Source organism: Alligator mississippiensis, chromosome 10 (assembly GCF_030867095.1).
Source record: "Alligator mississippiensis isolate rAllMis1 chromosome 10, rAllMis1, whole genome shotgun sequence".
In the NCBI taxonomy this organism is placed as follows: Eukaryota; Metazoa; Chordata; order Crocodylia; family Alligatoridae; genus Alligator; species Alligator mississippiensis.
In genome coordinates this window covers 20,507,675-21,060,852 of record NC_081833.1, presented here as the reverse complement: position 1 = coordinate 21,060,852, position 553,178 = coordinate 20,507,675, and the positions used below count along the sequence as shown (strand labels likewise).

Below are 553,178 nucleotides of genomic sequence, written 5' to 3'. Positions count from 1 at the left end.
GGGAACAGACTAGTAGAAAACTGGCACGTCCTCTATGATGGCCACCCTACCTGGAGCCCTGTTTACACAATTGTGATCACAGCCTATCTCCCAATGTGTTTTCACATGCCTGTAGTTAACTGCTTCTGCACTAGGTCACAGGACTGGGAGCCTCTTGCCATCACACCCATTTGTTCTGTGTGTGTCAAGGCACTCTAAGCCAGCTGTTTGCACCCTCTACCTTATGCCCAACCCATTTCAACAAAGAGATAATGGCAAAAGTCTAGGGGGTAACTGATGCCACGCACATCCGGAGTCAACCATTTTCAGTTCTTTCAACTACTAAGAGGCACAGGCCTCTTGGCATTGGAACATCTACCCCCCTAGGATGTCAGAGTACAGCAGGGACAGGGTGTGCACCTGCTCTGTCATGCACTACCAAAATGCTAAATATCCCTGTGTGCATCTCTGTCCTTGGTCCTTCCAACACAGGCTTCCCCTGTGACTTTTTCATTCTGCATCATGCTAAGCTCCCTGTATGGGAACAGCAGAGAGAGACATCAAGATACTGCCATCTACCTTTTGACCTCTGTGCCATCTCACTTTTCTCTCCCCCAGTCCCTCAGTAAACACAGTGCTGGACTCTGCTCTGTTCATGCATGGACTTTCATGCACTGTCCCACACAAATGCCCAAGCAGCTACTAGATGGTGAATGGAAGTGTAGAAAGAGGAAGCATGGTTGCCCAGGAAAGCACTTCAAGGACACCTTAAAAGTATACTTGAGTTCCTGCAACCTCTCAGCTAACTTTTTCAAATTTTCAGCCATAAATAGGCAGCAATAAAACACCAAGGTGCAGGAGGCTATAAGTCTTTTAGAACAGCAGCAGCATGTCTGTGAGCAGGAAAAGTATCTATGTGGAAGGATGTATCAGCAACAGCAGAGTAGCAACAGCCCAATTCACAAGCTAAGCTGTATGGTGAATTATGACACAAAAAGTGCTTATCATGCCAGCCAGGAGAATGAACTAACACTTCTTCCTTTATGCTTTTAGATCACTAGAGCAGGGAGTTTTTTATGTGTTTGCAGATCATCTAGCACTGCATGTTTTGGATCTTGACTGGGACTTGTGGGAGCAACCACAAAACAAATATAAGAATGTATTTAGTAAGTTTGTTATTTGGGCTGCTACAGAGTGACTGGATCTATCTGTTATCACCAGTATTTTTCAATGCTCGTCTTCCTAAATGTAGTGCAGAATCTTCAGCAGTGGGGCACAGATCTCAGAAGAACCTGCCGGCAGTTTCTTTGTCTTTATAATAGCCCTACAATTACATATAGCAACATATGAAAAAGTAAAAACTTTGTAACCAATTCATAGGAAATTGGTTACATAATATTTAGCCTTGGCTATTGAGCATCTCAAGTTCCCACTGGATTCAATGGACATCAAGAATGTTCAGATATTTCCATAAAACAACACAATATTACCAAAGAGCTGAAATCACCAGATTGGGTGATAGTATCATCTGAGTGAACCGGACAAATGCAGAATACAGAATCAGAAATATAGGGCTGGACGGCCCCCCAGGAGGTTACCTAATCCAATTCCCTGCTACAGGCAGGATCATCCCTATCTAAGCCATCCCAGACAAGTGCTTGATCAACCTGCACTTAAAAAATTCCAGTGATGGAGCTTCCCCATCCTCTCTGTTGGGAATCTGTCCCACTGCTTAGCCACACTCTTAGTTAGGAAGCTCATCATTATATCCAGCCTCAATTTCCCCATAAGAAATAACAGTATAGAGGTAGCATTACAGTGGAGGTAGCACTTTGGCTGGAGGCTGAGGTGTGGAAGAAGCACTGCTACTGAAAGCAACACCAGGGAGGCAGTATTGTGATTACCCTTACTAAAACTCCTTTTTGCCACATTGTCTAAAAAACATGACGTACAGCTAGGTTGCTGATGTACTCACTGCCAATCATGATGGCCAATACCAACTCTGTTTCCTTGTGGTCCCCCATCTTATTGATCTGTGGTCTCATGTTTTGCACTTGGATGGTAAGCTCCTTGGAGAAGAGGTTGTCTTTTTGTCCTATTTTTAAAAGCACCTAGCACACTATGGTTCTGGTCCATGATTAGCTCTCTTGGTACTACAGTACTATGCAATAGATAGATGATGATCTTTACAAAAATTTGTGTTCAAATAGACAATAAAATCTTGTAGTTTGTCATCAATGCATTTTTGTAGTTTTCTACTCTATTCATTGTATCATGTAAGATGAGATGTTATATATGAACAGACTACAGGAGAGAGAAAGTTAAGTAAGAGAAATAGTCCTGGAAGATGCAGAGAGTATTAAATATTATACCATCTTCTTTTTGTGTTACTTTAGACATTTTATTCTCTCCTCCCACCAAAATAATATTGGACAAAGAAGGATATTTGATCCATATGGGTTATAACTTGACTTTAGCAAGGCTTTTGATGCAGTATTCCACAGCATTCCTGCAAGCAAGCTGAGGAAGTATGGGCTGGATGAATGGACTGTAAGGTGGATAGAAAGCTGGCTGGAGCATCAGGCTCAGTGGGTAGCAATCACTGGCTTGGGGTCTAGTTGGCAGCCAGTATCAAGTGGACTGCCACAGGGGTTGGTCCAGGGGCCAGTTTTATTCAATATCTTCATTAATGATCTGGAAGATGAGATGGATTTCACCGTAAGCAAGTTCATGGATGACAACTTCGTGGAAGGTGTAGTAGATATGCTGAAGGGTAGGGCTAGGATTCAGTGGCCTAGACAAATTGGAGGATTGGGCCAAAGGGAATCCCAAGAGGTTTAACAAAGTCTGGCACTTAGAGGACAGAACAGTCCCATGCACCAGTACAGGCTGGGGGGTGATTGGCTAGGCAGCAGCTCTGCAGAAAAGGACCTGGGGGTTCCAGTGGACAATAAGCTGGATGTGAGTCAACAGTGTGCCCTTGTTGCCATGAAGGCTAATAACATACTGGACTGTGTTAACAGAAGCATCACCAGCAGATCAAGGGAAGTATTTATTCCCCTCTATTCTATATGAGTGAGGCCACATCTGGAGTACTGTGTTCAGTTTTGGGTCCCCCACTATAGAAAGGATGTGGACAAGTTGGAGAGAGTCCAGTAGACACCAAAGAAAATGGTTAGGAGACTAAGGCACATGATCTGTGAGGAGAGGCTGCAGGAACTGGGCTTATTCTTCTGCAGAAGAAATAACTGAGGGGGCATTTGACAGCAGCTTTTAACTACCTGACAGGTGGTCCCAAAGAGGATGGAGCTAGACTGTTCTCAGTGATGGCAGATGACAGAACAAGGAACAATGGTCTTAAGCTGCAGCAGGGGAAGTTTAGGTTGGATTTTAGGAAAAATTTCTCAATAGGAGGGTGGTGAATGTTCTCACTAGGAGGGTGGAATGGATTACCTAGAGAGGTGGTGGAATCTCCATCCTTGGAGGTTTTTAAGGCCTGGCTCAACAAAGCCCTGGCTGGAATCATCCAGTTGGGGACGGTCCTGCTTTGAACACGGGGTTCAACTAGATGACTTCCTGAGGTCCCTTCCAACCCTAAATTTCTATGAGTCTATGAGCATTTAGGAGTTTCAGAGAGGAAGTGAATGTTAAGGTGAGATTTGAATGAGGAAAGTGTTGGGCCTGGAGCATGGGGAAAGAAGTTATGATGCATAATTTATACCAATGCACCTTAACAATGTGCATAGAATAGCTTGCATTTCAATAATACCCTCACCTTAGGATCACAAAGGGCATTACAAATACTACCAGATTAATCTTTACAACAGCCATGTTAGCAGGACTGTTTGACTGGCAATGAGTAAGAAGCTGGTACTAATGAGTCCAGAAGCCAAGATCAACATTTTTTGCAACATTAGTACGTAAAAATATATATAAAACAAATGTTTCTAGACATTATGGTTGGAAAGACAATACTGTAGTATGAATTAAATGATGTAGTGTCATCTTCCTGGGTCTTCAAAGTGTTTTAGTGCCTATTCTGCTGCTGCTGAAAGCAGTGGTCCTCAACTTTTTTACTCAAGGCACCCCTGAATAGATTCAAGACACCCCTTAGAAAATGCCAGCTCTTAATTTTCACTCCTTATTTTGACCACAGAAAAACAATTGAGCAGTTCTTCTGTTGCAAATAACTCAGAAAGACCACAACTATTAATTTCTATTTGAAATATCTGGGTTTATCTTGTGAATCATGTTTGTATACCTAACAGTCCTAACACTGTATAGCACCCTGTGGTACCCTTGAAAAGATCTCAAGGCACCCTGGTTGAGAATCATTAGCTTAGAGATTGTCAAGAAGCCTATGGAGGAATTGTCAAGACTGGTTCTTTGCAGGTAGTTAAAGTTCTGTGTACAGCAGTGATACCTCACAAACCATGTCAATGTCATGTGGACCATGATGAATGGAAAAGCTCTGTCTGGTAGCAGAGGCAGGCACTGGAACTATATATATATATATATATATATATATATAATTATTTATTTATTTTAAGGGCCAAATCAGTTCAAATTCAACTGGGCAAAGCCTACTTTTGACTAAGCAGAGCTCAATCATTCAAGTCTGTTTGACTTTACTATTGGGCAAGTTTCTTCCCTCCCAGACCCCTAGTCTGAGGCTTCAGACACTCCCCAAAGCCATGGCAGGCATCCTACATGCAAGCCCCAGGCCCAGAGGCCTTGGAGTTCAGATGCCCCCAGTCTCACTTGATCTTAGCTAAAAGGCCGAGGAGAAAGCCACAGGGAAAGGGAGAAGGCAGTCCCCCATTACCACAAAACTGTACAGTTGAGTTACCCACATTTGGGGAATCTCACAGGGGTCAGCCTACCCAGAGTACAGGGGCAGGCCTCACCCTATAACTCCACTCAATCAGCTGAGAGGATCATGGGATCTCCCCTATCAGGTAAGGCAGACATTGGAACTATTTAAGAAGAGAAATAGGACCTAAAAATGAAAGCTTGGAGAAAGGCAGTGTAGCAGAGACCTCTTTTCTCCTTCATTGTACAGACAGTTTAGAGAGAGACTGAGTTTTGGAGACCCGCCCCCTCACAGGAGCAAAGAGACTCTGGCAGAAGGATATTGTGAAAAGCCTCACTTTTCATTTAGTTTGGCTAGTTTATACACAAGCTTGAACTGGAATCCAAGTAATTTTTGTAATATTTGTTTTAGGATCCTGAACATGCAAACCTGGAAGATATTAACTGCTGCTCCTTAGGCAGCCTGGGGCCCATGCCAGTCTGTTGGCAGTGGCTTCCAGTTATGCTCATGCATGCCTTGGAAATGATGCTTGCCCTCTGGGGAGAATGATGGTAAACACTCCCTGCTGGCCAGTATGTGAGGCAGCACTGGTGTCTGCCTCCTAGGAAACTGCTTAGCCATCCTCCTTCACGGCAGAAATTAACTCAAGGCAAATAGTTTAGAAATATGAAGGACAGAAAAACTAACCAGAATGAAGAGCTGCAACAAATCCTCATGCTCTCAAATGCTATAGCTAGGGAAGCCATGTAAGCTCCTAGATAAGAACAAATATTTAGATCTGATTCAGGTTTGTGGGTCAGAAGCGCCAAAACATTATTTTGTTAATGTAACAAACACATTAACAGGCTTAGGTTATTACATATTGGGTTAAATGATGCAGAGCATTGGTTTGGATGGAAGGCAGGCAGTTGGAGAGGAATGTGTTACAAAGCAATGAGTGGGAGAAGAGACTGTGAAAGTCTAAAGAACCTGAGTAACAGGAAGAGGGAAGCAAGGGGGTCAAATAGAGGGGAAAGTATACACAAAATGGTGCAAGAGTGGGAGCCAATAAGACTGGTGCTTTGGAGGCACAAATGAAGAGAGCTGTCAGTGCAGCAAGGGAAGCAAAATGGGGTAATTAGAGTAATCACAACAGGAAAAAAAATACAGCAAGAAGAGATAGAGAACAGGGCTTCAGGATAAGAGAACAAGGAGGGGAGTTTTGCGTGAGTGCATTGCAGGGCCCTGCCTGCTGTCCTGGAGATGAGTGGAAGAATGATAAGGAATAGCTCAAAAAGTCTTTTCTCTTCCTTAAACACTTTATAGGCTCCAGTAATTCCCTGGTTCCCAGTCTACAATAACAGAACTATTCAAGAGTAATTTAGACCAATATAGGCACGTCTACACATACCTATTAATGTACAGCAATAAGCTCTGGAGCATCTGCACATGTGTCGGGGATCACAGCACATTGAGTCAGGGCAGAACAGCTCCAGCTGGCAGGGGTCACTCTGTCAGCCTGGGGCTGCTACCCCCAGCTCAAAGTGTTGTCAAAGGGCTGGCTGGGGCATGATGGTGCTTCAGCATTGGGCTAGCTGGCAGGCAGCTCCTGCTCTGAAGTACTCTTGTGCCCTGGCTAGCCCGTCTAGCATCTACATGTGCACTGCTGTGGAGTTTTTTACTCTGTAGCGGGATAGTATTTGTATTTAAAAGTACTATCCTGCTGCAGAGTAAATTAGTTTAATCCAGCCTAATAAAGGCACGCATGTAGACATCAAGACATTTACTATGCAGCTAATTAGCCTTCTGCACAGTAAACATCCCATGTAGATGCGCCCTATATTACCTAAAGGGAGAAAACAAATGTGAAGTCTGGAATTAACATCTGATTTGTTTCATACACCTGAGTATTTACAGCTCAGGGGACACCATCTTCCTGACATTCAGATCTTGAGTCTTTAACATCTATTATTGATCCACACTATTCAATTAATAAATACCAACTTTGCTCTTCCCCCTTTCTCAAATGCAGTGTACAAAGGAATTTCTATTTCATAGATAAAGCTAGAAGGAACTTATCTCAGGAAAACTGTATTCCTCTGCGTGGAACTAAGAATACCTTTCTGAGCTGTCTTCATATTCTGTATTCTCCATTATCCTTGATTCTTAATAGAGCAAACAAAGCTCTCAAGGTTTTTATAGCAAACAAGAGAACATTAAACAAAATTGAGAAATGAGGTTATTTTACTCTCTTCAAGAGAGAAACAAATTCAATCTCCATCACTTCCCTTATGCTAAAGTTACTCTAAAGCCTGATTGGCTCAATTTTGCAGTTGATAGAAAGTTGCAGGTAATAATCAATCCCTATTCCAGGATCACCTTCAGCTTTCTAACCTAGGGCAAGCTGCAATTTTACTTGTCAAATCAGAGGCTGGCTGACAGTTTCACTGTCCAATCCCTGTGATGGAAGGTTGTTTTTTTCACAGCTCCTACTGCCTGCAGTATAGGATTTTACTATGGCTTGAGTGGCTTCAAAAACTGATATGACAATATTTCTATACTACTATTATACCAAGTGTATCTTGCCTCAACTCCACATTATGGCATGGACAGCATGGGTGCAACCATAGAGGTGGGATGAAAGCAATATGTCCCCTGCTGATGTCTTCACCATCACTGCTCAAAGCAGCTGCAGAACTCCTACCTTCACTCTTGTCATCCACCCTTTTATGTAGCTTTATAGGAGAACACTCAGAAGTTTAATTATCATTAGATATTTAACAAAATAAATACTAACAAGCAGGTAGGTACATGAGCCAAACTAGGAAAAGCAGAGGTTAAAAATGTTTAGATAAATTAGATGCATTCCAGTTGGTACAGCTTGATGAAGTTCACTCCAGGATGCTTAATAAACTAGTGGGAATAATCTCTGAACCATTAACAATCACTAATTCATGGAGTATGGGAGAGGTCCCGGAAGACTGGAGATGGACAAATATGGTACATAGCTTTAGAAGGGACAGAAAGTAGGTCCCGGAAAACTATAAATCGATCAGCAGCCTAACTTTGATACTTGGAAAAATATTAAGCAAATGATTAAATAATTAATTTATAAGTTCCTAGAGGATAATATGGTATTAAGAAACAGACAAAGTGGATATGATAAGAATAAATCATGTCAAACTGATCTGTCTAGTTTCCTTCTTGGACAAAGAAGCTAGCTAGCTTAGTGGATAAGGATAAAGCAATAGTTGTGATATAGCTTGAGTTTAGTATGGCTCTTGACACTGTCCTACATGACATTCTCATAAACAAACTAGGGAAATACAGTCTAGATTAAAAGCAGAAGAGTGGATGCACAACTAGTTGAAGTAATACTCAAAACTTATTTATCAATGGTTTGCTGTCAAATTGTGAAGACATGTCAAGTGGGGTCTGGTAGGAGTTTGTCCTGGGCCAGTTCTGATCAACATTTTCACTGAAGTCCCGGATAACTGAATGAAAAGAGTACATTTATAAAATTAGTGAATGGCACCAAACGGAGAGCAGTTGCAAACATTTTGGAAGGCAGGATCAGAATACAAAAAGATCTTGATAAACTAGAGAAATGGTAATAAAAACAAACTGCAAAACACTACATTGGGAAACAGAAATAACATATACAAATACAAAATGAAGAATAACTGGTTAAACAGCACTATTGCAGAAAAGGATCTGGGGGTTATAATGGACCAAAACTGAATGCAAGTCAACAATGTGATGCTGCTGCATAACAGGTAAATCTAATTCTGGAATGTATAAATGACAGTGTCATACGTAAGACACCAAAGGTAATTATTATGCTCTACTCACCACTGATGGGAGTACCCTATCAAGTTTTGAATACTTTAAAAATGATGCAGACAAACTGGAAAGAGATGAGAGAAGAGCAACAAGAATGGTAAAAGTTTTTTAAAATGTGTCCCATGAAGAAAGAATTAAATTGTTTTTCTACAAAAGTGAAGACTAGGGACAAACTCAATAAGTGTCTTCCAATATGCAAAGGGTTGTTATAAAGAGGAGAGCGATCAATTGTTCCCTGCATCCACTGGGGCAGGACAAGAAGTAATCAGCTTAATGTGCAGCAAAGAAGATTTAGATTAGATATTAGGGAAAACCATTGGTGATGTATAGGGGGTGCACACAGGTGCACGTACACCCCCTGAGCTTGGTGGTGCACATAAAGCACCACCGACACTGTTGGTGGTGCCTGTGGGCGGTTGCTGCTCGCTGACACCACCAGCAGCGCCTGTGGGCAGTCTGTGGGTGGTCGCCGACCACCAGTCAGAGCTCAGCACCCCACCCCACCGGTTGCTGTGCCTTGCCCCACCTGGCCTCAGGGGGCATGTGGCATTCATTGGTAAAACTTTCTACTATAAGGCTAGCTAAGTACCGGAACTAGCTACCTAGAGGATATATTTATATATCAGGGGTGGGCAAAATATGGCCCGCAGGCCAGATCCAGCCCACAAGGCCATTCTATCCAGCCTGTGGGGCCCCTAAAAAATTTAGAAAATTAATATTTATCTGCCCTTGGTTCCTGTCAGAAATGAGGAGAACCAATGGCAGTAGGTACCAGAGGAAGCCTGGCAGGCTCCCACAACAGCAGGGCCTGCCCAGCCCTGCATCCACAGCTGGAAGCCCCAGCAGGGGCTTCTGGCCTGGGAGCACGTGGCTGCCCTGTGTGGGAAGCTCAGTTAAGGGGGACGGGGGTGGGGAAGGGCAGGGAAAGAGCCCAGGGAAAAGTGTCCCAGAGAAAAGCTGAGCGCAGGGGTGGGGGGGAAGTGGCCCCTCGCCCACCCTGTGCCCAGCACCCCGCGCTGCAATCACTCACAGCCTGTATGGGGCTGCCTGTGCCTGCTCCGGACAGCCCCACAGGCTGCGAGCGGCTGCAGCACAGGGCACCGGTCACAGGGCAGGGGAGGGGCCATTCCCCCACACTCACGCTCAGCTCTTCCCCAGGCTCCTTCCCAGTGCAGAGGAAAGTGGCCCCTGGCCTGCCCTGTAGCCAGTGCCCCACACTGCAGCTACTTGCAGCCCATGCAGGGCTGTCCAGAGCAGGCAGAGGCAGGCCCAGGCGGGCTGCGAGCAGCTGCAGCATAGGGCACCAGGCACAGGGCAGGCGAGAGGCTGCTTCCCCCCACCACGCTCAAGACCACTTTGTAACCCGGCCCCACTGCCAGCCTGGGCCCCATGCCATCTCCGGCCTTGCCCATTGGGGCTGCACGTAGCAACAGCAGCTGTGGGCCCCCCACTTGCCATGCCAGGCAATGTTTGCCACTGTCACCTCTGTGCTGCCCAGCGTGTGAACTCCAGGTGGGCAGCAGCAGGCAACACTGCCTGGCATGGCAAGCAGGGGGGCGGCAGCTGCTGCCACCGACATGCGAGCCTGGAGCCAGCTTGGAGCCCAGGCTGGCAGTGGGGCTGAGTTACAAGCTGGTGCTGAGCGCGGGGAAAAGTGGCCCCTCGCTTGCCCCATGGCCAGCGCCCCGCGCTGTAGCCACTTGCAGCCTGAATGGGACTGCCTGTGCCTGCTCCAGTCAGTCCCATGTGGGCTACGAGCGCCTGCAGCAAGGAGTACCAGCCATGGGGCGGGCGAGGGGCCGCTTTTCCCCATGCTCAGCACCACCTTCTTCCCTGCCGGCGAGCAGGGGGTTGGGGCTGTGCACTGCCCCCTGCCTGTACCACAGGGCTGGGGGGCACTGGGTGTGAGTGGGTGCAGAAGTCAGTGGCAATACGGGGCTCACACTGGTGTCCCGGGGCCAGTGCTGGCGGGCCCCAGAACAGGGTGGCAGGAGCGCAGGGTCCCAGCTGCCAGGGGCTCTATGGAGCCGGACCTGCTCCCCCCTCTCCCTGTTAGTGCAGCCCAGCCCAGCTCCACAGACCCCTGCCAAACTGTGCCCTGCTTTGGGCCCCACCGGTGCTGGCCCTGGGACATTGGTCCCACGATGGTGACCAGGGGCGGGGCACCTGTCAAGGGACAGGGCACCTGTCAAAAGGTGGGGCTACCCACACGGCCCTCGACAGTCTGCCAAAACTGGGCAAGCGGCCCTCTGCCCAAAACAATTGCCTGCCCCTGCTACATATGCATTTACGCCGGGTTAAATTTACTGTGCAATAAAGTGGGAATAGACCGGGGTCTACATGTGTAGGCGTTACAGCGCATTAACACTGTGTGGACTGATTTGGGATTAAAGTCAGTCCCAAGTCAGGCCATACACATGGTGTTAATGCACAATAAGGCATCTACCCATGTGTTACTGTGCAGTAACTAATCAGTTGTATATTTGATACCTGCATGAAGCTCAAGTCAATGTAAGACGCCATATTTACTGTGCAGTACGGGCATGCACATGTAGATACATGTTGTACTATGCAGTAATTTTGGTTACTGCTAAGTAAATGAGCACATGTAGATGTGCCCAGAGAGACTGTGGAATTCTTTTAACTGGAGGTTTATAAGAGCAGGTTAAACAAATGTCTGTCAGAGATGACCTAGTAAAATTTAGTCCTGTCTTACTACAGGAGGATGGACCAGGTCAGGGTGGTCAACCTGTGGCATGGACAGCCTCACACTGGGGAGGGGACAGATAGCATAGTGGCAGATAGGGCAGGGGAGCAGAAAGCTTAGCAACAGATTGGATAAGAGAAAGGTATCGGAGTGGCACTCAGGGAGAGTTTAGGGCTAATTTGTGGCACACTTGCCAAAAAGGTTGGCTTGCACTGGACTAGATGACCTCTTGAGGTTTCTTTCAGCTCTATGCTTTCTATGTCCAAACTGAGCACCAAGGGAAGGATTTACAGTCAGTGTTAGAGATTCAGGAGTAAAGGAGCCAAGTGAGGGGTTGGATGAGAATAAAATTAAGTTCAGGGGTGTGAAACAAAGTGGGAGAAAGGCCTCAGAGGGGGACAGAAAGAAAATGCAGATTTTAAAAGATTGTGGAACACAGACCAATATAGAGGCAAGGGATAGTGAAAGGCTGAAGTCTGAGTCTTCGTTATAAGTACAGGTAAATTAAAGATGAGAATCAGAGAAGGGGTGTGGTGGGTCACACTACACAGAGCAAGCCTGTGGTGGTATAGGGGAACAAAGAGAAAACTAGAGGCAGAGAGGGGGTATTTGTAATACAAAATCAGACAGGTTGTAATTTACAGCTGGAACATAGCCTCTTATTCATATTTGTTTGCCTATACTAAATGGCCACTTTCTTTATTGTACTTTGTCACCAAATCAGAGTGGAAGCACTTTACAGGCTTTTTACACCGGTATAAAAGGCTACACAAACTGCAGGGGAATGAAGAACTGGGACCAGTTTGCCTGAAGAACAGATATGAAGCCCTAGCAACAGAAGAGGAGGAGCATGTTTCATTGCTAGAAGAGGCCAGGCCAGGCCTCCCCAAGGTTGGGAGGATCGAGACCACTGCCACCAATAGGAAGTGATGGGTGGTGGTGGTTGGAGACTCCCTTCTATTAGGAATGGATGTATCCATATGCCGGCCTGACCTGTTGTCTCAGGAGGACTGTTGCTTGCCTGAAGCCCAGATGTGAGATAGCACAGAATGATTACTGAGATTCATCTGGCCCTCTGACTACTACCCCATGCTGCTCATGCATGTGGGCACCAGTGATACTGCCAGGGTGACTCTAAGCAGATCAAGAGTGACTACAAGGCTCTGGGTGCAAAGTTCACATGGTGCTCTCCTCAATCCTTCCAGTCAAGGGGAAAAGCCTGGGCAGGAGTGGACACATCCTGCAGAACAATGCATGGTTGTGCAGATAGTGTTGCCAGTAGGCCTTTGGCTTCTTTGACCATGGGATGTTGTTCCAAGAAGAAGGATTTCTAGGAAGAGATGGGATCCACCTGATGAAGAGAGGAAAGAGCATCTTCACAAGCAGGCTCGCTAACCTAGTCAGTCAGTCACTATGTGCATAATTGCCAAGCCATGTGATAGCATCTTCAGTGGCCATGTGCTGTTCCTGTATTCTGCCACTGAACTTAGTCAGTGGGCAGTCATCAATAATGTGACACAGTGTGTGTTTTGCCACAGCTACAGGCTGGGTTGTTGTGAAGATCCCAATACTGGAGGTTGCCTGCACACAGACCTTGCCCTGTCTGGAACCTATTTAGTGAGGCCTATTGATAGTGTGGTAAGTTGAAGCCAGGTGGGCAGACTGTAGGATCTGTGATAAGGAACTTGTTTAGTAGTAATGTTGACCTCAATTCCTCACACCAGAAGGTCTCCACTGTGCAGTCCTGGTGTAGCAGTTTTGACCACAGTGGGTGTTATGATGGTAGACGTGCAGCAGGTGGATTTAAGAGATTGTTGTATAGTGGCAGACTTCGATTGGCATAGAACTTCTCCAGTAGCTTGCTAGTTTCAATCTCCTGTCAGATATGAGGGAAAACAATGTTGCTCAGGACTGGGAGCCATGGGTAGAGGGGTTGGTCGAAGAGTTCCCAAAATGATGCACATCGTCAAATGTAGCTGCCCATCAACAAGTTTGGTGAGTAATGACCACTTCCAGACTGGTGTGCAGTACTCTGCCACAGAGTATGAGATGCCAAATGCTGACATCCTTAGGATGCTTTTGTGCCTCATGATGACCCAGCTAGCTTGTTAAGGAGGTTGTTGCGTGTCTTAACTTTCATTTCTGTCTTCTTCAAGCGTTCATGGTAACTCAATGTCTCATCTAGTATCATGCCCTAGTAGACGGCTTTGTGCCTCAGCATCTGATCATACAGGTTCAATTCCCAGGCAACACTGGCATTGCACAGGTGGAAAAATCCTGGAAACTGTCCTACTGATACTTGGCTGGAGGTGCCAGGTGATGAGGTGGTAACCTAGGGAGGAGGGCTCTAAACTAGGCTTGTGAGGGGATGGAGACTAAAGCCCCAAGGTAAGTGGGGAAGTGGGTGACCTGGAGAAAGCACAAGCAGGAGGGGGCAACAGGGGAGGTCTTCCCATTCCCCCAGAGAAAGTAGGGCAATAGGTTAGTTACTTCAGGTGTCTGTACATAAATGCACAGAACCTGGGAAACAAGCAGAAAAAAATTAAAGTCCTTGCACAGTCATGGAACTAGGATGTGATTGGAATAATAGAGACTTGGTGGGATAGGTGACATGACTGGAGCACTGTCATGGATGAGAATACACTGTTCAGGAAAGACAGGAAGGGGAGAAAAGGAGGAGGAGTTGCTCTTTATGTGAAAGAACTATATGATTGCTCACCTGTTGAAAGTCTCTGGGTTAGGGTCAGAGGAGAGAGCACAAAGGGTGATGCTGTGGTGGGTGTGTGCTACAGTACACCACCAGATGAGGAGGATGAGGTGAATGAGGCTTTATCCCAACTGCTAGCAGAAGTTTCCTGATCACAGACCCTGGTTCTCATGGGGGACTTCAATCACCCTGATATCTGTTACAATACAGCAGTACACAGGCAATCCAGGAAGTTTTTGGAGAGTGTTGGGGACAACTTCCTTGTTCAAGTGTTGGAGAGGCCAACTAGGGGAGGCCAACTCTTCTTGACCTGCTGCTCACAAACAGTGAAGAATTGGTGGGGAATGTAGTAGTGGATGGCGAATTTGACAGCAGCAACCACAACATGATTGAGTTCATGATCCTGAGGAAAGGAAGGATGGAGAACAGCAGAGTAAGGACCCTGGACTTCAGAAAAGCAGACTTCAACTCTGTTGAGTTCCCCAGCACACCTACAGGCTGGGGAACTCCCTTCTCACCAGTGTCGAGACAGAAAAGGATCTTGGGGTCATCACTGATGCCACAATGAACATGGGCCGACAAAGTGGGGACGCAGTCAGGAAGGCCAACCATACCTTGTTGTGCATCCACAGATGCATCTCAAGCAGGTCCAAGGAGGTGATCCTCCCCCTCTATGTGACACTGGTCAGGCCGCAGCTGGAGTATTGTGTCCAGTTCTGGGCACTGCACTTCAGGAGGGATGTGGCCAATATGGAGAGGGTCCAAAGGAGGACCACCAGCATGATCAGGGGTCAGCAGGGCAGGCCCTACGAGGAGAGGCTAAGGGACCTGAACCTGTTCAGCTGGGAGTTACAAGAAACAATGGCCACAAGCTAGCGGAGGGTAGTTTCAGGCTAGACATTAGAAGGCGCTATTTCACTGTTAGGGCGGCTAGGACCTGAAACCAACTTCCAAAAGAAGTGGTGCTGGCTCCTACCCTGGGGGTCTTTAAAAAAAGGTTGGATGAACATCTGGCTGGGGTTGTTTGACCCCAATACTCTTTCCTGCCACGGCAGGGGGTCGGACTTAATGATCTCCTCAGGTCCCTTCTGACCCTACCAACTATGAAACTATGCAACTCACTCAGGGAACTCATGGGCGCAGGGGCAACGCATAGGGCGTGCACATGCACCCCCTAAGCATGCCAGTGCACCCCCTACAGAAAGGCCACTGCTTGCCACCCTGCCGCCAACGGTGTCTGCGGGTGGTCTGCAATCCCCACTGGCTGCTGCCACCACTGCTGGTAGCGCCTGTGGGTGGTCATTGACCCCTAGTCAGCACTCACAACCCTCCCTCCCACCGCCACTGACAGTGCTGGCAGTGTCTGCGGGAGTTCCGCACTTGCTCCTGCCGCCACACTCCCACCACTGCCAGTGCTGCCATAAGCCCCTCAGCTGCCAGGGGCACACATTGTTCATGCATGGGCAGGATCACCTGGGAAGCCACTCTGAGGAGGAAAGGAGTCTGGGAGAGCTGGCTGTATTTTAAAGAAACCTTACTGAGGGCACAGGAACAAGCCATTCCACTGCACAGGAAGACTATCAAGTATGACAGAGGACCAGGTTGGCTTAGCAGGGAACTCTTCAGTGAGCTAAAATACAAAAAGAAAGCTTATAAGAAGTGGGAACTTGGATAAACAACTAGGGAGGAGTATAGGAGTATTGCTTGGGCATGCAGGGATGAAATCAAGGGCATGTCCATACGAGCACACACATGTGCTTTGCAGTGCCTCAAAGGCTTTTGAGATGCGGCAAAATGCACCCTGTGACCATGATGTGGTTCTCCATTCTGCATATTTGCAGTGTGGAGCAGAATTTAGATGCCGGGAAATTCCAGCATTAAAAAAAAGTGTGCAGTTCAGGGCACGTGGCAGCAGTGTGCACCACCTGAAATCAGAGCCTGGCCAGCCAGAGCCACGCTCCTGCTGCCAGCCAGGTGCTGCCTGCCTTGATCACTGCTGCTGCAGTCCCAGGAGGCCCCCAGGATCCCAGGTAAGATTGCTGGGGCCAGCCCAGGTGCTGAGGAGAGTAGTAGATACACTGAAGGGTAGGGCTAGGATTCAGAGAGACCTCAATGAATTGGAGGATTGAACCAAAACAAATCTCATGAGATTCAATAAGAACAAGTGAAAAGCCCTGCACTTAGGACAGAACAATCCCATGCACTGGTACAGGCAGGGGACTGACAGGTTAAGCAGCAGCTCTGCAGAGGAGAGTCTGCTCCTAACCAGGAGAGACCATTCTAACTATACCAAAGTGAGAATCTGTGGTCATAGAATCATAGAAAATTAGGTTTGGAAGGGACCTCAGGAGGTCATCTAGCCCAACCTCCTGCTCAAAGCAGGACCATCCCCAGCTATATCATCCCAGCTAAGGCCTTGTCTAGCTGGGTCTTAACAACCTCCAAGGATGGTCTTCTGCTCAGGAGAGGAGAGTCTGCAAAAAAGGACCTGAGAGTTACAGTGTACAATAAGCTGAATATGAGCCAACAATATGCCCTTGTTACAAAAAAAGGCTAATGGCATACTGGGCTGCATTAGTAGGAGAATTGCCAGGAGATCAAAGAACGTGACTCTTCCCCTCTTTTTGGCACTGGTGAGGCTACATCTGGAGTCCTGTGTCCAGTTTTGGGCTCCATACTACAGAAAGGATGTGCACAAATTGGAGAGAGTCCAACAGAAGGCAACGAAAATGGTTAGGGGCCTGGGGCACATGACTTCTGAGGAGAGGCTGAGGGAACTGGGCTTATTTAGTCTGAAGAAGAGAAGACTGAGGGGGAGATTTAATAGCAGCCTTCAACTACCTGAAGGGTGGTTCCAAAGAGGATGGAGCTAGACTGTTCTCAGTGATGACGGATAACAAAACAAGGAGCAATGGTTTCAAGTCTTAGCAAGGGACATTTAATTTAGATATTAGGGGAAAAAATCTCACTAAGAGAGCAGTAAAGCACTGGAACAGGTTACCCAGAAAGGTTGTGGAATATCTATACTTGGACCCAGCTAGACCAAGCCTTGGCTGGGATGATATAATTGGGGTGGTCCTGGTTTGAGCAGGGCATTGGACTAGATTACCTTCTGAGGTCCCTTCCAACCCAAGCTCACCATAACCATGTCTAGGTACATGTGCCTCAGGACCATGAATGTATCTGCAGCTGGACCATGCAGATGAGGCAGACTATCAAAGAAGCTGGTTCCACACACTGTGGTGCTCAGAAGAAGTAGCCATTTACAAGAACAGAGTACTTCTGGCCCAAGGCTGAAAAAGAGTTGAGTACAGAAGCTGTTTCCCCATCCCTCTTTGAAACACCTATTCTGGACATATATTCTGCACCCCAGGTCTGATACAATTATGATTGAATGCTCTCACTCCCTCAGCATTCCTTCTCTAACCTAAGATGACAGAATCTTTGCTCCACAGACCTCATCATAACCATTCTTCTCAAAAGACTCCTTTACAGCATTTCTATACTGTGAAGAGAGTTAAAAGTAATGGAGGCTGTATTGGTATTTTATGTAATAAGGCTTTGGAATGTCTCTTGGTCATTTGGAAAATGGGTTGAACAGAAGAGAGTATTTTCTAGACCAAGTATGCATGCTGAAACTCATTAAAGAGGGCAGGTTAAGACCAAAGCCAGTGCACAGGACAAAAATACATGTTGCAAATCTTCTTAAGCAGCTCAGACTGTCCTGGTTCCCCAAGACTTTGCCAAGGTACTCTGTTTGCACTTATCACATGACTTACATCAAGTATGATATCCTAATCAAGACAGACAACAGTGTCTTCCCAAGCAAAGCCCCATCGTCAGATTGTAGAAACAGCTTAGCAGTCTTTGCAAGTCATTCCCTCTCTGAGCCTCCTTCTTTTAGTAGGGGGAAGGGACAGAAAAGCATCAGGAGAAAGATACATTATTGTGCAAATACTTAAATGATTTTTGCATTCAAATTTAAATTTCTTGAGCTGCAAGACTGAAAGTAGTGTGGGGTAGGCATAAAGCAGCCATCCTGCCATTTTGTACTCCCCATTTTGCCTGAGGCAGCAGTGAGATGTTCCTCAACACCAGGTCTGGCAGGGCCTTTTCAGTAGCAGCCACCTAGTGTAGCTCTTCTAGAGGGTAACGGTGAAGAATATTTTTCCAGATCGTTTTATCAAGTCGGTTGCAAAGACTAAGTTAATCTATTGAACATTGTACTAGACAACGAACAACTCCCATCCTTCTCTAGCTGTACAAGTGAGCCAGATTCCCCCGAGCAGAACTGCCACTTTTTTGAGAAGGACCTTTTTCCAAAGTGCCTAGTACACTATTCACATCATCATCATCTGCTCACTTTTTAAGATCCTCAAACTTTCAGTCTAGGGAATGTGTAAAAGGAGGTTTGCTGCTAAAGGCTCCAACCAGTTTGGGACAAAGTAGGTAAGCTTTTAAGCAATCTGAATTTAGAATTAACACAGACTCCAGAAATCTTCTTTGTCCCATGAGTCATGGTGACTCACTGGTGATGAGCACAGGCTAAATTAAATGACCTCTAATTAGGGAAGGGGTCTTGCTCTGCACTGTTCATAATCCAGTTTTTAATATTTTGTTCCTAATGCAACTTGTCCATTCCTGCCCTTGTATTTCCAATTCACTCTTCACAATCCTTAGACATTTTTCTCTGCTCTCTTGCTTGCTATGGATTTTCCTCCAAGATGATTTTTCTACATTTGGATCCTTATTCCCTTTTGTTCCTGGATAGACCCTTCCATCCTCCTACAACATGCTCAGGCAATCCAGCAATTGAAGTGAACTCAATGGTTTACTGCTGCTTTTCCCATCAGGCACAAGAAAAGATTCACTCAAGGTGGAATGTATTCCTCAAAGCTACTAGTTAGCTAGATAGCTCCTCCCCCTCCCCCTCCACCCCCTCTCTACCTCCACCCCTACAAAGCTCGCCCTCTGCACTCTTCAAACCATCAGTCCAAGCCCAGGAAGTGACAAGCACATAATCAGCAGGTCAGGAAACACAAGGGGACTTATTCTGATCCCAGCCCAAGGACAGGACTCTTCCAAGTGCAGAAAGAAGCCTAGGGCTTCCAATGGCACGCACAGCTTCCTGTATACAAATGCCAGGAGCATGGGGAACAAACAGGAGGCACTACCCTTCTGCTAAGCAATAACAAATACAATCTCACAGGGATAACGGAGACCCTGTGGGACTCCACCTATGACTGGACTACAGGTATAGATGGCTATACCTTGTACCGTGTCAGGAGGAAGAGCTGGGGCATAGGTCTCTATGTCAAAGAGCAGTACACTTCCCTACAAGTAGACATTGGCACCCAAGGAGTGTGACTCAAAACCCTCTGGGTTAGAATTTGGGGAGAACATGGTGAAGGGGATATAACTGTAGGAGTCTATTACAGACCTCCTAACCAGGAGGAAGAGCCTGACCACAAATTCTTCAGAGAACTAGCAGAGACTGCTTGCTCTCAGTGCATGGTAACCACGGGTGACTTCAACCACACTGACATCTCATGGAAAGAGTATTCTGCCAAATATGGTTGGTCGCAAAGCTTCCTCACTTGCACTGATGAGCTCTATCTGACTCAAGAAGTCTACGGGCTGACAAGGGGTAAGACACTGCTGGATCTGGTTCTGGCCAAAGGGGATGATCTAGTGAGTGACCTGAGGACTAAAGGGAAGCTTGGTGACAGTGATCATGAGTAGATCACTTTCCCTATCCATTGCAAAGCTGGCAAATTAGTAAGCAATAAAGAAATCCTTGACTTTTGGAAAACTGACTTTCACAAGCTCAGGAAGTTGGTTGTTGAGGCCCTGAGAGATCATGATCTGACAGGGAGAGGAGTCCATGACGAGTGGTTGCTCCTTAAGGACACAATCCTAAAAGCACAAGGGAAGTCCATTCCAGCCCATAAGAAAGGTAGTAGAAGGTCTGGGAGACCCCCTTTGGTTCAATAGAGAACTCCTGGACCTCCTTAATCTTAAAAGAGAAGCTTATAAGGGTTGGAAAATGGGAAATGCCTCTAAGGAGGATTATGTATTGCTGGCCTGCATCTGTAGAGAGCGAACCAGAAAAGCTAAGGCTGAAACTGAGCTCAAATTCGCCACAGGAATCAAGGACAATAAAAAATCCTTCTTCAGATATGTAGGAAGTTAAATCAAAATAAGGGCAACTGTAGCAGAGTATCTTTGGTGATTGCCACTTTAAGATTTGAGAGCAGGCAGCAGGGCAGCCTGCAGGTGTGAGCTAGCCTTAATCAGGGTCACATGATCCCGGGAGGGCCCTGGGATTGGAGGACGGAGTGGTGCAGCCTCCATTTTAACCCAGGCCCTCAGAGCTGGGGCAGCAGTTTGCTGCTAGAAGCTGAGGAGGCAATATCTGACTGAACTGCTGTTCAGAACATCTTGGCGGTAAGGACATGAGCTATGGGAATGGCTGGAGGCTCCTGGTCCTGGGTATGACTGAAAACTGCACCCTGCCAGGGAAGGGTGGCCTAGTGGGGCTGTTCATGACAGAACAATCCCCCCAAAATGCTAGGCCAGTTACCTCTCCAGTGAAAGGTGGATAGGGGTGCCTTAAAACCCCAGCCCCCATACCCTACTGGGTTACCCCCAGGTAGGGACAGGCATGGGGCCAGGCACAAACTGGAGAGAGGCACCTGAGCCCATAGGGTCAAAAACCCCAATGGCATGGGGCTAGGCACACCCAGTGAGAAGCACCTGAGCACATAGGGTGAAAGATCCCAGTGGCATGAGGCCAGGCACACCCCAGGAAGAGACACCTGAGCCCACAGGGTGAAAGACTCCAGTGTTAGGGGGGACCAGGCATGCTTAGGAGAAGCACCTTGGGAGAAGACCCCAGTGGCCCCAGAGAGGGGGCAGAGAGAGAGTGGCTCCAGTGAGGGGGTACAAGTATGCAAAGGCCCGCATAGAGTAAGGGCACGACAGCGGCCCAAAGTGCTGTGCATGAGAGGGGCCAGCAGCTGAGTTCAGCCTGGAGTATGGCGTAAGGCCATGGGTCATGTACAGTAAGGTCTGTGAGAGAACAGCCTGAAGTGCTGCATACACCCTGGCTGAAAAGTGAGTAGTGAAGCTGAAAGTGCTGTGTAGAGTAGGGCTTGAGGGGGACCCGAAGTGCTGCGTGGAGTAAGGCAGGTTGAAAGTAGTCTGGGAAGTGGACAGTATGTGAGAGGCCCAGTGAGAGTGGGCAGAGTACAAGAAGTCCTGTGAGAGAGGGTGGTGTGAAAGAGGCCCAGTGGAGGCCAGAGTGCATGCATTGAATGTTAGAGGCCCTACAAGGGGCAGAATTTGGCCCGGCCTTAGGCCAGAGCTATTCATCAACTTAGGTTGTCATCCGTGAGGCATGGGACACAATAAGGAAAGGTCAGAGTCATGTGTAACGCCCTTGTCACCTGGGCAAGCAATGGGCAGCCTCCTGCCTTAGTGACATCTCTCATAATGATTACCATCAAAACGTGGCAGGTGAGGAAAGCAGATGGTTAACCCAAAGACAGGCAGGTGGGCCAACATTGTGATTTGGCTTTGAGATGGCTCCCTGTCACAGCAACATTGGACCCCTAATTAATCAAATGGGGCAGCTGACAACTGACACCCAGGAAAAAGCTAATCTCCTCAATGATTACTTTGCATCAGTTTTCCACCAGCCCAAGGGGATCACCTTGCCTGACAGGACACAGAATTATCAGGGTAAGGGCGACTATATGCCTGCAATTGACCTGAGAGGCTGAACACTCACAAGTCAGCAGGCCTTGATGAAATGCACCCAAGAGTGCTAAAAGAGTTGGCTGACATCATAGCATGGGCAATGGCAAGGATATCTGAGAACCTGTGATGCTTGGGAGAGGTTCCTGAAGACTGGAAGAGGGCCAGCATGGTGCCTATCTTCCAGAAGGGAAGGAAGGAAGACCCAGGGAACTTCAGGCCAATCAGTCTGACCTCAATCCCTGGAAAGATCTTGGAAAAAATTATTAAAGAATCCATCAACAACAGGCTAACAGACGGCATCACTCTGAGAGAGCGTCAATGCGGCTTTGTTATGGGTAGGTCATGCCTGACCAGTTTCATTTCCTTCTATAACCAGGTGATTCGTCACCTGGACAGTGGAGGAGAGGCAGATGTCATTTACCTGGATTTCAAAAAAGCCTTTGACCTGGTCTTCCATGATGTTGTCATGGCAAAATTGGGGAGCTGCAGCCTCTACAACCTTAGGTCCAATGTCTGGGGAACTGGCTCCATGGTCAGACCTAGAGTGACTGTCGATGGAACCGAGTCAACATGGCACATAGTGACCAGTGGCATCCCCCAGGGTTCAGTTCTCAGACCAGTACTCTTTAATATATTCATAAACAATCTGGATTCAGGTGTCAGAAGAGGGCTGGCTAAGGTCGCAGATGACACCAAATTATGGGGAAATGCAGTCACTCTAGAGGATAGGCTGGGAATTCAGGCTGACCTGGACAGACTTGCAAGGTGGGTGGATCAAAACCTGATGACATTCAAGATAGAGAAATGCAAGGTGCTGCACCTCGGAAAAGATCATACCTATAAGCTGGGCAGTGCTACACTCACTAGCAACACAACCAAAAGAGACTTGGGGGTCATGATTGACCACAAGATGAATATGAGCCACCAAGGTGATGCCGCAGCCAGCAAAGCAAATAAAACCCTGAGAGGCGTGGGATTCTTCACCCTGGAGAAGCATAGGCTCAGGGGGGACTTGGTGGCAGCCTATAAGTACATCAGGATCTGGGAGAATGTCTGTTCATGAGGGCATCCCAAGGGAAGACAAGGTCAAACGGTCACAAACTGCTGAAGGACCATTTTACACTGGACATGAGAGAACTTCTTTACCATCCAAGTTTCCACAGTCTGGAATAAACTCCCCCCAGAAGTAGTGCAAGCACCTACTCAAACACATTCAAGAAGCATTTAGATTATTATCTTGCTGGGGTCATCTGACCCCAGCTGACTTCCTGCCCTTTGGGCAGGGGGCTAGACCCGATGATCTCGTGAGGTCCCTTCCAGCCCTAATGTCTACGAAATCTATTAAACTAGTTGTCCAGGACCAGTCTTCAGTATGGAAAGCTGGCATGAAAACAAAGGGGAATAAGGCAAATGCTCCACCAAAAATAAATGAATGCAAGGGAGCATGGAGAGATATCCTTTAGAATGAGAGGACCACAGTGGAATAGCAGAATCATCCACTTATTATAACAGAAATGAAGAATTAGGAAAATTTAAATCAATATAACACACAGTTAAAAGTGCTTTTTAGACATAAGCAACTAAACATAAAGCATCCATGTGGGAAATCCTTTAAACCCCTTGGAAAATCTAAGTCCCCAAAATGTCATATCCAACTCTCACAGAGTACATTTACGGAAATAACAAAGAAAGATTTGATTCTGATCTCCTACTAGTTATATGCTGATGAAACAGCTACTGGTTTCAGTTAAATATTTCCTGACTCATACTACTAGTGTTAGTGGGGGTCAAACTCATGTTTGAGGTATCTTGATTTGTAATCTGATTACATACATGTTTTTGCAGGTGTTAACTGATGTTGTAAGCAGTTCTCTAGGATATCCATCTGAGAATTATAAAGGGCTTTCCAAATACGAAATAAGCCTCATGAATAACCCCTGAGCTTGCTAAGTATCACTGCCCCATTTTAATGGAGGGGGAACCCAACACAATGAAGGCTAAACTTTTCAAAAGCTCCTACTGATTCTGGGAATCCAGCTTGAGAAGTCTTGGTCTTAGTTTCCATATGTCCCACATCTACAAATGAAGTCAATAAGGTGTTTCAAAGGGATACCCAAAGTCAGTGGTTACTTTTGAAAGTGTTAGCCTAAGTGTCTTGTCCTGACCACAAAGTTAGTTGGTCAGTGGTAAAGCCAGAAAGAGAGCTCAGACACTCAGTCTCTCACCTTGTACTTCCACTTTCTTCTCGTATCTGTCACTCTGCTAAAACCTCCCACAAAGTCAATACAAATATTTTCATAAACAGAAGTCTATCATAATTGTTATTTTGTTTATAGTTCTTGAAAGAAAATTCATTTAGGATAAGTCCAAGGAAATTCTTCTTGTCTTTGAAGAAAGTTATGAGTGGGAACATTTGTTGGGAAAAGAGTTTTTAAGTCCGGAAAATTATTGAAATGGGAGATCTCCCCGTACACACTCCAGCTATTTAGACAAAATGTGTTCAGGATGGTTGGTCATTATGGAGTCTTAGCTGTGCAGTCTGTTTGGCAAAGCAGTTCCTGGATGCTAGGAGTAGTGAGGGGCTGTGGCAATCAATTTAAGAGTGGAGTTTACTGCAGAACAGAAGAAAAGGGGAAATCAAATTCTTTGTGGAGGGGGTTGGTGGGGGGGGACAGTTTCAATTTTATTTTTGTGCTTGTGCCACTTTAAGCACAGGAATGCTGGAAACAGAGGTATCTGATATCTTTGCTGGCTAATTACAGTGCAAGCTCCCGTGTCCTGACAATGCCCTTGTCCCTGACCTGGAGGGGCCTCCCTGTCTCAGGGTCAGCTGTAATTTAGTTTTAGGTCAGACTTGGGATTCTCCTTCCTGACTAACTGCACTTTGTTTTCAAGAGGAAACCATTTTCCAGTAAGGAAGGGGCTGAGGCCATCAAGCTCATTTCACTGATGAGAAACAGGGCGCACACAGCCCCAGAGGTAAAGGTCAATGTGTTCATCAATATGAAGAAGGTTCAGCTGCATCTCAGAGGGGGCATCTGTTCTGCTCTCCAAGTTGCATGAGTTCAGAGTTAGGATTTTTTCCTTCCATCAGTTAAGCATGTTTGTTACAGACATGTCTACGGAAGCCCCATTGTGCTTCTTTTTCTCATGCCTCTAAACCACATTTGACCATTTCTGTCGTGCTAGTCACTGTACAGACAGAGTGCAGAGGTCAGTCTCCTGCCTGGAAGAGTTTTCAGTCTAGCAAATACAGGTACATGGATATTAGAAAGGGAGGGATGACCTAATGTAAAGCAAAAGTCTGAGATCTACGTGATATTCCTAACTCTGCCATTGATTCGTTGAGTGACTTTGAGCAAGTATATCACCTTTCTGTGCATCACTTACTCCATCTATAAAATGGCATAATAGTTCTTTCCCACCTTGCAGGAGTTTGCACATGCTCAAAGATTCATTCCTACGAAATTTTCTAAAAGAGTAGGATGTAATTATTGAAGAAAACTGCATTTTGCTCCAGATACAAAAGGAATAGCTGGTCAGAAATGTGACTTCCTATGAGCAACCTGCATTCACTCATAGGAAATGAAGGACTTCTTCAAATATAATCACCTTAATTGCCACCCTCCTCCATTTTTTTTGTCCATGTCAACTGGCAGTGCATGGCTACAGGTAAGCTCACCTTGTCTCATCCTACCAGGAGTCTGGGGGCTTAGGTACCTCAAAACTCTACCGAATGATTGCTGCTTGCATTCTTGGGATTTTAGAGAGAGATTATATTGTGACAATAATGTCATCATCAGTGTCACATAACATTACCTGAAATTAGGCTGCCACTTAAAGACTTGTCCTGTATATTCAGTTGTAGGCCCTGAAAATCTTGTTTTTCTCATGTCTAGAATTCCTACTTTTCAAATGCATGCAGATATATGATTGAAGTTGCCTTTCTTAAGCGTAAATGTTTTTGTATATCATATGAGACAGCAAGCTAAATTGTGCTCATTCAAATAGAGACCAGCTTGAAAGTATGGATTAAGTGCTGGAAGTATTCTGGCAGTGAGGGAGCGATCAGTATCCACTTTCCCTTTTCCCTTTTCAAATGAATAAAACAGATGGGAACAGAACCAAATATTCTACTCGGTAACATCTCTACCAAGGAGAACAGCTTGAGCTGTATGTGGGTAACAGCTGGCCTTAGCAATGCCACGTGGGAGACCACAGTTACCCATATGAATAAAGGAGTCCTCCCTCCTAATGCACACTCAAATAATGATGTTTGCTAAAACACCCTTCGCTACAAGAGGCTGGCTAGAAAACTGCACCCTATCGTGTCAGTCTCAGATTAGCCCTCATTTGCCTCTGTGATAACTTAAATACATTATATCTAGGAATGAGAACACCAAGTCTGAAGAATTTCCACTTAGTTCAGGATATAGAAGCCAATTTACTATTCAGCACAGGTCCCTGACAGCTCATCACCCCAATTTTGAGTTGCCAACATTGACTCCCCAGTGACTAACAAGATATTTTCAAAGATTTGGTGCCAAACTTTAAACCTCTTCATAAGACTGGCCCAAGTTATCAGAGACTGCTCTTTTTAAACCCTGTCCCCCCACCCCCAAAAGCTACCTTTCTTCAGGAACTGTGGAAGCATTGAGTGAGCATAAGATGAGATTCAGGAACATGGGAGATGGAGCTTCCTTGGCAGCTAGCCCATAGTATGGAATTCACTCCCATATGAAAAAGGGGTGAGCATGAACATTTCTGCCTTCTCAATTGAAGATGTAACTTTTACATTTCATTCAGATTTCCCATAAGGCAAAAACTAAAATAGCCTTACTAACTGGAGGTGGAGGCAGAGAAAGGAAGATTTTTATTAGCTTGTAGAATGTTGTAAAGTGCTCAGATAGCATTAGCAAAGGACAAACAGAGAGAGGTTTGAAGATGGTAATGTTTCATCTGGATGGAGGAACGCTTGATTAAAGACTGATGAGGACACTGACTTTCTACATATAAAAGAGTTGTGGTTGCAAAATTTTGCAAAGAGGTTTTAAAATCTGTGACTTAAGATAAATTAATCTTATAACATTAACATATTATTTCTTAGAGCCCCTGTTTTCTTTCTACAAGGGTGGTATAAGGGAAGTTTTCCTTCCATTTTCTGGTAGTGTCATTTACATGTGGAGGAGACTAAAGTGACAGCAGTTTAAATTCCATTAAGCTTTATCAACACTGGGACATCTTCCTTGCTTTGACTGTAGCTGTAATAATGGAGTTACTCATGTTGACAATTTTCCTTGCCTTTTTCATCAGTGCAGTTTACCCAGGTTTCAAGCAGGGCCAAACTTCACCAGGGCAAAGCATGGGTTTCCCTGTCAACAGTTACTCAGATGGGTTAAATGAGAGCTAATTCCCAAAGACTGCAAATAGACATCACCTTTGTGAAACCATAAACATTCTTATGGTGGCACAAAATCTGAGTGAACAACACCTTAGTGCTTTGTCATGCCACAAATGTCCAAATTTGTGAGTGTGATGATTCCTAGTTATAGTTTATGCTGCCTTTTTGTGGCTACCATCTGTTTGCTTATGGCAGGACAGTGTGGGCAGGATTGCCCACACTCTCCAGCCACCCTAGGCAGGTGTTCCTGAGGTTTCAGGGGCCTGTTACACTTATGCACTTGCAGAAGTGTGCCCTGGAAATCCCCGTTCAGGGCATTCCCACAATGTGTTTATCATGCTACTGCATCTGGCTTGGGGTGCAACACCCATGGCCACTATCCCACAGAACTGGGGCCCCTGAAGCCTTGGGAATGCCAGGGGCCTGGCCCTGTGGGACATAGGCCCAAGCTATGTCTGTAGACATCAATGAAGCAGATCAGCTGTGCCAGGACATATTCCAGCACAAGTAGTTCCTCTCCAAACTTGATTCTGTTTATACCCTAAGACAGACAAGTCCTTTCTGTCCTTCTGAATGCAGGAGCTGAGATTGGGTCTGCTGCATGGTAACTCATAGCACTACGTCTCCACCCCAGCTCAACAAAACTCTTTTTGCAGGTAGGTACTGCACTTAACATAGTCCCAAGGATTATGCACATGAGGGTGTTCTTATGTCCTCTGTTCCTCAAATCCTTGCCACAAGATCAAGTCTACAGACTGAAAGGTGGAATGTGAAGCTCCTGGCTGGGCTACATTTGGGCAGGCAGGCTGTCTGGGAACTCAGTGAGGAATAAGGAAGGAGGGGATGCTGGAGTGGAAGTGATTTGAATTAGAACAAACTGGCTGCTGAATAGAAGCTTTTATTCCAGCATGGAGAAGGCTTTGTTAGTCAAGCACATGTGATGCACAAAAGCCTCCACTTGAATTCATTGAGTTTTAATTGGTTCTCAGGTGGGGGAGGAGAAGGGTGTTAGGAATTAGAGATTCCTTAAAGAGACAATATCATTAAAACTTTCCCCTCACTACCACCACTTGGGAGTCTAGCTTCATTCAATTGTCTTATGTTAGGGGATCAGAAAAATTGAGAGAGAGGAGGGGGAATCGGTAATAGAGAAAGAAGGCAGATCAGAGAGTTAGGAGGGTGAGGGGCAGGAAAGGGATTGAATAAAAGAGAGAAGGGAGGTCACACACAGAAAGGGAGCCAGGGGAATGTGAAAGGGGTTGGGGAAAGAGAATGATGCTATTTGGGGCAGGGCTTCCTTTCCTTGCCCTGTGACTTAAAAGGATACCATCAGTTACATTCCTTCTTTAACTGAAGACCTTTAACACTTCCTTTACTTCGGGACCCTCTTCCTAGTCTCTTCAATGAACCTGTGCTACAAGGAGAATTAAGGAATACCACAGCAGGTGAGAAAGAAACTGCTGGGACAAGAGTGGAAAGGTGGAAATGCCAGAAAAGAAGACTGGAAATGAAGAAGAGAACATGGCCCAGAATTCCTGTTTGGAGCAGCCTAGTAAGAGCCAGTATTTGTCAGGCATTGTGTGAAGTGTGACATGGGGTTTCAGGCAGATTTCAGAATTTGCAAAGTACACTGTAGATAAAAAGTTTCTGTCAACTGGGAAGGGAACTGGGAATCTGTCAGTGGAAGAAGAAAAGTTAGATCAAGTACTGTATGGAGAGAGAAGGTGGGCAGGGACTAGCTGAGCTCCAAGTATAACTTTCCATGTGGAGGAACAGAATGTGGACTTGCCAGTAAAGGAGATTATTGGTGGATGTTGAATAGGCTTTTGACTGTGAATACCCATGGGGCCCTGGCTGGCCACACACCTAACAAGTGCACAAGGACAGCTTTGATCCTAACATGACCATCATTTTGGAGAAAGGAATGAGGGTTATTTAAAATACTAAATCTGGAATTTAGGGATATATGTAAATGAAAGATATTCCTATTGTAGTTCAGCAACAAACTTACTCTTGTGTTTCTTCTACAGAGCAACTGTCAGATAATGGCTGCTGAGCTCATGTTTTAAGGTCAATTACTTATTCTTTGTAAAGCCAGGCAAGACACATACACAATATATTCTCCAAAATAAGCATACTTAATATGACTTGGTAATAACATGAGAGAAAACTATCTCAAAGTTTAGATTTATCCAAATGATTAATCTGACCAAAACATGGGCACTACACTTAATAACTACACAGAAACAAACGGAAAGTCTCTTGACTTTTGTCAAATGACATCTGGGCTGTGGGATGCTAGAAATGAAATTTTCATTGCAGCTCACTGATTGAAAGAGAATGTCACAGCTGACTCAGTTACTGTAGTGCAAACAACTTAACACAAGATCATCTAGTGATATGTCTGAGGAATGGGAAAATTCTTACATACAGGTGCACTACTCACATATTCCAGGCCAGAAATTCTTGAATTTTCATCTAATTCAGGGGTGCTCAACCTCCAGCCCACAGGCCAAATGCAACCCATGGAGCCATGGAATCCAGTCCATGGGGCTTCCCATAGGTCAGGAAATTTGGTGAGAGGGGAGCAGTGGCAAATAATACTGCCACCCTTCCCCACTGCCAAATTCCCAAGCCCCCTGTGGCTAGACCATAGCTGAGCCATGCCCCCTTCTCCTATGCAGCTGGATTGGGACCAAGCCACTCCTTGACCCTCCCCCTCCCATTCCCCCTGGTCAAATCAGGCCAAGCATAGCCACCCTAAGATGGGATCAGGCTCTCTGGCCAGATCCAGTTTATGACTAGAGACTGAGTGCTGTCCATCTCACCCAAGTAGAAAGAAGGCTGGGCACCACTGATCTAATTCATCCACTGAAAAAGTGATAGGTTTAAAAAAAAAGTTTACCCTATGTGATACTTAAATCCCATTATAAAAAGCTACTTAACTACCTAACAGTATGTCTACACCGCATACTGAAGCAAAGTATAGAGTTACCAGAAGTGAACTGGTTTGAATACTAAAAGCAGTCCAGCTGAAGTCTCATGGAGCTGTGCTCAGAGTCATTTTTCCTGCAGTGTGCAATGTAGATATATCTTAAGTCTCACTGCCTTTTAATCTGATGCTTTGGTCCTTCTAAAAGATGAACCTGTCTCTGCTAAGTGAGACCATGTGTTTGCCATTGTGTACAATAGTGTCTTGTCAGTGATTACAGAAATAAACATTTAGCCCCTGTACCATAGTTATAACCTAGTATCATTCTAGGCTTGACCCTGGCCCTCTACCAGCTGCTCTTTACTTCTGCTCAGATACTGCATAACAGCCAGAAATCTGCCCTAACAGAGTGGCAGGGGATTCCTCTGACATGAGGGAAATCTCAGAAGTGTACAGCTGGACTAGCAAAAGTTGGATTTCTAACAGTGATGTCTTGCATGTTATTCAGTTGTTTTGTAACATTCTAGAATGGTTTATTTAATGTTTTGCCATGTGACTCTCTGGTGGCTCATTTCAAACCGTAACTGGCTTGATAGACATGGACCTTCATCAGGAACACAGCTACCTAGAAGTTTATCCAAGAAGTTCAGCCTGTCATCCACAGTTCTAATCATGGTAACTGGTTCCCCTGTGAATATCCACATTCACTTGGCAGAGAAATCAGACTGCGTTTGCTATGATACATTGCATCCAAGACTAGAAATATTGCAGCTCCTCCATCCTTAGTGATCATCTTTCCAATTATTAATAAAGAGGTTGTAACAGGCTGTAAATAACAATTATTTCTTCTTCCTGGTTATTCTTTATATTCTACCTAGTCCTACTGCAGAACACATTTGCTGTCTCAGACCACCTCCTCCATTTGCTAGTACTAGTCTACTGTGTAGTCATTCCCTCATCTATCAAACATGTTCAGAGTATATTTTCTTTTTACAGTACTGCCATATCAATCTTTATACCAACATGCTGTCTGTGAATGATGCTCCATGCTACATTTGTTAACATTCCATGGGAGGTGGACCCTGGCTGCCACTTATGCCTTGGAAAACCTTCCCCATTTTACTTGAAACTCTTCCTGTTGTCTCACAACCTTCAGTGTTGGGGGATCGTCTTACAATTGTTCCCATAGTAAGTGCCATTTCCATAGCCTTTTGGTATGTGGGATTAGGCTCTGACAGCAGGCACTTCTGATATGCTTTGCTATATAAGACCACAGACCTGCCTGTCATCAAGATTGTCATTGATCACAGCATCAGTCAATGTTCAGCAGGCCTTTTCAAGACTGTCAGAAGTAGAGAAACTGTTGCCTCCATCTTCTTGGTGTTTTACAAAGCAGGAACCTTTCAGCCATCATTAGTGGCTTTGGGGCAAATTTGGAACATATCTGTGCATTTAGTTTTCTTAGTTGCAACAGAGTGCATAATAGGGTAAAAGTTGCAGTTTCTATCACATTACAGAGCTAATATAAACCCAGTACTCACATATGACATTTGTGGCTCCAAAACGTCAGGATCATAGCATCTGATGAAGTGAGCTCAGATTCACAAAAGCTTATTCTATATATCTCTGATAGCCCATAAGGTGCAAATCTACCCTACCTTCTCCAAAATATATAGCATATTCTGGAGCCCCACAGTTTGATCAAAATGTCTCAGACATCATACTGTAGCTCCTATTCTAGTAATTAAAATGTGTAAATGAGCCAGTACCATCAGTGTTACTCCAGCATCACTTACCCACATTCAGCAATTCCTGTTATCTCTGCATCTGTTCATTTGCACCCAGTAAGGGTTTAACTTTTCCCTCCAGAGAACTATTCTCTTGATCCATAATACAGGAGATTTTGGGGAACACACAGTCCAACAAGTCAAACTGGTTTCATGTACCAGATCCTCCTGTTGTTCAAAGATCACCTTCTCCTTGGCATTGCTAACAAACAGATGTTCACGTAAGTCACCACAGACAAAATTTAGCCCTAATAATATAACACTGCTGAAGTCCGTGAATTACACCAGAAGTGACCTTGGCCAAACTACTGGTCAGCAACAAACTCTTACTTTATATTGTCTTCTATGCCAAGACAGAGTTATGGCTGTTACCACAGTTTTGAAGTTATAAGACACAAAGCCAACTATTACACAATATTTCTGCAGAGCCACTCAGACACCAACATAAAGTAGGCTTCGACCAACCTTTCTGGAAATAATTTTACTTCTGCTACAGTGAACAAGTCCCTGCAAGGTATTTTGGAGTGCACATTCATTGCTCATTTGATGGCTACAACAGCAACTTGCCAGCAGCCAAAGGGCTTTATGTAATTTGCAGAAAATTAGACAGTTTACAGCTTCCTGTGCCTTTTAATATAGAGTTGCAGCCCACGGAAACTACAGGTTCTGGCAATGATCATGCTGTCATAATCCACATGGATGCTGGGGCATTAGTCTCTGCATGATGTGATACCTGGGAACTCTGAGTTGCACTTGGCCCACAGGCCATGCTTGAGCCAATGATGAGCTACATAGTCCTGCCTAGATGAGGACAGACTTAGCAGTACTAGAATAAGACCTTGCATCCTAAGCAGACAGAATGAGGCTAGGATGACTAATGATAGAAACCAGTGCTGCAGAGGCTTTCCAGCCCAATGCCCTCATTTATGGGTTTCTATGTGAGACAGTGATACTCTCATCTACACATCTTTTGGTATATTTCTTCCCTAAACTTGCTCTGGTTCAGGACCTAAGGGCTTGTCACTAGACTTTGCCTTGAAAGATCTATACAGATACATTTCAGTGTTGACAAACAATATCCAAGTTACTACTGAACTTCAGAGAAATGCTCTGCCATTGTACCTAGGTACACATTATTTGTTTGAATGATGTCACTGTTCATAGTTTACCCTTTATTCTCATGTGTTTTGACAGGTAAGAAGGAAACGTGCAATGTCTCTTTAAGAAGGTCACTTCCACTGTCCTATTGGTGTAATTAGCCTGCTAAAGAAAGAGCAGAGGCTGGAAATTGGATTGAATGAGCCAGGCTTTAGCCCCTGGATGAAGCCAGAGCTGCAAGGATTGTTATGCTAATCACCTGAGATCAGCAGTTCCAATGCCCTTCAAACTCCTAGGCAGTTACAGGCTGAGGATACAACAATAAAGCAAAACAAAATAAAACTTTCCTACATATGTCTAGGCCCTTCCCACTTGAAGATTTCAAACTACCTAAGAAGCATTTAGCTGTAAAACATCCCTAATGTCAGGTGAGCTCTTAGCCCCATTCCACAGATAGAGAAGTAGGAGCAGTAAGAAGTTACCCAAGGTCACACAGGAACAGGAAAGCTCATTCCCAGCCTCCGGCTCTAAACCCCTAGACCGCGCATTTATATAGCTCCTTTAATCCAAAGTAGCAGGCAACAGTTAACAAAAGGGAAAAGAATAGCAGGAGGTTATCTAGAGCTAATGGACCCAGGATGATTTACATCAGTGGGGATCTGGCCCCATTAGATATTACATGGTGAATAAGAAAGTATTTCTGAAAGAACTGTTTGTTAGCTGTGATCTTGTTTATGACAAAGAGTGTTAAATGCAATAGGTCAGATTTTTCTCTGAGCAGCATGAGTTGGCACAGACCTAGCTAACTTTCATCTACCCAGCACAGGTAACACCAGCAGTGAACAAGTAGGAGTATAGGTTTCAGTACAGGCTGTACACATCTGCAGGGGACCCTGGCTGTGTACCTGGGTAGCTAGCTTGTAATAAAGTCCAAGCCATCATGTCTTCACTGCTACTGTTCCCTAAGCTGTTATCTTAAACCTAGTGGGGGATATGCTTACATGTGCTGCAATCAGCCCACCAATGGCCATAAAGGCATACCTTAAAATGTGCAGCATGTCTGTGATCTCTTACCTGTTGTGGTTAGTTATCCTGCTCCTGTCACCATTTTCAGAGGCAGCCTGAGACACTCAGGGCCAAAATCATCAGTAGCACAAGTGAATGCAGTAATAGCAGCTGACACCCATGATGGATTTGGCTTGGGGCATACTGTTTTGCTGAACTGGTACATTTATAGCACTAGTGAGAAAGGGTGGGCTCTAAAATCCTCCCACTTACAACCTGACTTTCTGCTTTCTCCCTTACTTTGTTCACATTGATTCCTCATTCTGGGAAAAACAAAGCTGGAATTTACCCCACTATTCTTTTCTTCTGTCCCCACAAGCATGGCAGTCTGGAAGTGTGCTCCTTCCTTTCCTGTAATCTCGGAAAACTGGGCTGAGAGTTCACCCCTCCATCCTTTACCATGCCACCCTTTTAACCCAGAGAGCCAGGCCAGAAATTGTTATCTTCTATACTATCCTTCTCTTCTAAGGGAGAAATTGCTCTCTTTCACCCTGATTCTCCAGCTGGATCTCTGCATTAACTCTCTTGTTCTTTCACACATTTTTTCAGTGTCCCTCCACTGCCTGAAAAAGAGGGGGGTATGGGTGGGAGGGCACAGTCTGGCCCTGTATCCAGAGCACCGGATGGCATGGTTTTGGAGAGGCCTGGCTTAGTGAAGTTATTCAAGCCAACCGCAGCCTGGCAACCAGGCAGTGACAATGGGAGTACAGGAGGCGGAATGTTTCCACATGCCTGATCAATGGGAGCGAGTGAGACAGCAAAGCAAACAGAAGCTGGGAAAGAGACACAAAGAGAAAGCAGCCTTTTCTCTGCTCAGTTCCTTTCATTTATCACAGCTCTTTGTGAAGCTGATGACAACGGAGGCCCTCAGGAGGCTAGTTTTAGGGAGTTTGATTTTTCTAATTAAATAAAATGCTGTGTCTTTTTTCTTCATTTGTCACCTTCCAACTCACCAAAAATGTAAAAGCAGCTCCATCTGTGCTCAGGCCCGGGCTCTAGGCACTGCCTCTGAGCCCCAAATTGTTCTCCCTTCCTGGAAGACAGAAAGAAGCAGCTTTTCCCTGAGGGCAAGCAACTCCCTCCACAAACACAGCAAAGACACTCAACTTCCAAACTAAACATGGCAACCAAGCTCAAGAGCAGCTCCCTGCCACAACAGAGCCACAATCCAGGGGTAGCTGAACAGGAATATACACTGGGCTCCAGCCCAGTTTCTTACAAGAATACAAAACCCACAGTAAAGAGCAACTGCTTATAAAGTAGCAACAGGGGCAACTGGGAACACACAATATGGGTAACTGGGAACACACTTAAACTGGAACTGGACATCCTGGAGCAGGTTACGGAACAATTTGTTATCTTGGAGAACTGGATGGCTTTTACTCAGGAGCATAAAGTTCCATTACTGGATCCAGACAGGGTTTCCCTGGGACCAGGCTGCTGTTCATGAACAGAGACTCCTGTGTACTCCTCCTGCAGTCTGTGTAAGCTGCTCCCATAGAGGCATGGGGAGGGGCGACCAGGGCCAGTGTGGTGGCGGGAGTAGTGACACAGGTTCTTTCTGCAAGGCTACAGCTACTGGTTTGGACTACAAAATCATAAAGAGCAGGTTCCAGCAGTGCTGTGTAACCAGTGACAGGATTATTACTATGCAAGGGCTGACAGCAACAGGTTATGTGTGCAGAAGAGTTTACAAAAATATCCATCTGCACCCCCCTCCTTCCCCCCAAAGGCAGCTGAAGGAGTAGAGGATTTTTGGTTTGGGGTTTTTTTGTGGAGAGGGAGGGAATAGAGGGGAAAATTTTCTTAGTGTAGATATGACCATAGAAAAGGGACCAGAAAAGGTCTATTTTCAAGTAAGTCATCTCAAAAAAAGGAAGAGCAGGCTGATTTATGCAGCACTGAACAATATGAAAACAAGTTATGGCTGCTTGAGATCAGGAGGAGGGACCCCTCGCTCTTTCCAGTTTTTGACAACATGCAGGCATCCGCCTTAGCAGCAGCTTCAACTCCAGATGGCTACTGTTGCAAAGACCCAGACTCCAGCCATCTTGACATCATGTGTCCAGGAAGAGGATTAGTAACCTCACCTGCACCCTGAATAACAGGGAATATTTAATTATAAACAGGGCAAGGTTTGGAGACTCAGTAGTCTTTAAGTTACAATTACACTCAAGACTTTGTGACCTAAATACTGAGAAAGGAAAGATCTGGTAACAATGTGTGGTAGTATAAAAGCCCAGTGAAAGAGACTGAAACTTGATTTTAATCACTGATCTAACAATGAGGAAGAATATTTCTGGGCATGATTTTTAAAAACTGTGTTCTTAAATTAGCCTCTAAAACTTAATTTCCACACCTAGGAAGTGACTGGACTTTCAGAAGTGAAGATTTACTTACTGTCATAAGCAAAAACCAGTTAACTGGGAAGGTCTATGGTTTAGATCACAGAATCTAAACTCTACTCCCAGCTCTGCCAGTGAATCACTGTGGTTGTGTCTACACAAGACACTGACTGGCCAGTAGTTTGATACTACCACACAGTAGCATTGTGTGACAAATCCATGCCAAGACACTACTGTGCAGAAATATTAGGCTACCGTGCAGTAGCATCACTTAAAAGGCATTAACTGGTACTACTGCATAGTAACTCCAGTTACTGCACATTTATTTAGTATTTGCTTATACAAGTACTAAATAAATGCATAGTAACCACTGTGCAGTAGCCTCTTGTGTAGATGCACCCTGTGTGACTTGAGACAAGTCTCTTAACTCCTGAGTACTTGTATTTCCCAGTGTGTACAATGGGGATACACTGAACCACTTTGTAAATCACTTCAAGATCTTTGGATGGTTCTAATTGTTAAATTAATTGCTACATTTGGTACTTACTTGGTATTCCCAAACCTGGTACTCCAAAGACCTCCAAGTGCTTCATCACATTAAGTGATTAAACCTCATCCCTATGTGACAGGTAGATATTATTGATAACTTTTACTGGACCAATTGTATAGTTAGGAGGGATACAGTCAAACTTTTGGGCATGAAGTACCTTTCCTCAGGTCTCATAGGTATTGTCATCATTTTACAAAGTGAAAAATGGAAACATTCAGCAGCTCAGTGACTGGGAAATTTAAATCAATGTGAGGCAGGGGGAGGGGGAAGAAGAAACCTAACTAGAAGGAGGAATGTTTTTTTCTTGTAGGCAGCTGGAAGCTGGTGTTTGAACAATGATGATCTAAAAGGCTTGCAGAGATTTAAAAAAAAAAAAGATTCAGGGACTATCCCAGAGCCTACTTGGAAGTTTAATTCTTAAGATAAAGTGAAGTCTGGTTTTGAGAGATATTCAGTACCAAGATCATTGTGAGAGTCTGAGAGGCACGGTCCAAACCCAGAGTAATCACCAACCGTTTGTCCTGCAGCACAGAGTGAAGTCTAGGAGGCACCCCCATTCACAAGTCTCATTCCTTCTTTAAGATTCTGACTGGTAGGGAATCTGGTAGGGACCTGGCATCCTCAAGCATCTTCACAGGGTTCTTTAGATCTGACAGCACCTTTTGTTTCAACACTTTTATTGACCCCAAGCCAGGCCAAGTTTCCCTCTAAACTGTGAGCATGCACAGCCACACACAGCAAAAAAATCATGCCGCACAGTAACTTTTTAATGCTGTGCACCCACCCCAACCTGGCCACAGGCTGCTGAGCCAGGTCGTGGGGCAATCGGAGCCCAGCGGCCCCTCCAGACGCATAGCGCAGGCAGCTAAGTGAGAGCATGTGGCCTGACCCCCAATCTTTGCGTGGGGCAAGGGTGGGCGGGATCTGCGCTCTGCCTGCTCCCTGCCTCTGTGCCTCACTGCAGCCTTTGAAAGCAATGCCATGTGCCTCGCTGTCTGGTTCACCCAGTGGCAGGATGGACATGGCGCCGTGCCCCTTTCAAAGGCTGCAGCGAGGCATGGAGGCAGGGAGCAGGCAAAGCACACAGACTGAAGCAGCACACTCACAGACCAAAGTGGGATGCTCACGGATCACTACTTTAGAGGGAACATTGGGCCAGGTTCCATAAATTAAAGAACTACACCAGCATTTCCACCACGTTTTCAGACATTTGCAGGCTCAGCAGAAGCTTATTGCCATCTGCTCTCCCATCCGAGGCACAGCAGAAAATTTCTTTGGGTACCAGAATCCAGACCCAAGGCCCATGAAGTTACCCTCTGGTACATGGGTAATAGCTGAGTTCTCTGAACCCAGAGTTCCACATATTGTAAACTTTATTTTTTCTGACCTGACCTATACACCAAACAGCTGAGCCCAGTCCTTTCCTTTGAGATTTCAGGTATTTCCCTCTTGGCCTGCTTCATATCCAAGAGAATCCTGTGTTGCATCTTATATGGAATTTGATTTCCACCTGCCAGCCTGCCTTCTTGGATAGGGCAACCCTGGGGTCAAAAGTCAGAAAAACAGATGATGACTCACTATCTCACCTTCATTTATAAAAGTAAAATAATGCTTCCCTACTTAGCAGGGTGCTGGGAAGTTGTCTACATTCAAACTTGTGAGATGCACAGCTACTATGGCAATGAGTGCCACAGACAAGCCTCCTCCTCCTCCTAAAACCCCCTAGGTGGTCTTTCCTCCTCACAGCTCTCAACTACTAAATATTCATTAAACAACCTCAGGAAAACATCTTGATTTCTGCATTACAGGTGATCGTTGCTAGCTCAAAACATTTTTTTTCTACTGTCCTTAGTGTATTCATCAGACATTGACCCTATTGTGGCACCCTAATGAGGACCAGAAATTTTACCATTTGTTTTCATAGTTGGTAGGGTTGGAAGGGACCTGAGCAGATCATCAAGTCTGACCCCCTGCCATGGCAGGAAAGAGTACTGGGGTCAAATGACCCCAGCAAGGTGTTCATCCAGCCTCCTCTTAAAGACCCCCAGGGTAGGAGCCAGCACCACTTCGCTTGGAAGTTGGTTCCAGGTTCTAGCCGCCCTGACTGTGAAGTAGCGCCTCCTGATGTCTAATTTGAATCTACCCTCTGCCAGCTTGTGACCGTTATTTCTAGTCACTCCTGGTAGTGCTCGAGGGAACAGGGACTCCCCCAATGCCTGCTGGTCCCTTCTGACTAGTTTGTAACAGGCCACTAGATCCCCCCCTCAGCCTTCTCTTGTGGAGGCTGAACAGGTTCAGGTCCCTCAGTCTTTCCTTGTAGGACCTGTCCTGCTGCCCCCTGATCATGTGGGTGGCCCTCCTCTGAACCCTCTCAATGCTGTCCACATCCCTCCTGAAGTGCAGCGCCCAGAACTGGACACAGTACTCCAACTGCGGCCTGACCAGAGCCACATAGAGGGGGAGGATCACCTCCTTGGACCTGCTCGAGATGCATCTGTAGATGCACAACAAGGTGTGGTTGGCCTTACTGACTGTGTCCCCACACTGTTGTTCCATGTTCGTTTTGGCATCAATAATGACTCCAAGATCCTTTTCTGCCCCTGCACTGACGAGAAGGGAGTTCCCCAGCCTGTAGGTATGCTGCTGGTTCTTCCTCCCCAGGTGCAGCACCTTGCACTTGTCAGTGTTGAAACCCATCCTGTTCTCATCTGCCCACCCCTGTAACCTGTCTAGGTCCAATTGCAGCCTATTCCTCCCTTCTAGCGTGCCCACATCCCTCCACATCTTAGTGTCGCCAGCAAATTTGAACAGGGTGTTTACCCCCTCGTCCAAGTCACTGATGCAGATGTTGAAAAGCGTGGGTCCCAGGACCAAGCCCTGGGGGACCCCACTGCCCACATCCCTCCAGGTCGAAAATGACCCATCCACCACCACTCTCTGGGTGCGGCCCTCCAGCCAGTTAGCGACCCATTTGACTGTGTAGGTGTCAATGCCACAGTCCCGTAGTTTTTTAATGAGAATGGGGTGAGAGACAGTGTCGAAGGCCTTCCTGAAGTCCAGAAAGGCTACGTCCACTGCTACCCCTGCGTCTAAGGTTTTTGTGACCTGGTCATAGAAGGCCACCAGGTTGGTCTGACAGGACCTGCCTCTAATGAACCCGTGCTGGTTGCCCCTAAGCATAACCTCCCCTGCTGGCCTCTCGTGGACATGCTCCAGGATAATTCTCTCAAAAAGCTTACCCAGGATCGAGGTCAGACTAACTGGCCTATGGTTTCCTGGGTCCTCCTTCCTCCCTTTTTTGAAAATGGGAACCACACTGGCCCTTTTCCAATCCTCTGGCACCACACCAGAGCACCACGAGTGCTTGTAAAGCCGTGCCAGGGGTCCCGCAATGACCTCTGCTAATTCCCTCAGCACTCTGGGGTGGAGATCATCAGGACCAGCTGATTTAAATACGTCCAGTCCCTCCAGAAGTTCCCTGACTAGATCCTCACTGACCCTAGGCCTGGGTGCGCCTCCCCCAGGGCCTGAGGGGGTCCCGGCAGACGGACTGATCTGGTCCCTGCTCAGGAAAATGGAGGCAAAGAAATCATTAAATAGGTTAGCCTTGTCATCTGGTGCAACAACCAGATTTCCTAGTATGTCTTGCAGAGGCCCCACGTTACCCGGTACCTTCTTTTTGCCCCCTGTGTATTTAAAAAAGGACTTCTTGTTGTCCTTAATCCAGGTAGCTAGTCCCAGTTCCATCTCTGCCTTGGCCTTCCTGACTGCCCCCCCTGCAGCCCCGAGCAACCGAGGTGTAGTCCTCTCTGGTGATGCCCCTCCCTTCCATTGGGTGTACGCCTCCCTTTTAGCTAGGAGATGTTCCTGTATGCTTTTGGTGAGCCATGGGGGCTTTTGCGCCCTCTTGCCCCTTTGATCCTTGTTGGGATTACCTCCCTTTAGGCTTGGAGGATCATCTCCTTAAGGAACGACCACCCTTCTTGGACACCCGACTCCCCACCCCTCCGGGACCTCAGTACTTCCCCAACTATTCTTCTTACCTCATTGAAATCCGCCCTCCTGAAGTCCAGGGCTGAAACCAACATCTAGTGATAGTGATGACACCACAAGCAGTGTTTTCTGCTCCTCAAAAATATTGCTCCTCTTACCCTGTGGGCTTGCTAATAACATAGGAAAAATTTACTTTCAGTCCTAGACAAAGGGCTGCTTTTATTGGCACAAATGTAGATTCACTGATGGCAAGTATTTAACCTGCATGAAGAAAGGTTTTAGTGATTCTCATGTTTATTCAGTGGAATGTAGGAACACAGGACTACAAGGGGCTTCCTGGGCCATCAAGTCCAGTCCCCTGTGTTCATAGACAACCATTTACCCAAAGATTTCTAAAAAATCATCTACTTTAAACCCGCCCACAAAAAACACGGGGCACAAAATCAGAAACAAGGAGAACACCCTATGGCATGCCATAATGGATACATCCTCAAACAAAAACTACTTATGTTTTTTTGATGTATGCTGCTGAAAATAAGACTTCTTCAGCCTTGTTTGAGGAAAGTATATTTGCCTCATAGGAACAATCTGGAAGTGATGGTGGCTACTTCTCAAAATATCAGATGAAGCTTTATGCGACTAACTAATCCTCACAACGTTTGTAAAAAAATGTTATATCCATACCCAGCTGAGGCCTTAGTGATGGATGTTTCTAGGGTAGGTGGGGAGCATATCTGGACAAGATGACACCCCTCAACAACAGACACCTTCAAGAGATAAGGCTACATAGAACAGCAGTCAGTCTGTGAGGTGTGCCACGTCTTGCTCCTGCCCATTCAAGGGAGACTGTTCTATATGCGAAAAGACAGCACCAAGGCAGAAACCACCAAAAGAGACTGTGGTTTAGCTTCCCTTTGCCAAGAGGTGCAGCTTCCTGAGGAACATTACATTTACAATCTCCTCACACCTGTAGCGGCACATCTTTCAAACAAAGACAAGGATGTGCTGAAAACCTGAGAAAGGAAAACAGCACTCACTCAACGCAAATGTTAGAAAAGTGTCTCCAAATAAATTCCTCACAGATGGGGAGCTCTGCAAATACACACTAAGGACCTGATCCGGCAGGCCTCTTATGAGCAGTCTCACTAATTTCCATGGAGTTACTGTGAATTTACATGTGTAAGGGGAGATGGTGCTCTCACAGCTGGGACAGTTTGTTTTGTGCCAGTGAAGGGTAAATTTCCAGTTTTCTGACTATATTTACCCACAAAGTATGACAGAGGACACAGAAGCACCCTAAAAACATTCCAAGCTCCCCCGAATCCCCATATCCCATGATGACTTACCAGCCAGAGATTTATGAAAGTAACAAAGACCAGGCATAAATTCAGCCATACCTAAACTACTGGGGGGGGGGGGGGGGGGGATTACCAGTAATGCTACATACATAAAAGGATTTAAATGACTTTTTCCAGGTATACACTGTCTGTTTCCACCTGGGGTAAAGCTAAGAACCTCCTTCTGCTTGCCTGGCATTTAACCCTCTCCCTCTACCAGTTAAAATAGTATCTGCCCAGGAACCTTGATGTTTCAGTTCCTGCAGTAGCATACCTCACTGTCAGGCAACAGTTGCTACTTCTAAGCACCCCTCTTTGAGCTGCTTCCTATTCACTCTCCCTGTCTCCCCTAAATCCTACTGTTTAAGATGTCAGAACCACAGGGGTTAAAATGCATTGAGTACCAAGCATTTTTGCTGCAGGAGCAGATACAGAACAAGAAAAAGCAACAAAAAAAGGTGTATTGTTCCAGTTTCATTATTGTATTCTGCTTTTAATAAAGTAGAAATTTAATTTGATAAATGACCAAGTCGGCCTACATAGATATTTCAAATGGAGAGATCTGACTTTAGAACAATTACTGTGGAGTTCTCTTCAGTTTGCAGTGTATTTAATACTGATCTGCAGGTTTTCCTCAAAGAGAACTTGAAGCAAAGCGTGTCCTACTTCAGCATGATTTTGATTACAGCAAGACAAAGCAACTCTTTTGGAATTAGCCATGCACCTAGTGTTTTCCTTCTGCCCTTGCACCAGCAGAGGATTACTATCCTCAGAAGTAGCAGAACTGTGTATCTTCCTAGGTTCCCAATGCTAGTTGAGGAAGACCCTTCAATGTCTCCTAGAACCTACCTCATCATATAATTTTCACAAGGACAGCAGAGTGTATATTCAATTACTAATCTGACTGCTACCCTCAGCTTCACCCACCCCAGAACCCTCTCACCCACTTGAAACCAGCAGTCACCCTAACACATAGCCTTTGTTACAGCAGTCTACATTAGGGGAAAATAATGCTTTAAAAAAGGTCTTAACCTCAGAGTCAGAAGATGGGAATGACATTCCAAAACTGTGGAGAAAAAAAACATGTTATAATTGTTGGCATAGCAACTAGGATTGGGACAATAAGTACTTGTGTTTTTATGATTTACTACCAGTAATGCCACAGCCCATATGAAAAGGGATGTTATCACCTGCAGAGTGGCTGACAAGTCTTAAATGAAATAAAAACCAAGAGAGAATCCATTCCAGGAGCTTCTAAATTAACTCCAACAGGGGGCCATGTAGGTGGAAGGAAAAGGAGATCCCCTTTAGGCACATGACCTACAAGATTTTGTGAGCACACCTGAGTTTGGCCAGGCCTCAGTTGCACTTGTTATAAAATATGCATCATGTTCTTGGTTAACTGTTTCTTGAGTACAAAAGTAGTATGTGCATTTTGTCAGGCTCAATAAATAAACTGCGCTACAGTTTGGCTGTAAAATTTCCTTGAGGTACATAACATCCCACCATAGCATCAATTCCCAATAAAACTGTGCAAATAGATGCACATTTCCTTGGTTACAGTGCCTTCATTATCCAGAACTAATCTGTGGTCTCGAAGAAAAGAGTACAGCATAGTCATGACCCTGTGTCCTTGATCACTTGGAGCACTTTCCAGAGACTGTCCATCATATTCAGAAAATCTCTGTATCTCCTGCTCCCAATCTTGTTCTACATACACAAAGACCATCAATGTAAAGTTGTCAGTAACCTCCTGTGCACTGCCAAGCTTTATGACCAGGCTCAGCAATCCTTTATAACAACAACAACTATGAAGCTGAGCCACCACCAAAATGGTTAGGTATTGAAGGTGGCAGGTTTTTAGATGGTGAATGTAACATGCTTCTCCAAGTTGCACTGAGTTCATATTGGTGTTCTCCTGCTACAGCTCTGGGAAAGCTTTGTAAAGATCTCTTTGAAAGCAGCCTTTATCTTCTTTAAATCTGCTGCCACTCCTGGTCTTCCCAGTTCTCCATTACGGCCTTGTCCCACCATAGCCCTTTGCCTAAGTCCAGCAGCAGCACTCTACTAAACAAAACTGCCCAAGACAAATGCTTGGCAGAAGAAATTTCTTCTCAGTTTCATCCACCTGTTTCTCCTCCACTAGCTGTATGTACAGCACCAACAGTTTTATGAAAACACAAAGCCCAAATATCTATCTGCATGACTCCAAATGTATGGGGATCAATCTGTTCACATTGCTGACTGTCACAGTCATGCTGCTCAGTAGTGTCTTTAGGGGTTCCCCTGACAGCAGTTTGAAAAAGACATTAGCAAAATTAATTCATGTCAAGGGAGGAGCCATGGGAGTTTCAGTCTGACCCCACCTCCTTTTCCTGTACAGAATTCCTCTAGTTTCCAACAGGCATCCCACAGTGCACCATCAAGAAAACGAGTGCAGAACTGAATGACAGAACACTCTACCATGGAATATCTGCCCACAATTTGAAGTGGGTAATCTGAACAAGTGCAGAGCTGTACAGACAAAATGATTTATAGGAAAACTACCTTAAAACAGCATAGCACAGCAGTAACAATGCACTTCAACTCAAGGCAGTTAAATCACTGTACTTAGAGCAAACTACCTGATGTAAAATCTCCATGTAGACCTTTGTTATTTCCTTAACAGGACAAGTCAGATGACTACTTGTGGCTTCCAGTGGTAAGGTCACAGAAAAGGCTGTTTCCTCTTGTAACAGGGGCCCTTCTCTGGGGCCAATTTACCTTTGGCCCGCCCACCTCTTCTGGGCCAACCGCCCACCTTCTAACCCGCCACGCCTTGATGTTAATTAATTAATGATCTTAATAAGTAGGAGGCTGCCCATTTCTTGTCCCTATGCCAGGGGGCGCTATCTGCGGCTCCATAACTCCCCTACACTGCAGTCCATGCCTCGCAGATGGCATCCTCTGTTGTCAACATGACCGGCCCCACTCTGGGCCCCAGAATCCTACTATTTGAACCCCACCTGGATCCCTCCACTCAGGCAGCCTACTCCACCTGTGCATAGGCTACGCTAGGCTGCATAGCTCCCTAAGCTGCTCCCCCTTATGGGTGTAATCCCCCTGGACCTTTGGCTACACTGGCTCTGGCCTCACCTCCAGGCCAGTCAGAACCCCAGGCCTTCAGCTCTGGGCATCCCTTGCGGTGGGCCCCTGGCCCTTCAACCCTTCCGGTCCTGGCCCCAGCATTAACCAGTCAGGGGATTTCAAGACAGGTTTCTGAGTCTATGGCCCTACTCTCTCGCTGGGGTCCACTTTCCGGACCCTACAAGGGGGTAACCCACCCAGTCGTGGAAGCTGGGGTTAAGGTGCCCCGACCCGCCTTTCACCGGGGTGGTAACTGGCCTGGCATTTCCTGGGGGCTCCCACACCACTGAGAGCCCCACCAGGCCACCCACTCCTGGCAGGGTGCAGTTTTAGGTCATGCCCAGGACCAGGAGCCTCCTGACCATCCCCTACAGCTCCTCCCTTACCTCCAGACTGTTCCATGAAGCCTTGCAGCCAGGTGATGTTGCTGTGCCTCCAGCCAGCAGCAAAATTTCCTGTTTATTGGGCGGCCAGAGCTCTAAAATGACTGCTGCAATTAAGCACCTGCTGGCTGCTTGGCCCCAGGTCTTAAAGTGGCAGACACAAACAGTGCCCTGCCACACCCCTCAACAATTGTCAAAATAGATTAAAGCCTTCATGTAGGCTTGTGGGAACTAGGAGGAACTTCAGTCTCTGATGATACCAGAATCTACTCAACTAGGTCTTGGGCAGCCTCTAGGGCAGGTCTCCATAGAGCTCCTATTGTGGAAATATGTAGGCTACTTCCTGTGGCTCAGTCCATCTCTACTAAGCATTGCTCCCTTGATTTAGTCTTATGTTTAATGCCCAGTTCAAAAAGGTGATTGGCCTGGAGGAGGTTGGTGAAGCACCTTTGTTTTTCCAATGTTAAGGGGCAGTCCCAGGCACTGGTATGTTTGAGAGAAGCAGCTAAGGGTCGTTTATAGGGCCTCAACCATATATGCAATGACAGCATAATCACTGGCATACTGAAGTTGCACAATCAAGGCCAAAGTAACTTTGGTTTTGGCATGGAGGAGGGAGAGATTAAAAAGGTTTCTGCCCATCCTGTACCCAATGCCGATTCCATGTGGCAGACAGTCATGGATGAGCATCTTGATGACAGCAAGAAAGATGGAAAACAAAATTGGCATGATCACATAGCTCTGCTTGATGCCAGTTCAAATGGCAAAGGGCTCTGTAGCAGAGCCACTGCATAGGATGGAGGCAGTCATCTGATCATGAAGGAGTCTTAGGATGGTGATAAATTTCCCTAGGCAGCTAAACTTCAATAAGATCTTCCATACAGCCTCATGGTTAACAGAGCTGAAGGCTTTGGTCAAATTGATAAAGGCCATATATAGTTCCCAGTGTTGTTCTCAGCATTTTTTCTGGATCTGCTGGGCTGTAAAAATCACATCCATGGTGCCGCCTGATGGTCTGAAGCTGCACTGAGACTCAAGAAGGATTTCCTCAACAAAAGGGAGCGGTCAGGTTTTTGTTTTGTTTTGTTTTTGTAGTAGGACACTAAGGTGCCAGCTACTTTCAGAGCACAGGTAGGAACCCAGGTGCTGGTTGCCAGGATAACCAGTTAAGGAGGGAATTGGCTGCACCTGCGCCTGGTCAGCTGACTGGAAGGGGCAGGGCCTGGCTCACATTTAAACCCCAGGGCTGAGGCCAGGCTGGGAGTTCCCTGCTGGCAGCCAAGGGGGAAGGAGCTCTGCTGGGGTGAGCAAAGAGGAGAGGCCTGACTGCGTGAGCAGTTTCTGATATGGGTGAGGGATGGAGCAACCCTGGGGTGGCTTGAATGATATTTTAGCTGGGTGGCTTGAATTTATGTTATAGCCCAGGGGCTTGTGTTTTGTTTGCTGTTTTTACCGGTGGCTTGGGTGAGGCTATAAGGGTGTCCCAGGAGAGAACGGGAGGAAAGACCCCAAATGAGAAAAGAAAGATATGGGGAACAGAATAAATGAAGGGGAGGGGACAAATGAAGGAATTAAAATAAGAAAAAATCACCTACCTGCAGCAGAAGCTGCAGCGCACTGGGAGCGAGAGGAGAAACCTGCGCGGCTCGTTAGCTGCGTCTTTATTCAGCTGCGGCCAGCCAGTGACATCACTAGTGATCACCAGCTAGCGAAAATAAAAATGGCGGACGGCAAAAGGAGAGAGGAGGGGAGAATGGACCGGAGGAGCGTCTGGCCACAGGACACACTCCGGGGACCCTTCAGGAGAGGAGGAGCGTTGGGCAAGGAGTCAGAAGAGGCTCCTGATCCCAAGCTAAGCAGCAGTGACAGGGAACAAGTCGGCAGTGCTGGAAGCAGAACAGAAGGAGCCCCTGCAACCTGCAACAGTAGCAGCCACAAGGGAAGCAGAAGGGAGCAGGCAGAGACCCACAGCCTAACAGGTGGGAGTATTGGGGATGGTGGGGAGGAGAAGGAGGTGACGCCGAAGGAGAAGCCCCAGCAAGAGCAATGGGGAGGGCCACGGAAAAGCAGGGCACCTATCCCGAGCCCAAAGAGTAACCAGCTACACATACAGGAGCTGCAAAACACTCGGACGGGGACACCCCAGGAGGGAGAAGAGTGGGGTGGCCCAGGGCTCAGGAAAGGAGCGGAAGAAGGAAGGAAGGACGACCCAAGCAGGAGGCTATGAGTATACGGTCCAAGCAAGGAGGTATTCCTTAGCTAGCCCATAAGGGAACTTGGACCTGTTGTAAGAAACCAGGGAGGGGGACCATCCAAGTTCTCAGTGAAGAGACTGACAAGTTGTCTTGTGGTTTTTCTTTGGTGTTTTTTTTTTGTGTTTCCCTGGGCGAAGGGGTTGTGAGGCATAACAGACTCAGGCAGACAGAGTAAGTGGAGTAGAGCCCATAGGGCTCCCCACGGGGAGCTGACCCGGAGGGTAGGGGTTTGCTTGGAACGAGGGTAGATCCCATGATCAGGCCCTCCGCACATAAGGAACCCATGAAGGGATCAACAAACAGTCTTCAGGATTAGGACGCTGGACAGGAAGAACCCTGAGAGGCACCATTAGTGACAGCAAGAAGAGAACAGAGCCCAGAAGACGGAAGGGGGCCAACAAGGTGTTGTTAGGTCAGGGTGTAGGGGTGGCGGAGCCCCGCGAGTGACCACCGGGCAGACTGTGTGCCGCTGAGGGACCCCAGATAGTCAACCCCCTCACTGAGAACATTCAAAGTCGTAGCAGGTGAGATAGGGGAAGGCCATTCTGGGAGTGAACAGCTACTCAGCCATTTACGGGAGCCTGTAAGGCACCCGTCACCCATTGCGCGGACCAAGGCTGCATGTGACTGGGTGTTGGAGAGCCAGCAGTCACAAAGGGGATGGAGGAGGCTTCATAGGGGACTCACAGTAGCGTGGGGACCCCAGCCCCAGGGAGGAGGCAGCGATTGAGAAGCCCCAGGGAGGAGGCAGCGATTGAGAAACTCCAGAGAGAGGGGATGGCGAGAAGCCCCAGAGAGAGGGGGCGGCGAGCGCTAGTGAAGGCACAGAGCGAGACAGAATGAGATAGGGCTGTGGAAAGCCCAGGGAGGACAAGGGGAGGGCCAAATTACAACAAGGCCCAGATCAAACCACGTCAGTATCATCTGTGAGGCTTGGGCTGCAGTGTAGGGGAGGAAAAAAAAAAGGAGCCGCAGATAGTGCCCCCTGGCATCGGGGCAATAAATGGGCAGCTTCCCGCTAATTACCATCTACAAAATAATTTAAGAACAAGGCGTGGCAGGAAAGAAGGCAGGCAGTTGGCCCATAACAAGAGGGCGGGGTCACCGATAGACCCCAGAAGAGGCACTCCTGTCACAGTTTTGTTTTTGTAAAAATATATGTGTGTGTGTGTGTGTGTGTGTGTGTGTGTGTGTGTGTACACACACACACACACTCCTAGTATCATCACACTCCTAGTATCATCACACTACAAAAGAAAAGAAACTTTCACCAGTTACAAAACTGCACCCGCACACCTGTACAAAGACCCACTGGCCATCCGAACCTGTTACAGTATCTGCATTGCGCGCAACACACACAAAACAAACAAGCAAATCCTGGTCCCTCAGACCAGGCAACACTTCCCTTCCATCCTGGTCCTGCTTGTGGGGTCACATGCTCAGTTCAAGTGTTCTCTCTGTCATTGTTGCTCCAGCTCCCGCTGGAGGACTCGCTGCTGTTGTCGTTGTCACTATCTTCGGTTCTGTTTGTCCCTTCCTCTTCTTCCCTGGCACCACCCTACTCTCTGCTCCGGGAACGTTGGATGATCCTCTGCCACATGTCTCTGTGTCAGGTGGCTTTGGCTGCATCCTCTCCATCCTCCACTACCAATTTCTGGTAGTAGGTACAGAGTTTGCTCAGAGCCATTTTCACGCAGCCTACTACCTCTATGTCCGTTTGCCTGAACAACAGGAGGTTCCTGGCCTTCCACAGGGCACTCCTGATGCAGGACACAAACTGATCAAAATAGGGCAATGGGGTTCCCCTGATGTCAGTTCAGCAGAATTTGAACAAGGATCTTTCCAACAATGGAGAGGAGGGCAATACCTTGATAGTTTCCACAGTCAGACTTATGTCTCTTTTTAAAAATGGTGACAATATTGGCATTCCTTAAGTGAGCAGGAATTTCCTCAGTGTTCCAGATTTTGAAAAGCTGTGTGTGGAGTTTTTTGGTCATAGTTTCCCCACCAACTTTGAAGACCTTAGCTGGTATGCCATCAGAATCAGATGCTTTGTTGGTGTTCATCTGTCTTATCGCCTGGTGGACTTCATCAGAGGTTGAAAGACTGGCAAGTGTGTCCCTTACTGGATGCTGCAGAATGGGTTCAATAATTTCATTGGTCACTGTTGATTCTCGGTTCAGGAGGTTTAGGTAATGCTCCTTCCAGTGATTTTGATGGACTCGTTGTCTTTGAAGAGTGTACTGCCATCTTCAGATCTAAGCAGGGTGAGTCTGCAAATGCTTGGTCCATATACAGCCTTGATCGCACTGAGGAAACTCTGCATGTCAGAGACAGTGATCACCTTATGATAGAATTCAACATAAGACGGCGAGTGGGTAAGGTAACTAGTAGGGTGAAAGTGCTAGACTTTAGGAAAGCTGATCTCATTGCACTCAGGCGATTAGTCAAGGAAGCACTGCAGAGTAGGAGTTTTCATGGGATGGGTGCCCAAGAAGGGTGGCTGTGCCTAAAGGAAACGATCCTTTGGGCACAAAGCAAGACGATCCCCGAGCGAGGCAAAAGAGGGAAAGGGGCCAGGAGGCTTCCATGGCTGACCAGAGAAATCCAGGGCAGCCTAAGGGCCAAAAGGGGAGCACATAAAAAGTGGAAACAGGGTGAGATCACTAAAGATGAATATACCTCCTCTGCTCGTGCTTGTAGGGAGGCAGTTAGGCGGGCCAAAGCTACCATGGAGCTGAGGATGGCAACCCAAGTAAAGGACAACAAGAAATTGTTTTTTAGATACATAGGGAGTAAAAGGAAGGCCCAGGGAGGAATAGGACCCCTGCTAAATGGGCAGAAGCAATTGGTGACAGATACAGGGGACAAGGCTGAACTCCTCAACGAGTTCTTTGCCTCAGTGTTCCTAAGCGAGGGGCACGACAAGTCTCTCACTGGGGTTGTAGAGAGGCAGCAGCAAGGCGCCAGACTTCCATGCGTAGATCCTGAGGTGGTGCAGAGTCACTTGGAAGAACTGGATGCCTTTAAGTCGGCAGGCCCGGATGGGCTCCATCCCAGGGTGCTGAAGGCACTGGCCGACGTCATTGCAGAGCCACTGGCGGGAATATTCGAATGCTCGTGGCGCACAGGCCAAGTCCCGGAGGACTGGAAAAGGGCTAACGTGGTCCCCATTTTCAAAAAGGGGAGGAAGGAGGACCCGGGCAACTATAGGCCGGTCAGTCTCACCTCCATCCTTGGTAAAGTATTTGAAAAAATTATCAAGGCTCACATTTGTGAGAGCCCGGCAGGACAAATTATGCTGAGGGGAAACCAGCATGGGTTTGTGGCGGGCAGATCGTGCCTGACCAACCTAGTCTCTTTCTATGACCAGGTTACGAAACGCCTGGACACAGGAGGAGGGGTGGATGTCGTATACCTGGACTTCAGGAAGGCCTTCGATACGGTATCCCACCCCATACTGGTGAACAAATTAAGAGGCTGTGATGTGGATGACTGCACAGTCCGGTGGGTGGCGAATTGGCTAGAGGGTCACACCCAAAGAGTCGTGGTAGATGGGTCGGTCTCGACCTGGAAGGGTGTGGGCAGTGGGGTCCCGCAGGGTTCGGTCCTTGGACCGATACTCTTTAATGTCTTCATCAGCGACTTGGACGTGGGAGTGAAATGTACTCTGTCCAAGTTTGCAGATGACACAAAGCTATGGGGAGAAGTGGACACGCCGGAGGGCAGGGAACAGCTGCAGGCAGACCTGGATAGGCTGGACAAGTGGGCAGAAAACAACAGGATGCAGTTCAACAAGGAGAAATGCAAAGTGCTGCACCTAGGGAGGAAAAATGTCCAGCACACCTACAGCCTAGGGAATGACCTGCTGGGTGGCACGGAGGTGGAAAGGGATCTTGGAGTCCTAGTGGACTCCAAGTTGAACATGAGCCGGCAGTGTGACGAAGCCATCAGAAAAGCCAATGGCACTTTATCGTGCATCAGCAGATGCAAGACAAATAGGTCCAGGGAGGTGATACTTCCCCTCTATAGGGCGTTGGTCAGACCGCAGTTGGAGTACTGCGTGCAATTCTGGGCGCCACACTTCAAGAAGGATGCGGATAACCTGGAGAGGGTACAGCGAAGGGCAACTCGTATGGTCAAGGGCCTGCAGACCAAGCCCTACGAGGAGAGACTAGAGAAACTGGACCTTTTCAGCCTCCGCAAGAGAAGGTTGAGAGGCGACCTTGTGGCTGCCTATAAGTTCATCACGGGGGCACAGAAGGGAATTGGTGAGGATTTATTCACCAAGGCGCCCCTGGGGGTTACAAGAAACAATGGCCACAAGCTAGCAGAGAGCAGATTTAGACTGGACATTAGGAAGAACTTCACAGTTCGAGTGGCCAAGGTCTGGAACGGGCTCCCAAGGGAGGTGGTGCTCTCCCCTACCCTGGGGGTCTTCAAGAGGAGGTTAGACGAGTACCTAGCTGGGGTCATTTAGACCCAGCACTCTTTCCTGCTTATGCAGGGGGTCGGACTTGATGATCTATTGAGGTCCCTTCTGACCCTAACATCTATGAATCTATGACTCTCAACAAATTGTTGGATTTCTTTCACCTTCTCTTCCCACCATTTTTTTTATTTCTCTTATCTCCCTCTGGACTTCAGCATTAAACCATCAAAAAGTTCCCTGCTTCTGACTGGACATAGGATGGTTTTGCCAGTCACAGAAAGCTTTTCTCTTCTAATCGAGAAGGGCTTTGACCTCGCCGTTGTTTTCCGCAAACCAGTCCTGATGGCATCAGGTGATAAAGTCAACTGATTCCATGTGTGCCTCATGGATGGCCTTTTTAGAGCTTTCCAATCTTCCTTAACACAGGTATTATCATTTTCAATCCTAAAATTGGCGAGTTTCTTGCTGAGATATGTTTGGAGGGCTTTGTGGTGTTTAGGGGTCTGAAGGCATTTGATATTATACTGTCTGCGGACTGATTTGGGTTGCTTTTGATGTTTCAACACAACCCGAATGGACATGATTGATCTCACTAAGCAATGATCAGTCCAGCAGCCATTGGCTTCTCTCATAACATGCATGCTATAAATGTCTTTTAGATCATGCTTTCTTACTATGACATAGTTGAGGTGCCATTGTTTTGAGCAGGGGTATTGCCATGTTGTTTTGTACCTGTCATGTTGTCTGAAGAGAGTGTTAGTAATGACAAGGTCATGCTCTGTGCATGTACTGAGTAAGAGGATACCACTGGACTTGGCCTTACCCAGTCCTTCCTTCTCAGTGGTGCCCCTCCACATGTTAAAGGCCCAACTCTTGCATTAAAATTTCCAAGGCAGATGATCTTATCCTCTTTTGGAATTGATAGTCAGGATTTCATCAAGGTCAGCATAAAATTGTCCCTTCTGTTCTTCCTCGGCATTGAGTGTTGGGGCATATATACTGACAAACTGTTGGTCAGCTGGAGGCAGAGAGTCATGAGGCATTTGTTAATGCTAACAGGGAATTCAATCATTCAGCCCACAGTCTGATTTTTAATGGTGAAACCAATGCCATGTATTCACTTGTCGTCTGCAGGTTTCCCTTTCCGGAAAAACATATAGAAACCCCTCTCCTCCCTCAGATGGCCTTCATCTGCACATTTGGTCTTGCTGAAAGCAGCAATATTGATGTTGTATCATGAGATTACTCAGGTGACAATAGCTGTTCTACGTTCAGGCTACCTGGTACAGTTTGCACATTCCAGGATGTAAAGGACATTTTTGTTTTGACCACAATTTGAGTGATCCCCCTGGAAGAGGTTATCCAGTCAGGTAAAATAAGGTGGGACATGCTATGTTTGGGGCACCTTTTCTAGCCCCCTCCCTCTGCAGGGTGAACAGATGAGATCCTCAAAAGGACTGCTCAGTCATGGTTGCAGCTACTGAATCACTCTCCTGCCCATTCCAACGGTGAAGCAACCAACATGCAAATGCTGCCTGTGTGTGGATCTATGACTAGGGACTCCTGGCAATCACTTTGTCTGTCCCTATCACCACTTGTCCATCACTGCAGGACTTCGTAGAGGTTATGGGTATTGGTGGTTGGATCCAGTGGGAGAAGGCTGGATATGACTTGTTTTAGCAGATAGATGAAGAAGGCATACTTGTCAACAACTGTGAAGGCAAATAAAGACTGCAGTGGAAGAGTAACCCCAATCATCTTGGATCTCCTTGTCACTGGACACAGGTTTCTCCTCCACCAAGATCCATGTGATTGCCAGTATGCAATGGCATATGGAAGCTATGGAATCATTCACAAGTTAAGACAAAATCTGCCAAGAATGGGGGTTTTTTTTGTTTGTTTTGGAGTGGGAGAAGTGGCATTGAATTATATATTTTGGATAAAAAAGGAAGCATATTCTACACAGCAATTTCAGTTATAGGCTTTTAGTTAAGGCACTCTGTACCACAGGCCTAGACAAATGACATGTTAACACCAGTATAATTTGTACTAGCTTTGTACAGGGGTGCTCAACCCCCAGCCCACAGGCCAAATTCAGACCCTAGTTCTGCATCATCCCCATAAGTATGTGGAAGGCCCTGCAAGCTAGATCAGGCATGCAGGGCAGTGTGGTGTCTAATCCCCACATGCAGGGCTAAACAAAGGTGGTGCTGTGTCCTGGTCTAAACATGTGGAGTCAGATGGAGGTGGCATGGGACCTTGAGGCCCCAATCCTGGTGTGTGGGGCTGGATGGAGGCAGAACAGGGCCCTGAGACTGCAATCCTGGAGTGCGGGGCCAGGCAGAAGGATCACTGGGCCCCAATCCCAGTGCATGGGGCCAGCCATGGGCAGTATGGGGGCCAGATGCAAGGAGACAGTGCAGGGCCTGATCCCAGTGTGTAGGGTCCAACTTGGGCCACAGACTGGCCCTATGCTATTTATCTGACCTGTGGGGCCAAAATGTTGAGTGCCACTGGTTTTGTACGTTCAGGTAAGTTATAACACATTCCAGTACAGAGATGACCAGGATGGCTGCCACAGTAGGGTTTAATATAGTTTTACCACTAGGTCAGGGGTTTTCAACCTTTTTTTGGTTGGTGTACCCCCAGCGACTGGTCCAGAAGCAGGGAGTCCCTCAGCACGTCCACAAGCGGCGGGGTGAGGGAGGTACCCCTGGTTGACAACCCCTTCACTAGGTGATGGAGAGCATGTAAAAGCCTGTTTACATTGAGGTACCAGCTAATTCTGGGATAACTATGAACATACACCACTTATATCAGTTAACTTACACTAGATTCTAGTAAACTGACCGTACCTGTTCCATTTGGGAACTTGGTTAAGGCCAGACAGACCAAGTGAAATGTTTGTACACTGGTGTAAGGAGTCTGGGCAATAAAACAGAAGAACCAGAATTCTTGATTTGCACCATAAAGCCAGACATTAGGGGATAAAAGAAACATGGGGGAACGATAATCATGACTGGAACACAAGTACTGAAGTGTATAAACTGTTTAGAAAAGACAGAAATATAGGTAAAAGTGGTAGGGTAGCACTGTGTATCAATGGTGTGGTAGAATGTTAATAAAATAATAATATGATATCTGATGGCATAATCAAATAAAATCTGATGGCACAAACAAAATAGCATCTGAAGAGATAATCTCACTATGAAGAGACAAGTAAAAGTGTTGCATAAAGGCTGCATTGGAGGTTTGTTACAGAACCGCAAACTCATTCTTGGACTAGACAGAGACCTCTATGAGATCATGGGGGAATTTAGTAACAGTGGAAACAGTGTAACTAAGGGAAACTTTAACTTTCCTGAGAGGGCTGGGCAACAAATGCTGCCAGAAACTGTAGGGCATGGATACTCTCAGACATGATAGACAATAGATTTCTCTATTGAATGGATACTGAACCAACAAGAGGCAGTGCTCTTAATAGATCTGGTTGTAGTAAGCAGTGAGGATCTTACAGAGACACTGATTGTGGAAAATCATCTGGGATAAAGTGACCATGAGCTGAATTATTTCAGTCTAAATCACAGGCTACAAAAAATAGGTTTACAGGTAGGGCTTTAGACTTAGGAAGAGTGAAGTGTGAGAAACTAAGGAAATAAGTCAGGGAGGATAACTGGATTCAGGAGCTCAAAAATTCAAAAGCATAATGTCATAGAATTAAGCACAAATAGTGTCTGGTGCTTGCATCAGAAACAAAAGGAAACAGAGATAAGGAAGGACTACAGAACCAGGTGGATGAACAAGAACCTTATGCAGGATATTAAAAGTTATTAGAGAATCTACAAAGAATGGGAAAAAAGGGATTGATCCATAAGGAAAGGTGTTTTTCAGTGGTCAGAAAGCAAAGAATTTCAATGACTGTGCCCAAAGGCTTAGCTGAGATAGATCTTTCCAGGAAAATTAAAACAAAGAGCAAAAAAGTTCATCCATCATGCAAACAAAGAGAAATAGGAGGTGAAATTTAGAGCCACTACATACTGCAGTACAGATTAAGGGCAATCTAGGTACGATCCAAGCACTGAATGAATACTTTGTCTCTATCTTCAATAAAGATGAAGAATTAAATTATCACAATGGTATAGTACCACGTGGGAATAAGTAGCATGGATTGTCAATGAATCTGCAAATTTGGAGATACTGTACTACCCAAGAGTGGAGAATAGCAAATGTTGTGCTCATATTAGAAGAGGCCAGTAGGTGCTGAAGGGAGAGGGACCCCTCACCTTTCATCCTTATAGCTTAGTGGTTATGGACTTACCCAGGAAGCTGAAGACACAGGTTCTAAGCAACCCCCTCAACCCAGAGGGGTTTGAAACTGCATCTCCTGCTTCCCAGTAGCTTTCTAGCCACCAGACCATGAAACAGTCTTTGCCCTAGCTGCTCTCCTATAAACCTCTCAAGTACCTGGCTGGCAGGTCTTGTCCATGTTCAGGATCTAACCAATTATTAGAGAAACTGGTGTCTCAGGAATCTACTGGCCTGGCTCAAATTCTACCCTCCAGAAGATGTGTGAGTAGCTGAAGTCACATTTGCTCTCCCCTCTACTGCATGTCCTGAGAAGTAAAGCATAGAAACTAGTCCATAGTCATTCTCTCTCAAATTCTGACCTGATTCCCCTCTGAAGCAATACATTTATTCTGTTTGATCTCCTTTTAAGCTAGGTTTTCCAATGGAGCACCAAAATGTATGAAAAATACATTTTAAAACCACAACTGAGAAAAGAATGCAAAAGAGAATTGTATATGAAAGTTGTAAAACACCTCTTTGATTATCTTGTCCATGCCCTAACCCAGGAAAACAAAAACTAACATTCAATGCTATCACAGCACTCACAGCCTTGTATAAGTGATATTCATAAGAAAAGAACAGATGTGACAAAGACTGTTCCAGGTCTTTCAGCAAACTGTAGCCAAAGCAGAATAGTATAAACGGGTTGGGCTAGGATGGCAAGGGAAGTCATTACCAGGATCCATCTATTAGAGAATTATTCTTACCATCAATTCAGCAATTTATGGGTGAGCTAGTCCATAGGTGACACTGCCTTGATTACAATGAGCTATAATGAGACTGAATGGAGGGATGCATCCAGCCAAGTATGCAAACTAGCCTTCTCGGCCTAGAATAAAAGCTTCCTAACCAATAATTTCATGCTTTTATCTATCAGATCATTAATACAGATACCAAACAATGCCAGCTCAATGTGGTGTCAAAGGCTCTGACAACCTCTAATTGATAATAAATAATTCAAATTCTACCCCAATCCAAAACTGCTGGATCTTGGGACAAGATCCAAATAAATGATTAAAAAGAACTTTGTATGTAATTATATCTAACACAATTGGGGATATTGCACAGATGAAATTTACAGCAACTGAGCAGCACTACAAAATTTCAATGTAACAATGACACTGGCAAATCTTTATGCTTACTAGAAAAAGAAATGTTCTTTACTGAAGCGATGGCATAGACTCATTTTTTATCTGACAGTTATATTCCAGCATCTCACCCAAGCCAATCTTGCTTCCCACAGAGGTGCATTCTTCCTGTGAAGCACCCTAGAGAATTTGGGCACACATTTAATGAATATAGCACCACTATTAACAGAGATTTTTAGCATACTGTACAGACATAACTTGATCTTTCTTCCTGTATGGCTGATCCCCCACATAACAAATAACACAAGTTTCTTCTTAAGAAATTAATATCCACAGTTCCAGGAGTCACACTAAGACAACACATTTCCTGCAAGGAAAATTACTATTAGCACAACCCCAAATCAAGCATACAGCATCCCAGAGACACGCTGTGGATTCCTAATAAGCAAAATCACATCCTACAGACAGAAGGAAATCGACAACCACATTAGCTATGGCACACAGCAAGGATGGAAAATAGCTGGGTTCTATTCCCTGGTCTAGTCACTCTGCTCTGACCTTGGATAAATCGTTTATCTGTACCTTGATTTTTCCCATCTGTAAAATGGAGATGATGATACTTTGAGATCTAGGGGTAAAAACTGCTATATATATAAAAAAATGTTGTGCTAACAGTCTAAGTAAATTTAATGAAAAGGCGGCAAGGCTTTAGATCTCTAAATTATCTTAGCCAAGTTTACTTCAAAACAGTGAAGAGACATGTGGTACAACTGCCCTCAAAGATTTCCACTCGGACTTTCTGCTCTCCTGACCAGTTCAGTTCCCATTCCTGATTCCTTCTGGCAAAATTACTGATGACATGACTGGAAGCTACAGATTCATGTGGAGAGCAGAATATTGAACTCAATATACATTGACTATTTGCAAATAGAATTGCACTCTGCACCTGGGTTTAACTGTCAGCTGGGTCGTCTAAGATCAGATCTTAAACTTTTGCAAGTCAGTTGACTAGTAACATATTTGCAGACAAAAAGAAACAGCTTCCCATCACTATCCGCTGCCCAACACAAATAGCATGCACATTAGGAACCTTGATCCGTAACTGTGTAACTTTAGAACTGTTCAAGACAGCTGTTGTAGTAAAGCAAAGAGATCACCGGTAATATACACAGGATCTTGGGAACTACTGAAATTCTAACCAGAGACATTTGCCTCCAAACGAAAAAAAGAAAACCTCTTCACAAATTCTTTAATTTGGTAGCTATCCTGATCAGAAGAGCTGAATATGTTTCTGCAAGGCAAGGTTTTAAAAAAAACCCTAACAGGGAGGTGGACTGATTATTCTAGACTTTACTTCACCTTTTCACTGTGATCTAATTACCACCATGCAACCAGTACAGCACTTATCCTAAATGCAGGGCTCTAGCCAGCTTCCTTTTTGACCAGAGCTAAAGCCATTGCCATATTCCAAATAATGGGCATATTATGCGTCTCCATGTTAGTATTCAGGATGCAAAGAGAGGCATTTAGATAAATACCATATTTTATCATATACAACACCCCTCAGAATATAATATGCACTTTGTTTTTGAAAGGCAGAAATAATTTTTAAAAAGATCTTTCCTTGTAGAAAATAACTGAATGGCAGCAGCTAGGGAGCAGAGCCTGCTCATTGCTATACGCCCTGTGAATCTTGTGCAGATTTTACTGTGAAGTTACACGTTACTCTCAGACCATACTAACACTGAAAACATGAGCATCTGTATATTAAAGCTCATTAACTCATGCTAAGTGCTCTCTGAGCATTTCAGAGTTAAGCCACTTCAGGAGGGTTAACTTGGGCCATATTATCTAGCTCATGTTTGGACAACTTCAGTCAGCTTCACAAAAATTAAAACAAGCAATTTGCAGTCCTCCAGCATCCCTGGATGCACCACTCTCAGCCCCACCCTCACATAGAGACAGATCCTAGGCATCCCAGCTCCTAGCTACACTCCTGCTTGCTAGCCCCCTAGTGGCAAGTTAAAGCTGTGCAGGCAAGAAATGGTATTAGCCCTTAACACGTGACTGTTCACAGCATGTTCTAACTTTAACACTGCTTAACATTCCACAGATTTAGTATGATCTAAGTATAATATCTAACTTCACCCATAGTACTTTCACTTTTGCCTGTAACCAACAGAAAGAAACTGTTCTTACCATACTTCTAACATTTAACACACATTGAAGTTTCTGGCACCTGGGTTTGGAGAAAAAGTGTGTGGGGTAATTAGAACATTCAGTTACCTTAAAAGGATCTAGGGCATGTGTTCAGCAGAGCATTTAAGCACATGAATAACTTCAAGTACATGAACTAGTCCTGTTGAAGTTAATGGTTCCAAAAGGCTCACTGGGACCAACATGTGTTTAATCCCCTTGATCAGATGAACCCTACATTTGTAAGGTATATTTAACCTGCCTGGTCTTAAGAAGAAACTTCCTGTCAGGAAAGGCTACCCAAAGAACCGTCCAATAAATGATTTCTTACACTCCTCTCTAAGCATCTAGTATTATCAGAATCAAAACGTTCTACTACATAAAACAATGTTTTGATTTAGTATGACCACTCGTGAACTATCATTGTAATTTATCTGTTGCTATGAATGAGCAAAGTTTGCCAGCTAAGATGAAGAAAGATGCGTGGCATCTGGTTTCAATTACACAATAAATCTTATAAAAATAATATTAAAATATAACATTTAAAACTACTGGGACTTCTCTTCTAAGGCACAAGAATATACATTGTAAATAAATTACATTTTAGAGATCAATGAAAGCAGCTAATTACATTTACTCTGACAGAAGCATCAAACATTTAGCAAATATGAGGGTACTTTGCACATCTACTGGACTATCTATCAAAGATCTCAACACCCTTGAAAGTATTAGGTAAACTTCATGACTTTCTTGAAAGATAAGTACTACCACCTCCCTTTCCATATCTGGAAATCAAAATATGAAGAGATTAAGTCACATTAGAAGTGGAAGGGCTGGATTAACAGCCAGTCTAGTGTTTCAGCCACGATTCAACTTTCCTACCACAAGCTCAGAATCATATTTGTTCACAAAATAACTTTACAGGGACCTTTAATACCTTGTGACAGTCAGGCTATAAGTCAAACCTGAGTTATCATAAATCTATAGGAAATGACCTTTCCAATGACTTTGGACACAAACTTCAGCTGCTAAGAGTCCAGGGGGATTTTGTATCAGATCATTCAGAATCTCCAGGCGATCTGATTCTGCTTTAACCAGCAAAAGTTGCTGGCTGTATTATCAGGACAGATATTGTAACTCACAGCACGCTGATCTAATAAACCAGAGCTAAGGAGCCAGGCTGCTGGAAGTACAATGGAGTATCATATGGGAAACCAAATTCACACCCTGAGCAGAGTTTCCACGGCCCTAGGATGGCAGAGGCTCAAAGTGCTGTAAAGCTGCATGCTCAGCTTCCAGGGGGAAACTCTACCACACATCATTCCTTAGTAACAGTTTCCAGTGGGCATCGGAAGTTGCACTTGAAGGCCTAAATCAAGCCTCTGTATTGGAGAGATGTTCACCACTGTATAGGGAGAAAGTGGAAAGGGGTGAAAAAGAAAAGTAAGAAAGGCTACCTCATGGCTCTGAAAAAGACTGGAAGTGACTCTGCATGGAAAAAAAATATCAAGAAATACAGAAAAATTGATTAGAAAATACAACGGCACTACCTAGAATGGTATATCATGGGCTTTCCTTTGTTTCTAGAAACAGCACTACTTGTGTATAGGTGGGTCAGTTCCCTAACAATAGTTATTCTGGTTTGTAGAAGGTGAGAAATAGAATGTCTGTAGTCCACTCATACTCAAGAATAACGGTAGATTATTCTGGTCTTGCTGAATAGAGACAGGGTGAGTTCTAATGAGGTGAACTCAACTTAATACAGGCTTAAACTGATTTGCAGGCTTTTGCCTAGAAATATGACCATCCCACCTCATCTTCAGTAATTTTTTCTCTAATAAGTCTCCTCCCCTCTATGAAATCCTTCCACTTTGACAGGATCCTCTTTGGGCAGAAAATCGCTCACTCACTGAACAGCAACAATTTCCCCTAAATTGCTCTACTTTGCTATTTACATCAATAATGTGCAATGTGGTTATCTACTATACAACACGTTAATCAACTCTCAGACAACAACAACACTATAAAAAATTCTTGGCAACTTTGCTGCTGTTACTTTTCTACAGACTCCAAGTCCCTTGGATGGTCACAGTAACATCAATCAGGAACAGAACTTCTTATCTAAAGATCCTTCTTATCTAAAGAAAAAGGAAAACCTCTGTTAGCAATATAAGGCCTACAATGCTTAACTAAGATGTTCTGATTGCCCCTGATAGAAGGAAGTGACACATATACAACAGCCAGGTAATTATAATGCTTTGCACTTGCATGAGGTTATTTGCTACCAGTACTGCTCCAACTTTGTGACAGGCACTTTACAGACACTTATTAAAACAAGGTTCCTAGCCTGCACAATCTATCTATAGATAGATACATAATCTATCTATCTAGATATATTCTATGATATATATAGAGAGATATGTGTATATAGATAGATAGATAGATAGATCTATTCTATGATATATATATCAAAGAAATCGCAGAAGTGGGTCAGCCTTATTTTTAATAACATGTACCACAGACTGCAGTACACTTGCCAGTCCTTTTGCTTCCATTAGATCCAGTAGAAAGAGCAACTGACAAATACATTGCTTGCAGCAGGTCTCAGCTTCCAGGATCTCACTCAAGGCCCTGGATTTCATAGCTCGGTCAGTCAGTCATGTGGGTCTGAAACACAAATTTCTTGTCCAAAGAAGATCCAGGAGGCTCCTTGAAAGTTTTTGAAAATGTCATTCCTTCTCTCCCAAACATCAAAAGATAAAGCTACTCTTACGCCAGTTGCACCAATTAGAACAGGAAATTTGGACAAAGAAATCTGCAAGGTCCGATAGGAGTATCCAAAAGAACTGAGAACAGGAATCTCTCTGTTGGTGGAAATGAACAGCCCTGGAGCTCAGGACACTTCAGGAAAGCTCCTGTCCAGAAGTCACTAGCTATTGCCAGTGCTGCAGACCCAACACCCCCTGCAAGGATAGACATAACTCTAGTGCTGATGGATTTCACTCACTGCAGTATGGAGGACCACAGGACTCTTCAGATGCTGTAGCCTCAGATTATACCTCTGGCTGTCATATTCTTAGCCTTAAAAAAATTCTTATGGATAAACCAAGTTATTGCAGACTGTGTACTGTGGACCTGTGACTCTCTCCTACCACACTCTACTGTAGCAAGCAGCATATTTATCTGTCAACAGCCTTATTTTTCCAATGGCTGTTTCTGTCTTTTCCTGAAGCATTCTGCTTCTCTTGTCCACCTTCTTTTGTTATGCCTACCTTTCTGAGCCCCCTGTTCCTCTAGCTCCTGCTCTTTTCATTCAGTCCCAGTATTGCAGTTGCTTGTTTAGTTACTCAAAATTCTCAGTAATTTAGGTCAAAAGCCTGGTGAATCTAATGTGGTTTGTTTCACATGGAAAAAGAGTGAAACTGAAAACCATCTTATTCTTCTCAACTGAAATGCTGCATCCTATTAATTCAGGTGTATAAATAACACTCTCTACTGCAGCATCAAGGGCTCTGGTGTGTGATTAAACCTGCCTCCCTGACCTGTAATTAGAAACTTTACCCCGAAAGGCGGTTTGCACAGAGAAAAGGAGAAAGAGAGAGAGGGAATCGGCTCTCAGACCCAACAATTTTGTTCTTAATAAATTATTCAGAGTTTTTGAAAGTTGAGCTGGATTTCCATCTGCTAGCATTAAACGCCAAAAGGGAAGATGAATTCAAATGTCCCACTGCAGAGCACAACTGAACACAACCCAGGGCTTGGGACTTGGAAGGCAATTCAGAGTTTCACTCTGTCCTCTACCTGTCCCTATAGAGTTGCCACATCTGCACACATACATGTCTGAGAGGTCCTGAAGTGATGCAGAGTTCTGAATCAGTTCTGCAGTTCTGAATCAGCCTGCACCAGTTTCCATAAGCTGAGATGACACATATTTGGGCTGTAACATCAGAAGAAAAACTCAAGGCTTCGCATTTGATGTTCAATTAACAGAGGCAGACTTTGGATCCTTAGAATAATCATGAACATCACAGTCTAAAGTAATGCTATAAAGTCCAGGTTGAATCAAGCCATGTAAGTAATAACAATAACCTTTCTAGAGATGCAGTATTTCAAGAAGAATTAATTTTTAGGATATTGTGACCCAGCTGGAGATTAGGCTATACAGAATATAAAAGATGAATGACTATTTACAGTTCACGTAATCCTAACTGTTCTGGTTATGGTGAATCTATCATTAAGGGCAGTAGTTTTCAACCTTGTTAAACTCAAGGCACCCCTCAGAAAATGCCAGCTCTGACTTTTCACTCTTTTTTTTACTATGGAAAATAACATGGCAATTCTGCTGAAAAAAACTCAGAAAGACCAAAACAGGGCAGAATGTATTTAACACTATGAATTCCTATTTGAAATCTCTGGGTGCTTCCCGATGACTGCACATGTGCAGGGGTGTGCATTTTCCATGGGACAAAGAGCAGCGGCACATTTGTGCCACTGCTATTTGCCCCGGGGCATGCCCCTGCATGCACACTCTGGCACATCACAAATTGACTGGGATGGGATATGGGAGGCTGGCCCCACCAACCTTATCTGGGACCCTGGGGGCCTCCTGGAGCAGCAGCAGTGCCAAGCCAGCTGCTCAGAGCCTGCCCAGGAGCCAGGGTGTGGCTCTGGCCAGCCAGGCTCTGTTTCTGGCAGTGCATTCTGCTGCCATGTGTGGCATGCCATTTTTTTAAGCAGCAATTTATTAGCTTTTTTTGAGTGGTGTTTTTTTTGACACCAGGATTTTTCAGTGTCAAAAAACCACGCCACACTCAAAATTAGCAGCAAGGTGAATGGGTGCACATGCATTGTGTGCAGTTTGCAGCTGTTCAAACAGCTTTGAGGCACCACAAACCGCACAAGCACACTCGTCTAGATGTGCCCTCTGGGTTTATTTGTGAATCTTGTTTGTGCACCTAACAGTTCTCACATTGTGTAGCATCCTTGTAGTGGGATCTGAGCTGAAGAGCCACACAGGGGTGGGACCTGGATGCCACACTCTTAACAGGTGTTTTGCCCCTTTATCTCTATATCTGGCCTGCCACAACTTTCTGTTATTGAAAAGGATATCATGAGGTTATACCTCACTGTAGTGGGGTACATTGAGATGGGCACAGGTCTCAGCATCTCAGAGTCTGTGGGGCTCTGCCTTCCCTACACCCCACCCCTACTCAGGTGTTCCTGTAATGGTATTGGGATAGGCACCTGGTCCTTCATGTGATGGGAGAAAAGTCCAACATGAGAAGGAAAACAAACTGGTCTGGGACCAATGTGAGATGGCTGAGCCCTGTGACTCTGGCAAGGGTCTACCATCAATTATGTCTGTACCACACAGAAATTAATAAAGCAATATAACATAAATAGTTGTGTCCATCATTTATTCATGGGCCTAGCTTCAGCCTTGTAGTGTGCATCTGCCTTCTCCTCATGTGCCTGTGGCCCTTCAGGGTTCATCCCTAGTCAGAAGCCTGATTTACAGGGTGGGCCTGTATTGATAGTTTGGGGCCTCAGGTACTATGAACCCCCATGAGGCCCTTGCAGGTACCTAGCATCCAGTGTCTGCAGGGTGGTCAGAATCCTGCTGTGGGAGCCAGGGCTGAGCTGGTCCCTGATGAGACATCCTGAGCTCTGGTGGATGGAAGCAGCATGGACCTGTGCCTATACCAGTGCCTTTCCTTCCCTAGGGCCAGCACTGCCCTATAAGGGAAGTTCCAGGTTGACCTGAGCCAACTCGGACCCCTTCAGGCCCCCATGTACCCTGTGACTGCCGCCAGGTGCTGAGAGCCCCTATGGGGCTCATCATCGCCTGGAGCTGCACACTCCGGGCTCTAGGCAGTGCTGGACATGCTGGCCCTTGCTTTTGTCCCTGACCAGGCTCCGGGCCCAGGTGGAGCCCTGCTTCCAGCTCTCAGCCTTGCCCAGAGGGTGGGCCTGTGGGGAGTGCATCACCCACCACTTGCCTGCCCTGCCCAGGGGGTAAGCATGTAGGGGGGAGTGCTGTTTGCCCACAGGCCCTCCACCCAACGTTGAAATAGCTCCCAATCCAGCAGACTGCGGGCCACCCCAGCGGTCATGGCCTTGGTAAGTGTGGGGCTGTTCTGGATCCCTGTTACATTCCTGTGGCACCCTTGAAAGGCTCTCAAGGGTCACAGACTGCTACAGCACCCTGGCTGAGAATCACTGACTTAGGATATACTAAATAAAGTTCTAAGAAGAGCTACAATTGTAAGCCAAAACTTAACATTAAGCAAGGTGTTAACCAAAATGATATAAGGCAGTGGTTCTCAATCTTTTTTTGTACCAGGACCCTTTGTAAACACTGATGGCCAGCCTCAACCCAGTGCCCCTCACTCCTGACCCGCTTCTCCTCACTCCCAGGCCCCAGCCCCACAGTGTGTGGGGGGTGGGGTATGGGGAGCCCCAAACAGCCCCTTGCAGGCTGGCACTCTGACAGCCTGCAAGGGAAAAGCCACAGTTTCTCACATTTTTGTCTTTTAAAGGACAATCCATTTTTAAATTTTCTTGATCCATTTTTAAAGTTTGTTCCTGACCCATTCATATATTCTAGTGACCCACTTTTGGGTCGCAACCCATAGGTTGAGAACTGCTGGTATAAAGGATATCATCCATGCAAATTAAGTGTCTTCACTCCCTGTCTTCCTCCTGTTCACTGATACATGGTGGCACAGGTACTTCCTTTAAGAACTTCTGAAGTTAGGACTACCTTAGAAACGAACAGCATAACTAACAACCTCAAAGCAGGTGGTCCCTGTCTTGGTTTTAGTGCCCTTAGTTCTTGGGGACTGGGGATCTGATTTTGAGATGTGTTCCTTCTTTAGTTACACCTATACAAAATCATTGACTTCAGCAGGAATGAGAGAGGGCATTATATTGACTCCCAATATCTTCCAAGCTCAGGTTTATGGGCCTTCTTCACATCTCATGGTGACTTAGGGTCTGCTTGATCTTATGTATGATGATCTAATTTCTAGGATCTTCAAAACAGGTGGCACTATGGTTTCTGAAGTTACTCCTTTCACATTGAAGCTTTATGAATTTAAGCCTATGCAGCCTATAGCAGAGGGTCTCTAAGGCTAAGTACAGACATTCAAGGGTGTTAGGGGGAAATTAAATAGGTTCAAAGTGGCTGCTCAATATTAGGTAAGTCAGGATGGGGTGGGGCTAGCAGGGAGTTGGGAGTCCACTAGACTGGAGGGGCTCAGGGGTCTGCCAGGGAATGGGAGGGCAGGCGTGATCTCCAAGTGTGGGCGGGGGGGAGCAAGCATGACCCGTGGGTAGGGTAGGGGGGACAGGCATAACCCATGAAGAGTATGGGGGACAAGTGTGACCCATGGGTGGAGTGTGGAGGCTGGCATGACCCACAAGGGGTTGGTGGGGCAGGCACAACCCACAGGTTTTGCTGGAATCTGGGAGTGTCTGGCAGGGTCCACAAGGAAGATTGGGAGCAGGGAACTACTTTTAGCCCCTGACACAAGCGCCCCCCCCACACTGGGAATTACTTGTGTGGCTCCGGCAGTGGCGAATGCTGATAAAAGCAGCTGCACCCAGAGTGGCTTGTGGGATGGGCATTGAGAAAACTAGCTGGGCTGGAGGGATAAAAAATAGTGCAGTGCCAGGGAGGAGGTGGGGAGGTGAAAAGAGCAGCCCCAGAGCTGGGGCCATTGGATGGGTTTTCCATCCACTGGTTCCATGCACTGGTTTGACCTAAATCATATTAGTCTGATACTACATAGATCCAGATTTATCTTAAACCAGGTTCTGCAATTTTTAGACCGGTTTGTATGCAGTGGCAATATGTAAGGGGTGCACGGGGGTGCATGTGCACCCCCTGAGAGCACTGGTGCACCTCCTGACCAGCCGTGCTCCCTGCTTAGGCAATGGGGAGGAGGCAGGCAGAAGCACCAGTGGCCCCCCCCCCAAGTGCTGGCTGGGGAGTGAGAGTGCCAGATGTAGCACCATGGCCACTTCCAGGAGCAGTGTGGCTGCTTCCTGGTCAGTGATTTTTGCCGAGAGGGATTTCCGCCCCGCCCTTCCCGGTCAGTGACTGATCACTGGGGAGTCATGTGCCCCCCCAACTAAGGTCGCACCAGTCTCCCATGTTTGTGTGTATGGAACTTCTGTGCAGTTACAGGTTTAAACTGACTGCTGGTCACAGAGACCGGGTCTGTAAGTGTAAGGTCGGCACCAGGACAAGCTAAATTTAAATTGGGCGGCCATTTTGAACCTGATTTAACCTCTCAAATGTCTGTGCTTAGCCCAGGGGAGTAACCCAATAGTTAAGGCTCCTCATTTCTGTGGCTTGTATCTTGCCAGCCCTTTATACCCACAGATATGTAGTGCAAAGTAGGTGTGAAACTACCAAAACAGAACTCTTCCCTCATTCTTGTGGAAGGGTTTGACCCCAATTCACATTAGGTGAATAAGTGCACAAGTCATGAAGTAGCTAAGAACAATGTCCTCAGTTCCAAGAACTTATGAAAGATTTCAGAGCAAAAAAGTGTCCCTAAACTCTTTTTTAACAAGCCAGCTTTTCGTGAAACAATCTTTTGTATTTGTATGTGGTAAAGTCCAAGTTTTTCAGACAGCTGCCAGAACATAAATCTGAGCTAAACTACCCTGGATTAGATAGTGCTGCAGAAAGAGTTTATCACAACGCTGTAAAAACGTTTTATAAACTTCTTAAAGAAACAATATCTGAATTTTTTTTAAGTCAGGGGTAATATGCTACTGCAGGGGTAGGCAATGTTTTTGGTCGAAGTGCCGAAAAAGCACAATGTTTACTTTGTACGGTGCAGGAGTGCCAGCATGCCAGAAAAACAAAACCGGAGCAGGAGGTACATGGTAGGATGCACTGCATATTAATACAGTTAATAATCATAAATGTTGCTTTTTGTACAGTAAATACCAGGTTTTCTAAAATTCTAAACCTGGTGACAATAAAACTTCATATACTACATTTGTTCTTGTGTATTCTTTTTTGTTAAGCATGTTGTGATGAGAGAGAGAAAAAAGAGAAAAAGGAGAAAAAAAGAAAGAGAGATAAAAGAGAGAGGGAAAGAGAAAGAAAAAAGAGAGAGAAAAGAAAGGAAAAAGAAAAAAGAGAAAAACAAGAAACAAAAAAGAGGGGAGAGAGAAAAAAGAAGAGAGAAAAAGAGAGAGAAAGAGAAGAGAAAAAAGAGGAGAAAAGAGAAAAAGATAAATGGAGAGCAAAAAAAAAGAGAAAAGAGAAGAAAAAGAAAAGAAAAAAGAAAAAGAGAGAAAAAGAGGAGAGAGACAAAGAAAGAGAAAAAACAGAAAAGAGAAAAAAAGGAAAAAAAGAGAAAGAGAAAAAGAAAAAGAAAGAGGATGTGTCCCTCGCCACCAGTATCTCCCACCACCACTGGCTGCGGCTCGGGCCCACTGGTCCAGGGCAGCGTATGGCAGAGGGAGGCAGCAATACCCCAGCAGGAGCCACCAGGGCTGGGGTGCTCAAGCCTCCCCAACGGTCCCAGAGTGAGAGAAGCCCGAGCCCAGGGCTGGAAGTAGGGTGCTAACCCTCCCAGGTTGGCCTGGAGTCTAGTGGAACCAGCATCGATTTCCCATTGACTATTGAAAGCAATCCGGGAGACTGATAGTGTGAATGGGCTGAACAGTACAAATAGTGACTAGAGGTACACTGATACATCAGTCCAGTCCTATATTGGCTCCACACCAACATAAGGAAAATTAACAGTATTGGCAACTGGCTTTTTTTTTGGCTGATGTGGCCAATAATGTTGCTGATAAATGACCCGTACATGTGTACAGCTGCAGCACAGCAAGCAGGTGTACAGGAGTGCAGTTTGGCAGCGTGGAGATTAGCTAGGCCCAGCCGGTAAGTCTGTTATAAGGGAAGGGGCGTGGGAGGGTGCAGATTGAGGCCCCAGTGGTGAGGGACAGAGTGGGGATGGGGCTGGGGCAGTGGCAGGCACTGCACACCTGGGGCAGGGCACGGGATGGAGCTGTGGGAAGGGGGTGGTGACTCCCACTGCTGCATGCACTTTGGGAGGGCATGGGGGGTGGGTGCCCCCAGGTCTGTGCACAGGGCGAGGGTGGGCTGCTGCTGCAGGCTGGGGTCGGAGGCAGCACTGGGCTCTTCCTGGCTGGGGGGGATGAGCCAGGGCTGCACTCAGGGCAGGCAGTGGAGGCACTGGGAGAGGAGCTATGGCAAATTTTGGGGTGGATGCAGCCCCGCCTCATAGCCCAGCTCCCAGTGCTGCCACTGCCTGCCCTGAGCACAACCTGGCCCAGTCCCACACTGGGAAGAGCTTGGCACAGCACCGGCCCCAGCCTGCAGCAGCAGCTTACCCTTGCTCCACATGCAGATCCGGGGCATGTGTGCCCCATGCCCCCCGGGGTATGCATAGAGGCAGTAGCTACCCCCCCCACGCCTCCCAGATGAGCCACTTATGGCTGCATCCTGTACCCCACCCCACCCCAGCTGGGCAGCACCTGCCCCTGCTCCTGGCCCAGCCCCAGTCCCTCCCTCACCGTGGAGGCCTCGATCTGCCCCCCCTCCACATCCCTTCCCTCCCCCCTCACCCCTTCCTTCCCAAAAGACTTACCAGCCAGACATTGCTCTCCAAGCTGCCTGGCTGCATATCGGCAATTGGATCGGTACTGGCCGATACAGCTCATTAAAAATTGGCCATCGGTATCAGCACAAAAAAATCTCTACTGGTGCGCCCCTATTAAAGACATTACGTCATGTTGGGAAAAAAATCTCCTGGAATAGCTGTGGTCAGAGTTGGCAACCCTAGCTGGGAGTGAAGGCCTGACTCTGGCTCTGGCAGATGGCCACCCTGTCCCACCTGAGCAGGGGCAGAACCTGGGCATCCAGTGCTGGGGCCGGGTGCTCAGGGCAGAGTTCGAGCAGTGCAGGGAGAAGAAGGTGTGGGAGGAGGTGCCACAGGCAGGCCCATGCAGATCCACAGGGATGGGATGCAGCTGCCCTGCCCGCGAGGGGACACTGCCTGACTGGAGCAAGATGCCACGTCAGGGGACTCCCAGATCTTGGCTCAGCCTCCCTGCATGCTGGGCACAGAGCTAGTGTGGCAGGGCCGCCCCCAGTGCAAGGGCTGGGTTGCAGAAGCCTCCTGGGCCCTAGGAACAGCTGCTGCCTGTGGTGCTCGGGACAAAGCCAGCTGGGACCCTGCAGTGCATCAGCCCTGCATGGCACCTGCTCCAGCCTGGGCCCTGTCCCCGAGCCCTGTGTCCTGCCCTGGTCAGCCAGTGTCTCTTTACAGACAGGATGGCTGCACCCCATCCCTGCAGAGCTACTCATGCTAGGCCAGGCCCCACCCCACCTCAGGTGCTGCTGGGTGCCTCTGCCTGCCTACCCACCACAGCCTGAGTCCATGGAGCCCCAGGGCAGCCCTGGTTCCTATCTGGCCCCCACCTTCCCAAGGGGTTAGCGAGTCTGGCCTGCCCACAGCACCTGTCCCCATGCCTGCTTCTCTCTATGCTAAACAGACCATGCCCCAAGCACCCAGCCCCAGCACTCATCACCCCAGTTCTGCCCATTCCCAGGTGGGACAGGGCATCCATCTCCCCAAGCCCTGGGCTTACTCACCCACTGGAAGCCTCCAGCACAGTGGCCCTGTGCAGTACCTGCCTGGAACCTAGCCCAGCCCACCCACACCTCCCCTCCAGGGGCTGGGCCAGACTGAAGGGTGCAGCCCGGGGACAGGGGGTAGCGTCAGCAGAATGCAGACAGTGTCCCTGCCTGTGTTCTCCTGACTGCCCCTGGTACCTGCCGTGGCACTGGGACTTGTGGCTACTCTGGAGAGCCCAGAACAGCCACTTAAATTTTTTTTTTAAATGCCAGGGAAAATGTCTCCGCATACTAATAATTGGCATGCATGCCAGGGGTTGCCTATCCCTGTGCTATTGCTTTGTGGGCCAGGACAACCTGACAACCACAGAAACAGAAGACAGGGGAGGAGGGACATCTGCCATCACCATGAACAACACGTGCCCCCAGCAGCTGTGGGGGCATGGCTGCACTGGCGGCGGCGGGAGCACAGTGGTGGTAAGCGTGGAGCACCAACCATGGGGCGGTGACCACCCACAGGCACTGCCCCTGGCCATCACCTAACCAGCACCGTCACCCAATCCCAGATCCCCTGCCTCTGCCTATGGACCCTTACTACCACCATTACACCCACCATGGCCCCACAGATCCAGCCTGGAAGGAAACCCATGGTTTAGAACTGGTCCAGCATCTGAGGTGAGTTTGACACCCCTGTCTTACATGTTCTTTGTTTCTTAGAGGCAATTAAAATAGTTTCCCCTTTCAGGAACCAAAGTTGAAGTCTTTAACAGAATGAAGGCCCCTGCCTGTGCTTAAACCAGTGACTCTCAATCAAGGTACTGTGGGATCCTTTTAAGTGTGCCATGCAGTATCAGTACTGTTAGTATGCAAACCTGAGTTCTTTGCAACAGAAGACTTGCTCTATTATTTTTCTGTAGTCAAATCAGCACTGACATTTTCCAAGGATGCCCCAAGTCTGAATGGGTTGAGAAGTACTGGGCCAAACTCTTCCTGCTTCAGTATTTATTTTTCTCAGGACATGTCACTTTCTACGACAGACAGTTCCACCCTACTCCTGGGCTCTGCTCTAGCCTGTCTGAGTGGCTTCTCAGTCTCTATGCTTTCAACTTCTATCACTCTGCCCTTCAAAAGCCAACAGCATACACTTTCTAGAAATTACTGTTTCCTTCTCATCCTGGTGTGGGGTGGGCCTAATTTATATAACACCTCCCCCCCCCCCCCCCAGCAGCTTTTCCAGGATGAACGGTTAATTGGAGTTAACTAACATAGCCCCTAGAGTTCCCATTTACTAGGACAGCCCACTACCCACTACAGGTCATTGATTTCTGTCACAAGCAAGTCGCACAGAGTGTCTATACACGAACAGCGAGGCTGCTCTGAGGTGCTGTGATTACAGTGTGTTGGAGCAGACTTGATTAAAGTCTGCTGGAGCATGGCAATTACCGTTCTTCAGCAGCTTCCAGTGTCTTGTGTATCAGCATCCCCATGCTTAAAAATGGCTGCAAGGGGCACTTTATCTAAAGCTTGCTTGATGAGCTTTAGTTAAAGCACCCCTGCCACCATCTTTAAGCATAGGGATGCTGACACATGAGATGCTTCAAGCACTTAATTACAGCAGCTCTCGAAGCTGCTCCAATTAAAGCCGCCCCCCCCGGAGAATGTGTATAAACTCCCATACTTCGCAGTTTCCATAGGCCAAGCTCACTTCATGAACTAGGGGCTCCTGTCTCTGCACACTTCCCTTACCAGGTCAATCTTCCTATTGGGAGCTCTGTGTGTCATGCCTTGCCCTTCCCCCTATACCTTGGTCCTACCATGCTAGAGGCTGCATGCCACTCTTCATTTTTCTCCATTATTATTTGTCTTAGAGATAAGTAATGAAGGGAGTCCACACACTTATCAGGAGAAAAGACTGAGATGAGACAGGGATCAGCAGTGGCAGCAGTGGCCCCTCACGATCACGGCAGCAGCATTGATCCCTCATGGTCAAGGATGATCACTCCTACAGGTCAGGTAAACTGCTGTAAATGAGTCTGCTGATAGCTAAGAAAGCCAATCCTAGAGCCACAGACTCTCTGGCAAAACATTTCAGGTGGTGGCTAAAGGGAGGGTCAGACCACAGATTTCTCAGTCATGTTTCCTTTCCTTACATTTCTGTTGTTTTCTTGCCTCCAGGGTGAGACAGTTTTCCTCAAAGTTAGATGTACCTTCCCTCACAACTTGTCACCATGTAGCCCTGTCCCAGGCTAGTTTTTCCCAATTTCTGGTGTCAGTGCAACACTTCTTAAAGTTCACCTTGAGGGTGTCCTTGAAGCATTTCCTCTGGCCCCTGCGTGTCCTTTGTCTTTGGCTGAGTTGGAAGTTGTTCTGGAGACTACATCAGGCATTCACACAGTGCCCTGTCCACAGCAGCTGATGTTGAATAATCAGTGTTTCCATATTGGTGGTGTATTGTTATGTGGGAAGGTGTTAATGGGTGCCATCAACAAGCTGTTTGATCTACAGACAACTGCAGAGGTGCCTGAATTTGCAGCTGTGCTAAAGAGATGGCAAATGCTCCATGTGTTCTGTGTTTTCTTTCCCCTTTTCAGTTTTCTGATCCTGCATATCTGATTTGGTGACCCCTTCCCAAATCAAGAGGGTTCTGGTCACTGGTGTCTGAAACATTTTCTTCATTTTAAAGTTGATCTCATATAGCATTCAGAAGCCATCCTGTTACAGACAGATAGACATCAAGTTGAATGCATGCCCTCACATCAGCCAGACACATTGGAAAAATTACAGTTTAGCTTTGTAACATTAAGCCTGAACTGGAAGAATGAGAACATGCTCAAGTAGTGTGAAATTATTCATTCAAATGCCAGGTGAACACCAGAACCTACTCATGATGAAATCCCATGAGACCTACAAACTTTGCTGCTCAAAGGGAACGTTTTTATGCTGGGGGATGTGATTTTTTTAGCTCCTCCTTCAGTTGAAAACTTGTAGGACTTCTCTGAAAAGGGAGACTTAAAAATGGCATGGCTTGGTTTTGTGTTTATTGCCCCTCAGTGACTCTAGATTTTTTAGGTAAAACTGTTTTTTTCTAATCTGCAGCCTATAAACTCCCCCTGGGATCTGATAAACAAATTGGGTGGGGCTTGTGCATTACCTGAAGTAAGATTGTTTCTGCAAGCCACCTGCACAGCTGTAACTGAACAGAATCTGGTTCTGCACTAGAAGCCAGAACCTAGCTTGCTCAGTCATAGCTATGCTGTGTTAACAGGAATAATACATAGCAAAACACTTATTTTGTTCCTAAGGTCAGCAGATTTGACTCAGAATTCACATATAGAATTGCTCTATTACAGTGGTGCTCAACCTCTGGCCCACAGGCTAAATCTGGCCCATGGAGCCATGTCATCTGGCCTGAAGGCTTCCACACAGGTCTGCAAGTTTGGTGGTGGGGGAGTGGTGGCAATTAACACTACCACTACTCCCCTGCCACTAAATTTCCAAAGCTGACAGACAGATAACATGGCCTCACGTGCCAGAACAGCACGCTCAAGGTTGGGCCAGTGGGGCCAACTTGTTGTGCCTGATCCAGGGCTGGGGCCTGAATTCAGCACATGCAGGGCCGGGGCCAAGTATGGATTCTAGTGCACATAGGGCCGAGGCCCAATTTCAGTACATGCAGGGCCAGGGCCCGATCTGGCCCACGAGGCTGGGGCTATGTGCTGGATTGCACATGCACACTGAGACTGTGTTAGAACAGGATCATGGCCCAATTCAGTGCACTGGATCTAGCTCATGGGCTCGCCCTGCAGTACCCATCCAGACTACAGCCCAGAAAGGCTGGGTGCTATAGGGGATGGCACAATTAAAAAAATCTCTTAATTTGTGCCAGTTTTCTCTTCATTTTCTCTGTAACATTTCAACAGTGAGGTGCAATGGCCAAGCTACAGTGCAATGCAAAGGGTTGATAACATACACACTGACATACTCTTACCTATCTGGGCACATCCATTATCATGCAACTCTGGCTTCATCCTACCTCTTTTGCTTTGAGACATGCAGGGTAGTCCAAGCCACTATTTCCTACACAAGAGAGAAAATATCCTTGGGTTACAAAACCCAGGTAGTAGGTCAGAACCAACCAAGAAAAAAGGAACTTGTACAGTCAACAGGGGTAAAAGCAACCCTTTGGGAATGGGCAAGTGAAGGTGAATATTTTAGTGAGTTACAACCGGAAAAATCAGAGAGAGACAGAAAAGAAAGGAAATGGCCTGGGGCAAGTAATCCAAGAGATGCTCACAGTTGGATTGACACAGATACACCTCTTAGGACTTGTCTACACTACAAAGTCTACACTACCAAACTGCCAGTAAGCTTATCCCAAACAGAGACTGAGGAGAACAAGGAAACTGCTCTGGTTTTACATTTGATTTTCTTAGTTTTTCATGTTTGAAATATAAACATGATGGAAGCACATGCAGTAACAGTACATTGTGTCTTTCACTCTAAGGTCCCAATACACTTCACTAATAAGCAACCTAAGGAAAAGAGAATTTCAGAGAGGCTAATTTTAAAAAGTGACCAAGAATGGGCTTGGGGGCACAAATTTAATTGATATCCCATACCATTCTAGGAACTTTAGAGATTTTCAGAGGAATGAGAGACAGGTAGATGCACTGAAAAATAAAAGCTTAGACTTGGAAGTCAATAGGAGCTAGGGGCCTAACTACCTTTTCTCTCTTCCACAATCTTCCCTAAAGTAACTTTGGGTCTGAACTTATGAACAATTTTCTCTGGGTTAAAAGGGATCGGCACATTATCACACATCAGGAACCCTGGTCACTACTCTTACCTCACGTAAGTGCAAGCTGAACTGTTTTAGCTTAGTCCTCAGTTAAAGGGAGAAACTTACTGCAGTTTATCTTCCACTTATCACAGAGTTAAGAGCATTTCCGGGACAGTGACTGCAGAGCTACTGATGTGCAGTGAAGCCCCATCTGTTTTTATCCCATGGTAAACTGTTCATATATCCATACTAAGAACAAAGCCATCATACTACAGTTTAAATACTGTGGAAAGCAACACAAAAAACCAAGAAAATTACCAAGTCTCTGAGCTGCAAAACAAGGGATGAAGGAAACAGAAACACTTCCAGTCCTAAGGTTGCAGCTACCTCAGGAAGGAAAATGCAGAAGTACATGTGGTTGTTGAAGATGTGGAGACTTCTGGTGAAGAAGAGGATATCAGCAGTGTGACTTGGCAAAGCCAAGGACCCTCAATGCACATTCACTGTAGAATGTGGCTGCCAGGCATCTAGCAGTAGTATCTGTAACTGTGATGTTGCAAATTGGTGACACTTAAACGATCCGAAGCAAAGTTTTTCAGATCATCATACATGCACAAATACACACGCTGGTTCACAATAACAGTGCTTTCCCTAGTAAGACCTCCTTTTAACCAAAGACTGCGTGTAACACAATGCTTTGCAGAAAATTTTAACCTGTTCCCTGCCTGAAATCCATACACCACATTCCATATTTCCATGTAATAACTAATTATATACTAGAGATCAGCAGCTAATTCTTTACAATAAAAAGCTATTACAAACTCCAAAGTACTTTTAGCCCATTGACCCCCATGCACTGGTGGTTTGCCAGCTTAATTTATGTCTCAGTTAAATCTTAATGCCAGGCAGGCAGGCAAACTTGCATGCACAAGAGATAGGCTTGCTCCTCAAACTCAGCAAAATTCTACAATTCCCAGAGACTGCACTCCTGTCAAATTACTGCCTGGATTCATGCCCTCACTGCTAACCCCATCCTTAACTTAACAGGGCACTGCCCCAGGTCTTCAGAAAGAACCAACCACCAGGTTTCTTCTGTTGAGCTCCTGTTACATAAAGTGAGAAAAATAAGGCTGGTGTTTCTAGGAAACAAAGAACAGACTCAAGCTCCTGAAGAAGTCCTGTGATTATATGTCTTCTTTCTGCAATGTAATGATAGTGGCTCTGCTCTGTGTCATGCAGTTAAAATATCTTGTAACAGATTCAGAAGGATGGACAGCCCTCTTGAGGTATTTCAAAGAAAATGGAGACATAAGCCATTAAAAACAAGGTGTCACCCTTGGCAAGACTAAAAAATGAAACCTAAAATTTATCCCAATTTCTTTTAAACTTATTTTCTAATTTCCTTCCTTAAATTGCCATGGGGTTACTCTGTGTGTGTGTCTTTTCCTCTTTCTCTCTCTCATAGTCAGATGCAGAGTTGCAAAGTGAATGTAAAATACTTCCATTATGATTGTATGCCCCTTTGCCCAAATATAAATGATGTACAGTGTGGTGTTGCAGAGCTCTGTGTCATTTTCTTGCTCCAAATGTGAGCTGAGCTCACCAAAGCTCAGGATGGGATGGTTAAAATGACTTTATGCCACCCTTTCACATGCTGGATTATGGAGTTAGCCAGAGACTTTTCAAGTTGTATAACTTAGAATAATTTTGGGACTACTCCATCTTTTGGCTTCCTGACATGCCTATAGTACAGTTCACTCTCATGTTGGCCCTTCCTCCTTTCTCCACGCTTTGATATGTCTCTATGCTAGAGGCTATGAGCAGCAAGTAGCAGTGCAGAGTTGTCTCCACAGCCTTACACCACAAAGAGAAATGTTGTTATACCAAGGGTTTCCTTGGGAGCTGTTTCTACCCTTCCCTCCCCTTTTCAGTGCCTGCAGGTAAATGGTAAATCATACAAAACTGGGTCCTGGGTCTCTTTTAACTCGTTTTTCTTAGTGTTTGAAACCCCTGTTGATTCCCTCAAGTTTTTTTGTGATATCCCAACCTTCCTCAGGGATATCACAAACCAAAACCAGTTCCATTACGATTGCTAAAGAAGCAGAAGGAGCATATGATAGTGAAGGTGCTCATACAGGATAAAATTGTTTCGAGCCAGGAACTCCTGGAGGAATCTAGGAAAAAAAAACACTTGGACACAAACAGACTGCCTTAAATATCTGTCTAATAGTCATACTCTGCACAGGAAGTGTCACCTAACATTCTCAAAATGCTTTAGAAAAGAGAATGGAGTACTATTATTCCCATTGTATTTATAGGGATACTAGGACAAAGTGCTTATATGACTTGCGCAAGGTCACATGCAATTTATCAACAGAGTCAAGAATAGAATCAAGCCTGTTGATCCTTATTCCCCTTATTATGTATGTTATTTTCACTTAAGTCCTACACTTTATACACCCTTGAATGCAGGGTAGGTGAAAGGTAATCTAAAACAGTGTCAGAAATAAGTTAATTCTACAACATAATGACAAGATACTCCATGTAGAACTGCAATGAAGGACACCACAAAGCCAGATGTTTTCTGTGTAGTTTTAAACCCTTCTTTCCCTTGACTGTGCTTGGCTAGCCAGCCAGGAGAACTCCCATTCCATATTACATCCTCAATGACAGCTGTGGCTGGTAGGATAACAAAGGCAGTGACATAACTCCATGAGGAAAGTCCTTTCAGCTCTCATTTCCATCAGCTCATAAAAGGAACTTCCAGTGCCCACATGCTGGGCTCTGCTAAGGCTGCTCCAGCCTGCAGCTCTTCATTTGCAAGAGAAATGACCCATTCATTTCTCTCTGACCTCTTCAGACACTTCAGATTGTTGACCTCATCTGCTGATGGCTCCCATCACTACTGCTGGCTATGACTGCTTCCTCAAACAGGTGCTCTGAGGCAAAACAACAGCCCAGCTCTTCCAGTCAGCCTTTGCTAATGCAATTTCATCTCTACTCTACAAGGGCTTTGCTGGGGCTGCTACATGAATATTCTGGGAGGGGTTAATTTTCAGCCCTCAAAATGTTAATTTTTCATTCAGAAAGGCAGAGGAAAAAGTGGCTATACTGAGAAATAACCATCAGATGGCAGAAGTCAAAATATGTTTGGGATTTTTTGAGCTGCACAACAGTGTGAATGTCTCTCTTGCAACTGCTGAAAACTCTGTTCTGCAGCTGCACCCCAAATCAATAAGCAGCTGAGAAAGTGTGCCATGTGGTTGAGGCATAGGACTAGGGGGCAGGAGAGCTATTCTATTCCAAGGCTCTATTTCTGGCTCCACATGGGTTTTCTGCCTTGGTCCCTTGCCTGTGAAATGAAGATGAGCATGATACGTGGAGGGGAGTGATGAGACTTACTTCATTAATGCTTCTAACAAACTTTAAGACTCTCCAAGGAAAAGTGATGCAGAAAGGTAATATTTTACTACTGACTGGCTTCATTTTTAGAGATACCAGCAAAGGGATTTACAAGGTGCAAGGAGAGCCTACTGACTTTATAGGGAATTGTGCAAGTACAACTGCTGAGATGATCTAGCCTCTGGATTTTCTTACAAGAAAGCTGACCTCCAGGATTCATTACAGTTACTGACCCAGTGGTGACATAATAAATCTGTTTTCTGGGGAAAATAGCTGATTTTAACAACTTTTCAAAGTGAAGGGCACCTCTGTCCTACTCTTACAAACAGACCTTTTTAATTCAATAGGATAATCATATAAAAAAAGTTTAAGGACCAAACCCCCAAAATCCGGTAAAACCTTTTATCATTTGTTCCAATAATGTGAACTTTGTGGTCCAATAAAAGTTTTTGCTTTAATACATATTACTTCTTTCATATCCCTGAACTATCACAAGTAAAACGGTGACACTCTGCCAACATGGAAGACATCAAAATTCACTGTTTTAAAAGGAAAATTCAAACCAAGAAAACAGAAAACCAAACTAATTATGACATCTACTTCCTAATCTTATGCAGGAAACAGAACATCATCGTAAGAAGGCTTTCCATCTTCAACCCTCTAACCGCACGGGCAACTCAAAACCCCCTATACAACTCGGAGGGGATACTTCGGAATCCAACTATGTAAGCTGGTCCAATAAGAGATAGTATTTCACCTCACTAACGTTGCTTCTCTCAGTAATGGTAAAGTCAGTTCTTTCTAGTGAGCGGGGTGAGGGACTAGATAGTGGAACTAAGGTTCCATTCTGTGGTCTGACTTGTTCTGTTACTTTGAAATTGTTATGTAGCCCCTCTGTGCCCTCATTCTCCTTCTGCAAAATAGACAGGATAAATTGAGCACATCCAAAGCATTCTGATAATTACACTTTAACATTTGCAAAGTGCTTTGAATCTTCTGGTGAAAGGACACAGATATGTACAGTCAATCCAGCAAGTGTATGGGACCCAAGTTCACCTGACTTTTAAACCAAAGCCAGTATAAAAATCAGTAAATCAGACTATCTCAGCTGACCTATCCTGTGGTCCCCAAAAGAGCACATGCTCTTCTTGGGAGAATGAGTGTGACCTGGGAGGAACCCAGTCCAGCAGCTTATTGCTTGTTCAACTCTAGTTGGTTTGCCATACATGCAACACCTTTCCAGGAGGAGGAAGAGGTAGCCTCCGCAGAAACAGCCTGCAGAGGTTCTGATACAAGACAGACTTGGGTGTCTCAAGCTGCTTTTCCTCGCAGAGAACAACCCTATTAGTTTGAGAAAGCCTCCTGCCTGCTTTCTCTCAGAGTAATTAAGAGTGAAATCCTCCTCTCAGTGACCCCAGTGCTCCCAGCCCAAGCTGATTTACACATGAAAGGAACCCTATGAGGGGCTTTCTCCCTTTCACATTCACAAGAGGCAGAACCTATAAATAAAACCTTTCTGAAAACAAGAGCTTTTAAAAAAGTCTGTGTATGTGTGTAAATGCCTATGTGTGAGAAAGGGGGTGACTGCATGTATGCATGAGAATGTGTGTGTTTGTGTATGTAAAGAGCCAGTGCCCATGCAGGCAAAGCATGTATTCATGTGTTGGTGTCTGGCTAGTGTGTGTGGAAAACAGAGGACATGGATATGAGTGTGAACATATGAAAGAGTTTGGGATTGGGAGCATAAGTGAGAGAGCACAAATAGGTTACATTCTGGTCCTTGCATACATCCGTAGAAGTGCAGAAAAAATTATCTAAACTCAATGGAGTTTATACTGATATAAACCTAAACCAGAATCTAGGCCCAAATATATATGCATGGGAGAAAATATATGGGCAACATACTCACTTATACCTATGCAGAGTAGTGGTAAACATCAGCATAACAAAACGGTAAAGTTTTGCAGTGGAAGTGGAGAATGAGGCTTGATGATGCATCCACCTATGAGAGTGAGTAAACCTATGTGCCTAAATCATTTCTAAGAAGTAAAGGCTCCTCCCGAGGTCCTGGAGAGAGAATAGGGCTGATTTTTACAGATCTAGCCTTGCTTGAAAGCAATGTTTGCAGTTTGTTGATTTAAAAAAGTGCAGAAAATAAATGATAAGGCAGTTGCCAATTTAGGAAGGGAAAAGGAGGGCCAGAAAAACAGACAGAAAAGAGTGTCTGTGGCTGCCTGCATTGAATCTTGTTTGTGAAAATGCCTAGATTTGAACTGGCTTGTTTACTTTTCATTCCATCCAGGAAGAGCACACACCAACTGCTGAAACTTCCTTAGCCTGACGAAGGGTTTTTGAACCTGAAAGCTTGCTTAATAACTATTCTCCAACCATTTGGGTTGGTCTAATAAAAGATATCAAATTTACCCAAGGAACCTTGTCTGCCTAGATTTGAACTGGCACGCTCCATCCCCCAACCCCCTCTCTGTCTGTGCAATGAGGATATTTCCCTTTTTGTGAGGCCTAAGAAGGACCCAACAGTTTCCAGGAAACTGGCAACTAGTGTGACCTGGTCTTAATACAAAACAGGTGACACAGACTCTGAGCCAAGGCAGGGCAGACTGTAGGGTTTCATAAAGCAGGTACTGGGTTGTACCTCTTCACCCCTGATAAGAGGGCTTTTTAACAGTTGGTTACAATGTGATAATTTGAGAACTAGGGAATTGTTTTCCTTCATTACCCCCGAACAGATGAATCATTAGCTCATTGAGGCTATGTCTACAAAGTAGCGTATGAATGCTGGCAAGCAGTGTATGCCAGCACTTCCACTATTACTAGCACCAGTTGAATTGCACCAGTGCATGGTAGGAAATTTTCAAGTGCAGCCCAGTCTATACAAGGTGCAAGAGGACTGGAGAGTGGGCAGGGGCAGTGAGGAGTGCTGATTTAATAACCTGATATATCACTTGGATGCTCTAACCCTGCAGATTCTCATGTAAGAATTTACAAAAACACAGGCTGATTACATGTGGGGATGAGTACAAACCCGTCCATCTGTGCAGAAAGCACAAAATGTTTCTTCTGCCAGTTCAAAAATCCCCTCCTAGCTACTTGCACTGGACAGGAGTGTGTGACCAGGGACACAGAGTTCCCCTCCTCCTGAGTTTGCAGCTAAACCCCTCCCCCAGTTCCCAGGGTCTTCAAATGAAGATTTGCATAGTACTTCTAGATCATTCCTGAGAGAAGGGACAATGGCTTTCTGCACGCCCCCTTTTTCCCTGCCTCCTTAACATCTAAAGCAGACAATGCCCTGGTGAAAAGGGGCACAAAGGATTTGGAGATGGTATTGATTTCTGAACAGTCTGTTTTCCAGGCTTCAGGGAGAAGATGAAGAGTCCCTCTGAAACTCTGTGAAGTGAGGCACAGGCATAATCACTGTCTCTGCACTTGTAAGGGATAACAACTCCCATATATGACACTGGAAATACTGCTGCTTAGAGGTCTGTTCAGGCCCTCCCAGACTTGAAATGCACAAAGCTGAGACTGCACTTTGAAAATCCCACAATACCATTTATGAATGTGCTTAAGAGTTTCCAAACCCCATGTAAATGGAGAGCTTTACTTCCCACTGAATGCCCAGTTTGCCATCCTGTGGAACATTGAAGTATTGCACTCTGATACATGACTTGGACAGTGTTCATTTGAAGATTGTAAGTGTTTATTTGAGGTTTAATATGTTCTCGCATCACAACAGGTAAGCATTACATAAAGTGGGTATTATTCCCACTTTAACAAAAGGAAAAATAAGCCAATGAAAGGTCAAAGCCCACATTTTCAAAAGTGCCCTTTGATTCTGAATTACTCAAGCTTTGAATAGCTACACTGAGATACTGAAGGCCAGATTATCAAGAGCTCAAGGCCAGTTTCAAGTTTTCAATAACCACAACTGAAGCCAGATTTTCAAAGTACTCGGCAACCAGCACGTCCCATTGCAACACACAGAGCCATAATTTAAAACTTTGGCATTCACCGCGCTCTTTAAAAAACTGGCCTCATTTATTAGTATTGAGACCTTTCAAAACACTGGCTTTAGTAGATTTCCGAAGGTGATATACTTACATGAGATCTCTTGTCATCTTATACTCTGCCCTGTATCTTTATCAGAAAGTTAGGCTCTCTTGCTGAGTTGTCAGGTAGTCACAATGTTGATAATGTTTGTAAGTCCCTGCACAGTTACAGTGCCTTTTATCCAAATGCATCTTCAAAATTCTATTCAAAAGCTAGGACGGGGATGATGCTCAAGGGCAACCAGCATGGTTTCATTAGGGGCAGGTCATGTCAGACCAAGCTGATTGCCTTTTACGATCAGATCACAAAAGCATTGGATGCAGGTGTCGCCGTGGCTGTAGTCTTTCTGGACTTCAGCAAGGCCTTTGACACTGCCGACCACTCCATCCTCATTAAAAAACTAGGCGACTGTGGCATCGATGCCTACACAGTCAGATGGATTGCAAATTGGCTGAAGGGTTGTACTCAGAGGGTGGTGGTGGACGGGTCATATTTGACCTGGAGGGAAGTGGGCAGCGGAGTCCCCCAGGGCTCGGTCCTTGGCCCACACTGTTCAATTTCTGTATCAGAAATTTGCTGATGATACCAAAATTTGGGGTGAGGTGGGCATGCTAGTAGGGAGGGAAAGACTGCAGAAAGACCTGGATAGGTTGCAGGGGTGGGCTAACAAAAACAGGATGCGTTTCAATACTGATACTACTACTTGGGCAGTAGTAACCAGCAGCACACTTATAAGATGGGAAACTCCCTTCTTGAGATCACGGAGGTAGAAAGGGATCTTGGAGTCATTATTGACTCCAAGATGAACATGGGCTGACAATGCGAGGTCACGGTCCCAGGGCTAACCAGACCTTATCATGCATCCACAGGTGCATCTCAAGTAGGGCCAAGGAGGTGATCCTCCCCCTCTACGTGACACTGGTCAGGCCACAGCTGGAGTACTGTATCCAGTTCTGGGCACCCCACTTCAAGAGGGATGTGGACAACATTGAGAGGGTCCAGAGGAGGGCCACCCGCATGATCCGGGGATAACAGGGCAGACCCTACAATGAGAGGCTACGGGACCTGAACCTGTTCAGCCTTCACAAGAGAAGGCTGAGGGGGGACCTGGTGACCATCTATAAACTCACAAGGGGGGGCCAGAAGGGTTTGGGGGAGACCTTGTTTCCCCTAGCGCCCCCCGGGATAACAAGGAATAATGGCCACAAGTTGTTGGAGAGTAGGTTTAAATTAGACATCCATAAGAACTACTTCACAGTTAGGGCAGCTAGGATCTGAAACCAACTTCCAAGGGAAGTGGTGCTGGCTCCTACCCTGGGGGTCTTTAAGAAGAGGCTCGATGCCTACCTGGCTGGGGTCATTTGAGCCCAGTTTCCCTCCTGCCCAGGCAGGGGGTCGGACTTGAAGATCTACAAGGTCCCTTCCGACCCTACTTCTATGATTCTATGATGGGTCCAGATCCTTTTGTCCCTTACAAGAGGTTTTACACTGATTGGTCTCCAGTGACTTGAGTGGAGGATGTGCTCCTGAGTTACAGAAGTATAGAAAAGCGAACCAGATTCTTAGATTCGTAGTCTCCCAGCACCCCTAACAAATGTGAGTAAGTGTTATCATCCCAGTTGTACCAAGAGAAGTCCCAATTAACCTCTGCATTACTCCAGTTTTAAAACTGTGATTCAGTGTCAGTGGAGTCAGATTCAAGGAAATGAAGCCATAGTGGCCAAAATCTTAGTTGTTCTACAGCACTTTTGCACCAGTGAATTTCATCCAGGGGATATCTCCTAACATAAGGTGTGTATCCATGCCAGGCAAAGAGCTGTCTGCACTGCAAAAACACCCTCCATGTGAGGCACACACTGATACTGGTCAGAAGAGGATGGTGTCTTAGTACTGTACAGACAGCAGTAGGTGTTTGTAATATTCTGACACACTGCACCCTTACAAAAGTCCACAGAGGCCATTATGATATACAATGTTGCCTAGCATCAAGGCCACAAATATGACTTAGTTTCAGGGCTGAGCCAAGCTCCAGCAGTGGACAGAGATGCCAACAATCTTGATCAGAGGTTACACGGTAAGTGGCAGGGCCAGGAATGGAGGCCAAGCACTTGAGGCTGGCTAACTATTAAGCTAAAACAACTTCCACCCTTCCACTTTGACTGATCTGCCCAGCCCCTTCTCTAGGTCTCCCCTTGAAACTGCCCCACTGTACCTTGCATTTAACATTTACCGGATAAAATGGAGACAGAACTGAGAAAGCGCCTGCCCCAACAGGAGGAAAGATCTAGACTAGAACTCAGAGCCCTCTCCCTTTCAGGGATGCATCCAAATCAGTAAGTCCAAACCCTCTGGTTCACACTTTTCCTTTTGGCCTCATATAGCTGCTTCTCTAGGCTTTCCATCAGGCCAGCTTCAAGAGTATGGCTGGAATTAGGCCTGGGCAACACCTAAGCTACCCCATGGCAAACTGATTAGGCTACCTTACTAAAAAGCAAGTATATGTTAAATTCAATCCTCACTGGGTGAGGGCAGGCAAAAAACATGCATTCTTTGCTCCTTGGGCAAGTGTATTAATTACTGTATTAAGACTACTGGGCTAAAAGGTGGGAGGGTTCTTCTCTAGCTTCTGATACCTGCTAATCATGGTTCTTCTGTGACTAAAACTGTGGGATTTACCTGGCCTTATATGCAGTTAACAAGTTTATCCAGGCAAAGGTAAATTGCCAACAGTGTGTAAGTACCAACAATACCTGTATATATGCCATTTAGGTGTGTAAAGAGAAACAGAATGTTGCCCTTAGTCTGTTAAGATTACTAATGATGCCAGGCATTAACAGGTCAAAGAACAGTGTCGTTTTTGTGATATGGGCACCTGTACCATAAATTGTGAATTGAAACCTGACCAACATTTCACGTAGGCCACCCTACAAGTGTCAAATAATCATTGGTGGTTATATGTGAACTATTACATTCTATTAACAAAGTGCCAAGCTCCTTTGTTGCCAATTGCTTCTGTGCATCAACAAAAGCATTAGAAAAAATTTTATCACATTAAAAAAACCTAAACTAATAAACTAAAAAGAAACACAGTGGGTGCATCTACACAAGATAACAGAAGCACAGTAGAATTAATCTACTGCGTATTAGCATCACCTAAAAACGTGTGCCAGTGCCATGAACGATGCATGCCCCTGGAGGCTGGGGTGGCAGCAGTGGGGGCAGAGAGCAGGGAGCTCCTGCAGGCGACAACAGGGGTGTGACAAGCAGCAACCACCCAGAAGCGCTGCCGGCAGTGCTTCTTTCAGGGGGTGCACCGCCAATCTCAGGGGGTGCACATGCACCCACATGCACTCCCTACACGTCATCAATGGCTAGTGCTACTGCACAGTAGCGCTGATTACAGTGCACTAACTTAGTACCTGTTGTTACAGGTACTAAACTTAATGCGCAGTAATTACAGCGCATTAATGAACGTATAGACATGCCCAGTGTGTTGCAAGAGGGACATGGAAAAGCAGCATCTGCCTCTTAGGCCTAGTTTTTGTGATAAATCATCTAAGAAATAGAAAAGCATCTGTCTCTTTTTAAAAGAGGAGGCATGACCTCAATCTTAGATGTCACTCTAATCAGTATCAAAACACACTGCTGAAATATGAGCACGTTTATATATGATTGTATTTGTGATGAAATTATTCAGGATTCTACCAAGAACATAAAGGTACTCCAACTTTGGCTTGTATGAGCAGTGACATACTGCAGGTCTCTGGCACCCGGGGGGCCAATGCTTGCATTTGTGCTCCCCCCGCTCATCCTTCTTGTAGCAATACTTAAAGTCACCTTGCACGATAAGAACTCTGAAGCACCCAGCCGGCATCCCTCCCCCACCCCCCATCAACCTGGCACTGTGTATAGCTACTGTAAATATTCCCACCTTCTGCTTCTTTTGTGGTCCTGATGGAGCAGCTTGTTAGAGATGCTAAGCCTTCTTTTCTGTTTACTCTGCTCGTAAGTTTGCTCTTGACTGGCTGTGTTTGGAACCAGGGCATGGTTGAAAATGGCTGATGTCTGTTACTTGCTTATTTTTTTTCTTCTCTTTGCTGTAAATAGGAAATATATTTATTTATATGAAACCTGTTATGCAAGTGGCATTGTATTTTGTTTTACAGTACAGCACCTAATTTTGCTTTTCTCATTTAAATAATACCACAGAATAAGTCATTTCTATTTATAGGGAAAACTGTACATTAAATTCTCTTCCTAGGATCTGATTCTGCAAGTCTATCAAATGCTGAACTCCAAATAGCATATACACAGAACCTGAAAACTACACCCCAATTCATCCAAAAACTTAAGTGCATCATCCCCATTCAGCAAAACATTTATGCACATGTTCAAGTGCTTTGCTGAATAGTGGTGAAAGGACACCATCCACCTTCGTTCCACAGATACCTCCAACTTTTGTCTCAGAACATCTGAAAAGTAAGCACCTGGCCCTAGAAAGATGATTCAAAGCAGCAGGGTTAGGTTGCTTAGGGAATCAGCAGGAAGTTAGGCACTTCCAAAGGGCAACACAAAGGACACACATGTTAAGACTAGAGAATATAAGTCAATGATTCTCAGCCATTATAGACTCAAGGCACCTCCCAGAGAATGCCCACTCTTAGCTTTCACTCACTTTTTGACTACAGAAAAATAATAGAGCAATTCCACTGTCTCACTGTTAGAATACAGAGGCAGTAAAACAGACTGCCTAGGGAAGTTGTGGACTCTCCATCACTGCAGGTGTTCAAAAAGAGGTTGGCCAGCCACTGGTTAGGAATGATTTGGGTGTAGCTGTGCCTATGTTCTACTTACGGGTATTTCTCATGCTTCTGGGCTTTGATGGTTGCTCCAGCCCCCTTTTCTGCCATGTATGTCAGGGTGTTTTTAAGCCTTCCTCAGAGCCATTGGGTGTTAGCTCCAAGCCAAGGCTAGGGACTTTGCTGGAGTTCACATGAAGACAGGAGACCAGACAAACAGCATCCAAAAGAGGAAGATTGTGACAGACATTTGGGATGGGATAAGGAATTGAAGCAGCTGGTCTTGGCAGAGGGAATGCGCACCAGGGAGCATAGGAGCAACAGGAACACAGGCTGATCCTTAACAAAATGAAAAAAACCCAACCTTTTTTCTGTTTGGGAGGTGGGGGGCTTCCTAGTCACATAAGCCCAGTCCTGGAGCCAGAAGGGGCAGTCAGGCCCTGTGGGCTGCAGGGAGAGGAGCTTACTGCAGGAAGCAGAGCCCAAGGGAACAGAGGCTACCCATAAGGGTGAGAATAGGCCTAGCCCTGGGAGTTAGTTTATGGGAGGTGAGCTTAGTGAAGGCAGTATGTGCATGTTTTAGTTGTGTTAATACATGTCTGTGTTTGCTGTACCACTGGTGGACTGGGGGTGGCTGTAAGAGGTGAAAAGGAAGCCACAGGGCTGTTGCAGGGGCACCCAACATCGCCCTGGGGCCAGCATGCCAGGGGGCACTGGACAGAGCGAGAGCAGCCTTGGCCCTGCTCAGGGACACCAGGGGGGCTGAGACTAGGTGTTAAGACAGGGCCAAGGGGTCCGGAGACTAGATACCCAGCAAGGGCTGAGGCTGAGAAATCTGGGCCCAAAGCAGTGGGTCAAGGTTGGATGCCTGCAGCCAGAGAAAATAGGGACTAAAGCCAAAAGGTCTGTGGCCTCTTCACAAGGAACAGACTATAGACAAAGTAACATCTGCAAGGCATGGCTGTGCCTATAGGGGTGGAAGGAAGCTACACATTTGGCCCTTATGCAGGCAAGGTGAGCACAGAAAGAGCAAGAGTGCACCCTGTGCCCACCACACTCCAAAGCTAGCCTCCCATCATTACTTTTTAATACCAAGATGAAGCAGGTAATGAAGCAAGATGAGATCCTGGCAAGCTGGAGTGGGAACTGCGCAGGATCAGGGCAGCCACTAGGGAGCACTACAGTGGACCTCAGGCACCATCCTGTCACACACCTTTTACTTGCACTGGATCAAGGGCAGGCCCCTATCATTTCAGGTGATTACGCTACAACACAACAGGGACTGAATCACACTACAACATGCTTGGTCTTGCCTATGTAGAAATGATCAAACCATGGTACATGAAATTGAAATGAAGTGTAGGTCTTATAACACAACCAGAGCACAAGAGTATAATAATGTAATTCCAATTCAGGAAATTTCACTATACAGATGAGGTGTACCTTCTACAGCTCCTTGCACAGACACTTTCTTCAGTGGACAGCAGCATTGCTTTGTTCCCTCTCTGGAACTGAACGTGTCTTCCCAGGAAATTCTGGTTCCTTCTCCACAATGCACAGTTCAAATCTTGCAGCTGTCCTTAACTTGCACTCCCCAGTCTCTCTATTCTCCCTGTTGTCTTCTGTCTCTCTCCTTGGCACAGGGGCCTCTTGGTGTACTGAAGAAGTGATGAGTCTTAAAAATTTACACTCTCTTTTTACATGGCTTCTCGTAAAGATCACATGAGCAATAGTTAGATTCCAATAAAAAGTTGGTAAAAAAGAGAACCCAACACCTGTGCTCGCAAAGCACATTACACTTTTTAGGGGCCAAGTTCACTGAAGATGAATTCACTTAAATGAAAACTGACTTTGTGCAAAACGCGGAGAAGAAAGATTTTTTTTTCTAAATTTAATTCTAAAAACCAGCCAGCAAGATAAAAAGCTATACAGCATCAAAATCTCCCTACAGTAATTTGGTCTCATCATTTCTCTATTCCAGAATCATTTGCACTTTTAGTCAAACTACTCCACAATGCTGAGCTACATGCTTTTTAAAAAATGTGCTGAGGGAGCTTAAGTAGACATTTGCACCCTATTGTTCAGATTCTGCTCTTATTCACAGCAGTGTAACCTGAACTGACTCTGCTGACTTCAGTGATGCTTCTTAGGATCTGCCCTTCTGTAGCAAAAAAATCATGATTTAGCCCTGCATCTATATACATAACATTTTCAAGTCATGAAACAGATATCAGAATGTGCAACTCACACAGTCTACATGAAAAAAACATGGACTCTCCAGTCATCTACGTGATACATTAATGACTGAAATGCTGCAGGTACAGGCACTTGACATGTTTCAATTGCTATGAGCTAAATATTTTAAAATAGTCAGTAGAAAATGTCACAAAAGCCACCACTCGGTTCCAAGTCCCGTGGCTCTCTGAGGACAAGTGCGCCTCTCCCTCTTCACAGTAGGAGCAGCAGAAGATGGATTTTCAAGATCTTTTCACCACTTTGTACTATCAGAAACATCTCGCCATGCAGAAGCACATCCCTAGGGACGGTAGGCTTGTTTCAGGCACAGGAGCCTGCTGCTCTGATGGTCACAGACAGAGAGAGAATCCTTCACAGGCCAGGGCAGCCCTGAAGGCAAATCCCAGTGCAGGGCAGCACTGGGCAGACTCGCACTGCACAAGCGTCACAATCTGCGTTGCCAGAAAGAAAGACAGTCAAGACCACCAGGGCTGATCCCGGCTCTCCCCAAGGCCGGTGCCCCACCGAGCAGGCAAGGGTTTACCCACCCCACCTTTCCCTCCCCGACTGCGCATGCGCAACGTGTGGAAGGCCCGCGGGCTGGAGGTAATTCCTCCGGGAGGGAGGGGAGGGGAGGGGCGGGACAAGAAAGAGTCGGGAGTCGCTCGACGCCCAAAATGGCGGCGGATTCCCCATCAGGCAAGCCGCAAGGGGAGCCACGTGACTAAAGAACGTCAGCGCATTGGCGCCTACGCAGTACAGCGAGCGCGGCCCGACGGTTCAAGGTCAATCACAGGGCGGAACCCGTTCGGCTGAGAGCGCATGCGCACTGAGAGGCGGATGCAGCTGCTCATTCCGTGCCCCTGTAGGTCGGCACCTCCCCCCAGTTACTTCTGGTTCCGGTGCGGCTGCTCTCGGGGCGCTGCGGCCGAGCAAAATGGCGGCGCTCCCAAGGCTTTCCCGGCTGCTCCTCGCCCGCGCCCCGCTCGGGCGGCGTACGCTGGCGGCGGTGGCGGCAGCGGGTCACGGGGAGGGCAACGTGGGTAAGTGTGGGACCGGGCCGGGCAGTGGCTCCTGCCAGAGTCCCGGCCCCAGCCGTGGGGGGCGCTGTTCCTCTCCCCGCGGCGCGGCTGTGCGGGCCCCGCCCTTGGGCTCTCGGGCACGACCCGCGGCGCTGAGGCGAGCGGGGCCCTGCGGTGCGGCCGGGCTGGCGCCGTCCTACAGTGGCGCAGCGGGAGCCAGGGCTCTCCGCCAGGCCGCTCGGGATGGGGCGGTCCCCGGGGGTGCCTGCGTCTGCGCTTGGGTGCGCCGCCCAAGGGCGCTTGGGGCTTCCAGCACTGAGACCTTGGGACAGCCCCGCTCAGCTGCTGCCGCATCCCGAGGGCGACTCAAGTCAGGGGGTGCCCGAACCTCTAGCATAAAAGCTTCCTAAATGCCTGTAGGGCTCGTGGGTCAGCCTGGAAACAGCCTGTCAGCAGGCTGCTCCGGCTCTGCCCCCAGCCAGATTCTCCCCTTAAGTATTCCTCCCCTGCCATAATTGCAGGCTGTATCAACCAGGCCCTCTCCTGGTGGATTTAAGGACTAAGATATGCTGCCCCCTCATCTGATGTGTGTGTGGTTAAAGTTCTTGTTCAGTCTGTCAGAGACTTGGCTCGAGTCCTCTTCCTCAATCCATTCTTACTGATTCCTAGTTGAATGCTTTGTCCGTTGGGGGGCAGCACGTGGCTTGCTTAGAAAGCCCCCGCAGGAGACAGATGGGTTAAATCTCTTGCCTCTCGGTCTGCCCACCTTCCTGGCCATGAGAAGGATCCCTCCAGGGGAGGGATTTCAACTTAGTTCTTCCTCCTTCCAGCTGAGGGCTTTTCCAATGGAAGTGTTGGATAAAGAAGTGTAACCATCTCCTCCCTTGGAAAGCACATGGGTGCTTACTGGAGGAGAGTGCAGAGCAAATCCCTAATAGGGGAGGTGTGGTTTCTTGCAATCCAGTGAGTGGTGCCTAAGCCCAGAGCTGACACAACCAGGTTGTGGGGCCCTGCCCCTGCTCCGATCCAGGCCTGGACCCAGAGAAACTGCTGTGGGGGTGGGGTAGTGAGTGGCTGGATGCAGAGCTGCTGCTCTGTGCTGCTGCTTTGCCTCCCACCCAGCTCCATGGGGCCTGAGGCAGTTGCCCCAATTTGCCCCCTCCCCCTCGGACGGCCCTGCCTAAGCCCTGAAGAGTCGGGGCTTGAGACTTTTCCCTGTCTTTGGTATCTTTAACTGTCAATGTCAGAAGATCCCTGTCTAAAGCATGTTGGCTTTTGTGGTTGCTATTTAGTTTTTAATTCTTGATGCCTCGCATATGAAGCCAAGGTGGGAACTCCAGTAGGTGGCTAAGCTCTGAAGTTGAGCACTGATCACTACAATTCTTAAGCTTGCTTTGTGTGCTTAGCCCCATATAACCAAATCTTTCAAAAAAAAAAAAAAAAGGAAACCCTAAGCAGACTGTGGCTAATGAATCATTTTGCCAACCGTAATATTGTTCAGTTTGAAATCCACTGTTAAGTGTACAGGGTACTTATCAGCAGAAAGTGGGTGGTTATATAGGGAATTATAAAATAGAAAGAAGGCTTTCACTGTTTTAAAAGTAACAGACTAGCATTGACCAGAAAAATTGTCTAAGCAGTTCTGTCAGAACATGCCACTTAAAATAAATCTAATTCTTGAGCATAGATAAGCAAAGCTTTGTAGAAGTTGCTTTTGAAACAACAGTTTTTTTTCTGTATGTAAACCGTGAAACTTCATTTTGAGACTGCTTCCAAAGTTTTTAAAAATGATAGGTTGTTATGCAGAACTTCCCATTTTGTAACGAGATTAATATAAAATGAGGCTCCATCTCATTTTACTAACACTTCCTGAAATGTTGTTCTAACAAGTGTGATTTTGAAACTCTCTCTAATGTTGCCCATCCTCAGTATCCTGTTTCTCTCCTTGCTAGCTCGAACATGGAAGCTCCTGACCTTTTTTGTTGCTTTGCCTGGTGTGGCAGTCTGCATGTTGAACTGCTACTTAAAGGCGCAGCACAAGCATGAGAGACCAGAGTTCATTCCTTATCCTCACCTCCGTATCAGGACCAAGGTATGTGCAGCAGTATGGCCCAGACAATTACTTCCTCAAATCACTTAGTATGGTTCTATTGTCAGCCACCCTGCCTTTTGTCTGCTGCTGAAAGACAAGGAACCATCTTTGCATTTGTAAGGTTTCAAGTGTTCACACTTCCTGTGAGGTGGGTTGTGAGCTTTTAAGATCTCATCCAAGACATTTTTGTAAATGGACATATCTAATTTTCATTTTCTTGAGAGTGAATTTGATGCATCATCAAAACAATTTTGCTCTTAAATAGCACATCTCTCTGATCTTAAGCTAGACTTAAATTAATGAATAAGGACAAAGACTGGACCAGAGTTATCAATGTGGGGGTTATACAGGCATAGGAGTTGCAACTACGTTGAAGTAAGAGGGTTGCCTTGTGAGTGAGAGAATCCCTGAAATAGTGGTTAGCATCTGTCCATCCATAGGAAACTTGTTGAAAGGGTAAAAATACTAGCAGGTTCTAATTCTCATTCTACTGTTACACTTCTATGCAGAATGGATTCATACTAAGCTGCCTCTAATGCGTAGTTGTCTTTGATATACTGACTCAAACTCATTCCTACAAATACATTCTTGTGACTGCTCTTTGCACATCTCTGCATTGCAAGTTTGTTTGTCTTTTTTACCTTTTAGATGGTGACTTATCCAAGCACCCCAGACTTAAACTGAAGCTCCATTTTGTGCTTTTATTGTTTCTGTTCTAGCATAAATGACAGGTGTGAGGTCTGCATCAGTTGGCTCATTCACTACCCTTTCAGTTGCATAATGTTCTTGAGCCTGGCTTTACTACCTTTTACAGGTGTTATTTTCTTGTACCTTAGCATTTCTGTCAAGCAATTACCAAGCAATTTTTAATACATTTCTTCTTTTAACAGCCCTTCCCTTGGGGAGATGGGAACAAAAGTCTATTCCACAACCCGCATGTCAATCCTCTCCCAACTGGCTATGAAGATGATCACTAAAGATGTGGACCACAGCAACTTGAGCTACTGATATATTCTGACCAGAACATTTGTATGGGACCTTTCATCTAAACAATTATTCTGCATTCCTGTACTGTAAGGTTATAAATGACATTCTGACCCCTTGTACTGCACCTGTACAAGAGGTCACCTTAAATAAATAATTCCACTTGGATTTCTGTGTGAATCTTGTGAAAAGTCTTGCTCTAGTTTCTACCCATCTAGACAGTCTTATTGTTAATACGTCTTTCAGGTAAAAGGTTTTCAACTTTTAAGCAAGAGCATAATGGGCTTAAATGCTGCTGCTTTGTTTTTTAAGCAGACCCTTACTTACTGCAGGCTTCTGCTTTATCATTATTGACTCTAACAGATGAGTGGAAGATGCATGCAAGCATCAAGATCTTTAGCATGGTTAAGTTTCAGATTAAATTAATTCAATTTGAGGTCTGTCTAATTGACCTTGTTCCCAAAGCCATAATGTATGTTTTACTGATTTGGTTGGTATGGAAAGATTTCTTGAGACCACCAAAGGGCAGGAATATTACTAAAATAAAAACATGAAATCTATTCTAGCAAAGAAGCTTGCACCGATCCATCTATTCCAGTGTTCCTGATGCTCCAAATTGTATACCAGACATATAGGGAATAACAGATCTATCAACAAGACTTGGTCCCATTAATTAATGTTTTACTTTAGAAATCCTGTGCAGCATCTCCAATGACCTGAGATGTTAAACCTGTCAGAGAACCAGAGGGAGATGCATCTTTGTTAAGAGGAGGGAGGGGTGGGGGTGGGCTGAACAGGAAATAAGACCTGTAGTTAGTAGCAGGGAGAAAAATTGTTGAGAAGGGAGCATGTGGAATATAGCTGTCCAGTTGGAGCCTAAGATACAAAATCATATACTGTAGGGCTCCATATGGCATTTTTCTTCTGTAAAAGTGAAGCAAAGGTGTTTGTTTCTTCCTTTAGATTTCCAGTAACACAATCTCTTTATAGAAACTTGATGGACTAGAGGCCTTTTATGAACTTAATACCATGTTTGCCCAGATCCAAGATGACCTGCTCTCGTTCCTCTCCCCCCTACCCCAATTAATTATATGCGTAGAAAATTGTAAATCTATCAGTATTTTTCTACATATAGAACTTAATTAGTGGAAGATCATCTTAAATGCATCCTCTGCACTGCTGTGGTAGTGGGGTGAGGGACAAGATGCCTACCCCCTTCCCTACTTTCTGCTACAGTTCTGATCCTTCAGGGAAGCTGGCAACAGGAGTAGCATCAGCAGCCAGCCTGGTCAGGGAACAGTGGCAGTTCCAGGCAGTGAGGTTGGGGAGCTGGAGCAAAAGGTAGAGGGGTGAGGGGCAGGTAAAGGTGGGGAGGTAAAGAAGTGGTCCCCTATCCATTCCCTAGTCTCCCCTGTACTCACACCATTAAGTGAACCATTCAAATCTGGGGTAGGCTGAGCTATCATCTGCCCTGGGCTCTGTTCCCCTCCCATGTATGAAAAGTATGTTTTGTTACAAGGAAAACACTTTTTTATGTTCATGTATCAATGCTTATTTTGTCTCCAAATACCCTCTGTTGCATTTTTCTTTCATGCTGTTCCTAGAATCAGAAGAAATGGGGAATTCTAAGAAGCCCACGTAAGAAGATGCAGTTTTCCCTATCTCAACTTTACAGGATTTAATTCATACCCTTTATTACAGCTCAACAAAGCAATTTTGGCCAATTACATGAGGCAGCCTAAATAAACTATCCCCTGTATTAAAGCACATCTAAGGCGCTGTCTGGTGGAGCTGGTTTTCAGGCACTACAATTCCTTGTTTTCCTCCTACACAAGCTTCAGTAAAATGGAGTGAAGTTGCAAGCACAGGTGACCCTTAATAAAGGAATGTTAGTTGCATATCTCAAACCACCTTAATTCTGTTCCTGCAACAATGTCAACTTTCATCCTTCCCCATCTCTGCCGGAAGAATCAAAGTGCTGTATGGAAAAACTGGTAATGGTTAGCTTTACCTTAACACAGCATTCGGTTTTTCTTCTGAGAATCATTCATCTAGTCTGTGTGCTTAACCGGGGTACTATAAGATCATTCTAAAGGTGCTGCACAATATTAGCACTGTTAGATGTGCAAACACCTACATGTTATTCACCAGAGAAAGCCAGAAATTTGAAACAAGAATCCAAAGTAAAAAATGCTCTTTTATGGTCTTCCTGCGGTCAAAAGCTGTCGTCGTTTTCCTGAGTTCCTTGCCCAGAAAGAATTGCTGTTATTTTTTTGTATCAAAAAATGAGTGAAATCTAAAAGCTGCCATTTTCCAAGGGCTGCCTTAAGTCTAAATTTAGATTTAGATAAGGAAAAAAGCCAGCTCTGCTTCTAATAACACTCTGGGTGGGATTCAATTATTAGATGGCATTTTACAGGGTCAGGTTCCCAAAGAACTAAATGCTTGGTGAAGATTCTAGGAATGATTAACTCCGCTATGCCATGTGTGGTGTCAGCAGTTCAGTCTTTTGGATACTGTGTGCAGTTATACAGCAACAAATGTTTTAGGCCAATCTCAATTCTAAAGGTCATGGCTAGCTACATACACTCTTAAATAAGAATTCAACAGTTGCAGAGCACTGCTATTCAGCAGAGGAAAAATCAAGACAAGATCAACTGCAACCTTAACTTCTACTTTCTGGAAGATGTGTTGTTTGTTCTAAGTACTTTTAATGGCACTGAGTACTTATTCCCCATGTTGCAGAGATACTACTATGACTTTCTGACTTTTAAAGCTATTGAAAAGACTGGGAGAAGAGGGGAATTTTATTCCTGTGATCCTAGAGCAGTTTACAGCTACAGACCCTAAGAACCCGTCTCCTGTAAAACACCATTGTCTGGAGATACTGTGCTTACAGCCTTCTATGGCATCTCATAACAGAACTCCATCCCTGCAAGTCTCATTAATTGAGTACGGCACTCCTGCTCTTGAACCTAGGAAGGCACAATGGAGTACAGCTGGTCTCTTGCTAACTGTATTCCCAAAGAACCAACACTGTTTTGAGCTCTGAAAGAAAACAAAAAAGGATTTATCAGGTTGGGCTTTGCCCTCTAGCCTTTGACTCCATATTCCCCTCACAATCCAGCAGCCCCTTATCTTCACCCTAGCGTTCTTGAGGGTAAAAGACTCAGCTCTTTTATTGAACTGGCTGGGAATTTTCCCTTTTGCAAACTTCAATGTCCACATGAAGGGAAAGAATGACCCCTGATTTGGGCCCCTCAAACCCCCAAATCCCTTGCCTTTTCAGTTCCTCCGACTGAACAAAAGCAAGAAAAAGCCACTTTCTTAAGGGATCTTGTAGGATATTCAGTGAGTTGAAAAAGGTAGAACTTACTCCTAATAGACCTCATGTCTGCATAAGGAAATAGCTATCAGAAAGCTGACGGGGAAAAATTCTTTCCTTATGAGAGGTCTCTAGCCACTTATATTACAATTCACAGGTTAGTTCTAAAGATTAGTGATGGTACTTGCAGAAAAAAAGATATTAAGCTTACATCTCTAGCAATCCTTTGCCCAAAGTATTTCAAAATCTAAGTCGAGTAACTCTTAAAAAAAAAAAGAGAGACTAAACTACTAAATTTGGGTGCTGGACATGCCTTAGGTAGTCCTATCTTGATGTGCTTTTTCTTCTTCTTCCTTCAGATTTTTCTTCTGGCTCCAAAGTAGCAAGAAGTCTCTACTGAAAGAAAAGCAATACAGATGCCCTTATCCAATCATAGTTTACGTGAAGCCTAATCTAGTAACTAGGGTCAGTCTGGCACTTTTATGGTATAGCATGGAAAGGTGTAAAGGATACTGACTAAGCATGCACTGCAACTTTACTCTCGAAGCTGGAATCACTTGCTAGTAGACAGCAGTAACATATTATCAGTGCTTTGAGTGAGGCTACTGAGCATAACTCCTCAAGTCGGTGTTTCTCCCCTGTGGCAGGTTGCCTTCGGCCTTTCTTGAAGGCCAAAGTCAGGTTTAACTACACCCCTGCATCCTTTAGTTAAGTATAACTTGACCTGACCAGGTTACATTCTTCATTGCATATATCCAAACACTGCAGACCCAATGGTGGTAGCATTTAAAACACTGCTATAATTAAACGGATGAGAGGCAAGGCTGTAGCCCATAATATTTAGTAAAACAAAGATCAGTCAAGATGTAGCCCACTAAAATTTGGCAGCATGCACCTCTTCATGTTCATCTTAACACTGGAAATTGTCTAATATATAAATAAGAAACAGAAACCAATCCTAACAAGCATTCCTCAGTTCAGAGTACATTTGTTTAGGAAGTTAAATGAAGGGTTTTTCACACTGCAGAACGTAATGCTCATTTCAATGCTCATTTCAAATGGAACAGTAATTGCCACACAGCTCAGCATTAAAAAACTGCACAGAAGACTCCTTGCTTTTTAAAAAACCAGACAGAAGCAGCAGCTGATTTAAAGCCACCTTCCCATCAGCTGTCCTCTAGTCTTTTGTAAGATGATTTTTTTGAGCCCAAAGATCAAGCTAATGGTTCTGTGTGGTCCAACTGAAGTCATGAGGAGTTTTCAGCTTTTCCTTTGCTGGGGCCCATGAATTCCAGCCCTTCAATGGGGATGTCCTTCTCCTTAATAGCTTTCTAGGAGGAAAAAAGAAGCAAATATTTTATACATCTTTTGCTGTGAAGACTTTCTTGGTGCCTGATGTGATTTAAGACCACTCTGCTCTAGCTCAAGTTGGTATTAAGGCTTCCAAGCTGGACCAAAGAAAGTCTGAGAGTTCCTGCTAAATCAGTACTAAACTGCAGCCTAGACCCTCACTCATCTCTCATCCACACTCCTTCCCGCTACCATCTCAGTAAAAGGGCAAATTCTACTTAGTAAGGGAAAGAAAGCAAGCTGAGGGACTCTCTGAAGAAGTCACAGTGCTGGAAGCAGAAAAAACAAAAACAGACGTGAATGAAGGATTTGTGGAGGACTAGATTTTAGATTTACAGCACCATTGGAGGAATAGAACTCTTTTGCTGAAGGAAAGAAATTAACGAAGTGGTTCTTAACCAAAAGGGAAAAGAGAATGCACATTATGAAGAATGAAAGAATGAAATGTAAGGAAACAGCAAAAGAAGGCACACAAGTGGAAACAATAAATTTTGTAAAATTAAATGTCTAAAAATCCCCAAAGGGACACTCAAAGACTCTCAGTGAACTGTGCGGTCAGCCCCTTCTACCTGCGTTGGAAATCATTAAGGAATGATGGCTCAGGTGTTTGGCCCCTTACAGGGTGTGGGTCCTGCTGATGAGCTGATACTGCAAAATGAGCAAACATGGTCTCACATATATTGAGGAGGTTCTGTAAGAGGTGGTAATGCTTCTTTAGACTAGCTTGGAAAGGTTGCTCCTTTGTGAAGTTTTAGCCTGTCAAAAAGCTTATATGACTCTAAATCCAAATCAGCTCACTATGGGCATTATATAATACAGCCCTACAGGTCATCGTGGCTTCACAGTGAGGTAGTGCTGCAAATAAAAACATCCTACTGAGGTCTGTGCCATGCCGGGCAGCTCCTCATCTGGTGTTTTGTCTCAAGGAAATGAAACACTTGAGAGTTTGTAAAGAAGGAGAAGCGATGCTGGGCTATGGCCAGGTGAGAAACAGACACAAGGGATGTTTTTGAAGAGGAAACATTTGAGAAGACAAGAGGAGCCCGTGCTGCCACCGCAGACGTTACCACGGTGTCAACGAGCGACCCGCCAGCTCTCGCACGGCATTTCTTCTCCCGGCGGCGCCCGGGCCCCGGGGTCCGTCTCCCCGCCAGCACGCCGAGCGCAGGAGCAGCAGCGGGCACAGGCTAAGAGGGTTTAATCATCTCCCCGGCTCGCGGGTGCTAGCAACAGGCCCGGGGCCCCTTCCTCTGCACCGGCCTCGCGCGACGCGACGAGGCTTCCCTACAGGGGAAGGGCGGGAGGCGGGTCTCGCACGCGGGCGCGGCGCCCACCTGCACGCAGAGCTGGTAGCGCTTGAAAAGCTGCACGCAGGGGTCCCCCGCGCTCTCGCCCTTGAGGAACTTCTCAGCGAACCAGCGGTTGAAGCACTGGTCGTACTCGCGCTTCAGCTCCGTGCAGGCCTCGCCCACGCTGTTCATGGCGGAACCTCCGCCGCCTGAGGGGCGGGCCTCGCCGTGACGTACTTCCCGCCCGGCGCGGTTGGATGACGTATTTCCACCGCGCGGCTCCTCTGCCGGGCCGGGATGTGGGCGCTGCGGGGCTGCCGCTGCCTTCGCGCCGCCTGGTCGTGGGGCGGGAGCCGCCTGGCGCGGGGAGCGACCGGCGGCCGGCAGGTGGCTGCCAGCGCCGGGGCTGGTCACGTGCTGTCGTACCCCATGGGCTGGGGGCGGGAGGTTTTGCCTGGGGGGCGCCTGGCGCCGACTTCCTTAGAAGCGAGAGCCCGGCAGGGGCAGCGCTGAGGGCGAGGGCTGAGCCCAGGCCCGGGGTTGTTGATTTCTCGGGCTCCAGCTGCACCGGGCATCCCGGGACTGGGTGCGAGCGCGCGAAGGCTGGCGGGGGCCGCGATCTCCTTGCTCCGTTTCTTGGTCCGATTCGATGCCTTCCACCTTCTCTCAGGGGAATTTCTCCCTCAATGTGGAGTCAATTAAACCTACTGTAAAAATCCCCAGCGGGTGGAGACTCGTCCTTCCCGGGGCCTGTAAGCAGCACGGAGCCATTGGGCAGGAGGCAGCAGTGATTTGCACCTTGTAGATCAGGGCTTGCCAACGTTTTTGGGCAGAGTGCCCCAAACACCCATAAACTCGACCTGAAAGATATTGGTGTGCCAGGGGCAGATAGCGGGGCCCGTGAGGCAGCGCAGCCCTGGCCCCTTCCCTGCCATCCACCCTAAGGCACATGTGCCAAGCAAAATGCTTTTGATTGCTGCACTCTGGCACCTGTGGTGGCAGGCACTGCCTACCCCTTGTTGTAGACTAACAAAAGTGTGCGTGCGCACATATATACTATCTACTTTGGTTAGTCTGTTTTCATCTACCCTGCCTTATATTTATCATGGCCTATCTCTTGCACTTTAGATTGATCAGAATCCAGAATGGCAGCTAGAGGAACAGAAACCGCTTCCTCAGGTATAATGAATCTATCAACATATGTACATTTAGTCCAGGCCAGTCTGTTTCTGCTAAATGATCACTGCAAATCTGAGACCGAGTAATAGAGGAATTCCTAATATCCTCTGGTCAAGACTCAGGATAGTTTATCTAGCTTTATGTTTATTCATTCTGCCTATCCTAACTCATCCCCATATGGTAGTCTTAATACAGGACCTAGACATGTGACTTCTTTTTTTCCCCCTTTCTCAAAGAAAAAAGTAACCATGGAGTTGCTTGATCATCTGGAACGACTGGCACTAGTTGATTTTCGCAATTGGGAGGGCGTAGAGCGGCTGGAGAAAGCAATTCAATTTGCTGATCAACTTCATGAGGTTAACACAGAAGGGATAGAGCCAATGGATTCGGTACTTGAGAACAGGTAAAAAATTATGGTTAGTGACTGTTTTAACTACTAGTTTTCCAAAGAAATGCTGCAGTAAATTTTGATAATTTTTTTGCCACTAATCATGCTAAATATGAAGTTGGCTGGTCCTCCACAAAATCCTTTATTTTAGGTCAGGTGTTTTTTTCTTTTGGGAGGGGTAGAGGAGTGTCTACAGTGTCCCTAAACTTGGAATATAAACACAAGGCTGTACACAGATTTCTTAATGTTCTTATGTAGACCATTCATGTTAGAAATATCCTGTATTACAAATGCAAAATCATTGTAAATCACTCCTGAATGTTCTTGCACCTGGTGTCTGCACCCCGAACAGTTTCAGGGACCGTTTATATAAACAATGCCTTCTCTGTATTAGTTTCTTTAGCAGCTTCAGTTCATCAAGAAACCAGATTTTCTGCATGCTTATATGAAAAAATGTGTTTCACTCAGCTCAATATAGAGTAGGGCTGATAATGTTAAGCACTAGGCCAACTGCTGTATTTATTTCTTCAGAGAACTCAGGACATGGTATTGCTCATTTCAGGAAAGCTCAGTAAGTGGCAACAACACATGTGCCTGGTCAAATGTAAAGCTTGACCTGAACAATGGGACTGGTGGAAGCGTGTTACCCAGCTGCCAGGGATCTCCCAGCAAGACCTAAATTCAAGATGCAACTAGCATATTTTAGTATGACAAGTTTTGAAGGCACTTCCTTCCGATTCTAGAGCATGACTTTGCATCCTGTATCAGACTCTCTAAAGCACAGTTGGCAAAGTAGGTCATTTGGAAAAAGAACATTAAGTTTCCTGTGCTCCCCAGGTGTCTGTATCTCAGAGGAGATAACATCACAGAAGGCAACTGCACCAAGGAGCTGCTACAAAATGCCAGCCAGACAGCAGAAGAATATTTTGAAGCTCCACCAGGTAGAGTTCTGTTACAGATGATGCTAAATGGGACTTGATACCTGCCCTGATTTTTAAGAAGTATTAACCTGTCAGTTAATTCACTTCTGTGTATACTGAATGGTGGTAAACATGTACTGAACTAGGATGATAGCCACAGTCACTTGTTAAGATAGAGAGGGATGGGACCCTAGCTCATTATTACTTAGTGGCACTGCAGAAGTTATGGCTTTATATTTACACCTAATGTTGCTTATGCAGACTCTTTACAAAAGGCAGCTTTTTGTAAACTCAAGTGCAGCTTTTTTGCAGGGGAAAACCTAGTCACTGGTAAGTGTTTAAGCCACAAGGACAAACATGCGAGTTGCAGCAATATTATTCAGGAAACTAGCAGGCTGTCTCATACTCTCATTATCTGTTTCCTATTAGGTAACATCCCTCTACCAAAGTTAGAAGAGCGTGAGAGCTTCCTGCAGGACTCCAACTGAAAAGCTTGGGCCAGAATGCCATACTGGTTCTTTCAGCAGTATGCTGTTGGGGACAATTAATCTTATGTAGCTACAGCTGATGTTACATTATCCCAAGAACAACACCCACACACGAGTACTGATTCTTTCTGCTGCTCCTCTTTACAATATTTTATTTCTATCAAAGGGTTTGTTTGGATTATTTTAAAATATACACATGAAGGTGGAAGGTGTTAAGCCACTTTCAAAATAGAAATATGGCCTCAATACTGTTTGCTTAGTCTGCATTTGGTAGGGCTGAAGTGTCAACCTGGAGAACATCAAACAAGTTCAGTACTCTAGATACATCTGCATATCACAGCCTTGATGACAAGGGAAACTAGGACTATCCAACTTTTCTGTCAAGTTATGAGAGGGGCTGGAGAAGAAGTTAGGTACTGCAGCTTTGTAAGAACCTAATTCACTTAAACTATTTTTTACTTCCTGGCTTAGCTCTGATTAGAGGTCTAATCAGGAAAAGAAACCCTCAAAGTTCAGTACAGTAGAACAGGTACTGTTGAGGGAACTTCTGCTAGATTAAAAAAGCATTTAGAGAAAACGCTATTTTTACCATATGCCTTCATCTCTCTCAGCTCTGACTAGTCTTACATTTGTATATATACTGCTTTCCATGTATAGCTTTGTGGAATGCTATGCTAATATGCCAGATTCCTACATTTACACTTAAGTAAGGCATATAGAGTTTGTTTATACATACAAGTGATTTTTTTTGATGTAAAGTTGAATGCCCTGCCCAGAAAGGCCAGTGGAAAACACTTATTGTGAGAGGCCATTTGACCATCCATATGCATTGATTAAACTGAAGTTCTGGCTGCTTTCTGATCATCGTAACCAGAGATCCTGGTTTTCTCTGATTTAAAAAAAAAATGCAAACCAAAAAACAAACCAACAACCCAATTTTCAGGTTAAAAAAGGAACCCAAAATCCACATTTTTCTGTGATCAAAATGAAACACCACTACATATATATCCATATATTACTGCCGTTTCATTTTGATCACAGTTAAATGTGGATTTTGGGTTACTACTTTAACCTGAAAGTTAGGTTGTTTGGTTTTTTTTTAAATCAGTGAGAACCTGACCATAACACTGTGATGGCCTGGTGTATAATAAAGCAGTAGAGAACTTTGTTCCAAGCAAACACAGTTGTAGTAGTGCTAGTAGTTTGTTTTCAGTGGTAAAATCACTTATAAGGGGAATGAAAGGTGCTATAAGCAGTGCATTTATTTCTCCTGCTGAAACTTTCTAGTGTGACAGAGCCTGCCTTAAATAAATGTGCTACACTTAGACATGCACAATAGCCTTTGTGATGTCAGAACACATTTTAGGAACTGAAGCAGTTCAGCAACCTTAAAAGGTGCAAATAGATGCCATTAGCAGAAAGCTAACAGATGCCTTTGCTGTTCTCAGTAATGTACCTAGTAGAAACTAGACTGGAACCTGACCAGTGTTCTATCCTCAGCAATTTGGGCAAATCACTTTCTCCACCTTGGAAGTGACAGTGATGCTGTCTTGTTTATAAATTGCTTTGAGATGCAAGGAAAGCAGTAGTTGTAGGCCTGCACTGAGTAGTGTGACAGTTAGATGCAATTCTTTTTTCTACCATTTATCTGAAACTGAAGTCAGTAGCTTTTTCTGTACTGTAGTTGAGTTATTTATAAACCAAATTAGATTATTACAAGCATAGAGAATGCTTGGTTGATGTGTTTAACCCCCCCCCCCCAAAAAAAACCCAAACAAACAAACCAAACCCACCAAACAAACACGGAAACCTGCAACTAACAAGCTACTTAGCAGCATTCTAATTGCTATCTTCTTTTTCTCTTAATGCAGTAAGCTTTCCCTCTTTTGAAATAGGATTAGTTTCTCTGAAAAGAAAATGTCTTCAGGCACTGTTTTTCCCTCTGCTACCCTAGACTGCATAATTTTGCTACTGAAAACTGTTCTCCCTTCTTAAGCAGATGGGTACCCAGTGGGCATGGGACAGAGCTTGCAATCCACTCCCACCTCTTTTTAATACAATCCTCACATAAAAGACAACCACCACTGGTGAGTTACTAAAACATTTAAATATATTTCTACACAACAGGCTGAGCTGTACAGTCACTCCATTACTGTTTAGCACCATCCTGCAGGCCAGGAGATAACTGCACAAGTTTTTGAGTTTACTTTTCCTCAGCTAGAAGGGAAAAAATAAACCCTTGACATGTTTTCAAACAAAACACCAAAATGAAACCGCAACTTTTCAAAGTGTTGCCAACATTGCCCTAGTAAGAACTGTAAATCATAAAAAAAAGATTTTTATTGAATAAAAAAAACGAGTTCCTACGAAAAACTATCCATCAGTTTTGGAATGTAAATTCCGAGCAGAAAGAAGCTCAGTTCACATTTTAAGAAGTCCCTGTTGTTGGATGCAATCAGTATGGCCTGAAGGGGGAGGAGTACCGTGGTGATCCCCTGCTTTGGTATGGAGAATCACGACCCCTTGACCCAGAACGGGACCGTGAGTAGCCATAGCTGGAAATTCTTTCAGGACAGACTCTGATATAGGAAGTTTCACCCTGAAATTTAAACAGAAGAAAACCCAATTTTTTTATACTGCATCCTGATTAACAGTTCTTCACTAGTATGAACAACACCAAATGGAGCCTAGGACCAATACATAAATAAACAAAGATTCTACTAAGTTCAACTGCTGCTCAGGACAAACTGCTCTGATACTTGATGCTTATGGAGGAAAGCATACTTTATAAAATATTGCACCTGTACTAGCAAGGAATATCTTGTTAGCTATCATCCTCGTCTCTAAAGGGCAGAGACTCAACAGCTGGAACAGGAAACCCTGAACAAGTTCCTCCTAGTTCAATCAAATGGTAGAAAGCTGGTCTGACTGGAGGTGAAGGAATGGACAAACTCCATCCTTAAATGCTGGAGGATAGTAGCTATAGAAGCCAATACGATCCTTTAGCACAGTACGGAGAGGCCAAGCCCTGGTCACAATCATGTACCAGTAGGGGAATCTCCACAGCAAATACTCAACCTTCAACTGCCAGAGATGGTTGAAGCAGAACAACTCAGCCACTGGAAAAGGTGGATACAGTGAAGTAGCACAGCTCTAAGAACAAGACAGCTGTGACTTACTAGTTTAGACATCAGAACCTTACAGAGATTGCCACAAAATGATGCTCCATGCTGGGGAGGAAAAAAGACAGCCATAGCAACCTGTACAGATGCTTACCAGCTCATCCTTTGGGAGAATGAGGAAGTTTGCTCCAGCTGCGAGTGGTGAGCTGAGCTCACTTACTTGAAAGAAGGCTTTGAGCTACTAAGCCCTTAAGAAGTATACAAAAGCAAGCTGGCAGCAAGCAGTCCAAACCCTTTGCTTCCACACAAAGGATGTACCAAACAGAACTCATGTTTTTCACAAACAGGCTCGTGTGCGCCTTGTCCTTCCGGTTATGTATTTAAAAATATCCAAAATTAGATTTCCTCCATGTGCTGTCAGACCATAATATACTGAGCCACTGTGAGGTATGTTTCACAAATGCTAAACCTCTCAAAATTATTGAAGTGTGTTACAATTAATCACCAGCTCCAAGGTTCTGCTGTTACGTCTCTTGAGAGCAGCATGGCACGGAAAGAAATGTATGCTTCTCCATGACTGCATACACACATGCTCTTCCCCTGAAGGCACGAACCCACCTCATGAGATCGGAATTTGGTGTCATCCAGTTTACGCAGTGCGTACTCCATATCTTCCTTACGGAGAAATTCAACTATACCCATTCCATCTTTCTGTACATCTGCATAACAAACATCACCAGCTTCACGCATGTGATCCTTCAGGTCCTGCCAACTGCCTGATGGAGGAAGCCCTGAGCATGGAGAACACAAAACATAACAGACCATGTAAACTAGAAAGCCATCTACTCTGGTTGAGCCAGATACGTTGACCCTGCCATGCCAGGGGCTCCATCACTTCCATATGCTTTCTCACTCTTCCTGAGGTTGAACACTGCAATGAGAACACAGGAATCCAAGAATGCTAAGTTCCATTCCAGAAAACAAGTAGCTGAGTCCTCCAAAATTGGTGATCAGTCTCTCTGGAATTCAAAGTGCTGAGAGTTCAGAAGTATCCGCTCTTTTTGCTGCCGCAAAGTAACTTAAATCTACCCCTCAACCCAGTACATTTGAAATGAAGATTCTGTTCAAAAGTAGATTATTACTTTTTAAAAGAGTTACTCAACCTCCATTTCCCATCCAGGACAGGCTGGTCCCCTTCATATCAGAAATTAATTTTCATCCTGAGATTCCAGCAGCTCATTCTCCAGTCATGAGTAAAACTTTCTGGAGTTAAGCTTGTAACCAGCAGCAAATTTCCCATGTGAAGACGAAGGATGAGGTTTCCCGAGCATGCACTGGAAAATCCAGTGTGCTATGGGGCCTGGTATTTTTAAGGAATGCTTTATAGTGCCTTTTAGCACAGAAGATTTCCATAATGGTCATAGTTACAGTTATTCTCCTCTGCCCTCACTCTTGAAGAGGAGGTGTACTCTCTGTTTCAATGATTAGGGTACCAATCCTTCTAGGGTGCCAAAGGTATTTTATTGGAGTAGTTTCCACACAGGGAATTCTTATCGCTAGAAAGTTACAGGGGCAAGCAGAGAAATGAGAATTTAGCAACTTGTATTTTGACATGATGCATGGGTACAAGCACTGGCAGCAGGAGGGCTTGTTTGTTTGTTTTTTTAATTAAAGGACTGATTCCTTTTAAAAATTCAGTAAGTGCTGAATTTCACTTTGTATTTTTGATCTGCACTGCAGACCTTTCTAGTCCCTCCTGCAAATAGCCCTCTCCACCCATATGTCCTATGACAACTCACTACCTGGATGGCCTTTCCAAGTTGTTTAAAATAGATCCCACTGGTTGTTGATTGAGGAGGGCTCCCATCCTAGGTCCCTTAGAGTCATTCTCTCCAATAATGAGTAGATTGTGTGGAGCTGCTGAGACGTAGATCAGTTTAATACATATTTTTTTAAACAAACAAAACGTCAGAGTCTATCTGAGCATCATTTGCTCTAACAAATCCTTTTTGTTTAATGATGGGATTTGTTGGAAACAGTTCCACCTAGCTCCAAAACATTTTCTTCATAGAGAAATGGTGCCCAAGTTCTTCTCCCTCCCTTTGCCTACCTACCCACTCACAATATGCTGGCTCTCTTCAGAATCCAAGGCTGAGGTCACATCTGGATCTGTGAAGACATTTCTGCTCACCATTCACTTAATATGAGCTCCAAAAGATACGACTCTTTTATGAATCAAACCAGACAGGATTTTCTGTCCTTTACCAGCAGTGGGACACTCCTTTATAGGAAGACGTTCATATTATAAGAAAAACTTTAAATCAGCAGAGCAATATGAGAACTTCTTTCTCCCCAGGACAGGGATACAATGCAAAATAGTCTCAAGTGTGGAATACAACTTACCTGAAACAAGAACTCGAAATTCAGAACGTCGTGATGGAGGGCCATTCCTTCCCCGGGGTCCTCCACCAAAATCTCCACCCCGTCCTCTGTATGATCTAGGGAACTCAACACGCAATCGACACTCTCCATAATCATACCCATTTCTCCCATAAACTGCATCTTCTGCATCTCTGCAAAGAACAAATGAACCGACTGTTAGTAATGGTCAGTCTATGATGATTCCTTATATCCCAGCAGGTTATCAGGCATGTTTGAAAATAACTGAAAGACAACTTTAGATTTTGGATTGTATTTGTATCAGATTTCTCAGCCACCAATGGTTTGCTCAAGGGTTCTGACTAAGAACAGTGAGCATTTTTGCGAACGCTTCCAGCCTGCTGTGCACCACATAGATCAAACCTGGGTTCACAAGTAAAAGACCACATGGGAAAGTTACGCGTTGCATTGTCTTGTGTTCCTCAGTGGGCTGAACCTGTCCCATACAGCAGAAAGTGTTTCTGTAGCTCTACAAAAACCATTTTCACCCTCCCAAAAAGTAGCTTTTAGTTGAACTCTGGTCAATCTGGAACAAAGTTTTTTCCTAACCTGTCTCTGACCTGCTAGTAGAGCGAGGACACGTTTCCTCCACTAATATCCCACTTACTAACAATCGTGTCACAGTCTGTTCTAGCTTCCAAAATTACACTGGGGGCTACTGTTTTCAGTGAGAGTTCTGATGCTGCATCAAAGCCTATTCTCAAAACTATTTTCCATTTCAGCAAGCCAGGGCTGACCTATGCAAAAGGACATGAACTCAAATTTAAGCCTTAACATTTACAGCAAATCTATATGCCACCACAGTAGTAAGCATTCATTCAAACATAATTTTTTTCAAAACGTAGGCCCTTCAAATCCGCAGGCAAAGACTCTTGAGTATGCAAACCCCTTCTAAAATTAACTACAAAACACTTGCATAAAACACAAGATGACCACAGGTCAGAAAGAGATGCTTTCTGAGAACCCTTGCAGCTACCCTCCCCAGTGTGTGACTTCTCTCATTTAACAGTTACAAAGAATAAAAGATGGTATTTTTTCAAACTTTAAGTAACAAGAGGAACTGGAGATTTGTTGGGTCAACCAATAGATATTAAAAATAACACATCAAGCCAAAAGCTTGGTTAAAATAAATCTGGTCCTTGATCACATGGGCTTGCTTTAAAACAGTAGATCCCATGCTGTGGCCAAGTCCCCCGTGGTCTGTGGAGGGATGGCTGACCACACAGTGCTGGCTTGACATTCACTCTCAGCACAAATGGTGAGTCACATGAAAAAGCTAAAGAAACGTCTGGCTCTTCCTTACTACAATGTTTTGTTTTCTATGAAAAGCATTGCTGTAGCTGACAAAAGTATATCACTTCCCTTGTCACTGGTGATCAGAGATCTGTGAAGGTCTCTAAGATAAAAATGCAGCAGCTCTTAATGTAGTGGGGAGAACCGCCATATTAATTAAACATCTAAAAATCCCGATTTCAAAAGTCCTGAATGCAGCTACTGGTTGTCCAGTGTCCGTGGATGTCCAACACCCGCCATCAGGGAATGCGGGGGCCGGTGTGTGCACATCATGTGGGCACCAGCATGGGTGGCTGTTTCCCCACAGGGGGAAGGGGGTGCAGGTGCGTGGCTCCAGTGGCGAGGAAGCCGTTGCGTTTCCACAGCCGTGTTGAAACCTTGTGGGCTGGGACGGCGGGGCGAGCTTTGATCAGGGCACGGGGAAGCGCCGGGAAGTGCGCGGGCCGGGCAAGGCGCCCCGCACCTGCCCCGGCTCCAGCCCCGGGCAGGGGAAGCCCCGAGCAGGGTCCCTCCCGCTGCTGCTTCCCAGGGAGTCCGAGCGGCCTCAGCGGGGCCTGTGACAGAAGCCCGGCTCCGCGCCCGGGGGCGCCGGCCTCCCGCCTCCCGCGGCCCCAGGGCAGCGGCGACGGCGCCCCCGGCTCCCGGCCCGGCCCGGCCGCGCTCACCGCGGGTCCTCGAAGCGCACGAAGGCGAAGGGCACGAGGCCGCGGCGGCTCTTGAGCTCGATGTCGCGGATGCGGCCGAACTTGTAGAAGAGCTCGGCCAGGTCCCGCTCGCGCACGTCGGCCGGCAGGTTCCCCACGTAGATGCGCCCGTCGCTGGCGCCGCCGCGGCCCGAGGCGCCGGGCCCGGGCCCGAAGTCCACGTCCCGGTCCCGGTCCCGGCCCCAGCCCGCCATGCTGCTCGCGCGGGAGACTGCAGCGCCAAGGCGGCCCAGCCCGCCAGGCCCCACCGCCGCCTGACGGAGGACACTAAACACCCCGCTTAAAGGGGAAGAGGCGCCAGCAACCCCGCCAGCCCCACTGCGCCTGCACCATGCTCTGCGCCTGCGTCTCCGCGCATGCGCACACGCCTATTATGGCACTTAGGCCTACGCGCACCCTATTGCGCTTGCGCGCGCTGCTACACGTCGCGGCTAGAGACGCTGGCGCTCGGACGGGTGGAAGTGTGTCCTGCTCTGGGGCTTCGAGGCGCTTGCCCTGCAGCGGAGCCCGCTGCGCCCTGGTTCCTGTATCGTAGCTGCAGGGTCGAGGCTAGCGAGAGCGAGTTTCATCTTTCCTGGCGCTTAAAGCTGCAGCAACAAACCGCTGAGGCAGCGGGGCGCCCGGGGACCCCGCCAGAGCTCGTGAAGGGGGGCCACGAGGAGATAAGCAGATAAACGCAGGATCAGGTTTGTCCCTGTCTGGACAATCCTCCATCCCCACTGCCTGGACGGGAGCACCGACATCTAGAAATTAGTTTTTGAAATTGGCTGCCACTCCATTCACAGAAGCTATGGAGGGGGCCTCAAGTCCCGTAAGCTCAAGAACCGCTGCTCCAAGTGTTGGTGCTTTCAGTCACGGTAACGTAAGTGATTCTAGGTGAGAGCAACACAGAAAAAGGACAAAATGGAGCAAAACCACCCGAAGTACTGACAAGTGCCCCCAAAGTGAACAAAACCCAAGAGGGGGGCCTCTCCCATAACTTGTCAGTCTGCAACCCTGAGACAGCTCCATTGCCCTTGCTGCGACTGCAATGCGCTGCTGAAGGTGTAGTACCAGTGTAAACAGAGCTGGCACAAAAATCAGCATCTAATAAACCTGTGTCTAACCTGTTTTGTCGATCTAAAATGTGGACACTGCTGAAAAATGACTCCAACTTGAAAAATTGCGTGAATTACTATTGTTTGTTGGGTACAAATTGGTATGACTGTATGTAATGGAGATATATGGCACACTGCCAGGCTTGAGGATTTGTGGTGTTGATCAAATGGTGGCAGGCATGCTTCAGATACATGGTTCACAGGGATGGATCTTTTCCTGCTGTGCAAAGCTCGCCATTAATACCAGATCAGCCAGATTTTTTTTTTTGCTGACTTGGTTGAGACCTGATGGTTGCTTTGCCTGTCCCAGATGTATTATATTGTCAAAAGCTCACTGCTAATGTCAGTTCAATTTGGGATGAAGCTGTAGCCCACTGCATATCAGTAAAAGGCACCTAGCTATCCAAGCAAAGAAAATAAACTTACCTAGTAAAATACTATTCAACATAAGAGTAGCAAAATCAGGTCTTTTACTTCTGTTATCTCAGACTGTCTGTCTGCATAAGTCAGCATGTTAACAGATTTTCTATTAAAGGTCATGTATTTCTATGAAGCAGAAGGCAGGCTAGGGTGGCACATCACTGCCTTCTGATGGATGGAACCTGCTGGGTTATGAAGTCCCAAAAGACTTGTTGATGGGGAGCATAGTGATGAGAAGCTCTGAGTGGCTGTGGATTTTGTTTTGTTATTGGTAAACTTCAGTTTTACTATCTGTGACTTCAGGAAACTTCTTAATGTGAAAGGTGTTTATACGACTACCCCAATAAAGAAATATTTGTCTTTGCCCCATCTTACGAAACTTTGCAAACAGTTTTTGTAGGCCTCCTAAGATCGGTGGTATAAATAGTGTTTCCTTGAACTTGCTTACATCTTATTTATGTTGCATAATTTAGTTTGGTCATTTTTATTAGGGACCCATCCTGATAATGGGGTCTGTTTATGTAACAAATCACTTTTTGTAAACCCCTCAATCATAAATGAGAAATATCTTTCCTCTTAAACCAATATATATGTATTAAAGAGACAAGGTCCAATCCTATTTCCAAGTCATGACATAAATGCAAAATGTACCCAGCAGGCCTGCTTTTCTAGTTATAACTACTGTTATACTCCACTATTATCAAGCCACATTAATACTCAGTTCCTACTTATGTTTTCCCTCATGTCTTTGCCCTATGCTTCTTTCACACAGAATGCCCATGGGGACTTGATGGCTCAGAAAACTGTTAAGAATAGGGTATAGAGTCTCCATGGTTTGTTTGCTAATTTCAGTCCAGCTCTGGTTAATACTAAAATTTATATTCCTGTGACAGCTGGTCAGTGACCTTATGTTAGAGAAAATATTGATTATGTCTAGTATATAGCTTAGAAGTGGCTATAGCACAAAAACACTGTCAGAGTTGGCTTCTTTCCCTGGTCACAATATTTTTTAAAGCTATATGTAGTATCAGCTGAGAGGCAAGGCCCAGAATGGACAGGGAAGCTGAATTACATAAGTGAGGCTGTAGGTTAGGGTAATAAAAGGTTTTCATTACAAGGCTCTGCATTTGCCATTGTTTCCCATCTTATCAGAAACCAAACATACAACCGCTTTTTATGGTTTATATCTGTCCACTACCTAATTAACTCATTCCTAAATCCATTTGTCTACAATGGATTAATTCTCAGAACACTCTCTTATAGCATTCAGTCCTTCCCAGTACTAATATTAAAAGTACTTCTTTCACACAGATTAAATCCTTCTATAGCAAGGCTGTGGCAGACTGGCAGGAGACAGATAAAGAAATTTGATTCTTTATAATATATGAGAACGAGTGAAAAGAGGCACCCATTTTCCATTCCTTTTTCACTACTTTGTATAACAGACATGTTCCCTTCACAGTTTTCTTCCTAACAGCTCTAATCTTTTCAATCTCTCTGCATACTATATTCTTCAAGATGCCCTCTCTTATTTTAGTTACTCCAACTCCTATCTGACTCCAGACTCCCAAAGTAAGTTTATTCTTCCAGCTCAGCCAAGGCATACATGCAAGGGGAGGGCAGAGAAAGTGCTTCAGGGATGTCCTCAAGGCCAACTTAAAAAGATGCAACAACATTAACTCATGGGATACTATTGCTCAGGGGCAAAGTCTGCTGCAGGGATCTCGGTACTTTGAAACCTCATGACAACAACAGGAAATAGAAAAGCAGGAGCAGGAGAAACTGTGTCATGGACCAAATCAAGAATCCAGTGCCACACACCATACATGGAAACATGTCTGAGTTTCAGTAGTCTGTCAATCCCAGATAGGCCTCGTCAGCCATTTTTAGACACAGATAAGATAATCATGGAAGACAATCATCCTCAACTACGAGAGATTACTGGAGAAGTCTTGCAGTTGAAATCAATCTTGTTGCCCTCCACTGGACTCTTTCCAATTTGTCCACATCCTTTCTGGAGTTGGGGGCCCAAGCCTGAACACAGTAGTCCAGATGTGGCCTCACCAGTGCCAAAGAGAGGGGAATAACTTCCCTTGACCTGCTGGCAACACTCCTACTAATGCAGCCCAGTATGTCACTGGCCTTCTTCACAACAAGGGCACATGGCTGGCTCTATTCAGCTTATTGTCCACTGTAACCCCCAGGTCCTTTTCTGCAGAGCTGCTGCCCAGCCAGTCAGCCCCCAGCCTGTACTGGTGCATGAAACTGTTGTCAAGTGCAGGACTTTGCACTTGTCCTTGTTGAACTTCATAAGATTTCTTTTGGCTCAATCATCCAATTTGTCTAGGTCACTGAATCCTAGCCCACCCTCCAGTGTATCTGCTACTCCCCCCAGCTTGGTGTGATCTGCAAACTTGCTGAGGGTGCACTCTATGCTGTCTTCCAGGTCATTGATGAAGACATTGAACAAAACTAGCCCAAGGACTAACCCCTGAGGCATTCCACTTGATACTAGCTGTCAGCTAGGCATCAAGCCATTAATTACTATCCTTGGAGTCCAATGCTCCAGCCAGTTTTCTGTCCACCTTACAGTCCATTCATCCAGCCCGTACATCCTTAGCTTGCCTGCAAGAATATTGTGGGAGACCGTAACAAAAGCCTTGCTAAAATCAAGGTATATCACATATTGGTCTCCCCACATCCACAGAGCCAGTCACCTCATCATAGAGGACAATCAGGTTGGTCAGGCATGACTTGCCCTTGGTGAATCCATGCTGACTGTTCCTAATCAGTAATCACCTTCTTCTCCAAATGCTTAGATATGGGTTCCTTGAGGATCTGCTGCATGATTTTTCCAGGGACTGAGGTGAGGCTGACTGGTCTGTAGTTCCTGGATCCTCCTTTTTCCCTTGCTTAAATATAAGCACTATGTTTGCCCTTCTCCAATCATCCAGGACTTCTGTCCTGATAGCTGTGAGTTTTCAAAGATGATGGCCAATGGCTCTGCAATCTCATCAGCCAGCTCCCTCAGTACCCTCTGGTGCATCCCATCTGGCCCCATGGACTTATAATGTCCAGCTTTTCTAAATAGTCCCATATTTCTAAATAGATACATAAATACAGTTGAGAATCAGAGCTTTAGTGGTTATATAAAACTTTCATCCATGAATCTCAAAATACTTAATAAAAAAAAGGTTAAATTATCCACAATTTACAGATAAAGGAATGGAGGAAGTGGGAGACCTTAGAATAAAAGCTGTATTTTCTTTACTTCCCATCTGGTGCTGTAACTGCAGACTATGCTGTCTCTTTAAACACAAGATATTTTCCCTGATCTACATGTGATATCTTCCCATTTAACATATCCTTTACCCAGCTTCATGTTGCATGATATTTTCTTAGTATTAGGAGCAGAACTGCAAAAGGGCTTAGAAGATGCAGAAGATCTTGATAAATCTCAGCTCCCAGGTAGGTAGGTACCTACATGAAGGGGTTACATCTTCAAATAGGCTCAGCACACAGCGACTCCTGTGAAAATCTGGACACTTTAACAAGATGAACTTCAGCAACAACCTAAATAGGAACTGACGGATGCTAGTACAGCGGTGGGCAAAATGGCAGCTCTGGCTGGTGGCCGGACTTTTCCAGCCGCCCCTGCCCATGTTGCTGTAGCTGGTTTCCATGGACACTACAGCAGTGGTGGTGCTGCCATGACGTGCAGGCCATGGATTGCAGCTCTGCCCTGGGTCTGGACCACACTATCAGCACCCCAAGATCCCAGCTCCAGAGCAGCACTCCATCCAGCCACATACCCTGCTAGTGCTGCTGAGGCTGGTTTCCTTAGAATCCCTGGAGTCTGCCACAGGCCAGACTTTGCCCACCCCTGTGCCAGTACCTTAACCTTTAAAGTATTCTGATATTACTTGTATAAAAATCTAGAACATGAACAGGTGTAATTTTACTTTGTAAAAAGGGCAAGGTTTTAGGGAACAGATTCAAGCTTGTGTATATTCAGAATCGTATCTGCTATTATAATAATACAGTTTCTATTACTTATTTGCACTTCTCAGGCCAGCAGAGTACATAGAATACATGCTATTGGAATAACTCCACAGGAGAACAAAATGGTTGCAGTCAACAAGATCTTTGCCCCCCAAAAATGGTGTTTACAACAATGTAATAAAATTTGGTTTGTTAAGATTATGTGATAGTTTCAGCTGATTTAAACTGAAATAGTTCCACTGAGGTCAATGGAGTTATATTAATTTATATCAGATGAAAATGTCTTCCTGTAAGATAGAATTGTACTGGATGTTCTGAAGTGCATGCCCTCATGCATTTCTCAGAGAGGGAGCTTTTTTCAATTCTATGTAAAAAATATATATATTCTTATTATAAATTAAAATTATTATTCTACTGATATTATTACCTTTTATGGTAGTGCCTAGAAATCTCACAAGTAATCATGCATTCATTAGGCTAAGTGTACACACACCTGTTGCAAAAGAAGGACTCTGCCCCAGAGCACTTGCTTGTCAAACCAGTACCATCTGTGATTTTAATCTGATGACATTCTTTATTCACAACTCATTTTCTTTTAATGAGCCCTTCCCTATGCTATTATCTTCACCTTTTATGGTATTCTACGTTTTGTTTTTCAAGTTCTGCTTTCTTCTGTAGCTGTACTCAGAGAATGGAGCTGAACAAGCAAAACTTTGATTTTTAAAAATGATTATTTAAAACCCTTGCATCTCATATACCGGTGTTTCTGCAATCATCTATTTTTCTTCAGTGAGCCATTTTAAAACATTCTCAGAAATCTGTTTGTAACCAGCAAACCTAATTATCTCTGCCTGTCACTTCTTATATTCACTTCTTATCTATGGATATCTCCAAATATTGTTGTAACTGCTGAAGGGACTGCAGGCTGTTGAATGGTTCATTTTTGTAAGTTCAGTACTGCTGAAATTCAATTAACCATGTCAGTGATTCAACTAAAATTCCTTTACTAAATCCAAAAGCCAATAGCAGTTATACCAGGGGTGGGCAAAATATGGCCCGCAGGCCAAAACTAGCCTGCCAAGGAATTCGGTCCGGCCTGCGGTGGGCAACTGAGGCCATGGCTCTTATAGCCAGTCCCACCATCCCCAGGCACACAGCAGGGCTGGGGCAGCACGGTGGCTTGACTCAACTTCCCAGCATCTTCAGAGGCAGCAGCTCCTTCTAGCTGCTGCTGCTAGTGTCACTGCTGACACTGGATCAGGCCCTGCTGCCCAGGAACCCTGGCCCATCTGCCCTGCACCCACCGCTGAGGAGGCCAGATGGAGGAGGTAAGGGGAGTGGGGGGCGGTCTCCAAGGAGACCAGCTGGGATCTCTGTGGACAGAGCATGGTTGATTAGGCAGATGGGATGGGGCTATGGGTGGAGCATGGCATCCAGGAGTAGGACTTGAGGTAGAGGAGGGCTGGGATTGTGGGGCGGTGACAACATGGGACTGAAGCCCGATGCAAAGCTGCAATCCATTCCCCAGCTCTGCTCCAGGCCATGGCCCTGCACTGTCACTGCCCCATGTTCATGGCTCTGCCCCTGCCCGCCGTCCCACTCCTGGACACTGCTTCCCACCTGCCTGGTGCCCCATCCCATTCATCCAGCTGAGCATGCCCTTCCCACAGGGGTCCTGGCTGGTGTCTATGGAGACCCCAACACTTGCCCACCCACGCTGGCATCCCTGACAATGGGTTTGGGTCAGGGCCAAATAGGATCAATTCCTCCTCCCATCCTGCAAAAGCTCACCAAAACCCTGTAAGTGACCCTCCAGCCCAAATAATCCTCTCCCCCACCTTGAGTTATACAGTTAAATCAGGGGTGGCCAACCTGCAGCATATGGCAGATCAAGGAGGGGACATGCAGTACAGCAGCAGACACACAGCAGAAAGCACAAAGCAGAAAAAAAACCGAGAGATTGGGCAGAGGAAGGGGATCAGAGATGTGCGGGAGGGTATGGGGCTAATTTTGTGGCATGCTGGCACAAAAAGGTTGGCCCCCACTGCTTTAAACACCAAAATACTAAAAGTATACTATTTAGCAATATTAAAATACTTATAAATGACCATACTGACACAACGAGTGCAGTGACAAGCATTTGATCAAAATACAGCCAGGCTAGTGAGGGATATTCTAACTGTTTCATACTAGCTGGCAACAGATTAGCTCACATTAAAAAAAAACGCAGTTATCTTGCCCATTTTTATCCTCCTGTATTTCTCAAATCATATCTAGCCCAAACCTGCACACACATTTTTCTTATTATTTCCAGTACACAAAACCATCTTCTTACTGTCTTTGTTGAGTCTTGCTGGGTTTCCTCTTAGATCTCCCAGAGCCAACCTTTGTCATAAAGGCATCAATAAATAAAATTAGGGCCACTAGAATTAGGAACAACAAGAAAGTATTTTACAAACATATTAGGAACAAAGGCAAACTTAGTAATAGCCAGATCTAATACTTGATAAATATAACACTGTCATCCTGATGTAAATATTTATTTAATACTTTGGGTTTTTTATGTTCTGCATTTAGAAAGAAGCAGCACGATTATTCATACCATACAGTGATAATTAAATACTTCCTATTCAGGTACAGGCAAACTTTTCTAGCCGCCTATACATCCACAGGCCAGATCCAATGGTTCTGCAGGCTGGATCTGGCCCACAAGCCATAGGTCGCTGACCCCTGTCCTATTTCAGCAGTGGCAAAAGAATGTTAAACAACTACTGCAGTCAACCATTTTAAATTCTGCACCAAACAGTATTATAAGAATTATCTGAGGAGCATTCTGAAACACTATTACTAATTCTTAACAGATTTTGAATAATTAGAGAAATTCCACAGCACCAGGGGAAAAATTAGCATCATGCCAATGTTTAAAAAGGAAACCACAGGCTTGTTAGCCTGCTATCAGCCCCTGGCAAAATCATGGAAAGGCCGATATGGGATACAATCAATACAGAATTAATGGATATAGCATAATTAATGACAATCACCGTGTTTTTATAGAAAATAGGTTTATGTCAAAATTATTTTTAAATTAAAAAAGTGGTTGGTAAAATTAAGTGTTAGCATAATGGAATTCTATCTACAAGGCATTTCATTTAGTTCTGCATGACATTCTGATAACAAAAATTAGCACTATACAAAATCTGTGTAGCCCCTATTACAGGATTTAAACTGGCTAGCATTAGCATATAGATTGCAAAAAAGCAATTATAAATAAAGTCTCATAATCCACTGGAGGTGTTATTAATGGGGTCCTGAAGGGATTTGTACTTGGTCCAAAGCTATTCAAATTTTTTATCAATGGCCTAGAAAAATATAAAATAATTCCTGAGAAAGTTTGCAGATGACACAAAAAATGGTGAATAATGATGACAACAGGTTCAGTTATACAGGCTGACCTGGACTGCTTGGGAATCTGGGCTCAGCTGAACAAAACACATTCACACATTTTAATAAAATCAAATGCAAGGTCATAGACCAATAGGCCACACTTACAAGATGGGAGACTGCACCTTTGAATGTACTTGCTGTGTAAAGACTTTGGGATCATGGGGGATAAACAAGTGAATATAATTTTCCAGTGCAATACTTTATTGCAGAGTGATGTGATCTTTGGAAGTTTATGCAGAAGAATATCAGATGGGACAAGGAGGATACTGCCACCTCTACATACAGCAATAGCAAGATACATGTGTTCAATTCCAGTGCCCATCTGTGAAAAAGACGTTGACAAATAAGAAAGTGTTCAGACAAGAGGTACAAGAACAACTCGAGGTCTGCCAAACATTTATCCAATGAGATAATGTAAAAAGATGTATCTATTTGTTTTATCAAAGAGCAAATTAAGAGGCAATTTGAATGTGGCGTCAAAGCCCCTACCAGGGAATGTTCCAATGCTATATGACTACTTAATTTACTTTATGGCGGGTAATTTTATTTAACTGAAAAAAAATAAGAAGGTCCAGGGGCTGGAAGCTGAAGCGAGACAAAACAACAGCAGAAAGAGCATGCACAATGTTACCTCTGGAATGACTGACTTAAGATGCCTTGCTGGACGCCTTCCCATGCAGCCGGGCTGCCCCTCTGAAAGACACTCCGCTGCTCAAGGTGATTCACAGGCTCGAGGCAGAGTCCTCGCGGGGATCATGGGCCGGAGCAGACAGGATCCTCCTGGCCATTCCCCGCGCCCCGCTGAACACCGCCCGCTGCGCGCGGAGCGGCGCCTCCCCCCCGGGGGCTTGTTTGGGGAGTTTTAACCGGGAGGCCACGGCTGAGGGGTTCAGCCCCGCGGGACCCCTTCGGCGGGCATGGCCGGGCCGCGCCCCCAGCCCCCTCCGCCTCCAGGGGAGAAGAGGGGAGCCCAGGCCCGGAGGCCGTAGCGGGGAGGGAGGCCCGGGCCCGGCGGCGGCTGCCCCTCGTGAGCCGAGCGGGTTCCACCCAGGGCCTCGTGCCGGGGCCGCGGCGGCCTCCTGTCACCATGGGAACCGACGCCCGCGCGCGGCATGCCGGTACGCAATAAAACGCTGCAGTAAGCCGCGGCGGGAAGCGGCGGGCGTCGGCCAATGAGGTGTCGCGGGGATTGTTGCAGAGGCCGGCGATTGGCGAAGGAGGGAGGGGCCCGGCGGGAGGGGCGTGGCCTGCGGCACTTACCCTGCGGGGGCGGCGTAGCGCGCTTCAGTCACACCGAAGAGCGCGGCAGGAGTAGCTGTGCCGTCCACGCCGCCCGGCCCGACCGTCCCTGCCCGCGGAGCCGCCCCGCACCCGGTGAGTGAGGACTGGGCCCCGCCCGGCGGGTGCCCGAGGGAGCGGCGGGGTCCGGGCGCCCTGGTGTCCCACTGCGGCCGCCGCGCCTTGCTTGTGCCGGGCTGGTGCCGCGCTGAGCCGCATCGGCGCGGGCCGCGAGCAAACCCGGGGGGTGGGGGGCGGCTCCCCAGTGCGCCTTGCCCCCTAGTCCCGGCTGCGGAGATGCCGCCCGCCCTTGGGTGGGGGGACGTGGCAGGCGAGGCGGGACGGGGGCTCCCTGGCTCTGAGCTTGGAGGGCCCCACCGAGGTGTGAAGGTCCGCGCTCCCCGCCTCCTAACTCCTCGCCGCACGTGCGCCCAGGTAACCATGTGTGATCGAAAGGCTGTGATCAAGAATGCGGACATGTCCGAAGAGATGCAGCAGGACTCGGTGGAGTGCGCCACGCAGGCCCTGGAGAAGTACAATATCGAGAAGGACATTGCAGCTCATATAAAGAAGGTAAATGGCTTGTCTGAATGCATTTTTCTCCCTCTTCTGCCTCAGGTGAATGCTTGAAGATCATCTAGTGTAGCAGGTCTTAATCTCTTTTGTACCAGGACCCATTTGTAAACATCAGTGGCCAGTCCCGACCCAGTGCCCCTCACTCCTGACCTGCTGTCCCCAGACACCAGCCCCCAGTGTGTGGGGCAGGGGTAAGGGGAGCCCCAAGCAGCCCCTCGCCAGCTGGAACTCTGCCAGCCCACAAGGGGAAAAAAAACAGTTTCCCATGTTTTTCTCCTTTAAGGGAGAATTGATTTTTAAAGTTTGCTTGTGACCCTTTCCTACATTCTTGTGACCCACTTTTGGGTTGTGATCTATGGGTTGAGAAATGCTGGATTAGTGCAAGGGTAGGTAACCAGTGGCACAGGCACCAGACCATGGTATGCAAAGGCATTTTCTTGGCACGTGTGCCTTGGGGCAGATGTTGGGGAAGGGGCAGGGACTGCCACAAGAGTCTGGCACCTCACAGGTTTCCTGCTGTCTGCCTCTGGCCAGCCAACACTTTTTTTAAAAAAAGAGGTTGCATATGTTTTTGGTACTTGGCCCCAAAACATTGCTGATCTCTGATCTAGTGTGAGAACCCTGGTAAGGAGGGGCTAGGGCTGAAGTCTTTACAGCTCAACTCGTCTAAAGCTGTTCCTATGAAGAGATTTATTTTTATCAGTTTTCAGCCAAGAGCTGTACAGTGCCTAGCAACTGTTTCTGGGTTTAGTAAATTTTTCACCTTCTGCTCTTCTTCATAGCTTAGCAACTACAGTTTGTAGAGGCTTTTGAGACCATCAGTCTGAGGTGGCAGTGAGAGAAGCTGGTCTGCTAGAATAGTGAGACCACTCAAAGCAGTCATTAACATGACAACCAACATGGGGTAAACAACCTCCTAAAATGAAACTATTTTTAGTAGTTCCTATTCCTTGCTATTCTAAAAGGAATGGCAAAACCCTTTTAGAAAACCTACACTCATTTCTACACTGTTTTCTCCTCTATACACTAAGAATGTTACCAGTTTTTGGCTTACTACAAAGTAAGTGTCTACAAAACTATATTTTTGGGTGGGTTTTTTTTTTCTTTTCTCCTCTGAAGAGAAAATTGTAGTCATCTATGTACATGGGTAGAGGGTTGTCTTGAATCAGTGCGGGGACAGGCTTTTTGGCAGGCATGCCACAAATTAACCCTACACCCTCTCCAAGTCCCACTGGTCTGCTTTTGTTGACCAAATGGCTGCTGTTTCCTAAGGCTGCGCTTTTTTTTTTTTTTTTTTTTTCCCCGCTTCCCACTTCATCTGATGCTGTGCTGCCTGTGGGCCACACAGACTGCCTGTGCTTCTTGTGACACCCATGGCACAGAGTGGCCACCCCTGTCTTGTCTATTTGCAAAAGTTTAAAAGCAACAGCCAAAAGGCTTTGTAATAATCCAGTGTAGGGTTGCACTGATAAAGACTTTTTTTGACCAATACTTATGGCCGACTTAACCAGCCATATTGGCTAATACCAAATTGATTGCCGATTTATGCAGCCCAGCAGCTTGGAGAGCTGTGTCTGGTCAGTAAGTGTGTGGGGGGGTAGATTGAGGCCCCCAAAGTGAGGGGGACGAGGACTAAGACAAGGGCAGGTACTGCCCAGCCAGGAAATGGAACTGCATGTAGCTCATCTGGTGGGGGTGGCTCCCTGATGTGTACACTCCCCTGGGGAAGGCATGTGGGGCATGTGCCCCCAGGATTTGTGCATGGGTGGGCTGCCTGCTGAGAGCTAGACACGGCTTGCCAGGCTGTATTCCACATGCACAGTGCAGCTGCACACACACATGCAGCTTCTATCAGTGACATTAATAGCCACATCAGCCAAAAAAAGCCAATTTGCTGATTGTCAGTTTTCCTCTTATTGGTGCTGATTATGATATGGACGGATATATTGGTACATCTCTAATCCAGTGCAACCAGTAACACACTTGCAATGGAAGAGCCATGCTTGGGGCAAGTTTGCCATCAAGCTTTTTAGGTTTTGCTAGCCAAAATACATGAAGCATCCAGTTTGTATACAAATTTGGACTATTAAGAGACATGAGAGACTTTGCTTTTAATTGGAATGAGTGAGACTTTACTAATACTTAACTGTGTTTACAAAATAACTCAGTAAGACACACCTATGCTTCCACTGCAGATAAGTGTTATTCTGTATATCAGTTAGTGATCTAGCAGACTCTCTCTTCCACAGTTAAACCCTCTGCTTTGTAGCTTTTAACATCTTGGTTTTCCAGAAGAATAGCAAGGATTTTTATATGCTAATTCAGAAACCACACAAGTCTTAGCTGGGTGCTTCTGGATCTGATTAGACTTCTGAGTGAAAAGGTAGCTTTGGTGGATGGTAATTTTTTGCCTCCCCTCTTACAGCATTACCTCTTAGAACAGTACCTTTCTAACTTGTGTAAACTACATTTTCTGTCCCCCTTGCCATAAGTCCTACAAGAGCAGAAAAAGTATGCACTGTTTTATTTTTATTTTTTTTTAATTCCCTCAATTTAGAACATGACCAAATTTTAAATTAATACAAATGCACATTTTGCCAAAGAAAAAGATCCTTGGCAAATCCAGAAGTCTGTAGGCAGACAAGTTAAGCAGCTCATTCTTCTGATACTAAACTGCAAGTGACTGTCTTTTTCAGGAGTTTGACAAGAAATACAACCCCACTTGGCACTGTATTGTGGGAAGAAACTTCGGCAGCTATGTGACTCATGAAACTAAACACTTCATCTACTTCTACCTGGGCCAAGTTGCTATTCTCCTCTTCAAATCCGGTTAGACATGGACTGTACTACCCAAGCTTGCATCCAGTTAAGGACTGCATGCTAATTCTAAATAGAGACTGAAATCTTCAGCCTTCCCCAGGGAACACACTTTGATCAAGCCTCTTGTATTGTTAATGGACAGGGATGTTGCTGTACCAGTTTGTGTTTTCATTGCCACTATAAAAACAAAAAAAAAAGCCAAAAATGTCTTCCTTGTATTTTATTTGCTTTCAAAAGCCTGTTTGGTGTCTTGTTTTTTGTTTTTTCTAGTAAAAAGGTGGAGTTCATTCAGTTGAGTTTATTCCAATAATTTTACAGCCATCTAGCCCTCTTATTCCTTTATCATCTTTCTCAATAATACTCACTTGAGAAACAAGCAAGGTACTTTGTGAAGCAAGCCTCACTTTAACAATTCAAAATTTGTGCTCAGGCTAGGTGGGAGAAAGCATAAGTAAGTGCAGCTCTAGTTTCAGTGAATTTAGCCCTGCTCATCCTAGTTAATATTGCTCTTTTTCTAGTACCCATCAGTTCCTAGCTTTGAGCAATGAAATAATAGCTAACTAGTTTCATTGTTTCTAGATGAACTGTTTCTTTCATGGAACTTAAGGTTCTCTGCTGATAGAATGATAAGCCTTTAACTTTTCTCATTTAAGAAATCGATGTAGTCAATAACTTGTAGGTATACAGCAGAGATCCCTGAATTCTAGGTAGGATTTAGAATATTCTAAGAGCCCTGACAGTAGCTGCAGCAGACCAAGTAGTACATAATTAGTGAAGACTACTTAAATAAAGTACATTGATACTGGTTTTACAGAACCAAGTTCTGTACTTCTAACTGTTATAAGCTTTCTTTGACAAAGTGACAGAAGCTTACAAAAATAACTTTGTACTCAGCATTAAGCCTACTAGCTCAACTGTTGCAGATTAAATGGGTATTTTATGCTATTTACAAAAAATAAGAATATAATCAGTATGCTGCTGCTTTTCACAGGAACTAATGAAATGACATTAGTCATCTTAAAGGCTAAGAATGGAATTGAAGTACATTCACTTTCAACTTCTGTAAAACTACTGAAGCACAAACTTGCAGGCATCATCTGTATAGGAAAGTAATGAGATGATATTTTTATGAAATAAATTTGGTTTCCATGATTTTTTTTTCCATCCTAATATAAGGAAAATCGTATACTACCATGTATATGTTTACAGTTTAAAGGAGGTCAAACTCAAGCTTTTAAGGTATATTGTACAGCTATGACTTAAACAGTACTGTACAATAGCAATTCTCCCTCATCACCATGCTTAAGTGAATTGAATTTTCAAGCCTTTTCTGTTAGGAAAATGTGCTGCTTAGAATAACTTGCATAGAAGCACTTAAGTATCTGTACCCATATAGGTAAAAGATACTATAAGAAAATGAAAAGCTCTGATAAAAAATGAAGTTTACTCTTCAATACATAAAAAAAAAGAAACCAACATTTTTCACACATGCTGCTATCATTTCAGATGACATGACAGTAGCTTTCACACCTGTGCTAAGATCTGTAGAGAAGAACCTCAGCTGAAGGTTAAAGTCCATATCCAATTTTAAATAAACTTTTAGTAATTGAACTGTTTGAAACATGTCAGACTTGAAACCTTAACTGAATTTTGTTATGTCCTCACACTATGTTTAAGTACCAAAAAAGTGGCTACAAGGATAGCTTAATCTTTGAGGTCTCTGGGGAAAAATGATGGAATATGCTCAGATACCACGCATTCAGGAGTCTTCTGATCCAGAGTTACTTAACTGCTCCATGCTCAACAGGCAGAAAGAAACCAGGTCCCAAATTGATTCAAGACTGCTATTTTTTAGTTTATCTGGTGTTTAGATTCTGGAGATGGCTCAAATTCTTCCATCAGTCTATTCTGCAATCTTGATGGTAAAGTTGTCCCACAGCTTTCAGGTTCTTCACAGAAAACTATCAGTAACTGTTCAAAGTACGTTGCAAAGTAAATATCACAGTTTGAAACCCGAGTGAATGGCAACAATGCCAGCAGTTAGATTTCGATATTCTACTTTCAAAAAACCTGCATCTTCAATCATTGCCTTGAATTCCTCCTGAAATATAGTAATTGTGCAGTTAGATAATCTTACTTCTGTTATTATTTAGAGGGCCACTTTAAGATAGTTGTCCCCAAGACAATACCAAGGATGTATTTTGCACATCAGACCCAAAGGGCAGTTCTGTATGTATGGTTTGTGGCACTGTAAACCCATCTGTGGCACCACAAACTGCGCATACATGTTTGCTGTGCTGCAAATTAGCAGCACAGTGGAGGCTTTTTGACATGGAGATCCCAGTGTCAAAAAACAAAAAAAAGAAAACAGTGGCAGAAGTGGAGCAGCACACATGACAGCACTGTATGCTGTCTGAAACCAGGGCCTGGCCAGTCAGAGCCATGCCCTGGCTGCCGGCCAGGCTCTGCGCAACCAGATCACTGCTGCTGGAGGCCCCCCCCCACGCCCCAGACTCCACATAATGCTGCTGAGGCTAGGTCAGGTGCTGGCCCCAGCCTCCCCCACCCCACCCAGGGCAATGTACCATGTGCCAGAGTGTGCATGCAGGGGCATTCCCCAGGGACAACCAGCAGTAGCACAAATATGTGCCACTGCTAGTTGTCCCCAGGGAACACACATTCCAGCTTATGGGGATGTACCCAAAAAAGCCATTTTCTTACTTGAGCTGGAAACTGTCGGATGCTCTCTACGAGGTATTGGTAAGACTTCCAGTCTCCAGCAATAATCTCACCCAGAACTGGGATAACCTGAAAGCTGTATAGATCATAGAGCCTGCCGAGAAAAAAAAATGCAAACCAACAGAGAACTTAATTTTGGGAGGGGTTTTGTTTTCTCCAAAATATACTTGGTCGTTTTATATCCTTTTGCTCTAGACTGACGTGAGAGTTAAGCATGTGATAAAAATGGATTTAGGGATCTACTTTCATGTCATACATATGCAGTATTGGGGCAGCCCCTCAATAAAACTTTGTGAAGGATAAAAATAGAATGAAAAAATATTCTAACCTAGAAATAAGAGGGTTGTTGACTTGACTAAACTCTAGACACAGGAACCTCCCTCCTGGTTGCAGCACACGGTAGGCCTCCTGAAGTGCCTGAGAGAGATCAAAAGTCAATGAGTACACCGTTTCCTAGGGCAGCATCAGTTCTAGCAATGTCACGTGGGACTCCTGGATGGTCCACCTGCTATCCAAGCAGAGGAATGAATCTAGGCTGGTTAAAATAAGAAGAGAATCCTGGGAGCTTAATGGAATCTGGATGATTACATCATTCCTCTTGAAGTCTAAAATTAGCAGCAAGTTGTATAACCTATTAGGCAACATCCCTGCCTAATAAACCCTTTCCTATCAAGCCAAACAGTCCCAACTCCCTTTGGACTAACAATAGGCTCAATACTGCTAAAGATTGTTTTTGTTACTTCTGTTGTTTTGGAGACGCTCACATTATTTCCAAGTGAGTGCAGTATAGTAATAAAATGCAATACCTAATTTTTAACTAGCATCTATTTTAAAGACATCAGCCAAATTACGACCATCTGTCTCCTGAGGTGGGAAGATTCCCCAAACTGGCATAGAATATTCTGTTTTTGAATTCTATTCCTTACTGTCTCAGATTGCAAACTCCCATTTTGAAAAAGTGAGGCTAGTTGCTTTCAGCCTGCATGCTGGAAGGAAATTTAAATGGGTGATAACATTCCAAAGCCAAACAATCTGAGTGGATCTCAGTTAAAGAGGAGCACTTTGGGATGATGGGATAGCTGAAGCCTAGAGAAAAGAGATTTTTCCATCTTCTGGAGAAGGGCTGATAGCAGTGGAATTTTTCCAGTGCAGAACCCACCTGCCCTTACACACATGCATACACAAATCTATATAGCCCTTTGAAAGCAACAGCTGAAGGCTCATCTTCACTGGTTTTCTTACATTTATCAGTTCAGACTCTCAAACCTGAGAAAAGGCACTTGATGTCTGAAAGCTTGTCTAACAGGTCTTCTAACTATGCAGTTGCTCCAATAACATGTATCATGAAAAAATTCTTAACCTCTCAGACATTTCGTTGATCATTGTAGCCACAACAACACTCCAACCCTACTACAACCAAGTCTAGCTACTTTAGTAAAGCAAAAAGACTTTGTTCTGTTGTGTAAAGGAATGAGTTAACAGAAGTAAATTGCACCATAGGCCAGGGAGCCTTACAAAGTGATAATTATGCATTTAAAGAGGTGACCAGGTCTCTGAAACAAAGTGCTTGATCAATTATTTTTGCAGGCAATGGAGTTATAGATAAATCAGCCAAATAGCAGATTTGGATTAGAATGGGTGATATAAATTTACTATAATGCTAAGTTATGGACTACAGGAAAAAAAAAGAGTAAAGGATATCCAGAGTTCTTTGAATAATCTGTACTATACTTATTACCATGATCTCAATTTTAGCATTTTGATGCCATTATAAAGAATGCAGTATTTAGCCTCTGATTTTCATTCAAGCAAGCTGGAGGGCTACATCCCAATTGTATGTGTTTCACAGGTTGAGAGATTTTAGCTGATCACAGGAAATGTTCTTCCTGGAGCCCAGAAAGCTCAGCAAAACTTTAAAGTTCTTTTCCCCCCAGGTCATGCTGCTCTTGATCACCTGGTCAATATGAGTTACATTCCGGATTCCAAAGGCAATTGTGTAAACATCAAACTTGTCATCGTCGAAGGGGAGCTCCTCAGCATTCCCAACAACCCAGGACAAGCCTAAAAGTAATAAGGACAAACATGAACTGCTCCACGTGACATTCCACAAGACTTGGAACGCTTCCCTTCCCAAAAAGGCTGAATATATGTTGTTTTAAAACCATAATGTGATTCTGGCCCTCGGTGGGGAAGGACTCTTCACTTTAAACCCACAACCCCAAAAGCGCCTGCATCATGACTGTTTTCCTTCAGACAAAAGTCCAGCAAATTGTTCTCAACCTTTTTGGACTTTTGTGAATTGAGTGGTCAGACAGGGATAAACCTGAGCCTCCAGTTGCCTGCTTATTTCTCACACCATCCTTCAAAGGATCTTAGGGCACCCTGGGCACCCATGCACTCTGCTTGAGAATCACTAAAAGAGTCTGAAAACGAAGGGGAGTTAAATCTTGGTTTTATGTTCATTTTCTAGAAAGGAATAATAATACTGGTAGGAGCTACTTTTCTTTACAATTCAGAGAGGGCATGCTGATGTCTGCTTTTATGGCTTTCATGAACTGCTGAACACAAGTAATCTAGGTTTAAAAGTAGTAGCTAATGCCTCTCTCCTTACAATAGCTTTTCCTTGCTCTCCAGTGCTGGTATTACACTAACAAAATAGGTGGGGAGCCAGGGCTTACAAGCCAGTCTGACCTTTGAGCTTCTCCTTCTAGGACAGGGATGGGCCAAATGGCAGATCCAGCTGGCCTCCATTTCCCAGCAGCCCCTCTGCACTGCGGTTTCAATGGGGAACCCTGGGGCATGCAGGCAGTGGATCACAGCTCAGCCCCAGCTCTGGACCACACTGTTACCACTGCAAGATCCCAGCTGCAGCCTCAGACCAGCTCCCCACTCAGCCATGCACCCTGCCAGCACTGCTGGGGCCAGTCTCCCTGGAAACCCTGGCCCCAAGCTGTCACAGCACTGCAGCTCCTGGGGTCTCCATAGAAACCAGCCACAGTGACACGGGCAGGATCTCCTGGAAAATGGAGTTTGTGGTGGGCCACATCAGGCCTACAGGCCAGACTCTACCCATCTCTGTTCTAGGAGGAGGATCAGCAATTAGTAGGCTGAGGAATTAAAAGTGAGAGACAAGACAGAGTTGTCAAGGGCCAATCTTACCTAGTTTCCATTTCGTACAGTAGCCTAGCTGACCAAATTACTACTACCAGAAAGCAGCCTACTTATCTTAGCAACCAGTTGGAAACCCATAATTATTAAAAGCATTTGCTCTCACATCAAAAGAACAAAAAACATCGTACAGGGCTCTGGTGTATTACTTGATACGTTTTCCCCTCTCTGTTTAAAAAGAGAAACACTAACTCTGCTTAGTGCTCAATTTAGTGCAATTCCTTTTAAAAAGAAAAAAAAGTTTCTAATTTTTCTTCTCTGCTTCAGAAGCATTAATTATTTCCGTTGCATTCATTCCCACATCCCACAGTAAGTTCTTTCCCTTCTGTCCACAATATGTACACCAACAAGCTACTGATGATAAAAAAAAATAATTTATTCTGAAATAAAGGAGGGGCATTAAGCTATGTTATAACATTACACTGAAGAATCCTATAAGATTTACCATGTGTATTTAAACTTGGTATATGTTATTTAAAGGCTATACCTATAAACTCAGACAGATGGCAGACGGCTATCAGACAAATACTGTCATACGAAAGAACTTGATTTTCTTAGGTCTTCTTCTTAAGCCTTTTCAATCAGGATTGGTGTGGTTTCCCAGAGAAAGTCTAGAAATCACTGAATTATTCCAATGACCTGCAAACTGACACTTACATATGATTCAATTTCTCAAAGTATTATAATATATTCATTAACTGTGGGAGATACTATAGCTTTGTTATATGAATTCTGGTTGTCAGGGTATTTCATATTAAAGTTAATGAAGGTGCACTGGTACAAAAGATAGCCAGGTTTAGCTCGCTGGGTAAAGGAGAATCAACCATTAGGCTTCAGATTAAATTCAAAGTTTGTATTTTTTAATGATTTAACATTTAAAAGGCTCACAATACCTGCCTGGATACCATATCACATAACTGCCCAGGGAAAAGTTACTTGTCCAGTCAGATAAGCAAGGAGAATTTTGTATGGAAGGTGCAACTTGCGATTATTACCTTTACATAATAGATTACTAGGATTATTTGTACATCATCTACTACTCAAAATGTCTTGTGGTCAAAGACCCAGTACTGAAACAACACAATGCAGGACTTACCTTCAGTATAGCCAAGATGTTGTGCTTTCTGCTTTCCAACCTTCAGCATTTCCTTGTTAATATCACAGATCACCACCTGGGACCCTCCTAGAGGTTTAAGTGCCTCTTCCTGGTAACTCTTAGAGATTTCTTGCCATGATAAATTCTGATGGGATTTCAGCTTCTGTCTGAGCTGATACTCCCGCTGGGAACGAATATAATTGATAAACCGAAAGGCGATGTCACCTGTATTTGTTTTGAAAGGGAGATGCACAGTATGGAATGGTTTCTGATATTGTAAAAATTACAAGTTTGATGGAATAGGAAACTGAGACTGAATATTAAATTTAAGTAGAACTAATTGTGGGGATAGTTGGTGGGGGGGAAGAGAACAAGTCTGCTTTTTCCTTAATTATTAGATGAAACTGAAGTTCTATTTTTTTGTATACTGTAATTCTATATGCAAAAAAATCAGAAGTGCTTCAAGACATTAATGAAATGAAGCCTCTATCCTCCTCCCTTCACTCCTACAATGGGAAACAGAAGTTAAATGACTTGCTTAAAATCATAATAAACCTACAACAAATCAGGGAATACAGTAAAAGCTCTGTTATCTGGCATGAGGTGGGTACTGGTAAGGGGGGTACTGGTTATCTAAAAATTACAGTTATCTGAGAGTTATGCTGGCACAAAGCCCGCAGCGACAGCCTGCCCTGACCCAGCGGATCTCTTTCCCCTCCTCCCAGCCCCTTCCTCCACAGACTCCCGGCAGCTCCTCTATCAACAGCATCACTAACTAATGTAAACACCAGAAATACTTGATGCATGTACTAGATAGACTCAGCAAAGATTCCAGTTGCTAAAGTGAGGATTTGTATTGGGAGATATTGGAAATTCCAGTTAACTGGCATTTTACTAACCAAAATACTCTGTTAACACAGCTTTTACTGTACCATTCTTTACTTCAGGCCCATTAACTGCTAGACAGCACTTCCTCTAAGCTGTTCTTGCTGATAGAACAAATATAATTTTGCTTCTTATTACTTATATCCTAGTCATTTTCCATTTCCCCTATGTAGATGAACTTATACAGGCTATTATGAAACTGTTACTCAGAAGATAACACTGCTTAACAACAATACCAGAAACAAAAGTGGCCTTTACCTGTCCCTCCAGCAACATCAAGCAGCTGTGTTCCTGGGTAAGGGTTCATTTGATGCAGTAAGATATCCTTCCATAGCCGGTGAATTCCAAAGCTCATTGAATCATTCATTATATCATATTTTTTGGCCACACTTTCAAACACCTGGTAAACTACATTAAAAAGATATTAAAATGAGACATACATTGCCTAGGAATGCCAATATAGACAGTCTAGAGATGATAAATCACTGCGTTTTTCTTGTGCCCACTGTCTCCTTCTTGATCTTCACCAGCACAGTCACTTAAGCCAACTTTTATAAACTCTTGGGCATGACTGTTATATTTCTCTTGCAAGTTATGTCCAAGAAAGTGTCCAAGAGACAAAGATTGTGTGTGATGTCTTTTATCAGACCAACTGCTGGACAAGCTTTTGCACATTAAGGGCCCTTCCTCAGGTCAGTGTTATTATTTAATGTTTGTTGCTATTTAACTGTATATCAATGTTTAATAAACATTCATTAACTGCTATTATTTATACTCCAGCACCTCCTACAGGTTAACTGAATTGTGCAACACCTCCCCCCATCCCCAGTGAGCTCTCGGTATAAAAAGAAACAAGGCAAAGGCAACACAGAGCCAACGCAAGAAGTGGGCCCAGAGTCACAGCAGCTTGTGGACAAGGTTGGAAACGACCCAGATCCCACGGTCCTGTTCCAGCCGATCACAATGCTGGGTTGCCTGTGTCCCGCACAGCACTGAAGCCGCAGTCCCGCACCATCCAGCCCCGACCCCGACCCCAGCTAGTCACCCTCGCCGTGTCACCTCTCTGTTCTTTCTCCGCCTCAGGCACGGTCTGAAACCCTAAGTGCGTCTCCCCCTGGGCGGCCAGACCCCGCGCCCCACCAAGGAGCCGCCCGGCCGCACTCAGCCTCTTCCCCCAACTGCGGCAGAACAGGGCGCGGCAGGACGCCGCTCCGATGGAAGCCGCCATCTTCGGTAGTGATGTGACCTTTGCCCTTTGACCTCCGCCTCGACACGCAGAGCCGGTCTCGCGTCACGTGATTGAAACGACTTAGCCAATCGGAAGCCCTACCCGGCAGCGGGAAGGTGAAGTGTGGGTTGAGCGCTCTGTTGCTCTGCAGTCCGGGGTGACGCGGGGCCCATCGCCCCCGCCCACGGGCTCCCCGCGGGGGGGTGCGCCTGAGCCTGGCCCCACCGTGTGGCTCCATCGGCTTCCGCGGAGCAGGCTGGAGCGAGCCGGCCCTCGCGTGCAGGTAGGGCAGCGCTTACAGCCGGCCTCTGAGCCGTGCTGGTGTCAGCTCACTAGTGTCATTGGCTTCCTCCAGAGGGCGTTTGCCTCTGTCGCGGTTGAGTGTAACGGTGTCGTGGACTGGCCAGTGACTTAACCCTGCTTAGCGACGACTGGCTGAAAAAACAGGTGTGGGCATCACCTCAAGCCGGAGCTAAACACACCTCGTCCTGTTTGCTTTGAAAATAGTCATAGAAAATTAGGGTTGGATGAGACCTTGGGTGGTCTTGTCCAACCCCCTGGGCTCAAAGCAGGATCATCCCCAGCTAGATTATCCCAGCCAAGGCTTCTTCTAGCTGGGTCTTAAAACCCCCAAGGATGGAGGTTCCACCACCCCTGTGGGTAACCTGTTCTAGTGTTTTGCTACCCTCCTCATGACAACGTTTTTCCTAATATCCAACCTAAACTTCCCTTGCTGCAACTTGAGGCCATTGCTCCTTGTTCTGTCATCTGCCATCACTGGGAACAGTTTAGATCCATCCTCTTTCAAACTTCCCTTAAGGTAGTTGAAGACTGTTATTAAATCCGCATCATATCATTTTTGGATGCATGAATGTTTTATTGCTCTATTCTAGCCCAATCTGCTTATTGGCTGTAATAAAATATAATGTTCAGTAGCTACTTAAAACGGGTATTGCAGAATTAGAGGGAGTTCAGAGATAAGCCATGAGAATGATGATAAGGTGCCTGGAAGTACTGTTATGGAGATCATTTGAAAAGCTTAGGATAGTTTAAGATAACACAAATAAGAGGCACATAAGATCCTGCAAAGTAATGAATGATAACAGAGCAGGTGGCTTGAGAAATTATTGTAGTCTGAGAATAGGAAACGAAGGAAATGTTCAATGAAACTGAAAGATAACCCATTCAGAATTGATCGAATGTGATGCATTTTTTTTATGAAGTTCATGAATACATTGTGGAACTTATGCTAATAGGATGTGGTCAAAGCCAAGACTGAAAGAAGAATTGGGTGTTTATTTAGAGAAGAGGAATAGCTAAAGTTGTAATAGGAAGTATTAGCAAAAATGAAAGCTGACATAAAATGTATTTCAGAAGTTAAGTCCATCTCTATCAATTGAACATCAGGAAGATCCCCAAAATAGACAGATTATCCTAAGTCTACCTTACTGGTTAGTTTATGATACCTTCCTCTGAAGCACTGGTTGGTAGCAAGTGTTGGAAGTGAAGTGATGGGTTCAGTGGGCTGCAGGTTTGATCCAATATGGTACTTTCTGTGTACTTGAGGTGTGTGAAGGGCACAGTGTGCATTGAGTCTTGTGGGCTTCAGCTACACTTTCTGACTTTCTCTGCTTACCAAGCTGTTTGCACAGAATGACTTACATGCATTTTAATATACATATATGTTGTAAGGAAGATGCCACCATCTCATATTCTGACACACAACTTGCCTCTTCTAGTTATGAAATAGGCTCTGCACGGGCTTGAGAAACTGCAAGGGCTTGGGAAACTGGTTCTGTTTAGGGCAAGGGGAAACTTTGTAAGCACAAAGCTTATAAGCACATGGATAATGAGGCTGAAGTTGGTTCTTACTGAGCTTACTGAACCTGCCCAAGGCTTCTTCAGTAGTCTCCGAGTGGCAGGGTTGTGTGGTTTGGGGTGACCCAAAAAAGTATTTTGCCTGATGATGATCCTGTTGGCTACAAATGTCGAACTCAGGATCCTTAAAATTCTAGTTTATTAGGCAGATTGAAACACTGTAGTGAGTTAAATCATAAACCTTGGGGCTGGTCCCCACACACACACACATATGCACACACACAGTAGCAAGCTACAGAGTCAGGTATACCTATCCTACAAGCGCTGGAGTCTGCCGTTGATGGGTAGTCGAGGCTTTTTTCAGCGTGGTGTTATCCTCCAGAAGGGGGTCGCCGGCTGGTCCTTCTGGCTGGACAGGTCTGGTTAAGTTGGAGATCAAGAGGACGCCACTGAGGGTCGCTTTTCACTGCCTTTTATCTGTCCTTGGCAGACTTTGGTGACTCCCCAGTTTTCAGGTTTGCCCAATCCGGGGTCATTGACCCTTGTGGGACTTCCCCCCCTCAGTGGCTACTGGATGGCATCTGTCAGCCCCAGGGGTTGTCCGCATGTACGTGCAGGTTTACAAGTCCATTGATGAATTTTGAATAGGGCTCTGGGAATGGTCGATCTTGAGATATTCAGCCCAAAAGTTGGTCCCCGTCGTTGATTAACTCAGGCCAGGGCTTCTAGCCCTTTATCAGTGACGTTTAGAGATTTCCCAGTTGTTACATTGTCTTCTGTTGAGTTCTTGCAGCTTCCCAGGTGCTAATTGCTGTCTGCTACCATGTTGCACATTCAATCACTGATTCACTTGCTCTTTTATGGGCCAGCCTGATACAGGGAAGGGCAGTTTGATTCCTGCCCTTGTTAACATTGGTACAATGTATAACTTACTTATGAAAGTAAATACATTCAGTTGAAAGATGAAAGGTGAGGAGTATAAAATATAAGCTACCAATGCCATGGCACACAAATAGATAAAAATACCAAACTACAATGGAGATACAAAATGCACACATACAAATTTTAAAACACAATTCCTTATCTTAAAGTGAAAGAGAGAGGAAGGAAGAAAAGGTAGAAAAAGAGAAACATATCCAAAGAGGGGAGAACAAATGCAGGCAAGAGGAAAAGGGGGCTTTCTGCTACAATCCCAGCCTGAAATCAGCTCCTGACTCTTGGCAGTGTAATTAGTGCACAGGCCTGGGGGGTGTGAGTTGGCAGGCTTGCCTGCGAAAAATGGGCGGTGCTCTGCCCAGGGTGCTTTGGGAGAGTGGCCCGCTGGTAGTGGCACAGAGCTGAAGCAGATTTTATCGGGTAATCCCAGTTAAATTCAGGCTCCTTATTCAGGGCAATGTACTTGAAACCTGATATTATGTTACATTTGTGAGATTTTAACTCTTCAGCATGCTCAGGACCTTCAGCTTTGACTCGGGAACCGGGACTAAGGAGCCGACTTCATCCTCACGGTGCTTACCCCGGATGTCAATAGTCCCTTGGCCTGTCATGCGGGGTTGAGCGCCGGCCCTACCCTCCCTCCCTTGGTCCGTGGCGCTGTCTGGGGGAGCCCCAGCGGCACTGCGGGATTTCTAAACTCCGCTTGGCCCTTGCGAAGGGCCCCGCCCGCGCGGCGGGGAAGGAGCCGGCGGGCCGGGCCGGACTACAGCTCCCGGCGGGCCAGGCGGGCGGGGCCCCTTTATAAAGCTGCATCCGGGGCCTCGGCGCTGCTGTTGGCGCTTCGTCGCCATTACGGGGGAGCGGCGGCCGCGGTAGCAGCAGCCCCAGGCCCTGGGTGCGCGGGCGGCGCCGACCCCTCCCGCCGCAGCCAGCGCCGGGCCCCGCGGGGCTCCTTCCCGCTCCCCGCCCGCCCGCCCTCGCGGAGCCCCGCAGGCCCGGCCCGGCGCCGTCGCGGCCTTTCCCCCGTTGCAGCGGAGCCGCGAGAGGATGTCGCCATGAAGGAGGCCGCGCTGCGCCGCCCCCGCCGGTCCCCCCCGCGGGCCATGAGCCTGGGCCCCCGCCGCCTGCCCGAGCGCCCGTCCCACCACCCGCCCGCCGGGGCGCCCGTTGATGCCGCTGAGCCCGCCCGGCCCCGCCGCCCCCGACATGGACAAGAGCAGCCCCTGCGGCTCCGGCGCGTCCGGCCCCTCGCAGCCCCGCTCCGCCTCGGCCGGGCCCGCCGGTGGCGACTCTAAGCCCAAAGGCGGTAAGGACGGGCTGGGCCGGCGGGTCCCCCACCCCCGGGAGGTGAGGGAGGATTCCCCTCTCCCAGGCGGGCCCTGCTGTCCCCTGCTCTAGCTCCCGGTGTTGAAAAACGGCCAGGGAGTGCTGGAGAGGCCAAGAAATGGTTGCTTTTTGGCAGAAATAAAATTCAGCAAATGCCATTCCTTTAACGGCAGCAGCAGGTAGGGAGAGGGCAAGGAGAGGCCTGCGGGACTAGGACCCTGCCTCGAAGCTGGAGTGTCGAGTCAGGCTGGGACACGCCTTAGTTTCTTAGGTGAGGAGAGAGCTAACACCCTGTCTGAAGACATGTCGGAGCTTGGAACGGAGCTTCGCAGACTCCAGGACTAATGCAGAGGCTGTTGGCCTGGCCAGCAGATCAACGTCAAACGTGCTCCGTGGAGAGCTCTGAATTCCTCTTATTGTGTTTAATGGATCAGGGTATAAATATAGCCTAAGTGCACTAGACAATTGACAACAAAATGGCTGCTAATGTCAGCAGGAGGCTTATGACGGGGCCAAGGACAAAAACACTTTTCAAGATCCAGATTTCTTGTCTCTGGTGCTGCTTGTTGTATGTGCTTGAGGAGGAGGTGGTGGTTATGGTTGTTCTTTTGTTTAATTTTTTTTTCTTCTCCCTTCCCCCTTTAACTGTAGAAATCCCTAGTTCCATTTTCTCCCCTCCTGTTCCCCAAAGGTCCCATTCTTTTCCCCATTTCCTCCTGTAAAAAGAGGAGCAATGAAGCAACTAATGTTGGTATTCAGGTATTGTCATTTGGCTTTAGAGTTAACCCTTTGAAGCAGGGTGGAGCACTGATGTTTTCAGAGCCATTGTTTCGGGTTATCTGCAGACTTGGAAGACACTTCTTGAAAACTGCTTCAGTAGTCACAAGTGATGGGCTTTGCAAAAGTCTGTGTTTTGCATCATCTGTATGGGGGGGTGGGCATGAAAGCACATCATGCAGGTTGGAAATGGCTTCTTCGGCCATGTATCTGACACTACACTCCTGTCTTCAAGTTGGCAGGATATCATTTTACATACAATTGGGAGTTGGCTGCACATCTAGATATTATATGTTGACACAGCTTTTGTAAACATCCAATACATAATCAATATTGTAATATTTTTAGACTAAGCCTGTCATAAGTCCTGTGTATTAGCAGCCTCATCTAAAGTTCGATGGAATACCCAATGTTGATACACCCGTCTGTCTAGTCTTGTTCCTAACCCTTTGAGGATGAGGGAGGGGAATACATAGGTATCAGAGTATCCCATTTGTTTTAAAGTAGTTGTATGGTGGTGTGTAGGGCAGTGATGCTGTGATAGCCTGTATGCAATTTCCTTCCTCTTGGGGACTTTGATGTCTCAATCATAACATTGCTATTCTGGCAAACAAAATGCAGTGTGTCACTAGAGGAATGTAGGTATGGACAACTGATCACAAGAAAACAAGTGGTTATAATGCTGAGGTGTGCTCTAGTTAAGGGGAGGAGTTATTGCATCAGTCCCCAGTCAAAGGGCAGGCTGTAAGCATGTAATGTATTACTAACTGGTTTTCCCACAGACCCGACTGGAATGTGGGGCACCGATGCTAGGTTGTGAAATATCTGACGGATCACAGCAGATTTTAACTACAAATTTTATTTTTAAAGATGTTTTCACATTATGTGAACTAACTGGCTCTTTTAAAAAAGACTGAGACCAGCTTTGGAAACATGCTCTACTTGAGTCAGTAGCAGGTTTGAACTTGAGCCTTATTGATTTCTCTTGCAGACCCTTACCACTAAGAATAAAGGGTTAAAAAAACTCTGGTCATCTGGGGATTGGGGGGGGACTATGAAACAATTCTGAGATTCTGTCCCTGTGTGGAGAAGGAAGATGGCAGGGTGGTGGTCTGGTGATTTGAACTTTGATTTCAGACAAGACAGCCCAAAGACATGAAATTTATAGGGGTCTACTTAATTTGCAGTTTTCATGGAAACTACAAAAACTGCATTGTCTGTGATAGCCAATATAATATTTTCTGGTGATGACTTCCTGTGGAATTAAACTTAAAAACAAAACAAAAAAAAACAAACCCAGCATATTATCCTTACAATATGCTGTTTGAGAATGTATTGCAATAAGCATTGGGACAAAGATAATGTGATAGTAAATCACTCTGGCAGGGGTGGGCAAAATGTGGCCGGGGGTGGGGGCAGATGCAGCCCACCAGGCCATTCTATCTGGCCTGTGGAGCCCCTAAAAAAAAGTTAGAAAATTAATATTTATCTGCCCCGGCTGCCTGTCATGCGGCCCTCAATGGCTTGCCAAAACTCAGTAAGTGGCCCTCCGCCCGAAATAATTGCCTGCCCCTGGACTCTATGGTACAGTGACTGTCTGCTAGCGGCATAGGCTAAATCAGTAGTTACCAACCTATTTTTGTTGCAACCCTAAATTTGATTCGCAGCCCTTGCCCCTGCTGCCGACTCACTCATGCCTGGTAACACCAGTGAGCCCGGTCTGGGCCACGATCGCGGGGGGGGGTGGCGTGGCGGCGGCGGGCACTGGTGGTGAGAGCTGCACAGACTGCGTGCCAGGAGAGCCCCACAGGCAGGAGGGGCGAAGCAAGGGGTGGACCCCCCATAACCCTGATTTGGGTTGTGCCCTGAGGTTGGGAGCTACTGCACTAAGTGAAGGTGCCAGCTAGTGAAATGTAAATGTTTCTGTTAAGGTTGGCATTAATTAATATTTCTAACTTTTGTAGAACGCTTATCATTATTATGATATAAGTTGCAATTCGTATTGTGTATTAATTTATAATTTATAGTATATTTAAATTTGATTTAAATTTAATTTTTAAACTTATTATAAGATAAATTCAATGGTATTTACTTTCTGTGGAATTCCCTATTTAATTACATAGTACATGCCTCTCTGCCAGTCAGCAGTGAGGGATGGGGTGCTGGGAAATGCCTGTGAAATGGGTTCTTTGAGTCTTAAAGTTGTAAAAATTGCTTTGTGGTGAGTTAAGTAGACCCCTATAAATTTGGGATACTCCTGAAAGGATGGGACCTGGATCTGATATAAGATTGAGAACTGGTTTCTTGTCTGTTTGTGACTAGAGTGGCCTTGTGCTATTCCTTGGCTCACTTAATTTTAAAATGGGAGCAGAGGTGATGCTTGCTAATGTATGGGTATGATACTTTGCTCAGTAAGGTCTGTCCTCAGAAATTATAAACAGTGGGTGGGAAATTTATGAGTTCTTGGTTCCCTGCCCACTGTACCTTCCTTCTGGGGGCAAGAGATACAAGAAGTATTAGGAGGGTGAGGTTCCATATCCATCTGTTGCTGCTGCTGCCTCCCCCCTTTCCCCCCAAAATTCATCTTCCTCACTTTAAAGAACCCCCCCCTCCCCCTGTCTTGGTAGTGCTGCAGGACAGAAAGGGGAACAAATCCAAAATCTGACATTGAAGGGAGCTGGTTCTAGGACAATCTCTTCATAAGAAGCAGTGAATAGAAGAATTTTGCACAAAGATCCTTCCACTTTGCATTAAATATAAGACAGATAATTTAGGTGTTAGTGCAAAAAGATTATGCCAAGTGCTGTCAAAATCAGAATGTTACATGTTTAGGTTTCTAAGCCATCTGTTTTCCAAGAAAGTTCAAAGAAGGAAAAAATTGGGAGTTGTGCATACTTGTCTATTATGATGCATCAAGGTAGCCTGAAAGGACTTAAAAAAAAATAAACTATGTTTTTAGGCTAGTAAATTATACTAACACTCTTCATGCCTTGCATGATATTGATACTGCAAAGTGATCAACTTTTCTTGCCTTTTCTGTATCTAGTGATTCTCTAGTAGTTGCAGGTGTCAGACATTTTATTTACCACTTTAAATGAAAACATCCCTGACAGATGTTTGTTTTGCCTCGGGGCAGGGGGTTGGACTGGAAAAGTGTTTAAGTCACTAATGATAGAACTTTAAAAGGGACCTTAGAGAAGCTATGTCCATTTTCAAAAAACAAACAAAGCTGTTGTATCATCCAGAGGCTTGTGACTAGTTCACATGCTGGGGGAAACGCTCAAAAATAAAGGGAATGATCAACTAGAGCACTACTTATACCTTGTGGTTGTAGCCCTTCCCTTGTGGTGTCTTGAATACTATAGTTCTTGCAACTTGATATAACCTCTCCAAATTAAAAATATATTTCCTTGAGTGGGGGATCTCCCCTCTTTCCACCTCCCCCCACCCCAAAATTAGAGCCAGGAAATGTAATAAAAGGGCTATTTTATTAACTTAAGTTGAAACAAAGTAGATGCAACTACTGGAAACAAGCTTTGTTTAGCTAAAGTGCACCAGTTCCAGGCTGATAGTTGTTGGGCTGAGACAAATGGCAAGACTTATGTGGGGGTGCTTATTTGGAAACTACAGTAGGAGCAAAAGGGGACTGGGAACCAAATGGATGCAAAAAATGAACAACAGAAATGGCTTGTCGTGAGTCCTGGGTGGAGGGGCACAGAATAATATCCTGAGTAAATGGTGGATATTGTTTTGGCAGTAAATGGTAGGTATTCTGTAAAACTCCTGATTCTTTTGAAACTGGGGAAAACAGAAGCTTGTTTTTGTTGGGTTGCCTTGCAAAGGGGCTAGAAGGAAAAGCACTTCTGTTGGATTGCTTGTTTTCCTGAAACAGCATGGCTGAAAATGTGGATCTACAAAATGTAAAACTAGATGTTATGTCTCCTGAGTTCTTGGTTTTAGTCTCGTCTTGCTATAACCCAGTCAGTTTTCAGACTATTCCAGGAACTTGAATGCAGACCGTCTTATTTACAGCCAGTAAGATAGTGACAGCAAGATGACTACACCACTTAGGGCTCTTGCTTAAAGGGGCATAAGTCAGGGATTCTTCTTCCATGCGGTGTAAGGCAGTACAGCCTGTTGTAGTGATGAGTGGACAAACATCTAAAGGCTGTGGGTGAGAGCCTTATGTGAATGGACATATGTAATCTACTGACACATGGAATGCATTGTTCAGCTATAACTTGGCTATATTGAGGTGGGGAATTCCTTGGTGCCAAATACAATAAAAGATTGCTGCTTAGCAGGTGCAAGAAGCAGCGTGCCTTTTTAAAATGACTGGGATAACATGGGTTGGAAAAGCTCAAAGTTGCTCTGGCCTCATAGTGCATGTTTCATATAGACAGGCTTGTGATTTACAATACACTGAACAAACCATCTTAAGTCTGCAAAAATGATCTGGCTTTTCTGTATAGTTAGTAATGAAGTTAACTGATGAAACTAGTAAATGTTAATACAGCCAATTGCCTTCCCTTGTCTTTTGGCTGAGTTTTAATTCTGTCCAGAGATCACAGCCTAGTTCAATTGGTGTAACTACAACCTATCCTCTACTGATATTTGCATAAAAGGTCTTATCTAAATCATCCTGACTCGGGCCTGGTTACACCCAGGGTACTTGGCTGGAACTGGTGTGCATCTTCTGATAACACTGTTTTTCCCTGTCCTGTCAGACTGACTTCTGTGGCCTTTCTGTGTGCTGCAAGAGCAAACGATTTTTTTTTCTTTAAATGTACAACAGTGGTACTAACTGAGAGTAGTTTTTTGCTGAGATCTTAAAGATAAGTCTCTTGGTTAGCTCCATTAATTCAGACATCTCCAGGCTCAGGCTTTTCATACCAGAGGAAGTCACCCTTTCTATTGGTAAACAGTGGCAAAATGGTTGCATCACTTTTGGAAAGTTGCCCTGTGACTTCTGTAATTGCTGGAGAAAGAGATCATTTGATAGGTCTATGGATTTAGTCTTAACTTTAAATCATTGTGAAGAGGAAGATCCTGTGCTAGCATACAACAGTACTTTCAGACCAGTGGGAAGTACCTGTGACTTCCTAGGAATTTAGAGAACTAAAGAGGATTTTAACATGGACTTCAGTGGAAGTTGAACTGTGAAAGCTGGTATTACTTTCTAGCTTTTTCCATATCACTCTAAAGTGTGATGGCTCTAACTGGGTTTTATGCCTCTGCAGTTACCTCTTGGCAGGAAGAATCTTAGACCAATTTATGCCCTCTTTCACAACACTAATGTGTGGCTTTTTTAACTCTCATGCAGGAGTACATAAAGCCTTTCTGACTGTTCCTCAAACCTATTTTGGTGAGCGTAGGAAGAGAAAAATTAAATATTCAATGAAAAATTAGACTAACTGTGAATAATCTTGCATTCACCTTGAAATGTGCGGCTGACTTCAGAATGTTGGTTAGGAGTATTTAATCTTGCTAGGAAAGGGCAATAGTGGAAGCTGTGGTTACCAAAGCTGATGAAGTAATGATTGAGATGCTAGTTTTAACACTAGTAGTGGAGCCAAGCTGCTGGGCTCCTGTGGAGACTGTAGGTTTCACAACTGTATAAACAAAACAAAGAAGAAGAAAAAAAGGGGGGGGAGGCGCTAAAAATCTTCTGGTTATAACATCAGTTTGTATACAGGCTTATGTTCTGATGCTGCTTTTGTGAGGCCCACTGATATTTATTTACTTATTTATTTTTGATGCCCAATAGACCCTAATGCAGGGTCCATAGAAAACATCCCTGGGAAGATAGGACATGTGGTATCAGACTTGTATGCTTACTAGAGGTGCACCAATATGTTGGTCTGATTATCGGATTGTCAATGATATAAAGAAAATTGACTATATTAGAAATCAGCCTGATTTGGCTGATAAATGCTTGTGCATGCGTGCAGCCACAGCAAAGTACTCAGGGAGCAAGGAGCAGAGCCCAGCAGCATGCAACTGATAAGTCTCTTGTGGTAAGAGGGGAGGGAAGGGAGGTGGAGGGGGCAGATTAACACCCCACATGGTGAGGGAGGGAATGGCAGGGGCTGTGGCTTGGATAGGTGCTGCCCAGCTAGGGCAGGGCGGGACAGAGCTGAGGCTCCTCTGGGGGGTGGCTCCCGCTACTGCACGCCACTAATCCGGCAGCTCCTGCCACTTGTCCAGGAGAGCACTGGGGGGAGGCGGATCTGCACAGGGCCGGGAAGGCTGTAGCCGGGGTGGGCAGCGGCAGCAGTGGGAGGGGGCTATGGGAAAATCTGGGGTGGCTGCAGCCCCACCCATAACCCTCCCCCTCTCAGCACTGCAGCTGCTTGCCCACAGCACAGATCCAGGGGTGCCCATGGCCCCAACTAGGGAACCAGTGGGTTGTGTTACCCAGTGCAGGGCCAGGGGCGGAGTTATCCCAGTGTTTGACAAACTGCCCAGCCACCATGCAGATGAAGGGAGAGGCCCAAAAAGCTGTGCCAGGGTTGGCCAAGGAGTGTAGAGACAAGCCTGATGGCTTACATGATCGCTTAAAGGAGGAGGGCAGAGTGGATGTGGCCCCGTGAGGGGCAAGAGTGCAAGAAGCCCAGTGAGAGCGGGCAGAGTGGTAGAGGCCCTATTGAGAGGCAGGCAGTGTGAGTGAAGCCTAACAATGTGCTGAGTTGGGGCCCGGCCTCAAATCAGCATAGCACAACTTATGGATGACATCTGCGAGGCATGGGACGCACTAAGGAAAGGTCAGAGATGTGTATGTACCACCCTTTTACATCAGGGCATTCGAAGGGCAGCCTCTCACCTAATTACCATCTTAATTAGTTACTCTCTTGTCAGGCCCTGTTGTTAAGGCAGGTGGTATGCCCAAAGATGGGTGGATGGGCTGGCACTGTGACCGGGCCTGGGAGATTGCCCCCCTGTCACAATAGGATTTGAGAAACTTAGCGCACATGCATTCCTAGGCAGGAAGATCTAGTGGAGGGTGGAATGTAAAAGTAGATTAGTCTTTTTTTTTTTGAGCTTTAAGAAGCAAGTCTACAGAGGGCTAGAAGAAGGCTTAAAGGAAACAAAGGCATCCTTTCCATAATGAATGAGCAAGGTGAAAGCTTTGGAAACAAACACAGGCAGAGCTGGTGCCTCTTATATATTCAGAACAGTATGTTGAAAATGTCATCAGCTATATCTACAGAGACTGGAATAAAGAACTAACTGGTATCTGTCAGAAAAATCAAAACTGACCTTTGGGATTTTATTTAGCTTTTGATTTGGTGTGTCTGGTTTGGGTTCTGGTATCTGTATCTGGTCTTGTTTTATTTGCTTATGTTAATGGCTCAAGAATGGTCAAGTAGTATTGTTGATTCAGCAACCCATCCACGTTGTCCCTAACTTTTTGCTTGATGTAAGAGCTCTAAGTGGCAATGAATGTGGTGTATGTCTTAGTAAGTACAATAGGCAGACAAGGTTCTTTGGGTAAATCTGATATCTTTTATTAGACCAACTCAGAGAGTTGGAAGAATTCTTCTTGGCAAGCTTTTGGGTATAAATACCCTTCATCAGGCTGAGGAAGCATCTGCAGTTGGTGTATGCTCTTCCTGGATGGAATAGCATGCATCAGCTGCAGATGCTTCCTCAGCCTGATGAAGGGTATTTATACCCAAAAGCTTGCCAAGAAGAATTCTTCCAACTCTCTGAGTTGGTCTAATAAAAGATAAGCAGACAAGGTTCTTTGGGTAAATCTGATATGTCCTTAGACCAACACAGCTACAACCTATACCCTTAGTAAGTACAGTGAACATGCTGCTTATTGGGACTGATTTCTGCATGAAACCATTTACTAAATGGCAGCTAAGTGGTTATTTTCTTTTATTGGCTCCCTAATTTTCTGGCAGTAATGGGCCTAATATTTTGTGGGATAAGTGCCAATATTGTCTTCCTATAGGAATGTATAGAACTGCATTTGGTGACAGACCAGATTTAAACTAGATATCAGGAAAAACTTCTTCATGGTAAGGGTGGCCAAAATTTGGAATGGGCTTCTAACGGAGGTGGTGCTCTACCCTATCTTGAGGGTCTTTAAGAGAAGGCTGGATAGGCATCTGTCTGGGGTCATCTGACCCCAGGACTCTTTCCTGCCTAGGCAGGGAGTCGGACTTGATGATCTGTTGAAGTCCCTTCCAACCCTTGCATCTATGAGTCTATGAGCATGATTGTCTTAGAAGTTTAAAGGCACTAGAAAAGTGATGCTTTTTTGTGTGTTAAAGCTCATGAGTTTGCCTCTTTCTTTCAGATGGAAAGAATGCAAATGGATCCAAACAGCGTTACAATCGTAAAAGAGAAACTTCATATTCAAAAAATGAGAACTTTTGCAGCCAGTCCCGTCGCTCCAATTCACAGAAAAGCAAAACTTTTAATAAGATGCCCCCTCAGAGGGGGGGCAGTGCTGGCAGTGGCAAACTTTTTAGCTCTTGTAATGGTGGCAGACGAGATGAGGTAAGAATTGCAATGCCATGTATGCAAGGCCTTCTTTCTTGGGATGAAAAGAATTTCTCCGACCTACCTAGATAGGCCTTCTGTGCCCAACTTGGGGGTGGGAAGGGAAGGAGCCCTAAGGTAATAACATCACTGAGATGGCAGGTGGAGTGTGAACAGAACAGTTCTGGGAAAACAAGAGGACTGCACCCTGCTTGTCTAGCTGTACAATAAAAATAAAGGACAACTAATGGAAATTCTATATAAGGAGTGGGTACATACATCGAGGGGGAAAAATATTTCACAAAATAATTTCTAGAAATGCTACTTTCAAATTCTAAAAGTCTGAGCTTTTTATGTCTAACTACATTGGTGGTTTGAATTCCATGCTATGAAATAGCATTGAGGAAAATAATTAGTTGAGGCATGTTGTGATCAAGCTAGAGTCTGAATTCTGTTACGCTGCCGTAGGTATATCCCATAGGTGAGTGGTGTGTACCCTATGGCACATCTGACTGTGTATGTTTCTGTTTTTGTGTGTTTGTGTTTTTTTTTTGTTGTTGTTTTTTGTTAATGCATGAAAATTTACTAGTCTCCATCACTGGTTTTGTCAATTATTACTCTGAGTTCAGTTTCTGTCAACTTTCTTTTTACTTAATTTTCATATACATTATGTAACCTGATCTCTGGAATGATCCTGAGGTTTATTATACTGATCTTTAAAAAAAAAAAAAAAAAAAAAAAAGGATATTTTCAGATTAAAATAATCAGTTTCTTACGTACATTACTATGCTTCAATCTAGTGGGCTTTCTCTTGAAAGGCAGCGTTTGCTTTTCATTGCATAGCTTGCTTTTTGCTTCCCTCTATTTGGGTGGGGAAAGATTATTCAGTTCTAACTTTAATATTCTCATGCACTTCAAATGCACCAGTACTTGATTTGCGGAACTGAAATGGGAGAAGGTGAGTGAGGTGGGTACTGTGCATCTGTCAGAGGGGAATTTAATCGGTCCTTATATTGATGTCTTTGTAGTGTGTCAGGCTTTTTTCTGTGAATTCTAATGAAAATTGCTGTCTCCTAGGTAGCAGAGGCTCAACGGGCAGAGTTCAGCCCTGCCCAATTTTCTGGTCCCAAGAAGATTAACCTGAACCACTTATTGAATTTCACCTTTGAACCCCGTGGCCAAGCAGGTCACTTGGATGGGAATGGACCTGGCAGCTGGGGGAGAAGAAATAAATGGGGACATAAACCCTTCAACAAGGAGCTCTTCTTACAGGCCAAGTGAGTGGAAGCTAATTGGGGTCTAAGATGCTTGGTCAGGGAATGACGTACTTATGACTCTGAATTCCTGTGAGTCTGTCTGAAAAATAGCTGAAGTTCTGTCTCTACCATGTTGGTATGATGGCTACCTTGCATGTATAGAAGGGTCTTGCTTGTAAAAAGATAAGGTTTTTTTTTTTCTGATTTATAAAAATAGGTGACACTGAAGGAGGAAGATGGTAACATGTTGTTCTGTATACCTTGGCATTAATGGCAAAATTCAATGTTTTCTGTTGTCGAGAGGGTCTGTAATACCTTTCCCTCTTAAGGGAATAGGAGTTAAGTTTATTTCATAGGCATGTCCATTACATGAAGGAGAAACTTGTATTTTAGTACATGGAGGTATCAAGGAATAGATTTCTCTAGGATCAGTTTCTCTGAACTATTCAGATTGTTATGGGTATAAAAGTTTTGGTTTATAACATTAGTTTTTTAATGGTTACTAATATTTATCTGCAGAGTTGACTTGTATAGATACAATTTCAACAATGTAAATGCATTCTGTATGTGTTCTTACCTGCTGACTATCAGTTTATTAATTAGCAAATGAATTCTGTTTCTTATTAGTGTAAACATCCTCTATCACTTGGGAAACTTCCAATATTCCCTTTATTTGAACACTACCTAAATTATTGCCAAACTGCTAGCATTATCTTTTTGTATTACTTTTAGTAAGTTGTAATTTGACTTTCTTTTATCAGAATTAATCTCTATACGAAGATCTCAAATTCTCTCTCTAGGAATGTAGTTTCCTACTTTGTGTTATCCTTGATGAACACCTACAGAATGCATTTACATTGTCTGCTTTATTGACTCTATTGTCTGCATTGATCTTGAAGTTTTCCTCAATTTAGTTATACTCTGTGCTTCAGCTAGCTTGCCTCAACTGCCATTAGATACAAGCACTTGGATAGTCCTATGGCCACGACATTCTTTGAATGTCAACTCAAACCTATTGGGATTTGCCGACTGCATCCAGCTGGCCATGGTCAATAGTTACCAAGTCTCTTCTCCTAAGTAAGAAGTGTGTGTGCTAAGAGCCCTTTAGGTGTTGTTCCTAAAGGTTGTTCTTGCTCTTGTGACCCTTAGATTAGATTTCTCCTCTGCCATTGCCTAGAGACAACTGGAGTGGGGTAGCTTGTCTTATTTTGGTTTTGTCTCCCTTCCAGCTGCCAGTTTGTGGTGTCTGAAGATCAGGACTACACAGTCCATTTTGCTGACCCAGATACCTTGGTCAACTGGGACTTTGTGGAGCAAGTGGTCAGTTGTGAAGGGCTGGGTTTTAAAAATTTCTGATCATAATTTCTTTAGCTTGCCAGTGTACAAAAAGTGCCTCTAACTGTGGTTATCTCTGACACACAAAATTCAGATGCTGTCAAGTTTATTCCTTTACAGATTATGTGAGTGACAAGGGAGAATCTGATGGGGAATGAATTGTGAAATATTCTGTGTGTGACAGAGCCTGCTATGAGGGACATTTTAATAATCCTCTTTGCTTTTAATGTGAAAGCTGATCAGGAATGTTGAGTGTTCCTAATGCTTTTTCTTGGTTCTGTGCTTAAACTTCCCCCCCAGTACCATTATCTGACAGGGATAGAATTAATAGAAACATACTGTTTAGAGTGCCTGTAAAAATTGTTACTCTGTGCATGGGTGGCCATTTTTAGCTAGTTGAAGCAGCCTAGATTCCCACCCAGAGCAAGAAGACAGCTTTTCAGAAAGCTAATCTTGGTCTGTGGTGTAGGCTGTATATTTGGAACGGAGGTATGTTTGTTCTTCTCCTTGTTGAGCAGTGCTTCTTTGGAAACCTGTGCACATACACTCTCTGCTATAGTCTAAATAGATCTTGAAAACCTAAAGAAGCACTTGTCTAATCTATTAATGACGACTAGACAAATTGAGATGTTTGCTCGCTCACCCACCCACACACCAGAATTGTATAAATCCCCCCCTTTCCCCACCTGGCCTTGGACATCAAGTTCCTATTGGACACAGCAGACCTAAAACAGCCTGGTTGTGAAGTGAGGAATCCCCAAGAAATCCTTTCCTGCAAAACTAGTTCTTTGTGTATTCACTGGCAGTATCTCCAGAGATGTCAGCACTGTCATAAGAAAAAAACCTAAAATAAATGATAAACAGTCCTGTTCAAAAATAAATGCCAGGTGGATGGTTCCAGTTTGATTTATGTGCAGATTAGGTTGTTTTTTGTTTTTTTCCAGCAGTCTTCCTGCTCTTTTGAAAAGGTTCAAGTGGGTCTAGTCTGGGGGCAGGCCATTATTTTGGCTGGAGGGCTGTTTTAACAAGTTTTAGTGACCTGTTGAGGGCTGAATGGGTAGCCCTGCCCCTTGACAGGTGCCCTGCCCCTTGGTCACCATCTTGGGACTGGAAGTTTCACCCCTAACTCTGACCTTTGCCACTGGAAGTCCCTCCCCTTGCCCCTGGAAGTACTCCTTTTGGGAGTGGTGGGGTTGCCATCTTAGAACCAGGAAAAAACCAAATCATACACTAGAAGTCAAACACCCGCTAAAACGTTTTTAATTTTATTACAAAAAATATTTGTCACGATTTGTGTTTGTGTACTGTATATAGAAGGGATTTCATGATAACTCAAAAATAAAGCATCTTATAGGGCTTGTGTGAGGGGGGGAATAAAGTATGTTGGGGTGTGTGTATATGTGGAGGCGGGGTGTGCCTGTGAGGTGAAGGTGTGTGGGAACTCCCCGACGTGGCACGCAGCCCCCACTGCCGACAGCAGAGCAGGCAGGGGCTCAGGGAGCTTGTGCCCAGTTGCAGTTACTGGCGCCTGGCAGGACGCAGTTTTGGCCAGTGCTGCATGCGGGGAAAGGAGCACAGCCTGCCCATCCATCTCTATCACAGGGGCTCTGTGTTGTGCGCCCGCAGCTTCCACACTTGCCTGGGACTCCGTGCTGGACTCTGCAGAGTGTGGGGCTCCCTCCACTGCCAGTGGAGTCTGGGGACCTGCACAGCAGGGGATGGGGAAGGCAGCTGGCTCCAGCACAGGGCTTCCCTTGGTGCGAGTGCTGGAGCTACAGGCATGTGGCCCCTATGATAGAGGTGGCAGCAGGTGTCAGCTGGGAACTGCGGGGGCAGGTCTGGCTCCTGCTGCGTTCTGTGGTCCCAGTGTTGCAGGTGGGAGCTGCATGGCACGGAGCCAGCCGGCCGGCCTGTATGGGCACCTCCTGGCAGCACGCAGTTCCTGGCTGCAATGCTGGGACTCCAGAACACAGCAGGAGTAGCCCGTCCCTGCCCACCCCCTTAGTCTGCCACTGCTGCCTTTCTCCTACGGCTTCCCTTCCTTCCCTGCCTGCTGCCTACCCACTCCCTACCACCTGCCTGCCTGCCCGTGGGCCATATTTTGCCTGCCCCATGTCTAGTCTAAATGCTTTCATCCTCTAGGAAATTCTGTGATAGTTTTTAATCTATAGTCTTAGCAACTATTTTCTTCTGTTCTTTCAGCGAATTTGTAGCCATGAAGTGCCCTCCTGCCCAATATGCCTGTATCCACCTACTGCAGCAAAGATCACCCGCTGTGGGCATATCTTCTGCTGGGCATGTATCCTGCATTATCTCTCCCTGAGTGAGAAGGCTTGGAGCAAATGTCCTATCTGTTATGGATCCATTCATAAAAAGGATCTCAAGAGGTAAGACTTCAGGGGCATTTAAATACCTCCACTCTTCTTAATGTTAATTTTTGTTACTAATCTCCTCCCTGCATTGCAGTGTTGTTGCTATGGAAACACGCCAGTATGCAATTGGTGACACCATTACAATGCAGCTGATGAGACGAGAGAAAGGTGTCTTGATAGCATTGCCCAAATCCAAGTGGATGAAAGTAGTACAGCCTATTCACCTTGGAGGTGAGTATTTTTGAAGATTGATACTTTGACCTCCTGGCTCTGTCTGGCTAGGAAATTTGGATGTAGAAGTTGAGACTTTCATCTGCCACATCTGAAAAAGGTGGCAAAGATAATCCCATTTAAGGATAGGGGTTTAATAGCTGGAGAAACTGAACTTAATATATCTTGGAAACTCCCAAGCCTACAGTCCCATTCCCTAAAACTTGAATTGGTGGGATGCAATGCACTGATTCAGGTTACTGTGTTGTAAAGCCCTTCCAGCTCAGTAATGTATCCAGTGTTGGAATAGTGCATTTCACAGGCACAAGATTGCCAGTACAGATGTCACTTTTTTTTCCTCTTGGTATGTCTCCTCAGCTTTCCTCCCAATCCAGGGATCAGCAAAGTGAATGATCTTTAGGTTTGATTTTATTCTGTAGCCCATGCCAGGTTTTATTTGAGAATGTCACCTGCCTCAAGATGTGCTCTCACCCCACACACACACTGTGTCTGTGTCTGTGTCTGTGTCTGTGTCTGTGTCTGTGTCTGTGTCTGTGTCTGTGTCTGTGTCTGTGTCTGTGTCTGTGTCTGTGTCTCCCAGAATGCTCTGAATGTGAAATGAAAGGTGATGGTGCTCCTTTATCCACTTGTAGTCACAGATGGACACTAACTTTGGTTCTCAATAGTTGTGCCTTAAGTATCACTGCTCAGTTTCTTACATGAGGTAGTAGCATGTCAATACAGAATAATATTATAGAGAAACTTTCTACCAGAACTGAAGACAGTGCTCGTCTCTGTCAAGGGGTTTTCCAGGCATCTGACATGCATAGTAGATCTTTGGTATGTCTTGGTGGGGAAGGTTGTTCTTTGAGGTGTTCTAACCACAGCTGTTTGTCCCATGAGCGTTCAAGGAGATTAGGAGGAAGTTTCAAACTATTTTGGCCATGAAACTGCTTGGTTGATACCACTTAAGGAGCCATATTAAGGGGAAAAGGTCAGTTTAGGCTCTGAATGCTTATAGTTTCAGCACATTAAAAAGTTACACATCTCTACACTACTAAGCCAAATCTTAGTATTAATAGAACTAAACATCACAGGCCTGTTTTCAACTCTTTCCTAGTCAGAAACTTTTGAGGGAGGGGGAGATGTGCATGTATGCAAATTGGAGCCATTCCTTCCTCTTAACAGTAAAACACACTCTACAAAAAAACAATGGTAGCTCTTTTAGCCTGTGTTTATATATAGTATCATGCTATTTCTTGGATTTTGGGGTTTCTGTATCGCGTAGGTCAGTAGGACTGTACGGTTTTGCAATCCTAGTTCACTTAGGACTTGGTCCTCTTCCTTCCTTTCTCTTATTCATTGAGTACAGCCTACCAAATTATACCATTGGGAGGAATGTTCAGGGCGGGGGCTACTTGTTTGCATCCAGAGAACTTAGAAATGAACTCTGCACAGTTTTACTGTCCTCCACAAGCTTTCTCCTTTGAAAAGTCCTGTAACATCCTAAATGAGGAGCTGGTGAGGAAAGCACGTAGGCAGCAATGGGATAAATCTCTTCATAGCCCTGCTTGGCAGAAGGTGTACAGGATCACCCTTAATAGGAACTGCCATGAGAAGGTTCCCTTGTCTCGACTGCACTTGGTAATGCATTCCATGAATAAGAATATGTATTGTTCATCTATAATTGTGGTTACAAGTAACTCTTATTTCTGTGGGCTGGACCACTAGGAGATTAACTCAGCTGTAATTATCAGAATTTTAACTTGGAACTTGTAAAATGGCATGCCAACAAAAGATACCTTACTGGATATTCTTTCTTGGTCAGATGAGCAGCACAGCCAATACTTTAAGTTGCTTCTGGCCTCCAGGGAGCAAGTGCTGCAGTGGGTGATCCTGGAAGAGAAAGCAGCATTGCTACGACAGTATGAGGAGGAGAAGCACACTTCTGAGGCCTGCTTTGTTGAGGCAGCTATCCAGGAACTGAAGGTGAGATGCTCCTTCTGTGGGGCATCTTAATGGTGACTTTTTTTTTTTTTTTTTTTTTCCTTGAATGAACTGAGGCATCCAGTTAACAGCTGCTTCATAAGTTTTGACAATAGGGAGTTGTTTGTAGTCATATGATCATTCAATTTCTGTGGCAATGATGCAGATATCAGTAATGTGGTATTGCTCGCAGAGCACCACCAGGCATTTAAGCAACTATATAAATCCTGGAAAGGAATAACCACATAAGCCCTAAACCCAGACAGAAATGTACCACACACAGTACCATCAGCTTTTGAATGTGGTCCTTACCATAGAGATAGTGGTGGAAACTTCTCAGCAGAGGAAGTTAAGATTTCCTTATCTCAGGCATTGCTCACTCTCTAGTTCTCTTGCCTTCTTAAAATGCCTATTTTCAAACATGTAGGATGTCCTGTTTTGAGAGAATTTCCAGTATGTAGAAGATGGCTTGTGGAGGCCACACTTCCTTCTGTCATCTAATGACCACTTCCTGTAATGGAGAATACCATTCTATGGCTACTGTGAAATATAGGGGGAAAAGACTAGCAGTGTGTGTATAGTTTTGCCATTTTTTTTTTTTTTTTTTTTTTTGTAGCAGTAATTCTTTTGGTGTAATACAAAACTGAAGCAAATCTGTTGTCTTTCTTTTGGGGGCCTGTAGGAGCGAGAGATGGCCCTCTCTCCTGACCAGATTAAAGACTGTGACATTGCAGGAGCCACAGCAGCTGTAGAGGAATTGACCCTAGAGGATCCTGAGACCATAGAGTTTCCAGTTTCCCAGGAGACAAAGGTGGGTGGTCTCCTTCCCTCCCTCTCAAACAGATGCTAACCATGATTGAATCGGCTTCCTTATTGTAGTATAAGGATAGCTGGGGGGTGTGGGTAGGTGGGTGTGTGGTGTATATATAAGTTTCCTTTGGAAAGCTTGTGTACTAGAGATTCTAAATGGGCTGACATGGCATGAATAATAATTTGTACATCGCCTTTTCTGTTCTAACAGTGTGTTCTAGAATATCTATCTGCATTTGATGAAGAAATAGTGGAAGCTTCCTCTGTCAATTCTGCAAGCTCCTTTCTGCTTCCTTTAGAAGCAGGAGAGGCAGTGATGGATGAGGAAAAGGTACCTGAAGTGGGCACTATGGACATACCAGATGTGAATAGTATAACAGAGAGTAGTCCTGCTGAAACTAACTGTCAGAGAACTAAAAATGCAACTACCAGTGGACATCTGAGCAACTCTCCTTTTTATTACTTCTACCAAGGTTAGTATGGTGCAGTCTGCAGTCAAGGGGAGAAGTGTTTTCCAGAAATGTCACAGAAGGACCCTTGTAGCTTCAGTAGACTTACGAACTTGTTGAATTGCATTAAAAATAGGCTTTTCAAAGAAAGTAATTTGAACTTTATCACTGATGCCTGAAAGAAAGAGTTGGAAGAAGAGTATGCCATGAAAAGTTAGCAGGTGAAGAAACGACTAAGGGGGGGGGAGGTTTACTGGAAGAAGCAGCAGATTAGTTCAACCCAGCTCTGCAGTATCTATGGAGATCATGTGCTTCAGTGGGGTTTTTTGGCACTTTTATCTAAAGCTTATTTAATAGTTTATTAGATAGAAGTGCCAAAAAAGCCCCACTATAGCACCCAGTTTATACAGATGTTGGGCAAGCCAGGTCCAAGTAACACTATGCCTCTTCTGGGTATGCACTGGGCTTCGTATGGGGGCATGTGGAGTTTAAAGTGCCACTTTTTTAACATCTGTAAGCAGCCTTGCTGTAACCAGTACTGCACTGTACTGTAACCAGTAAATCTTTTATTTCCCAGCGGAGGATGGACAGTGTATGTATCTTCACCCTGTGAATGTTCGCTGTCTTGTTCGTGAGTATGGCAGCCTGGAGAAGAGTCCAGAGAAGATCACTGCAGCTGTAGTAGAGATAGCTGGCTACTCCATGACAGAGGTAACTGCTTCAGCTTTCCCTTATTAATCATGGATCCTTGCTTGGAGAGGACAGTGGTGAATTTTAATGGTAGGCAGGGTGGATAAAAATCAACACTTAAAAAAATTGGAATTTTTTATTTAAATCAGATTTTTTTTTAATTATAGTTTTTTTTTAAAGCATCTTAAAAAAAATACAAAGAGAGCTTAAATTAAACGTATGTTAAAGCTTAAAGAGATTATCATGGAATAGGGATTATAACTCTTAGTATACTATTTGAGACTATATATTCATGTAACCTTTTTAGAAGTTTGATAAATAGGTCACAACAGGCCATAGACTATATTAGGGGCCCAATCTCATGGGGTTTCCAGAAGTTCCTCTATAGATCAGTAAAGATTAAAGAAAACCACTCTACCCAATGGAACTCAGTGCTCAGTCTATAAGATCCCATTAAACATCGCTATGATGCTTAGTTTCAGTTCTCCAACTGTGAATTTGTGTGTCGAGAGATCATAGGCAGACAAAGTTCTTTGGGTAGATGTGATATCTTTTATTAGACCAACTAAATAGTTGGAAAAAATTGTTCTTTACAAGCTTTCGGGTGCAAACGCCCTTCTTCAGGCACAGGGAGAGTTTGTTGTCTCCAGAGATGCATCCTTGTTAACAGCAGTATATGGAAATGAGAGATAACAGACCTGATTACCCACCCATCAGCCCTATTGCATCTCTACAAGTTTGTGTACACAGTCACACCCTTACCTTTATCTGAAAGTGCAAAGCTTCAAGAAGTTAAATGAATAAAGAATATCAAACAAGAATGCACTTTTTATAGAAAATGATGATTAAATTGAGGCTTCTTGACCAGTGATTTTTAAATCAAATCCACCCTGGTGGTGGTAGGTAAGATACTGATAGGAAAGAGCATCTAAAGGGATTGTCAAACACTTTCCAATACTTGCTGGAGCTGTCTTTCTCTGGTGGGGGTGAAGTTGGGATCTGCTTACTGCAGCTCTTGGAGGTATCTTTTAAAGAGTATTTGAGGTATCAGTTCAGTGGATGCAGGTGGATAGTGAGCAAGAAAAAAGAAAATGCTAACAGAGAGCAGCAGATGGGTAGGAGACTTGAGTTAATGAAAGGGCTAATCCAACTAGGAAACCGAGGCCAGCAACCTGAAAGTTTTTGTATAGAAAGGCAAGGAACCTGGGCAAAAAAAATTGAAAGAACTAAAATTGTTGAGCCAGAGTTTGAAACTAGAGGTAGGAAGAACAGAAAGAAGCCTTGCAGAATAAGTCAGGATGGTAACATTCAAAGGTGTGCACCACACAGAATTGATTTAAAAAAAACAAAACAAAACCCCCCGCCCGTAAAGGTGGTAAAGGGTCGCTTTCTACATTGGTGCTGTAGTAGAGGCCTGATTTTATTCCTGGATCTGATGGCTTACTCACTTCCTCACCACAAAGAGATGTATTCTGGACCTAGGAAGGACAGAGTAGAAGAGCTTGCAGTAAAAAAAATAACTCTCTGTATCCACTCTTGATCACTTGATCAAATCTGTATTGGTTGAGTCTTTTTTTCCCCACCTCTACTGGCAATGTATTAATGACGTTGTAGAAGAGACTAAAAGCCTTCTTTTGAATACTGCATACAATATTGGTCATCCATCCGCAGTTGTGGGAGTCTTGTTTTTTCTTGAATGTGGAATAGGTACAAAGAAGGGCACCAAGATGAAGAGAATCGAGAGCCTGTCTTACAAGATGCTAAAAGCTTGGCTTGCTTATCTTAGCAAAATTATGGCTGACGGGACGGTACTTTTGACAATAAATGGGAGTGGTTTTGGGGGCAAAAACTCTAATTCATCTTAGAGTTTGAATTTTGAACAGGACTATATTACAGGCAACCACATCGTATTAGGAAGTTGGCATTCTGACCCAAGAAGTCTATTTCCAATCCAGTATTCGCTAATCTGACTGGCTTGCTGGTGTTGCTACTAGCTCTTCCAGTCCACAAATGAACAGGACATATTTAAGCCTGTTAGATGTATTTTGTTTGTTTGGGGATTTTTTTATGCAGGGATGAAGGTTACAGTACAACCTGGAATGCAAGTGACTTTTTTGTGGTGGTGAACGGAGAGGCACTTACTCTGGGTTCTGGCTTATTAGATACCTCTATTCTGTCCTTGTAGGATATAAGACAGCGTCATCGTTACCTATGTCACTTGCCTCTCACCTGCGAGTTCAGCATTTGTGAACTGGCTCTGAAGACTCCCATCCTTTCCAAGGAAACCCTAGAGATGTTTTCAGGTTAGTGCTTGGGAAAAGTAGTGCTTGTTTTTGCAGCCAGGAGGTCAAAGGGATGATAACATTAATGACCATTGTGCATTTGGGCCATGGAAGGTGTTTGGAATTAGGCTGGCTAGAACTAGGAATTGCCCTATGCAGGCTCTTAACAAATTTTGAGGTGTTCCATAATGTAAACATTTTGTTTCTGTGCAGATTAAAGTAAGTATGAGGTAGAAAATTAGACAGTAGTTAAGAAGGATCAGTCTTCAGGAGAACATGGAAACTGCATTTGCTTATTCAAGGGTGTCTCAATGAGTTAGAAATATGTAGCTCCCTAAATAAGACACTTTACCCAGTACTAGCTTTTACCTGATAACCAATGATCTGTGCATCTGTTAGATGACCTTGAAAAGAGGAAACGTCTGCGACAGAAGAAAGCTCGTGATGAGCGGCGTCGGGAACGCAGAATTGAGATGGAGGAGAACAAAAAGCAGGGCAAGTGTAAGTCTCTTGCATACAATGAGTGGGGGTTCTTCTCAAATGCTAAGAAGAAATGCATAACTCTAGTGCCCCAGAGACTACTGGTTCCCAGTAGCATTCCTGGCATAATTCAGGTGCTGGCTTTGACTTATAAGGCCCTAAGCAGTCTGGGCCCCATGAACCTAAGGGATCGCCTTCTTCCTTTATACACCATTATGATCCCCAAGGTCAGCAGACAGCAACCTTCTTCAAGTACCATCAGTATGCCAAGTGCACTTGGCAAAATGTGTAGGAAGTCACTGTCACTTGCTTGTCAGCTCAAAAAATATTCTAGTTCCCTTTTTATGATGTTTTCTTTTGTCACTGTTCTGTTTAAGTTTATTCGGTTTTTCTTATTGCAAGATGCCCTGAGTTTTTTGGTAAAGGTGCCGCATACATCAAATAAATATTATACAGAAAATTCCCTGTTAAAATAACTCTGTACAACTTAGATGTACAAGAGCTGTGGGACACTGGAGAATTGCCATGAAAAAGGGATATCCAAGTAGCTCATAGGGTACTTGGGTTCTGTATCCTAGATGCTCCCTTTAAGTAAAGTTGCAGAAGGAGAAGACATCTGCACAGGTGTCTATGTGCCCAGGAGCGAGGCTTCTGTCTTGAGCCTCTCAAGGTAGAGGATGAAGTCACAAGATCACTAAACCTTTCCACCAGGGAAGAGACTATAATCTCTGTCTATGGGACAACTTTTGATGCTTGTAGACTGACCCTTACGTTCTTTTTTTAATCTTGTTCATGGCTTTCACCCTAGATCCAGAGGTCCACATTGCTCTAGAGAATCTGCAACAGTTTCCTGCCTTCAGCTCTTGCTTGGGGGAGTCCATCAGCACTGATAACCAGAGTCCTTTTTTACTTCCTCCTCTTGGCAGAAGTCCTGTATCTCAGACAGGTGAGCATTTGGGAGAATTCATAAATGGCAGATGGACTGATGCCTTGGGGAACAATGACTCTACTACTTAGGGGGCAAAGTTAGTTTTGCCATTACTGCTGGTTTTGGACTGTTGTAGTGGTGAACTTCAGACGGTCAGTGTCTAAATATGGAGGATCCAAATGCCTTTCCTTTTTTCTTTTTTTTTTTTTTCTTTTTTCCTCCTCTGCCTTTCTTCTTCTCTGTCTTGTCCTGTACCCTGGGAACAATATGAGGATTGCATTGTCACCCCACTTCTAAGAAGCCTTAGAAGGGAAAAGAACAACCATTTTAAAGAATAATGGACTTCTTCCCAAATATGCACCCACAAAGGGGTGGTAATGTTGTCACTATAGCCCTACCTTTTGGAGAACAACCATTTGGTTTCTTCTTTCTCTGGACTATGCTGCCTTTTTATGTAGGAAAATGTAGCACTTTATGTAGTGTTCAGTAGGATCAAGTCCAGTAACTTTACCACCTGTAACACTTTATTTGGGGTCTCCTTCTCAAGATTCCTGGGGCCCTTTTTAAATTTTTAGTAGAAATCTCCCTATAGAAAAACTTCCAGGTATAGTCAGGAAGATGTTTAAATATCAGGGGATTAAGTGTGTGTGTGGTGGGGGGAGGACTGAAATATCAAAATGTGATGAAATAAACTGAAGTTAGTGGGTCTTACTGGATTTTTGATTTGGCTGGTTCCCTTCTTTCTCCTCAATCATACTAACATGAAACTTTGCTACTGTAACTGGATCTCTTATGAACTGTCTGACTTTTTTTCCCTTGTCTCTGCAGAGTTTGTCCCTACTACACTGTTACCTGCTGCCAGCCTGGTCAGCCCATCACTCTGTGGGAGCTTGGAAGAAGAGTCTCCTTTCCCTTCCTTTGCTCAGGTAAATCCAGCTCCCTTAATGTAGTATGTGCAAGAGAACATTCTACTGACTTAACTTTACTTGCTGTTCCCCAAGTGGTATGAAGCTTGCAAACCCTATAGGACGCCTTAAGAGTAGAGGGAATATACCCCTTGATTGAGTTAAATGTTTTTATGGATCTGCCAAAGATTACTAAAGTCCTATATTCTGTGTCCAAAGTGATTATACTAACAAATCTAGGCTATTTGTAATTCCATGTGAATGGAAGTGTGGGAGGGAATTCTGGTAGATGAAGCCTGGTCAGATTTCTGGTATTCACACTCCTTTTTTTTTTTCTTGGTAGATGCTGAGGGTTGGAAAAGCAAAGTCGGAAATATGGCCAAAATCTGCTCCAAAGAAAAAAGGTAAAGAAACCCTACTAACCAATCCTTCCATCTTGGGGTCTCTTAAAGCCCTTACTTCAGGTAGAAAGCACTTCTGTATTGCTGAGGCCTGTTCACCTCTTCTGTTTGTGCCTTTGTAATAAGGATGATTTTTATTTTTATAAGGATTTTTTTTTTTTTTTTATCCCAGAGGAAAATACTCTTGCCCCTCCTGCTTCAGTGGATAGTGATGGAGAGAGTGACAACTCTGACCGGATTCCTGTGCCCAGCTTTCAAAATTCTTTTAGTCAGGCTATTGAGGCCGCCTTCCTTAAACTGGACAAGCCATCCACATCTAATCCTCTCTCTGGTAAGAATATGATGAGCTTTTTTAGGTGACATGCAGCAGCCTTTTTAGGGAGGGAAAGTTCTACCTTCCATTGTAGAGGTTATAAAATCCTCTGCTGGCTGGAGTTTTTCCCCCCTACAAGTATGGTATAATGCTGGCATAAGTTATCTGCATTCTGTTAGCAGTGTGAATGGCAAGTCAGGGACAGTTCTAACTCATACCACCACAGTTGTTCTGAACAACTTGAGGTTGCAGAGCTGTTTCTGAACTGCCTCAACAAGGCTGTCACTTAAAACAGCTGCCTAAGTTTTTCCAGGAGCCACAGCAGTTCAGGATTTTGTTAGTTGTTGCTGAAAGCCATCACTTACCATCTAGAAATGGCAGTTGTGAATTGCACCTCATATATGACCCATCATGATTGGGGATCCGAGTCTTTAGTTCACTGTGGAAAAGCGTGGATTTTCTACTTAAAGAATGCAGGAAACTGTGGGTTTCCCCTTGCAGGCAGGCTGTGCGCCAGCCTGTAAGGGGCTGGAGGAGTGGGGGAGGGTGATTTTGGAGGCAGGGGGAGCCCCGTGCACGTGTGCAACTGTAGCCAAGCAGCAGTGGAGACCAGCTCCCACAGCTCCTAGGTAAGTTGGGGGCAGGGCAGGGTGGAGGGGCACACAGGCAAAGCGTTGGGGCAGGGAAGGCACAGACAACATGGCACCAGGGGGCATGTGCTCCCCACATGCCCACTCCCTTCTTCACACTAGGGGGCTGGGACTGGGAGGGGTGCCAGCAGGCCCAGTGGCTGTAGGCCAGGAGTGAGGGATGCCAGCAGGGCTGAGGCTTTAGATAGTGGAGTGCTGGCATAGACGAGGGCAGCGCACCAGTATATCAGATCTTCTCAGTGTCACAAAGCAGCAGGGGAGTGGGGGGAAAAAACCCACAGCTAGACCTGCATCCTGATAAGTGAAGGGGGCAGGAGGAGCTCTGACTTTCTTTGATTTAAAAAAAAAAAAACCCAACAAAACCAAAAATACAAACTTGCATACTAAAATATATAGGTATTTAGAATTTTATTTTATAATAATAATTGAGGCTCTGGCAGGCTTCCAAGTTGCTTTAAAATTGTAAATATATAAATAAAATACTGTGTTCAACTGATACCTATATATAGTGGTATTTCATTTTTAATCATGGAAAAATGCAGATTTAGTTTTGTTTGTTTTTTTTACTCTGAGAATTTGGGATTTTTAAACAGAAAACTAGGACTCTATGATGCACTATTTTTAGTATAGTCTGTGGGCTCTCTGTATGCCCAAGAATTGGTGTGTAATGTGTCAAGGTGAACTTGAACTTGCCCAAAGGTTTTGGGGCATCTGGAACTCTGCAGAGCTAATCACTGAAGGTATGGAAACAGATGAATTCAGATCAAGGCTTTAAATATGAACTGACTTGATGTAGCAATCCTTGGTTGCTATGCTTAATTTTAGAATCTGTAAGTTTGATAGCAGCACAGTGTAGTGCAATGTTGCACTGAAGATTTGTGCGTGGGGAAGGAAGGCATCTGTGGTCTACCTCCTAACACATGTGAACATGGTGGAAATAACACTTTATTTTGATAGACAGTAGGATAGTTCATCTCCAACTAGGGATACATGTACCTCCTCAATCTCCTGTTGTTTTTAGTAACCAGTAAAAACTATCCATATTTTTCAAGTCCAGGTCAAAAAGAGATCTCCTTGGGCATCTGGGTTACTACTGACAGCTGTAAGGACCAGTGATCATTGTTCCCTGTATTTGAAGAAATAAAAAGCTAAATCCTGTGGCACTGGATGCTTGTGTAACAGATTTCCATACTAATAGAAATGGTGTTCTGTACATAATACCTCTAAAATTGCCACCTCCCCTATTTTGTTAAATCCATTAAATGAGATGAATGGGAGGTATATGGTCTGGTTTAAGTAGAAGCAAAATCCCTTAACTTTACTGTCTTTCTTACAGAAGAAAAGGGAGGCAAGAAAAGAAAGAAGCAAAAGCAGAAGCTACTCTTCAGCACCTCAGTTGTTCACACAAAGTGATATGCTGTCCCAGAGAAATTCTCTCTCCTCTTGGTTTTTCTTTTCATTTTGCTTTTTGTTTTGCTGCTATAGTTTAAGTATTTAAGTTTGAACAGATTTAATCTGTGTTTCTGGGGCTTGAGGGGGGAATCTGTGGAAACTGATATCACAGTAAGGAGATAAAATATTTTTCCAGATCATTCAATTGGTTTAGACCAAAATAAAGTATTGAGAAACACTGAACCTGGAAAACCTTTTAGCCAGGGCTTCCAGTCTGTGCCAAGTCGGTTCTTCTGGCCTAATACCTAGTTAAAATGTGTTTACAGCTGTCTATGGCACTGCCAGAGTGTTGCAATATGCTGCCTCAGTGAAGAGGCTGAGAACCTGTGTATCAACATGCATGGGAAGAAAAGTCCAGTAGACTAGACATGGCAGTGATGTAGCTTTCAGCAAAGCTGAAGAGAAACATCTTAGCAGTTGCTGTTTGCCTCTCACTGGAAATGAGAGCAGTAGGGTTATCTGTTGTTCTTGCCTTTCTAAACAGTAATAAATCCTTCAATTTAATTCTTCTGGCTTTTAGGTATTTAAAGTTGAGGTGAATGAAGCAGAACTCAGTAACTTGGCTCAAATGGCAACTCATACTGGAATCCCTTCATAAAGAGAATGACAGGGATGCTTGTTAGCCATCCTAGCTTACAGTTTGGAGTACTTCAACCTGGGTGAGGGAAACTGGTTCTCTAGCTCTCATGTGCTAGAGTCTGTGTGGTTGCATGATCTGCAGTAATTGTTCCTAGAATTCTGAATGATGAAGCTTGGTGGGGTTTTGAGACCTAGCTGGTCTCTAACTAGAAGAACAAGTAACCCTGTATCTGCAGGTTTCAGAAAAATAACCCTATAACAAGGAACCAGGCTCTCTTTCTTTCAGGACACAGGCCTGGATCTGCTTGGTGTGTGGGCATACATTAGACTGTACTGGGCACATCTTACTATAAACATGCCTCTTTCCACCTACCCCCTTTCTTTTTCTTTACTTGAGCAGTCTTTCTACACTGCTTGTGGTTTGATTTGAAGCTAATGAGTTAAGTGGTGTGGATTTTTGTTGACTAAAATGAACCATAGGTGTAACGTACCAGTGAAGGCAAACAGTTGCAATAAATCATATGCACACATGGAACTGTAGTGCTGGAGTCTCTTCTGCTATATTCTACCCTGCTACTTTGAATGTCCATTCCAAATCAACTCTGATATCTAGCTATAATAATGATAGGCTTATTCTGGCTGCAGCACTCTGGTCTCAACAGCTGATTAAAAAATGGTTACTGAAACAATCTGAGTGCTCTGGACAGAAGGAATAAGTGTGCTTATTATAGGTTACACAGGAGCCTTAGCTCCCCATAATCCTATGTCAGTTTCCTTGGGGCTCTGTTCACACAAATCTGTTGTTCTGTACTGGCTCCCTGAAAGACAAGAACACTCTTCTTTCCTCCTCCCCCACCCCCCAGCAGAGCCTGCCTGTGTGAGCTGCCCACTGGGTTGTGCAGCCCCTGAGCTCCAGGGAGACCCAGTGCTTCCCTCCACAGCAGTGGTGCCCCCATAGGCAGGGTACTAGCTGTGCAGGTGCAGCCCCAGCTTACAGGCAACACCCACCAGATCCAACAGTGCACAGAGCAGTAGAAGCCTGGACATGCTCAGAGAAGCTCAGGCTTGGTAGACTTCTAGTGCCCCTTGCACTGCCTGGGACTACCCTGGAATGGACTGGCTGCCCCATGAGGGCAGCTAGGTGTACTAGCATCTGGAGAAGGCAACAGGAATGGTGTATGGGGCACTAAAAGCCTGCCAAGCCTGAGTTTCCTTGAGCACTCCCAGGCTTCCAGTACCCTGTGCACCATCCCCACCGCCTTCTCCAGATAAGGGCCTTGTGCACATGAGGAATATTGCTGTAATTTGTTACACAGCAAACTAAAATACATGGGATGTTTTAGTTTGCTACATGAAGTCATTTAAATCGAAATAAGCCATCAAGCATGTATACTATTACACAATTTAAAGTTTAAAAAGGCAATTAAACCACTAAAAAGGGGCAACTTGTTTCCAGTCATAGAATAAGTCACAAGGTCAGACTTGACATAGTATGGATTTATATTCCTAAGCCTGTGTTTACACATGGACAGCTTTATGTAGCCTTTGTGGGTGAGAAGTTTTTGTTTCTGTTGAAGGATTCACTCAAAGGATAACTAAAAGTCTTGTATTTAAAGAGATACTTTTGCAATAAAAATTTAATTGCAAATGTTTTGCAGGTTTCAGCTAGTTTCACTTAAGTCAGTCAAACTTCTCACAACTGGCACTGCAACAAGTAACAAAACCAATATTCCTTCTGTTTCCCTCCCCCCGCCGCCTTCCCTCACATATGGCTTGGACAAAGCTATAAAATAGGTTTAAGCAAAACCAAGAGTTTTAAGCAAGGGTAATCAGTAGGGATCTACTTAACTCATAGCAAGACAAAACCATTTTTGTGGCCTGCTTATGGCATGAAGGCCTGATTTCATGGGTATTTCCTGGAGGCCCCATTTCTTGCTGCTGATTTGGCAGAGGCCTCACCCTCACTGCAAGCAGTCAGTCTTAAGCACCTGAGTAGGTGCTTAGTTCTTACTGCAATACTCAAGAGATCTAAAAACATATGAATAATACACTGTGGGGTTTTATTGGGTTAGATTTCCCAGGAAAACCATGGCTTGTGCAGTATTTCCTGGCAAATCACAGGTAGCACTGTTTTTTTGCAGTTACTGCAAAAACTTGTGAATTAAGTAGGTCCCTAATAGGCCAGACACTGAAAGGCAGGGGATGGGGGTGAAAATCTTTAAATTACAAAATGCCTTAATTTAGGTAAGGCCATCCAAATAAAATGGTTCTCTATCAATAGCCTCTTTAATTACTGTTTCCTGTACCATAGATATTCACTACCCAGTGTAGACTAAGCCTCTGTGTTTTGTGTGTCTTTTTTTTCTGATGTTAAAATGTTTCAGAAATTGTATGGCTTCATGAAGCAAAGAGGTACAAAGCTAAAATTTCTTTGAAAGTAACTTTACAAAACTGAGGCCCAACAGCTTTTACATAGCACAGAGATCTCCTGCATTGTGCCATCCCCATCTTGTAAGGAAAACTTTCTGCCATTCTTCCACCAGGGTGTTAATAGAGGAAAAACTAGCTATAGGATAGTTTTGTCTATGCTCTTTGTTCTTCCTGTTTTGGTGGAAGAACGAAATCAATGTTGGTTGTTAAGAAGCTTTTTGACAAACCCCCAAAACACACCAAATCAATAAGTGTGGCCATAAAGTCAACTGTAGAGGGAGTCATACTATAACTTAAGATACTGCATTTCTGTAAATACCTAAAACTCCTCCTATATTTAACTAGTTTTAAGAAGTGCCTCACATCTACTGTGAAAGTTCTCTCCAAACAAGAGAGAGGCTTACAGAATCAAGCTCACTTTTTATTAACACTCACAGGTATGCTAGAAGGCTTGCAGCCAGGAGCTTTCATGTCTAGCTCGCGTGAGATGTGTGCTTAAAGCCTCAGCTGTTTTGAAACCCAACTAGCTGAATTGCAGTAAAGCTTTTGCCTAGAATGATAAAACATAATGGATGATGTAAATAGCTACTCACAGGGATACTGGATAACTCTGCATCTGCCTTAGCTGAGACTAGCCTTCTCTCCTCCTCCCTCTCCTGCCCCCCCCCCCCCCAAATCCTTGTCAGTACCAAAGCAGATTCTGCTTTCTCCAACCACAGAAAGCTTTAAAAATCCAAAAAGCTCATGTTGATGCCTGTCTGAACACTTAAAAAACAAGCCAGTTGGTTGAAACCCAATAGTCCTTCATTTTCCCCCTTCCTCAAGGGGGAACCTGAACTCCCTCAACCAGGAATGAAGATGTTCAAAATTGTCTGAACACCTTAAGATTGCATGGTATCCTACTAATCTCTCCTTCTCCACTGTAAAATGAGGAAAGCTTCATGGCTTACCATTTTTTATTGACCTTCTCCAAGAATTCAATGTTCTGGGTTTGTTTTTTCTTTAATGAAAAAAGCAAAAGTGAGGCAAGAACTACAGTAGTTGATCTTCTTGACAAAAGAAAAGTAGTCTGAGACACTAAGTTACAGGAGTTTTGTCTCTGCTTGTGAGAGGTGATAAATAATTACACTATGTTTAGTCTGTGTCTGCACAGTCATCTTCTTCCTCACCACTTTGAAACTGCTCCTCTTCTGCTTCCTGAAGAAAGCAGCCTAGTAGTGACTGCTGAATGGACTCTCTCTCCTCTGCAACAAGAAAGGCCAACATAACATCATTGCTATTCAAACATTTCTTATCAAAGAAAATAAGGGTTTGAATAATCAGAAGTGAAGAACACTTTCTAGAATCAGACTAATAGAAGTAAAACAGCAACTGTGGTGCATTGTGCAGTACCACAATAGATCTTGCAAAGCTTGTGTGATGAATCCTTTTTAGAAGATCTGAATGGAGCAGATACTTACCTTTATTGGTACAACTGTTCAAAAGCATCACCAGTTGTCTTCTGTTATACTGAATTAAAAACTTCTGACAAGATCTTATTGTACCTAGCAGAAAAACAAGGAGACAGTTCTGTATGTTAGAAGGGGCTTGATCACACTAGCAGCATCTTAGGCTAACATCAATATTCCCACAAAAAAGAAAGTTGTTACAGCAGAGCTATGCATCAAATAGTATGAAACAAAGCTGCAGGTTGCTTTTATTTAAGTCAGCTACAGAATTAATAAAAAGGATCTTGCCATCCTTCCAGCCTCCCTTCCTCCTCTGAAAGCTTGGAGACCAGGGGTGCACCAATAGAGATTCTGCGGGCCGATAGCAATAGCCAAATTTTTAATAGCCAATACCGATCTGATTGCTAATACAGATGCATTTAGCTGCTAAGTCAGTGGTGGAAAGGGAAGGGGCATGGGGGGCAGATCAATACCCCCTGCAGTAAAGGAGTGGGGCAGGATCTGGGGGGCAGCTTCTGCTGTTGCACACACCCTGGGAGGGCACTGGGCAGGGGAGTATAGGCAGGTTGTGTGTGCCCCCAGATCTATGCAGGTGGGGCAGGGCAGGCTGCATCTGTGGGCTGGAGGCCATGCCCAGCTCTTCCCCTGTGGGAGGGGAGGAGGCTGAGCCATATTGGTCTCTGGGTAGGCAGTGGCAGCTCTGGGAAGAAGGGGCTGCAGTGAAGTTTGGGGGGGGCTGCAGCTCCCCCCCCAATTTCTAGCACCACTGCCCACCCTGAGCACAGCCCAGCTCACAGCTACAGCCTACCACACCTATGCCCCCCCAAATCCAGAGGCATATGCCCCCCCCCAGCTGTGTGCAGGGGTGGGAGGCCCCCCTGACCCCAGGCAGCACCTACCCCACTCCCTCCCTTTCCATGGGGGGGCACTGATCTGCCCCTTCACACCCCTTTCCTCCCTCCCCCTTCTCCATCCACCACAACAGACTTACCAGCTAGACGCAGCTCTCTAAACTGCTCAGCTGTGCTCCTTGCTACCTGTGTGCTGTGCTGTGGCTGCACGCATGCAAGAGCATTTATTGGCCCAATTATCAATCACATCAGGCTGATTTCCAATATAGTCAATTTTCTTTGCGTTGGTGCTGATCCAATATTGGACCAATGTATGGGCATACCTCTGAGACCAATATAGCTATTTTGCTGTATTCAAGACTACTTGAGCAGAACTACAAGTCTGCTGAAACTGGTGAATCTGACATCTAGGCACATGTTACATTGATGTAACCTTGCTAATTAGGAAGTTTAAGATACTGCACACACACAGTCAGCAGTACAATGGTGAACAATTAAGCACAGGATTGAGACCAACTAGAACTGGTAGAATGGCTCTTGTAGAACAAAGTGATTTGAACTTTGGATTAACTAATATTTAAGAGTTAAGAGACACTGATGCCTCACTAAGGCTGCTACATTGACATTGTCCTGCAACTGAAAGAACAAGTAAAGCTTGCACTCTTCCCTCCGATTGCAACCAATGGCAAAGAACCCAAGATGCAACCCCTCCATACAAGGAGGGAGGTAGTTAGCCCTGCTAGGCTGAAGCACCAATTCTCAGCTGGGGTGCCTTGCGATCCTTTCTTTCATAGGTGCTATGCAAAGTTAGCACTTTTAGGTGTGCAAACGTGATTCCCAGAATTAAACCCAGAGTTTTCAAATAGGAATCAGCAGTGCCCTGTTGAGGTCCAAGCTCTTTGCAACAGAAGAATTCATTATTTTTTTCCTGTAGTAAAGGAAGTGAGTGGAAGCTCAGAGCTGGCACCTCCCAAGAGGGACTTGAGTCTAGATGAGTTGAGAATCACTGGTCTGAGCTCAAGCAGCAGGCAGGGCAGGGCAGCACCTTAGAGCAGTTATTCCCAACCAGGGGGCCTCAAGATCCTATGCATGAGCACTGCCCAGTTTACAAACAGGATTTGCCAGATAAGCCTGGAAATGTTCCCATGCAAGAAGTTTAGGAAGACCCAGCTCTGGATTGTGTTTGGACAACTGCCCTGTTATTTTTCTGGAGTCAAAGAAAAAAGCAAAAACTGAGGCAGCACTTCCGGTGGGGTGCTGCCAATCTAGACGGGCTGTGGCCATGCCCTCCACGGCCCGTGCAGGGATCCCTGCCCCCACCCCCGACAAGAGCCCCGGGCACGAAAGGCAACTGACCCCCGACGTGCAGCGTGTGGAAGAAGCAGGGGTGCCGCTGGCCCCGGCTCTCCAGGTGCGTGACGAGGGGCAGCGCGGACCAGAGCAGGCGGTAGAAGTCCTTGCGGCAGCGCAGCAGCACGACGCCCGTGTAAGCGTTCAGGTACTTCACTGCGGGCGGCAGGAAGGGGTGGTCACCGGGAGCCGAACCGAGCAGCGCGGGGCCGGTACCCGCCCCCGCCCCTGACCCTGACCTGTGAAGGCGATGGAGCAGCAGGCCAGCCCGTAGTCCCCGTGGGCGCGGGCCAAGGCGCCCTTGGCGGCGGTGGTCACGGCGCGCTCGTCGATGCAGTGCCGGCAGCGCGGGTCCTCGGCCACCACCTCGCACAGCAGGTACCTGCAGCGCCGCAGACACACCACGTGAGCGCGCGGGGATGAGGTAGGGCAGGGGGCTCCGAAGGCGCGGGACTCACCTGTGCTTGAACCGCACCATCGTGACTTCCGGACGCGCCTTCCTCCTGTCTTCCCCAGACGGACGTCTAGCTCGGCCAATAGGAGGCCGCGGGACTGCACCTCAACCAATTGCCGCTCGGCAGGGGCGGGACCAGAACGGCGGCGAAGGAGGTGGAGGCACCGCAAGTGCGTCTGGCCGGTGTGGGCTTCTGTTATGTGCGCATGCGCGGTTGGGAGCACGTGGGAGTCGCGTCCCAAGGCCCCGGGGGGCGGGTCCGTTCCCGCGCCCCGCACGGGGGCACCAGAGCGGCGTCCGGCCCGGCTCGGCCCGGCCCGCCCCGGGGGCCTCCGCCCCGCCCCGCCCCGCCCGGGGGTCCCTGCGGGCCGGGTCCTACCGCCGGGCGCCGACAGCCCGCGCCCGATCCCCGACCCAGGAGCCGGGCGGGATGGGGCTGAGCCGGGCCGGGGCGGGGAGAGCGGCCCCCGGGACGAGCGGTCCCGCGGGGCGAGACAGCGGGAGCCGAAGCACCAGGCAGCTCCCGACAGGTACGTGCGTCCTTCCGAGAAGCCTCGGCCGAGCGGGGGGGGGGGGGTGCTGTGGAGTGGGCACAGGCGGCCGCAGCCCCGTCCCCGGCTTATCACGAGGGTCTCTCGCCACCCCCACGCCTCCCTGCGCCACGGGTGCGGGTGCTGGGCGCCCTCGGCCCTTCTCGGGAGCCGGGGCCCCAGCTCCTCTGGGGAGTCTGCCCTGGGGTCCTAGGGCACTGGCGCTGTCGTCCCAGGGAGCCACACGGTTGTGGCAAACCGGGGCTCAGTGGAAAGATGTGGGCCTGGGAGCTGGCGGCTGCTTGGGTTTGACAAGGCTGAGGCTTCTGCTGCGTCCCCACATCCTAGTGCCTCTGGTCCCCCCCTTCGTCTCAACTCCAGGCCCTGATAGCACCAGCCAGACAGGAGATGGGTTCAAGACAAGGACCGTGATCCCAGTGGCAGGGCGGGAGACTTAATGTGAGCTCCCCTTGGCCTCTGGTGATGGGTGGGTAGGTGTGGCTGAGGCCCTGCGGGAGCGCTGTAGCAGCTGATGCCGCATGGTTTGTGCTGGCAAAGGGTCTTTGGACTCCACAGCCACAGACCCAACACATGTGGTGTAGGGCTGGGAGTGCTGCCAACACGGGTAGTGAGCCTCATGCTTGGATCGTGCTGGACAGGGCTCTGCATGACTCCAAGGAATGGCTGTAGTGCGGATAGTGGGGTGGTGCTGGGGGGTGGGTTGATAGTCCCAGGTGATGGGGACTGAGCAGGGAGCCCTGTGGGGCTGGCTGGCAGCTGCATCATATTGAGCAAAAAGTAGATGTGAATGGTGCTAAGCAGGGAACTCTGTGGCCTTGTGATGGGTGTCCCACAGGGAGCTCCTTCATGGTTTTCCTGCCCCTTGCATTGCATGAGGTTAAACACACTGATAGTTCATCAAAAGGTACCAGGCTCTGACTGCAGACTGCTAGGTATTTGTAGTATTGGTAACAGTTTGCTTGAGCAGAGACGGAGACATTGCTCTATGGACATCTGGCTTGGAGGGGGTTCCTGGCAGTTCTCCAGCTTCTTGGGTACATCCTCCAAGACCTCCCAAGCTCCAGCACGTAGACAGACCCTCTTGTTGTGCCTCCCACAGTCCAGTGCAGCTGAATATGAACAAAAATCTAAAGTGAAAGCGGGATCTTCCAACGAGCCAGGAAGTCTTTCATTCTCAGGTGATGCGCAGCCCCACTGCGTTGTCAGGTCTGGTTTGCCTGCTTGCAACTGATGCCAACTGACTTAGCTTCTGAGTTTTGCTGTGTAGGATGGTCTAGTACAGTGCTGTCAAATGTATGGCCTGTGGGCTGTATTAGGCAGTGGGGTTGGGAATTTGAGGGCAGGGAAAAAGGAGGCAGAACCTGCCACTAGATTTCCATCAATGGAGCCCTGTTGGTCATGCATGTTGACAGTGATGGGAGGCAAGTGATGAGACTGTTGAGCTGCATGCCACTGCCCACCACTGAGCTGCAGTTGGCCCACCACTACAGCTAGGTCAGAATCTGGCCCAGGAGGCTCTTTGTAGTCTGGATCTGGTCTGGTGGCGCAGGTGAGTTTAATACCTCTTATCGAGCCTGTAAAAGCAGATTTTAAACTTAGGCTTTCAGGTCAGTGACAGTAATATGGTAGCCCTGCACAATAATCTCTGTTTCTCTTCTACTTCCTCACCTTCAGACTGCTTGCTGTGCACCCTGGTGGCTTCATACCAGAGAGAGAGAATTGGCTAAGCAAGAGGAGTGGGAGGAAAGCAGCTTCCTGTGGCTGATTTCCCCTGTTTGCCTGGGCCTGTGGGGGGGGGATCTCATTTACACTTCAAAATCTGCTTGTCTGTTCTTGTGCCACTGATCTGCAGACACAAAAGGATGTTTCTCTGCCGTTCACCCCCTTCTCTGTCTGGACTGGGCTGCATAAAGCCTGGAAGATTCATCAAAGCCTGAAGAGTGAGATGGCTCCACAGGACATCACAGATGAGTCACCTCATCCAGTGTCCTCATCTTGCCCTCCCCTTTGTGCAGCTTCTGGGTCTCACTGCCCTGTTGCTTCCAGCATCATGGTCTTTCTTCATGATTAATCTGAATACAATAGGTTTGAACTGGTACTCACAGCTGTGAATGTTGGAGACACTGAGCCACATCCTGCAGGCTTTACTTAACTTATTCTTAAAAGTTAGGAGCATTTCTGGGATGAGGTTTGTAGGACCAGGTCTGTAGGTCCTGCGGAAGACTCTTTGTAATAACAAGAGGAAAGATTTCCAGGTAACTCATGTTCATAGTTGGGTCTTTCTGTTTCCAACCCAGTGCCGGTTGTTACTGATATGAGAGAGATCCCAGGTGCTCTCTGAGGAGCATGTCTGTAGCGGAGTGCTTGCACAGCTGCCTTAGTAGGTGGACTCTGTCTTCTCCTGCAAGCCCATAGAATAGATACCCATAGAATAGAACCCCTGCCCCACCCAGCGTTACTAGGAATAACAGCCACAAATTGTTAGAGAGAAGGTTCAGGCTGGACATCAGGAGACATTATAGTTAGGCCTGCCAGGCTCTGAAATGGGCTCCCAAGTGAGGTAGTACTCTCTCTCACCTTGGGGGTCTTCAAGAAGAGGTTGGACAGATATTTGGCTGGGGTGATATGATCCTGGCACCCGTTTCTGCCCGGGGCAAGGGGTTGGACCTGATGATCTGTTTAGGTCCCTTCCAACCCTGAGTACTATGATACTATTACTAGCAGGTAACAGAAACTCTCCTGCAGCTTCGGGCATAGAGGCTGATAATGTTTTGGAATGGTATCTTTCTTTGGTCATTCAAGTGAAAAGTCAGGAACCAAAATCAGCAGAGTGTGTGGGAGGTGAAGTGAAGTATTTGAATGTGAGAGATAAGAAAGGAGGGAGAGGAAGAGCCAGTTGAGGTGGGGTATGATTTAGGGGACGAACACTTTCTTACTGGGTGGGCCTCGGAACAAAATCCTGTGGCACTGTTGGAGTGCTGTAAATTAAGTGCTCCAAGGAGAACAGCTACTCATTGCTAATTCAGTGCGGAAAAATCTTTGTTAGTGACCTGAATTCTATACCAAGAGAACAGAGATAAACCCAATGGAAACCCTGTCCCAGGTGATCATCCGTCCTCGCTTTGAGACCTCACCAAGATCTCAAGTGTAACAGGTCACATTCCCACATCTTTGAGGGCACGCAAGAGTCTGGATGTATCTAGTCTACAGACTGGTACCCTGAGCTGCTATTACCTTGTGTATTCTCCATACAGGAAGAAGGGCCCAAATTCTGTCCCTGTTTCTCTGCCCACATAGACCCAGATGGCATCCTAGGTCCTACATTCAGATGATAATCTGCAGATCCAGGTTACTTTCACTCATGCCCTCCCTTGTTTCTTTCTCTCTTCAGAGACTCAGCTGGGTCTCTGACAAACTGGGCCATGTGAGTGCACTCTGCCCTGTAATCCAATAGGACGTGTGCACTGTGCGTGCTAAGGACTAAGCCCTGTGCACAGCAAAGTCTTCTTTTTTTGGTCCAGGAGGCTAATCTGGAGAGACACAGAAAGCAAAGAGGAAGCGGTGTTTACAAAGATCCCTGTCCTGCTTCATTTCATGCAGGATGTCACTTCTGCTTTCCTATTGTTGGCTTGGAAGAGTGAGACAGAGCAGTCCTGAGCCATCACTGCTCCTTTTGCTTTTAAGGCCCATCTTGGAACCAGCCACCTGATTCTTGCCAAGCTCTACTGGGTGCTGAAGCAGGGAGAGCTCAGCGTATGGAATATTCAAGGAAGACTGGAAGGATGCAGTATCTTTATACAGCATCCCGGGCAGTGTCACCTTGCAGGCAGCATTCATGCTTCAAGAACAAGTCACTGGCAGGACAGCCGTGGTCCCTGCTCATTTCTTCATTACTTTGTAAAGAATCTAATGTATCACAGCATCAGATAGACAGGCACATCCTCTCCTTTCTTTACATGTTGTAATTCCTGTAAGTGTATTAAAATGCCAAAAGCATCTGACCTTTGCTGAGTTTCAAGCCTTCACTAAGCCTGCTGAGATGCATTCTTCAGGAGCTGATGTGCCCATGCAAAGGAAGTGCCTGCACTTTCCTGTCAAGAACATTTTCACTTGCCATGTTATCTTTATGGCTTCTGGATACCATGGCCCAGTATAACTAGCTAAGTTGAACTTAAAGTTAGTTTTTGATGTCACAGTTTGTCCTTCAGAGTAGACCTTAGCAGATGTGCTTCACTAACTACCGAAGCCTCAACTTATGCACCATTGTAGATATGGTTGAAAGCCCAGACAAACAGTTCCAAGGAGAGAGTAAAAGCAAGTCAAGAAAATTGTTTCAGAACTTAGGGCTAGTGCCTGTGCCAGGGGAGACAAAGTGTTGGTGAATGGGATGCCTTGCCAAAGAGTCCCCTCATGTTGGGCAGAGAGAGAATGGTCCTGTCTACTGCCTGTGCATGCTCTTTTGCCAGGGATGGGCAATTATTTGGGCTGGAGGGTCACTTAAGGAGTTTTGCTGAACTGCTGAGGGCCAGAGGAGAGGGGGTGCTGACCTGACTTTGCCCCCTTCCCTGTTTATACTGCCTGGTGTGGGGGGTGGGGTTGTCAGTTGATCCTGTCTAGCCCCATGCTTATCCACCCTGCACCCACTGCCCTGGTGCTGGATGCAGTGCGTGGGTGGGGTCTCCATGGAGACTGGCCCAGGATCCCCACAGGCAGGGCATGTTTGACTGGGCAGATGGGATGGGGCCATGGGTAGATAGGGTGTGGCATCCCGAAGTGGGATGGGTGGGCAGTGTGGTGGCAGCTTGGGGCTGGGCCTTGGTGCAGAGTGCAAATTCACTCCCTGCATGTCCCTGCATCAGCCCCTAGAACTGCCTTCCTTTGCAGGGAGTCAATCATGCTTTTACCTTGGCCCCAGGTTGTCACTGTCTCACAATCCCAGCCCTGGTCCTGCCCATCCCACTCTGGGATGCTGCTCCCTGCCTGCTCACGCCCCACCCCATCTTCCCCACCGGAGCATGCCCTGCCCATGGGGAGCCCCTGCACTGATCTCCATGGAAACTCCACCCACCCGTTCTGTCTGGCACCCCCAGGCAGGAGTGCCTGTGCAGCTGTGTCCAGTGGTAGCAGAGAAGCTAGCACTGACAGCTGGAAGCATAAGGGCAGAGCGAGTCACTGCTATGGGGGCTGTTAGGAAGCCAAGTCTGACTGCTGTGTCTCCTGTGCCCTGTCTGGCCCCATGGACTACAGTTTGCAGCATGCCCAAGAGCCACACATGGGGATAGGGTGGCTGTGCTCCACACCAGATGGCACCTCTGCAGCAGGGGACGGTAGGACTAGCTGCACACACCACAGTCCAGGCTGTCCCCAGTGCCTGCACTGGGTGGGGCTGAGGGACCCGCCGTGGGCTGGATAGAATCACTTGTTGGGCTGGATCTAGCCCATGAGCCATATTTTGCCCATCCCTGTTCTATGCTATGAGAAAAACATTTTGAGAAGTTTGGATGAAACATGCTTTATAAATATAAACCTTCCTCAGGGATTATTGCAGAATAAACCGGTGAATCCAGAAACCTCAGCAGTCTGAGTGTCCTCTGTTGCAGTTTGCATACTGATTCCACCTTATGAATAATACAGTGAGTGCTAGAAGTGACTGATATAAACTCACATGCTCTGTGGATTTATGCAAAGTGTGTTTCACAGTTTCTGTAGCAGGTCCTAAAGCTGCAACCTAGAAGTGAATGTCGTGGCTTTTTCCAGGGCTGCAATTCACTGTATTCTGGTTAGCACCCAAATATCCAGTGGTCTTTCCCAAACCATGCTATAACTCCATAAATGATATCAAGTAGGCATCAGGGCAGTCCTTAGCTGTCACCTAACCTTTTAGATGACTAAAGTCTTCTCAATACCTACATTTCTGCTAGTGAGCATGTGCAAAGTCTACATTTTGATGCTGTCAAGTTGTCAAGACCTGCACCCCGGTGGCATTCCCAAGGCAGAGATAAAAACACACATCCAGAACACCCAGTAACCTGGCTAGGTCACTCTCCTGGGCTATGGGAGACCTGAGGTCAAATTGCTGCACAACCTCAAGAAGTAAATCTGAAAGCAAGTCTTCTGTCTCCCAGATGAGTCCTCTAACCACTGAGCTATTGAGCTTAGTGATGCATGTGTACGTTGTTTGTCTTTGAGAGAGATCTGACTTGGGTGTCTATGCCAAGACAGGGTTAATGGAGAGAATTTCCAGCAGAGACCTCAGCCTCTTTCAGCATTTCCAGCTGACTAGCCCAAGTGGCTCCCTGCTCAGTGTGCTGGCTTCTGCAAATCCCATTCTTAATTACCTGACTCTTTCAGCACTGCCTGGGGGAGCCTGGGCACCTAACTTGGGGCTCTGAATTCCCTGTGGTAGCAGGGTACCTTAGATTAGAGATTACAACTCCTCAGTCTTGCTGTGGGTTTTGGGCCTAAGTTTGTACAAAATCGCTCAGAGACTCCTGCATCCCATTGATCTTCCCCTTCCCAGTCAGAAATGCAGAATGGGGACAGAGTAGAGCAGGGCTTTAGTGTCCTCCACTACCCTTGACCTTTTAAGCAGTTTCACTCCAGAAGCAGGCAGGCAGGCACACAGACAGAACATTGGCCTACAGTAGCTGACTTTGTGTTCTTCACCTTTTCACTCTGTCTGCTCATGGCCTTGGGATGATGAGCCAATGCAAACCTTCCCCTGACCTTCCCGTGACTCACCATGGTATCAGCCTGTTTTAGGGATATTAAAAATGAGTCCTTGTAGCCTTAGTTTGGATGTTAGCCCAGTGGAAGAGGGAGGCTGAGGTTTCATTTTTATCTCCACCTTTATTCTGGTGGAAAAAGCAGAGGAGGTTGTAATACTGACTTCCAGGGTATCCTGCTGCCTGGTGGAGTTTAGAGCCCCCAAAGAGGTCCATTTGGTTTGGGGATATTATCCCATGGGCTCACAAGTGGGCATTTCGCCTCTGGCTTCAGGATGTAATCCCAAATTTATACAACACTTTCCATCCTCTCAGAGGGCTTTATAGAGATTAGCTAATTATTCTTCAGGCCATCCTTGTGTGGGTGGCAAGGGCCTGGATCAGAGTTGTATTATGTAGAGGTGAGTGAGTAAAATGCAATGGACAACATGCCTGATGATTTTATGCTTTTTTTTCAGTCTGCAAACAGATCTCAGAATTTATAAATGTACTTGCTAATTGAAATTACTGGCAGATGTCTTCAGTGGAAAAATTCCTGGTCTGAGGGTTGTTTGTGTATATTTTTGCTGACAATTTATGGCTTGTGTGTGGGGGCTACTTAAAGATATATTGCATGCATTGTTGCTCCAGTTCCCTGCCTGGACAATTTATGTAACTAACAAAACTAGTGTAAAGTTCAAATTCTGAAATTTCCAGGTGAACATACTAGTCAAAATGCATTTTCAAGAGGCTTTTTAGTGGTAAGGCTTGAGCACCTAAATGTTCATGGAAAGTGAATGTTAAGAGACATGAATATGGTTAAATTAAGTTTCCTTTACAATCTCAAGGATTATATTTCTCTCTGACTCAGCTCTTCTAGCCTTTTCCTCATTTTAGAGATGGAGAAGCAGAGACCAAGTAACTCCTTTAATGCCCAAAAAACCTCAGTGTCCAAGCCAGGATTAATTGTAGAGTTCCTGCCAACTGAGTTTCTCTGAGCACTTGCCTGTCATTAGCTAACAAGTCCTTCTGCCCCAGCAGCAAGTGTCCACTTCATGGTTCTGGAGCCTTGGGTACAGAGAGGTTAAATTAATTGCCCACATTGAATGAAGGGCAGTGTTGGGAACACAGTACAGGGACACAGCGAGACAAATGGGAACAAACAGACTCGGAGCATCTCTGTGATAAGAGTATTGGTTGTACATCCCCGCGTAATGACCCCTCCTGGTTGCTATCAGCAAAGTCATGCTAACTCTTTGGGACATACTAGCAGTGCAGCTTTGTTATACCGTGAGTTGGTCTTTCCTGTGTAGTTGGAATCAAAGCATTCTCTGACCTTGTCATCAAGCCATGTTAGAGCCATGTTAGAGCTCTTTTCTTCACTATGAGTGACGGGCTTATAGTATGTTTTGGGTCATAATGTCATCGACACTGCGTTAAAATGTGATGTCCTGATGCAGCCAGTTTGGTTCTTCAGCAATCTCTCACTCTCCAGCCAAGGGCTTGTGTGCAAGGAGGGGTCAGCTAAGGAACCAGATAACAAGCTCCATGTCTGGTTGATGTCCATAGCAGCTGATACCTGGGCCCTCTTGAGCTGCTGCAGAATGGAAGTTTCTCCTAGTCCCAGTAGGAGATGATATCACCTAGACAGTCTGAAGGTGCTTCCAGGGAGTGGGAAAACTGGACAGCACCTGAAGACTTTTTTTATTATTTTAAGTCCAAGGTGTGGATGTAGGGGGAGGAAGGCAGCTCAATCCTTCCTCTTGTTCTGCTGTAAGCACATTTCATCCCAAAATAACCCCACCACTGAGCATACAGAACAATCTGGCTAAAATTAAATCTGTCTTGTAGAGCCTCCGTCTGCTGTTGCCTGAAGCTTTTTGTTCAGTTTCTCATTTTGCAAGGTCACTGAGATAGAAGAGCACATTCTTCAGGCACATTGGCCTGTAGCCCTCCACACACATGCATCTGTGTAGGGTGGGAGAGTTTCTCTCCCACCCTCTGCTCCCTTTCTTCCTTATTCCTCTTTCCCCATTTCTCTCCACTCCCTCTCTTCCTTTGGGCTCAGGCCACTAAGATCAGTGAGTCCTACCTTGACCCTGTACAGCGGCTATTCCTTCTGATCAGCTCATACAGTCAGTGCTGCTCATTAGCTTTTCATGCTTGTTGCTAATTAACAAGAAGCTGCTTTGGCTGAATGAGGATGTGATGTCTTAAGATTTTTTTTAAATCAGTTGCAAGAGCAATTTTTTCCTTTGCCCCTTTCTTTGTAATGGCAGAGCATTTGTCTGGGTCACTGAGGGTCTACTCAACCACTAAGAGCCAGAGCATCTGTTGGCCCATCTGCTGGAACTGCTAAGGACATTGCTTGAAGCTACATCCATCTCCTCCATGTGGCAGGATAAAATTGAAGGTTTATTTGAGAGGCCATGTGTCTAAATGGTTAAAGCGGGAGCTTCTGGGCTCTGTTTCTGCCTGTTTCACTGACTTGCAGCATGTTCTGAGATTAGTCTCTGCAGACAAAATAGTCAAATGTTATTCCTGATTTTTAGAAGGGCTGAGCACCCTCAACTCCAGTCCATGTGAATGGGATCTACACGTACTCAGGCCTCAAGGCCAAAAAGCTGGGTTTCCAGTGACTGAAACATACTGAAAACTGAAGGTCATTTTTGAGGACTTGAGCCTAAGGGCCAGATCTAGTGCAGGACATGGGCATCTACAGATCTGGTATGGCAGTGCCAAGCCTTTAGATGCCCGCCCTGTGGAGTGGAGTGCCAAGCACGGAGCCTTAGCTGCCTGTACAGTGCCTGGCAAGAATTAGGCCCCTCAAGAGACAATCTAAGACCTTGTGCTCTGGGTGGGGAGCTGCCTCGTACTAGCTAGGAGAAACTGGGCACAGGGCACCTGATCAAGAGATACACACACACAGCTCTACCCACCTGGGATTCAGAGCCTGGAATCCTTTCCCGATGGCATTTTCAGCTAAGCTCTTTCAACAGGTTCTGAAAAGAAGCTCACTGTTCTCTTTTAAACACCTCCCCCCCCCACCCCTACCCTGGTGGGTGAGAGCATACTTTGCCTCTCCTTCTGACTAGGTATGCACTTTATGTTAAACAGCCATTGATTTAAAAATATCCTTGGGCTGCTGGACTTGAACCTGGACATCCCCATTGCCACTGGGTGACCATTTAGCTATAGAGCTAAGGTCCCTCTTGCTCTCTTTCTGTCCCCATGCATCTTGTATATTTTTCTGCACGGTGGTATTGGTTTAACAAGAGGAGTGGAGGGTACCAGTGCCCAGCCTGCCTGTTAGCCTGGTGGCTATGGGACTCCTCTGAGAGCTGGGAGATGTAACTCTTTAAATTTCGTCAGGCTAAGAAGGTAACTGAACTCAGGTCTCCTTCTTGAGCAAGTACACTAAGCTGCAGTCTGTTGTATGAAAGGTAGGAAATGGTGCCAGTGCCACCATGTTTTACAAAACAGCCAGAGCTGTATTTTGTGGGAAGCCCTGCTTGGAGCATGCCTACTGGAATGGACCTGTTAGGCCCTGAGGCACACTGCTCCACCAACGCTTCTGGATCCCATTGTGGCTTACAGGGGAGTTTGGTGCCTACTTGGTCAGGTCAGGGCTTTTCTGAGCACTTGTAAAATCAGAATTGCAGACATGTAGGGAACATTCAGGTCAAACAAGGTGGCATCTAATGGATTAGGTAACTCCAGGGTTAGTAAATCCTGAGCAGAGGTTTTTTAGATTGCCATTTTGGATTCAGGTCTTTAAAGTCAGCCCAAGGACATTTTGTATCTTGTCCTAAACCTTTGACCTGCAGTTTCCCTCTCTGAAACAGAAATAATGGTAACTAATTTACTTACTGATGTATTTTGAAATCCATGAAGTACCCACGTGGATAGTTTTATTTTTTCATAATGTTTAGAATAGCTATTTCAAAATGACATATCTAAGCTTCGGTGATGGGCAACACATTTCTCATTTGCCACCCTCAAAATGCTCTTTTGCACAGCTGTTTCCAAACTAATTAATAGAATGAATGTGGAAGCTAGGTTATTACTTCTAAGAGCATAAGATGTTTTTTTACTGTTCCCAGGTTTTTCCTTTGGGAATATAGGAATTTACATTTAGCCCATGTAGTAGACTGTGTAAAATAGATATTTAATACCTGTTTTGTAGGGGCATTAGGATTAATTGGTTGATCTTTGTTCAGGACTCTGAAGATAAACACTAGTTGTTAATTATTCATTTTGTGCAATTCCAAAATTATTCCTCTCCGCACAGACTCCAAGAGTAATTAGCTACCCTTTCACCTCCTGCCATCATGAGAAAGTCGGAATACAGCACTTAAGTGATACTCTTGCAAAGACTTTTATAGACCAGTCAGACTGTAAGGTCCTCAAGAATTCCCCACTGGCTTCTCAAGCTGAACTTTGGAGCAGCTTCCTCAGATAGTACTGACCCCGGAGCCTGCTGGTGGGACAGGACTCTGGGACTTTGATCAGTGTGGTATGGCTGCCTGGACAGAGCAGATGCCATTGTTGAAGTTGATTAAGTGTCAATAGGAAAGTTTAGGGATTTAAGGAGCCCGGAGAACCTGAGGCACTTGGGTGAGCAGATCCTCCAAAGCACTCTGCCCACCTGTTTAGGAAAGACACTTTTAAATGAGATTCCTGATCTAGGCAAAGTCTTTGGTAACAGTGCAGTCACTGGAAGGATCCAGAGGTAGAGATGTCTTCTGTGGGAAGAGTAACACTTTGACATTTTTGTTAAGGAGCTGGCAGAGGGGCAGCGTCAGAAGGGATGGCCTGAGTGCTGAAACTATAGGAAGGATGGTCCAGTGATTACGATAGTAGTCTGGGACTCGGGAGAGCAGCATTTAAATTCCTGGTTACGTTGCAGTCCTCCTTTGTGACTTTGTGAAGATCACTTGGGCTTTGATCCTCACACATTTAGACACATAACTCCCTTCACGTTCATTGGAAATTAAGCACCTAAAGACCTCCAGACATATGGCCCTTAGTCTCTCTACTTCAGTTCCCCACCCGTAAAATGGGAATGATAGCACTTTCTTAACTCACTGAGCATTGCAAGGATAAATTTATTAGATTGTGAAGGACTCGGATACTGTAGTTAGTGGGCATGGAAAGAAGGGTAGAGAAGCGTATGGCAGGGGTGGCCAAACCGCAGCTCGTGAGACTCATCCAACTCCCATACAATTTAATTGCAGCTTCTAAAGAAAGAGTAGCAGTTAAATAAAAACATCCTTTTGTTCCTCTGTTCTTTTATGTGCTCTTTTAATATTTCTCATTTTTGCTGCTTATTGACTTTAAAAAAGTCATTTAACAACCATTTAGTATGTGAGCTGGGGTGCTGTGTGCAAATCGTCAACTCTGGGGCATGCGCGTCTTGAAAGCTGTGTGTCCCTTGGCTCTTGGCTGTGCCAAGATTTTGGTTTGGGGCTTGACAGATTAGGATGTTTGGCCACCCCTGGGAAACAGACTGTCCTGGCCCTCCCCTCTCACATTGGTTAAGGGTTAAGAGGCTCCTTTGGAGAACAGTGGCCCATTTGTTGCCATTTGTTTTGCAGAACTTTGCCCCCTGCCTACCTCCTCCACACTCCTATACAGAAAGAAGAAACTCCTACTCTAGACTGGGATCAATCTCCTAGTGCTATAAACTGGACAGTCCCTTCTCAATGGCTCTGTCCTGCAATCTGAAGCAGCATGAGGTCAAAGAAGTTTCCTTGTAGCACTGCCTTTCTGCTCAACAAGGGAGGCAATGAAGACCATTTACTGGGGCATTCATCCCTAGGGGGCTATGGCAGAAAGACAAGCTTCCTGGAACAACCTTACATAATCTGTGCCCAACACATGGGCTCTGGTAGGACAGCAGCAACGTTTAATGGGGAAGAGAAGAGCTGCAGTGGATTCGTTGTGTAGAGTTGGAATGTTAATTGGCAGCTGGAGGATCCTGGTTTGTGCCAGTGTCAGATTGGTGCTAAGGGCATGCCAGTCACTGACTAGTTGGGTGTATAGATCACAACTTGAGGGGTGACCCACTCTGACACAGCTACCTATCTGTCTTTTCCTGCCTTGATCAAATTCTAGCTGCAACATCCTACTGACCATCACAACAGATGTGGGCAGCTGTGGGTGAGAGCAGGGCATAATAAGCAAGCACAGGACCAAGGAAAGGAAGGCATCAGCACTCGCCTTTCCTTGCTGCTGAGCTGACTTGGCAACTCAGGGACACATGCCAGAACCTAGTTACATCCAGCACAGAGGAAATAAGTTTCCAGGGAGGCAGCTGGTGTAATTAAAGTGAAGAAGACTGAGACCTCCAGAGGCATCTGACCCATATTTTGGGGCTCATGGATTCTTTTGATTAATACCAGTTTTTTAAAGATGTGTTTGCACTTGAATCAAAGGGGCTGGAAAAAATTGTCATGTTTCTAACTTTTGAACTACACAGAGAGGGAAACAAGTTAGAAAAAAAAATCTTGCTTCCTTTGTTTGATTTCCTTTACCCACAGTCTAAGGAGATGGGAGTTTGAACTGGCACTTGGGATGATGCCAGTGATGGATGCGGTAACCTCCTCGAGGAGCCAGATACTCTCATTCACAGTGACGTAATTGGGGTAAAAGACTTGATATGTCTGCCCCAAGCCTAGGCTGGAACTACCAGAGGCTGTAGTAGAATCCAGGTAGTTGAGGCTGTGTGACTAGACTATTCCACCCCTGCCTCACACTTTTGGAGTGTGAAGGGACACGATCACCCATGGTGTAAATCAAGTGACTTCACCAGGGATGAGTCTGGCCCTCCGGTCTGAAAATTACCAGCTTCATGGAGTCATCTAAAGCACCAGATCCAGTTTCCCCTCTAATACCACTGGTGGCATCTGATTTCATTTTCCGTCTGTCTTGGGTGAGCTCACTTTCCCCCACATTTCAGTGTGTGCCTGTCAGATGTCAGCAACCCCATCTATCAGTGTCTCAGTGTCAGGCAAACCAAAGAACCATTCTCTGTGGGGGATGCAGTACACCCAGACTGTTCAGACAGGATAGAAGGCCAGATCAAGAATGTATCTTATGGACCCTGTTCAACTCAGACCCACTGTCCAATGCTGGGTCCCAAATCTAATGCTAGCCAGTGAAGCCTTTCTTACTGCATGTTGATGACAAAATTTCATCAGCACTTTACACAGTATGGCTGCCCTTAGACTCAACAAAAGTAATTTGAGGATTCTGCAGGGAAAGCATTTGCTGGTGTAATAACGGGACTAGCAGTTGACTTGTCAGTCTTATTCTGACTGTGTGCATGGCCTCCAACACCATAATTTCTGAGTACTTACTGCCCAGTGTCCTCTAGAAATTGTGAGGGTGACCCTTTGCTCAGCAGGGTGAGAATGAGTGTCAGAACGGTTGCGATGAGAGCAGAGAACTGACTATATTGCATAGCTGACATTTTCCACACTAGAGATTTATTCCCAGGAGATAGCTTATTCTTTTTAACTCAACCCCTGCCCACCCCCAAAGTGTTTTGCTGGTGATGGACATTGCAGTAGCTATTTTAGGTAGCCACTTTAAAAACTCTTTAAAAGATTACAGAGGTTTTTGAAGAAAGTATAATACAGTGATTTTGGGTGTTAGCGGGATTCTGCTGAAAGAGTTTCAACCTCAACTCTCTCAGCCTCCTCTAACAAGCTTATATCATCTCTTTGCATATACCAGTGATCTCAGGGTGAGCAGCTGTACTCTGTAATGTAAGGATGTCATATTGCCATATGTATTGCCATACGTTCAAAATCCATGAGCCAGGTCATAAAAATTAATACTGAGTTTAAAAACCATGAGATTTTTACCTTAAATATTCCATTTTAGTTTCCTTGTTTTGGACCCAGAGTGTGTTCTTAGGGCACACCTTTAAGCATGTCTTTGTAAATCTGTGGGCTAGAAACTTCTTTATTTTAAATTAAATCAAGAACTCCATAGAGTCACATTATTCTGGGAGCTGGGTCTACAAAATAAAACAGCATTCATAGGATCTCAAGACTTATAATTAAAATTGCAAGAGTTAGGAGTACCAGATACTAGACTAAACACATGGTGGTAAATCCTCTCTCAACAGAGGCCATGGTGCCCAACATATAAAATATCTCCCACTGGAAGGATATCTGAAAATTGAAATTCAGTTCTTTCGTGTTCCTTTTATCAGAATCTCTTTCTCAAGAAGAACGGGTTTAGAGGCTGGGGCATAAATTATTTAGAATTAAGCAGTGGAGAGGGTTTTATGCACAAATGGGGCTCTTTTTCTAGCTGTCAGTGCTATGCAACTATGTCACTAATATCCAGTCTGATGTTTCCTTTATTCTTATTCATGAGCTCCCCTCCCCAGGAGCAGTCATACCCTTAGGCTGTGCCAGTCTAGGGATTATCACACTTGCAGGGTGGTTAAAGTCTTCTTTGCCTTGAGTCCTCGGCCTCCAAAAAGCGCCTGAGGCTAATCACTGTGAAATGTGATGCCTGTCATGTCTTCTTGCTCAAGTACGTGAGGCAGGCCTGTCATTCAGTAAAAGCCTTTATATCAGTTATTACATGGTAATCCTCATGCACCCAGCTTCCACGTTAGGAGTCAGTGGAGCCCAGCAAGGTACGGCTCAGCCTTAGTTTGCAAATTTCCCACAATGCAAAGCAGCTCTCCCTCCCTTTTAAAATCATTAATAAGCAATAAGAACATTATATAAGCTGGCAGCTTTTTTTTTTTTTTTAAAGCATGATGATTTCCAATGCTCTTGTAATTAGGACAAAAATGAAGAGTTTGGAGTAGAGGGAGCAGATGAAATCTTAAGTTATATCCCACTGTGACTTCAAAGGGTTGCTCTGTATGGGATACCCTGAATTTTACTATGGGAAGGTGCAGTAATGAAGTATGAGGAGGGTGGTTGTCATATTTAAATTATTAATATTCTTTGGTCTGATGGAGCAATATCTGCCCCCATAAATTAGGTCTCCCCTTCCTGACCCACTGACACCTTGGTTAACTTGTGCTATTGGAAAGATTTCAAAGGTATGCATAGGACCTCTTTGTGCCGCAAGGTCACAGCTCAGTACTAGATTGGGCAAAGTGGGAAGAATGTTTCAGGGCTAATGCTCTCAGGGCTAATGTTCAGACCATGGTGACTGCCCATGTAAGCACTTCATCGAATCCTAGCTAGGGACACGACCTCTTGGATAGTGAGGTCCCATGCCATAACCTTAGATCAGATGTGAGGGACTTGCAGATATTTCACGTGAAGGAGATGAAGTGTCTGGGTCTGAAGAAACAGGATCTGCTGGTGAACGAGTGCCAGGGAAATGCATGGTTAATAGATGGAACCAATAGGGCCGATTACTTCTGAATAGGGAAGATTTAAAAAGTCACCTGTCAGAACTGGTTTCTCTAACTGCAGCAGCCCTCAGCACTAAGCATCTCCCTGATGTTCCCCCTCACTCACATGCACAAACACGGGGAGGCTGGGAGGAGGCAGCTGCACTGACACTATGGGGTTTGCAGGAACATGATGGCAATTTAGCAGAGCAATTAAAAGATTGCAAACATTTATTAATAGCTTTGCTGCTGCAGCAGCTCCTCTGAAGAAGTCTTGCTTCCTCAGGAATGCTCCCACCTCTTGCCTGCCTCCTTCCAGGGCTTTGGGAATTGGGGAGGCAGCTCAAAGCAATACCATTATACAAAACAGCTGACCACCCTTTATCACAACCCAAAAAGAAAATGTCTAGACATGAGAAGAAAACAGGGAGATTTCCAAGGAAAAAAGGGCTTTTTTCTCCTAGATATTGAGTCTCCTACTGCAGCACAGTTAGCTTCACTCCAGTGCATTGTCCCAAAGTTGCTGTTCCTTATGTTCAGCAGTGGGCAAAGTGTACTGGCTGAGCAGGAGGTCCCTTGGACTCAATGGCTGGCCCTGCTAAGCTGCTAGTCAGTACTGTCTCAGGTGTAATTGGGCCAGATTCTTACAAGCTAGAATTGGGCCTTCAGACAAGCTAAAATAACAGAATGATAGAGTATAGGGCTGGAAGTGACCATAAGAGATCAATTAGTCCACCTCCCTGCTCAAGGCAAAATCATCTCTGTCTGAACCAGGGACAAACTTAAATGAGTTTGTGGATTTGGGAAGTGCAGCTACATGCCTGACGTGGCTCAGGCCAGAAACTTGGGGGGGGGGGGTGCTACAGCAGGGCTCTCTGGTATGTAGCCAGCATGTGCTGTGTGTTTACTTCCTCTTCCTACTGCCCTTGGGATTTGCAGTCCAGAGTCACAGCAGCAGAACACTGAAGGGTTGCTTATCACTTCCTCTTCCTGCTTCCAGGTGCCTCTGGGATTTGTAGTCCACATTTGCAGCCAGCAATAAGTTTGAGTGGGGGAAGGGGTGTTTAACCCCCCTCCCTGGCCCCAGACCCCAGCCAGGGATTGCCTGGAAGGGGGCAGTCTCCCCTTCCCCCAGCAGACCAGGCTGCATCCCCAGCTGGGTTTGCCACCCCTGCCCCCTTGTTAGCTAGCCTTCACTGCTCCAGCTAGGGAGCGGAGGGGCAGAGCCAGCCCTGCTCCCTGGAGCAGACAGCACAGCCCGGCCTGCAAAGCATGCTGGGATGCTGGGAGACTGATTTAACTTGAATCAAGAAAGGGTCTGGGACAGAAGTTTCATAAACTGGTTTGACCCAAATCGGTTAAGTTTGATGCTACATTCAACCAGGTTAAACTTAAACCAGTTTCAGCTATTTTGAAACTGGTTTATGTGTGTTGAACTTCTGTTCCGTTACAGGTTTAAACCAGTTTCTGATCACTGAACCTGGTTGATGTGTAACTTCTGTCCCTAGTCATGAAGTGTCTTCCGGGTCACCTAATCCTCTGCTTCTACCCATGGTCTCATCAGGCACTGCCTGAACCTGGGCTCAGCGGCCATCTTGTCCCAGGCTTCTCCATTTATTAGTTTGGTTCTGGCAACACAAAGAAAGGGTGAGTAGAAAAGAAAGGAAAACAACAAAGAGAGGAAGAGGGATCCAGGCACCCCTAGACCCTTTCCTTCTTCTAGTAGTGGGAAGTCATATGCTTCATTAGCAGCCTGCTACCAGCCCGTCTTCTTGATAATTAAAAAAAGTTTTCTGTACCTCCTTGTGACTGAGCCACCAGTACTGACCGGTGGTCAGAGTGGGTCCTGCGGACATTTCCTCTTGCGCTCCTTTCAAGTTATCTCAACCCAGCCCTACTGAATTAATTGGAGGTCACACCATTGGAAACTGGAGCAGAATCTGGTCCCATGTGATGGCCATGCTCACTGGTGTGAAGTCAAGGGTATGACACATTCATGAGCTAAGTCAGCTCTTTGCTTTCACTTGGCAGCTATGTTCTCTTGTCTCTGCACTAGCTGAAAAGCACATGACTCTGCATCAGAAACATTCAGAGATTTGTGGGGGCTTTTGCAGTTCTACCTCCATAGGTTTCTACTTGTACCCATCCCTGTATTCTTGACTAGGGCAGGTCAGTGGCTGTGCAGCGAGTGCTGGACAAGCTGGGAGTGATGCAAGAGACTAGATGAGGAAGCAGTTGAGCCATCAGTTTGTTTAGAGGAACATTTTATCTAACACAAGGAGCTGGCAGTGAGCACTCCTGGGTAATTTCTCATTTTTGCTGACCTGATCTCTGAATATGTGAAAGTGACTTCTCTGCTTTGGGTCTCAGTTTTCCCATCATAAGATGGGGAGAATAATTCCTTTTCCCATGACGGGTTCTGGCACTAAAATTCAGTACTTTTGAGGGTTTGTGTGTGAGACACTTGAGAGATACAGTTTTATTATTCTGTGCCCTACAGAATCCGCATCCTGTTTCCATCGTCTTTGTGGTGAGAAGTATTGAAATAGAGACAGAGCCATATCCTCAGCTGATGTAAATCCTAGTGTTCCATTTAAGTCGTGAGGTTAGACTGATCCACATGAGCAGAAGATGACTCCGGGATATTTAGGTCTTTGTCTCTTAACATGGACTGTGGGGGAGGACAGGAGAGGCACCTGCTTGGTGGTCAGTGTGCTGTGGTCTGTCACAAGAAAAAAATGTTGGAAAATGGGTCACTCAAAAAAGGACTTCCAGGGGGGAAGAGTGGCCAACAAGGGGCCTGGAGAGCTCGGATGTGAGCTTTCACAGAACCTAGTTTTGGTTTGGGTGTGGGTGGGTGAGCTTCCAGAGCCCCCATAACGATTGCTGTCTTGCCAAGCATGGCCATGTGGATGCTGTGAGAGGACTGTGTTTGTCCCGTCCCTGCAGAGAAAGCTCTTTATTTTCCTCATCTTGGCTAGCGTGCCTGAGTCTGAGTGGCAACTAACAGGATTACAGCTCTGTCAAAAATAAACTGCACCAGGCTTCAAATAGAACATAGGAGCCAAGTGTTAGATGTTCCATTTTATAAATAAAATAGGAGGGAATATTTTTCAAATTGTAAATAAAATTCTCTCAGATATATGAGAGGACCTCCAGGTGCTAAGGAGGTGTCAGGGATCTACCTTACCTGCTCCTCTTCCACCATTAGAAACAGACCAGAACTTGGGACTGCTGCCATGGACGTACCCTTTCTGCTATTCTTTACCAACCTTCACACCGCATGTCAGTGCAGGGCAAGGCTGGGGCACATTCCATAGGCACTCATAGGACTTGCTTGGCTAGCTGGTGTACAACCCTTAGAAGAGGAACAAAAATTAAAGAGATTGGTTTCCCCAGAAACCCTGCAAGGAATATAATGATCCATTGTAATGCAGGCAGGTCCTATTCAAAGGCTGGATTGTGAGAGGAGAGAAGGGAGGGTGCATCTTTTTTGTAGTTACTGGAGTGGTGGAAGGGTGAGACATTGGGACTTCATTTTTCAGGCACTGACAGGAATAAGGCAAGAGCCATCTCACCTTTGCAGTCCACGTTCTTTGGAAAGGAGAGGGGAAGAACTGATAATGGGGAGGGCTGACTGCTTAGAAGCTCTGGCTGAAGTGGTCACAGTGGCAGTACAAAGGAGAGTTGGCTTTTCAAGGCACTTGGATGGAGAGCTGAGTAACTTTCCAAGGTGCTGAAGAGTGAGGGTAGAAAAGAGGACTGGATTTTACAAGGCACTGCTGCTTCACTGGAACATGTCTTTTCTGTTTAGAGAAAAAATCTCTTTAAAGCTAAAATGTTCCCAGGCAACATGAATATAGAACAGTTTAAATTATGAAGCTGTGCATGATGAACTTGGAAAACTCAGAAGTAGGTTAATTTTTAAACTCTGTCAGAACAAAGACATTAACATTGCACAAAGGAGGCTTTGTTGTTTTGATGATAATTTAAAAACTGGAGGAATAAATTCAAAGGCAGCTGATATAAAAGTGAGTGGGATTCAGGATTATTGTATCATCAAGTCATGACTATCACCTAGCAGCCTCCATCACTGAAACACAACTGCATCACCTCTGCTGCTAGCAAAATACTCAGCAGGTTTTATTACCTTGTCTGTGTCACAACACGGCATGTAGAAGCCTTCATCACCAAGCCTTACCTCTGTTATAGCATAGTACACCACCAGAGAAGCACTTGCAGTCAGAAATATCCAGGGGATCTTGGTTAAGTTTTGGTCAAAGTGTTGATTACCAAGGAACTGAGCGAGCCAAAATCCTGGCCATGGCTGTCACAATTCCACGTTGTCTCATCATCTCCGCTGATTTGTATTTCTTTTTTTTGTCAAACCATGACTAGACCTATGAGCTTTCTGTCTTTGCTCCATTGGTTCAGTACACCTTGAAGACCACTAGCAAAGCTTTGGAAAGGAACAGCATGTCCCCTGGGCCTCACTCTGCATCCTACAGGGCTTGCTTTTTCACACACTGCTCGTATGTGCTCCTGTCACTGCCATCACAGGAAATTTGTGGAAAACAGAGCCAATGTCCTTATTCACATCACTTCAAATGGTTCCCTCCCTTTCCGCTTCGGAGTCCAGCTCCTTTCACACTAGTGCTGTTTGCTTCCCAGACCCTATCTGTCCTCCCACAGCACCAGGTTTCTATCCCCACCCTCCCTGATAGTCTCTTCCTTCTTGTTATCCCATTGTGTTCCCTGCACTGTCTTGTCCCAACTGTAAATTTCCCTCTGAATTCTCTGAGGCAGACCCTGTGGTTAGTCCCACCCGCCCCCATTTCTAGGCTGCAGCTTTCAATCTCTCATTTGATTCCTGGGCTTTGTTTGTGCTACAGGTCAGGGATCGTCAACTGTCGTTGCCTTGTGCTTGGAGGAGATGCTGCCCCAGACTCTATTTTTTCCCAAACAAGGCCTACATAAGCAAAGCAGGTTGCTTCTGGGGTCCCTCTTATTTGGTGGCTTAAAATCTCATTCCAGCTCTGGAGCTTACATGAAGGCAATCCTATTTTCTTCTCCAATGGCAGGACTGGAGGAAAAGGTAACAACTCGCTGCCAGTCCTGTACACTCTGAACAGAAAAGGAGGCAACGCATGGCCTGGTTCCCCCAGTGAGTACTAGCAGATCTCACATGTGGCCTTGGCTCCTATTCTAATTCTCATCCCCTGGAAGAAATGCAGAAGCAACGCTTGGAAGTGAGGCGTGCGGCAGGTCTCCTGTGCTGTTGTGCCCATTATCTGTTCCTACTCCCCCAGGTTTTGGCAAACAGAAGAAGAAAGGATTTGCTCCTATTAGGTACCCCATTCTCTCTACCACATAGAGGCAAATGGGCTACAAGCTCCTTTTATAAGCCAGGCAAGGAGAGGAGATCGGGTGGACAGAAGGGGCCATGTCTGCCTGTAAACACTCCTGCCAGATATGGCAGGAATGTAACTCATTGGAAAACGAGGCTTTTTGAAGCACATGGGTAAAGGGTAGGAGCTGGTTTGTTTAGTCTCCTTGTCCCCCAAGGCTGCTGCCCTTTGAGGGAGAACAGCATGTGCCATTGCTTCTGGCAGCCTTACTCTTAACCTAACACAGCTGGTTTGGGGGGAGTCACAGAGAGCAGGCAGAGATGACTCATTCTGCTTCACTGGCTCATTCAGGAGCTGCAGGGAGAAGCTATTTATAACCAGCCCTTTCAGGTTCAGTACAGCAGCATCTTCAGCATAGGGGAGGGAGGGGGGATTTTTCACTTACAAATATAAACACTACAGTACCCCAGAGCCACCCAGCTGGCAGCTGACCTCAGCCAGCCCTCTCTCTCACACCCCTTGCCCAGTTCCCCATGGCTGTTCTTGTGCCTTCTCAGGGAATTTTTTTAGGTCCCCAAAGAGAGAAGAGGATACAATAAATATCAGCAGTGTGCACCAAGCAGATTCTGGCTCCCAGTCTAGATTTCTTTTGTTCCATGACCACAGCATCCTCTCCACAGCCCATCTCTTTCTCTATCCCTGGCTTGTGGTGGAGGCAAACTTCTCCCGTTAAACAATCTTTTTACGAACAACAAACCTCTCCAAAACCTTCTCAACTTTCCCTTGTATTGGCACTAATACCATAATTTATGGGACTCCCAGGTTATTTTCCTGACCTTGCCACAGACTCCCTGTATCTCTTTACCTCACTCTCTCCATATGTAAAATGAAGACAATGATACCCACCTTTCTAAGCACACTGAGATCCATGAATGAAAAGCACCACTAAGTGGTTGTATTATTGCTGGAGAGCCATAAAATAATATGGAATTACCTCACACAATAGCAAAAGATAGCATGTTCAAGAGAAATATTTTCTATAAACACCTGCCTGCTTAGATGTAGGTACTTCTCTGATCTCATCTTGGAACATCTGAGAATGTTTCAGGATTCTTAAATGTTGCATTACAGCAAACGGTTTGGAGTTGTTTATCCTCAGAGTTGCATTTGAAGTCAAGGACTCATCAACTCAATGAGTTCCTGTTTCCCCTGCGTTCAGTGTGTGTACCCACTGTAGCCTCAAACCAGCATGTGTGCCGAAAACAACTTAATGACCAAAGGGTTACCTGGTTCCTGTCATTCACCACCTCCTCCCAGATTGTGCACCTCACAGTTGGTTCTGTAGCACCCATCACCTGAGGCCTTCCTTTCATTTTACCTTTCTAATTCTTTGCACCTAGCCCTACACCCACTAACCAGATCACTACTTCCCATCTGTATATGATCAGTGTGAAGTAACAGCACCTCTCCTTGGCCACCCAGCGTCTGCCTAACCATTACCAACAGACCATCTGCTCCCTGTTTATCTGGCTGCCCTCAATTGCTGCACCCAGGAGCTTATAGCCTAATTAGCTCTGTTTGCCATGTATTTTGTTCATGGGCACAGAAGCCATAGCATAAATAACTAACTTGTCCCTGTTTTCATATTGGTTCACTGTATGAATAATCTACACCATTGGTGCTGTGTAGGGGGTGCATGTGCACCGCCTGCAAAATGATGCCACCAACACTGCCGGCAGTGCCTGCAGGCAGTCACCATATCGTCATATTCCTGCCCCCCCCCCCCCCCGACACCACCGGTGATGTCTGTGGGTGGTCCGCAATCGCCACTGGCCCCAGCCAACACTGCCAGCAGCGTCTGCAGGTGATCACTGATGATCAGTGGGTGCTCGCCACCCCCTCCCGCCCACTGCCAACAGTGCCACGGGAGCTCCCCACTCTCCGCTGCCACGCTCCTGCCGCTGACAGCACCACCGCTGACAGTAGGATCTCGCCGTGCCCTGCCAGCCTCCAGGGGCACGTGGCGTTCATGATCTACATTGCCTAAAACCAAGCAGTGATGCTGTGGGAATCATTCCTTTGCCAAGATCCAGCTGCATCGCATCCAGCAGAAGTATGAGAGAGACGTTGTATTTATCGGTGACTAGGGCTTGAGTTGAGCCAGTATGCAGTGGAGTGGCAGACTGGTAATCACTCAAGCTACTACATTGTTCTCCACATTTTTAAGTAAGTCTCTGGCTATTGTGGTTGCAAAGATTATAGTTACAGTTCAAAAAAATTGTGTTTGGTATAGCAGTGTGTACATGAGTCTGGAGAGAGCCTGAAATAATATTTCTAAAGATACAGATCAGCTCTTATCCCCATGAGGAATTTGTTCAGATACCTAGAGATGGTAAGTCAAATAACAACATTGTTAGCTCTTTCATTCCCCAACTCATTTGATGTAAGCCATAAGGAGATACCTGGAGTTGTTTAGGGGTCTTGGTCACAAGGTAATCCTTTTCAACATCTACTGTACCCTCTTCCTCTTCTCTACCTCAGGCACCAGCTAACACTTTCCTCACCATATCAGGCTAAGTACATCCTGCGTCCATGGCCCCCTGAATGTCTCACTAGCTCTCCTTCACCTGATAACACTCTTCATGGAAGCCCTGGGCTGTAACAGCCTCCTTCAAGGCTAGGAGGCCAGAGAACAAGAGCCAACTGTGAGTTGCCTCCAGGTCTACCTCCATGGTTCCAGAGCTGTCAGGGCCAGAGAGGGGATACTGAGAGTACGTGTACATGTCAGAGGCTCAGGATGGATTTACCTCCCTGCAATTCCAGCTGCTTGTTTTCTATCTGGGGAAAATCCCTTTTGACAGCCCAGGCGGAGAGCTTCTAATTCCTGTCTACGGCTCATTTTTCACTTCAATCCCTCAGCGAAAGGATTTTAATGCTTGATGGATTCAAACTAAATTATTTCCGTTTCTGTGGCTTTGCAAAAGCCCTCCAGGGTGTACACATATGCAGGGAAGGAGGAACAGGACTTGTTTTCGTTACATTCCAGTAATCCCCCTCTCTAAGGGAAATGTATTCCCTTTCTTTGTTTAGGAGCTTCTTGTGGATGATTCCTCTCTGTGTCTTTTTGGCTGTTCACTTGCAGCAGTGCGCATCAAAGATCTGCTGTTCCAAGGTTTATCTGGTGTCCCTTTCCCCTGCCATATCAATATTTCTATTGCAGCTGGATACAGAAATAAAATAGCCATCAGGATGTGCTCCCAGGAATGGCACTGGAGAGCTGGTTGGCTTTAGAAAGAGTGCATCTTTCCTGGCCCTAGACCAGAGGTCGGCAACTTCTGGCACATGTGCTGAATGTGGCACGTGAAGCTGTTCTGCTTGGCACGCCATGGCCAGCCCCAGCTCCGGGTAGCTGCTGCCAATGACGGAGCCCGGGCTGCTCCCAGCAGGGCTTGCAGTGTCCCAGCTGGCTGCTGGGAGCAGCCCAGGATCCCGGCTGGCAGCAGCTTCTCAGAGCCAGGGCTGGTTGCAGCTGGGAGGCTACAAACAGCTGTGCCAGGCTCCAGCATCAGCTCCGCACCAGCATGTGCAGGCGCGCCTCGGAGTGGGCAGTGGGGGAGGGGCCTGAGGCAGCGCAGCCCCGGTCTCCCCGGCTCCGAGCACAGAGGTGATGAGCCCGACGCAGCTGTTTGTAGCCAGCCTGGGCTCTGGGCAGCTGCAGCAAGCAGCGGGCAGGCTGCAAACAGCTGTGCCAGGCTCCACAGCTCCAGCATCAGCTCTGTGCGGGCGGCAACTGTGTGTGCACCTCAGGGTGAACAGTGGGGTAGCACAGGCTGGAAAATTGCTATTTGAGGGCTGTGGGACAGGGGCTTTGGGTGGGGGGGGAAGGGGCAGTAGGGCTTGGGGGCAGGGGCTTTGGACGGGGAGGTATGGGGTGGCAGGGCTGGGGGGCAGGGGCTGTGGGTCGGGGGCAAGGGGCAGCAGGGCTGGGTGGAAGGGGCAGTAGGGCTAGGGGGCAGAGGCTTTGGGTGGGGGGCAAGGGGCAGCAGGGCTGGGGGGAAGGGGCAGTAGGGCTAGGGGGCAGAGGCTTTGGGTGGGGGGCAAGGGGCAGCAGGGCTGGGGGGCAGGGGCTTTGGGTGGGGGGCAAGAGGCACAAGCAGGGCATCCTGCCATGTACCCTTTGCCCTCATTTTGTTTTTCTGCCATGCTGGCACTCCGGCACCTTCTGAGGTAGACGTTGTAGTGTTTTTTGGCACTCCAGCCAAACAACATTGCCTACCCTTGCCCTAGACTTTCATGACAGGGATCTCTAGAAAATAGGGGAGTAGCATTGGCTATTAGACAAGGTTAGTGATAAATGCCTGGTACATAGAATCAACAAATCTGGGTTCTGTTTCATTCTGTTCCATTAAGTCATTGATGAGGGTCCCATCCCTTCACTGAGCCTCCATTTTTCTGTCTGTAAACAGGACATTAGTTGCTGCAAGGGAAGGAGTTATCATTATTTATTCCAGGCCCAGCCTGTCCCATCAGCAGCAATCCCTGCTTAAAACTGGGGACTTGCAGAAGTATGAAGGGATGAATACAGATAAACAAGCAACAATGCATTTAAAAGTGTCAGGGGCTACTAGCCTTCATGAATATGATGCAGTACATATGGGATACAATGGTCGCAAATAACTCATGGCCCTATTAAATTGTCCTTACAGGCCAACATTTGCAGAGGAGGAACAGGCAACACTCTCTTATCTTCTCACATCTGGAAAGAGAAGAGGAACCAAGTTTGCCTTTCTGCCTGATCAACCTGGCAAAAATCTTAACTAGGCAACAACCACAGCAAGCTAAAATAATTTAACCTGGACATAAACTTGCCCGAACACAGGGTCTTACTGCCTTCTAACAGACAACCTGAAAGCATAACTGACCATGCAACATACATCAGGTTAACTAAAAATTGTTAGTAAGCTCAGTTAGTAGCTTGGTTATAAATACTTAGAACTATGTCACGGCACTACTTTTTGTTAAATGTATTGTGTTTTGCCTGGAAAGGAAGGTGTACTATTGGGAATTGTACCTTCAAATGGTTTAGCTTCTCTGATGCAGGAACTCTGGCAGAGAGGTGCTGCAGGAACATATTTGCTAAGCAGAGGTAGCTGGAACTGCATCACTGAATAAAGATCATTTTCAAGCACTGTCCAGGAGAGCTAGCTGTACTTTAAAGAAACTTTACTGAGAGTGCAGGAACAAACCACCCTGATGTGCAGAAAAATGAACTAGTATGGCAGTAGTCAAGCTTGGCTTAGCTGGGGACTTCTTCAGTGAGTTAAAACACAAAAAGGAAGCATGTAAAAAGTGGAAACTTGGGCAAACAACTAGGGAAGGTATAAGAGTATTGCTTGGACATGCAGGGATGAAATCAGGAAGGCCAAAGAGCAATTGGATTTTCAGCTAGCAAGGAACATAAAGGGGTAGCAAGAAGAGTTTCTATAAAAATGTCAGCAACAAGAGGAAGATTAGGGAAAATGTGGGTCCATTACTAAATTGGGGAGGCAGCCTAATGACAGAGGATGCAGAAAAGGCTGAAATACTCAATGCTTTTATCATCTCAGTCTTTACAGGCAAGGTCAGCTCCCAGACTACTGTACCTGGCAGCACAATCTGGGGAGGAGTTGAGAAGCTAACAGTGGCAAAAGAACAGGCTAAGAACTATATGGAAAATCTGGATGTCTACAAGTCGGTGGGGCTGGACTTGATGCACCTGAGGATGTTGTGAGAGTTGGCCAGTGTGATTGCAGAGTCACTGGCCATCGTCTTTGAAAACTCATGGTTTTCAGGAGAGGTCCCAGAGAATTGGAAAAGGGCAAATAATAGTACCCATCTTTAAGAAATGGAAGAAGGAGGATCTGGGAAACTATGGATAGATCATCCTTACCTCAGTCCCTGGAAAAATCATGGACCAGGTCCTCAAGGAATCAATTTCTAAGCACTTGGACGGAAAGAAGGAGATTAGAAACAGTCAGCATGGATCCACCAAGGGCAAATCATTCCTGCCTACCCGATTGTCTTCTATGATGAGATGACTGGCTCTGTGGATATGGGAAGAGCAATGGACATAATATACCCTGACTTTAGCGAGGCTTTTGATATGGTCTCCCACAAGGTTCTCGCAAGCAAGCTAAGGAAGTATGGGTTGGATGAATGTTCTATAAGTAGATAGAAAACTGGCTGCATAATTGGGCTCAGAGGATAGTAGTAAATGGCTCAATATCTAGCTGGCAGCTGGTGTCAAATGGAGTGCATCAGGGTTTGGTTCTGGGTCTGGTTTTGTTCAATATCTTCATCACCAACTTGGGGGATGGCATAGAGTGCACCCTCAGCAAGTTTGCAGATGACATGAAGCTGGGAGGAGTAGATACGCTGGAGGGCTGGGGTAGGATTCGGAGAGACCTCAATAAATTGGAGGATTGATCCAAAAGAAACCTCATGAGGTTCAGCAAGGACAAGTGCAAAGTCCTGCACTTAGGATGGAACAGTCCCATGCACCAGGACAGGCTGTTGACCGACTGGCTAAGCAGAAGCTTTGCAGAAAAGGAGCTGGGAGTTGCAATGGACAGTAAGCTGGATATGAGTCAACAGTATGCCCTTATTGCCAAGAAGACTAATAGCATACTGGGCTGCCTTAGTAGGAGTGTTGCCAGCAGATTGAGCAAAGTGATTCTTCTCCTCTCTTCAGCACTGGTGAGGGCACATTTGGAGTACTGTGTCTAGTTTTGGACCACCCCCCACTCCCACCCCTTCCCTGCAGAAAGGATATAGACAAATTGGAGAGAGTCCAGTGGAGGGCAATGAAAATGGTTTAGGGGCTGGGGGACAAGACTTATGAGGAGAGGCTGAGGGAACTGGGCTTATTTAGTCTGAAGAAGAGAAGATGGGGGATTTAATAGTAGCCCACCACGACCTGAAGGGAGGTTCCATAGAGGATGGAGCTGGACTGTTCTTCAGTGGTGGCAGGTGAGAAAACAAGGAGCAATGGTCTCGAGTTGTAGCAAGGGAAGTTTAGGTTAGATATGAGGAAGAACTTTCTCACTAGGAACAGGTTACCTAGAGGTTGTAAAATCTCCATCCTTGGAGGTTTTTAAGATCCAAATATACAAAGCATTGGCTGGCATGGTATATTGGGGACAGTTATGCTTTGAGCTGGGGCTTGAACTAAATGACCTCCTGAAGTCCCTTCTACCCCTCATTTTCTATGCTTCTATGATCTCTCTCGTTTCATGTCTCTAGTGTTTCATATTTACATGGAGTCCAGCATTCTTCACATTCTTATAATAAAGTTTCTTAGTGAGTCTACTCTGCATTAATTGAAAAACTGTTAAGCACATTAATGCATCAGAGCTTTCTATGATAAAAAAAGAGCTGCTCCTTAATAGTCTTCCTTTTACTGGCGTCTATTCCTTGTAGATAGTGAAGTACTCTTTCCATCTCTTCCAGTTGTCTTCCATTTTTCCAGAGACTTCCAGTTCTAATGGAACTTTTAGCAACTTGCCTTTCAAGTTAATTTTTATCTAAATTTCTTTTTAACCCGGTTCCATGTAGCCCCTAGTGTTCAGAAACCAACCTGAAAACAAGGGACTTGGAAGCAATGCTCTTTATTCAGTGATGCACGTCCAGTTGCCTCTTCTTGCCAGAACAGGTGCTTCTATGAGGTGCCTCCCCAGACATCTGGGTAGCTAAACAACTTAACAGCTGTAAGAGAACTTGCGTCAGGCATAACCTTTCCCAGTGGGAGACACTATATAGGAAATGGTATTGTTGTAGAGACTATTTACAAAATGAATTTAGTCCTGTTTGTCCAGTTATAAAGTGTTACAAAGTGGTATTTTTCTGGTAAAAAACAAGCTGAGGCTATCAGAGTTGTGGTTCTCCAGAGTGGTGAATACTCTGCTACTTTGGACACTGCTAAACATATTTTCCTTCTTTTTTTCTTGTTAAAGAAGAAAATAAACACCATCATAGAATCTTAGAAAAGTAGGGCTGGAAGGGACCTCAGGCGGTCATGTAGACCAGGGGTTGGCAAGCCCTGGCACGTGCCAGAGCATGGCACTCAAGGCCATTTTACTTGGCACACCACAGCTGGCCTGGACTGTGGGCAGCTGCTGCTGGCCACAGAGCCCAGGATCTTGCAGCAGGTGGTGGGGAGGCTACAAGCCCTGCTGTGAGCAGCCCAGGCTCTGTGGCAGGCAGCAGCTGCCCAGAGCCTGGGCTGGATGTGGCAGCATCTGGGAGGCTTCAAACAGCTGCACTGGGCTCTGGATAGGCTCTGGAGCCCCAGTCGGGCTCTGTGGCAGTGACTGCACACACGCCTTGGGGCAGATTGTGGGGAAGGGGCCAGAGTTGCGCTGCCCCAGGCCCCTTCCTGGGTATGTCCCCCAAGGCACATGTGCAGCTGTGACAGAGCCAGACCAGGGCTCCAGAGCCCAGTGCAGCTGTTTGCAGCACTATGGCTGCCTGCCATGGCTGGCTCAGGCTCTGGGCAGCTGCAGCAGGTGGTGGGCAGACTGCAAACAGCTACACCGGCTCTGTAGCTGTGGCAGGTGCACATGCACCTCGGAGCACACGGTGGGGAAGGGGCCGGGGCAGCAGAACCCCGGCCCCCTCCTCTCGCATCCCGCTCTGCCCAGAGGCATGCATGCACCCACAGCAACAAGAATCAGGCCCCTCACAGCTCCCCCACCATCTGCCTCTGACACGCCAAGTTGGGGTGTTTTTGGCGCTCTGGCCAAAAACATTGCCAACCGCTGATCCTAAAGTAACCCCCTACTCAAGGCAGCATCATTCCCGACTAAAACATTCCAGTCAAGTGTTTTACCTGCTTTTAAAAACCATCCAAGGATGGAGATTCCACAACCTTTCTGGGTAGCCTGAACTAAACCACCCTCATAATACAAAACAATCTACTTAACTAGGCCTAAACTTGCAAACCCTGACACTAACTCCTCTTTGCCTGGGCATGTGAGTTGGAGCTGGGGTTGAGTCTGATTGGCAGATCTGGCAAAGAGAGATAACCGTGTTAGTTTGAAATCAAGCAGAAGATGGGATAGATTTGTACCTTTTAGATTAGGTAAAACAGAGATGCATAAGCTTTTGTAAACTGCAGCTTCCTTCATCTGATGCTCGCTGATGTTAACATCTGAAGCAGCAAGCTTCTGCTTATGAAAGCATATGCATCTCTGCTTTACTTTGCCTATAAGGTGCAAATCTGGCAAATGCATTAAACCCAAACTTTACTCTCATTTACTGTTTTGCTGTTCCCATGGAAATCAGCACAGCTGTAAACTGGGTTGAGTTTGGTCCCTTGTGCACAGTAAGACTTACCTCAGAGTGCACATCCTTGAGAGGAGGAGGAAGCTGTAGTTTCCATTCCTAGTTTCTCCCCCTTTTTATTCTTTTTATCATGACCTCAATAGGATTTTTGCAGTGATACTAAGGTCTTTCCCATCCCCCCAGAGATGTCACTTCCCACTTCCTCTTCTGCCTTTTATCGCAGCCTAGGTGATGGCTTTGACGTTGTTTGCATTCCTCTCCACCAGTGCAAAGTCCTAATCCTTTTAATAGCGGGTGGTTCTTAGTTTAAATCATGTATTAATATTCAGTCTTAATTGTAAAGTATTTTAGCGACATCTGAAAGTCTGCCTTACATAACATCCTTATTCACACTTGAGTCCTTCAGATCTTGAGTGTCGGGAAATAGCTTCCTCTCTGTTTGAGCTCTGTTCTGTTGTTAGTTCTTGTGCCTTTAATGCACAAAGTCATTAAAAATGTACAATACATTTCAAATGTTTAAGCTCAGTTAATGTACATTTAAAAAAAGCCTTGGTGTGACATGAAATCTGATTTAACGTCACGTGCTCATCAAAGTGCTGCAGCAGTTGGCAGCAGGAGTTAAAAAGAAAATTCTAAAGTCTGAGGAGCATTTTGCAATTCAGGTCTAATTGAGAAGCTAGATAGAATCTGAGAATCCCTTAAATACTATAGTAAACTGAGAGAGAGAGCAAAGACTTCTTGAAGTGCTAAACGTTAGCACCCCTTGAGGTTCCTTCCAGCTCTCTTACTGAGTGGTTCTATATGCAGCAGGTTCTGGAAATGGGTGGTGTGAGTGGCTGATAGAGAACTGAAGATAGATAGTTGGGAATAAACTAGAGAACTTGGAAACTGGGAGGCAGTCACTCCCTTACTGTCATGGATATTATAACAAAGCAGTGAACCAAGAAAAAGGGAAAAGGCTCCTAGGTGGCCCAGAGTCCTAACAAACCTTTTTTCAGTTTTTGGCTTTTAATCTGAACAAACTGAAGATGCACATTCCCTGTCTTACAGCCATCCTCCAGTCAGTTCCATCACCTGCCAGCTTTTCCTGAGGGGTAACTAAAATGTCTGCATCTTTAAATAAAGACTTGAAGTGATCTTTCAACCCCTGCCTGTGTTGTGAACCTCATACAACTAACTTGAGGAGACTTTCTTCAGGAGACAGAGGACTTTCAAGCAATGTGTTCATCCCAAATGGGTTGAGCAGCAACAGCTGCTGTTATCTTTGACTGAAAATCTGTTCCTATCAGGTTTGTGCCCAAATTCTATTTGGATGTTATTTAGTTGAGTTTCTGTGAAGACTCTGAATGTTTGAACTTGTAGCAAAACAAGACCTAAACTCCAAGGACTTGATTCTTGTCTCAGTCACACTGCTGAAATCCTAAGAAGAAGCATTTGGGTGTGAAATCAGGATCAGGAGTCTGCTCTTTTGAAGTGTTGCCATTGTCAGTCTCTGAGGGCCATCCCATGTCATAGCACAACCTTCTCCCTCCCATTCGTACTAGGCAGTTCAAAACCAGGCTGTCAGTTCCTCCAAGCAAAAGGCTCCAGCATTAACATTTGTTTTCAGAGGGGTCCATAGGGTCTCAGGGTAAAATTGGCCCAGTCTCAGTGTTGTGTAGAAGAAGAACATGTTTGATAATACTAAAAACCAGGAATATTGTTCCATTAAATGAAGAAAAAAATTAATTCCAATGGAAACAGGTTTGTGGGTTTTAAAACAAATAAACACCTTGCTATGCTTGCAGGTCAAATGTTGCAGCATGGTGCTAGTGCTAGAAAAACACAGAGTGAAGTCCATAGCCCTGGTCATATCCTGTCTGAGAGAAGTTCAGTGTTAAACTGTTTTTTTCTGTGATTTTTTTTTTTCAGTGATCTTGAACTTCTCATGTCTGGATATATCCCTTCATCATGGCTTGGAAAGGAATATGGAGATGTGTGTCTGGGCCTAGTCCTATAGTTTAGTTTCAGAGTTGCGTCTGAAACTAAAAAGGGCCTGTTTCTTGATTCTCGTGTGAATGTTACCTAAAATGAGGGGAAGAAATAATGTTAAAACCCCCCTGCTGTTTTACACTTAAATAGAAATCCAAAGGTTTCAATGCAGATTGGAAAGGCAGGCAAGCATTACTGTGCCCACTTTGAATAGTGAGAAACTAAGCTGCAGGGAGGTGAAGTTTCAGATTCTTTTAGTTGCTACTCAGCAGAAGTGATAGTGTCAGAATCTGGCTGTAAGTGATTCAGCCAAGGTCACAGTGAATCAGAGTGGGGGGGTAGGACCCCAACACTATGATCTACATGCCAGTCTGTGTTCCCTTCAAAAAAACAGCTCATTTTTGCTATAGTAGGTAACTTTTGACTCCTGTGTCTAATCTTACTAAGATCAATTATGGCCTGTTTAGTTTATTTTCGTCTAAAATATGCTGTACTGTAAGTTCCTAAATAAAATACTGACTTGTTCTGTATGTGTTAATTTGGGTATTTAGGAACTTCCATCTTTTCTTTACAGAAAGTTTAGAGTGGATTTTAGGAGAGATTAAACTTAGATACTTCTCTGGATATATAGTAGTATTTGATTAAAAAAAAATACTGTAAACCTAAAATTGTTACAGGAAATGTGGCCCTTACCATAGAATTTTTTTAAGTCGTTCTGTAGAATTTGATGTTAAGGTTATCATTTCTGTTGGAATTTTAAAGGACTTTTCTATTAAATGAGGATCCTTCATGCTATTTCAATCCAGTTCAAGCCCCAAGAGATGGACTAGAAAACTGAATTGAACCTATGTATAATGGTGTTTCCATCAGAATGGAAGTAGCTCCTGCCGGTACTCCGTGGAGATTTCTTTTGCTTGCTTGGATATATTGCCACCTGATTTCCATCCTGTTCCGTGATATGCTGCCTTAATCCCTCTGTTGTGCATGGGAATTTGTGACTTCTGAGAATGAGCTAGTGCTGAATTTCGCGTTCTTAAAGTACCTCATTATACAAGTGTCCAACATGTATCTGAGGCTTGCAGATGGGACACAGTGTATGCCTGAAGTACAGAGATGCTGCAAGGCAGGGGAGCTGGATATTATTTCCTGCTCCTCTCTTGATTTGTGTTGTGGACAGATCTGGTCACCTTTCTGTGCCTCATTTGTAAAATGTGGCTAATGATATTTATCCTCCGTTGTCAAATATTATGGCATCCTGGAAGATACAGGAAGTATGCAGTTATGTGTTGAAATCTCTCTTGCTCCAAGTACAAAACATTTCTTGATTTGCGTGACTTATTGTTCAGCCTGTGCTCTAATTTATTGGATTTAGGGAAAGTTCAGCTAAGGGACAGAGGATTTAAATCCCCAGAGAACAAGCAGCCAAATATGAGCTATAGTTTGAGACAAATATTGTATGGAATTTAGATGTGTTTGTCCATCTCAGGATTCATGGTATTAACACCACTACTGATGGTGAAGATGAAGGTGAGTCCCATGGTGCTTTTTACCCTGAAAGACCCCGGATCTCTTTTCAGACTCTATATCTAGAGATCTGCCATTCACCACTGAAATGCAGACCCCTCTGAGATACAATGCCACAAGCACTCTGTACTTTAACATTTTATTGGACAAGTGAGGAATGACTGCATTTGAACCTGATTTATGTGGGGGGAATTGAGGGATTTATGTGGAAAGTATCTATCGAAACTTTCATTTGTTTAGAAATCACACAGGGTATTATTCAGATTCTTGCAAATACAGTGTTGGATCCTTTAATGGTGGTTTAGTTCTTTGATGGTGAATTATCCTCAGTGTCATTGTTTTAGGCTCCCTAGCACTATGCTGGAGTGTTGTTGGCTCAGCAGTGACTCCTCTAAGAGTGCTGTCTCTTGAGGCTGACTTTTTTCCTTTTTGAATGCCTGAAGTTGAGACTCTAACTCCACATGTAGGCACCTAAGAAGTGGGATGGTTTCCAGAGGGGCTGAGTAGCTGAAGCTTACACTTACTTTCTGTTAGGTGCTCTGCAGTTGCTCAAACCTGGAAAAACTCAGGCCACTTATTTTACTGGGGACCATAGCAGAGGCATTCATGTTGTGACCCCTGTCAGGTAATGCCTGGTAATACCTGCAAATTCTGCTAACACTCCAAACCACTTATTTGGCTGCCGTAAATATGGGTTTAAGTGTGTATGTTTAGACATCCAGATTAGGAAATTTGGGCCTGAGTCATCAGCTCCACATCTTGCAGCACTCTGGGATTTCCTTAGATGGCTCTTAAGAACAGACCTGGCAGCTTGTGACCTAGCCCCTGATCCTGCAACCATACCCTTGGCTTTAAAGATCAAGACCTCAGTAAGATCCCCCATGATACAGTTTCAAGCTGGTGTAATTTATCTTCCCTCCTTCCTAGTGTGAATGGTATAGATTGATGCTAATTGATACAGATCCATAATGGCAGACTTGTATGGTTTCATTTCTGTTTATAGATGGACTGTGCCAAGCTATCTCTGCAAAGCAATGTTGTCCTGTCACCTTGTTGATCAGCAGTATTTGTTAAATAAAATATCTGAAATACAGAGAGAACAGCTGTTCTGGAGATGAGTGAATCACTGTGACCAATGCAGAATGAACTTGAGTTCAGAGCATTTATTTTATACCTTTAGTTGTTTTGTTGTAATAACTGAGTTTCCTCTCCAGTCTCAGGATGGCAGCTCATGCTTTAGTTAAAGGTAGTGAAGGGACCATATTTTTCTGGGCCCGCCCAGGAGAGTTGCCTGAACTCATCTGGAAGAAAAGTTATGAGGTCCCTCATGAATGCTTTATCCTTAGTTTAAACTAAAGATGGACCAACTGGCAGGTCATTCCTTTGTTTCTGGCACTGTGGCACCAGAAGATTTCAGGTACTGGTACTTTCCCTTACCATGCACAGTTGCACCATATGTCTCGGCAAGAGCCAAGTCAGTGTTGCTTTTACTGTTTTACATAGTCGTGCTTTCCAATACAAGGGCTCAGAGATGAACAATGCAATACGCTGCCTGGCTGTCCTGTTGCTTACCCTTCCTTCTCCCACAGCAGTGCCCTACTCGGCAGCTCTGCATTGCACTGGGAAGTCAATCGCACTTTGGCAGGGGAGGTGTCTGGATAAAAGAAGGAGCATAGTTGCCTGCTCTGGGTACAGGGCTGAGCCAGCTGTACAGACTTAATTAATTGCCTTTCCCACTGTGTGAACTGGAATGGCATCTGCACAAGGGAGCTGGGGAGAAAGGAGCTCTAGGAACTTGGCTGGTTCATTAAAAAGCTGAAATGGGGAAGGCTGTGCTTCTTCTCAGGAGCTTGGCTGAAGTGAGACCTTGTCTTGTTCCTTGGCTTAGGAAAGGCCAGCTACATTTGCCCTTTAAAGTGATAGGCCATTCCTCATATTTCCTTGTCTGTCATTTGATTTAGCCAACTACAAAGGCAGCAAACTTCAGCTAAGTCTGCAGAATCCTTTCCTGCTTTGATTTCTCATATGCTATCCACACAGGGCCGGAGCCATGCCAAGGTCGTACGTTCACCCTGCAGTGTTGTGACGGGACCTGCTGTTCTTCCCCTGAATCCTTCTCCTTTACCCTCAACTGGAAATTGGTCTTAACTGTGCTGTGTCTGACCATCCATAGAGCTGGGGCACAAGCTGATCTGCCCTCTGGTGGGTCTTGCAGCCTCATTATACCCTTTAGCTAAGACGGCAAGATGGAGTTTTGCTTTCTCTTCTGAGTGTTTTATCCTCCTCCTTTTCTCTCTCTCCATCACTGTCACTTCTCTCCCACTGGGTTTGTTTCCTGTAGGCTGCTATTTCTTTTCTATTTCTGCTCAACCTCCTCTTCCTATCCCCTCCCTGCTCCCCTTTCCACCCAACCCCCAGAGTTGCATTGTGTCCTTTTCCTCTTCAGAGTTATTTGATTGCAGAACCTAGTCCCCTTCAATTTGATCTGCTGCTCTTGCCCTGGCAGTCACAGAGGTGATCTCTCCATTCCCAGTGACTGTGTGTATGTAAGTATCCACAGTGGATTTGAGCACAGGGATTACAGTCAGAACAATAATGCCTTTGTAATGCTGTGGGGATTATTCTTCTCCCACGGAGTGAAACCTCAAGAGCAGCACCACATCCTCAAGCAAACAGGATCTCCAGCTGTCAGTGCTGTAGCTTCCTCTGGAGGCAGACATGCCTGACCAACTGCAGTTCCCAAGAAGACTTGGCACCCTGTGCCCATTGAATGGGCAGTGGACCTGCAACCATTTGGAAGAGACAGAGAGGCCAGAGGAAGAGTAGGACTGTGGTTGGGAAGGTCCATCTCTTGACGTAAAATGAGTTCCCTAGCCAGCATCTCAGCAGTTCTACCCTGTCCACTTGCTTTCTGTTTGTCTACCTCTCTCCCTCCTCCTTGCTTTGACAGATGATTCCATAATGAAATGACCTTTAGGGAGAAGAAAAATTCTACCAATACCTCAACTAACCTTTGTTTTTAAAAAAAAATTTAGTTCCTTCCTCTTTCTTAGACCAAAATAAGTCCGTTTTATACATACTTGCAGGGCAGAAGGTAGGGTAGGGTGGCACCTTGGAGACTAGCCCATTCAGAGAGGCATAAGTTTTCATAGGCCACAGATGCTACTAACATGGCTAAGTACCTCTCTCTCACCAGGCTGAGATGTTCTTGAAGCAGGCAAGTTTAAACAACTTTATTTCCACCAAATTCTCCTCTAGGAAGAAGTCCTGTCTTCACTATCCTAGAATCATCTTTCTCCCATGATCCTTTAAGAATGCCATTTTAATTGTAGTAGATGGACCAAAATCAATATGCTGGATTCCATCAGTGTCGCTGGCAAAACTCCCATTGGCTTTAAGACCAGTAGTTGGTTTGATGTGTTGCAGAGCAATTTCTGGGATATTCTAGGGGGCAGTGTTTTTGAGTGTGGATTCAGTGAGCATCAGTAATGGTCTCAGGACAGAGGAAGAAGCTTTCTCTGCTCTCAAGGAGCTCACAGTTTAAGTTAGCTGGTTAGTACCTTTTGGACACATGCTATATGTACTCATCAGACACACAGGTAATGATTCATCCTTTGTTTAAGGCAGTGTTCTGCACTTCTTGCCCTTTTGGTGACCCTATTGGTAGGACAAGGTGAGGTCTGAATAAAAGAGTGTTTGTTTAGTGCTCAAAGTTAGAGGTGAGTTTAAAACTGAGGCAGCCCCATGGCAGATAGCATGAATGTGGGAGAAAGGGCTGGGAAACAAAGGTTTAGGAGGCAGCTATGGATAGGCAACAGGGGATAGAATAGGAACACTGTGAGCCAGGGCTCTTCTGTTTCCAGTTATAGTATCAACCAGTTGCTTAACCTTAGACAGTTTCCCCACCTGTGAAATGTAGGTGAGATCTGCCTGCCCCACACATATGCTGTGAAATTTAGCTGTGTTTGTAAAGTGCTGCAGAGCCACAGATGGAGGTATTCCAGAAGGACAGAATACTGTGCTTGTTACAGAAGGTTGCATTGCTCTAAACGCAGGTGTAAGGAAGACAAGGGCTGGGAAATGAATCTTCTGTACCCAAACATCACAGAACTCATGTCCCTTCCTGCCAGAGGTTGCTTGGAGGTTCACAGCTTGTCCTGGGGCATTTCTCATTCAACTCACTGTCAAGTCAAGCAGCTCCTTATCTGGGCTTCTCCTTTTCACTGAAACTGAAAAGCATTTTTATGAGCTTGCTTCAGGGTAGATAAGACAACCCTTGTTCCTCGGAATCCTGCTCTGCTCCAGTTATCCAGGCCCTTTTTACTAGTGCAGGGTGAGGCAAAAAGATTCAGGTTCCATCACCAACATACTTCTGATATGGTACAAAGGCTGGGCAGGATTTATACTGCTTATAGGTACAGCTGTATTCATAGATAGCTGCTGGAATGGGACAGCCTTACAACCCACATTGTGCCACCTGCTAACACTGCAGTGCCCCTGGTTTAGGAAATGCAGTGCCATTCCCCTTCTGACTTAGTCTCTGACTTTGAGTAGCACAGATCATGTTGACATGAGTTTCATCTTGCTGCAAGTGTGGAAATTGTATTGTATAACCTTAGTGTCTCAAGGATTCTCCTCTGTCCTCTTTTGTACTGCCAGATGGAACAGAATTGGTACTATCTGGAGACAATTGCAGACAGCTAGTGGCTAGATTTATGGTTCTTCTCTTGGTAGCTGGGCCCTGTTGTTCCTTGGCATTTTGCTCCAGAATAGCCAGCTCTTTAGTATTCAGCAGATGCCAGGCAGCCTCTTGCCACTGTGATCCCAAGATTAATCTTAGGCTCCAAAAGGAGATAAGTGAAAATCTTTAAAAGCGAATTTGGAAGGACTAATTTTAGTCTCTCTGAATATCCCAAGTTCTTCGTGTGCTGAGCCCTAGACATGGGTTTAGTGAACAACCAAGGTTTAGATTCATACTCCCACTCCATCCCATTTCCCACTTGCTTCAGCTGCTGCCTGCTTCCTTGCTGCTCTGTTCTGTAACATAGCTTCTAGGCTGCATTGTTATTGGCTCAGTTAGCCAAGCTGTTTCTTGCCCTGATCCCTGAAGTGCTCTCCAAAGGGATGAATCATACACCTGCATAAGTGACTCCCCTCTTACTAATGAGGCAGCTGCTCCAGATTCTGCAGTACTCAGTTGATTGAGACAGGGAACCACAACCCATCTGTTGACAGTGATATTGCCACAGTCCTCAGAATAGCTCATAGAACTGCAGGTTTCTTCACAGCAGTGTCATTCAGTGCCAAATGGGAATCCATGGTTATGAACTTCCTTGCAGCAGTGCCATGTCCATGCTAGCTGGGACTCTTAAGAGTCATCTTATCCTGAATCAGTACCCCATCCATTACATAAGTCCAATAGTGTGCACTTTCCCAGAGCACAGCCCAGTGAGTTCCTCGCTGCAGGTTCTCATACCAATATCCTATTAAGTGTGACCCTGCCTGCAGAAACATCTATTCACCACCCAGGAGCTCACCAGCAATAAGAACTATCATTAGTTCCAGCCAGGATTCTGCTTTTTGTACTTATAAAAGAGCCTCAGAGATTCCACTGTCAGCTGTAAGGCATGTGGTGGGAGTGCTTTCCTCTGCCAGTGCAGGACCTGCCTTATTGCTGTAGTTAGGGTCCATCTACACCAGTAGTTCTCAACCTTTTTAGACTAGGGGCATCCCTCAGAAAATGCCAGCTCTTAGTTTTTATTCACTTTTTGACTACAAAAAAAACAGAGCAGTTCTGTTGCCAAGAACTCCGAAAGATTGCAGCAGGGCAGAATGTATCTGACACTGGATTCCTATTTGAAATCTCTACGTTTCTTTTGTGAGTCATGTTTGCACACCTGACAATGCTAGCCATGGCACCTTGATTGAGAAACACTGGTCTATGCAGCAAAGTGAAGGTACAACTGCAGCACAGGTAGGTGCACCCAGGCTAGCTTTAATCTAGCTACATGGGTGACAGTAGTAGTGTAGCTGCAGTGACCTGGGCTAAGCGCCAGGCTGTGTACCAGGGTCGCTGAAAGGCTTGCACTTCAGCTGTTAGCCCTTGCTGAAGTCCCTGGCTTTTGCACGTGGAGAACCTGTCTGATGAAATGCGTTTTCCTTGCTGGAGAAAAAGGAAATGTTAAATCTGCTTTTCAAGACTGTTTCCCCTGAGACCTTTGCAGGTTCGATTGTGTTAAAACATGGTACAAACACGATTATTTTACTTGTTTGATAGTGGATCTGAACCAGGCTCCCAGGCCCACTTCCATGCTTAAGTCTGAGTTCCTGGGAGAAGCTCCTCCCAGGGTCAGAGGCTGAGCACTGACCCAGCCGCGGAGAGCACAAGTGCGGGGAGGCATCTGAATCCTGCCACCTCAAGCAAGAGCTTTGGCTCTAGTTCTGGGCCCTGGGTGATCTGCTCGGTGGCTGGTTAGAGCAGGGCAGTGTCCCCTTCCAGCAGTGCCCCGGAGCTGGGGCTCTCCTGCCCTGGCGGGAGGAAGTCGCTCTGTTCTGGCACGGGCTGAGGGAGCTGCCAGGACTCCAGCTGTGGGAGGCACTGGGGGTGGTGGCAGCGCTCACACTCTGCTCTGCCCCAGTGTGGCCGTCTGGGCCCTGGCCTGGGAGGCGCTGCCAAAGCTACAGAGGAAAGAGCCGGCTACGGACAAAGTCACATTACGGTACCAGGTCCGGGCCCTGCTGCTGCCCGCTGTGCCCCGCGCTCCCTTCAGCCCTGTGCCGCGAGCTCTCCCGGCGCCGCTGCCTCCGCTCCCAGTCCCGGCCAGAGCGGGGCGGGCGCTCACCTGCGGGCGGGGCGGGGCGGGGCGGGGCGGGGCGGGCGGCGCGGAGCTGTCACATGGGCGCGGTGCTGAATTTAAGCGCGGGTCCCGGGGCCGCGCCGTGAGCGCCGCCCGCCCCGCCCGGGATGCGGCCGTAGCGCCCGGCCATGAGCACATCCATGGCGAAGAGCGAGTCCCGCACCTCGCTGCTGCGGGCGGGCGGCGGACGGCGGGGCGCGGCCGGAGCGGAGCCGCAGCCTCAGCCGCAGCTGCAGGCGCGGCGGAGCCAGGGCCGGGAGCGGGAGCGGGAGCGGGGCGGGCAGGAGCAGCCCCCCAGCGACCCGAGCTCCCGCCGCCCGCTCTGCCAGCCCGGCGCGCGGGGCAGCAGGCGGCAGCAGCCGGCGCAGGGCGAGGGGCAGCCCAAGGAGCCCGGCGGGACGTGCCGGCAGCCCCCCGCCGCCCCGCCCGGCCCCGGCCCTGGCCCGGAGCCGCCGCAGCAGCGCGCAGACGGGCCCGGGGAGGGCGCGGAGGGCGGCAGTCTGCCCGCCAAGCCGCGGGGCCGCCCGGGCACCGGGGACGCCGACCCGCTGCTCCGCCAGCTCAGCTCCGCCTTCGGCCAGGTAAGGACCCGCGTCCGCCCCGTCCCGTCCCGTCCCGTCCCGCCCCGCCGCGGCCGCTCTGGCCGTGCGGAGAAGGGGGCACTGACATCGCTCCGGCAGGGCGGCTGCTCCCTCGGAGGGAGCCTGGCGCCAGGCTGCGCTCTGCCGCGGGGTTGGGACACTCCCGGGAGCGGGGTGTCCGGTGAGGGGAGCAGCCCTGCAGTGTCCCAGGAGCACAGTCCTAGGGCCGGAGTGGGCAGCCAGGAGCCCACGCCTTGTAGGAGTTGTGATTTGCTTGTTTCCAACCCGGCATGGAAGGCAGTGGGGAGCGCTCTGGGCCGGGCACGCAGAGGGGAGAGACAGAGCGGGTTCGGGCTGTTCTCCTGGTGGCAGGTGTCAGAGCAAGGAGCACCAGTCTCAAGTTGCAGCAAGAGATGTTTAGGTTGGCTGTGAGGAAAACCTTTCTCACCAGGAGGGCTGTGAAGCGTTGGAACAGGTTACCCCACAAGGCTGTGGACTTTCCTTCCATCCTTCGGCAGTTTAAGACCTGGCTAGACAAACCCTTGGCTGGGGTGACCTAGCTGGGGATGGTCCTGCTTTGAGCAGGGGGTTGGACTAGACCTCCTGAGGTCCCTTCCAGCCCTCATTTTCTATGGTACTAGTTGAGAGCGAGGACACGGTACAACCAGTTCTGTACAGTTTGGTGTCAGCAAGTGCTTTTGCCCCCTGACCACCTTCGACTTCTCTGGAGAAAAGCAAATTTCACCTGGTGGCCTTCCCCAGGACCTTGCATGATCAACAAGAGTTTGTTCAGATGTGAATATTAATGTCGCACTCAACTAAAGACTAGTATTTCCCCATCCTTGCAAATGCATCACAACTCGGAGTTAACATCTTCCAGTAACAATAATCAAGGGTTGGGTCTCTTGTGTCACAGTACTCACTTAAGCTGCAAAGTGCAGTATTCCAACGATTTGGTTGGAAATCTCCGGGGTTTGTTCTGCTCTTTTGCACACCTGCAGCCTTGCTGACATCTGTGGGGATGTACAGGAGTGCATAATTTGGCTCTATAGCACTATATGCCCCCAAAGGATCAGATGCACAAAATATGTCTGGGGCAGGGTTCCGCCAACACAAATGCCATTCATTGTCCACTTGGTTCTGAATCAGATGCAACATGATCTTTACCAGTCCTGAAGTACATCTTTATGATGGCAGTATTCCTTACCTACTTTCAGTCTTCATTGAATGCCATAAACTCTGCTGGATTTAATCTGAGTGTTCATCAGTGCTGGTTTGTGTTACAAGAAAGGAGAAAATAGATAAAATACTGCTTCTAGCTCTTTCACCCAGTGCATAACTCCAGTGCTTGTGAATGAACACAGACAACTTTTGTTATAGCCTAACATACATTCTGTCTGTCTGTCTGTCGTCTGTCTGGTGTTTTCTCTGAAAGGATTTAGAAAAAATGACCATGGTCATTTTAGGACAGGAGTGTGGGTGGGGCTGTAAAAAGAACAGATGGGGTGTGTGGACACAATCACGCAGACATGCCCGAATAGCTACAGTGTGGAATACAGAAATAGTTGGATGCAAGAACGCAGCTGTGGTGTGAAGATGATTTGTGGTGGTACCAAAGTTCAGGGATGGACGAAGACCCAAGAATGGGAGCCTGTGGATTTTCTGCCCTGGCAACAGAATGGATGGAAATTGTAGCCCTGTGGAGGAAGAAATAAACGTTAGCAGCTGCTTGGAAATGTGAGGAGGCAGTAGTGGGGGGGACAAGAACTGATACCTGCAGGATCCCAAGTTACAGTCATGGGTTAATTCAGGGTCACAGAGGTGTAGTAATGGCCAGGACTGCAGCATAAGAGCTGCAGCACTTGCAACACCAGTCTGCTCTGCCCTGGAGTTAAGGGAGAGCAACAGCATCAGATAGCTAACAGTCTCCTTAGAAACTTCTCTCAGGCACACACAAGGCTCTGGTTTGGTATCACACAGTGACTGAAACAGCTAAAATAATCATGTTGCAGTTACACATTAGGAGCGGGGCACAATGCTGCAGATTTACAGCACTGCCACAGTAGGATCTACTAGCACAAGTACAAGATGCCCTGATACTACAAAAGGAAAGCATCCTCCTGTCATTCCATAGTGGTTCAATGATATGGTTGCATATGCAGAACATTACAGTGGTACATCCAGACAGGCAGAACACATTGCAGGGATGACTTCACACAGTATGTCATTATTGCAGTAGCAATGTGAAGGAGCAGTCCAGGGCTACAAGGTTGTGTTTGAAGCAGACAGGTTTATAACTGCACAGGGAGAAACACAGAGCAAGGACAGAAATGCAGTATTTATATAACTGCCAGGCTAGCACCACAATATAGTGCATTGATGGTATGCGCTACAGAGTCAGCCTAAGACACAATGCTGTCAGGGTAAAGTGATGCAGTGGTATTTTATTAACTAGACTCTTGCTATATTGGTGCAGTAGTATCACAGTGTAGCAGAATAGAAGTGTTGTTTCAATGTATCTTACCATTCTGGTGTGTCAGTGTTGCATGGATTAATAGATGTAGGGTGGTATAATAGCGTATTCGTAAAAGCCGTGGTGTCACATTAGTTTAATGACATGTTAGTACATTGGATTGGTGGAGTAATTACATGATATTTGTAAAGCTCTTGGGTGTGATGCTTATGCCAGGGTGTTATTCAGCACGTGAGTGACTTAGTAATGCAGTACTGACAACGTGGCGCTACGGCAATACAATCCTGGGGCAGTGGAGATGTGGTATTGGTATAGTGTGATAGTAATTTGACAGTACTAGGATGTGAAAACAGTGTTGTCATCACAGGGATGTAGCACTTTGGCTGTCTAGTGATGTAGTAGTACAAGTGTGATGTAGAAGCCTGACGGTTTATACAGCAGCCTGGGGGTTGCATTGGTGTGATGTTAGCAGAGGGTTATACCAGTTCAGCAGTACAGTATTGTTCCAAGACCGTAAGGCAGTGAGTGAGATGTTACTCCAATGCTGTGGAGATATACAGTGCTGGGAGCTAGAGAAAGTAAAATTAGCCTCATACCATAGAAATGGAACCGGGGCTGTTCTGTTGATTTAGTAGTGAAGTCCGGGTGATATGATTTTCATAATTGCTTTCAGTGGCAGTGCAGTGGTGAGCCCCGTGCAAGGGTGCAGTGGGATAGCACTGATGCAGCAGTGACCCTTTGTAGCTGGGAGGTGAAGAGTGGCTGTGGTGGTAAGAGAGAGGTGTCCTGGCATGGCAAGAGCACAGCAGTAGTTGTTGTGCTGTAGTAGGGCCTGGGTCAGGGTTCAACATTTGCGTGGCAACAGGCACAGCTGTACAGGGGAGATGTGGCAGCAGCACACAGCCTAGCTTTATAGGGATATAACTTAGCTGCAGGAGTGTGGTGCAGCAGGGACTGTGATGTACTTGTAGCACAGCAAGAAGAAGAGTGATGCAGTGGTGTAGCATTGAAGCAGTGGCATGGGCAGCAGGATTACTGGTACAACAGTACCATGGTGTTAGGGGAAGGCACACAGGGGCAGCCTGGCAGCAAGGACAGTGGTGCAGTTGTTGTGTGGCTGTGGGGGTAGCTGTGCAGTGGGGGAGTGCCTGTGTGCTAGGTGAGCAGTGGAAGTGTGGCCATGTGATAGCCAAGTGGTGGGAGTGTAACTGTGCGATACCTGGGGAGGGATAGTATGGCTGTGCAATAGCTGGGTGGCAGGAATGCGGCTGTGTGATGGCCAGGCAGCAGTAGCAGCAAGGCTGTGTGATACCAGGCCATGCTATGGGTAGCATGGTTGTGTCCTAGCAGGGCAGGGCAGTTGGAGGTACTGGAGCATACAAACACAACTCTGATTCATTTTTGTTTTGTCCTGTCAGCCCTACAGTGCTGGCCCAAACTGGCTTCTATAAGAATAGCTTTTCCTGGCCTTCCCTATGCAATATTAATTGGTAAGTGATGCTGCCATGTGAGACTCAACAGGTTTCAGAGACATTTTGCTTTCACATGCAGCTGGCCTGTTAAATCTTTTAATGAAGTGATTCCCCAACACGGTTGGTAGCATGGGGATGATTCAGGTCAGAGGTAGCCATGGGGGCCTTTCTGATATTATCAGTCTCTCTGTGGGTAGCCATGGCCAATGGATCTGCTGTTCCCTTCTGCAGAGTCTGTGGGGGGTTTATCTGTTTACTCATTGGTGTCTTTGGTCCCATTCCCAGATCATGTTTTCAGTCTAGTTCTCTAAATGACATTGAAGTGGAGGACAAAGGTGTTGTCTATTTTTTTTTCCCCTTCCCAGTTTATTTTCCTTTTTCTTCTGTCCCTTTGGAGATCAGTCCTTGTTCAGAGGGTCTGCCTGCTTCTCAGACTAAACCAGAACCAAGGAAAGCAGATCTGTTTCAGACAGTCTGTATGTCAAGCTGTGTGTCTGTGAGCAACAGCCGTAAAAAAAAAAAAAAAAAATTCTCCCGTAAAGAGAATCAGGAACGTAAAGGTTTCCCAGCTTCCCACAGACAAGGAGGGAGCCCTGTTTCCCCTTGTTATCCATGTTATCTTTAGGTTCTTTGTCAGGCCACAGGCTCCTTGAATTCACTGGGAACTCTGAATAATGGGAGTTTTGCCTGAGTAAAAACTCAGGGCCCTTCTGACAGCTTGGAGCCCTTGTGACAGAAATGTATGAAAATCCTGGGCGGTGTGACCGAGAAAGCAGAGATGGAAGCAGTCATTTGTGTTTCAGAGGGGGAGGTTTTCAGATGCTCGGCTGTCTCCCACCACTACGATAGAGGCTCTTGGACACTGGGTCGTGCTAGAAAAGACATGGTGCCATTGCGTCTCAGTGATGGAGGCTCTTGGATGCAGGGCTGTGTTCAGTTCTCAGACTCAGACTCTTTGATGCTGTGCTCTAACAGAGAGGAAGACTCCATGTTTCACTGTTCCATAGTGAGCTGAGGCACTGATGGCATATTTATTATTCAACAGCATGATTTGGGGTGGAGGGAATTCCCTTATTGTTCTGTGGTAGTGCTGACCCCATTAAATCTTGCCCAATTAAGTGCTGAACTTGGGTGCACAGTGTAATACTGAGGAAAACAGAAGGAATCCATCTTCCCTCCAGCTGATTTCCTCTGCCTGTGCAGTTCTTCCTGCTGCGTTTACTGTGATGTCCGGAGTGAGCCCAGAGAGGAAAAGAGTTGGTTCTGAGACCGAAATGCTGAACCCGACAGAGAAGGCACAGAATAGGGAGTTGCTATAAAGTCATCCCTGAGACTCTAACTATGGGGAGTATTGGAGGATGGGGAAAAGCTGGTTCACAGACCTTTAATTCAGCCCCCTTGGAGCCTATAGCAAATCAAGGCAAGTGGAATAGCTGGTTTGGAAACAGACCCCTTGCATAAATCCAAAGTGCTGTGACTCAAGTCACTGGATTCAGGGGATGGGTCCTGGATTGTGATCCTGGGAAGATCTTTGCTCCAATTCCCTGCTCCAGACACCTCTTTTCTGCCCTGTTAGTGTTGAGCCCCTCCCTTCTCGCCCTGTGTTGCCAGTCCCCTCTGCCTCCTCAGGGACTTTTTCTTTTTCCCTGGGACTCCCCTGGGAGGTGGTTCTGCTCTGTCAGTGACACCAAGGCGCCCTCTGCTGCCGGCCACCAGAACCCATGACAGGTTCGGGCGTCCTTAGTCTAGTAATGGTTTATCTAATGTCCTTATCTCCCCAAGCTGTCATAGATCTGCTTGTCAGCCCTGTGGGCTACTGTTGGAGCTCAAAAACCAGGACACACTGAGGTAGGCTGTAAAATACACAGAACTCTCATCCTCTCCCAACTTACCGATGCAGCATGAGGGTTTTAAAATTCATAGCCCCTTCCTTCTGAAGCAGGGAGTGGCACTCAGCTATCAGCACTGTACAGGTGGCGTACATATTAGGGAAATAGTACACCTAGCTACAACCACTACTCAAGTATATGCATGAGTTCATGCATACATATATACACCCTGTATGCGTCCAGCCAGCATTCACACACAGTATTTTACTGGTACTCCTGACTTAACATCATCCCAGTTAATGTTGTTTTGTTATTACGTTGCTGATCTGTTAGAGAACATACTCGTTTAAAGTCACACAATGTTCGGTTATAACGTTGTTTGGCTGCTGCCTGCTAGTAGGTAACTACTGTGATGTAATTGGATTCGCTTCACATCATTTTGCTTTGTTCATTTTTCAAGAACATAACTACGATGTTAAGCAAGGAGTAGTTGTATGTATACACACAGTCTATATACATCCCCCTGTATGCAGACATACAGCCTATACTGCATACTTCTCTATGTTTCATAGATTCATAAATGTTAAGGTTGGAAGGGACCTCAATAGGTCATCGAGTCCGACCCCCTGCATAGGCAGGAAAGAGTGCAGGGTTTAGCTGACCCCAGCTAGATGCCTATCTAACCTCCTCTTGAAGACCCCCAGGGTAGGGGAGAGCACCACCTCCCTTGGGATCCTGTTCCAGACCTTGGCCACTCGAACTGTGAAGAAGTTCTTCCTAATGTCCAGTCTAAATCTGCTCTCTGCTAGGTTGTGGCCATTATTTCTTGTAACCCCCAGGGGCGCCTTGGTGAATAAAACCTCACCAATTCCCTTCTGTGCCCCCGTGATGAACTTATAGGCAGCCACAAGGTCGCCTCTAAACCTTCTCTTGCGGAGGCTAAAAAGGTCCAGGTTCTCTAGTCTCTCCTCGTAGGGCTTGGTCTGCAGGCCCTTAACCATACGAGTGGCCCTTCTCTGGACCCTCTCCAGGTTATCCACATCCCTCTTGAAGTGCAGCGCCCAGAATTGCATGCAGTACTCCAACTGCGGTCTGACCAGCGCCCGATAGAGGGGAAGTATCACCTCCTTGGATCTATTTGTCATGTATCTGCTAATGCACGATAAAGTGCCATTAGCTTTTCTGATGGCTTCGTCACACTGCCGACTCATGTTCATCTTGGAGTCCACTAGGACTCTAAGATCCCTTTCCGCTTCCGTGCCACCAAGCAGGTCATTTCCTAGGCAGTAGGTGTGCTGAACATTTATCCTCCCTAGGTGCAGCACTTTGCACTTCTCCTTGTTGAATTGCATTCTGTTGTTTTCTGCCCATTTGTCCAACCTGTCCAGGTCTGCTTGTAGCTGTTCCCTGCCCTCCGGCGTGTCCACTTCTCCCCACAGTTTTGTGTCATCCGCAGACTTGGACAGAGTACACTTCACTCCCTCGTCCAAGTCGCTGATGAAGACATTGAAGAGTATCGGTCCAAGGACCGAGCTCTGCGGGACCCCATTGCCCACACCCTTCCAGGTCGAAACCGACCCATCCACTACGACTCTCTGGGTGCGACCCTCTAGCCAATTTGCCACCCACCGGACTGTGTAGTCAGTCACACACACACACACACACACACACACACACACACACACACACATGTCTTTTTATACACACATGCAAAAATCTATGGACAGGCAATTTGCATACACACGCATACCTTAAATATATATCTACACTTGTGATTCTCAGCCACGATGCCAGGGCACCCTGCGGTGCTGTGAGATCCTTTGAAGAGTGCTGGGAGCTGTGAGGAGATAAGCACAGGCTCAGATCAGCCCACTCTGTAAGGGGGGCTGGGCAGTGGGGTTATTAAATAAGTTGGTTTTCAAAAATGCGGTACTGCTCAATTCACAAGAGTTATAGAGGGGTGTCTTGAGTCCATTGAGGGTGCCATGAGTTTAAAAAAGGCTGAGAATCAGTGATGTACACACACACATGCAAGCACCAACATGTTCGTACATAGATACCCTGAAACATGCTTTGTATAATAAAATGTAAATACCTCCCGCCTTGTGCAGGACTTTGAGTGCATGTACATTTACCCATCTACTGTTCTTCATATTAAGTATGCTAAGCATATGCATACACAAAAAAGAATACACCCATTAAGACACAATTCCATATGCAAAAATACACATGCAAAAACCTTCTTCCTAGATGCACATTTTCTGACAATCGTATTTACAGCCCAGCATGAATATACCTGTATGGAAATGTAGGCTGACATTCTCAAATTTGATGCCCAAATTTGGCAATCTACAGGTATGTACAGCTAGATAAAAATAGCCAGATTTTCAGAAGTGCTGCATAGCCAATGATTGATATGTGCCACTGGGAAAGGAAGGGTGAGCTTTTTGTTGATGCTCAAAATCAGGGACAGGATATTCATGTTGTTCCTAGTTGTTATCAACTTGTGCCTCAGTTTGCCCGCCTGTACAGGAAGGATGATAGTGCCTGCCTCACAGTGGGATTTATTCAGCTATGTCAGCTCCTCAACTGTAAGGCACTAGAGATATGCAGAGTATAGTCACAGAGCCCCCTCTATGTGCTGAACAGGGCCACAGAAAAACACAATCCCACTTGAACACATCCATGCAGATTTTGCTTTGCTTGGCTGAAGATTCTGTCACATTCATTTCTTCTAAAGAGCCTAAGGGATGGGAGCCAAGCACACAGAAGTGCTGAGGGGCTGTGGGCAGGCTTTCTGCATGCAGCAGGTCTGCCAGGGAACATTAATCTTTTTCAGCGATTTCGTTTTTAAACAAATATCTCATCTAAAAGGACATGGTAAAACATCCAAATAAAACCAAACTAAACACAGATCCATTAAATATTCTGCTCATCAAATATAAAGCATCGTTATCTAACAAAAATGCACTAACCCACTGGTTGGATGAGGCTTATCTCTTGAAAGAGAGAAAGAAACATTTCAATAATAAATTAATCACCCTTTAAAGTAACCTCTGCAGACTGCAGAGAGCGCAAACTGCCTTGGCTTTTGTTTTGTGAACTCTCAGTGGAGTCAGCAGACTTTCACAAGGGGCCAAGCAAGGAAGAGTTTAAGCCCCCAAGACAGTAGATGTTATTTTTCACCCAAATTAGCTGTGGTTCTTTCTGGCATCACAATGCCAGTTTCCATTTTCCTCTGCTGAGCCATGAGTGGAATTGATTTTCAGTTACAAGCAGCTCTAGGGTGTGCATCCAGGAAAACATGCTTAGCTAAATTTGGGCTCCTTTTGATACTCTAGTGACATTCCTGTGACCTTACAGAGAGACAGCAGGGTGTATGAATCTGAATCACCCTACCAATGAATCCCCTATTTAGGATGGAGGCAAGCAGCTCTTACAATCTGTGTAGTCCCATGCAGTTATTTAGCAGCCTTTTGTAGCAAGATGAGACCACCAAACTCAATATGCCTATGACTGAAGCCACCATTAAATCAAGGCAGTTGGAATATTCTCATCTTCAATCTACCTATCTCTCACTGAATGTACTCTGCATTTAAAGAGCACCTCACAGCCACTTTGCAGAGGGACATGCTGTGATCACGTCTTCCCACATTGGCATGCTGCCTCCCCTCTGGGGAGAAGCAGGCCAGCTGTGTAACGCTGGACAGCAACACGACATAACAGCTTAGGACAGGAAGTAACAAACCTGTCTTTTAAGCTGAAAAACTGCAGGAAGAATGTAGGGAGAAAGAAGATGATCAGTCACATTGGAATTTGGCCAGAAGACCTCAGCCTGGAGTTAACACCTTCCCTCTTTACAAAAAGTGTCATTGGATCCTTAGTGCTTTATAAAGGCACCTTCTAGACTCATACAATCCTGCAGTGTCATGCTGCAGTATTGGGTTAATACTGCTTGCAAGGAAAGAGTGCTACCAGCACTACTTCCTTCTGAACCTCAGTGTCCCCTCCTGACCCACTTTATCTTGAGAGATCTGATGTGATCACAACATAAGTAAGTACCACAGCAGTATCATGTGTTTGTTTTTCCAGGCAGTGAGCCTGATTCTCAGTTCCTCTTTTCTTGAGCTGAGGCAGGGAGGCCCAGGCAAGGAGGTAGATGTTGTTTTAGTACATCTTTGCACTGCATTTATTCAGGGGCTGTGTGGGGCTAACTCTATTCCAGCCTGTTGCCCTCTGGGCTGATTGAACTTAGTCCTGACTTTTTATAGTCACTGAAGGGTCTTGAAAAACAGAGAATAGCCATAGGACTGTGCCCAATGGCTACCCTCACTCCTGATTTACCTTCTGTGCTGGGGGCTGGGAGCAGGGCTAGCGACTGTCAACCGTTTATGCCAACCGTGCAGTCCATCTGTGTAGGGGTATTAATTTCAACACACTTTGTATGGAACTGGGACTCAGACCTAGTGGACACATCTACATGAGATGCTAACTACGGAGTAGCCTAATAACACTGTGCAGTCACATGCTGGGCAAAACCCATGCTAATACGCTATTGCACAGTAGCATTAGGCTAGCATTAGTGTCACTAAAAACCCATGCACTGGTGCTACTGTGCGGTAGGGCAAATTACTGCACATTGATTTAGTTCTTGGTTATCCAAGCACTAAAACTTAATGTGCTGTAACTATGGTTCATTAATGAATGTGTAGCTAGATCAGTGGTTGGCAACACAGGTCCCATGGGCCAGATCTAGCCTGCAGTGCCACTGGATCCAACCCACAGAGCTAGAGGGCTTTGTCTGCGCCCACACTGGGGCTGGGCAGCTGGAAGCTTCTCCCTGTCCGCCTCCTTCCTTCCCCCAGGCTGCAGCATGGATACAGCTTCCAGCTTATGGGGAGCTGTGGCACAGCCAGGTAGCTTCCAGCTGTCCCTGCACTATAGCTGGCAGGCTGGGGGATAAAGGGGTGGTGGCAGGCAGGGCAAGGAGGTGCGTAGAGAAGCAGTGGCAGCATGGACACAGTTCCTAGTTTGGCCCCATTGTGGGTGCAAAGTAAAACCTCCTGATGCTGACACACCGCCAAAGCCCCTGGCCATGTAGGTTGTTCTGACCTGCAGCTTGTGAAGGTTGTTGACTGCTGTCCTAGATGAAGATAAAAGATCAAATATTGTAAGAGACTTGAAGGGACACAGGAGTGTTTTACCCCCTAGGAATTGCTACTTCCCCACTGAAAACTCCTCTCCTGTGCTGTCAAAGAAGGCTTTAGTTTGATAGAGTCATCTCAGATTTCGAGTTGACCTTTTATCTGTCTCCTGCAGCCACTGAATATAACCCATAGCAGCTGCCACCAGCTTCATCACAGCTAGTCCCCAGCAGCATTTCCTTTAGAAAGAAGTTCCTCTTAACATGGTGTTAGCCCCAAGAACAGCCTTGCTTCAGTTTATAGATTTTAGAGATGAAAAAGGACATCTTATTAGGTCATCAAATCCATTTCCCTGCTTAGTACCAGGCTACTGCAGGATCCTTCATGCTCCATGTCTAAGTCAGTCTTCAGGCCAAGATTCTATTTTCTTCATGTTAAATTCCAGCTCCATGCACAGCATCTTCTTGTTCTTGTGCCAGATCCCACACCCCTGCCAGGCTTTATCCACCCTCCTTGCAATTCTTAGTAGGGATGGAAAAACCCAGCTGAGATACAAATTTCACAAAAACCTTGTGAAATTGTAGTTTGACACGATTGAAGAACAGTGTGTGGACAAACATAGGCACACATGTACATATACCAGGCACACAGAGGCACACCTCCACCACCCACATACATGGACACACACATGCTTGTGGCACACTTATCCTAGGCTTCCTCTCATGCCCTACACAGCAGTCTTAGGGCAGAGGACAGGAGAGGATAGAATCCATTGCCTTTCTGAAATTTCTGACTCCCTCTGATGCACCATCTCACTGCACGTCACTAGGGCATAGGGATAAGAAAGCAAGCAGAGCCACATAAGTAAATCAGTTGCTTAGGAAGCAACAGGCTCTCTCTCCCCTGGATTGGGGAGTTGCTGGGCAGTTGATCCATTTTTTTTTCCTTAGAGGTCAGGTTGATGGGAATAAGAAGACAGAACTACCATGTGGCAGTACTCAGGGTGAAGTAATATCATTCCACCTCCTCCCCACTGCACTGTCCATGCCCTGGAGGATTATGCCCATGCTGCAAACCTGGGGCCAACAGGCTCCCAGTAACTCTGTCTTCCCAGACTCAACTCCCTTCCAAATGTAGTAGTGCTGTTCTTGGTCCTCCAGCTCTGCCTTCTTGGTCCATCTTTCCAGGACCCCTGTTTACACACGTTCATTTCCTGTCTTTGTAGACTTTCCCCTTGCAGTTTGAGTGTTTTGATGAATTTTACTGCCAGCACCCTGTCTGGCAAGAGATGCCTGGCCCAATCACACCATTCCTCCCCCTCTTGGAGGACATGGAAGGCAGACACTTCTCAGTTGCAGGTCATTCCTGGCCTCCGTGCAGCCTGTCACTGGGAGATTCATTAGCAGCAGGGAGGTGATTCTCTTGTATTTTCACTCTGGACTTGGAGTCATTTGTCTCAGGAAGGAGCTGAGGTGCCTCACTTGCTATGTGACAGCTTCTGTTCAAGGGGGACAGTCACGTTGTCAATAAACAAGGAGCCCGGGGACAGCTCTGCTGACAAAGAGCATTATTAACGACCAGCTGCTTGCCCCAGTGTGGATCAGTGCTTTATTAGCATCTCCGAGTAGTGAAAGAGGAGCAGCTAGAACTGGCAGCTGTCATCAGACATGTATGCAAGAGGGGAGGAGCTGGAGTCCATCCATAGCTGGTGCCACTGCCCCATTTCCTAGAGCCATCCTGCTGCAAGAGACTGCCACTAGAGCAGACTCCCCCACAGGCTCATGCTTCTGCGCTTTCCTTTACAACAGTGATTTACGAACTGTAGTCTACAAAATGCTGGAGCAGACAGCAGGCCAGGTTCACTGCTGCTGCAGATTAATAAGAATTACACTCCATTGTGCCACCTCAGCCCCTGGTACCCTGAGGAAGAGCAGGCTGCATTACTGTTGCTGTACTCGGAGTGTGGAACTAGGGATAACTAATAGATCCTCACATGCAGTCTGCCCAAGAGATGTCCCAAACCAGCACTTCCTGTGCTTACCGCACAGCCTTCCCACAGGGCTAACATTGCCACATAGTGCAAGGCAGATTCCAGTTTTACACAATTTCTCTCTTGGGAGGTGGCTGCTAGAATAGAGAGTGAGAACCACTGTCCTGCGGTGTCTCCTGCTGGTTGACACTAAAACTAGAAAAGCTGCTGACTCCTTCCCTAGATACCCACCTAAACCAAGAACTCCTACAACATGGACGAGGCCACAGAGCTGTGGAGTAGTTGTGGGTTCTCCTTGAACCTAATGTTCCTGCACTATCCCCCACAGTATCTCCCTCCCCTGCTGGACTGAGTGTAGAGGCAGGAAAATGCCTTCCTTGCTGTGACCTTGATGGTTTGTCCTTCTCTATCCTGCACCTGAGAACTCATGATGGGGGAGTTATCCTATATATTTTGTACAAAAACACAGGGAACCAGGGTTTAACCCTGAGCTGGATCCCTTCACAGCTTTTTCTCTGGAACTATGCTTGTGAATAGTGTTGTGAAGCATTTCAACCAAACTTCCATGTGTCCTAGCAGATAAGTCCATGTTTTAAAGTACAGGTACAGCCTCAGCTTCAGCCTCATCTCAGGCTTTGTGGTTATAGATGGAAGTAGGTCTCCATTCCATGGCCTGGTGGTTACAGAATTGTAGTTATAGAGGCTTAATATCTAAGGTTTCATCCACTGTTCTAGTCAAAACCTTTTGGAACAGCAGCCTCCCTTCAGAATCAATGTCCTCAGTCTGGGCCTGAAGCCAGAGAAAATTTGTTTCTCCCTATTTGAAGGGTGAGTAAGGAGGATGAATCTATTACCTTGATGAATCCCAGAATGAGAGAAGGTTCCAAGTCCTACGGTTCTGATGCAGATCTGGGTATTGAAACACCCAAAGTTGCACCCAAGTTGTGTTTGTGGATAAGAATTTGCTTCTTAGATAGAAGATACAGGATGTTCTGTGACATCTGGATCCGTAATTGGAATGCTTACTTCCCCAAAAGTTGGAGCTGTTGAGCTGCAGGTATTTGGAGCGGGCCCTTCTCTGCTCAGAGAAGTGCAAGAAAAACAGCAGCTAGTAGTTTCCTAACTGCAGAAGGCAGGCAAGACCCTGACATTTGAATGGCACCTGGTCTGTCCTCCATGGTCAGAAGTTACTTGCAGGGGGCAAAGAGAGTCAAGGAATCACTGGCTGCTGTCTTCAGTTGCTTGTTTTGTGGTCTTCTATTTTTCATGAAGGCAGAACAGGTCCCATCCAGCTAAATGGTCTATTTCTATACCAGATGGAGCTCTGATCTGCTCTGTGCCTCTGAGTGAATTGCCTTCCTTCCTCCAGCCTAGCTCTTTGGTAATTGAAAAGCTCAGAGGGGCTGGAAGTGAGAATGAGGGGGGAGATATAGGATAAGATGTTCATAGGCTATGTGGACCCAAACTAGCCAGATTCCCTGGGCTCATCACTGAAATCACTTCTTATGATGTCTCTGGTTTAATTCCCCCTGAATCAGCCCTCTCCTATGAGTGAAACAATCTTCTCTGCAGATTGAGGGGGGGTGGGAGGGATTTGAACATTAATCTGATGTAGATTATACAGCTGCCTCCCTCTCTCTGTCCTTCTCACTCTTTCTCTTCCTCTCTCTCTCTCTCTTTCTTTCTTTCTCTTTCTTTCTTTCTTTCTTTCCCTCCCTCTCCTTCCTGCTTCATCTCTTCAAGAAAGTGAACATAAAGTAAAAACAGAAAGAGAGAGAGAGGCAGAGAGAAAAAGCTCCCTGAAGAGGGAAGCCCCAGCAGCCAATAGCTGTTTGGATTTCACTGGCGCTGCCTTTCTTGCTTTGCTCCCAAGGAATACCTTTAATGGAATCAATTGCTTCGGTTTCTTTGTAACAAGTCCACCGGAAAGGCAGACTTATGGGCAACTGTGTGAAGTCTCCACTGAGAAACCTCTCAAAAAAGGTATGTTCCCCATCAAAGTACATTTTGCGTGTTTCAGATCCTGCTTCTTGGAATGGGTGACATGGGTAGGTGGGAAGGGGAAAGATTAAAGAAATTTCTCTGCGAAGAGTTCAGTTCCCTCTGTCATCTTCTCCCTAAGAGCTGTTCATTCAAGTGCTGAACCTAGGATGTTGAATGCCGTAACTTATATGTAAATGTGTGTGTGCATATGCATGCATGTGACTAGGAATGTGTCCATATGTGTGTGTGTGTGTGTGTGTGCATATGCACACAATTGCGTACTTGCTCTTTTGTGCAAGTGTGCATAAGTGTGTGGGCATATATGTGTGTACATGTTTGTTTATATAGCCACACATGAGTAGGTGCATATATTTGCGTGGATATGCATGTTTGCAAATTCAAATGCGTATGTCAGGGCATATGCATGTGAGTGTATCAAAGTATGTGGTGTTTTTATGTGCATATGTCACATGCACATGGGCATGTAGGAGCACATTAACTCGTTAACATATGTCCCTGTTACAGTGTATGCAAGTGAATACATGAATGAGTGAGTAAGTGTGTCAGGTATATGTGTGCACCTCCTCTGTAGGTGCATTCACTTCCATGAACTTGTACATATGTAATTTGTGCAACATTTATGAATACATGTGAAAGGACAAAAATGTAAGGATATGCATGAGTGTGAATCCACATGTATACATGCGTATGTGCATGCCTCTGTGTATGCCTGCATATGTGTGCACTTGTTTTTAAGATCTCATGGAGGAATATATGCAAGTATGCTGGAGCTTTTGTGTGTATCCATGTACCTGTATGTGCCTCAAGTGTTTGTCTGTAGGTGTGGCTGCCTTCTGTGGTGTGGGCGCACAGGCCCAGAGATGAGCATGAGCTTGTGAATAGCCAAGTATGTCCCTGTATGTGTGTTTATGCCTTCTCTCATGTGTCAGCACACTCTGCGTGTACACATGTTCATGGTCACGCCTGCATGCATGTGCATATGCCATGGTTGTCTGTAGCATTTAACCCATGGGCTGCTCTATGCTTAGATCACAGAATGGTTCAAGGATGAATTAGACTTAGGAGCCAAACTGCCATTAGGGGCTAAGTTGAGGGAATTAGTCTCCTTGGTCATGTCATTTATCTAACTAGGGAAGGAGTTCAGCCAGCGGGTGAGAGCAGAATTTACCTGGAGACACTGAAACGAATAATAATTCACCAAAAACAAAAACCCCGTGTTCCTTAAAAAGGAAGGGTCATAATAGGCACTGAGAGACCATCTTTAAACTGCAGAGTTACCATGCCATGAAGCAGCATCCTCAAACACGGCGCAAGAAACATCACGCACTGCCTTCTTGGACTGGAAGCAGTGTAGCCGAGTCCCCACAGTGCCAAGGAAAAGCTAATTGGCTCTCTCTCTCAGCAGAGCTAATTAACCCATCCTTGGCACAATGTGGACATGGCATCCTTGCTTCCAAGAAGCAAGGAAGCACCTTCAGGGGCCCTATGGAGCGTTTTCAGGCACTGCTGCCAGGCACAGTCAGCTTTCAGTCTGAGCATAGTGGTCTGCAGTGAGAATCCCCCCAGCCCCAAGGCAGAGACCCTGCTGGCAGTGAAAAGCCCCAGCCCCAGAGAAGCTCGCAGTGTGGAGGCCATGCTGTTAGTGAGCCAGCACACACCAGAAAGCAGCTCAGTGTTCCAAGGCACAAGACGGCAGTGAAATAGCCCCTCAGGAAGAAAGCACAAATAGTGGAGGCTACATTGGTAATAAAATGGCACCTCCCTGAGAATTCAGTGTGCTGACACCGGCAATTAAATGTTGCTGCTGTACAGAAGTTCACCGCAGGAAGGCTTCTTTAGCAGTGAAGTTTTTTTTTAACTTTGCATTTACCGCTTTATGGGAAAAACACCCCAGTGCTATCTCAAATCCCATGATACGGAATACCTGTGAGTTGTGCCGTCTTGGCTAGTAGTGGCAAAGCACTGCTGTGGAGGGAGGAACCCACCCGAGCAGGGCCCCACTGTTTTGTGGTGTCTGTATGCAGTGAAGGAATTCATTCCAGAGCAGTTCGTCAGCACTGAGCTGTTTCTTCTGGTCAGTGTGACCCCAAGGAAGAAGCAGAGGAGGAACTTGTGGGTCAGTCAGCTGGAAATGCCTGAACTTCGCACATCTGAAAAGGTCACACTGGCTGTTTGTGAGCTGCCTCTCATGTGCATAAAATCGAACAGACTGCAGCTGCTCTGGTCTTTAATGTGGAGATGTGGCTTGTGACAACTGTAGTTCCCAGCACACATCGTGGCCTGGTACTCAGATCGAAATGGAGTGTTGCATTCTGGGTTTTTCAGGCTCTTTCTAGGGAATATCTTTGTAGTCATTTACTCCTTTGTTCCTATGAGCCACTTAAAAGGATGCAATTTTCATATACTTACAAAGGCTGGGAATGGAAGGGTTAAAGATGAGAGCAACCACAGACTGAAGTACAGGATTTTGCAAAGTCCACTTCAGCGAGTTTGAAATAAGGCCCCATGGCCCATTCCTCTGAGGTGCTGAGTCCTTTCCACTCCTGTTGATTTCAGCATAATCTGGCTTTAGTCAGTATCTTGCAAGATTGGACTTTGAGCTATCATGACCTCAGGCTGCTATTTAGTATAGCCCTCCTCCTCATTTCCTCAGGTGTAGGCCTTGGCAAGTGGAGGGGGAACTGCAATAAGGAAGAAAAAAAGATGGGAGATGGACTGAATTAAACTTTGTCAGGGAGATTCTGCCAGTTTCCCCCAAGCTGAAACTCTACTGAGTGTCCATGTCCTGTTTTGAGACAGAGAAACCACCTACATTAGGATGGTGCCAAGCCAGGGCCACCCAGGTACGGTCAAGTGTTCTTTACTGCAATCAACAGGCTGCTGTAGGGGAGAGATTTTAACATGACTAGGAACATGGGGACAGAAACCTAGAGGCCTCTTGCATTTGATAAACATCCCCCCAGGGAGAGAGAGGATGGCTTTTCCATGATGCAGATACTGCCCCTAGTGCTTTCCTTGAGCTTTGTTGACATAATTTCAAACAGAGAAGAGGGGACAAAAAGGGCCTCAGTGAAAAAAAAATTCTCTTTTACTCAGGCCATCTCCCTTAGCAGCTTCTCTCACTACTGTGATCCCAGCACTTGGTGTGCTGGAGACAGTAAACCTGCGTGTACGTGAGAGAGGATCTTGGCATAGCCAAACTGAGACATCCCTTGTAGCTTAGGTGGAGGAGGAAGTAATGGAAATGCTGAGTTTGAAGGCTAGCCTGAGATAACAGGGAACCATCTCCCTTTGATCTCTGGCAAATGGCAACACAAAACAGAGAGAGTTCAGAATAACTTAAAGCAATGAAGATGTCTCGAGGGCTGGACTGAGGACTGGTTTCTGCAGCCCTTCCCATCTGCAGCACTGCCTCGGAGCTGAGTATCTTGAGCTCAAACTTAATTCCCATCCAGTACATTGTTGGGAGCTCACAGCATACTGGTGTGTGTGTGCAGCAAAAAGCACCAGTATCACACTGCTTGGCAGTCTCAACAAAGACATAAAGGTCTTAATGGCAATACATCTTGCCCTTCCAGAGTGTCTGTGGGTCAGGATTGGGCATGTTGGCAGGGGAATGTTGGAGTCTGCCCCATTTCTTCCTCTGCTGTGGATAAAAGTCTACTGGGCTCTCAGTCTGACACCTTTCCCCAGTTCTGCAGCCACTTTTGGGAAGCACCCAGCTTTCTTTCCACTGTAGGAGCTGGTGCTCAAGCCAGCCAGGTATTCCAGGAATGGCAGTGGAGGAGCTTGAGGCCCCCTCGCTTATCTTGCTCCTCTCGATGCTCAGGTCAGCATGTTGTTGCTTCTCCCACAAACAGGTGGCTGCCCTCATTGTGCCCTATATCTCTGTCAGAGCCATCTCTTCTTTGGCTTCATGTGTTTACAAGGAAGAGGGGGAGGGGAGGCTTCCCAGCAGTTCACTGGGAGGCAATTCGGCAGCAGGAGCAAGTGGTGCTGTAGGGCAGTTCTGTGCAAGCCCTGACAATGATCCATGAGTGGTGCCAGCAAAGTGGAAGGGAGGGCATGTGGCATTAGATGAGGACAGAGAAGTGTCATTCCCATTACCTACCCAGCCGGTGGATCTGTGGCTTAATCCCCTTCTGGTCTGCTCTGCGTCTCTGGCAGTTATTTCATCAAACTGGTAATTTCTGTGCATATAAGAAAATAACAGGGTAGGCTCCTGTTTGGTACAACTACAGTCACTTCATAATCAAGTCAAGTGGTTGGAAGGCTAAAGAGGTTTTCATCTCTCATTTGGTTCTCAAAGGAGTTACACCTCAGGCACATTTGGCCTGACAGTCTGACATGTATATTTTGTCCTTAAACTGTACAGCATCATGCCGACTCCATGACAATTAGCAGAGCCTGTGATGTGCCAGGTGTGGATTGATGCTCATCTGTTATATTTTTAAGGACAAGCTCCCCATCTGCCATGTATAATCAGGTGAAGAGTTTCCTTCTCATCTGTGATTGCAATTAGAACACTGTTGTGCGTCATCATTTCCTTTACTTCATGGTTTTCTTTTTGCGTTGTTTTGGTTTTGGTGCTTTTGCTTGATATTCACATGGCATTATACATGAGCAGATTGCCTCAAGACTGTGTTTAAAAATGTAAACTACAAACCATGTGTGCAGTACAATAACATATGGCAGGCACAGCAAATAGATGCAGTAAGTGTGGGCGAGTATGAATGGGGTGCACATGTGGCCGGCTTCTTAGCCTGGAAAGAAATATGTGATTAAGAGTTAATACAGAGAGTTAATATAGAGAGAGAGGCAATAGCTGTTGCTAGAGCTGCTCTCATGACCTCTAGAAACATTATCTATAAATGTGGGAGCTCATTCCTGAAGCAGAAATGTGATGTACAGTTAATGTTTTTGTATAAAACCAAGGGTCCTGTGGGTAGGGTTAGCTTTTTATAGCTGCATGGGAATACCAGGAGAAGATGAGCCATGGAAAAGCATGTCTATATTAGGAAAGCAGTGACTCCTTATAGAATCGGATGTTGGATTCTATTCTAGAGCCTCGTTTGCTGGGCTATGTGGACTTCTGAGAGCGGTCTGTGAAAATGCAGAGCAGACAAGGGTAGTGAGACGGTGGCTGGCGGACTCTGAGGCTGTAAGAGGCCAGAAGAGACTGATATTATAATCGAACAAGCATGTAACTAATTAGGATGGTAGTTCACTGGGAATGTGAGACGGCACCTGGATAAGCCTGCTGACACTGTAAATGATCCTCTGACAGTATTACTAAAAATCTGATGCAGGTATTTATGCACAGTTGTTAAACTGTGTTGCCTGAACGTGAAGACTAACACAGTTTCTCTGCCTGGTGTTCAGTTGAGGCCCCTGAATAGTTTTCCTGTGCTTGCACACTCATATCTTTATATCTGGGTATGCTAGTCCCTTTCACCCCACACATAAAATTATTCACTCTGGGGCTGGAAGTGGGAGGGACAGGAGATGTTCACTTTCTATCGTGGACTTTTTGTCTGTAGCTGAAGGGATGTGTGCTGCTTTGAGAGTTTGATGCCATTTCAAAGTGAAATCCTCCTTGGTGGCTAGACGTTTATCAGCCATTGAAAGCAAACTCAGTTCCTGCTGCTTCAGTACAAACCTGTAATAGATTCAAGGGGGAACCTAGACTGGAGTGATCAAGGACATGTAAGGCTAATGACTCTACTAGGCAGTCCAGTAAAACATCAGAGCAAAGACTGAGACAAATAGGGAGGTAACTTCCTCTATTGTATTGTTTACTTGCTGCTGATTGGCTGGGAAGATCCGGCATGAGGAGAAGACGTGCTATAAAGCTGTCCAGACGAGCGAGGAGGGGCCGTCGGCCTGCGAGTACCAGGGTCCACTCATGGTGCTAGCCCAGAACTGCGCTGTCATGCACAACCTGCTGGGGCCCGCATGCATCTTCCTGAGGAAGGGCTTCGCAGAAAACAGGCAGCCTGTACGTAAGTTATACCTAGCCGGGCGAAATACACAAAGTGCAATGCACACGTGCGCGGACATACAGCCACACATGTGTTCCTGTGTATATGGAACTTGGAAATCCCCCAGCCTTGCAGACTAACATGCATATCCAGTCATATGAACTGAAGGATGTGCAGAGAAACCTTGGCATCTAAATATCAGGTGAAGAATATATCACATGGGGGATAGATTTGTGCCCACTCAAACAGGCACGGACTCAAGCACACCAAAGAAAGCAGTGTTCACATTTGATGTTCCAATGAAACATCCACATCTTATATATGGAGGCTTAAGTTAGCACATAGAGGCTAAATATTAAAAGGCTGATTAGAATGCCTCTGGGAACTGACTGTCGCATCGAGGTGCCCGCACTGGATACTGGCCACACCTATACACAAGTGAGTACACTCTATGTGCCGAAACAAATCGCCATCTACGTTCACAGTGACTTGCAAGTTTTGACACATACGTACATTTGGCTGCAATTTCAAACATATGCACTTGAACATGCTAAATATAGAGATGCGCTTGCATCTGTGCATTCATAGCAAGTGAGGTATATATTACTGTAAACTCAAAATACATAAAAACATTTCATCCCTATATTTAAATGCACATATACAGACACTATTTTATTAACATGCACATGTACATATATAAATAGATGGACATAAATGCATTTTCTTATTAACTTAAAAAGACCCCTGGTGTAGACACCAGGCTTTGTGTATCCCAAAGCTAGTCCCCAGCCAGCTGAGCTGAAAGAGAATCACCCTTGGTAGCACTCATCATAGGGCTTTTATCCTCTGCAGCCTCTAACCTCAAGTGCCATGTACTGTATAACCTCTAACCTAAGTTGCCACATATTTCCTTAGGCAGTTCATTAAAGTGCACACAGTGATATTTTCACACAAGCATACACTTATACTAGCACATAAGCAGCTATACAATCACATGTTCAAGCCAACAAGTGGATCTAAATTCCATATAGAATGCCAGTAGCTGAAAGGTGTCTGTATCCATTTTATTCAGACTTTGAGAATCCATGATATCGTATGGGGTTTCAGAAAGGATTGGGACATCTCTGACAACAGCCCTGCTATGGAGTGAATGTATTTAATAAACAGATTTGTTCCTTATTTTCTCTTTAGACAGCAGGACTTTGTGCATAAGACAGAACACTGTATTAGTGCGGGAAATTTTCCTCTACCTGACTGCTTTCTAGTCACCTCTAGTTCATTCTTAGGGTTTAAACTTTTTGAGCAGGTGTATGCCTTTTTCCATCTGTTCTCCTCAGAAGGCTTTAAATGATTTGGCTGATTTCTTCTTGGGCAGATGTTTTCCCATTTAATCATTTTAAGGGATCTTCCTTTGGATTTTAAAACGGCAAATCCTCTTGTGACTTTCGTGACCCCAGTTACTACTTGGTCCAGATTTGCCAAGGGGCCTGAGCTCAGAGCCCTGCACATGCAAATGCCTTAGGGTGCAAAAATAGAGCCCATGCATAAAAACCCAGGAGACTTCCTCTTGGAAAGTTGGTGTGTTAATGATGCTGGCTATAAGATGGCCTTAAATGCCAATGCTGATGTGACTGGGAGGAGAGGCGGTCTGGTCGTTCCAGTAATGGAATAGGGCTCAGAAGAGCTGGGTTCTACTCCAGACACTGTTGCACACATATGAGTAACCTTGGGTGAGTCATGATGTCCTTCTGTTCAGCAGAGATGATAATGATACTTCTGCGTCTCAAACTGTGTTTAGGAACCTGCTGGTGCTTGATAATAACTCCAGGGTTTAATGCACTCCTGTTTGCAAAAGTCCTTGAGGGGAGGTGTACAAAGTGTTATTATTGATCATGTGCCTCTGTAATTCATTATGATATCACAGACAGGAAGGCAACAAGGCCTCCTGTCTGGTCTCAAGGGTCTGAATTGTTTTACAAATCAGTATTAATGAAAGCAGAAGAAATGGGATGACATGTTTGAAGTTACCAGATCTGTGAAGGATGAAACAGGAGTCAGAGCTCTCTGAAAGTTCCATCCAACACAGAGATGCCTCTGGGAAGGTTATGAATGGCAAGCTGATCGCTTCTCTGGCGCAGCCCCTCTTTGCACAGACGTAAACCAGTATATGTCCTAGTTTGCTGCGTATTCCAGGCAGTCATTGTTAGCATTACCAGAGAAGCCTGCGGTTAAATAGCAAGAGCCCATCCTTATTGAACTGATCGAGGGCACAGTCTCCAGGGATCTGTGATGATACTGCAGAACCCCTGGGAGGCGAGGCAAAACACCCAGAGGTCAAGGGGAGAAGCCAAGACTCAGATGAGAAGGGAAATTATTTCTCTGTTGTTTCCAAATTCTGAGCTATTTGGATTTGCCATGAATGGGAGCCATGAATGGAGTTAGAAAGGGCTTTTACTAACCAGAAAGCAGTACATTTCCATGCTTAGCTCTTCTTCCTCTTGGTGCAGCCTCTGGAATTTCCTGTATTCTTTACATCCCCTCCTGCAAAGAAACACAAATTGGATGTTTGAAGTTGCAGTGTTTCCTTATCATGGTGAATCTTTGTCCTGTTTTGTTTGTAGATGACCTTGCTGCTGTACACTTTGCATCCTTGCCTACATGCTCAGGTTTAAAATGCTTGTTTTTGGAATTGAGTCTGGGGGGAGCTCACTGCTTCTACACTTCCTGCCTCTCTTAGGGGAGGGGCTGTATGTAGGCAATGTCACTGGAGCACTGACTGTGGGAGAGCTCGTGGCTACTTCTGTTTTTGCTGGGAGGACTGTAGAGAATGGTGTAGACTTGCCGGTTGTGGAGCCAGCTTGTAGCAATTCCAACCTCAGACATGCCCAACCAGAGTTACTGTAGTTAATATAAGAGCTGCAGAGAAGCTCACCCATCTCTACCACCTGGAGTCAATGGAAGAGAGTGATGTAGGAGCTCGTAGGGTCCTCTCATGCATCTGGAGGGGAATCCCCTTGAGAGGCCTCTACTGTCCCCTCCTTGGTGGTGAGTGCCCATCTGGCCAGCAGGCATGATGGAGCAGGGCTTCCATAGAGAAGTGTAGAGGCAGCCGCTGGCCCTCCTTTTTGGAAGGAGGGGATGCAAAGCCTTGCTGGCTAGATGGTATTAAACATGTCATCATTTTCCTGTTTCTTCTCTCACTTTCTGGTCCTTAACCTGTCTGCACTCTTGACTGCCGTTCTGACACTGCCTCCCTACAAAACAGCCAGTGTTAACCATATAATGTTCTCTCTTTGCAGGACAGAGAACTGCGACCAGAAGAAATTGAAGGTATTGCTTTATCTCTCCCCTCTCTGTCTTCCTTTCTCCCTAACCAACATATACTGAATAGCCACCAGAAACTGACCACCTAGAATAAAGCAAAGGGCAGGAGCTTATTTATATCTGCTCCTAGAAAACATTTTAGGAAACAACATGGGACTGCAAGCCACAGGAGAGCTGTATACACTGCAGCTCCTGCAGAAAGAGGGTAGGCTGTAGAGTAGGTGTTCTCGTTATTGAGAGCTGACAAGTACTCCAGCTCCTGAAGAAGGGGCATACTGCCTACCATGGGAGTGTGCTGATGCGGGGAACTGATGTACACTTCAGTGTCTCCTGGAGCACCTGTAAAGTGTAATGTAGGAAAAGTGCTGTCTATGGGGAGCTGGCATGCTCCAGCTGCTGCAGGACTGTAGCGAGCAGTGTGGGAGTTCAGGTTCAGTGACAGCTCAGAGACTGCAGTCTGAGCAATCTTAGCTGGAGGGAATGGTACAGTAGTGCTGATTGTGGGGGGACTCATACTTCTTCTGGTTCCAGCCTCCCTGTGGGTAATTTGCACTGAGAAAAAAACATCTTGGGGATCATGTGTCAGAGCCTAGTACCCTGACAAGCTCCTGACTCTTTGTGGAGATGCCCTGGGAAATCCACCTAACACCATCACTGACAGCATTGTCCTTGTTGGATTCACTCTCACAGAACTACGAGAAGCCTTCAAGGAGTTTGATAAAGACAAGGATGGGTTTATTAACTGCAGGGACCTGGGGAACTGCATGCGCACCATGGGCTACATGCCTACTGAGATGGAGCTCATAGAGCTTTCCCAGCAGATCAATATGAACCGTGAGTAATATCCACCCACTGGCATGTTCCCTGTCACTTCAATAGTTTCTGCCTCCATGCTTTCATCTCTCCCTGACAGTCTCTTGTTCTCATCTGTTCTGTGGTTCTCCTTTACTCTTTCTTTGTTCTTTTGTCTGCCTGCCTGTCTGTCATCCTGTTGCTCTGTTAGTCCATCTGTCTAGCTGTCTCTTCTAGGTCCATCAGTCAATTTACTTTTCTCCAGGTTACCAGCCTTTCTGGTTGATGTATGGGAGGAACATGTGGAAGGGGATGCCATTTGGATCTGCATAGTCAAGCGTTGCTCTCAGCATGTCGGTGATGAACGTTGTTTTATTAGACCTGGTATCTAGACAGTGTCAGGCTTGGAAGTCTGTGCTGAGAAGGGAGGCTGGGTCATGATTGCAGAAAGATCCTTTGGGGTGGGTGTAGTGACGTGTACAAGAGCAGTGTGCTGGGGTGTTTTTTTGGGTGTTGCCATGTGCAGAGGAGTTAGATCAGAGGTGGGGGGGGTGCTGGGTTGTGAAGCAGCCCTCCTTCCACCTACTATCAGTTGAATCAGTTCTAGTGGAATAATGGGGGAATGTGTTTGCAAACAGACCTGGGATTCACAGTGGCTTTATTTGTGTTCTTTTTTTTTCTCCATCAGTTCTTTTTCCATACTCTGGCCTGTGGCAGTGCTGTACGGTGCCCACATTCACATGTACACAAGAGTATTCACTGTATTTTCTGTTGTGCTCTCTGGTCTTCAAAGTGTTAGTCATCCATTCAGGGAAGAGAAGCGGTACCATGTGATTTAAATGACCAATCATGCATAACAAAGAGCTGATAATCCTGGCGCTCCATTCCCAGGCAGTCCACAGGCTGTCCTTAACTCAGCCAGGTGGTCTGATAGACAGGTAGGCATTTTAGAAAGTTCTCTCTGATTTGCAGATAGGACACCAACAGGAAGAAGGCTGCATCTTTTAAATAAATGGTTTTGATGGAATGGTGTGTCATCCCAGGGGGTGTATTCTGTCCCCTCCTTCAACAAGGTGCAGTGCCATACAGGAAGAACTCCCCTAGTGCATGTATGGCACAAAGTTGCCATAATCTGCATCCCTGCAAGTCCTAGCGTAGGGAGCGGGCCCATAGTGCAGGATACCGCAAGGATTTTGGGCTGTCCTGCTCCCCATAGGCAGCCTAGGATGGAGAAGCTGGGGCCAATTCAGCCCAGCCCAGAGTCCAGAGAGTGCAAAGATGCAATAAAGCCACCTTTGCTTAACTTCCCCCTTGCCTGCACTGTCAGTACCACCCCTCCTGGAGAAGCAGACCCTCTGCCTCCAGCATGTGGCCACTATTCAGTGGAAGGTGTAGGTTGGGGGTGTTACCCTGAGCACTTTGGCATCACTAAATTAGAAGCATCTATTAATGTCTGATACGCAAATTTTCCTCTTGTCCCAAGAGGGTGGCCATGTGGATTTTGAAGACTTTGTGGAGCTCATGGGACCAAAGCTTCTGGCAGAAACTGCAGATATGATTGGTGTGAAGGAACTACGTGATGCCTTCAGAGAGGTGAGTACCACCTTCTGGGTGACCCTTTGAATGAGGTGAATGATCTGTCCTGGGTCACCTCTCCTCAGAGGTGAGCCTCTGCCTCTAGACAAGCTCTTCCAAAAGGTGAGCACTCCCCTTCTCTGACACAAAGATTGGAGAGAGGGTATGGGCAAAAGCAGGAGAGAGAAGACCCAGTGGGGAGGAAGAAGAAAGAGCAAATATAGCAAGGAAGGAGATATGAGAAAAAAAATCCAAACATGGAAGAAGGAAAACACAAGGAGAGAAACAGGGAACAGTGTCCAAAAGGGGAAAAGAAGGAAGATGGGATGTGTGGACTCCCTGAAGAGAGGGGATGACATGAACCAGAGCAGAAGAAGAAGGCCAAGGAAGGAGAAGGGGGAGCCAAGAGGGACAGTAGGGACCTCCAGGAGCAATTGATACCTCAAGTAGGGGAAGACACAAGGTCCAGTTCTGGAACCTCTGGCTGCTGAAAAAGGTAAGACAGGCTCCACTCGTTAACTGTTCCTCCTGCTGGCATGTGTTGTGTTCCTGCAGTTTGACACCAACGGTGATGGAGAGATCAGCACTAGTGAGCTTCGGGAGGCCATGAAAAAGCTGTTGGGGCAGCAGGTGGGCCATCGGGATATTGAGGAGATCATCCGGGATGTGGACCTGAATGGAGATGGGCATGTTGATTTTGAAGGTGAGAGGGAATACACCCCTGCCCCCTTCACTGAGATGTGGCAGATCTTCAGCTCAGCAGCTGGCTCACAGCCCTGCTTCAAGAATGGAGAACAGAAAAAGATCAGCATGGGGGCAGCATGACCTCTGCTTAGTATTCCCAGCTTCCTCTTTGAGGCCCAGATATCTGTCCCATAGGCTACAGGGAGAGAGGCAGCTGGCTTTGAATCTCCTGGGGTTTCTCCTGGGTGGGTGAGGAGACTGGAGGAGAGATAGCTAAGATCAGAAATTCCTGGATTGTGAGGTTTGTCTGTAGAGATTTTCTCACTGCTTATCAGTGTCAAGCATGGATCTTGAGCTATGAGAGAGTGCCCCTGTGAGAGAAGCATCCACTGCATGGCATGTGTAGCACCAGACATCTCTTGATGGGCCATTTCTGTTTCCTCTTTGACCATTTAAAAGGGCCTGGGTGTCTCTTTGCCTAGCTAGGTTTGCTATTTCCCTTACTGCAACCGTGGATCATTTTATTTGGGTTTTATATATATTTTTATTTTACATCTTTCTCCTGGAAGACAGTCCCTTGTTAGATTCATTTGCTGACTTATCATATATATGTGACCTAGTGGCTCCATGTGTGTCTCACTGAAGGATCCCAATTTGAATCCAGACTTGGACTTCCATTCTCCATGCAGGAGGAAGCTGGGAATAGTGAGCAAGTGTTATACTACTGCCTGTTACTTCATGGCAGCCTCAGCCTTCATTTAGGAGTGCTGTTAAAGGTTCTTGTAATGGAGTTCAGACTTCAGTCAGGGAAGAGACTAGTGATCAGACATGCAAAACAGTTAGGGGATAGGTTTATGAACAAGATTGGGTTTGGGGAAGGTATTTAAAAGGGTGGCAGGCTGTTTCCTAGTACTTTAAAATATTTCTTAGGAAAGTGGTTCTCTGACTAGTTAGTCTGCACTTGGTGGTGGTGCAGAGGGCTGACGGGTCATAAGGCATTTGCACTACTTGTTTCCAGCTACTAAATTGTATCAGACAGCTACAACTCATAGAAATACCATCCTGATATTATTTTTCCATGTGAGCAATTGCTATGGTTGCCCAAGGGCAACTTCATGAATTAGAAGAAATATGTCCAGGAGACAGTTTCTAAATTAAGATTAAATCCATTTTATTAAGACCTTGAGTACATGTCTCAAAAGTAAACTGGCCTGTTTTTTTCATTCCTAGGCAAATTGAGTGCAAAATTAAAATGCGTTCAGATCGAGTAGCATTTTACATTCCATTTCCATAGAAGTAATTGATTCCCCAAACAACATGTGGTAGAGAAACAGGCCAAGGACCTCCCTGAAGTTCAAATGTATCCTGAAGACTGCAGCATCTATCAAACAAAATTGTTTCCACAGAAAGTCAAGTATCTCCTCAAGCTGCAGTACTCCCATGTATTTAGTGCTTCCCTAACATGGCAATATCTCACTGAAACTGCAGCATATTCCCAAAACTGCTATAACTCTATAAATCAGTGGTTCCGTAAGCAGCCTTCTCTTCCTGAAATTATGGTGGAGTCTGAGAAGATGCTATCTGTTATACTGTTTACTAAGGAGTTTATTGAGAAAATAAGCTATCACATAGTTTTAGGGCAGCAGTCCTAGCTGATAAACTGCCCTGGCTAGTAAGATCTTGTAACTCTAGCAGTGTGCCAGGAACCAAGGTCTATTTTGTGTTAACTCTCCAGAGTCAGCAAAGAAGCAAAGCAGATCTGGGGAGTGTGGGTGCAGCTTTCTAGTCTTTCCTTATCCCACTGCCATCACAGTTTCTCAGGATAAAAAGAAGCAGGACAAGGGGGATTGATGCATTAGTTGCTCTGCTTCAGGCTCTCTGATTTTTCATTGGCTGCAGAGTTTGTTCGGATGATGTCCCGTTGAAGGTTATTCTCAGCTGAAGAGGAACCAGCACCTTACAGAGGGCAGAAGAGGACCTAGGTGGAGCATCTAGCCCCGATGTTGCCACACAAAGGTTAACAGGCTGGCTGCATTTGAGACAGTGCGAGGCAACCCGCCTCTCCTCCCCTAAAGTGGTCCCCACGTCCTTCCGCCCTTTCACACTGTGAAAGACTCGCACCTCCTACAACTGGAACCGTTCCTCAGAGATGACGACTGCCGCAGAGCCAGGACTCGCCACGATGCTGGGACGTTTGCAACTTTAGACACCTCCTCCCTTGCTTTTTAATCACCTGCCAACTGCTGCAAAACAAGTGAAAGAGAGACCCTATCAGATGGGTGGACGAGAGTTAAGCCCTCTGGGATCGGTGATGGCAGCAGGGTGCACTGTGCACCTCTCGGTTTCCCTTGGTGACCCGTGTCTGTTTTTGCTGTCTGTGTGTGTCTGTCTGTCTGTCTGTGTGGAGTTATTTATGCCCCCAGTACCTTCTCCTGTCTCCTTTTGTTTATATTTACTAAGAGCAAATACAAATATACATTTGGGAAAAACAGAAAAGAGATAAATATGCAAGCTGAAGCTGTGTGAAGTCCTGAGGTTTCTGTGGGAGGCAGGGGGCAGGCTTGGGGTGGGAAAACAGCTGACATCCACTCTGGGCCTATGGTAGTCAGAGGGTGAGCTGGGGCTTGCAGGGGGCTGCTGTTTTGCCTGTGTGCCAGCCCCATCCTCTAGCTCTGGCACAGAAATAGGTGCTGAGCATGCACCAGGTGGCAAGGAGTCACAGGCTGGGATATAAGGTCTCTTCAGGGGCACTAGTATCTGGGACTGTGTGAGGGGAAGCTGTCTGATTGGCATCTTGCCACACTGCCCTGCCCCCTGGTATGAGGCAGCCAATCAGGCAGTGCCCTCCTTCCCCATCCCTCTGGCCTGGGGTTGCTGAGGAGAGGGCAGGGGCAGGTGGCTGCCTCTTCCTCCCTGCCCTGTCTCTTGGGAGGGACAGGGAGGGCTACCCCATGTCCCCTCCATGCAGTACCCTGCCCAGGGAAGGGCAGAGGGTGACAGCCCCTGGAGCTGCCCCCTGCCAGTGCAGCGAACAAGGAGTCCCCATCTGCCCACCAGGACTGGAGAAGAGGACCCCGTAGCTGCATTCTGGCCTGGAGGGCGGTGAAGAGCCAGGAACTGCAGTGCGGAGCAGAGTTGAGTTTGGGGCGCTGGGGAACAGAGGGGCAGGATTACAGGGCTAAGGAGACAGCGTCAGGGCAAAGCAGAGGGGGCTGGCTGATAAGGGAGGTCCATTGTTTTGAAGGGAGAGACAAGGGGATGGTGACACCCTCCCCCGACTTTTTTACCACTTCAAACTGAGGACCAGGTATTTGTGCAGCCAGAGGCCTCGTATCCACAGTGCAGCTCTGGAACTCAGCGGAACTGCAGCAGGCGGCTGGACGGCCACGGGGGATCCAGAAGCCTTGTGGCCATTTGTCTGTTGTCTTGAGGAAGCGAACCCGAGAGTAGTGTGCAGCTCTATAGTCCAGACTGTAACAGCATCCCCAGGCCCTGCCTGCCCGACTCCTGCACTATCAGGTTCATTGTCCCCTCCCATCTCCCTCCTTCTCTTCTTCCCTTGGACTGTCCTGTTCCCCACTGTCCCTGACTAGGCAGATGCTGGGGCTGCCCCATTTCTCAAGGCTGTCACTCTTAATAGCTCACTGAACCTAGTTCCCCCTGTTGCTGAAGGGGCACATCTCCCTTTCTTTGGCATCCTGGGGCTATTCTCTTCTCCCCAGCTGTCCATCTTTCTAGGACCAGGCCTCAGGCCTGCTTCACCTGCTGCTGTTTTGTCTCTTCCCCCCCAAAACTCTCCAGTTACAAAATTATAAGTTACAGCCCAGGGAATTATGCACCTGAGCAATTTTACACACCAAACATATGACCCTGCAAAATTGCATAATTTAAGACAAGTGGGCTCTGTGCCTCCACCTCTGTGGGGCTCCTGGCACTCCAGCTGGGATCCCCATGTGGAGGCACCGAGTAAGAGAGTGTGGTGGCGCGTGACTAGACAGCTGGTGAGTGGGGAGGGAAACTCCTGCCTGCAGTAGGGGGCTTATGGCACTGCAGGCGGGAGCCATGTGCTATTGGGCCGGATGGGCTCCATGCCTCCATGTGGGGCTTCCAAGCACTCCAGCAGAAAGCCACATGTGGAGGCACAGAGCCTGCCTGGCCCCATGGCACACAACTCCGGGCCTCCACGTGTGGCTTCCCGCTGAGTACTAGAAGCCCCACTTGGAGGCAAAAAGCTCACCTGGAATGATGGCATGTGGCTCCCCCCTGCAGTGCCATGAGCCCCACATGCTGGCCTGGAGCCTGCCTGGTCTGATCTGAAGGTGCGTGCCAGTGGGCCGGGCTGGGTCAGACCGGATCCATGCCCACATGGTCAGCCCCTGGGGATCTGCCTGCTGCAACCATGAACACCCCAAGGGCCTGCTGCTTGCTGCTGCCACCAGTACACCATGGTGGGGAGGGGCGCCACAAACCCCACACCCACCTAGATGGGGGTTTTGGCATGGATATTAAGGATGTAAGATGAAATGTAAAAAGTAATTAATTTTGCATAATTCTGAATGTTCTGTGCATAATTCCCTGGGGCGTAATAAGTATGCATGTGAAGTTGTTTGTACAGGATTGCGTATGGGGAAGGACTTGTCTGTAGATAGTTTAGGGAATGCAGGTAGGGAGTGACGTGCTGGAAGAGCAAGTTTAGGTGTATGTGGGTGTACAAATGAAAGCAGCATATGAGTGTAAGTGATACAAAGAGGAACATACATAAGCTCATAAGAGATGACAGGAAGGTGTGTGTGACTGCATGCAAGCAAGAGCATAGGCCCATGATATGCGAGTGCCACGCAGATGCCAGTGATGAGCACAATCTAGAACCCAAGCTATATATGTGCACATGGTGTGTGCATGTGCTAAGAATATGTGTATGCACCGGAGGGACTGTGGGAGTAAGTGTGCCTGCACGTGGCATGGTGAGTGACATGGTTTTGGAGGTGGGGGTTGGGAAAGAACCGGTATGCATATGCCTTGAGAATAGATGGGCAAAGCAGCAGCAGTAACTGTCTCTTTGGCTGCCTGCTCCTGCACTGAGCAGCAACATCCCTATGCCTGCAGCAACAGATGGTGGGATGTTTTCTTAATTTCTTTAAAAACAAAACATGTGTGATGTCCATATTGCACAGGATTCCCCACAATGCACCATCCCAGCCACAAGGCACATCTCTGCTTACTACTGTTGCTGCTGCTGGGTGGCAGCTTACAAATAAACACTGACCCCTGGCACAGCCCTGCCAAACCAGCAGCCAGCACACTGTAGGGGCACACTACCTGCACGGCTGGGAGCCACTGACAGACAGGAGATTGAGGAGCTACTTCTTTCTCGTGACACGAGAGATCACAGCCATTTTCATTGAGGGGAGAGAATTTAAGTAATTCCTGTCACTTGGGAAGGTCAGGTCTGGCTCTTGCTGGGTGGAGATGTTGGGATGTGGTTAACACTATGGCACATCACTGCAGACTAGGGTAGGAGAGGCTGGGTGTCAAAGAGTATGGATGTCCTGGTGTAGAGTTGTGTTGGATGGAGAAGCTACTTGGGCTACAATGGACCTGGAAGCCCAGGAGCATCTACTGAGGAAAGACTCAGCATCCCCCCACAAATGTTCAGCAGCTCATCCCTGTGTTAGGAACAGGTTGGAGAGGACAGCTCTGCAAACATGCAGTGGTGACTTCTGCTTCTTGCTGAAGCCTTTCCCCCCCTTCCCTCCCTCTGCAAAACCTGGCTTTATTTGCATGCATAATCTCAAATAATCCGAGGGAGTTTGTGATTTTCTTGTGCAGATGGGGGGCAGAGATTAAACCTTCATCCTAATAATCTCATTCTCCAGATAATCCCTTTGCTTTCATCTCCCAGTCAGCCCTGGGAAGGCCTCCAAATAGCCCTGCAAGACAATATGGAACAAGCAAGGCTCCATCTGTCTCCCTTCTCTGTCAGGATCTCTAGGCAGGGTCTCTCTGCTAGTCAGAATAAGACCCACCTCCTCAGACTGCTATCTTCAAACATCTGTCTGTAGTTTAGTGCAACTGCAGCTCCTCTAGATGCCCCTAGTCTGATCTCTGCTGTCACCAAAAGCCCTGATCCTGCTTCCCAAAAGGTCTGTGTTCCCCACCTTCCAGGCACCCTGAGTTCCCAGCATTCCTCGAGATGCATTCTGGCTCTGCCCAGCCTCTGCAGTGAATGCTTGGGGTCCCCACCAGCCCTGCCCTTCCCTCAAGTGATGGAAGGTTTCACCTGTGCAAGATACACAGGTGTGACTCCTAATGGAACAATGTCAGCTCAACTGCTGGGGAACAGGGACAGCTCAAGGGACTGGAAAGACAACACTGAAATCCAGTGTAAATACATCCTGAGTCAAAAGAGGTGGACAACTGTGGATCAGTAAAAGGACACAGAGCCTTTCATGTCTGTGGCACAAGTTCATGTCTAATGTGGTAGTGACTGAGAGTTGTTATTATGGACAGGTAGATGTCCAGTGACCTGAGCAGGTTCCTCCCCTGCCCCCAGGAGAGCCACAGAAGCAACAAGCCTGGTGGGCCAGGGGTGTGAACCCCTGAATTGGGATGTGAATCAGTGAATACTCACCAACTTATCTGGCACAAGGAATGATACTCTAACTATGGAGGGCAGGGGGTAGAGGAGGGAGCAGCACACCGCTTTTACTCTTCCCCTGTTCACAGCAGGGCTTGGTAACCTTCTGTAAGACAAATGTACCATAGAATTCACAAGAAGAAAGTTTATAAAAGGCTACTAGTCTCCAAAGCCCCTCCAGCACTGCCCATCAGACACCCATGTTCACACACATACACCCCACCCCGCAACAGGAGGGAAGGGATGCCAAGGCCTATGCCCCCATTAGAAGCAAGAGACAATGGGCCAGGTTGTTGGGCAGCTGGTGAGCTAGGCACTGGGGATAGATTTGCCGAAGTTCTTAGGCCCCAGCTGCTGCCAAACTGCCCCTTCAGGTTGCCATATCCAAACGTTAGAACCTCAAAACCCCTGCTCACTTGCTGCCTGGCTCCACAAGCTCCCAAGTTTGTGCTAGTAAGTTCCTAGGGCTGCAAATGTTGTTTTCCCAGAATTGCCAGGATAAGGGCTGTCTGACTTCTTGGTGGCTGGGGGCCACACACCTGATGGGCCGCATCACCACAAACTACACTGGATCCCTGGCCCACGTGAGCACTCCCCTTGCTGCAACCCCCTCGTCCTGCTGCACCATGTGTACACATCCTGGTCCCTCTTCCCCTGCAGTGCAGCAAAGGTACCCTAGGTGGCAGGCTCCCCGAGGCTGTGCCACGCCATCCTGCCCTGACCCCTGGGGCAAGGGCAGGAAGCAGAAACAAGAGGAAGGGGAACTGCAGAGCCCCTAGCTGCTGATTCTGCTGCTGCTACAGCCAGAGCAAGGGCAGGAGCGGTGGCTGGCTGGGAGCCTGGAAGCTGTAAACTGACCCCTCACAGGCTGCATGTGATCTGGCCACCAGTTGGACAGCCCTGGCTTAGGCCTTGACAGTGTTGAGCAGCTTGCTACTCAGTTGAGGTCTGGAGCTCTGTCTTGTAATGAATGAAGGACTCACCTGCAAGCCTGGTCAGTAGGCATTCTCAGAACACATCCATCAGTCCTGGTGTGCACAAGCATGGCCAGAGGAGACAGTGTCCTAACTTTGACCAGGTAGCAAATACTTAAAGCACCTACCTCAAGAGTCTGACCACTCCCATGTCATGTTCTTATACTCTGCTTAAAATAAAGATATTGCACACCACACTGCTGTGCAGACACCCGCTCTACCCGGGTATCAGGAGCATTTGAGTCATGGAAGTACAGAGCCCTGCACAAGCTAGGCTACACTGTTGAGAAGCATACAGTCTGGACAGTCTAAGTCTTTCTGAGGGGTAGGACTCAGGACATGCCCCTGCCATCAGGATCTCCTATTGGCTTTGTTAAGCAGCTTCTCTTTCAGCATGATCTCAATATTTGGTGTGTAATGCCCTCCCTGGAGGCAGAGGCACCACTAGTGACTGAACACATAAGATAGGCCAAAGCCCTCCTGTGGTCTATCCCTACAGCCCCAGAGAATCTCCTCCAAGTCCCCACAGTGATCCTGCTTTGCATTAACCCCCGTGCAGCACGGAGCAACAGCTCTGAACAGCAGGGGAATGTTTCCCAGCTACAGCCTACGGGGAGGGGTTGTCCCTATGCCCCAGACAAACCTGACTGCTTCAAGACTAGTGTAAAAGAATTCCCTGCATTCATCCTTCACCCATCTCTCAGGTCTGTTGTGGCTGAGCAACATCTGTCCATCCACATCCCTCACCTGTGACAGCAGGTGCAGGCACTTCTGATCCTCATTAGTAACATGACAAAACCATGCCAGTTGCATCATCCTGCCCAGGAACCCAAGGCACTTTCCAAACAACAGACGTGCAGCACCACCAACATGCCACCAGGAGGAAGGAAGTCCATCAAGGAATGCAGATGCTAGGAGATATCTAGCATCCATGCAGAATGGAAAGGAGCTATGTTTTGCAGGTCCCGTAATCTTAAATCCTCCCCACAAGGGTTGGAAGGCAGCTTCTGCCTTGGCAAGATGGTAGGACTGAGTTGATTCCCTAGGGCTTTGAAGTCATGAACAAACTACTGTCATCTAGGTGCTTATCCCCCACAAACAACCCCTGCCTCTTCACAGCACTGACTCAGACTGGCTCTCCCCTTACCCATTTCATTTCCCTTTCCTGACTGACTCATTGCAGTAACTTGTGGCACACAAGGAGTTTAAGTGATTAGCTGCTCCACTGCTGACCTAAGATCCTCAGAGTTTAAATGGAGAAATCTTGAGGGATTAGCAGGGATCCCCTGTAATCAGTACAAATGAGCCCTAAAGAGCCTCCCCTGCCCTTCTAACCTGATGGCATTGTTCCAGGCAAGGCTGCTTTCACTCTCTTGCTAACTGAATTAAGGGGACACCTGGTAGGTCACAAGCACGGCAGCGAGATGGAGATTAGAGTGGATTTGATCAGATACCTCCAGGCTCTGGGACAGTCTGAGCCACAGGGTGATGGCATCTAAGGAAATTTGTCCCATTAAGATTGCAAAGGCCTGTCAGGGTAGTGGGCAGGGGTCCAGCATGGGGGTGTTTAATCTGTTCTCAGGGTATCACAAACAGGGCTCTTCCTGCATTTTTCCATTTGAATACACCAAGGTGTTAGTTGTCATATTGACAGTCCCAGCTCACAGCCACACACTAATGTGAAATAATTCATGTATCAGATCCCCACCAGGGAGACAGAGGTACTATGTCTGCTGTTTGCGTGTTACCACAGATAAGGCTGATGCCCAGTGAGCCTCCATCAGCCCAGCTATGGGATTCAAACTCAGCCCAGCATCTGTCTGTACTGGTCACATTTAACACTAAAAATTCCTAGTGTAAGATCATGGCTGGAACAAACAGAGCCAAACTGGTGAAACAAGCCAGTTCTTTCCAAGGTTCATCCCTTAATGCCACAAAGTGCACTGAGGCAGCTCACTTCCTCTCTCTCTAGGGCTGTGGAAACATGAATTTAGTGAGTGAGCACTGAAATCTACACTGGAGCAGTGAGGGTGATGGGCACCCAGGGGAAATGGAAAAGACTGGGAGTTATGGAGAGTTAATTCCTCCCCAAACTAAAAGAAAAACAGGGAATTCAGTTCACTTAATGTGAAAAGCCCCTGGCAGCTATGATCTCAGCTACTTCCAAGGGCTCCAGTTATCATTGGCACTGAAGCACAGAGATGCTGTCTTCTCTGTGGCTTGCCTGGACAGGCACCATCACTGTTTAATACAACTTCACTCCCTTAGGCAGTACCAGCCTTAGGGGAGGGCAAACCAGGTGACTGCCCGGGGCTCCACACTTTAGGGGCCCCCAAAATTTTGAACCTACAATGAAACTAGAATATAGCTCAATGTTAAAAAACTCTTTCTTTGTATTATCAATATTGTATTAAGATACTTTCACTGCAGTTTCACGGATAGGGCAAAGTGAAATTTAAATTTTAAAAAATGTCCGACTTGCTTATAGGTCATCAAAATTAAACCTCTAAGGGGCCCCAAATGACTCTCTTGCCCAGGGCCCCAACAACCTTAAGGCCACCACTGCCATAGGGATAGGTGCTTCTGAGTATGCTAAGGGTCTGGGAGGCAGCTTGTAGGTGTAAGGGGCAAAGCTTCAGAGCCTGATTTTAAACAGAACCCTAGAAATGCTTTGAGAGACTAAAGCCAACTTGTTGGATACCAGGTTGAGTGGTACAGGCAGCTTGTCTGTGGAAGAGAAAGCCAGAATGAGGTGAAGTCAGACTGGTCAGAAGTGGAGTAGAACAAGTGCTACTTAGCCACAGCTGGGAGTTTCTGGGAATTTACTGGAGTTAAAAAAACTGCCACACAGAGGAACATATACAAGGCAGGTCTGTCTGCTCAGACCCTTCTTAGCAACTCCTGATCCAAGGCAGGCAGGGCAGAATGCAGCCAGGAATCGTGCTGCTGGTGGTGTTTGAGCACATTGATTTTCCAGCCCTGACTGAAGCCAAGTGTCCCAGAAAGCCTAAGGAAGGAGCTTCCTGTCTGCAACCATGCAGAACTCTTCCAGAACAGACTGCGCCTGCAGCAGGACTGACTCTTGCCATGCTCAGGGTCATTTACATAGAAAAGCCGGGGCAGCAACAGCACTCACTAGACCAGGTTCAGAAGTGTACGTCTTAGAAGCCTCTGAATTACAGGACAGCTCACACCACCTTGCATCACAGGGTCTCAGACAGCTTGTGGCAGACAATTAACCCTTTAAATAATGAGATAGTGTTACACTGGAGAATAGCAGCAAAGAGAAGTCAGGAGATAACAAAGGGCACAGAACAAGTCTGGGGCAGGGCAGACTAGAATATGGGTGATCTGACTTAGGCAACCTGCTTTACTTGGGTATTTTTGTTGCTACAGACCTTTCATTTGGGTCATGCTTTGTCAAAGTGATTCAAGCCACGTGTGTAATAGTTAACTGGCAACAACAGTTATTCAGTCATGTCCCAGTGGGAGGTACAACTGGGTTATTCAGGTTCTCTAAATGTATTGTCCTGCTTTTATAACCTAGGACAGCACTTGATGCTCAACCAACATGGAGCATCCTTCAAAGGACAATTTATACATGCATGTAAAAAATTACTTTAATAAAAATCCCTGGGTTGCTACATGTATTGAGACTTTACCCTTCTTTAATGATAGTGCTATACTAAATCTAATAAGCCCTAGTAACTTTGCAGCAGGAGAGGGAAAAGAAAACAGGTCCTGCTCCAAATGTAAACGAAAGGGTTGTGAATCTTTTATTACCTTGTAGCAGTACAAGGTCTATGATATGCAGCTGTGTAGTTCTGATTCCTACCTCTGGAGAGCTGCAACACACATCAAAATACAGCAAATGTCATAGGGTTACACTAGGGTTACAGGTTGTAGATGTATTGGTCTACAAGCAAAAGGAATCAGCAAATAAAGATTTTTTTTTGCAAATATCCAGTTAATCTAATAAAAAATATCACCTCTGCCACGAGTTCTGATTTCAAATGTCATATGCATTTTAAAACTCAAAAGAAACAAGCAGTATGTTGTGTATGTTACAGGACTCTGTGAGAGGACACGTTCATTAGTTGAGTAAGACTAGAAGTTTTGCAGTTGGTTTAATGGCAGTTTGATTTATTGGGTTTTACATGTGTGGTCAGTTTAACAATCGTTTAATAATATTTCCCCAACCTATTTTTCTAAGTAACCAGCAAGAGTCACCACCAAAGAACTGTGAAAGCTACCAGCTTCTTTCATGCTGCTGATTAGAGTTACTTTGTCCCAACTTTGCCCAGATCCTGGGATCTGTCCAGGGCCTTTGTCTTCAGACTACTGCTCTTTCCAGGGGAATGTGCAAAGTTAATACTCTTTCTTTGAGGTTTCCCCATTACAGAGATAGTAAGAGACCCTCAGTTTTTAATATTTTGAATTTAAATTGGTCCAAGTAATTTGGTGTTTCATTTCCATGGCATAGATAGCCCCTTTACTGCTTCCTTACTGCTGTTGAGAAGTATCTGTTTGGCAACACTAGGGACCCTGGTAATCACCCCTCCTCCTCCAATCTTTGGGTGGGTGATTCTCATGCTACTAAATGGTTTCTAAATCCTAACATGAATTTAATCCCATGTGATTTAATTTTGGAAGGTATCTGTTGATCAGTAGCAATTAGTTTTGAAATCATCTAACCAGCCTAATTTGACTTCTGCCACCCCATGGACTAGGCAGTAGATGGAAGGACTTGAAAAGGAGACTGGGGAAAAGGAACTGACATGAAAGATCCGATGCACCGTGCCTGCTTGCCTTTGTGGCTTTGTATCCCAGTATCCTGGGAAAGGTGGTACACCTATTGCCAGCTCTGCAGGAGACAGGTGTGCCTACATGAAGCATCTGGCAGCATAATGGCTTGTTGGATTTTTTTCTGACAACAGTCTCATTCCTTTGTGTACCCCTGGCCATTTGTAGATCTGCTCACTGTTTTCGATTTGCATCACGCAGTCCAAATCAAATTTAAATTCAAATTACACTGTAAGAGTTAATAGACAATCACTGACCATCAGGGAGATTTTCTTGCATTTTTACACTTCTTTAGTAGAGACAGCAGGGGGTGCTGGACACTGCCCACCACTCACAATCAGGGCCACAAAACTGCACTCACTACACCCGGTGGTGGGCACCAGCATCAGCAAGCCCTAGATACCTGCCATTACCTGTTAAGTAATAGTTTAAATTGCCTAGTTCAGACTGCCTTAGTATGCATTAACTTTAATCCTCACTCAATGAAGATCAGTTAGTTTAGACCAAAGTCAAATTTAATTCAGACTACAGATGTCCATGTGTATATAGTGATGGCTGTAGTCTGGATTAAGCCTAGGAAAACGTAGTCTCTAGACCACCTCAGTATCCTGAAGCATGTTGGGGCAGAATTGCTATGACCACCTACTGACCTCTAGTGACCAATTTGCACAACATCAAGAGGAGCTGCCCTCCCTCACTCCACACAGAAGGGAATCTCCAGAGATAGCTTCACAGACGGCAAAGCCAGTGAGCGTGAGCATCTCATCGAACAAGCTTGGGTTCTGCCAGGCCACATTGTGCCAGAACTTCCCAAGGGCCCTGCTACATGTCCAGATTAAAGCTGGACAGAAACCAGCTATAGAGTTGTTACACGTTTTCAAGCACTAGCTTCATAGCTGGCTGGCTCTTTTTATAGCTGGCCATTTTTGTTGTGTGGTAATAACTTTGCATATGTGGCTGGTCTAAATTTATTATGCAATTCACTAGTTAATTGTACAGTATTCACTTTGCACTTGTTGCTGGCTTTACTTCGCACATGTGGCTGGTCTAAGTTCATTGTGTAATTAACCAGTTAATTATGTAATATACCAATCAGGAATCCTAGTAGAGATGATATATTTTATTAGACCAGCAAGATTCAGGCACTGGAGAAAAGATTGTAAAAGTTCTCCTAAAAACTGTGTAATATGCAACATGTAGCAGGGGCTTAGCAAAAAAATGTACAACACCTTGACCTACAATCTGTAGTGATTAATTTATGGGTCAAGGGGAAGACTGTGCACAAAATGAGCACACTGCAGAGGAAAGGAGCTTGGGATACAAGGCAATAAGGGGCCAGGCCTGCGTGGCCAGGCTGGGTGCAAGCAGGACACCACAGGCATTCAGCTGCAAGTCTGAGGCTTCAAAAGACACCCAGGGGAAGAAGAGAGACGAGGTCCCAGTGGCATTCGCAGTCACACTTGGGCAAGTGGGAATAATGCAAGGCTGTTTGGCCCCATTTTCACTACCCTGCAGGTTTTCTTCACTGTCCCGGCGACCTCACCTGCAAGCCCTCCAAGGCACCCCCGCGAATATCAGCATGGTCCGACTCCCACGTGTGACACACATGGTCTTCCCCGGCGGCAAATCCCCTGCCCGGCCCCGACCGCTCTCACCCGGGGAAGGACTCGTTGCCATGGGAACCCCCAGCCTCAGCGAGACGCCTGCTTCCGGCCGCCGCCCCACCATGCATTGCGCCCCAGACGCGCTGGAACCTTCTGATTGGCTGAGCGCAGGGGAACTACCACAGTCCCCCCGCCGAGCGGCAGTGGTTCGGCGTTCGCTTCAAGCACAGAAGCTGCTTTGGGTCGGGAGCTGCGCGGGCGCGATGCAAAGGGTGTGCTGTACTGACTCGCTCCGTCTCTTTCCCCCACAGGGTGGCCGTGGTGAAAGAGGCCACTTGGCTTCTAACCCCCCTGTCCCCTGCTGATGGTACGGACGCAGAGGCAGCCTCCGACTTACTGGGACGTACCACCCGCTCGGAAATAGAGGACGACAGGATCTCTACTAGGGAGGCGTGGATTTGTGCCCCCCCCCAAGTCCCGCCGCACATGGTTCGTTCCACTCCCCCACACGCCTCCCGCCGCAGTTTAATGCCAACCCGGCAGCTAGATGTGCCGTCTGCCTTCTCTACCAAACCTGCTTCTCGCCGCCTGCTCCCATTGGTTTGCCGCGGCTCTGATATGCAAATCTAGCGGCCTCCGCGACCAGTGGGAGATGGGCCGCTGATTAATTTTCGCGATGGCGGGCGGTGATTGGGTGTTTGATATCCAGCCGCCGGGCCAGCGGGGTAGGCTGCCCCCTCGCGGCGACAGCGGCAGGAAGAGGAGGGCGGCATGTGCGGCGGGGCGGGGCCGCGCTGAGTGCAGGCGCCGGGAGCCGGAGATGGTGGGAACCGGGGCCCGCTGCGGGCCGGGGGCTGCCCTGCTGCTCGGCGCGCTGCTGGGGGCGGCGGTGGCGGCGGCCGCGGGGGGCGGCCTGGCCGACAACGTGGTCTGGGCCGTCAACGCGGGCGGCGAGGGCCATGTGGACGTGCACGGCATCCACTTCCGCAAGGACCCGCTCGAGGGCCGGGTGGGCCGAGGTGAGCGAGGCGCGGGCAGGGCGGTGCGGGGGGAGGGGAGACCCCGGGCTCGGCCCCGGCCCCTCCCGGGCCCCTCGCCCGCCGCGTTGGCAACTGCCGCTGCTGGTGATACCCGAGTCGGGGCCGCCTGCGGCAGGAGGCAGAAGCGCCGGCCTGCGCTGCCCCAGTCCTGCCCTGCCTTGCCCCGCCCCGGGCAGCACCTGCCTGCAGAGGGCCGGGGCCGGCGGCCTTCCCCGCTCCTGTCATGCGGCGGCTGCGCTTCCCCTGCGCTCGCCGCGGCCTCAGCGTCTCCCCGAGAGCCCGGGCAGGCAGCTCTGCTCTCCGGCGCCACAAGCCAGGCTCGTGCCAGCCACGAGGGCTGTAGCAGCTGCCTGGCTTCTGCCAAGCCAGGCCGGGAGCCATCGAGCAGGTCAAGTGCAGGGGCTTTGGGCCGGCCGTGCGAGCCCTGCCCGCCTGAGCCACCTGCACCTGCCTGCTGCAGGGTTGTGCGATGGCAGCCAAGGGGGAGCAGGGCGCTGGGAGACTGGGGGGGGGGGAGTTTTGCCCGACTGGGGCTGTTGAGTGGTAGCGCCACCAGGATTGGCATAGCTTTTGGCAGAGGAAGCCCCCTGTGTCCACAGCCAGGGCTGCAAGTTCAAGTCCCGGCCTGGTGAGGCAAGCACGTGCTGCGGTTGCTTCCTGCAGGGGGGTTGTGAGTTGTGTAGGAGCAGCACCTGCTCCCCGGGGTGGACTCCTGCCGCGGTGCAGCAGGACCCCATGAGGGTGCAAGTGGAGGGTCAGGGAAGGTGTGGCCACTGGTTCACCTGCCCCTCCTGGCAGCACAGCTCCAACCCAGCATTTTTGGCAGGATGTTCCATTAGCTCTGCTGGGGAAAGGCAGCGAAGGGCGATGTGCCAGCACAGGCTCCCGGTGTAACTCCTGAAGCAGTGAAGCTTACTACCTGCCAGAGGGCAGGACACAGACCTGTGTTAGTTGTCCCTGCCTTGCTGGGCAGGAGGGGAGGAATAATGGAGATACTGCTCTGGAGCTCTGCCATTAGTATAGGCACTGCTCTCCCTTGCCTCTTTTTCTAATCCTTTGTTCTTTGATATTCCTGGAGATAAAGGACTCCGAGCTTCCTCATTTCACACCTGAGATTCTGTTCTAGTCTTGCTGTGACTGCTGGGGTTGGGCGTTCTAGCCAAGAGTCAATGTTTCAGCTTCTGCCATGGAAATTACCTGCTGTTGATAACCTGTGCAGCCAAAGATGGCTTATCTGTGAACATATCAAAGCACTGCTTTCTCCCCCACACAGTAAGTGCAGCCACCATGAGCATTTGGTAACTCTTACAGTACAGACTAGACCAGCTGCCTTTTTGAGATTTGGGTCTTCCCATCACTAGGAGAGTAGTAATGGCCAGCATTGATAGGATTGCTGCAGCTCCCCTGCTGAAGTGCTGCTGCTGCATTCTCTGTGCCCTTGGTGCGAGTGCCCCTTTTCATGCAAGAAGGCATCCAGAAGAATTTACCATTTAACGATTCATAACATTTAAATTGTTCCCCAGAGACTTACCATTGGTGACCTCTCTTTTACTAGACAGGGTGTTTGGATGCCTTTAGCTTTAAGTGCCAACTGACCTGCTGCTACACAAGTGTTTTTTGGTGTAACCTGAAGAACAATGTCCCTTTGGACACTACAGTCTCTGAATCTGAGCCAAAAAGGGCCCTTTTCCAAACAGTGCAGTCACAGTTGTGCTGTGCTCCTCCTACAGGGGCACTTATGGAGCTGCTTTGAATGGCAGCCTGTGACGATCACCCTGTTCCAGCCATGGTGCCAGGCACAGCAAACTAGACTTTACCCCATGAGCCCAACTGCTGTCTGTTGCTTGTTTCTCAATGGTTTTTATTGCACCATCATCTTGGTTTGTTGTTTCACACATTGAGCTCCCCTTTGCGTAGATAGGCACGCAGCAGCTATAGCAGAACCCCCCTGCTGATGACAGGAATTGCCTAGGATTGCATTTAAGGATTCTTTCCCCTCTTTTTTCAAATCAGTATCCAGGTACCAGATGAAATGCGGATTGTGGCCACTTTCGTTATTGTTACGGGATCATGGCTTTTTCTTGTCAGCCTTCACTCTGCATAAAATACTGCTAATTCAGGTCCACTTCCCTACCTCTGTAGACCAATGAAACTGCAACCTGTAAGTGAGCCAAAGTCACATGTTTGACTGTCTGTGGTCCCTTCGGTCACCATCCCAGCTGGGACAATGAGTTTCGTTTCTCTACGGGCTTTGCTCTAAGTGTGAGCAGATGTGTTGCTTATAAAAGATAGCTTGTAGCTGGGCACAGAGACCTATGTGGGATGCAAAAAATGAATGAGGCTCTCCACATCTTTTGGTTCTGGTAACTAAGCCTCCCTATCTGTCACTCTGATAGTTACAGAGTAGTCAAAAGGACCCTGGCTTAAAACTGCCCAAGTTGCTGTGTAGCTGTTATCTCTGCAGCAGTGTGTGCATGCATATGTATGTGTGTGAGTATAGTAAGAAATAGTGTTAATTTCCTCTTGCTCGTTTATATTGGCTGGCTGTTGGTACAGAGTGGTTGGGTAGAACTTTTTACTTTCTTTGTCTTGGCCAATCCATCGTCTGTTTCCAGGGAAATGGGAGTGGAAACAGCAGCTGTCAGCGGACGACTTAAACGTCTGGATCCACTTTTGCTAATTTTGTAGATGACATCCAGGATCTTTCCACTGCTGCCTGTCTCCTCTGTGCACCGCTTGTTCTCTGGGGCCTGTGTCACCTTTGTGTTTGTACAGTATGTTGTACAGCACAGTGCTGGTTCTGATTAAGGCCCCTGAGTGCTGCTGTTAGACATTTCAGTAAGGGCAAACAAGTTTGTACTTGCAATTCCTTCAGACAATAGGAACATTTCTCTGATATTCTTTTCTGTGTGGTGAGCAGACTGCAGCACAGCAAGTGGTTGTAATGTGGCACCCCTGAAATCAGAGCTGAGGCAGCTTGCAGTGTTAGAGCCTGTGGGTGGTTGTCTTTGTCTTGAGTTTGAAGGATATTATGAGGCTTTCATGAGAAGAAAGGGTTTTTGGTAGCCGTCCTCTAGCACTCGCACCTCTCTACTATTCCACACGTTTCCCTTTGGGTGGAAGATGACTTCATTGGGAAAAACTATAATCTATGTAATTTCAAGTCAGCTGCAGGGGGTGGGATCAAGATGACCCGGTCCTAAATTAGCTTTGGTTTGTTTGCATCCTACAGTGGTGTTGGTTAAAACATTGTAGAAGTTTGAGGTGCTCTCGCCCTTAGAAAAGTCTGAATCGTGGCCAAGACCTCTGGTGCAGTGCCCTTACTGAAACTGGACCCCTCCTTTGGTAGTTGGTGCAAGTGGGTTTACTGCACCTATTGGAGAGCAGCATATTCAGAACTGTGCTTCTACAGGATTTGAGTTTGGGAGTCTTTTTTGCAGCTGCTGCCCAACCTTTCCCTCTGATGCCTTGGATTAAGTGTGAGCAAGTAGAGCAGGGAACGCAAGTTGGGAAAGGTAATAGCTCCCTCCTGTGGTCAGGGTTAGGAGGGGATGCAGGGCATGAAAGAACTGGCTCTAGAGCCAGTGTGTTTGTAACTGCCTGTGGGGTTAGACATCTACATAGTTCCTAAAGACTTATCTCTGTACTCAGGCTTTTAGAAGTGCCTCAAAAGCTAACTCTGACTCTTGTTGCTTTGTTTTTGGAATTCAGCTTCTGATTATGGCATGAAGCTGCCAATCTTGCGGTCCAATGCAGAGGATCAGATTCTGTACCAGACTGAGCGTTACAATGAAGAAACCTTTGGTTACGAGATTCCCATCAAGGAGGAGGGGGACTATGTATTGGTGCTGAAGTTTGCAGAGGTCTATTTTGCACAGTCCCAGCAGAAGGTAAGTAATGTCTCCTTAGCTCTAGGGTCTATGCCTCACTATTACTGGTGATACTCATTTTTCTCCAGGGTTATGCTTCTTGGGATTGTCAGTGGCCTCTTGCATATTGCTGCCTGTTGGGATTAAGGTGTGGAACAGCTGTAGAAAGGGGTGGAAAGCACTTATTAAGGGCTAAATTCATCCCTAGTGTAAGTCTACTGAAGCCAGCGGAGTTGCTGTAGAGAAGATGGCATCTGTAGGGTGCCTCACAAAGTGACCCTCAGCACCTGCCTTGTAGTTCAATATATGGCAGCCTTTGCTATGAAACAATATCTTCAATAAATTACATAGCTAAATAGGTCTGGAGGCTTCAAAGCATTAATGATTTTTACCCTGCTTCATAATCCCTTTACAGCTGAGTCAAGGTTACCCAATAACTCACTAGGGATATGGGGTCAGGACTTGTGATTCCTGACTCCTGCACCATCTTGCTTTCCTGCTTGGTGATTATTTCAAGTAGCTGGCCAGCACTGCCATTGTCTTAGAGAGTGGAAATGACTGGATGTGAAGGGAGCCTCCTGCCAAATAGTTCTGCAGGAGTTAAGTACTAGTGTAGCCCTGGTTCTGTTTCCTTTGTGTAGTATGGAGGGTGGCCCCAGTTATGAGTGAAGCTCGAGTCCCCAGAACCCAGAACTGGCATCCACTTGGATTGTGTGCACTAGGCTAACAGTTTAGTCTCGTAGTTCTTCCTTCTGCCTCTTCTCCCCTTGCCCTGTTCTTTCACGAACTTGAGCTTAATAAACCCAGAGCCAAGTTAGCAGAAGTGCTGAGCACCCACAGCTACCACTCGATTGATTAGGAGTTGTGAGCACTGGGCACCTCCTGACAGCAGGACAGGATAATACTGCTTTCCTTAGTATGGAACAGTAGCAAGGAGGATACCTGTTAGAAGCCTGGGGCAGGCTTACTTGCACCAAATGACATCTAACAATGACTATATGAAACTTTTTAAACAGCATAATGTTTTATCTTCAACTGGCTGCACTGGGATGTTGAATTCTTCTCATTTAAGGGAGGGAAGCAGATGCCCATGTATGTGGAAACTAGCAGTTTGATAATGTACACTGTCACACCCTCTTGCCTCTCAGCTGTTTGACAAGCATGGACCATTTCTGTCCTGTTCTCTCTGTTATCGTGTACCTGGTTCCTTTCTGATGCTCTCTGCAATCTGTCTCCCCACCAAAGGTATTTGATGTGCGTTTGAATGGCCATGTGGTGGTGAAGGATTTGGATATCTTTGACCGAGTTGGGCACAGCACGGCTCATGATGAGATCATTCCAATGAGCATCAAGAAGGGGAAGCTGAGTGTTCAGGGAGAGGTTTCCACATTCACAGGGAAGCTCCAAATTGAGTTTGTCAAGGTAACAACTCCTGGAGGGCACTGGGCTTTTCCTTGTTTTCTTTTTTTCCTCTTCTCTTTGCTGTGTGGTGCAGCTGTGTGGGTGGTGGTTGGGGTCACTGACTTCTTCTGGTTTGTTTGGTTTTTTTTTTCTCTAGGGATACTACGACAATCCAAAAATCTGTGCATTATACCTCCTGCAAGGAACAGTGGATGGTAAGCTACTGAGCCTTTTCAATGCTCCAGCACTGTCCATGTGGAAATCAGCCCATTATTACCTAGCCCCTGCATGCAGCACTCCATCTGTAGTGGCAGGCTTTGCTGAGTTGTCTGGGCCACACCCATCTCCCTCTGCTTTCCCTGTGAGGGTGTGCCATAGTGCATGCTTCCTTCAGGTGTGGGCCTGCCTCCTCATTTACAAAGACTGGTGCATGTACAGTTCAAGACTGATCCTAGTTGCCTTCCCACCCACCCTCATCAATCTTGCCTCTTACAGACACATAGCTAGAGGCAAACTCTCTGGCTGAATGATGTCACAAGCAACTGCAGACTGTCTGCCTTTGGGGACCCCTGTGGCTAATAATGGCTCAGTTTCTGATCTGTCACTTCCTTTCCATGCTGGGCTTCTGGCTTCGTGGCTCCGAGGATGCCACTGGTTTTCCCAACCTTCAGTTCAGAATATCTGCGCAATGTGTGCACTTTGTGGGGAGGGTAAGTGGGGTCCCTCTTTCTGTCGCCCTGTTTTTTAAGCCAGGGCATCTCTGGGAGTCCAGTGATATCTCAGCATCTTTCTGTGTAGTGAATTTGAAATCTGGCTCCTTATCAGTATGGGCTGGACTTGGATGGTATTGTCTTTTGCCTTGTTTTGGTGAATGAGTAGAGAATCTCTGGCAGGTTTAGAGAAGGGCTGCTGTGTGGGAGGGTCCTTTGTAGGACTGGAAGCACTTAGTTGTCTAAGCATCAAATCTGTCATTGTTCACTGGGATCTTACTGGGCATCCAGGAAGAGTAGGAGAAGGGTCTGACTGCCTTTCTGTTGTAAACCTGCCTGCATGATGTAGTTCTTCCTGCATGAGGAGTGCAGGGATGTCTAGATTTCCTTGACCAACCAGCTGAGAGGAGGGCTGTCTGAGTGTCTCTGCATGGGGAATTTATGCTGGATTGGGGGCACTGGCAGTGTAAGGCTGCCTGTAGGTCCATGGGGTATTGCTGGTGCCCTGTTCTATTTGGCTGGGGGAGGGTCTTGCCTGCTAGAATCCTGACAGCTCCTTCACCCTTGTGGATCTTTCTCTTCTGCTCCAATAGATGTTCCAAAGCTGCAGCCTCACCCAGGCCTGGAGAAAAAGGAGGATGAGGATGATGAAGAGGAGTATGAAGAAGGCCCCAATGTTAAAAAACAGGCCAATAAGAACCGGGTTCAGTCGGGTCCCCGCACACCAAACCCTTATGCCTCAGACAACAGCAGCCTCATGTTCCCTATACTGGTGGCCTTTGGTGTCTTCATCCCTACCCTCTTCTGCCTGTGCCGGTTGTGAGAGAGAGCCCTATACAGAGGCAGCAGTGGGGACAAGAGGGAGGGAGTTGGACCGAATGTGGTTGCTTTCCATGTCCTCCAAATTGTTCATAATTTAAGGAGAAAAGTTCATTTGAAGTGAACGGCAGGTACAGGGACAGGGGAGCTTGCCTCCCTCCAGCCAGCGATCAGGGAGGCCTCCGCTTTCCCACTCTCACCGGAAGCGGCCTCCTTTCCTCCCTGGGGCATTTGAGACTAAACTGGATCCTTGCTGTCTGTAGAAAGCAGAAGCTGGTATACTTCAGTCCATATCCCACAAGGAGAGGAAGTAGCGTGACCCAAGCTTTTTACCCTTGTCAGGGTGGAATATCATCCGCATGAGAACCTAAGTAAGGAGGCAGCTTTGAAACCAGGCTTAGATGTGTGTCTTCACCAAAAAGATGCACAGACTTTCTGGTGTGATTGGGTGACACTTTAACAACCATGGAGGAGAGAGACTTCCTCTTCGATATCTGCCTGAAAGTGTGTAACTAAATGTACGGTACTTCCTTGCGCTACACCTGCTAAGGCTCCGCCTCGTTGCTTGGTCTCCTGGGAAATGTTCTACCTTCAGGGTGCGAGTTGCATCAGAAGCAGATGGAATTATTTGGCCTGACTTGCTGCATTGGATGGGAGAGACTTTTCTCTTGTGATGATTTGAAGTTTGTTGCTGAGAGGTTCTGCCATGCCCTGCAGTAGGTCAGCTTTTTGTTAGTGTCTCTGACCCAGATGCATTTTTTTTCTGTACAAGTTGTGGTTTTATTTCTTTTTTTTTTTTTTTTAATGTTCTTTTTTTCTTCTGTGGTTCATTTAAAGTCTCATCCCTTCCTCTCTCTAATGTATGGTGTCTGCTCGAGAGCTGCTAGGGACCAGGTGTTCAAAAAATGGAGGTTCTTAGCATCTCCACTGAGTCTCCAGTGCTTGTGCCTCCTTGCTTTGACTGTTGGTCTCGTGTCTGTAAGACAGGAGAGCAACCCTTCAAGTACTTCCTGGCTACTCCCTAATCCCAGCTGCCTTGACCAGTCCAGTCCAGAGCAGTGTGAGATTGGGAGCAGTCAGTGTGTCCCATCAGCTACTCTGTGTAGGGTTTGGTATCTCAGGACTTGCCTGTGCGAGAGGTTCTGGCACATGCCAAAACTCTAGCCCATAAGGTGACCATATCTAATGGTTGTGAAGAGTCTGAAATGGAAGGGAAGTCCTCTAGACCAGCCCAACCAGCCTCTTCAGTTACCTGGGGATGAGTTTAAACCACATTGTTTGCTTTTCACCAGCAGTGTCTTAGCAAGATGACTGCTCCCATGTGAAGGGAGTGTGTTCCATGTGTCATGCTGCTGTCTGGTTTTGGTTGTGTGCCTGGTGTGATGAGGAGAGCAGTGCTTTCAGATACTTGAAGCTGAGCTGAACAGTGTCCAAACAATAGTCCCTCTGTGTTCAAGCTGATCTCTTCCTGCTCTGAAAGGACTGGTTCCTCAGCAGCTGATCCTCTGAGTGCTGAGCACTTGAAGCTCCCAGGGAGTTATGAATAAACCTTGCCTGGCATGAGGGGCTCAGCACCTGAGGTACTCAGGGTTGGGTGTTCTGTGATGCTTGAAGTCTTTGTGTACCAGCCTGGTCAGCTTCCATTCTAACAATGTTCCTGCTCTATGTGTTACCTTTGCCAAGGAGCGCATCTGTTTTCATCTCATGCAGCTGGACTGAGGAATCCCTCCCTGCACTCTGCTTCTCCTTGTCCTACTGGTTGCCTTCAGCAAAATCACATTTAGCTGCTCAGTTGACTTGGCCTTTCTCTAACAACAGGCAGAGTCTCTTGCAGAAGCCACACCAGCCTTCTGCTTTTCCAGCCATGTGCACTGCTGCTCCATGTTTAACCACAACTGCATTTTCTAGTGTCAGTGAAGAATATCAAGCCCAACTGACTTTTTTTCTCCTGCTGTTGTTGACCTGTAGTATGCACACAAGCAGCACATCTGGAAAAGCAGCAGAGAAGCTTGGTTGTAAGAAAACATACGCAGGGAAGAAAAGGCCAGTGCTATAGGCAAATAGATCCTGAAGTAAGCTGGGCTCTGGAATGCTAGGATGTCTGGTGGAATAGCAACTTTATCACTCTGCCTCTTTCTGAAGCCTTATTGCTCCTAGAATGTCTTACTTTCAATATAAGACCTTTTTTTTGAGTGGCAGTGCCTGAAAACCAAGTAGAACACTGAGATTTCTTGGTCACCATCACTAACCAACTAGGCCCCAGGCTTTGGGACTTTACTTTGTGGGAACTTTGGGACTTTATTTTGTAGGGACAGTCCAGCTTTCCAAGTCAAGAATGTTTTCTTCCTCTTTGTCTGAGGTGCTGGCAGTTCTTAGTTGTGCTGCTTCTTGGGCAGGACCCAGTTTGGCTCCTGTTGACGTGGCTCAGAACAATTCCTTTGGCTTGCTCAATTTAGGCTGAGGGGCCCATGTCTAGAAATGTGCATGTTTGAGATGGAGGAAGCTAATTAGATCAGACCATTCCCCTGCAAGGCTGGGATAGTTGGTCTCTTTCCTTTCCAACAGAGATTATGTGCCATGGTTTGCTTAGTCTGGAGCCTGCTGCATGGGGCCTGACTTCTGTGGTGTGTGAGAGCTCACATTTCTTAATTTAAAGCAATTCAGCTTAGAACATTTGGGAAGAGGATCATAATCTGCTTTGCAGTAGCATGTCACCAGATGGGTGTAGAATTTCCTAGTTCATCACTGGTCTCCTGGAGCCATTATGGTACTATAATAAATCTGCTTTCTTCCTTGCTTTCCCGTTCCAGCCCATCAGTTTCTGACAGCTTTAGATTTTACTCAAGGCAGCAAAGGCTCGTATTGGTAAAAGGTATAAGAGGATTCTGACAAGGTTAGAGTCTGAGGGAACCATCCAACATGTGGGTGGATGTTGAGGTCTGATTTTTTTTTTGGGGGGGCTGGCTTTGCTTGGACCTCTTCCTGTCTGGCATCTGCACATCAGGTGGGTAAAGACTGACTAGGTACCTGATTCTGGGAGAATATAGAGTTATATGTCTATTGTTGATTTATTGGGGAAATATCTTCATTCAGCTGTTGCCTTTTGCTGTTGGTTTCCATTTGTATTTGGGGATGAATGATTAAGAATGAACATGTATGGCAAGGTGCAAAGAGCCCTGCATATCCCAGCCTGAAAACTAGTGTGCAGAGCTATTTGTGACTTGCAGGAAACATACTTCCCTTCTTTGCCTGCTGATCTAGGAATCCCCAAAGCTGGTACGTGATGGAAGTGAGTAGGCACCAGTGATGGCTTCTGCTTGTCCTAAGCTTTGTCTGGCTGCTTTCCTTTTGAAAGTGTGTAAAACTTACGGCTGCTGTTCTGCTTCTCTAAACTCAGAGTGGTTCAGCAACCTTGTGTGCTGGAAGCATGCAACACAGTTTCCTAGATATTTGGGGACCAAATAGAAACATTAAAGTGTATGAACAGACTTCAGATTGCCTACAGATAACCAGCAGCAGGTACTGATGGGCCTAAGCCCTCAGCACCTGCCTTTACAGTCATATGGAGGGCAGACATGGGACAAACCAGTCATAATTCACTGGAGGATATTGATTTTGGAGGTTCCTGTGTGCTGTGGAGCAGATTGTTTAAATGGTTGTTTCAGCCAAGTACCCCACTCCAAAATAAACGTTTAAATATCCCCAAAGGCATGGGCTGATATTCTGGGCTTCCCAAAGGGAAGATTCCAATGGTTGGGGTTTTTTTTTTTGGGGGGGGGGTTTTACACCACACCCTTTCCTCTGTTTCCAGAGGCAGGGTTTTGGAGTAGCAGGCAGCTTTACCTACCCCTGCTCTCTGTGCCCCAGCCTCCTGCTAATGGCAGTAGAAGGCATGCAGGGAGTATGGGACTGAGCCCTGTGTATTGTTCAGGCCAGCTGGGGAAGGAAAGGCCTGTTTATCCTTAACTTTAAATTCCCTGGCTTCAGTAGCTGTTAGCTAACCCTGTGACTGCTCCATGGTGTTTGTACAACTAGAACAGCATCTGCCCGGTCCCACGTGAAAGTGAGCAGAATGCCAAAGCGAATCCTTTTGTTCATTTCTGGTGCCTTTGTATCATTTAATTACAGATAAGTTTGAAGAAGCTTCTGTTCTAAGGACCTTCTTTCCTTTTTTTTTCTTTAAATCTGTTTCCTAGATCCAGCTGTCCCTGCTCAGGCACTTGTACCCCTGTGACGAACAGGGGAGCTGTCTCATTGTCTCTTTGCTCTGGTACATCTCAGCTTCAGTGCAGAGCTGCTTGCAGGTGTCTTCTGCTCTGGTTCTTGCTGTCTCTGAATAGAGTGATGGGTGCTGGAAGAGATGATGTACTCTTTCAGGGTTGGCCTCCTCAAAGCAGTCTCCAGTGAAGGCTCCTGGAGGAGGACTAGGGATTTCCCAGGCCACATTGCAAAATACATGGGCAGAATTGTGCAGGTGCCCAGTGGGAATAGCCAGGTGCTGCTTGACAGATTTAACATGCATTACATTCACTTGCCTATAGACCTGTTGAAGGTTTGACAAGACTCATGGTCAGCTGTTGGGTAGCAATGTGGCTTTGAGCTGCCTCCAAATCTGTTTCTACATGAACAGCGTAGTTTGGGTCATGGCATTGACTCCATCCTGCCATTGGAACCTTGCTGGCCCTGGGCTTTTCCCTGCACTGTCTGGTCCAGCAAGGCTCTAAACTAGGAGCAGACTGCCACCTTGGAGTGCTTTGCACCTGGGCTTATTGGGGTAGGCTGGCAATAACATGGGAAGCAGAGTCTAGTTTCAGCTATAGCCTGATACTATAGTAACCCTTTGTGACCTGAGAGAGAACTCCTCTCAGGAGCTTGTGTGCAAGGTGTGAGGATTAGCCTCTGAGAACAAATATATCAAATCCCAGGAGTGTCTGTCCTCTCTTTGTATCCACTCAGCCCATTTCTCTGGGAACCCAAGGAAAGGTGGGCTCAGTTCTTCCACTGGCTGTGTTTTATGTTCAAAAGTGCAAGGTCTAATAGGCCTGCCTCTTTCACCTTGGTCCATTTCCACTTGACTCTCTTTAGTGGGTAGTTCTAAATGGGCTTAGACAGGTATACCTGAGGGATACCACAATATGAGATGGAGCTGTGAACTCCCCATATAGGATGGAGCTTAATATTAATAATGGGCCCTTTGTGCTGCGTCCCTAGTTCCTGATCTTGGCCCAAGGGGAAGGGATTGGTGTTTCATATCAGCGCTTAATGGGCTCATCCCATGCATACAGTAATAAATGCACTTAACTTCTGGTGCTGGTTTGTGCAGAGGAGTTTGAAGCTGGCCTGCGTCTTCCTGGACTCTGGCTTGCTCAGAGTTTATAGCTGTACATTAAGGAATATTTTTGGAGAACTGGGAAAAATGCCACCTGGTGAGCTGTCCTTGGCTTGGTCAACAGGACTCTCCTTGCTGATTTATTAATAGCGTCTGATTTATTTTGTCAATAAGTGCTTTATTTAAAAAACAGAAGTGCTTTCCTCCCTCCACAGCAGCGCTGTCTGATCAGGAAATATTGAATGCTCCACTACAGCCAGCAAAGGCTTCTGCTCGGGGCATTGCATAATGGAGATTCCTCCTGGTGTAAGTGGCAAACAGCAATTTGGATGGGTTTCTTAACAGGAAGCTTTTCTAAGTGTATGTTTAATCTAAGAAGGGCAAAAGGTTTTGACCATTCTTTCCTATTTCTGTGTGTTAAGGAAGTGTTTATTTGTTCATCACAGCCATTTTCTCTCAGTCAAACAGGTTTGGGCCAGGGTCTCTGAGTAAAATGTTCACTGGGGGCTCACTAGTAAAGCAGGATCAGAATTGTTTGGAGCAGCTTGTACTCAGGCCCTAGCTGCTTATCCAGTCTGTGAAATGGCCCCTGGCTGCATGGAGCCAAAGTAGAAGTTTTAGCAGCTTCAGGCTGGGGTCTGGAGGGCAGCAGCCTGAACTGTCCAGGGTTTTAGCCTAGTTATAGTGACATCGATTTTTTTTTTCCCCCCTGCACAACAGCCCTTAACTGTGTTGAAATGAGGTCGTTTGACTTGATTATGATTCCTGTTGCTCTGTTAATGGCTGGGTGTGTAGACAGGGCCTTAATAAACAGCATTTGTGCCTCTTCCTGCTATGAGGATGCTGGCTTCTTGCAGTGAGTTGATCTGTTGGGCATTAAAGATAGCACAGTTGCAAGCTACTCAAGGCTGCAAGCCTAAGATTGTCCATGAAGGAGAAAGCAGTTGGAGAGCAATTTTCATCTGTATTTGTCATCAGTACTAAAGGGTTTTGAAGGAGGTCTGTTTGTTTTGTTTTTATTTTTGTTTTTTTACTGTCCATTGTGTTGTAACAATTTACAGTGATATTTCTGTTTGCAGCAAGCTTGGGCCCTGGGTGAAAAGCACAGATGTCTCTTTCTGATTGCATTGGCTTTGCAAAGACTTCTTTTTGGGGGAAAGAGATGGGTGTGGGGGTGGGTTATTTTATTTTTGGTACATGTAGCTGTTTATTTTTTAATTTTTCCCAGGATGTTTGGTTGAGGGAATGTTCTGAAATCTACTGCCTGGCAGTTTTAACCAGCAGTGTGTTAAAAGGAAAATAAACAAAATTATATTGTCACTTGCATGAACTGGTGTTTTTTCTTTCAAAGGTGAATTAGGGGAAACCTCCTTTGCTTTAGGGCAAGGAGAATTTTACATCTTGTAGCTGTGTGAAGCTGGGACTCTGCACTGCAGAGAGGATTGCAGGCAGCTGATGAGATGCAGTTTAAAATGCCACCACTGCTACAGCTGGAGTCTCTGAGCCCCTAAAGCAGCCATGAGTCTGTTTTTCTCAGAGTCCCTCTTGCTTGTGTCTAGGTCTCTGAAAACTGGATTGTTTCTCTCTGATCTTGATGAAGAGCACTGTAACTGTTCTTATCCTGCACAACATGACTTTCACAGGTGTCAAGCTGGGCTTTGTTATTTCCTGCTTGGATCAGGCAGGCTAGAGGCAGAAGCTATCTTGCTTCTGTGTGTGTGGAGGGATCTGTGCCAATCTTAGTTTGAGACAAAAAGACAAATAGAAGACAGGGACCTCTCTCCAAGCAAATTGATGCTAGCAGGGTAACTCACCCATCCTTCCCCTGAGCTGTTGGGCTGCTTGTGACACAGCAGAAGCAATTCCTATCCCCTTGCTGTCTCCAGAAGAAACAGCAGTAGAGTCTAAAGGTCTAAAATGCGTCTTGGTATAGTTGAGGCTTCATCTTTGAGAGGTTACCCTTTGCTGGCAGTACTTGAGGCATACAGCCTTACCTGCAGGTACTGGGAATTCTGGATGGGTACGATTGTCTGAGGTAGCTTGCATTGAAGGATGCCCAGAGCCATGGCAGGAGAATGTGTGAACACATGGCATTTCTTATCAATGATAAGACAGTAGCACAGCATGTGTAAATAGGACCTGGCTGGTTGTTCCAGTCAATGTGGTGGCTGTGGCCTGTGAGGAAGGAAGAACTGTACCTACTTTGTACCTGAATGCATCTGCCTGGGAGGAGGTGGCAGGGAGAAGAAAGTGCCTCTTGCCTTCCTCCCATTCCACTGAGGAGACAGATGTAGCCCCTAGAAGACCCTTAGGTGTGTAACCAGACTAAAAGGAAGGTGAGTTGTATTTTCTTGTCTGATGAAATTTGTTCCTTTCTAAGGATGATGCTCTGGGTGAGCTCCACCAGAGGTGATATCCGATGAACTCAGACTCAACATCTGCAATTCATTTTCCCCTCTGTGTTCTCAGAGCCCCCTGCACTCTGACTGAGAACATCCTTCCTCAAGGGGTGATCTTGATTAGACAGCTAAGACGAACAGTCTGTGGCACCCTGTTTGAGTAGAGGAAACAGGTCACAGCTGTGCCACTCTGAAAAATGACATATCCTCAAGAGGAGAAGCTGCAGCAGAAGTGAATATGAGATGACTGAGGTTTTGTTGTTAACTGCAGTGTGTCTGAGAGTGTCCTTACTGTCTCACTCAGCTGCAGTATTAGCAAGATTGGAAGAGTGAAGCCTGAAAAGAGAAGGCTGGGATAGTCATATACAGCAGAGGGCTTCCCCCAACCACAGTTCAGCCATTTGCTGTCCCTGGCTGGTAGGTATTTCATAGATTTCATAGACATTAGGGCTGGAAGGGACCTCGGAAGATCATCAAGTCCAGCCCCCTGCCCAAAGGGCAGGAAGTCAGCTGGGGTCGTAGGATCCCAGCAAGATAAGCATCCAAAATTTTACTGCATCCTATTTACTGCAGTCTATTTTAGGCATGGCCAACCTTGCCCCCCCTGGGGCAGACAAATAGGATTTTACTGACCAGGAGATTGTCTTAGTCCTGTTTGACAGACTCACCTGCTTAAAAACTTGCAGGGGGAAGATAGGAGATGCCAGATGCAGTGAGTTTGGGGGACCCAGGGAAGAAAAAATTAGGCCTAGTTTCTCAAAGGGACTTGGATGTTGCAAGGTTCAGACCCATGGTGCCTGCCAAAGGCTCCTGACCCTCGGAGTGAAATCCTCTGGTCTGGGCTTAGACTCACTATAGAACGTGCTGGGGGGGAGTTGGTGCCTCAGGATAGGATTCTCCATACTGGGCTAAGAGAAAATCCTGAGGAGAGGGGTTTCCTAACCCCTGATCCTTTGTAGAAAAGGGGGACATTGCTTGGGCTAATTAGATAGTTCAAATGACCCAAATAAAGGGCTATGCAGCCACCAGAGGAGATCAAGAAGCCACACTTCACTTGCTGCTCCCTTCATTAAATAAAGGGACTTGTGGCTGTTCCCTGAAAGCTCTGTGCCTCTCTCAGGACTGAAAGCCACCTTCTCTGTAATTAAATTGGTGCCCCAGAGGATTTTTTTTGCTTGATTAAATTAATGAGCAATACAGTAGTGCTGCTATCTACTCCAAATCTGATTGAAGAGAGCCAAGTGCTGATGGGAACAGATGGGAGAAACTGGGCTTGTGATGCATTGTAGTTACAGGATAAATCAGACCCCAAAGCATAGTATGTGGGAGTAGAGCAGTTCCTTTTCCTTCCGCTAATTCCCAGGTGTGTCTGCTTTGCCAAGGATTTGCTGTGGCTACAGGAAGGAAGGGCTCTATCCACCTAGGAAAATATATCCATCTAGGCTTATTTAAAGGAAGTGCTGTGTGAACCCCGCAGGGTGGAGCAGTGTTGCAATGATTGCACTAGCAATACGAGACCCACCACGCACCCTGGGCCAGTCCTGCTGAAGCTTTTTGCACGTGGTGACGGGGTGCCCTGGAGGGAGCCCAGAGCTGCAGAGCCTTGCTTACAACCAGCCCTCCTGCCATTTAGCACACTGTGCCCAGGAGCGGAGGGGTCACAGGGGTGAGGTGTAGAGCAGCAGGCAGTGGGGGCCCCTGGCAGAAGCACGGCTGTTGTCATCTTTGTGGAAGGGCTTTGATGCACCTGTTGCCTGTGACAGATCAGACATGGCTTGCATGTTGGTCTTGGGATGGTGCAGGCCATGCACTCGGCTTGCAGGAAGGATGCAGGACTGCCTGGGTCTTACTCCAAGGTGTCTGCACCCATCCCTGTTGAGAGCAGGTGCTCGGGATGGGTTGCTCAGCCTCTTCTGGGCTTTTCTCCCTACAAGGCTGTGTCCGGCTCTAATGGAGAGGGACTCCCAAAGGGCTGAACCGAGCCTAGAAGAGCATTGCAGCTCCAAGCACTTGTGCTGCCCTGCTCCTCCCTACCGCCCCAGCCTCTCTGCTGGGCTCGGTGGGAGCCGGCAATAGCTGAGGAGTCCTGCGCTGGGGTCTCGCGCCTGGGACTGGAGACCGTGGGGCCACAGCACGTCCTGGCGCTGGTCCGAGCCCCCGACTGCTGGGCTTCGTGCTGCGCGGTCCCTCTGGCAGCCTGGGCTCGGGGCTCGGGCACCCCTCGACGGACTTGACCCCCTTGGAAAAGGCCAGCTCTGAGTTGTCACTTTTTTTTTTTTTTTTTTACTACAGAAAACTGATAGCCTGTTGCAAACATCGGGGACTGAGCAGAGGGGCTTAGCATGAGGGGGTCCCCTTGGCGGTCTTGAGTTTATCTGATGAATCGCGCTTGTTTTTGCTGCAGCCTGAGGATCCTGGCTGAGCACCTCTGGGCTAGCAGCCTGCCTAGGTAAGAATGGCTCCCGGATGCCTTCAAAGCTGTAGCTGAGGCCCGCGACTGCAGTGAGGAGAGACCCTCCGGCCTTCCTTCCGCGCCCCGGACCTGGGACCCGAGACTGAGCGTCCACGGGGTCTCCCTTCTGGCTCCCGCACGCGCCCGACCCTGCTTAGCTTCGGCCTGGCTCGCAGCCCCCCGCCCGCGGGGGGAGGGACACAACTCCCGTCACGCCGTTGCTAGGCAGCGCGGCGTTGCCCTTCGACCCCGTGGCGCCCCGCCCCTGCTCCCATAGCTACGGCGGGCGGCGGCGGCCATCTTGGCGGCGGCGCGGGGCGATGAGCGGCTCGAAGGCGAGGGCGGCGGCGGCGGGGCCGGACAAGAAGCCGCCGCCGGGAGCCGGGGCCGGGCTGGGGCGGCCGCGGGGGCGGCGCGGCTCGGGGGACGCGGCGTCGCGGGCGGGAGTGCCCTGCACGGAGGCCGAGCTGCTGGCGCTAGAGACCGTCCGGCCCGAGCACGTCCTGGCGCTGTCGCGGGTCACGGACCGTGAGTGCGGCCGGGCCCGGCGCGCCGGGGGGAGGCGGGGCAGCGTCCAGGCGAGCAGCCGCGGGCTGGGGCGATCCCCGGCGCCCGGGGGAGAAGCGCGGCCGGGCACAGACCCAGCGCTGCGTCCCGGGGAGGCCTCGCCCGGCTCCCCCGCCGCAGACGCGACCCGTGTGGGGCTGCCCTGAAGGTCCTGCGTGTGTCTCACCTGAGTCCTCGCCCCCTTCTTTGTTGTTCCTGCAGCCCCCGTTTTCTTGCCATGAAGCCACGAGGCTGCTTCAGGAGACAGGCTCCCTCCAGCCCCCCGGCACTTGGCTTTGTTGCGCGATGCTGCTGCTCGGGTGGCACCTTGCCGGGCTGTGGCCCAGGGAATAGCCTTGCCCTCCCTGTCCCTGGGATGGGATTAGTGCGCTGGGCAGGTGGCTCCATCAGCGCTGATCCCAGCTGCGCATCTGCGCTGCCCTGCTTAGTCCGTCTAATCAACAGCTTGCGTGTCTCTTACCAGCCATTTGTTCCTCTCGTTCTGTGTTTACACAGGACTTCCTTGTGTTGTGACAGCTTTTAGGTACTTAACCTAAGGTACTAACCACCCAGTTGGTGGTCTCTGGACTGCTGCTGTGTTTAACTAGCCAGGCAGGATCCAGAGCTTCACCCATCTGTTCTTGTGTTTGCAGGGGAGGGAGTGTTTGGGCTTGCACAGTGTCGGATCCAAAACAAAACCAAACCCTGAGCCAAATGCTAGTGGTTTAAATGGGTGCAGCTCTTTTAAAACCAATTTGTCCACTTAAGTTCACACCAACACTCTCTGGTTTTGCACTGCTTGGACAGCTGGGGTTTGTCAGGTGCAAGTTTCCGTGAACCTTTGAATCCTTGGTATTGGCTTTCCCTTCCATGTTCTGCCCTCCAGAACTGTCTGGACTTCAGTCTCCCTGCACCCCCATTGCACTGTCCTTCTGGAAGCTTCTGGGGAAGTGCCCCATTGTACGAAGACTGGGTTCAGGCAGCGTAGCTGAAAGTCTTTTGGTAAACAGGAGAGGAGGAGGAGGTCCTTTGAGGCGTAGCTATGGGATCCCTCATGGTTGTTTTTTCATCTGGACTCTTAGGAGGAAGGGCTCTCCTAAGTGCATTCCCTTTTCTCCTAGATTATTTATGCAAACCTGAAGACAACATTTACAATATCGACTTCACCAGGTTCAAGATCCGGGACCTTGAGACTGGGACAGTGCTCTTTGAAATTGCCAAGCCATCTGCCACAGGTAGGACCTGTAGATAACGAGTGGAGTATACGGTACATGCGTGCCAAGTACTACAGTTTTTCAGGGCATGTCTGCAATGCATACTGACTATGGCATGCAGTGGTGCTAAGTAGCCTGCCTGATACATAAATGCAGTTACACTGCTTCTGGGTTGGGAGGCAGCGTATGTGGAGTAGTGCAGTGTTTTTGAATGTGGTACCACCCAATACTGCAGGATAGCAAGGCGCACGCTGTGTCCTGTGCTGCCCCTTGCTATCCTGCAGGATGGAGGATATGTCTGCCTGGGGATGTCCTAGTGTACCTATACAGAATGCCAAGCGAATGTACTCTAGAGAACAGACTGAAATCCTCTCTCCATGGAGCATGTACAGCATAGAGCTTCCTCCAAATCACTCTGTGAATGTGCCTTAGGCTCGATAGAAAGAGCGTGCCATAGAAGTCAGAGGGAAGTGTGTAATCCTTTCAGCCTTGAAACTGTTGTCAGGCCAGCTGTAGTCATGTGTTTTCTGTAGAACTTAAACTCTGCTGTTAGAAGTGATGTCTTGGATACAATAGACTTCAGAGTTGCTGCTGAGCACCTCCGGACTGATACTGTCTTTTAACAGTGACCTCTAGATAGCTTGTGAATGCTGTGTCCAAATGTCTTTACCTCCTTGGTTCAGCTAGGCTGTTGGAAATAGAACGTCATATTTGGGGAATCTGTGCTGTACAAATGTGCTGCCATTGTTAGTGTTTCATGAGATGTACATGGGCTGGGGGAGTCTCCTGAAAAAAATGGGTTAGTATTAAACAAATATAATTTGCCTGAGCCCCACAAACCTCCTTTATACAGGTAGCCAAAGGTAAGCAGGATGTAGATATTGCAAGTGAGAGGCAAGCAATCATAACTGATTTCTTGAACATGTTTGTTGAACATGGGAATCAACAAATCCTGTTCCTTGTGGTGGAATTTGCTATGAAACTGTTCCATGTTAACAATTTAGTGCCAGCAACAGATCAAAGAACAGCTCTTGGATAATGCAGTCTTGGGTGCTTGAACAATGTCCCTGGGTGGTTTGTTTGTCAGCTCTGAGCTGGTCAGCTGGTTTCACTTAGGTTATCAGAAGATTAACTGAGTTGGTAAACTTTTCCAGAGCAAGATGAAGAGGAGGATGATGATGGTGGAGAATTGGACACCAGTGCAGGCCGCTTTGTTCGCTATCAGTTCACCCCAGCATTCCTCCGTCTACGGACTGTTGGTGCAACGTGAGTAAAACCTTGTAGGAAGAGGAGAGAGTAAAGCCTCTAGGGAGTCTTGGATACAAGCCCTGTTAGTTCCTATCTAAACTGAACCTTGGATTAGTGAGAACTCAGTTCACAACCTACATGGAAAGGTGCTGATTTGCGCCCCTCTCACTATTAAATGAATTGGTCTCATGAGATATATTTTCCCTGCAGAGTGGAGTTCACAGTGGGAGACAAGCCAGTGTCAAACTTCCGAATGATCGAGAGGCATTACTTCCGGGATCGCTTGCTGAAGAACTTTGACTTTGACTTTGGCTTCTGCATCCCCAGTAGCAGGAACACGTGTGAACACATCTATGAGTTCCCTCAGCTCTCAGAGGACCTCAGTATGTACTCATTCCCCCTTTGCTGAGCTCCTGCCTGATTCAGATCTTCTCTCACTGAGAAGAAAAATGGTTGTGTGGTTGGGGCAGAGGACTGGGACTAGGTAGAACTGGGTTGGATTGCTGATGTGTAACTCAAACAGAGTTGTCACCTGCTGCTACTATTTTTCCATCAGCATGAGTGAGAGCTGAAGAAGCCCAGTTTGATGCCTGGGTGCGATGCTGTCAACAGCCTGTGACCTCAGTCACAGGACCTTTTGCATGTAGTATCTTCTCCCATAATCTGAGCAAACACAAGATCTGGGAGGCTGTGATCATAGTTTCTCAAGATTTTGAAGTTGGAGCCTTTCAGCTTCAGAACAGGGCTTGCTTTTTGTCAGCAGCCTGTAAAAGGCTATCAGTGATACCAAGTTCTGAGCATGCCCTATATAGTCTTGGTAGAAGACCCACTATACCCCTGCAGGATGGACAGGATGGGAGCAGCTCAATGCCCCGTATTTCTCTGTTGGTACGTCTGGCAAAGAGAGGTTGAACTGAATTTGTGTGCAACTAGTGTTGGCTGCATAGCAGGTCTTATAGGAAGAATGTTCTTGTTCAGTGCTGCTGTACCATGATATCTTGTTGGATATCTGTGAACTGATCTACTCCCAAGTAGTTAATTTTTACATCCTGAAGACCTCCACCCTGTGCATGGACAATAGAATCGGTCTGTGTAGAGCTCCTGGGGCTCACCATTTAGAAGTTTGTTTTTCTGACTTGCATGGAGGCTGGGTGTCAGAGACTGTGGGGTGGTTTTCTCTCCCTTACTTTCCCCTAGTGCTGGTGTAGCGGACATTGTTCTTGAGTATAACTGGGCTTTCTCTCCCACAGTCCGCCTGATGGTTGAAAACCCCTATGAGACCCGCTCGGACAGCTTCTACTTCGTGGACAACAAGCTGATCATGCACAACAAGGCCGACTATGCCTACAACGGGGGGCAGTAACCACTGCATTCATCCACATCGGATGCTGTGCTACCGCTAACCATTCCAGACATGCAGGAGGGGCACAGGGCTGCTGTTTTGCAGCAAGGCCTTTTGCCAAACCTTTCCTCCTCCCAAAAGACTCAAACCATGAAGCAAAGAAGGCTGAGGTGGCGCTCATGGCAGTAAAGACAATCTCTGCAATACTCCCCTGCCCAAATTCTTATGTACCTCACCTCTGTCTGTCTATGTTTCTGATGGTACCACAGTTAGTTATGGATCAGAGATTATACGGCTCTGTTTGATGTTACGTTTTTTTATAGTTAAGTCATGCTCTTAGTGCTTCCGGTTTGTTCCATTTAGTGAGCAGACTGCTCCTTCTAGAGAGTTGACATCTGGGTAAGCTATTTTTTGGGATGCAAATCTGCCCTATTCAGGTATCCAGTGAAGCCTGAAGGGCAGCTCTCTTCTATGTTGGATAGATAATCTCTTCACTGTGTAGCAGGTCATTGTGGGTGTGCATGACTGAGATTGCCTTGGGGGGTGCACCCCTACATTTCCCAAGAGGATTTAAAATAAGGGATGACTTCAGCTTTAAATAGTGCAGGAATCTTCCTCCTGTATTCAGGGTCCTGGTCTGCTTCTGGGATTCCTTAGTTTGTTACAAGTACATCTCTTACAAGAGACTTGATTTGAGATGTGAGATCTGAGAAAAGGTGAAGTGATACTAAATAGGTCTCGGAATCAGCCTGACAGCCTTTTCTTTGAGTTCTGAGCAGGGAACAGCCTTAGTGCTGAGTTAGGCCTTCTGCCTTCACCTTTTCCTCCTTCTTCCCTCTGCATGTGACTTCCTCTCCTGCTACTTGTGGTGTGTACTCCCCCTTTAGAGGCTCAGGAAGGGGAAAGATCTGGATGGTCACCAGAGGAACATTCTGCATGGCAGGTATTATTATCTTCCTAGTCTTCTGTCTTTATAGATATATAAACTTGAAAGACCTCACAGAGGTATTATAGTAAGAGACAATGGTATTACCAGCTCAGCTACTTTGTGGTGCTTAGGCTTGTGCTAGTATTAAACTGGGCCTTCCTAGCTGCCAAAATCATCACATTCTGGCAGTGTTGTAAGGCAGTTGCTTGTTGTGACCCAGGAGTTAGAACTGACTGTTCTTAAATCACCTGGATTTGGGCCTTGGGCAACCGTTTGCCTGTTTTGTTGGCTCATTCATATTTGTGGTTTGGGAAAGGTCTAGTGACTTCTTCCTTTCCCAAGATGGTTACTGTGGCTGCTGTAGCAATCAAGCCAAAGGATATGTCTCTGACCTGTGTTGCACCTGGTCTGAAAAGTAATCTGTCAAGCAGTAAGAGAAAGGAGTCATGTGTGCTCTGGGCAGTGAGGCCAGGGGTCTATCCGTATGCCATGCCAAGTTACCATAACAAATGATTTTCTGTGGCTGACAGTACTCTAATTTTGAGACTGGCATTTTCTGTCCCCAGTCCTTTTGCTGGTCAGCCAGGCCTCTGGGTGTCTAATACTTAGACCTTGTCAAGACCAAGTTGTTTATTGGTACCAATACTGTTTGCTTCCCATCAGACAATGTCTCCTGTCTACTATAACAGGAGTAGGTTACTGGTTGTTGTGCTAAGCAACAGTCAAAGTAGACAGAATAGCGATTAAAGCACAAGTGTGGGCATTACTGCCAAGGGCCTGTTAGCATCCTGCTGTGTGTAAAAGTTATTTGATCTTTGACTGCAAAGATGAATTGAGTTAGCTTTGGTACATAGGACCAGCTGGCAGCAGGGTTACCCAGTGAGAAGGGACCATGGAAGAATCTCCTGATATAGGGGAGGATGCTAATTCTGGTCACCACAGATGTCTTGGCAGGGTGGGGAAGGGAGCAGAGCAGTAATCAGGAACAGGTGCACACGTCTTGGGAACATGGTGGGGATAAAGGCAAGCAGGGCTATTTATGGTATGGGTGTTTGAAAGCTGGGAGGAGCAGGACAGCTCTGCTGTTATTTACCCTCTCCAGCATTCCCAGAAATGCTTATGGAATCCCATTGATTGTCACTTCAGAATTGGTGGAGCTTTTGGGCAAGGCACAGCAAAGCTGTCATCTTCCTAGGACTGTCCACAGTAGGCATTGTACTATACTGTGGCACAAATGAAAGATCCTTTTTTTGCCACAAGTTCGCTATGATACTTGTGAGAGGAAAGAATCCCCTCCCCAGAAACGTGTATGAAGAGCGATCCCAGGAGACCATTAATGACTCCCCAGGATCTGACCTTGTGTGTGGTATAAATCCAGGTGCCTTCAAGTGTCATATGTTTGTCTAATTTTCTGTCTGAAGCAACTTCCTTTTCCTTGTTTTTATGAACAGGATGATCTCTATCTGGTCACAGGGTGGCTGAGAATGAAGCACTCAGAAAGGGGATATCAAATAAACTGGGCCATCAATAGGGAGTGTTCTACCTCCAGCTCTCAGCATGTGTAAGTGGGTTGTACAGCCTGTCCTTTAAACAGTACGGGGTACCCTCTGCACAGGTGGAATTTTGGGATGTGTTTCAGTGCCATCTAGTGGTTGCTCGGCAGAGTACACCTGCTCAGCCTGAGGGCAGGCTGAAACCTAGGAGTGGGCGTTAGATCTTGTGGGGAAGGGTTCATTCCAGTTTCTAATGGCCGTCTTACAAGAGTGTGGGAAGGAGAAAGGACCGGTGCGCTTACGGTGCCCTGCCTGTCAGGGTGCCCTCAGCTCTAAGAAAAGATTACCGGAAACTGTAACTTGTTTTCACCAGCTGGCAGAGAGCACTCCCAGCTCAACCACTGTTTGGTTCTGCCAACTGTAAAAAGCTGCCCCAGTAAAGTGCCCTGAGGGGAAAGTCCCTATAAGAAGGCAGCCCTGCACTGGGGGGTGCTAATTGTGATTTGGAGGTCAGGGATTACCTTCCTTCCTTCCTTCCCAAGTGCTTCTCCAGTGTTCCTTCTTTCATCGGCTGCATCCCTGCAACAGGGATCTGGGTCTTAGTAACATCATTTTACAAGAGTGTCTTCTCACCATCAGCTTGTCTTCTGTTTGGAGAACGATGTTCAGTAGGAACCTCAAGCCCTCCTCATTCTCCCTGCATCCCCAAGTCAACAGCCTGTTTCCAGAGTAGTACTTTAGCCAGGTACTAGAGGGATGAAGGAAACTAAGTGTTGCCCCAGGAGCTAGCGGGCAGGATCATTGTGAAAATATCCTTTTCTATTTATGCTGGGCTGGAAAGAGGATAGGGAGTTTGTGTATGCTGTGTGGAGGAGTAAAAGGACCAAAAATGCAAACTGACACTAAATCCTTAAAGTATTTGTCTGACCTCTCTGAAGCACTCTGTGCTCCAGGCTCTCATGCTGTGCAAGGGGAGAGCGCCACCCTCCTGGATAGCTGTTGTAAGGGTCATTGAAGATTTTGTACTGCAGCTGGTGCAGCAGGGCCCACCTAGTGTTATGTGGACCTGGTGTCACTGTTCCTGCTTTCCCTTGGGTATGAATCATTTTCCTATGTGCATTTCATTATGGCTTTTGGTGCATCTTTTTTTGCAGAAGAGAAACAGCAGTTGTCTGTCCATTTTAGCCCTGTAGGCCAAGGCATCCATTCTGCTTCCCTAATCAAGGTATAAGAATAATGGACAAAACACTCTGAAAGCCAGAAATGAACTAGGAAGATGGTGAGCGGTGGAGCAGTGAGATTGGCAAGGTGTGTTAACTCCACCCTGAGGCTCTGTGCTTCATGACATCCTTCGCTCCAGATATTTCCCCTGTGTTTGTCTCCTGCTCTGCTCTCTTGTCATGTCGAGCTGTTGGGCTACATGCTGCATGTGGCTCAATATCCTGCATTCTTGGAATCATAAAACACTGCCATCTCCCTGCAGCTTAATGGGGAGTACATAGCTTATAGGGACAGTGGGTAAAGTGGAACAGTGAGTTAAGTCTGAGGAAGCTAAAAGCACCAGCAAATACCATAGCTACCCACATTGACTTCAGTTCTCCTAGAAAAGAAGGATGTTGTGTATAAGCATGTTAGGTGTGCCCTGTGGGTTGCTGCCAAGCTGCTGCAGTCTGCCCTAGAGCTGGGGCATTGCTTTGACAAGTGCTGAGGAGGATGATACTGTATCTTGTGACTGGTTTTCTCTGAGGGTGGGCAACCAGTCACAGTGCTGACCAGCATTCCCACTTGCTTCATTGCCTGCATCAGATCTGGGGACAAGTCCCGCAGCACCTGCTTGTGCTTGGACGTGTTGTGTGTGCTGGCGCCCTGTGCCCCGGGGGCCTCCCCGTGTAGACCTGGCCCGTTTCCTTGGCCCTGAGATGGATCCTGGGGCACGGACAGCAGGGTGCCTTTCGTTTACAGAGGACAAGGAGCTCAGCCAAGATGTAACTAACACAAGTCTATTTTTCTTTGTAAAGATATTTTTCTCAGAGAATGTGCGAAGCATCAGGGCTGCTGCTTGATTTCTTTCCCTCCAGCCTGGCCTTCCCTCCGGGACCTCAGCCCACTGCCTCTTCCCTCGGCCAGTGACCCAGGCCCCTCGTTTGTATGAAATGTTATTTTGTCACAAGCAATAGTAATAAAACGGAGATTTTTCACAAGGGCCGAGCCCAGCGCTTCCTTTGCTCGCTCGCCGCGGGGGGCTTGGCCGGGGTGGGGGACCCAAGTGTGCAGCGCAGGGGGCCGGGGCCGGGGCCGGGGCCGGGGCCGGGACTCCTGCCATCCCACGCCGCCGAGGGGCGGCCTGCTGCCTCTGTCCGCCCGCGGGGGCGGGGCCCAGGGCGCTCCCGCGTGCTGAGGCGGTGGCGCGGCGGTCACGTGACGGGACGGGGCGGTGCGGGATGATGGCGACGCTCGTATCGCGGCGCGGCGGTTCGGCCGCCAGAGGTGAGGGGTGAGGGGGGCGGGGGCTGCGGGTCCCCCCGGGCCGGGCCTTGCTCACCCCCCGCTCCCCGCAGGCCTGGCCCTGGCCCTGGGCGCGCTGCGGCGGCGGCAGCACACGGCGGCGCCCGCGGAGCTGCCCGAGACGCACCGTCTGCTGCGCCGGACCTGCCGCGACTTCGCCGAGCGCGAGCTGGTGCCCGAGGCCGCGCGCCTGGACCGCGAGCACCGCTTCCCCGCCGCGCAGGTACCGCCGCCTCTTCCGTGTCAGGCGCAGCCAGCGCGTTGCATCCGCGGCCCTCGGGCAAACGAGGAGCCGCCGCGTAGGGCGGGGAAATGCTTCACAGCAATAAACGCAGGGCCTCCGGCCTCGTCCAGCGGGTGGGACGAGGGGCTGGGACGCCGCCGCCTCCTGCTCACAGGGTTTAACAGCCTCCCTCATCCCCTCGTGGCAAATTCCCAGCCCCAGCTGTGACTGCTTTGCCCAAAATCTTCAAAATTAACACAATTAAAGGTGCATTTTTTCCAATCAAAAGGGGGGAAGTGGAGCCAAAAAACCTCATCCTTAAAGAATAAATAAAACAAGTTTCCTCCCTCCTTTTCCTGCCCGCACCTGGGCAGGGGGGAGGGGCTGTACATTTGACCTGGAAAGGCTTTTCGGTTGACTATTCCCCCTGCCCGCGATCATAGAAAAGTAGGGTTGGAAGGGCTCATCTAGCCCAGCGTTTCTCAGTCTGAGTCATGAACCAAAAGTGGGTTGCTAGTGATAGGATCAGGAACAAACTTTAAAAATGGATCAGCAAACTTTAAAAAAATGGATCCTCCTTTAAAGGAGAAAGACGTGGGAAACCATGGCTTTTCCCTTTATAGGCTGGCAGAGTTCCAGCTTGCGAGGGGCTGCTTGGGGCTCCCCCTGCCCCGCGCACGGGGGCTGGGGCCTAGGGACATGGGACAGCGGGTCAGGAGTGAGGAACACTGGGCCAGTCCTGGCCATCGATGTTTATGAATGGGCCTTGGTACAAAAAAGGTTGAGAACCAGTGGTGTAGTACAACCCCCTGCTCAAAGCAGGACCATCCCCAACTAGGTCATTCCAGCCAAGGCTTTGTCTAGCCAGACATTCAAAACCTCCAAGGATGGAGATTCCACAACCTGTCTGGGTAACCTGTTCCAGTGCTTCATCAGCCTCCTGATGAGAGAGATTTTCTTAATATCCAACCTAAACTTCCCTTGCTGCAACTTGAGGCCATTGCTCCTCGTTCTGTCATCTGCCACCACTGAGAACAGTCTAGCTACATCCTCTTTGCAACCACCCTGCAGGTAGTTGAAGGATGCTGTCAAATCCCCCCTCAGTCTTCTCTTCTGTAGACTAAATACTACAGCCTCTCCTCAGAACTCATGTGCCCCAGGCCCTGAACCATTTCCATTGCCCTCTGCTGGACTCTCTCCAACTTATTCATATCCTTGCTGTAGTGGGTGACCCAAAACTGGACACAGTACTCCAGATGTGGCCTCACTAGTGCGGAATAGAAGGGAATAATTACTTTGTTCAGTCTGCTAGCAACCCTCCTGCTAACACAGCCCAGTGTGCTGTTAGCTTTCTTGGTAACAAGGGTGCACTGCTAGCTTTTATTTAGCTTATTGTCCACTGTAACCCCCAGGTGCTTTTCTGTATTGGTGCATGGGATTGTTCTATCCTAAATTTAGGACTTTGCACTTGTCCTTGTTGAACATCATGAGATTTCCTTTGGCCCAATCCAGTTTGTCTAGGTCTCTCTGAATCCTAGCCCTACCCTCCAGTGTATCTACTACACCCCACAACTTGGTGTCATCTGCAAACTTGCTGTGGATGCACTCTATGCCATCTTCCAGGTCATTAATTAAAATATTGTACAAAACTGGCGCCAGGACCAACCCCTGGGGCACTCCACTTGATACTGGCTGCCAGCTAGACATTGAGCCATTGACTACTGACTGTTGAAGCTGACAATCCAGTCAGCTTTCTATCCACCTTACAGTCCATTCATCCAACCCATACTTCCTCAGCTTGCTTGCAGGAATGCTGTGGGACATGTATCAAAAGCCTTGCTAAAGTCAAAGGTATGTTATATCCGCTAGGGGTGCAGCAATAGAGATTTTGGGAGCCAATACCAATAGCCAATTTTTAAGGAGGCATATCAGCTGATACCAATCCAATTTCCAATACAGCTGTGTCCAGCTGATAAGTCTGTTGTGAGGGAAGGGGTAGGAGCAGATTAATGCCCGCTGTCTTGTGGGAAGGAGTGGGACAGGGGCAGGGGTAGGCGCTGCCCAGTGCCTTGAAGTCGCGACTTGTCCAGGGAGCGGGAATCGGGGGGGTGGCTCCTGATGCTGTCCGCACCCCAGGATGGTGGGGCGGTGCCTGTGCCCCTGGATCTGCGCAGGGCGTGGCAGGCTGCAGCTGGGGCTGGGGTGTATCAGGCTCTTTCTGGTGGGGGGTGGGCTGGGCTGTGCTACATTTGGGCTGTGGGATGGCCGCACTGGGAGGGAAGCTATGGGGGGATGCAGCCACCCCAGATTTTGCCGCAGCACCTCCCCCACCCCATAGCTTCCCTCCCAGCACCGCACCCACCTGCCCCGAGCACAGCACGGCCCAGCCCCCACCCCCATAAGGAAGAGCCTGGTGTGGCCCCAGCCCGCAGCTGCAGCCTGCCCCACCCTGCCTCATGCAGATCTTGGGGCACACGACTCCCCTGCCTCATGCCCTCCCAGGGTGCATGCGGCGGTGGGAGCCACTCCCCCTCCCCGCACACCCCGGATGAGCTGTGGCTTTGTCCTGCTCTGTGTCCCACCCCAGCTGGGCAGCACCTACCCTAACCCCTGCCCCACTCCCTCCCTCACCACGGGGGGCATTAATCTGCCCCCCTACGCCCCTTCTCCTTCTACCACAACAGACTTACCAGCTGCATACAGGTCTCCACACTGCTGGGCTGTGCTCCTCACTGCCTGCATGGTCCGCTGTCATGAACACACATGGACATTTATCAGCCAAATTATTGATCATATCAGGCCAATTTCCAATATAGTCAGTTTTCTTTATATCAGTGCTGATCCAATATCGGAACAATGTATTGGTGCACCTCTAATATCCATCTCTTTTTCCCTGCATCCATAGAGCCAGTTATCACAGAGGGGAGTCAAGTTAGTCAGGCATGACTTGCCCTTGGTGAATCCATGCTGACTGTTCCTAATCACCTTCTTCTCCAAGTGCTTAGAAATGGTTTCTTTGAGGACCTGGTCCATGATTTTTCTGGGGACTGAGGTGAGGCTGACTGGTTTGTAGTTTCCTGGATCTTCCTTCTCTTTTCTAAAGTTGGGCACTATATTTGCCCTTTTCCAATCATCCGGGCCCTCCTCTGATTGCTATGAGTTTTCAGAGATAATGGTCAGTGGCTCTGCAGTCACATCAGCCAACTCCCTCAGCATTCAGCCCCATGGGTTTATACATGTCTAGCTTTTCTAAATAGTCCCTAACCTGTTCTTTCACCGCTGAGGGCGGCTCACCTTCTCCCCAAACTGTGCTGCTCTTGCCTGTGAAGACCAAAGTAAAAAAGGCATTGTGTACTTCAGCCTTTTCCTCCTCGTCTGTCAGTAGGTTGTCTCCCCCATATAGTAAGGGACCCACACTTTTCCTGACCTTCCTCTTGTTAATGTACTTGTAGGAACCATTCTTGTTACCCTTCATGTTCCTTAGTAGCTGCAACTCCAATTGCACTTTGACCTTCCTGACTTCATCCCTGCATGCCCAAGCAGTATTCTTACACTCCTCCCAAGTTTTGTCCAAGTTTCCATTTCTTGTAAGCTTCCTTTTTGTGTTTAAGGTCACTAAAGAGTTATGTGCCAAGCCAAGCTGATTGCTTGCCACATTTGCTGTTCTTCCTGAACTTCAGGATGGTTTGTTCCTGCGCCCTCAATAAGGTTTCTTTAAAGTACAGCCAGCTCTTCTAGACTCCTTTTCCCCCCAGCCTGGCCTCCCAGGGGATGCTGCCCATGAGTTCCCTGGGGGAGTCAAAGATCCTGTTCCCATTTTTCATTTTCCTCAGCTGGTCAGTTTATCTCTCTTGACTTCATGTTTAGCATGTTAGGACAGGAGGGAAAACATTAATTTAAGAATGCAAAGCAGATTCTAATGGAATAAACAAATAGTATCACTGACTTATTTTTGTAACACCTACATCATAGAATAGAATCATATAGTTAGAAGGGACCACAGCAATCATCTAGTTCAGCCCCCTCTGCAGATACAGGGTGTGTTATTAACTAATCCATCTCAGCCTTATGTCTATCCACCTCTTCCTAAAAGCTTTCAGCAAAGGAGATTTCACAACTTCTGTAGGTATTTGTACCATTGTCCTGTTCTTAGAATCAGGAGAATTGATCTAAATCCACCTTGCAGTTTAAACCCAGTGTCGCATGCCCTGCCCTCTGTGGTAGAGAACAGTTGTTCTCCCTGTTCTTTATGGCAGCCTTTTCAGATGTTTGAAAACTACTGTTGGGTCCCTCCCTCTCTCTCCTCCCTTCCCCCACCTTCTTAATCTCCTTTCTCCAAGCTAAATATACTTAGTTCTCTCACCCTTTCCCTACATGGCTTGCATCCCAGCCTCTTTATCACCTTGTCACTTACCTTTGGAGCCTCTTCAGTTTTTCTGCATCATTCTTCAAGGCAGTATCCAAAACTGGATGTAGTACTTCTTCTGAGGGCTGACCAGTGCAACAGTGTTGTTATCCCTTCCTGTGTCTTGCATTTGCTTTTTGTTGTCTCTATTGTATTTCTCTAATTTATCAAGATCCTTTTGGATTCCAATTGTATGGTCCAGAGTTTGCAGCCTCTCCCAGGTTTGTGCTGTCTGCAGACATGATCTGGAAGTGAGCTTTTTCTGCATCCAAGTCAATAATAAACTGATTAAATAGTACCAGATCCAGGACTCAGCCCTGTGGGATTCCAGTTGAGAGCACCTGCCATTCTGATGTTGAGCCATTAATAGCTACTCTTTCCATTTGTTTGAGTAAATATGTTCCCATGCAATGAGTATTCTGTCTACCCACATTTTTCCATTTTGCTTATGAGGCTGTAGTGTGGGTCCTTGACAAAGGCCTTTCTAAAGCCTGGGTAAGCGTTGTCCACTGTATTTCTTTCATCAACCAAGCAGTTATCCAGTCAAATTAGGAAATCGAGACAGTTTGGCATAGTCAGCCTTTCCTCCTCCAGATGTTTACAAGTGGATCATTTTATACTTTGTTCTAGTAACTCCCAAGCATTGAAGTCACACTGACTGATCCTTTATTTCCCCAGATTATCTCTCCCCCTTTTTAAAGATGGGCACTATGGGCACGTTTACACATGCTCCAGAGCTGTGCGGGGTGGGGGGGGCTTTAATTAGAGTGTTCTAATTAAAGCACATCTGCATCTCGTGTTTCAGTGTTCCTGTGCTTAAAAATGGCAGCAGGGGCGCTTGAACTAAAGCTTGTTCAATGAGCTTTAGATAAAGCTTCCCTGCCATTTTTAAGTGCGGGGACACTGATGCATGAGATGCAGGAGACTGCTGGAGTGCAGTAATTGCCACATGCCAGCAGACTCAGTTAATCAAGTCTGCTCTGACACTGAAATTCCAGCGTGTTGGAGCAGACTCCGCACTCATGTATAGGTGCCCTTTATTAGTCCTTTTCCAAGCCTCTGGTTTTGCCTATCTATCATGACTTTGCAAATATTAGTACTTGGAGATCTGAGATTCTTTAGCTTGTTCCTTTAGCAACTTGAAAGAATTTTGTCAGGCTGTGCTGACTTAGGTTCATTCAGATAGGTCAACTTCGGTGCCACTTATTACTATTATCTGCAGTTCTTTTCTGCTACTGTGTATATGAGTTGTGGTTAGCTGCTTGGTTGCAGTTTCATGTTCTGTGAGGGACAAGTCAAAGTAATCACTGTGCATCTCTGCCACCTTTGCCTTTTCTAAGTTGATAGTTCTCCCTCAGCACTGAGCAGTAGACCCACAGCTTCCCCCATCTATCTGTTGGCCTTGTGGTTGCATGTAACATCTCTGGACAGTGCTTTCTTTCCTGATTTTGTCCCTCCTTCATCCTATTATTAAATGCTGGCCATGTCCTCAGTGTCGTAGAAAACACATAGAGGCAACAACAGCTAAAATTGTCGCTTAGGCCTTCCCAGGTCAATCATTCCCTAAGGTCCCATTTTTAAAGCAGGTGTAGGTTGAAGTTTAAACAATATAAAAGACTAAAAGTGGAGTTCTGATGACTGCATAAGCTGGATTTCTAGCTGGTTACCTCCTCCCATCCTCACAGTAATAAAAGAGGGCAACAAGAGGACCATTAAACTGTAGTTTTACAGCTCAGGGTAATTCCAGCTTCAGGCAGGGTTGGTCATTCTGTCTCAGGGCAACAAGCAGAGCCCAGCTCACCCTTAATCCACCAGAGCCCAGCCCTAATGAGCACCTGTGACTTGTTGCAGTCACTGAGCTGTGGATGTTTGGCCACTCAAAATTGTGTCCCCCCGAATTGAAATCTTGAGGCATGTTTTCTCTGCATGTACCTTTGTGCCTGTGTGTGCAGTGCCCAGGTGTAACTCTATGTGTGCACGCGCGCGTGTGTGTGTGACTGGGACTCTGGGTGTCAGTGCTACAGAGCCTCATTCTTGTATCTTCCTCTGTGGGTAGGTGAAGAAGATGGGAGCCCTTGGGCTGCTAGCCATGGATGTGCCAGAGGAGTACAGCGGGGCAGGGCTTGATTACCTGGCCTATTCCATTGCTGTGGAGGAGATAAGCAGGGGCTGTGCCTCCACAGGGGTCATCATGAGCGTCAATAATGTAAGCCTCTCTCCTGTGCAGGAAACCCTGTGGGGTGTGGTGGGGAAACCATTGCTCTTGGCCAGGAACAAAGGTGGCATTTGAGAGGAGCAGATCTCTATGCTGATAGAGGATGGGAATGTGCCTGGGCTATGCATTGCATGTGATGGTGCTGTGTTGCAGCAGTTGCATTCTTCTTCAGGGTAAATGAACACAACTTCTCTCTTCAGTCTCTGTATTTAGGTCCAATATTGAAGTTTGGCTCTGAAGAGCAGAAACATAAGTGGATCACACCCTTCACCAGTGGAGACAAGATAGGGTGTTTTGCCCTCAGTGAACCAGGTAATGGTTGGGGCGGGGAGTGGAGTTAACATTCTTGGCCTGAAAAGTAGAGAGTGGTTTCACCCTAGACTTGCTTTAGAAAGGGGCTCTGCAGAACTTAGCACCACCTGAAGGTGGTTCATGGGAAGGCAGTGGAGTTAATTTTATCACCACCCTATTCCCAGTTTTTAACATCCACTGGGTATTTGGTTGTGTTGCTTCTAACTGCTTGAGTGAACAAGAATTCTTGGCTTTGTTTTGCCTGGTGCCTTGCTTAGGAAATGGCAGTGATGCAGGAGCTGCTTCCACAGTGGCATCACTGGATGGTGATGAGTGGATCCTGAATGGCACCAAAGCTTGGATCACCAATGCCTGGGATGCCTCTGCTGTCGTCGTATTTGCTACTACAGACAAATCCCAGAAACACAAGGTGAGCCCAGTTGGTTATAGTGCTATATACAGCCCTGAGCATGTGGTATCTTAATTAACTCTGCCAGCCATATAGAGGGAACCCACAACATGTAGTGGAGGAGTGGCAGGTACCTGGTAAAAGGTTCTATGCCTTACCTTGGAGATGAGGTCTAGAGAAAGAGAAGGAAAAAGCAGGGCTCAGCAGTGTTTTGGGGCAGATTGCCAAAAACACCCACAACCTCAATTTGTAAGATGTTGGCATGCCAGGGGCAGACAGCAGGGGAGCCATGAGTGGCACAATCCTTGTTATGGCAACGTAGCCCCAGCCTCTTTCCTGCCACCTGCCCTGAGGCACAGATGCTGAGCAAAATGCCTTCATGTGCCACGCTCTAGGACCTGTGCCAGGGGTTGCCTATCCCTGGTATATAGTATTTGAATAGTCTTTCCCATGGATTTCTGAGCTTGTATCCCAGGGAGCCTGGAGCAGAGCAGATGGTACTGCAGGGGGTACCACTGTTCTCCTTTGCATACTAACCGCCCTTGTGATCAGTGGTGAGCTAGTGGTGATCACTCAAGTGAGCTAGGATTAAGCCTGCACTTCCTGGAAGAACTGTCCCCCGCACAATGGGAGATGTGCAGTAATATTACCAGCCTGGGTCTTGTTGCAGGGCATCAGTGCCTTCCTGGTTCCCATGCCAACCCCTGGGCTCTCACTGGGGAAGAAAGAAGACAAGCTGGGAATCCGAGCCTCCTCCACCGCCAATCTGATATTTGAGGACTGTCGGATCCCCAAGGCCAATCTACTGGGGCAGCTGGGGATGGGCTTCAAAATCGCCATGGTAAGAGACAGCTGTGCTTCTGAGCATGTGGTGCAGACAAGGGCCTGCAGCCCTATACGGTGCTCTCAAGTCAGACCTCTTCTGGTCAGGCTAGGGCCACTAGCAGTAGGTCTCGTCTTTTTAAGTCTACCTGGCAACTCCCAGGAGAAGAAAAGCAGAGGCAAGGAGCATTGAGGGGGTGGGGAGCAGACAGGGGTAGGTTCATTACAGGAGACCCTCTCTTCCTCCACCTCTCAAATTTCATACTTTGTCTAAAGATCTGTCTGCAGGGCAACACAAAACCTTTCACTGCCTCTCAAGATCCCTTGGTAGGGATAAGGCAGGAGTCTGTGCTTCTGGATGCAGAGGTCTCAGGCTTGATTCCAAGACATGGATAAAATTCAAAGGGGAAAGTTTGAAACATAGAGGTCTCAGTGGCACATAGGGGACAGCAGATTTTCTGCAGTGAAACAGGACACTTGAGAGAGTGAGCATCTCTCCCAGCAGGATTAGAACAAGATTGTGCCTTACAACACAAGTGTATGCCACAACTACTTTTCCAGTGCATCTTTTGCACTTGAGGCCTGTGCAGGCTTCCTGCCAGAAGACTGGGTTAAAAGGCCCCTTCCTGAAAAAAAGGCCTTTTATGAGGAAAGCGGTAGCACTTTTCTGTGTTGCAGACTGCTGCCTTTTTTAATTAAATTCTGCCTGGCTGAGCAAGGAGGGAGGCAACACTGATGCTAAGTGCACTGCTGGAAGTGCTCCAAGATGTAATCAGTGCTTTGAGAGCAGAGGGTGAAAAAGTGTCAAAACTCTCCCGAGATGTGCAGCAACCTTGACACTCACTAACCAGGCCCTTAACTATTTACTCCTCATCAGTGGATGCAAAGGAAAGGAGAGCTTGTGTCCCTGAGAACAAATTAGTGCTCTACCTGCTCAGACCCACTGACCCAGGGGGTGTCTCCTGGTTTATGAGTGTTCCATCTGAAGATGTGACCAGTTGTGTTTTTCCAGAGTTGGGCACTTGGCAAATTAAAATCAGGTCCCTTTAAAATGTGTCAGATTGGATGTGCCCATGTCATTTGTCATTTTTTAAATGTGGCCAGAGACATGGAGCTTGCTGGGAAAGGAATGAGATGTCACACACCTAGGTGTGTGCTGGAAGCAGGAGCAGCCATGCAGGGCTGGGGGCTGGTTTCACTTTTCTTGTCCTCCCACTCCCCATATGCTCTGAGTTTCCCCTTTACTTCCACCCCTCTGCAAAGCAGCAAGATCTCTGCTAGATTATTTTCTCTCCATGTTCCCTTCCCTCCTGTCCTGCCAATATCTGCTGGAGGTGCTAGATATTGCAGCATTCTGTTCTTTCACACACTGGGATTGTTCTAGAGAAGGAAAGGATGGGATGTGGCTTCCATGGGACAGCAGATTTCTGGCTCCCTGGTGTAGGGAAGAATGCAGGGATATTTGCCCTGGATGTATGACCATTGTGTCTCTCAGCAAACCCTGGACACAGGCAGGATTGGGATTGCCTCCCAGGCCCTTGGAATAGCTCAGGCAGCTCTGGACTGTGCTGTGGATTATGCGGAGAAGAGAGTGGCATTTGGTTCACCCATTACTAAACTGCAGGCTATTCAGGTAAGTGGTCAGACTGAAATATGTTGCCCTGTTTCTGCCAACATCAGGGACTTTGGTCCTGAGTGTTTCATTTCAGCACAAACATACTGCTGAGCTGGCATGTAGAGTAGAGCAGCAGCTGGCTTCACCACTGAAAGGTGATGCACTTTTAACTTGCTGTGCACAGACAAGTGCTTCATGCACGCAGGCCTGGCTGTGTTGCCAGACACGTGGCCCCCCTACTGCCTGGGCCCCCATACAGCTGGGACACAGGGCTCCCTCTGCCTCGGAGTCCCCCACAGCATGGGGAGGTTGCCTGGGATGTGGAGGCTCATCAACACATTCTCATTTAGGCAGAACTTGGGAGTCTGGGGGAAGTAAGGCTCTGCCCTGAGGTGTTTGTGGCTGTTGCAGTTCAAGCTGGCAGACATGGCACTAGCCCTGGAGAGCGCGCGCCTGCTGACCTGGAGAGCAGCCATGTTGAAGGACAATGGGAAGCCCTTCACCAAGGTATGTCCATCCTTCCATTTACCTAGACACCTACTTAGATCTAGCCCCTTTTCAGGAATGGCTTTGCTTTCAGTGCGTGACCTAGATAGTCACAGCCCAAGGGCAACGGCAGGAGGCAGTGGGCACTGCATGGAGTCCTGCTTGTCTGTTATAGGATGAAGGAGTGCTCAGAGGATTGACTGAGATCTCAATCAGCAGTTTCTCCCTTTTAAAAGTGAACAAATGATGGGCTGGAAGAGCTAGCACAGGGGTGACAAAACACCTCTGCCCCTGGGTGGATCCAGATTGCAGGGCTCCTTGCAGGCCAAGGAATGTGGTGACAGTGGCAGCACCAGCTCCCACCACATGCTGTATACTCCATGCCAGACCTAGAGCCGCTACTGCTGGCATGTCTTGTGGTAGAGCGGCACTTCTGCTTCTGGCACAGAACACATGGAGACTCCAGCTCTGGCATGGGGCTTGCAGCATATGGTGGAGATGGCAGCATGGCTGACAGCCAAGGAGCTGGTGCCACAGTGGTGGTGATGGATGGAGCAGCCAGAGGGCAACTAGGGCTGTGCCAACCTTTGCTCACCTTCCTGCCACTAATCACCATGTCCATTGGTACGCTGGACCCAAGGGCCCTGGATTCTGTGGCATGCCACTGCCCCCAGTCACACAACTTCAACTTCTGTTGGCCTGGCTGTAGCCTGGCAGGCTGGACCTGGTGTGGAGCTGCCTGTCTGACACCCCTGAGTTAGGTTGTTTATTATCAAATCCCCACTTGGGTCTTTTCTTCTCCAGACTAGTCTTCAAATACCTGGAGAACAGTTATAGAGAGGATGGAGATGGGCTGCAGGGGACAGGATGAGGAGCAGTGGCCTCAAGCTGCAGCAGAGGAAATTTAGGTTGGAGATTAGGAGGAACTTTCTGACTAAGGGTAGTCAAGCATTGGAACAGACCACCTAGAGAAGTTGTGGAATCTCTGTCCTTGACAAGGATGGTTTAGTCAGGGATGCTCCTGCTTTGAGCAGGGGGGTGGATTAGGCAACTTCATGAGGTCTCTTAAGGCTTCTTTTTCTATGATCCTAAAACACAAAGTGCCCACAAAGCAGGTACAGGAGGGGCAGTGGGTCCTCTCTCCAAGGCATGAGAACCCACCCTTCAGCAGATAGAATCCGCCCAGTAGAGGACAAGGGATATATAGCCCCCCTCCATGAACTGTGGTGGCCTTCTGAGCACTGGCCTTATTAGTGGACTTGGACCCAGTTATCTACTTTCACAGACCCCCTTCCCCTTCCTGCCCCAGTTATCAGTTAGAGTGTTCCTAGTTCAGCTACATCATGCATGTATGGATCTCTGAGTATCAGTAAATGCAGGGCAGGATGGTGTTTAAATGAGTAGTAAATGTCTTCTCTTTCCCTGTTGCTTTGTACAATAATCCCAACAAGCAGAGAGAACAGACCAACCAAAGGCTGTCCAGTGCCTCAGCTACATGAAGCAAGGGATGTTTTCCCTTCCAGGCTAACAGCAACGATAGTAAACAAGACACTCCCAAAAAAACATACGTGCATGTATATACCATTTCCTACTTTAAAATGGACTGTTTCTCTTTAATCTGAAAAACATACTGCTAAAAACATATCACTGAGGGTACAACCTTCAAAAATGATTCACTGGTTAAGAACAGCACTGCTACAAGAATTGGATATGAACCCATTTCCTGCCTAGTGTGAGGAGGAAACATTTGTTGGACATTATTAGTACATAACTCATCCAAATAATTCTTCACAGCTTCCTTTAAACCCTCTAGTGCCAGCCACAGAGATGTGGGATGCAGACCAAAGCAGACCATTGGCCTGATGTGGTATGACATTGCTGTGTGTTCCATGCAGTGCCCCATAGTAATAAGCAGCTCTGGTGTATAAGGCAGCCTAGACAGGAGATGCATGCTAGGTGAAGAGCATTGTTTGGCTTCCTCTCTCGCCAGGCCCCACCTTGCTTTCTCTGGTTACGGCCAGTTTTCCTACAGCTGCAGATCTTTCTCAGAAGGCGAGGGATGATTTATCCATGGAGGCTGAAATTGTAGCTTAGAATCCACACAACTCTATGCCTCTGCCTTGGGCACATATTCACCAAGTTCAGCATCCCCTGGAACATTGACTGCTGGTCCCCTCGCCCAGACATGCAGCTTTAACAACATGCATTGTATGTGCATGCGTGTGTGTGTTTTAGGAAGCTGCAATGGCCAAGCTGGCTGCATCAGAGGCTGCAACTGCCATTTCCCATCAGGTAATTATCTAGAGAACTCTTTACCACTCCTCTCCTCTCCTCCCCCCCCCCCTCCCTCCCTTTTCTTCCCCACCCCAAATCACAGGCCAGTAGGGGTTGGGGGAAGGGCTCCTCTCCTGTCAGAAGACAGAAAGGATAGAGCAGGGGTGACAAGTGTTCGGTTGTGTCCGTCCTTGCCTGACCTAGAACGGTAAAGATACTGGTGGGGGTGGGATGTAGCTCACATGCTACCCAAGGAACTCTCTAGCTTTGGTGCTTACAGCCATTCAGCAGTACTGTATTATTCTGTCCACTGCTTCAGGCTACAGACAGCAGGGCCTGGGGAGAGCTGGAGGCACAAGCAGGGTCACTGCTGGGGAGGACTAAAGATGCCACTGCTTATTCAAGTATTTTTAAGTCAGTAACACTTGTTCCACTCAGCACCTAACTGCTGACAGTGGCTCCCACTGAAACTACAGAAGGGGCAAGTGGTAACACCAGGGTGTGCCCTTTGTGCAGCAGGAGCTGCACCTCATCCTGTCCCTGGTCTTCTGTCTTGCTGGGTGAGCTCTGATGGCTAGTGAAATCAAGATCCTAGAGAAATGGGGTTCCTTGCAAGTACTGCTGCCTCCCATGTGCTGTTTGGTCATTCAGCAACGGAGGCTGGATGATGGTGGCAGCCCCATGTGAGGCAAAGGGAACACACAGGGTTTCTGGGATGACTGTCCCATTCCTCTGACTGACCTTCTTTTTGTGACTTGCTGCCTGTTTCAGGCTATCCAGATTCTAGGTGGGATGGGCTACGTGACAGAAATGCCAGCAGAGCGGCACTACCGTGATGCTCGAATCACAGAGATCTATGAGGGAACCAGTGAGATCCAGAGACTGGTGATAGCAGGTCAGCTGCTGAGGGAGTACCGGAGCTAAAGCAGCTAGTTGGAGAAGAATCCAGTCTAAGTGCCTAATAACCGGTGTGCAGAAGGCAGGAGGAGAGAAGGTGAAAATGCCTTCGTCTGTCCACCGATCGTTTTGGTAATCAGGCTGATCCTCTATGGGAAAGGGATTGGCCAACACACAATTTGTCAAAAAAATTTCATGTCTTCTGGGTTTATAAATGTGACAAGTGAACGGCTCTACCACCCAGCTTGCCTTCAGAGTAAAAGAGGGTTCAGGGCTCTTAAAAGGGAGTGAGTGTTTGCTTTGACCAAGGCACTGACCAGCTGGTGTTAGATGCTGCCACTACCTCAGACTCGCACACAGTTTACCATCATATCTAATTTTGCTAAGGATGGCTCTGATTTTGATCTCTGAATAACTGGTTGCATTTATTAGCCTTTCCTATACCCGTCACATTACTTAAAGGTAATTTGCCCTCACCTGGTGCCAATGACAAAGCTAAACTGAAATGATGGGGTTAAGTACTAGCTAATGTGAAAAGTCCAAATGGGAGAGGTAGCGTGTTCTGTTCTTGTAGATTTTTGCTCTGACAGTAGGAATGTAGCACAAAGGGAACTTCCTTAAAGGTTACTTACATTGGGGTCATGGGTACCAACTGAGAGTAAGGTCCATTTGTACTACCCTAGACTGATTGTTGCACTACCTCTTCATGGTGGTTTTTAATGAATTGCACATGTTGAATCTTGCTGTGTAAGAGCTCATTATTTTGCCTGCATCTGTAGTATTTCCATTACTAATGGCAGCAAAGATGTGTCTGCAGACTTCCATCTGAAGAGTACATATTTGTCTTCATTTCTAAAAACCAGGATGGGTTAAACAGGATATGTTGAGGGGAGGCCTACCTGACAGCAGTCACATATTCAAGTAGCAGAGGCAGAGTGTACAGGAAGCACTGGAGACATTAAAACTCAAAGCCATGGAAAATGGAACAGATGTCCTGGCTTCTGGACCTGAGAGAGCCACTGCTTGACTTGATACTAATCTCTTCCCACTCTTCTTGGGACAGAGTCTAGTCCACCCTGCTTAAGACCCTGAAGAACTGTTACTACAAAGGGTGGGTGGGTCTTCTTCTCCCTGACTGTTTTTCTCTGACTTGGTCTTAAGGGTCAGGTGCCAGCATGTTACAAACATAAGCGTGGTAGTTCTTAAGAATTTGAGTGCCATTCTAGTTCCAGTGCTGTTTAAGTCCACTTAGATGCCCAGTAGGTGAAATGGAATTGGGCCGCTTGTATTTCTAACAGAAGAGGGATATACAGTCTCACTGCACAGACTCAAATCCATCCAGTTGTTGCTTTTAAATCAGAACTCTATTTATTGCTCTGCACTTGCCACATGGGTTATTGGCTCTCCTTCATGGTATCAGGGGAGCTGAGACTGGTGCTTTTTATACTGCCTGCCCATAAACCTTAGATCTGCCTCTCTTCTAAAGCACCTGTATATTTAAAGGTTGCTGGAGAGGGGTAGGGGAAGGCATAAGCTAGGTGAGATGCTGAAACCACTTGGCTATTAGTAGGTGTCCACACATGAATGACCTAAGACAATAGGTTGAGCAGCACAATCATAGGGGTTGAAGGGACCTGAAGGTTCATCTAATCTGCAGCCCAGCACAAGTTCAGGATTTTACTGCCCTTTTCCATCACTCCAAAGTTCCTACTAGCCACAGGATAAATCTTCCTGCTGCTGAAGGAGAACAGACAGCTACACAACAAAATATTCAGCCCCTCCCACCTCCTTTATTCGATCCACATTATAATGCAACAATTTGCAGCCACCCTAAGATGCAAGGCTGGCCGAGTCCATGTGCCATCTCATGAAGATGGGTAATGAGCCAGTGCTGCAGTGCTGGGTTTCCCACACTATGGTCCTCGTTGCAGTAAGTGCACACAACCCTTAGATTTGGTGCTTTTACCTTGTTACTCTAGTGATCTGACTCATGCGACTTGGCTCCCTCCTTTGTGGAGAGGAAGGGTGACAGCAGTTGGGCCAGATACCTCCTGGCTTCGGGGACATGTATTCTTCCTCTGCACCAAGAAAGTATCTGCACAAAGGGTAAATGGCAGAATAAACAGAAAAAATATCAAGTCTCCACCCTGCTAGAAATCCTGGCACTGAGTATGTCAGGGCTGGACCTGAACTAGTGGCAACTCAGCTCAATTGAAAAAGAGCTTCAGTAATTGTGTAGTTTAAAGACTATTTAAGCATGCCAGTTGTTAGCAAATTCTGCAGGCAGTTTTCTTTTTCTAGAAGTTCAGTTCTGCATTCCACTTAGGAGAAAGGAACAAAAGCCGAAAGCTCTCAGGCCTGTCAGTTTACAGGGAAGTAACCCTATCCTAGCCCCACAGTGCAAAGGCCAAACCTCTCAGCTGGGTCACCAGTACACACACACAACTCAGGAATCAGCAACTGCAAGTTTTCCTTGGATATAACAAATAAGAATGTGCTCCCCAAACTGGCCTCTGTCCCTGGCATGTGTAGAGCAGATTGTAACGCCCTGAGAAGATTTCACTACCGTACTGTGTTAATTTTACCTGGATCCCACTAGAGGGCACCTAAATGCTAGGGGGACAAATCTTGTGAGGTTTGAAATCAAGTGCCAAGAAAGCAGTGTTAGGAAGCTTATTCAGGCAGCCAAGGGAACAGGCCTGGTGTTTCTAGTCAAAAAACCCACAGAACTAAGGACAACTTGATCCAGTGAGCCAAGACCACAAGGGCTGCATATTTGCTCAGCACAGGGGCAGCAACCAGATATTCAAAGCCTGTTAAAGGGAAACTGCAAGTCATATCATAAAGGATGTCACAGAGTCAAACTTACTGTGTGCAGCTGACCAGTTTCCTCTAACCTGGAATTTAGAGAGAAAGGGGGCAGGAACAACAAGTAAAATTAAATCACCCCAACCCAAGCTTACAAGCACATGGGAAAATGTTTCAAGTTCTAGGACCCACATTTCTCGCTGACCTCTGGCACTGAAGTGCCCTGAACTGGACAAAGTATTGCAGATGAAGTCACCGAAAGGATGTAGTCGTCCCACTATTTGATACTGACTTGCTTTGAACCCCACAGTGATTTACTCTCCATTCTCCTCCCAGTTCGTTTCCTTCCAGCACTCCCACAAGTTCCCCTCTCCCATCCAAGTTTCCTCTTCAGGGTGTTTTCCTCCAGAATCATTGCTGGCTGTCTTCCAAAATAGATTTATTTTGGTTCCTGTCTGCATTTCTAACCTCTCGAGGCTCCTCACAGGCCTTGTGTTCAACACTGACAAATTTAGTATCATCCATACTTCACCATACAGCTCAGCTCCCCACCCTCTTCCAAATGATTCACAAAGAGTTTTAAGAAGTTCAGACTTTACCAGCTCACTGTGGTCATATGAAACACCAGTCACTGAAACAACGATCTTTTTTTCTTAAGTTTGCTGTTACAAGCCAAGGTGCCCATGATGCTGACAGGATGTGCTTAAGTCCTACATGCTCATATGTTATTGCCTTCCAGAAAGGGCAGCACCTTAAAATTAACTAGTTCAGAGAGGCAGGAGCTTCTACAGGCAACAACCTACTTTGTCCAAGGCAATGACAAAGTTTCTTAGCATCTGACAAAGTAGGTTGTTGCCTGTAAAAGCTCCTGCCTCTCTGAACTAGTTTTTCCCTAAGGTGTCATCCTGCCATACCTCCTGTCTGACTTCAGATTCATGCAGATACCACTGCTCAAGTTACTGCCTGCCATTCAAATGTGACAAATAAACTGGAATACAGCCTCCTCTAAGAGCCAAAGATCCCATTGCAATATAGCAATTCTGAAACAACTGCATGGTGCTGGGGCTAGCTGTTACCCTGAGAGCATTCCCTAAACAGTTGCAGCTCCTTGCTTACCATTTCTAATGCAGAATAAAGCAGTGCAAGGTCAAAGTTCTCAGCTCTTGTCACTTGGGTCTCTGTAGGCAAAAGCAAATACCAGCAGGGAGGTCTAACATGCATTACTGCTGATGCCATTGGGAGGGCACGATGCCTTACACTCTTAGTCACCAGTGGCTTGATCATAATACTCATCATTAGCATGTGCTCATTATTGCTATCCCGCTCCTTCTGAGAGGTTACCAAAGATGGCATCAGAACAGGCCTCACCCTAGCTGACATCAGATGTTACAGCTTAAGGATTTGGCTGTAGTTGCTATTTGAGCAACTACCTGTTCCTCCACCACTGGGTGCTGCAAAGCAGTCCAGTCAAATTACCTAAGCTTTAGCTATCGGTGTGCTGCACCCAGCCCACAGCTTCCTTACTAACCTACCATGTAGTACAGGCTCTCCAGTCACTCAGGCCATAAACATGCTTGAGACAATGAATACTTAAAATATTCCACCCACGCTTCCCTCTCGCTACCTAAAGCAAAAATCTTACGAAGAATGGGAAGAGATGATGGTGGATAAATTGCAGTAAATTCCCTAATTGCAATCATAGTTAGGCCCTGGGATCAGTGCATCTTAAACTCTTACAACACTGCTATTCCAAGCAGTAAGCTGGCCAACTGAACATGCTCAGGGGTATGTGAAAGATGACAATTGCACTCAAAGCCTGTCACAGCACCCAAGGCAAGGAGCTGACAGGAGCAAGCTGCCACCACACCTCCGTTCCCTCTGCTGTTGGATTGAATTAGCTATGTCCCAGCCTGCTCCTTACAGTTTGCAACCAAAAAAGCTGCTGCATGAGCAAAGCACAAACAAGTTTTGCAACATGAGGAAGGGTATTTTGAGAAAACCACCTTTCCCCCAGGAGCACAAATCTGCCTGCAATACATGTAGGCAGGGCCAGGCCTTTTGCAGAAAAGCGCTGCTTAAGGGTGAAGTCACGTTTGTATTTGTCTGTTTGAGCTGAACCAAATCCCAAAAGCTGGGGCCCAGAAAAGGGGAAATCGGGTCATGGACAGATTATGCTGGGGGGCGGGGGAAGAAAGGCAAAGCCACACTTTCCATTCTGTTTTACAGGGCTTGGCTTTTTGCCCCATGAAACTAGAAGTGAACAGGAAATGAGGTCCTAGGCAGAGCACTGGGAACGAGGGGAGCAACCAGGGAGACCAGAAGAGTGAGGAGAACTCTCGGAGCCTTTCTTGTTGTAGGGCCCGGAGAGCTGGGCAGGACGGCAATGGCTGTGTTCTGGCCTCGCATGTACTTGGAGAACTCCTTGGAACATTTAAGGGAGTCCTTTAACCTCAGTGAGGAAACATGGCTGAAACTTTGCCCTCATCCTCTGTGACTACATGCAGGGACCTGCCCATTTGAAGCCTTCAACTGGGAGATTTTGCACCATAACTCTCCCGTGGTTTTTTGGAAAAGCGCACACACAAGCCTAGCAGTGGTCTCTATTCACCTGAGTTTAGCTGAACTCAACACAGGCAAAAGCAGAGCCAAGGCATTCTGGTTCATCACACCTAATGTAGAAGTATTCCTTACTCTAACAAACAAACCACCAAACTCAGGCCTTTCCTATTTCACTTACAGAGACTTTTACTGCAGACTAACCCAGTTGCATGCAAAGAGCTACAGGGCAGAGCCATGCCTGGGTTGGAGTGCCCTTGCTAGTGGCTGCACACCCCCACACCCAGTGACACTACAACACCCAGGGGTCTATCCCAATGTTCCTTGGGTCATACTATCTGAGCCACAATTCACTGAAAAAGACCTGGAAAGAATGAGTCTCCTCCCAGAAGTATGTGAATTGTGTGTGAAAGCACAGAAGGACCTTCAGCACTTCCATCATTTAGCTTGTAGCCTCACTGCAAAGAGGACATGCCATGAAAACATCACTAAACTTGCAAGAGAGGAGGCTTCACATGTAGGTAGGAAGTGAATGAGATCCATTACCTAACTACCAGTTGCAGTTAACTGAGCAGTGAAGACAGATCAAGAACAGAAAAGATGGGAGGAGAGAGATCCATCTTCTTTAAGCAGAACTATGCACTACCTATTTTACTTGGGAGGTGGCCTCATACCATGTCTAACAGCCTTATGAAGAGAGAGGGGTAATAATGCTTTCTGTGTAGAACCCTGCTCCTTGCTGGTCTATTTGTAGCACCTGACAAAGGAGGTGGTTCCTTACAAAAGCCCTGCCTTCTACCTTATATGAAAAGCACATAATTTTTACCCCATTGCTCAGTGGGAGATCTAGGTTCAAGTTTTTCTTTTGAGTGAGGGAATTTGAACCTTTACAGAACCTCTTAACAGCACATCCAGCTGAAGTGGGCCCCCTCAACCCCTCCTGTTGTGGCAGGGACAGGAACCCAGGTCTTCCCCTTCTCAATAAGGGGAGACCCTTAACTACCAGCACAGTCATTTGCTCCCCCCTGCACAAAGTGCCCTCTCATTACTCCGCACAACAAATTGTAAACGGGCTCAAAAACTTCTGACCCAAACAGCTATTGGACAAGCCTTTACCAGGAAGTGATTAAAAGAAGTCCTCAGTGTGATTTCCAGCTAGATTGAACTGAAGATCAAGAGATGGGCAATAGGGAACACTCCTGCAGTAGCAGGCTGCTAATGACTCAGTAAACCTCTGGCCCATTAGACATTTTACTGTATACAGAGGAAGAGATCACAAAGCAGCTCAGGTGATTCAACAGTTCGCAGGCACTGCCTTGTTGGACGATTCTGTTTCCTTCTCTCAGCACACCTGAAAGCAGTCTGCCAGCCAGTAGCACAGATGCAAGGAAGGGCTGTATTTTCACAGATGCTTGTCCCTGGGTGCAAGGAGAACAAAGTGCTAATGAAACATCTCTGGGAAGTTGATAGGAGAGTTGGGCATCACTTGGAGAAAAAAGAAAACCAGTTAAATTTACAATATGCACAGCTGTCTCTACTGCAGCACCCAGTGCCATGCTGCTCCCCTGATCTCTACGGCACGAACTTCTTACCTGTCTTGGTAACTGAGTTTGAAAACAGTATATAACCAGAGCTCATAGGAATTTGTTCAACAACACTTGACTGACCAGTATGGTGGCGAAATGGCCAACTTGCATTTCTAATAGTTTGAATGCTGTCCATGCCCCCCATGCTGTCTGTCCAAGCAGTTGGAAACACATTTAAACAGAGCATTATTTAAGAGAGTTTAAAAACCAGGCTCTTAACTGCTTAAAGCTCGTTGTACCTGGAACATCCCAATTGATCGTTTTTGTACAAGCGGGGGCCTGTGGGAGTACAACCTAATATAGAGTCTTCCTGTTTTTGGTTCACTCAGACTCAATAAGGCTGGAAAGCACAGCATTAGAGACTGTTCTGTGATGCCACTTCAGGTGAATGACTGCAGTGTCTTCAAATAAGCTGCAGGTGTTTATGGAACCCCAAAAATCTGTCAGGACAAGGAGGAACGGCCTTCCAGGTGAGCCATGAATGAGAAATGTTCCAGTTCAAGGCCATTTCCCAAAAAGCATCACAAAGCAATTAGCACACAACCAAATTCAGATTCATTACCAGTTTTGGTAGGTGCTTGTCCCACCATACACCAGTGACCTTTTGTAGGGAACTCTGCTAGGAACAAGCTCCAATCAGCAGTGTTTTTGCTACAAAATAAGCTTGTCTCTTACTGATTAGTGCATTTCAGCTGTGGATTCCACATAAGAGATCCATGCAATCAACCAGCTGATACATTTAATTGAATTAAAAAAAACACAAAAGAGGGGAAACATGACAGTAGGACCTCTTAGACCCTGGATAACCTCTGGAAATTCAGAGAAGCCAAAGCAGCTTGCAGACTAGTCTGATGCTCAGCCTGAGATGCCAACAGTCTGCTAGATCAAAGAGCCAAGGACAAAAGGAACTGCTGAGAGGAGGGTTGGTAGCACAAGGAAGTGGGACACAGGGTCTGTTTTTACTATAAACCCAGAAGGGTCTGGCTGGCCCACAGTTGCCACAGAAGAGAGGCTGCTGCTATTAAGCCTGACAGCCTAGAACAGATGCTGTCATCTCTGTGAGTAAAGTTGTTTTGTATCCAGAGCAATTACATTTCAGTGAATCTGTCCAAGGTCCAGCAGCAGCATAACCAATCCTTGTGCATTGAGCTCCTAGCAGAGGCTGCCACATGGAGTCGGATATACTTCTGCAAGCTGGCTGAAAACATAACTTTTCAGGTCAGTTTTTGCTGCTTGCTCTCAGCAGTACTCGGCCTCCACAGAGGAGGCCATTTCAGTACAACAGATGCTAAAAATTAGAAGCAGCAGCACTGCAATTATAACTGCATCTCTTCGCCATGTGAAGTCAGAAGCAGGTTAGACAGGCCACAGTACAGACAGGGCTTAGCCGAAGAGAAGGGAAGATGACGAGAGTTTTTCTAGAATGCTGAACTAATCCTTGTTCAGTGTCTATTTACCAGCCTTTTTAGGGCCTCTCCTGAGCGTAACAAAGAGCACTTGTATGGGCTTTCCTGGAAGTAAGCTCAAAATGCCAGGAAGGAAAAAAAACAACAATCAAGCTGAGGATCTGGACTATTTCTAGTTGCCTCGCACTTGTCATTGCCAAAGCCACCCTTCTGAATTTTCTCCAGTAACAAAAACTGCATCTTCATTAGGCTATTCCTGAAAAAATGCACAGAAGCACCTTCCATTTTAACTACAGAATTAAAGACCAGAGGGGGGCTGAGGAAGCCAAGTGCACTTGAGAGACGGATTAAATTCAGATGGAGAAGTGCTGGAAAAACTTAGCAGTGACAGGTAAAAATCTGGGCTACCCATCAGGAGTTGAGGGGTCTGGGCCACATGTATCACAGGGTTTGTCTGACAGAGCAGTTACTGTGCTGCTGCATGCACCCTCTGAAGCACAGTTAGCCCCAGGGAGCTGGTTCTACTACAGTCACTTTGTACAGGTCTCAAATACAAATGGATTTTGAGAGCAGCAGGATAATAAAGACAGATTTGCCACGTAACCCCAGAATGGAGGAACTAAGATCTCCTCCAGAAGTCTGCAGAGCCAAGTGAGCAGGATCCACATTATGTGTTTTGCTGAACTGAACGTTGTATACAAGTCCCCATTTCCTGTGCCTGGCTCAGCACATTCGATGAGCCCTGGCCCAAGAAACAGGATAAACATGTCAGTGTAATGCCTTTTACAGCCCTGCTCTATGGACCTCGGCTTACTCCGAATAGTCTAAGAACTTAATTGGTCTGAAACACAACATTGCCTACATGTTATAGACTTCAGCAGCTGTTTATAGCGTTCTTGGTTAGGGAGCTTGGTTATTTTAGCTGACACATGGATATAGTTTCAGTAACATGAGACGTGTTTAAAAACTGGGTTGTAGTTGTAATCTTCCTCAAACAGCCCAAACCACAGGAAAAGTGCTAGTTACTGATTCTGACTGGCTAGTGAGAATGATTACACTATCGATGGGAATAACAACAATACTCTTGTGTTGTTTGGCTCTTGTTTAGTTTCTTTCTTATGTGCAAATAAAAGTCAGCATTTCAAAGCAAAAAATAACTGTGTGGAGAATCTGCAATAATAATGCAACCTTTTGATTCAATGAAGCAGCAGTTCCTTGATTACACTTCCAGGGAGTTATCCTACTTTATACAGTTATGTTCCAGATGATAAATTAAGAGGTCATGGGTATAATGCATGGAACAACAGTAAGATACACCAATGATATTATGCCACTCAATTTTTGCTAAGCTTAGGATAACTGGCCCAGTCCAGAGCCCATTTAAATCAACAGACATCCATCTAATTTCTACTGATTCAATGGGTTTTGCATCAGGTTGTAACTTGCAGAAGCAGCATGGTAAGTCTCGAGCAAGTTACATGGAAAGATAGGACAGTGGTATGGTGCTGGGAGGCAGCACTTAGGCCCCTCCTGCTACCTCACTCTGAGGTTTATTCCCTCTACAATTCCCGGTCTAAACAAAAAAGTGCTCTTGGATCTGATCACCCCATTCTTCCCTCCACAAAGCTATTGAAGAAGTTAAAAAATGCTTCTTTCCCTGTCCACATGAATGACCAACCAGTATTCAGCAACAAATCACCAGGGCACGTTGCAAAAGCCAATGTCGATGTCAACAACAGGTAGAAGCAGAACAAACATACATTTCTGTACAACAGCAGGAGTTACAAGAATACTTACAGGTGACAATCCCACAGACTTGTTCTGAACAAGAAGTTTTACCTGGAGATGACAAAGAATTCAGTATCCCAAAGCCCACAAGGCTGACAATATCCTGCTAATGATCAAACTTACTTTTCAATACAAGGCTAAAGTGCCTTCGTTTCTTCATGCAACACTCTACAACTCGTTTCAGAGATTATACCTTTCATTAGACCAACTAAGAAATTGCAACAAACTGGCCTAAGATTTTAACCACAAGGTGTTTCATTAAAAAAAAAAATTTAAAAATCAAACTCTGGAGTACAAAAAAAAAAAGGCTAATCAAAAAAAGGCTCTGATGTGTGTAACAGCTTACCAAACAAATACTCTGGAACATCATTGTTTTGATGGGCAAACCTGGGTACCTGTTCCCCCTAAGGAAATACACAGGTTTTTGAGAATGGGATTGCACAGTGCATTCATTCCAACAGAAGTATTCAGAACAAATGCTGCATCTGAGAAGACAAATTTACAGTGCAAAGCAAATATCCTCTCAGGCTTAAGAGGATGGAGCGAGGAGCATGTTGGGCAATGGCCAATTACAGGAAAAGTTTCTATTAGATGCAGATGTTGGATTGTATCAGCACAGAGTCATAAGCATTAGGGAAACCCATCCTCCAGTCTTTTCAGTCCTATTAAATGTTCTTAAAGTCTTAAAAGGTATTGCTAGTGACTAACCACATCCATTCTTCAGTGTCATCTTAATCCAGTCAAACATCTCAGTGAGTTCATACACAAGGCTAAAGATCCAGTGAATTCACACTCCAGCACTGGTTAATCAAGAGTAGGAATAAGACAATTCTTAGAAGTCCAATGGTTTGGAAACTGCGCTGGCTACTTTTTGGCAGGACCAAACAGAAGCAAGCCCATACCACCAATGATATGATAAGCTGTCTCTTGTCCTCATCTTCTAGCAGAGCTCATAAGACCCAACTGCTTTTGGAGGGAGGTGAAAAAAGTAAAACGTTAATAACCTGTTTGTACGTGCATTTTGAACTGGGGCTATCCATCTGGAACAAATGTGTGGCTCTGCAAGGTTTGATTTGGAGCAGAAGTCCTCTCCTCCAAGCAGTTGCCAGTCAAACCTGCTTTCACTGTTGCATACAGATTTCTAGTCAAAGAAATTCAGCAGAGCTATTCCCAGACAAAAGAAGTCTTGTAGGAAAAAACTACTCTTCTACCCCAATATCAGGTTTCCGAGTGAAATGCAGCTCCTTCAAAAGCAGTTGTCAGGGAGACACTCCTTCCCTCGTGTTGCTGAGTCTTTGTTGTGTGTTGAAGTTATCAGTCAGCTTCTTTGCTTGGAAACCCAAATGCCATGTCAGAGCCAGACAACTCTTCCCCTCCTTACAACTGTTCGGGTGAGGAAGAAAGGAAATCTGTGGCATTTCTTTTTAATTCAAAATATCCTGAGACATGCTGGTTTCTGCCAGAGCTAGATATTAAGTGTTTGCTTAAGTATTTATTTATTTTCTTGTATTTTTAAAAGCATGGCTATCAACACTTTGGAGGACTGTCATGATCTCAAGTCTACTGCATCGCTCAGGTATCTGCAAGGGCTCCACTGCAGATTCCTGATGATTTACCAAAGAAGGAAAGCAACATTGCCTAACCTGGAATAAACCCTACTTTGAGCTCACTGCAAGGTCTCTGCAGCTGTCATACAATCCTTTTAAAAAGATCTCTGTCTTGGTAATGGAAAAATTCCACAATTTTCTGTATATGGAAGATTGGAATGGGCTATGAGTGAAGCTGCTTCTGACAATCTTGTCAGTGGTCTGAACCATGTCTGTGTACATTAGAAAAAAGTAGTTCATTCAATCCAGGGAAACTTATTTTACAAACAGAAAATATCCCTGCTCTAAGTTTTCTTCAAAGCATTTTTCAGCAGAGATACTAGCCACAGCTATGATAGACTGAAGGGCACATGCTGCTGCAGGAGGTATACTCTCAGGTTTATGGTTCAGTGTCACTTGCTCTGAAGCCCTTGCTCTCATTTTCCAATTTACTTTTATTAAAGAGATTTAAAGCTTGTCTCGTTTTAAGCTATAAATTCCAAATCTCTAGGCTGCTCTTGAGTTAATATGGCTCTCTGAATATGACATTAGGATTCTGCTTCATTCCAGAAATGATCATCACAGGCTGTTTACACAGATGTTTCCAGCCCTGTGACAATTTACACAAAACTGCCCACCCTTCTGCATATTTGAGTCAAAAAAGAAGGTGCTTATTATCCAGTCTGTAGCACTAGCTCAGCTTCAAACCCTTATTTTAAAGGCAGGAAGATGAGATCTGCCATTCCATAACCATGTTCCATCTGTACCAAGACAGAAGTCAAACTAGAAGCAGCTGACAGCACAGAATTAGCTACCTCTTAAAAGCATCCAGGTATGCAGCAGGGAGGAGAATCTGGGACTTGAGTTTGTTTAATTTCAATATAATTAATTTTCTAGGATGAGGGAAGAGCCAAACAAGAAAACAGTTGTAGAGAAATAATACCCATGCAAAACACGTAACAAGTGCTTGTTGAATGACTTACCATGACTTGTGCAGAAATTTCCTCATCTTCACAGTGAGATCCTGTTATCAAACAGGATGACATCACTACTTATAGTGGCTAGAAGGAAATCAGATATTGTTTTTAAATAATGCTTCTCCCCTTCATATCAACCAGTATAGCCCCCCAAATCCATGTGTCAAGTAGCAGGAGCCACAAGCTCACACGTGCATGCCCCAAAATTGTTTCATCAAAACACTTTAATGTTGGCATGAGGTGCAAATTCTAGGGACCTTAGAAGTAATTACTCTTTCAGTCAGTCAAATAACATAACCAGAACTGTTTGGTTAGAAAAATTCACATTTTAACAGACTCCTAGGTACAAAGCAGTCAACACACAAACTTTGACCAATCACAACAGCAAAGGACAGGGTTTGTTTTTTTCTCTCTTTCTTTTTTTTTTTTTTTTAAGGAGCCAGGGCTTGGAAAAATACAGCACACTAATGAAACAAAGTGCAAAAAATACAAAAAAAATAGAAAATAGAAAAAATGTATTTACAAGTAGTACATTACTATGATCAGAAAGCACAAAGACAATTGCTGCTATAATACATGCACTGGGGGTCAAGAAAACTATTAAAAACCTGCAAGTGAGACGTTTGTATTAGAGAGAGACAGAGAGAGAGAAGAAAAGAAAAGAAAAAAAGAAAGAAAGGGGTAAGGAAAGGGGCTTAAACATTTTTTCTTCCTTAGTCTGCTACATTGATCAAAATCAAATAACCTCCTAGAGTCCATGAGTACAATTGGTACAAATACTACACTGTTTTTTAACTGCAGGTTCAATTGTAGAAGGGAGAAAACAGTTGCTTATTGTAGGTTCATATACAAGAAAGCCATATTAAACTGCTCTACATGCTAAAAATTACAGCAAGCCCCTGTCTGCTACGTAGCATGATCTTAGCAGGTTTTTCCTTTTTATTTATTCATATATATATCTATATGCGTGTATATATATATGTATAAAAATCGTGCCCTTGTTCACTGCAACATGACATCTGGGTGGAAATGTAACTTGTTACAACAAATTCTTATATGTATACTGCAAGAAGTCACTCAATGTCTGTGGATTTAATAAGTCACCTCACACCACAGGAAATATTTAATAAATCAAAAAACCCAAAAAACAAAACAAAAAACCCATATAGTGACAGAAGAGCTTCTGTCTCAGTTCTCTTCAAAACTGAAGTCCAACAGGAAACTGGTCCCAATGTACACGAGGGTTCTCTGAAGAAGCTTCAGTTTGCTTAACTATTTTTTCCTTTTAGTGTTCTCGAGTTTCTGAACAACTTCAGATCGTTTTCAGTTTAAAAGTTTGTCTCCTCTCTTGCAAAGGTAACAGTCTGGCGCTGATCTGTAAGAGGGGAAGGAGCAAAGGGAGGTGGCTGCAGTCACACAAAGGGTCCCATCTGCAGGGATAAGAGGAATCAAATAGAGCTCCAAAACCTTTGCTTTTTCCTTTTTTAATATAAAGTCCATTCATACAAGTTCCATAAACTGGCACCTTTCCCAGCACCAGTCCAACTTTAGGTGACAATAAATGCTCAAGTTGAGAAAAGGACCAAGGCAGAAGTTCCAGTCACTTTCTATCTGCTGCATCATACTTCCAGGAAACGGGAGCTGCTGGTCTTGGAGTGGAAGGGTTCAGACCACATGCGACGAAGATCGCCCTTTGGAACAGGAGGCAAGAAAGCAAATTAATTCAGAAGTTATCAAACAGCCAAGGATCTTCAATGACTTTAAGCCCTGTGTGTTTAGGTGTCTTGTCTTAAGGTAAATCTGCTCTCACCTTTTAGGAGACACTACACTTCTGATATAGTAAGAGTGAAAATCCTTTCCAGGTTGGGTAAAGACTTGTTTATCTGGGGGCCTGTTCTACCTGAAAGGTACTTCTGATCAGAGATACCTCAGCTGGTAGGCCCAGTGCCACAGTGCTCAGAGCTGTAGGTCTGTATTTCAATAAGTCTCTCTGAAGCAAAGAGCTTTTAAGTTCCCAGCTGGCTGACCTGGCATGAGGTGTGCAAAAGGAATCTGCCCCACCCTCCAGGTGTTACAGCTTTGCATACACACTTCCTCATGACAAGCAGGCCCAGGGAAATCACCACTATGCAGCAGGTAATTTAAAACAGAATGCCTTTTACTACACTGCAATCAGATTAATTTATACTCACTGAGAGTTTAAAATACAGTTTATCTTATGTCCTAGACAGGAAATCAACTCTTCATTAATCAGTTCCCTGAAGCAATGTTTCATGACTATAGCAATGAGAATCCAGTTTTCCATCACTGACGTCAGAGTGAGTAAAACAGACTATCACACCCCCTCAGAGAAGTGAGCAAAAGTAGAAACAACTTGCTTCCATGTCACCACTGCTACATACTCCCATGCAGGAGGCAGAACTTCCGACAGACCATGTTAACACTAATCTCACCTTTAAATAGGCCATGGTGAGGAGTGGCAATAAGGTAAATGGTACCAAATAGAGCAGGGCAGGCTGTGCTGCCCGGTGAATGCGGGAAGCCACTGTTGCAGTTAACAGACCTGCAAGAATAAAAAGAGTGATATGTTTCCATTAGTGATGTACATAGATTCTCATTTCTACCCACACTAGGATCCCATCTTCCAGCTCTGTTAAAAGGGAAGAATTAACTTGCTTTTCTACTAGCGGTGGACAAGGCACTATGACTTTCCCTGGATATGAAAGAAAAGTGAAAGAATTACTTTTTAAAATGAGACATTGTTGAAACTAAACATAAGATTTACCTTCTCAAGGGTTAAACTAATTACATTAATTCAAACAAACAAACGTCAGTTGAAATCTGTCAGATTGCACTGGTGTAATTTCTACTGTGACAGCTGATATCAACTGAGGTTATTCAATCTGAAGTCCATAGATAGAAGCATGAAAGGTCAAATAGGAAGTTCTCACATTAGGAATCAAATCTCTCAAGCATTTGCTGGAGGAGACTGGGGAGGAACTTGTGCTTTTTTTTTATTTTTATTTTATTTTTTTTACATACAGTCTTTTCTTTCTGTCACTGAAAGCCACAGGAGTTTTAAATTATATGCATACACTGTGCCTTAGAGACAAATCTATCTAACTAGGGGAGAGGGGAAGGGGAGATGGACTGCTATGTCAACCAAGTGAAAAAATGTAGGATTTTTTTTTGTAGAAAGGTTCATACAAAAGTACAAACACTGAGTTCTGAACTATCAAGTTTCTTTTCCAGCACAATGCATCTCAAGATTTTAACATGCAATCTATAACCCCTACAACTCTCCTACTCAGTACTGAAGTGAATCTCCACAAAATACCAGAGAAATTACCCTGACAATATATTCCACCCTTGCATTAATATATTTGCAATGAGAAGAACGGGGTAAGGAGTTTTTCTCCAGGTTGCCCCAGTGAAATTTGGATGGAAGAAGGGGAAGGACAGGAAATGTTCCCTAAAAGTCCATTCACAAATGCGTTCATATTATCTTGTAACCTAGCATAACCGGCCCATTCTTGTACACTGAGCAGCTGTTTTTCCTTACCTACAAAGTATCCAATGAGAGTGCAGTGAAAGTAGGAAACTTTCTGCATACGTCCTGAGATGTTTCCAGGCCCTGGTGTACCGCAGGTATCACTGTTGGCTTGTTTTTTGTAGTTGTCATAACGCAGGACAAAGCAGAGGAGAAGACCTGGCATCACGATGTCTCCAATACCCAGCATAGAGAAGTGGCTACCTGTGGAACTGGATAACCGTTCAGATTGGGTGCATGTCCAAGACACTGGATGACTAGCTCTAGACCCTCATTCCCTTCACTCTCTGCTCCTTTAGTCACCCCATCTTCCAGCTGGCATGACTTGTCTCTATGGCAGAGGCAAACTGCCAGCTGTTAAGACAGGTGCAGGTGATCCCATCACCACCAAAGTACTTTGAGTTCTTTTTACTCTTACTTCTGACAGTAAGGATCTCTTCAAGTGCCAAATGATGGCACTTCAGCTTCTACTGCATATGAAAGCATTAATGGTATCAAGGCAGCTATGCACATCAGCACTGAATTAAACACTCCCACCTGCCTTTGTCTCCCTTCATATAAATGCTTGTGCCCTTACTAATGCATATGTTGTCCTCAGAATCTCTCAATGTCTTTTTGGATGGTGCGAACAGTACACACAATATTCCAAATGAGGCTGCACTGATTTAAAGGCATCATGACATTCATTTTATTATTTATACTCTCGTTCCTTATGCATCTTAACATATTGTTACATTTTTCAAAGGTAGCTCACACTAAGCAGGAGTCTTCAATGACCTATCTATAGTGACAAGAAGCTCACTTCATATTATATTAGGACCATGCCTAGATAAGCAATTTTTCAAGCACCTTTAATGTTTACATCCTGAAACAGCAAATTGTAGAACACAAGAGAAGAAGCTACTCAGAGTCCAGTCTTAAATTATACACAAGAGGTGGTTAAGGAAGTAACTGTGGGTGTGGCATCAAATAATAAAGACCATAATACAGTTATGTTAAACCTTTAGGCAGAACTCTCTCCATTATACTAAATTCTAACCTGGAAGCAAGAAAAACCTTGAACTAAACAACAGGGTCCCTTCATGAGACTGTACATGCTTGAAGGTAAAACAGAGCCCTAACAAAGCAAAACATCCACGGCAAGAAAAAAACCCACATGATTAAAAAGTAAGGTTTGTGATGTTGTTCCAAGCTAAATAGGTATCCCTTGAGGAAAATGGAAATCCAGGTGAAAGGTTAAATTTAAGATAAAAATTAGAGAATTAATGAAAAATCCTGAAGGGCAGGGAGTCAAATATAAAACAGCAGCTCATGAGGTTTGGTAGCTCTGCTGGATCAACAGAGGTTTAGTTAAAGGAGCAAACAATTACAAGGGCACTGCAATGAAACTACATGATCTCTTTCCACCAGGCGATAAAAGGAGATAAATGCAAAGATTCTTGGAATTACAGTCCAGTAAGATTTCACTTCAGAAGATAGTAAAAATGATCATTAAGGACTGTACGAACACAAAATGATCACAAAGGATAAACCAGTCCATCTCATGTAAAGGAAAGTTGTGCCTTTTGCATTTAGTAAAACTATTTAGGCCTGTTGATAACAATGGATAAAAAGGAGGCAGCTGATACCTGAACTCTGAAAAGATTAAATATCTCAAAAAAGTCTTTAAATAAATAAACAAGTCCAAACAGAGAGAAGCAACACTGTGATGACTTGAAACTGGCTAAGATGCAAGCCCCACCCCCAAAACAACAAAAGATAGAAACGTATAGCCTACTTTCAACATGGCAAAAACAACAGTACTCATAGCTCCAGATTTAAATTATAAAAATGTTAATATTTTATGCATATTGAATGAGTCTATATTCATTATGCTACTAAACTGGAGAATGAGTCAATAAGTAAAAAGCATTAGCTGATGACAATTATTAAGCAACACAACTAGAAGACTAAGAACTTCAGATGGACTTTGCAAAGCTGATTTTAACATTCGCAGAACTCAGGGTACCAAATGTAAGGGTGGGGGGAGGGGGAGAGAGAGAGAGAGAGAGAGAGAGAGAGAGAGAGAGAGAGAGAGAGAGAGAGAGAGAGAGAGAGGTGTGTCATTGTTAAACCACAAAGTACAAATTGGTTTATGAGGCGCAGAAATGTTGGGCTGTTTTGTTGCGTCTCCTTGCAGAGCTAGAAGAATATAAAATATATTATATATGGAATGAGTGGGAAGCTGTTTATCATCTCCTATAACATGAAAAAACAAAACTTACAAAAAAAATGAAGAACAATCAGAACTGAAAAACAAAACTTGACACATGTATCCATATGGAAATAAGTGACAAAATATCAAAGCCAAACAGTGAAGGGATACAAAAAAAGGAACAGACTTGTATAATAGACAAAAGTCTACAGCTGCATTAAATAAGTAGTCAAAAAGCCTCAGACTGAGAAAAACCAACCACTAACAACAGTGGTCAGGAAGAAATTTTCTTTCTGGCCAGGTTATTCTCCTCTGGAGTACTATGGTTGTCCCTTCCTCTGCATAACCCAATATATCAGTGATAAAAGACCCATCATAGAACCACTAATCTAATGCAGACATCTAATTCCCAGGAAACCTGAGACAAGTAACTGAAGGTGAAGTGACATCAAACAGGAGATAACATGGATTTATTTTTAGTAGCACCCATTTTGACAGAAACTGAGGGAATTCATTTGTTCTGTAATACAGTATAAAACCTGTTAGTCTTACCTTGGAAAGACAAGTTTACCAGGTAGCGACAGACGGGGAACATCTCTACCTACATTTGGTCCCAGGTGAAGCTTCCGGGATAAAACATCAAGGGGATTATCAGCTGGTTGTGTGGCCACTTTCACCATAACATTGCTATTAAAGATGTAGGCAGAAAAAAATACCTAGGATGCAGGAAAATAATTAGAAGCAGAACAATTACAGCTATAAAGCAATACAAACAAATTATATCCTCTTAATTACTTTTCTGACTTCTGCTCTGTTCAAGGAGAGAGACAGAACACATATGGGATGGCTGGTAGATCAGGAAGATACAAAAATTAAAAAGTCTACTCAAAGTTCAGATAAAAAGGTTTTTAAAGTCCAGTTGTCTTCAAGAATTTGAATAGGAAACCATTGCCCTAGGATATTTAACCCAAACTACTGGCTTCACATCTTTATAGACAAGCAACAAGGACTCAGCAGGGATCGCAAAGGCAGGTAATAGTATGGACAAAGAGAAGAATATAGTAAGCTAGGGTCACGAATAGACGTGGAATTTCTTCACTCACTTGCAGATGCTTTTGTTAGTGAACAGAAGGTTGAAAATTGGTCTAAAAAACTGTCTTACTCTACTGAACCTTAGGTACACTGGAAACACCAGTACATTGCCGACAGGTTGGTTGGCAAGTGGTTTCTTGAACCAGTGTCGGAAACTACTTAACTAGTAGCATAGGTAGGACAAAACCCTTTTTCACTGTTATAAAAAGTGTGTTCCAGTCAGTCTCAGCCATGATTTCTGCGTGCATTGCAAAGAGTTTCTCTCATCCATGCAAGCAGTAAACCAGCTTTTGTTCCCAGTTTAAGAAACCCACTGCTGGTGACTGTAGTCAGCAACAAGTCAGTTTCCTTGGACAAATAAGGCTTTACTTCTGCTTTTTTGTGTATGCTCATTCTAATCTGCAGCCATGATTTTGCAATTTGTGAGGGCCATGCCTTCCCTGCATACCAGAAGTAAAATGTTCTTATTGCAGTTCTGTACATATCAAATGGTTACTGAGCAAAGGACTCTGCAGCCTACCATAAGCACTTCAAACAAGCAAAGCTCAGAACTGGACTAAGACGGGCTCATCTTCTGACTGCTAGATCTTTGCAGTTATGTATCCTGGACCTTTTTTAGCTGGCAAAAATGAAAGAACAAATTCTAAATGTGGAAGACAGCAGAAATTTTAAACCCGAATGAAAACTTACCCAAAATACATCATAAATTAGTAACCCCGAGAGCAGCAAACAGGAAACCTTGAGGCTGGGCAAGCGCACAAAGGCTATCATTGCAACACACAGGCCCATAGCCAGAGCTGCAAAACAGCAAAGAAAACTGGTTCATTATTCAAGACTACAGTAATGGTAAAGAAGGTCAACACTTGCAGCGATAGCGCTAAATATAGGCGGCTTTCAAATAGGTTAATAGGTGACTTTCTAATATTTACAAATAGTGGTATTTCCCTCCCCTGACCCCAAACTTAAGATGATAAAGAAAATAATATACCTAACAAACATACAAGGCCAACAGCAAATGCACATGCATGAAGGAGTTACCTGTTGGGTACAGAGTACAATCTCACTTAACTAAACTTTAATTATCCACAACAGGAGCATGTCCCACAGCAGCAAAGAGGATTAATTATTTCTCCTCACATTAAATCTTTATTATCTAAATGTATTCAGAGCAACTTCACCTAAGATTGAACGGAAGAATTCTACATCAACTACTGAGATGTTAGTCATAGGTTAAAAACCTTGTAGCAAGAGCAGGTAAAACGACTGTTTCAAGTGAGAGAACAAAAATACCGTAAAAGCTGTTATCTGGCATCCCCCAGGAATGGGGGATGCCAGATAACAAAATATGCCGGTTAATTGAGCAGCCCAAGCCGCCACTTCTCCCGCCGTATCTGGGGCGCCCCTCCGCCCATCCCACGTCATCGCCACCCCTCCTGTGGGCTCCACGGGACAGGAAGGCGGGCCCCACACAGCCCCACGTGGCCTGTTATGCCCCCAACCCATGGGGGCTCGGCAGCACAGGCTGCTTTGCCCCAGGTCGTAGGGGCTCAGAGAAACTGGAAGTGCCGCAGTGGGCACTTGTGATTTCATTTTATTTTACAAGCCGGCATGCCGGTTAATTAAGCATGCCAGCTTGTAAGATGCTGGTTAACAGAACTGTTACTATAATTTGTTTGCAAATATCTAGTTGGTCTAATAAAAGATATCACTTCTCCCACAAGTTTGATTCCTTTTGGCTCTAGACCAATACACCTACAACCTGGATACCATAGAACAACCTTAAATTTCTAATACCTTAAGAAGCTAGAGAATGATTGAACACAATTACTAGTTTAGAAAATGGAGTAAGGGTTGTTTGTTTCTTTCCAGGGGTGTTTGTGTGTTTACGAAGCCCAATTGAAAATATAAAAGCTAAATTCCAGCTTTAGAGCTAAAAGCTGAAACAGGGTCATGTTACCTTTCTTGACCCTATTCAGAGAAAAATGGTAAGCAAACAATTACAGAACAGTAACATATGGATTATACTAAACAGAAACCTTTAAAATGATCAAGTAAGATGTTACAGGGTTTATTCAATGGCTTCCCCTTGATAGTCCAAGATGGAACAGCAGCCAAGGAACAAGAAGCTGTACCTCTTGTTCTTAAAGGGAGTGACTACTCTCTCACAGAGAAAAGTTAATTCCAAAAACATGTGCTTGGGTAGGCAATCAACTACATGGAAATGCAGACAAAGCATTCTATTTTTTGCCCTCCTTTTATTTATTTAGTTATTTATTTATTTATTTTTGCAGAGAAGACCCTCCGCAGCTACACTGAAATTTACTCTTTGCCTTTTTCTCAAGCCTTGTCTTAAGAATCACTCAATTTTACTAAATTCAGCTAAATATTTATCAATTTTAGTTCCTTGTATGTAAAGTCCTAAAAATGCATAATCAATAAGCACTTTAACATCAACTTCCATCTTAGGATCACAAGATATTTACAAACATTTACACGTGTAATTGAGTCCTGTGAGATTGGCAAGACATTATAGCCATAATTTCACTGAAGCACAACCACTGCTGGTATAGAACACAGCAGTTAAACAGAGCAGAAAAGCACAAAAACCTATAAAGAAAAGGAACTGAATACTATTCCTTGGTTAAACAAAACTACAAAAAATAAATGCATGCAGCACAAGTACTACCATGAGGTAATACTAACTAGGCTAAAACAGGGGGATCAAACTCATTCAGCTCTGTGGGTCTGGAGAGTCACTGGGCTGGTCTATGGGCCAGACTGGGCCATGCTGGAGCTAGTGTGCAGGGGTACATAAGTGGGGCACCACATGGAGCACATGCCTTCTCCCAGCCCTCCCATGCTGTATTTACTACATGCAGCTGGTCCAGCCTCACATGCCACATGTAGCAAAGCACTGGCCCCACTCCAGGACTCAGTCTGCACATGGTAGGCACACGGTGCATGTCGCATGGGGTGCCCTGCCAGAATGGTCCTGCACACTGGCTCCAAAGCTGACCTGAAATTGGGCCTCAGGCCATCCATGCACTTAGGAACAGCATGCACGACTGGTCCACCGCAGACATACGAGCAGCACCTACAGCAGTGTATCCAGCCTGTGCATCAGGCTGCCTCTGCAGGCTGCATGTGCCACATGGGGTTTGTTCGAAACCCACAGGCTGCATCATAGGGCTCCACGGGTTGGATCAGGCAGGCAAGCTGTATGTTTGACACCCCTGGGCTAAAACATACATGTTAATAATCATTATTCTTCCATAATACGCCATGGAATTTTAAATATAACTGATTTGCAATTTATAATCCCATCTCATCTGAAAGCTGCAAAGTTCTTTTATCAGCATGCTAGGACAAGGTTTCAGTACTGACTCTAAAGGAAACCATGCCACCAATCAATTGCCAACAATACTTCCTACGCTTGATCTGAGCCAACAGTGATTTCATACAAGCAATGACCTAAACTCACCCTTTTTAGCTCGAGAGCTGATGGGGTCAAAACAACACAAGGTGGTCTGGCTACAGGCTTTAATAAAATAATGGGATTAGTCAAATAAAATGTACCCTAACTACAGATGTATGAATTGTAACCAACTCTAAAACAAGCCCATTACTGAGGCCTAAGAATTTTAACACACTGAATCAGCAAGCAAAAGCTGTGGATTTGCAGAAAAAGTTAGACTTAGTATAGCAGAAGAGTAAATATAAAGAACATGCTGTCTTAAATCAGTAAGTTTTATCTGAAGCCCAGGATAGTGTTAGTTTAAGCCTGCGTATTTTAGGGCAGAAGTTCTAGTTTATAATTAACTGGAAGTGAAAAATATTTACCAGTGTAAAGATTTATTTTAATAGTCATTATTCACAAATCAGTTTCTGTAATATTGCCCAAATACACACCTACGACACAATTACACTTGTACATAGAAACTGGTCCAAATGGAAGGAGTCAAAAACCTCTAGAGCTAGGGAGAGTTCCTTGCGATTTAGACAGAAGCATATGACCCAGGAGCAAGAATCGAGTGTCAATAGCATACTTTGAAAATAATAAAATTTCCCTCAACTAGACGTAATGCAAAAAGTAATTCTAACTTAAATAAATGTTATATAGAAGTAGGTCATAGAGGGACAGAGTAGTTTTTAGCTAGCAGGTCACTCATATCTGTGAAAGTATCAAATATCCTTAAACTGGAGTTTGCATCTAATTTAGCCATTTTTGTCAATGTCAGTATAATATTTGTGTATTCTAATGTTATCATCATCTCTGCCCACTCACAAGAATTTCTGTACCAGTGCACTCTTTCACTAGGGCTGGTAAAACTAAGTCCTAGTTCTAAGACTAGAACCAGAAACAACAAAGGACAACCAAGTTAGCAGGTCCAATTTTTCCCCACCTTCTAGTAAAGGATCAATTGCTGGTCAGTGCAAGAAGCAGCATACTCTACTTGAAGTCCTGCTCTTATTTGGTAATTTTTTATTTCACAGTTATATTAGCAGAAGTCCCTATAAAAACGTTCAAGTCTGTTCCACACAGAGTTACTATTAAACAGAAGGCTAACAAGTCATCTTCTGCAAAATTCCCTCAGCAGAGTCAAGTCCTGGAATAGTCCCAGTACCTCGACAAACGCAGTTCACACACGAGGAAAGACATTTCTGTTTATAGGTTGCAGTGTTCACATTGCCCACCTCCAGCTGAGCAAAGCATAGGAAGGCTATCTAAATACACAGGAGATTACATATTCCAGTACTTGCCAGGCTATAATGATTGCAACCTCAATCATTTCGTCATCCAAGCAAAACATCTCAAACACTCCACTCTAAGAAATAAGCATTTTAAAAACCCACAAATGTGCATCATGTGTAAAAACAACTCTCTTGTGACAACAACTTACCATTTCATTGGGCAAAAAGTCCCTGGACTTTGGGAACAGCTCAGTTAGATTCTTTGGGGGGAAAGGGGAGGAGGGAGGGCAATGTCAGGACTTGTGCAGCAGGTAGTGTGCAGAGAGGCAAGAACTGCCAGACTGAGACTTTGAATGTTTTGAAAAACATCTGTCAAGAAAGAAAAGGCTCCACAACAAGCAAAAAGGAAGATACCGTCATAAAAACACACAAAATAAAGCTGCTCTCTTAAAATGAAGTATTCTCCTTTCCTCTCTCAGACCACTGGTCGCCAGACTTGCAACATCTGTTTTGCTTTTTACAGAGAGAGAGAAACAAAAGATCAATTCTGCCTGAACGGGGAGGAGCAAAACCACAATAGGCCGAGCAACAGCAACTGGCAGATACTGGCTTAAAGAACAGCAAGTGCTCCACTTGCATATATTAGTGAGCACTAGTTATTGCTGTATTCTTCCTCCAAATCAGATTGATTAGTTTCCAGTATTCGGTTACAGAAAAACAGAAGGTCCATGCAAAGACAATGCTGATTTGACTACAATGGCTAAAGCAGCAGAGCTCATTTTTCTGCAAGAAATCTCTACAGACCCTTCTCTGCTCAATATTACTGGTGAATATTAATTTGGAGGATTTATACATACTAAAAAGGGCACCTATCCATATGCTCAAGGCATCACTGGCATAAAAATACATAAAATGTGACAAAGCTGAAGTGCAACAACATCCAATATGATCTGTAAACAGAAACCAAGTAAAATTAAAATCAACGACTTTCCCCCACTAGAGACATACTACAGCCTTTGCAGAGTAATTGTTCTTGAATAAAGCCTCTTTATTCTGGAATAGAACTATTACTCTGGAATCTATTTTAGTCTCTTTCCCTTGGGACTCCGTAGGTCTTGAACTGTGCCCAGAAAATTTACAAGGAACTGCTGCAGTTTATGAAAATATACTGTGCATTCAAGCTGGGCTACTCTGCTTAAACTCAGTCCCCTGTACTCTGCAAGTTGCGCTTTCCTGGATGTCCAAATTGAAAATCAACGTACAGTGATGCTTTATTTAATTTTGAGGCAGCAAAATGTACAAATGATGTATCAAGTCTATATCCAAAAGGAAAAGGTGCAACATCATGACCCCATACATGTGATGAAAGCTGTTGCCCTTATTGGCTCCAGTAGCAGTTAGAAGGCTAAGCTAGACTGGGAATTTGAACATCAAATGCCAAAATGCATGCTCTAATTAAGAAACAGCTATTTTCAGTGTGCCATAGGCAGCTGGTACTCATCCAGATGAAAACAATGCAATCTAGAATTGGTGCAGGACACCTACATTTCAGATAAGATGCAAATACAGCCATAATGTCATGACAAGCTTTCTTCGGTTTATACATCATTGAGAATTTAGCCAGAGAAGGCCTAGGCTGTGTCTCACCAATGTCTTGTGATACCAAGTTATGTTTATTTCATTAAGATAGCTGTCCTCAATGAATTAACACTCATAGCATGGGGCCTCAGGGACAACTACCTTCCCAAACCTAGTACCTTGTTGTACTGAATACCTAAGACAGCTACTAACCTACTTCACTAAAGCAGTTTACTGATTCCATCATCTTGCATGCACAAATTAAAGCTAGTTTCTGACAAACTAAAGCTAGTTGCTCTTCCATTAGCCTGTCTTCTGCAGAAGGAATCAACACAATGAGAACTGGGTCATCAAAACAGCAAGAGTTTAGAGCTTACAGCACAAAAATAATAGGTTCTTATATATCTGCCCCCTTCCTTTTCTTAAGATCATCCTCCACCATTCCACTTGCACAGTTCTTGAGAGTACTTTCCTGATGACTGTAGAGAACTTCAACTTTGGTCTCATATTATAAAATACACAATCATATAAAAAGATCTCACTGAACACACAATTATTTCTATCATCTTGCCTCTTAAGTATTTGTTTAGGTGGATTTCAATTTACCAAAGAGGCGGCTTGCTTGTCAGCTGCAGGGCAAAAGTTACATATCTTAAAAAACTAATTTTGCACTTAAAGAAGGACAGTTTCATTAAGCAGCCTAACCTGTAGTGCCATATTCTACATACATCAATTCAAAAGCAATCAAACAGAAGTGCAAAAACCAGCTACAAAACAAAGCTGCCTTTGAAAGATGTTATAAGGCCAAGCTCAATTCCACGGCTTCCTGATCAAGAAAGCACTCCACTAGATGAGATTTAGGCAATGTAATCACGGTAGCAGCAATGAGATTTTAATCTTTTGTCTGAAGAGGTATTAAATATCTCTCTTTCTGATAAACACTTGTTACAGCCAATCTCCATGCCATTTCACAATGTACACTTACAGAGATTAAATCTTCCTTTTGAGAAAGGTTTTCTTAAACTGTGTTGTGGGCTACAGGAAAGATTCTGTAGCCCACAAAAGCTATCTGCTTGCATGGTGTTAACTTTCATCCTTGTTTCCAGCTGCCAAGCTGCACTGAAAGATAACTACCGGCACATTAAATAACTTTTCTAGCATTACTCTTCCACAGCTGCAGTTGCCACAAGGATGTTATTCTATAACAAATACATACGGTAGCATTTTATGAAATTATATACAGGGGAGTAATGTATCTATTAAGATGTGATCCATGCTCCAGAAGTTTGAGAATATCTTTCTAAACCTATGTAAAACACTAAGTCAGGTCTATTGGCTTTAGAAAATATATCAAGTAAAGGCTCAAACAGAGTCTATGGGTATGGGTAAAGATTAAAATTACTGTGATACCAGTTATGATCTGAATTTAGAGCATGTCGTCTAATATAACTATGTGACAAGCTACCTAGTATTTATTATGGAGTAAAAAATTTGCACATAAGCAATTACTGAAGAGCAGCAGGCAAGCTGTCAGTACATACATCTTACCCTGTGGTAACCTGTTTGCATAACCACAGGATCACAGAAACATAGGGCTAGAAGGGAACTCAGGAGCTCATCAGTCCAATCCCCACCCCTGCTCAACTATCCTAAACAAATGTTGGTCTAACCTGCTCTTAATAAACTTCCAAGGATGGAGATTTCACAACCCAGGTAGCCTTTTCCAATGCATAAACCAATTGCATAGCAAGAAAGTTCCTCCTAATATCTAACCTCAATTTCCCTTGCTGCAATTTTAAACCACTGCTCCTTGCCCCACCCCCTGTGGTCACAGAGAATAAGATGTCACCACCCTCCACCTTTCAAGTATCTGAAGACTATTATTAAATGTCCCTTCTCTTCTTCAAACTAAATAATCAGTCTTTGTTCATAAATCATGTTTCCATGCCTCTACCAATTTTCATTGCTCTCTGCTAGACTCAAATTTGTCCATGTCTTTTTTCAGTTTGGACACATCACACTTGGACACACTAGTTTAGATGAGGCCTTTCCAGCGTTGAGCAGAGCAGAACAGAACAATCACTTCCCTTGATTTGGAGGTGATGCTCCTGTTAATAGAACCCAGTAAACTATTGGGGGTTTTTTCAACAAGAGCTCACTGTTGATTTGTATTCAATTTTAAGTGCACTAGAACCCCCAAATCTTTTTCTGCAGTCCTGTGGCCTAGCCAGTTATTCCCAAGTCTGTATTTGAGTATGTGATTGTTCTGTTCCAAGTGCAGGACTCTGCACTTGTGTTTAATTAATTTCATTTGACTGTTTTTGTTTTGGAACATTTCTCCAGTTTATCAAGGACATTCTGGATCCTAATCCTACCCTCCAGCAGTGTGTCTGCAACTCCACTCAACTTGGTACCATCTGCAAATTTGCTAAGCATGCACTCAATCCCATCCACCAAATCATTAATGAATATATACTTACGTACACATACCCTAGGTTTCTTCAGTAACAGAAAGTGTTCACATAGTAACCAGTTAAATGACTGTCACACAAACCCATTTGGGATCATCACTTAATCTGTATAATTTTCTCCAAATCAGAGCCACTGAAAATGCAATATACCCAATAAAGAGAAGGAAGGAGGAAAGAAGTCTATGTGGAGTTCTCAATTGCATATTTGAGCAGAATTCTTTCATAACCATTAACATTGGCACTAGATTTTTAATACTCTAAGCCAGCACAGCACAAAAACCACCTGCTGGCAGAAGACAGGCACAGTGCAATCTATTTTTCCTCATACACAACAGAATACTTCCATTACAGCTAGAACTAGCTTGCTACGATGTAAAGCTGCTTGTTTTGCTTCCCACAAAGATATTTCTTGCTCTTGCTCTAACCGCAATACAGTACAAAGGAATTCTTGGTTAGAGGGGTTACTTATAAAAGCCCTGTTTTGAAGTAGAAGAGCACACCACTAAGCAAGTTAGTGGAACAACTGCAACTGCAGTACAGATGATATGCACTATCTTACCACATACCATATTTACTCAAATGAAATATAAGATGAGGTCCCCCCTACCCAAATCAACATGGGGGGAAGCCCCTCGTCTTACACTGGCATACAAGGAAATCACATTAAATACATTGCCTAGCATGTGCTCAATAATGGAAACCAACTATAAAGTTGATTAAATATAGTGAGCATAACTCAAATGCATGGACCGTACTGGTCAACATGCTGATGTAAACTTTTTTTTTTCCTTTTTGGAGTGCCCCTTAAAAAAAAGACAGACAGTTGCTCCCCCAGAAGGGAACAAGCACCAGGCCTAGAGGTACTGCAATACCAGGCCAGCACGTGGAGAAGCTGGAGCAACCTTCAACACCCTCCGCTGATGCCAAAAATGCTGATGGGAATCTTTCCCCCACCTCCTTCCATAGGGAACTAGCACCAGGCCTGGAGGTACTGCAATATCAGGTCAGCACTGGGAAGGCCAGAGCCAGCCCTGAAACCCTCTCCTTGGTGCCAAAACTGCTTGTTCTCTGCCAAAAGGCTGAGATGCTGAAGGGAACCTAACGCTTTTTTTTTTTAAATGTTGTCTCAGACCAAATCAATTCTGAATTATATCAACTTAACAGCTCAATCATTCATATCTGTGTGGCACTACCACCAGCAATTATCCTACCTCCGAGACTCTTCAGCCTGGGGCTTCAGATACTCCCCAAATCCAAGGCAAGCATCTTACGTGCAAGCCCCAACCTTAGATGCCTTGGAGTTCAGATGCTCCCTAGTCTCATTTGACCCTAGCCAAAAGGCTGAAGGAGCAAGCCAAGGGGAAAACCCCAGAGCAATCCCCCATCACCATACATTGTGTAGCTGAGATCTTCACATTTGTAGACATTTGGAGACTCTTGCAGAGATCAGCCTGCCTACAGTGCAAGGCACAGGCATTTATCCTCTAACTACACAAAGACATTCAAGGCCAAGAAGAAAGGCATTACCCTTGCCAGGTAAGTAAAACCATCTGGGACAAAAGCCACCTCATGGTATGTCCCTTGCCAGGTAAGTAGGTTAGTACAATACATCTGAATAAGACCTATGGTAGTGCCCATTTAGGGCACTCCAGCACCACACTGTTTTTCAAGTCATGATGAGCTATTACACAGCATACACTGCAACTTCTTCTTCACTTCCACAGCTGAGCTGCACATTTCTTTCCCATTTCCAATGATTTCTGTTTCTTCACTAGCCTTAAATGTCTGGCAAGCATCACCAATTGGGGTGCCAAACACTTTACCCAGAATCCACCTGTGGGCCCCTCTCTCAGCCTGTTGCATATGATCAGTGTGGCCCTGCCCTCTATGAGGTGAAGCTGAATCAGATTGCCCTATGCCTCATCTGCATAAAAGTTTCTGGAGGATCCCAGGACTCATGAGAAGAACACCCAGTTCCAGCTATGATCGGGGTGCTCATTAACATACAGATCCTTGGCAGGGGGTGGGGGAGGTCATCTGTAGTACACACACTAAACAGTGCTGAGCTGTGGGGTCACCATGGCTTGAAATGCTGGGGCAGGTCATCTGTAGTACACACACACACACACACACACACACACACACACACACAGACACCCCCCCCCCCCAGTGCTGAGCTGTGGGGTCACCATGGCTTGAAATGCTGGGGCAGGTCATCTGTAGTACACACACACACACACCCCCCCCCACCCCCAGTGCTGAGCTGTGGGGTCACCATGGCTTGAAATGCTGGGGCCTAACCCAATGAACCCAACAAACTATATAGTAAATCATGAGCCTTTTGATTTGGATTAATATCATGTACAGTTTGTACTCTAAGTAGGCATAAAAGTGCTGCTTAAAAGTGAGTTTACTGTGCCATAAGGAGTAGTTGTGCTAAAACTTGCAGCAGTTTCAAAAAAAGGTAAAACGTATCAATTCTGGGTGACCCAAGTCTATAGGTACTATATGCAAATTGCTACAGCTATGTTTACTTCAAGGTCAGGGGTTTTAAATTTGTTCCTCACTTCTAAATGCTCAGGGAGAGTAGAGTCTGACAGTAAAGAAGGGGGAAGGGGCTGCAGAGCAAAAGTTGGGGGAGGGGAGGGAGAGGGCAAAGGGAAGGCCAAAGCCAGCCAGCCAGCCCCCACACCCCGATTTACTTCCCCTCCTATAGCAATGGGAAAGGACAAATTCAAGACAAAACTCCAACAGTCAAGATTTTATACCTGGAAAATTATACCAAATTTATAACTTTTCCATATTTAATTATTGAAGAGTCTTATATTCAGTGTCATCTCATATTCAAGAAAATAAAGTATTTTAAAGAAATTTCTTAAGTGGAGTCTATCACTTCATTCTTTTAACTTTGTAAGGCATCAATGCTAGCCAATTTTACCAAGTGTTTGGCTTGGTCGATAACCACACAAATTAGGAGTGGTCCTCCACATTATATACTTACCATCCATGAGGAGCCAATGGCCAGTTAGGACCCATATAAGGACAAGCATGACAGATAGGGAGAATGAGAGCAGCTCAGCAGCAGTGAAACGTCCACAGCAGCCAAAGGAAATCCTGGAAACAACATACAATATTAAGCTAAAAGTTTTAGTAGTTCCTATTCAAACAAAAGAAACAAAATCTAAAACCAAAAAACAGAATGTCTATATTCTTGTAAACTTCTGCCCTTCTCTCTTGAGGCTGCTACCAAGGGCACTATTAATGGGTTCTAAATTAGACGACAGTTTTATAATGGGGATGCCTGTTCATGAGGCCAAGAACTCATTTTAAAATAATTCATTAAACATCAACTGTAATTTATACAATGGTGCTTATTTTACAGTAGCTAATCAATGAATATACCAGTTATTAACCATAATACAACCCCAATAACCAAACATGAAAATCCAATTCCAACTACCAAACAGTGAAATTTCAGCCAAAACAAGGCAAACTTCTAAAAAGCAAATGTGGTGAAAATACCCAGCAATAGTATCACATTTCCTAAGCTGGCAAAGGTGTGATTGGCAGACACACTAATTCCTAGCTTCAAAGTAGGAACATGATTTTGGCACAGAGAACCTGTGCTATACAAACGCCAGCACTGAAGACCTTAAAGCTAGTACTAGGAACAGAAAGCTCTGTTAGAAGAATTTCCATTAAAACAAAGTGTGACATGCAAAAAACCCCCCAAGACTTCTCAAGTCCTTACTTGTTTTGAGGCGAACAAGGTCGTGTTAAATACTGGCACATTGGGAGCAGAAGGAAAGCAAAGGCTATTGTTGCAAGGACTAAAGAAAAAAGAGAAGTAATATTAGTGCATTCAGATCCATTTTCTACTGTATGTGAACAAACCTTCCAATCTGAGAAAGCAGTGTCAATATCTCATTAATAAATGCAATATCATATACTGAAAAAAGAAAATCAGATTAAGACCTATTAACTGTAAGATTTCCTTTGTAAAACTTTTTTAAAAATAAAATGTATAGAAATTCCATGTTTCAATAAGTTATAAGCTACAATTATACTTTTAAAGAGAACCTCATAAAGCAAAACAATACAGACTGCAATCTTTCTTAATTGTTCTCAGGTCACTTGAGACCACGTTTAAAAAAGACAAAATGCTGTGTCCAACTATTCCAGCAGTCTATCAAAAGGAAATACCGTATACAACACAATTCAGTTAAGAAATCCTTACAGAAAACCACAGCATTATCATCACAGATCACATTAAGACATGAATTACTGGAACACAGGAATAGCTGCTTTGAGTTCAATAACACTGTTCACACAGATAAAGCAGCTCAGGTATAGGTGTATACAGAAACTGTTCTAAATCAGGCCTAGATTTGCCAGCAAACTATTTTCAGCTACACTGCTTCACTCAACCTTGTCCTCAAAACATACTTTAAGAGGAGATTTCATATTATCAGCAATATCTTCCCATCTGCTATGAGTCAGTATTTTGCAGTAAAAGCTACCAAATCAACTACACAAGAGGTACGTTCTAATTTTAGTATTAGCATCTTCCTGCAAGTCTTAGTTATTCTAGCAACATTTAGGACAATCTGGGTGTGTGTTTCTGAACATAGATGAAGTTACGTTTTTTTTTCCTTCTTTTCCACAAGTCACTTGTAATCTTTACCCATTATAAAAATGAAAGAAAACTTTGAAGTACAGCTTAAATGAATAAGGAGAAATTGGGAATTTAAAATAGGTCAAATATTTTAGCAACCCATACAGATGATTCAAATATTTTCCTTAAGTTTTCAATAAGAAAGGAAATGGATTATAAAAGCCTATGAATGCCCAACTCAGATAAACTTTTCTTCAGCAATTCCCCACAGTCAAGGATGACTGTTTTCCACAAGTGTCTTATCTGTGTGACTGCAGATGGCTGATGAGGCCTACCCGAGATTGACAGATTTTACTGCAGCTCAGATATATGTTTTCGTGCAGGGTTGTGCTGGACTCTTGATTTGATCCATGACACACTGTTTCAGCTGCTCCCACTTTTCCATCTTCTGTTGTTGTCGCAAAGTTTCAAAGAACTGAAATCCCTGCAGCAGACTTCCTCCATTTGGGATGGTTCTGGGTAACAGTCTCCCATGAGTTGACATTAATGTTGCATTTATTTTAAGTTGGCCTTGAGGATGTCTCTAAAATGCTTTCTCTTGAGTGTATACCTCGGCTGACCTGGGAGAATAAAACTTGCTTTGGGAGTCTGGAGTAGACATCTGGATAATGTGGCCAGTCCAATGAAGTTGATGCTGGATGGTCACCACCTCAATACTTGTGGTGTTTGCTTGCAGGAGGATGCTAATGTTGGTGTCTCTCTCTTACTACTGGATTTGGAAGATCTTCTGCAGGCAGCATTGATAATATTTCTCCAACAATTTTAGTTGTCTCCTGTATGTTGGTCATGCCTCAGCTCCATACAGCAAGGTGGGGATCATGACTGCTTGATAAACTATGAGCCTGGTTTTGGATCTGATGTAGTGATCTCCGAATACCTGTTTCTTCGAGTCCAAAGACTCCACCTGCACATCTGAGGTCATGCTGGATCCAGTCAGCCTTCTGTGAGTGATGGCTTCTGAGGTACAGGACATACACATCATTCTCCAAAGTCTCACCGTGGATCTGGATTACGGAGCTAGGGACTGTTCATTAAGAGCTTGCTGGTGGAGGACCTTAGTCTTCTGAATGTGAAGTGTCAGCCCCATTTTCTTGTATGCCTCAGTAAAGACCTCAACGATTGCCTGAAGGTCTGCTTCTGAGTGAGCACATACTACAGCATCATCAGCGTACTGGAACTCAATAATTGAGGTTGGAGTAGTCTTGATTTTGACTGAGTCAGTTGAGGTTAAACAGTTTGCCATCCATTTGGTAGTTGAGCTCCACTCCACCTGGAAGCTTGTTGGTGGTCAGGTGTACCACTGTGGCAAGGAATATTGAGAAGAGTGGTGGAGCGAGGATGCAGCCTTGCTTAATGCCCATGTTAGCCTCAAAAAAATCTGTGCTAGATCCATTACTGAGAACCATTTTACACATTCCATCATGGAGCAGGCCGAGAATGGTGACAAATTCCAATGGGCATTTGTACTTCAAAAGGATTCTCCACAACACTCAGAACCATAGAATTAGGAAACTAGGGTTGGAAGGGACCTCAGGAGGTCATCTAGTCCAACCCCCAGCTCAAAGCAGGACCATCCCCAACTAGATCATTCCAGCCAGGGTTTTGTTGAGCCAGGCCTTAAAATCCTCCAAGGATGGAATTTCCACCACCTCTCTAGGTAACTTGTTCCAGTGCTTCACCACTGTCCTAGTGAGAAAGTTTTTCCTAATATCCAACCTAAACTTCCCTTGCTGCAACTTGAGACAGTTGCTCCTTGTTCTGTCATCTGCCAATGAATAGTGCAGCTCCATCCTCCTTGGAACCACTTTCAGGTAGTAAAAGGCTGTTATCAAATCACCTGCGATCGCCCCAGGCCCTGCAGACAGTGTCGTAAGGACCTGCTGCGGTGTGCTGCCCACTGCATGCTCCAGCTGCTTGCTGCCCCCAACCCCACCCCACCCCACTACCCCACCCCATGCTCCGGCCACTCAGCACCTCCCATTCCTCTGCTCCACACTCCAGCTGCTCACCAACCTTTGCACCGCCCCCGCCACCCAGGGCTGATGTGCCCTGGGCCCTGCACACCCCTAGGGACAGCTCTGCCTTGAGGACTGATGATTTTTCTGGGGACTCAGGTGAGGCTGACTGGTTTGTAGTTTCCTGGATCTTCCTTCTTCCCTTTCTTAAAGATGGGCACTATATTTTAGAGATGCACCGATATATCAGTCCATATCGTATCAGATTCTTTGATGTGAACTCCTCTCCTCCCTGTTTGAAGATTTAAGCAGGGATTCTATCTGCTCCTGATGCCTTGTTCTTCATCTGCTTGATGGTTTTCTTCACCTTATCAAGGTTTGGGGGGATTCCCAAGATGATCTCTGACTGAGTGTTGTAGGATGGAGTTGAGAACTTTCTTGTTAACAGCACAGCCTTGACTGAGGTCTTCAAAATGCTCCTTCCAATGGGCATTGATGGCTCCCCTTTCCTTGATCAGGTCTCCCCCATCCTTAGGTCTCAAGGGGGTTGGTCCCTGAGTGGTGGGACCATAGATGTCTTTGGTGACACTGAAAAAAACATGCATGTCATGGATGTCAGAAAGATGTTGAATCTCTTTAGCCTTGTCTTCTTATTGTGGGTCCTCCTTTGGACCTCTGCCCTGGCTTGTTGGAGATTCAATTTCTTTTTCTTGGAGTTGGTGTCATTTTGCCAAGTGCAAAAGGTCTTGAGCTTGTAATCAATCAACTCTTGAATCTTCTAGTAGTTCTCATTAAACCAGGTCTTGATGTTTCCTGGTGGAGAACCCAAGCGTCTCTTCACAGGCACTGATGACTGTGGCCTTGGGGGGCACCCCACATGCTGCTAACATCCTCCTATTGCTGTCGATTGGAACTCACCAGTTTTTCGTTGATGCACTGGTGGAAGAGGTCTCACTTGATCGGGTCCTTGAGTTTTTCAACACTGATCTGTTGGCATTGCTTCTGCTGCAGCTGTCATTTGGGAGACAGTTTGAGTGAGATAACTGAGTGGATGTCTCAGTTATCAGTCCAGCAGTCAGCTCCTAGTATAGCTGGGATGCTGCAGACTTCTTTGCAATCCTGGGCACGGACAATGACATAGTCAATCAAGTGCCATGGATGTTGCCAAGATGTCTTGTGCCTGTTTTTCTGGTGAAACAGGGTGCTGATGACAGTGAGTCCATGTTCCGCACATTTGTTCAAGAGAAGATTGCCACTGGAACTGATCTTTCCTGCTCCTTCCTTGCTGCTGGTTCCAATCCAGAGGTTAGAGTCCCTTCCAACTCTGGCACTGAAATCACCAAGAAGAATAAGTCTTTCTCCTTCTAGAATGTCAAAAAGGATTTGGTCAAAGTTGGCGTAAAATTCCTTCTTGGTTTCACTGGTGGCAACAAGAGTTGGGGCATCTACATATTGGCTCTCTGCCAGTTTAAGACAGAGAGTAATGAGTTGCTCATTAATTCCAATGGGGAACTCAATGAGTTGGTTTGAGTTCATTCTTAATGGCAAAACCAACATCACGAAGTCAGCTTTCTCCTTCATGTTTACCCTTCCAGAAGAAGGTATAGACACCTCCATGTTCTTTGAACTGCCCATCTCCTGCTCGCTGGGTCTCGCTCAGTGCACTTACATCGATGTTGTGTCACCAGAGTTCTCAGGACATGATTGCAGTGCGAGGCTCTGGGTATTCATTATTAGGATTGTCCATGAAAGTCCTGATGTTCCAGGTCCCAAAAAAGGATGGTGCATCTTCACTGGTATTTTCAACTACAGTAAAAGTGATTCCCACTGGATGCAGTTATCCAGTCAGAAAGAAATACACAATACTGTACTAGACAGGCTACGTTTAGGGAACCTTTTCCAGCCCTCTCCCCATGTGGGAGCAGAGCAGATCTGGAAAAGAGCTGCTCAATCACAGTTACAGCTGCCACATTGCATTCCTGTCTTGTCCAAGTGCCAGGGGAGGGGGACAAACCTCAGACATCATCCAACACACACCAAACAGTCTCACAAAAACCTATCTTTATACACTTCAAGAGATGATAGCAAACTCTGCAAATATCAGAAACACTTTGAAGCTGGACAAAGAGATAATAAAACAACTTCAGTGAAGAAAAGGAAAGTGGCAAAACTTCACTTACCTGTAGTGTACTCCAAAAATATGAATACTATAAAGCAACAAGAACTTCAGGAAAAGGGATATGACCTAAGCCACAGGTAAAATCAGCCTATTTCATACCAAATAAGTTCACTTGATGGGGCAGGGGTTGGCAACCCCCAGCACACATGCCAAGCATGGCGTGCAAGGCCATTTTGCTCAGCACGTCATGGCCAGCCCCAGCTCTGGGTAGCTGCTGACGCCCAGGCTGCTTCCAGCAAGGCTTGTAGCATCCCAGCTGCCCGCTGGGAGCAGCCCCTGGGTTCTGTGGCTGGCAGCAGCCACCCAGAGCCGCGGCCAGCTGCAGCCGGGAGGCTCCAAACAGCTGTGCCAGGCCTCAGAGTCCTGGCATCAGCTCCATACTGGCACATGCACCCGTGCATCAGAGGGGGTGGTGGGGAAGGGGCCTGAGGCAGTGCAACCCCGGTCTCTCCCCCACTCTCAGAACAGAGGTGATGGCAGGGCTCTGGAGCCCAGTGCAGCTGTTTGGAGCCAACCTGGACTCTGGGCAGCTGCAGCAAGCAGCGGGCAGGCTGCAGACATCTGTGCCAGGCTCCACAGCTCCGACATCAGCTCCATGCTGGTGGCAACTGTGTGTGCACCTCAGGGCAAACAGCAGGGCAGTGCAGCCCACCCCGAGGTACCCGTGAACTCGTCGCCAGCATGGAGCTGATGCTGGAGCTGTAGATTTCATAGATATTAGGGCTGGAAGGGACCTCGGAAGATCATCAAGCCCAGCCCCAGGGGCAGGAAGTCAGCTGGATCCCAGCAAGATAAGCATCCAAATTTCTCTTGAAGGCATTCAATGTAGGTGCTTGAACCACCTCCAGTGGCAGGCTATTCCAGACCTTGGGGGCTCGGACAGTGAAGAAATTCTTCCTTACGTCCAGCCTGAAACCATCTTGCAGAAGTTTATAACCGTTCGACCTTGTCATCCCTTGGGGCGCTCTGGTGAACAATCATTCCCCCAGATCCTGGTGAACACCCCTGATAAACTTATAGGTGGCCATCAGATCACCCCAAGCCTGTGTTTTTCCAGGCTAAAGAGTCCCATAGCTCTCAGCCTGTCGTCATAAGGTCTGTTTTCTTGACCTCTGATCATGTGCGCAGCTCTTTGCTGGACTCTCTCAAGCTTCTCCACATCCTTTTTTAATTGAGGAGTCCAATAGAGACCAGCACAGCTGTTTGCAGTCTGCCCACTGCTTGCTGCAGCTGCCCAGAGCCCAGGCTGGCTACAAACAGCTGCGCTGGGCTCCGGAGCCCAGTCACTAGCTCTGTGCCGGCAGTGGGGAAAAGACCAGGGTTGCGCTGCCTCAGGCCCCTCCCCAACCACCCACTCTGATGCGCAGGTGAACATGCTGGTACAAAGCTGATGCCGGGGCTCTGGAGCCCGGCACAGCTGTTTGGAGCCTCCCGGCTTCAGCCATCCCCAGCCCTGGGTAGCTGCTGCCAGCCACAGAGCCTGAGCTGGGGGACAGGGGCACACACAGGGCATCCTGCCATGTACCCCAGACCCTCATTTTGTTTTTTGGGTATGCCGGTATTCCGGCACCTTCCAAGGTAGGGACTGTGGGGGTTTTCAGCAAGGGTCATGGGAGTTTAACAAAGGAGCCTTTGAAGACTGGATTTAAAACTCACCTCTCCACATCATCAGTGTATTTCAAGGAGCAGAATAGTAACGAGTCATCAAGAAACTTGGGGGTTGGATGAGGGGGACTTGAATTATTAGCAGGACAGTGGAAGAGGACAGTTTCTAGGCTCTGCAAAACTGGAATAGTAGAAAGCATCCTGCTCTCTTCAATAAGTAAACCATGCTCTGTAACTGTATAAATAAGGCTAAAGGACCACTACAATGTTTTCCCCAAAAAGTCAAAATGCTTGGTTTTTGTGTGTAAACAAACACAGCTTTTCAAACTCACTGGCTTGCAATTCATTGATTTTAAAAATTAGTTTGCAACCTTCTAGTAAATAAAATCGGCAAAGGAAAATTAAGAGAATTTGGGTTAGGTCAGTGTTTTGCTGCAAGTGCCATGAATAAAAAGAATATGATCCCTATACTGAGGAGATTATAGGCTAGGTTAGATATTATTCAATATGGCACAGGAAGTAACAGACAGAATGGGTGGAAATGTGAAAGGGCAGCACTCACATAATATTAAATCACTGGGTTACTCAATATTGGTTTCTTATTTTATTTACTATGTTTACCTGAGTTAATTTTACAAACATTCAAAGTAACTGAGGGTAACCACCAGCCAAAACAATAGGGAAAAGACCAAAAGAGCTCCCTGAAATATTGAAAGATTTGCAGAAAGCAAATCAGAATCAAAATAGGGAAAGAAAAAGTATATAAAAATGTGTGTATTTTGAGACATACAATTACAAGCAGTAATTAATAATTCACATGCACATTTTTAAATATTCCTTCCACATCTCCTTAAATTTGCCCTAGTTCAGTCAGTTTACCAGATTTCCAAATGAAACTTTCTTCCCATACGCTATTTTAAATAAATTTATTATTGCCTAAGTAATAACGGAAAGACAGCCTTTGAGGATGGTCACATCATTAAGTGCAGTTTTTATACACTTCGATCAGATAATCTGAAATGTATTTTAATTCCTAGTTGTAACACTCATTAATATTAGCATTTTCTATTCAAGACAGAGGCATATGAAGAGAAGAGAATGCAGTTACCTGCTGTGCATATTGTAAAGACTACTTGAACTGAATCAAAGAAGAAGAACATGACTAGGAGAGAGACAGATGCTCCAATTGGAAGGAAGAGCGCCTGTGTGGAGTCGATGGTTTGGATACCTGCAACAAAAAGAACATGCCTAATTTAATTTATGACTTTCCTTATCATACTGACACTAGAGCAGTATCCCGTAACTCAGTGGAGGCCAACCTTCTTCGCAGGTATGCCATAAATTAAGCCCCATGCCCTCCCCGAGTACCACTCCAATCTCTTACTTCCTGAGCTGTGCGGGGTGGGGCACTATCCATCTGTCCAAGCCCTGGGCTGGCCCACCTGCTGGGAGCCTCCAGCAGAGTGACCCTCCACAGCATCTGCCCGGGCCATGACCCTGTCTACCTGCAGCTCCCCTCTAGGGGCTGGGCTTTGTGCATCTAAATGGCAGTTTTCTACCTGCATAAGTGCCATTTTTACCACTTATGTTATGCATAGGAACCTACCACATTTGCAATTTCACAATTTTCATGATGGCCGTCTGTCAATCTCCAGGGAGGGACAGGACTTCCAGGGTCCCTCAGCCAGAAGCATGTCGTCCCCCCACCCCTGCACTCTGCCCCAGAAAAGGTGCCCAATGCCACGCTGAGACTTTGAAATCCGAAGGCAGCTGCTGTAAGTTAGTTAGGTCCCTACTTATGCACAGTTTGTGATTCTACTTCCACTTCAGAGTGGATGTGCAAGCATGTACATATAAACTGAGCATGTGCAGTAGGCTACACATGCTGGGCGTCTACATGCAAGCACCTACACACTCTCATTCTGGATGTGTACTGGTGTCTAACTAAAAAATGTAGCCAGTCAGAAACCCACAAGTACTAAGTATAAGAGGGAGGAAAGACAACCTCCCCGTGTTCTAGTCCCAACAGCTGAGTTATTTGGACACTGGCCTGGAAAGCCAGAGAACAGGGTTCTACGCCCTCCTTTCAAACGAGGCTTGAACCTGCATCTTTCTTATTTCCCAGCACAGTGCTCTAGCCACCTCAATAAAGGTTTAGCAATACCCAAACTCCCCACCCCCGGTAGCCCAAAATAGTGAGATACGTGGGGCTGGAGGAAGAGAACACACTAGAGGGCATGTGGCTCAGTGAAACATGCTCCTTTGGAAGAGAGAGGGCTCTGGGATCTCATTTGGACCCTTGCTCCTGATGGGGCAGAAACCTGTCCAGTGCACTGCTGTTTATCCATTTTACAATGACAATGACAATTAAATAAAAGGGGCAATGGCTCAGCTTCAAAAGGAGTTCTGGAGAAGGGACTAATTTGTGGTGTGGTGGTTAAAATACTGTGCTGGGAAGTCAGGCATGCAGGTTCAAACCCCTTCTGGGCCAAAAATCCAGGGTTTTGGCTTCCTAGACAAGCGCCCTAACTACTCAGCTTTTGAGGCTAAAAACATTAAAGGGTTCTCTCCTGCCTCAGTACATGGTTTTTCAAGGATTTGCACCTAGCCATGTCCCTGACCAATCAGTGCATTGTATTATGCACGTTAAGTCTATACATGCACAAGCTTACATGTCCACGTTACAAGGGAAACAGCATGCATAGTGGCAATATTACTTACACAACTAGAAAGCTGCCATTTAGATACACAAAGGGTAAAATAATTCTTCCCATAGCTCTCTAACTACAGGCCAACTTAGGAGCAGCGCTCAGGTAATTTGCAGAGAGAAATGATTGAGCTCTGAAGTAGGAAAACAAATGGATCAATGCAAAACTTGAAATGAAGAGTTGACAAAAATATTTGAGGAAGCTGGGGTTTGAACCTGACCAATGCCTTCAAATTTCACACAACTGCAGGCTCTAATTTTTAGGTCTGACTGCAAGTAACAGACAATCCTTTCTTAATAAAGAATCTAAAGTCTGAGTTACTGGGCACTGGGTCCCAAAGTTTCTGTTGACAAATTAATAACTTAACTGATACAAAATCAACAAACTGGAATTTAGTAGGTGCAGAACTACCCTAATCTCTAACTGGGCTCAGAAACAAATCCAACACTGTGGCAGGCAAATTTAAGCAGAAGAGATATTAAGAATGAAGTTTTAAGGTGCACATGTAGCTTGTGAGGTGCAAGAATATCTTTTCACTTTAGAAGTTATGTTTGAATAAATGGCTAACTTGCACAGATTAGCTTACATTTTCATGCTCCCCAAAACCCTCAAGTTACTGAACCATGACTAAATTTCAGTTTCATGGGCAAAGAGGCTATATTCCTCACATTCCATGATTATCATTTTCCCTCCTCAAAGACCTGTAATCAAATTTTTTAAAAATTAACAAAACCAATTTCTTTAAACCTACAAGCTACCTTGTATGGTATAAAATGGCAGAGAAACAATAGTTTGGTGGCAAGAAGTTTGGAATATAGGAATATCTAAATTCTGACTGTGGCTTTGATACATTTGCTTTTGCTTTGGGTAAGGCTATTAAATTGCATGCGCCTCAGTTTCCCACACCACAATAGGAATATATGCTGCAGCCCCCTTGACAGGATTTTTAAGAAAATTAGTATCTACAAAGTTGTTAACTTCACTCCCAATCATTTTGACAGAAAAACAATTTGTTAGTGTGCTTAACCAACAACCCCAAAATTCCTTCTTTACTTTCCCAGATACAGTAGTTGTTCAAAAGAACAAAGCAGGGTAGTCTTCCACTTCCCATAATACGTAGTCCAACTGTGAGGCAAGTAACTTGTCAACCTATAGAAATGATGCAAGAATGTTCAAAAGTCTGTGGGCACAGATTTCCTTACAGCACCACAACTTCTACCATTCAATACACTGTAAGCCAGACTGGACTGAATAAGGAAAGAAGAGAAAAAAAGAAGTCCTCACTGTTATTGGTGCTGTTGCCATTGAAAGACCCAGCTGAGCTGCTACTGTCTTTTTCCTTGTCTTGATTCTCGAAGTCCATATTAAGGGACCTGAAAGAAAGAAAGAAAGAAAGAAAACTTGACAAACCAATTTTGAAGTCCACATTAAGTTCTGTTGTACAGTTGTTACACAACTACAAAAAAAACTCTAGGGCAACTTTAGCTATAGTATTGTTATTGCTCCACTGTAACACAAAAATACTATGTTTAAGAGTCACATATTTTTCTTGTACTATACTGCACGCAGTCATGGGAATTAACTAGTTAATTAACTAGTTAAAAAGTTAAAGAAATGGCTAACTTTTAACTTTAACTAGTTAAAAAAGTTGACTTTAACTTTTTTTAAAGTATAAGTTAAAAGTTTAAAAAATTGAAATCCAGTTTTCCCAGAGTTTTTCCTGACAGCCACTCTCTAGGACTAACATTGAACGATGTTTCTTTATTGAAACTCTAGGACTTCTTGTTTTGAGAGAGAGAGAGAGAGAGAGAGAGAGAGAGAGTAATGTGCCTTCCTATGAGATATGGTCTCTTAAGAACAAGTCCCAGAGTTCCTTAGTTCATGCTGGCATTTTCTCTGCATTTGCAGAAGTCAACAGGGCAGCCAGCTGGCTGCAGGAGAGGGAACAAACACAAGCAAGCAGAAACATTGGTCCCAATAAGAGCGGAAGCAAGTAGTGAGGATAAAGAAGATGATGACTTTAATTTTAATGAAGATCAGAACCAGCAGCCCAGGACCCAAGAAGTTGAGCATTACTTCTCATCTGTGAGAAACTTATCAGAGATGTCACCTACTATGAAAAAACTATTCATCCGTTATAACACAAGCATTCCCCCATCTGCCCAAGTAGAGCGATTGTTCAGTAGTGGGGGCTTAGTTTTGCAAGACAGAAGAGGAAAATTGGCAAATGTAAATTTTGAAATGCAGCTTTTGCTGAAGTTTAATAAGCATGTTTACACGGTTTCTGCTATGCAACTGAACATTCTTTTTCTCATTTAAACTGATTTGCTCATTTCAGTCTAATTTTGATTTTCAGACACTTTCATTATTTATAATTCAGATCTATTTCATATCCTTTTGTTACCTTTTGAACAATAAAAATTGTAACAAAAGAGGTTTTCTGTGGAAACCACTTTCATTTGCCACCTGGCTATGAATATCTCCTTTCTGTTATTCTGGTATACTTGTATGATGCATTGACTTTTACAAAGTACTTCACATGGAGAGGGTGAGAAGGATCTAACATTACATGGGTATTGGTAAATTGTTATTCTGAAAACTGTATGACAAGTATAACATGGTTTTCAGGTGAAACCGGGTGAGTTTCACATAAATTAGTGTGCTTCTGTGAGCTTATGGAAAAGAAATCCACTCACTGCATTTGAAAATGAAAAATAATGCTAAGAGGCAATTCACTGTGTTTCACACATTTCTCATGAATCAACTTAACTTTTAACTACTCTCTTTTTAACTTAACATTTAACTAATTGAAAGTGGAAATATTTAACTTTTAACTTAACTTTAAAGGTTGCTAACTTTTAACTTTTACTAGTTACATTTTTCATAAACTTTTCCCATGACTGCACATACTAGACAAAAACAAGCACACCACCACCACTCACTGCATGTGCCTACAAGACCATTCTTGACTCTATCATTCATAATTCATCAATTTGTAACTGATGTAGATTGTGGTCGTTTAAAAACAAAAAATAAAAACCACATGCATTATTCTCTGCCTCTTTAAACTATTGTTCTGCATTTACAATTTTAACATTAACTTATAAAATAATTATCTGCTGAACAAAGTCCTGCTTGCTTTAAAAAGTTTCTGCAAAGTCTAAATGATACAAGCAATTACCTTATCCATGCATACAGAACAAATAAAAGAATGGAAAGAAACTTTGTATCCACTATCATAAATTCATCATATTAAATTCCAATCACAGGAGCTGATGACCTGTCTTTGAGGTCCAAGTCAAGAGTAACATCCTCATCTTGATGTGTTTTGATGATGCTATTTTGATATATTTCCTTATGAAGATGTGAACATGAAAGGCTATTTCCATTGCTGTTACACCTTTGTTCTGATCTAACCTCAAACAAATTCTATTAATTTTTGACAATGTTTCTTAGAAAATCTGGAATTTTACTGAAGGTCTTATCTTGGATGATAAAATAAACATACAAGAAAGTCCAATCCTCTTCTACCTACGCCACGTACAGATGTTCTCCCAGTAGAACCAAAAGAGTTTCTCTCGAGACTGAACATCTGCACACTTTCCTGTGGTTTAGCTTGTCCCCAAGAGAAATGGAGCCTGTGCCTTCCAGAAGTGACCCTAGTCTGGAAAAGACACAGGGAGAAGCTGCTCCATCCCTCCTGTACACAGGAGGGGAAGTGAAGGGAGGAGGGCCACAGCAATGCCACTAACTTAATATGTAAGGACACCTTCTGGTCTGATACACCATCTAAATTATCCACAACCCAGTTGTGAACTTACTTTATTTTGCTCCACAAGCAACTAACCACCAAGCAGCACTGTATGTGCTCTCCATTGGTTCTACAGCAACAAACTATTTATCAGAATTTAAATAAAGCTTTATTTTTTATTAGTATGATTCTCATGTTATCATTATTACTAGTGTACACAAACAAACAAACAAACAAACTTTGTTATTTCAACTATATTAGAAATAAAAGAAAAAAAATCAGCATTAGTTAAGGAGATATAGACAAACATGGGTTTAGCCTTTTCTACAACACTACAGGCATTAAAACTATCACTTTCAAATGCACAACAGGTTTACCTCTGGCAGTATATAGCTGTACAATTTTGTGCTACACTTATTTTTTGCTGGTTTTTCCTTGGTGAATCATATTTAAATCTATGAAAGTTATATATGGCCTTATTTAATATCACCGTCCCACATAAGTTGTTTCTTTAAAATTAGGGAATGAAACTTGTCAAACTGTGGCCTGGCAGTGTTGTCCCATCTCTGGTGCTTGGGGGGAAAGCTAAAGACAGGTATCACAGCTGCCTAAATTGAGACATTGCAAAAGACTACATGTCAAACACTGGGTTAATAAAAATAAGTAGTTTTTTTTTTTTCCAAATTAATAGAAAATAGTTTTTTAATTAAAATATGTTGAAACTTATTTCAATAAGGAGTTTTTTTCCCTTTTAAATAGGAATCTGTTTAAACTGACATCTGAATATACAAAACATGTTAAGACCTATTGTCTATTAAAATATTTAAACAAAAAAATAGATGTTCTGAATCTATGAACTTCTACCTTACTGACTTATAGGCTGCATGCTTTTCTATAGAAAGAAAAGCATGTTTTATCCTTGATTCTAACTTTTGAGCCCAAACTTTATAAATATGGCACAGCAGGTCAATTACTGCTTGAAGGGCCGAGTCAAAAGTTCTGGCAAAATCATCACAGATGTTGAATACAAATGATGAGCAAAACAATTATCTAGTAAATAAGCAATATATCATTTACTACCTTCTAGCATAATAAGAAGTTAAATGAATGAGAATCTGAAAGTATTGAGCTAGAAAATTGCTTTAATAAGAAGTGTAAATAGAGCAGATCTTCTCTGGTAGAAAAAGATGGACCAAATGTAGGGAAACACTATTTAGTTGTAAATCAACATGCTTTAACAGTTCATCAACTAATGAGAATATTTTTCTTTAGAAACTTAGATGAAAAACATTGATTAAAATCATTATTTAAATCATGAGTTAAATCAATCCACCCTGCTTAAAACACAGGGCCATTTTATAAATCTTGGTTTTAAAAACTAGCTTACTGAACACTATAGTAAAAATATAGTTGCTGCAAGAAAAAGCAATTCATGTACAACATTTAGTAATTAAAGCTTTGCACTCTCATCTGTTTCCCTGTTTTCTAAAGCTCTCTCACCCCTTCCTTCCTCCTCTCTTGGGACATTTGCCACACCAATTTGATTTGCTTTGCCCCCACTCCTTTTCCTGAAACATGGAAGATGTGAAGCAAAGGTATTTTCAAAAAAAGATAGGGAAGTATTTTAAAGAACATAAGAACTTAAGTGTTAAAAAGAGAATCATTTAATTGATATGGAATCGGCATTAACTAGGAAGGTGCTTTTCAGCTGTCTTATGATGTTGCCAATAAACAAATGGCTTTTATGCCAAGATACTGCCACAACTATGTACCAAACAAGGCAAAACCCCTCTCTGCTGCTTTTATTTGTCCTGGTTCTCTACTATAAAATTCTCAAAAACTGAAAAAAAAATTAATAATATATATCCTGTGCATAAACTGGGCTTTCTAATGTGGAATTAAACCGAGATACTGTTGGACCAAAAGTGAAACAGAAATTGAAACTCATTTAACTGGGTAATTTTTCAACTTTTGGGAAACTTCCAGAGAAGTCAGCCAGAAACTCTGACCTGAAAAACAGCAGGCATTCTGCACAGTTGCTTGCCTTATGTATCCTAACAGCACAACTTGGTAGGAGTTCTAAAGCCATGTTCCAAAGCAGGCATGACTTAGCCTCCCACAGGGAAATCTTCTGTAGGGTTATGTTAAGGGCAAAGTAATGACTAAGCTGCTGGCATGTTACAAGTACAGAAGTTCAGTTTCAACCACGGATCACTTCCATTGCCACACAGCCTCCGAGAAAACGTGAAGGAAAAAAAATACCCTTATGACACTAAGGATTTCATATTACTCAACTTTTTAAAAGCTTCAGCTACAGACTCTTGCAAAAATGCAAAATACATCAAGAAATTCTCCCTTGCTCTGATCAAAGGATAATACATTCATTCCCTCTCAGTGCAAACCCTGGGAGAGGCAAGAACTGAAGCCTGGCATAGTAGAGTCTGATTTTAATTAGGCTAAATTAATTAAAAGCTGCAGTATCCAGTCAGTAAATAGCTGGAGAAATAGCACAGGGAGGAGCCAAAACCTATGCTTTGTACTTGACAACATTCAGTAGTGATTACTGCTGAGGACTGGCAGGATATTACAGAGGGCATTATATCTATGCCATTGAAACTGCTCACAAAATATCAACTTATAGACCAGACGTACCCGTCTCTTTCCTGACAATAGCAAACAGCACGAAAGATCTCAACACATCTGAGAACCCTGAGGATATTCCCCTGACAAAGCCAAACACAAAGGGTCTAGCTACAGATCAGAACAAATAAAAGTAACATACTACCCAATTAATTTTACATCTAGTTTCATTTTATTCTGGCTGAAAATGACTGCAAATAGTACAACAGCTGCTAAGCTTCCCATAGGACACAGGGCAACTATTTTCCTTCACAACTATTGGGAAAAGTTTATGTTGGTTCTAGTCTCCCAGCTACCAAGAAACAGCAAACATTCACATTCAGAAGAATATCTGGCAAGAGAGGCAGCCCCTCAGCACAAGAGGAAGCCTGAAATCACAAGCTAGTTTGTCCGGTCACCACTTTGCTTCTACATAATAAGCATTAAAAGCTTTATGCAGCAAAGATATTGTACTACTCTCACATTAAGAAAATGTAACTGAAGTATAGCTGACAAAAAGGGGGGGGGGGGTGCGAGGAGAAGCCATAGTTCTCAAGGGAGCATCTCTGAAAATGAAAAAAAAAACAAAAAACAAAAAACCCCAACACCAGACAAGGAAGAAGCCATGTAAAAATTAAGGAATTACTCTTTCTCCTGAAAGTTTTCTGGTTAGTTGGACAAGATTTATTCTCCCTGTGAAAACCCACTGAGGCCAAAGAGCGATGCATCTTGCCCAGCCACCTGCCAACTTATGTATTCAGAAAATAATTGGCAGTAGGGCATTTTGGGGTAGAAAAGGGAAAATGGCTTAATCTTTAGTATAAAATCTGCAATGTACACAGTTTCATCAACACAGGCTTGTGTTATGGTTGAGGTAATATGGCACCTGGAACAGATAAGGTAGTACAGACACACTACACAACTGTATACAATACAGCTTTTCTTCAACCATGTCTTGTTAGCTATCCCAGGAGCTTACAGCAACACAATATACTGCAATCCAATAGCTCAGATGCATCAGAGGCAGAATATTCAACCCCAGAATGAGAACAAACTTCCTGTTTGACCAACAGGATGATAATGAACTGTCTATTAATGAAGATGCATTTCACTACCCTGGGCACAGGATGTTTCAAATACAGGCAGGAAAATTAGTTTTAAAATAGGGAAATAAGGTGATAAAGCATGTATGACTGTCTGTTGAACTATTTTTCCCCCCAAATGAGAAGCAGTATGCCTTAAAACCAGTTAATAGTTTAAGGTAGGGGTGGGCAAAATATGGCCCGCAGGCCGCATCTGGCCTGCGAGGCCATTCTATCTGACCTGTGGGGCCCCTAAAAAATTCAGAAAATTAGTATTTCTCTGCCCTTGGTTCCTGTCAAAAATGACAAGAACCAAGGGCAGCAGGACCCAGGCTCCCACAACAGCAGGACCTCCCCGGCCCTGGGACCACATGGCTGACCTGCACCGGAACTGCAGGTAAAGGGGAAGCGGGTGGGCCCCAGGTGGGGAAGGAAAGCGGGTGGGCCCCAGGTGGGGAAGGAGCTCAGGGAAATGTGGCCCAGGAAAAAGCTGAGCACCAGTTGTGACCACACTGCACCTCCTGGATCCACCCTTGAATGAAATCCAATAAAAAGAGAGTACAATGTCCTGCACATAGGATGGAACAATGGCCTGCACAAGTACAAACCGGTGAATGATTGGCTGAGCTACAGTACTGCTAAAAAGGCCAATAGGGGTTATAGGGAACCACAAGCTGAAAACAAGTCAGTGTGCTCCTCCTGCAAAGCCCAATAGCGTGCTGTATTGTAGTAACAGAAATATGGTTTGCAAGTCAAGGAAAGTGATGTGTTCACTATAGTCAGCTCTAATCAGTATAGCATCTAAACACAGAAAAATCTGATGAGTCTAATACAGGACAATAAAAATGATTATGTCTAAGAAAGATGACTTACAATAAAAAGTTGGAAGAACTGGAAGTACGTAGTGTGAAGAGAAGTCATCCCAGTGTCTTCTGACTGAGGAGCCATTTGATAACAGTCTTCAAATTAGGGATGTAAATATTAAAAAAAATTACCCATTTAACCTCCTCTAATTATACTGGTTAAACAATCCCTGCAGCGGGGGGCAGGGCAGCACGAGGAACCAGGACTGAGGGCAATATGCAGGACTGCGGCAAGTTCTGCTGCTGGCTGGGACTGAAGCCCATGGCTGCTACAGGCTCTGGGAAGTGAGCACAAAGGAGCAAGCAGGCAGCAGCACCAGTAGCAGTAGTGTGGAGTGGCAAGATCTGGCAGGGTCTCCGGCTCAGTGCTGCCTGCTATTAGGAGAGCAGCTCCGGCAGGGGTGGCTGGGCAGTGGAGTAGATCCAGGCTGCACCATCGCTTGGCTACACCAGCACAGAAGTAACTAGCGGTTGGTTACCTGGGGGAGTGGAACTGGGCAAAGTTGTGTGGCGGAGCCAACAGGGCTTCAAGAGGAGCAAGTCCAGTGGCAGGACTGCCAATCAGGTGCTACACAAGCAGGTACCATGAGTTAGGGCCCTCCCCCACCCACCATCCCCCAAGCACACACAGGGGATCCTGTCTGCTGGGACAGTTGCACTGCACCTAGGCAATGCTTCCAGCCCATGTGTGCCCACAGCCTGGGCAGCACACATCTCCTCCCACTTGCTCACCCCTGGGGCTCTGGCAGCTGCTGCTCAGCAAGGACCTGGAGCAGCTCTGCCAGCCCAGGGGCACATGGTGGACAGACAGGCCATGAAGGATCATGCCTGAGGCATCCACCTGTGGACTGAGTGCCCTGTGCCAGGAGCTGTGGCACCGGGGCAAGCCCTCAGCCGAGCAGGAGGAGCACAGCACCGGCTTGGCTGCTGGCTGCATCTGGCACTACTCCCTTCCCCATCTGGATACAGCCGAAACCCCACCCATGAACAAGAGGCTTCAGCAGAATTGGACTCCAGTGGTGGGTGCTCTCCCTGTGCCCCCTCAAAAACAAACAGCAATATTAAACTAGTCAACTCTGCTTATTGACAAGCCTCAAGAGCCTGACAGACTTATGCCTGAGTGATGACATCAAAGGGCGCGTACAGACAAGCATGAACATGCCTCTTGCCCCACCTCAAACCCCTTTGAGATGGGGCAAAAGACACGTGCGGGAATAAAAAATGTTCCCTGCTCTGCAAGTTTGCAGTGTGGGGAGAAAATTAGACCCATGGATATCTAGGGGTTTAAAAAAAAAACACTCCACAATAGAGCGGAGCAAGGCACAGTCCCAGAGGCATGGAGCCAGCAGGGAGTCAGTCGGTCCTCCAAAAGAGACACTCTGGTTTTGGCTAGAGCGTCTCTTTGGTGCTCCTGCTGCCCCCAGCACTGTCCAAGGTAAGTGTGTGGGGAGGGGGGTTCATGGGTGTGGGTGGGTGACAGGGGGATATTGGTGGGGGTATGGCGAGTGGTGGGGGCAGGATGTGCCCGGGGCTGCAAGGAGTGAGGACCTGACCCAGATCGGCGCGGCTCGCTAGTCTGACTTTGCACTGGAGCTGGTCGCACGGCTCTGGGAGGCACACACAGGAGCCACGCCTCCTGGAGCTGTGTGACCCACTCCAGTGCAAAGCTGGACAAGAGAGCTACATGGGGCTAGGCCAGGCCCCTACCCCCTCCACAGGCACAGTGGAGCAAAGGCAGGATGCGGCCTGGGGACCGCACAGAGCCAAGCCAGGTCCTGCTGGTCCTGGGCTGCTCGTGCTGCCCAGCCTGGCCGAGCAGCACCAGCAGCTCCAGGGCCAGCAGGACCCAGCTTGGCTCTGCGCAGTCCCTGCACGCCAGGCCGGGTCCTGCCACGATAGGAACAGCCCAGCTGGGCAGCAGAGCAGCCCCAAGGGCAGCAGGACCCTGTTGAGCCAGCACACGGTCCCCATGTGCCGCGCTGGGTCCTGTCACCATGGGCCCAGACCAGCTGGGCAGCATGGGGGGGGGGGGGGCGGCAGCATTCCATGTGCTGGGGGGAGAGGGGGGCTGCACCCTGTGGGGGCCAGGGGACCCACCCCTCCTGAGCAACCCCCCACAAGGTCCCCCACACCCACAGTCCCCCCAGCAACTGCCCCACACCTACCTACCCACAGACCAACCCACATCCCTCCACACACACCCACCCACCTTCCTCCACACTCCTTCTCACCCCCTTCCTGTAAACACCACATCCTCCCATCACACACCCATCATGTGTGAAGAAAACCAAAACCACACATCAACACATACAGGTATTCAGAATTTATTTTTTCATGATGAGAGAGACACTGGTAGGCTTCCAAACTGCTTTAACATTGTAAATAGAGCAATAAAGCATTACCCAAGTCATCGCTGTCTCTCTCTCTCTCTCTCTCTATAGGGAGGTGTGTGTGTGCCTCTCTCTCTCTCTGTGTGTGTTCACGCACATCTTTGTCTATCTCTATGGGGGGGTGTGCGCGTCCACACACGGACATGCATAAAGTGTTTTTTTGTTTTTAGCTGTGGAAGAACATGGAGTTTGGGGTATTTTTAAAAATGGATTCGGGATGCTGCTGCAGCAGTTCAGCTGGTACAAGGGGTAGTGTCCCCAGGTACCAACTGGCTGAGCCCCAGAAGCTTCTGAGAGTGAGTAGCCCTGAGCTGCTTGCCAGGGCAGCTTTTTATATAGATGGGGCCAGGACAGGGCAGCTTTTTATACTGCTGGAGACAGCACAGGTGCTGGCCCTGGGCTCTAGCTCCCCTTGGCTGCAGATCTGGGAGGAGCCAGGCAGGGTTATTTTGCCCCAAGTGGCACAATTTGCTCCACAACAAAGTGCATGTGCGAGCACGTGCACTGAGGCAAAAAGCCCTGGTTCAAATTTGCACCGCTTCTATTTGTGCTATGTTGGCTAGCACTATGGAAGAAAGAGACTTGGGGGTCATCACTGACCACAAGATGAACATGAGCCTGCAATGCGATGCTGCGGCTAGTAAAACGACCAAAACGCTGGCTTGCATCCATAGATGCTTCTCAAGCAAATCCCGGGACGTCATTCTCCCCTTGTACTCGGCCTTGGTGAGGCCGCAGCTGGAGTACTGCGTCCAGTTTTGGGCTCCACAATTCAAAAAGGATGTGGAGAAGCTTGAGAGAGTCCAGAGAAGAGCCACGTGCATGATCAGAGGTCAGGGAAGCAGACCCTATGATGACAGGCTGAGAGCCCTGGGGCTCTTTAGCCTGGAAAAGCGCAGGCTCAGGGGTGATCTGATGGCCACCTATAAGTTTATATGGGGTGACCACCAGTATCTGGGGGAACGTTTGTTCACCAGAGCGCCCCAAAGGATGACGACTAGGTCAAATGGTCATAAACTACTTCAAGACTGTTTCAGGCTGGACATAAGGAAGAATTTCTTTACTGTCCGAGCCCCCAAGGTCTGGAACAGCCTGCCACCAAAGGTGGTTCAAGCGCCTACATTGAACACCTTCAAGAGCAAACTGGATGCTTATCTTGCTGGGATCCTATGACCCCAACTGACTTCCTGCCCTTTGGGCAGGGGGCTGGACTCAATGATTTTCTGAGGTCCCTTCCAGCCCTAATGTCTATGAAATCTGTGAAATATTTGAGCTGCTGCAAGTGCACGTGTTTGCATGTGTGGATGTGTCCAAAAGGTTTAGCTATCTTTTTCCATCAGCTAGCTGTAACCTCAACATTTAGATTAACACAGAAAATGTAAAATGATAGTAAGAAAGCAACTGTATAACCATCAGTGGAGGACCTCAACTTACCTTTAAGATTTCATATGAAATAAAATTATTCCAAGTCAATTAAGATGCATTATACAAACACATAATTGAACACAGAACTTATACATTTAGTTCCACAGCTTACACTTAATGCTTTAAGCAATTCTACTTGTCTTTTCTACAACATTGTACACAAGCACAGTAAGAGGGGAGGATGAGGGTTAGAGTTGAAATACCTGACCCAGCACAAGTTTGTAAAAGAAAATTCCATTTTTTCCCCACAGAAAGATAATCAGTCTCATACCTTTGGAGCTGTGTACTTCTACAGATGTTTTCCTGGCACTTGTTCTTTGATAGTCTTGCTTAAGTGTACAGTCAGACTACAAGCCTATGACTTTGCTTTCTTTCCCTTAAAACTTCTCCTATTAAATTAATCCAACAAGAACATGAATTGTAACTGAATTACTTATCCACCCAATTCCTTCCGATCCTATTGCTGCAGTTCTGTTGAAATCACCTGCCAGCAATCCAAAAGGAAATATTTGGTTCATTCCTGACCACAAATCAGATGCCAAATTTACTTCCTATAGAACGTAAATTATGTAGGGACCAAGATGCCTTTCTCCATGTCCAATCAATAACTTACTTCTCTTTCCATCGATCCCTCTATTACATCCCTGCTGCAAACATTACTTGGGGGACAGAGTGAATTTCAGTCTACCCTGTGATAATTACTAAAGATATCTAGGAAGTTCTTTAAAGGTAAATATATTTTCCCTATAGGTTTTCAAAAAGGACACGTTTATACCTTACTGCAGACTGAATTATTCAAGATTGAAGATTTTTGTTTTTAAAATGTTACGAAAACCAATCTAGGCCTTTATGACCTATATCCTGGGCATTATCATCTGGAAGATGAGACAAAAGAACTTGCAGAAAAACTTGTGATTAAACACAGATTCTAATAACGGACCTGAACAGACAACATGTAGTCTTGCTGTCAATATCCTCCCACATTACCTGTGCAAGATAATGACTCTATTGTGACATTCTAGAAAATCCACTGGTGTGCTTTATAAAAGCAAGAAAAAAGCAACTGCATTCCAAGAGCTTCGATTCCTGTATTTCTCAGATGCAATTCCTGGTCACAGTTAGAAATAACAAGGCTTTTTACAGATAAGCTATCCATGCTATACAGTAAATCCTTGGTTATCTGACCCGCTTTGGAAACTATGTAATGAAATGCAATTCAGATTACTGGATCTCTTTTGATACATGAAACCACAGATTCTTGTGAAGAATATACATCCTCAACATAATGCATCATTTAAAATACCAAACTTAACATGACCTCTATTAAATGCTGTAAAACGTAAGAATATAAAGAGTTATGAGTTACTATATTAAACTTAAAAGTAAAGACATGGTAGTATAGTAAATAAAATTAACGAGAGAAGAGTTTATTTTACTAACTTATAACTGGTAGTATTATATAGCAAAGCTTCTATTTAGATAATCCAAGATTTGGATAACCAAGCTTCAGATAACCAAGGATGTACTGTACAAACTGTACCAAGTAATGTTCTAGTAAAACACCTCCCCTGATAAATCTACTATCCTGCTATTGAACAAAAGGGAATCAGAAATAAAATGTTGAAGTTTATGAAGTTCAGACTGCAAACAATTTGTGTTCTAGTCTAACTATGCTTTCAGATACAACTGGTTTAATGATTAGTAAAACAATACAAAGACAGTTTTGGTTAAGGTGTTTTGAAAAATGTCCTTAAAACTAATTATTATTCTTCTCTTTCACTTAGATTTTGGCAAGTTTTTATTGTTTGGTGATATTTTTTATGTACTTTTCTGATTGACAAAACATGATACTTTGGGTTTTGGAAAGCTAAGTCAGGAAACACCATCAGGAATAATAGGTGTATGTGTAGTCAAGTGCTAATTTCATAATACTCTAATTAGCTAGTGTGGTAAATATTTTGAGTAAGAATAGATTCCACAAGCTAAATAACTTACACGTGCTATCAATTCTCATGGTGTAGGCCATAAGCTAGCTAACAGAAAGGGCAAAAAGGCATTTTCCCAAAAGTATAAAATAGCTTGTTACATGGTTATATTGAATCTTATAAAAGATGTCGAATATTTTTCAATATAACTAGACTAGACTAACTGGGCCACTGCTTTGATCTGACAGTACTCTTGGTGTATACAAATATGTACATACATAGCAAAAATTTCTAAACTGGATGGTATCTAAATGTCATTAAAACTCTGCACCTGGGATTCTATACAGTGTCATGGGCACATTTTTTCTTTTAGTGTGCATCTTGTACAGATTAGCTACAATAGTTGTATATGAAGACTAAAGACATAGTAGTTTTATTTACCTGGTATAGAGAGAGTATATATAGTGGAATACACTATTATAAACACAGCACATTGATATAAAGGTATAGGCTAGTCTACTCTTGAGGTATACCGACTGCTCTTCTTAACCATCAGAAAAAATAAATCAACTGTTTTGGGTCAACATGCAGCTCAGGTACTGTTGGAACAAATCTTTATGTTAGCACTGTTCATCTCCAGTGGTCTAGGTGTGCACTAATTTATGCTCTTCTCAGAAAGGAAGTCTTACCCACACTGATTCAAAATACAGTACCAAGGACAGACTGGGTCCTGACAGAATTTTTTTTTAAAAATTCACTCTCCATCCTTTGGACATTTGGCTGCAAAAACATGCATTCACAGAGAAAACAATTCTTCACAGTAGAGTCAAATACTTTACCTTCCAAAATGCACGCTTTAGATTTGTGTAGCACAGGAGACAGAAGTTAACTAGCAACTGAATCAGTTCCTAATAAATTACAGTCATGGTCTAACTAGAGAGTAGGGAAAAGCTGTCAAACCAGCAAACAAAGGTGCTTCCATATGCTGTTGACAAAAAGCCAGATATGTCACTGAGCACCAAAAACACTGTTTTTATCTTTATTGTCTTTATTTGTCTTATACAATAAATACTGTATTTATTGATGGGGAGAGGAGTTCCTTGGGCTGGAAAAGGATACTCCTTCGATTTGTGTTTACCTTAAGTTTATCATATTCATTTATAAACTGAGAAAACCATGAAATATAGTTTCCACATTAACATAGTTAATGTGGAATCTCTACAATACCATTTTACAGAAGAGAAATGCAGAGCTAAGAACTTGCTGAAGGACTTTGTCGAAAGACAACTGAGCATTCCAGATTTCAGTTTATTAGTTAAAATGCATTCAGTTGTGTTCTCATTATGAACTATTCAATTTGTAGGATAAATGAATAAGTTTAAAAAGGCACAATTTAATCAGAGAGGTAATTATTTGAGTCCATTAACTTTTCCAAAGGCTGTATTATTCTGTCCTTAATTTTATGTGTTATTGAGATGGAGCTCAGAACTATAGCTTGAGATCACAATTTTCTTTTTCAAGATGGTACTATATAGATAACTTTCTTCAGAAAGTTATTTTTCTAAAGAATATCATCTACTTTTTATACCCTTCAGTTACTTATGAATTTCTACTTGCAACTTGCTATTCTAATTGAATTCCTTAAACAATAATTATACCCTTAAGTTCTTCTCTAAATGTCACACTATGATTACTTGTAAAAATAATTGTGTTAACCTAACCAGCTGAGTAAAGAAAATGGAGATTTCTCTCCATAATCTAACATACAAGCACATGAGCTGAAGTCCTGTTGTTTTTTTTTTAAGATTAGGAACTAGTGTATGACACTTCTTCATTCACTCCCATCTTCATCTGTGAAGCACTGAAGGCGAGTAGAGAATTATTGTAAGGGAAAGACAATTTAAATGTGCAAGTTCCTGATTTTCTGCTGCTGCTTGTTGCCTTGAACTTCTGTATTTAAATTCTGTTTGTTTGCCCCTTTTTTATTTTGGGTGGGGAAGAAGAGGGAGCCATAATTTAGAGCCTCCTAAAGTATATGGATAGCTCCTTTTTGCCACTACACCAAATCCTAAATTACAACTACAGTAAACAAAATGTTGCACAACTTTGATAAATACTCACTTTCAAATACCTAGCATTTTCCATGAGTTAAAGTGGTTCAAAGTTATCCTCAGTCTATGATATTTTAAATATGCATGAATCATCCTAACATATCTGACCAGTTAAAGTTTATACTCTGCCACTTCTGTTTATATGTCCTATAAATGTTAGTTTCCTAAAGACTCCCTTTCTTGGGGTCAGTGCTATTCTGGCTTCACTATATCTTCCAAATATAAAGCAATGTGTCAGCCTATCTTTAAGAATGGTGGCAATCAGCCTACCAAAAAAGTCAACCTTTGCAATATATGACTGTTCAATGCACAATGATAATCAACACCCTTATCTTAAGTGTTTCTAACTGGACCATTCAAGAACTGAATCTCACAAGTGGCTTCGGAACATAAAGCAATTTTACTTGTTTTGGATTTCTCATCATTTTACCAGAGACTGGTTAGTAACAATAATTTTTGTACTTAAGAGACAAGCAAGGAAAAATGTTTCTTTCAAGCAGATAAATATATTTAAAACTATTAAACATATAACATGTGCAATTAAAATACATTTTTCTTCATTGCATGCACTAAGTCACATTTTTAGTACAAAACTTTAGACTTGATGCATTCCAGTAAATACTAATCTTTGCTGCTTCTAGTCCAGGGGTGGGCAAAATGACAGATCCGTCCAGCAGTCAAACTCCATTTCCCAGTAGGCCCTGCCCAGCTCCAGCAGGCAGTGGATTGCAGCTCTACCCCGCTCTGGACCACACTGTCACTGCCACAAAAGATACCAGTCCTGGAACAGCTCCCCACCCAGCTACGTGTTGTGCCAGCACTGCTGGGGCTGGTCTCCATGGAAACCCGGGCCCCACACTGTCACAGCACCACTGCTCCTGGGGTCTCCATGGAAACTGCCTGCAGCAACGCTGGCAGGAGCTTCTGGGAAATGGAGTCTCCCATGGGCCCAATCCAGCCTGCGGGCCAGACTTTGCCAGCTCCTAGTCTAGTCCAAACTAAAGTAACGGATGTTTCTTCTTCCTTAGAAAGGAGTCTTTCACATGACTACATAGGTGCTGAATTCATTCACTCTCTGTAACAAAGTACTTATTTGAGCAATAAACATTAAGATTTAGACAACAGCCTTACCTGAAGCTGCCATAGACTATGAGGAGAATGGAAATCAGGAACGTAGATACTTGACTAGAATCCACAAGGGAATATGCCCTGAAATTGAGAGAGAGAAAAAAAATGTACAGATGTGTCACTATAGATTATCACTTCTGAATGTCATTTGGTACTTTTCTGTCTTATAATAACAACACACACAGGATAATCGCTAAGTCACCAGGATATCTATTTCTCCAGATATCAAATAAAAAAACCTTACAAGGTTTATTAATTAACCTATAGTATTCAATGCCAGACTTGAAAGGTTTTTTTGCAACGTTCAAGAGTAATCAAACAAAGCTTGTGATAACTATCACTACATACAGAAGCTTTTGCAAAAGCATGTGGGAAGAGAAAGATGCTTCAATTATAACTAATAAAACCTTGCTCAAGGGATATACCAGACAGCCTACTTAAGTCCTATGACAGAAGGAGTTTAACAAATAATGACTATGAACTCAGGCGTTTAGTCAAGGACGCACTGCAGAGTAAGAGTTTTGAAGAGATGGGAGCCCAGGAAGGGTGGCTGTACCTTAAGGAAATGATCCTTTGGGCACAGAGGGAGACGATCCCGATGCGGGGAAAAAGGGGGAAAGGGGCCAAGAGGCTTCCTTGGCTGACCAGAGAAACCCAGAACAGCCTACGGGCAAAAAGGGGGGCATATAAAAAGTGGAAACGGGGAGAGACTACTAAAGAGGAGTATACCTCCTCTGCTCACGCTTGTAGGGAGGCAGTTAGACAGGCCAAAGCTACCATGGAGCTGAGGATGGCAGCCCAAGTTAAGGATAACAAAAAATTGTTTTTTTAGATATATAGGGAGTAAAAGGAAGGCCCAGGGAGGAATAGGACCCCTGCTAAATGGGCATAAGCAATTGGTGACGGACAGGGGGGACAAGGCTGAACTCCTCAATGAGTTCTTTGCCTCAGTGTTCCTAAGCGAGGGGCAAGACAAGTCTCTCACTGGGATTGTAGAGAGGCAGCAGCAGGGTGCCAAACTACCAAGCGTAGATCCTGAGATGGTGCAGAGGCACTTGGAGGAACTGGATGCGTTTAAGTCGGCAGGCCCAGATGAGCTCCATCCAAGGGTGCTGAAGGCACTGGTTGACGTCATTGCACAGCCACTGGTGGGAATATTTGAGTGCTCGTGGCGCATGGGCCAGGTCCCAGAGGACTAGAAAAGGGCCACTGTGGTCCCCATTTTCAAGAAGGGGAGGAAGGAGGACCCAAGCAACTATAGGCCAGTCAATCTCACCTCCATCCTAGGCAAAGTCTTTGAAAAAATTATCAAGGCTCACATTTGTGAGAGCCCGGCAGGAAAAATTATGCTGAGGGGAAACCAGCACGGGTTCGTAGCAGGTAGATCATGCCTGACTAATCTAGTCTCTTTTTATGACCAGGTTACAAAACACCTGGACGCAGGAGTAGGGGCAGATGTCGTTTACTTAGGCTTCAGGAAGGCCTTCGCTATGGTATCCCACACCATACTGGTGAACAAGTTAAGAGGCTGTGACTTGGATGACTGCACGGTCCGGTGGGTGGCAAATTGGCTAGGGGGTCGTACCCAGAGAGCCGTAGTGGATGGGTCGGTATCGACCTGGAAGGGTGTGGGCAGTGGGGTCCCGCAGGGCTCGGTCCTTGGACCGATACTCTTCAATGTCTTCATCAGTGACTTGGATGAGGGAGTGAAGTGTACTCTGTCCAAGTTTGCGGATGACACAAAACTGTGGGGAGAACTGGACACACCAGAGGGCAGGGAACAACTACAAGCAGACCTGGACAGGTTGGACATATGGGCGCAAAACAACAGAATGCAATTCAACAAGGACAAATGCAAAGTGCTGCACCTAGGGAGGAAAAATGTCCAGCACACCTACTGCCTGGGAAATGACCTGCTTGGTGGCACGGAAGCAGAAAGAGATCTTGGAGTCCTAGTGGACTCCAAAATGAACATGAGTCGTCAGTCTAACGAAGTCATCAGGAAAGCTAATGGCACTTTATCGTGCATCAGATGCATGACGAACAGAACCAAGGAGGTGATAATTCCCCTCTATCGGGCGCTGGTCAGACCGCAGTTGGAGTACTGCATGCAATTTTGGGCGCCGCACTTCAAGAGGGATGTGGATAACCTGGAGAGGGTCCAGAGAAGGGCCGCTCGTATGGTTAAGGGCTTGCAGACCAAGCCCTATGAGGAGAGACTAGGGCACCTGGACCTCTTCAGCCTCTGCAAGAGAAGGTTGAGAGGCGACTTTGTGGCTGCCTATAAGTTCACCATGGGGGCGCAGAAGGGAATTGGTGAGGTTTTACTCACCAAGGCGCCCCTGGGGGTTACAAGAAATAATGGCCATAAGCTAGCAGAGAGCAGATTTAGACTAGACATTAGGAAGAACTTCTTCACAGTTAAAGTGGCCAAAGTCTGGAATGGACTCCCAAGGGAGGTGGTGCTGTCCCCTACCCTGGGGGTCTTCAAGAGGAGGTTGGATATGCATCTAGCTGGGGTCATCTAAACCCAGCACTCTTTCCTGCCATGCAGGGAGTCGGACTCGATGATCTATTGAGGTCCCTCTTCCAACCCTAACATCTATGAAACTAACTGTAATCACAGGGACTATCACAGGAACAAGAGTTGTAGTACACATCCTTAGTTGCACTGCCATTACACCTTGCATACAAGATAAAGATATTTTAATAGACGTTTGCTGATGAAAGTTTCAACACAGGACGACTTAAAAGCAACTAACTTATCTGTCTACATTTCCCCAGAAGATAAACTCCAGAATACACATCGGGGGGGGGGGGGGGGGTGTTAAGTTTATGGCAGAGAAATAGGCTTCCTAGCCACTCTGTGTCCTTGACATTTAAAAGTAGAATCAGATGTTGCCAAACAAAGCAGATCAGCTGTAGTGGCAAAGTGCATGCTGCCTGCTGTCCCATATCGGATCCTTGAGGGACAACAAGGAACATGTCCTCCTTGCCCATGGATCTCTTGCACTGAACACAGAGACACATCCTAGCACAAGGGTACAGGGCACTTGGGATTTCCTGGGTCCCATGCCTCCACATCAGGACCTGCATGGGGCTTTACCTGCTTAGAGGTATGCCCTGAGATTCTCCAGAATACATCTCTAAGTAGGGAAAGCCAAGCAGGTACTCCTGGGGCTTGAAGGGCCCACTCCTGCACAGGAATTTGAAAGATGCACAAGTTAGGTGTCTCAAGCCCCCAAAGCACACAATTTTTTTATGACAGCACAAATGCAACATCAGATGATGTCTGTTTCCACCTTAAGTTGTCAAGTTTTTGCTTCCAGTTCCAGTACTGGCCTGTATTGTCCTGCTTCTACTAAAAGCTCCTTGGGACACATACTGTATCTTCTAAAGCCTGAATTTAACAGGATTCAATGCTGCAACTTGACAGTTTTCAAGGTTTTGAATATTTATGGACAAATGTAAGAGTTGATTAGACTCCTAGCACTCATTTCCTAAGGCTGCAAGAGAAACCAAAATGCATCTTAATCTAAGGCTGGATATGAAACGTTTATCTTGGACTGGGATTGCTTCAATTTCACTCCAGTGCTACAGAAATTCTATCAGCACAGGCAATCTAGGATTTTATATGTAATAGTCAGATACGCTGCCAAATGATCCTCTTTGTGCCAAAAATAATTTTTAGGATGTAGACCAGCATAACTCATAAAAAAACCCCCATAATCCTGCACCCAGATTACCACATGAAGAGCCACCCAGGTACCGTGTGAAGAACTGCTGCAGTACAGAAGAAAAACCCCTACAAATAGCACAACGCTGGTTATGACATATCACCCCTCCCTTGAACCCACACAGAAAATCCTCAAACAACTGCAACCCTTACTAGAAAGAGACCCTATTCTTAACGAGATCTCCCCAGAACCACTCATCCTAGCCTTCAAACAAGCACCAAACCTAACTAACCTCGTCACCAAAAGCAAACTTCCTCAGGCCCAGAACATACCGAATGGATCCAGACTGTGCCATAACAAGAAATGCAAAACCTGCCAACGCAACTCCACCACCCCCACAATTACTACACCCCACAACAGAGCCATCAGCATCTTTGCATCTTAAAGCTGCATCTCCAAAAATGTAATACATCTCATCCAATGCACCAAATGACCTGATGGAAAATACGTAGGAGAGACCAAACAACAACTGCGCACCAGAATGAATGCACATCGGAAATCTAACAAAGACAAAAATACTCATTTACCTGTGGGGGCACATTTCTCACAAGAAAACCACTCTCTCTCCAATCTCTCAGTTCTAATCCTCAAAGGAAACTTACACAACACTTTTCAGAGATGAGCCTATGAACTCCACTTCATCAACCTCCTAGATACAAAAAATCATGGACTAAATATAGACACTGGATTTATGACACATTATAGAGGCGCAGCTCATGGGGGGGGCTCCCACCACTGCTTGCACCCCAGAAGGGGGGGGGGGCGTGTGCCCCCAGATCTGCACAGCACAGGGTAGGCTGCAGCTGCGGGGTGGACCTGGAGCCAGCACTGCACAGGGCTCTTCTTGTCAGGGCCTGGGCTCAGAAAAGGCTCCAGCAGCACTGTGAGGAGGATGCAGCCACCCCAAATTTCGCTGCAGCTTCGCTCCCAGACCCATGCTCCTGCCTCACATCTAACTCCCCCAGTGCCTCTCCACTATCTAACTGCTACTTTCATTCCCCTTCTCTCCACGCCTCCCCACCCAACCTGTCTCTCACCCACTGACTCCTCAATTTACATCTTCTGCCTGTCTTGCATGCAGCCCAGCCTCTGGCTTCTTTACAATCTATTCGATCCAGGAAGAGCACACTCCAACTGCAGAGACTTCCTCAGCCTGACAAAGGGTTTTTAAACCCAAAAGCTTGCTAAAAAATTTTTTCCACCTATTTAAGTTGGTCTAATAAAAGATATCAGATTCACCCAAAGAACCCTGTCTGCCTATGTCCTTAGACCAACACAGCTACAACCTACACCCCCAAAATCCTGCAACAGCATTTAGAACCATGGACGCCACAAGTCTGGCAAGTCAGAAATTGCCAATAAACTACTGCAGGCAAAAAACAGAAGGTGACTGAGATAACTGGCTCTAAAACCATTAAGCACATTTATTTAAAATATTGATTAATGTACTATTTAAGATAGCCCTCTATCAATGGCACCCCAGTTCAGTTTTATTTGTTTTGAATATATAGTACAGCTCACAGAAGGAAAATGTTTTAACAGGTAATTATTGTTTCTTCCATTCCCCAAACTCAATTATTTGGTTGGCTTGGTGCACATCCCAATGAAGGCTAGGACACTTGAATATTCCCACAGGGTTCACTATGATGTAAAAACATAAAGCATCTAGAGGCTAGCCTACATTATCAAACACTTTATACTTCATGCTAATCTATCACTATAGTCTATAGGCTTTGGCAGTTTTACTAGACTTAATCTGTATAGCAAGGTATATTAAGAGTGAAAGTATAACAGCTTCTAAAGACAGCCATTAGAAATCAACCTGGGAACATACTCATCCCTAAAATTGTCCATTCTTAAATCAAGACACTGAAGGTAAGCAGCATCAGCACCATGTCTTATAATGAACAGGAAAAAGACTGGGAGTTTTTGCTACTCCACTTTCAGCCTCCCATGATCCCCACTCCCACCCAGCCCCGGCAAGCTAAGCTAATACAAGGATAGGCAATTAGTGGCACATGAAGACATTTTCCTCAATGCACCAGGTGGTGTGTGAGGAAATTGTTTTAAAAAAACATTTTAAGTTGCTGCTCTGGGCTCTCTGGAGGCGGCACAGCTCCCAGCACTGCGGCAGGCACTGGGGGCCGAGTCAGGAGAACACAGGCAAGGATGCCATCTGGGTTCTGCTGACCCTGTCCCTATCCTCAGGCTGCACCTTCCAGCCTGGCATGGCCCCTGAAGGGGAACTGCAGGTGGACTGGGCTGGGGCCCAGGCAGGCACTGCAGAGGGCCTCTATGCTGAAGGCTTCCAGCCCGTTTGGCCCTGACCAGTGCCCATGGTGGCTGTTCCTAGGGCCTGGCAGACTCCTGCAGCCAGGCCCTTCCACCATGCAAGAAGGCCAAACCCAGAGCCAGGAGCCCTGAGCCCAGCGTTCGGCCCAGGCCAGGCCACACCCCCTGACGGGAAGGTCAGCTGCGGCCCATCGTTGCATGGGCCAGGCCAGCCTGAGCCCCACTTTGGGTACCACTGGGTGCCCCCACCCACCTGCCCCTCATGGCCAGAGACTGTGGAGCCCCAGGGCAGCCCCTGCCTCCTGCTCAGCACCCACTTGCCTCTAGCTGCCACCTTCCCAAGGGCCTGGCCGGGCTGGCCTGCCTGCAGCATCTCCCCCCTGTGCCACCAGGACTCTGCCCCAAGTGCCTGGCTCCAGCACTCTGCACCCCAGTGCTGCCCCTGCCTGGGTGAGATAGGGTATCTGTCTGCCCAAGCCCCAGCCAGGCTCTCCCTCCCAGCCCTGGACCCAGGCTCCCCCCACTCCGGGACTGTCAGGGAAGCCTGAACACACTGGCCCTGGCAGATGCTGCTGGGGTGTTGCTGCCTCCCTCTGCTGGACACGGCCCTGAACCAGCGGGCCTGGGCTGCAGCTGGTAGCCATGGAAAATGTGGGTGGTGAGGGACACATCCTCTCTCTCTTTTTCCCTTTTTTTCTATCTTCTCTTTCTCCCTCTCCTCTCTCTCTTTCACTTTTCTTTTCTCTTTTTCTACTCTTCGCTCTCTTTCTTTTTCTCTCTCCTTTTCTTTCTCTTCTCTCTTTTTCTCTATCCCCTCTTTTTTGTCTCTTTTGTCTCTTTTTTTTTTCTTTTCTTTTCTCTCCTGTTTATCTTTCTTTCCCTCTTTCTCTCTCCTTTTTTTCCCCTCTCTCATCACAACATGGTTAATAAAAAAAAGAATACATAAGAACAAAGGTATCATATGAAGCTTTTCATGGTGCACTAATACACTTGTCCAGAAAATTGTCTATATTTGATATCAGCCCGATGGGGCTGATAATTTGGCCAATAAATGCCCAAGTGCAGCATGGAGCAGGACTGACAGCATGGAGAGCTGCCTCCAGCTGGTAAATCGGAAGGGGAGGGGGGAGGAAAGGGGTATGGGGGGGGTGCAGATCAACACCCCCCATGGTAGGGGAGGGGGCAGGGGCAGGCACTGCCCAGCAGAGTGGGGAAGGCACAAGATAGAGGCGCAGCTCATGGGGGGGCAGCTCCCACCACTGCTTGCACCCCAGGAGGGCGGGGGGGGGGGTGCCCCCAGATCTGCACGGCACAGGGCGGGCTGCAGCTGCGGGGTGGAGCTGGAGCCAGCACTGTGTGGGGCTCTTCTTGCCAGGGGCTGGGCTCAGAGCAGGCTTCAGCAGCACCATGAGGAGGATGCAGCCACCGCAAATTTCACTGCAGCTTCGCTCCCAGCCCCATGCTGCTGCCCAGCACCCAGCGCAGCCATGGCTTTTCCCAGAGCTTGGGTGGAAGCAGGGCGTTCAGCTGGGCGTCGGGTGGCAGCACAAGGCTGGGAACGGAACTGAGGCGAAAACTGGGGTGGCTGCAGCCTCCTCCCAGCACCACCAGAGCCCGCTCCATGCTCACCCCCAGGAAAAAGATCCCCACACAGCGCCAGCTCCACCCCACTGCTGCAGCCTGCCCTACACCGGGCAGATCAGGGGGCACACGCTCCCCCACCCTCCTGGGTTGCAAGCAGCAGCGGGAGCTGCACCTGCCACGAGCCACACCTCTGTCCCATGCCCCACCCAACCCCAGCTGGGCAGCACCTACCCCTGCCCCCTCCCTCACCGCAGGGTGCATTGATCTACCCCCCCCCATGCCCATTTCCTCCCCCCGCTCCTTCCACCACACTGGACTTACCAGCTGGAGGCAACTGTATTGGATATCAGAACAGTATCAGGCAATATGCCTCCTTAAATATCAGCTAGCAGTATCGGCCCCCAAAATCTCTATTGGTGCACCCCTACAAGTTTTATTTATTGTCACCAGGTTTTGAATTTTTAGAAAGCCTGGTATTTATTGTATATAAAATAAATCAACATTTATGATCGTTAACTATATTAATATGCAGTGCGCGTCCTGCCACGTACCCTTCGCCCCAGTTTTGTTTTTCTAGCATGCTGGCACTCCAGCACCTTATAAAGTAGACACTGCAGTTTTTTCAGCACTCTGGCCAAAAACGTTGCCTACCCCTGACCCTGTACTTCCAGTTTTTGCTTTAGAATCCTTGGAGTGCTGAAAAGACAGCAGCAAACAAGATCACAAGATATTTAAAACTACACAAGCATCTAGTCAAGCTCCTTAAGACTTGCTCCACAGTGACAAACTCTTGAAACAATTCTACCCCTAACTAAAGGATAGAAAACCCAAAAGTCTGCTAGCTAGTCTTCAAAGGTATTCCTTAGCAAAACCAGCAACTCAAAGACGTGATGCTCCCAATGGTTTTACTTTTTAAATATCTTTCGAGCACTTACATATCCTGATGTAGCAAAAAGAGAAATCATCTTTCCTACCCACACGATCATCTTTCAAATATCATCTTATTAAAAAGTTATCTAAATCTAAAGTCCTAAAAAAATACCAAAAATTCCCTGTCCTGAATTTTAGAGTTGAGGACAGGTGTGGAACACAAAGTTAATTTATAAAAATATTTCCTTTATATAAGTTATCAAATATGAACCTCTGGAGTAAATATTACTAAGATAATCAGGATCATTAAAATAAGAAGAAAAGCTAAAAGAATACGTCAACATTTTCAAGTCTTCACTTATAAACATCTTAAAAGCAAATAATGTAACCAAATACAGGCCTCTACTACAGAGATATAAGCTGTTTAAAATGACTGGAAAAAAAACTTACATCATTCAGCTGAAGCTGTGGAATAAGCCTGTTAAGGGGAAACTGCATTGCTTTTATAAAAAAAAATGTTTATAGATCAAATGTAAAACAAAATAACCTTAAAGTTACCATACATTTTAAGAGTAATGTGTGTATTTTAATTATATTTGTGCCTTCCGAGGCCTGAGTACGGGTCTATTTCCTGCACGGAATAATGGAACAACATAAAGCAGCAGGAAAGGTAGCTGCATTTCTTGCCTCATGAAGTGCATAAAACAGTATTTTGTTCTCAGTACTGAAATACTGAAAAGGACACAGCCGTTTTTTAACAGTAATTTTAATTTCTGAGATGCTGTTCTGCTTTTAGAAAATGACTCTACAAACAGCAATTTCATGCTTCTCTCTTACACTGCAAGAGTGTCACTGCCATAGTTCTACTGTGCCAATTACTGTAAAACAGACAGCTTTGCCCCCAAATTTAGAGTCTAAGTGACTGGAAACAGGTTCACATCTGTAACATAACAGAGATTCGGTGCACATAAACCACTTCCAAAATTGCCAAAACTGGTTTAAGATAAACCTGGATGTATATAGTATCACATTTAGCTGATTTAGGCTAAATCAATTTATTGAATTTCTGTCCCAGATCCCCTCCAGATTCATGTTAACTCACAGTTACCCAACATTCCAGGATACTTTGCACCTCCCACATAAACCCCCACTCGCACAATGGGTGGACTAGTCTTGGCCCAAATCATCTGCTCCAGCCTAGCAGGAAGGTGTGCTCTAGTGCCCCCCAGCTTCTGGCCCAGGCCTGTACTTAGCCAAAGAGTTTAGAACCTAAGTAAACCACCACACAGTCTTGTAAACCATGTAAGAGCAAGGATGGTCTTCTCTTGTGGCTATGCAGTACCCAGCAACATGGGTTTCCAATACCACCTGAAGCCTTTGAATACATCTACTACTAATTACTCCATATCGAATATACTCAGTTTACACACACACTCACTCACGTGTGTATGTGTGTGCGCGCACACGCATCCCCCACAACCCCAATGATGGCCTACGTACATGTGTGTCAAACACTGTCTTCAAGTGATGCTTTAGCTCTAATGGGGGACATTATTTGGTTTGCAGAATACTGCCAGTAATGCTGGTCAAGAAGGTCAAAACTCTGACAGAGTCTGCACCAGTGCTCAGGATGCACCCCTAGAGCACATGTAACAGCGCCTGTGCCAGTTGCAGCATGCGGGCCTGGCCTAGCAGCGCCTACAACTGGCTGTGTAAAGCCCTTCAGCCCCTGCTCTTCGACATGATGCCCTTGAACTAGGGGTGCACTGATAATGATTTTTTTGGCCAGTACTGATGGCCGATTATTAGCCAACCATATTGGACAATACCAACTTAACTGCTGATAGGCAGCCTGGCAACTTGGAAAGCAAGCTGCCAGGATGGTAAGTCTGTGGGAGGGAAGGGAAGGAAAAGGGCGTGGGAGGGACAAATCGAGGCTCCCACAATGAGGGAGGGCTGGGTGGGGCGGGGTGCAGGACAGAGCCGCAGTCTCCTCAATCAGGGGGGCTGTGGGGGCTGAGGAATGGGGGCGGCTCCCCACACTGTGCGCAACCCAGAGGAGGCATGGGGGCATGTGCCCCCCTGATTTGTGTGGGGCAAGGGTGGGCTGCCCAGTGCCACCTCTTCCCAAGGGGGGGGACTGGACAGGGCTGCACTCAGGCAGGCAGGGATGAGGCAGGCAGGAGGGGAGGTTACAGGGTGGGCTACAACCACTCCAAAATTTGCCATACCTACCCCATAGCTCCCACTTCCAGCATCACTGCCACCCACCCTGAGTGCAGCCCCCTATCCAGGAAGAGGCCAGTGCAGCCCCTGGCCCTGAGCCCACAGTGAGCAGCCCATCCTTGCCCTGCACACAAATCTGGGAGGCACATGCCCCCCCTGCCTCCCCACACCCCCAGATGAGCCACCCACAGCTCTGTCACACGCCCTGCCCCATCCTGGCAGGGCAGCACCTACCTCTGACTCTGCCCCAGCCCCATTTCCTCCCTCACCATGGGGGTCTTTATCTGGCCCCCCACACTTACCAGCCAGACAACTGCTCTCCAAGCTGCTGGGCTTCACTCCAGACTGCGTGCATGCTGCAGCTGCAAGCATGCACATGGCATTCATCTGTGACATTACTGGCCACAGCAGCCAAAAAAAAGCCAATTAAAAGCTGATAATGTAAATTTTTCTTTTATTGGCACCGATATAACATGGACTAATGTATCAATGCACCTCTACCTTGAACCCAAGCCCGGGGGCAGCACTATAGCAATGAATTTTGGCACCTGGGGCAAAGCCTGCAGTGGCAGCCTGCCCTCACCCTGTACAGGGATCTGGGGGGGCACATGCCCCCCCCCCATGTTTGCCCAGGGGTGCATGCAGCATGGAGCCACCCTTCCCCTGTCCCAGTGCCTCCCCAAGCAAGCCCCTCACAGCTCCATCCTGCACCCCGCCAGTCATGACACTGCTGCTACTGGGGTCTCCATGGAAACTGTCATGACACAATGATTTTGTGCGCGCTTCGGCACTGCAGAATTATTTCCCACCACATGGAGCTTTCTTTGCACGGTTCAATTCTCAGCTGCAGAGAGAAAAACCCCGGTGCAAAGGAATTCCCGCCGCTTGCATGCAAATTCGTACCCCATTATTGGCTGTTTCTAGATTACTCCTACGTGGCGGCTAGCAATCGGCTCGCTAGCCGTATAAGAGGCTTGAGCAGTTTCCGCCCAAGTCGGAGATCTCCGGGGAGGACCTCATTTAGGGGGACTCCGCATCCATCTCGTGGAGAACTCTGAACCACGTGGTAGAGCCTAACAAACTCTGCGCGTGTCTCAGAGCTGACTGGTGGTTTGATCAGCTACCAAGACTCTCTCCCCGTCGCCGCACAATCCCTCGACGTACCCTACCCTGCGCGCTCGTCGAGAGTCACCTTTCGGACTTTCATTTTGGTCGTTCCACGGAGCCTAGCAAACTCCATGAGTGTGTATCCAGAGCTCTGTTCGTGTTTGTTTTGTGGAGCCTAGCAAACTCCACGTGTGTCTTTTTGTAACTGCAACTCTAGGAAGTTTTTCCTGCCTGCACCGCGACCACCTACGGTGTAAGTAAAACAACCTTTAATCAACCTCTACGCGTCAGTGCCTAATTCTAGTTCGCCATGCTGACCTTTTCCCCGGCCCACGTGCCCAGGCTGCTGGCCACAGCCCCTCAGCCCCGACAGAAACCAGCTGCAGCAACAAGGCAGGGGACACTGGCCAGATCCACCATTTTGCCAGCCCCTGTATTAGAACCTCCATGGCTCCATCCTTGGAGTCCAAAGGAAACCCACTTTACTGCAACGGGAACTTAGTACGTTGCTAGTGTTAAGAGTGTCATGACCCAAAGGGTATAATTTTGCGTGTGCTTCGGCACTGCAGAATTATTTCCCGCCACAAGGAGCTTTCTTTGCACGGTGCAATTCTCATTTGCATAGAGAAAACCCCGGTGCAAACGAGTTCCCGCCACCCATATGTAAATTTGTTTCCCACTATTGGCTGTTTCTAAATTATTCCCACGTGGTGGCTAGCGATTGGCTTGCTAGCCGTGTAAGAGGCTTGAGCAGTTTCCGCCCAAGTTGGAGGAGAAGAACTTCACATCCATCTCGTGAAGAACTCTGGGCGCGCTGTGGAGCCTAACAAACTCCACGTGTGCCTTAAAGGAGGATACAGGGGCCTGATCAACCTCTAGCCTCTCCTCGTCACCGCACAATCCCTCGACGTACCCCACCCTGCACGCTTTCAAGGAAAGTCACCTTTCGGACTCTCATGTCAGACGGTCCATGGAGCCCAGCAAACTCCATAAGTGGTATCCAGAGCTCTGTTCGTGTTTGTTTAGCGGAGCCTAGCAAACTCCGCTCGTGTGTCTTCGGTGGAGCCTAGCAAACTCCACGTGTGGTTTTTTTTTGTAACTGCAACTCAAGAAAGTTTTCCTGCCTGCACCGCGACCATCTACGGTGTAAGTAAAATAATCTTTAATCAACCTCTACGCGTCAGTGCCTAATTATAGTTCGCTGTGCCGACCCTTTCCCCGGCCCACATGCCCGGGCTGCTGGCCACAGCCCCTCGGCCCCGACAAAGAGGATAAATTCTGTAACACAGGCCACAGCAGAAAAGACTCTAAAACCTAAGACCCACAGAGAAATGAAAGATATTCATTAAATGCAGGGATTTAAAGACTGAAAGGCTGGAGGAAGTGAAAAATATTACCCTTAGCTTATTAGCTGATTTACATATAGCTGAGAATGGGCATTTATAAGTAGTGAGAAGGGGAAAACTATATTTAGTTAATAGGCTACATTATGCAACACAGTAAGCTCCCAGGCAAAGCTCCATTTGCTTCATTCTTTCCTTCCTGCACAAAAGGCCTGTCTACTAGTTACATATTAGATGGCAGGAAACACTATGTCATCACAACTATGAGATATTAGTACTTATTCAAAAAGCAAGGTTTGAGATGTTCAGATATTAATAATATGGCTCAACTGGGATGTTACAGGATCAAACACCTATTACAAGTACAATTCATGGAGATTCATTTTGAATTGCATGCTTTTAAATTCAGTTTCTTTCACTGCATTAAGATAAAACACTGTTTGTATAACCCTGTAGTGCTGCTTCAAAGGCTAGTTGCACAGCAAGCTGTTGCACCTATACAGATAAGCAGAAACCATGAAGATGTTTTTATTCTACCCAGAAAAGCAGTGCAAATGCAGCACTTTGATTTCACAATGGAGAACACTTATCTTTTTCCAGCTTCTCTTTTAGCAGGATGTTTCCTAAATAACTCAAACTTGGTATCAAAATTAACTTCCTAGTAAAAGTCACTGTCACTGGGGCTGTCATCAAGAAGCCCTACTCACCAAACAGATCCAAGGAAGCTGTAACCATTTTTCTTCATGGCTTGATGGGAGGAAGTCCTACAAACCACTCCTCTGTCATAGCATGACATGGACATACACTAAAAACAACTATACAATGCTACTCAAAACAAGGGACACTCAGAGTTCTCTAAATGTGGTTAGAGCAGTGGTTTTTAATCTTTTCTCATTTGCAGACCCCTAAAAATTTTTGAATGGAGATGAATTGTACTTGTGGGTATTCACATATTTTTTATTGTAGTCATCTTTTGTGGACCCCTAAGACAGTCTGCAGAACCCCAAGGGTCTGCGGACCACAGGCTGAAACAACTGAGCTAGAGGTTTCCTACCAGATGCAAATACCTGGAAGTTTGCTCATTTCACAAGTGGACTGCACAGAAGTTTAACTTTAAAGCATTAAGGGTGATGCCAATTAAAAAAACCCAAAAAACCAACAACCTCTCCCCTCTTTATACAGCCGGAGTATAGACACGCTTCCTGAAAGTCGGCTTCCTAAAATGTTGGTCAGTATGCTAACAGATTAAAAGCCTTGACCCTGAGATGGCAGCTTCTAATCACTTAATCTTAGAGCCAAAACAGGGATATACAGTAAGTGATGGAATTACAAGAATGGTTTGGAAGTGTGATCTCTTTAAAACCCACACAGATTTTTTAATTCAAATCAAAAGCCAGACAAAAGAGATTTGAAAATTTACTTATATTTGGAACAAACAGAAATGTAAGTGACTGTCTATAATGTAACCAAGCCAAGAGATAGATTGCTCTGCTCAGAGGTCAGTGACATCTCATTATAAGCCTATTTCCTAGATCCCCAATGGGGAAGCAAACAACTTGTGTTTAACATTTTTTCAGAAGGATGCAACCAGGAAAAGATGCAGGTATTTCACAGAAATAAACTTTATGCAATGGAAGTCAACCAGATTTCTGGTGAATGAGCAAAAATGATGCAATCTTCTTGTGCGGGCCGGGGGCGAGCTGGGCCCGTCTTTGCGCACACAGGCTGTGGCCAGCAGCCCGGGCACGCGGGGCCGGAGAAGACCGGGGGCGAGCTAGAATTAGTCACGGACGCATAGTGGTTGATTTAAAGATTGTTTACTTACACCAAAGATGGTCATGGTGTAGGCTGGACAGTTTCCAGGTTCAGCTCCGCTTAAATCCTCATTAGAGGACCACGACAAATTTGTTCTAGCCCCGGAGTTGTTGAAGCTCCGCGGGTTCGGTAGTTTCTCTCCCCCGGAGTTGCTGAAGCTCCGTGGGTTCGGTTCGGTTCCCTCCCATGGAGTTGTTAAAGCTCCGTGGGTTCATATCTTTAATATGCAGGAAGGGATACGTCTAGGAATTTATCGGCGACGGGGAGAGGCTAGAGACTGTTCCTTCTTTTCCCCGGAGTTGTTGAAGCTCCGCGGGTTCGGTTAGCAGGCTTCTATTGCCTTTTAAGAAAAGCGTTGGGTCTGAAAGGATCCGCAGCGCTTAGAGATCTTCACGCTCTCCCTCTCAAACTCCAATTGCTCTCTCTCCAACTTGGGCGGAAACCACCCAAGCTCTTTATACGGCTAGCAAGCCAATTGCTAGCCGCCACGTGTGCATGTATTAGAATCGGCCAATAATGTGGCACGAATCTTCATACAAATGGCGGGAACTCCTTGCACCGCGCATTTCTTGGATGCAAAAGAAATGCACCATGCAAAGAAAGCTACAAATTTGGCGGGAATACTCCGTTGCACCGGGGTTCTCTTCTGCAGCAGAAAACTCTACCGTGCAAGGAAGCTGCAATTTAGCGGGAAAAATAATTTAGCAGTGCCGAAGCGCGCACAAACAAAAAATCACAACTTTGGGTTGTGACACTTCTCTCAAACACAGTGTCTCCACTACTCTTCTGACGGTCAAACATTTCGTGTTACCAAAACACAAAGGACCTGTTTTACATTTGGTCTCAGCAATGAAGTTGTCCCTTGACTTCAATACAAATTCTAAAGAGAATTGTTGGCTCTTGTTGCATGATTATGATAAGCAAAGAAAAGGTAAGTCTTTCCTACTCTCATTCAGAAAACTAACAATCTTAGATAAATGCCTAATGGCTTCTGAAGGTTCCATTTTAGTACTACGGTTCATTAATCAGCTGAACAGTATTACAGGCATAAGCAAGCCTCTGTCCATTTCCAAATTCAGTCTCATGTGAAACATGCCACACAAAATACAATAAAAGGAACACAGGTTTTCTTGGTGAGGTACAATGCTTAATTAGAATGTATATATTACCACACCTGTAATCTAAGCCCCTATTTTAGAAGGTGCATCAGATTACTTGATCAGTAGGGCCCTACTGCATTCATGGAAGAAGTGGGCTGCAGAGCAGCTCCTTTAATCTTGCAGGTGCGCCTCCCCCCCAGCCACTCCTGATCAGCAGGAAGGCAAAACCTACAATTTTAAATATGGCATCACTTTTGCCTTCCAGTCAGTCAATAGCAAACAGCAGGGCCACTGGGATCCTCAGCCAATCATCAACTGGGGGGGGGACCTGCAAGATTAGAGGAGCTGCTGCGCAGCCCACTTCCACCGTGAATTCAATAGGCCCCTATTATCAGGCAGACCTTAAAAATAAGCCCCTAATGCTTTGACCAAATGATATATTGGACACAGTCAGCTGTTGAGCTGCAATATTTGATAGACGTATTAGCAGTTAATTTACTGTTTCCTATAAGTTCCTTCCTTCTATTATAAGCAGACAAAGAACAGTTGAAAAGTATTCTCTAGTATGGAAGACCACATTCTAAACTTCCAGCTTTGTAAGGCCAAGGTTGATTTTCATAACTGATTTATGACCAGACATCTATTTCTGTCTATTTTTGGGGCAACTGCTTACAACACAGAGCCTGCTGAATGCATGCCAAAACAGAGACACACAGCAAGCACTGTTCTATAACATATTCTGTGTGTCAGCCTTCCAGCTATACAATGATAGTATTGTCTACTCAACAGTCCAAACAGACAGCTCTGTAGCCTGGCACAGAATTCTCCATAGACCTTTACCTACAGAACAATTCCAGGAATACCCAGTCATTTAGCCACACAACTGTTTCAATACTTCTTAAAACACTAAGCTCAGAAAGTATGGCATGTTACAGCTGGCGTTCCAAGCAACTCTTTCTCCTATTCTGGGAACAAGTGAATACCTTCTGTATCCTACGCAGTACAGAGACCCACTTCATTTTCAGTGAAGTAAGATGCTAACTAGCTAATAAAGAGCCTGAACTGCAAGTGTAACAGTGGCCAGACTGCAGAGAACCATTTGCAAACTTGTCTGATCCACCTCAGCAATCTGGAGTCTAAGAAGCATATCTCTTTTTCCTTCACCATCTAGATGTCATCTGGCTTTCACCAACCTAGTTAGCCAGAAATTTCTGACAAAGATAACTTTCAAAATGGCCAACACCACTCATTCTAACATCACATACAAGTCTTAAATCTCCCATACCACCCACTTGCTCTATTATATCCTTCTCATTTTCTTCCTGCAGTTTATCTGCCATTGTGATAGCCATGAAGATGAATCACCGTTTATCTCCCCTACTCTCATACCTTCAATTTTGCATTGCAGCCAATCTTATGCAGAGAAAGATCTGAAACATTCTACGAGCTTGTCAACGCTACTTCCAAACCGGCTGTAACTGTCACTTAAGCAATACAAGGTACTTCCTCTCCTCTCTATTTGCCATCTGTATTAATGTGTCACTGCAGCAAGTTCAATACACACTGAAGCAATGAGCAGGACAGTTAGGTATAACTGAAACTAACTCCTATTAAAAAAAGATAAGGCTCCAATGAAAAACAGCACTTGTAAAGAAGTCCAACCCTCAAAGCAATAAAATTTCAGCACTCAGCGTCCTACCCTTCAGGTGCAAACAGGATTCACTGGGAAACCAACCTCACTTAGGTCTTAGGAGACAGAAGTATGTGAGCTGAATGTTTCCATGGCAATGCATGTTAACCCTTAGACACAGATTGCCCTCACAGAGGTGCAGCAAAAAGGTTCTGGTGTCTTGCTATAGTTGCGTTCTTTTGGCTGTGTTTACAATACTTAATACAACCAACAGGATAAAATGAAAAGAAAAATCATATAGCTTGAAGAGTACTCTTTCAGTAATTTAAGCTAGCTGTAGTCCATTGAAACAAGTAAGATAACAGAACACAGTACTGCCTAATTAAAAAAAATACTATATCAGTCACCAGAGCAACTAAGCGTCATTAAGATGGAGAATGAAAATAAAGCAACCGTTAATATACAAAAAAGGTAGACACACCATTCAGCTAGACTAGGTTTAGTGATTTTAAATAGATTGGTTTTTCATTTAACTTGAGATATTCTTACAACTTCCCAGACAACAATACTAATATAAATATGAAATTCAAATTTCCAGCACTGCAATGGTAAACTTTGTAAGACTCCCATTACTTCACTGTGACTCTGACTTGCTGGATAAACTTAAAAAGCCAGCTTTCTATATAGAATACAGGTTTCCCTCACTTTATGCTGTACATGCATTCCTGGAAAACGGCGCACAACTCGAATTCACATAAAGAGAACCCACTTTACAATGTAACAAATAGGAATACGTTCCAAGACCTCGACTGTACTGACCCCTGGATCCATTTCTACCACTTTTACAAAACAATTTTGGTACAAGCACAGGGCACTATCATAATGGGGATGGCAACTACAGAAACACGTGTCCCAGGCAATGAGCGAGAAGCAGAGATTCCCACAGGAGACTATATTTTGGTGTGTGTCACTCCCACTATGCACTGCACAAAGCAGCTAACTGCGGGCTTCCACCACACCGATAACATAGGAGTGAATTTACCTCACATATAACAAATTTTTGGTATAAAAAGGGCCATTGCATAAAAGCAAATTTGCAAATACAGAACCCACATAAAACAAGGGAAACCTGTATACATATTTGGTCAACATCAGTGCTTTATACCTGGCAATTCTACATCTTAAAAGTATTTTTAGGAGCCGAGGATACCACAAACACAAACCTCAATATTTTAATACACAGTGATGAAAAATTTGAGGTATCAATGTCCTTACTTCTTTCAAAGTTATTAAAAACAAAAATATTCACTCCAATCCAGTCTTTATTTCAGAGAAAAGTATACCTAATGAGTTCTAAAAATGAATCTGGCTTGATATTTAATTAGTTGTCAAATTACTTGGTTTAAGGGGGAAAATGCAGATCTGGACAATAGAGTGACATCTCATTTCTGGTGTGACGCATGCAAAATATTTGGGAGGTGTCACTTGCATTTTTCTTCTTTCTCCCAATCAAGAGGAATAAGCCTAACAGAACCCAGGAGCACATTTAAGCTCCAAAGGTGCAAAGCAGAAGACATACTCATATTTTAAATACATCTGCACAATTTACTGTGGGTTCTCATGAAATCCATTGTAGACTGCCTGTAATTCACATGTATCACAGTAAAGGAGTAGGTAAGTAACTAAATAAGTTTAAACAGCCTCATTCAAGAAATCCCAAATACATTTGACTGTGTCACGACCCAGTGATTTTGGTGCCTCGACACGATGGAATTTTCCTGCCACATGAGAGCCTCTTGCACAGCAAAGGTTTTCTGTTGCAGCAGAAAAACCCCCGGTGCAAGAGAGTTCCCGCTATTCGAATGCAAATTTGTGTCCCGCTATTGGCCAAGTCTAAATTATTCCTACGTGGTGGCTAGTAATTGGCTTGCTAGCTGTTTAAAATTTTGTGCAACTTCCGCCCAAGTTGGAGAACTTTGAGCACGCTGCAAAGTGCTTCTAAAAGAGATCGGACTTGCAGCTGAGCTGATTGATAGACTGATCACCTATCGATTCTTCTCCCCGTCGCCAAGCACAATCCCAGACATACCCTTTCCCCGCCGGCTTGATTTGTGGACGGATGAGCTAGCCTGAGCCTGGCCAGCTGGAACAACTAACATAGTTGTTCAGACGACCGGACCGTTTGCGTCGCAACTACAAACGGCGTAAGTAAAGTTTTACAACCATTAAGCTTTGTCCACCTCTCTATTCACCAGCCCGCCCAACGAACGAATAATTATTAAATCACCTTGAGTCGGCTCTGGCTGTCCGAGACATGGCGACGAGGATGGGATCTAAGGGCACAGTGATAGAGAAGAACCTAATCAGGTGCTGCCCCGGCGCACCGGGACCTGCCACGTAGAGAATGCCAATGATCTATGGGCACATATCGCTTACCACCAGGCGGTAGAAGGGGATGAAAGAAATATTGATGGTTACTTCTCCATAAGGAGACAAGAAGCCGTAGTGAAGGAATGGAGAACTGAGCTATCCCTTGGGGAGTTCAGATGCATATGGGGAGCAACCAGGTCTATTATCGACCCCCGGAGGAAACCTCAACCATATCCTTAGCCTGGGTGAAAGCGCGGAAGGCAGAAAAGCTGACCCCCGCTCAGGAGTTCGCTCAATGCATTCGATACTTAAGGGAAGGAGGGGAACCCACCCCCACGGAAAGGTTCAACTGTCTGGATTCAGTGCCTGAGTCGCGGGGCCATGAGCTCCTCGTTCAGCTCCGGGAGGATCTGGAAACTAAGGGCCGTCATGTGCCGAGATGGGGTCTAACTAAATGGAAGAAGGGAAAGATGATGAATGTGCTGTTCCGTACAGTAGCGGGTCTAAGGGAATACGCAAATTTAGAGGCACAGATGCATACAGCGGGTAAGGAGTCGCTGGAGCGGACAGCAAAGAGCTCCGGAGCGGCGCTTATCAAAAGCACCGGCCGCATGATGCCGCTAGCAGAAAATGGCGCCGAAAGAAGCGCGAGCCATCCGGGGAACCCGGAAAGGAGGGCCGGAGTTTCAGAAGACCCAGCGGGGATCCGCCTAGCAACTCCGCCCCCTGAGGTGACGTCGTTCCCAACGGCCCCACCTCCTTGCCACGGGGAGGGGGCAATGGGAGGAGGGATGTACCCAACGCTCCCAGATGAAGAATTTAACTCTTTCTCTGCCGCAGCTCACCCGATAGCTGTGATGAAGCATGTTGCGGATGAAGAAGGTACTACGTGTACCACTGTTATCTCTCACACACGCACCCAACCAGAAATTCAGGAACTTTGTAGAGAATCTAAAATAAAACCAGAAGAAACCTTGGCCATGTGGTTAGGACGATTAATAGTGGAATTTGGATCTGACACCTTAGACAAAGAGGAAGCGAGTGCCCTGACCTGACAAGCGGCATGGAGCGGAGGGTGAGCTACCGACTTGAATGTGGTCACAGACAGTGCCCACTGGCCCATCCCGCTCCCGGCGCTCATAGTGGGACAGGTAACCCACAAATTTCACACCTGGCACGAAGGCCGTCCGCAGAAGGCTACTGCAGAGCAACTCCTCCTGGCTATAGTTGGGGTGTCATCTCTCTCATGGAGCCCGAGAACGAATCCAATGGGACTAACAGCCGTACAACGCAAAGAGAGATGGGCTCATCGCCACCTATCGGACCCTGGGGCAATTCCAACGCCCCTGGAAGCTATAGATGCCTGCGTGGAGGTATACGGAGGAGCAAATGCCGTTACACTCCGACTCTTTTTGAACGCAATGGTAGGTCAACCAGTGGGAAATCTCTTAGGCCATCTCCCATGACTACAGGCACTCATTCACAGATTCATAGATGTTAGGGTCGGAAGGGACCTCAATAGATCATCGAGTCCGACCCCCTGCATAAGCAGGAAAGAGTGCTGGGTCTAGATGACCCCAGCTAGATGCTCATCTAATGTCCTCTTGAAGACCCCCAGGGTAGGGGAGAGCACCACCTCCCTTGGGAGCCCGTTCCAGACCCTGGCCACTTGAACTGTGAAGAAGTTCTTCCTAATGTCCAGTCTAAATCTGCTCTCTGCTAGCTTGTGGCCATTATTTCTTGTAACCCCCGGGGGCGCCTTGGTGAATAAATCCTCACCAATTCCCTTCTGTGCCCCCGTGATGAACTTATAGGCGGCCACAAGGTCGCCTCTCAACCTTCTCTTGCGGAGGCTGAAAAGATCCAGTTTCTCTAGTCTCTCCTCGTAGGGCTTGGTCTGCAGGCCCTTAACCATACGAGTGGCCCTTCTCTGGACCCTCTCCAGGTTATCCACATCCCTCTTGAATTGCAGCACCCAGAATCGTACACAGTACTCCAACTGTGGTCTGACCAGCGCCCGATAGAGGGGAAGTATCACCTTCCTGGACCTATTCGTCATGCATCTGCTGATGCACGATAAAGTGCCATTGGCTTTCCTGATGGCTTTGTCACACTGCCGGCTCATGTTCATCTTGGAGTCCACTAGGACTCCAAGATCCCTTTCCACCTCTGTGCCACCCAGCAGGTCATTCCCTAGGCTGTAGGTGTGCTGGACATTTTTCCTCCCTAGGTGCAGCACTTTGCATTTCTCCTTGTTGAACTGCATCCTGTTGTTTTCTGCCCACTTGTCCAACCTATCCAGGTCTGCCTGCAGCTGTTCCCTGCCCTCCGGCGTGTCCACTTCTCCCCATAGCTTTGTGTCATCTGCAAACTTGGACAGAGTACATTTGACTCCCTCGTCCAAGTCACTGATGAAGACATTAAAGAGTATCGGTCCAAGGACCGAGCCCTGCGGGACCCCACTGCCCACACCCTTCCAGGTCGAGACCGACCCATCCACCACGACTCTTTGGGTGTGACCCTCTAGCCAATTCGCCACCCACTGGACTGTGCAGTCATCCACATCACAGCCTCTTAGCTTGTTCACCAGTATGGGGTGAGATACCGTATGGAAGGCCTTCCTGAAGTCTAATGAAGTCTTCATGAAGCAAGGTGAAGAAGCTTCTGATGATATAAGGGACCGACCTTCGGCATACCCAGCCGAAACACTGAGACCTAGACGTCAAGAGTATACCCCCCGGCGAGAGCCACGGTGGTCACCTCCAAGAACCCCGAAGGAAAGAACGGCAAAGGAAAGGAACATGTTTGGTTTTCTCCTCGCCCACTCCGGACTCACAAAGACTCAGTTGCGAATTTTGGGAGAAAGGGCCCAGTCTCGTCTGGCCGAAGCATTAAGATTCAAATTCGAGGACCCACCAAAAAACGAGTAATGGCCTTCGGCTCAGCCGGCGGCCTTCTCCAGCTCAAACCTGACCCCACTGATCCTCGTCCATACACTGAACTCACTGTTTACAACCCTACCGATCCGGACGACCAACAACAGGTATTCTTCCTTCTCGATACTGGAGCTCAAACCAATGTGATTACCTCGATGATGCCTCACCAAAAGACCACCAAAACGATCAAGGTACAAGGGCTTAACGCTATCGCTGTCACAACGAAGGTCAAGTTTTGGGTCCAGGGCCACCGATACCCCCTAGAGGCTGTCCTAGGGGGCATCAACATTTTAGGGATCCCGGGGATAAGAGCGCTTGACCTTAAAGAACAAGTGCTACAGGCATTACCTATTATTATCCCAGAACAGGATTGGCATCGACCAACGCTTCGTAACACCTCCACCTGGCAATATCGACCAATCCCAACTAAGGGTCCTCTAAAACAGTCCCTTATTGACCTCCTGCAGCGACTCGAGCGACGAGGCTGTATTAAGACCGTAACAGCCAGCACCTACCTGTCATCAGAATGGGGAGTTGCGAAACCTGGAAAGCCTAACGAAGCCCGGCTAGTCGTAGACTATAGAGAGGTTAATAAAAGATGTCTGCCACAATGTATGTTTGAGATGGCACAGTTCCAACACATAGTCTTGCCTATCGCATCTACCTCCAGACCTGAAGTAAATCCATTCCTCGCATGAATGCACGAAAATTGGGGTCACCCGGGACCACGAGCTTGCCATCAACGTTGGTGCCGAACCCTTATGGAGCTGGCCTCATATGGAGCTCGGCGCGATTGGGAAAAGGTAGCTCAGGCCTGTGAGATATGAGCTAAAGAAAAGTGCCATAGAACCAAACATCAGCTCGGAGCTTTCGATTCTTCACAGTTTCAGGCAGGAAAAGTTTGGCAGGTAGATCTGCTAGGACCCCTCCCAGGGTCTAAGCCGCCAAATAAAGGATTAGTTGTTGTCGACTTGGGAACAAGACAGTTACAAGTTATTCCCTTATGGAAAAGCAATGCCACTGCTGTTATTTCTGCCTTAACTGCTGTATTTGCTACCTGGCAACCCCCTCATGAGATTCAGTCTGATGGGGGACCCCCGTTTAACTCTAACGCTCTAGACAAATTTGCTCGTCTTTATCATATAGCCTGGCATCTCCATCTGCCATACCACCTGCAGTCTAACGGCGTTGTGGAAAGACACACAGGCCTGTACAAAGAACAACTTCGCCTTAGAGGAGGAGGAACGTTTAAAAACTAGACTAAATTCAATCATGATGTTCTCATCTCACTAAACACCGCTAAACCGTTATGGGACGAAGCTAATGTCCAGAAACCCCCACCTTGGGAACCCAAGTTCCAGCCAGATGAGTTAGTGTGGATCTCAATACCGCACCCCCATCAGTCTCATCCACAAGTTCACAAAGGAACCGTTCAACGGTAGGGACAATATCCTAATACCTATTCTGTTCAATTAGAAGAAAAGCCCGATCGTCCTCCTATTATCGTTCATCACAACTGGATGACTCGCCATTCCGACATTCACCCAGTATCCTTACAGTGAATCCAATTATGAGTCTCTTTTGTTTTGTGATGTTGTTTTCTTTCTTCACAGGTTTAACCCCAGCAAAAGCAGTAATCCACAACCGCCCGATTGTGAGATTCATCGAGTACCAAACTACCGTTCATTTGAGTCAATAGAGTGATGATTGTGAAGGAGACACTGAGACAGCGAGCGTCCATTCGTTCAGGACTTGCTATAACTCTATTTTCTCTCATTTTATTAAGTATTTTATTGACATTGTCTGTTAATAGGAGAAGACAGACTGACTACCAGACGAAGGAACTCCCAAGCAGATGTTCTCCAACCAGACGATGATCAATAGTTGTTGTTATATGTTCAAGTTGTTGTAGTTTGAAATTTGTTGAAAAGACTGGTCTATCAAATTGTTTGTTTGTGTGTATATATAATTGGTTGTTAAAGCTTTGCCGGGTCAGTAAATTCCGAAACAAAGATGCCGTATGATGTGCTCGTGTGTCTAAAATTCCAGTTGTGCCGTCGGCAAGGGGGCATGTCACGACCCAGTGATTTTGGTGCCTCGGCACGATGGAATTTTCCCGCCACATGAGAGCCTCCTGCACAGCAAAGGTTTTCTGTTGCAGCAGAAAAACCCCTGGTGCAAGAGAGTTCCCACCATTCGAATGCAAAATTTGTGTCCCGCTATTGGCCAGTTCTAAATTATTCCTACGTGGCGGCTAGTAATTGGCTTACTAGCCGTTTAAAATTTCGTGTGACTTCCGCCCAAGTCGGAGAACTTTGAGCACGCTGCAGAGTAATTCTAAAAGAGATCTGACTTGCGGCTGAGCTGATTGATAGACTGATCACCTATTGATTCTTCTCCCCATCGCCGAGCGCAATCCCAGATGTACCCTTTCCCCGCCGGCTTGATTTGTGGACGGATGAGCTAGCCTGAGCCTTGCCAGCTGGAACAACTAACATAGTTGATCAGACGACCAGACTGTTTGCGTCGTAACTACAAGCGGCGTAAGTAAAGTTTTACAACCATTAAGCTTTGTCCGCCTCTCTATTCACCAGCCCGCCCAACGAACGAATAATTATTAAATCACCTTGAGTTGGCTCTGGCCGTCTGAGACAGACTGGTAAATCCAAGTAGTAGTAAAGGAGATTTGAGAAACAAAGCTTCAAATGAATCTTAGAAATCCCCTTTTCACAAAAAGCTAACCTCACTAAAAAAGGATTTTTCTCTGCAGCTTTGGTAAGGACTCCTGGAATATCCATTTACCTCACGGTGAGAATGAGGAATTACTGCATTGCATTATTATTGTATCTGAAGAAAATCTCAGGATAAATCTATATAGTATTAAGACAGCAAAAAAATATTTTGGCACAGTTCACCTGAAATCCAGTGCTTTCCCCCAATCTTTTCTAGGAAGAATTAATGGCTGGAAATCCTCCCCGCACCTCAATGCCTGGCTGTGGACTAAGTTGGTAATGATAAAGAAGACTATTCCACAATCACCCGAAAAAGGAACCGAAGTATGCATGCAGCAAAGCACTACGAGATACTCTGGCAGAGAGCAGTCTCTAATGTGCCATTTGAGCCATCCCTCTGGTTTACCAGACTGTTTGCCAACAAAGCAAATAAATGATATGTTGTACAATGTCTAAGAATTACAGCAATTGGAAGTGTTCCAGTTGTATGTTCTGTTTTGAACACCCACTCAAATGCAGAAATTAAAGCACAAAGAACTCCTAACCACTACATGAAACTGGGTACATCTGATTCATCAAAAGAACCACTTTTTCCAGGCTTATGGAATGGCATGCAATCATACATCAGGTGCAAGTTCTTTACTCAAGAATTCCACACTGTTATATATAAGCAAGGTACTCTAAAGGCAGAAATCAATGGCTAGAGAAGCAAATATACATATTGGAATCAATTCTCCTGGAGCGCATGCTAAGAAATGACTTTTCCAAATCCAAAACAAGCCCCACTGAAAAAAAAACAAACCCCAAACTGAACTACAGTAACAACAATATATATTTCAAGCCATGTATATTATGCTATAACCCAGGGGTGGCCAGAGTTACTCACCCCTGGGAGACGCATCTGATCCTCCACCAAAGTTCAAGAGCCAGAGAGCAGGGGGGAGGTTGCACTAAGCGCCCTGGAGTGGAGGTGACCTCCCCCACCCAACCAAGCCTTTCCAGCTTTCCCCGCGGGGAGTAGTGTGTGTGTGTGTGTGTGTGTGTGTGTGTGTGTGTGTGTGTGTGTGTGTGTGTGTGTGTGTGTGTGTGTGTGTGTGTGTGTGTGTGTGTGTGTGCGCGCGCGCGCGCAGTATTATACAAAGTATATCATAAAAAGCTATTTATGTTTTAACGCTGTTATGATCAGGTGACTGTGTTCTGTCATTCCACAGAATCCTTCTCATGCTACAGAACTGTGTTTTAAAAACAAAGATTCTATATTTCAGAAAAGTGTTCTGTATCTTTACTGGTTATAAGATCCCAAAAAATGTACAATATATGCTACAATTTCTTTAAATAAGTTTTTAACATCTGAGGAAAGCAAGCTACTTTGATTTCATTTCAGTTAGTTAAGTAAAAATGAGAATATTTGGGGACAGTAAAAATGTATATTTAATTAAAAAAAATAAGGTTGTTGAAGGACTATTTATCAAACTGTATATTAGTTTAATTTTTGCCATGCAACGCAGAAATCTTGCCAGATATTTTAGGCCCAGCTTCTTGAGCCATGGGGTACTGGTCATAATTGTTTGCAGGTAAACAAATGATGGAGTTCTCTCCAACTCTTAAGGTGCAATTTCAAACCAATTTAGCTGCATGTACATAAGAAACTAGACTTAAGTCAGGCCTACGCTACAAACTATTGCTAATGTTGTTATGCTAGTCAGAAGCATGATGAGGTGTGATTTGTGAATTAACTATGCTGGCAAAATCTCTTAGAGTAGACAGATTACAACAAAAATCAGTTGCGTCAATTACAGATTTTTGCTTGTGCATGTCTAGTTAAAATATACAGGCCAATTTGTGAGGGCTGTTATGTTAGAAAAATAAATAAAAAAAATCAAAGCATTATAAGTCACTCAAATTACAAAAGACTAAATGATGATACAAGTCAAATAAAATACTATGGTTTCTCTTAATTTTGTACAAATCTTTCACAATTTACCAAAGAAATATTATTAAAACAGATTTTGAGAACAGACACAAAACTATCTTGTGTCTCAAAATGAGTTTTCAACGAGTTTAATCACTATTATCAATGGACTGAAGACAAAAAGGGAGGCAGAAGTGAAAAAGCCTAATGGAATCTGGAGATGTTTGCTAAATCAGATCAGTGGCTTCAGAAATTCTTTTCCATCTCACCCACAAAGTTACCAAGCAAAGCTCCAAAGTTTAAGTTAAAAAACTCCCATTCTATTAGAAAGTCTGACTACAGCAACTTAAGCGCCTTGCATGTGACCTTAGCAGGCCATGTTTCCTCCCACCCCTAACTGGTTCAGAACAAGCTGGCCTTTCAACATGCAAAATACTTAAAGCACTCCTCCAGACATGCTATAAGGGATGCAACAAAGTCTATCCATGAAACAAATAACTGCACTTTTCAGTACTTACTCTGGTTGCTGCAACAGTTGAAAGTTAGTGCAGTTATTACATGCCTGACAAATACCTTTTACTATCCCCCCCCACCCTTCCACCGGCCCCCAATCCCTCTGTAGAGAGAGAAGGATGGGTCTGTCACAGTTGCAGCTCTCCTGCTGCTTAAAGGAGTATGTTCTTTAAAGTCTAACCAGGGCTTTTGCTCCCCAGCTTGGCCCCATCCTAACTAGATCTCCTGTGAGTAAATGCAACATATCTGGTACCTTGGGATAGGACTCTCAGCTGAGTTTTAAATGCTAGGCAAACCTGTAAGAAGGAACTGTACAGGAGCTCACCCTGATCATGGGGATTGTTCTACATGATGGGCAGTCAAACCTGCACAAGTGGCATGTGTGGCACATGACAGCTCAGGGAGCCCAGGGAATGGCAGATAGGGCAAGCAGAAAAGCATATCAGGCAAGGGAAGGGGATGAGTGGCACTTGGGGAGGGTGACAGGCTGATTTGTGGCACGCCTGCCAAAAGGTTGGCCCCCAATGTTCTACACCATGCTCCACAGTAGTTTACCACAACCTCTTCGCAGAGGGGACTAAGAAGTGGATGTTCTTGGAATAAACTATACTGGGCTCTCTGCTACTCGCGCATCTCTCAACGTGGCAGAATCTGCAGATTTCTTGTTCAAACAGTTTCTCATAACTTTTTTTTTCTTTTTTAACCACAGCTCCAGTATCTTACCACTACTTAACACATAGGATCAGGACACCCACCAGCGGGACAGTCAAGTGACCAATACCTTAAGTCATTATCAGGGATCTGGGTTTTCAATCTGCTGCAGAAAGATGCAGATTTTAAAGGAGAAACCTACAAGAACTGGCAAGTTTCCTCTTGCAGGCAGGCAGCCTTCTGTTTTGCAAGGAACTGTTTGGGGTTGTGGGGAGCAGGAGGAGGTCAATTAGAGACAAGAGGCACCATGTGTGGGCAATGATGAAAGCAGCCCTGGCAGCTGGATACAGGTACATTTATGGGGGTGGGGTTGGAGGGCCAAGGCTTGGGGACTGCACCCCCCAAGGGGGAAGGGCAAGGAGGTGGGTCTCAGGGGTATGTGCCAGGGGTTTGTGGAGGGGACAGGGGTAAGGTGTACAGGCACTGGGGCAGGGCAGTGGGGCTAAGGCAGCACTTGGGGCTGCCAGAGAGCCTACCTCCATACTGTTGCCAGTGGGGCCTGCCCAGAGGTACCTGCTCCTCCAGCAGGAGTGGGGCATGGGGGAGGGGAATTAAAAGTCTTTTGTGGGCAGCAGGGAGCTGTGTGGCTGAGCTGGGGGTGCCAGGGTCTGATGCCTGTGCTGTCAGGGGCAGGGCAGCAATGAGACACTACCCAGGGAGGGAGAGAAGGAGACCATGGCCAGGCCGCCTGATGTGGCATGAAAGCACCGGCTCGGAGCAGAGGGGTGTACAGGGGTCTCCTCCTCCCTCCAGCCCACACCAGGGCTGGACTTGCTCCACCCCCACCCACACGAGCTGGAGCCTCCATAGCCACCATGGTCCAGCCCAGATATGATAGGGCCCGACATCCCTGCCCTCTTCCTGCTGCCAACAGAATGTCTGAGCCAGAGTCGCGCTCCACTTTACACTGCTGTTGTGGAGCGCAGAGCTGGTCCTCCCCACTGTGCCCAGGCCCCAGCCTCAGCCAACAATGTGGGGCAGCATGCAGTGCCCCAGCTGCTGCCTGTGCTTCCACATGAGGTATGCTGCATGAACCTCATGCTGGAGGCCCCACTGTGTCCCCACAGACCACTGTCCTGTAGTCTGCGTGGGGCCAGGCAGGGTGGGGGTAGCTTCAGGGCCCCTCTGGTAGGGCTGGTGGGGGAAGCAGTGAGCTCCAGGTTGCAAGTGGGGGCATCGGCATGGCCAAGGAGCTGAGGGCTGAAAGTGAGAGGCACTATCAGGAACTGTGGCTTCGGAATGAGGGACACCGGAGGGGCAAGGGACTGTGGTTTAGGAGTGAGGTACACTGGTATGGTCGGGAGACTTGTGGGTCAGGAGCAAGGAGCACTGGCATGGCCAGGAGCACTAGCATATGGGGGGGGGCACTGGGCTGTGGATTTTGCATTGGGAGCAAGGGGCACCCACACAGCTGGGGGGCTGTGGCTTGCAAGTAGGGGCAGAGGCAGGGCACCAGCATATCAGGGTTGCTCAGCACCACAAAGCAACTAGGTGGGGGACAGCCACAGCTGGACCCTCATCCTGGTGAGTGCAGGAAAGGGGGGTGGGGGGGGGTGTCTGATTTTCCATGATAAACAAAATTCAGATGTCAAAATAGGTAAAATTTATTTTATTATAATGATTTAGGCACTGGCAGGTTGGCAGACTGCTTTAAAATTATAAGTATATCAATAAAACATGGTGTTATGCAAGTGATGTTTCAATTTAATATCAGAAAAATGCATTTTTTGCCTTTTTAAAATCAGAAATTTGGGGATTTTTTTTTTTTTTTTTTTTTACCAGAGAATATGATTTTTAAACAAATAAAACTAAGATACCTGGTCACTATCAACACAAGCACATTTATTGAGGTATCATAGGTAGCTATAAAAAGATGTAAAAATCAGTGCTGCAATATATAGACAGTAAAGAAAAAGCTCACTCCCAGAAAGCTTGAAAAACTGCATGTGGGAGCCTTTGCCTTCTTATTCCACAGTTTTACAGAAAAGTGCCTCCTATAATGGAGGATTGGATATTCAGACTGTGCAATCTTACCAACCTGTAAAACCAGCTCCCAATTGAAGAAGACATCTTCTAGAAAAATTCTTATTTCTTAGCATTAAAGCACAAACTGAAAACATCCAGTTTAGAATATAAACACTTATCAGGGCAGCAGACAGTTGATGAAGCCTGAAGTTTATGATTCAGGTGCTAACACAGATTGTGAGCACAAAAAAGCTTTACGTACACAAAGAAAAACTTATTTGTCTGGAGAAAAACAGTCTTATCTTTTACAAGTAATCAGAACGAGGGATTGGGGGGGGGGGGCATGGAGAAATCAATCCATGATTCATTTGACAAAAATCCCTTCTTGTCAGAGCCAGGAGCAATATTTCTTTATGTAAAATTTGCAGATTCCAGCTACCCAGTGAATTCTGCAAAGGCCAGTCCAACATTTAGCTATGGCCAAAGCTTTGCTGAAACAGCTATTCAATCTAAACTGCCACTTTTGGCTATGTACACTTCCCAAAATAGCCTCTTTTTACACTAGCAAAAAGGTAAATCTAGGGTGTGGTTACCATAATTTAAATCTATTACTGTTATGCTGTGCGCCTGCAACCTCTCTGTTGCCACCTCTTGATCAACTAGCCTACACCATGTCTCAGTAGAAAACAAGAGCTGCTTAACCTCCCACAGATACAGGAAGGTTTTCTACAATTTGGCTTAAGCAAGTAGGCTAAAACCTGTAAAAATTGGGAGTGAGAAGTGGAAAGGGCTATCAGTTTGTCATGTCTACACCACAATTTACCGCAAGTTACTAAGCGAGTGCAAAGTCAGTTGCATTCCAATCCTGGTTTCTGTTTGCACAGCTAAAAATGTCCAGTCTGCTGCTATTACAGGTGACCACAAAGACCTTTGTTCCATCCCGCCTGCCCCCAAGTCTCTGTCTCCAACTCTATCCAGACCAAACTGTCCCTTAATCTCTGTTTTTCAACCTCTAGAACCAGAATGAACCAGTATATGCAATTAACCCATCTTTCCTTTGCCCCGGGGTAAGACCTTAAGACTTGTTTACTTGCCAGGAGATCTGTGCCAATTACTCAGCGTTTCCAAGAACAAAAGATACATATACAACTTTGAGCACAAATACAATCTTTTGTGGACAAGTGCAATATTCAATTGCCTCACATCTCAATGCAAGTCTGATGTTTACAAGATCTGAGACCTTGGAAGCAAGTCACAGAAACACATTAGGAGGATGCTATGACAACTAGGGAAATTTTTAAGAGTCACCTCTTAGAATGCACCTCTAAAGCTCAACCATGGACCATGATGTTGCCCAAACTACATTCAAAACCCCAAACATGCTCAAGTCTTGCAATGAGTGAACCTACATGCTGAGCTTGAAGCACTGTGAAAAAAAACTCATGCTGATCTGTGAGTCATGCCATTATCTGTTCACTTTTGCAGCACAAAGGAAACAGAAGTACAGACCCACAACTTTACTTGGCTCTCCAATGCTATTCTGATAATGTATTGTTACTTTGGATGTTCCTGCCTTTCTACCTCATCACTTTTCACCCCACCTGCTCATCACTTCCCTATTTATATAACTGTTCAGTGTTTAATTCTTCATTTCTACACAGCCTCCTCCAACTTCAGCACAGATGTGCCAAACAAGTTGTTCACCAAAAGCCATATTAGGATTACTATATTTCCAGGATCAAAAAAGAAGACACCTGTGGTGGGAAGGAGAGGTGTATATGATTGTGGGAGGAGGGTAGTAATATGCCTGTACCCTACCTCTGCCCCTCCCCCTCACTCCTAACCCCTGCTCCCTCCAACCATGCAAGTGCCCCTCACTCCCGACCCACAGCCCCCTGCCCTGCCAGTCCCCTCACTTCCAACCTGCAGCCCCCTGCCCCCCGCCAGCCCTGATGGTGCCCCTCACTCCTGACCCTACCCCACTCACACACTCTTATCTGGGAGCAGTTTGCTGGGGCCCCTGTGCAGAGCACGTGACCCCTGACAGCCAATCACCTTGACTGCTGCTCCCAACCCCAAGCATCCAAGCTGCTAGTGCCTGGAAAAAGCGGAGGCAAAGAAGAAACCCAGATATTTGCTCATATTTTAAAAACCAGCCCGGACACAAGGACAGGGGGCCAAAAAAGAGGACATGTCTGGGAAAACCAGAGGATACATGGTAACCCTATCATATTACAAGTCAGTCAGAGAAATACACCAGGCTCCTGGTAAACTCCTAATGCAGCACCTAAAACATCTACTTCCCCATCCTCAGTGACCAACTCCTTAACATGGAGTTCCTCATCTCTTGCCTAAATAAGGTGATGAAAACATTTCTAGGATGGCAGGTGCCCCTCACCCCCCCCCAAAAAAAGAAAACACCACAACAGTAGAAAAGGATCACTCTGAAGATCTCAAGGCCCACACAGCCAGATGGCCAGACAGGTGCTCCAAGTAATCTTTTTCCAAGAATCTGGAAAGGAATCAGTGAAGAAACAGGAAATGGATCCACTGCTTAGGAAGTGCCAACCTCTATCTTTCAGAATAACATGGGAGAAATTGTAACAAGAAAGATTTTGAGGTTAGGACAAATAAAATTATGAAGACACTACATGCAACAGGATGGCTTTAACTTCAGTTGAGAGAGGAAGCCACGTCATTTGTCTGGCAACTCTTTTCTCCCCTCCTGTTCCCTCAATGCTTGTGACCCAAAACAGCTTTGAGCAGAACAATACAATTTAAATGTACATCTAGTGATTTTTATTTTTGCAATCATTCATTTAAATAACAAAGGATTATAGGTTTAGCAAACAAGAGTGTTATCTTTGCAAACAAATGATCTTTTTGACTGCTTGCAGACGTGGGAAAGAACAAAACAAAATTGCACTTTACTTTGAATTTGGTGTGCTTTTGCACCAAGCCCAGAACATGCCTAGAAGAGGCAGCGTGTTACTTCAACCCAGCTGTGCAGCCTCTATATAGACTGAGCTCTTCAGTGGGGCTTTTTTGGCACTTTTATCTAATAGCTGATTCAATCAGCTATTAGATAAAAGTGCCAAAAAGCCCGGCTGAAGCGCCCGATCTATACAGACTCCGGAGAGCCAGGTTGAACTAACATGCTGCTTCTTCCGGTAAAGTGCAGTTCATTTGGGGGGGTTTTCATGTCTGCAAGCAGCCTTTTATAACTAAATATAGTTTCATAGTAGCTAGGGTCAGGAGGGACCTGAACAGATCATCTAGCCTGACCCCCTGCCACAGGCAGGAATGAATGCTGGGTTCACAAGACCCCAGACAGGTGATCATCCAACCTCATCTTGAATTTGCCCAAGGTAGGGGCAAGGACCACTTCCCTGGGAAGTTGGTTTCAGATTTTGGCCACCCTGACTGTAAACAAATTGCCTTCTGATCTCCAACCTAAACCTATTCTCCATCAGCTTATTACCATTGTTCCTTGTTACCCCAGGTGGTGCTGGGGAGAAAAGGGCTCTGCCTATTTGCTGTTGATCTCCCCTGATGAGCTTGTAGGCAGCCACCAGGTCCCCCCTCAGCCTCCTCTTGCTGAGGCTGAACAGGTTCAGGTCCCTCAGTCTCTCCCCATAGTGCCTGTCCTGCTGCCCTTTCACCAAGCAGGTGGCCCTCCTCTGACCCCTCTCCAGGCTGGTGACATCCCTCTTGAAGTGTGGCGCCCAGTACTAGATACAGTACTCCAACTGCGGCCTGACCAAAGTCACATAGAGGGGGAGTATCACCTCTCTGGACCAGCTTGAGATGCATCTTTGGATGTATGACAAGGTATGGTTGGCCTTGCTGGCTGCAGTCTGGCATTGGCGGCTCATGTTCATCTTGGAGTCAACAATGACTCCAAGATCCCGTTCCACCTCTGTGCTTTCAAGAGGGGAACTCCCCAGCCTGTATGTATGCTGTGGATTCCTTCTCCCAAGGTGCAGCACCCTGCATTCATCTACGTTGAACCCCATCCTATTCTCATCTGCCCATTTTTGTAGTCTGTCTAAACCTATTTGCAACCTCTCCCACCCTTCAAGTGTGCCCACCTTGCCCCACATCTTAGTGTCATCAGCGAACTTAGACAGTATGCTTTCCACCCCGTCATCCAAGTATCTGATGAAGATGTTAAACAGTGCAGGCCCGAGGACCGAGCCCTGGGATACCCCACTGCTCACATCTCACCAGGTTGAGTACAACCTGTCCACCACTACTCTCTGGGTGCGCCCCATCAGCCAATTTTTTACCCATCCAACTGTGTAGGCGTCAATGCCACAGTCGCTTAATTTATTGATGAGGATGGGGTGAGAGACAGTGTCAAAGGCCTTCTTAAAGTCTAGAAAGACTACATCCACAGCGACACCATCATCCAAGGATTTAGTCACCTGGTCATAAAAGGCAACCAGGTTGGTCAGGCAGGTACTGCCAGATTATAGTACTATCCTGATTATAAACTTACATGGCAAATAAAACACAGTCCCAGACTGTATGGATTTTAAGCCCCCAGGGCTATACTGAGTGATACTACTTCATGCTTGCCAGTTATGGTTCAGTCCATTTTTGACATCCTGAAGTGTGCAGGCAGAAGGGGGAAAATCAGCTCTGCTCTTTGAAAGGCTCTGAATTCTAATTCAGCATCTGATAATATTCAGATTTCCCCACTCCTGCCAGGAGATACCTGAAAAAGGTTTAGATAGCAAAAACTCGAAGAATCTGCAAAATTCTTCCAAGGGTTGCTTGGTAGCTGTACAAAAAGTTGATGTGTGTTTGCAAAGGAGAAAGTGGCATGCAAAAGTTTTTTGATTTTTTGTTTTGTTTTTTTAAAAAGAACCTTAAAATTCCAGAGTCAGTTCCAGATGAATCAGACCAAATTAGATGATAACAGATAATTTATCTGCACAAGAGTACAAAACATTACATTCCTCTACTCTGCAATGCAAATACAAAAGCATCTTCTATCTTCCTTGCTTACCTGCTCTGCAGCCCTAGTGATGGCAGGTGCACTTTGTGGGTACATGTGCAAAGAACAGAATATTGAGACTGCGCTATGCAAAAACTCTTGCAAAATTATCATTTTGCAACTGTTAAGTACATAACTAAACTTTCTGCAAGATGCTCCAAAGTCAGGATACAGATTTGAATCATAGCAACCGATGGTAAGCAAAAAATCTCTGATTTTGAATAGTGGTACGAACACCTAATTTGGCAAACCGAGCAGATAGCACCAGCAACTTAAGTCCATTCTCTGAAAGCCAGGTGTTATTTGCAGTATATTGGTTATGCCCAAAAACCACAGGCAAACCACCGCATTAATCACCTGACAATCTTCTATCACTACAACACTGGCTATAACTGACCTGGTTACAGTTTGCTTCTGGACTGATATGGCTTCACTCATTTGATAGAAGATCCTGACACAGCATTTCATCCTGCCACATAAACCTTGCTCAGCTCCAAAAAAGGGCCTGCTTCCTCATGAGTTCTTAGAGCCACTTTTGAATGATAGTATGATCCAGCCACACTGTGCTGGCTATTATACACTTAAAGACGCAACATACATATGGAATCCACAGCAAATGCAGCATGTATGAAATCTCTCTAGTAAGCCTTGAATGTAACCACTCAAAGTCTTAACTTTTATGGTTCAAACACCCCTGCTGTAATGTTACACACAGAATATCTACCCTACTGTGTAAAACTTCATCACAGGCTGGGACAACACAGTCAAAAGACCCATGACTTGGTCCCCCACTGCAAGGAGCAGCAGAGAAGGAAGTACAAAGATAAAAGGTGTTAGAAAGTAAAAAACCACCTTCACAGGAGTTAAAAAATGACACAAGTTTCCCCATGATGCACCATAAGCCCATTTCCAAAGCGATGAGGTGGTAAGAACCAGAAGAAACACCCAGGGATATGAGAACCAAATGCTAACTGCAACAACAGCCTGGACTCTAGGACAGAGAGAATAGGCTGTTACAGCTTAGCAATGTAGATGCTCAGAAACTGGCCTGGCTCACACATCCCACTTGTACCCAATCCAAGATGCATACAGAAACTGCATGACTGATAAATCCTTACTGTTTGGTACCCCTGCATAGTGCTTCTGATGTAGGGTTTTCATGATAGCTGTAACCTCCATGTTTAGCTTATCTACTGAGAAGGGAAATGACAATAGTGTTGGGGAGGCAAAAGACAGCAAGCTAGGTCAGGAGCTGAATATTTCAATGGTCACTACATTTTTTGTTTGGCAGGCCTGTGAATTCAAGAAGGAGGAATGTGAATTGCATGTGAATTAAAGTCTTCAAACCATTATTTATGCAATGCCAATGTGCATGATACTTTACAGGCAAATAAAATGAGGTCCCTGCTGAGTTTGCAATCCAAGCCAAGCAAGGATATAAAATAAAGCTGCACACAAAGAAAGGAGAGGGAAAAGATAGGCCAAGCAAGGCACTTGAGTTTTTAGAATGAGCCACACTGTAGAAAAAGATAACAGAGGATTTTGTCTTTTTTTCTTTTTTAATAAATGCCTAAAAGGAAGAATTAAAGGAGGAATTCTTCTTTGAATCCTTTTCAGAAGGGCTTTTTCCCCCCCTAAACATTAGAAATCTATTTTCTTCCATATTCTTTTGCTGGAGAACTCCTTGGGCAGTCAGAGTGGGAGTTCTCTTATTTCAACTGCAAACGTGGGAGTCCCGAGTGATTATTTCTTTCTTGCAAGTATGTGATGCATTTGAGTTAAAAATACTAACATTTTAAACTGGCCAATTAAAAGTCTTCCCTTCAAAATTCTTAGGTCCTGCCTATTTTTCTGTAACAGCATAATCATAGTAATTCTCCAAGTCTCTAACAACAAGAGTAAGGAAACAAACAGTCCTGGGGTCAGGCATATAAAAGCAAAGATTTTGCTGGAAGTAAAGAATTCTGCCCTTTTAATTAAAATGGTTTTGTCATGTTCCTTCAGCTTAGTCTCTCCACATAAAAACTGATTTTAAATAATTTAGAGGAAATCCCAGGCTTCTTGAAGAAAGATCCCCAGTGATGCTATGCTTCATTCAGAGATCATTCTTACTCACAAGTTACCATGAGAAAACACTTGGAAGAAGCATTTTTGAAAGCCACAGGCTCAAAAATACTGAATAATGGATGTTCAGTATTGATTACTAAATAGAGAGAATTTACTAGGCATCACAGCTCATAAAAGAATCTTCACTGGGTACGAGTTACAGACTGTTATGAATGCTTGCTGCATTTATCAGACTATTTTGTTTACCAACAACAGTAAATTAAGACTGTTCTAGACCTACCTTGAGTCGCATTATTTTTAGAGATGCACCAGTACATCAGTCTGATATTGGACCGGCACCAATATAAAGAAAATTTATTGTATAAGAAATGGGACTGATGTGGCCAATAAATGCCCGTGAGTGTGCACAGTTGCAGGGAAGGGCGCAGGATTGACACAGGGTGCAGGGGCGACTCCCGCCACTGTGTGCACCCCTAGGAGGGCCCAGAGGCTGGGAGAGGGGTGTGTCCCCAGATCTGCGTAGGGTGGGGCAGGTTGTAGCTGCGGGCTGGGGCCAGGGGCCACACCAGGCTAGGCCATGCTGTGCTTGGGGTGGGCAGCAGCAGCACTGGGAGGGGGGCTACAGAAAGGGGGCTGCAGCCACCCCAAATTTCACCGTAGCCCTTGTCACAGTGCCACCACCACCACCCTCCGTGAGCACAGCATGGCCCACGCCCCCCAACCTCCCCCCCCCATGCATCAGGAAGAGTGCAGTATGGCCTCCCACCTGAGCCCATAACTGCAGCCTGCCGTAGCCCGCACAGATCCAGGGGCACATGCCCCCACCCCCATGCCCTCCCAGGGTGCATGCAGCAGCAAGAGCCATTCCCCCTCCCCATGCCCCCTGGATGAACCGCAGTTCCATCCCACTCTGACCCCAGCCCCACTCCCTCCTTCACCGCAAGAGGCATTGATCTGCCTACCCTCACACCCCTTCACTCCCCCCAGACTTAACAGCTGCATGCAGCTGTATCAAAAATCAGATTAGTATTGGCTGTTATGCCTCCTTAAAAATTGGCTATTGGTATCAGCCCCCAAAATCTCTATTGGTGCACCATTAATTATTTTTGACAAGACAACAGTCAATGAGGTTTGTATTTACCAAGAGTTCCAAAAGCTAGAGAAGTTGGAAAAGCTAATTCATCCTAAAAGGTTACTTCCACCCAGACTCTGAATACCTCAATAAGTAATCTGGTGCTTTTTCATAACCTGAGAGTAGCAGATCGTTACACTGCATAGTGTCACTTAACTGGCACTACTGTCATTCTCTTGGCACATCAATTAAATGAATTAATTAATCAACTGCCTTTCCTCAAACTCACCCTCATCTCGGAGTCAGAACAATCAGATTTAAATATTCCAATTTGGCAAGTACAAATAAAAGCAAGAAACTAGCCAAACACTGCTTCTGGGACCAAATACAGCTTAACACAAGGCAGCCCTGAAAAACTGGCTTTACAAAACTGCAAACATAAATTTTTTGCACTACAATTAAAATAAAAACAACATACAAAAAGTATGGCTTTTGTTTGTTTGTTTGCTTGTTGTCATAGGACTTGGCATCCCAGCCTTACCAAACTATCTCGAGGGAACCTTCCTAATTAAAACATTTACCAAAAAGCACATGAACAATGACTATGCTCACCTACAGCAAGACAACACTTTCTCTTTAAGTCCAGACTAATTGGTTTACTTAATTCTCTTAAGTACAGTACAGCTCCTTCTAGCTTAAGAAAAAAAAAATCACTTTCTGTTAAACAAAAAGTCGCATGTAACTACATTTTTCTGGAAATCTCTACCAGTGCTAGCTATAATCTAGTGATAAGATAAGACTGGCCATGAATATTTTGGAGTTGTGTAAGACCTCTGAGCATAGTACAAGTGCGGGCAGCCAGTTTATACTGGCACTCCAACCACTCCTAAAAGGGGCACTAGGTAATGATGTGAGATTTAAAAAAAACGTCAAAAACATGACTCAACTGCCCCAAACCATTATAAAAAATAGATTCGTCTGCTGGAACAAAGGAGTCTAGCATGCTTCCCATTAATTAGCTGACAGTGTTGCTACTAGTATTTCAAGCTTTTCAACATTAACTAAGAATAGGAAAGGGTCAAAAAGAACCCATGTTTAATTCCTTTGTAAACCATGAGCCATGTCCCTTGCAGAGACAGGCCCTATGAGCAACTTAAATGTCTGTCTTCTCTCATCATGACCACAATGATTCCCCTTCCCCCCAAAAAAGATATTCTGAGTTACTTCACTGTGTCAGTAGCTCAGACAAAAGACATTCATCTTCAGTAGATTCCCAAACATATAACTTATATTTGTTTTCTCAATGTTTTAAAACATTTCTGATCCTTCCACATATTAGATCCATGAAGGCAAACCAAATAAAGTAGGCCAGGAGAGCTGGTTTCATCAGTGGTTTTGTTTTCACCAGAAGCTAAATAAACCCCAGCCTGGTAGCACAGAAGAGTGCACGTTTTAAAATAAAAATCATGGGAACACCACACATTTCCATCCGTGTACATCAAGAATGAATGTTTGTTAGAATTCTAAAATGATCCTGTGCCACCAATTCATCATGCCTGGAAAAGTTGTTGTTCCCAGCAAATAGAATTGTCCCTAATCACCCTTACAATTCTTTCCTATTAAATAGTCTCAAAATGTTGTTAAGTATGTAACAGTAAATCACAATGTTTATACCTACGTAACTTACTAGGGATGCACGAAGCTTCAGAACTTCAGTGTTTCAAATGTAGTTTTGGAAAAAAATTATAAATGAATTAATATGCACTTGATGTAGCCAGCCAGTGACAGGCTAACAGATCACCACCACAAGACAAAAGCTTGTAAGGCATCCCTTCAAAGGGAGACCACTCTTGGAGTACTAGAAAAGCTATGAGCGTGAGAAAGCAAATTTGAACTAGGTCAACAATGACAGACAGACAGCCCAGGTGTGGAAATTTTAGGTACAGCTTAATTTTTGCAAAAGTAAAAACACAAAAATTTTAGGCAGGGGGTTATTTTCAATGCGAGAAGAATCGGGAGCACAGCTTTGCACTACAGGAAGCAAACAATGAAGCAAAAAGTTAAAAGGAAAATAATTCTCAGGTAATTAAAGTGAAGAGTTTCAAGTAAAAACTAGCACTACATGCTCTGTAGGAAAGTAAGTAACAATTAGTCATGCTCACAATATGAAGCCAAATCTGTTCGTGGGGAATAGGAATGAGGTACTGCTACTGACAAAACCTAAAGTATAGACTTTCAGAATTAAGTGGCGTTAAGAACTTCATTTTTTTTAAACAGTTTATTCTCAAATTAAAAAATGTTCCATTAATTTCCTTTAAAATAGAAACCAAGCAATATGTCGTCTCCAGGCCTACACGCTGTTCAAATCCCAAACAATAGCCTCTCTTCTGGCTAGACTCCAGAGACCTATACCAAAGCATATTTGATCTACTGGCAATCAGTGCAAATGTCTAGGCAGAGAAGATAAATCCAACTCTAGATTGGAATTTTTTATTCTAACTAGGAGCCAACCAGATTGCCAATTGCCTTGAGTCAAATTTGTAAAGGCTAATTTAAATACTCCATAATTATTTAAACTGTTGCTTAGACAAACCCCAAATCAACTGAGTAAAACTTGAATTGTTTTACTTACCCCACCAGAAAGGAAAAAAGAAACAAATGGATCACAGAATTGTGCATATACATCCTAGAAAAGTCAGGAGCATACTTATAAGGTGAGAAAAGATAGAATGGTACATTGCAAAAAATGTGTACAAGCAACACAGCATGTTTCCAAGTGTTTATGTTAACAGCTTGCTGATTTAATGCAGAATAGAGCCGATAAAAGCAAGTAATAGGAACCTTAATTTCAACTGTCACTGTGGAGCAGCAGACTTATGAAGAACATAGAATCCAATCCAATCAATTTTTAAAGCTGCATTTGGTTTGGCACAGAAGAAAAGGTGCATGTAATTTTGATTTTTTTGGGGGGGGGGTGGGGGGGGTTACCATAGTTCTTGCTCACAGTACTCTGATAGTCTGAAATTCCCCTCTATTCTAGAAGGAAGCATTAAAAGCATCACTGTTACTTTATTTTACTGATGCACTCATGTTTTCCCTGCCATGCCACCTCAACTGTATACCATTTTGATCACCAGGGATCCTGGATTTCAGTTTAAAAATCCCGAATTCTGATAAATATCCAAAATTCTCTAATTTAAAAACCCCAAATCTGTGTTTTTCCGCAATTAAAATGAAATACCACTATGTATATTGGTATTAGTTGAACATCAGGGATCCTGGTTTTCTCTGTTTAAAAATCCCAAATTCTCTGATAAAAGACCCAAATTCTGATTTAAAAATTCAAAATCCATGTTTTTACAAAATTAAATTGAAACACCACTACATATATAGGTATCAGTTTAACACCTTGTTTTATTGATACATTTACAATTTTAAAGCAATGTGGAAAGCCTACAGGCACCCAATCATAATAAAATCAATTCTAAATACTTATATGTTTTGGTGTGTTTGTTTTTTTATCATGGAAAATCAGAGCTCCCCTGCCTCTTTCACTCACCAGGATACAGATCCAGCCACAGCAGTAACCCCCCACTGCTTTGCAGCTGTAAGCAGCTGACATGCCAGTTCCTTGCCCCTGCCCATGCCAGTGCCCCTCACTCCCAAGCCACAGCCCCCTGACCCTGCCTATCTTTCCAGTCATAGCCCCTGCTCCTAGGCCCCAGTCCCACAGTGAGTGAGGAAAGGGGTGGGTGTGGAGGGAAAGGGGATGTGGTCACAGGTGATACATGGAAGGGGAAGGGGGGCACAGACAACGCATGGGAGGGACACGTGCTCCCCCCCAGATTTCTGCACTTACAGTATGGTACAGGGTTGCCGCCAGGCCAGACCATGGGGGGGGACACACGCTCCCCCTCAGATTTCTGCATTTACAGTATGGTGGTACAGGGCTGCCGCCAGGCCAGACCACATCTGGGCAGGAGCTACCTCCACAGCCCTGCAGACAGGATCCAATGTGGGAGGGAGCATTGTACCACTATGGCAAGCTGCAGTGGCATGGAGTTGTGCCCCACACTGATGCCAGGTGGGCGGGGGATGCCTCGCCTTGGCAGCTGTAGTAGTGTGATGCTCCCTCCCATGCTGGATCCTGCCCACTGAGCCATGGAAGCAGCTCCCTACTGTGGGTGCAGAAATCTGGAGGGGCACGTGTCCTGTCTCTCACCATAGACTTACGTGGAGGCAGCTGCAGGAGCTGCTCTCCACCACGCTGCCTGGCTGCCACGTACATGTATGCATGCACATGCACATGGCACCTCCTGCTCCCTGTGTGCCACTGCCCCCAGCCCCAAACCACACCTTACAGGCTGGAACTCTGCCAGCCTACAAAGGGAAACCTGCAGTTTCCTGGGTTTTTCTCCTTTAATGGAGAAAATCCACATTTTTCCACCCTGGAAAACCCAAATCTCTGTTGGTCACTAGAGTGGGAGTGGGCAAAATATGGCCTACCAGGCAATTTCATCCAGCTTGCAGGCGCCCACCAATTAACCGTACCCCAACCCACCCTACATGTCTCACTCCCACCCTCGTGTGTGGGAGGGCCCCGACCCAGCTATTATGCACAGCTTCCGGGTGAGTCCAGAGCTGCAGCTGCTGGGGGACCTGCTCAGCTTCCCTGGCCTGTAATGGCTGCTCCTCACATCCCTGCTGCAGTGCTGGCAGGCACCAGGTAGGGAAGCGATGGTGAGCAAGAGGAGAAGCTGAGCAGGAGTGCAGGGCTTGTGGAAGCCCAAGGCCCATGCCCACAGTGGTGGCAGGAACACAGAGCTTGGATGAGCAGGGTGGAGGTGTGTTGGGCTTTTGGGATGTGGGGAAGTGTGGAGGACCCCCCCCACACACACACACCCTATGGCACACAGCCCCCACCACCAGTGACAGTAGCAGCAGACCCCTGGGGTACTCATGGTCCACTTACACACAGCCACCCAGCAGCACAAAGCTCTAGCCATTTCTGGGAGCTGCATGCGGCAGCAAGCAGCAGAGCCAGCCCCCCTCCTCCCACCTCTTATCACAGGAGGCTCACATGCAGCTCCTGGGACTTGCAGGCCACCAGGGGGAAGCCCCACACAATAGAGCTGGCTGCCTTCCCTGCTCCCTGCCGCTGGCCGGACAAGATCATTTGGCATCTCAATCTGCATTAATTTCTAGTCAAGTACACAAGTTGCAAAGCTATATATTCTATATCCTCTTATTTATACTTAAAGATAGATTACCTGGCACGACTGTGTTGTGTACAGGTTTCACATTAACAAACACTATTTTGCAGCACACGTACACTTTCCGTATCCTTCTCTTCAGCATATAGAATAGATCACTAGGGGGTTCTTTGTTAGAGTGTACTTTATGGATGGTGAGAAACAGGTTTTATGTATTAAAATTAAATAAGCTATCCACTGAAAACGTATCTTAACAGCTGTTCCTGCTGACACTGTGAACACATGAAGATTGTTGATAAATTAGACCAGGAATCACTGAGACTGAAAGTTTAGATCAAAGTATCTTCAGAATTATGGTGTCAGAGCTGGGGTTAAAGTTCTATGAATCCAGTACTCTGAACAGCTAAAGACCCATCTGGTTTAATGAAAAAGTAACACATGGAAGGATTACAATAAGCATCACGTACAGTAAGCTTTAAAAAAAGCTTTCAGAAGCTGGCATGCTTATTAACAACAAACTTACATAAGTGTCTTAAGCATTACATCATATACACCCCTAAAACAGATTAGAAGAGTGCAACATTGCCATTCATTGTACAGGACTAAAAATGAAGTCAGCTTGTCAACGATATCAAATAAGTTTCATCTGAAAACTGGACTATGCGACTTACTAGGTGGTGAAAATTGGTTTGCTCTTTTCATTATTTAACCCTTATCATAAAGCACTTTCCTTAGTGAATGTGGAAACCAACTTAACTGAGATAAGCCCAAATTTACTGCCAGATGCTATAAAATCCTAGTTTTTAATATTTAAGCATCCACAACAGTAATTGGCAATTCCAGAATTGCTAGAAGTAACAAACAACCTGCAAAGCTGCTCTCATCTGGAGTAGAACTCATTGGTCATTTTAATGGATGAGTGTGTTTGGCCTTTTAAGGGGCTCAACATAATGTTACAAAGTAGAGCAGGATTACCTCCTTTCATGTTTATCACATCTCTCAATTTGAGATGATCTCCATGAATAGGTGCATCCGTTCTGCTGAAACAACAATGATGTAAACACTTCTGGGGGTTGCAATCTCTCCTTTTAGTGTAAATCTCATTTTACACTCTGAATCAGGGTTTTTTCATATTGTGCTTTGTGCTATGAGAGACTGGAACACACAGAGAAATGATTCATGTTAGAAGTAGTACATATTAACTTCTATGTTTCTTTAATATTACAGCAACATCAAAATAAAATCTTCAACAAACTCCAAGCAACTCAAAACTCCATTTCAGCAACTGGTGGCAGTATGAGGGTTTTTTGGTTTTTTTATATATTTAAGTGATTAAAAATAATGAAGTTTCTAACCATATGGATATAAAAAAAGGACTTCAAAATAAAATAAAATAATCCAATGAAACTTTAATCTTAAAATTTAGAAAGATTAACTATAATTTTTTTACTGTGTTATAAACTTTTAACTAGTTCATGCCCAATTATTTAAGTCATCTCATTTCCCCCAGTTTAGCTGAAAGCTGTAAATGTTACGAAATGAAACAAGAATTTATCGGGCCTAAAACAGATGTTTGTGTCAGCAATCTGCAATCTGTATAGCTATGTAAATGCTGCTGCAGCCCCATCCATGGAAAAATCTGACGCATTTGCAGAAAAGGTTAAGTAATTTGTCATGGGGGAGGGGATGGGGGGAAGAAGATACAACAATCAAACCATAAATCCATCACATGGGAATGAAATGTCCACACCTTTCCCTTGGATAAGGATTAAAAACTCTAATAAATACTTAATACCTGATGACTAATATTGAAACATTGTAAAGATTAACAGGTTTTGTTGTAGATACTGTAACAAGCCCATATTTCCTATGCAGCCTTAAATACTAGGAACCTAATGCCTGTCCCTCAAGTGACAATGCTGGACAAACCTTGATGCTGCATCTTTAAATATTCAGCTAGTTTATAAAAGGAAGCAGAGGTTAAATTATAAAGTTTAAGGATTATGAAGACAAAAAACAAGTACAATATTCAGCAAAAATGCCTACACAGTGAACAACAGTCAAATGTTCATAGTGATAAAAAATTAAGAAAAAATAGAAGTTTTTTTCTGGGTAGAAGAGGCAAGAATTCTTGGGGATGATATCTTTTATTGGATCAACTATATGGTTGGTATAGACATAGCCAAGCTTTTTTAGTATCACAGTACCTTTCCCTCAGGCCTCAGGGCAGACGGGACTTTACTTCCTACAGAAATTCAAAGTAAGCTATTCTGTTCCATAATTATTTTCTTAACTGTTCTGTAAGCAATATTCAGACATCAATATTGGGGGCAGGGCGAAGTATTTTTTCCATAACTGCAAATGCAGTTTTTTCAGAAAAGCGAATCAACTTTCCAAGTGTATTTATGTGTTTACACCATGAACCTTTTGGTTCAGCAATGTGTTTCCCCTGTGATATGCCAGTGTATATTTTATACTTCAAGATGATGCATGACTATCCAAAACAAACAAAAATAGCTTTAGGTTAGAAATATCACTCAATACAGTCAGGGATAGGTTTTTTTTTTAATCATTATTCTCTAGAATTCAGGCCTGTGGGCAAGAAGGTTTCACTTCTGTTTAATATAAACTTCAATTTTTATCTTCAATCAAAGCAGTCTGATTCATTTAACCTCCAAATGTATAATTTCTGTACATAACCTCAATTTTTGAAGTGGAAGAAAGCTTTGGCCTTTATTGCAAAATTAACACTGAACCCCAAAACTGTACTTGCAGTTGAAACTAGCATATCCTTCTACAAAACAAGTCTTATTCATCAAAGCATTAATTTTTGGATTACATAAATCTAATTTAGAATTCACAGAAGGACTAGCCATATGGCAGAAGTCTTATTTTGGATTTAATTGTATGCGAGTCTGACAAGGAGATGAATTTTTTAATAAGCTCTTCCATAATCACCAAAAGTAGTTGCAGCTACAGTAGACTGTACAAGTCAAGATCTATCGGAGAATTCCATCTTCCACGTTTATTCCCTTTTTCAACCAAAGGAATGCTGGTAAGTATTATTAACTCATTATTTTTATTATGTTTCTGTGAGAGATTAAAACCTCAATCAGAAAATCAGCAAGGATTCATATGGAAGCACATCTCTGAATCATACAACAATTCCACACACAAGAGTGTTTAAATGGAATCATGAAGGAAGACTGTATATTCTAATTAATCTGTATGTGTTTCCACACTAATAGGCTTGTGGGAGAGGGTGAAAGTCACAAATGCTGTCTAACCGCTCCCATTCATCATCATAAAAACTACATGAGTAAGGAATGTTTTTTCAGCTACTCCTGCTGGTTATTATTACCCTAACTTTTTATCTCTATTTGGAACCGATAAGAGAGAGTTCATTTTGAGTCTAGAAAGCCACTCTGAGGTTTTAAACCACAAATCAAGAGTTTCATCCACTTAACAATTGCACCTAAAGGAAAAGTTGTCTTAACTGGTAGTTAAGAATCCCAAGTTCTAAAACAGAAGGATTAGACAAAATTACTTTTTTCTAGTACCTTTCCATGCTGCCACATTTGTTCTGGGTGGGTGTCTTAGGACTCTGCTCTACTTCTTACCCAGGTAGGAATTCCATGTTATAAAACACACCAATGGAATATTAGAGGTGAATCCTGCCAAGAGCCTTCAATAAACCTCAGTTACTTTAAGCAACACACCGTTCTGAAAATATTACACTCCCTCAAGAAGCTTGAGATTATTTGCTGATGCTTTTATGAAGAATGTATATTTTTGCTAATAAGTCTCTTGCAGGAACAAACTACTTCCTTTGAAAGAATTGTTAGTAGTAGACAAACAGCAGCAGCATAACCTTCCCAAAAAATAATTGAAGCCCCTATATGTAATGAGTTTTCTCTCCGTTTTTAAATGCACCTTTGAGACAAGACCATTTATCATCAGAACAATGGGATTTTACTCTTCTCCAACAAAAGTTACATGTAGAGTGTGCAAGTCAAACAAACAACAGGAAAATAGCAGACAATTTTGGGTGGGCTTTTGTTATTTAACTCCAATTAGCTGTACAATACATAACCAAATCTGAGGACAAATTTTTTTAAAAGCTCCGCTTGCAGGCTAATAGGTTATACTTTTGCCTTGACTTTTATAAGCAAGAACTATGTCTATTTCTGTGCCTACAAAAATAAAAAATCTTTTTACATAACTTCTTTAGGTCTGGATACACTATTTGGTATCTACATCAGGGGTGGGCAAAATACAGCCCGCAAGGCCATTCTATCCAGCCCACAGGGCCCCTAATGTAGAAAATTTAAATTTCTCTGCCTTTGGTTCCTGTCAAAAATGACAGCAACCAAGGGCAGTAGGACCCAGGAGAAGCCCAGAGGGCTCCAACAACAGCAAGCCCGCCTGGCCCCACCCCTGCCCCCCAGCCAGGGTTTCTGCGCTGGGAGCACTGGGTGCCCCGGCATGGGAAGCTCAGGTAAGTGGGGGGGGACCCCAGGCAAGGAAGGAGCGCATTGGGGGGGGATGGCGGGGGGTGGAGCAGCCCCTCCCCGCCCCATGGTCCGCACTGCAGCTGCTTGCAGCCTGTGTGGGGCTGCCTGAGCCCACTCCGGACAGGCCCCTTGCAGGTTGCGAGTGCCTGCAGAATGGGGCACAGGCCATGGGGCGGCGCCGCTTTCCCCCTGCGCTCAGCTTTTCCCCAGGCTCCTTCCCTGCACAAAGAAAAGCAGCGCCTCTCCTGCCCCGTAGCCAGTGCTCCCTGCTTCAGGCACTCACAGCCTGCATGGAGCTGTCCCGAGCAGGCACAGATAGTCCCAGGCAGGCTGCAAGCGGCTGCAGAGTGGGGAGGGGCTGCTTTCCAGGCTGGCAGTGGGGCAGGTTACAAGCTGGTGCTGAGCACGGGGAAAAGTGGCCCCTCGCCCGGCCCATGGCCAGCACCCAGCACTGCAGCCACCTGCAGCCTGCCTGGGGCTGCTTGTGCCTGCTCCAGACAGGCCCGCGTGGGCTGCGAGCAGCTGCAGCAGGGAGCGTTGGCCATGGGGCAGGCGAGGGGCCACTTTTCCCCATGCTCAACACCAGTTTCTCCCCTGCTGGTAAGCAGGGGGTCAGGGCTGTGCGCTGCCCCCCCCTGTACCGTGGGGCTAGGGGGCACTGGGTGTGAGCGGGTGGGGAGCCAGCGGAAGCACAGGGCCCACACCAGTGTCCCGGGGCCAGCGCCAACAGGGCCCAGAACAGGGTGGCAGGAGCATGGGGTCCCAGCTGGCAGGGGCTCTATGGAGCCAGACCAGCTCTCCCCTCCCTGTTGGTACAGCCCAGCCCAGCTCCACAGACCTTTGCCAGCCTGTGCCCCGCTCTGGGCCCCACCAGTGCTGGCCCTGGGATATTGGTCCCAAGACACTGGGATGTTGATCCCAAGATGGTGACCAGGGGGCGGGGCACCTGTCACGGGGCAGGGCTACCCATGCGGCCCTTGACAGCCTGCCAAATCTGGGTAAGCGGCCCTCCGCCCAAAATAATTGCCCACCCCTGATCTACATGCACAAACCAAATAAAGCTGACCCTTTATTACAAACAAGACACTTCTGATAAGGCATACATAGGATGAACCATTTTTTATATTAAATTATTTGCGTAAAAAGGATTGTCCTCACTACCTTTTCATAAAGGGCAAGCTTGAAGACCACTGTAAAACAATGTTTCCCTTTAAATTTGACAAATATGTTTTAATAGAAAAAGGCTAATATTAGCCATTAAATTAAACTATTACTTAAACCATTAACTACAATACTACTTTATGATTAATACTGAATTTCTGGTACTCAGCAAAGATCTGCTGAACTGCTCATACTAACTAAAAAAAAACCAAAAACTGTACAGTCACAAAAGTCAAAGCAAAGACACTAGGGGCATATCTTTCAGCGCTAAAAGATGACTCCCAAGAAATGCAATACAAAAGGTACTACTTAAATGTTTGGACAAAGACCACATCTCAAATCAAATAAAGACCTTGCTTAAATAATACCCCTATCTGTAATAGAACACTATAATGTTTCTGGATTTAAAAGCATCAACCTAATAAAAAGCACAGAAAATTGTACAGAAAACAGAGGAAAGATTCTTCAGCAAAGCAGGTCACAGTGGATATATCACCCCTGTCGTCAGGTTATTCCATAGGCTTCCAAGACAAAGCTCTTCATTTTTACATTCAAGGCAGTATATGGATTAGGACAACATTACCTAAAGAACCATTTCCCACACAATTCAATTGTCCCCAGTAAATCTGTCCTTCAGGAATTACAGAAGCTTTCTACAGAAACTGCTTGGAGAAGACAAGACACTGAAGCCAGCTTAAGATCACAAAACTCAATCCAACAAGAATCAGAAGCCATGAAGTACCTCACTTTCCAGCCCAAATACAAAGCTTGCTTCTTGAACCTTACCCTTTCCAGCCAGCAACACATAGCACATGTTATAATGAAGGGGTTTTTTTTTCAAATCACTATATGCAATCTTTTATGTGGGGGTTAATTTTAAAGCCAGAAGGAAAAAGTTGCTCACTGCTCATTTTTAATTCTGAAAGGAACTTTGGCATCATGGTGATAATTCCAGTGAAACGCTAAACACAAAAGAAAATTACTTTTCCTATGGAAAAAATGAGAGATGATTCATGAATTATCCTCCGGAGATAACCAAACTCTGATCAAGTGTAATCAGTGAGCAGGAACTTAGAGGTCTTGGCCTTGCTAACTGAGAAATTTGAATGGTCTTTGCACCTGCCTAGTAAGCCTGAAAAATATTCTTGGAGAAAAGACATATTCACCTATAATCCATGCAGCCTAAGAGTTTGATTGAGGAAAAAAAATGATGACAGAAGTTCCCTAAAATTAGTTTAATCCCCAAATATTATATGACTTTAAAACAGCATGTTGTTAAGAAGACTTAAATTACATAATAATATTTTTTAAAATATCAAGAATAAAACTGCTTAAGGCAGAGGCTTTCAACCTTTTTTTAACAATTGTACCCCTTCTGGTGGCAGTGGTCAGCAATGGCTGCCATGGGCCTTGCACATGGCAGCCATTGCCACCACCCACCACCACATCCCGCCTTCCCATGGGTGGTCACACGTGCGGCTCCGCAGGCTGCTGATGGGCCTCGCACCTGGTCAATCGCGCGCCTCCCATCAGCACCCCACAGAGCCATATGCAACCAGCCATGGGAAAGTGGCACTCAGTGGTGGTGCAGGACAGCGGCCGCTGCCGCCGCATGCAAACTCCCCCCCCCCCCCCCAATCTGGCTGGCAGAGCGCCACTGCCCTCAACTGCCTCCACCCCAGCCCTGCTCCTGGGACGTGGCAGCACAGGGTAGTGGATGGTAGTGCTGTGTCCCTGCCTGCCTACGCATACCCACTAGTACCTTTCCAAGTACCCCTAGGGGCACATGTACCCCCAGTTGACAACCCCTGGCTTAAGGTATACGGGAACATCCAGAGAGACTAGAAGGAAACACTGAGGACCAATCTACACAATGATATTCAGGAAAATTAATTTGAGCTTTTTTTTTTTTAAGGGATTAAAGTGAATTGAAGGGTACTTTAATTCTGAAGGAGAACTTCCACACAGGAGTTTAACTAATCAATTTTATATTTACCCCTTTAGTTCATTTGGATTAATTTTCCTAAGCATCCCTGTACAGACCTCAGCTATCTCTGTCTAACTGCCAGACTAGGTTTTTTCAAATCCTTCTATATCAGCTCAAACAGGATGATTTCCTGACAAGTGTGGACAGATATACTAACAATTAGTGACTCAGTTCCATAACTTGGAAAGGTATCTTCATTTAGTGTCTATGCAGCAACATGATATCAGAATAACTTTACTTGCTTTTAAGTGCCTTGTGTCCTCAAACTTTTTTCCAAATGAATTATATTTGAAGTGTCAGATTACAGTAAGTACAGTGGAGTCACATCATATGCGCATTTAACTTACGCAAAATCAACTATACGCGCTCGGCAAAAAAAAAGAGCAAATAACAATTTAAATAGTGCGGGCAATTCCACCTGCCATTCCACTAAATGAGTTCCCACCTCTCATAGTGTGAGCCAACCACTTCGTCTACAACCCATCGTCTCCTGGATCGACATCAAGCCCTGACGACCCCCCAATATGGGCGATTTCAGGGATTTTCAAGTGTAATTTTGACTATACGCCATTTTCGCCTTACGCACTGACTTTAGAACCTAACCCCCGCGTAAGATGCGACTCCACTGTAATGCTCCTTTAACTCCATCTGACAACAAGTCTGTTCGTATGGGTGCATTCCTAACCATTCCATTACCAGCACTGCTCCTTACTATCTGAAAACAAACTGCTCCGCTTCTGCATTTTCTATGTACCATGGGTGCTCTGTTGCACTGGGAGTCATCCTGACTGAATATCATCTTTCCAGTGCCAGGAAGTGGGGAGTTTTACCCACACAAAACAACACATCCGCTCCCACTTTGGCATGGACCACTTGACCTGACTGCTCTTTAGAAAGTTACATGTCAAGCCTCACCTGGAGACATATCACTGAAATGCAAAAACATCTATAAAATACTGACAAGAAACTGTCAGAACAAGTGAAAAAAATATATTCCCATACCTGGCCCCAGCACCAACTCAGAAAAAGTTCTGAAAGAAGTACTGTAAAACAAGAAACAAAATAAGAACATCCAATAATGTTCTCACTACATGACCATACCATGAGGAACCAGACCGAAGGCAACACTACCACCACACAAGAATGAAGCATTAAGGAGCTTTCTACAAAGAAACCAATACAATGCAACAAACACCCATAAAAGCATCCGTGACCTCACATATCTCATGGAGTCCATCCAAGGAATCTCCGCCACTGTGTGCACCCCCGGGGGAGGCATGGGGGTATGTGCCCCCACGATTTGTGCACAGGGTGCTGCCCACTGTGGGCTTAGGCTGCACCAGCCTCTTCCCAGTGGGGGGGCTGGGCTGGGGCTGCACTTGAGGCAGGCAGACACAGCGCTGGGAGGAGTGGCTATGGGATGGGCTACAGACACCCCAAAATTCACTGTAGCCCTCCCCTGTATCCTCCCCACTCCCAGGACCACTGCCACCCCAGCCCTTGCCCACTCCAAGTGCAGCCCTGACCCAGCCCCCGCAGCAGGAAGAGCCTGGCACAGCCCCTGGCCCTGAGCCCACAGTGGGCAGTTCACCCATGCCCTGTGCACAAATCTGGGGCCCCAGGGGTATGCACAGTGGCAGGAGTCACCCGCCCTCCCCAGACAAGCCGCCCACAGCTCCACCCCACACCCTGCCCCAGCCCCATTCCCTTCCTCCCTCACCGTGGGAGCCTCAATCTGCTCCCCTCATGCCCTCCTCCCCCACCCGCCACGACTTACCAGACCAACACTGCTCTCCAAGCAGCCAAGCAACATATCGGCAATCAGATCAGTATCAGCTGATATGGCTGATTAATAATTGGCCATTGCTATGTGCCAAAAAATCTTTATCTGTGCACCCTTAATTTATAACATCTCTCCTTGGGGTACTCAACCTAAAATTATTTACGCAAATCCAAGACTACCTCAAATTTAAAATGATCCCAATAATTAGATTTTAAGTGAAAAATTTGTAAGTTTACTGTAATTTGATGTGTATAGAACCTGATTATTGGAGGGTCATCTTAAAAACCACCCCCTGAGCGCTGCAGTGGAACAAGCAGCTGCTGGGAGGCAGGTGGTAGAAAAGTCAAGCAGCCTGACCCCTGCAGTTTGTCATCCTCCCCCCACCCCAACTTGTGGATGGGCATAAGCATTGGGGACACCTTGTTTCCTGACACTTACCCCCCATGACTTACCCTCAGTCATAGCTTCAGCTCAAGCCAGGGGCAGAGAGCACACAATGTCTTAGGCCCCTGCCCAACAAGGCAGTAGCAGTTACAACAGTAACTGCAGCAGTTCTGGCTCCAGGTTAGAGCTAGGGTCACTGCCACTTAGCCAAGAGGGTGGAGCCGAGAGCAAGGCCATAACAGAGGATAAGCGGTGTCAACAGAAGGGAAAGTGGCAGAGGCTGCTGCGGCCGACCCCAGCCATGACCCAGGCTCAGAGCCACAACAGCCACCTCCTCCCCACAGCCCTCAACCCCCACAACCTTATATTCTAATCTGGGACAAGGGTTTTTTTCTTTCCTGTTGGGTGGGGGAGAATCTCATCTTGGATTTGAGTAAATATGGTATCTGTGCCTGACCTTTTGTATTTAACTGTACTATCATATACCATTAACCACTATTTTAAAATCCTGCTTCACTGTCCCACCCTTCACTCTGATGCAGCACAATCATCTATCATACACCCTTCGTGGTCAAGATGCACTGCGAAGACTGCATATTTCCTGTAGCAGCAGATACAGAAAGAAACAGACAATGTATTTTGTCTCTCTCTCTTTTTTTTAATGGCCCACACCTTTTTTAGCTAAACTTATGATTCTGGGGTAAATTACTCAAATCAAGATACTGAGACTTTGCATGATACATAAAGATTGTAAGGCAATAGCATTTATTTCACAACTATGTGAATCCCCTAGGCTCCTGATTATTACTAAAGAATCCTATTATGTTTGCAGTGCACTTTGTGATGATCTATGTGTTCCCTACAGGAGAGTTTAAGGCAAAGAAGGTGCTGTAGTTTGGTGCACACACTGCAAAACAATATAGCCATCTGGATTGCCCATAAGAAGGGGTTGCAGAGGGGGACAAAAGCAAAGAAAGTTGTCTCTAAAGAACCAGGAAGGTGCAGAGGGAAGTATGGAAGGACAATTTCATGGCACACACAAAAGCTCAAAATGGAACATATGGCATTTCAAAGGGATATGACACAGAGAAAGCCTTACAATGTTCTGCAAGCTCAGCACACACAATACATACTCCATCCACTCAACTTAAATGCATGTTCTTCCCCTCAAACAACCCTGCCTCCCTGAGAAGAGCAATTTTGGGTATCTCACTGACAGGACTGTAAGCACTCTGTAGTTTTACCAGGCTACAGTTCCATTTTTTTTTAAATGGGAAATTAACCATGTTATGCATTAACTTCCTTAAATTTTTCAGTGGTGTTTGTATTAAAGTGAGAAAACTCCCCTATCATTTACACAACATTCACCCTTTTATTAATTCCTACTAAAGTATACATAAGCATACATTTCAGTCATTTCACTGATTACAGGACTCTGACTTCAGAGAAGAAGCACTATGCTGTCCTGACCATTTGGCATACTCGGCACTTACCCTCTTCACTTGTCCACAATGTTCAGCAGTCAGTCCATCACTTGCTCACTTCCCAGTAATCCCTGTCCCTTTCTCTCACAGAACAAGTGCAAAATACAGCCCACCTTTACCACGATGCACAATAACAATAAAACTTTCAAGTCTTGTCACCTTTTTCCAAATTCCAGTCTGTAAATATCATATTTACTCAAATTTAAGTCAATCCTGAATTTAAGATGCTCCTGCTACAATAACTATATTCCATATAGGGAAACATTATAATTTTCTTATAATTTACAGATATAGAATCTAATTGTTGAACAACTGTCTTAAATTTGTCATTTCCCCCACCCCTAACTGCTACAGCAGGGAAAGCAGTGGCTAGGGGATCAGATGGCCTTTTTGCAGCATTCTTCCCCTCTTCCACCCTCACCACAGCTCCCCATAGTTTCTGCCCCTTCCTGCCACTCTCCAAGTTCCTGGCTCTTCCCCTCTCCTACCCTCACCCCCATCTTTACTGTCAGATGCTGCTTAGGCTCCATTTCTCCCCAGGAGCACACCATGTGGAAGCATGGTCCCTGACAGCCATACAGCAGTGTCAGTGTTGACTAGCCAGGTAGGGGACAGAGTTTCCATGTACTCTGTGCCCAGGAGGGAATCCAGCCTGAGCCAGAGCCAAGCTGCACCTGACAGTAAGGGGAAGGAGAGGGCAGAAGTGCAGAGTGAAGGGTGGGCAGGAGGCTTGCTGTGACCCTGACTCTGGCTTCAACCCAGGCTCAGGGCTAGAATCAGAGCTGCAGCAATCATCTGCCCGCCCACCCTTGCTTTGCACAGGAATCTAAGATGAGCCCCCCTCCCCCACTGGCTGGGGAGAAAATCCTCATCTTAGATTTGAGTAAATATGGTATGCATGGGATAAGACAACAACTGCCCCGTTCTCCAACCATCCAGTTAAAGAGCTCAAAACAATGGAAGCAGAAGAGATGCTGAATTTTCCAAAACAGGACAAACCTTAACTCCAGCAGTACCTTTAGATGTCAAAGGAAGTGTGTTCATCCCTGTTTTTCAGCTGAGAAAACTGGGGCACAGATGGGATAAGGGACTTGCCCAAGGCCACCAGGACTAACACAGCATTCCCTTGCTTACCCCACCAAACAGACACAAGTTTTTAAAGATTCTGTCATCATGGACCCTTCCAGATCGCACACTTGCAGCGATTAATTTTCCAAGGTGACCAAGTAGGCCTCACTTCACAACATCAGGGAGAAATACTGTTTGCCTGTGGAACAAGTATTTGGTTTGGTGTGGGGGACACAGAATAAGCCTGTGGACCCTATTAATAACCCTGTAGAGTTCTCCAAGTCCACCCTTAAAATGCCTTCAGTCATCTGTGCGTTGTTGAGCTTGACAACATGGCACAGTAACATCTTTCTAATACAGCAGCGTATTTCCATGACAATAGCCTTGACAGGTGATCAACCAAGCTGATTTTTTAAGGACTAATAGGCAATGAGGGCACCAGTGTTCCAGGTGGCAATAGCAACATGCATCTCCCCACTGACAGGATTTCTCACACTGGTGTACTGCCTGTATGGGTTCTGGAGTTGTGCACCCATCATAAAGAAAAGTAGGTCTCCAGCACACAGAAGATCTGCAGCTTAAAACTATGGATTATCCCAACCTGCATCAGTAACCCTGTCTCAGTCAGTCCTAGCTGTCCACATCCAGACGTGACATTCCATCAGGTAAATCTGCTCCAGATAAATGTGTGACACAAATAAACGTTTGATTTCATCCTCCTGCTCTTCTTTCACATATAGCCATATGACTACAGGATCCAAAGGCCTATAAAGCTACCAAGCCAAATCCAGCCGACTGTCAACTGCCAGCATGTGTATCATCTTATTCTGGTCAACAGTTGTCATGTGCCTGGTACTCAACAGCTTGTTGTTGATACTATTTGACAAGTTTGAAAATGACCCTGGGAAACCCAAATAAATTATAAAATACCAAATGAGCAACTGTGAAAGTTGATAATTGCAAAAATTATTGTAGGCTTGGCAGACAGCAAATACTGTATGTGCACTTCAATGAAAAATAATTTGTTACACTAAGGGCAATTAACTAGTATGATCAAATATCCCTTTAATAAAAAGCCCTTAGCTGGAAAATGGTCTGACAATAACAAAATGAATAGGTTATTTTTGACCAGACCAGACCTCATGAATATCTTGGCCTAAAATAACCTCTGAAAAACCAATAGAGTAACTATTACCTTACAAATTTTACTTTAGGATAAAACCTTTGTACTCTACAGCAAATAACTAGTTTGACAGATTCCTCTGAGAGTTTCCTTCAGAACAGAAGCTGTTAGTAAGGTTCAGGATATGGGAAGTTCAGAAACAAAAACTCAAGAACATAATGCTTTAAGACGCAGATGATTTTCAACCACAGTATTAAATACGTTATACTCGACTGATCTTCTAACTCTCACTTAGAGCAGAGTTAGAAATAAAAGCTTTAGACCGTTTACACAGAATATTTTCAATCAAACAATTAATTTTCCTAAAGCTGACAACAGTCAAAATTTTTCCTCCTCCTGGAAAACAGGGAATAAAAAAAAAACACTCACTCATCTATCATGAGTTACATTTCAAATAATTGTTTCTATGTAGCCAACACCTTATGTAATTGAGTCAGAATAGTGACAAATGTTAAGAGGTCTTATCTGTAAAATATAAAAGTTTGCTACATAGTCTTGCTGGTAAGTCAAACTAGTACCATATTTTCTCAAATATAACATGAATATTTCCTCCCCAAAATAAGCTGCTGGAAATTAAACTGTGCATGATGTGAGAGAAATAAGATAACAGCAGGTTCTGCCATTTACCTGTTTCAATCTGCAGTGTTCTGAAGGAGCCAGAACAATGAGCTCCCCAGCTGGTGCTACTCACTTATATACTACAAAAAAAATCTTTTTTTCTTCATTCTGCCTTCCAAAAACCAAAAAGTGTATTCTTCTGAGGTGTGCTGTAGCTGAGAAAATACAGTAACATGGCTTGTTCACAGTAACAGTATTAAAAGAACTAAACAAACAACTATACCGTGGTGGCTATTACAACAAGAACCAGCACAGATCTGGAATGTTTTAAATAGCCTAAGTACTTTCAAGGAACAATTCTCAGCACATACACGATTTCTTTTCAGCAAAGGTGATCTCAAGCTTAGATGCGCTCTAACAGTTCAGAGTGTAAAATGTCCAATCACTTCCAGTGTTTGCTCTCTGAAAGCCCAGAGCTCCTACATATTATACAAAAATGTGACTTCCAACAAGTCAAAACACACCACCATAGCAGATTTAGTTGAAAGGTGAAGGTTAAAGGGAGCAGGAATGGCAAATAAGCATCATCTCATATACGACATCATCATACCAAAATCACAATTAATAATACTTTGTTTTTAAAACAGCACTCACAATTAAAAATATCTTTAATGCGCAAAACAAGCACTACTCTCATTTTAACAAACAGAACTGAGACACTGAGAAAGTGAGTAACTTGACCAGGGTGAAAATGGTAAAGCCAAAAATGAACCCAAGTCTCCAGAACTGTATCTATCTTCAACCCAAAAAGTTTATATCTAGGTTCTGTTCCAAGATCTCCCCTGTAATTTTGGTGAAGTCATTTAACCTTTCAGTACTTTAGTTTCTTTACCCAGTTACAAAGCTTTTGAGTTCCAGTTAAGATAAGGCCTAAGAGCACATCAACTTTTCAGCAACATCTAACAGCTTTCTGGTTAGACTTCTCACATGTCCTTTCCAGCAGAGGAGTTGAGTTTCAGCAAATTAAAGTTTGACATCTGTGGTATAGGTAAAGCCCACAGATCCATGCTATATGGCCTGCAGAGTTAGTAAAGCAAATTAATTCAGAGGCAGTGCCCCTCACCAAAATCTGAGGCAAGTAGCCATGTTGGTGACAGATGGCGGTGGTGAGTAGATGGTGGGGGGCAGCAGTAAGCAATAGCTGCATTAAAATCCCTGCTGCTGCATCCAGATCTGGCCCACAAGAAACACCCCAGTCCAGATCTGTCCTGGGAGCAGGGCATTCAACACCCCTACCCCACACCTTTCACAGAAACCTATACCTAGAAGATATCTGATAGCTAGGGACCTACCGAATTCATGGCAGAAGTAGGCTGCGCAGCACCTCCTTTAATCTTGCAGGTTCACCTGTGCAACCACCCCCCACAGTTGCTGACTGGCTATGGAGCCCCAATGACCCGGCTTTTTGCTGCTGACCAACTGGGAGGCAAAAATAGTGGCACATTTAAAACCATGGTTTTTGCCTCCCTGCTGATCAAAAGCGAGCGGCGGGGTCCCTCTGCCAGTTAGTGGGGGAGGGAGGGGGGAAAACAATGACAACACACATGGGGGAACCTGCAAGATTAAAGGAACTGCTGCACAGCCCACTTCTGCCATGAATTCAGTAGGTCCCTACTTATAGCTGTCAAATCTTGCTACGAAGTAAGGGACTCTAAATCTACTTTCCAAGAATGAGCAGTGTGCAACACACAGCAAAATGTATAATTCTTATATTTAGCGACTTTCCTGGCAGCAACCCCTCCCCCAAATCTGGTATCCAAGTAGAACATCAATTTTTAGTTTCAGTACTCTATGAATCACAAGACAGGAAAATACTTCCTCCAAAGTAATTAAAATCAAAATGAGAACTGAAACTGGAATGACTTGCTTAAATTAATTAACCTGATTTTTATCTGAGCAGTTGAGTTACTCCTCTGCACACAAAGCATCAACATAGACGTTTAAGACTAAAACCAATAGGTTTAGAGTTTTTTTAGGCTTATGAAACTTGCTCACCTTGTATCCATGGCACAAGTACCATGGGCAATGTACAGGCAATCCTCGACTTCTAACATTTCAAGTTACAACATTTCGCACTTACAACATTTATAAATTGACATCCTGTTTCAACTTTATGACATCAGTTTTGACTTTACAATGCTTGATCCTATGTGACACCATGCCAGTGAACACATTCACTGCATCACTCATCATCCTGGAGAACATCTGTTCAAACTTCCTTGGACACTTTCTTTAAGAAACCAGACAACACTCTAGAAAACCCTGCAGCCAAGACTCCTGAGAAGACTCCAGCCAAGAACCCTTCAAAAAGTCCAACCTAGAGCCTTTCAAAAAGTCCAGCAAAGTCACCTCAAAGAAGTCCTTCCAAATCAATATGATTGCTATTTGCAATATAAATACATTAATGTAGCTATATTACTCATATATATTTGATAAAAATTCTGGGGTATTTTTTAGTGAAAATAGGGTACCGGGTCTTAGTTCAGGAACCAATCCCCCATTTATAACATTGTTTCTTATGAGAAAATTGGTTCTGAGTTACAATGTTTCAACTTAAGACCTGGTTTTCAGGAACCAATTGTGTGGTAAGTCTGAGGACTGCCTGTATAGCAAAGAGCACCTTTTTTTTGTTTGTTTTTTCCTAAAAACATTCAGTATCTTTACACTAGGCAGAACACTGAGGATTGTTCCTCCCTACATGGACAATTCTCATCTACTACTGGCTTCCACAACTCAAGTGAAAGATTAAAAGCAGTACATTTATTTCACCCACACAAGAACCTGAAGCCAACATAAAACTTGCTACCTGGGGGGAGGGGGAAATTAAAGACAACTTTAACCTTGAACTGGCAAAGAGGAATACAAGCACAGGGAATGTACCCTCTCTGATTTTCTCTCCCAGTCCAGATACTTGGAGCTTCCCACAGCAGTGCAGTGCCATGTGGAAAGGAAGAATTACTGCTTTCCAGCTGCAGGCAGCACAGTTACCAAATAATGCATTTGGTAACCATACGTTAACCTGTAATGGTCAGAGAATGTGAATTGTGACTGGGGTCCTGATAGCTATCTAGCCCCTGCATCTTCATTCATACTTTTAGCCCATGACACTTTGAAGAGGTAGAGACTTCTTTACCAACACTGAAAGGAATTCTCCTTACTACAAGTTTTGTTTGTTTTATGAGTGAATTTGGATCCTGCAAGCTCTCATGCAAAATAAGGTACAATTCTCAGCTGCTGAATTCCTTCCTGATTTTCTTTCTCCAACTAAGAGAAGTAATTTAGCACTTCAGTTTTCAGATTGTGAAGCTCACTGCTTTAGGATTTAGAGAATTGAGGCAGCAGATTAATATTATAATAGCCCACTTCAGATGAAAATATAGTATTATAAAATGCCAAACCACTGTTGAGTATATTCCTCAAAGACTCAAACAGTTAAGCAAATATAAGCAAGTTTATATTTAAGAATAAATGCAACTAAATTCAGATTATATTCAGAGCCATGACTTGCATCCACATTAATCCACAGAAGTTATAGTTAATTTACAGTGTCCACAGATTGCCAACTCTTAAAATGTTGGTGAATATTCCCCACATCCAAGTCATTTTGAAGAAATATCTGTATATTCATTTGAAGAGCAGGACATCAGATCTATAATTTGTCTCCAATCTAAACATTTTCCAGACACTTATTGTATTGGCATATGGTCTACTTGCAGAATTGTTAGGTCTATGCTGATCTTCCCCCAAGACCTTCCCTTCCAGGGATTTTCGGTTCACACCAGACTTAGTAAGATAGCTAGCAAAACAAATCCTATCACTAGTTGTTCCTAGGTGAACCAGAGACTTAAGACAAATCTCAGCCAGGAAAAAATTAAATTTCAAGGATTGGCTATTTAACTAAAAATTCTTTGCCTATGGGCCAGGGTAGAAAAATGACTGCTAGCATAACAAGTTTCACTCAACAGTCCAGACTATTGTGCCACTGCAATTTGTATCCCTGGCCTGCTGAAATGTCTGTCTACCTTCCCATTGGACTTTGCAGCTACTAGAGCAAATGGCGAGAGAAGAAACTTAAATCAATTTGGCACAAATTATTTTTTCCCCCCTTTCCAAGGCCCATTTGGGATCTACTTCACCTCTGCTACATCACAGATCCCCAATACATAATAAAAGGAGAATGTGCTAAAACCCCTTATATTAACACCACATTCACCTCAGTCATATAGTTGGGCAGAAGTCACCAGCAGCAATCTCTTCAACAAATGAGCCTGTGGTTAAAATAAGAAACAAACCTTTCTGTTCTCAACCACTTGCAGGAGTACACCCATCACAAATGAAAGAAGTCTTTCAGTCTTGTCCTTGGACCTGTACTTCTGGAGGGGTGGAAAGATAAGAGGATGAACCTGCTGTGGTAGTTTTAGGTGCATGATGCCCTTGCAACACAGCTATTTACTGCCTCTGGAGTTCCTACATAAGGCAAATGTGCTACATTCCTGCAAGGTCCAGTTCACCACCTATGGGACTATAGCTATGCTTCATATTAGAGGTGCACCAATACATCAGTCTGATATTGGATTGGCACCGATATAAAAAAAATTGAGTGGATCAGATATCGGCTTTTTTGCCTGACGTGGCCAATAATTTGGCTGATAAATGGCCTGTGCGTGTGTGCAGCTGCAGTGCAGCACATAGGTGGTGAGGAGCACAGCCTGGCAGCATGGAGAGGTGTGTCCAGCTGGTAAGTCTGTTGCGGTAGAAGGGGCAGGGAGAGGGAAGGGGTGGGGAGGGGCAGATCAAGGCCCCCGCGGCGAGGGAGGGAGTGGGGCAGGGGCAGGTGCTGCCCAGTTGGGGTGGGGCGCGGGACAGAGCCGCACCTCATCCAGGGGGTGGCTTCCACCACTGTGCACACCCTGGGAGGGCATGGGGGGGGGCGTGTGCCCCTGGATCTGCGAGGGGTAGGACAGGCTAGGTTGTGCCAGGCTGGGGCTGGGAGCTGTGCCAGGCTCTTCCCAGCAGGGGCTGGGCTGCGCTCGGGGGCAGGCAGCGGCAGCACTGGGAGGTGGGGGTGTACACAGCCCAAAATTTACCACAGCCCCACCAAACCTCCTCCCAGTGCTGCCACCTGAACTGCTGCTCTTCAGCAACAAGTCAATATACCTGACAATTGCAGTTATTCAGTGAACCAGAAGGAACCAGATGATTTCCCCCAGATAGCATCAAGAACATTTTAAAGAATATTTCCAACTGAGATGCAAGATAAAGCTTATCATCATCATCACCATAAAGCTTACACACTTGGAGAAGTGAGAGGGATAGATGAGTAAAATCATCAAGAGCTCTGAACCCAAAAAACATGCTGCTGAAACGAAATCATCCTTTTAATTCTAAAATAGCACCATACCTGGATTTTTCCACTAACAAATTCAGTTTTAAGGCAATGTCTGAAACAGCCTTATATTAACTCTGCAACGTGGAACTAAATGGAGACGTTTAAGGCAGCGCATTTAATGCAACATGTTACACTGTAAAAAGGTCAACAAATTTCTTTTTACCTCTGTGCATTATTGCTGAGCTGTTTCTAAGAATCAGAAAGTAAATTTAAAAAACAAAATTAGCAATCATACAAAAAATTAAGGCTTAGGGAAGGATTAAAAAGAGAATGTTCATTAAAAGAATTTACTTGAGTCAAAAGCACAAAGTTACAATCCTTAGTTCAACATGAAAGTTATTTAGATACAAATCACAGGAAGTTCTTAACCTGTGTGCAGGACCTTCACCTAACGCAGGAAGTATACAGTGCCACTAGGGGGAATGCCTTATTGGACTTGGTGTTGGCTACAGAGGAGAACCTGGTAAGGGAGCTGCAGATTTGTGGTCACCTTGGGGACAGTGACCACCAATCAATCGAATTCACCATACGGCATAGGGTGGGTAAGATAACTAGTAGGGTGGAAGTGCTTGACTTTAGGAAGGCTAACTTCAGCGTGCTTAGGAGTCTAGTCAACGACGCACTGCAGGAGAAGAGTATTGGCAAGATGCGAGTCCAGGAAGAGTGGTCGTTTCTAAAGGAAGCAATCCCTTGGGCACAGAGGGAAACTATCCCAGTACAAGGGAAAAGGGGGAAAGGAGCCAAAAACCTTTCTTCGGCAAAACAGGGAAATCCAGGGGAGCCTAAGGGCAAAAATAAGGCATACAGGCAGTGGAAGCAAGGGGAAGCTACCAAGGAGGAGCATACCTACTTGGCCCACACTTGCAGGGAGGCACTTAGAAAGGCCAAAACAACTACAGAGCTGAGGCTGGCAACACAAATTAAAGACAACAAAAAGTCTTTTTCTAGGTATGTAGGGAGTAAAAGGAAAGCACAGGGCACCATAGGACCCCTACTGAACAAGGAGGAGCAATTAGCAACAGAAAGGGGGGACAAGGCTGAGCTATTCAATGAGATTTTTGCCTCAGTGTTCCTCAACAGAGCTCAAGTTAAGCCTCCTAACGGGTTCTTAGATGGGCAAAGGGACACCCACCCACCAACTGTTGACAATGACTTGGTGCAAGAGTCACTTGGATGGACTGGATGCGTTCAAGTCAGCAGGCCCAGAGGAGCTGCATCCGAGGGTATTGAAGGAATTGGCCGGTGTCATAGCAGAACCACTGTCACGGCTATTTGAGCACTCATGGCACTTGGGTCAGGTCCCAGAGGGCTGGAAAAGGGCCAACGTGGTCCTTATTTTAAAGAAGGGGAGGAAGGAGGATCTGAGTAATTATAGGCCAGTCAGTCACACCCCAATCCTTGAAAAGGTCTTTGAAAAGATTCTGAAGGATCATATTTGTGGGAGTCCAGCAGGAAAAATAATGCAGCAGGGAAACCCACATGGATTTGTAGCAGGTAGATCATGCCCGACCAATCTGGTTTCATTTTATGACAGGGTCACAAAATGCTTAGACACAGGAGTAGACATGGATGTCGTTTTCTTGGACTTTTAGCAAGGCCTTTGATACGGGATCTCATCCTGTTCTCATAAATAAATTAAGAGGCTGTGACAGATGTTTATATGGTCTGGTGGGTGGCAAATTGGCTTAGCGGTCGCACCCAGAGAGTGGTAGTAGACAGGTCAGTATCGACCTGGAAGGATGTGGGTAATAGGGTCCCACAGGGTTCGGTCCTTGGACCTGTACTCTTCAATATCTTCATCAGTGACTTGGATGTGGGTATGAAGTGTACTCTGTCCAAGTTTGTGGACAGTACTAAATTGTGGGGTAAAATGCACACTTTGGAGCACAGGGAACGACTGCAAGCAGACCTGGACAGGTTAGAAACATGGGCAGTACACAATAGGATGCAGTACAACAAGGACAAGTGCAGAGTGCTGCACCTAGGGCACAAAAATATCCAGCACACCTACTGGCTGGGAAGTGACCCTCTCAGCAGCACAGAAGGTCATAGTGGACTCCAAGATGAACATGAGTCGTCAGTGTGACAAAATCATCAGCAAAGCGAACCGCACTTTATCATGCACCAGCAGATACATGACAAATAGATCCAAGGAGGTGATACTTCCCCTCTATGCGACATTGGTCAGACTCCAGTTGGAGTACTGCATCCAGTTTTGGGCGCAGCACTTCAAGAAGGATGTTGATAGACTCAAGAGGGTCCAGAAGCGGGCCATTCGTATGGTTAGGGGCTTACAGGACAAGCCCTCTGAGGAGAGACTGAGGGACCAGGACCTCTTCAGCCTCCACAAGAGAAGGCTGAGAGGTGATCTTGTGGCCACCTACAAATACATTAGGGGGACGCAGCAAGGGATCAGAGATGCTCTGTTCACCAGGGCGCCTCTTGGGGTAACACGGAACAATGGTCACAAACTGACAGAGAGCAGATTTAGGATAGATATCAGGAAAACCTTCTTCACAGTTAAGGGTGGCTAAAATGTGGAATGGGCTTCCAAGGGAGAGGGTGTTCTCCCCTACCTTGGGGGTCTTTAAGAGAAGGCTAGATAGGCATCTGGCTGGGATCATCTGACCGCAGCACTCTTTCCTGCCTAGGCAGGGGGTCAGACTCAATGACCTGTTGAGAATCTATGAATCTATTTATGTATGACAGCAAACAAAAACAGAAGCTGGGGAAAAGAAACACTGTAGTCAAATGATTCAATCAAGTTATTCAAGCTAAGCAAATATTCATCAAAAAATGGAGTCAGTCCAAACGAAGCCAGCAGAAAACAGCAGAAATTATGACAGATAAATTAGACAAAGGTTAGAATGGATAAGGACCTGAAGAATAACAACAAAAGTCTTGTTTATGTCTGATTAAGTGTATAGCACAGAACCATGGCATGTAAGTGAGAACAGAAGAGTCAGGTGAACTAGGAATTAATTCAGGACTACACTGAGATGCATACACTGCAAATAAACTTGATTTACTTATATCACTGTAAAACAAAGGGTATTAGACAGATGGTTACACCAGACCTCTCTGAGGCAACAACAAGCTTTTTGCAGACACTGAGGTGAGGTTCTGAGGAAACAAACTGCTAAGCCAAAGAGAACAATGACTGGGCAGTAGTTATGCAAAAATTAATTTCCTTGGTTGTGATGTCTGCAAGTTTAATGACTTTTCTACTCTTCCCTCTGTATAATTAAACAAACAAACAAACAAACAACAACCAGACTGACTTGACCCAAGTCCTTCAATAAGGCTGCATCCTCAAACATCTAGGTCTTTTAAAAATCTCCTCTTTCAAATTATAAATAAAACACTTTTTGCTATTGGGTTTAGTTTGCCTGTAACATATGCATTTAAATTGTAAATTTGTAAAATTAACCTTAACCTCCAGAATCTTTATCAAGATACCAGATGTGCTATGATCTCCAATCAGAAATTACTCAACTGGCATGATATAATCAGTGGACATAGGCAAGGGTGTATTGTCTTCACTGACTGCCTTTCTTGCATGCGTACCAGCCTCTGGCTTCTTTACTATTCATTCCATCCAGGAAGAGCACACACTAACTGCAGATGCTTCCTCAGCCTGATGAAGGGTATTTATACCCAAAAGCTTGCAAAGAAGAATCTTTTCCAACTATTTGAGTTGGTCTAATAAAAGATATGAGATTTACCCAAAGAACCTAGTCTGCCGATGTCCTTAGGCTTAGACCAACACTACAACTTAAATCCTTGTCTTCCCTATATCACTTAGCAACACCATTGTCTTTATTACGCAACAGACCTCTGGCACGGAAACCAGAACTCCGTGGACAGAGAGAGGGCTTGGATATCTGGACTTCACCAATGTTATCAGCCTTCTGTACACGTCAATGAGCAAAATGCAGCTGAACAACAATAGCCCAGTTTAAACTGCTAAACAGTTAGGTCTTACAATCAGCAAGCCAAAAACACAAGTCATAAAAGCCAATATGACCCAAGACAATGCCACTGTTCTAGAAAGAATGGCATTGAGTACAAGCTAATTAATTCATTTTCCTTGGCAGTGCCTTTCATGTCTGGTGACTGCACCTATAATAACCTGAATGGATAAGTCAAACGTGTTTGTTAGAAGGTCATACTAGATGGAGCTCTTGACACCAACAGCATCAGCACTAAGCTATAAATCTCTAGTAGTAAAAAATTAATGCTCCTGTATGAACACAGACACACACAAAATTACTAATACAAAGAAAGAATGACTGGCCTTTACTGCACTTCAGCTGCTCCACAGCAACTGCCTCTATGTACCTGTGGCAGCTTTCATTGATTGTTGGATAACAGCATGCACGCAGGCAGTTACAACGGACCAATTGACACATGGCTAGAGACCCACCCGTCCTTTGCCTCGAGGTAGCATGTTCACATGTTCATACCTTCAAGTCACAGAACAAACAAAATTCATCCAATCAAAGTTAAGCAGCTTTCAGTGCAGATGTCTGAACCAAGCGCTCAGAACAAAAGGGGTCAGAGAAAATAACAAATGGCAAAATCTCAAAGCGGGCCTGATTTCTTACCACTTTACAAAAAATCCAAACGAAAAGAAGGGCTTCTCTGGGTAGGTCCGAATGCAGCCAAGTTAGCTGGTTCTCTAAACAAGCCTGTTGTGGCAAGGGAAAAGAGAGGACAATCCAGAAGAACTCTGTGCAGCACAATCACTGAAACAACAACGACTACAGACCAATAACTTAGATGAATTAAAAGAATTGGCCCAGATAAGACTGGTTAGAATTGACATGGGATCCTGCTTTTCTCCGTTTAAAAATTGCTAATTCTCTGATTAACACCCCTCCCCAAAATGCCACTATATATGTAGGTATCAGTTTAACATAATATTTTATTGATATATTTACAATTTTAAAGCAATTTGGAAGTCTACTAGTGCCTCAAATCATTATAACAAAATAAAATTCAAAATACCTATATTTCAGCATTTGATTGGGGGGGGGGGGAAAAACACGACTTATCATGGAAAGTTAGAGTGCCCCCTTCACTCATCAGGACACAGGCCCAACTGTGGCTGTACCCCTGCTGCTTTGTAGCACTCAGCAACCCTGATATGCTGGTGCCCTGACCCTGCCATTGCCCCTCATTCACAAGACACAGCCACCCCAGACCTGCCACTGTGCACCTCGTTCCCAACCCACAGCCTCCTGACCCTCCCAGTATCCTTCACCTCTGACCCACAGTCCCCTGACCCCCTTAGTGTCCCTCACTCCCAACCCACAGCCACCCATCCCCACCAGTGCACCTCACTCCCAACCCACAACCCCCTGACCCTGCCGATGTCCCCTCACATCCCCGGCCCACAGTCCCCCACCCCCAGCTCTGCTCACTCCCAACCTGGAGCCTGCTGGCGCCCCTCACCCCCAATCCACAGTCCCCAGACCTCCCCAGTGTCCCTCACTCCCAACAGTCCCCCATGCCTGCTGGTGCCCCTCACTCCTGACCCACAATCCCCCATGCTCCCAAGCCATGCTGGTTCCACCCACTCCCTGGTGCCAGTATCCCTGGTGCTGCCAGCCTAGCCAAGCAGCTCCCTGCCACCCTCAAACAACTACCCCACCCCCTTCCCCTGCTGGAGGGGCAGGCACCACCAGGCAGACCCCACTGGCAACAGCATGGACCTGGGTTTACCGATGGCACCAAGTGCTGCCTCAGACCCCATGTCCTGCCATAGCCCCAGCACCCGGACACCTTCCCCCAGCACTGACAGGCACCCACCCCTGACTCACACCCCTGCTACACAGACACACACACACACACTAACACACCCCTGCTATACACACACCATATACAGCCCACCAGACAGTCCCCAAACCCTGGCCCTCCAACCCCCTACCCATAGGCTTACCTGTATCCAGCTGCCAGGGCTGTATCCCACTACCCTGCCTGACTGTATGCCCGTCATGTGCCCATGCCATCCCCTGATTCCAATCACCCTCCTCCCACTGTCCCCATCCCCAAGTAGCCCCTCGCATGCTGGAAGGCTGCCGGCCTACAAGGGGAAACCCAGAGTTTCCTGTGGTTTTCTCCTTTAAATTAAATATCCAGGTTTTTCCATGCTTTTCCACAGCAAACAGAAAACCCAGATGCCTGGAAATGACCAACCTCTGCACAGTGCATCTAATGCTACACGTGAATTGAACTGAATGTATATGTCCATATAAATGGCCAAGCTTCAAATGGTAATTTCAAATCTAGGTAGGGAAAACAGGCTACAGCAAACTGATGCAAGGAAATCAGATGGAGGCCATGTTTATTAAGGGTGCACCGATAACACTTTTTTGGGCCGATACCAATGGCCGATTTTTAACAAACCATATCAGCCAATACTGATCCAATTGCTGATATGCAGCCTGGCAGCTTGGACAGCAGCGTCAGGCTGGTAGTCTGTTGGAAGGAATGGGCATGGGGGAGTGCAGATCGAGGCCCTCACGGTGAGGGAGGGAGGTAGTATGGCTGGGGCGGGGGGAGGGGCTGCCTAGCCAGGGCAGGGCATGGGAAAGAGCCATGAGCGGCTCATCCAGGGGACACGGGGAGGGGACAGGGTGGTTCCTGCTGCTGCACACACCCATGGAAGCAGCATGGGGGGGCCACATGCCCCCCAGATCTGTGCACGGGGCAAGGGCGTGCTGGGGCTCTTCCCAGCAGGGGGGTTGGGCCATGGCTGCACTTGGGGCGAGCAGCAGAAGCACTGGGAGTGGGGCTATGGTAAATTCTGGGGTGGCTGTAGCTCACCCCACAGCCCCCCTCTCAGTGCTGCCACACACCCCAAGTGCAGACCCAGCCCAAACCACTGCCGGGAAGAGCCCAGTGCCACCCCCAGCCCCAGCCCACAGCAGCAGCCAGCCCTCGCCCCCCACACAGATCTGCGGGGCATATGATTCCCCCATTCCTCCCTCACCAGTGTGCACAGCAGCAGTAGCTGCCCCCGCCACCACACCCACCCCCCCGAACAAACCACTCTCAGCTCCAGCTCAAGTCCTGACTCAGCTGGGCAGCATCTGCCCCTGCCACAGCCCCCACTCCCTCCCTCACTGTGGCAGACTCAATTAGCCCCTTTCCTCCCAGACTTACCAGCCAGATGCTGCTCTCCAAGCTGCCAGGGTACACTCCTGGCCATGTGCATCCCGCGGCTGCGCCCATGCACGCAGCATTGTAAATTACATTATCAGCCACATCAGCCGAATAAAGCCAATTGCCAATAATGTCCATTTTCCTTTTACCAGCGCCCATACGATATGGACCAATGTATCAGTGCACCTCTAAATTGTATTAAATCCTACCTGAAGTCTGGATCATCTTTATTCTGTCATCAAGCAGAGAAAAGAGATAAAATGACAAAGAGGAGAAGGAAAAAGGTTCAGACTAATTTCTTACAAGGTCCCCTGAAGAAGTTAGCAAGAGGAGGTTCTCTTTGCACTCAGTTCCTTCCGCAATTATCTTCAACTGCATCCTCTTTAGAAGCAGTTAAATTAGCAAAAAGCAACGTAGGTTCTAGTCCTCCATTGTGTTGTCATTTTAAAGGTCTTTGAACCTTCTCTGCAATAAAACCTTTTCAAAATAAATTTAACAAAGTTTAAAATTAGACTGTGGTCTGCATCAACTTCCCTCACGAACATCCAGACAATCTCAAAGTTACTGTCTTCACCAGAAGAGACTGGTCATATTACAGAAGAGGCCCATTAACCTTATGAGACTAACTTCCCATAGACCTACTTTTTCAGTGGAAGAATGGAATCAAATCTCAACCATAAAGCATACATTCAGCTTCTGGACCACGAATCAGGAATTTGCTCTTAGGCAGAAGGGGCAGGACGGGACGCAACAGGCACCACACAAAACCCACTTCAGTCCAACCAGAGTGTCAACAAGAGAAGTCTGATCCCTGCTGAGAGAGGAAGATTTTACATGTAGACAGATGCAGCCAACTTCAACCCATCCTAACAGCGCTGAAAAGAACCTCCAGTCTTTGAAATAACTGAATAAAGTATAATAAACAGCAAGGTTCAGAAACTGTTTCAATACTGCCCAACACTCTGAAGTTGGAAGAACAATCCAAGTCCTCAGAGAAAGAAAGAACTCTTAGAAAAAGCAGATCTGTTCCATTCATGTGTAACAGGATACTAATTAAAAAGAGACACCTTTCTACATTTCAGTTGATAGAGACTAAATTGCATCCCTTTCCTTTGTTGCCTGTAAGGATCCAGGGCATGGACAAATGGACACTCCTGGCCATTTCAAAAGGGGAGGGGCAGCAACTCACAGCAGCAGTTATACTCAAGTCTAGTCCAACTGTTGTATTGCTATAAGATCATGCATACAAGTAAGCTAAACAGCCACAACTGCCCCTGGATGGAACAGGCTTAAAGTTGCAGCCATTTTGCTACAGTTGTATTACTAATTACTGCATATGTAATTGTTAAACTGTAACAGTTCCTGGGCACTCCAAAGTAGTGTCTCTCCTCCACTTTAGAAGCTACTTCAAGTACAGGTTTCCCTTGCTTTATGCCAGCATTTCCCAACCTTTTTTGCCCCATGGCACACTTACCTAAATTTAAAAAAGGGGGTGGGGGGTGGCACATGGCCAGCGGCGCGGCACATGGCCAGCGGCGCGGGCGGGCGGAGGTGCGCATGGCCAGCCAAAAGGTATTTTTTGCTGGAGCCACGCCCTGTGCCCGGCTAGAACCATGTTCCCCATCTGTCTGTGTCTACAACAGCAGCAGGCAAGGGGCATGACTCCAGCCAGGCAGGGGGTGTGGCTTCAGTCCAAAATGTCATGGCACACCTGGACATGCCTGACTGCACACTGGTTGGGAAACGCTGCTTTATGCTGTACATGCATTCCTGGAAAGCGGCACGTAACTCAAATTCACATAAAGGGAACCCACTTTACAATGTAACAAATAGGGATACATTCCAAGACCTCAACTGAACTGCCCCCAGATCCATTTCTACCATTTTTACAAGACAATTGTGGTAGTAACCAACAGCAGACAGTACACACAAGCACAGGGTGGTGGTGAATGTTACCATAATGGGGATGGCAACTACAGAAATGCATGTCGCAGACAACAGGTAAGGAGCAGATCCCCACAGGAGGCTATATTTTGATGCACGTCACTCCCACAATACGCTACACAAAGCAACTGACTTGACTGCAGGCTTCCACCACACCGATCACATAAGAGTGAATCTCCCTTGCATCTAATGAATTTTTGGTATGGAAGGGTCATTGCATAAGAGTGAATATGCAGATACAGAACCTGCATAAAGTGAGGGAAACTTGTATATGTTTGTCCATACCCCCAGTATGAAAGGAAACATTTTCCCTAACTTCAGCCCAGAGACAGTTAAGAACTAAGATCTTATCTACACTGGAAGGGGCTTGTGGATATAGCTATCCTGGCAAGCCATCCTGATGGAGATGTAACCACAGATGTGAGTTTTCTGGAAAATTCTGAATTGGAAATTTTTCAGGAAAAATTCCCAATGCTCTAAATAGAACGTGATCTGATTCGGCATGTTTATTTGACTTATATTTAGTAAACAAAACTAAAAAAGTACCCCCATGTTAATGATATGTCCCAACAGCCACAAGTATTTGAACTGAAATATTTGATTAGGAAAAAAATTAAATACAGCACACTTAATGTGGTTTAAATGTTATATTCAAACAAATTCAAAGCTTTATGTGGAAAGAAATTATTTTTATTGGAATACTTGTAAAAATGTAAAGACAATATACAATAGTATGTACTTCCCTTACATTGTTTGTTTAAATTTAAGAAAAAAAAATGAAGGCACTGAAAACAGTTGACACACTAATTTTAGCATAACCAAAGAACTGTGCATGCTATGCCATGGTTGTCCACTCATCTACTTCAACAGAGTTTAACTCTCTTCCACTGAGGTCATTGCAGCACCTCCAGTTTCACTGTCACTATCTGTAGAAGCACTTGCACTACTTATTAGTTCCATTTCAGAATCAGACTGAGGCAAAACTGATTCAGAACTACTTGAACCACATTCTCTTTCACTGAAGGATGGTTTTACCAATGAGTTTATGGGCAAGGGCAACTTATCACACTGCATCTTCTTCACTAATTGTGCTTCTGACTGATTCTCCAGAAGCAAGAGATTTTTAAGAAATAGAAACAAGGTTAGCAGTGTGTTCATTTGGTTTTGATTTGACATGCACAGCCAATTCAATTAATTCATAACTTGATTTTTGGTTTGGATTATTATGGGAGTGTAATTTACCCTCCTGTTTACAAATCAATAAAAGATATTTGTACTCTCTCACACACTTCCTAGCGATAATCATCTGAAAAACATTATTTACAGCTCTGAAATTGCCAAACTTGCCTAATATTGTATTGCCATCCATTCCCTATTACTAATGAATTTTATGAAACAATAAACTTTTAGAAATGGAAAATTTCCCATGGAAAAATAGAGCACTGGAAAATTTTACACCCCACATCTCTGGATGTAACTCACAGCAGTTCCCTGAATGCAATTACCCACAGCTTTACTCCAGGGAACCAGAAGTTGAGCAGTGGAAAAATGTTCTCCATGCTTTCACATGGAGTGGGATCACCCTGATTTGGGGAGGGCATAGGGAGCAGCTGCTGCTCACCTCCTTCCGTAGGACTAGAAAAGAAGGGGTGAAACAACTGCCGCAGTTCCCCACCTGCTCCTCACAATGGCGCTGCCAGTGTGGAGTATGCAGGACCTTTGCTGCACTATACAGTGGAGACCAGAGCAGAGAAGTAGCTCTGTTTGTTCCCCACCCATACCTCACATCAGGGTCCCCAGTGTGAGAAGCAGGCAGGGGGCTATGCCACACAGCCCATCCCCCAGAAACAGGAGGAACTGGAGCAGCTCCTACTCCCCATGTTTTCCCCAGGGCAGGACCACCTCTGTCTAAAGGCGACATTCGGAGCAAGGGAGAGGGGGCAGCTGCAGGCTGAAGGCCAGTACTACTCTCCCTCTCCTGGAACTATTACTAACAGTGGAAAATTTCCTGAGCCTGTTTGGGGCCTTTCTTATTACCAGAGAGCCGGGTATTCCATTTACCACAGAAAGTCACAGATTATCTCCTTTTCCCTTGCAGGTTGGCAGGGTTCCAGCTACCTCTGCAGCCCAGTGTGCAGGACTTGGCATGGGAAGTCAGAGTGGGGCAGCAAGACTCACTGCTGCTGCCAGGACCCCCACACCAGCCTCACCACCAGCAGTGAGAGGAGCATGGACTGGGGGAGGTGCGCTGCCCTCACTTTCTCCCTCCACCAACCACTTGCATGTGGGGCCATGGCTCTACCCTAGAAGGGAGGGGCAGCCTGAGGGGAGCGGCAGCAGGGTCCAAGCCATGGCAGCAGGGCAGACCCACAGCCCAGTGGATAAATAGCAGGCAGAGGGAGGAGGTGGAGGCATTGCAACCCCCCACCTCCTCCCCATTGGTCCATTACTCCTCATGCTGCTGGTGGCAAGGCTGCCACGGGTGTTCCAACAGCAGAAGCAGCAACGAGTCGCACCACCCCACTCCGCCTTCCAGCACTGGGTCCTGCCCACTGGGCATTGGAGGCAGCTCCTGCCCATACCAGTCCAGTCAGCTCTGACACTCAAGTCTGAGGGGCATACCCCTATGGTCACCTACGCAATGCCTACCCCACACCCCTCACTTCTGCCCTCCACATTGAGGGGCTGGGACCTGGTGTGGAGGGCAGCAGGTCTGAAGTGAGGGGCACCAGCAGGGCTGTGGGAGAGTGGGGGACTGCAGATCAGGAGTAAGGGGCACTGGCAGAGATGGGGGGCTGCAGGTCAGAAGTGAGGGCATCAGCAGTGTTGGGGGGGCTGTGGCTTTGAAGTGAAGGGCACCAGCATAGCAGGGCTGCTCATCGCTACAAAGCAGCTGGGGAAAACAGCCACAGCCCTGCATCCTGGTGAGTGAAGGGGGCAAGGGGAGCCGATTTTCCCATGATAAAGAACCCGAAATATCCCAGTAAATGCATACCTCTACCAGGCTCTTCAAAACAACTAAAAAGCCATGATACACACCTCAAGAAACTTCAAAACTGGAAGTTTATATCCGAGATGGAGTGAAAAATGACTGATAAAAGATAAAAAGAATGACAACACTTTTTACAATTAAGCAATCGCTCAGTTTCATAGCGCACTTGGTGGCTGCATTGGAAAGGCAGAGTTTACTTACTGGGTGTACTGTGAAAGGGACAGTTTCTGTAGGAATGTAAATGAAAGCAACATAACATCCTGGCAGACCAGACCAGTGCATACATAGGGGTCTCTTGAAAAGTTCAGGACTCTCTTCTTCCACAGAACTAACATCATTGACATGAAGAATGGAGTGCTGCAATAATATGTATGCTTTGCTAATCTTAAAACATCCCTTTAAAATAGGTTACACTGCTTTGACCCAATTTGTTTGTCATAATAGTTCATTTCTTACTATTTCTCACTTCCAAACCATTACTGTAAACCACTTATGTGAAAGCAGAGTAACTACTGTCAAAAATGTTCTGCACACTACAAATTTCCTATTATTTAATTTTTTTCTAGACCAATGTCCCTTAACTACAATAAAGTGAACAGAAGTTTAGTTTCCAGAGAGCCCAAGTGAACAACTGACTTCAATAATTTGCTTTTATAGTCTATTAAGTAACATATAGACACCATAAAAAGGAGTCAGGTGCTCCTATTCCTACCACATTTGGAAAGGCTTGTTCGGAAAATGCCATTTACTGGGTCAGACCATAGGTTCACCCAGCCCAGTAGCCTACATAGCAGCAAAGAGGGGATGCCGAGGATGAGGATGAACAGGGCATGGCCTGCTCTTTTTCCCAATGCAGCGTCCAACATTCAGAGGTTTAAGAAGCTTAAAGCCTCCACAACAACTTATGGCAATAAGTTCTACAAGCTAGTTGGCATGCCGTGTGAAAAAAAAAAAAACTTCCTTTTTAAAATTTTAATCCACAACCTAATACTTTCATTTTATGTCTCCTAGTTCTAATATCACAAGAAATGATAAATAATAAATTGCTATTTACTTTCATCACAGCATTTAATATTTGTAAACTTTTTATCATTCCCCCCACAAGCATCTCTTTTCTAAAGTGAAAAGTCCTAGCACATTTAGTTTCTCCTCGCATGGAACCTCCTTCACACACCCCTGATCATTCCATGTTGGCCTTCTTTGTGCCTTGTCTATTTATTTTATATACTTTTTGAGGTATGGAGAACAACACTGTACAACCTATTCCAGAAATTATTTTAGTCCTGTCTTCCTGCTTGCTGATTTTAAGATCAAACTTAACCTTGTGCTGTATTTACATTTTTCATTCATTTCACTAAGGAACAGTTGATAATATGATTAGAATATTTTGATATCTATTCCCAGAACATTATATTTGCAACATTTTGCCAATCAGAAGGTTTTACTAGACCTAGTTATTTAAGCATACATTTATAGATGAGCACATATTTATTCAAATTCTTGATTTTTACTTTACATTGTTAGGTAATACTAAGCAATAGGACTGTGCAAAGCTTCGGGTGCGGATTTGATTTAGAGGAGATTCAACCCAACTCGGCAGCCAAATCTCCAAATCCGAATCGAATCAGGAGACCACTAAAAAGGTCCAAATTGATTCAAAGCTCTCCAAATCAATTTAGAAAAGATTCAAAGAGCTTCAGAGTTTCAGGCAGTCCCCGCTCACTGCCACAGGGAGCTGGACCTGGACTCCATGCCAGTAAGTAGGGGGCAGGGGGGGAAGGGGAGGGATTTGGAGGGAGGAAGTAATCATGGGGGGACCCCCCACCAGGCCCCATCCCCTGCCTGCTCCTCTCAGCCCCATCAATGACTGCCCTGCCTGGCCCCAGCTTCCAGATCTTAAAAAAAAAGAGCCCTGCAGTCACTGGATGCTGCCAGGCTGGGAGGTGATCCCTGCTGCCCCCCACTGCCCTGCACTGTGTAGGGAGGCTCTGCCACAAGCCCACATCCCCTGCCTGCTCTCTCAGCCCTGCTGATAGCTGCCACACCTGATCCCAGCTCTCAGCTTTTTTTTTTTTAAAAGAAGCCCTGCACTCACCAGCTGCTCCAGTGGCCGTCAGGGCTTCTGGAGGCTCGTGGTAGAGCCCCCCACACAGCATGGGGCAGTGGGGGGCAGCAGGGATCGCCCCCTGCCTGGCAGGAGCCAGTGAGTGTGGGTCTTTTTTGGGTTTTTTTGTTTTTTTTAAAGAGACAACACTGGGACCAGGTGGAGCAGCCATGATGGGGGGGCTCGTGGCAGAGACCCCCATGCAGCATGGGGCAGTGGGGATCATTCCCCTGCCTGGCAGCAGCCGATGAATGAGGGGCTTTCTTTTGTTGTTTTTTTGGTTTGGGGTTGGTTTTTTTTTTAAGAGCCAGGACACTGGGGTCAGGTGGGGCAGCCATTGACAGGGCTGGGAAAGCAGGCAGCGGATGGGGCCTGTTTGATTTGGAGATTTGGATGATTCGGTGGTGGCTGAATATCTGAATCTGAGATGGCAGAATTGATTTGGGACCAATTTGAATCACCTAATCGAATCACCGTCCCCCAAATCAGCCGAATCCAAATCCGAAGCGAATACTAGCTGCTTCTCACAGGCCTACTTAGCAATGTATTTCTTTTGTATTAATTATTTTTACTCATAAATTGTACCAAACTATTAGCATGCAATTAGAGTTCCATTAAAATGCATAAATTACTTTTTAAATGTTTTTATCGTTAAATAAAATTATGTTAAATGTGCTGAATTCAGAGGTGTTAAATTGAATGCAAAAAATCAGTATTTTTTTTTTTTTTTTAATGCCAAACATGAATAAACCAAGGAATGTCACTTGTCAGGGGGGAATTAAACTGAAGATGTCCATCGTGTCTCTAAGAGTTTATAAGTGGTAAATCTCATCCTCTCATATATAGTTTTTGTTATGTGTGTGTGAAAAGAAGAACAAGCAACCCCTGCTTTTTTTTGTTCCCAACCAATTTCTCAATTTTTAATCAATTGGTCACTAAACTGAACAAGCCCAACCATATGAAATTAACAAAAAAAGCACTCTGCACCTGCAGAAGAGACTTCTATTGTCAAAACCTAGATTACAACTTTAAAACACCCTGGTTACAGGCACTTGGCTACAGACTCCCATCAGATCAGCAATATGACTTTCTGTAAACTTTGGACCACAAATTGTACCTTATAATAAGCTGTCATACTTCTGAATTTATTTTTCAAGAGGTTGATTTTTAAATAAAGTATGTACACAAACAGATACCTCCCCCCTATTTTTTCTTTAAAAATAAAGCCAATTCTTATCTACCCTTACTGACCCTTCCTCATCTTTGGGGGGAAACAAAAATTTAAGTTTTCAAAACCCAAAATGAACAGGACTTAAAACATTTCCTCTGACTTAGTGCACACAACTCCCCAATTAGTGTGCTGACTCCTGTACATGGCAGGCGGCAGGATTTGGGGATCAGGGATCTGATCCCATTCAAACCCTCTCTATCTGCAAGTGCAAAGGGAACTCAAGATCAAAATCTCAGGGTTCCCCTACACCAGCAAGTTGAAAACCAGGTGCCTTGAGCCTGACATGATCCAATGTAGTCCCAGGGCCAACAATCAGCTGATTGTTGCACCAGCCCTGGGACAGCCCTAGACATGCCACACATTCAATTTATAACATGATACAAACCAGCCCCCCAATTCTCCCCACCCACTGAATAGGACCTTAGGCATCAAACTTGGCTGTCAAGCATTATACTAGGAAGTAGCATGGTGACCCTATCCAAAATTTCTGCTATGTCTCATCTCCTCCAATAGCTTTTCTAATGGGTCAGCACCTTTGAGAGCTGTGTTAAGTCCCCGCTCTCAAGTTTCAGCCTAGACTCTGTTAACAGGTCAGTCTTCTTACTATCAATCTGTTCATAATACAGGCCTTGAAGATTAAGTGCAACATTTTACTCAAACTGAAACCAGACTGTCAAAACAACACTTGCTTCGAAATGTTTATGTTATCATACTGAAAGTCAGCAGATCCTGAAGACTTGTTTTAACTGGACTACTTAAGTATGAAAAATAATTCAGCAGCTTCAACTATTTCCAAGACTCAGTGTTGAAATACAAAGTAACTAAAGTAAAGGTCAAAACTGTAAGCTGATCAAAAGCATAACTTGTGTTGGAGAGAGATATGCTTAGTCAAACAACATTTTGCAGTTCTGAATTTTATGAGCATTTTTCTGACTTGTTACTAGGTGACACTACTGCTGCTTTGTAGCATTTAAGTTATACCAAACGGACAGCGATCAACTGTATAATAACCAAGTTTATACCTGAATGAACATGGACAGCTCAGAAGAACGGAGACATTTTTAATTATTGTAGTCTTCAACAAAACCCATCTTTGAAATATATAAAGCAACTTACAATCCATTAACTCATTAAACACAACACAACTATAAAATAGGTAAGCGCCCATAATTATCAGTCCCTACTCATATACCCCCATTACTGAAACAATACAAAGCAGATAATTGTGTGTCTAGCAACAGCACAAAATTTCTGAGCAGAAAGTATGCTACCTCCCAAGTACAGCAACCCTTAATAATAAAGGGAGATCAGTAGCACCAACCCTACTGCCTGTAGCAGCACCTCTGTTCTCTGGAGAGTTCCTACTCAAGTCCTACTCCTGCCTGTCCATATTTGGCTTTGATGGAATTGCAACATAAATGGTACTGGCTTCAGGACACCAGAAACTGTATGTTATTAGCTCAAATTAGAGTTATTACAGGACTGACACTGCTTGGTTTATCTAGTCATCTATTACTTCACAATCTAAAAGTAACATTATATATCATTATTTAACTCTAAGAACAAAAGCCACATTTTTAGGGGTGCACTGATAGAAATTTTTTTGCCCAATACCAATGGCCAATTTTTAACGAGACATATCAGCCAATACCAATCCAATTCTGATATGCAGCCCCACAGCATGGAGAACGGCATCTAGCTGGTAAGTGTCTTGAGGGGGAAGGGGCAGAGGGGAGGGAAAGGGCGTGGGGGGGTCAAAATTGAGGCCTCTGTGGTGAGGGAATGGGGCTAGCGCTGGGGGCAGGGCAAGGCCCAAGTGCACGGCCCAAGTGCAGCCGAGCCCAGCCCCTACTGGGAAGAGCCCAGCACAGCCCCCAGCCCGCAGCGGAAGTCCACCCTAGCCCTGGGCAGATCCAGGGGCACATGCCCCCCACCATGCCCTCCTGGGGTGCGCACAGCAGTGGGAACTGCCGTTCCCCTCCCCCCCCAGACAAGCCACAGCTCCGTCCTGGACTCCAGCTTGGCAGTGCCTGCCCCTGCCCCAGCCCTGCTCCCTCACTGTGGGGGTTTCGATCTGTGTCATTCCCCCCACCCCACCCCCACAAGCCCTTTCCTCCACAACAGACTTATCGCCTGGACCTGGCTGTTCTCCACAATGCCAGGCTGGGCTCCTAGCTGCCTGTAGGCTGCGCTGCAGCTGCGCGCATTCACATGGCATTTATCAGCCACATTATCAGCCACATCAGACAAAAATGTAATTTAAGAAAAATAAAAGCCAATTGCCAATACTCTCAATATTCCTCACAACGGTGCCGATACAATATGGGACTGATGTATCAGTGCACCTCTACAAATTTTCTGCCACACACACACATGCACTCCCACTGAAGTCCACAAGGGCTACGTGCAACTAATGGGAGAATTTGGCTCTGTATGTTTTGTGATTCCTTGCCTAATAAACATTTACCTGCCTATATTTTCCATGTTTTATTTAGCTTTCCCTCCTGCAAAGTGCTTTAACTGCAGTTACCTTGAGCTAGATTAACTTGGGTAGATAACTCATGGTGTAACCAGGCACACTGAAATACCACTTGAACTGCACAACACGACTGCATTAACCACCTTGAGCTAAACACACCACCCCACATGATTCAGATGTTTCCGCAGGGAGTAGAATTTAAGTTTGCAGCAATACTGTGTTTAACAACTTGCATTAACTCTGCAATAAAGACAAGTCCCCCCCTGAATCCAAAGAAACTAAACAGCCCTGCTTGTTGACAGCTTACAAAAAAACCAAATAGCCATCCCCACTGCACTAGCCAGAGAAACTTCCAAATATCATTTTTTCACACTCCAATTAAGCTGGATGCCAAATACAGGAACCATTCCACTGGCTGAATCCCCTCTTTTAAACTTATAAATGACTGAAACAAAATTAAGAGACTACTAGGCAGAAAACAGGAGTTGCTTTCCCATTCTGACCTTTTCCTCTCACTGACTCATTATATAAATGGAAAATATTCAGACACCATGCATTCTGTTACTCGGAGCATAGCATCAGGACAGGGGAAAGATTTAACTAATAAAGGCTCTATATTTTTGTTTTATTAAGAGGAATCCTCTTTCTTCCCCTCTGCTGTATAAAACAAACCTTGGAAAAAAATCTTTTGTATATTCAGAGAACAAAAAACAAAGCCACCTCTATTTCCAGAGTGGTAATAAAAAGGGAGGCAAGGGGGAGGTGGGAAGGGCATTACATCAGGACTTGAAAAATACTAGACACCTACTAACAAAAGACAAATAAGAGATGCAGGCTGCTTTCCCCACCAAGCAGGATCCAATGGAAAAACCCTGATGAGAATAGTATGCTCCTCTCACAACAAACTGTCACAAAGGAAGGAGGAGCTCAGCTTTCCACAGTCACCATTCATAAACCCTGCTGCCTCCAAACCCATATTTTGTAGTAATGTTTACTGGTAAGTATCTGAAGTGCAACTCTTCACATACATCCTCCAGCTTCAATGAGGGTGAGCTGATCTTCCCCCAAACTACTTCCCTCATTTTTGGCTGCACCCTCCTGCTTCCTGGTTTGGAGGACTGAGCTAATATCTTCCCACTTTCTCTCCATTCACCCCTGTCCAACCCTTCTGCTTTTTTTCCTCTCCCACTGCTGCCTCTCACAAAAGGAGGATTAAATCTAGCTTTGCTGCTCCTGACTTTACAGATTAATTCAACGGTAAATTGTATCACATAAGTTTCACTGCTGCTCAGAACTCTATGCAGCAGCACTGAAACAGAGTAGATTCTTATAACTTCAGTCTATTACTGCAGGCACTTGGCAGAGAAAGTTTCTCCACTCACCATTGATGAGCATTTTATTCAACACTTTTTAAAAGAACATTTCCTTCTGGCACTTGTTCCACATTTCACACTGAGATTAGCCTTTTCCAGGAGAACACTGCTCAGTCCTACCAGAAAATAAATTCTTTGTTGCTGCTCTCCATTTGAGGATGGGACATCCCCATTTGGAAGGATCTGTTCGATTTGGCTGTTTCAGAAAAGATGAAGCAGATATTGAAGAGGGCCTGAAAAAAGTACAGATGGTTATAAGTCTGCGTAGGGTTTAAACATGAAGATACTGCAACAAACAGCCTGGAAAAGAAGAGTCAGAGGAAAATTTACATATTTAAAACTATGAAATGGGTGGTGAAAAGAGACCAGTCCTTTGTGAAAAGTCTTTAATGTGGGAAAAGAAAATCACTATAGAATTACAGGTAGGGTTTAAAAAAAGGTGTGTGACAGAGCGCGTACATACACATTTCCCTAAAATTTCAAATTTGTAGCTGCAATACCAAGGGAGCAATATAGCAAAATATCAAAATTATGATTGTCCTGCCTCTTTTTAAGAATTAAGAATTTCCTCAGAATGTTTTAACACATTAGTTGAAAAAGTTCTCACTTTCTCTAAAATATCTTAGACAATGCTTGCACTTATTAATCAAAATTTATAAATACAATTTTAGAAAAATGCTTTATAATAATGAAGGCAAGTTGGAAACCTTAGCAACACAAAGGAAATCAAAAGTGTAAAATTACTTTGGTTTATTGAGATGTTACTTGATGATTAATTACATCTGTAGTCATGCATAAGATAAGAGAAATCAAGTTTTTAGCTTCAAAACAAAAGATAATTATTCACAGGGGTCAAAAAATTTACATCTGCACAAGATGGCAGGTGTTTTATAAATTTATTTTTCATTTTCTGATTGGATGCTGACTGCTGCCAAAGCCAGGATACCTGCTGTCAAAGACACCCAAGGATACCCAAGGTCTAGACCACAGGACAGAAAAAAAAAGCCTTTCACACAGATAAAACTGCCCTTGATGGCATGGAAAGATGCTTAGGACCAGCAGATGGAGAGGAAATGAACCATCAACCATAAAAGAGTACAGGGGCACCAGCTATTAGTCTACTACAAAAACAACTACTCTGTTAATTACAGAAATGCAAGCATGGTGACAGAAGTGATGAGTAATGAAATACTTTATAAGCAGGGAAGAGTGAAAAGTTATTAAATAGGGGTGCTCAATTTAAAACCAAGTAACTGACCCGCTCAACGTATTTTCAATACGACTTTGATTAAAACCCTCAAACATAAGAACGCCAGTAACAGTAAAACATTAGTGGGCAAAGATAGAAGTGAAACTGCTCTGACATGCACACAGGTTGCTTTGCTACAGCCCTGCCAACAAAAGGCAGGACTACAACTAACTATTAATCTAGCGAGCAGTTAGAAGCAATCCAATGCCAAGTAACTCCTGTCTTCTGCTTTACTTAATATACACGGACTAAGAAAGAATTAAATTCTCCTCAGGTTAAAAAGCCTGAAATTCTGTGGGTGGCTGGCTTCAATGCTAGTCTAAAAACAGGACTTGTAACAATGTCAACTCCACCTATTCAAAAAAAAGATAAGGAGGCAAACACAGCTACTGTACAAACAAAGGCCTTTTAAAAAAAGGAAAAGAAGTTGAAGAACTAGCTGGACCCATGCAAGAACCAGGGAGAAACAGTTTACACATTTAACTTCATTTTATAATGAAAATAAGAGAGTTAGCAACACACCATCCATACCCAACAGAACTATAGGAAGCAGCGCAAGTCAATACCGCCTTTAACTGTAATTCTACCTCATCTACAAAGTTTTCAGGCACCAGATCATCCCCTGAACTGATGCCCTGAGGAGAAAGAAGGATTTTTTAAGAATAAATGACCCAATACACAGACGGATCAAGGAACTGAACGCACAACACCAGACGAGGCAAGCGCCGCTTGGCTTCCCGTTTCCAAAGAGGATGTAAGAAAGATTTCCAGAAACATTCAGAAAGGGAAGGCTCCTCAACACTCAACTGAGCCAACGTGACACCTCCACGACATCCAACAAATACATGCCAAGGTCAAAAGTGGGGAGTTTAAATTTACCGACAGAGACTCCCTCGGCCCACAGGAAAGGCGACAAGAACTCTGGAGGCGAGGGCAACAAACCAACATAAATAACGCGACCAGGAAAGCATGCAGGTGCGCAGCCGCCACGTCTCCTCTGGTCGACGCCGCCGTTCCCCTGCTGTCCTCGCACCACTCGGGACCTTCCCTCCTTGCCGCCGAGCTGCGGGGAAGCAGCCGCCTGGAAGGCACGAGGGGCGGCCCCCACGACGCTCCTGAGCCGCGATCTGCCCCCGCCCTCACCCCTCCCCGCAGGACCCGCGCTCCGGGGCCGGCTACATCGCCCGGGGGAGCGCCTCCCCGCAGCCGGCCCCGCCCGGCGACCCCCTCCGCCGCGGCCCCGGGGTCACGCCCGGCCCGGCCTAGTCCCCCTCACCAGGAGTAGGTCTGCTCCGCCATGGCGGCTACTGCGAGGCCTGCGGGGCGGCCGGCCCGGCCCGGCTCCTCCTCCGCCGGCTCCCGCGGTCTCCCGGCGCCGGGCTCAGTGGCGGCCCCGCTGCGGCTCCCGGCCCAACATGGCGGCGGCGGCGGCTGGGAGGAGAAGGAGGGAGCGCAGGGTCCCCGCCCGGGCGGGGGCGCTCAGCAGCCGCGCCGCAGAGCCGCGCGAGGGCACGGGCGGCGGGCGGGCGTCATGGCCGGCGAGGGCGGCCGGTCGCGAGGGCCGGGAAGCAGGCTCCGGACGCCGAGCTCCAAGACGAGGCCGCTCTGTCCCCGCTCGCGCACTGGGGGCGGGCCCTCGCAGGCGCGCGGGTCACGTGCCCACAACACGCTCACGTGCCGCCGCGGCCGCCGGACCCAGCGCGCAGGCGCACTGCGGCGCTCGGGGGCGTGTCCCGCTGTGTGTATATAGGTAGAGGCGAGTGGTGTGTGTCGGGCCCGCCCGCGCGCTGATGGGGGGTGGCGAAGGGAGTCTCTCGGTGGGCTCGGAGCTCGCTGTTCGTGCGCGGGGGTCTTATCTAGGCGTCTCCCGCTCGGGACCCTCGGCTTCGGGGAAAGCGGCAGGTTCCCTGGGCCGGGCTTCAAGTGTGGGCTTGCATGAGCTTGAAGCGGAGGCGAAGCCCCTGGGGCCAATGAAGAGCGAGAGTAGAAACTTCCCCGCCCGCCTCGTCCCTGCCACTCCGCAGCCCAAGGAGGGGGCGGAGGCAGAGGCAAGCCCGAGCGGGGCCCGCACGCTGCTGCCTGGGTAGGAGCGGCAGCTCGCCCCCCTGAGCCAGGCGTGGTTCAGGGCTTGGTCGCGCCGCGCACTTGACTCAGCGCGAGCGGCTGACCTGTGCGCTGGGATCCCATTCTAGGAAACGCCTCTGTCCCTGGCGGTGGGTGGGGGAAGAGGCCTTGAGCTGCCACTACCCTTGTACAAGCCTCATAGACCCGCGTTGGAAAAAAATCAGGACTGGCAATTTTTATTGTGTGGTCCAAAGTTACTGCCAGTAAAATAGTCAAGACTACAGGGTGCCAACTTAGGCCAATTCTGTGTATCAGTAGTGTTTGTTTTTTGTGGTTCTCTTGGAGGGGAAAAATATAGCCTTTAATCAAAACAATATAAGTAATTTTGTTGGGACTTGGATAATAAAGGTCAGACTGTGATTGAACACAAAACTTGGTTCTGCTTTCCTTTATTTTCTCTCTCTCTCTGTTTATGCTGAAGTCTTGAAAATCAACTTTTTCCTGTTGCTGTTTCTATTGGTGACACAGGGGGTGCATGCAGGTGCACATGCACTCCCTGTGACTGTGCACCCTTGCAAGAAGGCACTGCTAAAATTGCTAGCATCACCTGCAGGCTGTCACTGCCTGTCACTCCCCCCTCCCCAACCCCCCCCCAGCAACACTGCCAGTAGTGTCTGTGGATGGTCACTGACCACCAGTTGGCACTCACACGTATGTTTCCCCCCCCCCTTGCCACTGACACCACCACAGCTGCCTGCAGGAGCTCCCCACTTCCTGCTGCCACGTTCCTAACACCAACAGCGCTGTTGCTGCCTGCTGGAGCTTGCCATGACCCTCAGCCTCCAGCAGCACAGCTGTCTCAATTCTACTAATTTCCTGCCACTCCAAAGGAATGCATGATTTCCAACAAATTAGTCTGCTTTGAGATTTTGAGGAAGGGGAGATAATAAATATAGTGTTTAGAAACAAGACTTAGGTTCTAAAATTCTCCTTTAATTAAATTCCCTGGTGGATTGCAGAGAAAAAACACAGCTGGATGCATCCTTGACTTCATTGCTTTTTAAACAAAGAAAGGAGAGTCCATTCATTCAGATCCCAAAAGCTCAGAATTGTTTTAGAAAGGTTTGCAGCAGGCAAAGAACTTTCAAGATGTCCAAAATTGTTGAGATTAAATTAAAAACGTGTGTTTCACTAATACTAAACACATTGAATCCAGTTGACTGTCAGTAGGAAGACTTGGCAGCTGCTGATCCTAATCTTGTCTCTTCCCTCTTCTGTTTCTCTTCTGTTTTTTCTGATTCTGAATTCTGGCAGTAGTTGTAGTTGGCCAAATACGAATTTGGTGCATGACCCCACAAGCTTTGTTTACTCAAGTAATCCTTACTTCTGGTTATGTTGTAATAACACATTTGAGTAAGGATTTGCTGTTTAGAGCCCTAAACACCAGAGCAGCTTTGCATTATTTGCAATTTCCTTTAGCATGACAAATAGTAAGAAGCTAGTTCTAACTGAAGACAGGCAATAATATAGTGGCCTGATATTTGTTTCAGGTATATGTGGAGTTTCTGCTTACAAATATAATAATGGTACACATTGTATTTGTCTTACTAGGACAGTGGAGATTTATAATGTATCCGAATACTCTTCCAGTCTCTACAGTGGGCAAGTAACAGCAGAAACCAGGTTGTGTATTTGTGTTGTGACCAGATAGAGTTCAGGACCTGGAAACATGTTAGTCTTATTGTACTGAAACAGAAAAAGCTTGTTTCAGGGACTGCTTTATAGATAGGGAACAGCACTGAGAATCAGGAACTCCAGGGTCCTCTTCCATGTTCTGTTACTGGCTCTCTTTGTGACCATGAAAGGATGATAGTACCTGTCTGAGGTTCTGTTTCACTCTCAGTAAAATTAGAATAACATATTCCTACTTCACAACAGCATTAAACAGATGGAAGAACGAAAGTCTTACATCAGAGTTCAGTATTTGTATATTTGTCTCTCTCAGGAGGAGGACAACAGAGCACTTAGGAAAGTTATGTACTTAAAAGCAACGCTCATTAATAAACACTTCAGATGCATATGAAAGTTCCTCCTTCTCCCTACTGTCTTTATATCTAAAGCACCACCTATCCATGTACTGTGAACAGTTTAAAAGATGGATCAGAGCTGATGACATAAGTCCATTGTCTTCCTCTTCCTCTTCCCTTCCCTTCAGACTTCCTGCATGAAGCTCATCCACCCTGAGCTGCTGCTACACCTCAGCTTCTGTAGCTACTAGCTCTTTCCAAGCCAAGTGGGGAGGAAGAGTCATGGAATGACTATTCAAAGCAGTATGTGCTTACCTGGCTGCTAAAATCTGTGCAAACATGGTTTTGTGCTATACCATATGAAATAGAACTACCTGAAGCAAAACCAAGCAAACTTGTATTCAGTATGAGCCCTCAGAGAAGAATCATGAAGGATACAGGCTCTAGTCCCTGTTAGAGTCAGACAGCAAAGACATTTATTAGTGCCCCAAAACAGCAGCAATACCAGGGACTTACTGTGCTTCTGTGCACCTGTCCAAGAAAAGGTTGGGATGCAAACACAAGAGTTAATGCTCATGTTAAGCACTTGGCATAGAGTGCATCTCCAAAATGACTGTGCACTCTGTATTCTTGACTGAAAAGAAGGAACAGCCTACAAAGTGGTCAAGCCACAGATGTTTTAATGGGGGATACCCCCTATTATTGCAACACTTTTATCTGCTCTTCTCTTGCTCCCTCCCCGCACAGGCCCACAATATCTGAAACTTTCTGGCAATTGTGATAAGGCAAATGGAGTACATGGGAAGCAGAGATAGAGAGGAAGGTCATTTTCCAAAGCTCAGAAAACGGACCTTGTTGTCCAATTAAATGATTTAATGGGAACCCAAGACCTGACTGGAAAAAAAATCCAGATGATGATGAGACCTCTCACGCGGAAGTTTAGGTTCCAAACAAAACAATTTAATTCTAAGCAAGAATTTACTAATAACCAGAACTGAAACTATCAAACTGTGATGAAATTAGAACTTCCCGATTCACTGACAGCAGTTTCCTCTGTCACTTGCATCAGTACGCAACATTTTATTTGTAATGTGTTTTAAACCCAAGTAAAGCAAAACCTTCCTCTTTTCCATCATTAGAGGGGAGGATAAACCGATACATCAATCAATTTCCAGTATTCAGATTATTTTTCTGGAATCTTCATGGTGTGGGATGAAAAATAACAATTGTGCCCACAAAATGGCAATGTTCCCACTGGCCAAGGGCAAATGGATCCTGATTGTTCAGCTTGGCAAGATACTGAGTATGGGAGTTTGATAACCAAACAATTTTACCTGATGAGGTAGACTAGTAAATGAGGATTCTGCAGGAATGCTCTAGCATCACACACTATCCTTTCTTCAAATCCAGCACTTGCTCTTAGTCCTCTGAATGGGAAAAGACAGCTTGAATGCCTCAGATGATACTCATGTCATACACCTCTCTCGCAGAACCTCCTCAGATCTGCAAGAGGTGAACTTTACTCCAAGGTGTCAATGGTGACATAATATGATATCACAGAGTCCTTTCAGTTGAGATATGATGTCCTGTATCTTGAGCATAGACTGCTGCATTGCTTAGACCTGTTAGAGAAATCTCTGTACTGTCAGCCAACAAAATAAGGTCTGTTTTAATCTCTGGTTAGATACATAATTCCCTTAGCAGAGTAAGGCAACAATGATGAAGAATCAGATGACACCACTGACAGCACAAAATCTATACCCCCTCCTCCTACAAAGTCAGATGTCACTCTAGCAAAATCCAGTTCCGACTCCTCAGCAATGGAGAATGCTGGCCAGAGCAGCTTCATGTGGAGTAGTTACCCTGCTGATGGTAGTCAGCCCATCAAAGGCCTGTAGTGAGCAGAAAAGAAAATTAGAGACCTATCCTGGTAGGAATTCACTCGGAGCTACGATAAGCTCTCCTGCAACCAGGAGCTTAAGATAATTCCCTCAGTGAAGACAGTTTAAATATGTATTTGTGTAGATCACGCACCAATCTCCGCACTCCCACCTCCAGCAAGATCCCTTCACTAGTTGAGCAGCAGCACTATTTTTTTTCTACTTGAACCTCCTACTGGTGATGGAAACTGAGTGGGAGAATAAAGCTGTACAGGGACAGAGAACGGTTACTGACATGCACATATACACACTCCTTCCCCAACTGAGAGAAGAAACTGGAGAGTAATAAGATTTGCAGTTCCTCATCATACTGCACTGACCTTTTATTGTACTTTGCAGCACTTGCTCCCAACTAAATTTAAATGTTCATTTGGGCTTCAGTTATTTTCCTTGAGGTTTCCAGTTGTGAGTGTGAAGTGTTCTCCAGAGAATTAAAATGCCTGTTCTCCTCAACTTCACTACACCCTGCAGAGGACAGTAAAGGAAATCAGGGAGGCAATTCAGTGCCTGAATCAAAGGGTTCTCTCCTACCATCTTCTTGCTTGACAAGGCATTGTTCAGCCAACAACAGGATAACCAGTTGGATTCCTACTGATAATCAGTTCTCCACTTTCCTCCTCTGCTACAAATTCCCAGCCAAAATCCCTTAATAATTGTGAATTAGACTGACTCCTCCACCCCCACAAGGTTCTCAAGGGCCTGCACAAATAGCTGAAATCTAACCTTGTAAAAACAAAATACAAATGAGTTATCCAGAATTTCTTACAGTCCCATACATCAGTCAGGGCCAAGCTCATATGTAATGATCAGTCTCTTAATTTGTATAGCCCCTTTTTACCTGCGCAGTGGGAAGGATGATGAGAATAGCTATCCTACCTTGAAGGGGGAGGGGAACTACAAAATTACATTACTTTGAAGCCAAAAAAGTACTTGGGACCCTCAGCTGCAAGAATAATACAGTGGTAGAGGATTATGAAAGGGAACCCCACTTCCTTGTTTTTTCTGTGGTAATGTCACTGTTGTTGTTACACTAAAAAATATATGAGCTCCCTCTAGTGGGTAATCATCATAGAACTATTCTGGCCTCATTTTTTTCCATGCATCCCTTGGAGCTGCAGTGTTGGTAAATTAATAACCCCTCTCTCTTCTAGTGCAGATAAGAGCAGGAATAGTTGAAGTCAGATGCAATTCGAGACAATGGTTACAGTTTGTGCATTCATTTACTGATAGAGCAAATCAGACTTCACAGACCACAATCTGCTCCTGAGTCTTGTTTGTGCAACTCAGATGACTTGACTTTGGTTTTATCGGGGTGTAAGGAACAGAACACAGTCTAATAACTATGTCATACCCATCCGTATGTAACTTCACATGCCATCACTGATTACTAATATACCATTAACTGTTTTATATATTCTAGGCAAAAGCATAATGCTGGAACAGTTACTCAAGACTTGCAAACTCAAGACTGCAAGCACAATTACCAGACAGAATAACTTTGCTTACATTACAGCTGAAAAGAATCAAGTCACAAATTAAACAAGGAAATCAACAAACACTGAACATTTATATTAAACCAAGTAGTAATGTAACAAAACACAAGTCCTTTTCTTCCAAATATGTACTATTGTGACTGAAGTGCCAGGTAATGTGCAGTTAAGTCACAAGAGTTTACAGTCTAAATTTGTGACATTCTGCATTTTAGTTCTCATTCCAGTAACAAAACTAACTTACATGGTTTAACAGTGCAACCTCCAGCCTTCAACTGAGCCACAGATGCTCTCTCTTCATGGGATACTGCAGGAATAGTCTGAGGGTCCTGATATAGCAGTGGCTTTGTGTAAAGGACAGGGTGACATTATCTAGGTTTACAACAATGGATTTTTCCCCTACTTCCAAACTCCTTAGTTGGATAGAGGCAATTTGTTGAGCATCAAGATCAGATTAATCTGTTTTCTTGGATTTTCCAGAAAGGGGGAAAATTGATGGGGAATATTTTACAGGACTCTGAATTGTTTGCTGTTGTATTTGCTTTACAGGGTTATGCTAGTAAAGAACTTTTAGTTGTTTTTATACTGATGAATGTTTACTCCCCAGGGTTAAAAAACACACCTCTGATTAACCAAAGGAAAAAAAAATCCTTCAGTGCACACACACACAGGACCTTTGCATCCTTAACAGCATAACAGAGGTCTCTATATTTAACTCATCAATTTCCATACCATGTCCAGCTCCAGCATCTGTGATGTTCCTAAAATTAATAGATGTTAATCTTTTGTTTCCTAGTCTCTGGAATCTGCTGGCTCTGACTGGCCTTTGGCTACAGTAATTGTAGCAGTTTCCATGTCTAGAGGTTGCAAAGGGGCCAGTATCAGCTGGTACTTTTCTTCTTAGAGCACAGGGAAGCTTCATCCTGTGGTTTAAAACAAAGGTAATTTATTATCTTTACTGGCATTTTTCTGTAGTGAGTCGAGATGTCAGCTGGTCTTTTCCAAAAGCAGCCTCTCCACAAAAAGCAATGGTGAAATTCAACTTAGTCTAAGTGTAGTGTGGAGTTCAGAAAAAGGCAAACACTTTCTGAATAGTATTTCTGTTCAAAGTACTTCATTAAATTTAGGTTACTACATAATACAGAAGATAATTCTATACACTGGCTGGAACAGTTAAATCATTACACTCCACTCCACAGAACAGCAAACTAAAAGGAATGAGATTTATCATGCTATCATAAAAGGCACTTAATTTATGTGACAGAAGTGCTAAAGCAGCTTAACTATGATCAACTAGAATAATTCATAATCAAATGCAAAGTAACCCCTGTAGCAAGCTGGAGTTCTAGGGGTAGCCATAACATCCCCCAGTGACCACACAACCCTTGCTCTGCTCCACCTCTAGGCTACCCCCACCTTCTCACTTTCCTGCCACACGTTGATGTACATATTTGATGTAAAGAGTGGCTGCCTAATGGGTCCTAGAGGATGCCACAGTTCCTCTGGCAGCTAGCAGGTCCCTCCCGGACCCCATCAGTCTTGACCCTGCCCTCACGTTAAGTGGGGCCTCTTGGACTGACCTTGCCCTGTGGGCAGCAAGAGCCTTAAGGCTATTCGTAGCCTCCAGCCTCCACTATAGCTGTGGCTATGCCTCGCAGGTGTTGCTATCTAGGCAATCTTCCTGTCTTGGGGCCTTGGCCTTTCCGGCCTTTGCCCTGTTTCTCTCACTGGGCCATCCAGCCAGGGTCTGCTGTGCTGGACCCAACTTCTGGACTTCAGCTCTTTTTGTGCCTACTTTGACTCTGTGCTGGGCCCTCTGGCCCTCCCTCTGCCTTTTTCCAGGCTTGCAACACACCTGTACCACTCAGGTACCACTGGGACATCCATGCCTCCCCCAAGAGGCCAACTCAAACCAGTGGTCTAACTACAATGAACAAACAAGCCCTCTGGCCATAACATAAATTAAATCTGCTCCAGATGCTGTGTATAGAACAAAGCTTCCCCTTACCCTGGGCTGCATTTCTCTAAGTCATCAGTGTCTTACTGGCAGTCCCCAAGGTAGTTCAAGAATCAGCCAGGCATCTTCCTGCAGTCTTCCTGACCAGAAGCTCATCTCTCTGTGGCTCAGACTTCCCTTCTGGCTCAGACTCTGGTCTGATATAGTCTACACCCTGCCCCTTCTGACCAGGGGCCTGACAGCTGGTCTCCATGGCAGCTCACAACCGCTGTTCTGGCAGCATCCCTGCTGCCCAGGCTTGGCTCTGCCCTACTGTCCTATTGCAGAGCAGCTAGCTCTGCAATAGGCATCATAACCCTTTGTCTTCAGCTGTTTACTCCCTTGTAGCTAACTCAATCTAGGAAGAGTTCTCCTGCCCAGCTGCAGGTGTGGCCCTTCCTTTAATGGGCAACTCCCTGACCAGACAGCAGTGTTTCTCTGCTGCCTTCTCTCTTGTAGTTGGTCTATATTCTGCCGCCTGGACTCTTCTTATCAGCTGCAGTTTCTCTCTTTCCTTATAGTAGCAGGAGCCCAAGACGCCTCATTACAACCTTTTCACAGTATAAAGATATAAAGCACATCCTGGGAATGAATGTACACCTCAGATGGACACCTGGGAAAGCAGAAAATGTTTTAAACCTCTGAAAGGTAAAATCTGTTAAAAAACAGACTGGGTTTGGTCACTGTAGAATGAATCCCCCCACTCCACAAAAATATAACATTTATCTTGCATCAACTGTGAAAGGATCCTGTTTGGTCCCATGTTTGAATTGGACCAGCATTCCCTGGGCCCATTCTGCATGATCAGACTTGTCCTCTAAGGAAAATAGGAACATGTCAGTTTTCAGCATGGATGCTTCAAAATGAAGAGAAACATCTAAAAAATTACTTTAATTAAAGTTTGTGGCTAAATTATATTTTTAGTGTCTCTGAGTAGGGTCAGATGACAGCAGCTAAAATGGTGATGGCTGGTCTCCTCCTGCTCTTAGAGCTACCTTGTCAGCAGTCTGGTCCTACTCCTTTACATGCTGCACATGTAAAGCCTAACAAGAGGTGCTACTCACTACAGTATTTTCCACCTAAATCAAACCAGTGAATACAACTGTGGTAACTGTATCAGTCAGTCCTTGGGAAATGGGTAACTTGTATCCCAAAATTATGCTGTCTGGGATCTATCCTGGAAGCGTTTAAATTTCTCCATGCACACAACTTCCTTCCAGGGTAGTAGCTCAGTGCAACTTAATTTTTTAACAGGAGAGTTGGGGACAGGTGGGGCATGGGGAAGAGGGGGAGGTGCCCCAAAATGTTGTTTGCATTTTATTCCTTTGCTGTCCCATGCACAAATAATCTACATCACAGTGACACTTGCTCTTGTGACTAATGCCAGAGATCCTGATTTTCTCTGTTTAAAAACATAAATTCTCTGGTAAAAGAAAAAAACCCCAAATTTTCTGACTTAAAAACCCAAAATCTGTGTTTTTCCACAATTAAAATTAAACACTACACACACACACACACACAGAGGTATCAATTGAATACAATTGCACCCCCTGCTGCTTTGTGGCCTTGAGCAGCCCTGATATGCTGTTGCCCCTCACTCCCAAACCATAATGCCCTAGCTCTGCTGGTGCCCCTCACTCCCAACCCACAGCCCTCTAGCCCTGTCGGTGCCCCTCACTCCTGACTCATAACCCCTTAGCCCTGCTGGTGCTCCCTACTCTCAACCCACCGTCAGTGTCCTTTACTCCTGACCCATAGCCCCCCACCCCGGTTGGTGCCCCTCACTTCTGACCCGCTGTTTCCTCACTCCAAGTGTGTGAACAAGAGAATAGCTGTGTGGGGAATGTGTGGGAAGGCACAGGTGACCGGGGGGGGCACATACCCCCCAAGATTTCTGCACCCACAACAGGACATGGGGCTACAGCAGGGCCAGACTGTCTCTAGGCAGGAGCCATCTCTGTGGCCCAGCAGAGGGACCCAGTGCACCATGATGAGTAGGCATGGCAGGGGCAGCAGCAGTGGTATTAGTGTAGAGTTGTGCCCCCTGCTGCTGCCAGGTGGGCAGGGAGCACCTCAGCTTGGCAGCACAGTTATCCCTCCCACCCTGAGGTCCCCAACTGGGCCACAGAGACAGCTCCTGGCCAGAGCTGATCCACAAGCCCCTCCGTGGGCACAGAAGTCTTGGAGGGCACTGCCCCCTCCACCCTGCTAACATATAGCCTGGGCCCCTTTCCCCCTCACCCAACATGTGCCTTGGCCCCCTTCCCCACTTTACCTAATGTGTGGCCTGGGCCCCCCCCACACCTCACTGCCCAGGGACTTACCTGGAGGGAGCTGTGGGAGCAGCTCTCCACCACCCTGCCTGGCTACCAGGTGCATGAGCATATGGAACAAACAAGTGGAACAGAGGACAGCAACAGCAGCAGCAGCAGCGGGTCCTCTAGTAGAAACTGGAGCAACAAAGACAGAGAGACCACTTGAACTGAGTATGTGACCCGGGAAGTGGGGCAAGGGTGGAAATGAAGGAAAGGGAGGGACCAGAAGGGACTGATTTTTTGTGTGTGTGTTGCACTCATTTGTGGATATTGTAACAGGTACGGGTGACCAGCAGGCCTTTGTACAGGTGTGCAGGTGCAGATTTCTGTAATGGGAAACGTTTAACCATTTTGTGATGTAATAGGTAGAGTGTAAATATATATATAACTTTATATATATAGAGACAAATATTTTTACAAAAAAAAAAAAAAAAAAAAATGCATGTGGTGCCCCCTGCCTGGCTGCCCTCCTCCCATAGCCCTTGTGAGCTGGAAATCTGCAAGCCTGCAAGGGGAAACCCACCATTTCCTGCATATTTGACTTTAAAGGCAAAAATCCATGATTTTCTCCTTTAAAAAGAAAAGCCCCATTTTGTTCCATTCAAAGAGAAAATCTGCATTTTTCCATAGCAAATGGAAAATCCAGATCCCTGAATGACTAAATGCTTCTCCCTTTATAGCTCACTAGCTCTGCTCCAAGCATCAGTGAAGAAGGTTATTGAACAGTGACATACAAGATTTCAAGCCCCAGCATGATCTCAATAGCAATTGTCTTAATATGATTAGTACCCATTCCAATGTTTTTTAGCATCTGAAATTAATCAAGTTACCAAACTGCCTGGGAGGGAGAAAGGAAGATGGTCTCATGGGAAAGGGGTATGGGATATCTGGGCTCTGTTATTGGATCAGCTGTTTTTCTATTTGACTCTGGTTATGTCACTTAACCTCTCTGTGCCTTGGTTTCTATAGAATGCTTAGCTACCATCATAAAGAGCTTTGTGTTCTGGAAATAAAAAAGTTATCTGGTGCTTTACAATTCAGTGGCTTCGCTACTGTATGAAGCAATGACACTTCATTCATCAATGTTTGTAAAATACTTATAGAGAGCCAAAAATTAAGACAGCTAAAGCATGTTACATATCAATTCATCTTTTAAAAATTTGGAACTCCCTACAGTTAACCACATGCTAAGGAATGGAACTTGGGCTTCTTTGATCTGGCCATGTCATAACAAAGCTATTGGGAAGAGAGATTTGAAACCTGTCTGACTTACTACTGTGTTTCCTGAATACACAATATGGAGAGTTTCTGACTTTAGTAAGAATGACACTTAAATAGAGAATGATCCCACATAGCATAGTAAAATGTACTGAGGAGAAAGATTCTAGCACTGCTTTGGGTAGTTACAAGATTGTGCATTTCATACCAAGGCCTTCCCTGCCTCAGTTCCATCATATCATACCTCTTCTATGTAATTGATATAAAATAGGTCCAGAATTCAGATTTTGGATGAGTTTAAATAAAATAGTCCTCAATCTAATATTGATATAAATTATTTTTAAACAAAGACACTAAAGTTTAAGTCTTTCCCTGCCATGACTTTAACCCAGACATTTCAACACTGCTAGTGCATAAAAGCCTGAAAGTTAAACTATTATATTTGCAATACTCATTCTATAAAAAAATGGCAATGGAAGGTCAATGTTAGTCCAAAACAGGTTATATAAAATAAGTATTTTCAAAACCCACAAGCAATAAAAGATTTCCATGATTACCATTGTTGAAAAGAAAATAATAATATTCTTCAACATCTTTCTAATGTGAATGAATCAGGCAGTGAAGCTGGGTAAAACAGGCCAATTAATTAGTGTTGTTAGCTCATTTTATATTTCTGCCAAAAACAAATTGGCAAACCTTAAATTTTCTGAGATGTAGCACAAGGAAGAAAACTCTGAATCTGAAAGAGTCCTTCTTAATATTAGGGTTATAATTTTGCACATGCAAAGAGAAACTAGGCATTGTTACTCCAAGACTCCACATCAGTACTGTCACTTTTTTAAATATATTTAATTGCTTTTAATGGCCAAACTGACATTTTCAGTGTTTTCCTTTACAATTTTCCACCCACAGTTGTTTGCTCAGTGTGAACTTTATATAGATGTTATCCAATCTATGGTATGTAAATATGTATTTTGCTTTAAGCTGAAGAAAACAAAAAGCATTAAAATAAAGGAAACCTTACAGGAATAAACAACAGTAAGAGGTTTGGTGTTTATGCCTGGTACACCAACTCTGGGTGCAAAATGTTTATTCTGTCTGCACAAAGATCCTAGAAGTAAAGTAGTACAGAATACAGAAAATGTACATTACAGTTGGGGATTGTAATTCAACAGAATAAACATTGTCCAAAGGTTACATTTGAGTACCAGGCTCCTGGTATTCCTGGAAAAAAATGCAGACTCCTGGTTGCTGTCCCTTTGACCATGCTGAGGCAGTGTTCTGGAACCCTACATTAACTGTGTTCACTTTTCTAGCCTGCCAAAGGGAAGATATGCCTATGAAGTGAGGCCAAACAGTTAGCGGAAATCCTTGCTGAAAGTCTTCCCTAAGGATGTAACTGTGGCTTGCTATGCAGTCCTACTTGAGAAGAAGCTTGATCCATCATCTGGAGGCTTGGCACAGGACAGGAGTGCTGCTGAGCACAGACTATGCAGCTCCCAAAGAGAAGGAAGTGCCAAAGGTTACTCTGCAGTACTGCCTTTGGCCTGTATTTAGGCTCCCTGCTCCATCCAGCTTTCCTCAGGTTGGAGCTCAGGTGGGAGTGTAGAAAAGTAAACAAACTGGGGGAGCTAGGAAAATCCTCTCACTAAATCACTGTGGTTAAAATCCTCCTGTTTCTGATCCCACTAGGAAGAATCACACAGTCTAGCTTAAGTCTCTACAAGCTACAAAGTCTATGGTGGAAAATCAGACTTTCATGAGTAGATTATTTACTTTGTGCCTTGAGTCACATATTTGAAGGACAGAAGAGACCATCTAGTCCAGTCTCCTGCATTATGCAAACCAGAAAGTTTGCACTGCATCCAGCCCATTACCCTGGATGTGCTAGATCATCTCTTTCACAGAAGTCATCCAACAAGTGCGAATACAACCCTAAGGCTGGGTAACGTAGTATCAGTGGGGGTGGAACTAGAGTGATGGCAAATGGAGCTACTGTGGGCAGCACTTGCAAAGAGAGGAGGAGCAATCACGGGTAGGGCAGGAATCTTTACAATGCGCCAACACCCAGTCTAGCACTTGTGCGTTTGTTTTTTTTCCGCCTGCTTAGATTGTAGGTCCAACAGGGTAGGCCCCATGATCTGAGCATGCTGTTAGCAGCTAACCAAATCAGTAACTAAAGCAGTAAGTTGCAATGGCAAGAAAAGGGAACAGGTAAGTGCAGACCGAGCTATTTCAGCAAATCAGAGCCAGTGACGGGAGCAAATGCAATGTCGCTTAGGCGACAGGCAATCAAGTGATCCTATCCTGCTGAAGCCAGTTGGAGTCTGTAGAGAATAGTGGAGACCTTGGGAACATTAGAATCAATCCAGTGGTTGTACTCATGGGGGTTGTGCAGAGCTCCTGAGGCTCCCAACCCAAAGCTTTTGGAAGGGACTATGCCAACATTCTGAGGCAGGTAGCACCTGGTAGAGCTAACACCAAATGTTCCGGGTCGGGGTCTGCACATTCAACAGCAGTAGCCTTCCTTTCTGGAGTGGAGACGCTACAAACTTACTTCCAGCCCCTGCTGTCTATCTCTGCTCTTAAAACATCACAGCCAAGAACCAGCCACACTTTCGCGCTCTCACTTTCCAATTCCCCTCTTTTATCGCGGTCTCCTATCCTGGCTGTTCCTCTGTCCATTCCTTTTACTCTCCTTTTCCCATCTGCCTCCCTGCCTTTCCCCCTCCCCCTAACTTGCGCTCTCTGCACTTTGTGAACTGCTGCTGCAAGGCTGAAGTCCAAAGTTCAGTAACTTGCTAAGCACACGGATAAATATGAACCTTGGAGAATTTACATTGCTCCAATGTAAACAGATAGCCAAGGGTCCCTTTATCAGCACTGGCTCAGGACAGTCGTGGGGGGTCTGAAGCGGCTCATTTTTGTATTTTGTTTTTTTGGGGGGTGTAAAGGCGGGAGGCTATGCCATTCCACTCCGCTGACAGTCAGGCGTGCTACCTCAGGAATATGGTGTTGGGATAGCCGGAGGCAGAACGAGTTGAAACTCAAATTCAAGAGGCATCAGACTGAAGACCATGGTTGCAAAACTGAGCCATCTTCAGGTGGAGTTGCTGGGAGCACTGCTGGAGTCAGGACTTACCAAGGAGACTCTGATCAAAGCACTGGGTGAAGTAGATCCCTATCCGCTCCAGAGTGAAAGCCAGCGCGCCATCAGTGCCATCCAGGGAGAAAAAGGAGAACCCTGTGCTGAAATTCCCAATCTCCCTAATGGGATGGGAGAGTCCAGGTTATCCGAGGAGGAAACCTCTGATGATGGGGAGGAATTCACTCCTCCGATAATGAAGGAGCTGGAAAACCTAAGTCCAGAAGAGGCTGCTCACCAGAAGGCTGTGGTGGAGAGACTATTACAGTAAGGACACCATTTTTCTTCTCTTCCTCTCTCCCTCCATTTCTGTTTTCCTCACTTCTTCCATGCAGTATATTAGCATTCAGGGTTGATCGGGGTGTGCAGAGATTGTCCCTATCACTGCCAAAACTCACCTACCAAGTTCACCGTCTTTTATTGATGTTCAAACTTTTCTTCTGATCTCATTTCAAGCACAGGACCAAAACCCAGTTACACATGAAAAGTTCTAATACTGTCTGGGAAAAAAGGACTTCAGAACAATCAGAGACCTGTAGAGCTTCTGCTTCTTTGGCTATGAGATTTTATAGAATTCACAGTGTCTGCCACCAAGAAAAAAAACAGGACAAGTCCACACAAATCTAGACAAGGCATGAATTGCCATCACAATAGTCTGAGAATCTGCACTGCAGGAGGAGAAATCTTCTAAGTTTTTCCTGAGATTTTTACAAAGTTGTACATATTTTTCTTTACTGACTTTGGTACAGTCAGGTTTGCCAACAAAGACAAACCAATAGGGCTTGATCCGGGTGTCTTTGTGCAGACCATATGTCCCCTGACTTCACTGGGGATTTGGGTGTAGATGGAGGGCAGACCAGCTACACTCTAATAGTTGTCAGCCCTGGTAAGCATGCTCAGTGTCTCCATTTCCCAACATGTATACTAAATATACACAGGGATGCCATCTACAAGCTCTACTGTTGCACAAACTTGCCTTAATATACCATCATATTAGGCAAAAAGTATGAGGAATTCTCTCTATCAATCTATCTAACATCAAGAAACTCAACCACAAAACCTCACATTCTGAGGTTAGGGTCAGGCAGGAGACACTGGGTAGCTGCAAGGTCCCAGAGACTCAATTTGCCATTTAGAATCTTTCTGAGGCAAGCTAAAATTAGTCTGGAGGGCTGAGAGGCTTTTTGTCCATTCCTCTCTATGGGAAAAGGAAATACAATTAAAAATGCAACAATGAAAAACAAACACAAAACCCCAGCAAAAGCCCATAGGTAGCAAAACAGAAGAGTAAGAGTAAGGATTAATATTTAAGAGGGCATACGTTCATTGCTTGAGCTCTAGAGAGTCTGGGAAGATTTAGAGCAGATCACATTAAAGTGCCTGATGGAAAAAAAAAATTGGAACAGCTCTTACCTGGAGAGGAAAATGTTCCACACAATTAAATCTTCTTACCTACCCAAGGAGCCTCTCACCTTCCTCTGCCACTACTTTTCATACCCCTCTTTCTTTGTTACAAGCCCCAGCTGTTTCCATCTTCCCTGTCCTACTCCTCTCTCTTCTTTCCTTCTTTTGCTCTCTCTCATCCCCACTTCTGTCTAGCCCCACTGTTTCTGTGTCTGCCTATCCAGCTCTTTCTGTTCCACACATCTTGCTCACTCCGTCTCACCCCTGCCTCCTTCTTCCCGAGTATGCGTAGAGATCTTGGGGCAGTTTGAGCTCCAGTTGCACCGGGCGGGCCCTGACTAGTTACTAATTATCCAGTGCCTTTATTATTTCTCTTTTGTCTTATAAATTTATAAACAAAAAGACCCTGATAAGCTTTTTGATCATTAACTTCTGATGATTTATCGGGTGTCTCTCCAGAAAGGAAGCCATGGAAGAGTACTTGGCTTTGTCTTCTCTCTAATAAATGGATGAAGCAGGGGTGGGACTCTGTCCACTGTGCTCTGGTACAGAGAATCTTGCACCTGGAAGGAATTCCTGCCCTTGATCTGGGAACTGATCATGGTTCACCTTGGCATAAACTCTGATTTCTGATCTCTTACATTTTGTTGTCAATTTCAGCAGGCCGCTTATTCCTATGCTATGCATTTATAATGATGCTCTTCACTTCTTAAGTACTTTCCAACTCAGGATTTCAAGCTCTTTGTAGACCATGATTTGAATGGCATTCCCATTTTACAGGTGAGGACACTGAGGCACAGAAAAGCAAAGTGACATGCCCAAGGCCATGTTGAAAATTAGTAGCAGGATTAAGAACAGAACCAGGATCTCCTGGAGCCTCATTCTGTTTGTGTCTTACCACTGATCTCCTTACAAAAACTCAGCAAAAATAAATTTCCCTTAGCCATAAATGTTGTAAGAAAGAGGTCAAAATTATATTTCTATCATGCATTCAGGACTGTATTAAAGCAATGCTTAGGACCCAGACTACAAAAAAGGCAGGTAGGGTCTTCATGGAACATATTAAACCAAAGCCACTAGAAGTACCTCTGAAATGGGGTAGTGGAGAGATTGTTCTGATAGGAAATGTGATTTCTGTCTTTGTGTTCAATGTTTTAAAAAACAATTGTTTTATTGGGGAAGCAAATTCAATGCACCTGGGTCAATATCAGGGACTGACAGTGGGGAAGCAGCAGACAACAATAAACCCCCCCCCCCCCTTTAGCAAAGGAACTATTTTGTGATAGAAGATAACCTAAGGAGGTTGTCCTTAGAATACCATTATATACAATTACACCTAGTGCAAAATGGTATATTACAGAAATTCCTTTCTACGAGCTGGGACATCACTCAATAGAGGGTTTTTTTGTTGTTTTTTTTGGGGGGGGGGGGGGCCGGGGGGAGTTTCCCTTCCAAAATCATGGTGGTAAGATTCTGTTTTGTTCAAATCTAGCGGCCAAAGCGAGCACTCCAAAGTGCAAATTCCACCTTGTGCCATACCAGCAATTCTGGGACTAACACTGTCAGCAACTTTATAATACAGAAATTGTCTCATGAACATCTTTTGTAACTATGGTCACAACCACTTACTTTAAGATCTGTAACAATTGGTTACATGGAAAGACAACCTTGGGTTCATTATTCTACACTTTTGATACACTTTAGAAGCTGGAAACAAGAAGAGACCACAGCATGTGACCAAACATTTCTTTGTAGACCTTTAATATGTACTCTGTGAACCACTTAGTGGTTCCCAAACTGTCAATGTAGATCACTGATTATGCTCAGTAAATACAGGATATAGGTAAATCATATAGATTGCCCTCACTCCCTTAAAACAGCCTTAAGTGCACTCAGTGGAGTCCGTTTCATGTTGTCCCTACAGAATATACTGATCATGCACAAAAGGAGGTGTCATTAGTAAGAAATTAAGAGTCTCCCCTCCCCTCCCCCATACTGTGAAGCCCAAAGAGAAGAGATGAGGAATAGGATTTAGATGGAGGAGTCTCATTGATTTTATCCATGGGACTTGCAAACCTTAGCACTTTTGGGCTTTTGAAAATTCCTCCCAGGGACCCTCCAGAACGGAACAGGACTGGGGTGTGTTAAGGAGTAAAGTAATTCCTGGGGGCACTTATCAGATATTTCAGGGGGAAATGAGAGAATACAGACTGGCTTTGGGAGCATAACAAGGAAAAGAGCAGACTTCCACAGCAGAGGGGTTTACTGCCAACATATGATAAGGAGTGCGGGGTCAGGGTAAGGGCTGCTGTACTCTGGAAGGAGGCATAGGAATCATTTGCCAAGAAAACAAAGGGTAAAATTCCATTGGGAAAGCAGGAAATGGAGACTGCAAGCACATTTCCACCAAAGCCAAGGGTGAGGGCACATTTTCTAAAGGGGCATTGTCCAAGAGCTAATGGCCCTGCCCTTCCCCCAGACAGCTACTTGCTGGGGGCAGCCATAGCTGAGGGTCCAGAGATGAAGCTACCACACACCCTTCCATTTAATTATATGGTTGTATAAGCCAGAATGAGTCAAACCAGGCCACATTCAACAGAAAAGAACCCTGCTGGGGACAGTCTTACCTTCCCTGCTCTCTGGCCATCCCAGGTCCAGTCTGTGCATTGACATCAGTGATAGGTTTCTAGTAGCCTCCAAAGGAAAGCGCCAGAGAGATTGCCCCAAGCATTTCAAACCTCTAAACACACCTTTAACTAAGTCCCAGCTCAAAGAAGGAGAAGGTCAAAACCTAACTCCAAGAACTTAGGGCTTTTTCTGCCAATAAAGGGAATCTGGAAAAAAAAAGCGAAACAAAACACATTGCCCTGGGAGATGGTAGAGAACAGGGGAAGGAAGGAATGGAAAGAAAACAACCTGGAAAATGAGGAGGAGAGAGATGAGAAGGAAAAGAATAGAGAGAGTTTGGGAAGAAAACCCAGGAAGAACAAAGAGAGAAGGTCCCCTGAATGTTACATCCCCAGCTCTCTGGAATGGGTTTTCTTTAATGCTAACAACTTGATATTTACTTTCCATTTAAATTTGAGATGTTGCTATAAATTATCAACCAGCCTCTTGTTCCCTTTGAGTTTATAACTAACTACCTGGGTTACTTATTGTTCAGGTAACAAAAGGGAGGTGAAAACGCCCTTTAAAAGTGACCTCAGAACTGAGGAAATGGGAAGCTGGAATGGAGACCAGGCCTAGGCCCCAGATACCAAGAGGGGCAAGGGAGTGTGTGTTCAGAGGATATGGAGAAGCCAAAGGCAGGAGACCAGAACATAGGAAATGAAGAGTGAGTAAAAGTCTATATTATGTGAGGACAAGAAGAATATGGAGGAAGAGGCTGTAGAATGGGAAAGAAATAGGTGAAATTTTGTACTTGGAAAGAAGAGAAGTTGAAGACAAAGAGGAGACTTTGGAAGTGAGAAGTGGTCAGGAACTGAGCAAGGCCAGCCCAATTTTACAGTCCCAGCTCCCTAAAGGCATTGGGACCTTTGCCAAATCAGTTCAGCAAGATAAGGCTGGGAGTGGAATCCTACCCTCCTGCTAGAGACCACAGGAGTTTTGACACTGACTACAGTGGGGCAAGGATTGAATAGGAACAGAAGACTGGAAAGGACCTTTTGGGACATGAAGTCTGTTCACAGGCAAATATTTATCCAGACAGTCCTAGAAACCATCATGCTATAGTATTTTGGTCAATGGTTCTACAGGTGGTGCTGTGATGTCAAGTGAATATTCAACTGCCCTAGAAACACAGCCTACTCTACTATATAGGATCATAATGTCCATCTAACACTGCAATTACAGTCTTTGTTACAGGAACACAGTCAAGGCTTCATTCATACTTCACCACCCTTTACCACATGTTAGGTTACCCAGGCTGTAAAGAGATTCCCCAATCCAGGTGTATTTGAAGAGCAGACACACCTTCAAAAACACTCTCAACACTGGCAGTGCATAGTGCTTGAAACTATACAGTAGAGTTTTAAAACAGGATTAGAGGATCAGGCTCACAAGTACCTCCACCTTTCTTCCTACCATATAGCACTAAATATCCTAGTGAGAGAGAGAGAGAGAGAGAGAACTTGGCATCTTACAGCTGGAAGATGAGAAGGAAATCAATTTCTTACAGAGGTTTCTATGGGTGATAATAAGGTCCCCTCTTCTTCTCTAGCTGAATCGGAAGCATACTTTGAAAGAAGCCACAAGTCTCAAGCCTGAGTATCTTCTCATTCAGGACCCTGAGCCTCTGAGTAGGGGCTGGGTATGCATTTAGAGAAGGCAAGTATCAGAGCACAGTTGCTGGATAGGTTCACTGAAACAAGCAGTACCTAAAGGGAGATTAATTCTTGTCTCAGGAACTGATACACCACTTGCTTAAAGCTCAGAAAGGAAATAGCTATTGGAGTCAGTCCAATTTGGGGCACAGGGAAGATGGTGAAAAGTGGAACACCCTAATACAGCTCTCACCCACCCTTTATGAGAGGGATGAGTGGTCCCATTTTAAAATAAACTTTTTCAGAAAGTTGCCCATCAGCCTCCCACTGCACCGACTGCAGCTGAGCTTGCTCCTTGGACTGTCCACCTGTTGTGGAAGAGGGTAAAGCAGGAACAGAGATAAGGGTGTTTGTACTGAGGTAACAGATTTGGACTTTGTCCTCTTTATCACTTCGCAGCCTCTGGCAACCCACTGAGTCAACAAGGCAGCTAGAGCTGTGCTGCTGCCCAGCCTTCAGACCTCAGCTCTCCTGCTACATCTTCTCCAGAGCTATTAACAATACTTTGTAAAATGTTTAAGCAAGCACATAATTTAGTTTTGAGACTGGGTCAAAGCAGTACAGTGTGTCCGCTTGAGGAAGAGATTTCCTTGGGAATGCAAAGGTGCCATTATCCAGCACAGCAAATCTGTCCAACTTGGGGTAAGGAGAAGATTAATTGTTCTCACTGCTTCTGGTGTCCACTCTTCTTGTAGGCAGAGATAAGTCCTGGCTGATATTCTTGAATCCTTTCTGCTGAGCCTGGATACACAGCCAAAAGATTTTTTCTGAGATGCATTTTCTCTTCTTCCTAGAGAGGATCCCTGGAGGGTAGCAAAGATGGTGAAATCCTACCTCCAACAGCATAACATTCCTCAGAGGGAGGTGGTAGACACCACAGGTTTGAACCAGTCCCACCTCTCACAGCACCTCAACAAGGGCACACCCATGAAGACACAGAAGAGAGCAGCCCTCTACACCTGGTATGTCCGCAAGCAGCGAGAGGTGGCCCAGCGTAAGTACAGCAATAACAGGTTTCTCTAAGTTCTAGTCTCATACATCTCCCACAACTATCCCCAGCTCTGAGGTGGAAGGAGTGCTTTCCAGCAGGAAGTTTAGACAAGTCCATGTCAGTGTTCAGTGGGGTGACCAATTGAGTGGTGGCAGAAACCCCCAAAACAGCATGCAGCCACCCTTTGCTTTTCATACAGAGGCAGATTATAGGCTTCCACTTGCAACTCTACTTCTTTGTCCAAGCAGAGGCCTCTGCTCGCTCACAATGGAGTATTGTGTAAGAAACACAGGCAGAAGTTGGGAATGAGCAGTGACAGAATCCAGGACCTTCAGCCTCAAAAGCAGGCCTCTGAAATTTAATCTAATTAAATAATTCCTCTAGCTACAAGTAAGCAATAGACTGCTGTAGTCACTGGAGCCAGCCATTAGTGGAATATCATCTCACACATGCTAAGCAGGTATATTACAAATGCATGCTTGGAACTAAGGACTTTGCAGCTTGCACTTCCATATTAATGAGCCTATCTGGAATCTGTTTCAATCATATTTATGGGTCCCTAATAAAATTACTAATTTGACTGATGGCTGGTCTTAGAGGGCTGCACTCTACATCAGCTGGATTCAGTCCAAGCTCCTGCTGTTTTGATTTCTTTCACTGCTTCATGTTAGGAATACAGATGCAATGTGTCTAACATCAGGGCCAAGTATATATGGCTCCACTGGGGATTACCAGATCCATTTTAATAAATTACAGAGCAGTCTTGTCTAGATTCTGCTTTGGTTTTTGTTCCATATTAGCAGACGTGGACCAAAGACAGATCAGCTGGGTTCCAGGTGAGAGAATGTTACAGAAAAAACTACCAACCTAAAAAGCCTTTGGCCCATTTGTGCTTCCAGAGTTCACACATGCTGGTCAGGGCATCCTGGCAGAGGAACCCATGGGAGATGACCTGCCTACCAAGAAGGGGAGAAGAAACCGCTTTAAGTGGGGTCCTGCCTCACAGCAGATCCTATTCCAAGCCTATGAGAGACAGAAGAATCCCAGCAAAGAAGAGAGAGAGGCACTGGTAGAGGAATGCAACAGGTAAAGCCAGGCTCTAGTTTTGAGGGAGAAGGGGAAAGAGAAGGAAGGAAATAGTCTTCCGTGCATTTCCATCACACAGCACAAGGCTGCGTTCACTTTGAGTAACACTCGCTAACTGGAAGCAGGGAATGAAACTTGCACCGTTCTTCCTTTGAGATTAGTTTTGCAGAAAACAGTGTAGGGAAGCACCTGCACAGGAACCCAGTCATAACACACAGATGCCCTTACAGCAGGGGCGTTCAACATATGGCTGCTGTATCCGGCCCATGGGTAGTCTAGTGAGCTATGGCTGTGCACCCTCAGCTCCATGCTGCTCCATGCCCCTGGCACTGCCGACTGACCAGAGTTCCATGCTGCTGGCAGCAGCACAGAGCTGGGGGTGTGTGACTCCATGCAGCTGCACACCCTCAGATCCAGACTGCTACTTGGCCTGGACCCACACTGCCACCTAAACTTGGACCCATGGATCTGGCCCCAGAGGAACCTGCGTGGTCTGAATCTGGTCCAGGGTGAGTTTGATATCCCTGTCTTACAGTAACAGGCCAACTGGCTAGAGCCAGATACTGAATGAGCTTCCACCACTGAGCTTTTAGCCTATGTGATTCCAATGTGAGGGCTCAGCAAACCCTGTATCCAATAGAAGTAGCCCTTTGTTCTTCTCCTTCAGCACTGTGCCCCCCCCCCCCCCAATTGGGTAACCATGCACAGCAGTCCATATACAATTATGAACCCTCCACATTTGGTCAACCTGTTCTTTATCAGTTTGCCTTCCACCCCCGAAGAGCATTATCCTGGGCCTGGGAGAGGAAGTGGAATAGAGAACCAGTGTGGTGACAGAGGACACAAAACTGAATGACTTGTTTCAGGAGTCTGCCCAGACATCTCAGTCATGGTGCTCCATGTCTTTGGCTTTGACTAGATCAGTGGTTTCCAACCTTTTTTGCTGTGACCTGCTGTGGGGAGCAGAGTGCGGTGGCGATGCCAACCCTAGGACGGGGGTGGGGGAGCTCCCAACACATGCCATGGCTTGTCCTTTGTGTGCAGCGCCACCGGCATTGCCCCTGCGACCCTCATTTGGGTCTCAACCTAAGGTTGGGACCTGCTGGACTAGATCACCAAGGCTCCTTTCTGTGCTCTTCCTTGATAGGGCAGAATGTATTCAGCGGGGTGTCTCCCCATCCCAGGCCCAAGGGCTGGGTTCAAACTTGGTAACTGAGGTGAGAGTTTACAACTGGTTCGCCAACCGGAGGAAGGAGGAGGCCTTTCGACACAAGCTGGCCATGGATACCTACAGCACGCCACAGCCCAACTCTGCACCCTCACTGACATCACACAGCTCTTCCTCCCTTCAGCCACCACCTGCTCTCTCACCCAGTAAAGTTCATGGTGAGTAATAACCCTACAGAGGGACTGCTGAAACAGCGATTGCTGAGCCTGACAAATGCAGGCACAAAAGCAACTCCCTAGTGCCTCTCTTTGGAATGTGATCAGTATTGTAGGAGGACCAAAACAGTAAGTGGGATAACATAGGATAGGGGTGCAGGTGACAAAAGCATGGACACCCAATGAGGGAAGAAGGGGAAAATCAGATTTATGAGAGCGTTAGGAGGAGTTCAGTGTTGAGAAGATGCCTTTTAGTCAGTTTGAGAGAGGCTACTAAGTGATTTCCTTGACAGCAGTATGGGGAAAGCCTAGGACTAAAAGACTGAGACAAAATCAAACCTATCCTTTTGAGAGGTAGTGGTCTCTCCTCAAGGAAGAAATCTTCGGTCTACTGGTGAACAGGATCACTAAGGATTGAGTGAAAATGGAAAATTAAATAATCTCTCCATGAGAATTCCCTTTCCCACCTACTCTTAGGAAGAATTTCTAACTCACTGAGCTTCACAGTTTGTTTCCCAGATGCACATAGCCACATACCCCATCAGTCCTCTGGCCACACACCACTTGGCCAGCTTGTGACAGAGGCAGGCTCAGATATTCGTGGCTCTCAGATTCCATATGCATGTACATTCTGATTCAGTGAATGCAGCGTCAGCTCTGAAACGGTACTAAAGGAGTAACACTGTTCTATTTCCAACAGGAAGTGAACTTAGCACCTCTGTTTCATCTGCCATTTGGCTAAGCTGTGTCTGCTTCCATCTCAGAGGCCTGAGGAAGGGTACTGTGATACCCAAAACTTGCCTATATCTATAGTAACCATACAGTTGGTCCAAATAAAGATATCATCCACAAGTATTCTTGCCTCTTGCATATCTCCTGGACCATAATGGCAACATCACCTCAACACTACTTAGCACCTCTGAAGAAGATACTTAGAAAGGGAATGGCATTTCCCATTTGTCCTAATTTACTAGAACAGCCTCATCTGTGGTAACCAAAACTCTCCCCTCTTCCAACACAGGAGTGAGATACAGCCAGCAGCCAGTCAGTGAGCCAGAGTCATCCAGCAGCAACCACCATGGAAACAACTCTATGGTGACTACGCAAACCATTCTTCATCAGGTCTCTCCACCTGGATTGGAGCCCAGCCAGAATTTGTTGAGCACAGATACTAAGCTGGTGAGTGATCTACACCCTAGCTCCAGTGATTTTTGTGATGTACAGGAATCAGCAAAGGACCCCTGGGTTGGAAAGCATTCAGAAAGTATATTTTCCAGAACACTGTTAAAATGACATATTATTTATGACAGTGGCTGAGCTGATGGCAATGTTATGTGGCCACACGAGAGCACCCAGTACAAGCACCTTCTTAGGGTTCCCATGTCCTGCTGACAGGTGGTAGGGGTGGGTACTGGAAGCTGAAGGCAGCAAGTGGGATTATCCCATTCAGTTACTGCTTTGCAATTAACTAAAGTAATATGTCATACTTAAAACAGAAAAGCAGAGTCAAAGATCTCTAATGATGCATCTGTCCTTAACTTCCTCTTCCCAAAGGGATGTTTTCTCTCCATCCAGTGAGATTCCTCCCATTATCTGACTCTGGTTTGAATTTCTCAAGTTCAGGCTGAATCCATAGCTACTGACAAATCAATACCTGCATTGCCTCAATAAAAATCAGCTGCAACAGACCCAGCCTGCATAGAGTTCCCAGCACAAGGTCTTGTACAGTATATCTGGATAACAGCAGCTACATCATCCACACATTAAAAAACATCTGGAAATATCTGCCATCAGCTACACCTCTTCCCAAGTGATTTGGGCTGTTGAGTAGCATTATGCAGCTTCTCATTCTTGGTTGGCTTGTGCATATCCCTTAACTGTACAGCACGTAGAAAACCTGTTGGCAGGTGTTTGTATTGGTGCACGGCTAGTCTGGGACAAAGTTCAGTGCATTCTGGACGAGTCTGATTCAAAGCTGCAGTCACCCAGTCACTCTGTTAGTTTTCTGATTATTCCTTGTTTTCATGAGGAGGAAAAGTCTTACAGAAGTTGGAAAGTCTCCTTTTACAGCAGTCTTCTAAGATGGATATGGTCAAGCTGGTCAGTCCTACCATTTAACCAAACACTGCTTAATCATGTTACAAAGTCAATGCACATTTGTATGTTAAAAAAGTTTAGATGTTGTAGAAAAATGGAAAGAAAAGACAGACAGACAGATAGATAGATAGACAGATATTTTTAGTGTTTAGCTGGCATCCCGACATTTAGAATGGTGCTTGAATTTCTATGGATTTTCAAAGGTCTTTCCAAACTTTAACCCTCAAAACTTCACTAGACATAAGATAGAAATTAAGGAGAGATGGAAAAGCTAAGGCACAGAGAGGTTAAATAAGTGAACCAAGATCCCAAACTGAATCAGTGACAATGCCAAATCTAGCACAGTTTCCTGCTCTCTCCACTAGGCATATCTCCTCTCTCTATAAAAGTCATAATAGGAGTTGTTGAAAACAAGAGAAACACACATGTATTTCTCAGGAAGAAATGAGTGGGACAGAAGAAAGACCTGTATCATATCCCCAGCTCTTCAACCAACTTCCTGCATGAACTTAGACAAGTTGCTTAATTCCTCTGTACCTGTAGAGGAATACTTCACCATAATGGGGGAGAGAGTAGGTTGTGGAGCTAACTCACTAATGTTTATAAAGCATTTGGAATGTCTTGGATGGAACAAAGTAGGGCAAAAAGCTACTTACTTTTAATACCTTGCTGCTTTAATGGTTAATCAGTAATAATGAAGGCAGAGAATGAAAGGAAACATGATGGTGTTCAACGCCGATAAATGCAAGGTTCTCCACCTTGGGAAAACCCCCCCCGCAGCATCCTTATAGGCTGGGCAGTGCTATGTTGGCTAGCACTATGGAAGAAAGAAACTTGGGGGTCATCATTGACCACAAGATGAACATGAGCCTGCAATGCGATGCTGCGGCTAGTAAAGTGACCAAAACGCTGGCTTGCATCCATAGATGCTTCTCAAGCAAATCCCGGGACGTCATTCTCCCCCTGTACCCGGCCTTAGTGAGGCCGCAGCTGGAGTACTGTGTCCAGTTTTGGGCTCCACAATTCAAAAAGGATGTGGAGAAGCTTGAGAGAGTCCAGAGAAGAGCCACACGCATGATCAGAGGTCAGGGAAGCAGACCCTACGATGACAGGCTGAGAGCCCTGGGGCTCTTTAGCCTGGAAAAGCGCAGGCTCAGGGGTGATCTGATGGCCACCTACAAGTTTATCAGGGGTGACCACCAGTATCTGGGGGAACATTTGTTCACCAGAGCGCCCCAAGGGATGACGAGGTCGAATGGTCACAAACTACTTCAAGATCGTTTCAGGCTGGACATAAGGAAGAATTTCTTTACTGTCCGAGCCCCCAAGGTCTGGAACAGCCTGCCACCAGAGGTGGTTCAAGCGCCTTCATTGAACACCTTCAAGATGAAACTGGATGCTTATCTTGCTGGGATCTTATGACCCCAGCTGACTTCCTGCCCTTTGGCCAGGGGGCTGGACTCGATGATCTTCCGAGGTCCCTTCCGGCCCTAACGTCTATGAATCTATGAAATCTATGAAATTGAACTCAAATATAGAATGCCTTTCAATCAGCAGCTAGAGGAGCAGGATGTAACCCAGCTTTGGGGCTTTGAGTGCCAGTCACGCTCAGACTGCTTCAGGTGGTGTTTTCACAGGTCTCCTTTCTCTCTCATGTGCAGATATCAGCTCCCGGGGGGCCTCTCCCTCCTGTTAGCACACTCACTGCCCTGCATAATCTGGAGCAAAATCCGCACGCACTGAGTCAGCAAACCCAGAACTTGATTATGGCATCACTGCCTGGTGTGATGGCAATTGGAGCTGGTGAGACTTCATCCTTGGCGCCAGCATTCACCAACACAGGAGCCTCCACCCTGGTAATAGGTGAGCAATGGCCCTAAGTATTGTGGTTTATGACCTAGATTCTGGTTATTTGGATTTATCCAAAAGTGATGTGTAGTTGTCTGTTCATTGCTTGTGCCGAAAGCCCTGAGGCTGCAGGGAGGAGAACACAGGTCTGGGCAAGTTGGTCACAACTACTGGGGATTTCCAGCATCAGTTATTTGGAAGTAACAGTGGGATTAAGGGATAAGAGCAACACCTGTGTGCAAGATTTAAGATGCCCTGAGAGAGAGGAGTCTACTTTGTAATCAAGGAACTGGGAGTGAAGAGCTCCTGCAATCTCTCTCTGTTGCTGCCAATAATTGATTCCACCACTGCACCTCTCTGCCAGCTTTCATTTTTTGAAAATAGAAATTTTAATAATTCCTCCCTCCTGACTGTGAAGATCAGGTAACATTTGCACAGCACTTGGAAGATTAAAAGCACAGAGCATCTTATTTCCTGCCTAGCAGGAAGTTGGTGTTCCTTGAATTTCAGCCCCTCTGAATTCATATGCTATTTCTCACGGTGCATTTCTCTCCAGGGCTGGAAAATTCTAATGTGCACAATACAAGCAGCCAAATAAAGGAAAACAAAAATACACAGGCCTTCATTTTAAGCAGAAAAAGCCCTATTAATCTATTCCTTGATACCAGCTCTGTACTGTTGCCTTTCCTCATTTATGCCAGTATGCAGTTAAGATGCACATCTGCATCTTCCACAATTCTCTGCAACTTTATATCATTCCCCAGGATATGAATGGCATCCTGGTCCCATAAAAGCTTAGGTGAAATGTAAATCACTAAGTGGAGGCTGGACTGCTGAGGGACTTGGGCTATGAAATCTCTCATTCCTGTTAAACTGGTTCAACTTCAGCCATTTAGTAGCCAGAACAAAAGCAGTCTAACTACAGTTTTGAGCAGTCAGATTGTATAGCACAACTGCCCTTCTTCACCAGCATTTGAACATAGAGATTGAGTGAATAAATGGATCATTAAGACTACAATACTATTCTGACCTCTATAAGATGTCTCCCCAGTGGAAGGTTATGGCAGATCAGAACTTAGAATCATAGAAAATTAAGGTTGAAAGGAACCTTAGGAGGTCATCTACTCCAATCCTCTGCTTAAAGCAAAATCATCCCAGCCAAGACTTCATCTAATCTACCCAGGTCTTAGAAAGCATGAAGGATGGAGATTTCACAGCCTCTCTGGGTAACCTGTTCATGCTTTATTACCCTCCTCATGAGAGTTTTTCCTAATATTTAATCTTAACTTCCCTTGTTGCAACTTGAGTCTATTGTTCTTTGTTCTGTCATCTGCCACCACTGAAAACAGTTTAGCTACATCCTTTTTGTAACCACCTTTCAGGTAATTGAAGGCTCCTCCTATTAAATCCCCCCTCTGTCTTCTTTTCTTCAGACTAAATAAGCCCAGTTCCCTCAGCCTCTCCTCATAAATCACATGCCCTAGCCTCTTAACAATTGTTGTTTTCTGGCTAGACTCTCCCCAATTTGTCCGCATCCTTTCTGTAGTGTGGGGCCCAATGCTAGACACAGTATTCCAGATGTGGCCTTATCAGTGCCGAATACAGGGGAACAATCGCTCCTCTTGATCTGCTGGCAACACTTCTACTAATGCAGCCTGTACCCTTGGCTGTTACCTTTCTTCACAATAAAGGCATAATGTTAGCTCATATTCTGTTTTTTTTCCATTGTCACTCTCAGGTCCTTTTCTGTATAGCTGCTGCTTATCCAGTTAGTCCCCAGCCTGTACTGGTGCATGGGGTGGTTCCATCTTAAGTGCAGGACTTTGTGCACTTGTCCTTATTGAACTTCATGGGCATCTACACACATGCACCAGAGTGGAGGGGGCTCTCAGAGCCACCCTAATTAAAGCACCTGCAGTGTCACATGTATTCAGCGTCCCATGCTTCAAAATGGCAGCAGGGGTGCTTTAATTAAAACTCATTTGATGAGCTTTAATTAAAGCGCCCCACCACCATGTTGAAACGTGGATATGCTGAATATACAACATGGAGACTGCTGGAGCATGCTAATTAGCACGTTCCAACAGATTTACAGCAGTCTCAATTAACTGAGTCTGCTCCGATGAGTGCTAATTAGTATGCATCAGAGCAAAGCTTCATCACATGTATAAGGGCCCCATGAGATTTCTTTTGGTCTAGTCCTCCAATTTGTCTAGGACTCTGAATCCTAACCCTACCCCCCGCATATCTACTACTCCCCCAACCTTGGTGTCATATGAAAACTTGCTGAAGGTGCACTCTATCCCATCCTCCAGATTGATGAAGATATTGAATAAAAACAGCCCCAGGACCAACCCCTGGGGCACTCCATTTGATACCAACTGCCAACTAAATACCAAGCCATTAATTACTAACCTGTGAGCCTGATGATCCAGCCAGTTTTCTATCCACCTTACAGACCATTCATCCAACCCATACTTCCTTAGCTTGCTTGTGAGAATGTTGTAGGAGACAGTATCAAAAACCTTGCTAAATGCAAGGCATATCACATCCACTGGTCTCCCCACATCCACTGAGCCAGTCACCTCACCATAGAAGGCAATCAGGTTGGTCAGACATGACTTGCCCTTCATGAATCCACGCTGACTGTTCCCAGTCACCTTCTTCCCCTTCAAGTACTTGATGATCTACTCCATGATTTTTCCAGGGACTGAGGCAAGGCTGACAGGTCTGTAGTTCCCTGTATCTTTGTTCACTTTCTTAAAGATAGGCACTGTATTTCCCTTCTCCAATTGTCCAGGACCTCTCTCGAGTGTCACAAGTTTTCAACGATAATGGCCATAGGCTCTACAATCACATCAGCCAACTCCTTCAGCACTCTCAGGCATAGGCAGAGAGAATGTTTTTTGGTTTTTTTGGTTTTTGTTTTTGTTTTTTGGGGGGGGGGGGGGGAGAAGCTGAATGCAGGGAAAGTCTGCAGGGGAAGGGGCAGGGGGAAGGGCCGTGGGACAGTGGGAGTGTGGCTAGGGCTGCGCTCAGGCCGAGTCGGGTTGTGGGGCAATCAGAGCCCAGCAGCTACTCCAGGAGTGTGGGCAGGCAGCTCCTGCTGCTGTGTACACCATGGGGGAGCCGGGGGGGGCACACTCCTACCCTTGGCTCCCCTGTACCGTACCCCCTGGATGAGCTGTTGGGCTCTGATTGTCCCATGACCCAGCCCAACTGGAGCCCCATTCATGGTGAATGGGGCCCTGGCCAGAGCATGTGCCCCCCCCGATCTTTGCATGGAGCAAGGGCAGGCTGCAGCTGTAAGCTGGGCTGTGCCTGCTCTCTGACTTCACACCTCGTTGCTACTGCTTTGAAAGCGGTGTGGCGCAGCACCATGTGCTTTGCTGCAGCTACGGGACACACATAGTGCTGTGCTACGCTGCTTTCAAAGCAGTGGCAGTGAGACTCGGAGGCAGGGAGCAGGCAGATCCCAGCTCACAGCTGCAGCCTGCCCTTGCCCCGTGCAAAGACTGGGGGGGCATGTGCCCCCCTCTTGGCGCTGTGCCTCTGAGGGAGTCACCGGGTTCCGATTATCCCACAACCTGGCTCAGCCAGGGCCCCATTCATCGTGAATGGGGCCCTGGCTGGGCCGGGTTGTGGGATAATCCCTGCAGTGCAGCAGGGAGTGGGTGGGGGCAGGAGTGAATGATTTGCCCCTGCCCCTACCCTACTGTCTCCTGCACTGTGGGGGTCTTGATCTGCTCCTCCCCACAAGCCCAGGTAAAGAAAGAAACTTACCTTGTACACCCAGGTTTGCAGCAGGCCGGTATTTGAATGTGTGCGTCCCTCCCCACTGCTGCAGCAGCTTGTGGCCAGGCTGCCCTCTGGCTATACCTGCTGCCCCCTGCATTTGGAGGGGGGGGGGGGCTGAGCCCAATTAGCAACCCCCTTCTGTTGCCTTTGCTCTCAAGTACATTGCATCCAGCCCCATTGACTTGTACACACTTGGCTTTTCTAAATAGCCCCTAACCTGTCATCATGGTCAGCAGCTCACCTCTTCCCCAAACTGTGCTGTCAGATGAAGTTCTTTGGTAACTGGCCTTGCCTGTGAACACTGAAGTGAAAAAGGCACCAAGTACTTCAGCCTTTTCCCTATCATATGTCACTAGGTTGGCCCCCCACCCATTCAGCAAGGGACCTACAGTTTCCCTGATCTTCCTCTTGTTGCTAACATACTTGTAGAAACCCTTATTGTCACCCTTCATGTCCCTTGCTAGCTGAAACTCCAGTTGTGCTTTGGCCTTCCTGATTTCATCCCTGCATGCCTGAGCAATATTCTTATACTCCTCCATAGATTTTTGTTCAAGTTTCCACTTCTTGCAAGCTTCCTTTCTGTGTTTGAGCTCACTGAAGAGTTCCCTGCTAAGCCAAGCTGGTCTTCTGCCATACTTGCTAGTCTTCCTGAGCATGGGATGGTTCATTCCTGCACCCTTAATAAGGTTTCTTTTAAAATACAACCAGCTCTCCTGGACTCCTTTTCCCCTCAGATTGGCCTCCCAGGGGATCCTGCCCATCAATTCTCTGAGTGAGTTGAACTTAACTGTGCCCTGCAAGCTATACCTGGGGCTCCAACTCTAAAACATGCACTGGCAAAGATAGAATTTTTTATTGGCTCCAGGTTTGTATAGCCAAGTCTTCATTTTCACAGGCACTAAATTCTGCCACTCTCAGAAAGGCTGTGGCTGTAAGAGAGCGTGCTGTTACGCAGAGCTGTTACGCCTGATCATGCACAAATATACTCAGAGGCTTCAACAAGTACAGGTCTTAAGAAGACTCCAGATGCCCATTAGTAAGGAAAATGGCTACATGCCCATGATGCAAGATGGAGTTAGGTAAGGAACTGGGAGTATCATCTGTTCTTATTTTTCAGGCCTGGCCTCAACCCAAGCCCAGAGCGTCCCTGTCATAAACAGCATGGGGAGCAGCCTCACCACCCTGCAGCCAGTTCAGTTCTCCCAGCAGCTCCACCCATCTTACCAGCAGCCCATCATGCAGCAGGTCCAGAGCCACATCAATCAGAGCCCTTTCATGGCTACCATGGCCCAGATACAGAGCCCCCATGGTAAGTTGCAATGGTTTTGCTTGAATGTGCAGGTCCATGCAGTCCCTTTCACTTGGGAGGTTTGCTGGGCTAGGGATGAGTGCCCCTGGTCTTGTACTGTTCTCTAAGGAAAAGAACAATGAAACGGGAAGGTTCCTCCTCCGCGTTGGTCTCCCAGCCTCTCCATGCCCACAATTTCTGTCTCAGATTTAGGATTGGCTGATAGCAGACTCACATGGGCATCACTTTAGCTGAGCTTGTCTCATCATTTAAGCCTTTTTATTCCTAGTTAAAACTCTCAGAGCTCCAACATCCACATAACTTTGTTTTCTCCCATTCCTAGCTCTCTATGGTCCCAAGTCAGAAGTGGCCCAATACACACATACCGGCCTTTTACCGCAGACCATGCTGATAACAGACACGGCCAATCTCAGCGCCTTGACTAACCTAACGCCAACCAAACAGGTACCTTGGGATTTATGCACATGGCTTCATTCCCCTACCTAAAATCACAGCACAGGGAACGGTACCCTGCTCCTGCCAGCTCATCACATTTGGTGCACTATCCATGCTGTTCCAGCTGCCTACTCAGTACCAGCTGGAGTAATGGTTACATGAGGGCAAGCTTCCCTGCTGTACCAGCAAGGCTTGCTGAGTCTCCCTGGAAATGGGACTTGCTTGCTGTTTCCAATCCTGCTTTTCCTGTGCAGCTGCCTATTAGGACTGCTGGAGATGACAGACATGACCCCTGCCCTGCTGTAACATTATTTTTCTAGGTGTTCACATCTGACTCAGAGAACCACACAGAGTCTGGGATCCACACACCAGTGTCGCAAACACAAACAATACATTTACAGAATCAAGACACGACCATTCAGCACCTTCAGCCAGGCCCTCGCCTCACCTCAAGCCCAGCTGGTAAGAACAAAAGGTGCTCCTCCCTTCCCTGCCAGCATCCCATCAGGTCAGATAACAGCACTGAGCACTCTGCAACAGGACTGTGCCAAGGTCCTGAAGGATGCAGAAATCTAGCCTACTAAAAGAAAGCTCTAAAACACAGTCCACAGCAAGAATTCTCCAGCACATCCAAACCAAAGTATGGGCATGGAAATGCAGCCTTTGGTGGAATTTGTACAAATGACTAACATTAAAGAATGCAGTCAATCCTACAGAAAGTATGCAGGACAAGGCAGGATGAGATGCCTTCAGGGACAGTATGGAGCTTTCCAGCTCCAGGAGGGCATTAAGCCAAGAAGCAACTACAATCCGTAGCTTTAAATCCCTGAGGATTGACTGTAACATTGTGCTTGGAGTCCACAACTGGACACAGGCATGCAAGTCTTTGCACATGGAGTGAGGGAAGAAAGAATAAGTCTTATGTGACAGGCAAAGATTAGGACCTACTCTCCAAGAGGAAGTCTGCTTACATGCCATGTTGAAAGGGGGAGGGGAGTTACAAAGGGAATAGGGAACAGATTAAAGAACAGACTAGGTTCAAACTGTGGTTTTGTGCATGTGTTTTAACAGCATCCTCTAGCAGTCTGGTGCTCTACCAGAGCTCTGACTCCACCAACAGTCACAGCCACCTGCTGCCATCTACTCACAGCGTTATAGAGACCTTCATCTCTGCACAGATGGCATCCTCCACTCAGTAACCATGGGGACCAGCTCACGGGCAAGTGCCACAACCACATTTGTCAGGAGCAGTGCCATCTGTGTTTGCAAGTCACCACCATGGCTGCCTTCCATGGTGAAGAGAGTGCTGTGGCCAAAGGCCTCCTGCCCCTCCACTGCCTTGTACAGACTCCTCACCTCCATGTGTCGCAACCTGGGAAACGGACTTTTTCAGGCACTGTGCTATGAATGCACACAGAGGGTGGATAATTCAGAAGGATAGGACTAACACCACTCGCTTCCACTGCCAAAGGAAACAATGACCACCACAGACATACCAGGAATCTTTGTAGCTGCCCACTGAGGATTTCTGCAGCACAGGGATCTGACTGAACTCTAGTAAAGTGTGAGGGGGTATAGCTGGGGTTTTAGCCCTTGGCAGGGCTGGGTGTGCATAAGCTTGTCCACTCCAGAGCAAACCCTGCAGGGAAGTGCAGAGCTGAGCTGCAGAATGCAGAGACCCTTAGATACTCCTATTGCTGCTGCCAAAGATAATGGAAACATGTTTGCGAGTGAGAGGAAGAATCACCTTGGAGCAGCCAATACAAAAGCTCAATTTCTACCCTTGAAACTAAGACTACTGAGAAACAAAATCAGAGATGGCATGGACAATTTGCTCAGTATGGGTTTACACACTGACCCTTACCATTTAACTTGATACCAATTTTATTTAGCTCAAACCTATTACCTACTCTAAAACAGCACACAGCCAATAGAAAAAAAACTGAGCACTTTCATTAGTTTTGCTTAATTTAAAATGCAAAAATTAAAGTTCAGGAGCAGGAAAGACTACTTAGTTCTCTATGTCAACAGATGTGATTCTCACCTCTCTTACCTTTCCCTGGGTGGCCAGTGGACATAGCAGTACATAGGCCAGGCAAAAGAAGAGGTAGCCTGTCACTTTACAGCTACCTTATGGTTCAGAAGCTAAGCTCTTTAAGCTGTTTCTAACTTAACACCAGTGTCCTTTCCACCACAGACTGTGTATGCGTCTCACTGCCTGTGCAACATACACCAGCTCTTTTCTATAAAGATCACAGCCTAGGTGGACCGGTATATTTAACATGTTTTAATCCCATCTTCAATCATTATCCTCACTATGACCTAACTGCTACAGCTCTCACTCCTGTGAAATCTCAGAGGAACTAACATAAGCAAAGGCTTTAGGTTACTAGTTATAAACTCCCCAAATAATTCCTCTCCTCTCTTCTCATTTATGTCCTTCACATCATTAATGAGTTGCAAACAAATACAACAGAAGCCACAATAAGCTTATTTCCAAGGTTATCATGAAGCTATCAATTCCACTGTATAGAGGACAAAACCCCTACAGGGAAAATATGATCAAACCTCCAAAAGGTTAAGAAACAATGGAGAATAAAAGGCAAAAGGCTTAAGTTGACAGTGATCATTAAGGCCACCGCATCTGGCAATTTCAAGCATAAAGATGTAAACTGCAGTCTATATTGAGATTTTCTTGCTGGATTCAGATATTATCAGCCATAAGAGATGAATTTCAGTAATTGAAGTTCTTGGTGGAATTTGGTTTTAGAATTGCTCCCCCCTCTCTACTGTGCATTATCCTGTAAATATATTTAACTTCCAATAAATTGAAAAGAAAATCCTGTGAAAGGCTGTTGTACATTTAGCTTCTTGACTGAATAAATGACATCAACATTCAGGGGAATAGGGAAGATTCATAAACAAACTTCATAATGTTCAGAAAGTTAGTTATTGATCATTTTGATGATGGCTGTTAGGCAAGCAGTTTTTGTTAGTGTATTACAATTAATTTACAAGCCAATATTCTAAATAGTCTTTTGGGTCTGAAATGCCAGCAGAGCTTTTCCTGGTTTGAAAAATACCATATTGTTCTGATTATATATGGACCTGGATATATGTTGAGTCCACATTTTCAGGGTCAATTTTAAGGAAAATAGCCTTTTCCTTGAATTTAGGTTTATAACTAGAAATAAAGACCTTGAACACTATTGCTTTTAAAAAAATTCCACAAGGGAATCAAATACACAGGGAAAAGACCAGGAGGGTTAAATAAAATAAAAAACTAAATAAAACCTGCCCTGAAAAATTTCTGACTTGGTATTTTTATTCCACACACAAAAATACCACATGTGCTAAAGTAAAAGGTGTCAGGGTACCCAATAAAGGGTAATCCTGCACTAGTGCAATTCATGGTTCTTTTGGAAAATCTGTAATCTTAACAATATGGTGTTTGGGGTCTAACAGGAGAAAAATATGTGAGATTTCCTGATGCACTACATGGGGCAGCATTTTCCTAGTTCAGTGGCTCTAGTCTAGCTTTTAAGGCTCCAGGAGGAAGGGAGAGGACCAAAGGTCAGAGCTACTGAGACCCATAAGCCTCAAAAACACAAATAAAGATAGATAAAGGTATTCCCAGCCCACCCAAATAATGGATTTTGACCTGCTTTATTAGAATTGCAGACCTCTATTAAGAAAATAAGAACAGTGGTGAAAATTGCTGAGTCTCAGAGAAATAAACTGACCTGACTGATCAGGTCCAAATAAGGACATAAATACAGGAAATGCCAAACTAAGCTGGAGAGCACCTGTTTCCAGTAATGCTACAGCACTGACCATCAAGTTACTATAAACAGCTGTGCACATAAAATCATGTGACATACGCAACCCTGCTGCAAATGTCCATCTGAGTGGAAGCACAGATCACTTGTGAACAATACGTGATACATCAAATGAGACCGAGAGGTGTTGGCTGTTATTAAATTCTACTGCACGTGGCAGGTGTAATACTATGAAAATAAAGCTTCAAAGGGCATAGCTCTGAAAGAAACACCAGTTTATAACAACATACAACTCCATGCTCCTTCAGCAGCTGTTAGCCTGGGAGTCCAGGAGAATGCAGGTGACAAGGGAATTAATAACACAGCAGGTTTTGATAATGTGATAGTGACTGCAGGAGATGTAAGTGGACTCCTAACACCCATCAGGATGCTATTGAATGAATCAGTCTCTGTCACTGGATGGAGGTGTTCATCTGTTGGTTCTGGCATGAGGTGACAAGAGAAGTGAAACAGAACTGATTCTCTGCTCCCATTTCCACCAAAATCAGCTTGTCACATATATGCTCAGACCGGATCCATTGTCCTGGACACCAAAAGGATCAAACCAGGGCAGAAGGGACTATGAATATGTCACTGTATTATCAAAGGCTGTGCAAAATACCACATCCCTCCAAGCAAGGTCTGCCTAAGCAGCAGTGCAGGTATCTGCTCTGTGCTTGGTATTCCATTCTGTTTCCCAATAGATGTCACAACATGGGCAGCCACTTAAATAAGCTCCCAATGCTCTGAAACCCTAAAATAGCAACTTTGGCAATTATGCTCCCCCACTGCCAGCAGAAGACATTCTGCAGGAACTACCTTTTGCTGTTAACCTTTCAGTGCCCTTCATCCATCCTGACCATCTGCAGTCTGTAGACTAGAATATGCATTCTCTTCTTTCCTGATTTTCTTCTTCTTTTTCTTCTTCACTGATCTGGCCTCTTTATATCTACCTTCCTGCCGCTCACGCTCTCCATTGCTAAGAATGGGACATAGAGCATTCTTGCTGGTCTCACCACACCTGACCGCTTCTGGTGTCTGTTGATCATTATCACTCTCTCCTTTAACCTTCTTCTTCATTTTCTTCTTCTTCTTCTTCTGGTTGTGCTCTGTGCACTCTTGATTCTGGGCCTGGTTGTAGTCATGGGATACCCCAGGAAGAGCACTCTGCTTCAGGATGTCTGCTGCTGATACAGCAGCCTCTTGGCACCTCTGCCATTCCTGGTCACTGTCTAGTTCACTGAAAGGGTTACAAGAAAAGCAGGAGGTAAGTATGTTACATGTTCACCTTGAATTCAGCCAAAGCACAGAATCCAAGATTCCAACTTCATCCTGTTTGAGATTTGGATGAACTCAATGCTTTTGAGGCACAAAAATCTATTACAGAAACTACTTAACCAGTCTGTAGCCTAAGCTGCTCTTGAAAGCTATTGTGCTTCAAGGGGGGATACACTCAAAGCAGGAATACATCTTTCCAAGCATATTCCTTGTTTCTATTTAAAACAAATTAAAAAGATTTTTCTAATGTAGAGAAAAAAATTCCTTCAAACCAGAAGTTTGAAAAACTTTTCTTCATACTGAAAAAAACACAAGTTGTATGAGCTAACACTTGAAAACAAATTTGGAATAAATTTAAAAGTAGAGATGAATAGAAGATAGTGAGGTCTGTATTATGCAGAGTTCTGAGAAAAAAGAGGGTGTGGATTATTATATACTTACTAATAAAGAAACACAAAAGCCTAACATCAAGTGAAACATAACAGAACTGTCAGAGACCGAAAGGAAGAGAAGAAAAGAACACAAGACCTTGTAGACATTGACTTGGGTTAAAAGAGCACATTTGCCTCTATGGGGCAGATTGGATGCATCTTTAAATGTTATTTTTTTATTTGATAAGTTGGATTAATTAATAAAGTTACAAAAATAAAAATCTTTTGACAAATTCAAGTGTAAATGCAATAAAAACTGATTACTTGATCCCTGCAGCTTTCAATTTCCTGAGCTGTCTCAAACCAGTCTTTTAAAGACAGATGGAATAATGCATTAGAAACAAAGTATCAGTCTAACATTTCACCTGGAACTGGAAGTTCTTTGCCTCCTGGCTGAGTGGGAAGGTTCTGATTTTCCACAATCTCCTGGGACAGATGAGGAGAATAAGCGAAAGCCTGAAACATACAGAAAGGGAACAAAAGGCAATAATGGTGTCAACCCTGACATGACTAGAGTCGCAACCAGCACTAACATGGCCCTAAAGATCTCAGAGGTGTTAGCATGCCATAATATCAAAGCAACCCAGAAATTCTTGTGATGCACATATTCAGAGCAATGTGTGAGCTAGCAACGGAGAGAAACCAATACACTTGTCCATGTCTGTTTAATAGTTTCCACCAACACAACAGTATCTGTGCTTGGAACTTACCATCATCTTCAAAGTCAGCAGCTTGTATGGAAATCCATCCACAACGTGGTGAACCCTCCAAGACAGTGATGCAGCTAGAGGGAAAATCAAAACTTGAATTTAGGAAAGGGGAAAAGGATTTAACTTTGTGCAGCAAACACAAGAGAGTTGGACATACTAAGAAATAAAAGTTAAGTGAGAAGTTATGTGATTTTTTTAAGTGGCTTCACTTCAATTCTTCACTTCTGAAGTGATCACAATAGAGCAGGTTCACTCCCAACAAAAGTGTGACACACATGAACTGCCCAACAACATTCCAAGCAGCCAAGCCACACTGAACACTAAGACATTTAGTTCCCATTGGCCATACTTTTGCATTAAAGTACAGCAGCAGCAAACTGCAGCTTAGTGCAAAATTTGGGACTTGCAAGGATAACATGAAAAGAGATCAGAGTTTTTAATAACCAAATTTAAAGTCAGCTCTTAAAAGGTGGAAGCTCTGGTGAATGTAAATTTTGCTTATTTCTTTTCCAGTGCAGAATATACAGCACTGAGGATAACAGAGAAAGGCAATATCAGGTTTTCTACCTCAGCAATGGAAAACTGAACAAGGGTGAGGTCAATTTATAAGCATTTGGAGGCCTGGAGTAAATGCAAGGGTGGAGGAAACAGGAGCAACAATCCTTTCTTAATCTCTAAGAATTTTTCCCATGGCAAAAAATGCACTTAAATCTACAATGATTCCTTCACCTAGCACTTCAGGAGCATTCACACAGCTTTAGTTAGGAAAAAGTCTAAGTCTTTATTTGATCTCATATTGCAAAGTTTTGGTTACCCATTTGCAGATACCTGTCTAACATTGCTCCCAGTTTCTTTGCAACATGTGCTCTGAACTCTGGTGTGGTCTGTAACTCGTTCCCATCTTGGTCATGATCATTCACTCTCTGCCTGTTTAAAATAAAAAACAACAACAACTGTGGTCTTCTTCAGGCCCTGTGATCCTCTGTTGTTCTCAAGTAAGTGACAGGGGACCTGCAATGTGACAGAGCATCTTGTGCCTTAAATAATCAATTTAAATCCAGTTCAGATAAATAGTAAACAAAAGCAATTATTATAAAGAGGGCTGTTCATTAGCAGATGTGGACTTAGCCTAGTGGGCTCAGGACGGTTCCCAAAGCACACACTACCCAATTACCTCCAACATGAAATCCATTATGACCTTTCTTCCCTTCATTGTAGTGCTGCAGTCACTGGGGGTGGGGCTGTGCTGGACTCTTCCTGACAGGCTGGGCTGACCTGTGCTCAGGGTGGGCGGTGGTGGTGCTGGGAGGGGTTACGTGGGGAGCGGGACTGCAGACACCCCAAAACTTGCCATAGCCTCACCATAACCCTTCCTCCCAGCACTGCTGACACCCACCTTGAGCACAGCCCCCGCGTACCAGAGAGCCCGGTGCGGCCCTAGCCCCAGCCCGCAATGGCAGCTCACCCCACCTGCGCCCCATGCAGATCCAGGGGCACATGCCATCCACTCCACCCCACAACCCCTGGACAAGCCATGGCCGCGTGCATGCATGGGCATTTATCGGCCACATAAGCCTGATTTCCAATGCACTCAATTTTCTTCATATTGGTGCCAATCTGACAGAGGCTGACTTAATGTCAGCCTAATGCAGACCTGCCTTAACTCGGACGTGCTTGTCTTTGCAACCATAACCTTCTTTTAATGTAACTTTTGTGTGTGTGTGTGTGATTTCCTAGCTTCATCTGAAAAAGCAAATTGAAGAATAAATTCCCGATGTGGAATCAAACTGGGTCAGTAACAGTGTTGCTTCTAAGTTGCACGCATGCACAGCTGCGCACAAGTAAAAATGTTGCTGCGCACCCGCTTGGAGAGAAGCTGGGCTTGGAGTGCGGCAGAGGCACCGGGGCCGGGATAGGACTGGGGCGGGGACGGGAACAGAGACAGAGATGGGGATGAGGACATGGCTGGCACGGGCTCCAGGGAACTGCTCCGCTCCCCCACATTGCCTCAGGGAGCGAGGAGGCACATGACATCAGGGCTGGGGAGTGGAACAGTTCCCCGGAGCCGGCAGAGCCTCACACAGGGCAGGCAGTGGCTCCTCCCTGAGGTGAGGCAAGGTGGGGACGGGGGCTGGGGGCTAGCACAGGCTCCGCCAGCTCTGGGGAACTGCTCCACTCCTCAGCCCTGATGCCATGTGCCTCCTCGCTCCCAGAGGCAATGCAGGGGAGCGAAGCAGTTCCCTGGAGCCAGCGGAGTCTGTGCCAGCCTCCAGCCCACCTTGGGGAGGAGCTGCCGCCTATCCTGCTTGAGGAGTGAGGAACTTACCTTCGCCTGGTGGCCAAACTCTGCCCGCTCTCACCTGGACACTTACTTTGGGACACTTACTGGCAGACCGCACCACGCTGAAAGGGGGAGGCGGGACCAAAGCAGCACTCATGGACTGCTACTCCTTAGAGGGAACATTGGTCCCTAACGGAATTGGGAGAATTCTGGCACTTGAGCTAACAGAGTAAGTCAGGGGTGTCAAACTCTTTTGGCCCCACAGGCTGGATTAGTGGTGTGGAACTGGTCCATAAACCAGAGGAATGATGCAAGGCTGGCCCCATGGGCTGGATCAGGCCCATTAATAACCTCCCCTCTCCATGCTGGATCCAAGTACACATAGTCCCCATTCTGACTAGTTTGGGACCTGGCAAGAAGCAGCCCAGCATCCTGGACACTTAGCTGCCATCTCAGGAACAAACCAAGGTGCTGCTGGGGCTTCAGCACTGGGGGTCTCACCCAGGCATCTGAATCTGCCACAGGAAGGTCCATCATCAGAGCCAGATTCAGGGCAAAAGCCTGCAGGCCAGATTGCAGGCCATGTTTGACACACCTAGAGCAAATGACAGCCTCAGTAAATTGTCAGCCCCCCTGAAGATCTGCCATTAAGGAGGGAACACTGACTAACAGAAAAGTAGCCAGGTGATTTCACAGACATTTGCTGACAGCAAAGGAATGTTGAGACTCAAGAATCTTGAGCTCTATTCAAAGCAGAACTTTACTAAGTTATAAGCAATGGGGAACTGGTTTTAAGAAGGCAACTGTTGTGCAACTATAATGATAGGCCACCATACTACATCTGCTATGTCAGCAGCACTTTTCTTCACTGAAAATGGACTCTGAAACCAGGAAAAATACCTGAGACTTGGCTGAGCTGATGGTAGCTTGTCTGTCCTTAAGCCACCTGACAAAGCAAAGCAAAATCAAATTAGTATGATCCAAAACGCCAATAATTCCCATTTTGTTGCAAGTGATTTGACAGAGTATAAATCCTTTTGAAAGACAAGACAGGGGTCACATTCAAAGAATACTGCTATGATCTGAAACTCTTCAAGCTGTACATAAAATGGCTTACACCCCTGGCTAAAACATAACCAGAGTTTACACTGGATCTATCCACTGAAGAAGGAAAGTATCCTTACGTGGCAAGAATCCTATAGGTATACAGTATATTTAATTTATAACATTTATGACCCTAAAAGGGCAGCATGCCTTGTTAGCACTGTCTGGGAGATGGAGCCTCATGGAGTGCCAAACTTTTAAATGTTTAGTTCTGAGGTAGGACAAACGCACCTGACAGGCACCCTCAGAGGTAGGACTAGACACAGGAGGAAACCACAGGCAGAGGACAAGCCAAAGATTGATCGACAATTTAGCTACTGATTAAGTAGCTCAGGAATTGTGGCTGGAAAGAAGAGCTGGCCACCAGGCCAGGGGCTCTCAGGCTCCATGGATGCTCAGCCGTGGGGCGTTTGGTTTCAACGTCTGCTAAGGTTATGGGCCGCCACGGAGCGGGACAGGACCCTTCGCCAACGGAAAGGGATCCGGGCTGGTCAGGGCAGGGAAGCCCGGCCGGACCCCACCACGTGGGAGAGGAAGAGCCCGGCCAGGTCGGTGTCCAGCCGCCTACCGCTGCTGGGCTCCGGCCGCCCTGTGGCTGCCCGCTGCCCCGCCGGGTCCCAGGCGGCCTCGCGGAACCGCTCCCAGTCCTCCGCGCTGCTGCCGCTCTCCGAGTCCGACCCGCTCGCGCCTCTGCCGCTCGTGGGCGCCGCCATCTTGGGAACCTCCCCGGCCGCCAAGCATTATGGGACTTGTAGTCCAGAACGGCGCTTTCCCTCCGCAGCCCCTGCGGACTGGAGCCGGCTTGTCCGCGGGAGCTCTGCGCTCCTGCTCCAGCCTCTTTGGCAGGGTGTCCTCTCGCCCAGCAGTGCCCGAGTTGCTCCAGGGCCCTGCTTTCTATCTCCGTCCGGATAGCTAAGGCTGCAGCCTGCGCCCTGCCCAGCTTCAACAAGCGGCTCCGAGAGCCCAGCCCTGCGGGCTCTGCCCCTGGCTGCGAGGGCCCCGGGGAGAAGGGACAAGCGATGCAGAGCTCAGCGTAGCAGAGAATGCATGAGCTGTAACAGCTCAGGGGCCCTAAGGAGAAGGGGAGACCCGGCAAGCTGGGAAGCAGCAGTGGAGTCCTCAAGGACAAATTAGGCAAAGAGCCTGCTGGCAGTAAGTCTGGCAAGGGCCCAGGGGTGTAAAGGCAACAGATGAAAAGGAGTTGAGTGCTGAGTCCTGGAATAAATGTAAGAAGGGAAGATAGAGGCTGAATATCAAGGATGAGTACTCAGACAGCAAGACTTGTCCCAGCAAGAGATGGGGACAGACATGCTGCCTGGGTCTTTCAAAACTGAAGAGACAGACATATGCGATATGATAGAGATGCTAGAAAATGTGCACTAGCCAACAGTCCTGCCATTGGCAGGGAGATGTCAACTGGAGATTTGTGTTGTTCTCTTCCATTTCTGACAGATGGTTTGGGGTTTTGCTTTGCACAATGTTGTGTGCTTGGGCACATAAAATTCCTGGAGGACTCTGTCAAGATGTGGAAAATGCAACAGGTAGACAGTCATTAATCCATGTATGAAGAAATACATTAGGTATATTTTTTCCATGCAAAGAAAGTCTACATTGTCACCACCTGTGCTTCTTGTAACTAGCATGCACATAGACATGGGATTTTGCGTTCCAGGGACTCCAAACATGCTAACATTTAAGAGCAAAATTAAAAAGAACCAAATTATTTGAAGACAGAAAACAGTGGAGAACTGCTTTCCCAGCCTCTTTTAGTCAATACGTTTAATTGTATTTGGACCTTTCCTAATGACTCACAGTATGCTATGCAGCTATTTCTTTTACCTGGTAGTTTTACACTTTCTTAATGGAAATCTTTATGTTCCTAATAATACATATGAATCAAGATAGAAGTTTTAGTCCATTGTTATGTCTGCCAGTGAGGAGTACCAGATACTTCAGAGCATAGTGTAAAAAACTTTAATCTGACATTTATATGTAGGTTTCCCACGCTTTATGCTGTACATGTGTTCCTGGAAAATGGTGTATAACTTGAATTTGCATAAAGGGAACACACTTTACAATGTAGCAAATAGGGATATGTTCCAAGACCTTGACTGTACTGACTCCCAGACCCATTTCTACCACTTTTACAAGACAATTTTGGTACTTTCCCACAGAAGACAGTACACACAACAAGCACAGGGCATTATTATAATAAGGATGGCAACTACAGAAACATATGTTGCAGATAACAAGCAAGGAACACAGCTCCACACAGGAGACTATATTTTGGTGCTCGTCACTCCCACAATGCACTGCAGAAAACAGCTGACTGTGGGTTTCCACCATGCAGATGCATAACAGTGAATTTACATTGCATATAACAAATGTTTGGTATAAAAAGGGTCATCACATAAGAGCAAATTTGCATACAGAACCTGCATAAAGTGAGAGAAACCTGTAATGTGTGCTTATATAGGACAAATTGTTCAGGATGTTTGTTGTAAGCTTGTCATTATGGCAGTGCTTGGAAATATAATTAAAAAGGCAGATAAGAACTGCCATCCTAGAAAAAATGTTTGAAAGCAAGCATGTCACCTGCAGGAAACAGGTAAGATCCTTCAGGCCAAGAGAGATTCATGAAGTGAGTAACAGTTCCTGGAGAAGGCTTTCCATGTCCACCTAGAAAGAAAGGTTCAAGGAAAGACTGGAAATAGATGAGCTAGCATGGCTGTTGAAAAGATGTAGGGTAAAAAGGGTGATATTGTCAATTGTGTTTACATGAGGCCATGAATATACTACTGTGCTAAAAATACTAATAGTATGGGAGAATACTGGGAAGAATGACAGTGGAAAAGCACTGATGCTAGACCCTGAAAGAGCCCTGACAAGGTGAAGGATTATTTACCTTGAATTGTTTGGCAGTCTATTGAGTATCACACCCTGAGGAAGGAAATCAAGGCATAGCAATACACATGAGGGCTGATTTAGTAGATGTGGCACATACTTTCCTATAATCTTAGGCTGTCAAATGCCCTGGAACATGGGGTTGTACCCCTTATATATGTTTACCCTATCCAGTGTTCATCTGAAAGCTTTTACAAACGTATGACATGGTAATCCTTTGAATCCAACTTGTATTCAATGAGGAAAATACTGCCTTTCAACATTTTTTAACTTGTTGCTATTCCATTTAATTGCTCCTTGCAAATGTTATTATGGGAATAGATGGGAAAGCCTCATTTATCCTCTCCAGATTCTTCAGGGTTCAAAATTACTGTCTCCTTTTACTAACCTTGTCTCTAAACTTGCTTAATTTTTTCAGCCTCTTTTTTGTAAGGAAAGAATGCTTATCATACTGCTGTCCAACTCTGAATCTCTTCTAGTTTAAGAAATAAATGTTGGCTAGTAATCTAGTGAGTAAATGCTATGGATGTATATAGTGAGAGTGTATTTTAAATATTTATGTGAGGCAGAAATAGAATCATTCTTTAGATAGCCTAACATTATAACTTGCAACTATCATTTGCATTGACAAGATTCCCTCAGTAAGCTGTCTAAAGTTGCTTTTAAGTGAGTTGTATAGTTACCACAAAATGTCAAAGCAACAGAGAACATTTTGAGCACATTACTTACTTTCATGCTCATAATACTACAGAAAATCTGTTTATTTTGTAACAATATTCAATAAGAAATTTCTGCAGCAGTAACTAGCTGCACTGATTGCCACCTGGCTCATTCCAGCTCTAATAGGGTGATCTCATAATCCCACAAATACCTTCAGGGCCTGTGTAACATCTCACTAATTTGATATAACATCCAAGTACTGAAATGTTGTTGAAACACTGATGTCCCAAGCCAATCTCATGCTTCTCAGAATATTACAACTGTAATACAGGAGTTTCCTGTTAGGCCAGACCTCTCTTGGCCTTCTATCTGGTACCATGTAAACCAGTACAGCCTGTTCTATGGTCGGGTTGTTGTCAACTAAACGAGCACTCCCACCTGTGCTAGCCTGGGTGAGGAGGGTGTGTGGACACCCAGCAGGACTGAAAACAAGACCTGTCAAAGGTGGATGAGCTTCCTGCAAGCCAACAACTATCTGTACCTGGAGAGGAGATGGGTGCCAGCAGGTCACTTTGCCCAATGAATAATCAATGATGCAAATCAACTCAATTAATCTCATACCAGATTGGTCGAGGCCTGGGTCTACGACTGCATCCAGACAGAGTGCAGTAAAGGAGGGTTGTTACAGCATCTAAGGTGCTCCAACAATCGCAGCAGCCTTGGGACGGACTCGACTTGAATACAGGAGTTTGGCCTGTCTGACAAGATTCTTTGGGTAAATCCAGTATCTCTTATTAGACCAACTCTTATGGGCTCAGATCAAGCATAGACCTATGCTTGCCTGGCAAGAGAAACACCATGACTATGGAGGCAGTCCTTCCTAGTCACACTAGGGAAAACTGCTCTCCTGGCACAGGGATAGTACTTGCCAAGGTAATGTATAATAAACCTCCCACTTAGCTGCTGGAGTGGGAAGGTCTTGGCTTTAAGCCCACTTTATGGAAATTTAAGTGTCCTCCCTGGCTTGCCCCTGAGGTCCTATGGCTGAGGGCAAGCAAAACTTGGGGGCATCTGAACCCCAAGCCTCTGGGCTTGGGCTTGCAAGTAGGATGCCCGCCAAAGGTTTTGGAAACATCTGAAGCCCCAGGTGTGGGTGGAAGATGTTTGCTGGTAGTAGGGACACTTATGGTTCTGGACCAACTCTTGAATTTGGAATTTGTTTTGGCTAATTTGGCTTGGAATATGGAAAATTAACACCCCCCCCTCCCCCAAATAGTTTGAAAAATTCTTCTTACCAAGCTTTTGGGCACAAACACCCTTTGTCAGACTGAGGAAGCATCTGCAGATGGTCTGTGTTCTTCCTGGATGGCATGGTAAAGCAGCCAGAGACCAGTACTTTTATGCAAGAAAGCTAGTCAGTTAAATGTAAATTTAAGTGGTCAGTAGGTGAGAGACAGGTGGGAGGGGAAGGGGGAATGAATATAGCTGTAGTGAAAGGATGGGAGACAGGAGGGTAGGGGGGAAGGGAATGAGAGTAGCTGGTAAAGTAGAGGGTTTACGTGGGGAGTCAGATGTTAGATTTGACTGTCTGACAAATTCTCCAACAGAGCAAATATAACCAAGGTAACTAGCTGAGCTTTATGATGTAGGGCAGGATTAAAACTTTTGTAATAGCATAGCTCTCCATTCTAGATATTGTTCACATCTCCACCTCAGTTGTTAGTGTGATACATTCATATCCCAATCTAGGTTTTTTTGGTGATACTGTCACTGTGGACTTAGAAACTTTTACTGAGGGCAATTCTAAGGCTTTTAGCATGGCTTCCTTCCCTGGCACAACTAAATGTCACAGCTCTTATCAAGAGATTCACCAAGTTAACAGGTTCACAGAAGGTTAGGACTAGAAGGGGCATTGGGTCCAGCCCTCCTACTCTGGGCAGGAAAGACTGCTGGGGGCAATGTGGCAAGCAGCAGAGGGAGCTGAGGGTGACCACTGGGCAATAACTGGCCATGCTGACCTCCCTGCTTCTGGGCTGGGGGCTACGCAGTCTGCTCTGCTGTGTTTGAATCCATACACTGGGCCTGTGTGGTTTTAAGCTCTCCCTTTAGTCCCTGGGTCAGTCTCAGGCAGTGCCTCTGGCTCAGGCCTCCTTCTGGCACGTGCTCTAGACATGCATAAGAACACTGACATGGATTGCCATTTACCGGGTCAGACCACAGGGCCATCCAGCCCAGTAGCCTTTGTCACCTGGCAGCACAGATGCTGAAAGGGAGAGAGGACTGGGTATAACCAGGGGTTTTCCCACTGTTTCTCTCTCACTTGCAGCTTCCATGGTTGATGGAGGAGGGAAGCTCTCATTCAGAGGCCCCCATCCTGCCCTTCCACAGACTGGGTCTGGTGCCTCTCTGAGGAGCCCTGGCCCGGCCGCCGGGGCAGCACTGGCCGCCCCTCAGCCAGGTGACGGTCACCCCAAGGCCCTTGTCCCCAGCGCTCTGCTTTTGTGCACATCCCTTCGGGGCTGGGGATGCCCCGGGGCAGCAGGGAGGTGCCGCAGGTGCCGCCGGCTGCTGCTCCCTCCCCAGGCGCTGCAGGCTCGGGCCTTTCCCTCGGCCCCGGCGCCTGCTCCCCGTCTCCCGCCTTCTCCTCTGTGGAAAGGGACGGAATGGAGCCGGGCGCTGCCCGTCCGTAGGTGGCGGCTCCTCCGTAGCCCCATGAGGGGGAGACTTCCGCCCGGCCCCGGCTCCCGCGGAACCCCAGCGCTGCAGCCCGGCGCGGCGGCGGAGCGGCCGGTCCCTTCCCGGCGGGGCGGGCTTCCGGGGAGTCAGGTGACGGCCGCCGGGGCCGAGCGCGAGCGGGAGCGGCCCGAGCCCCACAGGTGAGCGCGGCGGGGAGTCCTGTCCTGTCCTGTCCTCTCCTATTCTGTGGGGTCCGCCAAGGGCTCGGGGCGGCGCCGGCGAGAGGCTGGATCCAGCGCGGGCGCCGAGGGCTCGGCCTCGGGTGCTGGGCTCGGCGGGGAGCGCCCCGCGGGCTGGGACGTGGCGCTCCGCCCTGGCCGCTCGCGGGGCAGCTCTGATGGGGGCAGCGGGGCCGGGGGTCCCCGGGAGCGACTGCATCGGCAGCGAATTGAGCCCCGGGAGCAAAACATCCCGTAGGCAACTGAATGGGGTTTGCTGTAGCGCGTGTTTAGCTCCGATGTGGGATTGTGGGGCGTAAGAGCCGGGCGTAGCTGGGGGCCTCCTCGCGGCCCAGCCGGGCGGGGCTGACAGGAAGGGCCCCCGGGCGCTGTCTTGTCCCTTGTCGGTTCCTGCCTCTGAGCCGGGGCATCGGGCACCGTCGGGTGTGCTCGGCTCATCCGGGTCTCATGTTTTGAACCTGTGATCTTCCTCCTTCCCTGTGTTCTTTTGTGTTTTCTCCCAAGAAATGAATTGTTACTTTCTCAGGGGCTTCCCTTTTTAAGGGAGGTGTATGGTTTTTCTTGGTGGGCAATGGCCCACAGTCCCTTGAAAGCAGCAAATAGGCCTGTAGGCCTGTCCCTTGTCGGTTGGTGCCTCTGGGCAGAGTTTCACTGGGAAGTGCCCACTGGCTTCTTGGACTCATTTGAGGGTTGTTGGGCACTGGCCGTTTGCCCTGCTCACTGTCCCACCTTGGCGCGCTTGTATTGAGCAATGATCTCACTCCTATCCCGTTTTCTCTTTAGCTATACCCCCAAACAACTTGACCTATACCCAGTAGACTTCCCTAATAACAGGGAGGGGCTAACCACTGCTCCATGGGTGTTCAGCCCACATTAGCCCTGTGTGTCAGATGGGGCTGGCATAGCCAGGTTATCTTCTGGGATTGTTCAGCATTTCCTGATCTGCACAAAATAAACTAAATACTTCTTTATTGTGTTTAGAAGTGTCAAGCAAAATCTCCTTGGTCAGCCTATAGAGATCTTTATCCATTGTCCACATCAACTCCTTAAAGAATGTTTGCTTTTAGTAAGTTAATTCCTTCATGCTCTACTGCCAGGAAAAATATCCGGGTTGTGTTATCAAACTGGTTAAAGCAGTTTTGCTTTATTCCTTGGATGTGCCCAGGTAAAAACAAAAAACAAAGCAAGCAAGCAAGGGTGCTTTTGGATAAGTGTTGTTCCAAGTTCTGTCTGAATTTATTCTCTTTTGGATGGAAGACAAAGAGGATAAAATGTGATTTAGTTATTTCCATCTCTTCAGTTTATTTTCTGATGGGTTGTAGTTCATATGGTTTCACTGTACATTGTATACTGACAATAACATTGCATTTGTGAAGCACCTTTAATTTCAGTGGATCCCAAAGCACCCTTTAAATGTAGGCCTCCAACTTCTGTCAGGTTCTTGAGCACAGGTCTATGAAGAAATTAAATAAGGTTGTGTATTGGTTCATGGATCCAGGCTGGGATAGTACTTTACACTAAAATGCAAACTATCTGTAAGAACCACCGATTGAATAACTGAAATGTGTATAGGACAGAGCAACATACAAACACAGGAATCTGGAATGTCTGTCTAAAGAGCAAGTTAAAGCATAACCTGTTTGTTTCTCTTCATCCATCCCCTGTCCCTTAACAAGTAGATAAATATGTGTTTAATAATTAACAAGTTGGATTGCCTCAGTTATGTACATGTCATGAATATCATAAAATGAACATCAAGGAATAAACTCAGTGCCCTAGCAAGGCGGGGAGAGTGGGGTGACCGCCCTGGGCACCAAAATGAAGGGGCGCCAAGAGGCACTGCCCAGCCGGGTCAGTGTGCAGGACAGAACTGCAAGCAGCTCGTATGGGGAGGCACAGGGATGGGGGGGAGGGCAGCTCCTGCCACTGCATGCACTCCCAAGTAAGCATAGAGGGGAGGGTGTGCCCCCCCCAGATCTGTGTCTGGGGCAAGAGTGGACTGCCGCTACGGGCTTTGCCCCAGGCACCAAACCTTGTTGCTACAGCACTGAATATACTTATAGTTTTTTGTGGGGCAAAAAAGTGATTTCTGACCACATGTTTATCACACTTAAAGTTCAGGGAACTCAGTTTATTTTTCATATTGGTGTTTTGTTGTTTGTGTGGGCTACATGTTACAAACAGTCTGAAAAGAAAGGTTTCCTGATGCTTTTACTGTTAATGACAGTTTTTTTAAATTTTAATTGCTGTGTTAGTACATGAGAAAGTGATCGAACTCACTTTCATTGCTCAAGTTGAGGGGGGTTCAGAAACTAAATACAATAGAATTCGTAATGAAAAGCAAACTTGATTTAAAAATTCCTTCAGTTTATTATAATCTCAGATATAACAAAGTGCAACTCATTAGAAGTTTTGTATTCATTTTGCTAAACAGAATTGTTAACTTGACAGGATCCCTTTTGATTTCATATTTCATGTACATAGCAACAAGAAGTATAAAATAGGGCTATCATCACAGTTAATGTGTGCGATTAATGCGTTAATCAGTTCCTGCATTAATTTTTTTATATTGCGCATATGGTTTTGGAGCCTGCTTCTGGGCTCCAATCCACCAACTCCAGGTTGCCTAGCGGGACAGTGGTGGCAGCACAAAAGACCGCAGGGCAGCCCAAGTGGCTGCAGTGCATGGGGTGTGGGGGGAGGTGCAAGGACAGATGCATACCAGCAGCTGCGGCCTGCACGCTGTGTGTACAGCAGTGCTGCACCATAATTCTGTAGCGGGGGAGAGGTAGGGGGAAAAGGAAGGGGCATGGCAGATGAAGTACCCCATGGTGAGGGAGGAAGTGGGGTAGGGGCTGGGGTGAATAGGGCCCTGTTGCCGGGGTGGGTTGTGGGCCAGAGCCACGAGAGGCTTATCCAGGGGTGCACGGGGGCTTGGCTCCCTGCCGCTGCATGCAACCGTGGGAGAGGGATAGGGGTCATGTGCAGAGGTAGGCTGCCCGCTGTGGGCTGGGACTCTGCACTCTGCTGCTTTTGCCCAGGGAGCCACATGCTGGCCACATGTTCCCTACCCTCCCAGCTGTCGGACGCACATCGTGGCATACTGCAGCTCCTGGGGCAAAGGCAGAAAGGCATAGAGCCCCAACCTGCAGCGGCAGCCTGCCTCTGTCCCGCACACAAATTGTGGGGGGGGTGGCCCCCATGCCTCCCCTGGGGGTACACACAGTGGCAGGGAACCATGCCCCCGGGCACCCCTGGACAAGCCTCCTGTGACTGTCCCGTGACCTGCCCTGGCCCCATGGCCCCATTAACCCCAGCTCTGCCCCATGCACAAATCAGGGGGCATGTGCCCACTATTCCTCCTCCACAGTTGCGTGCAGTGGCAGGGAGCCCCTCACTGTAGGAACCTTGATCGCCCCTCCACAGACATAGCCTCCAGGCGCTGTGCATGTGTCTGTGACTGTACTTCTCATTCCCAAACCGTAGCCCTCCCAGCCCTGCTGCTGCCCCTCACTCCTGCCCCACAGCACCCTGCATCCTCCCAAGGCATGCAGGGATCCCCCCTCCTCAGGCTCCAAACTCCACACACACACCCACAGCCCTCCACACGCACCCCCAACCATACAAAGTCCTGCATAATTTTGAGTTCTTTTGCATATAATTTTATTTTTTAGCTGTGCGATTAAAATCACAACTAATTGCGACTAGTTTTTTTTTTTTAATCGTGCAACTAATCTTAATCAAATTTTTTAAATGTTTGACAGCCCTAGTATAAAATATGTAGTGTTGGCATCTAGTCAGTGACATAGATCCCAGTTGGAAAGCATTTATTTTGAATGCTTTTGAAAAAAGTAACATTCTGATACTGCTATAACTATATATCCTGGAAATATCATTTATAATTTAAGTGGTATTATCCTCTCTATCTCACATGCTGAATTATTTTTCATCTGCTGTCTTTCCATCAAAGTTTTTGCATGCTCTAAATTAGAAATACTGTTCTTTTCTGCAGTTCCTCCTCATTTTTTCAGAGGCATATATATATATATATATATATATATATATATATATGTACCTTGGGCAAACTTTTATAAGTTTTGATTCCTATTAAGTTCAGATGCTTGGCTGCTTTTAATGACAGTTTCATTATGCCAGCATCTCTTTGGTGCAATATTTGTTGCCCTGCATCTTTAGAATATATTTCCCGTATAATTTGGTAGTGTTGCCTCCCTCCGTTTGCTGATTGGCAGGGCTCAGGTAATACTCAACAATATCCCATGTTATTATTTCTTCCTCAGTCTTAGACCATCTGTTGTTCTCAACTGCCATAGAACTTCAGATGCCAGTGGGCTGCTTCGCAAAGGTCCTGCTTCCCCTTCAGTGCTGCTCTTGTTCACTCAGATTGGCTCCAGATAAGTCTGGGTAACCTAAAGGGATGCATGTTGTAACCATTCATATACATCCTCTGTTTTGTTTCCCCTTCCCATTATTTAAGGAGGCCTGCTTGGAAACAGGTCTTTTTGTTTCTTAGCAGTTAAACAGCAGGAACAGGAGCAGATGATTTCCCATGTCAAGTAGGAATCTTTAAGGGACTCGGTCATTTCCATGGCACAGAGGATTGTGACTTCAAATTAGGGGATAAACAACAGGAATAGGTGGATACCTGAGAAACAAAAAACTTGTTTCCATGGAAATGTCTCAATGATAAAACATAAGAAAAAAAAATGGAAATCCTGTGAAAATTTTTTCCATGAAGTCATAACTAATACTTTTTTTGTTTGTTTGTTTCTTTAATGTTCCTGACATTTGAAGTGCGTTTTGAAGAGTAGGTCTAAACAGTGGACTTGGGAAACTTGCACTAGCAATTCTGTACGCTGCGCTCTCCTTCACAACTTTTTGTTTGCTAAAGCCTGGAAGTGATCTGGTGTGGGGGTGTATCTGGCGTGCTTAATCTATTCCTTTCATCTGAGCCCTGAATCGGACACAAAATGGACCTGTCTGCTGTCGGCCTGAAGTTTCATCATGCAGGCTAGAGTGGTTAAGTTACAACTGTCACAGAACTTGTTTGAACAAAATCTCTTTCCATCCTTGGATTGGGAGGTCTTGCAGATCGAAGCCATAGGAATCCAGTTGTTATGGAGTTACTTACTGAATGTGCTTTCAGTGCTCTGGCTACTGTATTGGGTCTCATGCACATTTGAAATGTAGAAGAGTCTATTACAAACTAGGTTAGATTAAATATACTATATGTCCCAGTGACAGACAACAACAGACAAATGTGGGAAAGAGACTGACTTGCGAAGTGTAGAATCATTAGCATGCTTGTTTTTTGTCATGTAGAATCATAAGCATGCTTGGTTTTGTTAATTTAAGCTATGCATACTGGTTTTTAAATCTACTTTCTCTTGTATAACTAAATTTGCTTTATGAAAAGGATGAAAGCCAGGAGGGAGATCCTTATCTGAAAATGATGTTTTTGGATCTTTAAGTTCCCCAAACTCTTCTCCAGAATATTAAGTGAAATTGCAAGATAGTTCTGTATAAACTGTAATTGGTTTTGTCCATATCTTTTTATTCTAGTTATTACATAGGACTTTCACTGCTGTCTTTCATCTTTAGTGGTTAACTTTTTCATTCAATTATATCTAGTCCTATTGGCTTCTGCTTCATTCTTCATAGTGCTTTGATTTGTGATTTTTTTTTTCTAGTCATTGGATATTAAGGATTCAAGGATTTGTCTGAGGTTACTGTCTATGGAGACTAGTTGTTTAGATAGTGGGGTCTTTATAAATATCCAGGTTTCAGCATCCAGCAGTGAGACTGCCTTCACTTTGGTATTGAACTCTATAAATGTAATCTGTTTTTCCAGGCTGCCTTAAGGGTTACTTAGGTGTGTTTTGTTTTTGCTTTTCTGTCTTTAATATCTTAGTCTGTTTTATCTGTTTTACTTGGGATACTCCCAAGATAAGTGGCATGTCAAACATCTACGTAAAGAATTGTTATTGTTGGCTTTTGCTGTGTTGTGACCCATGTGAGTTTTATTTACTGTTGATTTTTTTTAGTCTCACTAGCAGTGCATGCATCTGGAGGTGATACTTCTGTCCTGTAGCATTAATTTATAGTGGGTCATTTAGTGTATCTTGCTGAGAGAATTAATATTTAATTGTGCCAAATATTCTGATAAAAGGATGCGTGAGAATGCTGAAAACTGTCTTTAATTTGTTGTTTTGATGTTGGTTGTGTTTCCATCTATCTTGAGCTCAAGTGTGCTTTTTATTTTATATATGTACAGCAAGCTGCTTTGCTGATGAGATTAAACAAAACTGGTCTGAGAAATGCTAAGAGTCAGCAGTGCTGAGAGGCAGTGTCCATTAAGGCACTGAAGCTGCGAACACTGAGCTGCTCTTCTGGGACACAATGGAAAATGATGTAACTGAGTGAAAAAGATCTGTAGAAATAAACCTCTTTCCTCACTTGCTCTCTTCTGGTGTCATTGATGCAATAATTTCGTTGGTCTTAAGCATGATGTTCCTTGGTCCAGCAGTGGGATTGTTATTGTATTAAAAGTTCTGTTTGTGATAGCAGGTAGGGAGACTGTGGTCTTGATCTGCAGCTTTGTGGTTCTGCTTCAGGGTTGCTACAAGGGCAGGAAGCCAAGGTGGTCTTTAGTGCTCCAGTGGTAAGTTTTGCAAAGTCAGTAGTTCATGAAATAATACCCGAGTGCTTCAGTGCTGTTCACTTGTGAGAGATTTGGGTAGTCAGCTCTTCTTTCTTTGCACATGTTTATCTAGGCAGTTAGAGCATGTTTAGCAATGTGGGATCAGTTTGATATTTTCTCATGGATGGTGCAGTGGACTAAGATTTACATTTTTCTGTCTTGATTATTTATAGCAGAATCAGCTAGCATAGCAACTGTTCTTGATGCCTTGGATTTAAAAAACCAGGCTGGACTTTTGGTATTTTTCTGAGACAGCAAAGATTGTGCATTTTTTCTATCCTGAAACGTAAATGCTTCATACACATAGGGTCGTAGGACTTGCTAGGTGATTTGGATTTTCCATGATTTTTTTTAAATGAAGTTCAGGTTTGTTGTTACTATTTTAGTAAAAGGAAATAAAAAGAGAATGATGGCCTCTGAGTAGAAAGACATGACTTATTAACATCAGCTGGAAACTTGTGAACTGATTTGCTAGGAAATGTGGTCCTTAGTGCCATAACTGCTAGAAATGTTCCCTGATCACTCCCACCTACTGCCATGGCAGCAATGAGAGGTTCACTGCTCCATCCACCTTCTGTTTCCAAATTCCTGGTGATTGGAGCTAATGGACAGCTCTGAACTTAACATTTCTTTGTTTTAATGAGTGACCAGTTGATTCAAGCTGAGGTTTCTTGGTTAATTTTTCTTGTAAACTTCACTAAATGCTAGAAAAAACTGGTAACTTGCTTTCCTGACCTGTTTCTTTATTAAATCATATTTTGCAGGCTGTAACTCAGACAGTTGGTCTCACTTTAGAGTTTTGGAAAGTTCTCAAAATTTCCAAAGTTCTTGAAATGTATTTGTTGTGCCACTATCATTAATATGGTGTTTTCCAGAAAGTGGGTGCAGGATATCTGTTTACATTTTCACCATAGGGTCTCATCAGTCAGTGCATCCAGGACTTTGAAATATAGGTCACATCAGCAGCCAATGTACCACAGACATTCCAGGCCAATTAACTTCTAAAAAAAGACCCCATTGAGGAGATCAACCTTAGGATCTGTATAGTCCTGTGGGAAGTCGCCTTAATATTTTTTCTTCCTTCCAGTTTGGAACAGGACAAGAATGAGACAGCATGATGCAAATGGAACTTTTCTTTCTTTCTCTCCTCTGGTAGGATTCCAGTTGGAAGATTTTCTTGACTTTGGATCTGGTTAACTCCTGAGAATGGCAAGTAAAGGGCCCACAGCTTCCACATCCACTGAGAACTCCAGTACTGGAGGCACTAGTGGCAGCAGCAGTAGTAATGGTGCTGGGGACAATACTAACCAGGACAGCACTTTTGAATGTAACATCTGTTTAGACACTGCCAAGGATGCAGTTATTAGCCTGTGTGGACACCTCTTCTGGTAAGTATTCAGCTCTTGTAAGACTAGGCAAGAGTAAATTAATTTTTAATCATCCAGAAGTCTAACATATAGCAAGACCAAACATGAAATGACAGTCTTGCATTGGCATCGTAATGTGAATGAGACTACAGCTTTGAATTGTGCCATCAACAGAAACTTGCTGCTTTGCCATTCAGTCCTCAAGTATATTTTTCTTTTAAATATGCAGTTATTTTAACTTGATGATAATCTCCTTACGTTTTGTTTTGTGCTAGCCCTGGAGATTATTGTGTTAAAATTGAATTGTTCAGCCCTGATTGATATGCTTTTCTAAATTGTATTATTCTCATTCATGTTTTCTAGTTTGGCATAGACATGCTGATTGAGTCTATATTTTTTCCCTAATATACACATACTTGGATCTGTTTTGCATCTTGTCCTTGATTCTGTCTGGAATTCTATACTCTGCATTTTAAACTCCCAGGCAGATTCCATGGTCACCACAGGTTTCCCTTGTCTGCTAGATCTGGCAAAAACATTGTATAGAGACTGCTGTTTAGAGCAGCTGATTGCATCTTGATTGGCCATCTTATCTTATGGCCTATTTTGTTTGGCTTTGACTCTTTCTTTTAAGGTTGGCACAAGAACTTAAATTTAAGTAAAGACTCCTATTAGGGAGAAGTGCACACATTTGGAATTAACAGCATGCGACTAGTATGCTGTATTATAATGTAGATTTCTCCCCATTCCTACCCCTTGCCCCCCATTATTTTACTCAAATGCCCTACCTTTGACTTGTAAACATCATATAATTGGCAACCTTTACTTGGGATACATTGTCATGAGACTGAAGAGCAGAATCTGTGCAGGAACCCTAAAAAGATGAATTCAGGTTCTTGCATATGCCTTCTGTACTAGTGTGTAAGGCTGCAGGACTCTTGGATGATGACATTATGAATAAGTAGAAATTACATCATGGCAACTTAGTGTCAAACTTTGTAATTTGGGTGGACCAGAGATCATCAGATTTTGATTACACTTATAAAAGTTATCCTAAAGCAAGGTTATGGAACTGTCACTGCTGGGTTCCAGCTTTCTGTTGTCTCTATGCTCTATGATCCTTGGTATAGTTTGTACGTTTGCCAAATCTAGGTGTTAGTTATTGAATGCATTTTTTTTTTCCTCTCTCCCCTTCTACCCTGTGACCAATCATCTTGGGAATGCCAACAGTTGGCCTTGTTTACACCAGGTAAGACCGGTTTCCCTTTACCTTGTCTTTCATCAGCTCCTCTTACACAATAAACCCTTCAGGCTCCCCAGGGTATTTTGTCAGAAGCTGCAATACCTCCTTCTCTTCCCAAACATACTTCCTTCTTTTCAGGGCAACTAGATTGTGCTTGTAAATCTTCCCCTGAAATAATTCATATTCTGCTTTTCTAGAGGAAGTTTTTAGATTAAAAAGACCGTTTTTCACTGTTGTAACCACTTGAACATCTCAGTTCTGCTAGGAGAGTTTGTGTGAGAGAGCTGTGTGTGGAAGGGAGGGGCAGGGAAGTGTGTGGATAAAGGCTGGAGGCACTTCTGCTCTCACATGTACTGTCACACCCTTGCTTTAATTTGATAGAATCACAGAAACGAGAGAAGACCAGACCTATTAGATTTTCATGCCAGTCCTGAGCCATGTCAGGGTTATTCCTATAGTGTATTTATCAATGCTTTCTCCAGCATATGTAGGACTGTGAATTTCAGCAGATGCATCAAAGCACTGCAGTATACTAAACTAAAGCAAGTATTCTTCACAGCTCAGTTGCTTTGCTTCTAAGTAGTAGACAGTCTGGCATTTGGCTTTCTGAATTAATTGTGGAATTCTCTTTAGCTGACTCTCGTGTGAACTACCTTACTGTGTGCCTCTGTTAGAAACTCTTGTACATTGTCATTGTTCCATTGTTCTCCTGATGCCTGTTAATTTTTTCTTTTTCAGTGGTTAGAAACCAGGCCAAATAGACAGGTGTGTCCAGTTTGTAAAGCAGGAATCAGTCGAGATAAAGTTATTCCCTTGTATGGCAGGGGAAGTACGGGACAACAGGATCCAAGGTAAGATACTTAAATGCAGCCTTTCCTTTGTGGAAACCATAAGCATGAAAGTGAAACACTGTCAAATTATTGTATTTATGACATGTCAGATGGGATATGTTCAAAGCTGAGATGGAGGTGGCAGCTGCTGGATATGTGCCAGCCCTCTTAGGTCCTGGATTCCCACACCTTGTTTCCTGTTTAGCTGTGGCAATCCTATTTTAATTTAAATTGAACACTATTTAGTGGCCAAGATGATATATTATGCAGAAAATTATCTGACTAGAGCAGCCAGTCAGGACACTGATGGGCCTTACCACCATTCTCAGTGTCTCTTTTTGTGAAGTTTTAAAAAGGATGTTGCTACACAGAAATACAGATTCTTTGTTTATAGATGTGGTGCTGGAGATCTAGGTAACTGGTGAGCTTGCTGGCTCCTACTTGTAAGTGTCTGCCCATAGCTGTGTTGCAGCAATGCGGTGGTCCCTGAATATCTGTGAAAGGTAGGACAGTATTTGTTCTGTCCTATGAAAGCAAATGTTATACCAGATTTCACTGTACTTACCTGAATCTGTCTCCTCTAGAGAGAAAACTCCACCACGACCCCAGGGACAGAGACCTGAACCAGAGAACAGAGGGGTAGGCGAAACATAAGCTGAAATGGAAGGACTTGATTGAGGTGGAGGGGGATGGAGGTGTTGTGTTTCTAAAAGCTGCTGTGAAGATCCCAGTTTGTCCTGCTATGTTGGCTATTATAGGTCTCTTGGTTCCCGACATTATGTTATGGTTGCATCTGTTCCTCAGTATTCTAGAGCAATGGTGGCCAACATTTTGGCCGCACCGGGTGGGTGAGTAGTACCAGGTTGGTCCATGGGCCTGATCCACTGTGTAGTGCTGACCCGACCACAGCCTGATCCCACTGCACAGTGCTTGGAAATTTTGCAGCAGGGCAGTGGTTGAAGTATTACTTGCCACCACTGCTCCGCCACCAAATTTCTGGACTTGTGGGCAGCCCTGTGGGCTGGATTTTGCCCAAGAGCTGGGGCTTCAGCCCCATGTTCTGAAACAGAAGCTAACTTAAATCATACTTCACAGTTCAACTGTAGAGTGTAGCATTACTGGAAATGCTGTTCTTTACTGTGAGATTATGCTCTGTAGGCAAAATACATATTGCCTTGTTTTACAAAGTAGCCTTAAAAATCTCCTCTCTTGCCAAATGAGACCTGTCCTGAAATGTACACCCATGCATGGAGTGTACATGCAATGCTGCAGTGGTTTCCACCTCTTCAGAATCCTTTTTATAAAATATCCTTGTACGTGCATATGTACACATCCCAGATGTGGCTATGTCAGATAGGTGCTGGTTTGGTGTGGGATGCAGTGGGCCCAGGCATGTAAATACACAGCCTACTATTTATATACATTGTATGGTAAATAGACATGTGGGAGCAGCTACCAGGTTAGACCACAATGTTTCCTAGCACAGTGAGAGGTGAGGTGAACATGACCTGATGAAACAATTGCATATTTCCATGTAATTCAGGTTGGAACCCTCAGAGAGCACTCATGTACCTCATTGCTTCAAACAAACAACCCTGCTGGGTATGATTAAGGAACATTTCTGCATTGAATAGATGGGAGCTCAGTTGTTCTCCGTCTCTGGAGAATTGTGTTCTTATTAAATCAGCTGCTGTGTCTTGGTTGAACCTTTTAGCAGGTGCTGCCTGTAGTCAGTGGAATCTGGCATTAAAGGCATTACAGTAGTGGACCTGCCTTCCTGGTTTCAGGGACTGCCATGCAAGGGGAACTGCTGCGGCCTTCTTTTATAGGAACGTAATAGCAAGGCACTTGAGAACAAAGTAAAGTGACTCTGTACTCAGCAAATTAAGGAATGAGTCTGGGTCTAAAAGTTACATCAGTGGGATCAGTTCTGTTCCATACTGTCTCCTAGCTGGAGGGTGAAAAACTAGACTATTGTCCAGATGTTATACCATTTGGCTAATTCTAAGACAAGAAATTTAATGTGGTAGAGTAGTGAAGTTCAGGAGCAGGATGACCAAGTTCTCATGCAGTCATTACTTACTGTGGTAATCTTGCTAATATTTTATGAGTTGGATCCTAAGCAGAGCATCACTTCAAGGATTGGGATGTTTCCCGATTCCCAAGTTTAATTTTTCTACTTGGCTGCACCCTGCAGTTTTTCTCTTACTCTGTGTGGTCAAATTAGTAATGCTGCATTATAGCTCTTACCTTCCTCCTCCTCTTCTAATGTTCTGGTTTCCTGCATCACATTAAGTTACATTAAACTGGCTTCTTAGTGTAGGGACTGAGGATATTGGCTGTAAAGCTCTGTGTCTACCTATGGTTCTATATGCCTATACTTAATACTATTGAACTGAGAGTACACGGATACTGGGATCAAATAGTATTGAGTTATTTTTCCATATTATCCTTGTTTCAGATACATAGATATAGAAAATCAACTTGAATTAAAACTTTAAAATCCCAGAAGTGATATCCAGTGACATAAATGATGACATTGTCAGATAGCTAGTGTTTTTTAAGTTGAGAGTTGGAAAAATAATTAGCATTGGCTCATCTGCAGCCCCAAAAATAAGCTGCATTTCCTATCATTCTCCCAGGCTGTTGTGTTACTATGCTGTGGCTTGTTACTGTGTGATGCTTTTCCTAAAGAGAAGGGAGCCCAGGGAGCTGTTTGACAACATAGGCACAAATGATAAACTGTCCAGTAGTTTACTTCTCATTTAGCGTAAGAAAGCCCAAAGTGGGAAAATGCTTATCATCGATTGTACAGCTTATTCTGACTCAGAAGTTTAAATGACAGTTAATGGATTTTTTTTTTCTTTGCTTTTCTGCAGGGATTTCAAGGCTTTGGGTTTGGGGATGGCGGCTTCCAGATGTCATTTGGAATTGGGGCATTTCCCTTTGGTATATTTGCCACAGCTTTCAACATAAATGATGGGCGGCCTCCTCCAGGTACTGTGCATTCCATCTTCTGGAAAAATCCACAGGAGAATAAACATTTACAGAATATTTGGTAACTTTTAAACACAGAACCTATTAAAATAACAAGCTGTCCATGCTGAAGAATCAGCTAGTGTTGTAGAATGTTATAGGAAAATGCTGTTTTGAACATCTAGTCTTAGCTTGCTATCATTGAAATAATGAATTGCAAAAAGAGAGAACATTCTTTGTTTGTGCCCTTTTCTGTTCCATTATAATACTTATGTTAGGAAAACATAAGCCTTTTGTTTTTAAAAGGTGTTTTTCTAGGGGTTTTATATTAGAGAGAACATTTTGCTGAACTATATTTTGCTGAAGGACCCTTTGGAGGATTATACAGTCAGAGAGGGGATAGGTACAATACAGGTTTCTTTCCCTTGAGCAAGGAGGAAAGTCACTTCAGTGAGAACTTTAATTCTAATTAGAAGTGCACTGATACATCAGTCCATATCATACTGGTACTGATAAAAGGCAAATTGACATTATCGGCAATCAGCTTTTTTTGGCTGATGTGGCTGATAAATGTTGCATGCGTGGGCACAGCCACAGTATGCATACAGCTGGGAGCGCAGCCCAGCAGCTTGGAGACTAGTGTCTGGCTGGTAAGTCTGGGGGGAAGGAGCGTGGGGGAGGAGCAGATCAAGGCCCCCATGGTGAAGGAAAAAGTGAGGCTAGGGCAGGGGCAGGCACTGCCCAGCTGGGGTGGGGCAGAGTGCAGGACTAAGCCATGAGTGGCTTATCTGGGGAGCACAGGGAGGGTGGGGTAGCTCCCACTGCTGCACACAGACTTGGGGGGCATGTGCCCCCCAATCTGTGCACAAGGCGAGGGCAGGCTGCTGCTGTGGGCTGGGGCCGGGTCTGGCTCTTCCTGGTTGGGGGCTGGGTTGGGGCTGCACTCAGAGCAGGCAGTGGCATTGGGAGTGGTGGCTAACGGGGGCTGCAGCGAATTTTGTGGTGGCTGTAACCCATCAGTAGCCACCCCCACCTCCTAGTGCCGCCACCCACCCCAAAGGCAGCTTCGGCCCAGCCTCCTGCTGGGAAGAGCCTAGCATTGCTCCTGGACCCAGCCTGCAGCGGCAACCCGCTGTTGCCCCGCACGCATAACCAGGGGGCATGTGCCTCCCCGGGGGGGTGTGTGCAGTGGTGGGAGCCGCTCACAAATCTGTCCTGCCCTGGCTGGGCAGCCCCTGCTCCAGCCCCACTCCCTCCCTCACCCTGCGGGCTTCGATCTGCCTTCCCTTTTCCTCCCCCTGCCCTTTCCTGCAACAAACTTGTCAGCCAGATGCTGCTCTCCAAGCTTCTGGCCTGCATATCGGCAATTGGATTGGTATCGGGTGATTATGGCTCATTATTCTTTGGCCCAATACATAAGGCCGATTTTTCTTTATCGGTGCACCCCTAATTCTAATACTCCTAAGAGTCCTTCTAGGAAGCCAAGGAAATTAAGACATGGATTTCTAACATTAAAACAGAGAGAAGGAAGATCAGATTTTGACAGGGGAAGAGTTCTTTGTTTAAAAAAAAAGAGAGAGAGAGAGTGAGCCCCCCAAAACCTTGCTGTAGTGTTCCTATAACAGAAAGAAGCATTATAGGACAGGAACGCTTCTTTCATTGCTTTGCAGTGTGCTCTCCTGATGATCACTTGTATGCTGCATGAAGTAGCTTTATTGTGAATTAATGTAACTGCTCTTAACTGAGTAAAACCAGTTAGGTTACTTTAATATAGTAGCCTCATTCTGAGGGATTACCAAACAGCCTCTAGACAGAAACTTTTCTTTCTGCACTAGTCAAAATGAGTCAACCTGTTTTGTGCCACAACTCTAGCACCCAAGGTTTTCTTGGGCCTCCTCAAATTGACTGCCTGGTTCTGCTTCCTTATGTTACTTCATGGAAAAAGCATAAGTGGATTCTTGAGTTTATGAAAACACTGCCAAGATGTATGCCCCTAGTTAAATGAAGTTGCCTATTAGTTGTATGTTGTATTGTACACTTGCATAAGTGTGTGATTAAAGTTAAGCAGACAAGGTTCCTTAGGTGAATTTGATCTTTTATTAGACCAACCCAAATAGTTGGAGAATAGTTATTAAGCAAGCTTTCCTGTTCAAAAACCCTTCGTCAGGCTAAGGAAGTTTCGGCAGTTGGTGTGTGCTCAGTTAAGGAGTGTGTAGATGTATGCTAGTTCAGAATAAATGATTGCCAATCTTTTTTCCAACCCCGCTCTTCGTCTGCAGACATGATATAGTGGTTTCACTGGGATGCACACAGAGTGTTGAGCTCACTTAGGTTTCCCACTCATTCTGTTGGCATAAAGGATGTGCTTTAGCTTTGTGTCTGTTATCACTTGCTTGCTCAAAAGTAATTTTTCCTTGTGGGGGGGGTGTGGGGGGGGGAAGAACTGAGGGGCAGGCTGAAAAACTATTCCATAGAATGGAAACACTTGGCTGAAACTTGCATCAGCGCTGTCCACAATAATACTATGAACAGACTTACAGGGTGAGCTCTCCACTTCTGTAGGGTCATGTCGAGGACTGTCGGCAGTCTTGATTTGTGGAGCTGATGCCCACTGGCTTTCCAGACTTCTGCTGAGATAAAGGCAGTCCAAGTGTGAGATTTCTTACACCAGGGAAACCTTGGTAGCATTAAATGATCAACTGGTAGGTTCCTTGCACCTCCATAAAAGAGAGATTTGCTACATGTGGCCTGGACCGTACATTGAAGAAAAGGAAAGAACTGAATTGTTTTATTTCCTGTTTTCCAGCTGTTCCAGGGACTCCTCAGTACGTGGATGAACAGTTCCTCTCCCGCCTCTTCCTGTTTGTGGCACTGGTGATAATGTTCTGGCTGTTGATTGCATAACTGGTCTGTATCTTGTGTATTCAGGGTCAGCAGAGCCTCTGAACCACTTACAAACTGTTCCCATCCCATTTTAAACCTCTTGGTGTCTGGTTCCATACCTAATCATGGGTTCCAGGGATCAATGGTGCCACAACGTAATGAGGAATCTCGCATTTTCCACCAGAGCCTTGGAATTAAATAACGGTTAAAAAACATGTCTCAGCTCAGCCGTCTCATACAACAGGTATCCAGCTACAACCATGGGCCTAGCTTTAAGCATCACTTTGAAAGGAGTGCTGCTTTGAAACCCTGTGCCAATCAGCTAGGAGAGGTTTACATGGACGGCACTGGCACTGAGGCTGGGTGAGCAGGCAAGGACAGGAAATGACTACAATGTTATCAGTATCGCTTGTTTAGCACCTCTGCAAGGGAAGAGATGGTGCAGTTGGAGTTCGGGACATTATTTAGCCTCTATATCAAAATCCAGTTTTCTTCAGGAAATCGTTTGCAACACTAATGAGACTTCTTGGGCAGGACACCTGCCAAAAATGAAACCAGCTTTGGAGACCACTGTTCTGTTCCCGCTATTACTTACCAGAGTTGTGAAAAACCCATGGCATTTGACTGGTTCTAATGACTGTAACAGCAAGCAATTACATCCACAATGAGAATGTTTAAAATCTCAATTTGCTGGGGGACACATGCTTGTAAATTGTCTCATTGTGGGGCTGGGTGGAGTCATTAAACTACAAAACACCTAATTTGCCTCACACAGTGCAGTTTCTCATTGATAAAGCAGTGTTGTTTTCCTTAGGTTTGCACAGCTGCCTTTGATTTAACTTGTGAATAGTTTACTTACAATTCTGTCATGGTAGCTGTACTCACCCCTTCTCCCAAATTTGAGACTCCCAGCATTATTGTGTACCTCTGCATGAAATCTTTTTACAGATATGAGATCCACTTGTTGGGGGAAGGGCACAAAAGGGAGATTTTAAAGTGTGTTTTGGGGTTGACACAAGACTTGTCAAATGCATAAAATTTCGTGAGGAAATGAAATTTTATCTTTGCTAGCAGGTGCCACGGCAAGTAAAAGGTGGTAGAGTATCATCTGTCCAGGACTGTGTAGCTGCTCCAAGCCTAGAAAGAAATGACTGTGGTATAAGGACTGCAGATTTACCAAAGATGCTAATTTGAATTACAGGATGAGATCACAGATATTTGTGTATTTGGGGGAGGAAGTTTTGGAAAGTGTGCATACAAGTCTGAAAGACTCTGGAGCCTTTGTGGAATTTTGAGTAAACAACTTCAAAAAGTGTTGCTGATGAATCTGCGTGGATCTGCAGTGCCTGAGATATGAGGGATTCCTTAGCAAAATGAATACTGTTCTTGATTTTTTTTTTTTTTTTTAACTAGACACTTCCAAAAGGCTTTTCTTCTATGGTTGTTTTGTTTTTGTTTTTTGTAATGATGTTTACTAGTGATGTGAATCAGTGGAAGTCAGAGACTGACCTCTTGTAAAGGTGAATCTTGCGACATCCTGGACAATATATTTCGACGTTTAACAAAACAAATCAACACTCAGAAACGTGCTTTAGAAATTAGACTTGTTCTCATGTATACAGACGAACCTTGTGAGCAGGTTGTGCCTCAGCACTTGTCATTAAAACTTATTTGTCTGGACACAAATGGTTCAACTGTAGTATGATAAAGGGGATGAAAGATTAATGTGCTTGTGCCCCCCAAAATGGACCTAGGCAAGCAGGAGTTTCCAAAGCTGGCTTCTGCAGTGTTTCACCTCATCCAGTCATATACTTGAGTGCAGGATAATCTGGTAGTGTTTGCCTCCACTGGAAGTAACTCAGGTGATATTTGAACAGTGCAGTTGCTTGGAGAAAGCTTCAGAATCTTTATTTTTTCTACACTGATGTCTTCTAAAGCATATATTTGGGAAACTAGGATCCTTTCTAGAGAAAAGGCAATGTCAGCAACTAGCCACAGCATGGAAAACTTCAGGCTTTGATCTGTTTTACTGAAGAGACAGCACCACCTGCTGGCGGAAAGGTAATGTTGATTTGCTAATCAAGGAAAAGGCCTTTGTTTCCCTGCTTCCATTATTCTGAGAAACTGGGTGCTATGAGAGGCTCAGGACTGAGTCTGGTACAGCCTTTATCCTGTAAAGATGACAGAAATCCAACTGTAACATTAAAAAAAGGTATTAAACCAGACTTAATTACCTGTTATGTTTTAAAATGTAGAATTTTCAGCTTATTTTGCCAGCTGTGGTTGGGAAGCAGGAGGGGTGCAGACTAAGGTGGCTGCAGAGACAGGATGGAGAGTCCTTATTTTTGTGGCAATCCAAGAACAAACTAGTCTGCAAATGTTAATGCTTTTGTTCCTATCTTTTTCTTGGTGTGCTTTTTGTATTGTACTATTTCCCCTCCCCTGTATTCAGACTGCACATGGCCTATGATGGCGTATATAGTGCAACACCATTATTATTCACTAATTTTCACTGTTGTGAAAGTGATTTAGAATAAAAAATGGTTTTACATTAATGAAGACCTTCTGGCTTTCCTTTCTGGCATTACATACGTGGCTCTTCACTGTAGCCAGTTGCAGACTAGGCAGAGGGACTCTAGTCTCCCTGTCCTGGAAACCAGACTGGCCCACTACTGTTGTGGCACCGAGGCACAGCTCGCCTCTCCCGTCCTGGGCATAATCCTGTCATTGCTCGAAGAAGGAAGGGCCTGTCGCCTTTTCGTCTCTTGAGAAATGGCGCCGAGAGGAGGTGAAGGCGGGCAGCCAAGGCTGGAAAGGCCCTTGGGTGTCTGAGCTGATCTGGTCCGACCTCATTTTACAGCCGCGCCTCGCTGGAGCCTGTTGCAAGGCGGACTCGAGCTTTTCCTCCGAAGCCGCTCCTCGTCCCTGAGCCTCTCGCCCGGAGGAACGGAGCAGCCCGCCCGCGTCGCGGGTCGCCGCGTGCCTGAGCCTGGCGGGCGGGCGGGCGGGCGCCGCCCCGGGCGGTGTCTGGTGCTGCTGGAAGTCCGGATCCGCTTCGGACTGCCCGAGAGCCCCATGCTTCCCCGCCCCCACGTGCGGGACGCTGCCCTGACGCTACTCCGTGGGGGAGGTGTTACTATTTTAAGCAGCTAGAGGATTCGCCAGCTCCCGTGAAGAGGTGGGGCCTCCGGATGGGCGGAGCTCTGATTGGCCGGGGCGATGAAGGGGCGGGGCTTGCGACTGCCCCCGGGAGGGATGCCCAGGGGCCAGGTGCGGAGTGACCCGCCCCGCGCTCCGTAGAGCCTGACGTCACTGTGCGGCGAGACCGGGGGCTGGAGCCGCTTCGCCGCGGGCCATGGAGACGCTGCCAGGTGGGGCCGCGCGGGGGGGGGGTGCTGCCGTCTCGCCTGCGGGACCCTCCACCGCGGCCCGTGCCCCCGGGGGGCTGTGCCCCTCTGCCGCGAGGGCGGCTGCAGGCTCCGGTCCGCTCTGCTTCCCCCGCGCTCCGCCCCTGCCTCCCCGGGGGCGCCGCTTTCCCGCTGCCCGGCAGCCCTGCGCCTGACCCTCGGCGCCGCGCCTCTGAAGTGCCTGGAGGCGCAGGACGGGCCCGCCCGGCAGCCCCGCGCCTCCTCCGGCCTTGCCCTGCTGGGCACGGAAGGGCGGGCCCGGCCCTGCAGGTGTCGCTTCAGGCACTTGCCCTCGGCTCTGAAGCATCTCCTAGATCCCCTGGAAATAGCGGTGCTCGCGTGTCCCGGCTAAGAGGAGGGTGCAGCAGGGTTTGTGGCTTCCTGCATCTTCCTCTTGGTTCTGAAATCAGCCTCGATACTGTGAATACAGCCGCGCGCTGCGCTGCCCCGTAGTCCAGGTAGCAGGAGGAAAAGAGGTGGCTCCAGGTACGGACCCAGAAAGAACCGGAGGAAGAGCTGACAGCTTGTGCTAGGTTTGGTTGGAGCTCAGGTATACAGTCTGGTTTCAGTATCAGACTGTATCAAACTGTATATCTGTATCAGATTGTATATCAGTATACAGTCTGGTTTCATTCTGGCCAGCAAACTGTTGCTTGGTCTTGTTTGCGGTATCCGGGAGAAGCCTGCTTTCGGCATTTCAAAAGTAACCTTTGTCCTGGGGCTTGGAGGAGTGAGTGAGTGGGGGAATGTGACATCTCTTCTCTGGGGCTTCTTGCTTTGTGCATAATGGCAAGCGTGAGGCTGGGACTCTGGGCTCAGAATTTCTTAATATGTAGAAAGCAGGACGTGGCATAAAGAGACAAGAGTCTTTCTCTGTAGATCATGTAAGGATGCTCAGGGAGGATCCTTACACATGTAGGTAGGGATCACTGTTTAGTCAGGCTTCTCTCCAGCCTTTGACTTCTCTCCATCTTTGGTTCCCTGCCTTGCTTTTCTGCTTTTCCAGGTTTACAGTTTTCCCTGGTGTGTCAACTTGATGCTCGATTCATCCACTTCTACGTGGTGTGCTAACAGTGCTAACTGCCAAGTCATGAACTGTTGGATGCACAATGTCCTTGTTCAGCAGATTGTTAACAGTTCTCTTGAGGCCCACAGAGTAGGCTGTGCCTAGCTGTCTGTGCTAGGTCACTGGTTTATCAGCTCTGCTGCTCCCCCTCCCTCATGGCTGAATGTTTCTTATACTTCAAGGAGGAAAGGTTAAAAATTTCCTTGCTGTTAGCCATGCTTTCTAGATCATATTGGGGAATTTATCTGAGTTTCATCCTCAGTAATGATCTTCTTCGGTAAATCATAGCGCTCCCAAAGAGTGTATTAGGAGGGACTTCAATGGGAACAGGTCAGTGACATATACCCTCTGCTGCCTTCTTTGAAGCGACTCTTTCGCACACATGCAGATTGACCACAAAGACTGGTATTAACAGCATTAGCACTGGAAACCCTGGCATCTTAAGACAGAGCAGTGATCCAGTGCCACACTCCTGTTTTTGTCCAAAATTTCACTGTGGTGAGACAGCAAGTGCTGCTGGAAGGGAAGAGTCGCTTCTGAATTGAAGCTCATTTAGGGTATTGTAGGAGACTTGACACCAAAATGCTTTTATTTGGTCATGCATAGTGCGATCTGGCCTCTTTGCAACAGTATTGCCCAAAGTGTAGAGTCCACGCAATGGCAGTTAGGTTATCTTAACCCCTCTATAGCAGCTTCCATGCATATATTTGGGGTGGACTGGCAGCAAAGTTTAGAGGACTCTGCCTGTTGTGAGTAGCTGGAATTGTAGATTCTAGTGTGGCCAGCGATCTGCCCTACAGCCTTGGGCAAGTAACTTCCCTCCTTTGTGCTTTTGTTCTTCCCATCTGTAAAAGGACCTATTTGCCTTCCACATGAGGGTGTTTGCTTGTATGGCGCCACAAAATTCTGAATTACTTCTGTGAGCTAAATATAATAACACCTTTATTCCTTCTTGTTCTAGGATGATGCAGTAGTTTAGAGAAGGTGGACACTGAGATTGTATCAGTGTTAGTAATTTCTTTAATGATTGGACCAGGATATTGTGCCAGAGGGACAGACGAAGAAATGAGAGGAAGACAAAATAAACCATGCTCCTTATGAAATCTGGGACTGGCTTTGAAAAGAAACTTTGGCTGTTACCCTGCAGCACTCTGCTGTTTTCTTTTCTTAGCATTAAAAAAGTTTAGCATCTCTGCTGGTGCTGGACATACCTGGCTGGTCAGTAACCAGGAGCAGTGCTCTGCTTGACATGGCCATTGGAAATCTGGGAAGGAAAATCTAAGTTAGAGAAGAGTGGAAACCCAGAGGTTTTGTGTTCTTGCTTTCAAGATCTGGGACACAAATGCAGTAGCCTTGAGGCTTGGGAAACAACCTCCAAGTTGCTGCATGTGCCCTAGCCTCAGGAGGAGTCCAGCAGAAGTGATTAAGGCAGAGTCTGAGCCTGTAGGAGAGGGGCAGGCTAAGCAGAAGCTCTGACTGCTTTATATGAGCCAGTGGAGGGGTGGTAATTGTAGGAAGAAATTTGGAAATGATTTTGCTTCAGCCAGGAGATTTTTCTTTTACCTCAGTGCTGTGCCCCACCCTGTTCTGACCTGCTGCAGACTCTTCAGCACTAACAAATGACCCTGAACAGGAACCACCTCCTGTTCCCTGTGGCCCAGGGAAGGTGGGGGCGATGGAGCTGCTGTCATGCTTTCCTGTTCTCTGAAAACTGGCTGCTCATGAGCTGGAAATCCAGGCACTTAGCTCAGTGGTTTCTTCCTTTGTTTTCAAAGCTCATGGGCAGCCTGAGCTGAGCCAAGCTGTGGTAGCAGAAAGAGACCGCTCCAGTTTGAGATCTGCCCAGCTACATGACATGTTCTTGCGCAGTCTTGTATGAACCTAGCTCTTAACTTTGGCTTCCCAGTTGCTCCTTCTTGGGTTTCATGACTTTTGTGCTTCCCCCTGCACTTGGAATAGTGCCAAACCTCTGCTAAGCACCCACTTGCCATTCAAAATCCTCACCCCACCCCACTCATTGCAGCCACTATCCCAGACTTGTTAGAGTCTAGGACAGTGGTTCTCAACCTTTCTAGACTTGAGGCACTCCTCAGAAAATGAAGCTCTGAGCTTTCACATGTTTTTTTGACTACAGGAAATAGAGCAATTCTTATGTAGCAAGGAACTTGGACAATAATGGGTCAGAATGATTTGGATTCCTATTTGAAATCTCTGGGTTTAGCTTGTGAATCTCCATTAGGGCATGTGATTTCCTTCTAGGAATGAGTGAGCTGACTGCCAGTCAGAGCTGTTATCCAATAACCAGAATTCTCCCTATTCATCCTTTTTCATTTCTATTCTGGGAAATCCAGTTAATTAAGCAAGTGAATGTAAATGCTATGTGCTGAGTCAGCAGCCTGGGGCAAATGAGGAATTAACTCCCTGATTTAGCCTAGTATGGAGTAGTTGAAACATTGAATCTGTTTGTCAAGGAGCAAGGCAGCCAAGTGTGACAGGGTCTTTTATGACAGAGATCTGCAAGAGGTCTGCTGCAGAGGGCAGAGGTTCTGATGACTGCAGAGAGAGCCCTTGGGAGATCAGGACAGCAGATGTGTGTACAGAGGCATGAAAGTTTTAGAGTACTCCCACCACCCCTGTCTTCTATGGTGGGACACAGGGTTTTGGACATTGCTGTTGGCATAGCTCGTTCTTTTTTGGACTGGATCTCCTGTGGTGCAAAAGGAACTTGTGCTGTTTATCAGCTGTTAACTTTGTTCTTGTGTGCAGGTGAGGAGGTCTGGAGATGCCTGGGATGCGGGGACAGTATTGCTGCTGACCAACGACGGTATAGAACTGTTAATGAAGCTTGGCACAGCTCCTGCTTCCGGTAGGTCAAGTCTCTGGCCTGTTTAAATGCTGTTTTTCCCTGTTCTTACCCACCAGTGTCTTAAGCATCCACACTCAGCAGATGCTCTAATAGGTTAAATAGGTGGCATGGTTTTTACTGTCACCTCCTGTGCCTGACCCAGTCTGGGACAATCTTGCTGAATGGTTACATGTTCCTGCTCACTGCACAGTTCTGTTGCTAGTGGTAGCACTCTGAAACTAAGTTGCTATTCTAACAGTAGTCTGAAATGATTGGAGAAATTAATAAATTCATAGATTGTTAGGGGCTGGAAGGGACCTCACAGATCATTGGGTCCAGCCCCCACCCTGCTCTAGGCAGGAAGACAACTGGGGTCAAGTGACCCCAGCGAAGTGACTGTCCAGTCTCCTTTTGAAAACCACTAGGGTAGGTGACTGCACCGCCTCTGGAGGAAGTTTATTTCACAGTCTGGACACCCTGACTGAAGGAGTTTTTCCTGGTATTAAGCCTAAGCGGCCTTCCACTTGTATCCATTGGTCCTGGTCTTCCCCAGGGGTGCCCTAGTGAACAGTTGTACACCAGGCTCCTGCTGCTATGCAAACATCTGCACACCTGGGAATACAGATAAAATAAAAACTAAAGGTCTGACGGTCGCAGCAGTGATAGGCTGCATATTTCTCTTAGCCATATCCCAAAGCAATACCTGTTGACAAAGTTGAGGCAGTTTGAATAGCTGTTGCTGTTTTGTTTCCCCTGTGTGTGGAGGAAGGGAGATGGCAGGGTGTTGCAGAGAGATATGGGGAAATCCTTTCCACTCATTTTCTTGCCTTTCAAGCCCATAAGATCTAAAAACTTGCTAGTCATTTCATCTAACAACATAACTGTCAGCAGAGGAAAGGGGAAGGAGGCTGTGAAATCCTCTGCTCCCTGCCAGCAGAGCATTGTACCTTTAATTTGTGTTTCATGAGTCAGCTATTCAGTTGCCATACCACCCATCTGCACTTTCTTGGGAAGCCTGTTTCAGGATGCTACAGGACCTGCAGCTTTTGCTGGTAATAGTAATTGTGTGAAAACTCTTGCTCAATCTCTAGAGTTTCTTGCCTTCACTTCGCTTTTTTTCCCCTTCACCCAGTCTCATTTTGGCAACATTCAAACAAAGGGTGGTTTCAGAGGTGGATTAGATATGTCAGGAGAGGCATCTTCTGTCTTGTTTTCAAAAACAAAATGTCCTAAAATCACTGAGACAAAGATCATCATCTGTGGTTGGTGGGGAAAAATGTAGTGGGCTGCCAAAATGCTTGTAGCTCTGGCAGGTCATAAGATGTGACTAATCCAGGTGACAGAACAAAGACTGATCTCTGCAACTGGTGCTCTGAACCCCTGTAAATTGGGCTTCTAGCTTTCCAGGGCTCCCTTCGATTATGCTTGCGAGAGAGGCTTTGGTTTATACTTGTCTAGGTGCTTTTCCCTGTGTGACCTTGCAAGGTGAGGCATCTCTCAAACAGTGTAGCAGCTGGACTTGAGATTGCGAATTAAACTACATGAATGCTTGATACTGGGCTGGTGGAAAGGCTTATATCTGTTTTTAGGTGACAAATACAATCTTTCCTGGTCTTATTCATGTTTGCACAGTCCTACTAAGAGCAAAATTTAGTCCTATGTGCTGCACTACTCCATAATACAGTGTCCAGTTTAATCTGAAGGTTGGCAAACAAATGTTGGCCAATTTCTCTTGCTGTGGGTTGTGCACTAAACACCTAGTCCAGTTGATAATCTGTCATGTGCTTCCCTTACTGCCCCATGTGCTCAACTGGCTCCCGTGCCCGGTTAAGCTGCTGGGCTGAGTTCTGTTACAATGAGAGCTTACAGTAAAGGAAACTGCCCTTCCTTTTTTCCTAGTTCCAGGGTGGGGCTGTCCGTTACAACAGATCCCACATTTTTATGTAGCTGCCCCCCCTTTTCTCCTCACCGGCCCAGACGTGCTGAGCATAATCTTGCGCTTAGTATCCCATTGCCAAACTTTAAAGGCCTCTATGGGTAGGAGGCCTTTGGCAGCTGGTAGCTGTGAGTTCCAGCAGCTCATGGAGAGTTGTTTACAGGCTTCCTGCAAGTTAGCTGACTTTTTGGCCAGGCACATAATTGCTGTAATGCAGATTGGCCTCTCTCCAGCCTCATTAGCTCTGTTTATCCTCCCTTAGGCTAGCCTGCTGATCACACTTTGAGGTGGCAGCGGCTGATGTGCATGCCTGTCTCTGAGGATTTAAGCTTTCTGTCGCTTCCCTCCTTCCTCAAACAGCATGTTTAGAAGCTTTGACTGTGAAGTATAAGTGCATTCTCATTTGACTTGTATCTTGGGTATCTTAAATCATCTGCTAGTCAGCTGGTGCTGAAGCTTGAACCTGCAGAGGGAGAGTCAGCAGCGGAAGCTTCTTAGAAGGTGCTGCGAATTACCTCCGCATGAAACTTTGGGCATGTGAATTCTGCTGGTTTCCACTGACGGCGTCTGCTTTCATGAGCAGCCAGCTTCCACCCCACTTTGAATTGTGTGGGCATTTCATGTGGGCCTGATATTAGGGTGAGTTTTCCTTAGATTGCCTGTGTGTTCAAAGGGATGTGTGAGGAGGGGTCTCCTCCTTGGTAGATCTAAATTGCTGTTACCAAAAGGATCACTGGAAAGAAGATTCAATTACTTAAAAAAAAAAAATCAAACTAAATTGCATCACCTTTAAAAAGAACTCAGCGCCACAAGGATTCAGTTCCACACGTGTCCAGCATGAACTGAATGACATCACAGTGCAACTAAAGAAAGAGCAAATTCCATCTAATTGCTCCCAGGCACACCCGAGAACTTCTTTTCCCAGGGCATGCAAATCTTGTTGTCTTCAGAATGTGACTTCCCTTCCTGAGATTGCTGACACACAGATGAGTTGGGTAGCTTGCCCTTGGCTACGGAATAGGCACTCAAGCTGACTGGTTACTGTATGCTAATTCCTCTTCCTTGTTTCTGGCTGATAAATGTGTTATAGCTAAAAATATTTGGTTACCATTGCTTTTCCATATCAGTAATGCATGTTGCCAAAGAGAAGTTGCATATTCAATGGGAGTGGACCATGATCAGAAATGGGGAGTGGCAGAGGCTTGGTGAATTGTTTGGCAAATAACGCATCTGTTGCAAATGCAGGTTTGATCACTCTGAAACTATTTGTGAGTTCAGAAATGGAGTTGCTGCATCAAGTTTGGCTGGAAGAAGCTTCTAGGGGCCGGTTTCACAAAACTACTTCAGAAAGCAGTTTGGGGAAGCAGGGGGATGTTAACATCTTACCCAATTGGTTGAGGGCGTTCACCCAGGATGTGGGAGACCACAGTTCAGTTTCCTCTTAAATTTGAGGATAACCTCAAACCTGAATTTACTCTCAACTCTTTGAAATAACCAAACTGAAATGAATGATGTTTAAAAAGTACAAGTGTGAAGTCTCACAGGAAGTCAAGTCACCAGCATGGGAGAAGTCAGTGAGGAAGTGCCTGGATCACAAGTCTGAGGTGACAAGTTAGCTATAGGTGCTCCTGCAGGTATGGAGGAGTTTTTTTTTCTCCTCTTGTCTTCTTTCAGTTCAGTAATTAGCTCATTGACAACTGAGAAGCCCTTAGGAACTATGAAAAGCAGGAAAGCCGGTCTTCCATTTTCTAAGTGTGAACAAAAAGGAGGTGAGAGTTGAGATGAACTCATTCTAAAAAGCTGATGGGCATCATGACCAGAAGCAACACATTTGATTTACAAACTGCACATGACAGTAGCTCCAGAAACTGTCAGATGCATCAGTTTTAAATTAAAGATTGTTCTAGTGATAAACCTGCCTGTGCAGCCCACAGAATTTAGTTTTACCCAAAAGGAACATTTAAAACTGCCAGTTTTCTTCTTTATAATCAAATTCCAATTTCTACCTAAAAGTACCTTAACACAGTGGGTTAAAAAACCCAAACTTAAAGAAAACCCCATTGCTCATTTTTTCTAACATACAATGTTAAATTTTAAGAACTCAAATAAGTTTTCAGATGTATAACTGCATGTGTTCTTTGTTAGCAACACAAAAGTACCAAATATAGTTTTTTTTTAAAGACTATATATGGTTGCAAATCAACATATTTTTGTGGTTACCAATTAGGAACCAATTGTGTAAATGCAAAACAAGTATAAAATAGGTTTAAATAAGTTTCTTGTTTGCTGATTTAAGTGAATTCAATTCAGTCAATCACCTTGACTTTTAAATCAAGATGCCTAGCAGGCTACACAGTGTTCTGGGGTCACTTGTTCTCATTTTGATCCTGTTTCACTTAGTTCCTACAGCAGTGAAAATACCAACTTATATTTTCTGTTTTCAGGTGAGTTTTCTAACCTCCAGGGCATAGTTGCCCTTTTCAAGCTCAATTGCTTGATTACTTGTAGAGAGTAGAGGAAAAAATGCCAGAGCCCTACTTTGTTGTACCCAGAATAGATTCATAGATGTTAGGGTCGGAAGGGACCTCAATAGATCATCGAGTCCGACCCCCTGCATAAGCAGGAAAGAGTGCTGGGTCTAGATGACCCCAGCTAGATGCTCATCTAATGTCCTCTTGAAGACCCCCAGGGTAGGGGAGAGCACCACCTCCCTTGGGAGCCCATTCCAGACCCTGGCCACTCGAACTGTGAAGAAGTTCTTCCTAATGTCCAGTCTAAATCTGCTCTCTGCTAGCTTGTGGCCATTATTTCTTGTAACCCCCGGGGGCGCCTTGGTGAATAAATCCTCACCAATTCCCTTCTGTGCCCCCGTGATGAACTTATAGGTAGCCACAAGGTCGCCTCTCAACCTTCTCTTGTGGAGGCTGAAAAGATCCAGTTTCTCTAGTCTCTCCTCGTAGGGCTTGGTCTGCAGGCCCTTAACCATACGAGTGGCCCTTCTCTGGACCCTCTCCAGGTTATCCACATCCCTCTTGAATTGCAGCGTCCAGAATCGCACGCAGTACTCCAACTGCGGTCTGACCAGTGCCCGATAGAGGGGAAGTATCACCTCCTTGGACCTATTCGTCATGCACCTGCTGATGCACGATAAAGTGCCATTGGCTTTTCTGATGGTTTCGTCACACTGCTGGCTCATGTTCACCTTGGAGTCCACTAGGACTCCAAGATCCCTTTCCACTTCCGTGCCCCCCAGCAGGTCATTCCCTAGGCAGTAGGTGAACTGCATTCTGTTGTTTTCTGCCCACTTGTCCAACCTGTCCAGATCTGCCTGCAGCTGTTCCCTGCCCTCCGGCATGTCCACATCTCCCCATAGCTTTGTGTCATCTGCAAACTTGGACAGAGTATTGTTTTGTTTTTTTTGAATGGTTAGAGTGGTTAGAGCTCCCTTCTGAAAGGTGAAAGAGATGGCCTTGAATCTCTTCAGGCAGCGGGAGAAATGGAGCATGGGTTTCCTTCAGGTTCCAACATCTGGGCTATTGGCTAAAAAGGGAACCTGTGCTTGAGATGGCTGTTCTGTGTGCAAATCTAGCTTCTTTCAGGCACTTGTAAGAAAAGAAAATGGGTTGTGTTGTCCTAAGTGGAACATCTCCTTTCATCCAAAGTAAAACTTGGTGCCTTTGTGTTTTGAGGAGACAAAATGGTGTTTATTTGGGGACAGATCAGTTTATTTATTTTTTTTATTCTCTGTTTAGCTGAACTAAAAACTAATTGTTTTTTTGCACAGCTCTGGAGTGTCAATGAGGGAGAGGAGCTGGCTGATCACTGGAGATGAGCCTGATGGCTTGAAAGGAGCAAAGGAACATGTGGAATAAAAGATGCTCTGCACTGTAGCTTCCAATTGCATTTGAAGGTTCAGGTTTTGGAAAGCCATCAGTGTGGTTTTCTGTTATGACCAAGTGCCCATGTGTCAGTGCTTTGTTAGTCAATAGCAAAAAAAATGTCCTGGGTTGAGGGGAGATGTTATATCTCTTGCTATAAATATCTTCTGGTGCCTGTTTTCTTTGGTCTCCATAACATTCCCAGACAGCAGCATAAAGGCGACAAGATTTTGGATGGCTTCACTGCTACGTGAAGAATTCTGAATAGCAATAGTGAAACAGGCAAGTCTTATTTTACTCTGTGACTGCTTAATAAGCTGTGAAGAGCAGCAGAGGTGCTATACTGTAGTCATCTGTCTGCAGACTTAGGAAGACTGCTGTAGCTGTTCGCTTCTGGATTTTTCTTGCCAACCAAGAAATTGATGCCTTGGAGACCTCCACCACTTGCCTCACTTTGAGAAATGCATGCACAAACTGGGATTCATCTCCTGAACCCAAAAAAGTGCAACATCGTAAGTGATAAAATTCCAAACCGTGCAAGAGTGCAGTTTAAAATGTAGGACTAATGCTTTCTGCCTGTTGTTTTGCTCTTCAGCTTATGAATAGTGCTGAGTTTTTATGCACCTTGCACATGAACTGAAGGCCAGAACAAATGCTGCTTCCAGCAAAAAGCAGCTGAAGTAGTGAGCAGAGCTTCTTGTACTTCTGTCTCCTTTCCCTTTCCTATCTTCTGCAGATTTTGGTCACTGTAGGTTCTGGAGAGGGCCCCAGAGGTGAAAGGTTAGTGTTTCGCCTATTAATTCTGCAGCTTCCTAAGGTGTCTCTCTAGTGATGTCTTGGAAGTAGATAGGATAGTCAGAGTGAGATTCAACAGCCAGCTTTTAGGCTGAGAGAGGAGCAGTTACTTAGTGTCTGCCTGCAAACAGGGCAGCAGGAATTGTTCAGTGAGGTTAAAAAAACAAAACCAAACCCAAGCTCTTCCCAGGTGGAGGTCTGTCTTCTGCATAGTTGGCATTCCTTGTGGGGGAGGGGAGGCAGGCTGCAAAAGTCCTTTGTATTTAAGGTAGAGTTGGATAATTGCATTCTGAGCTTTTTCCATTTGGCAAACAGTGTCCTTCAGGGCTTTATTTATCAGGGCATTAGTACTGCTACTGCAGTTGAAATTGCTCACTGTGCCCACAACCTTCTAGTCAAACACATGAGAAGGGTTTCTACCCTGAGGAGTTGAATAGACAACGTCTGTGGGTTGGGGAGTGACAGAAGTACAAGTGTAAGTACAAGTTAATGCACAGCTTCTTGCCACTGTGCACTGCACTGACAAGTACAAGATGTCACTGTTCCTAGAAACTTACCTTGTACAAGAGTTTGGATTTTTTTGGCTTATCCCCCAGGCTACAGATAAAGACATTCAGGAAATCTTAAGCTGTTTGGAGTGAGGCAGGTGCTGGGGTTCAGGGAAGTCTGTGTTCATTCCTAGCTGTATGCTTACCACACGTCTGTTTCTGGGAGGAGCTGCCAGTGTGCTGGTCTGCAGCACTTTGACGCAGTTAGCAATTGTGTGTGTGGGGAACTTCACTCCCCATTTTGTCTGCTGATGGATGCACGAGACTAGAATTAGATGTATTTGGTAGCCGTGTTGGTCTTAGACAAAAATAAATGATACCTTTTATTAGATCAACCAAGAAATCACAAAAAAATTATCTTTCTTTGTGTATCATCTCTGAACCAAGAGTTCGAGAGTTTTGCATTTCTTGCAGACTAGAATAGCATTTTTTTCTGTCTCTGGTGAGTAGGGGCAGGCCTGGCTTCATATCATATGACTGTCTGTTAGGTACTTGTGTGACAAGTGCCTCCATAGTAAAGTGAGGTATTGGGGCTGTACCCAGGGATCGGGAGTGCCTCCATGTGTTTCCAGACTACAGCCAAGGTACATGGCAGCCTTCGCAGTCACACAGCTGATGCCGTACCTGCACAATTCACCCTCTCTTAGCTTCCACAGGTCCCTGAAGATTCACCAAAGTCCTGCCCAGCCTGTGTATCTCATGAGCTGGTGGAAGTGCTGAGTAGCATCTCAGTATATGATTGGTTACCACTTGTCTCTGGTGTCTGGATGTTTCCTCTAAGGTATACTGCATCTTAAAAATAAGGAGTGTAACCCATCCCATTCCAAGCCCCTGGGATTACTAAAACGCAACAAGTAAATCCACTCTACTAGACGCTTTGCAGCCTCTAAACCAGAAACTTTCTGCCTTAGATCGTAACTTGTAAATAAGCAGCTGGGAGTACAATAAAAAATTAAAACTGGAACCTGTTAGTGAATGGAGGCTCTCTTACCTGTCTATCACAGGTAGAGCCAAGCTTGTCTGTTTTGCTGCATTAATGTTCAATGCTAATTAAGCATAGTAAAGAAGGGGTCCATATAAGGTATGGCTTCCTTATGCTAGTGAGCTGCCCCCAACTCTAGCAGGGGAACTGCAGAATCCTGCCATCTGTTTTTGGCAGGTGAATAAGATGGTGACTGCAGTTTACAAATCACTGATGCCATTTGTGTGAATGTGTGATTGTATTATCTTAAGCAGTCATCTTTCTCTCGCTTAGACAGATCCATTTGTAGACGGAAATGCACAAATCAGGAATGTTAGTCCCTGCCACAAACTGGGATGGGTTTTTTTTCCTTTTGAATGTAAATGGCTTGTGACCTGTAAAGATGAGCTATGTTAGTAAATTTACTTGGGGAAGAATTTGTCACCTGTTTTACCAGCACTTTTGAAGTGTGGCTGTGAGTGCATGAATCCAGATCTAAACAGAGATATCTCTAGACAACTTAGCACCTGTTTTTGAGAGCCCTTTTTATCAGACTTATAATCATAACTGAGTGAAAAATACCATTGGGAAGGGAAGCAGCAGCATTGAGGTGAGTTTCTTCTACTGTTCAGGATTAGTTTTGAAAGTAGAACTGGTTTGATAAGATGCTTCCTGTTTAAATGTGTGATAAAATATATGTCCTTTGGCCTTAAGGAAGCCCCAGCCAAAAATCTCTTCCCAGTTTAGTTGTTTGGGTGGTTTTTATTACTTTGAAGCTGGGCTTTATCTGCTGGCTTTTCTCAGACCAGTTGGCTGCTTATCACATCTGTAGATCAGATCTTCAAAGGTTTTGTCTGAAGAGTAGAGATTTATGAGGTCACGTGGACTTTGCCTTGGAGGGGATGCAGCCCATGGCAGCGGCGTTATGGGCAGTTGCCTTTGTCTGGAGGTGATACTTGGTGGGGGAGGGGCTCTCCATTCTTTCCTGGCCATGCCTATTGTATGGAGCAGTGCTCCTAGCCAGGGGCGCTGAGACGCAAGTGCTGGCCCACTTTTAGCACGCAACGCAAGGGGCGTGTGGGAGAAGGGAGTGCATTCCTAGACACAGACTCACCGCGTTGCTGCTTCCAGCAAAGCTGTGTGAAATGTCAGAAGGAATTACCTCCGTGCTGGAACTGACAGCTGCACCGGGCTTTGCAGTGCTGGTGTTCACTGAACTCCTACAGCCAGGCTTAAAGCTTCAGCTTGGTAGAAGAAAGCGATGATTTCTATTTTCCATAAATGTGGCTGCAGAGATGAGGACTGACAGTCTGGCTCTCTAGCTGAGTGTCAAAAGCAAGTACAGTTGTTTAACCTGCAGCCAGCACCTCCCTGCTGTTCCAGCCCAAAGCTCACTGTGTGCTGTGCGAGACGGTCGCCTCCAGTAAAAGCAGGTTTGGGTAGTTTCTTGTCCGGAGTATGGTAGGGATTTTCAGGCTGTTTTGAGATGAGGCAGCTTTTACTGACTATAAATAGAGGAGCGTAGCAGGTGTACTTAGCGTGTTTCAGAGCACTGGACAAACAGTACTGGCATAAAAGGGCCTGGGAAGGACTCTGCTGTGCAGGTTCAGCGTCTGGCCAGAGGCAGAGCAAGATGAAGTAGCCCTCTGTGGCAGCTGCGGCAGTGACTGCTTGGCTCTAACAAACTATTCCCTGGTGCATTGCTGTTCTTGAGGTCTGGGCCGGTGGGTTAAACTGTCAGGCTTGGTCGCTTCCTTCTGCCCTGATGCAGCCAAGGCCATAACTGGGGCAATAAGTTGTTCTTCCTCAGGGTGAGCTGCACTGTACAGCTCTTCTTTCTCAAGAGGTTCAGCAAGCAAGTTGAAAGCACAGCGAAGACGGTGTGGTACAGCCCATGTCTCTGATCTGGGCGCTGCGTGGTGAGCATTAATCTGACAGATCCAGAGCCTTGGCTTTGTATGTTTAATTCTGCCTCCCCAGACTTCAATGATAGACTACCGTTGCTCTCCAGAGCAGGATTTCATGGTAAGGCACTTGGCTTTTACTTTGGCAGAAGCTTCTACCTTTTGGCTTCCTCTCATAGCCTCCCTTTGGCTCACAGCTCCACCCCTAGTGAATAAGGTCTGTTTCCTCACAGCCTCTTTAACCACCCGCATCTTGTCTGTGAAGGGCTCCTCCTCCTCTCCCACCCTTGGGTGGAACCTGAGAAGGGAAAGCTAACTTGACAGCAGTTAGCTGGCAGCAGAGCTTGTGAGCACTCCAGCAACAGAATGGCTGTCCAGCAAAGTTAATAGTTAAATTATCCCTCCCAAGGGTGTGATTGCTGCTGAAGTAGAAGAGAAGATGGTTCCAGTCATGGGAGCCAGGAAAGATCTGAAGAGAAATGGGCAGCTCCGGCCCCTGGCACTCCTTGGGCAGCTTCCAAGAGAGGTGAGGAGTCTGAATCAGCACAAGGTGAAGTGAGTCCTTGCTCCTGCCATGCTGTCTGAGTGGAGCTGCTTAGAGGTGGTCGGACAGGTTTGCGGCTGAGTCGGTTGGTTATCCAGTGCTTGAAGATGGGAAGTTACTTGTCTCTCCCAGCTTACTTTGCTTCCAAGGATCCCTTTCGGTAAGTATCATAGGCAGACGGCGTCTTCCCTCAAGGCTGCGTCTCTGCCCAGCGTATCCTATAACGTCATCTTGAGCAGCTGGAATGTCAGGTTCCTGGAGCCAGCTTTACCTCCTTCTGGGGAAATGGCCAGGCTAGGGCAGGGAGCTCTGTACTTTGTAAAGTGTGAAGACCAAGTAGAGTTCTCAAACCAATCGGTGTGCATTTTGTGCTTGGATTGTGCCCTGTACTCTTGCACATAGCTGTTCAGTCCAAATGTATGCGAGTGCCCAGCCTGGATGTGTACCAGCAGCAGGCTCTCAGTGCAGACCATTGGCACCAACTTACCCACTACCTGCCAGGCAGAAGCCAGAAAGAATGTGATTTTTTTTTTTTTATGGGCATCCTTAACATGTCTTTCCAGACAGCTCATTTGCATCAAGCCCACAGATACACGAGTGTCATGTGCTCTGTGCTGCTATGAGTCTGAGAAGTTGATAATCCGTAGCTGTGAATGTGCAGTCGTATCTGATTGGGAAAAAAAATCCCATGCTTTGCAAGCAAATCAGTAGCTCTCTCCCCTCCCCCTCCCTCCAGCCCCTGGATGATTCAGAACATCACTGTTTGGTTTACGTAAAATCCCTTTCTGTATTTGAATGTCGGGCACATGGCCCATTCAGATGTTTGAGTTTGAGAGCACTCAGGGCTTCAATTGCACTAGTACCTCTGTTAGGAAACTGCTTTTAATGCTCTCCCTTGAACTGTGGTTTTGTTAGCCTGAGAGATCAGGGAGAACTTTGATTAAAACTACCTGTATCTGAAAGCCACTTGAGGCTTGTGCCCCAGTTTCATTGGGCACCTGACACTGTCCTGTTCACACTGGCTTGCCCAGCTCCACAGTCAGGGTTTTAGAAATCCATTCCCCACCACTGGGTGGGGAGAGTAGCTAGCAGCAATCTATCCATGGTATGTATACGTGTGTTGGCTTACGGTCTGAAAGGTGTGTTTCTGTTGAGTCCAGGAGGTACCATAAGAAACAGACATGTGGAAGGAGAGCCTACCTCCCTTGTCTTCTGTTTGTAACACGTAAGAGGTGTGTCCTAGTGTCTTTGCCATTACCCTGGTAATCTCCAGGGTATTAGACAGTGTTCTTCTGTTGAGTTCTGAATGGGGAGGAGAAGCCAACCCTTTGGTTAGGGTTAAGGACTATACTGTGTTTCCACTTGTTTCCCTCTAGGTGCCTCTTCTTTCCCTACCCTTGGAGATGTAAGTGCCACTCTTTTGAAGCCATCTTGGGTTCAGCTGTCTAGCCTGACGGTCCAAGAGCAGTTCCAATTAATAAACTCTTTTGAAGGGGGCCATTCCTGTCAGTGTGGGCTTTTTTTTTTCATAAATACCCTGGCTTTCTTTAGGTGTAAAGGAGGTGGCTTGTCTGCCTTGTGAGTCAAAGGGTCAGGCATGTAGCAGCCTTCTCCCAAAGCTGAGCATTCAGCAAGGGACAAGGATGCCTTCCACTCTGGGCTCCTGCTGAGTTACAGAATGAAGCAGCCTTGGGGCCAAACGCTGCAAAGTGCAGATCTTCAGCTGAGATGGAACCTGTTTCTCCAACGTCTGAGAGGCTGAGGATAGGAGCTGCAGGGGACATGGCAGGGTTTGCATAAGCAGCTTGTTCACGTGAACATGGGTCAGTATGGGCAAAATCCAGCTCTTTCCTGCAGCTGCAAATGCTCCCGCTGTTTATCCCCCTTTACTCTTGTGTGAAGCAGGGAAAAGAGCAGCCCCTCCTAGGTAGCTGTTAAGGAACTGTATTGTGCTGCATGGCATCCTGTGGAGCAGCAGGGTTGTAGCTTCCTTGGATTCCCACCAACATTGCTCCTTTGGTAGAGCAACTTGAGGCTGGTCTTTTGTAGATCTGGCCTGCTCCCACCATGTTCTGAGCCTCCCCCTGTCCATGAGGCAGCTGAATTTGTGTAATGGCTTTGGCATTTTGTGGCACAGCCCATAGCTGAGCCACATTCACTTCCACCCCTTAGAGCTGCATTTCCAAGGTTACTGGAGAATGGGCATGCTTTTCAGGAACGTGTTGCTCTTTGGTCAGCCCAAGTGATGACAGAACTCACTTGATCTCTCCAGAACTTCCCTTCCTAGGCCTCAGTGCCCTCTACAGAAGGTGGAGGGGTCTCCTCTGGAAGTCAGAATCCCGACAAGTGTGTCTGTGCTCAGAAAACTGTTCCACAAGAGCTAGCTGGTTATGTAGCTGTGCACAGTATTTTGCTGTACCTAGAGCTTGGAAATCTTCCACCAATGGTGTCCCAGATAGAGTGAGAAAAGAAACAGTCAGAAATTCCTGTGGCTGTGATAGCAGAAGGCAGATTGCAAGGGGACACGAGTGGTGCGGAGGATGGGCGTTTGTGGTTCCTGACGAATCGGCACATTTCAGTTACTCTAAGCATGCAACGAGGAACAGATCCCCTGGGATTAAACATGTGCTGATCTTCCCATGGGCTTCAACAGATGTGTGGGGGGAAGAGTGGATTTTTCTCCCCAGCTGGTGTGAGGAGGGTGGGATGGAGTGGCTGAGAGAGAGTAGCCAATAACTCCCTGCACTGGTGTCCTAGCTGGTTTGGCATAAGCCTAGAGATTTATTTCTTGAGGTCTGTGCTAACTTCCATTCTGATTGCAATGGAGGGGAGATGGCAATATTTCTGTAGAGAGAGGGGGAGCCTCCCTTCTTTTACATCTCCATACAGGGACTTAAAAATCATCTAGGAAAGGATGCATACCTATAGCAGTGAAAGAGCCATTTGTGACTTCTGTGTAGACTCAAGAGAAACCTGATGCTGTTTTCTCTATTAGTCAAGGTGTGGTCAGTGGTAGTAAAAGGGGGTATCTTGTGGTATGGTGTTTAACAAGTTCCTTCTGCCAACAGTGACTCATGGGGCATTTAACAATGGCTTGTGTTTCTGACTTGTTGCACTTTGTTGCACGTAGTGTTGCCTCATTGTTCTGGGTGGGGTTTTGAGCCCTTTAGCTGCTATCTTATCCTGTCCAGATTTGTTTAATCGCATAGCAAAGAGCTGACTGCTTGCAGTCTCCACCCCGCTTCACCTTCCCTTTACTGTGGGTGTGCGGCCTTAGCAATACCAGAACTCTTATTTCCAGGTGGAAGCTGGTAATCAAACTGCTCTGATAATGAGACTGGGATGACGGGGAAAGGCTAGGATGGGACACATGGAAGTTGTTCAGGGAGCTGCGAACCATTGTCTGGAGCTATGGCCATGTGACCTCATTGAAACTGAGAATTAAGTAAGAAAAAAACCCAAGACTATGACCTTGGGGGTTGCTTGGGTAGGGTCTTAAAGTAGCAATGTAGATGGATAAGGCACGGAAGGCCCTGCTGGCACTCTCCAATACTACTCTCTTCCTGTCAAGTGCAAGTCTGATCAGGACTCCTTGTTGTCTGAAGATGTAATCTCTCTCTCTGCTTACGCTGGTACAGACATGCACGGGCAGTAGGAGAGTTCTGAAGAATTGTATTTTTTCTAGTGTTGAGCCAGGTGTTCCAGCAGCGTGCTGATCTGCATCTCTGCTGCTCTCATCCCCCACCCACCACCTGGATCTTGCAACCCAGGGCTGTTTACAACAAGGAAAGCCAAAGGCCAGCAGCTGAAAGAAGGCCATGTTCTGCTGCCCCTCAGGGGTTGTGTGCATGCCATTAAGGTGGTGTATTCTTTGCAGTACCCTAAGGCCAGACACTACAATATCAAATGCGCCCAGTCTTTCTTCTTTAGGCAGCACCTATTACATGTTGTAGCACCCTGCAGTGAAGAATCCTTAAGGTTTCATGAATACTGTGAAAGTGAACTGCTTTTCAGGGAGTCCATTCCTGTCCCTCCAGGGAAACAAGAGTCAGAATCTTGTAAATCAGTCACTTCCCTCAAACTGCACACAAACTGTAAACAGCTTCACCTTGTTCTTTCTGCATCCACATGACATGGAGCAAACAGCTTTCCATGCTGGAGCAGAATCTGGGTCTCCTTTCTTTAATGCACATTCTCCTTCTACATCCCATGTGCACAACACCCATGGCATAGCTGAGTCCATCCAAAGCTCACGTTTTCGTGAGGTTTCTGGATGTAGTCATCTTGATGGATGACATGATGCTGGGGGCTTTAAACCAGGAGGTGGGTGCCAGTAGCTTATATGGGGGTGGTAGGGGAGAGACTAGGGGCTCTAGTCATGTCACAAAGTAGGCCCTGCACTTTCCAGGTGCCAGTCTGATCCCCTTCCTCTGCCCAGTCTGCTCTGCTTTCTGCTCTCTGTTCTATCTAATGCTGTGCCCTGCTCCCTCCCTGTTCTGCTGTGTGCCATGCAAAGGCTGCCTGTGTCACTTGTGGCATGCTTGCCTCTAGGGGAGTGAGAACAGATCTCATCTCTCTGTCCTCTTTCCCTCATCCACTGCCATGGTGAACTGGTGTCTGTTGTGCTGTGGAGCATTTGCAAATTTGGCTAAAATGACAAGCGGAGCATAGGTAGCTTTTTGGTCAGTACCAGCCCAGATGAGAATGTATCCCATTACTAATGCTAAAGCCACCTTTGCTCTCCTCTTGGGCCTTAGGAAGGCAAGTCATGTTGGCAAGGCCATTGTCAATGTAATGCTTTGAACCTTTGTTAATCATCACTGATCTGCCTATTGTTCCACATTTTCAAGCTGGTGGCTCATCTCAGAGCCAGTCTTGCTTCTCTGGTTGGTGAGGGCTGACAGTGCTGCTGTGAGCTGGAGGAAGGATTCAGCTTGAATTTTTCAGCAGCCTGACCATGCTAGCTGTGGAGTCCCATTGAGACCTCATGGCTGGATGCAACTGTACCACTGCATGGCAAACCCTCCCTCAGCCTATGCACCACATGAAGATAGAGCAGCAGTGTCCTTAGCACCATGTGTGTGGCTCAGAGATGGACCCATTCATGACTCTGCTGCAGGTCCCCTTTGGGACAAGTCACTTGGTCTGTACTTGATATGCTGAAGGCTAGTGTCTGAACTGCTTTGAGACCTGTGGAAATAAGGACTCCTGCTTTCCTTGTTGACCATTACCAATGTAGAAGGAAAAGCTACAGCTTGGGGGGAGGGACATGAGTGTTAAAGGGTAAAAGGTCTTGTAAAGCTAGTTACTGAAAGGATAGTTCTGGAGTAGCCCTTTAGGAGTGTGTCCAGTGTACTGAGCAGAGCTGGTCCTCATTTGCCTTTGTGGTGGGAGTGCTCCAGGAAAGAGATCCTGCTGCTCTTGTGCTTGTTGGAGATTCTGCCACATGATTTGCCCCCCACAGTTCCACCAGGGGGGCATGGGGCAGCAGCTCTGACTCGAAGGGGTATAATTCTCTTACGGCTAGGACTGACCAGGGTACAAGTAATGACATGTTGCTAAGCCTCTTTAACAAAAAGGCAGCACAGACCACAGGTTTGTGGTGTCACCAAAGTGGGGAAGCTAGGTGTCATCTTAAAGTAGATGCATTTTAAGTCAAGACATAGCGAGCAGCAGCACTGTTACTCAAAGCATTGGGAGCAGGATTCCTACACAGTGAAGTGTGTCCTTTCTTTGGGGCAACTTTTATGGGGCAGTTGGAGGGAAACTTGCTACTCTCAGCAGTTCATGAGACTGCCAGCTGTAGTCATGTCCCTTTTCTTCTTCCAGGTGCTCCGAATGTCAAGACCCCCTCACTAACTGGTACTATGAGAAGGATGGGAAGCTGTATTGTCACAAAGACTACTGGGGGAAATTTGGGGAATCCTGCCATGGCTGCTCTCTGCTGATGACTGGACCGGTAATGGTAAGACCTCTGCAGGCCTCTTTGTTCCCAGTCCCTTGTGGAGTTCCTGTCAGTCATGTACTTGCTGCCTACAGAAAATTGGGTGGGAGCCGTTGAGAGCTGGTGTTTAAGAATGTGCAGTAGCTCTTCATCTCAAAGGGACGCTGATTAGTCTTAACTTAGGCCTGTGAAGCAAGGAACTGAGGAAAAGTGCTTTATGCTCTGATTCCAAGATTGTGCTTCAAGTGAAAGCAGTGGGGTCTTGGACTCTGCTCCCGTAGCTCAAAACCAAACTGTGGTGTAGTAGTCTTGCTCTTTGCCTTTTGGGAGCTTCCTTTTGTCAAATTTCAGTCCTGGACAAGACATTTCCAAAATTGCCCAACAAGTGGTTAAATGTCTTCCTGTGCCCTCTAGTGGCTCCTGGCAGCCCTGCAATCCCTCAGGCTTTCTGAAGTGTTGAAGCACTACTAGCATGCCCAAAACACAACTCAGCATTGCTCTACCAAACTGTACTGTACTTGTGTGTTTGAGTCATCTCAGTCCTGAATGAAACATGACAGGTACTTGAGGTGGAGGCTGAATAAAAGCAGTTCTGGTCAACAAACCCTAGTCCAGGGGCAGAGGTGGCATCTGCTAGTGAAAATAATGCAGATAAATTCTCACTACTAATTAAAACTGTTGACAAAATAAAACCAACAGGGCAAGCTCCCTCAGGAAGTCCTTCAGGCCATGGAGTATGAACAAATCAATGTGGTTTGGATTTTTGGGTTTTGGGGGGTTTTTTTATTGTTTTTTAAAGCACAGTATTCCCTAAGACCCACATCTGCTTTCTGGCTGCTGCCTGCAGAAATATCTGAATCTTATGTGTTGGAGTAACCATCTTGCAAATCTGTCAGTTCAGGCTGGTATATACTTGTCAGCCTCGCACAATAACTCAGCCGGTAGCTTAATCTCATTCTCGTACCAAAATGCTGCCTGACGGTTGCCAAAATTTGCACGAGTGCAAAGACCACACCTGCTACTTTGTATGCTGGCCTGCTGGTTACAAAACAGCAGGCACATCTACAAGTTCGTTAGTGCGTAGTAATTACTGAACATTTTAATTTAGTACTTGCTTAAAGAAGTACTAACTAAATGCGCAGTAACTAGAGTTACTGTGCAGGAGTGCTGGTGCATGGGTTTTTAGTGACGTTTACTGCACAGTAGTGTGTTAGCACAGTTTTTTCCTGGCACACTACTGTATGGTGTTATTAGGCTACTGTGCATTAAGCATCTCATGTAGATATGCCCAGTGTGTTGTAACGTGGCACTGAGCAGGAGGCTCAGGAATCGTGGGAAGGGCTGACAGCCCCCTATCTAGTATAAGGGTACTGCTTAGTCTCGGACTCTGTGTGAATGTAACATCAACAGTAGGTACAGTCTAGCTTCCCCAGTTTCCTTATAACTGGACCCCTGCTTGATCAGACCTCCTTTGCTTCTCCATGTAGGTAGCTGGAGAATACAAGTACCATCCAGAATGCTTTGCTTGCATGAGCTGCAAGGTGATCATTGAAGATGGAGACACATATGCACTGGTGCAGCACTCCACTCTCTACTGGTAAGATGAGACATGTGAAGCTCCATTCTTCACTGCCAGAATGATACTGTGCATGCCATTGTCTGTTGTACCTCTAAGCCACCTTCATTCTGCCTGGTAGCTCAGTTTGGCTCCACTACCAGAGGGGAACTTGCAATCTCATTTCTAGGGCCAAAGACACTTTGCGTGGGGCCACTGATGGCTGCTGAGAATGAGAGTTTAGTTCTCATCTTTTGGGAGCAATAGGACCCATGCATGCAGGGAAGGGATAAGATGGACCAAAGTGACTCTCTGCTTTTTTCCTAGTGGAAAGTGTCATAACCAGATTGTGTTGGCACCGATGATAGAGAAACACTCTACAGAATCACTGCGTGAGCAGCTGCCCTACACGCTGACCCTCATCTCCATGCCTGCAGCCACTGATGGAAAGAGAGGATTTTCAGTGTCTGTCGAAGGGGGTTGCTCCAGCTATGCTGCCAGTGTCCAGGTGAAAGAGTGAGTATGAGGAGGCCATAGTGGCTATGCTGGGCACCTGTATGTCTGTACAGCCGGAGCCAAGCAAGGGAAAGTGGAGCTTCTGTAACTTCCCTGAGGGTCTTTAATTGCCAAGGTAGAATCTCATGATCATAGCAGCCTGAGTGTGTGTTGGCTGGTCATTGTTTTGTCATCTTGTACACTTTTGTCTAGCTTTGGAGGTAACCACTCAATTTGGGGTCCTCCACTGCCTGTCTGTAAAAGTGCTTAGGATGGTTATTGTGGTATCAGAAAAGCTAATGACTTTCCCCGAGTCTGCTGTTTACTTTCCTCTCATCTTTGTACATGAAGAGAGGATCCTCTTTACGCTAGCTTAGACACTAGCACCACAAAACGATTGTCATTGGAACTTAACATTCATCAACAAATCAATGTCACTTCATGTCTGAATCCAATTAAAGAAGAAAAAGCTTCTTGAGGAGCAGAGCTCTGTTCATCTTTCATGATCAGTGTTTAGTCTGAGGAGTTTTCCAGTATGATTTTCATTACATTTAGAGTCAATGGACTGCACATTAGCCCAAATGTCCGAAACGCCATACATCCTGGGGACCGGATCCTGGAAATCAATGGGGCCCCGATTCGCACATTGCAAGTAGAGGAGGTGAGTCTTGTTTGGAGTCCAACTTTCTTCTACCTCAGTATTCTTCCTTCTCTTTCCTGCAAGAGCCTTTGTTGTCCATCCATTTGAAGCCAGAGTCTGTGAAGGTGAAAATAGCAGCTGGGAGACAGTGGTTTGAAAGAAGCTCAGAGTAAGCTGGTGTCAGTCAGGAATCTGGAAGGTGGTAGCCTGGAGATGAGGTGGGTGCTTGACCAAGCCACTGAAATGCAGGCAGCTCGCATGTATCATGAGGCAGACCTGGTTTTAAGGAACTGCTGATCAGTCATAATTAGATATAGAACTTAATAATCTTTTGCTTGGTGTCTGGGTTTGCTGAGATGCTTTTCCCAGTGAATTGCTTGCAGTGCAAACCAGATGCTGTCAGTGGATGGTTAGACCACCCTTGTGTTCACTAGACAAGGGAATTTTGTCCACTGTTGGCATTAGCAGAGACTTTGAACCACTCCTTTCCCTCCCCACTTTGTGGACAGTGGTTGGCTCTGCATTCTGATCTTGGGGTAGCTTTGTCAGTCTCTGAGCTGTCTGCCAGCAACAGACAGGATGGAATCTCAGGTGCAGCTTTTGGCTGCTTTGCAGAAAAAGAGAGTTTGGTTTCTTGCAGCTGATCAGAGCAGTGAAGGCTCTCTCTATAGTGAGAAGCTGTCTTGTGAGCCTGAATGTTTGTAAGCCAGAGCTCTGGAGTGACCTGACTCAAGCAATCTGTGGAGGGTGTCTATCTGGCTTCATGCTTGGAGTAGTCCTTCTCCTGTGCTATCACCCTGCCCCCTGGCTTTTGTTGCAGGTAGAGGCCCTGATCCGCAGGACAAGCCAGACACTGCAGCTGCTGATCGAACATGACCCTGTCTCCCAGCGACTGGACAGACTGCGGCTGGACTCTCGGCTCCCAGTCCACATCAAAACTCCCATTTCCCCTCGTCCCATTTCCCCTCTGGATATCAAGGAGAACCTTGAAGGAACGCTGCGCCGGCGCTCCCTCAGGTACGAACCCAGGAAGAATAGCCTCCCAGCTAGTGCCTCTCGCGCCAGAGTGCCAGGCCCTCTAGAAGCTGCCCCACTTCAATAGCCTGGGGGTGCAGCACCCTGCTTATAGTTCCTGTTCAGTTGCTCATGTTTAGCCAACTCTGGAGCTTGGCTAAGTGCCTGGAGATGCAATAAGTCCAATCTTGATAGGAACTGTTGCTCCAGCCAATGGGCCCTCTGGTTCCCTTTGCAGTTCTTTCCCCTTCAGGCTGCCAGGTGCAGTAGTAGTGATTTGTTATTACAAAAGCTTAATGATGGGCTGTAAAAATTGTGACCTCTTAGAAACAGAAGCCTGAAAGGTCCAATTTCTGAGGGACGTGACTGTGCCCTGCTAAGTGAGGCCTGAGACTGCAGCTCTAGAAAACCCTCCCTTCCCAGCCTGGGTAAACCCCACTCTGCTGCCCTTACCTTGTGCACACTGCAGTTTAGGTGAGTCTCTCCCTGACACCTGAGCCCTCACTTGGAATTAGAAGTAGCTTCTCATCTGAGGTAGTGCCACTGATTAGGTGGAAGGCACAATCTTTACTATCCGATGTGTGGCTGGGAAAGCAGCCCAGCAGTGAGGCTGCTCTGGCCATATCTGGTGGTAACTGTGTGGGTGGGTATGTGCTGCAGGACCTTCCAGCTTAGGAGATTTCACAGTTCTGCAAAGCTTGATGGCTGCCACTGCCATGGGTTTAGAGTAAGTAACTTCCTCAGCAGCGTCCCAGATCTTCTGGTCTGCTTTACTCCTCAGGAGAAGCAACAGCATTTCTAAGTCTCCTGGTCCCAGCTCCCCGAAGGAGCCCCTCATTCTGAGCCGAGACATCAGTCGCTCTGAATCCCTGCGCTCCTCCTCCAGCTATTCCCAACAGATCTTCCGGCCTTGTGATTTGATTCATGGTGAAGTACTGGGGAAAGGATTCTTTGGACAAGCGATTAAGGTGAGGGGGGCAAACCTGGAGGCCTGTGCTTGACTGTAGCTTACAAAAACCTGAAAACACGACAGCAAATCCCAAGTGACTTTTTCCTCTCCTCTCTGTCATGCTTTGGTTCTTGGAACTTAACTAGCTCTTCTGGCATACCCATAGTCTTCTGTTCTCTTTCATTCACTTAACTTGAATGTAGCTAATGTGAGAGATGGATTAGACTTTGCTGGAGGGTTTTTCTGCACCCTGAAACTGCAGCCTGGCTTGTATATCAGCCTGGTATACTGCACGTGGCTGTATCTGGTTAGCCCTCCCATGTGTGGGTCAAACCTGCAGGAGGAGTGGGAGAGGGGAGTGGGGTGGGGGGGAAATCCTCATCATTGCATAATGCATTGTCTTTCTAAAGATGCCCACTCAACTTCCAAATCCATTTTTGGATTTGTTTATTTTTATTGATATTGGTTATTTCCTTCAATGCAAGATACATCTGGGCAGCTTACCTGTCAAGGAGTGATGAGCACCATCTTCCTCTGCTTCATCATATGTAGTGGTTCATATACTCTGCTACTCCTATAGTAATCTGCTGTGCTTTGTTGGGAATATGAGTGCTTTGTAACCTAGACTACACTGTTTTCAGTCCTTGGTATATGGTACCTGTACTAATGGGCATATCTTTCTTCTTCTCTGCTCATAGACAAATATTAGGCCAGGTAAGCAAAACTGTTTTTGTCTGCAGCATGTTTTGCCATCTGCATCTCCACTGAGTTACAGCTCAGAGGCATTTTCCCTCTGCTCCACTGGCTAATGGTGGTCCCATTTTGATGCATGCGCTGAAGAAACCCCCTCATTGAGATCCATAATTGCACTAATCTTATTTAGTGTAATTGATGCAGCAACTTATGAATTCCACATAGCTTCCCTTCACCTCTTGTCAGTATGCTTTAGACCTCTCTGATGTCTTCTGGCTGGAAGGTGTGTTGTGTCTTGACATGCTGCTAATGTTTGGATGCTTTACTTAGGATGGGAGCATTGGAAGGGACAATGTGTGTGTATTAGGCACCCTGTCTTGGGCTTTCAACCTAGCACAGAATAATGTCAAATTCTTCAAGGTTGTATATAGTACGCAAGTGCAGGGGTCTTTCCAATAGAGCATGGTTTTCCAAACTCTGGGCCAGTGGTCCCTTTCCAGGCTGGCATTTGTTTTACAATTCCTCTCCCCGAGACCAGAGGAAAACTTATAGTTTTAAAGTTCCGGGAGTGACTTGCTGTGAAACTTCACAAACATATGAAGACGGTTCCTTCCATGTGATGGGTACATCTGTCTTGTGAATAGATATTTTGAGACTGAACTTGGGGAAATGGTTGCTTTTGTACAACTGACAACTGTGAAATAGTCATTCTTGATGATGTGAAACCTGACTGATAAGAGGAGGGCAGTGGGATTAGACATTTTTAAGTTTTCTGCAGCTAATGCAGTTACAAACTCTTGACTCTGAGTTTCTGGTTAAAGCAAGCTGCAGGGCTTTGCAAAGGCTGGGTCAGCACTACTGAGCTGTACAGTATCTTGGTTGAATGAGGGTGGTGGATTCACCAGCAGAATTCTATTCTGCTGGCCCTTTGGGTCAGCAGAATAGTCTTGTAGGTGGGTCTTGTGTTTCCTTAGATGCTGAGGTAGAAGGTCTGGAGAGATTCTCCTGGATTTTACAGTCAGTGTAAAGTCTGAAACACAAGAACTATAGTTTCTTTTGAGCTTCAGATGGGAGGCTGTGTGGGACTCTGTATTCAACCCACTCCTGCCCTGCCCTGTGGAAACCCTGCCTACTCTTGCATGTTTTCCTTTAATTGTATCCCTTTCCCATCTGCAGTGACATTCATTCCCATTTCAGTTTTGCACCAGGGAGAGCTTTCTAGCATACTTATTCCAAGCCTAAATGCAAGGGGGCTTTCCCCCCATGCCACTAAGGGGAAAAAAATGCAGTTTTCCACAAATTCCCCTAAGCAAAATTATTTTCATGCTACGTACAGAGCTTGCTCCCCCCTCCCATAGACAGGTTAGCTGGGCTCCATAGAATCCTGGTTCACTTCCATCCATAGCTTCTGTGGATGGAAGCAGCTGCTCTGTGTGTGGTCAGAACATTTATCTTCTACTTCTGGAGAGAAGATGGTTGTTGAGGTGTCCAGAGATCCTGGCAGAGTCGAGTGATCCACCTAAACAAGTGGTGCTCAACTTTTTGGTGGCATGAGCTGGATGATTGGCATGGGCCTGACTGGGGTTAGCATGCCAGCACCAGGCCCTATGCTGCCCTCCACTGTCAGACTGAGGCCTGTGCTACCTTCACCTCTGTGCTGCAGGATTGCCCCACATGCCACTTCTAGCAAATGCTTTTATTGCTCCCTGCTACCAAATTCTCAGACCTGTAGGGAACTCTGTAGGCTGGATGGCATGGCTCTGCGGGCCAAGCACCCCAACCTAAGCTGAACTGCTGACTGAGCCAACAAGGGGAGAAGGTCTGCAGGGTAACTTGCCCTGTGATTCTTCAGAGTTGGGGTGGTATTTTACCTTGGAGATCTGCCATTCTTGAGTTTGAGGCTGGATAATGCAGTGCAATAAAGCCATGAAATATTGGGTGGGGCTGGTGGCTCTTAGGAAGTGCCTGGCACACTTTTTGGGGGCACTTAAGGGCCTGGTGATATGACCCTGTGAGGCCATGAGACTTGTAGATGCATCTTGCCTGCCAGTGCTTTGGGAACCTCATGGCAGACTGCAGTATGGGAACTTGATCACCGCTTCTCTGAACTAAACAGCCTGTGCCTCCCAGCACAGCCTGGCAAAAGAGCAAGTCTTCGACACCATTGAGCAGAAACCAGAAGGCATCAAGGAATCTGGGGAACTTGGGATGAATTGCTTAGCTGCTCAGCCTGCCTCACAGTGTCACTGGGAACGTTGCTAGTAGAGTGTAAAGCTGATAGGCCTTGTATGTCATGCTGTATACATGCTTAATGGTGTCTGTGCAGTCTTGCATGAAAATTCCAGGCACGTAGGAGTGCAGAGCTAATGCTAGTAGCTGAGGCTGTAGCATCCTCCCGAGCACAGCCACATTCTGTGCTGGTTGAAGAGGATCACCTACTGAGGTTTTTAGGTGGCCATATGGCATAGCCCTTAGACAGGCCCCGAGTTGTGTTTGTACCCATTTATCACTTCTGGAATCCTTTTATTTTATTTTTATGGCAAACCTTTTGTTTTCAGAGCAGTTCCCATAACTCCTTGGATCCTGCCTGAATGGCCTCTTCTCTCCATCTCCCCACTTCCGTCCTATACCCTTGTGCCCCAGTGGTTTGGGAAGCTGTGCATGAAAGCATCAGATCTCCACAATCCCTAGTCTTTTTCCTGCAGAAACAGTATCTGTCTCCCAACAGGTGACTCACAAAGCAACAGGGAAGGTGATGGTGATGAAGGAGCTGATTCGCTGTGATGAGGAAACACAGAAGACTTTTTTGACAGAGGTAGGAGCAAGGTCTTGAGCGAGGACAACCGAGCCATTGCTTCCCACTGGGTTGGTTGCCCACCTCCCTGCTCCCACTGGCATCCTGATCCTGGAGTAACATGTTGGTAATCCTGCAGGCACCAGGCCTGCTAAGGGGAAAGATCATGTGAGAGAGAGAACACATCTGGCCAGATGCTTGCCACCATTAAATATGACTAATTTAAAATAAAAGCAGACATAGATTAGACTCCCAGTTCATTCATTTTCCATGCTAAAAGGCACTTTTAGCCTAATAGGCTGGGCAATCTTTTAGTGTAGGTGTACTGGCCTTGTCCCCCAAGGTTTTACAGCTAGTGTTGTGGAACAGAAATATTAATGGAAGGCTCAGACCTGAGTGGTGTGCAGTTTATAATACATGCGAGAGGCATTCTTGACCTGTTCCCTTGGTGCCTGCTTGCCAAGTTTCCAAAGTCAGACTTTGTTTGTAAATGCAAGGGACAGGGCAGCAGAGTCTGGGAGGTCCCTTCCAATCCTGTGTTCCATGTTCTAAAGGCAGCCTCCAGTTCATCCTAATGCTTCCCTTCCAGCTACAAGCACATACTAGCTGTACCGTAGAAGTCCTGTCCCTTATGCTGTAACCAGGGCTTGGTGTGCTCTCCTGGAATATTGGGAATGGGCCAGTTTGCTAAAAGAATGAAGGGGCAGGAGGGGATCCAATACCTCGAGGCTGGGCTTGGTGGAAGTGTAATGTTTTGCCAGCAACTCCTAGAATGGAACAATTCCCCTTCCCCCAAGGTGAGGATACAGAACTTTAGTGGGGCCCACTTGGTCTCAGGCTGGGGTGTTTGTGCCTGCACAGGTGAAAGTAATGCGCAGCCTGGATCACCCCAATGTCCTGAAATTCATTGGCGTGCTGTACAAGGACAAGAAGTTGAACCTCCTCACCGAGTACATTGATGGCGGGACACTGAAAGACTTTCTCCGCAATGCGGTGAGTGCCTTCCTGGGTGTCCTGACAGATCTCCAGCCAGGGTGTAATACTGCCTGCACAGCATTGAATTCAGATGGACTGTCCTGCGGGAGCTCAGCAGTTCAGGCCTTGGTCTCTCCGTCTCCCCTTGGAAGCCAGTTTCCCTAAAGCAGGGGGAAGCTGTCCCTCCTCTAACTGGTCCTTGGAGAAAGTACCTCACTCTGCAGGGCTGTGTTATGTTCCCCAGATGTTTAGTCTCCCTAAAAGGCTGGCACCACCTGGCTGATGTGACCATTGAAGGTTCCTTGTCTTGCAGGACCCATTTCCCTGGCAGCAGAAGGTCAGCTTTGCCAAAGGAATTGCCTCAGGAATGGTGAGCCAGAACCCTCTGATTGGGAGAGAAGCAAACTGCCAGGGGTTAGGGCTAACAGATGTGACAGTGCAATCTGTAATGGGCTGAAGAAGCTTTACAATAGGCAGAGGTGTACGATATGTGCTGAGGGCTTAAGTCCCAAGGGCTGTGTTCATGGGAGACCTGCTAATGCCATTCTCTTTCCTCTGTTTCAGGCCTACTTGCACTCTATGTGCATCATTCACAGAGACCTGAACTCTCATAATTGCCTGATCAAACTGGTGAGTTGTGCCCTGGAGTCTGGTCCCCTGTCTCCTATCCTCTCTCTGACTTCTTCCATGTTATGCTTAGCTTTCTGCAGCAACTATACATCTTGCCGTCTCCCCACAAGTCCAGGACTATCCCTTATACAGTTGTATAGCATTTCTGTTAGGCTGGGCAGTCTGGCTGGGACATAAGCCTGGGAAGGACTGTTGTACAGTTTGCTTATCTTGCTTTCACCTTTTCCTCCATCCCACCCCTGATGAATTGTTTCCCTCTGCTTCTCCACCCTGTACTGCTCCAGAGCTGTTCAAACCTTGCACTCTGCAGTTGCTGCTGTTCCTCTGATTCTACAGTGCACCGTGTTCACTACCGTCCGAGATCCATAGGGGCACTCTCTGCATAGTACTGTAGCCATGGAATCTCACCTATGAGTTTTGTGTCTTCAGTCCTGTCTGTGTGTTCACTTAGCCAGAGTATTGGCTGAGCTTTGTGGCTTCAAACCCCACAATCAGATCTGGGCAGAGTGAGTTTCCTGGGAAAGACTCCTGGCTAGAATGAGACAAACTGGATGGAAAAAGCCAAATGTGTTGGCAACTGTGATCAGGTTTAAATGACCAGTTAGATAACTCCCTTGCCTGCTTGTTGGACTCTTCCTTCCTTGTCCACTGGGTCCCCTCTCCCTTCTTTTTCCCACTTCTGTCAGCAGGTTCCCTTGTTTACTCCACTCAACCACTTAGCTGGAGGAGGCTTCCTCACAGATACGGCTCTTGCAGTGCTGTCATGTGCAGTCTACAAGTATTGTGTTTCCTGGCACTTTGCTAATGGGCCACTCTGGGGAAATGCTGAGAGCACTCAGTTACATGTGATTAAATCCCTTGGGTAGGACAAGACTGTTGTGGTTGCTGACTTTGGTCTCTCTCGGCTGATCGTGGAAGAGAGGAAGAAACCCACCTTGGAGAAGCCATCAGCCAAGAAACGCACCCTGCGCAAGAGCGACAGGAAGAAGCGCTACACTGTGGTGGGGAATCCGTACTGGATGGCCCCAGAGATGCTGAATGGTAAGCTGCCCCTGTTGGAGCAGGTGCTGGGTCACTCCAGGCATGAGGTAGAGTTTATAGGAATAGCAGAAATTCTGGCTGTTGACTGTACTTAAAATTGTTAGCTGCCTGGAGCCTCAGATCTGCTGAGGAGTGAGCTGATTTCAAATATGGAGATATGCTGGCCCACCTCTGCTTTGTGTCTCAGTCCTGCTGAGCTCCTGTTGCCTCCCATGCTCCTGGCAGCAGTGAGGTACAGCTCCCTGCTGGCTGGCAAAGGCAGTGGTACTAAAGTTGCCCCAATTCCAGATTTTGGTGACAGCAATAGAGACTTAGAGAATGGGATCTGACCTTAGTTGGATCAAATATGATGGTGTGTCTCTGTTCTGATCATGATGTAGTGAACTTTGTAGTCACAGCAAGCAGGTCTGTAGGTCAGAGCTGTCCTCTAGCTTGTTAGACAGGCCCAGAGGGGACATGAGGGGCAGCCACCTGTGACTGGGTTCTCCCAGGCCTCAGGGTGAGGAGGGGAATAACTGACTGAGGGCAGATCTTTGGCACAGAGGCTTGACATGTGTTAAGAGTAGACATGGATTCCTGATGGGATGGTCTGCCCATGCAGGACCTGGAGGAACAGTCATCTCAAACTTCTCTAGGGAACTGGGCCAGCTTATGACAAGGTCACAGCAGGAAGACAACCAGCCCTCAAAGCCCAGCAAGGGAAAACGGGGAACTACTTATGCTCCAGGCAATATGCCTTGATTCCCTTTGACAGCAGCCATTCTGGTGCCCTGGGAAAGGAACTGCTCTGGGTTACAGCCTTGCCTCTTCTCCCCCATCCTCATTCTATTTTTTGTCTGCTTGGTGCCACCTTATCTGTGCCCCTGCTCCTCCCCTGAGGCCTATGTGGTAGGGACCTTTTGGAGCAGGGCAAATCCTTAACCACTTTAGTGAGGCAGAAGAGAGGAGATGCTGGCATGCTAACTTGCATGTACTGGGCACCTGCCAAGAGAATGATGGCCCATGAAGCACAGTAGAGATTACCCTGATACTGCATCCTGAGGGGAGGCAGGGCTGCTTCCTTCACAGAGGTGGGCTGGGCCCTGCCATAATGCCAGGCTTGGCTGGGGAGGCAGAAGCCCTGCAATATGCAGGCTGCTTTCACCAGCCTGCTGACTGCTGTTGGCTGAGACCTGCTTTCTCTGCCTCGGAGCATTGCTGTCTGCAGAATTTAGTGCCTTTGCAATCAGTGCTGCAGAACTGGGCATTCAGCTTCCTCTGCAGACAGCTCTTAGTCAGTGACTGATGATTGATGTGCATGGGCAACAGCTCACCAGGGCTGATGCTAATAGCTGCTTGCTTCTTGCTGAATCAGGGTGTCCCTTCCCCCAAGCACCTCTGGAAGCAGGCTGTATCACAGACCTTCTTGAAATACACGGAAGATGCAAGGTGGGCCCCTATGGTGGTGAAGAGCTAGGTAGGCACAGAACAGCTATGGTAGTGGAAGCTTTCATTCCAGCCCTCTGTGCATCCTGTCCCATCTGCTTGGTAGGAGGGTAGTTCAGGTTCCAAGGTTCATCCCATTCCCACCCTGTCTGCCCAAGGCCAGTAAGATGCCAGTTATGGAGATGGCTCTTGTCATAATCAAAGCCACCATGCAGCCACTGGATGTTAGTTGTAGGTCCTTGGCCATTGAGGATGGATTCAAGTGCCCTAGAAATGCAGCTCTGCCTCTTGGCTATCTACTGTGTCACAGAAATTGCCACAGAGACACTGCACCTTTTGCTGGCTAACTCTGCTGCCTGGAATCCTCCAGGAAGTGGCCTCCCTCTGCCCAGAGGTGGATGCTCCCCACCTCCTGCAGTGGCTTCCAGAAGGCTGGGCGCTAGTAAGTGAGTTTGTTGTCTGAAATTAAGAACAGCTCCCATTGATGATGGGCAGACTGATGGCTGCTCTGGTAGACTAGGACCCCCTTGTTGGCATGGAGGCTCCTTTCTTCCATCTTGCCCACCCTAACGGGGATGAGGGCTTAGCTCTGCAGAACATCCCTTGAGTGTATCTGTGGGCAGGGCAGTCCAGTCTCCCTTCCATCCTCACTGGGGTGCTGCTGAAAGAGAAGGATGCTACCTTCATAGAAAGAACAGCTGCACTGAGCACCTTGGACCCCTCGCTGGCCTGGCTGTCTCTGCCCAGAGCACTAATTTGTCTTCTGCTGATCAGGGCCTGGGCTGGTATGCTGTGGGTGCCAGGCAGATTGCCTGTCCCTGGGAGTGCCAACTCACGAGGTCTCCTGTGTTGTCTCCTGCAGGGCAGAGCTATGATGAGACCGTGGACATTTTCTCCTTTGGGATTGTTCTCTGTGAGGTAAGGCCAGGCTGTGCAGAGCCGGTCTCGTGAGGTGTTTTTGAAAGCTGTTTGTTCCTGCAGCCTGTCCTGTTCCTGTTCTGTCTTTTCTGCCCCGGGCATTAGGGGAGGCAGCTCTGTGTGGCTGAGCCTGGGGCTCCTGGCACAACTGCACTGGAACTGGGACCAGAACTTGGAGTTTTTCCTGCCTCCCCCATCTCTTCACTCTCCATAAGCAGAGGGATGAGGGGGTCTCTGCCATAATCCCTTGGTCCAGTGGTAGAGCTCCCTCCCTGTACTTGGGAGCCAGAGCTGGAGAGGGGATGGGACTAGCTGGCTTGCTTTAGTGCAAAGATCTCCTGAGAGCCGAGATTCCTCTTCCCTCTCTCTTTGTTGCGATCTTAACTTGCCTGCAGCAGGGAGACCCCGGAGCTGGGGGTGCTTGCTCCTGCCAGGTATTTTGGGACAAGTAGGGCTTTGCAGTGACCTCTCCTCTCAACCTTTGAGCTGGGTGGGGTAGAGGGGCTTGTGGCAGCCTGACAAATAGCTGAAGCGGAGGCCATTCCCCCATGGGTATGGGGATTTAATCATTGAGGACAGCATGTATGCACTGCTATTGCCTGCCTGTGCTAGGGCATTGAGACTGTCCTGTCCTTGCTGGCAGCAATCCCCTAGGGAGGAAGTGGGCTTGGCCTGCCCTTCGCCTCCCATAGGAGATGTACTGCCAGGCTCAGCTGGCACTTTGGGGTGGGTGTGGTCCTTGGGTTGCTGTGGATGCTCTGCTTGCTCTATCAGGTAAGCAGCTCTATTCTAGGGCAGGTGCTGGTGCCATCCTAGCTCACCCTCTTGTTGCTGGTCACTAATGCTTCCCTGGGGTCTACTACCCTCTTGGCAGCACCAGAGAGTAAGTGGCTTCCTTCTCTCCCTAGATCATAGGGCAGGTGTATGCTGACCCTGACTGCCTCCCTCGCACACTGGATTTTGGCCTCAACGTCAAGCTCTTTTGGGAGAAGTTTGTCCCTGCTGACTGTCCCCCAGCCTTCTTCCCGCTGGCTGCCATTTGCTGCCGACTGGAACCGGAGAGCAGGTGGGCTGTGGGTTGGCATGGGTGGACGTAGCTCTGTTCAAGTGCCATACCTCAGGATAGCCATAGAGGGAGGGCACTCTCATGCCCCTGTGCTGGAGCTAGTATTGGCAGCGGGTGCTGGCCTGTTTCCCTGTCCATGTGGGCTTGGACCTGGGGGGATGCTTCTCTGCATGCAGCGTTCCCATCCCACTGGAGCAGCTCTGGTGTTGCTGCCCACTCATGTGTGCTGTTGCTCTTATTCCCAGGCCCCCATTTTCAAAGCTGGAGGATTCCTTTGAAGCCCTCTCACTGTACCTGGGGGAGCTGGGCATTCCTCTCCCATCTGAGCTGGAGGAGCTGGACCACAATGTGAATGTGCAGTATGGGCTGAGCCGTGACAAGCTGCCAGCAAACAGCACCTAGGCAACCTGTCCTGCTGTGGGTGCTACTTCCACTGGCTCCTGTGTGAGCAGCAGGTAGGGAGAGGCACTTCAGCCACTTCCAGGGCATTCAAGGGCACCACGCCACATGCTTGCTGCATCGCCTCCCTTGTGACACCTGTGTGCTCCCTCTCCTCGGCCTGTGGGTTTGCAGCGGATTGATGACACGTCTTGGAAGTGTAAGGGACCATGTCCTGCCAGCCGCGCTGAGGAGGTTGCTCCACACATGCTCCAGGCCCCACTATCCTCATTGCTGTGGTGGATTGAACTTGACATGTGACTGTAAGCTGTGAAATCATCCTGGCCTCTCTGCCAGGAAGGGAGTTGCTGTAGGAAGCCTCCTTTGTTAGGAACTGTGTTTTTGGACTAGGCCCTGGCAGGCCCCCACCCTGGACCACTGCATAGGAGACCTGTTGAATTCACTACAACGGAGAGTGCATCTCTGCCCGGCTGCCTTGCTTCCACCCAGTGTGCACTGGGGATGCTCCAGAGCTGGCCCCAGGCTGGGAACTTGGCTCCTTGTGGAGAAGCTCCAGGAACTGGAGCACCTCTATTGCAGTGGCCACCTGTGGGTAACTCTAGTGTCTTTTCACACCCCCTGCAAATACCTCAAAGAGCCATTTGGAAACACTACAGCCAAGCTCTGCTCTGCAGTACGATGCGGCTGAAGCTAAGATAGGGCCAGCAACAGGCCATTAGTCTGAGCTGCTCAGATGCCACCTTCCTCTGAATCAGTCTGCACAACTGCCTTCCAAGTCCCAACCCCTGTGAAATACACTACAGCTGGGAGTGCATTCATTGTTATCCTCCAGCGCAGAGCATGGCCCAGTGCTCCCAGCAGCTCCCTCATGCCCTGACCAAGCAGGGTACAGCCAGAACCCAGCTGAGCCAGTGCAGTTGTTGAGGCTTTTGGGAAGGGGAGGTGACCTCTTGCTTTAACTTCACCTTCTTGTAGAGGGAGCTCCTGCAGATGCTGGCTGCAGAGACCAACTCCAGTGCTGTTGCCCTCTTGACTTCTACCTGCTGCCTGTGCTGGGAGCAGGTGTCACTTGCTGTTACTTGGATCCCTGCAGGGGCTAGAACATGGTGTGAAATCCTGTGTGGAGCAGATGTGGCTGCTAGCACTGAGCGTGCGGTTGTGTCCTAGAAATGGTGGGGCCTTCCCTGCCGCCTGTCGGGGGAGGTCTGTGGCTGGGTCCAGTGGGTTTTGGGTATTCTGACTGAGAGCGCTGGTCCTCTGCTCCTCCCGCGCTGGACTGTGAGGGGGAACTCAAAGGAGGGCAACTCGAGCGCTTTGCGGGTAGGAACATGAACTGTGTGACTTCAACGGTTGTTCTCTGACTAAATTAAAAGCAATAAATGTACCCTGTGGAACCATGGCTGTCTCCTTTCTCGAGTTTTTATAACTAAGAGGAGGTGCTGCTTGCTGGGCACCTGGCCCTCTAGTTCAGCAGGGCAGACATGCCTGGGAAATCCTGCTATTTGAGAAGGTACTTGAGAAAAAGGCATGGAGAAAGCTGGGCGCCCTTGTGCCTGGCCTGAGCAATACCCTGACCTCAGAATTCCCGTGTCCAGTGGAACAGACCAAAGTGAAGACGGCTTCTCTGAAGCCTGCCCAGCGCAGTGCTGCCTACGAGCTGGGATGGGCTTCTGAACAACCCTTGGTACGTTACCGTAAAAGGGGCTAATGACACCCAGTGCTCCTGCATCTTGAGATGTACAGCTGGAAAGTGCTCTCTAGAGGGAGATCAAAATCCAAGTGTGGCTGTATCAGCTGTGAAGCTGGCTCTGCTGCTGGGTCCTGCTCTCTTCCACTGTAGCCTCCTGACTTGTTCCGTGCCTGCATCAGCTTCTCCAAGCACAGAGCCAGCGGCCTGGGCTTGACCCTGAGCAGCAGTAAAACAGAATCCCTCGCATCAGATGAAGAAAGAACAAGGAGGGATGAAGTCATCTCTCTTGGAGCTAACCTGCTTAGTCACCACCCTTGGCCTGGGCTGGAGCTGCAGGCAGCTACTTTTCAGGAACATGGCTTTTCTAAAATGGGACCATGCCAGCATCCACAGTGTCACCTTCCCAAGGGACTGCTTCCCCCAAGGGCTGGGTTCTGCTTAGGGCTGGGCTGGCTCCTTTGCATTGGCCCTGCTGGGGAAGAGCAGCCATGAAAGGACCAACCAGCAAACTAGTCTGCTGCTGGCTGGCATGGGGCTGCAGGCCTCAAAGCTGGCCAGCTAGTGCAGCTCGCCCCCTAAAGAACACCCAGCTGCTCTTGTGCCCCTCAGTTACGGCATCACTGCTTATCAGCAAGTTCAGGCACTACAGTTCACGCTGCCTTTCATTCTCTGTTAAGCTTTAATACAAGGTGGCACAATCTGCCCCATCTCGTACTCATGAGGTATTTAAAACATTTACAAAGAAATGGTATTCAAAGGCGGTAAAAATAACCAAGCTTCAGTATTTTTCCCTCTTTGAAATAAATGTTGACACTAAAACCTTTGCTGTTACATGCTGCGTTTCTTCTACCCTCAGTTGTCACGCAGAGGGCTAGGAGAGCTTACGATGGCTTGAACCCTGTAGGCTGGCAATGGCTGCAGCTCTGCTTAGCTCTTTGTAGGTGTTCAGGGGAGTTTATCACCTAACTACCCCCTCAACTCCCAGAAACTAAAGGCCTTTGGCCATTAAAGGAGATGGGGTAGCAACTCCCCTATCAACCTGCCTGTCGGCTTTTGTTGCATAGATGTGGGAGGCTGGGTACAGGAGCCAGAGCCCAGGTCGCCAATCCTGCAACAAAGCTACTGTGTTGTGTTCTGCTTGCAAGCAGGTTTGCTGAGTGCTTGCTGTGCTGGTCCTTGCTTTCCTGCCGAGCTCACGCTGCAGCTGGCTTCGGCACGGTCAGGAAGCAGCCCTTGGAAAATCTGACAGGAATTCAGAAACAGGTACAGGCACCCAGGGCTTAGCATGGTTTCTGCTTGCACTGCTCCTGTCCTTTGGCTTGCTTGATCTAAGTGCTTTGGCAGGAGTCCCAGCAGACAGCCCATATGGACTCTTGAGTATTGGGAGAACCAGCACAGGAGAGTGAGAATATGTCCTTGGCCCTGGAAGACCTTGATTTGTTTTGAGTAGCGTGGGGAAATCTGTTCCCAGAAAGCTACTGGAGCACTACCCTAGGCCCAAATGCCTTCTGCTGCCAGTCAAGCTGTCACCTTCTGTTTAACTGCTGCCTGTTCAAATGACCTCTAGCTCTCCCAGGGTGGGGGGAACTGCAGTGTGACCCAACCACAGGACAGGGGAGGGCCTCATCCCAGCTACCACCCATGAGAGGGAACCGCTTTATTCCAAGTCTCCATCATCTCTGAGTCAGGGCAAAGGTTTCCCCCTTAGGATTCCAGGCTTAAATGCAAGTAACAGCGTGCACCGTTCCCTACAGGACAGGAACAGTGAAGAGGAAGCCAAGACCATGCGGGGGTAATGGAATCTGGGGCCCATGGCAGGCCTGGCCTCTCGCTCCAAAGAGAAAGGAGCGGAGCCATCAGAAGCCAGCTGGTGCTTCCCCAGCCCCTGCTGTGCCACATCTGCAAGTCCCGTCTATCCCTGGCATTCACCAAAAATAAAACAAAACACAAACAGGTTCCATGTCCCCAAGTGGGAGCCCAGGGGCTGGAACTGTGGTAGGTCCAACCTGTGTCACTGTGGCCTGGCTGCTCAGGCCCCAGGAGTGCCTGCCTGGCCCATGAGGGGCACATTGCCATCCTGCGTCTCCTCCACAGGTGTCTGGTTGGTGTGTACCTCAATTGTCTTCTCATCCACCAGCTCACACACGGGGTTGGTGAAAGCAGAGAGTGGCAGCGTGATGCGCTGCATTTCCCGCTCCTGAGCCTTCTGTTCCTGCTGCGCCTTCAGATCTCTCCCCCTGCACAGGAAGTAAAGGAGACTGAGAGCCAGTCAGGGCACAAGGAGGTGCAGCAGAGAGGAGGGTGCTGCTGTTGTAACCCCTGCAAGCTTTTGCAGTGAATGTAGATGAGCTGGGCTTCCCTTCAGCCCCTGCCATCACACCAGGCTCTGATCTTGGCAGCACCAGAGCCAGGTAGTAGGCAAGCTCCCCGTTCTGCCCAGGCTTCTTCCTGCAGTAGTAGCAGTGGGGATGTGAGACCAGCCCTCCTGTGTTGCTGCAGTGGAGCTGCCTCCCAGCCTGAGGAGCTGACAGGGTGGAGGGGGCCTGAGGTTCTGGTCACCACCCTGGCAGCATCTCCCTTAGAGCTCAGTGCTGCCTTGAATCAACCTCAGTGGGAAGAAGGATTCTTGTGCTGCAGCCTATGGTAACCCCTTCCCTGCACTCCTGCTCTCCAAATCTGTTACTTAAAGGATGTGTCCTAGCTTGGGAAAGGGCTTGTTCTGCTGGACTGTGGTCAAGTGTGAGGCGATCTGCACAACAGTGAGCACAAGGCAAGCTCCAGCAAACTCTGGTGGGAGCCTCCATGCAACCCAATGCCCTTCCCTGTCTTTACTCCAGCTCCTTCAGTTACACTGGTTACGCTGCTCTGGCGTTTCCTACAAGCTCTTCCCCGAGGATTTCCCTGCTCTCTGGAATACAGCGTGGGCTGACTGACAGTCCCTTGAAGAGTCTGCTTCTGTAACCCAGACTAACAGAGAGGCCGAGACCTGCAGTAATGACTGTGCCACTGAAAGGTCCAGCCTTCACTGGTGTCAGTGAACACATAGCAGAGTGAAAAAACTACCCCATAGCGCACTGATGGACCTGGGAGCTCTGTGAGCACTAGTGAGATGAAGCTTCTCCTTAGCCCCTGGCCACCTGTTCTGGTCAAATGGTGGTGGCAGACAGAGCTGAGCAGGAGGGTGGCTGCCTAGACCTAGAGAGACTCCAGTCCTTACCTGAGAGCCCACAACCTCCAAGCAGTGAGGGGAGCACTACAGAGCAGGAGCTGGGCTCCTAGGAACATGCAGTTGGCTAGAGCTGACTGCTTGGGTAAAGGGCATTGTGCAGAGGGGATAATCCCTCCCTGCTGCTCTAGTATATCTAGACAGATTCAAGCATCCCAGGCTTAGGCCATCCCTGACAGGCTGAGGACGCCTGAGATCTGTATGAAGCACTTCTGTTCTCTGAAGATAGCACAGAGGCTGAGCTACAGCTCTAGTAGTTAGGCAGCCACTCAATTATCCGGCTGAAGACCTCATCCTGCTAGGTCCCGAGTAGCTGTAGCTCCCAGGATCAAGTGCCATGGGAATTGCAATGACAGGCCCATAATGGGGAAGCGCAGGCAGCAGGAGGCCCCTTTCCCCACCCCCAGGCACTGTGCCTAGCAACCGCAGCATAAGCATGGCAGTGAGATTTCCTAGGCTACAGAAAAATCTCACTGTGGAAGTGGTAACGACTCCACTAGACACTATGAAGCACAGTGGTAGTGTCTCAGGCATGGCCTTCTCTGACATGGGGGCAATACCTGGCTCAGTCCCTAGTTATTTAAATGTGCTCCTTTGGAGTTTTGACCGGTGCCACAAGTGACAACCCACACAAGCTCCTGGGAGCTGAGGAGTCACTCACCTTTTGTAGATGTAGCCCAGGACAATGCCAGCTCCAATTGAAATGATTATCACCATCATCATGATCCCCAGTACGTAGCCTGTTGGGGGAAGGGGGAAGACAAGAACAGGCAAAGTGAGGAACAAGGCAGCACTTTAGCCTCTAGAGGCATCATTCTGTGGGTCTTGGTGGTGGTACCCTGGGAGCCAGAGGGTGGTTGAAGGCAGTCATACACACCTACGGTCCCCAGGTCCTCCTTCTCCTTGGACTTCATCCGGACTCTCTGACTGATCCCAATGACAGGCTGTACAGCAGCTGCCTCGCTGCGTGATGGCAAAGTATCAGCAGATTCAAACACCTGGTCTAGCTCCTGAGCGACCTCAGCTCCATCTGTACGGACTTGAACTGCTGTGGAAGTGGTGGCTGTTAAGGGGGAAAAACAGATCGGCATAAACCAGTTATTTTAAAGTGATATGCCTAGTAAATGAGGCAGGAAACAGTTTCAGACTCAGAACTGGGGACCTTGAGCGACCTTCAGACCGACAAGCTCTCACACTTCCTCTTAGGTGTTGCTACAGCTGCTCCCCCAGAAGGAGAGTGTGGTCTCCCCCCTGCACTTCTACTGCTGCTGGCACTCAAAGGAAGTAATCAAAGACCCAACCCAGACAGAGAGCAGAGGTGAGGCTGAAACCTGGGTGTCTTCTTGTTCTACAGAGTGGTATTTGAAGGGCCACCCAGTAACTCCATGCATCTCTACAGTTCAATATACAGAGAAAAGTCGAGGCGCTCCGAACAGAAATGAGCAAGATGATCAATAGCTCCATCTTCTGCCCTCTCAAGAACCCTCCCTCTTTCTTGCTCTGTTTTATTCCCTCCTCCCTCAATCTTCCTAATACAGATAGGAGGCCTTTGTGGAGGGAGCTGCCTCCCCCACCCCTTTCCAGCCAGCTACTGAACAGCACTCCCTGAAGACCGAACTGTGATATGATGGGAAAGGGAAGGCAAGAATTCACAAGGGAACTGCAGATGGTTAAGTCTTATCGTGCTATAGTTCCACCATCCATCTCTCCTTCCACAGCCCTGACAAAGGTGGAAAAGGACAGCAGCTCAGGGCACTGGAGTCTCAATTTTTTTGCTAGCCATCGGCTTGTATAAATAACCTTGAGAAGTATTATTCACAGGGCTCGCCACCCTTAGGCCCCATTTCAAATGGCCACCGGGGAGCAGTAAAGGGCATACCAGGAGGACTGGTGCTTCCACTGCCTGGCTGGGCCAGCTCCACACAAAGGGGACTCTGTCTCAAACCACTTTACTCCGGGTATGACCAAATCCCACCATTTCCCAAAGGGTCTCAGACCCCTCTGCTGCAGACGTCCCTGCCTTGAGGTTCTGCAGCAAAGTCCACATTTGATGCGTTGGAAGCGATGGGGGGGCTTAGGAAGGGGCAGGAAGCAGGGGTCACTGCAGTAGGGCATGGCTTTGCACGGGGACTTTGGAGGTGCAGAGCCCAGGCTGGCCGTGGGGAAGAGAAGCAGTGGGAAAGCCCTGGCAGGTAGGTTTATTCCACTGGCACCGCAGCCATCACCTAGCGTGGTGCTGAAGGGTTGGTTATTGCCCCTACCCCGCAAGAGTACTCCCCAGACCTAAGGGAACTGATGGCTTTGAATAAAAGCCCTCCAAAAGGAAACGCATGGCCTGCTTTGTTCTTACCAAGATGCAGCCAAGGCAAGAAAGACTAGGATGGCTGGGGGAAGGCCAGCATCCCTCTCCTGCCTTGGGATAGGGGAGCTATGGGCAAAGACAGTGCAGAGGGATGAGTGTGGGCTGTCCTGGGAACGGGGCAGGCAGATGGATGGAGCCGGGGGCACAGGCCACAGTCTGTGCTGTGGCTGCTGGAGCACTGCCTACAAAACAGCTTCTCTGACACGCCGGTGCCCACACCCATTACTGCTGCTCCAGTCTGGGACTGAGATGCAGCAGAGGGGCTCCGAGGTGCTGACAAGAGACCTGCAGCTCCGAGCCAGGCGTGGCGGGCTTTCCCGGGGGGGCGGGGACGACTGATGGGCGGAGCCAGGGGATGCGCCTGGCCCCGCCCCGGTGTGACGTTAGCTGTTTACACCAGGTTCGCAGGGCTGGGTGACATCACCCTAGAACAGGCAGCCCGAGCCTTGGAGACAGCGCGGGCCAATCGCGACGCAGGGGGCGGGGCGGGGCGAGGACAAGCACCCTGCCCACGTGCGGTGCGCCCGGCCCGGCCCCGCCCCGCCCCGCTCACCTGGGCACGGGCCGATGGCGCAGGGGCTGCGCTCGGGGCCGCCGGCAGCGCCGCGCACGTAGCACCAGGGCGTCGCGGCGCCGTCCGGGTTGCGACAGCTGCTGTGGTTCTCGGACACTGCGGGGCGGGAGGGGGAGGGTCAGGATCAGTCCGCGCCGCGGGGTCCCGCCCGGCCGAGCCCGCACGTACCGGTGAGCAGGGCGGCGCCGGAGCCGCGCTGCACGTCCAGCCAGTTGAGGCACGGGGCGCCGCCGGCCGCGCGCTGCTGGCCGCCGCGGTACGAGACGCCGGAGCCGCGGACGCACTCTGCGGAGAGAGAAGCGCCGCCGTGCATCGCGCCCCGGCTGCCCCCGCCCCGGCCCCGGCCCCGGCCCCGGCCCGGCCTGGCCCCGCCTTAGCTCACCCACCTTCGGCGGCTCGGGCAGCGGCCACTAGCGCGGCGCCCAGCACCAGCCAGCGCCACCAGCCCGGCATCCTGCCGCCGGGCCGGGCCGGGCCGGGCCGGGAGAGCGGCTCCCCGCGCTGCGCTGCGCTCGCCCTGCCCGGCTCCGCTCGGTAAACAGCTCCGATCTGCTCCGCTCCGCCCCGCCCCGCCCCAACGGGTCCTAGCGCGGGAGGCGGGGAGCGCCCGGCCCCACCCCCGGGCTGGGCCCGGGCCCGCCCGCGGGGCAGCGGGTCTGGAGCTAGCGCCGGAAGGCGCGGCCACGAGTAGCCGGGGGGCACCGCGGGGCGCGGCGGCGAGACCCGGCCCAGCTGCTCCCCTCGCGGCTTCCCCCGGACGATAGGCCAGGACCCAGCCGGGCAAGGCCTGAGCTTCCTTTCATGTCTTAGAGGCAGATCTTAGTTACTGAACTTAGTGGAGGCTACTAGACCTGTAGCTGCCTGCTGTTACCAACACTGCTGGGCTGCCCTTAACACCACCTCGTGTTTGCTTTACAGCCACTGCTTCCCTCCCCCACCCTGCCCAGCTTACATGCTCAGTTAAAAAATAGGATTTAAGACCTGGATCTGCAGTTTCTGTACTTTTTTAGTCCAGCTGCAGAGTCCTGGAGGACCTCAGTTCTGCAGCTGAAGGGGAAGTGAATTATTCTTAGACACTTACCGTAGATAAA

The 553,178-nt window shown here is 46.0% G+C and overlaps 18 protein-coding genes and 4 long non-coding RNA genes across 42 annotated transcripts; 12 read left to right on the top strand and 10 right to left on the bottom strand.

Moving 5' to 3' along the window:
• The first annotated feature begins 20,402 nt into the window (after nucleotides 1–20,402).
• LOC132243549 (uncharacterized) lies at nucleotides 20,403–30,941 on the top strand. The gene is made up of 3 exons (XR_009455166.1): nucleotides 20,403–20,475; nucleotides 27,770–27,846; nucleotides 28,586–30,941. It is a non-coding gene; the product is annotated as an uncharacterized LOC132243549 (long non-coding RNA).
• Nucleotides 30,942–72,963: 42,022 nt separating this feature from the next.
• On the bottom strand, nucleotides 72,964–91,832 carry LOC109284665 (uncharacterized). Its single transcript, XR_002092206.2, has 4 exons — nucleotides 90,246–91,832; nucleotides 87,935–88,100; nucleotides 75,745–75,833; nucleotides 72,964–74,468 (listed from the first exon to the last, which is right to left on the bottom strand). It is a non-coding gene; the product is annotated as an uncharacterized LOC109284665 (long non-coding RNA).
• A 101-nt stretch (nucleotides 91,833–91,933) lies between these two features.
• On the top strand, nucleotides 91,934–95,303 carry LOC102557997 (cytochrome c oxidase subunit 6A1, mitochondrial). The gene is made up of 3 exons (XM_014593641.3): nucleotides 91,934–92,080; nucleotides 94,012–94,151; nucleotides 95,042–95,303. The coding sequence occupies exons 1-3, from the start codon at nucleotides 91,975–91,977 to the stop codon at nucleotides 95,126–95,128; spliced, it is 333 nt and encodes a 110-aa protein (XP_014449127.1). The 5' UTR covers nucleotides 91,934–91,974; the 3' UTR covers nucleotides 95,129–95,303.
• A 1,495-nt stretch (nucleotides 95,304–96,798) lies between these two features.
• TRIAP1 (TP53 regulated inhibitor of apoptosis 1) lies at nucleotides 96,799–101,337 on the bottom strand. Its single transcript, XM_006259138.4, has 2 exons — nucleotides 101,145–101,337; nucleotides 96,799–99,791 (listed from the first exon to the last, which is right to left on the bottom strand). The coding sequence occupies exons 1-2, from the start codon at nucleotides 101,289–101,291 to the stop codon at nucleotides 99,708–99,710; spliced, it is 231 nt and encodes a 76-aa protein (XP_006259200.1). The 5' UTR covers nucleotides 101,292–101,337; the 3' UTR covers nucleotides 96,799–99,707.
• Nucleotides 101,338–101,356: 19 nt separating this feature from the next.
• On the top strand, nucleotides 101,357–104,320 carry GATC (glutamyl-tRNA amidotransferase subunit C). The gene is made up of 5 exons (XM_006259139.4): nucleotides 101,357–101,486; nucleotides 102,228–102,278; nucleotides 102,515–102,681; nucleotides 103,504–103,607; nucleotides 104,016–104,320. The coding sequence occupies exons 1-5, from the start codon at nucleotides 101,397–101,399 to the stop codon at nucleotides 104,072–104,074; spliced, it is 471 nt and encodes a 156-aa protein (XP_006259201.3). The 5' UTR covers nucleotides 101,357–101,396; the 3' UTR covers nucleotides 104,075–104,320.
• A 2,076-nt stretch (nucleotides 104,321–106,396) lies between these two features.
• Nucleotides 106,397–121,655, bottom strand: SRSF9 (serine and arginine rich splicing factor 9). Of its 2 annotated transcripts, XM_019493678.2 has the most exons (6): nucleotides 121,227–121,655; nucleotides 120,701–120,917; nucleotides 119,487–119,574; nucleotides 109,600–109,769; nucleotides 107,815–107,987; nucleotides 106,397–106,673 (listed from the first exon to the last, which is right to left on the bottom strand). In XM_019493678.2, the coding sequence occupies exons 1-6, from the start codon at nucleotides 121,269–121,271 to the stop codon at nucleotides 106,530–106,532; spliced, it is 837 nt and encodes a 278-aa protein (XP_019349223.1). In that variant the 5' UTR covers nucleotides 121,272–121,655; the 3' UTR covers nucleotides 106,397–106,529. The 2 variants fall into 2 exon arrangements, with proteins under 2 accessions (XP_019349223.1, XP_006259206.2); XM_006259144.4 differs by lacking the exons at nucleotides 119,487–119,574; nucleotides 120,701–120,917; nucleotides 121,227–121,655 and adding an exon at nucleotides 111,594–111,963.
• Nucleotides 121,656–121,861: 206 nt separating this feature from the next.
• On the top strand, nucleotides 121,862–125,474 carry DYNLL1 (dynein light chain LC8-type 1). The gene is made up of 3 exons (XM_006259140.4): nucleotides 121,862–121,969; nucleotides 122,309–122,446; nucleotides 125,146–125,474. The coding sequence occupies exons 2-3, from the start codon at nucleotides 122,315–122,317 to the stop codon at nucleotides 125,281–125,283; spliced, it is 270 nt and encodes an 89-aa protein (XP_006259202.1). The 5' UTR covers nucleotides 121,862–121,969; nucleotides 122,309–122,314; the 3' UTR covers nucleotides 125,284–125,474.
• Nucleotides 125,475–126,694: 1,220 nt separating this feature from the next.
• On the bottom strand, nucleotides 126,695–134,418 carry COQ5 (coenzyme Q5, methyltransferase). Its single transcript, XM_006259141.4, has 7 exons — nucleotides 134,217–134,418; nucleotides 133,416–133,565; nucleotides 132,273–132,497; nucleotides 129,963–130,069; nucleotides 128,337–128,425; nucleotides 127,991–128,102; nucleotides 126,695–127,370 (listed from the first exon to the last, which is right to left on the bottom strand). Exons 1-7 carry the CDS (start codon nucleotides 134,383–134,385, stop codon nucleotides 127,269–127,271), a joined length of 954 nt encoding a protein of 317 aa, XP_006259203.2. The 5' UTR covers nucleotides 134,386–134,418; the 3' UTR covers nucleotides 126,695–127,268.
• Nucleotides 134,419–138,008: 3,590 nt separating this feature from the next.
• Nucleotides 138,009–165,368, top strand: RNF10 (ring finger protein 10). 2 transcript variants are annotated; one of them, XM_019493732.2, is made up of 17 exons: nucleotides 138,009–138,445; nucleotides 147,551–147,753; nucleotides 148,813–149,012; nucleotides 150,221–150,311; nucleotides 152,529–152,713; nucleotides 152,793–152,929; nucleotides 154,737–154,897; nucleotides 155,577–155,705; nucleotides 155,916–156,177; nucleotides 156,731–156,864; nucleotides 159,029–159,146; nucleotides 159,525–159,626; nucleotides 160,414–160,551; nucleotides 161,362–161,459; nucleotides 161,782–161,842; nucleotides 162,012–162,170; nucleotides 164,142–165,368. In XM_019493732.2, exons 1-17 carry the CDS (start codon nucleotides 138,310–138,312, stop codon nucleotides 164,213–164,215), a joined length of 2,388 nt encoding a protein of 795 aa, XP_019349277.1. In that variant the 5' UTR covers nucleotides 138,009–138,309; the 3' UTR covers nucleotides 164,216–165,368. The 2 variants fall into 2 exon arrangements, with proteins under 2 accessions (XP_019349277.1, XP_014449054.2); XM_014593568.3 differs by having other exon boundaries at nucleotides 138,011–138,445; nucleotides 164,139–165,368.
• A 2,837-nt stretch (nucleotides 165,369–168,205) lies between these two features.
• Nucleotides 168,206–171,522, bottom strand: POP5 (POP5 homolog, ribonuclease P/MRP subunit). Of its 2 annotated transcripts, XM_014593644.3 has the most exons (5): nucleotides 171,371–171,515; nucleotides 171,152–171,294; nucleotides 170,919–171,068; nucleotides 168,724–168,807; nucleotides 168,206–168,507 (listed from the first exon to the last, which is right to left on the bottom strand). In XM_014593644.3, the coding sequence occupies exons 1-5, from the start codon at nucleotides 171,388–171,390 to the stop codon at nucleotides 168,398–168,400; spliced, it is 507 nt and encodes a 168-aa protein (XP_014449130.2). In that variant the 5' UTR covers nucleotides 171,391–171,515; the 3' UTR covers nucleotides 168,206–168,397. The 2 variants fall into 2 exon arrangements, with proteins under 2 accessions (XP_014449130.2, XP_059569252.1); XM_059713269.1 differs by lacking the exon at nucleotides 170,919–171,068 and having other exon boundaries at nucleotides 171,371–171,522.
• A 171-nt stretch (nucleotides 171,523–171,693) lies between these two features.
• On the top strand, nucleotides 171,694–243,384 carry CABP1 (calcium binding protein 1). Of its 4 annotated transcripts, none has more exons than XM_059713266.1 (7): nucleotides 171,694–171,896; nucleotides 198,952–200,080; nucleotides 237,792–237,822; nucleotides 238,507–238,650; nucleotides 240,092–240,201; nucleotides 240,739–240,886; nucleotides 242,767–243,384. In XM_059713266.1, exons 2-7 carry the CDS (start codon nucleotides 199,826–199,828, stop codon nucleotides 242,790–242,792), a joined length of 714 nt encoding a protein of 237 aa, XP_059569249.1. In that variant the 5' UTR covers nucleotides 171,694–171,896; nucleotides 198,952–199,825; the 3' UTR covers nucleotides 242,793–243,384. The 4 variants fall into 4 exon arrangements, with proteins under 4 accessions (XP_059569249.1, XP_059569250.1, XP_006259204.2 ...); XM_059713267.1 differs by lacking the exon at nucleotides 198,952–200,080 and adding an exon at nucleotides 234,333–234,509 and having other exon boundaries at nucleotides 171,815–171,896; XM_006259142.4 differs by lacking the exons at nucleotides 171,694–171,896; nucleotides 198,952–200,080 and adding exons at nucleotides 228,125–228,490; nucleotides 234,333–234,509.
• On the bottom strand, nucleotides 242,014–254,930 carry LOC109284660 (uncharacterized). 3 transcript variants are annotated; one of them, XR_009455014.1, is made up of 4 exons: nucleotides 254,825–254,930; nucleotides 252,262–252,323; nucleotides 247,499–251,719; nucleotides 242,014–243,110 (listed from the first exon to the last, which is right to left on the bottom strand). It is a non-coding gene; the product is annotated as an uncharacterized LOC109284660 (long non-coding RNA). The 3 variants fall into 3 exon arrangements; XR_009455015.1 differs by lacking the exon at nucleotides 252,262–252,323; XR_009455013.1 differs by lacking the exons at nucleotides 252,262–252,323; nucleotides 254,825–254,930 and having other exon boundaries at nucleotides 247,499–252,253.
• Nucleotides 254,931–255,667: 737 nt separating this feature from the next.
• On the top strand, nucleotides 255,668–269,373 carry MLEC (malectin). Of its 2 annotated transcripts, XM_014593646.3 has the most exons (5): nucleotides 255,684–255,904; nucleotides 259,637–259,815; nucleotides 261,040–261,216; nucleotides 261,353–261,410; nucleotides 262,499–262,814. In XM_014593646.3, the coding sequence occupies exons 1-5, from the start codon at nucleotides 255,706–255,708 to the stop codon at nucleotides 262,726–262,728; spliced, it is 843 nt and encodes a 280-aa protein (XP_014449132.2). In that variant the 5' UTR covers nucleotides 255,684–255,705; the 3' UTR covers nucleotides 262,729–262,814. The 2 variants fall into 2 exon arrangements, with proteins under 2 accessions (XP_059569247.1, XP_014449132.2); XM_059713264.1 differs by lacking the exons at nucleotides 261,040–261,216; nucleotides 261,353–261,410 and having other exon boundaries at nucleotides 255,668–255,904; nucleotides 262,499–269,373.
• Nucleotides 269,374–273,209: 3,836 nt separating this feature from the next.
• On the top strand, nucleotides 273,210–281,876 carry UNC119B (unc-119 lipid binding chaperone B). The gene is made up of 5 exons (XM_014593569.3): nucleotides 273,210–273,432; nucleotides 274,572–274,685; nucleotides 275,819–275,930; nucleotides 276,123–276,295; nucleotides 277,163–281,876. The coding sequence occupies exons 1-5, from the start codon at nucleotides 273,225–273,227 to the stop codon at nucleotides 277,273–277,275; spliced, it is 720 nt and encodes a 239-aa protein (XP_014449055.3). The 5' UTR covers nucleotides 273,210–273,224; the 3' UTR covers nucleotides 277,276–281,876.
• Nucleotides 281,877–282,075: 199 nt separating this feature from the next.
• On the top strand, nucleotides 282,076–296,555 carry ACADS (acyl-CoA dehydrogenase short chain). Of its 6 annotated transcripts, none has more exons than XM_019493681.2 (10): nucleotides 282,079–282,162; nucleotides 282,234–282,403; nucleotides 288,865–289,014; nucleotides 289,224–289,335; nucleotides 289,593–289,744; nucleotides 290,394–290,564; nucleotides 292,041–292,178; nucleotides 292,511–292,667; nucleotides 294,882–294,938; nucleotides 295,692–296,555. In XM_019493681.2, the coding sequence occupies exons 1-10, from the start codon at nucleotides 282,117–282,119 to the stop codon at nucleotides 295,754–295,756; spliced, it is 1,218 nt and encodes a 405-aa protein (XP_019349226.1). In that variant the 5' UTR covers nucleotides 282,079–282,116; the 3' UTR covers nucleotides 295,757–296,555. The 6 variants fall into 6 exon arrangements, with proteins under 6 accessions (XP_019349227.1, XP_019349228.1, XP_019349229.1 ...); XM_006259148.4 differs by having other exon boundaries at nucleotides 282,082–282,162; nucleotides 292,572–292,667; XM_019493682.2 differs by lacking the exons at nucleotides 294,882–294,938; nucleotides 295,692–296,555 and adding an exon at nucleotides 294,668–294,867 and having other exon boundaries at nucleotides 282,076–282,162.
• A 12,275-nt stretch (nucleotides 296,556–308,830) lies between these two features.
• On the bottom strand, nucleotides 308,831–440,452 carry SPPL3 (signal peptide peptidase like 3). Its single transcript, XM_014593647.3, has 11 exons — nucleotides 440,104–440,452; nucleotides 354,521–354,598; nucleotides 338,508–338,596; nucleotides 335,624–335,743; nucleotides 327,853–327,931; nucleotides 327,103–327,215; nucleotides 316,051–316,157; nucleotides 314,821–314,984; nucleotides 312,087–312,286; nucleotides 310,978–311,087; nucleotides 308,831–310,215 (listed from the first exon to the last, which is right to left on the bottom strand). The coding sequence occupies exons 1-11, from the start codon at nucleotides 440,124–440,126 to the stop codon at nucleotides 310,144–310,146; spliced, it is 1,155 nt and encodes a 384-aa protein (XP_014449133.1). The 5' UTR covers nucleotides 440,127–440,452; the 3' UTR covers nucleotides 308,831–310,143.
• A 1,411-nt stretch (nucleotides 440,453–441,863) lies between these two features.
• On the bottom strand, nucleotides 441,864–459,653 carry LOC106738446 (uncharacterized). Of its 2 annotated transcripts, none has more exons than XR_002092208.2 (5): nucleotides 459,054–459,653; nucleotides 450,669–450,794; nucleotides 447,081–447,271; nucleotides 445,179–445,323; nucleotides 441,864–444,810 (listed from the first exon to the last, which is right to left on the bottom strand). It is a non-coding gene; the product is annotated as an uncharacterized LOC106738446 (long non-coding RNA). The 2 variants fall into 2 exon arrangements; XR_002092207.2 differs by lacking the exon at nucleotides 459,054–459,653 and adding an exon at nucleotides 456,436–457,003.
• HNF1A (HNF1 homeobox A) lies at nucleotides 454,691–477,005 on the top strand. 2 transcript variants are annotated; one of them, XM_006266986.4, is made up of 10 exons: nucleotides 454,691–455,289; nucleotides 461,543–461,742; nucleotides 462,639–462,825; nucleotides 463,973–464,211; nucleotides 465,230–465,387; nucleotides 467,967–468,168; nucleotides 473,069–473,260; nucleotides 473,583–473,704; nucleotides 474,016–474,157; nucleotides 474,767–477,005. In XM_006266986.4, the coding sequence occupies exons 1-10, from the start codon at nucleotides 454,955–454,957 to the stop codon at nucleotides 474,892–474,894; spliced, it is 1,905 nt and encodes a 634-aa protein (XP_006267048.2). In that variant the 5' UTR covers nucleotides 454,691–454,954; the 3' UTR covers nucleotides 474,895–477,005. The 2 variants fall into 2 exon arrangements, with proteins under 2 accessions (XP_006267048.2, XP_019349240.2); XM_019493695.2 differs by lacking the exon at nucleotides 454,691–455,289 and adding an exon at nucleotides 459,676–459,760.
• A 340-nt stretch (nucleotides 477,006–477,345) lies between these two features.
• On the bottom strand, nucleotides 477,346–484,061 carry C10H12orf43 (chromosome 10 C12orf43 homolog). The gene is made up of 6 exons (XM_006266994.4): nucleotides 483,886–484,061; nucleotides 483,114–483,159; nucleotides 480,761–480,859; nucleotides 479,933–480,006; nucleotides 479,588–479,678; nucleotides 477,346–478,753 (listed from the first exon to the last, which is right to left on the bottom strand). Exons 1-6 carry the CDS (start codon nucleotides 484,028–484,030, stop codon nucleotides 478,360–478,362), a joined length of 849 nt encoding a protein of 282 aa, XP_006267056.3. The 5' UTR covers nucleotides 484,031–484,061; the 3' UTR covers nucleotides 477,346–478,359.
• A 5,532-nt stretch (nucleotides 484,062–489,593) lies between these two features.
• Nucleotides 489,594–508,368, top strand: RNF185 (ring finger protein 185). The gene is made up of 7 exons (XM_014593648.3): nucleotides 489,594–489,757; nucleotides 497,671–497,902; nucleotides 499,112–499,130; nucleotides 499,863–499,975; nucleotides 500,539–500,593; nucleotides 502,834–502,951; nucleotides 505,737–508,368. Exons 2-7 carry the CDS (start codon nucleotides 497,721–497,723, stop codon nucleotides 505,832–505,834), a joined length of 585 nt encoding a protein of 194 aa, XP_014449134.1. The 5' UTR covers nucleotides 489,594–489,757; nucleotides 497,671–497,720; the 3' UTR covers nucleotides 505,835–508,368.
• Nucleotides 508,369–509,061: 693 nt separating this feature from the next.
• Nucleotides 509,062–545,632, top strand: LIMK2 (LIM domain kinase 2). 3 transcript variants are annotated; one of them, XM_006266983.4, is made up of 16 exons: nucleotides 509,062–509,184; nucleotides 513,053–513,152; nucleotides 529,527–529,662; nucleotides 531,129–531,238; nucleotides 531,524–531,712; nucleotides 532,247–532,352; nucleotides 533,152–533,348; nucleotides 534,127–534,313; nucleotides 537,716–537,802; nucleotides 538,643–538,774; nucleotides 539,070–539,126; nucleotides 539,321–539,386; nucleotides 540,253–540,427; nucleotides 542,715–542,770; nucleotides 543,679–543,836; nucleotides 544,082–545,632. In XM_006266983.4, exons 1-16 carry the CDS (start codon nucleotides 509,169–509,171, stop codon nucleotides 544,236–544,238), a joined length of 1,929 nt encoding a protein of 642 aa, XP_006267045.1. In that variant the 5' UTR covers nucleotides 509,062–509,168; the 3' UTR covers nucleotides 544,239–545,632. The 3 variants fall into 3 exon arrangements, with proteins under 3 accessions (XP_006267045.1, XP_014449138.1, XP_006267046.1); XM_014593652.3 differs by lacking the exons at nucleotides 509,062–509,184; nucleotides 513,053–513,152 and adding exons at nucleotides 522,713–523,274; nucleotides 523,563–523,679; XM_006266984.4 differs by lacking the exons at nucleotides 509,062–509,184; nucleotides 513,053–513,152 and adding an exon at nucleotides 523,590–523,857.
• Nucleotides 545,633–546,585: 953 nt separating this feature from the next.
• On the bottom strand, nucleotides 546,586–552,604 carry PIK3IP1 (phosphoinositide-3-kinase interacting protein 1). 3 transcript variants are annotated; one of them, XM_019493648.2, is made up of 6 exons: nucleotides 552,474–552,604; nucleotides 552,256–552,372; nucleotides 552,067–552,183; nucleotides 550,029–550,214; nucleotides 549,813–549,891; nucleotides 546,586–548,162 (listed from the first exon to the last, which is right to left on the bottom strand). In XM_019493648.2, exons 1-6 carry the CDS (start codon nucleotides 552,538–552,540, stop codon nucleotides 547,955–547,957), a joined length of 774 nt encoding a protein of 257 aa, XP_019349193.1. In that variant the 5' UTR covers nucleotides 552,541–552,604; the 3' UTR covers nucleotides 546,586–547,954. The 3 variants fall into 3 exon arrangements, with proteins under 3 accessions (XP_019349193.1, XP_019349194.1, XP_059569248.1); XM_019493649.2 differs by lacking the exon at nucleotides 552,067–552,183 and having other exon boundaries at nucleotides 552,474–552,600; XM_059713265.1 differs by lacking the exon at nucleotides 552,256–552,372 and having other exon boundaries at nucleotides 552,474–552,593.
• Between the last annotated feature and the right edge of the window lie 574 nt (nucleotides 552,605–553,178).

Bases quoted from the DNA above. Each gene is read 5' to 3' on its own strand.
- MLEC (XM_014593646.3), top strand. From the start codon at position 255,706: ATGGTGGGAACCGGGGCCCGCTGCGGGCCGGGGGCTGCCCTGCTGCTC. The intron at 259,816-261,039 runs GTAAGTAATGTC...TCCCCACCAAAG, and splicing joins TTGCACAGTCCCAGCAGAAG to GTATTTGATGTGCGTTTGAA. The intron at 261,411-262,498 runs GTAAGCTACTGA...CTGCTCCAATAG, and splicing joins CCTGCAAGGAACAGTGGATG to ATGTTCCAAAGCTGCAGCCT.
- CABP1 (XM_059713266.1), top strand. From the start codon at position 199,826: ATGAGGTTCAGCAAGGACAAGTGCAAAGTCCTGCACTTAGGATGGAAC. The intron at 200,081-237,791 runs GTGAGGGCACAT...CTCTCTTTGCAG, and splicing joins TTCTCCTCTCTTCAGCACTG to GACAGAGAACTGCGACCAGA. The intron at 240,202-240,738 runs GTGAGTACCACC...GTGTTCCTGCAG, and splicing joins TACGTGATGCCTTCAGAGAG to TTTGACACCAACGGTGATGG.
- COQ5 (XM_006259141.4), bottom strand. From the start codon at position 134,385: ATGGCGGCTTCCATCGGAGCGGCGTCCTGCCGCGCCCTGTTCTGCCGC. The intron at 133,566-134,216 runs GTGACACGGCGA...TTTTTAATGTAG, and splicing joins GGCGGAGAAAGAACAGAGAG to TTTACCAGGTGTTTGAAAGT. The intron at 127,371-127,990 runs GTAAGAAAATGG...ACTATATTTCAG, and splicing joins TCCGACAGTTTCCAGCTCAA to GAGGAATTCAAGGCAATGAT.
- UNC119B (XM_014593569.3), top strand. From the start codon at position 273,225: ATGAGCGGCTCGAAGGCGAGGGCGGCGGCGGCGGGGCCGGACAAGAAG. The intron at 274,686-275,818 runs GTAGGACCTGTA...AAACTTTTCCAG, and splicing joins TGCCAAGCCATCTGCCACAG to AGCAAGATGAAGAGGAGGAT. The intron at 275,931-276,122 runs GTGAGTAAAACC...TTTTCCCTGCAG, and splicing joins CTACGGACTGTTGGTGCAAC to AGTGGAGTTCACAGTGGGAG.
- PIK3IP1 (XM_019493648.2), bottom strand. From the start codon at position 552,540: ATGCCGGGCTGGTGGCGCTGGCTGGTGCTGGGCGCCGCGCTAGTGGCC. The intron at 549,892-550,028 runs GTGTGTATGACT...TTCCCCCAACAG, and splicing joins GGAGGACCTGGGGACCGTAG to GCTACGTACTGGGGATCATG. The intron at 548,163-549,812 runs GTGAGTGACTCC...CTTCCTGTGCAG, and splicing joins CTGGGCTACATCTACAAAAG to GGGGAGAGATCTGAAGGCGC.
- DYNLL1 (XM_006259140.4), top strand. From the start codon at position 122,315: ATGTGTGATCGAAAGGCTGTGATCAAGAATGCGGACATGTCCGAAGAG. The intron at 122,447-125,145 runs GTAAATGGCTTG...TGTCTTTTTCAG, and splicing joins TTGCAGCTCATATAAAGAAG to GAGTTTGACAAGAAATACAA.
- POP5 (XM_014593644.3), bottom strand. From the start codon at position 171,390: ATGGTGCGGTTCAAGCACAG. The intron at 171,069-171,151 runs GTCAGGGTCAGG...TGCCGCCCGCAG, and splicing joins CTGCTCCATCGCCTTCACAG to TGAAGTACCTGAACGCTTAC. The intron at 168,808-170,918 runs GTCAGTTGCCTT...TTTTTCTGCTAG, and splicing joins CCACACGCTGCACGTCGGGG to GTACAATAAGATCTTGTCAG.
- ACADS (XM_006259148.4), top strand. From the start codon at position 282,117: ATGATGGCGACGCTCGTATCGCGGCGCGGCGGTTCGGCCGCCAGAG. The intron at 289,015-289,223 runs GTAAGCCTCTCT...TTCTCTCTTCAG, and splicing joins TCATCATGAGCGTCAATAAT to TCTCTGTATTTAGGTCCAAT. The intron at 294,939-295,691 runs GTAATTATCTAG...TGCCTGTTTCAG, and splicing joins CAACTGCCATTTCCCATCAG to GCTATCCAGATTCTAGGTGG.
- LIMK2 (XM_006266983.4), top strand. The intron at 540,428-542,714 runs GTAAGCTGCCCC...TGTCTCCTGCAG, and splicing joins GGCCCCAGAGATGCTGAATG to GGCAGAGCTATGATGAGACC. The intron at 543,837-544,081 runs GTGGGCTGTGGG...TCTTATTCCCAG, and splicing joins CGACTGGAACCGGAGAGCAG to GCCCCCATTTTCAAAGCTGG.
- RNF10 (XM_014593568.3), top strand. From the start codon at position 138,310: ATGCCGCTGAGCCCGCCCGGCCCCGCCGCCCCCGACATGGACAAGAGC. The intron at 138,446-147,550 runs GTAAGGACGGGC...TCTTTCTTTCAG, and splicing joins CGACTCTAAGCCCAAAGGCG to ATGGAAAGAATGCAAATGGA. The intron at 155,706-155,915 runs GTGGGTGGTCTC...CTGTTCTAACAG, and splicing joins CAGTTTCCCAGGAGACAAAG to TGTGTTCTAGAATATCTATC.
- RNF185 (XM_014593648.3), top strand. From the start codon at position 497,721: ATGGCAAGTAAAGGGCCCACAGCTTCCACATCCACTGAGAACTCCAGT. The intron at 500,594-502,833 runs GTAGGCGAAACA...GCTTTTCTGCAG, and splicing joins CTGAACCAGAGAACAGAGGG to GGATTTCAAGGCTTTGGGTT. The intron at 502,952-505,736 runs GTACTGTGCATT...CCTGTTTTCCAG, and splicing joins TGATGGGCGGCCTCCTCCAG to CTGTTCCAGGGACTCCTCAG.
- TRIAP1 (XM_006259138.4), bottom strand. From the start codon at position 101,291: ATGAACAGCGTGGGCGAGGCCTGCACGGAGCTGAAGCGCGAGTACGAC. The intron at 99,792-101,144 runs GTGGGCGCCGCG...TTTTCCTCCTAG, and splicing joins GCTACCAGCTCTGCGTGCAG to AAAGCTATTAAGGAGAAGGA.
- HNF1A (XM_006266986.4), top strand. From the start codon at position 454,955: ATGGTTGCAAAACTGAGCCATCTTCAGGTGGAGTTGCTGGGAGCACTG. The intron at 462,826-463,972 runs GTAAAGCCAGGC...CTTCCTTGATAG, and splicing joins CTGGTAGAGGAATGCAACAG to GGCAGAATGTATTCAGCGGG. The intron at 465,388-467,966 runs GTGAGTGATCTA...TCTCATGTGCAG, and splicing joins TGAGCACAGATACTAAGCTG to ATATCAGCTCCCGGGGGGCC.
- GATC (XM_006259139.4), top strand. From the start codon at position 101,397: ATGTGGGCGCTGCGGGGCTGCCGCTGCCTTCGCGCCGCCTGGTCGTGG. The intron at 101,487-102,227 runs GTGGCTGCCAGC...CTTGCACTTTAG, and splicing joins GAGCGACCGGCGGCCGGCAG to ATTGATCAGAATCCAGAATG. The intron at 102,682-103,503 runs GTAAAAAATTAT...TGTGCTCCCCAG, and splicing joins GATTCGGTACTTGAGAACAG to GTGTCTGTATCTCAGAGGAG.
- SRSF9 (XM_019493678.2), bottom strand. From the start codon at position 121,271: ATGGGAAGGCGTCCAGCAAGGCATCTTAAGTCAGTCATTCCAGAG. The intron at 119,575-120,700 runs GTAAGTGTGGCC...TCCTAATTCTAG, and splicing joins AAGGTGCAGTCTCCCATCTT to TGGCCCTAATTTTATTTATT. The intron at 109,770-119,486 runs GTAAGAAGATGG...TGTTCTTTGCAG, and splicing joins AGCAAGACTCAACAAAGACA to AGATGCAGAAGATGCAGTTT.
- C10H12orf43 (XM_006266994.4), bottom strand. From the start codon at position 484,030: ATGGCGGCGCCCACGAGCGGCAGAGGCGCGAGCGGGTCGGACTCGGAG. The intron at 483,160-483,885 runs GTAGGCGGCTGG...TTGCTTTGTCAG, and splicing joins GCGGCCGGAGCCCAGCAGCG to GTGGCTTAAGGACAGACAAG. The intron at 480,860-483,113 runs GTATTTTTCCTG...TATTTTAAACAG, and splicing joins TCAGCTCAGCCAAGTCTCAG to GCAGAGAGTGAATGATCATG.
- LOC102557997 (XM_014593641.3), top strand. From the start codon at position 91,975: ATGGCGGCGCTCCCAAGGCTTTCCCGGCTGCTCCTCGCCCGCGCCCCG. The intron at 92,081-94,011 runs GTAAGTGTGGGA...TCTCCTTGCTAG, and splicing joins TCACGGGGAGGGCAACGTGG to CTCGAACATGGAAGCTCCTG. The intron at 94,152-95,041 runs GTATGTGCAGCA...TTCTTTTAACAG, and splicing joins ACCTCCGTATCAGGACCAAG to CCCTTCCCTTGGGGAGATGG.
- SPPL3 (XM_014593647.3), bottom strand. From the start codon at position 440,126: ATGGCGGAGCAGACCTACTCCTG. The intron at 312,287-314,820 runs GTAAGACTAACA...ACGGTTATCCAG, and splicing joins GGTAAACTTGTCTTTCCAAG to TTCCACAGGTAGCCACTTCT. The intron at 311,088-312,086 runs GTAAGGAAAAAC...TTATTCTTGCAG, and splicing joins TCTCATTGGATACTTTGTAG to GTCTGTTAACTGCAACAGTG.